This window comes from Cervus elaphus, chromosome 27 (genome assembly GCF_910594005.1).
Source record: "Cervus elaphus chromosome 27, mCerEla1.1, whole genome shotgun sequence".
NCBI classification, from domain to species: Eukaryota; Metazoa; Chordata; class Mammalia; order Artiodactyla; family Cervidae; genus Cervus; species Cervus elaphus.
Window position 1 is genome coordinate 5,829,453 of NC_057841.1, and position 576,716 is coordinate 6,406,168.

The 576,716-nt window shown below is 50.7% G+C and overlaps 5 protein-coding genes, 2 long non-coding RNA genes and 2 other non-coding genes across 18 annotated transcripts; 4 read left to right on the forward strand and 5 right to left on the reverse strand.

The window, feature by feature from the left end:
• Positions 1–9,709: 9,709 nt before the first annotated feature.
• CTDP1 (CTD phosphatase subunit 1) lies at positions 9,710–35,873 on the reverse strand. Of its 3 annotated transcripts, XM_043889016.1 has the most exons (14): positions 35,351–35,455; positions 33,138–33,226; positions 30,336–30,419; positions 29,743–29,836; positions 28,412–28,540; positions 26,828–26,978; positions 25,857–25,947; positions 24,157–24,323; positions 22,395–23,372; positions 22,057–22,198; positions 21,342–21,542; positions 16,072–16,234; positions 14,758–14,912; positions 9,710–10,507 (listed from the first exon to the last, which is right to left on the reverse strand). In XM_043889016.1, the coding sequence occupies exons 2-14, from the start codon at positions 33,170–33,172 to the stop codon at positions 10,366–10,368; spliced, it is 2,532 nt and encodes an 843-aa protein (XP_043744951.1). In that variant the 5' UTR covers positions 33,173–33,226; positions 35,351–35,455; the 3' UTR covers positions 9,710–10,365. The 3 variants fall into 3 exon arrangements, with proteins under 3 accessions (XP_043744951.1, XP_043744952.1, XP_043744950.1); XM_043889017.1 differs by lacking the exons at positions 33,138–33,226; positions 35,351–35,455 and adding an exon at positions 35,593–35,873; XM_043889015.1 differs by lacking the exon at positions 33,138–33,226 and having other exon boundaries at positions 35,351–35,873.
• Positions 35,874–100,323: 64,450 nt separating this feature from the next.
• On the reverse strand, positions 100,324–190,794 carry NFATC1 (nuclear factor of activated T cells 1). Of its 3 annotated transcripts, none has more exons than XM_043889600.1 (10): positions 190,350–190,794; positions 176,372–177,443; positions 166,004–166,163; positions 155,273–155,475; positions 153,543–153,715; positions 151,768–151,908; positions 145,490–145,545; positions 139,368–139,500; positions 128,256–128,921; positions 100,324–102,129 (listed from the first exon to the last, which is right to left on the reverse strand). In XM_043889600.1, the coding sequence occupies exons 1-10, from the start codon at positions 190,474–190,476 to the stop codon at positions 102,080–102,082; spliced, it is 2,781 nt and encodes a 926-aa protein (XP_043745535.1). In that variant the 5' UTR covers positions 190,477–190,794; the 3' UTR covers positions 100,324–102,079. The 3 variants fall into 3 exon arrangements, with proteins under 3 accessions (XP_043745535.1, XP_043745537.1, XP_043745536.1); XM_043889602.1 differs by having other exon boundaries at positions 128,563–128,921; positions 190,350–190,790; XM_043889601.1 differs by lacking the exon at positions 190,350–190,794 and adding an exon at positions 185,793–186,173.
• On the reverse strand, positions 106,487–115,901 carry LOC122684989. Its single transcript, XR_006338210.1, has 2 exons — positions 113,108–115,901; positions 106,487–113,073 (listed from the first exon to the last, which is right to left on the reverse strand). It is a non-coding gene; the product is annotated as an uncharacterized LOC122684989 (long non-coding RNA).
• Positions 190,795–202,832: 12,038 nt separating the features above from the next.
• Positions 202,833–364,283, reverse strand: ATP9B (ATPase phospholipid transporting 9B (putative)). Of its 4 annotated transcripts, none has more exons than XM_043888757.1 (29): positions 364,069–364,283; positions 341,754–341,927; positions 331,140–331,290; positions 326,838–326,951; positions 325,715–325,823; positions 315,131–315,189; positions 310,097–310,148; positions 299,212–299,306; positions 290,017–290,097; positions 284,875–284,950; positions 278,792–278,868; positions 250,631–250,791; positions 239,661–239,803; positions 232,290–232,402; positions 229,533–229,778; positions 221,688–221,849; positions 220,985–221,077; positions 219,563–219,646; positions 219,295–219,465; positions 216,435–216,533; positions 214,534–214,713; positions 211,552–211,696; positions 211,406–211,470; positions 210,654–210,809; positions 210,344–210,408; positions 208,152–208,260; positions 207,883–207,940; positions 207,062–207,265; positions 202,833–203,357 (listed from the first exon to the last, which is right to left on the reverse strand). In XM_043888757.1, the coding sequence occupies exons 1-29, from the start codon at positions 364,188–364,190 to the stop codon at positions 203,221–203,223; spliced, it is 3,501 nt and encodes a 1,166-aa protein (XP_043744692.1). In that variant the 5' UTR covers positions 364,191–364,283; the 3' UTR covers positions 202,833–203,220. The 4 variants fall into 4 exon arrangements, with proteins under 4 accessions (XP_043744692.1, XP_043744693.1, XP_043744694.1 ...); XM_043888758.1 differs by having other exon boundaries at positions 214,624–214,713; positions 364,069–364,280; XM_043888759.1 differs by lacking the exons at positions 326,838–326,951; positions 331,140–331,290; positions 364,069–364,283 and having other exon boundaries at positions 341,754–341,918.
• Positions 212,863–213,343, forward strand: LOC122684637. 2 transcript variants are annotated; one of them, XR_006338113.1, is made up of 3 exons: positions 212,863–212,968; positions 213,019–213,119; positions 213,276–213,343. It is a non-coding gene; the product is annotated as an uncharacterized LOC122684637 (long non-coding RNA). The 2 variants fall into 2 exon arrangements; XR_006338112.1 differs by lacking the exon at positions 213,276–213,343 and having other exon boundaries at positions 213,019–213,212.
• Positions 320,040–320,146, forward strand: LOC122685118. The gene has a single exon (XR_006338283.1). It is a non-coding gene; the product is annotated as a U6 spliceosomal RNA (small nuclear RNA).
• Positions 332,374–332,480, forward strand: LOC122685067. Its single transcript, XR_006338241.1, has one exon. It is a non-coding gene; the product is annotated as a U6 spliceosomal RNA (small nuclear RNA).
• Positions 364,284–392,296: 28,013 nt separating the features above from the next.
• On the reverse strand, positions 392,297–411,908 carry SALL3 (spalt like transcription factor 3). The gene is made up of 3 exons (XM_043889692.1): positions 411,791–411,908; positions 396,195–399,652; positions 392,297–395,205 (listed from the first exon to the last, which is right to left on the reverse strand). The coding sequence occupies exons 1-3, from the start codon at positions 411,870–411,872 to the stop codon at positions 394,774–394,776; spliced, it is 3,972 nt and encodes a 1,323-aa protein (XP_043745627.1). The 5' UTR covers positions 411,873–411,908; the 3' UTR covers positions 392,297–394,773.
• Positions 411,909–412,055: 147 nt separating this feature from the next.
• Positions 412,056–415,572, forward strand: LOC122684923 (serine/arginine repetitive matrix protein 3-like). 2 transcript variants are annotated; one of them, XM_043889465.1, is made up of 3 exons: positions 412,056–412,706; positions 413,647–413,879; positions 414,417–415,572. In XM_043889465.1, exons 1-2 carry the CDS (start codon positions 412,097–412,099, stop codon positions 413,832–413,834), a joined length of 798 nt encoding a protein of 265 aa, XP_043745400.1. In that variant the 5' UTR covers positions 412,056–412,096; the 3' UTR covers positions 413,835–413,879; positions 414,417–415,572. The 2 variants fall into 2 exon arrangements, with proteins under 2 accessions (XP_043745400.1, XP_043745401.1); XM_043889466.1 differs by having other exon boundaries at positions 413,728–413,879.
• The last annotated feature ends 161,144 nt before the right edge of the window (positions 415,573–576,716 follow it).

Genomic DNA, 576,716 nt, shown 5'->3' on the forward strand with positions numbered 1-576,716 from the left:
TAGAGAGGTGTGACTGTGCAGGTAGAGAGGTGTGTGGCTGGGCAGGTAGAGAGGTGTGACTCTGCAGGTAGAGAGGTGTGTGACTGTGCAGGTAGAGAGGCGTGTGACTGTGCAGGTAGAGAGGTGTGTGGCTGTGCAGATAGAGAGGTGTGTGACTGTGCAGGTAGAGAGGTGTGACTGTGCAGGTAGAGAGGTGTGTGGCTGGGCAGGTAGAGAGGTGTGACTGTGCAGGTAGAGAGGTGTGTGGCTGTGCAGGTAGAGAGGTGTGTGGTTGTGCAGGTAGAGAGGTGTGACTGTGCAGGTAGAGAGGTGTGTGGCTGTGCAGGTAGAGAGGCGTGTGTCTGTGCAGGTAGAGAGGTGTGACTGTGCCGGTAGAGAGGTGTGTGGCTGTGCAGGTAGAGAGGTGTGTGACTGGTCAGGTAGAGAGATGTGACTGTGCAGGTAGAGAGATGTGACTGTGCAGGTAGAGACATGTGTGGCTGGGCAGGTAGAGATGTGTGTGTCTGTGCAGGTAGAGAGGTGTGACTGGGCAGGTAGAGAGGTGTGACTGTGCAGGTAGAGAGGTGTGTGTCTGTGCAGGTAGAGAGGTGTGTGGTTGTGCAGGTAGAGAGGTGTGGCTGGGCAGGTAGACAGTGTGGCTGGGCAGGTAGACAGTGTGGCTGTGTGAGCAGACAGGTATGGCTGTGCAGGCATTCGGGTCACTGGCACACACTTCTTTTGTCACACACAGGTCTTGCCTCAGCGTGTCTCCTCCAGGGTGGGGAAAGCCAGCCGCAGCCCCCAACCCCTGGTGAGCCAGCACCTGGCCAGGACGCAAGCCCCTACAGGAAGGTTGGAGGACTGTGGAAGCAGGGTCAGCTTCCCTTTCACTGGTTGGAGTGGGGGTAGAGAGAGGCCGAGGCCCCCACGGGCCTCCTCCGCCCACCCGCAGGCCGCCCTCGCCCTGGCCTTGCTGACTTGCTCTGGCCTACTTTCCGCACGCACCTCGCTCCGCACGACCGCATTGCTCCAAGGCTCCCTGATGCCTCCTGACGTCCCCGTGCCCCTGCCGAGCTCCGCGGCCTCCCCCAGCCTTTGCCCCAGTTATGAGGCGACAGCTTCCTGAGGAGCAAGACCTGCGAGGGAGGCTCCTCTGTGTCTGAGGGGATGGGAAGTTCAGCGTCAGACGCGTCACTGTCCTTCAAACACTCCTTGGAGGCGGCTGGGCCTCGGGCAGGGCCAGGTGGCCCGGGCTTGCTCTGCCTTCCGTTTCCAGGGCTCCCAAGAGGTCTCTGCATTCCAGCCGCTGCGCACAGCCTTCCCACCCGTCCCCAGGCCGCCCAAGGGGCCACACCTCCTGTGGGTCCCCTGACCGAGGGCCCTTTTCCCTCAAGGGCCCAGGAGAAGCCCCGGTGACCTGTGAACCTGCTCTGCAACTGCAAGCTTGGTGAAGACAGCGGAAAGGCAGCACTGTGACGCCCTCCTTGGGAGGCTGTGTCCACTCTGCTCAGCGGTGGAGCAGACGCTCAGGTTCCGGCAGGACCGGGGCCCAACCCGGCCTGCCCTCTCAGGGGAGCAAGTGTGGTCCAGAAATGCACGGGCCACGGAAAACCAAACCAAAGCATGGCTTTCTTTACAGGGAGTGAGCATGTCCTCAGCTGTCGGTGGACACACTGGACACAGGCCCACTGGGGCCGGGCTGCTGTGGGGACACTTCTGGGCATGATGCTCACGGCCATAGTGTTGGGGTGCAGTGGGGGCCCTGCCCCGGTCTGGGCTAGCCCCTCAGCTGGGGGGCAGTCAGTGCACCCACAGAGAGGAACCCAGCCTGGGAGGAGCGCCCAGTGCCCGAGCCACGGGTGTCTGTGGGCGCCAGCTTGGGGCGTGTCCTGGGGGGACATGCCCTGTGTGGCTGCCCCTCTGAGGGCTTGGGACCACGGAGTCCCTAGGTTGTGGCCCCTGCTTCTGCCACAGGCTCCCCTGGCCACCATCTGTCTTTTCTCTGGGACAAAGCACAGCCCCGAGAGTGACAGCTTCTTGTGTGTTCACGTCCAGCCTGAGGGGGGTCCATCTGTGGACGTACCTGCACCCCAAGCGCCCAACTGGGACCTGTCGGATGCTGAGAGAGTTCTCTGATGGGCTGGTGTGCCGGCCACAGACCCCAGGACACGTCATCAACCCAGCACCCCCTGCGGGGACATCTACAGGGCAGACCCAGGGGCAGGCTCCGCATTTGGATGAAGGGAGAGAAGGGTCATTTCTCGATGAAACAGGTGGAAGTGGTGGGCCCTGGTCACCTGGCTGCTGTGTCCAGAGGGTAGGCCATGACTGCAGGACAGAGAGGTGGGGTGACTCTGGGATCCTTGTGGGAATGGGACCTGGTGACTCAGATGCTGAGGCCACATCCCCCCCAGGGGAGGCTGGACTGGGGTCTCAGGGGCAGGTAATGGGCCCCATCCTATGGGATGCCCTCCCATGATGTCATCGCAAGTGTGACATCATCAGCCTGTGTGACATCACAATGGAGCAGGCGCACAGTGAAGGGCGATGCTGACAGGGGAGAGGGGACGCTCCTCGGGCTGGTTCAGGTGTTTCTACTGCCCTTCAGATCTCTCCCTCCCCTTGCGTCCCTTCCTCCCCCCATGGTATACATTTCCCCAGTTGTTATCAGAAGTGGGAAATACAATTACCAGGTGAGGAACTGTGAGTAAAAATCTTCCTTGGAAACAGGCCAAGGGTGCTGATTCCAAGTCTGCTCTGGGTATAAAGTTTTACTCTTTAACAGCAAGGTAACAAGTGTTGACAGGAAGTCGCTTTTTGGAGAGACCTACGTGAAGAAAGTTGGAAAGTCCTCTAAGCGTTCCCACCAACTCTTAGCTGGACACCCCCTGCCGCCCCCGCCTTCCCGGCCAGCTCCGAACCAAGCAGTGGGCTCACCTGACGGCAGGTGAGCGACGCCCTGGGGATGCCTCTCATCCTGCAGAGGCGTGTGCGTCCCTGCAGGTGACCTGGACGGGGGTCTGCTGGGGCCCCAGCTCTGGGCTCAGCCTGCAGTTCCTGGTGCCTGGTTGGAGCCCCGAACCCCCTGCCCACCCCCACCACCCAAGCACCATGTAGTGAGGCTCCCACAGCCACCTCAGGGCAGGAATCAGGGTCAGCATCACAAGGGTAGAGACCAGGGCTGAGAGGACGGGGGGCCAGCCCCTCCCAGCCCACAGCCTGCCACCCACCGGGTGATGCTAAACCCAGTCCAACACGTGCTGCCTTTGAAACTGCCAAGGAACTTGTCACTTTGTTCACGTTAACTGTGGACACTCATGTGTCCCTCCAAGTGGTTTTCAGGGACCCATCCTGGCCAGGCTGGCCCCTCGTGGGGACAGGCCCGGTGCTGAGACAGACCCCCTTCAGGGTGAGTGGCGCCGGGACGTCCATGGCTGACCCGCCCTTGCTGGACACCAACATGTCTTGGGAACATCATGGCATCACCGAGGCTCCAAAGGCAAGGCCCAGTATTTGAAGGGTTGCCCTGCTCGCCTATTTTCCTGTATTTGCTATGGAGTGACTGGAAAATTCCCCATCCATCAACACCTACGAACCAGAGATTACAAGAACCAAAAATAAAAGACACCCCACAGCTTTCCAAGGAGGCGCTGTGCAGTGATTGAAGGCTCCCAGCCCTCCTCCAACAGCCCGGCAGGGCCTCCAAGACAGCCAAGCAATTAGAGAAACAGTTCAGTCGGGAGGAAAAATACCCAATGCTGCTAGCTTTAGACGCCTCTCTTTTGTCAAGTTGGACACTGGCCATGTTATAAAGCTGAGCATGTAGATTTTAGAAGGAAATGCGACAGCCCACTGGTTCAAGAGTGTTACCAGGTCCTAGAAGACAAATGTTATGAAACACATAGAAAGAGTCCTCATGATGTATTGTGCCATAACTCCTTCCAAATATAGCCAGCGCGTAACTGAAAGCTCCCCAGAGTCACTACCTTCATCACAGGAGCAGACGCGCCCAGGTGGGCACACCCCGACAAGGCCGGAGCTTCGCGGGGCATCCTCGGGCCCAGAGGCCGCCTCGGGCGCGGACCCTGCTCTCATCCTCAGCCGCTGTCCCGCCTTCATTCCCGAGGAGATGGGGGGGAGGGGGTGGGGCCCCGCTTGCCCAGCGGATGCCCCTGCTCTGCCCTGGACAGGGTGCAGCTGGAGGGCAGTGAGGCGGGTGGTTGCGGAGCCCAGAGGGAGCAGCCCCGCCCCTTACAGAGCGTCAGCATGCACCCAGGGGGCTGCCCACGGGGAGACGCAGAGGACAGTTCTCAGGGGAGGCCCCGGGGTGCCGGGCCGAGGGCCGGGATGGATCGATGGGTGGGGGTGGCAGAGCCCAGAACGTGGCTGCAAACCAAGCCCGGAGCATGCCATGTGGTGTGTTCAGCCAGCACACAGTGTGTGTCTGTGTGTGGGCCTGTATGTGTGTCTGTGTGTGTGCCTGTGTGTCTGTGTGTGTGCCTGTGTGTCTGTGTGTGTATGCCTGTATGTGTGTCTGTGTGTATGCCTGTGTGTGTGTGTGCCTGTGTGCGCCTGTGTGTGTGCCTGTGTCTGTATGTGTCTGTCTGTGCCTGTGCCTGTGTGTGTCTGTGTGCCTGTGTGTCTGTGTGTCTGTGTGTGTGTGTCTCTGTGTGCACATGTGTGTGCATGTGTGTCTCTGTGTGTGCATGTGTGTGTCTCTGTGTGTGTGCATGTGTGTGCATGTGTGTCTATGTGTGTGCATGTGTGTGTGTGCCTGTGTGTCTGTGTGTGTGTCTGTGTGTGTGTGTGTCTGGGTGCCTGTATGTGTCTCTGTGTCTCTGTGTGTCTGGGTGTATGTGTGTGTGGGGGGTCATTTGGCTCCAGAATCCGGTTTGCTGTCTGATGAACCGCAGGCTGGTTCTTGCATGGAAATTGTGGCAAAGGTCTAGGAAGGCCAGCGTGGTTCAGGCCTCACGGTGGCCGTTCCCACAGCGTCCTGGTGCTGAGCAGCACCTGTTTCCCCAGGTCACGGCTCAGAGCGAGACCCAGGAGAGCGAGTGTCTGCAGTAAGGGCTGGGGTCACGCCCCTATGTGGGTTGCAGATGGATCTCACACTGTGGTCACGTTACAGAGGGGTTTCTCTTCATTCCTGAGGTCTGCTTAGTCTGTGTGGAAGTGTAGGTGAGTGCACTGAACGGAGCTAAAAATCAGCAGAGATGGCGTTGTTTCGTCTGGCGTTAGGGTTGACCTGGGTGAGCAGGCTGCTGCTGGTCTGCAGGGGGCAGCTGCACCCGGAGCCTGCGGGACCGGTCTCTGGCACCACCCTGGCCTGGGGCTCATTGCACCAGCTCCCAGACGACTCATCAACGTGCGGCCAGGTTCCAGAGGCTGGGCCTCCTGTCTCTACACCCGGGCAGCTCTGCGTTGATTTGATTCTACGAAACGAAGGAAGACGCTGAAGAGGTCATAAAGGGACCAGCAGAGCCGAGGTCTCTCCCCAAACAGGCCGCAGAGCATCACTGATGACGAACCTTGGCAGTTTAACGTCTGCGCAGGGAGGTACAGGCGGCCTGCATGGCCGTGCTGTTATTAAAATGAACGTTCTGAATCAACCGTGAAGCAACGTATCACAGGAGATGCACCGGTTCCTAACTGCTGTCCTGGAGGTCGGTCATCACGGCTGCCCGGGTCAGCACCCCAGGTCCAGCAGTGTCAGGCCCCTTGGCCGAAGGGGCTGTCCCGTACTGTCGCCCCATCACCAGCTCAGTTTCGCCGGCTCACACACTTTCTAACACGTGTGTCGAAGGGTGTGCTGTTGGTGAGAGCTGCCGGCATCCAGGGATGCCCCTTGGGCTGGCATAGCCAACACAGGGGAGGAATTTCAAGTGAGAGCTCAACGCCAAGCTGTCCCCAGGGCCCACCTGTCCGCTTGCCCGCTTGGCACTGCTAGGGTGGCTTAGCAGCAGAGAGGAGCACTTGTGGACTTGCACGAAGGGTCAGGGCCCCCACTGCCCCGGCCCCGCCCCGGCCGCTGGCCTGGCTCTGCGTGTGGCCGGGTCCAGGCACTGTTCTCTCGATGCATGTATGTGTTTACAGAGCAGCAAATGCAAACGCAAACAACAGTTAAGTTCATACGTGTGTGGGTTTCATGTGTGTACTTTTTCTGATGCAGAAATGAAACTACTGCTAAATATGTTATACTTACATATATATAAATATATATATGTCCTGTCCATGAGTCCCAGGGGCTCCCTTCCCCGCAGCACACGCAGGAAGCCAGACTGTCCCTGACTTCAAATCTGGGCCTGCTTCTCTGGAACACGGCTGTCTCAGGGGAGCTGCAAGGGCCAAGAGGCTGCTGTCCAGAAAGTGCTCTGGAGCTCGGTCTGGCCCCTCAGGTGACGTGTTACCTCATCAGCTCGCGTTGTTGTGCGGAGCTCAGACTCCAAGGCCAGATCCTTAGGGGCCTTCGTCTCCACTCAGGCAGTCCTGTTGGTGCCAGGCCACGGCAGGTGCTCAGCTGTTAGAGGTCGGAGCCTGAGGAAGCCATCGTGTGAATACGGTGCTAGACCACCCGGGCCGTGGCATGTGTTTGCGTGTATCTAGAGGGGGTCCATAAGCTCTCCAGGGCGAGGCATGCACTGAGGTATGTCCAGCGTGGGCCACAGACACTGCTGACCTCAGGCCCAGGGGCCCCATGGGAGGCAGACAGCAGGCAGATGGCTGCCGGCCAGTGGGTCTGCAGCTGGAGGTGCAGGGACCACAGAACTGTCCATCTACCTCAAAGCAACTGGCCTTGTTCTGTGCATCTTTAAGACTCAGACTGAGAGACTTTGTTCATAGCCTTGTCACTTTTTATTACAGAACATTCTGAACACACGCAAAGTAGGCAGAACTTGAGATTTTCCTGTAAGGAAACAGCGCTGACCTCGCACCCCTCCAAGCCTCAGCTCTCCCGCTGTGCCTCATTCTGTCCAATGCAAACCCCAGCATCATGTTATTTATCATAAATATTTCAGGACATTCTCTTAAAAAGGGGGCTCTGGAAAGAGGTGCACTTCACCTAAGTGAACAATATTCATCTATATCTCACATCTGTTCATGTTTAAAGTTTCTGTTGTCATGCTGTGTATCTGTGCATGTTCAAATTGTGTGAATTAGAATCCAAACAAGCCCAAACACTGGGATTGGCTGACATGCTTGTCTTCAAACTGCGCCGCGTGCACTATGCTCCATCTCTCTGGCTTTTCCTGAGAACTACCTTTTGAAGGAACCAGGGTGTCTCTCCGAGTCTCTGGCAGCCTGCCTTCGTTGGTTATTGGTGAAGAGACACAGAGGAGACATATGTGCGTGCCACTAAGTGAAAGAAGGCAATCTGAAAAGGCTGCCCTGTGTGTCCAACGTCCAACCACAGGACGTTCTGGAGAAACTATGGACACAGTCATATGGAGCAGGTCAGTAGTCTAGGGGCCAGGGAGGGAGGGATGAACAGGGGGGCATAGAGGATTTTTAGGGCAGTGAAAGCCTCTGAATGACCCCATCGTGATGGATACGTGTCATTACACATCTGTCCAAACCCACAGAACGTACAACATCCAGAGGGAATTTTAACATGAGCCGTGGACTTGGGTGACGATGTACTGATGTCCATCAGTTGTACAAACGTCCTGTCTGCTGGGAAAGCAGAGGCGGGGGAGGCTGTGTGCAGGGGAGATGCACAGGAAACCTCTGAACCTTCCCCTCAGCTGTCCTCTAGGCTTAAAACTGCTCTAAAAATTAATTCTATAAAAACAGTATGTTTAAGAAACTAAAAAAAAAAAAAAACCACTTTGAAATGTTATTGCGGGTGCACTCAGTGGACTGAAGCCATTTTCCTTCTCCATCTTTCATGGTCGATGTTGTCGTCGTTCAGTGGCCAAGGTGTGTCTGACTCTTTGTGACCCCATGGCGTCCCAGACCCTCACCATCTCCCAGAGTTTGTCCAAGTTCATGTCCACTGAACTGGTGACGCCATCCAACCATCTCATCCTCTGCCGCCCTCTTCTCCTTCTGCCCTCAGTGTCAATGTTAAAAGGTCACAATCAGATTTATCGTAAAAAGCCAGGCACATGACCACAGGAAAGCGCCGTAAGTGCTGACTGTGACTGTTACCCTGCGTGTCTTTTGTTTCCTTTTTCTACTTGAAAAATTTTCCACCTGGGCAGCATTTTTTTTAAAGCAGGATTTTTAGTATTTACTTATTGTTGGCTGTGCTGGGTCTTCGTTGCCGTAAGTGGGCTTTTCATTGCGATGGCTTCATTGTTGCAGAGCACAGGCTCCTGAATGCACCGGCTCAGGAGTTCTGGCACATGGGATTAGTTGCCCCAAGGCACGTGGGATCATCCCAGACCAGGGACAGAACCTGTTGTCCATTGCACTGGCAGGTGGACAATTAACTACTGGACCACCAGGGAAGTAATGGGCAGCAGTTTCAAAATGGAAACACTTTATTTAGAGACCAGGCTGTGCCTCTGAATGTGTCTGTGCAGGATGAACCACTGGGAGGTGTCAGGATCCAGGAGAGAGAACCGCGGGGAGGGAGTGAGGATCCAGGAGAGAGAACCGCAGGGAGGGAGTGAGGATCCAGGAGAGAGAACCGCGGGGAGGGAGTGAGGTTCCAGGAGAGAGAACCGCGGGGAGGGAGTGAGGTTCCAGGAGAGAGAACCGCGGGGAGGGAGTGAGGTTCCAGGAGAGAGAACCGCGGGGAGGGAGTGAGGTTCCAGGAGAGGACGAACCATGGAGAGGCAGTCAGGATCCCGGACACCTGAGCACCTGGTGGACTTTTGGATCCAGCTGTACCTGAAGCTACACCTTACTTCTTAGACAAGCGAGTCAATAGAGGAAGACAAGCCCAGTGGAGCGGTGACTGTTACTTACAACTGTTGCACGTGAGGATACAGCCATAGCCAACCCTCGCCTTTAACTGGCGATTACCCCAGGAAATGGGAAGAGAAAGGTCTGCTCTGCCTGCTGACTTAGAGGTGAAGCGGGCATGCTTTCTACGTCTGGTGGCTCAACAGTGCCGGCACTCATCCATGCCTCAGACCGGCTCAGCTGACGCCCCAGGCCCGGCTCTGCCCCACACACCAGGCTGCAGGCTCCTCAGGCCTTCCCGGGCTCTGTGCCTCCACCTGCAGGCCAACCTGGGGTCACCAGGAAGGGCCAGAGGGCTGTCTCAGGGGAGGCCCGAAGGGGAAATCGCCCTCATACTGCCCTGCGTGCGGAGGCTGAAGGCGAAGCGCCCGGGGTCTCGTGTCAGCGGTCCCAGGGGGCTCTGACTGGGGCCATCTGAGCACACAGGCCTGCGGGTGAGACCCAAGATCCCGGGGACAGGACCACGCTGTCCATGCTGCTGGCTGACAAGCCGTACGTGACGAATTTTACAACCCTGTCAGCTCTGAGCTCCTAGGATCAGAATTGCTCTGCTTTCCTTCGGTGTTAGATCTAATTTTCATAAATCTATTAGAAATAGCAGCAGTCCTTAGCTTTTCTAAAGCTTTGGTGTGTATGGAACAAGCAACAGCCATGGGCAAGCTTAGGAGGACCCTGCTTCTCCATTCCAATGCCCAAGGCCCCGCTCACTCACCCATGAACCTCCCCACGTATCTGCCCACAACCTCCCTGACAGGCGCTGGGGTGGGGCGGCGGGTGGCTGGACTCTGAGAGGAGGGAACAGGGCAGAGAAGAAGGCTTACAAAAAAGAGTTTTATTAAATGAAAGAAAAATCTGTTCGGTGGGTCACATATGAAATAGATATACAAAACTTTACATCTGATCTCACGAAGGAGCCGAAGGCGGTGGCCTTTGTCCCGATGCCCGTGGGAGTGAGGAGGCGGCTTGGGTGCGGAGCCATGGGACCTGGTGTCAGGGCCCCCACGGGCCACAGCATGCTGGGCACCCCCTGACCCATCCACGCTCTGCACAGGTGTGTGCGTGCCGCATAGCCTCACTCAAACCCTGCACACGCCACCGCTTCCGTCAGGAGAGCCAGGACGCCGCCGGACTCCCACGCACCATCCCGAGTCTTGTCGGGGCCCCAGGCCTCACCCTAAGTGACGTGCTGCAGCACTGACACCACAAGCGCCCCCCAGCTCTGATGACAGACCCCACGCTCCAGCCCACACCCCTCCTCTGATGACAGACCCCATGCTCGGCCCTGCCGTGTGGCCCGGCTGACCTCAACGACGGTCTCTGGTGTGGCCCGCGCTCCCCACAATGCTGTCCTTAACAAGTTGGCCTTCCTGTGGTAACTTCTAAAAACATCTATTTCTGCAAAATAATGTTTCTGCAGGTGGAGCTCTGCAAACAGACACATCCTTCTGTGGGTGAGCTGCGGGCCGTCCCAGGTCACATGAGGTCACCCAGCTCGGCCTCCAGCGCAGCCGCCATCTCGTCCGCCTCTGAGCTGCCCCCCTCCTCATCCTCGCAGCTGGATGCCCCGCTAGACTCGCTGGCTGCGTCCTCTTCGTTCAGCTTCCTCTTGTGGCCCCTGCAACGGAAGCAGACACGCTGTGAGATGCTCCCAGCCCTGACGGCCAGGGCCCACAGCAGGTGACACAGTGCCTGTGACGCCTGAGGACAGGAGAGGGCAGGGCACAACAAGGCGCCGGAAAGGGACACGGCGACAGTCACCAAAAGACAGGTTCATGGTTCAGGCCTATAATCTACTTTGAGTCAATTTCTGGGTAAATTTCAGACTGTGGCCAAGATTATCTTACATTTGGACATCTAATTGTTGCAGCACCATTTATTGAAAAGGAAACTTCAGTTATATAAGAGTATGTACATCCCGACACACACCTCTGGTTTGGGAAAACCTTCCAAAGAGAAGAAAACCCCCAAAAGTGAAACTCTTAGAGACACAAAAGGCACTGTCAGCAGCCACACACACAAGGTGATGGCATCTATTACTCAAGCTCTATCACAAAGATGCTTCTACAACAGACAATAAACGATCTAATCGTGAGGAACACTCCCCAAACAGAAAACAACTGGCCCCCAAAAATTGAAAATTCAAAAAGGACAATAAACACTGAAAAAATAGTGCGACTTAACTAGAAAGTGAAACAGAAATGCAGTTACGAAGCACCTCACCCCTCAGGCTGGCAGGAGCCAAGGGGAGGCCCTGGGCCCTGCGTGGGAGTGGGACTGGCTCTGGGAAGCGAGTCCCGGAGCCGGGATGTGCAGCAGGCACGTCTCTCCGTGAGAAGACATGTCCCCGGACAGCCGCCCAGCCGCGTCCAGCAAGGTGCCATGGGGTGGGCGCTGGACGGGAGCCTGGTGCCCTCAGCTCCTTGATCCGTCGACGCGCTCACGGCTTGGCGCCTGGAACCGCCCCCCACCCTGAGGTCACACTCCCCCACACCAAGCTCAGAGGCTGTCGGTCCCCCACATCCTGCGCCTCCAGCCCCACCCAGAGGGACACATCCCAGAAAAGGAGCGGGCACTGGACACATGTGTCTAAGTCATGGACTTTCATCTGCACCAGGTAAGTGGAGCATCACTCTGGACACTCTACTGTTGTCATGGTTACAAGAGCTGCAGGCAGAGCAGCCTTGGGGTGAGGCGCATCTCCGTTTAAAAAACCACTCTGTTTTACGCCGTCACTTATAGAGAAACGTGAGGTGGCGGGATGAGGAGACACGTGAACTGTAGGTCTCTGGGGCCTGAGCTCAGAGGCCGCATGGAGCAGCCGGGTCTGGGAGGGCAGTGGGCCCCCAGGGCATCCTGCCTCATCCTAGAAACAGCCCTGCAGCAGCCGCACCCACCTCAGACAGGCTGACACGGGACAGGGCACAGCCACAGGCCACAGCCGCCTTTCCCCTCCGTGCCCACAGCGGGAACTGGGCGCTGGGCCCCATGGGGCGGGGGACAGGGAAGGGCAAGTCAACCGGAAAGAGCCCGTCCTCTCAGGACCCGGTCACACCTTGAGGGGGCTGGGCTGGGAAGAGGGGAGGGTGCCAGCGTCTGGACACGAGGATGGGGCTGAGTGGGTCCCTGCAATGCTTCCAGCAAAGGTGCCAGCCAGGCTGGGGTCCGGCGCCGGGTGGGGGGAGGTGTGGATGCAGGGCCGCAGCTCTCAAACCAAATCAGAGCAGATGCAGGGCCCCGGGCTGGCACCCCACACTGCAGCACTGACTCTGGATGTGCAGAGATGGTTGAACAGAAGTTGTTACTAAGTGTAATTAATCTGAGGCACGCAGATTATTTCTCTTTGTCAAGTGGTGAACATGCAGATACATTTAGAAATAACATGTAGAGACAGTTTTGAAAGACTTCTTTATCGTTCAAACCACTGCAAACAACCCTATTAACCACATTCCTCCCAGGGACAGAACTGGAGGTCGTGTGTGCGCACGTGTGAACAGCAATAACACATGTGCAGTGAACAGACGGCCCCAGGCAAGTCCTGCTCAACTGTGGATGCTGGCTCCCAGGCCCCACCCCTGGCTGCACGGCCTCAGCCGCAGCGAGACCGTGGGGACACCGGCTGTTCCTCCAGATCCTTCTCGGCCACCTTCCACTGTGTGTGCTGGGAGACCCTCAGTGAGTCACTGGGGAGGGGGCAACCTTCCCGGAAGTAAGAAACATGAGGTGCAGAGACCCTCACGTGCCCCAAGGTGTTTCGACAAGGAGCTGAGGCCATCAGTGGTGAGCCCCCTGGGGTGGGGGTGGGGCCGGGCAGGGCCCCGGGGCAGAAGCACAGGTCCCCACGAGGGGCACTCTGGGCCACTTGTCAATAAAACCTTCTGAAGTGCATCTGGAGACACTGCTGCCCCTCCCCTCTCAGGGCAACAGACCCTGTGGACCTCAGAGCTGGGAAGATGCAAGCCCCACGGAGACACCCGCAGCCAGCCAGGTGGGGGGACCCCGCAACCTACTGTAGCCTCCGCACAGAAATGAACGTCAACTTGCTGAACCCCGGGGGTCCACAGGAGGAAGGCTCTGGGGGACCTTGGGGTCTAGTGGGAGGGCTTGCCAGGGACGAAGGTCAGAGGCCACAGAGGCAGTGCCCGCTGGTGAAACAGGCAAGCCTTCAGTCCCGGTTACACAATGTTTGGAGTAATCTCACATCCAACACAATTGAGTTTTAGTGCTTAAATTACCTCAAAGCCTGGAAACAGCTGCAAGCCATGGTTAATAAAGGCCTGTAATTGAGACCAGCTTCCTCTCCTCCCAGCAGAACAAGCAATATTTGTGTTTTGTTTCCACAACCAGCTGCACAGTTCCCTAGGGAAACGCTAACAGATTTAATTTGGAGAAAATTTAAGGCCTGAGAGTCATCTCAGATTTGATGTGGAATAAAGCAACAATGTGAACAGAACACAAACACACATGCAAATTTCCTCCCCTACAGTCCAGTGTCTGAGCACTTTGCTGAAGAAAAGCATGTAGACCCACATCTGAAGTCTGCTACTTAGTAAATACTAAATAAAAAACTATTATTTTGTATCAACACCTAACCCAGATTAGATAAAACCCATAAAGCACGTATGTTTGAACTGCTAGTTACAACCCACTGGGTATTTTTGGCAAAAAGAAAAGGGCAGCACTGCACATGGTAAGGTCACTAGTTTACCCATCAGGCCACGTCAGGTGCATGTGTGTGCATGCGTGTGTGTGTGAACAGGTCTGTATTCCACTGTCCCAGCTGCACTCATGGTGGAGTAGATGGTCATTTCCGTGCATGTGTGCATTAAATGGAGGTTATGATGGGGGCAGGGGGGTGCAGGGCAGTGTGCCGGGAACAGGGCATCGGGACGGATAGGCGACCTGGTGCCACCAGGACACGAAAGGACCTGAAAAGAATGTCTCTCTCATTTGGAAACATGGCCGTTATTACAAAAATGAGGAAACACCTCATCTGATTCAGCAGTTTTGGCAAACCCTGAGCTGAGCACCCCAGGAGCGCCTGCCCTGTGGTGTGGAAAGCCGCTGGGGCCCTGAGGCCGAGCAGATGCTGCTCCTGGGTGGGCTCCCGCCCAGTCCGGCCCGGCCACAATGGAAGCTCTGCGTGTCTTCAGGGACACACGTGTGGGGCGCGTAACATGGCACCGGGGCCCCACGGCATGTGATCCAAGGAAGGACCGCGGGGTGAGAGGGCACGCTCCAAGAAAAGCTTATCTAGACTTCATCTGCTCGATCGCTTCTGAAAAGTCCGAGTGCATTTCATGACAAAAGCAGCTTTCTGAGCCCTTGTGGGACGGAGCACTGGGCTCCCCTGCCCCCCACGCCCGGCGCAAATGCAGGGCCCAGGACGCCTGCACCCCCATACCCTCCGCCCTGATGGCAGAATTCCCCATGTGTGAGAACATGGAGTCAAACCATCCTGTGCGGCTGATCACCCAGAACAGAATTCACAGTTCTTGCCTTGACCCACGGAACAGTGTTTCTATGAAGCGGGGAAGCGCAGGGCGCCGAGGGGGCTCCTGCACACGGAGGGCGTGGTCCCGCGCCTCTGCCTGCTGTGGGGCTCTGGCAGGGCCCTGCTCTGTGCCTGCCTGAAGGGGCCGTACTTTCTCAGCTGGTCAGTTCACCCACAGGCCGGCCTGCGAGTCAGACCAGACGGCCCAGAGGACACAGATGCAGACACCCACAGGCGCTCACACAGCGAGCCTGGACCTAGCCGCCTGCTCAAAGAGCAGGGGGAGGCCTCTGCCCTCTGGGGACCCCCTCAAGGTTCCCCCCTCCCATCAGGGTCCCCGCCACCGGGAAGACCCAACAGGATGGTGTGCTCACCTGAGCCCCCGGCCATCTGCAGCGCTTCTCTCCAGTCGACGCCCCCGCGGCGCCCCCAGGGCCTCAGGCGATAGGCCGTGCCCCGGCTCCTCCTCCTCTGGCGGCTTCTTCTCGCTGTCGCTGTCGTCGCTGCCCTCGCCCAGGATGTCGTCCACCTGACAAGGGGCCGAGCGTCAGCACAGACGCAGCACCTTCCTAAGGAACCTGCCCGGCGGCCCCTCCCCAAGGGCGGGTCTCAGTGCCGCCCGCTCCCCGGGAGGACACGCAGCAGCTCCCTGCAGCTCTGATGTGGGGTCGGCCCCGGGCGGGAAGGGGCAGCCTGGGCTGTGCCCCCACCCCCATGGAGAACTCCAAAGCCCAACAAAGCACCATTTCTGCCTGAGCCCTGAGTCAGGGAGGCCCAGAGCCCAGGATGACGGCCGGTGCCCCTGGAGCCCCGCCCCGGGTGTGTACCCCGCATGGCTCTATGGGGCCCACTTCCCTGCGCAAGTCGTGGACGCACAGTGGATGGTGGGGATGCCTTGGAGGAAAGCCCTTAAAAACCCTCTGATGAAATTTGGGTGAGGGGGGACACCCCACCCCACCCCCAAGTAGAGCAGCTCTGAGCAGGGACCACCGCCATGGCGGAGGGCTCAGACCAGCGACGTCTCCAGTTGCAAACCCACACGTACAGCTGAGAAGGGACAAGGCACGTGCACCCGCGAGTTAAAGCGCGCACGCTGAGGCGACAGTTCAAGGGCTGGCTTTGTTGTTGGGCCCACAGGGTCTTCCAGGCGTCCCTGGTGGCGCAGATGGTAAAGAATCTGCCTCCAACGCAGGAGACCTGGGTTTGATCCCTGGGTCAGGAAGACTCCCCTGGAGAAGGGAATGGCTACCCACTCCAGTATGCTTGCCTGGAGGATTCCAGGGACAGAGGAGCCTGGTGGGCTATGGTCCATAGATCACAAACAGTCAGACATGACTGACCGACTACCACTTTCACAAGGCCTTCACACGTAATCCACCCTCTTCGGTTAAGCTGAAGGCCTCCATTTCTCCCATGAAACGTGAGAACACCCACAACAGGCGGTGAGGCAGGACGCCTGTGCTGACAGATGGCACTCACTGCCCCAAACAGACCCACACGTCCACAGACATGGAGCACCCGAACTACAAGAGAGTCTACCATCTCCTCTGAGAGGCTGCCTGCAGCGCACAGGCGAGCGCCGTGGTCCCCGGGTGGGGTCAGAAACCTGCCTCCTGCGCTGCCCAAACACTGACCAGTCACGTCCCGCCAAGCCGCCCCCAGGTGGACAGAGGGCAGTGCGGGCTCACCTCCTTGTCCATGCTCTCTAAGTCCTCCTTGCACAGCGTGTACAGTGGCATGGTTTCCGACATGCTGGGCTGGCGCTTCCTCCGGGAAGGACCAGGCTGCTCCCCATCCTGACTGTCGGGCAGGTCGTCACCAAACACCTGCTGGGGGCGTGGCTGCACCGCCCTGGAAGGGAAGTCACAGACCGTGAGAACAGCCGGCCTGAGCCCGCCTCTCAGGACAAGTACACATGCACACACACACACGGTATACATACACCCAGGGTGCACATACACCCAGGGCACACTTACACATACAGAGTATACATACACAGGTTATACACACACCTGGGGTAAACACACACACAGACGGTATACACACACACACACACAGGGCACACACACACCCGGGGTACACACACACACACAGAGAATATACACATACCCGGGGCACACACACACACAGGGCATACACACACCCGGGGTACACACACACACAGAGAAAATATACACATACCCGGGGTACACACACACACAGAGAAAATATACACATACCCGGGGTACACACACACACAGACGGTATACATACATCCAGGGTACACACACACAGGGCACACACACACCTGGGGTACACACACACACAGACGGTATACATACATCCAGGGTGTACACACATACAGGGCATACACACACCCAGAGTACACACGCACACACAGAATATACACACACCCGGGGTATACACACACATACAGACGGTATACATACATCCAGGGTGCATACACACACATGGCACACACACACTTGGGGTACACACACACACAGAGATGGTATACATACATCCAGGGTACACACACACACACAGGGCACACACACACCCGGGGTACACACACACACAGAGAATATACACACACCTGGGGTACACACACACACAGAGAATATACACACACCCGGGGTACATACACACATACAGACGGTATACATACATCCAGGGTATACACACACAGGGCATACACACACCCGGGGTACACACACACACACACAGATATACACATACCCAGGGTACACACACACACAGACAGTATACATACATCCAGGGTACACACACACAGGGCACACACACACCTGGGGTACGCACACAGACAGTATACATACATCCAGGGTGTACACACACACACAGGGCATACACACACCCAGAGTACACACACACATACACAGATGGTATACATACATCCAGGGTACACACACACACACACACAGGGCACACACACACCCGGGGTACACACACACAGAATATACACACACCCGGGGTACACACACACATACAGACGGTATACATACATCCAGGGTGCACACACACCTGGGGCACACTTACACATACAGAGCATACATACACAGGTTATACACACACCTGGGGTAAACACACACAGATGGTATACATACATCCAAGGTACACATACACACACACAGGGCATACACATACCCGGCGTACACACACACAGAGAATATACACATACCCGGGGTATATACACACCCCCCCTCAGGGTACACACACAGCATATAAATATACCTGAGATAAACACACCCACACCCACAGCATACACAGCGTGTATACACACCCGGGGTACACACACAGGGCAAACCTGAGCTGTGAAGACACATGCTGCCTCGTGGGTGGTGCCTACTCAGGTTTCATCAGTCTTTATTTATGAAACCAAAGCCCAGCAGGTCCAGCCAGAATGCGGTAGGTCAGGCTCTGCTGTCCTCGGGCTGAAAGCAGACACTGACCTCCTCTCTCATCAAAAAACCACACTACTCAGCGCTGGTCTGGTGGGGTGGACAGGGAGGGTTTGCCCAGAAGCCAGCGCGGGGGGATCTGCCCTCCACGTGAGGCCAAGCAGCCACAAGATCTCTGTACGGCCCCAAGTCAGCTCCCAACAGCCACAGCTCTTAAGAGGGTGGAAAAAAGGCAACAGTATCTTTTTACTGAAAACATGCCTGTTAAGCCTCCCTCCAGATCGAGAAAGGGAAAGGAGGGAACACGAGCACCCTCCACGCAAGGCGGAGGCCCAGGGCTCCACTGGGGCGGCTCCCTCAGGTGCAGACTCCGCCCGGCGCACACGAGCACCTGCCCCTCACTGCCTCAGGCTGGGGCTCCCTGGACCCCAGCAGGCACCACCAAGACGCTCCCTCCTCCAGGGACAGGACTGGCTCGGCCACCACTCCCCTTCATGGCCTCCCCTGCCAGAAGGCAGTCACGCCGGGTGGGCGAGCGGCACCCACCCTTCATCAGCCAGAGATTCCCCAAAACGCAAACAAGCCATGCTTCTCAGTACGTTTCTTTTCTACTTGGAAAACAGTCGTGTGTGACCCCATGGAGTGTAGCCCTCCAGGCTCCTCTGTCCATGGGATTCTTCAGGCAAGAACACTGGAGTGGGTTGCCATTTCCTTCTCCAGGGGATCTTCCTGACCCAAGGCTAGAACCTGGGTCTCCAACACTGCAGCCAGATTCTTTACTATCTGAGGCACCAGGGAACTGGAAAATAGTTGCTCTTCATTAAGGTGGTGTTAACATGCAGAAGTTTGCTATTTTAAGAAGAATGAAAAATGAGTATTTTAAAGACGTCTCCACTTTGTCTCCTAACGTGGCGACCACCAGTCACCAAAGCCCCACCACTCCCGCCAGCTCTTGGCATCCCACACTGCCTGCACGGCTCCCCAGGTGGGAACACCCGCACCACCTACAGAGACTGGGGGGGCGTGGGTCACATGGCCACAGACCACTCCCTGCCCCGGTGTGAGCAAGCCCACAGCAGCCTCCATGGTCGACCCGGGAGAAACAGAGACACACATGTTTACAGCAGCCCTGTCGGTCAGAGTGCAGAGCTGGACATGCCCCCGGTGTCCTCAGTGGGTAGACAGTCACAGAAGCTGCCACGGCTCACACCACGACGCCCTCTGAGCAGTCAGCACAGCGACGCTGGGGCAGCGTCTCCAGGGAGCGGAGCCGGGCAGAGCTGCGAGCCGTCAGACCACCAGCCCGCGCTCCCGGACGACAGGACAGGGATGGGCACAGACTCGGGGGGAGGGTGCTGCGGGAGTCTGGGGGGCAAGGAGGGGTGGGGGTGGGGCAGGGAGGCTGGGGGGGTGGCAAGGGGCCTGGAGTGGGTGGCCGCTCTGGGTCTGGACCGTTGGGGCGGGCATCTCGGCTTGACACGGGCTGCAGGTCTGGAGATGTGGTCACTGGGGGGAGATGGTTAAAGGGTCCCTGGGTGCTCTGCCATTTCTGTTAACTGCCTGTTCCCATACAACCATCTCCAAAGAAAACCTATACTTAAAAAAACAAGACATTCACAACCCGCAGCACACAGCTAACAGAGGGCACAGGAGAAGCTGTTTCAGAGGCTGACCCACTGGGAGACGCATGTGAGGTGTGCTGCTGCGGCCTTGACCTCGCACCCTGCTCTCCAGACACGGCCCTAGGCCAGCGACCCCGCGGAGCTGCGCCTGCCACATGGGCAGCCTGGACCTGGGCCCCAGCCCAGGGGCTCTGAACGGCAGCTGCTCTCCCCTCCACGGTCCCTGCGGCGACCTGCACGTGGGGATCCCGCATGAGACGTGCTCCGCCCATGTTCCCCAAGGACCTCTGACTCCAGGCCCCTTGTGGGCTGGCACCTTAGCCCAGAACCAGAACATCAAGGCAGGAGCTCCCGAGACTTACGACTCCCAAACAAGTATCAGACGGAAGCAACTGCCCAACGGCTGCGGTGTTTGGTCACAATCGGGTCTGCCCTGGGGTTCCGGCTCAGAACATGGCCAGCATGCTGCCCCCGGGAGTGCAGCCCACCCTGCCCTCCACACACACGTGGGCGAGGCGCCACCTCCAGCAAACAGGACCAGAAAGGGCGGGTGACCCAAGGGGTGGCCTGGGCCGGGCGCTCGGAGGTTGAGTCCTGCACCCCATCGGGCTCACCCTCACAAGGAGGAACCTCAGAGACGGAGCTCACTGCAATACTTCGGAGAACAGCTCGGTGTAAGGATGCACGCACAGTGAGCACGCACCACGCGGCGACAAGCAGGACGTCCCACACACGCGCGTGGGCAAGGAGCGACAAGATCAGCTCCACAGAAGGAGAGCCCCATGAAGCTTCTTGGATGACAGAATACAGAGCTGCACCCCAAAACCCAAACGCTGTTTAGGATAACCTGCACGAGTTACTCTAGAAACACTGGGCCGCTTTTGTCCAGATAGCGCAACCTCCACAAACACGTGCCGAGGCCAGCGCAGCTCCAGGGCCCCCCTCAACGTGCCACCCAAACACCTGCTCTCCGTCAGGAAGGACCTGAGAGAACACGACGATCACCGTAAAGAAAACCCCGGCAGGCCACACGTCCACGTGGACGAGGGGCCAGCACTGCTCGGCTGCCAGCACGGGGCCAGCACGTCCTGCACCCAGGCAGTGACGCAGCCTTCTGACAGTGACCGCCACCCTGGGGGACCGGGGCAGAGCTCCCAGAAGGCAGCCAGGAAGAAGCATCATCTCAGGATGCAAGACGACAGCCAGCGAAGTGGAGGCGGGTCCACAGGGCTGCAGAGGCCGGAGGTGCGTCAGAGCGCAGCCGTGTGTCTGAGACAGGCCAGGGCCGGGAGGCAGGGGGCCAGAGCCTGCCGGGTGGGACCACGGAGCTCAACAAGCCTTTGGCGAAACAACTAACTCCCCCATTTATCAAAGATGTCCATGACCTTTAACCCAGCTAGAAAGCAACTCCACGGGAACAAAAGCAGCACACAGGGTCACAATGCATCTATTTAAATGATTAAATATGTCGTCGTCATGAAAAAAAAAAATCAAAGCTCTATCAGTGACCACACTCTTAGTTTCAAATAACAAAACCGCCAACCAACACCCAACTGAAACTGGCCTCAACCACTGAGTGCGTCTGTCTGTCCACACCTGGAGCCCAGCATCAGGACAGACACACAGCCCACAGTCTCCAGGGCCCGTGTGTCTGCACAGGGTGGGAGCTGCTCCCGACAGGCCCACCCCGTGTCCTGGGGATGTAGTTGGCAGGGCAAAGCGGGAGGGCCAGGGCTGCCTCCTGCTCCCTTGCTGGCCCTGGGCAGAGGAAGGCCGCGTACCCGTCCAGGCAGAACCATGCCTCCTCCAGCCCAGCCCTGCACCCGAGACAGACGGGAGACAGTGCAGAAGGCCTGGCCCCAGCCTGCCCCACACGCAGCCTGCTCCTCGCGGCCGGCCGCGGCCCAGGGATACCTCCCCACAAGTGGGTGCAAGTACCTGAAGGAAGAGAGCCCCGCGTGGGGCAGGGCGCCGGGTGGCCCGGGGCCTGAGGCAGCTGTGCGGATGAGCTTGCCCGTGCTGGCGTCGTAGATCCGGACTTCAGGACCAGGTGGGGCCTTGGGGTGCACAGGAGTCGGGTGGAATAGGGCGGTGGGGAGCAGGCTCTGCCTGTCGGGGAAGGACGCGGGGCTGTCCTCCCTATGGGCGAGAAAGAGGGCCGTGAGAGGGGCTGGAACCAACAGGACCCCAGCAACCCCTCCTGTCGGGACCGTGACTCTGTACGGGAGCACGTGGTTCCTGGTCAGGCCTGGGGCTCAGCCGTGGCCTCGGACACAGGGCAGCGTTCTCAGCACCGCTGTCTCTTGGGCTGTTTGCAGTCCTGCCTCTAAACCCAGTGCTCGCTCTGACGGAGAGGGGCGCCCACGAGCCTAGTCCCCCTACACCATGGCCCTCGCGCCTCTGCACCCGCCCTCCCCCAGCGACCACCTCCCTCCATGCTGGACTCTGCAGAGACCACGGGACGCGACAGAAGCATTCCCAGCCTCGAAACACCTGCAAACCAGGAATCACGGGGGAACGCCGTCTCGTGTCTTAGAAGCAGTGATTCTGCCCCTTCTCCAGTGGTGCCAGGGAGAAGGGCTCTGGGTGACAACCCGCATGGCGGGGACAGGGGAGACAGGCGGGCGTCTCCGCAGACCGGCGGCCCGCTCACCTCTGCGCCCTGCCCTGGTCGTCGCGCAGCGGGAACAGCTGCTCCTCCACCCTGTCCCAGCGCTCCAGGCAGCTCCACAGCCAGTCGGGGTTGACCACGTGCAGCTGCCCGCACTCCTGGGCCTGGCGCACCTTCTCCGTGCCTGCGGGCAAACTCATCCACTCAGAGCCGCGGGGGGTGGTGCCGGGGTGGAGCCGGAGGGCGGGGCCTGTCCTGGGACGGTCCTGACCTGCCCAGGCTGCCTCTCGGCCCCCAACCAGAGCCTCCGGCCCGGGACTTCAGGACTCGGGGACACCTGGACCCCCCACTCGGCGGCGGGAGGGCTAAGGGTGACTCACCAGCCCGCGCGGCGATGAGGTGGGTGGGCCGGGCAGGGTCCTCGGGGTCGAGCACGAGCTGGGTGAGGATGCGCGCGCCCAGCGCCCGGGCGTGGTAGTGCTCCCTCGTGCGCTCCACGGGGAAGTTGGTGGGGTGCAGCCCGCTGAAGATGATGGCCACATCCGCCAGCACCTTGCTGCGCAGCTCGGGGACGATCTTTCGGATGTCAGGGGCCTCGGAGCTCTCGCCACTGAGGAAGCGGTCGTACTTGGCGTAGTAGTCGGAGTGCACGCGGGCGAGGATCTCCTCCAGGTGCACCAGGTGGTCGTCGTCGTCGGCGTCCTCCTCCTCCTCCTCCTCCATGCTCTGGTCCAGGGACTCGCCCACCGTGATGCCCGACTGCTCGCTGTTCTGGGACTCCGTCTCGGCCTCCTTGCGGTCGGTGCAGCCACCACCCAGCACGCACAGCCCGTCCCGCTCCCCGTCCTCCTGCGCGTCCACCGGCACACCAGTGCCAGGCTCCCCGCAGTGGTTGGTGCCTGCGAGTCGCTCCCCGGCTGGACCTGGGGTGCCTCCCTGCTGCATGGCCTTCCCGGCGTCGCGGGCAGCCTGGGGCTTCCTCCGGGTCCTCCTCTCCCCGCTCTCCCCGTCGGAGGGGGTGGGCGAGGGCTGACCCTCAGACTCGCTGCTGCTCCCGCTGTCGCTGGGCACGTCCGGGTCTGGGTCGGGGCCGGCTGGACCCCGCACAGGCCTCTTCTCTGGCGGCGTCTTTCCACGCAGCTGGGTGCCCGCCGAAGGCCCACGGCCGTCAGTCGAGGGGGTGCGGGTGGTGGGCCGGGCGGCCCTTTCCTCCTCCTGACAGGGCCAGACCCCCCGAGGGCCCAGGCCCCCATTGAGCTCCCGGGTGGGCCTCCCAAGGCCATTACTCTCCACTGCAGATGCTGGCCTTCCTTCCTCGGAGTCCCTGATGGACAGAGGCTGCTCTGCGGCGTCAGCACCTTCAGGAGGATCGACCAGGCGAGGACACAGGAGACAAGGCCACCGTTACTCAGCGAGCGACAGGAAGCCTCCTGTGGACACGCTGCCTGCCCGCGCCTGCGGCTCCAGCCACCTCTGGATGGTGGCACACACCAGGAGGTGGCCGGCAGGCAACCACTCCAGGCTGGCCGCCTCGTTGGTCACTGTGTTAGGGGCTCCACAGGGTCCAAGACATGCGGACCACTCTTGGCTCCCAGGCTGTGGTCAGACGGGCCCTGCCTCAGCTGTGCGGGGCACCCTGGGGCCTCCCTCCCCTTGCCAGGTCTCAAAGTTCTGCTTCAGCCCTGCAGCAATAACTGTATTCTGAAAATAATTTAAAAGCTAAAGATCATCAGAAACACTTTAAACCGAAACTTCAAACTTTCTCCAGACTCTGGGCTCAACTGGCCCGAGCGGCTCTGTGCAGGTCTGGGTAGGGCGCAGCGGCCCTGCCTCTGCAGGAGCCCCCAGACCGCACCCCTGGGCGGAGCTGTTCTTTCCAGGGACAACTAGGAGGAAAGGGAGCGTTCAGATGCATTAGATCAAGCAGCATTCTTCACTCTTGACTCAACAGGAAAAAACGCTCAGGCTAATACTGTTACACTGAAAGTAAATACTATCAGTGTAACAAACAAACCCACACAACCTCTCTGACACTGAAACACAAGTAACCGAACAAAACCAAATGGAGCCCGAAACGAGCAGCAGCCACAGCTGAGATGGGACCAAGGCTGGCACACTCCCCGACTGCCGGGGACCACCCACCTCTCTTCCTCGCTGGGGGCTCCCGGGGTGCAGATGGGGCATGGATGTCCCCAATGCCCTGAAAGTAGACGTACTTCTTCACGGTTATCAGGTTGGGGGCGAACTTCCAGACATCTTCTCGGTCGTCGATGATGCAAACCATGGAGTCTCCACAGGGAAAGAGGTTTCTGAAAGTAAACATGCATCACTAGCACCTCTTATGAAAGTCACCACCCACCAAACATTTACATCGTCTCTCACGTGGAACCAACAGACAGCAGACTACCCAGGACCAGGCGTGAGCCGCATGGAAGGGCTTGTTTAAAACACAAGACTCTCAAGATTTCCAAAGAAAGTGACACTAAGATCGCTAACACTTCTCCACTGTGGCGCTCCTCAGGGCAGGAGCAGGAAGCCCTCTGCCCAGGGGAAGCTGGAGTGGACCAACAGGCCCGGCCGTGTCCCGGCCCAGCAGGCCATCGGCCCACGCCCCGTGAGAGCTACCGGCTCCAGGTGGGATGCAGAGCCCCACTCGCGTCTCACCTGGGCACGTACGCGACATCAGGACAGAACAGTGATGCTGGGGTGCCAGGGGGGCAGACCCGTCACCAAGGATCCAGAAAGCCCGAGGGACACAGGCCCGCTCTGGGGCCTCGTCACCTGGTTTCTGCCCCCAACACCGACATTCAGACAGGCAAGCGTGAAGACAAGAGAGTCAGAGGACGAGTTCTTCCTGCCCGTCTTCCAGGCCCGAGGAACAAACCCAGCAGAAGCGCCTGCCATTGCTCAGGTTTTCTAGCTGCCACTAAAGGCAGGAAAAACGTTTACGTGTCCGAAATGATTTTCTGTGAGTCTGTTTCCACAGGCACAGGGTACCGACAATGATCTACACTGGGGATGCTTTCAGCACGTCTAACTCCAGCGAGACCAGGAACAGCTCGCGGCCAGAAACCTGCCCTGCCAAGCACCCCCACCTGGAGCTGCCAGGAGCCCTGTCCCTGGACACCCTGTTCTCAGGCAGCTTCTCCCCTGACAAGCATCGCACCTTCCCTGGTCCCTGTATCTGCTCATTTGGATGCTCAACTGGTAAACATGAGCACTGTTTCCGGACGAGTACTCTCAGGCTCTCTTATGTACTACAGACGTGAACAGAATATCCTAAATCTGAATCTTGAAATGTCAGCTAAGGGTGACCAACACTGGCCAAAAGACCACACCAAGACAGCGGTATGTACCCCCTTATCGGGGGGAGGCTGCCTCTCTCTGGGTAGAAACGGGGAAATTCCTTACACAGGGTGAGCAAAAAATTGGCAAAACAGGCCTTCAGTGAGCGGTCAGAGGCCAGGACGGGAGGGGCTCATGGGGTGGAAGGAGGCAAGACACTGATGTCAGGGTCAGCACATGCGAGGCCCTAAAGGAAAGAGGCCCTAGAGGTGGCCGGGGTGCCCCAGGTGCCCCACCCCAGGCGCTTGCCACACACCCCTGCCCCCTGCCCCACGCTCACTCCCACACGTGCGATCCCGGGCTCCAGCCCGAGCCCCCCAGGAGTCATCGCTGCCTGGACATTCAGGGAAAGCAGAGAAGGGAGGGGTCTGGTTAGAAGACAGCGGCTGTGCACATGCCAGAGTGGACACTGGGGACCAGGAGAGGAGATATAGAACCAGGGGCCTGATGCTCCAGATGCAGACTTTACGACGGGAAGTACACAGCCAGGTACCTACCTAAGGTTCCCTGTTTTGGAAAACGGGTCAATACATTCGTCCCTTGATAATATTCGATGAGAAAACAGCTTTTTCTCAGGGTCTAAAAAGCCTTTGAAAAGAAAACAGGACAAGGTCACATGTCTGAGACGCGCTGCCGTCCCACTGCATGAGAGACGGGAAGACACGGAGCCCGCCCCCGCTTAGGGGAAGGGGATCGGCCCAGATGCTGACGCAGTGCCCCCACTCGGATCCTGCTGGCTCGGCAGGTGGGGTGAGCACAGCTCAGTGCGGCCCCAGGAGCCCAGGGCCTGCTGGTGACCAGCACGGGGACCCCACACGCGCCACGGCTCCCGGGAGGGGCCCATGGCCTCTGTGCGTCCCTGGGCCAGCGAATTCGTACAGCAGAGGGGAGAGCAGGGCGTCCGGGCAGCGCTTTGAAACTCGCTCCCGACAGCAGAACCGCGTGGACATGGACGAGGAAGCACCTAACCAGCCGCATGCAGCACCGCTCAGCTGTTCCTGGGCTCACTGTGCGCCCACCAGACCCCCAGCCCTGTGACAGAACCCCGAGGTCAGACTCGACACCCATGCCGACTGCTGCCTGTGTCAACCGAGATGGATGTGTCCCCGGTGACCAGGCTGGCAGCCCTGAGGGCCTCTGCCTGTATAAGAAAGCCCTTACAGAGAGCTTCTCCTTCCCCACGTGTCTGCGATCCTGACCATCCTCTCCAGGGGCCCGCGGCGTGCAGCTGATGGAGGGACAGGGGCTTGCACTCAGGACTGGAGCGTGACTGCCGACTGGGCGGAGTGCAGGTTCTGGAGGACCAGCCTGCCCGTGCCCCCGCCACCACTGCGGGGCCGAGGCAGAGTCAGGCAGAGCCTCTGACCTTCCCTCCATCTGCAGGGCCCACCATTGAGAAGGAGAGGAGCCACACCCACACGCCGGCCGTGAGTGTCCGGAGCAGGACAGAATACCGTGGGCCGCTCACCTGCGATGGTGTGTGCGTACAGCCGGCTGCCAAACGTGAACACGTGCAGCTCGTACAGCCGGGCCACCTTCTCCAGGAACTCCTTGCAGTGGGGACGCAGGCGCGTGTGCAGCATGGGCTCGCCCCGGCCCAGCTGGAAGTGGAAGATGCCCTGCAGAGCGGAGGTCCGGTCAGAGGGCGGCACTGATGTGTGGCAGGTGACCGCTGCCCGGCCGGGGGCTACAGGGGGAGTCAGGGCAGCACAGCCTGCCGTGCCACACAAACGCCTTCCTCTCTCACGCTCTGTAAGGGGGCTCAGCCCTTTCCTGCAGTAACCGCCCGGGTGAGCACTCCGGACAATCACAGTGACTGCCCAGAACAGCCAGGTGACCTGCGATAGCTTCCTGTGACAACTACGGTGCCTCAGCTGTCTGAGGACCAGGCACCAGGGGCCTCACCAAGTGTCTCAGGACAGTGGTGGACACGCATGTCCTAACCATCTCATGAGCACCCTGAGTGGGTCACTTCACACGGGGCAGGCAGCCAACCACCGCAGACTCCAGGGTCTATCCACAGCGCCTCCCGGAGCCAGAGATGAAGGTAAGTGAAGAGCCCCACACAACTCAGCCTAACTCCCTTACGGCTGTAAGATGCAACTCCACTGACTTACAGCACAAAAACCAGGTCCACATTTAGGAGACAGATGAGATCAGTAACTCCAACCTGCTCACACGTGACCAACATGCACGAGAGCCTACTCTCCTTAGAAAGTTAAACTCTGATCCTTTTAATTCTGTTTATCATTCATTTTCCCAGTAATAATAAACTCAAAAAGGAAATGACCGAGGCATTGTTAAGTTTTGATTGGCTATAACTGTCACACTGTTCACGATGGGGCTACTCTGGTAAAACACTTGGGAGTCGAGATGGTACAACTGCCCCCGCCACCCCAGCCCCACGCTAAGCGGCAAATCGTCTGGACGCTGCAACAGAAAAATCCTCAAATCCCAAGTGAGGGTCTCCGAGGTTAAGGGTTCAACCCACCTCTCTAGGTGCTGCCCGCCAGGTGTCCTGCAGGTCTGGGAGCGGCAGTGGTGGGGGATCAGGGGGACACAGGGAAGCTGCCAGCAGTGGACATGGTCCACGCGGCCCCAGGGACACCTTACTACCACATGTGCTCTCACTGGGTGTGATGCAACCGTTCAAACTCTTACGAAATGAATGGAAATGTCCTGCTCCGCGGCGGACAAGCCCCAAGTGGCTGCAGTCGCCACCGCGGCACCCCATCCCTGCCCACCCAGCTCTGCCGCCCGTGAATGCGGTGGTCATGATGCAGGAAACCCTGAGACACAGCCGCAGGTGACGGCACAGCCAACATGGAGACCTGGCAGGGGACAGACGATCTCACAACGCAGAAACACTAGCCACCGAACCCCGGCGCTGCTCTGTGGGAGAGGGTCCACTCCAGCCCCCGCCAGCTCTCCACTGTCCCCCCACCGTGGCCACGAGCTCGGGGCAGAGCCTGCTCACTTCCTGAGCCCAACACCCAGGCTGCTTCTGAGGACGCCCGCGGCCGCCCCGCTGGCCGCGCCCGCCCGCGCTCACCTTGTTGGACATCTGCTGGCAGTGCTGCTCCGTGGTGTGGATCAGCGTCTGGTCCAAGTCCACCATGAGCACCAGCTTCCTGTTGCGGTGCAGGCGCTGCTGGTCTTCCCTCCCCAGCTTTTCAGCTTGCTACAGCCGGGGAGGGAAAGAGAAATGACTGAGGAAGGCCGTGTGGAGGCAAGGTGACGCTCCGTCTTCTCAGGAAACAGAACAGGAAGCCGGGGGTGCCCACCACACCCATGCGCCCAGCGGCCCGGAGTTGATGCCCTGGTGCCTGCAGCCTGTTCCATTTGCTCAAATGTCCTCAAGCCACTCTGACTGTGACTACTTCTAGTTACGTGTGGACCAGTGATCGGGGGCAGACAGGCAAGAGGCTGAGTCTATACAGAGTTGCTCAGGGCGGGGCGCGCGAGGACTGAGATGCCGTTGAGCCGCGGGGCGGCTGCAGCTGTCCTGATGAGCGACAGGAATCCCACCTTGTGTTCCCCACAGAGTTTATGCAGAAAGGCCAAGAGCTACTCTGTTATAGCAGAAACAGCGGAAACACTTCCTTCTCTTTTCTACCTCAGACTTCCTTGTTTTGTCTTAAACACGCTTACGTACTTATGCTTAGATTTCAGTAATTCAGAGAAGGCAGAATCACGTCTCTGGTATTTTGTCTTTTCCACGAAACACAAAGTAGGCACATGTCGTTTACAAGCACAGTGTTTTTACTGACAGCTTACAGAAACGCAGAGCTCCAAGGCTCCTTCAACAAGACAAGAAGCCAGTCCTCACGGGCCCTGTGCTGGTGCCCGGTCCTGGCGATGCTTGCGCCCATGTGGGCCCTGACTCAGCATCAGGAGGCCTCTGGTCAGCATGGCCACATGACTCTCGCAATGTACACGAGGAAGCTTTCTGTTCCCAGACCTCCCCGCAGCACATGCACGTCTGCTCGTGAAAGCATGCACTGGGCCCCCACGCCCATGTGGCCAGCACCACTCAGCTGACACCGCTCACCTCCCGCACAGCCCTGCTCCCAGGCAGGAGCCTTCCGGTGCCCCCAGCTCACGACCCTGCCTGGCCGGGGCTCCCCGCCGAAGGCTGTCTTTCCCTCTGAGCCCAGGCTCCGGCGGCAGCATCCCGGAGACCTCCCAACTCAAAGGCAGGGAGACAACAGGAGAGGCGCAGCCCCCGTCCAGGGCAGGCCGCTTGCTTCACAGACCATGCGTGCACTATGGTCACTCACGACAGTGACAAGAACAGGCCTGCCATCTCCTCCCCCGCCCCCGCCCTGACTGAGGAGTGCCCCCAGGACCGCCTTCCCAGCCCCGGCCTGCCAGGACACCCACCTCGGAGCTCACCATGAGCTCGGGGACGCTGTGCACCATGGACACGGTGGCCGTGGACAGTGGCACCTGCTGCCGCCCGTTCTTGCTCTGCAGCCTGTGGAGAGAGGGGCTCTGAGGCCAGGGCTCTAGCTCGCTAACTCACACGGGGACTTCAGCTTGGTTTAATTCTAGTGGACGTGCACCGCGGGCCTAGTGCTGAAGTGTCTTCCCCATCTGGAAACACAGGAACACTGACGAAGAAACTAAGTCACACTCACAAAGTTCCCCTTGAAAATAAAGGTGGTCCCAGAGACCCCTAGTGTGAGAAACAGACGGGTCCACACTGCTCCACATGCGCCAGGGAACCCTCGACCATGGGAGCAAACCCGCCCAGGCTGGGACACGCCAGGCGGGGAGTCCAGGCCAGGTCCAGGCCGGCCGGCCCGCAGGGACGAGGAGGGCTCGTCACAGCTGCGCGCATCACAACGGGCACGCGCCTCCCCAGGAGGCAGCCCAGCCCGTGTCGTGTGGAGGACAGTGGCGCCGTGGCCTGCACCCCAGCCCTTGGCCCTCACCCCGACAGGCCCCGCTGCTCCCGAGCCGCCAGCACTTACTGGGTCAGGTCCTGGCCACACTCGGCGCACAGGCCCTTCATGACGACGGGGTGACTACATCCTTCTAAGCGTACCAGGACCGCCCTGGAAATGGGGGAGAACAAGCACACATCAGCAAGAGCCGCAACCCCTGGGCTCATCGGTGCCCCAGGACTGCAGGGGGTCACGCCGCCCCCAGGCCGTGTCTCTGGTGATAAAGTGAAGGGCTTTCCCCTCCGTGGGTCCTTCACATGAAACACAGCAAAACTACCTAAGGAACAACAGAAAGGACTCAGGATGTCCAGTCAGATAACAGAAAACTGTCTCAAAATGCATGAGAAGCTTACATGGGATTCTCCTATGGTTTCTGATAAACAGCTTAGAAAAACTGAAACGTTAATACGACAAAAGGAACAACTCATTAAAATACAGACAATAAATGATTCTTGTCTCCCATAGTCATTCCTGGTCTAGAGAAAGGCTGTGATTAATCTAAATTTTTCTGACAGGACTAATATCCCTAGTTTTCATAAACACAGAAATTGCCATTATCTTTGTACATTCACCTCAAGCCCTCGTGGCCTGGCATCGGTCTCTGAAGGGGGCTTCCAGCTCCCCAACCTGACGGCTGTGGGTCAGCGTGCCGCGCAGGTCAGCGTGGTCCTACCTCCCGACCCGGCGGGTGAGGGCCCGGGTGCCCGGCGTGCGGGGCCCTCGGGGTGTCTCCTCACAGACTCTCTGGGGCCTCTCCTGCCTCTCCCCGCCCCATCCCTGCTGTTCATGAGCCCCCCGCCGGGCCACCCCAAGGCCTGTGCCTGGCGGGCAGCATGGCCCCTTCCCTGAGGGCCCACTGTAGGCGCCATCTCAACCCCTCCCTGAAACTGCCCCCTCACCCTGACCCCAGACAGGCTGGGGGAGTGGATGAGCCCCTGCCCTAGCACACGCAGCTCCTCCAGGTGACCCTGCCCGTCAGCAGCGCCGGCTTGGGGTCCTGCCCGCTTCACCCTCGGTTCTGGGGTGAGGCCACTGCTGCCACGGCCCCCGCCCACCTTCCCAGATCCCTTCCTGCCAAGGACCCTCCTGCGCACGAGGGGGGAACGGGTCCAGGACTTGTCTGAGACCGCACAGTGGAGCCGGCAAGTGGACGGAGGTGCTCCGCTCAAGGTCGAGGGTGCCCTCCAGCATCTGCTCACGGGTCGGGGCGCTGTGGGCCCTGTGGCACCTGGGCACAGCCTGCAGCCTGCCTCCTGGGACACCCGCAGGTGGCAGGCGGGGGAGAAACAGTGACTGCTCGTCCACCATGTCACCAACGCTGCTCACGCTGTGGACACAGGCCCCACAGACCTGCTGCCCGTGAGGCCAGAGGAACGCAGCGGCTGGTGGGCTCCCAGGCTGGGGGCCCCCACACGCCGCTCCTCTCGGCAGGCACAGGTCGGGCTGACACTTGCCGGGTAGGTTGCAGGAACGCCCGGCCCACATTAGAGGGAAGCCAACCTGACAGTCACCGGTGTGTATCTGCGGGAGGCTGCTCCCAGGACCCATAGGTACCAGAGTCGGAGAATGCCCTAGTCCCTCACAGAAAACAGCCCGGTGTGTGCACACAACTTCCACACACCCTCCTGTGTACACACACCCTCCTGTGTACATGGACCATCTCCCAGTCACTGGTGACACCCACCACAAGGTCAGCACTATCACAGCTGCTTGTTTGTGGCAAATTCAAGCTTTGCTTTTTGGAACTTTCTGAATCCCTACTCTCACTGCTCAGATGTTCTGACCCAAAATCAGCTGAACACACTGGTGGGGAACTCGTGGACAGGGAGGGCCGACTGCATTTGCTGTAAATTACAGGACCACTCAGATCTGCCCTCCAGGGTCAGAGCTGGGTATGACGCTATCTGTCCAGCTGACTTCTGCATCTCTGCTTGGGCTTAAAAAATATCCCCCCAAAGAGATGCAGTCCCCAGAGAGGGAAAGGGGGTCAGACAGGAGCAAGAGCCACGTCCTTTTAGCACGAGATGTCCTCCCTCTTCAACTCTGCAGACCTTGCCACGGGCAGGGTCTTTCTACCCTCAATACACTGCACAGTCAAGGGACTGACGTGCTGTGAACTCCAGAAACACTTCAACCAAGGAGACGAGCCTCAGAATGGCAAGCCAGTCACCAACACAGGCCAACCTCCCTGGCCGGTACCTGAGGAGAGGCCACAGGACAATCATCAGTGCAATCCCCACACAAGGTACTCCCCTCAGCACACAAGGATCAAGCTCTCCGGAGGTTTCTGTGCTCAGGAGCGTCTATCTGCTCTAACGGGGAGCTCAGAGGGCACCAGCTGTGTCGGAAGGAGCGCAGCGTCAGGGAGCGGGTCCCAGGGCGCTGCCAGCTGCTGGATCTGGGCGGGTCAGATGGGTGAGGGGTGAAGGGACCTCTTCAGAGCAGCAAACGTCTGACTACTGAAGAGCACTGGGTGGCGAGACATCCAGACCACGGTTCCACTGAAAGGAAGCAGGACTTGAGAAAGGCTGATTCCAGGGCTGTGTCAGGAAACAGGACCTGGAAGGGTGCCTGCTGCCCAGTCCAGGATAATCTGAGTGTTGAGAAAGTAACTGGAATGGACTATAATCCACTGAATAAGCACCCATGAGTCCACGCCAATAAGTTAGTTTTTCTTACAGTAGAAAGCCAACCAAGAAAGGAAGAAGAAACGAAGGAATTAAAAACATCACCACTGTACAATCCTAATACAAACAGCAGATTCAGACAGACAGGCTACCGGGCACAGATAATGCCAGTTGGATGTCAAGAAAAGACGCAAGCACGCACCTACACAGCCTCCTCCTGTGCCGGTCCTTATCCATCACCAGGCTTGTTTCCTTATTATTTTATGTGTATATTTTCCTTTCCTTTGGAGACTTCAATGTATCCACATGAATTGAAAAAAAAGCAGACAAGTAAAAAGAAAGGACAAATAATTAACAGAAATACTTTCTGCTAACAGTGCCTTGTCAGAATATTTCCAAATCAAAATAATTTCAATCCACATACGCATTACAAGAACAGAAACAGACCCTTATTCCATCTACTTCCCGCACGGGGATGCTCCGGGTGAAATGCAGCCTAAGCAGACAGCAGTGTGGAGGAAACCCGGGGAAGCCCAGCAGGGACCAGGCTGGTACGTCAGAACCTGCTGGGACCCCATTCCCTCCTCTTTCTAAAAGGTCAGAACAATCCCCGCTCTCCCCGACAGTGTGAGCGCTACAGAAACACGCAATCCCATCACAGGTCAAAAGAGCGTCTGCCATTTCCACTACATCCAGAGACAAGGTCTCTGTGTTCCTGGAACTGTTCACTGCTGGAGAACAACCTCTGGTGTGGTCAGGATGAGGCCAGCTGGTGACAGTGATGATGGACACAAGGACAACTCCGGCCACAGAGCCTGGCTCCGGGCTGGTGCTTTACACACCCTCTCACACCTGCGTTCCAGGAGAAATGCTACCACTGCTCAGAGTCTCAAAAGGCCCCGGGACGAACCACTGCAGTAAGATACCCCAAGACCTGAAACGCCAAAAACACACAGAAAAGAAAATTATGCACAGCTGGGAACTCGTCACTAGGCCAGCTACTGGGCTGACTGGCAGCATTACCTGACTGGGCTCCTCTGCTCTGCACGGCGGCTGCACGTGAGGCTCACTAGCTGCTGTGACCAGTGACCGGCCTGCCTGGGCCTCGGGGTCGTTTCCATGCAGTCAGAGTAACAGAACAGCATGGAGCAGAGGTCTTTCCCTCAGGGGTTTTCTACCCAGTGAAACGGCAACATCAAGCAGCATGTCCATCGTCCAGGTGGTGGGTTTACAGGCTCCTCAGGGCCCAAGCAATGGTCAAGGGAGACCTGACTTCAAAGCAATGCTGAAAGCACACCGGGGTGTCACACACAGCGAGCCTCTCCCTCGTAAGGCCAGGAGGATGGCTCTGGCGGTGGCAGATGAGAGTGCAGCCCAGCCACCTCCCCTGCACTCTGCCGCAGGTACGGATGGCTGAAGACCTGGCTCCGTCTCCAAAGATGAGAGAAGGGAACTGGACGCGGGATGAGGTGCCCCGGACTGTGAGGCAGGCAGGCTCTAGCCGTGTGGAACCAGGTGGAAAATGTTCAACAGTCAGAGAATGAACCTGTGCCACCGGGAGAGCAGCAGGGGCCGGTGCCCACCTCTCCAGGGGAGGGCCAGGGTGGGGAGAAAGGGAACTGAGTGCCCAGGGCACTGGGCCCCACAGAGGGACACTGCACCCCAGCCACTGAACAGGAGGCAGGGATGCTCACCTGCCCCAGGTTTCCGTCCCTGCAGTGGAAACAACCACACCAGTCATGTGTACACAACTTTGCGCACAACACTGGTCAACTTATAAAGAGGTTCATACACTTCAAAAAAGAAAAAAAAAATCCCTTCACAAGGTTAAAACAGGGGTAGGACAGCAAGAGCCATGGTAGAAGGAGACACTACTGCTTGCCCTGACCTACCTGTGCCAGAGCCACACCCCCTTCCTGAGCTATGAAGCAGAACTGCCAGGTTTTACAGCCGCGCTTCACAAGGTTTAATTTACTAGGACCTTAACAAGTGCACGCCTCCCAACAATTAACGCTGCGACAACAAGCAAGGAGCACGCCTGCTTCTTCCTGTATGCGCTATGAACCCTAGTTTTCCTGACTTATAAACGTGAAGTCTTGGGTGGAGACACCTGTCACAGACAGAAAAGAACGCAACTGTCTTTCAAAGAGTGCAATTTCGGTGACACAGGGCTTTGTTTTTTTTTTAAGTTTGCTGCCTCCGATCAGTAGATAACTAGCAGGGACTGTCATCCAGCCTTAGAAAAACAGGCAGAGGCGCAACTGTGCGCCCTACCTTCCAAAGTTCTCCCCGAGCGTAGCTCCTTCAGCTGCAGCCCGGGAGACCCTGTCCCACCCAGTGCCCAGCCCAGGTCCCCCTCCCGGCCCAGGCCCAGAGCTCCCTCCAGACCTGGCTTCCTCCCCCGTTACCACTCACCCGGGGGCCACCACCTGGCCCGGCTGCGCGCACAGCTCTCGCACCACGCCCGCGCGCTCCGACCTCAGCCTGCGCTCCGCGCGCACGCAACCTCCGGAGCCGGTGCGGACAGGGGCGGGCCCGGAGGGCTGCGTGGAGGCGGCGGCCTCGCACACAGCCAGCACAGAGCCGATGCGCACGGCAGCGCCAGCCGCCACCCTCCACTCGAGCAGGCGCAGCGGCCCGGGGCCGGGGCAGCGCACCTCGGCTACGGCCGGCGGCTGGGAGCCCTCGGCGGGAAGGCGGCCGCCGGGCGGCGCCTCCATCGCAGCCGGGCGGAGACGCTGCGGAAGGGCGCCGGCAGACGCTCAGGGCCCGGCGCCCCTCGCCGCGGGCGGGAGACCCCGGCCCAGGAGGGGACAACGGCGGTAACGCTGCGATCCTCAGCCCCGCACCGGCTTCCACCCGCCGCCCGTCCCGCGCCGACTTCCGGGACAGCGTGCGGAGTCACGTGTCGCCGCGCGCGCGCGTGCGCCGGGGGCCGTGGCAGACGCACGCCACACGGGGCCTGAGAGGCCGCCCGGTCCCCGGAACCGGCCGCTGCCTGGAGGGCGCGGGCGGGGCTGGCCCTGCTGGGAACGAGGCACCCTCGCCGCGTCCACCCCGTGAGCACCAGCATCCGGGACTGGCGACGGCAGGCAAAGAGGGGCCCCCGGGCCGCAAACCGTATCAGGCGCTGCGGCTGGACGTCCTGGGACTACGAGTCCCGGCGTCCAGCGCGCCCCGCGGGATCACGAGTCCCCGTCTGGCGCCGGGAGTCCCGGCATGCAACAGGGGTGTCTGTCCCGCAGCTCCCATCGCCGGTTCGGGGCCGGTGCCAGGAGAACTACAAGTACCAGCATGCAGCGCGCCCCTAGGGATCACGAGTAACCATCTGGCGCCGGGAGTCCCGGCATGCAACAGGGGTGTCTGCCCCGCAGACCCCATCGCAGGCTCGGGGACGGTGCCAGAAGAACTACAAGTACCAGTATGCAGCGCTCCTCGCCGCCCTTTCCGCTCTGAGGGCTGGCTGGCGTCTCAGGACGGCTCCCCGTTTGGCGCCGCGGGTGTCGGCACGCAGCAGCGGCCGTCTTCCCACGACCTCTCCCATCACCCTCGGAGTCCGGCCGTCCGAGGCCCGGCGTGCAGCTGCCCCGGGAATCCCAGACTGCGTTGTGCACCCCGGCGTGCGGAGCGGGCGTCGTGGACCGCTGGCCCAGCGTGCCCCGTGCGGCGCCGGGTTGGGGCTTGGTCGCCAGGTCTCCTCCTCGCCCCGGAGTGCGTGTTCTGGGGTCTCTTCCGGCTGAAACTTCACTGCACTGCCCGCCTCGCCTTCACCCCGCCTTGGGAGACCTGGTGCTCTGCCCGGAGACAGCGGGAGCCGCCGCGGAGACGAGCTGATTCAGTCCGGGAGCAGTCGTCTGCGGAGGCATTCAAAAGGTCTTTCTTGATACGATTTCTGAAGAGCTGCTTTTTCTCTGCTGAGATTTGGACAGAAGCACCTGTCCCAACAGCAAGAGCCCCCCCACCCCCACCGCAGGTGCATGAAGCAAAAACTGACACAATTTAAGGAAGGCGGACAACTCAGTATCCGCATACTGTTGTTGCATTTTATTATGCTTCCCAGATCATGTTTTTTGTTTGTTTTACCACTTGGAGGTTTGTGGCAAGCCTGCATGGAGCAAGTCTATCAGCACCAATTTTTGCAACAGCATTTGCTCACTTTGTGTCTGAATGTCACATTTTGGTAATTCTCACAGTATTTCAAACATATTTGTTCTATATATTACAATGATCTGTGATTCATGGCCTTTGATGTTGGCAACTGTAATTGTTTTGGGGTGCTGACAGCTGCGCCCAGGTAAGACAGGGAAATTAACTGATAAACGGCTGTGTGTGTTCTGATTGCTCTACCAACCTGTGTACCCTGTCTCTGTTCCTCTGGCCTCCCTGTTCCCTAAGCCACAACAGTATTGATATTAGGCCAATTAATAACTTTACAATGGCCTCTAAGTGTTCAGGTGAAAGGAAGAGTCGCACATCTCTCACTTTAAATCAAAAGCTAGAAATGATTAAGCTGAGTGAAGAAGGCATGTCAAAAGCTGAGATAGGCCGAAGGCTAGGCCTCTTGCGCCAAACAGTTAGCCAAGTTGTGAACGCAAAGGAGAAGTTCTTGCAGGAGATTAAAAGTGCTACTCCAGTGAACACACGAATGATAAGGAAGCGAAATAGCCTTATTGCTGATATGGAGAAAGTTTTGGTGGTCTGGATAGAAGATCAGACCAGCCACAACATGCCCTTAAGCCAAAGCCTGATCCGGAGCAAGGCCCTGACTCTCTTCAACTCTATGAAGGCTGAGAGAGGTACGGAAGCTGCAGAAGAAAAGTTTGAAGCTAGTAGAGGTTGGTTTATGAGGTTTAAGGAAAGAAGCCGTCTCCATAATGTGAAAGTGCAAGGTGAAGCAGTGAGTGCTGATGCAGAAGCTACAAGTTACCCAGATCTAGCTAAGATGATTAAGGAAGGTGGCTACACTACACAACAGATTTTCAATGTTGATGAAACCGCCTTATATTGGAAGAAGATGCCATCTAGGACTTTCATAGCTAGAGAGGAGAAGTCAGTGCTTGGCTTCAAAGCTTCAAAGGACAGGCTGACTCTGTTGTTAGGGGCTAATGCATCTGGTGACTTAAAGTTGAAGCCAATGCTCATTTACCATTCCGAAAATCCTAGAGCCCTTAAGAACTATGCAAAATCTACTCTGCCTGTGCTGTATAAATGGAACCACAAAGCCTGGATGACAGCACATCTTTTTACGACATGGTTTACTGAGTATTTTAAGCCCACTGTTGAGAACTACTGCTTAGAAAAGAAGATTCCTTTCAAAATATTGCTGCTTATTGACAATTCACCTGGTCACCCAAGAGCTCTAATGGAGATGTACAATGAGATTAATGTTGTTTTCCTACCTTCTAACACAGTGTCCATTCTGCAGCCCATGAATCAAGGAGTAATTTCAACTTTCAAGTTGTATTATTTAAGAAATACATTTAGAAAGGCTCTAGCTGCCATAGATAGTGATTCCACGGATAGATCTGGGCACAGTAAACTAAAAATCTTCTGGAAAGGATTCACCATTCTAGATGCCATTAAGAACATTCGTGACTCATGGGAAGAGGTTCAGATATCAACATTAACAGGAGTTTGGAAGAAATTGATTCCAACCCTCATAGATGACTGTGAGGGGTTCAAGATTTCAGTGGAGGAAGTAGCTGCAGATGTGGTGGAAATAGCAAGAGAACTAGAATTAGAAGTGGAGCCTGAAGATGTGATTGAGTTGCTGCAATCACATGATAAAACTTTAACAGATGAAGAGTTGCTTCTTATGGATGAGCAAAGAAAGTGGTTTCCTGAGACAGAATCTACCGGTGAGGAAGCTGTGAAGATTGTTGAGATGACCACAAAAGACTTAGAATATTACATAAACTTAGTTGATAAAGCAGCAGCAGGATTTGAGAGGATTGACTCCAATTTTGAAAGAAGTTCTACTGTGGGTAAAATGCTATCAAACAGCATTGCATGCTACAGAGAAATTGTTCATGAACGGAAGAGTCAATTGATGTGGCAAACATCCCTATTGTCTTATTTTAAGAAATTGCCACACCAACCTTCAGCAACCACCACCCTCATCAGTCAGCAGCCATCAACATCCAGGCAAGACCCTCCACCAGCAAAAAGATTACGACTCTCTGAAGGCTCAGATGATGGTTAGCATTTTTTAACAATAAAGCATTTTTAAGTTAAGGTATGTACACTTTTTTAAAAAAATAGACACAATGCTATTGCACCTGTAATGGACTACAGTATAATGTAGAAATATGTTTATATGCATTGGGAAGCCAAAAATTTGTGAGACTTAGCAATATTCACTTTTACTGCAGTGGTCTGGAACCAAACCCTTCATATTTCCAAGGTAGACCTGTCATGGTCTTTAGTTGGATTTCTTTCGCCCTTTGTTCTTCCCTCCCCTTATTTAATAACTGTAAATTATGTACATACCAAAGATGATGTAATCCTAAAATGAACCTATCCGTGGTCTGAAAATGTTGAACATGACCAATATTGTTACAGCTACCTACATGTTCATTACAATCCCATCTCATCCCCTTGATTCCCCACCAGAGGTATCAGCCATCCTCAAATTCATGTTTGTCTTTTTCCTGTTGTATGATGTTTTGCTGCATTTGTATAAGTGTATGCACAAAGATCAGAGAAGGCAATGGCACCCCACTCCAGTACTCTTGCCTGGAAAAGCCCATGGACAGAGGAGCCTGCTGGGCTGCAGTCCATGGCCTCGCTAAGAGTTGGACACGACTGAGCAACTTCACTTTCACTTTTCACTTTCATGCATTGGAGAAGGAAATGGCAACCCACTCCAGTGTTCTTGCCTTGAGAATCCCAGGGACGGGGAGCTTGGTGGGCTGCTGTCTATGGGGTCACACAGAGTCGGACATGACTGAAATGACTTAGCAGCAGCAGCAGCATGCACAAAAATACTGTTTAGTCATGCTTGTTTTTGATGTTTATAAAAATGCATCATATGTTTTTAAATCTGTGAATGGTTTTTTCATTCATCACTATGTATCCAAATTTTATTTGTGTTATTTTATATGGGTACACTTTATTGTGACTTCTATATAATAGCTCATTGGGGGAATATTACAGGATTTATTTATACATTATTTTATAGAAGGACATTTAGATTGTTTTCCCTTTTTGGTAATATGGAAATTGCTACAATGAACATATTTCTGCATGTTTCTTAGTATAATGAGTTGAAATCTGGAGATATGTATAATAATGTGGAATTGCTGATCAGGATATGCAAGTGTTCAGATTTATGAGATATGTCAAAATTGTTGTCTCAGCTTATATTCTCACCACATTTTCAATGACTTGCTATTATGCTACTTAATCTTTGCCAATCTAAATGAAAATTGTTAAAATGAAGTTGTGATTTTAATTTGTATTCATCTGCTAGCCATTTTGACTTAGTATCTTCCTATTTTTTAAAATAAATGTGCCTTTTGTGTTTTCTGCAAAATGTATTCAAGTTTGTCACTCATTTTTCTGTTGGGTTGTTTGTCTTTTTCTTGTTGAGCAGTGGTAGTTCCTTGTGGTTCCTGAAACAGATCTTTTATTGTTTATGTTACCTATATCATCCACCAGTTTTTGACTTGTATTTTTCATGGTCATTTGAGAAAAGAAGTCTTTAATTTTAAGAATGTATCCCCTAACCTGAGAGCATAAAGATGGCTTCCTTTTTTACTCCTTAATTTTATAACAGTTTGCCTTTCACAGCTCAGTCTTTAATAAGAAATGGATGTTCTGTATATGGTGTAGGGCAGGGATATGGCTTCTTTCCCACATGGGTTACCAGTTGACCGAGCTCGACTGGCTGTTCCTACCAGCCCTACTGCTGCTGAACAGCTTCTCTTGTTCCCACTGAGCGCAGTGCCACCTCTGACACTCAGTGAGCCTCTATAAATACATGGGCTTGTTTGGGACTTTCTATTTTGGGTTCTTGTCTTGTCTTCATTGCTATAGAGTGATAGTAAGGCATATTATTTGTGAGGGCAATTGCCCCTAGTAGTTTATTTATTTAGAAAGAAGTTTTGTGGCTATTCTTGGCCATTGCTTCATAAATTTTTAAATTAATGTGTCAAATTTATTGATTATACCTGTTAAGAGTTTTGCTCAGAACTACATGGAATCTATAACTCTGGTTGGGAAGAAGAGACATCTTTGTGATTTGAATCTCCCCATCTATAAAGAGTATATCACTCTAGTTAGTTCAGTTCAGTTCAGTCGCTCAATCATGTCCGACTCTTTGTGACCCCATGAATCGCAGCAGGCCAGGCCTCCCTGTCCATCACCAACTCCCGGAGTTTACTCTAGTTGTTTAGGCCCCCTTCAAAGTCTTCCAATAAGAGTTTATGATTTTCTGCATGTAGGATTTGTATATTGGTTACATTTATTCCTAGTTACTTTATTTTTTGTTGTTGACACTTTTGTCCATTTTTTTCATTGTTGATACTTTTGCCAATGCATGATACTTTTAAAAATTGATACTTTCTAATTGACTGGTGTTGGTATGTAAAAATGCAGATTTTTGTGCAATGATCCATTTGCTTTAATAAATTATTTTAAGTAGTATATCAGTAGATTCTTTGGAGTTTTCATATAATTTACAAATTATTGTTTAATTACTTCCTTTCCAAGTTTTATATTAATACCTGCAGGGCGCATGCAAACTTCACACCCCCTGCTCCCCCGCCATGCCTCACCCTGTGTCTCTCTTCCATCCGATGCCACATCCTTCTAAAACAAACTGGTAATCCAGTAAGAAAGCTCCCAGGTGCTGTGAGCTGTTCTAGCAAATTAATCCAACCTGAGGAGGGGGCTGTGGGAACCTCTGATTCTAGCCAGCTGGTCAGAAGTGCACGTGACAACTGGACTTGTGATTGACATCCTGAGTTGAAGAAGTCCTCGGGATGAGTCTGTAAGGAGGACAGAACCCGGGCTTTCGACTGGAGTCTGAAGTGGAGGGCTGTCTTGTGGGACTGAGCCTTTTAAGTTGTAGTCTGATTCTGTCTCTAGCGAGACAGTATCAGGACTGAGTTGGATTCCTGGATATCCTGCTGGCATCCAAGAATTGCTTTTTGATGTAGGGAAGCCTGCACACACACACACACAACTGGAACTGGGTTCAGGAACCCAAAGAACCTGCATTCCTAACTTACTAAATGTAAAGTTAATATTCCACTTTCCTTCGAAACAACATATAGATCTCAAAACACAATACCTCTGTTCTTCAGACTTACACACTGTAATTATCTAATATTTTAATTCTGCATTTTTTTTACAACTCCCAAGTTAGTCATTGTTTTATAGACTGTTTTTCTTTAACCTATGTTTACCAATTGATGGTTCAGTCGGTAGAGAATCTGCCTGCAATGCAGGAGATGCAGGTTCAATCCCTAGGTCAAGAAGATCCTCTGGAGAAGGAAATGGCAACCCACCCCAGTATTCTTGCCTGGGAAATCCCACAGACAGAGGAGCCTGAGGGCTACAGTCCATGGGCTCGACTTAGTGACTGAACTACCACCATATTAATTGATTTGTTTCTCACCGTTGTTTTTACATTTCATAGCTTCCTTTTTTGGGTAATTATTATGAAAGAGCTACATTCCAATGAAAAGAAACAGGTCCAACCACTTGATGGATATCTGAAATATTTGCATAATATATAATCAGTAGTTGTGATATTGGCAAGTTCCCTGAGGGCCACTCTGCTTCTTGTATTTTCTTACTGGACTTCCCTCCCTGGGTCAAGCTCATTAGGCTTTCCTTGGTTTGAGAGACTTCAGGATGTCCCTGGTAAAGAATCTGCCTGCAATGCTAGAGACCTGGGTTTGATCCCTGGGTTGGGAAGATCCCCTGGAGAAGGGAAAGGCTACCCACTCCAGTATTCTGCCCTGGAGAATTCAGTGGACTGTATAGTCCATGGGTTGCAAAGAGTCAGACATGACTGACCGACTTTCACTTTCACTTTCAGGATGTCCCTTGCTTCCTTCAAACCTGGTGCTGGCATGGAAATTCATGTCCTAGACAGAAATCTAAGTGTTCTTAGTGTGGGGCCCCTAGAGTCTCCAGACTGCTGTCCCACCCAAAGTGGAAACCTCTTAGATTTTCTTCTCTGTTTCTAACTGGATCACAGGACAAAAGTGATCCCTCCTCCACTCCCCCCCCCCCCCCCCCCACTGCCTCCCCCCCCTCCCTGCCCCCCCTCTCCCCTCCCCTCCCCTCCCCCTCTCTCCCCTCCCCACTCTCCCCTCCCCCACTCTCCTCTCCCCTCCCCCCACTCTCCCCTCCCCTCCCCTCCCCCTCTCTCCCCTCCCCCCAACTCTCTCCTCCCACTCCCTCCTCCCCTCCCAGGAATCTCTTTTGGCGGGGGGGGGGGGGGGGGGGGGGGGGGCCCACACATGTCAACAGTGCTCTCCCACTAACAGGAACTATCTCCATCTCCAGCTTTCCCTCTGCCCCACTCACCAAAACAGAAGGGGCAGTGAGCACATGACTCCTCTAAGACCAGTACCTTGAAATACAGACAGAAAAGGGAGAAAACCAGAGGGAAAAAGAGAGGGAGGGGGAAAGGAACAGCGACTTTCCCAGGAGCATGTCCCGGCCCTTCAGGGTGGCTGGGTGATCAGGAGAGTCTCCCTGCTCTCTCTATGGTCTTACTCCCCAGTAAAGGGGGATGTTGTGGTGTCCCCTTGGATCTCCTGGACCAACCACAGTAAAATGCTGTCTGTGCAGCCAAGCCCATGGGAGCAGAGAGTCAGTGTTCCCTGGGTTAAGCCAGAGTAGTGTAGCACTCACCACTCACATGAGGGGATGACTAGTGGCGGGTCAGCAGCACTGATCTCCTGGCATCTTCCCGGCACACTGTCTGTTACGGTGGGGAGAGGCGGCCTGGAGGCAGTTACATGTGAAGGTGTGCTCAGCTGCTCAGTCATGCCTGACTCTTGGCGACCCCATAGACTGTAGCCCGCCAGCCCTGTCTATGGAATTTTCCAGGCAAGAATATGGAGTGGGTTGCCATTTCCTACTCCAGGGGATCTTCTGGACCCAGGGATCAAACCCACACCACCTGCATTGGCAGGTGGATTCTTTACCGCTGAGCCACCTCGGAATCCCTTCCCACAAGGCTTGGGTTTAATTTTTTAAATTATTATTTCAAGTCAGATGTTGAGAAAAGATAGAGTGAATTTGATTCACATCTCTAAGCCAGCGGTTTTCACTTGAAGTTTCTCTTTATCAGGTTTAGAACTAGGCAGTCAGCCCTTGTTCTGGACTGAGGGTCCACTTTCCTAGGTCCGAGCTGGGCCTGGTGTGCTCCCATAGAAGGGGGTGCGTCGGCCGGCACTGTTGTGTCCCCCTGGGACAGCAGGCTCCTGACCACGGCACGCTCTGCTGTTTACTGTGCTGCTCGGAAAAGTTTATTATTTTTGGAAAAATGAACATGAGACTCATTTGATTTTACATCATCAGATGGGTATAAAAAGGCTGTTTAAAGAGAGCTAGACTTTATAGGCAGAGTCTGTGCAGCTTACAGAGGATTGCTTCCTTTTACTGTTTCAATTCCTGTAGGAGACTATTGTTCAGTCGCTAAGTCGTGTCCAACTCTTCTGCGATCCCATGGACCATAGCCCACCAGGGTCCTCTTCCATGGGATTCTCCAGCAACAATACTGGAGTGGGTTGCCATTTCCTTCTCCACCTATAGGAGATTACTGGTGATTTATTTGAGTATCGTTTTAAGAACAACCTTTATCATTTAAAGATGTGTGATGAAATATTTATAGATGAAATAATAGGATACCTGGGATTTATTTCTAATCAATCAGGCCTACTAAATGGGAAGTGTGATTGAACAAGGTAGGTTCTGTCCTGATCAGAGGAATATCAGGAACGTTGGTATTTTTGCATATCTGAAAACTTTCCTAATAAAAAGTACGATGTTGTGTGATAGGAAGTAATGTTCCTGCATGAATTCCACATGATTTTATGTACAGATTACCTCCTAATTTGCTTCTCATCTTATGACCAAATTTCCATTACAGCTGCTGGAGAGAGAGTTTCTAAAAAGCAGGTCCCAAGACAATCACGTTCGTGTAATTCACAGCAGAGAATGGGTTGGAGTCATCTCCTGCCGGTCCCTGCTCTGAATCCAGCACAAGACAGACATGAGAATAAACTATGGGGTTGAGAGAGTCCTTAATAGGAAGAAATCTCTCTCCAATGACTCTTTAAAATGTTATTTTGTGTTAAATTTTACAATACAGACCATGAACATCCTAGAATTTCAAGTTCTGTTCCATTGATCTTTATGTCTGTCCTTATGTTAACACCAGCTGATCTTGATTTCTATAGCTTTATAGTGAGTTTGAGATCCAATAGTGTAAGTTCTCCAGCTTTGTTCTTTGTCAGAATAATTTGGCTAGTCTAGGTCCTTTTCATGTCCACATATTTACTAGGATCGGTTTGTCAGTTTCTACAAAAACATGATGGGATTTTGATAATGACTGCATTGTTTCTCTATAATTTGTAGGGAACTGACATACAAATAATATTGAATCTTTCAATCTGTGAGCGTGGGATATCTCTCTACTTAAGTTTTCTATAATTTCTCTCAGTGATATTTTATAGTTTTCAGTGAATAAATTTTGAACTTCTTTTTTTCTTTTTACATTCAATGCTAGGTACTTTATTTCTTTTTGATGCTATTGTACATTGAATTATTTTCTTTTTTTTGGGAATTATTTTCTTAATTTCATTTCAGGTTATTTGATGATAGTACACTTGACTTTTTAAGAACAGGACACTGACCCCTCTGTGCAGTCAAGAATCTGTGTATAACTATTGACTCCCCAAACTTAACTACTGAAAGCCTAAGGTTGACTGGAAGCTTTACTGATAACACGAATGGTCGATTAATACATATTTTGTATGTTGTAAGTATTATATACTGTATTCTTATAAAATAGAAGCTACTCCATACTGTTGCTATCTCAGCACCCATATTGTTTGGCCAAGTGGCTTGTGGGGTCCTTAAACTGACACTAGCCCTCATGCAAGAGCACACACCACAAAACAGCCCGAAGAGTCATAATCAAATATAAATTCCTAATATGACTTCCCCAACAGTTGTTCAGTCACTAAGTAATGTCCGACTCTCTGCAACTCCATGGACTGCAGCACACGAGGTTTCCCTGTCCTTCACTCTCTCCCAGAGTTTCCTCAAGTTCATGTCCACTGAGTCAGTAATGCCATCCAACCATCTCATCCTCTGTTGTTTCCTTCTCCTCCTGCCCTCAATCTTTCCCAGCATCAGGGTCTTCTCCAATGAGTCGGCTCTTCTCATCAGGTGGCCAAAATATTGGAGCTTTAGCTCCAGCATCAGTCCTTCCAATGAATATTCAGGGTTGATTTCCTTTAGGATGGACTGGCTTGATCTCCTTGCAGTCCAAGGGTTCTCAAGAGTCTTCTCCAGCATCACAGTTTGAAAGCATCAATTCTTCGGTGCTCAGCCTTCTTTATGGTCCAACTCTCACATCCATACATGACTAACTGAAAAGACCTTAGCTTTGACTCTAATGACCTTTGTCAGCAAAATGATGTCTCTGCTTTTTAATAACCTATGTCTAGGTTTGTCATAGCTTTTCTTCTCAGGAGCAAGCATCTTTTAATTTCATGGCTTTTCTCTAAATATTAATGTATGATGGGATTCACCATTGAAACCACACGGAACTGAGTTTTTCTTTGTTGAAAGACTTAAAATCACCAATTGAATTTCTTTGCTTGTTGTGGGTTCGTTCCAGTTGTCTGTTTCCTCTTGAGTCAGTTGTGGTCATTTGTGTCTTTCTAGGGATCTGTCCATTTCATCGTAACATTTCTTTATTTCTGGCATGGTTTCTTATGAAAGCTCCTCTTCCATTATCAGTTTTGCTCACTGTCTCCTCTCTTTTTCCTTGGCCAGTTTAGCTCTGGATCTCTCAACTTAATTAGTTAGAGAACTCTAACTAATGAGATCTCTCTCGTTAGTTAGAGAACTAATGACGTTTTGGGCTAAATAATTCATCCTGTACATTATAGGCATCATGTGCACACGGGCCTCGGGGTATGAGATGTGAGAGGAGAGGAGAGGAAGCAGGACTGAGGTGGGGGGAAGTGGAGTTGGGGCAGTGAGAGCTGTTACCAGACCCTGCTCCGGCTTCTCCCCCTGTCCTGACAGCTCCGGCTGAGGCACTGAGGTTGGAGGGGCTGCCTCACTCCTGCAGCAGCAGGGCAGGCAAAGCCCTCTGGGTCAGGGGGAGGAGGGGAAGGGGGTGGGCTGGGGAAGGCACCTTCTCTCAAGCCTCCCAATGAGGGAGACCTGCTTAGGGCGTGAGGACGTGAGCTGTGGCCGGTGCGGAACTGAGCTCACGCTGGCTTGTCTGGAAGTCTTGGGACCACCTTCCTACACACTGCAGTGGGAGCATGTGCCCGGCAGGGTGAGAGGCCCTCCCAGAAAATGTGCTGCACACAGAAGGGTTTGCTATCTGCTTTATCCACACCTGTAGCCGCGTGAGGCTAAGGCTGCATCTCAGCTGGAAAATCAACACTTGAATCCTAAATAATAATAATTACTGTTTCTGGTTATTTTGAATCCACTGACAAAGACCTTTACAAAATAATTGCACTGATCAATCCCCTACGAGTTACAGGGGAAGATTCTTGAGTTGGTGTGTGACGAGAACATGAGTGGGAATTCTGTAACGGGTTCTGTTTAGCACTTGTAATTGTAAGGGATACATCGTATTAAACTGCCTGACGTAGTGTCTTGCAACAACACATGGTTTCCATCAAGGAGCAGATGTTTCTCAGCCTCCCCTTAGAATAAAACATCATAATTTAACCACACCCACCAACTCCACTGTGAAGTGAATGTGAAGGCACAGGCTGCACATTTCAGATCTGTGTAATTGCAGCTTGAAAGCACTTTTTAGGGTAAAAAGGCCTTAAAGAGAGACAACTTTTTAGAATATCAGCTAAAGGAATCATGGGAAAATTGTGTTTAATAGGCGCTATAGCCGTGGTTTACAAACAAACAAATGAAACAAACAAATGAAAGAATCTATTTTTGGTAGGACTTCTGGCCCCTGGATGTAAACTTCACATCCCAAGACAGAGCGAAGAAAAAGACGCCCTCACTGCCACGCTTCAGATGATATAATTTCACCAGGAGAAGGCACAGGCGTGTTTTCTCTTTCTGTTCATATTGAATCCTCCCGTAATCGTTCTGTTTTTGAAAATTGAGATGCAATTTTTACCAGGCAATTCACTCCTCTAAAGTGTACAGTTCAGAGGGTTTTAGAATATTCAGTGAGGTAAGCAGCCGTCCTCACTCTCCAGAACTCGACCCCCCTTCAAAGGAAACCCCCGGCGCCTTTTAGCAGGAGCTGCCTTCCGGCTGTAATGAGAGGTCTCTGCCACTAGATGGAGACGTTCCTTCAGCGAATTTCTCTGCGAAGTCGGTCCAGCACTGTGCCGGGATGGGGGTGGGGACAGAGGCGCTCCGGCGCGGAGTGTCTGGGCTCTGCCACGCCCTCTCGCCCTTCCCCAAAGGCAAACGGGGTTCTTTCAAGCGATTTTCCCAGACTGAAACGCTGAGACTTTTTAGGTAGCGTAGGGACAGTCAATCTTAAAGAAAATCAGTCCTGAATATTCATTGGAAGGACTGATGCTGAAGCTGAAACTCCAATACTTCGGCCACCTGATGCGAAGAGCTGACTCATTGGAAAAGACCCTGATGCTGGGAAAGATTGAACGCAGGAGGAGAAGGGGGCGACAGAGGTTGAGATGGTTGGATGGCATCACTGACTCAATGGACATGAGTTTGAGTAAACTCGGGGAGTTGGTGATGGACAGGGAGGCCTGGCGTGCTGCAATCCAAGGGGTCGCAAAGAGTCGGACATGACTGAACGATTGAACTTAGCTGAGGGACAGACATGTTTTAATTTACTCATTACATGGTTATTATGTATTTGTCTGAATGTGTAATAGAAAAAATACAACAAATATATTAAGCCTGTGATGTTATTCATTTTACTTAGGATAAGGACAAGTTTTTTTTTTAAGGGTTACATTTAAAATTAATTCAAAGAAAATTATTAAGTAACTAAATAGCACAAATGTTGTTTAAATATGGCAAAGTTGTGTGAGCGCTCAGAGTGCTGAGGTTTGGGAGGATTCAGTAAGAACCCCTACCCACCATGAGAAGGGGAAATTTCATTTCCAGAAACGAAAGATCCTCTCATGTCTGGAGGGGCGTCCTCCCCGTGCTGGTCAGGGGGAGTAATCCCAGGTTATTTTCCTGGTCCTCCCAGGCCCAACAGCAGGAGGCCTTTGGTTTCCTCTGTGCTCTGGGATGGCCCTAGATGGGGAGAGCTGCCCTCAGACATTTGGACAGCCAGTTGGAAGCCGACCCTTGTAGAATGAGAGGCCACTTGTGTGTGCTTGGGGTCCTGACTGTGGCCTGCACACGCTAGAACCGGGCAGGACAGCAGTTATCCAGGCTCAGCTGCAAACCAGGATTTGGAAATACCCTGAGCAGTGGTACGGAGTGGGTGAGTGGCTCAGTGCTCTTCAGTGGCTCTCTGCCCAGGTTTCACCTCCCTACAGTGAGCTGCCTGCCCCCGAGGTGTCCTCAAGATGTGCTCACCCCCTTTCTGATTTCATTTCCGTGACATCCGTGAGAGGCAGGAGGTTGCTTCATCCTTGTTTCCTAGACGAGGAAACTGACATCCAGAGAAGCTAGCAACTTAACTGGTCCCTGGAGAAACGGTGTTTGAACTTTGGTCTTCTGACTCCAGGTTTTCATTTACTGTATTATTCTTTCTTAGGTTTGTTTCCACCCTAGCACAACAATGCACTTACACAAGTACCTACATCACTCGCCTGTCATGGTAACTGCCAGCTTTTTTGTGGGGAAAACACTTGTAATGAAGAAGCATTTCTTCTCATCATAGAGTGTTGCAAGTTTGAAGAGGGGGATTCATGCAGTAATCGCCTTTGTGAGAATGAAATGTTGAACTGGGTGATCATATTCCATAAAGGGGTTATTCTCATGCTAGAGAAAAGTGTCTGCCTACCATGCTGGAGAGGGTGTTAAACACGCATAAAGAGCAAATGAATGAATTAATAAATTAGATAATAAACACAGTACCTGGTCTGAAGGAATTAACAAGCTAACAAAATCTATCATCATTGCAAAATGCAGGGTTCTGCAGGGAAACCAGGCATGCCCATCCCCGGTGGGGTCCCCTTCCTGCAGCTGCCATCAGACCTCGAGCCAGTCGTCACAGGCACGTGGCAGTGAGGCTCCCTGGTTTGCATTCTTTCCTGTCACCACAGTGGGGCACAATTTGCCTTTAGAAGTACATGTGCAAGAGGAAATCTGTACTTCTGTCGTCAGTATCCGCCACGTGATAATGGCAAAATCCCATCTGCTCGGCAAGGGGAGGAAAGGCCGGGGCCGAGGAGAGAGCCGTGCTCTCGTCTGGATGGAGAGCAAGTGAGAGGGCTCTGGGGAGGACCTGGAAGGCACGGAGCGCCAGGCGTGTGCAGGGCCCAGCACGGGCGGGAAGCAGAGCCTGTGCCAGCTGCACAGACCTCAGGCGCTGACTCCTGTGCCCGGGCCCGGCCACTGCCCCGCGCGGGGTGCCTATCACCAGTTACGGAGAACGCGCGAGTGCCCTGCTTGTAACACAGCAGGATGGGGGGGAGGGGGTCTTCAGGTGAGTGTCTTGGTGGCCTCACGAGGGCTGCTGCATCAAGCCATCAAAACCTGAGGGTGGTGGTTGGTACCAAGGGGCAGCAGGGCTGGGAGGCTTGGGGTGAGGATGTTAGAAGGTGCCTGGGGGTTGTGGCCACCTGGAGCCTTTGAAGGCTCTCTGCGTTACCCTCCACTCAATCCAGATGGGGGTCTGATAGTCTTCACCAGTCATTGAGATGAAAAACCTGGAACACAGGTCAGGTGGTACCTGAGACTCAAGAGCAGGGTCTGTGTGAGTTGGGGGGGGGGTGTCCAGGATGTGGGGGCTGCAGAGGAGGAGGGGACCACGCCCACAGGAGCGGGTGAGAGGCGCTTACCCGCTGGGATGGCCAGGGATGAGGCCTGGGTTGGGAGCTGACAAGGGCTCCAAAGTCCCCTTCGCCCCCTTCAGGTCTCTCTCTCATCACAGATTTTTATTAGCAGAAAACTTATTTGCAGATGACATTGGTCATCAATGTCAAAAACAGTCATTACAGATGTATCTGGGGGCACTAATAGTAAAGAACCCACCTGCAAATGTAGGCTGGAGAAGGCAATGGCACTGCACTCCAGTACTCTTGCCTGGAAAATCCCATGGACAGAGGAGCCTGGTGGGCTGCAGTCCATGGGGTCACTGGGAGTCGGACATGACTGAGTGACCTCAATTTCACTTTTCACTTTCATGCACTGGAGAAGGAAATGGCAACCCACTCCAGTGTTCTTGCCTGGAGAATCCCAGGGATGGGGGAGCCTGATGGGCTGCCGTCCCAGAGTTGGACACGACTGAAGTGACTTAGCAGCAGCAGCAAATGTAGGAGACGCAAGAGATGTGGATTTGATCCCTGGGTCGGGAAGATCCCTGGAGGAGGGCATGGCAATCCACTCCAGTGTTCTTGCCTAGAGAATCCTGTGGACAGAGGAGCCTGGTGGGCTACGGTCCATGGGGTCGAAAGAGTCAGACACAGCTGAGGGGACAGCACACTGTATTGAATGAGTTGTTTTACAAACCTGTGTCACAAGTAGCTTAGAGAGAGATGGAGTCACATACTGAAATACAGCTGGGTGTCACTGTACTGTGATAGGGCTGCTCGGAAGGCTCGATCTTCAGGCAGCAAAGACGCATCTTTCCAGCTTCACAGTGAGGTTCCCGGACCAGCACTTGCAGCAGGTGTTTGAGGACCTGCCAGGACGCGGATTGCAGGGCCCTGGGGAGAAGCCGAGCGCCTGGCATGGCTGCCTCCCCTGGACGTGTGCAGGGGCCGTGTCCTCGCCCTTTCCCCGCCCTTTCACTCCGAGAGTGTGGCTGGCCACATTCTGTCCATCTCATGAAAGGAATTTGTGACATGTTTTAAGTGGTTGTCATTCTTCTTTTCCAAGTCCCATAAAACCTGCCCTCTCCTCCCACTCACACTCCCAGTGGGAGCATCTCCACTGGCAGGAGCCCCTGCCGTCTGAGGCCCCAGTCCTGGCCCAACTCGGGCTGGGGCCTGCCCTCCCTCAACGGAGGGCAGCCCAGTCTTGCAGACACACGGTGCTGCAGTGTAGTGAGGCTTCCTGAGAGCTGTCCCACTTCTCAGAACGGCTCTCAGCCCAAGTTACTGGTTGGAGGCTGGAAAGCCCAGTTAGAACAAAGAGCCGGGGCGGTGGGGGTGGCACGGGGGTGGGGGTGCAGAGCCAGGCAACCCGCCAGCAGAGACAGAACCAAAATAAATGCTCTTTTTTCTTACAGAAACTTCTCAAGAAATGTTACTTCTCAAGAAATGTTTTCACCGAAACTTTCAAGCCTATTAAAACATTTTAGGTTGGAGCTTCATATGTACAGAGTCCAAACGCTGGCAGTTTGCCTCGGTCTAGATGGCTGCCAGGGGAGATCAGAGCTGGACAGAACCTCCTCACTTCAGAGCAGAGACACTGGAAACCGCTAGCCTTGTGCACAAGGTTGGTGCCAACCCCAGGTGGACGCGCACTCCACCTTCTCTCTGACTCCGCCCAGAGGGAAGCAGAGCGGCCTGGCCACCAGCAGGAGGCTTGCAGAGGGGGCTGCAGAGCCTCAAAAGAAAGGCCTGGAGTCCACCAGAGGCAGAGACTGGAGAGGCACAGGCGGCTCAGACGCCGAGCTTTCCATGGAGCTCCTCTGCAGACTCCGCTGTGATGCTGGTGCGGGTGGGAGCCTGGGGGCCCTACTGTCTTCTTGGGGGGTGGGAGGTGCTCTCTGAGGCCCTGTCTAGCTTCTGTCCACATCACAGCGCTGGGGGTGCTTTCCTGCCAGAGGCCACGGGCAGCCCCCGGCCCGCCCCGTGTAGGTGCCGACTCGCCTGTGTACACGGGTGTTGTCAGCAGCAGCTCCTCCGAGTGGCATGATCCTGCAAATGCAGCTTCACAGCTCAGGGGGCCAGAAGCTGGCCCCTCCCGAGAACAGGGTCTGCGGGCGTGCCTTCAGCGGCTGCGCTTTTACCCCCTGGGCTGCAACAGGAAGGTGGGCCTAGCCTGGTGCTAGGCGACCCCAGGCCAGGTGTGGAGTCATATAAGCCAAGCAATGCCTGGTGGGAGTGCTGTGCCTTCTGGGGGCTCCACCCAGGGGGATGGAACCACAAAGGAGGGGCTGCATCCCACCTCAAAGCATGATGGCTCCTGTCCCAGCACCGGCACCCTGACCCCTGGCCCAACACAGGCACCCTGACCCCTGGCCCAGCCCTGGCCTGTGATAGCTCATACACCTCCGTGCTCCTCTGGGAGGCAGTCCTGGCCGGGGCGGGAGCAAGAGCCCGTGGCCTACCAGGGCCCCTCGGGCCTTTGGGTCCTCAGAAATGCAAGCAAGGGGTGGATTTAAATGACCATTCACCATGTGGCTTTTTTGGGGGAGGAGGCAGAATCTTTAAGAGGCTGAGTGAGGCTGGGAGATTGGGATCAACACATACACACTAGTAGGTATGAAAGAGGTGACTCGTGAGCAATGGGAAGCCTACTCAGAGCTTGTGGTGACCAAACGGGAAGGAAATCCATGGAAAGGAGGGAGGTGCACAGAGAGCTGACTCCCTTCATTAAGCAGGGGAAGTCACACAGCATTCTAAAGCAACTGGAGGCCATTTTACTCTTGAAGATTGTTTCACTTGTATTAGATACTGAAACAGCACGGAAGTTACTTTGAAACAGCACGGAAGTTACTTTGAAATAGCCCGGAAGTTACTTTGAAACAGCGTGGAAGTTGCTTTTCCTGAAGGTAAAATTTCGATTAGAGATGGCCTGAGCCTTGTACCTGAGAGTTTTGCCCTAAATACAAGTCGCTCTGCATCTCCTGCCGCTGTGGTGTCCCGAGGAGGCTCCCCCGCCCAGCCCCCGGTGGTGCAAACCCACCACAGAGACAGGATGTGGCCCAGCCCCGCGTTCATGTGCGTCCCACATTCGTGTCTTCCTTTGGGTTTTGGAATTTTTTCAGTGTCAGAATTCTCAGGTAGTTTATTTGACATACTTTTGTTCTTTTGCTTCGTATCGTTCATTGATCTGATGTTACCTAGACGTTTACAATCCCTAGAGTGTCCTACAAGCTCTGAGGACCCCATGGTGCTAATAAAAGTGTTTACAAATACCACTATAAACGAGCATTGAGTGGACTTGGCCTTTCCCCCACCCTGTGGAAACCTGCTCTCACGCTTCATCATAGGGAAAATGCCGTGAAGCCTGGCAGATGAGCGTGGCATACACTGCTCTTCGGGCCCCGGCTGTGCCACCCTCGGGAATAAGGGGTGTGAGGGGCTGTGGGCTGGGGTCCAGGGAGGTGACTCACCCCTGCCTGGGCCTTGGGGCCCTCCGAGGGTCAGTCCCAGCACAAGACGCTCTCCTCATCCTCTGTTCCATTCCATCTTGAAGATTTTCAACCCCAAAGGGATTAAAAGCTTGTAATACCAAATACACACATAAAAAGACAAACACGATTGAAATTCAGCATTAACAAAAATTAATTTAGGGCGCGATTCTACATCCCTGACCTCGGACACTGGTTTCAGGTCTGAGCATGGGTGCCGGGGCCAGAAGCAGAGCTGTCCCCTGGCAGCTCAGGAGGGTCCCAGGGTCCCAGATCAGAGCTCTCCCCTGCGAGTCCACACAGGACCCGCTACAGAGGGGGCACTGACCGGACCTAGCTTCCAGTTTTCCCTGCCTTCTTCCTCTTCACCCCTGGGCCCCTGTCACTGAACTGTTGGCTTCGGGTTCGAGGAGGAGCTGGGTTTGCTGCCTGGTTCATGTAGGACTAAACGTGAGTGGAGGTCCGTGCTGACCCTGGGACCCGGGGGGAGCAGCCCACCCCCTCCTGAAGAGTTAGAGACAACAGAGTTTCTGTCCCAGCCACTGGGGAGGGCTCTGCCACTCTCCCCTACCAGCCAGTGTCACCTAAGGGCCAGAGAGGGGTGGTGTCCAGGAGGGGAGACTGGCCTGACTTTCTCGGCAAGGTGGGCCCAGTGCGAGACCACTGAGGGCAGGATCTCCATCCCGGGGCCTTGAAGGGTCTGCCCCCAGCAGGGCACAGCCCTGGGGCCCATGGCATCTGGATGAGCAATCCAGGCCCGCATATGCGAGGCTCTGTCTGCAGCTGCGGCCACACCAGAGGACACCATGGGGACCTCGGGTCCAGGACACAAGCCTGGAGCAAAGAAGATGTTTGTCAGGTGGGAAGCAAGCCACAGAGGAAAGAAACCAGGAGACTGAAGTGCTGGGGTCAGGCATGCAGGTTTAAGCAGGACAACAGGGCAAAGGTAACCTGGAAAGTGGGGAAAGCATGTGGGTGTCCTGAGCAAGAGGGCCTTCCTAGGATCTCTGGTGCCCTTGGAGCAGCTGGGGGAGTGGCAGGTGCAGGGGGGCCATGGAGGGGTGGGTCCAGGGAGTCTTGGGGTGGGCAGGGTTCAGGGGGCCATGGGGAAGGGTGGGTGCAGGGCGTCTTGGGGAGGGGTGGGTGCAGGGGGGCCATGGGGAAGGGTGGGTGCAGGGGATCTTGGGGAGGGGTGGGTGCAGGGGGCCATTGGGAGGGTGGGTCAGGAGAGGGCCATGGGAAGGAGTGGGTACAGGGTGCGGGCCCCGTAAGGATGATCCACGGGTGGGAGGCACTTGAGGGCTGTAGGGGGCGATGCTGCAAGCGGGCCTGGGAGGCACTCAGAGTCCCTGGAAACTGGGAAAGGCCCGAGGCTGACCCTCCTCCTCCAGCAGAGGTGTGCCTCGCCTGCCCCTGCTGCGGTCAAGGCCCTTGTATGGCCCAGGTCAAGGGTCAGTGTGCTGGCCGTCCTAGGGTCACCTCCTGTGTCCTGGCACCTTGGGCAGGGTCAAAAGCCAACTCAGTGGTCTGGGAGCTATTTAGGCCCCTCGGGGGTCAGGGTGCCTGTGATGCTCACGGGCCCCTCGCAATGAGCGGGTGCAGCCCTGCAGTCAGATCCTAAGCAGGGTTGCTCCTCTGGCCCCATGCGCCACATGCCCTGAAACATCTTTGCCCTCTGGTCAATAATTCTGCATCCAGAACTGACTCCCGGGAAAGGTCAGCCACCCTCATGCTGACCCCTGTGAGGTGTTCTCTGCAGTGGTGTCCATAACCTCATAAAAACCAGTTTCAGAGGATGGGCCTGCTGTGGGAAAGAGTGCTGCTGCAAGGGAGTCTGGGGGCCAGCACCTCGGACCCGGAAAGGACGCCCCCGTTTTGGGGCTGAATTTTGGCCTAGGCTACACTGAGCTGTTGTCCTGGCCTCCACACGCACACACATATGCCTGCCTGCATGCATGCACATGCACACACACACAATCACATATATAAACGCACACATGTACACACACACACCTGTGCACACATATATGCACACACACATATACATGCACACACACACACACACACACATGCACACACACACACACACACACACATGCACAATTGAGAGGAATCATGCAGGGGCATTAACCCCGGTCCTCTCTGAAGTGAGGCTCTTGGTGATCCCCAGTTCCTTCCATTTTTCTGTACTTTCCTGTGTTCCTATAATGAGTTTGCCTTCTTTTTTCTGAGAAAAAAACCCCAGTATTTTAACAAAGACTTCAATGAGCACTTGGGTTGGACATTGAGAGGTCTCCTGACCTCACGTCTGGGCACTCGGCCCTGGGGACTTCTCGCCAGTGGCTTCTGGTTCAGCTGAGCTTTTGGGGTCAGCGCTCGGGTTGGAGTGATCAGTAGGTCACCACGAAGGTTTCCCGAGGCACAGGGGCCTGGACCCACCCCCAGCACCCCGCCGCCTCTCCATCACCCAAGTCTCCAGCTAGCACCAGGGGCCCCTCAGGCCCGGGAAACCACTGGGCCACCAGATGGGAAGGCTCTGGAGGCTGTGGTTTGTTACTGATGTGACCTCGTTCTCAAGCTGGAACGGTCTGTAGCCCTCAGCTTTTGTTTCTTAATTTTGTGTTCAGTGTTTCAGGACATGAACATTCAGAAAAGCTAGTTCTTTTTCTCCCCAAATGACTGTAACTCAGTATTCTCTTGCATGAAAAGTCAACAACAAAGGGTTCCACCAAGGCAGCTGGGACAGCTGAGCCCGGATGTGGGGGGCAGCAGCAGGAGGCGTGCCCGTGGTCCCGGCCCAGCTGGTCTCGTGGTCATGCAGCCCCGCGGCCCTCCGTTGGTTTGGAGGCACCAGCTGTGCTGGTGGGTGTGTGTGCGGTTCTCATCTCTCACAGATAGGATGGCCCTGGGACAAGGCCTGAGGGTCCCCCATCACTCTAGCCAGGTGGGCCATGACCTTGGGCCTCATCCGGTTGAGCCTCCTGCCCAGCCCCTGGCTTGCATCCTTTCAGGTGAGGCCAGGCAGAGACCTCGTCGCCGTCAGGTCACCAGGGGTCCTTGTGTTCCCAGTCTTCCTTTCCGAGGCATGGCTTCCAGGCTGAGATCACAGGCCCCCCGATGGGTAGCAACGGGCTGCCAAGGCTCCAGCAGATGCCTGGTGAAGTCCGTGAAGTTGGGGACGTCCAGGTCGATGTGACCATCCCCTGCTGCTCGCAGGCTGAGGAAGATGGCTGGGGAGGACGTGAGCTGGGCGTGGAGGCTGTGGCCTCGCCTTCCCCTCCTCGGCCTGCGGTCACCACTGGTGGACTCTGGGTCCTTCTCCTTCCTCGACTCTCCTCTGGTAAGTCAGGCGTTTCCAGGAATAGTGCACCTGCAGGACCTCATTCCTGGGACACACGCACAGAGGGCCAACGTGCTGAGGGCGGTGAGCAGGAGGAGCTGGCCCTCCACCTGAGGCCCCTCCAGGTCCTATCCTACTTGGCAGTCCCACCTCGGTCCAGCCCCAAGGTGACGGCCGTGCAGGGGAGACCCCCGGGCGCCTCTGGTGTCCAAAGTGGTCCAGGCCCGGCCTCAGACTATGGCCCGGACTAGTCAGCTTTCACTCTAGCTGTCTGTGTGTCAGCATGACGTGACACACACATGCACACGCACACACACGTGTAGCAGCTGTGTGACTCCCGGCCGTGTGTTGGGAGCCCGTGTAGTCACAAGACTGGCCTCTCAGGGTGGGCTCACAAGCCACACTCCCCTCTTCTCAGTCACTTTTTATTCCATCAGCTTAGCTGCCTGTCCTCACGAGGACAAGGGATCAGGGGTCCCGCGGCTCACTTAGGGGCTGCTCTGGGACCTGGGCTGGCCTGGACGGGTCTCGGCGCAGCACACGTGGAGCGTGCTGGCCGGGCAAAGGTGTCAACGCCCCTCTGCTGTGCGTCTCCTGTGGGACCCGAGCTGCTCTGCCCATAGACCCAGCCGACGGTGGGCAGCCTGCATGCCCTAGACGTCTGCACAGCCTACGGTCCCCAGGTCCCCGGGAGACAGAGCTCAGAGACGCAGCAGATGGATGGTGTTTTCCTGGACCGAGACCTGGGAGGCGATTAGACTTGCAGTGACGGATGAACTTTCCACATCCTCACCAGCATCTTGTTGTCCCTGGGAGACACACAGAAAGACAATTTGATATTAATTATTAATATACTAATTTGCAGTGAAGGCTCCCTGATGATAACAGTAATGATAACAAAGGGCGCCTTTATTGAGTTACGTGGCGGCACCACCGTTCCAGCTCCGTGAAGTTCAAGGGAAGACTCCGTCCAAGGCGACGCCCCCAGGTCAGCGTTTGCCTAGTCTTATTAAGTGTGTTCTGAAGCAGCAGCCCCTGAACGTGTCCCCCGCCTGCCCCCTCTCCGGGGCACTTGCTCCCTGATCTCTGAGCTGAACTTCAGTGGTTCCCCAGCCTCTCAGCCACTGGCTACCATCACTGTCTCTTAGGTATTAATTGTTGGCCCCTCTGTTCAGCCCTGGGCCCTCACCGCATGGCACGCTCCCTACTGGTCATGTGAACAGCATCACGAGACCTCAGCCTGAGCAAACTGACCGCTTGCCCTCAGTGTCCACCCCTTGAGAATTGACGCTTATTTCTGGACCCCCTGAGGCCCAATCCTGGGGTGCTGCATTGACTCCCAGCCCCTGTGGTTGCTCTGGGGCCCGAGACCCCCCCGCATCCTCCTGGTCCCTGGGTCCGTTCCTTCTGGCTGAGTGCAGAGTCCATGGGGGATCGGCAGGGACGGTCTTTGCAGGATCCTCAAGGTCTCTGCCTGGAAACTCACGCCGTCAGGTCTGGGAAGCTTTCTCCACTACTGGCTGATTTCATTCCATCTGAACTGCTCATCGTTCCGGGCTCCAGGTAGCCAGTGTTGGCCCTCCGGACACGCGCTGTGGCTTTCTGATCCTCCCTTTCCCAGTTTTGATCTTGTTATCTTTCAGCTCTAATTTCTGGTAGACTTTCTTGACATTTGTCACCATATTTCTCATTTCTAGGTTTCCTTGTGTTTGCTGTGTGTTTTCTGTTGTAAATACTATTTTGGTTACATTTCCCGCCTTTTGAAGAAATGATGTTAAGCTTTCCTTTCTGCACAGTGTCTCTTTGTCTGCACAAGCTGTTACTGGAAGTTTGTTTCTCACAATATAACATTTGCTCTGATGTTTGTCTGATTCTGTTTGAAGAGGAGGAATCCAGAGGCATGACGGGGGGTGTGCTTGCTGTGATCTCCCCTGTTGGGGAAAGTCAGGGTGGCCGGGCCTTGAGACACGGGTCCCTCATGGGTCTTGGTTTTGTGTCCCACTTGTTAAGCTGAGATTTCCAGACTGACTGCCAAGTGCTCCTGAGTAGAGGTGCCGGGATAAGGTGGGGAATCAGGGTCACGGAGGACAGAGCGGCTCCCCTGGCTCTACCTCTCTGACCTCGGTCCAGAGTGCAGGCTGGAGCCCCGGGGGGGTGGACACAAGACCCGCAGGACAGCACCGCCCAGTGGGAAGTGATGGGGCAGTTACCAGGGCCCTCACCACACTCAGGGGCCCCGACAGGAAAGAGTGTACCCTTTACCTCACGTTTGTCTGAAGCCCAGTGATACAGTGAGGATGAGGCCAGGACTTTGTGGACAGGCTCTGCTGGAACCCCCAAGGCCTGTCTGTCCAGGGAGCCGTTCTCAAGGCCCAGGGCCATCAGAGTGTCCCCTGCGAGCACTGTCCCAGCACAGAGGCCCCGGCTGCCCGCCTGCTTTCTCCCGTCTGGACTCCTCCTGCTGGGCCGGACTCACCGGTTTCCCCGGAGCGTGTTCTGCTGGCTCAGTCTCTCCTCTCACTGCGAGGTTTTCACCTTCTGAGGTCCGAGTCACCTGACCTCCCCTGAGCCCCAGCCTGGCTCTGCATCCCTGGGAGCTGATTTCAAGCAGAAGTTGTTGCTGTTCAGTCGCTCAGTTGTGTCCGACTATTTGTGACGCCGTGGACTGCAGCACGCCAGGCCTCCCTGTCCTTCACCATCTTCTGGAGTTTGCTCAAACTCATGTCCATTGAGCCGGTGATGCCATCCAACCTTCTCATCCTCTGTCACCCCCTTCTCCTGCCTTCAATCTTTCCCACTATCAGGGTCTTTTCCAATGAGTTGGTTCTTCTCATCAGGTGGTCAAAGTATTGGGACTTCAGCTTTAGCATCAGTAGTTCCAGTGAGTATTCAGGGTTGATTTCCTTTAGGATGGACTGGTTTGATTTCTTTGCTGTCCAAGGGACTCTCAAGAGTCTTCTCCAGTACCACACTTTGAAAGCATCAATTCTTCATTACTCAGCCTTCTTTATAAGAGAGGAGGTTAAATCTCCAGTTTAGAATTCCAGTGGATGCCTGACACCTGCTTATTTGGGTGTTAGAAACAGCAGCTTCACTGACTGGTCACTGCACTGGCTCCTCACAAATTGGCTGTCACCCCGAGAGGTGGAGCTGCTCTGCATGGCCAGATGGCCAGTGCCGGACCCAACGAGCCTGTCAAGCTGGCTTCACGTCAGGCCAGCCTGGGGACATCCACGCTGCCAGCTGTCTGTTAGGGGCCTTTAAACACAGGCTTCTCTCAAATGCAGATCTCAAAAGTGGGTGGAAAACTACAGTGATTTCCTGATGCCTGTGGCCCCAGGCCGCGGGGCAGTTATACTTAGCTGGGGGCTGACAGCTCCCTCTCCGGGGGTCATGTGAGTGCTAATGGGGACCAGCTGCCTCAGCGGAGCCCCTGGGGGACTGGTGTGCCTCAGAGGCCATGTCATGAGATGAAAGAGCTCTAAGAACTCTCTGGAGTCTGTCCCCTGGCCTCTGTGGCTGGGAGCTCCGTCCACCTGAAGAGGCCTTTCAGAAGGTGAATGGGACCAGATTTTAAAGATGCCACCTTGTTGACTGATTTAAATCCCGCCTAATCCCAGAGAGGGCCGAAGGTATATCTTCTGTCCAGGCCTGGGCTGGGCCCTCACTCATTCATGGGCTTTGTGCGGGCTCAGTCGTGTCCAACTCTGTGCGACCCCATGGACTGTAGCCTGCCAGGCTCCTCTGTCCATGGGATCTCCAGGCAAGAATACTGGAGTGGGCTGCCATGCCCTCCTCCAGGGGATCTTCCCGACCCAGGGATCGAGCCTATGTCTCTTGTGTCTCCTGCACTGGCAGGTGCATTCTTTACCACTAGCACCACCTGGGAAGCCCCCTTCATGGGTTGTATCTATAAAAATCTCCAAATGTGTTGGCAGAACTGAGCATGCCTATAAACATGGGTTTTTTCTTGATCTTGCTTTGCCTTTCTTGTACTTTTCCAAGAGGAAAAACGAACGTTCTCAAGTTCCAGCACAGAGGGATGGGCTGAGTCAGGGTTTAATCACCGTCTCCCCAGGGTGCATGTGCAGATTCCTCGTGGGGGCCCGGCTGTGAGTCAAGGGCAGCAGGGCCTCCACAGGGCATCTGCTCCCCAGACCCCGGCCCCGTGCCCCCCACCTGCCAGGGTTTCCACAGGAATGCGGAAGGGGGACTTCCGGTTTTTCTCTGAAAGGGGAAGCTTGGATCAATCATGAGTATTTTTGGTTGGTTTATTGTTTGTTCTTTCCCCAGAAGCAGCTCTTTGCTGATGAGACACATTAGCAGAGTGGATACTCACCCTGGAAAATCCCCTGGGACCCCAGGCCTCCTGGAGTTCCACATTTTAATTAAAAGCTCCTTCATAAGTGTGCAGATTCAACATTTACCAAACATGCCATTGGCCTCTGGCAGCTGTTTGCTCCCCAAAGCATGATGTTTTTGCTTTTAATATCCTAAATATTCTCTGTAATACTAAGACTGAGGCTTTGGATATGAATCTCATAAAAGGGGGTTTCCTGTGGTGGATCTGTTGTCCTGAAGTCTGTAATATCTACTGTGGAAAAGCAAGGTGGCGCTGCCGCGGCTGCCCCATGAAAGCCATCCACCTTTGATGATGACACCAAACATTTGCTTTTTTCAAGCCTCTGGATTCTACCTCATTCTGAGGCTGGTTCCACTTACCATCATGAGGGGGCTTCTGACAGCACCTGGCCTTGAGAGTGTAGGTCTCTCGGTAGTGGAGAGATCTAGTAGGCACTCTCCTGGAAGAGGTTCCATGTGGAGCCTCACTGATGGAAGGGGAGCTTGTGCACCGGGCTGGCTCCCTGCCCAGGGGCTGGGCCAGGCCAGGCCAACCTATCCCGTGGGCACAGAGTCTGGACCGATTCTGCATCTCCTAGTGTGGAAAGTGATGGTGCTGGACTCACTGCTCCCTCAGGGCCCTTCACACCCAGTTCTCATTCCCAGCCCCATGCAGGGGTCTGCCCTCAGAGCCAACAGGCTGACAGGACACAGGCCGGGAATAGGACACCTTTCTCCTCTGCACACAGGTGAATCTGGAGAAGTCCAGAAACCAGCATCCGCCCACCCCCAGGGCCAGGTTCATCCGCACGTGGACATGGTGGGGGGACTTGGCGCTGCCTGAAGGTCACTGAGAAGCCCCACAAGGAGAGATGGGGTTCCTGGACCAGCACCCCCCTGTCTGCCCCGCCTCCCCTCCCCTCCCAGCTGCCAAAAGACAAAAATCATAAAATCAAGCATATCTGTCATTGTAATGACAATTGTGGTTATCAACTTTTGCTTAAAATAAATAAGAATATTCCTGAATTTACACAGTAACAGTGTCTTTTAAAACCAGTTCGAAAGTAGAAGGTTGCTAGATTGTCTTGTTTAGCTACAGTCTAACTACTCCAGAGACTCTGGGAGGAAGGGTGGATGTGTTAGGAAAACAATGAAATTCCGTAATTTCTATGTTCCGTTCACCGAGATTTTTGAATATGAGACTTCCTTAAAATGAAGTCTCATCAGGCAACGAAAACCAAATTTAACTGGTGTCAGCAGGTGGGCATCTGTCTTCTGGTTATGAAAGCAGTCCTTCTGGTTACGAGAGTGTTTAAGACCAGCAGTGGGGCTCCTGTCAGCATCGTCCTGCAGAAGTACTGATAACGGTGCAGGTTTCGGAGTCCCATCTACTCGTCAACTTTAAATTTTTTCCAGGTTATGGAAAGCTCTCTGCCGTACCGCCAGAGGTTCCAGACGAGTCCCGTCAGCTGCAGTGTCATCAGAAAGTCGCTGGCAGCCGGAGCAGAGAGGGCCGCGCTCGTGTTGACCACATAAGATTTTCCACATTTTGCGGGTCCTCCTCCAATGCTGGCGACGCCATGGCCAACTCCCGTCGCAGAGGTAATGGTGGACAAGGCTCTCATGGGCTTGTCCCCTGGGCCCCCCTCGCTGACTCCAGGCCCCCTTCTAAGAAGCACGCTTGATCCTGTGGGGCGACAGTCTGGCTGGAGGCCAGACACTGGGCCGCACAGGCTCCGGGTCCCCGAGACGGGCCTCTCCACAGCCTCGCACCCTGCTCCTCACACCCTGGTCCCCGAGGTGCCGGCACGTAATGTCCCCGCTGACACTTGGCCCCAAAGGGAGGGCCTGGGTGGTGAGCAGGCTCGCCTTTGTTGACAGAGGGAGCCAACAATAGATTATTTACTTTGACCCATTTGGGAAATATGAATAACTCCTCTCTCAAGAAGACCAACCACACCCCACAGCCTCTCCTCCATCAAAGCTGAGCGCAAACGCCCCGGCCGGCCTTTCCCCTCACATCTGAGATCCTGGTCGGGACCTTGGTTCCACTGCTCTGTGGGCACTTGAAGTGCCCGCTCAGGAAGGACGGCGACCCCTGGAGTTGGTAGGAGCAGTGCCGCTCTGTGCCGCCAGACACCTGACTGCGGCCGCCCCTGCTGCTCTGCTGGCGGTGGTCTAATAAACTCAGAGTGGAACAGAGGACAGGCCAGGGCCCTGGGGTCAGGGGTCAGGGGTCACAGGGCCTGGGCCTGGTAGCAACCCTGATGGTCATTGGAGCGAGTGGCTTAGCATCCCTGGACCCTTGTTCCTTGTTCATGAAACACAACACCTCAGGTCAGTGCGGGGGAGCCCCCAAACCCCGTGATGTATAGAAACCCTCGGCCCTCTCAGGGTTGACCCCCTTTCTGTCACTGGACCAGACCCCGCGCCCCCACTTTTCTGGGACAGCAGGCGCTGAGAAGGCACTTATTCTAGACAGGCTGCCTGTGACTTTAGCACATTTTGGGAGAAAAACCTTCATGTCATTTGAAATATACTGGAGGCTATTTAGGGCAGACTCAGGCCACCTGATGTGAAAAGCCAACTCTGGAAAAGACCCTGATGCTGGGAAAGACTGAAGGCAGGAAGAGAAGGGGACGACAGAGGATGAGAAGGTTGGATGGCATCACCGACTTGATGGACATGAGTTTGAGCAAGCCCTGGGAGATAGTGAAGGACAGGGAAGCCTGGTGTGCTGCAGTCCATGGGCTCACAAAGAGCTGGACGTGACTGAGCGACTGAATACTGACAGGCATCCTAGACCCAGGCTGCCATAGCCTGCGGCCAGCTCTCTGAACCTCTGTCTGAGCTGCAGAGTCGGTGAGGCCGTGGGAGGCGTGCCCAGCGGCCCCGGAGCTCCTCTCAGGGTAATGGATGCTGGTTTCCTTTGAAACAAATAAACCCCCTGCAGATGGGCCCTCGGAGCTCATCTAAGTTCATTAACACACTCTTGCTGTCTTATTATTCGTAGATACAAGGCTAATTTGGACAGATGCATTCTTCTTCTAAAGTTGCGTGGTTAAAAGGATTTGGGAGCTGAGCTTAATTAAGAGAGAGCAGCTCTTAGCGTGCGATGGCTGTAGCCAGAAGGGAAAGATTAGATTATGGTATCCGCTCGCTCCCGCCCACAGTTGCTCCTGGACCCCGGGAGGCCGAGCATCGACCCGAGTAACCCGCCTCTGGGCTCCGTGGGCCCGAGGGCCTGAGGCCAGTGTCCACCAGGCACCACCAGTAGGCCCCTCCCTTTGCCTGAGCCCACCTCACTGGTGACTCTTGGAGGGTCCCTGGGGGCTGGGTCTCCCGGCTGGGAAGCTTGGGTGGGGGCGGGGGCGGGGAAGGGGGAGGCTTGCTTGCCTTCCTTGGGTCAGCCCTGGGGCCTGCTTATCTGAGCGGGAACTCCCTTGTAGGTGGGCATGCGGGGTGTCCCTGGGCTGAGGCCCTGGGGTGAGCAGGCCCCCACCCTCCACTCTGGACCTGCTGGGGCCTGGAGTGGCTCTCCCATCAGGGCTTCTGGGGAGAGGCCCTGAGGGAGCAGGCAGAGCCCAGGGAGGCCCTGTCTTCTGACATCTGGGTCCCGGTGGGGCCCCCATCCCTCCGGGTGCGCTCAGCGGGTGGCCTCATCACAGGTTGCAGCTCCTGTCCCCATGGGAAGTGAAGGCACATCTCCCCATGGTCACCTACGTCCCTTGTAGGACAGGCTCCCCACTCCACAGGCTCTGAGTCCTGGGGGTCCTGGCGAGGGTGCCTGGGGCGGAGCACGAGGTGACCAGTGACCCCACTTCAGTGACTAGGACACCTAAGGAGAACTCGTTTTTCTGTATTTTATGGTAGAAAAAATAAATTACCTTTATGTTTCTAATGAAGACTACACGACTTTCTAAAAACGTATTATTAAGCCAAAAACTAAATTTAGGTAGAGAACAGACACATCTCCTGTGCAGAAGAATTCCAAAGAATTTCCGTGGATTCTCCCCACCCCCTCTCAGGAGGGAGAGTGTTCCTCCCACCTGGTCACGGCTCCCGGAGACACCTGACACCAGGGAGCTTCACCTTTGATACAGTCTGACCAGAACTTGTCCCCAAACCCATCAGCCCAGCGTCATCACAAGGAAAACAATAGCCAGGTCCCAAGAGAGGGACTTCGTACCAGATAGCTGGCCAACTCTCCCCGAGGCCAACGGGTCATTGAAAATGGGACGTCTCAGAAATCGTCTCGGCCCACATGAGCCGAGGACATGTGAGGACTCAGCGTCCCGCAGTGAGCTGGTCAGGACCCTGGGACCGAGCGAGGACATGAGGGGTCACTCCGTGACCTGAGTTAGGGGAAGGGTGGGGGTTTCTCACCATTCAGGGACCACCTTGGATTCCCTGAAGCACCTGGAGTGGCCGGGACCTTTTAGGGCTGGGCTGCCCACGCTCTTGGGGTCCTGGCTTCTGTACAGACCCAGGGCCAGGCTGGGATATAGACAGTACAGGCTGCTGCAGACCAAGGACCAGAAGGCCTTCCCCAGAGTGTGTTCGACCCCAGGCCTCACAGAGGAAGAGAGCTGTCCCACAGATGAGATTTGATTTGCTGTCATCCGATGGGGCAGCTCCTGGCCCAAAAGCCCACCTGTCACAGAGGCCCAGGGACCTTGCCCAGAAGTCAGCGGCCGTGACTGGTCCAGGTGGGACAAGCGTCCAGAGATGAGTGTGGCCTGTTGAGTCTTTATTCACGTTCTGTGTGTAACAAAACTGCTTCATTGCAGAGATGTTGATGGGTTTGACCACAGGACTTCCCACCCCCGAGGATGTTGGACAATGCACCCCTCGTGTGTGTCTTCCTGAGCTTTGTGGGCATCCAGCTGGGGTTTCACTTGCAGTTGGGGGTCATCCAGGCGCTGAGGGGACAAGCTCCTGTCCGCTGGGACTCAGGGCTAAGGCTTCTTAAGGAAGACAGGCCTGGATGGGCGGACATCCCTGGGAGCATGGACCTTCCTGACACAGGAATGGATTTGGGCAGGCAGCGTGGGCCATGGGTGTGTGCTGCAGGGCCTGCCTCGAGGGAAGCTGTTTGATAATATGACAATTTGCTCCTGTGGCTTAGTTATGGCTTTATTCACACAAAGGTGTTCGATTCACGCCATAAATCATCCACTGACATGCCACCTCCTGCATCCCATTTTGTTTACCTAAAGCCATTTCACAGAACCGACTTGGAGGTGAGGAATGTGTGCATGTTGCTGGGTGTTTAGAGGGAGATTAATAGATTATTAGCAACTCCTGTAATGAAAACATTACTCAGGTCTTGCAGTTGGCCATGTCCTGCTCGTTTGCTGCCTGCTAATTGCTGTGGTACACAGGGTCTGTTGTGAGGTGAGGTGCCATCCATAACCCTGGCCACACTGATTAACATGTAATTGCTTTAATGAAATTCTTATGGAATAAGGCACAGTTCAAACAAAACATTGGCTTTACAGGAGTTGATTTTCCTGGCCAATTATAGACATAACTATGGAATCTCTAGGTGTTCCTCCTGGTGAATTCACGGAGGGAAGATTCCAGGAACCGTGCTGGGCTTACTCTGCTGGTTTGAACCCTCCAGTCTGACCATAGAATCTGCTCAATGGTTAAAAAAAAAAAACCAAAATCCACAAAACTATGCAAATCCTACCCACTCTCTGGCATCCTTGGTAGGCAGGGGCGCTCCTGGGGGTCAGGGTGGAGAAGGGAGGCCTCTGAACCATGAGTTCCCAGGGCCAGCTGCGTCCTGACCCCTGGCCTAAAGAGGCAGGACGCTCTCCTCCCCACTTGCAGCTGTGGGTGTTGTGGCCGCTGGGGCCAGAGAGCAGCCGCCTCTCTCACCAGCATGGCTTTTAGAGCAAAGAAACGTGAACAAGACAGCCGGGTCTGGGTTACAGCACAGACCTTTCACATCTGACAAAGCCCTCTTTTCTTCTCAGCTTCAAGCAGGCACTGGGCTCCTCTGGGACTCAGTCTCCCCATCTGTAAAAAGGGGCCACAACATGCTGCCCTGTGTGAGTGACTGTTGGCCTTGGCCGCTGCCGGCCTGGGCAGTTGATTACCTTTGCCGGGGTCCCAGTTCTAAAAATCTGACTCTAATGGTCGGCAGATGAGTGGACCGCCCTCCTCTGGGGATCCCTGCCCTGCTTCTGCTGGTGGGTATGGACCACATGTTCCCTGGCCACCCCCATGCTTGTAGCTCAATTCACGACCCTCCATCTGTCCCTGGGCAGCTGGAAGCCTGTGGACAGGGCCCACCTGGGTGGCCCTGGCTCTGCAAGAGGTAATGGTGGTGTCCGAGGCAGGGTCTGGGGCCGGAGCAATGGCTGTGAGTGTCCACCCCATGAGTTACCTGATGTTCCATAGGAAGAATGTCAAGTTCACGGGTGGACGTGTGGTTACTAGTGTTTAGTCCATCACACTGTGGACATGTTGTCCATACAAGTTTCTCCATCTTAGGAAGTCAGGCCTCGCTGGTCCTCACTGGACCCTGAATGCTGGCCTGAGGTGGGGCGGGGAGGCAGGGAGGGCCGGGTGCACAGTCTACTCACTGATGATGGAGCAGGACTCTTCCTGGGAGAACCCGGGATCACTGCCCTGGCCACTGCCCTGGAAAGTTCCCACCTGTGAACAAGGAGGCCCCTCTGCTCCGTGAGAGGACATGGTGGGTGTGGGGTGCATCCCTGAGGGCTGCCAGCCCAGCCTCTGGACGTGGGGTACACACTGCACACAAGGCCCCCAGCCCTGTCCACCCTGACCTTGATGCCCTGGGATCCCACGTCCACGGGCTGTGCCGAACCCCAAACATCAATTCCAAAGGACACCTTGGGAGCAGGGCGGGCTCCGCACAGCTGGCACTGGGGCACTGGGGCCAGGACGGCAGGTGACGTGACCCCCCACCCCCAGCCCCAGCCTGCTGTCCGCTGAGGGTCTGGGGCACCGATTCTGGCGGCCCGAGGCCAGGTTTCTTCGAGGACAAACTTGAGGCAAAGAAGGGGTGTCAAGGCCCCCACGAAGGTGTATCGGGGTCTGTGGGTGGGACAGGCAGGTGAGTCTGGAGCTGGGAGCACTGGGTCCTGTCTGAACACAGCTTCTGGGGCCTCAGGTCTGAGTCTGGCCAGGGGTCTGCAGGCCTCACTGGCCCCCAGCGGCTGGCTTGGGGCCACCATTTGCATGACCAGCTCTGTGAGATGTGTCCGGCGGCTGCGTGCGTGTGTCCATCAGCATGTCCCCGTCCTCCTGGGCCCAAGGTCCCAGGGGCTAGCCCCCAACTGCCACACCTGGCTGCTCTGAGCCGGCCACCCCATCACCCACCCCCTTAGTGGGGAACTGAGGCCTGGGGAAGTTGCCCAAGGTCACGGCTAATTAGCGGCTGAGTGCGCCTGCGGGGTTCCATTACGACACCTGCCTCCCACACGGACAGTAATTGGACAGCTCACTAGAGGCCCCGCCGGCACCGCTCAGATGTGCCTCCCACCTCCCTTGTTCCCCGCCAGGTGCAGGCTCCCCGGCATTTCTGGGCCCTGGTTACACGTCTGAGGGCTGCGTCCCGTCCCGGGCTGGTTCCCACCTGCCCACCCTGGTCTCAAGGGGCCCCAGCCCCTCAGTGCTCCCTTTCAGAGTCAACAGAGTCGGGGCTCCTCGCTTCTCCTGGCAGAGGTACCTGAGGGGGCGTGAATGCAGGCAAGCATGCAGGGTCTCATGTTCTGGGGGCGGCCAGGGCCGCTGGAACCATTGACTCGACGGAAGCCACCCAGCTGGGCCCTGCAGAGGTGTGGGGCAGGCAGGGCCTCCAAGGCGAGGCAGGCCCCACCCAGGCCCGCTCCGCCCCAGACCTCTCACAGAGGGCATCTGTGGGGCAGGGGGCAGCCTCCTGGAACCCAGCTGCCAGGCTAACCACCCCCCCACCCATGCCAGCGGGGCCCACAGAGCTGCCTTTGTGTGGCTGCAGGGCGGGGCCTCGGGGGCTGCTGGCAGGCTTGCCTGGAGCTGACCTCGTGCCCGCCCGAGGGGCACAGGGATGAGGGAGGGCCCTGGGGGGGGCGGGGTGATCAGCCGCCCTGGCTTCTCTTGCTGTACATCCTCTGCCACCCAGGCCAGTTTCTCTTGAAATGGCTTGAGATGAGAACCTGGATCGCTCAACAGATGCCCAGCTCTGTCGTGGGGCCTGGGTCCTCAGTTCGGCGGAGGATGAGGACAGGCAGGTGGGCCCTGTGGACGTGGGGCACGGGGACCCGCCAGGGGAGGTGTCACAGGGCTCCCATCCCTCGGGCCCAGGGAAGGTGTTGGCTGAAAGAGGACCTGCCTCGGAGCCTGGCCACCGGGAGTGGCCCTTGCACCTGTCAGCACGGGTCTGCTCAGAACAGCACCGGGACCGCCGTGGGCAGCAAGCCCGCCCCCAGGCTGTGACCCCGCCCCCAGACTGTGGCCACACCCCATGCTGTGACGTAATAAAGTCGGACCGTCTCCCTCTGTCCTGACCTTCAACAAACAAATTTCAGAGCTGCGTTAGTCCAGGGCCTTTAACAAGTGAGTGTGGAGATAGGCTTCAGTCCTGGATTTACCAGGATGGGATGGACACGGGCATCACATGGGACATGGGCGGGGTGAAGCAGGTTCCAGGGGTGCTTGTCCATCAAAGACAGGAGGATGCCAGAGTCCTGTGGGGTCCTGGCTGTGACCTCCCGAAGAGGGGGTCCAGTCAAGTTCAGTGGGAGTGCAGTTGGGGACAGGGTGCTGTGGGGTGCAGTGGATGCTTTGGAGGTGCAGTGGTTATAGTGGGGTCCAGTGGGGTGCATTGGGGTGCAGGGTCTCGTGGGTACTGGGGTACGGGGGCACAGTGGGGGTCAGTGAGGTATCTGGGGTGTCCCCATGGTGCTTCTCTGTCCCTCTGTGGCTGGCTCGCAGATGCTCTGCTTCACTGCAAACACGGTTGGAAGTGGGTCTCATTTCCACCCTGAGCAGGTGACTGAGCCCCCTTCCGACTCCTCCCTGAGCCCCCTTCCGACTCCTCCTCTTCCCACAAACCCGGGAAGCAGCCAGAGGAGCCCCTGGCGGTGGGCCAGGGGTCATGGGCGCCTCAGAGGGACTGGGACATCACAGACAAGACAGATTCTGTTCACTGTTCTTTAGGGTTTGTCTTCTATTTTCATATTTTCTCTCTGATCTTTTCATCTCCTCTGTTCAAGGCGGGTTTGTTTTGCTGACTTTTCCATGTTTTCATCAGCCTAGTTTCCTATTTTCAGCTTCTCTGGGTTCTAACCCTGTGACAGTTTTATTTTCCTTTTCCATATCTTTCCTAAATTCTGCTACTTAATTTTTCCTTTCCTTCGGTGTCTCAGCAGTTCTCCACGAGCTCTTGTATCTCTGCTTGAACTCTTATTTAAAGTTGAGTGTGGCCCTCATTGCGTTTATGTCACTAAGTCAACATGATTTCACCCACCCTGGGTATTCTTTGATGGTACATGTTCCTTGCCGTTTGTTTTTTTATCCCTCTTCCTTGCTTCCTGCAGTATCTTTGAACGAATGCTTTTGGATCATTAGTCCTCACTGAACATGGTGAGCTCTCTGCAGACTGTCCATTTGCAAGAGGTCCGGGCGGGAGGGGGTCAAAGCAGTGTCCTAGGACTGACGGCATAGCCTGGTTCTCAGCAGAGCCTCACAGATCTGTGCATCTGGCTGGACCACTCGCCTGGCTGTACCTGGACCTCTGCCTGCCGGCAACAGAGATTAGTCCTGCAGGGGAATCACTGTGTGGGCTCCTCCCTGCTCACCTCACCGACAGCCCCCTGCATGGGTTTCCTTGTCAGCCCCACATCCCTGTCCCCTGGCATTAAATATGGTCAGGGATGGTCCCTTAGCCAGCCCATGGCCCTGGTCCCATTTTCCATCCCAGGATCACGAGCTCTGATGTCAGGGTATCTACCTACGTGCAGAATTCAGTGTCCTGCATTCTCTACCTGAGTAATCCTGCCCCAGGTCTCTTCTGAGCCTGTTTGCAATCCTGCTACAATCTCTGGATGGTGGTGTCTCCCCATGTGGAAGGTTTAAGATTCCCAGTGTCTGCAGTTTGGTCAAACACAATGTTTGTATTTTGTGCTTGTTTTCCTTGTTTCCAAGCGATTTTGGTGAGGACAAACAACTGAGACCTTCTACTCTGTTTTAAGCTGAAAGTACCTAACATTTTTTCAGCAGTTACCAATTTATGTCTAATTCAGTCTATGACATGAATTCCATGGTTGTCAACAGAATTTGCATGGTCTGTACAAAATGCTCAGATGAGAGAAACCTGTTTGGGCAGAAGAGTGGACACTGGGGGGCTCTGATGTGACCAGTGCACGGGGCAGTTTGCACACCCCAGGCCCTCCGTCAGGGACTCTGAGTTCATGGTATTTCTGCATCGTCTCCCTGAGCCGCTCTTTGGGTCAAGCTCCACTTCCCGTGGTGATGACTGACCCAATAAACGCACCCTCTCTGCTCAGCTCCACACCCTTCCCATGCTCTGCGGGGTGGTCTCCCAAATCCACTTTGGTTCTAACTTGGTCTCACGGTCCAGTCTGCGGGGTCCAGATCACAGGCGTCTTGTGCGTTTGCTCCTTCTGAGGTGGACAGATCCCGCCAGGTACAGGGGATGAGCTTGGTGTTGACCTGTTTGGCGGCCTCAAGTGACACGAGCAGTTGTTCAGAACCTGAACCCCAGGTCCCGTGGCCCCGTGACACCGGACCCACAGGAGTTGCAAAGGAGGACATGGTGGCCGTGAGCCAGTGGCCAGGTGGACTGGGGCCCTGCTCTGAGGTTTCCAAAGTAAGAAGGATGCGTTGCAGCCCCGCCCGGAGATGTCTGGGGAGCTGTCTGGAAGAAAGAGTGCGGCCCGGCCATTTGGGGAACCTCCAGAGAGCAGCCTGGTCCATGTGATCAGGAAGCCAGGGCTCTGAGGAGTGAAAGCAACCGGCTTGCACCAGCCCCGCGGAGCCCGCGGGAGGAGCCTGGAGAGGGAGCCTGGAGAGGGAGCCTGGAGAGGAAGCCCAGGGAGGCGCGGGGCACGGGTGCTGGTGCCCGGCTTGCTCATGCCTCAACCACAGTCCTGCCCTCGGCTCTCAGCGGGCGGGTGTGGCTGTGCCAGGCCTCCCTGCTGCCCTGAGCAAGGCTTCGAGGGGCAGAGGAGAGACAGGAACGAGGCGGCGACAGCGCCAGCAGCAGCCTGTGGGACGGTTCTCATCGCCTGGCTCTGATGCTCCAGAGCAGCATCTCTGACCCTCGCTCCACGGCCCTCGGGCTGACTCTGCAGTGTGCGTCGTGCTTTCGAGCGTGCTGGGTAGCACCCTGACCTGCAGCCTCCAGACACTGGTCTGCAGAGGTGCCTGTGTCCAAGGGGTCAAGGGCCATGGGACAGGGTGTGGTCAGGCCTCCCAGAGCATGGGCCGGGGACGCAGCGGGTGGGTGCAGCCCACACCTGCCTGTTTTCCTGGAATCCTCTTCACTCTCCCCCTGTCCTCGGCTCAGGACGGGGCTCGGGCAGTTAGAGGCCTGGTTCCATGTGAGATTTCTTGTCCTCAGCTCTCAGAAGTTCTGCTCTGAATCTGAGAGATGACTAAGGAGGGGCCAGAAACAGCCTTCCATTAGGCCTGGAGGGAGAACAGCCGCTCCTGCTTCTTGGCGTGTTTGCCTAGGAGCCTTGGACATGCTTCTGGAGGGCCTGGCCTCCTCCCAAGTGGTGCGTCTTTTCCGGGAGGGAGCCAGGCGGGAGTGGGGCCTCCCAAGGGTCTCCCTCCAGCTTCTAAACTGAAGCCCAGGCAGCCTGCGGTCGAGAGCGGGGCGGGCAGGTTGGCGTGCAGACAGAGGGGCCCTGTCGCAGGAGAACAATGCATTCAAGATGTCGCTGAAAGACGGTGTTTGCAAAGGTTGCTACAGGACACGCGGCGCGGAGAATCCAAAATAGAGCGTCTAGACAAACTCCTACTGTCTGACCTTTCCCGTGTTTCCTCATCTGCCCGTCTTGCCAAGAGAATGGGTGACTAAGCAGCGGTTCTGCGGACGCCCTGTCACTGGCCTGACGAGGCCCAGGTCGCTGTCATAAATTTCAGTCTGGCTGCCTGGCGACGGGGCTCCTCCACCGGCGGGGCTGCAGTGCGGGTTCCGAGCTGCCATGTGTGTCTGGATCGTCATGAACTAATTTCAAGCCTGCTGCATCCAAGAGCCACAGGGCGGCCGAAAGTCAGAGCTTGCCTCCCTCCAGCACGACCCCTGAGTGTACCTAAGATGTGAAGAGGGAGGCGGGCAGGCCAGGGAGACAGAAGGTTGGTGGCCACCAGGCCTGTCCTGGGTTGGGGAGGGGCTGCCGGGGCGCGGGGTCCAGGCCTCTGCACACCAGCCTGGAATGCTGTTTCCCTCCCAGGCCCCACTGGCAGCTGCCCTGGGCCTCCGAGAGCAGCCGCGTCTGGAGCTCTGAGGCCAGAGGAGAATTCGCTCCACAGGCAAATGCTCGCCTTGGCAGAACTGGAGCCTGACCAATGCTTCCTGAACCCGAGGGCTTCAAGGGTCAGGGCTTTTCAGACTGGGGCCAGTGGGCATTCACCCCAGGATTCCCTGGGGCCGGGGATGTGGACCTCAGAGGACAAAGGTTTGAGAAAACAGTTGCAAGCCTCCCGTGGACACATAGCCTGGCCACCCCTCGGACCATCTGGCCATGCAGGTGGATGCAAGTGCCCTGCAGACACTCCGTGGGTGCTTCTGCTGGGATGGGCCTCTGGCTTTAACAGTGGAGACTGAAGGAAGACTGGCCTTGTTTTGCTGGAAAAGGTGACATCTTGCCAGAACAAAGCTGGTGCGTGAAGCATGCGTGGGGCAGCTGCATCCTGGCAGTGGCACCGACTGGCCAGATGCTGTGGACCGTCCAGAAGGGAAGAGACACTTGACACAGACGGCGTCATGCGCGCTGAGGGTGGGGGCAGTGCTCCTGAGCCTTCCTGTCCCGCGCCTCAGTTCTGGGGCGAGTGTAATCTCAGCTGCGGGTGTTTTGTGGCCAATGCGTGTCCTGAACACGTGTGATCTTTACATTGATTTTCTACAGATGTAGGAAAGGGAAATTTCATGGCATCTTGGAGCAAAGTAAGCTTCATGAGTGCCATGGTGGGAGCCCGTTAAGAAGTCTGACCCTGACAACAGAGAAGTGGGAACAACCCTGAATTTCTCACAGGCTCCTGGGGTGAGGCCTGGAAGGCCTGCGGGAGGAGAACGGGAGCCCGGTAACGGGCCACCCGTAGGGGCGGTCAGGACCTTGGCGGGCGCCCACCTGCCTGCCTGTTCTCCCAGCGCTCAGGAAAATCAGAGCCACGCTTGGAGCCAGGGTCAGCGCCACGGGGCAGTGCTGGCCCTTGCAGTGGGGCCAAGAGGCTCTGGTCAGAGCTCTGGGGGGGCTGCTTTCACCAGCAGACCAGAGGCCCAGCGATCCCTGCAGCCCCGTCACCACACTGCCCTTGAGTCAGCTTCTCCACATGCCTTTCCCAGCCCACCCGGAGGACTGCCCGACTCTGGGCACTGCGCTCAATATGCTCCCCAGTTCTGTTCCCTCAGGAGATGGACTTGACTGGCACACCAAGGTCACACCTCAGTTTCTGGGACAACAGTCCCACATGGCTTTAAAAATGACTAAGTAACTTCCTGATTCCCAAATGCACCCTGAAGCTACAGTTGTCAAAACAGAGTGGTCCTGGCACAAAGCCAGCCATGACGACCCGAGGACAGAACTGAGAGCCCAGAAATAAACCCTCGTGTGAGGTCACATGGTTCTCAAGGAAGCTGAGGCCATTCCTTGGGGAGGACAGTCTTTTCAACAAGTGGTGCTGGGAAAACTAGACATCCACATGCAAAAGAATGAAGTTGAACCCTTACCTCACACCATATACAGAAATTAACAGAAAACAATCAGATCTAAAATCGCAAAAATCTTGGAAGAAAACAAGACAAAAACGTCATGACATTGGGTTTGGCTGTAATTTCTTGGATATGACACCAAAGGCAGAGGCAACACAGCAAAACGGACAAATTGAACTTCAAGAAAATTAAAAAAAAAATGTGCATCAAAAGAATATTAACAGAATAAAAAGACAATCCACTGAATGGGAGAAAATATTTGAAAAAGGATTAGTATCCAGGACATAGAACTCCTAAAACTCGCTGACAAAAAACAAGCAACTGGATTCAAAAGTGGGCAAAGGACCTGAATAGACGCTTCTCCAACGAAGTCATACAACTGGCAATAAGCACATGAAAAGATGCTCAACATCTCTCATCAGGATGAGATACCACTTCACACCCGTTAAAATGGCTATTATCCCAGAGCCAGAAACCAGTGCGGGCAGGGGTGTGGAGAGATGGAACCCTGTGTGCTGTTGGTGGAAGTGTAAAATGGTGTGGCTGCTGTGCAGACAGAATGGCAGTTCCTCAAAAAATTAAACGTAGAATAACCCCCAGAAATCCCACTTCTGGGTTATACTCAGAAGAATTGAAAGCAGGGTCTTGAGCATATATTGTACACCCGTGTTCATTGCGGCATTACTCACAACAGCATTACTCACTCGTGGAAGCAAACCAAGTGTCCATCGACAGGTGAACAGATAAACAAAACATGGTAACAGACACAGTGGAATATTATTCAACCTAAAAGGAGGCGGAAAGGGACTTTCCTGGTGGACCAGGTGCTAAGACTCCATGTTCCCAATGCAGAGCCTGGGTTCAATCCCTGGTCAGGGAACTAGATCCCAGGTGCTGCGACTAAAAGTTCTCACACCGAAACTAAAGACCAGCACAGCCAAACGAACAAATGAAAATAAATATTAAAAAAAGAAGGAGGAAATTCTGACTCAGGCCACAGCAAGGGTGAACCTGGGGGACATTGTGCTCTGTGAAGTAAGCCAGCCACGAAAGCACAGATACTGCATGACTCCACCTGTACGAGGCACTTAGAGTTGTCCAGTCTTAGACAGAAAGTAGAATGGTGGCACAGGGCTGAGGCTGGGGTGGGAATGAGTGTTTGGTGGGTGCAGTTTCAGTTTTACGAGATGAAAAGAGTCGTGGGCACAAAAGGTGGTGCTGGCTGCACAAAAACATGAAAGTACTTAACTCCACCAAACTGTGCTCCAAAAATGGAGGTGGTGGTAAGTTTTATGTGTCTTTTAAAACAAATTTTTAGATGAGGGGAAGTAACCTGTGTAAAAAAAGCATTTGTTCTTGACTTTTTTGTTGTTGTTGACATATTTACAGTCTTGAGAAGACATAAATGTAATGTTTTGCAAGTTTTCTCAGGTGTCAAAATTCCATAGTTCTGCTTGCCTTTTCCGGTAATATCATTGTGTGTGATATGAGTTATTTGAAAGAAACTGACATTGTCAAATACAGAAGTCCTTTGGAAACTTTGAGGCAGGACTTGGACTGCAAAGGGATCATCCAGAGCAAGCACTGGTCCTTGCTCTGACCAGGAGGGCTGGGTTAGTAGGGGGCTGGAGCCGGAGCTGGGGGAGCCCCCAAAACTGGGACTCCCAGGCTCTCAGCTCCATCTGTCTGGTTTGTGTACAAAGCTGTTTCTGCGGAGGAGCTGGGACTGTGGCTGGGGAACGCTTTGTGAAAGAGGACAGGAAGTTCTCCAACTAAAGCTTCTTGGTTCCAAACTTCCCTTGCTGCCCCTTCTCGGGCTACACCGACAGCTACTTGGGTGCCCCCCTGAAGCAGTGGGCAGGGGATGGAGGGGTCCAGCTCTAAACTCCATGCCTGACCTCTTCAGCAGAGCCCACTCCAAGAGCTCAGACCAGCATTGTAACTCCCTGGCCTTATTCACACTAATTCGTGAATGACTGATGGCCTTTTAATAGTCCACACAATTTGCATTTTTAGAATAGAATCCTATTTACCCAAATAGGTCTCTAAGTGGCTGCATTCCTGGGGCCTTACTTGGAAACTTTAAGGGGCAGGCCCTGGAAGAGGGATGGAGTCGGCCTCCATCTGCCCTTGTGATAGCCTAACTCTGACTCTCACCTGCCCCCTGCACACCCGAGAGAAGGTGGCAGGAACTGCGGAGGGCTCTTGAGGGCTGTTGGAGCAGGGAGTTTAGCACCGAGCATGATGCAGCTCAGGGAGCAGCCGTCTAGGGAGCCAGGGCCTTGGAGCCAGGGCTTCGCTCATTCTGACGCATTCCACCCCGGGGCCTCCCTCCCAGGAACCCCCACCTGAAAGCATGTCCCCTGGGTGCAGGGTCTGTCCTGTGCCCTCTGCTGCAGATGGGCAACTGTCCTACCTCCACACCCCGACCCCTCTTGTGTCCCAGCCCACCAGCCGGCACAAGTCCATCCCAAGCTAGAGGGGTCTGGCCCCCCTTTCTGCCAGTTCCTGTTTTCTCCCTGGTCATCCCGTCCCAGGCCCTTGGCTCAAATCCACCCTCAGCCATGGCATTGTGTGAGTATCCATCTTTTCCTTTCGGCCGGTGTGCCTTGAGCACTTGCAGCATCCTCTGTCCATGTCAGTGAGCAGAGTGACTGCAGCCCTTGCGCCCAGCCTGCTCCTCCCCCAGCCAGCCTGGTGGCCCACGGCTAAGTCTCAGAAGCTAAATCACTGTAACAGTTTTCAGCAGAAAGAGATTAAAGACAGAGTCACCAGACGGTCTCAAGGGCGACTCTGTGCCAAGTTCCAGGGCTGCCCCCAGGCACTGAGCAGCCAGGACCCTCACCCAGAGCTGTAACCCCCCCAGACCCCATGAGCAGATGCCGGCAGCCTTGCCAGACCTGGGAAGTGCCCCGCATGCCTGCCCCGAGACCATTCTCCCAGCCTCCAGAGACCAACCCCAATGTGGCCCAGGTGTGCACGGGCCGGGAAGAGGCTGGACCCCTCTTCCCAGGCTGCATTCCCGTCCCACTCTTGCCCGTATTCACACACCTGCTCTTCAGCCATGGAGTCTCGTGATTTTTAAAAGCCAGGTGCTTGACCACTTGTTTTTACACAGCACATAGGGGAATGCTTCTCCCAGGAAGACTCCTCAACATCCTTCAAAGCCCTGTCCTGCAAGACTGGGCCTCACCGCCCCCGGAGTAAGCATTCAGGCCAGCAGGGGAGCATGTGGCCAGATGTGTGGACCAGTGCCCTCAGCCCCGGGCCTCCTAGTGGTCCTGCAGAGCTGGAGTTGGCCAGACTTGGGATGTGGATGGGAAGCCTGGGCAGACTGGGTGCATGGGTGCCAACTCCTCTGCCCCAGGCTGGCCTGAGAGCCCTTGGTGGTCACTTTCCCTGGACGTTCTGGGCCCCGCCTGCCCCCACTCTCTGTTGGACGCCTGGCAGTCCTGGGAGGATCTGCCCTGGGCAATCACGTGGGCGGACAGGGTCCCCAGTAGTCCATGTGGGGAGTCCCATCCTGCTGGCACTGGGGGCTGGGCCCCTTGGTGACCTGACCCCCTCCACGACGACCAGGCCTGACGACGCACCAGGACGTGCTGGTGGGGACGTGGCTGCCAAGAGCGGCCGCCAGCTGGAGGTGTCACTGGCGCCCGTGTCCCCAAGGCTGGCCTCCGGCTCACCAAATACCTGGGCTTAGAGCGATCACCTTTCTTCCCTCCTGGCAGTGGCTGGCCCTGGGTGTGGCTCTGTTTGGGCGGCTGTCTCCCTGAGTCGTTGAGCACAGATGGGGGAGAAGGCAGAATTGCAGGCTTGGGTTTTTCACCCTCTTCTCATTTCAGTTTATGTGAGCGAATGACTTGCAGCTGCTTCAAAGGGATTCCACCCCCCCATCACTGTATTTGCCATCCGTGCTGGTGGGGGAGCGGGCCGGCCAGCACAGCTGGAGCAAATTAAAATCCACCTATTCAGGCTTGGCATCCGTGAGCCACGCACACCCACCATACACACAGACTCACACAGCTCGGCCAAAAGAGTCTTTTCATGGCAAACCACAGCCGCGTGTGAAAGGCTTCCCAGTTTAGGCCCGATCCTCAGATCAGCCCCGAACAAGGAGCTCTGTGTTCCTGGGACCTCTCTCCCTCCCTCGCCTGACGTGCACCCCACGTGTTCCTCCCCACCTGCCAGGGCCAGCCCCAGTCTGTCGTAGGCATGTGCTTTTTCACTCCCGCTCATTTGAAACTTTTCCCCGGAATTGTTCTACGTGGAGGAAGCTCCCCACTGGAGACTCAGCCAAGGGCTTCCCACAGACCCGCCCTGGACACGCTGGGGAGACCAGAAGTGCAGGGTGGCTTCCCTTGGCGGGTCTCACCCGCCGAAGAGGAGCAGGATGAGACAGTGGAGACGCTCAAGTAAACCTTTCAGTGTCAATGTGACGAAGTGCCCAAGGCAAGTTGACTGGGATTTGTTCTCCTGGATCTGAGCAGGACTTTCCTTTTTTAAAAAGCTTTTTGCATTTATCATCATCTCTCAGCCAGCAGTGAGGTGCCTGGAATGCGTAAGAGAGTATTTTTCCAAACTGAAAATCTGAAGTAGAAGCACCAATAAAAACAATAAAACCAGATCCCAGATTTATGAACATGTTTTTTCACCTTCTCCCTGCCTCCCTCTCTGTCCCTCTCACTTTTCTTTCTTCCAGTTAACTTGGGATGACTGAAAATGAGCAGCTTCCGCCTGGCGGACTGGGTACCCGTGTGTGGTGCCCCTTTGTCCGACCCCCGCCCCGCCCCTGGGCAGGCCCGGGAGACCGAGACCCCTTGGCCTCACTGTGGGCGGCCGGGCAGGGCTGGGTGGGGGTCCGCCCTCGCCCTGTGAACAGCTGTTTCGGCAGCTCTGAGGGAGGTCACTTTGGGAGTGAACTCAGACACTGCAGACTGCGGGGGAAGGTGGTTCAGAACTGGGCTTCTCACTCTGTTTTTGCACCTTTGCACACAGCTCCTTCCAAAGGCCTGCTTGGCCATGGCAACTGCTCTATGGCCCCTTGGATTCTTCCAGAAGGCGTCCCTGTCTTAACCTCTGAGCTCCGTGCCCAGAGGGAGACTCTGGCCTTCATGGTCAGCACAGTGCCCGTGGCCCCCGCGGCCCACCTCGGCCCCCGCAGGCCTGTGCCCCTGGATGTGGGCCTGGGAGCCGGAGGCCCTGAGTCACAGTTCCTGCCCTCACACCCAGGCCTCCGGGCCCTGCAGCGGCACCAGGCTGGGCGTGCTTCGGGGCCCACATGACATTTGCTCCCCAACCAACCCCGAGGCTCTTCTCTCACTGGTAAGGGTTGTTTGTTTGGGGGTGAAGAATTCCCCACAGTGGCCGTTTGCTTCATTTAATAGTACTTCTTTAGCTTAATAGACATCGAGGACTCCATTTCATGTATTTCGCACAAGCGGTCTGTAGAGCAGACCTACCTCCTCCCCCTGTGAGAAGCCAGAGCAGAACGATGCTGCCGGAGGCACCACCGTGCCTCCAAGTTAAACACAGCATCACATTTGCTTTAATATTATTTTAAGTGAAGGCAGTTAGGTCTGCAATTTAGCTTAATCTTTCGCCAGACCCTATTTTTGAGATCCTAACCATTTAGGGGTTAAAACATTCATCCTTCTGTTTCCTTCCGCATGGTGGGGACTGCCCAGCAGGCGGGTCTGTGTGGAGAAGCAGGCACAGGCCCCTCTTGAGGCAGGGGCACTGGGCAGGTGTTAAAGGCCAGGCCTGGAAATCCAGGACCCCTCTTGAGGGCACCTTGTTCCCCTGGCCTCAAGGTCAGCAAGGGCTCGGGGAGAGTGGGTCAGTCTGTGGAGCCCGTGCCTGGAGGGGGAAGGACTGGGTGCTGGTGTTGGGGTGCTTATGTGCACCCCTGCGTTTTGTTCTTTTCTCTTCCTCATACACACAGTAAGGTCCCCTTGCTTTAGACTATTCTTTAAAAATCAGTGCATTGTTTTCTTTACTTAATTAAAGTGACACATTCTTTTACATTTAGATGTATTTTTATACTTAGAGTGACAATAGCCCCAGCAAAACAGTTCAATGGTTACTCCCCTCACTCTTGCTCACTAAAGACCCCTGTTTCATTTCTTTAAACTTCCTTTTCATTTTACCTCCAATTTTTTTTTAAAAAAAGTCAATTTTTTGTCAATTCACTGTCAATTTAAGATTTTTAAGATTTAACTTTTAAGATGTCAGCAATCTGCTGACGTGTTACTATCAAAGGTAAAGGCTCAGGGTTTTGAACCCTCAGTTCCCCACACTGTGAGCACGTCCCTGTGGAGGCCGCAGGGATGCCTGGCCAGGGACACTGGGACAGGCAGCACAGTTGTCACCCCTGGCATTGCCATCCTCCTCTTCTTCTAGACAAGAGACATCCTTTAACTTTTTAAGACTCACTTTTAAACTGAACAAGTTTACATAACACAAATAAACACACTTGGAATCTGAAACAAATCTCAGTCATCACATTGTTTCATCCATCAATACTTGAGTTCCTGCCTCTTAAGAGATGTGGGCTTTTTCTCAACAACACCCAACATCACTTTCATACCCAGCTGAGATAACCATCACCCTCAACACCCCACTTCCTCCAGTTTTCTCAAGACATCTTTTGTAGCAGTCACTGGCATGTGGGTAAATCTCCAGGGTCCCTGGCACCAGGTGTACTGCTGAGTGGGTGGGAAGGGCAGTGGGATTGGCAGCAGGGTCTGAAGCAACCATTTCAGACCACAAAGGAGGCCCAGGTGCTTAGGACAGTGAAACCACAGGGGATGGGCCTGGGTCCCCAGACAGTGAGACACACCAGACTTTTTGCTGGTTCCAGGTTGGGGGATGTCCAACTGAGCACTCTGCTCTCACACACGAACCTGGCCATTGGAAATCTGTCACCCAGGACATCGTCTCCCATGGTCCACAGAGCCCTAGGCCTCCTGCCAGTGTTGGGTGCCCTGTTCCTAGCCCCAGGCTTCCTCTTCCATAGTTCATGCTTTTAGGTGGCTGGAGCGCATCCTCTAGGAGCTTCCACACATGTCTGAAAGTAGCCTTTCCTTTGTGCTTCGTTGATAAAGCAGTTCCTAAAAAGGTGGGAGATGATTTTCCTAGAGAAACAGTCAAGCATTTCTCACCATCTCCTGTGTTCTGTGTTGCTATTTAGGGCTGCAGTGTCATTCTGTGACAACTCTGACTGCTCCCCTCCATGATCTGCGTAGAACGTGCAGTGTTCACATGAGCTGTGGCTTCCAGAACCTGTTGTAAAGACTGATGGATGGCTGGTGTTCTTTCTAACCTCCAGCATCTGGTGTGAAGATCTTGCCTGATGCTTGCCACCCTAACCCAAACCCTAACCCCTTCCCCGGGGTCCCTGCCAAGGGCTGGGGCTGCTCTGTCTTGGGTGAGTCTGGTTCTGGTCTGGTCAAGCCCAGTCCCCTTGTCTCAATGGCCTGGCCCAGACACCTCCCAGGTGTCCAACTAAAAGAGTCAACAGTAGTTCCTGGACAGCTACCCAGGAGCCATGAGATGAAAACCTGGACCTCACATCATCAAGATGCCAAGTGGGGCTCAAAGCTGCCTCCTGCTTGTTCACATCTGTTCACCCATGGCTTCAAATACAAGGACATTGTAGATATTCCTCCTCCAACATGTGTGCACCTACACAGAAGACACAAATACTGTTTGCCTCAGCAGACTCAGAGTAATTACCTCCTTCCCCGAGGAATTCAGGGTTGCAGGGATTCCTAGGGCAGAAATACGGTAAGCTTCTTATCCAACCTGTTGGTGCCATTTGGTCAAAACACACCTGAAGGTACACTACAAGGTTCACAGCAAATTCCACAAACGGACCACGTGGGGATCGTGTGGCCCCTTGAGCTGGATGTGTCCCTGATGCAGGCATGGAGCAGAATCAGGGGATGTGAGGAAACCCAGTTAGAAGCCTCGACTCTGCAGGGCTTCTAGGCCCCTAACCACGTGGTTTCTGTCATTCTGTTTGGGTTGATTAACTTTGGAGTTGGATTGGACCTTGGAGATGTGTTGACTTGAATCTTGGTTTGTTAATTACTGAAGAAGTATTCATTTGGGGTTATTTGGAGAAGGGCACAATTTGATTTTGCAAATTTAGAACACTTCTCAGGGCTGTACTGAAAAAAGTTATTAGCATAACAAGAAACTGTAAATTAAAATCTCATCTTTTAACTTGGCTTTGTGTACACTTTCTAATATTTACTTGGACCCTTTGATCATCTTGATCTGTTAGACTGTGGAAGCACAGCTGTATCTGATACGAGGTTTTAAGCAATGTTTATGCACCATATGTGGCAGCAACTGGAGTCTGCACAGAAAAGAAAGCTTTCAGATGGGTTATTTCTTAAGACCTGGTTTTGGACATGTGAGTGAAACAGGAGGTCATGAGGCCATGTGATGGGGAAGAATGTGAAATGCCAACCCATGGCAACAAGTCTGACCGGCTGGAGAGAATGAATCATTGAGCAGTTGAAGAAGCAGTGCTTCCTGAGCTCCAGGGGCACTAGGGCCTCCAAGTTTGACCTGTGTTACTCCTCGCAACAGCATCAGGGCCGGATGTTGCTGCTGCCCCACTACCCAGGTGATACCAAGGCTCTACAAACATGGGCACCTGTGTCCCTGTGGACCTATGCCCATCCCATGGGGTATGTGTCGGGAGCCCAGTTGAAGGGCACAGAGCTCTGCATGCTCAGCTGCAGGGGATGCTGCTCAATGTGGGTGGGCTCCACAGTGGCCCCACTTTATTCTGCTTTCACCCTAACCTTCATTTTCTCTCTGGTTTTAAATAGAACATGATCTGTTGGAGACAACTTGGAAAATGTAGTTCAAAAAAAATTTTTCGGAGTTGTCCATAACAGCCGGCAGAGGTTTTGCTGTGCTTTGTCTATGTGCTGTCGGCCCCAAAACTGCCCTCTTGCTTTGGGTCTGGGTGAAGTTGGGGGTGCCCCTGTGGGCAGAGCCTGGTCACCTGTCTGGCTGCCCTCGAGGGGCTGTCACCTCCCTGCAGGCTCCCGGCAGGCCTGACTCCACCCCAGAGTGGCACGGCCTGCAGGGGTTCCCACTGCATCCAGGACTCATGAGAGAACCCTTGGGGCTTCCACGGGAACTCAGGGAGGCTGTGGTCTGCAGTGTGGGATTCTTTAAGGAGGCTTAAGGTGGCCGACTCGTTCCCATGTCTTGCCCTAATGATCATTGTCCTGTCCACACCCCACACTGTGTCCTGCACCTCGTCCAGCCCAGCGTGCATCCCCTTCTCCTTGGTGCCAACCTGTGGGGTCCAATGGGGACCACACGTGCTGTGTCCTCACCATCCCCCACCCTCACCAGACCAGCATGTCCTCCAAGGAACATCACCGAACCATTGGAGACTGAACAGCCACCGCCCAGATGGAGGTCAGAGGCTGCAGCCCGAGAACCGGGGGCAGAATCCGACCACCGGGGGCCGTGTGCTCAGCCCTCGGGAGGGAGAGGAGGGTGGAAGTGCCTTTGCTTTGCTTTTCTGTAAAGCCAAGTTTGCCTCCCGAGCAGCTGTGTGATGTGCCTCTTTCTGTGCTGCCCCTTCTTCACTCTCAGCCCCGGGAGGCCCCCCACCCAGGGGTCTGTGTGCTGACACCAACCCAAGGCCCCCAGCTGGCCCAGGGGAAGGTGCAGGCGACCGGGGAGAACAGCCGACGCTGGGGCCGTGGGGCCATGCTGACTCCGGGTGCAGCCGGACCCCCACCTGTGGAGGAGCCTCTGGTCTGGGCACGGCTCTTCCTGAGGCCTGGCTCCCCTCCCCGCGCTCTGCTGTGTTGGCTTTAGCATGCCGGGTGCCCCGGCTGGGGCAGGGGTCGGGGTGAACAGCCCCGCCCTGCCCGAGGATGGAGGAGCAGTGGCCCCTTCAACTCTTGGAGGAATCACTTCTTGGAGTCATATCTGAAAATAGATCCTCAATTTCACAGACAATTAGGAACATCCTGCTGAGGCCATTAAGCCTTTCAGGGCCCTGCCCCCGAGCTGCAGGCCGTTCTTCAGTCGTATCCTGGGTTTATCTCAAACGGCAGGTGCCTGGTCCCTGGCGGGGTGCAGCAGGCTGCCCTCTGGGCCCTGGGGGCAGCGGCCCAACAGGGCCCGTGTTGTGGTGGCAGGAACCAAACCCGCCTCTCTAGACCCCCGCCCCACCCTCCTCAAGCCGGGTCTCATTTCCCAGCAGCGTCAGCCGGCATGGGCCTACCCCACCTTCTGAGCGTTAGCCAGTGTGGGATCTGCCCTGTGCCCAGGGAACAGTGCTGGTTCCTGGAGTCACTGGCCCGAGCCCAGCCATCTCAGCTGTCTCCGGAGGCCATGCTCAGCTCCTCTGTAGATGCAATTCTGGGCCATCCTCCTAGGGCTGCGTGACATCCTTATCATGGTCAGCTGCTAGCTGTCACCACCACGGGCCCCCAGACCCCCAAGAAGGATCCTCCTGGCCCCCTCTTTCCAGACCCTGTAGGGAATGGCCAGTTTCCCCATGTGCTGGTCACAGAGCATCTCCCAGAGACGCACTGTCTTTTTGCAGCAAAAAAGAAGGGATAGAGAAGAAAGGAAGGAGAGAAGGAGAGAGGGGGAGGGAGGGAGGGGAAAGGAGGGGGAGGGGAAGAAGTCACCCTCTCCCAGCGCAGGCTTCCCTGTGGAAGCCCCCGTGACCCCACCTCATGGAAGCTTCAAACAGATAGGAATAAATCAAGAAACATCTCCATGTTTGCAGGACTCCCAGTGTCCTGAAATGTGCTTTCCATCTGCCACTTGGCATTTAGGGAGATAAGCAGGGTGTGGTTTAAGCATCAGTTCATACTCAGGACGTTGCACAGAGTCTCGCCAAGGGCTGGTGTCAGGCCCCTGGGCAGGGATGTTCAGGGGTGGGTCTTAACCCTGGGACCTCTGGCCAGCCTTCTGAGGTTAGCATCGTCCACTGAAGGGCCGTGAAGGTGAGCATCTTCCTGGCCAGCCTGGGATCTGCAGTTAAACGTGGCCATGGCCGCACTGGAGCACTCCTCACTTGATTTCTCTAGTGGAAAGAAGCTTCCGCACAAGCACACGAAACTGATGAGCAGCCCTGGGGCAGGAACGGCCTCTGCCAACGGTGGGCGGCTGCCGCACTCACAGGGCCATCTTCCTTGGAAGCCGGGGGGCAGCTTTCGAATAAGATTGATTATCACCAGGAGAGTCCTCTGCATGAATTGGCACATTAGACGATGCTGGAATTTCTAAGGTTCCTCAGAGGCTAAGCCAGCTCTTGGATGGTGTGGTTTCAAGGAGGCTGGCATGGACAATCCTCCAGCAAGGTTCGAAACCCCACCAATGCCTTCCAGTCATTAACTCCAGTTGGGAAGGCAGAGGCCCCATCTCTGGGTGTGAACACGGTGGGTGGGCAGCGATTCCTGGGGTGCGGGGCTCAGTGGGGAAGGACACTGGGATCAGGCAGCGGCATCACCCATGGAGGGAGGAGGGTGTGGGAGCACACAGGCCCTGGAGACCCAGCTGTGGCGTCATCAGCTGCTGGGAGGGTTGACGGGGGGATGGGGACGGTGCCCGAGGCCAGGGGCACCGAGGGACAGAAGGGACCCGAGGTGGCTTGGGGAGTGAGCCGGACTCACGTCCTGGTGCAGGGCATCGACATGCCATCATCCGAGGCCTCACCTCACAGCGGGGAGTTACAGGAGTGAGCCTTCCCCCCAGTTAGCACAGAGGATGCGGCTCCTGCAAAGCGGGCGGGGTGGGAACGGGGCCTCCCGCGCCTCGTCTCTGGCTGCTCCTGACACGGCTCCTCGAGGGACACGCCTCGTCTCGGGTCCTGACACGGCTCCTCGAGGGACGCGCCTCGTCTCGGGTCCTGACACGGCTCCTCGAGTGACGCGCCTCGTCTTGGGCCGCTCCTGACATGGCTCCTCGTGTGACGCGCCTCATCTCAGGCCGCTCCTGACACAGCTCCTCATGTGATGCGCCTCGTCTCGGGTCCTGACATGGCTCCTCGTGTGACGCGCCTCATCTCAGGCCACTCCTGACATGGCTCCTCGTGTATGTTCATGCCCCTGTCAGTTTACTCGTCTGCATGTTGGCTCAGAGGTCAGTAACTCGGGATCGGCTATTTAAGCAGACATCAAGCCCTCACCTGGTTCGGCCAGAGCAGTGCAGGCAGTGGCCGTGAACGTCTGTGTCCGTGGGGAGGTGGGCCAGGCCAGTCCACCTGGGAGAGGCCGGTTCCCACGGCCCAGTCGGCGCGGGGCTCAGACGTGGTGACTCAGTGGGCGGCTCCCGGTCCCATGAGTCACAGAGCCGCCACCCCGCCGGGCGCTGCAGGTGTTTGCCTGGGTGTGACCGTTGAAACTGGCCCCACCAAACACTGCAGGTACATCTAGTGCTTCGTTTGCCTAATTTTGAAGTCACCAGACAAAAGCCTGGACGGTCTTTGGCAAAGTCGGCATGAGTTTCTCTGCTCACTCCACTTCGCAGGTGTTGCTGTTAATCCTATAAAAGCGGCTCCTCCGGCCCTGGAGGACCATCCTGGCTGGGCCCACCTGGGCCCCCACGGCGCCCGTGGCCCCCGCTGCACCCCCGGGAGGTGGCAGACCAGAGCCGCCCGGTCGGGACTCACACGTGTGCAGAGGCAATGCCAGCGCCGGCTCCTCGGGGCCAGTGCCAAAGAATACATTCCTGCCGGGCTGAGTCACGGCTGGTTGAGCCCCACGCGCGGTGGCGGGGGCTTGGTGAGCTATGGGGCAGAGCGGCCCCACAGCGGGGGTGATGGGGAGACGCATGGGCCCACAGGGTGGCTGTGGACCAGCACTTCCCGGGATGCTGGTGTGGGGTCCTTGGGGTCTCAGATGCGGGGACTCGGGCTTCTCTATGTGTTCAGCGAGCCATGGGGATGGGCTCCCCTACCCTGGGGCTTGTGGGCCCTCTGGAGCCGCACGTCTCTGGACGAGGGCAGGCAGACCTGCTCGGGACCTGGTGAACACGTGGACCACGTCTTCCAGGGCATGACACGCGAGAGGGATTTAGCACAAGAGCAACGGGGCAGTGTCCGGCCTCAGGTGATCAGGGACGACTGGCTGCCAGCTCTGGAGCCAGAGCGCAGAGCTAGGTGATGAGGACGTCAGAGAAAGTCCCTGTTCCTCCAGCCCAGAGCCTCCCGGCCTGCCGCTGTCCCATGTGGCTCTGTCTGCGAGGGGTGCGGGAGGCTGGGGCCCAGGCCCAGCTCGGGGATGTGCCTGAGCCCATCAGGGCGGCCAGCCTTTGTTTCTGTAATTTCGTAGAGAGGTCCTGCCTGGCTGTTCACCTTTCTCGGGAGGTTAAATGAAGGCTTGAAAGAAAGATGAACACTCACGCTCCGTTATCCTCTGTAACTGTAGTGGTTTCAGTGGTGGTGGATTGTCCTGTTACCAAGAAAGGTGAAAATATATTCAGTTTCGGTGAAGAAAAGGAGACAGAGGAGGAGTGGAGGCCAGGCCCAGGCGGAGGGTTGTGGTGGGGGTGGTGCAGGGGGCAAGGAGCAGCATGGAGGCCCTTGGGCCAGGCTGACCAGCTGGGCAGCATGTAGGCAGGCCCCCTCAGGGCTGAGGGTGTCTCCCAGACACACGCTCAAGCCCGACCCCGGGGTACCCAAGGGCGCCCTTCTGCACACGTGACTGAGATGAGCTCATGCTGGAGCAGGGTGGCCTGTGCCCAGCATGAGGGCGGCCCTTGAGGAAAGGGCACATTTGGACATGGACACACCCAGGAAGAGGCCGTATGACCACAGAGGCAGGGAGCAGGGATGCCCTGGGTTTCAGGCGGCCACCAGGAGCTGGGGGAGACACCCCCTCCTGCCTTGGAGGGGCCTGGGCCACCCAGCCCCTGACCCGTGAGGCGGGATCTGCGTGGCTGAAGCTGCACGGCACAGGGATGGGTGAAGGCGGCCCAGGGAGCTAACAGCCCACGCCGGCGCCTGCTCTTGCTTTGAGCCGTGTTCCTACTTTCCCTCCCCCGGCCCGGCACCTGCATTAGGGCCTGGTGCCCACGGGTTTACAATCGTACTAATTGGAACCAATTTGCCAGAGTTACTGGGCAGGTCCCAACAGGAGGTATTGAAAGGATTGGCAGGAGATTCAGGTGACACGGAACAGGCAAAGCAGAACCAAAAGTATATAAAATAAACAATGCCTTCTCGAGGGAAAAAATACCCAGGTGGGTGGTTGGCTGGCACAGGGGCTCCGGTCAAAAGCCAGAAGGACAGGCCGGGCCGAGGCAGGCGGAGGACTCAGGTGGAGACAGGTGCCCGCCCAGGGCCTCGGGGTGGGAGGACCAGGCGGCCCCCCGTGAGGGGCCCGTGGGCAGTGTCAAGGCCAAGGCTGGAGGAACGGGAGGCTGGAGCTGCTCCGTTAGGACCAAGGGGACCTGGGGACTCCGCCCTGGTGGACGCGCTCGGGTCCTGGGGCTGAGCTTGTGCAGGGACCCCAGTTTCTCCTTCGTTTCCCTCCCACCCCGGCACCTGTGGCTCCTCCCCTGACTCAGCCTCCAGGACCATCCCTGCTGGTGGCCTCTGTCCTGTCTCACCCTCCCTGGGGCCTGACCTCCCCTTTCTCCGGGCCGTCAGTAACACCCCTTCCTTACCCCTGGGGCCTCTAGCCAGCAACCTCGGTAGGGTGTGGGGCCCCTACGGCAGTGCTGGGGCTGGGGAGCGGGCCCTCTGACTGAGGACAGGCAGCTGGCCGCCTCGGGGGGCACAGGGTGTGAGCGCAGCCCCAGGGCTGCAGCTTCTTCTCTCGAAGAGGAAGACAGGACGCGGTGGCCTTGGACACTTCCTGGCCCAGGGCCACCTGCCTGTGGGACTGCTCTTTCCATGCAGAGGACAGAGCCCAGAGACCGTGGCATCAGCTCTGCCCTTAGCCACGTGAGAGGGGGGCCTGAGTGGCAGGCCAGACCCCAGCACCCCAGGTCCCTGTAAGCTGGCTTCATCATGTCAGAGCGTGGTCTGCGTGACCTTGAGGCTCGCGCCTGTCTTCTCAGGTACAGAGGAGGAGGTGTAGACGCCTAGCTGGGTCAGCACAGACCTGTGTTTCATCAGCATCAAGAGCGTGGGGTCAAGCTGGCTGCCTGGGGGGCCATCGTCCCCTGTGTCCTCCACCTCGAGCTGCCTTGACTGTGTGTGGAGCTTGAGGCTTGACCTTGACTGTGTGTGGAGCTTGAGGCTCCTGGCACCTCATTCCAGGGCAGTGAACTCGGCGAGGCCACGTGCCCCCATTCTCTACATCACAGTGACGTGCATGGCGGGGACTGGGGCCTTGGCACAGAAGCTTCCGGAACAGAGCAGGAGCCCCATTGTGGACACACCCGCACTGCCCACTGGGTGACGGCCAGTCACTGAGCCTTGGGGGGGCGAGGCTGGTAGTCCCACCCTCCCACCCCCTCAGCCGTCGGGTTGTGCCAGGAGCGAGGGTCCCCTGTTCCCTTGGGCCCCTGCTCTCCTCCCCTCTCAGTGAGCTGGGTACATTTTCTTCTGTGATAATGCCTTCCCACCCCAGCCCCCGTTGGCCACTCAGATCCGCTGTCTGGGCAGCGACGACAGGTAGGATGACTGTCCGTTGAGCCTAGGCCCTGGGACCACTCCCAGCCCCAAGTGCAGTTGCCGAGGGCTGGCCCAGGGACCCTTCCCCTGCCAGGAGGAGGGGTCCCATGGGCTGAACAAGACCAGACTCATCCCTGGAGCCCAGAGGGGCCTGGGCACAAATGTGAATGCGTCTCATGACGCAGCCGGGATGAGTTGCCCTCGGACCTGAGAGACGCCAGACCTGTGCCAACACCACCTGCAGCCGGGGTGCCTCCCGCTCACCCCAGAGCCGAGCGGCCTCCCGGCCCAGCACACCCACCACTGCTCACACTCCGAGGCCAAACTCCTGCCGGGGCCTAGTTGGCTGTGCTCACCATCCGGCGTCACCCCTGCCACCCTGGCCGGGGCCTCACCAGCCTCCCAGCCCAGTGCCGAGGCAGGTGGCTCCCCTGTCCTCCGGGGAGAGCCCCCACCCTCCGCATTAGAGAAACGCTGCCTGGGGTTTCATCACAGCCCATCAAAACATAATCCAGAAAGTTTTGCTTAATGGAATAATCAGGAAATAAATGATCTGGTTAATGGGTTTCCCAGTTAATGGGATATAAAACTCTTCTGTTGGAGGTTTTCCTCAGATGTCTCTGTAGACACACCCCCAGTGCCTGCCACCACAGGATTTTCTTCAACCCCCAGTTCCTATCAAACCTGCGGACAAAGGCCTGCCTCTCACGGCTCTGCCAGCAGACGCGGTATTTTCATTTTCTGGAGCAGCCTGCCACTTGCGGCCCCACTCCCTGTGGGGTGGGAGTGGTGGCTCTGCTCAGCCACCGGAGGGTGTTCTGTGGGCGGGAGCGGCGCCCCCGGTGTCCACACAGCCAGCACTCACCGGAAGCTGGGCTGCGTCAGCTGAGGCTGCGGGATGAGGCTCGGGCTGGATCTGCTCGACTCAGGACCCGTGTGGGTGCCGCAGTTACTGGCCACCGCCTCCTGCGGGCCTGGCTGGCTTCTTCTTCCCCAGGGAGAAGCTGGGTCTGCCCGCCCGCCCTGACTCCCGTCCTGGGGATGGGGGCCCCAGAGCAGATGGGAAGCCTGCAGGCAAGGCTCGGGCCTGAGAGGAGAAGAGACCAGAACACGACAGAGGCTGGCAGAGCAGCAAGCGCATGTGGATTTTTCCCTGGACCCACGCAGGACCCACACGGACCTCTCCAGAACCAGCTCTGAACACGCCTCACCTCTGCAGGGCAGGTTTCAGATGCCTGCAAACAGCTTCTGGGTCATTGTGAATTTCAGGTACTACAACACAGAAACTTAGAAGGCAGTTAAAGTATAATCGCTGCTGGGTGTGTGTTCAGTCGCTCAGCTGGGTAACTCAACCTAAAAGCCCTGGGGCTACAAATACCAGGCTTTGACTCAGTCCCTCCCTTCTCAAGCCCCAGCACCATGGTCCCCTCAGCCTGATACCTGAGTCCCCATCACAACCGCACACGTGTCCTACACACATGCATCCTACGTATGCAGTTGATGGAGTCACCTAATACAGTACACTCCTCCCCCAGGGCCTCTCCCCTGAGGGTCGCACCATCCGGAAGGTCCAGGCAGGGGCAGCGAGGTCAGCGAGACCCACAGGCATGGACTCCATCTCCTGCTTTGCTCTGACTCCAAGAATAACCAGGAAACCCATGTGAGGGGAATACCAGGTCATCTGTCAGTGGCATCCAGGATGGGGGTGGGGGTGGCTGGTGACAGGAGCGTGGCTGGAGGAAACCGACTGCTGGGCCACCGTCCCAGCCGGATGCAGGTCTGCTGGGAAACTGCAATCAACAGATGCAAAGGAACCTGAATCTAGACACAGTGAGGGGGCAGCAGGCGTGGTCCATGACCCCAGCAAAGGAGGGTCACCAAACACGGGGTGGGTGGCAAACAGGGCATGGGTCAGTGGATGGATGGACGGGCGTGTAGGTGGATGGGTGGGTCTGTGGATAGATGGATGGGTGGCTAGATGGGTAAGTGGTTGAGTGGATGGGTGGTTGGGTAGGTGGGTGGATGGGTGGGTCTGTGGATAGATGGATGGAAGGATGGGTCAGTGGGTGGGTGGGTGGATGGGTCAGTGGGTGGGTGGGTGTGTGGACAGATGGGTGGGTGTGTGGACAGATGGGTGGGTCAGCGGATAGATGAATGGGTAGATGGGTCAGTGGTTGGGTAGGTGGGTGGATGGGTGGGTGCATGGATAGATGGGTGGGTCAGTGGATAGATGGATGGGAGGATGGGTCAGTGGGTGGGTGGGTGGATGGGTTAGTGGGTGGGTGGGTGTGTGGACAGATGGGTGGGTCAGCGGATAGATGAATGGGTAGATGGGTCAGTGGTTGGGTAGGTGGGTGGATAGGTGGGTGCATGGATAGATGGGTGGGTCAGTGGATAGATGGATGGGTGGATGAGTCAGTGGATGAATGGGTGGGTGGGGTGGTAGATGGATGCCAGGTTCTTTATCCTCAAAGCAGAAGCCTGTTGCCCCACAGTAACAGAAGCACTTTCCCCTGGGGCCTCAGGAACTTTACTTGTTGACTGGGGGTTTGATTTGTCTTGCCCCCTCCCTCACAGAATGGCTTTGAGGAGCAAATGACATAGAGCACATTTGAAAATCACTTGGGAAAGTGTCTGAATTGCATACATGAGTCCATGTACTGTTTCTTTTTATTATTTTTTAATTTATTTCGGCTGCACTGTGAGGCTTGTGGGGTCCCAGTTCCGTGATCAGGGATTGAACCCCTGCCCCCTGAAGTGGAAGTGCAGGGTCTTAGCCACTGGACAGCCAGGAAATGTCCATGTACTCTTATTATCTAGATTAAATAGAGTGCATAGAGATTAGTGAGAAATTTGGATTTAGAGGGTATACTTTAAATTTTTTTACCTTATTCCTTTCAAGTACATGTAGTTACAGGGGCTGATTGCTAATAGTATATTTTCAAGTCTAAGTCCTGCTGGGCCTACTACAATGAATAGGAAAAAAAATCTCATAATTAGCAGCCTTATTTGCATGCAAACAACAAATGTTCCCAAAGACCTTAACACTGTTTGCATTCATTCTTATTTTAAGGAATTAAATTGCTCACAAACCCCTTTCCCACTAGAAAGTCTACAAGTGAACTTGAACCAGTCAAATATCATTAATGTCTAATTGCTCCAGATCTCACGTTAAGGTAGCGGCAGCTGATACATGTCCAGGTACAGAACATGAAAGCACAGAAGGTGGCTGTGTCCATGAAGCTCAGCAACCACTGTTTCCCGGTGTAATGCTGGATGCTCTGACAGCCCCGTCAGTCTTGGGTGTGTGTGGTTTGGGACGAGCCCGACAGCGGCTCTGACCCGGGTAAGGCCGTGGCTGTGAGCTCCTGTCTTCCTGTCCCAGGGACAGCAGGGCAGGGGGCCATGCGTGGCGGGGGCCACATCACCACCTGAACACAGACACGGTCATTCTTCTCTGTTGCTTGAGAACCTCTGTTCCATGAAAACCTCTGTCTCTTCCCTGGGATTCCTTTGTTCTTCTTCCAGGTAAAAAGCATATTTGGCAGCGAAAGCTGTTTTTCAGCCTCTGTTTGACGCTTTCCCTTCCGATTAAAATTATATGGGGCCCCAAGGCATATCTGGTGATCGCAAGTCACTCTTGGCTAGACATGCAGCTTTTACGTGAATAGCATTATTGTTATATGATATAAAACACAGGGAAAATGGAAGACTGACTACTTCTCTGACTAAAATTTGGCCTACCAAAGAGGCTTTGAAAAATCAAGCATCAGAACACCTACTTTCAGCCAAGATGGGCTAACAGGGACCAAATTTACCCTCCACTGACAAGAGTGAAAAAATGGGAAAAATATATGAAACGTATTAAGCGTTAACCATCAGGCAGTGAAGAACAGTGACCCTGAGGGGGGACCCTGTGACGGCCTAGCCTATGGCCTGAGGGGTGCTTCCAGGCCGTGTGTGGTGAGGCAACCCCAGCAGAACCTCACGGAGTGAGGAGCTGGGGCTGGAGGGACTGCCACACGGCTGCCAGAAGAGTTGAAGCATTACCCCGAGGAGCGAGCCACCCAGAGGCGGTGCTCAGAGACTCGCATGGCTGAGGCCTCATGCACACAGGTGCAGGAGGGAGTCCCCTCAGGTCTGGTGAAGAGCAGAGTCCTAAAGGATTACAGGGAGAAATACTCGGAGACCACGCCAGGCTGATGCATGGTGTGTATACATCCCCATACTTCGCAGGACACTAGGGAGTATCCTCAGAGGGTTTTGCTCTGAGAGTGGGAAAAATTAGCCACAGACCATGTGTTGCTCTGGTTCCGTCAAACATTTATAACCTGGGAAGACCCAAAAGGATCAAATCTTTCCAAGTGACTTAACTGCTCCCCAGAACAAGCATTCATAAGAACACAGAACACGACCCATGCTCAGTGAGGCAAAAATTCATGTTTGATCTCTGACCCTGGAGAGAACCGGTAGAAGATGCAACCCAGATGAGATGAAAATCAACTAAAAATTACACCCATCATGGAGTTATCAAACAAGGATATAAAAGCAGTTTTTATAACTGTCTCCCACACATGCAAGGAATCAGAGGGCAGAGTGACGTGCCCAAAAAAGACTTGTATTGAAAGCCGTAGCGTCGGGGCTGAAGGCACCCTGAGTCACAGCAATTAGATGCCTCCGAAGAGGACGAAGCACAAAAAGCTACGGAAGATGAAGCAGGAGAAGTCTGCAGAAGTGAGTGTTGTGAACTGTGGATGACTCTGTGCGGCCTCGGGTGTGTGATCAGAGCTGTGGCCAGAGGGGCAGAGACACTGGAAGAGGTTGTGGCTGAACTGCTCCACTTAGATGAGAACTGTGAACCCACAGATCCTGAAGCCCAGCTGACCCCAAGCACAGGAGACCCAACACGCACATGAAGGCAGGGGTGTGGAGGCCCCAGCTCCCACCTCCCACTTGGGGCTTAACCTTCCCCTAAACAGATGCTCATCAGTGCTTTTCCTCTGGGAAAAAAAGGAGGAATGGCAGCTGAGGACAAGCGCCCTCGTTATCAAGTCTTGACCATGAGTTGCAGCCCTGCAGCAGTGTGGAGGTCGTGACACTTAAATCCTGTGGTCACAGCCTCCAAAAGACGGCAGCTGCTAGAGACGGAAGATTCTGCGGGGTATGTGTGAATGTGAGTGTGTGAGTTTGAGTGTGGTATGTGTATGTAGATATGAGTGTGTTTGAGTATGTGTGTGTGGTGTGTATGTGTGTGTGTATATGTGAGTGTGTGTATGTGAGTGAATGAGTGTGTGTGTGTCTGGGTGTGTGTGTATCTGGGTATGAGTATATGTGTGTGTGTGAGAGTGAATGAGTGTGTGGGTGGGTGTCTGTGTGTGAGTATGTGTGTATGTGTCTGGGTATGAGTGTGTATGTGAGTGAATGAGTGCATGTCTGGGTGTGTGTGCATGTCTCTGTGTATGTGTGTGTGTGTGTGTGTGTGAGTGTGTGTGTGTGTGTGTGAGAGCATGTGTGTGCGGCTCTGCTGGCAGGCTGGCGCACATCAGCAGGGAGGTCGTCGTGCGAGACGCCTGCAGCAGCTCGGCTCTTTCAGAAACAGGGTGCGGCAGCGTGGCCTCCGTGAGGCTCTCTTCTTGCTCTTGTCGTCTGTACGTGTGAAGTACAGACACGTGTGATCTGGGGCCTGGCTGGCACCACCTCAGTGACTCAGATGCACAGCAAGGCCCCAGTTCACTGGCAGGACCAGGGCGGGTTGACTCCACCCAGGAGGCTGGAGGCAGACATGCAGGAGCTGCCTTCTGCTGGGGCATAAACGAGCACTTAGTCATCTTAGCGCTAACTTAATTTTTTTGGCATAAAGAAGTATAAATATGATGTGCTTCACATATGTGATTCCAAATTAGGTTAGTGATCCAGAGTCTGTCTCAGGGATGGATAATCTAAAAATTGAGCAAGGGAAAGCAGTTCTTCAAAAAGTAAAACACACAATTACCAATTTACCAGGAATTCCATTCCTAGGCGTTCCCCTGGAGAACTGAAAACAGGGATTGGAGCAAAAACTCATATGCGAATGTTCACAACAGTGTTACTCACAGTCACCAAAAGGTGGGTACAGCCCAGATGTCCATTGCCTGATGGACACACGGTGTGGTCTATCCACAGAGTGGACAGTATTAGGCCATAAGGAATGAAGCTCTGATAAAGGCCATTATGTGGATGAACTTGAAGTCCCCATGAAAGAGGCCATGTTGTTCAAGTCAGTTTACAAGAAGTGTCCAGAACACACAGATTCACACAGCAGAATTATCGTGGTTCCCAGGGGCTGGAGGAGGGGGTGGGGAGTGACTGTTCACAGGTGCAGGGTTTCCTTTTGGGGTGAAGGAAGTTGAGGTATCTCAGCACTGTGAATGCACTAAATCCCGGTTATATACTTGAAAGCAGCTCATCTCATCTTCTGTGGATTCCCTACATCTGGCCCTGCTTTCCTCAGCTTCAACTGCTCCTGTCTTCTCTGTCTTTCCTTTCCAAACAACTCAAGCAGTTTATTGCAACATGGAGCCTGTCTCTGAAGGAATATGTAATGAAAGGGTGCATAAACCCCTCCTTGCAGTGTCGTCAGCCGGGGCCCTGCACCCTGGCCATTGGCAGAAGCAGCTGCCCCACGGCCCCTCCTTGAAACGGGTGGGCCCACACGTCCTGGGGTGGGGTGGGTGGTCTGTGTGACAGGGTGGGGGCTGCAGGGATCAGGGGACATTTTCGGACAGAGAGGGGTCTCCCAGAACTCCGGCGAGTTCTGCTTGGGTTGCCCTGGCTACAAGGAGAAATTGGATGTCTATCAGGTTTTTTCACACTGTCTCGGGCTGGGGCAAGGCTGTAGCCACGGGAAGCCTGAGGAGAGGAGGGGGAAGTCAGCAGATGCCCCCATGAGGCTGCCCTGAGTGTCCCAAGTCAGTGGCTCCCGGGCTGCACCTGCCCAGGTTCCTGAAGGGCCAAGGTCACCCAGGACAGTGAGGGAGCGTCTGGGAGGTGACCTGGCCTCCAGGTCTACACACCTGAGCAAAGCACGGTAGCTGCCTGCCAGAAACAAGTGGTGGGATGCTTTCCTTCTTATTCAAAAGCAACATGAAAGGAATGAAAACTAAGTAAATGGGTATTTGCAGAGGCCCAGCCTCCTTTGAGGGATTCCCTGGTGGCTCAAATGGTAAAGAGTCTGCCTGCAATGTGGGAGACCTGGGTTTGATCCCTGGGTCAGGAAGATCCCCTGGAGAAGGAAATGTCTATCCACTCCAGGATTCTTGCCTGGAATATCCCATGGATGGAGGAGCCAGGCGGGCTACAGTCCATGGGGTTGCAGAGTTGGACACAACTGAGAAACTTCACTTTCACTTTTTCAGCCTCTTTTGCAGAAACCATTGTTATAAAGGTTTTCATTTCTGGAATATAAAATGCCATTGTTGGGAGTGGGGGTGGGCTTATAGAGACTCATTTTGAAACTAACGGCCTCCAGTACGTCCTTCAGAGAGGTGGACATGAGCTGTGACCTCCTGTGTGCCCTGTGGCCTCTGGGATGTGCTTTGGGACCCAGCTCTCCAGCGGAGTCCCAGGCTCGAGGCTACCCCATGCTGACCGCCGGCCGAGTGTCACCTCCCACAGTCCTCCCCCACCTTAGCCGACCCATGCATCTTCGATTCCCTGAGCTCCTGTGGGTGTTACTGCTGGGCTCCCTTCAGACAGGACAGAAACTGGGTGGGACGGACTCTTGCTAACTCCATCGATGAGATTTTTCTAGGATTTTAGAAGATCCCCTGCAGAAGGGAATGGCTATCCACTCCAGTATTCTTGCCTGGAGAATTCCATGGACAGAGGAGCCTGGTGGGCTACAGTCCATGGGGACGCACAGTTGGACACGACTGAGTGACTAACACACACATACACTGCAATCTGTAAACCTTCTGGCCAAAGAAACAGGAATTCTTGAGTTTGAAAGACCTGAATGCAAAACAGTATCTCCGCAATTCAGTGCACTGAGCCCTGGAGTGTCCCCTGGAAGTTCCTGGTGTCTCCCTTGTCTTAGAACAACTTGCTGACAGTCCCCACCGGAGCCCGAAGTAGGGGATGTGGGTGGGGGAGAGGAGGAGACAGCCAAGCCAGGCGGCCACAGGCCTCGTTGTGAAGGTGATGGCAGGTCACGTATGAGTGTGGGAGGTCTCACCTGGCTCTGCCTCCAGACAGAAATGTTGGCAGAAGCGGAGGTCCTCTCCACGGGGCCTGGAGAATCATTTCTGACATGCCATCTAAGCACTGGGGACGCCACTAACATCCACGCCTCCCAGGGTGGCCTTCCTGACGTGTAAGGAGGCGAGAACACGCCTCACACGTGCAGCTGGACGATGGGAAGCCCTTCTACAAACACAAGCACACGGACCTACAGCAGAAAACACGCTTAGGAACAAAGAAGATTTTTCCATGCATGGAATGACTCACAGTCCGACTAAGATGGTCCAGCAAAAAAAAAAAAGAGAGAAAAATATTGCTTTATTGGATCTATTTTCTACCTACAAAGAGAGCTAACACAGTATCAAACATCTCCTTTCTGTAGGACGGTCTCCCGAGAAACGTCTCATGCAATTCCTAGGAGGCTAAATGCAGGACAGGGCTCCAGGCGGGGTTGGGGGGCGCTATGTACAGGAAGCCATATACTGTCAGCTCTTCACAGTAATGTGCAAATGTTACAAATATGGCTTTCAGGATTTCATTTCTGTGACTTAAAAAACAAGTAAGACATAGTCGTACAGAACAACATTTTAAAAATAATTCTTTCCGTGGGAGAGCGCCTTCCCAACTGAAACACTTGAGTTTGGTGACAGGATGTGTCGCCTCCCCCGAGGGTGCAATTCGTCCACATTCCAGCAGGGGGCATGAGTTCCTAAGGCACAGTTATCAGGTTAAACGTGTTTTCATTAAACCATGCTTTTTGGTTATGTGAAACAACAGGTCACGGCTAGCAATAACGCGTAATAAGCTGTTATGGGTACAAAATGCAGTAGTAAAGCTCACACTAACCTATGTTAACAGTAACTAGTCTGGAAACACTACAGTCACCACATAGTAAAACACTGTTTTTGGTAATGGTTTCCTCAGATGAAGCACTTACAAGGCTTTTGTGAAAGAATGATCTTACAGCGGAACAAATATATTACACTCCTTCTGTAACACTATTTACAGTTCCTTTCCAATTCTGCCATTTGGTGTAATAGCCGATATCATGGATGCACCTCTCCTGGTTCTAAAGTGCTTGGTTAACTGCAGGAGACCCGAGACGCAGACCTCCTGGGGCCGGGGGTCGCCCCCACGGATGTGGCTATGGGGAGCTGGATCTTGAGCCTCCGGTGTATTTTCCAAAACGGATACTGATTATTGCTGACACGGACGCCCTTGCTGGGTGGAGACTGAATGTCACCACGTCGGTTATGTTCACCATAAATATATGCCTATATATGTACACACATGCAAATGCAAGACCTATCCCAAGACAGAGAGATTTCTCTTTTTGTCCAGTAACCTATCTTGTGCTATTCAACTTACCTGTGCTATGTTTGAAGCCAGATTAAAAACAAAATCCTAACATGCTACAATGAACAACCCTATGGTCTGAGTAACACAGGGGAGGGAAGGTAGTCACGAGATCTGAGATGACACTTTGGAGCAGTTCTGAAACGCGCTGAGTAAGGCAACAGAATTGTATGTCACAGCCCAGGAAGAGGTGGGAAAGTAGGAAGCATGGTAGGGTTTCCTCACAATGCCCAGTCCTCCAGTATTCTTTTAATTTATACAAAGGATAAAGCCTCGTGATGAAACGTCCTATAGCTTCTGCTCCTACAAATGCCCTCCTGTAGCCATGTCAGTGCTTGATTCCACAGTGCCCAGCTGCTGCGGTCTGCTGAAATAAGGCACTTCCACTGAAAAATCCAGCGTGCCTGAAGGGCGCGGCTTGGGGTCAGGCCGCCATGTCGGGCCGAGGCCACGAGGGCAGTGTCACGAGGTCTGTCTTCCGTGCTCCCCCCACCCACCCACTTTCATTTCCTTCTTGAGGTGACTTTCCTTCAGAAGAGGGATCGGTCCTTCCTTCCTTGGGCTACTTTGCACAAGTGACCTGCGCCTTCACTGCGGCGGAAGCTCCCAGTGGTACCAGGTGTGGATTCAATTTGTTGACTCAGAGTCATCACCGTGGAATAGACAGACACCACGCAGCCTCTGAGGGTCCACGCTGCCAACTACGAGTGGATGTTGGTGCTGGAGAGGTCATTGCGGATTATCTCATTTACTGTAAGAAAACAAAAGTAGAGAGGGAGTCAGAGAGACAGGACTCCACACGCAAGTTTACGTGCACACCAGAAATCCCATCACTCAGTTATGTTCAGCCTGTGAAAAGTTGTCCCCTGAGAATGAGCCCTGAGCCGGCAGGACACGGCTGCCCCAGGCCCGGGGCTGTGACCGCAGGGCCAGCACTTGGGCTGAGACCGGGGGCCCGCGTCAGGTTCTGATGGCTGACCCAGGGCAGGACGCCATCTGCACTCATGCAGATTTGCAAAACCAACAGATAAACCCCGGCCGTGACAGCACCGCTTGAAGCACAAGCCCCTTGCTGCGGCCTCGTGGCCAGGCGGCTCAGGGCAGGTCGGGAAGGAGGGCTGACTGCCCGGCCTGAGCCTCCCTTTGTTCAGGGCTCTTCCTTCACCTCTGTTGCCTCGTCCGTGTCCACCATCGGCCTGTGATTTTTGGCAGCTGGGGAGGAAGTGAGCGGAGCTGGCAGAGGCCTCGGGAGGGACCGGCAACCTCCCTCCGGCCGCCCCCACCCCCGACGGCACAGATGGGAAATGTCATCGGGAGGCTCAGAGGTGGGGACGTGCTCGCGTCACGGAACTGCCCGGGCTCCCCTCTGCCGCCAGATAAACCATGTGTTTCTGCCGAGGCCCCGGCGGGCCGAGGGCGGCTTCCCGGAGCAATCAGTAGGGCGCGTTTCCGAGCCCACTCCCTTCCCTAAACTACTTTTCAACACCCCCCTACCCGCCAAGTATTTTTAAGAATAACAATAATAAAGCACAGTGGGGAACCAGGAATTGTGTCACGGGAACCGACAACAGAACTTGCTGGCCCTGTGGACCCCGGAGCCCGGCTCCTCCTGAGGAGGGGGCACGTGGGAGGTGGGGGTGCCGGGCAGCGGCCCACAGGGACACGCCCAGACTGACACGGCTGACAGGTGGTCACAGGTCCTCTGCCGATGGCCCCAGCCTTGTGCGGGAAATGCTGGACAGGAGGCAGCTGCCTCCACGACCCTCGGCCAGTGCACCTGGGCCCAGGCGCTGCGGCAGGCGGGTAAGGCCACTTGCCCCTGCCTGGCTCACAGGTCCCTGAGGGCCTGGGGCAGGGAGGGCGGGGGGACATGGGCCCCCAGCCCAGCAGCTCCTCTGTTTCCTCCAGATTCGGCCTCTGTGCTCCTAAGTCTACTAAGTCTAGTCCACCTCTCCCAAGCGCTGCCCCGAAAGGTCATTCTGACAAAAGACAGTCACAGGATCTGAGTCTCTCTGAGGTCTGGTCTGGGTCAGGATGGGCCTCAATGGCACCCAGGGTGTCTCTGCCCCAGGCCAACTGTGCAGAACAACTAGAGACAGAGAGAGAGCATATAGAGAGTGTACGTGGGGAGTGGAGGGGACGCAAATGCGGGAGAGAGTGCAGATGGGGGGGTGGCGGAGGGGCACGGACCGGTAGAGACCATATGTGTGGGGGGGGTTGCGCAGATGGGGGAGTTGGAGGGGGGCACGGATGGTAGAGAGTGTACGGGAGAGAGGAGCGTACTTGCCGGGGGTGGGGGGTGCGTACATACAGGGGCCGGCGGGCACCCTGTGGCAGCATGGGCATGGAAGAGCCATCACACTGTCCTCACTGGGCACCCGACGGTTTACGGCGCGCTTTCCTGACCGTGACCTCATTTTGTCCTAAAGCAACCCGAGGCCAGGGGCCTGGTGGGGCTGCCTAAACTTTTCCGAGAAAAGAAGCAGGTTTGGGGCCACGCAGGTTAGGGTCCCTCCCACTGGGTGACAGCTACTACTGAGAAAGGGTAACGGAGGTGGTGGGGCCAGCTGCCTCCCAGAACAGAAATCAGCTGTCCTGCCTCAAGGCAAAGATTTCACAGTGGGAACCGTGCTCGACCTCACCTGAAGGGGGTGGGGGTGGAGGTCAGTCACACCACTCAGAATCCAGCTCTGCCTTCCCAGTTTTAGGAAAATGGAAATCTCAGAGCAGTCTAGTAAGATCAGGAATAGATGGCTGAAAAATATCTGATGGGCAATAATGACTGGAACTGGGAGAGAGACCTGAGAGGTGATGTTGTTGTTGCTAAGTCGTGTCCAACTCTTTGCAACCCATGAACTCCAGCACGCCAGGCTTCCCTGTCCTTCACCAACTCCTGGAGCTTGCTCAAACTCATGCCCATCCAGTCGGTGATGCCATCCAACCATCTCATCCTCTGCGTCCCCTTCTCCTCCTGCCTTCAATCTTTTCCAGCATCAGGGTCTTCTCCAATGAGTCGGTTCTTCACATCAGGTGGCCAAAGTATTGGAGCTTCAGCTTCAGCATCAGTCCTTCCAATGAATATTCAGGGTTGATTTCTTTTAGGATTGACTGGTTTGATTTCCTTGCTGTCCAAAGACTTTTAAGAGTCTTCTCCAACACCACAGTTCAAAAGCATTAATTCTTTGGCACTCAGCTGTCTTTATGATCCAATTCTCACATTAGTACATGATTATTGGAAAAACCATAGCTTTGACTATATGGACTTTTTCTGAAAAGTGATGTCTCTGCTTTCTAATGCTGTCTAGGTTTGTCAAAGCTTTTCTTCCAAGGAGTAAGCATCTATTACTTTCATGACTTCAGTCACTGTCCACAGTGATTTTGGAACCCAAGAAAACCTGTCACTGTTTCCATTTTTTTCCCCATCTGAGGGATAAAAGTGAGGGATTGGGAGGGAGCTCTGAGGGTTAGTAAGGCAGTCAGTGGAGTAGCTGAGAATCTTTACTCAGGGTTAGAGAGACCACAGGAAAAATAACATCTGTTTGATGAGATAAAAGGGGAAGAAACCTCAGCGGTGGGCTTCCCCTTTTGCCTACTGGGGCACCTGAACCTTTAAGGGGGTGCCCGTGGTGGGGGTGGGGGTGTAGTGAAGAGGCATATCCCGGACATGCTGGGCCCAGACAGGAGGCCAGTGCAGGGCTCTGCTCTGAGCGAGGCCTGGTCCCGTGGGCAGCCCCCAGGAGAGCCACAGGGGCCAGGGTGGGAGCAGAGCTCCTGCCCATCGCCGTCAGCTGGGGTCTCTGATGAGCCCCCTGTCGACAAGTTGTTGGCTGGACCCAGTGCTGTCCACGACTGGAAAGGGCAGGCTGGGGTCACAGTGTTTCATTCCTCTTAGGAACAGACGCAAGAACTACCCACCCCCCTCCCCTATACACACATCCTCCTGCATCTTCCCTGAGCACTGCGGCCTGAGCCAGGATGCTGCCCAAAGTAAAGGTGGAAGACCAGCAACCCCCGGTGGATGGCGCTTCCCACAAGGGTCCCCGGGGTTGAGGGTGGGCGCTCAGACCTCACTCCCTTCCACAGACACAGTCTGGGTAGGAGCCCTGCAGGGAAGCCATGATGGCCCCATTTCACAGATGGATAAAGAAAGACCAGGTCAGGGTAGGGCTGAGGTGGAGGGGCCCCGACAGAGGGTGGGAAGTGGAGCACAGGGTCCCGGCCCCGGTCCTCCTGGCCACGACTTCCTATCTTCCCTCCATGAGGTCATGGGTCCGAGCCCCCATCAGGCCCAGCCCCGGGGCTCCGTGTGGGTTATTTCGGGGGTGGCTTTCTTTCTTTGATATGGTTGTGCCAAAGACACCTACGGTTTCCTACAATGTCTTCTCTCTACTGATAATTTCCACCTTCTTATTCAGCTTTTCCACCGACACAGAGGTTTTTTTTCTTTACAGAAGTATTTTGAACTGCAGGTAACATGTGACCCTCCCGGATCGTGAGGGACCTGAAAGAGGAACCTCTGCTGTGTCTCACGTCAGATGTCCCTGCAACAGGATGTGGTGAGCTGTTATACCACAATTTAATAAGAAGGGTTTTTTCCCTTATATTTAATTTTTCTCTAAAATGCTCCTGAGGTGGAAACTATTGTTTTTTTCCTAAAACTTATGTGGCAGTTTGAATTGTTGTTTTAATCTGGGATATAGATGCAGGATGTGTGTATCTGATGCCCACACACAAACCCACCTCTCTATATAAATATGGGATTGAGTGAAAAGGAAGTTACATTTAAAAAAAAATACCAAAACTAACATGTACAAAGCACATAGTTTTCACCTGTACTTGACTGACATTGGTAAATGTTAACTATATCCTTCCTGAAACCATAGAAAGATGTCTCTGCTATTCATAAACGAGTGTGCAAAGTCACTAATAATGTGAAAAGTCCTTTTAAAGTAAACTATTTGGCTTTCTTTTGACTCTGCTGTGAGAGTAGCTGGCATCAGAGCCTCCCGTTGTGCTGAAACACCGCGGCTCGTCCCTGCGGTTTCCCCCGTGGGCTCCGTGTGACTATCTTCAGAACAGAGCAAACCTAAAAGGAATCGTGAGTCTGAGTAGTTTTTTACATATTTCTCTCCTTTCAACGTCTGACCTTTAAGTAAACGTTCCCACGTTTCTGAATTCTTGGTTTCTGAATGCAACTACAGATCTCAAGACAGATCATAAGGAATGAACAAACTATTTACCCAACTCCTACGGTTAGTTTCTAAGCCCCTGCATGTGTATTATCCTGCAGCAATCCTATGGAGGTAAAGGTGGGGAGGCTCAGCCATCCTGGCCCCTGAGAGAAGGTGAGAAGCTGAGACCCTGACCTGGTGACCTCAGCCTGGGGCCGCCCCTCCCTACCTGCACACACCACGGGTCTGGAAGCTTCCAGACTGCTCCCTTGGGCTCCACGGGGCCGCGTGACCTGCTCTTTCTCAGTATTGACTATGAAAGTCGGAAAGGCTGGCGAGACGCACACAGGGGCAGGGACCCTGGCAGCCAGGCTGGCAAAGCCCTGCTCGCTCGCCCTCCTGCAGGGTTGGCCCCCGCCAGGCCCTCTCTGCCCCTGACCCTCACCGTCCTCACCCGCAAGGTGCTCAGAACACAGAGGCCAGAGAGGCCGAGGCCACAGTCTTTCGTCTCCTTTTCCACGGCATGTTTTCAAAACAAAAAATCCACACCCACCCACCACCACACATACACACACAGTGCACTGTTTGAGCCAGAAAGACTTTGTCTTTCGTTTTTCCTGTATTGCTTTTCTGTGCTTTAGAAACTTTTTTTTTTTTTTAAGGGAGAGACGTTGCAGGCGACCAAGGAATCCACAGGGTCTCTGTGCTGACCATTTCCCCTGACCTGGAGGAGCTGCACGTGGGCAGCTGGCCCCGGCTCCCACATTGCAGGCAGCCGAGCCTGCAGGTGCCCCTCGCTGTGGGTGCGGGTCCAAGGCCAGGAGGGGCCTCAGAAACAGCACCCCGCCCCCGCAGTGGTGCCTGCGCATGGTGCCGACAGGCAGGGGCTCCGAGAGCTGCTCCCAGCCAGACAGGCTTCTTGCAGCTCCAGCAGGCTCTGCCCAGTTTTAAGGTCTGACATCCAAGTGGCAGCTGCCCACCATCCACACGTCCCTCCTGCTTATGATCACCTCTCATTCCTGTGGCCCCGAGGTGGCTCCTCATCGCCAGCATCCCCACCTTATCTGTCCGAGACTTTATCACCAAGTGCCCCACTTCCTACCCTAAGTGAAGACACAATATGTGTGCTTCTGGGTTTGACTCTAGAATAAATCGGGACTTTGAACACGGTGATAGTAGTATCACTTTGCTCTGAGAGAGGAAAGAATGAGTACAATGGAAAACCCAGGGTCCTGACACCCGCAGGTTCCCGAGACCCCGGGAGATACAGGACGGCACGTGGTCAGAGTCAGAACACAGAGTGCAGTGGGGCCAGGGCTGCACAGGCCGCTGGGCGTCCTCACCTGGCCTCCAGCTCCCCGAGGGAGCGGCCTGCTCCCTGGGGCCTGCAGGTCCTGCTATGAAGGCATGGGCGTGCCTGAGGCCCTTTCCGCCCCGTGAATCGCCAACTCAGTCCTGTCAGATGGAGAACAGACCCCTCCTGGACTCGAGCTCCCTGTGCCGGGGATAGGCGAGGCATGACGCGGTGCCTCCCAGCCCCCTGGGGTGATCACTGTTCGGATCGCTGTGGACGGGACCAGGAGGGCAGGAGACACAGCGGTCGCCTCACCGTGGGCTGGCTCACCGCAGCCTGCGCTGGGAGGCCCTGGGGTCTGGTCTGTGTCCGCGCAGCGGGACAGCGGCTGAGGAGGCCCCATCAGCCTCGCCTCTGGCCTCTGCAGAGGGAGCAGAGCTGCTCCAGTGCCTTCCGGGGAACTTTCAGTTACCGACTACCGGTAAGAGAGAACCTGACCAGCTGTGTGAGGGGCGGCCGCCCTGTTCTAAAGCCCCTGAGAAGTCTGGGTTCAACCACGAGACACAAGACGGGACGTGGGCCCGGCCCCTCCGCTCTCAGTTTCCACGTTCCTGATGTCCCGCGTGGATCCCTGTCCTGTCAGAAGAGGACCCGTGTAGGTTTCTCCGGTTAATGACATCGCCACGTCCCTGAGTGGGTCACAGACACCAGCAGTGTTGCTGGGCTCTTGCTGGACATGGGCTCAGTGACACGCAGGACAGTGGCCTGTTCGCACGGGTGGCGGGCTCTGCCCTCCTGCTGCAGGCACGGGGCAGGAAGGACCAGGAGAAGCAGGTGCCAGAAGCCTCCGGCTGTCTTCACACAGCTATCTCCTGGTCTCTCAGGCCTGGGTTTGGGCTCAGAGAGTAACAATCTAGCTCAGCAATGTTAACCTTGCCTCACGGTTTAATCCTTGCTTTCAAGTTAACTTACTCAGATAAAGACCATGCCTTACAAATAATACTTTTGTGTCAATTAAAAAAAAAAGTATTTGTTGATATAATGCCTAATTACATACCTGTGTGTGTGTTAGTCACTTAGTCGTGTCTGACTTTTTGTGACCCCATGGATGGTAGCCTGCTAGACCCTTCTGTCCATGGGATTCTCCAGGCAAGAATACTGGACTGGGTTGCCATTTCCTTCTCCAAATTACATACCTAACTACATACAATACACTTTAAAACATCATTCTCTTTTTTGATAGTTACGTTCCAATAAGGAATCGAATTGTACTATGGATTTTTAAAAACTGACAGTATTTATCTACTGCTACTTAGCAAACTAGTCAGCCCAGCAGGGACACTGTCATTTTTTTCCATTTCTGGTTTTACAACATGCTGTGATGTTGCTTTTTTAACGAAGAGAACTAGTTCTTTAGAGCATCACTGTCCTTTAGACAAGAGCAATATAAGAAACAAAGAAAGTCTTGGTGACTCCCCCAAGGGGTTCCCACAGAATTCTGTCCCCATCTCAGCGCGAACGCACCACCCCATGCCGTACGAGATCCCATGACTTTCCATCAAAGCTCATGATCAAATTAAATACAGCACATAAGTAAGTATACGGCACAAGAGCAACTATTACTTCTTCACTCCATCTTCCTCCAAGGGGTAGAAAAACGCACATCCTTCTAGAGGACAAGTCATCAAAATCATTCTTATTTTTAAGGGAAAGCCAAAATAGCTTTCTGAAGAGCAAAACAAAACAGGAAGGATATTCTTTCCCATTCCTATAACTAAAAGATAATTTAAAAAAGTATTTGCTAACTTTCCCAGAAAATGCACCTTTGGCTAAAGTTAGTATGTAAGTAACTTAAGAGGATGATAATTTAGGTGGACGGAAGCAGAAATGTCTCAGCCGAATCTATTCTTAAGGAACTAACTTCTAGGAAGTCTCCGGATCATGATTGCTGTGCTTGCCTGCAAACCTAGTGATTCTTGGGTAAGGAAGCCCTTTCTGGTGGCTGTGCGTCCTTGCAGACATAAGGACGTTCACTCCTGATTCCGTCACCGATGGGATGGATGTGTCCCCATTTGCACTGGATACAGGCAGGCACACTCGGTTGTCTCTGTGGACTTGAGCTAAGCCATGATTCAACACGGTTAAGGCCACAGTTCAGAGAGCAGAGGCACCAGGGGAGTGTGTGCCCCGTGCAGGAAGCATGAGGTGTGGCTCTGTGTGGGTGTTCAGTTTCCTGAGAAGAGGCGACCTCGTGGCAAGTCCACCTCCCTCACAGGTGGGCACTGGGCAGTCTCCCAGGTCCAGCGTGACCATGTCTGGTCCACCCGCAGCCCCTTTCCCTCCCTGAGGAGGTGCCGCCCTGTAAGACTCTGGACTGAAAACGGTGATTTTTGCCACGTGTGCATCACAACTGCCGTAATTCTGAAAATGCAGAGTTGCAACAGCACTAAAATCATTCTTCACTTTTTCTTTTTTTCCAGAGATGCTTTGTGAGGCAGTGGAAAATAAAACAGTTTCTCAAGTTTCATTAAAAAGTAAGTTCTCGTGTTACCTCGGGTGTCCTGGACCTATTTCAGCCTTCACTTATTTTTATCTTTTTAATCATAATAAGCCACTGCCACGGGGCCTGCTATTTTTGGAAGGAGAGAATGGGATGGCAGAGGGGCTGGATGACAACAGTCACGGTTTTAATAAAACATGACCCTCCCAGCTGGATGCGGGTTGGCCCTGACAGGCACCTCTGTTACGCGGGGCTGCCAGCCATTAAAACAGAATAATTGTCCTGCCTCCATGGCCACTTCCTCATTTAGCCTGAATACTCCAAATAATGCAAACGGCCCGTGTGGAAACTGCAGCGTCCGTGGGGAGTGGGGGCCACGTGACGGGAGGGTCCCCGCTCGCCCCTGGCCTCCCGCTGGTGTGTGCGGTGGACGCCTTCCATGTGACCTGGGCCATTATTCTAGCTGTGCCAAGCTCGCTCCGCATTACTCACTGGGGTCATTAAACCACCAACAAGCACTTTTCCCGGGCCTGCTTTGTGCCACTGGGGAACACATTGCCCCAGTGATGAAGTTCCTATGCTGACAATTAACAAAGTTGGAAAAATAAAAACAATTAAGAGACCCGTTTAATTAAAAAGTAAAATTAAACAAATAGACCTCGACAAGGAGCCGCTGTGGTTTTGGCAGGCGTGCCCTGTCCCTGGCTTAGGGAGCTCGGGCCCCCTTCCCGGTTGCGGGCATCCCTGGACCCGCGACAGTCAGCATGGGGCCAGTCCTTCTCTGTGGGGCCGGGGGGGAGGGGGGCGGTCAGTGAGGTCAGAGGTGCCTGCTCCGAGTCTGGGGCTCTTAGGACCATCCGGTGCAGGATCCATGACCTCTCAGCTGGCACCAGTTTTGGTCGAAAGACGCTGCCAATGAAGGAAGCTCCGGAGACATGGGTTCACAGGAAGAGAAACCCTGCCTCAAAGCTAACCGTGACCCTGAACTAAGCCCTCAGCCCCCCGAGCATCAGCAGTAGGTCTGTCTGGTTTGACTGCGTCCGCACATGGCCGATGAGAGGACTGCGTCTGAAGGCAACACAGGGCAGAGGGGTGACTGCCGCTGTCCCCTCCCCCACGGCGGGGAACCTTGTAAGGGGCCAGGGACCCGCACGCAGTCCTTTTGTCCCCTTTCATGACCAAGCACCAGGGTCAGAAGGAAGCTGGGGACAGGCAGACCCAGCATCCGCCATCCTACGATGACCAGTGACACACGGGCCTGTGCCCTACTGGGCCATCACCCCACCCTGCTCGGACTGGCCACCTCCCCTGCCTGGCCCAGGCCCGGAGCTCCTGCCAGCCAGGGACGCTGTGCCGCCTGTGGCAGACCCCGAGCCCCATCCAGGCCCACCGAACACTCTAACAAGATCCCAGGGACCGGACATGCTAAGCAGACGCCAGGGACTCAGTTCGCACCCACGAACGTCTAGGGAGCCCTGGGCTGGCTGGGGGGCAGACAGGAAACCTTCTGGGTGCCACAGAAGAGAAGTCTCTAGAGCTGCTGTGCTGAAGTCCACGCCCATGTCCCTGTGGACAGAAAAGCACGTTTTCCTCACCTTTAGAATATTCTAAACTATCGTTCAAATCACTGAGAAGAGGTTTTGTGCTGCAGACCCCGGGCAGCCCATGGACGGACAGCTAAGAGCTTCTGGCTGCTCACTGGGGGGCGAGGCTGGTGGCAGGGGCTTGGCATGGACCTCTCGCCTGTTCACTGGGTTATGCCCCTAGTTCAGTGTCAACTAATGGCCTTGGAGCCCCTAGCCCCCCATGCTGGGCACAGAGGGATGGATGTCCTTGTCTCCGAGGGTGCAGGCACGGCCGCTATACGGCAGCATGCCCAACCTCCTGGCTCCAGAGTCCCTCCTGAATCTCACCGGCCCCAGGCCGTCATGTCTGCCTGCGTCCCCACCTCAGCTCGGGCCCAGCTCACACAGGGTGACCCGGACATGCAGTCCCGTGGCCAGCCTCGCCAGCTAACCCCCGACCTCCTCACGGCACGAGCCCACCTGGAGGGTCAACTGTACCTGCGGGTTGACAAAACCCACTAACAGCAGAACCTGTTTGCTCACTCCATAAAGAGCAGATCCATAAAGATTTGGACAGGAAAAAAAAAACCACCACAGAAGGCATGAAGAAAAAAGTGCAACACCAACTTGGTAATCGATGTGTAAACTCCTAATTTGGAAAACATCGGAAAGAGAGTGAAGCAGGGAGGCAGAAAATTCGGGCAAATGAGACAGGTCCCATAATCTTCAGGACATATTGACCCTGGAGTAGGAAAAAAGCAAAAACCAAGATTGAATTTTTGTATTGATTATCCAATTATTAATCTTTATAGAAACTATTCCAACACTGCACATAATGAGTAATTCATCAAAGTATATTAGGTGCCATGGAAGTTGCCTTCAGTATAAAGGGCCATTAAGTTTCTTGTAATTGCACATTACTGGAGCTTTCCTCGCTCTAAATCAAATCAACAGGACCGGCACGCACGCACTCTAATTGACTCTGTAATGACGCCATGCCCCTGGTGGCCACGAAAACGAGCAGCCCCGCGGACCCCATCTCAGGCCTCAGGCCGCATGACCCCTGCCCTGCGGACCTGTCTCAGGTCTCAGGTCCCAGGTCCCACGACCCCGGCCCCACGGACCCCGTCTCAGGTCTCAGGTTCCACGACCCCAGCCCTGCGGACTGGTCTCAGGTCCCACAACCCCGGCCCGCAGACCCGGTCTCAGGTCGCACGACCCTGGCCCCACGGACCCCGTCTCAGGTCCCAGGTCCCATGACCCTGGCCCCGTGGACCCCGTCTCAGGTCTCAGGTCCCACGACCCCAGCCCCACGGACCCGTCTCAGGTCCCACGACCCCGGCCCAGCGGACCCTGTCTCAGGTCTCAGGTCCCACGACCCCAGCCCTGTGGACTGGTCTCAGGTCCCACGACCCCGGCCCCATGGACCCCGTCTCGTCTCAGGTCCTAGGTCCCATGACCCCGGCCCTGTGGACCCGTCTTAGGTCCCACGACCCCGGCCCCGCGAACCCCGTCTCAGGTCTCAGGTCCCACGACCCTGGCCCCGCGGACCCCGTCTCAGGTCTCAGGTCCCATGATTCCGGCCCCGTGGATCCCGTCTCAGGTCTCAGGTAGCAGCCCACAGAGGGGTGTGGCCGGGTCCCACACTCCTCAGGGGAGTGGGCAGGGGATCCCCTGTGTTTCCATCTGGCACCTGGAAAGGTCGCCCGGACTGAGGACAGCATGGGGGGCCACGGACCCTCCCCAAGGAGGGTCTCACAGGCTGGTTTCTGGAGGAGGTTCTATCAGTTGACCTTGCCTGCACTTGACAGACGCAGAATCAAGGCTGGATATGTGTCCCCCATGCTGATGACACTGCACTTCCTATGTGACCCAGAGATGCCACTTGAGGCAGAGAAGCAACAGCCCCTGCGGCTTTGCTCCATCTCTGCTTCTCCTGAAATGGCCTCTAAGAGTCCTGAACCTAAACCTGGATTCACCGGCCTCTACGACTCACCGGCAGCTGCTGGGGGCCATCTAGAGCGCGGCTCTGTCTCCCAGAATTGTTATTTATATTTTAAACACTGTTTAACCTGCTCTCCCTGACTCCACTCTAACTTCCCAGGGGTAAGGCATCTGATCCGATCAGGCGCCTCGACTACCCGGCAATGCCCCAGCAGAGCCAGCAATCTGCAGACACCGGTTGGTTTCTGTCCTCTTTGAAAGTTGGATTACTCTCTACCAGGAGACTCACTGAGGCTTAGTCTGGGCCCCGCAGGCCTCGGAGATCTCGTTCTCCAGCTGTGAAGTCATGGTCACAGTAACTTCACCACATCTTCCTTCTTGTGGGGCAGAGCTTGGAAACTCAACATTAATCCTTCTCTGTTTATCTAAATTAGATTTCTTTTTTCTTTCAGAAGAACACTTTTAAACATTAATTAATTAATTTTTGGCCATGCTGGATCTTTGTCGCTGCAGGCAGGCTTTCTCTAGTTGCAGAGATGGGGGCTACTCTTCATTGCAGCGCATGGAGTGTGCTGCACTGCACTCTAACTGTGGTGGCTTCTCGTCGCGGAGCATGAGCCCTGGGCACACAGGCTCCAGCTGTCGTGGTGCACACGCTGCAGCTGCCTGAGACCTGTGAAACCTTCCCGGCCCAGGGGTCCAACCTGTGTCCCCTGCATTGGCAGGCAGATTCTTAACCCACTCTACCACCAGGGATGTTCTATCTAAATCTAATTTCTGAAGAAGCCTTGATATAGCTCTTCAAAAACATAAAAACAAAACTAAAGAACCAGCACGTGGAGAACAAGCTGGGTAGGATATTTGTTCACAGTGTCAGCTCAGACTAAAGATCACTGAGGCCTTCCAGTGGTTTCTGGACGGGTTGTCTCTATACCCAAGCTGTGCTGGGCTTTCACGTGGGATTCAGACAACTGAGCTTCAGGATAAATTGGGGCCTATTTCCATCACAGGGCGTGAAGAGACCCGAGATGAAGTGACAGGAGTCTCGAGCCAGGAGTGGGGCTCCGAGCTCAGCACCTTCCCACTGGTCACGGCCCCTGGTCCACAAATCGTCAGAAAAGCTCACTGCACAAGAGCATGGTCTTATCCAAATACTCTATAGATTCAGCAAGCCCCAGGAATCCCACAAGTTTCTGCAAAGCCCTGTGGTGGGCAGGGTTACAAACTGCTGCGATCGAAGGGCATGATTCTAAAGCCACGGGAAAAAGCCATGTTTCTAAAGCCTCTAAGCAGCCAGCGACAGGGAGGGCTCCATGAGGGAACCTCCTCCAAGGGTCCTGCGTTTCTAAGTCTCCTCCTTACTCTCCTACCAGTCAGGAAGCACTGGACGCCATCTGCAGAGTGAGGCTCGCCCGCGGCCCCCTTCCTGCCCTCTGTGTCGGGAACCCACTGGGGACCTCACCACCCCAGGCAGCCTAGGTGACCCCAGTGCCGGCTCTGAAGACTTAGTGATGGTGGTGATCGGACACCTCCAACTGACCGATGGTGGCCAGGGGACATCAGCATCCTTACGGCTCAGAGGTCGTGACCTCACAGCCGACCTGGGCTTGCGCAGAGAGGAACAGGACGTGGTACAGAAGGGGGCAAGGCAGGCGAGGGCAGGGGCGCGACGCTGTGAGGCTACTGGAGAGCACAGGTGGCAGCCCACTCGCAAGAGCCCACCTGGCTCACTGGGCTAGCCTGCTGCTGAGTTTCCATCCACACACTTCCCTGCAGCCCGCGATTCTGCAGCATTGTGGCAGGAAACCACGTGTGATCTGATGCGAACGACTGTCTCCATCTTGGTGAGCAAAGGAGGTGTTGTAGCTCAGGGGTTACAGGTGCAGGTGCGGGGGTGATGGGCATGGTGGGGTGTGACAGGTGTGTGTAGGAGTGACAGGTGTGGAGGAGTGTGACAGGTGTGTGGGGTGTGTGACGGGTATGTGTGGGGGGTGACAGATATGTAGGGGGTGACAGGTGTGTGTGTGTGTGACAGGCATAGTGGGGTGTGACGGGTGTGTGGGTGTGACAGGTGTGTGTGTGGGGTGACAGGTGTGGTGGGGTGTGATGGATGTGTGTGGGGGTGATGGGTGTGGTGGTGGCAGATGTGTGTGTGGGGGGTGACAGGTGTGTGGAGGTGACAGATGTGGTGGTGGGTGATGGGTGTGTGTGGGGGTGATGGGTGTGTGTGGGGGTGATGGGTGTGGTGGTGGCAGATGCATGTGTGTGGGGATGACAGGTGTGTGGGGGTGACAGATGTGGTGGTAAGTGATGGGTGTATGTGGGGTGACGGGGGTGTGTGTGGGTGATGGGTGTGTGTGGGGGTGATGGGTGTATGTGGGGTGACAGGTGTGTGTGTGGGTGATGGGTGTGTGTGGGGGTGACGGGTGTGTGTGGGGGTGATGGGTGTGTGTGGGGGTGATGGGTGTGGTGGTGGGGTGACGGGTGTGTGTGGGTGTGACAGATGTGTGTGGGGATGATGGGTGTGTGTGGTGATGGGTGTGGTGGTGGGTGATGGGTGTGTGTGGGTGTGACAGGTGTGTGTGAGGGTGATGGGTGTGTGTGGTGATGGGTGTGGTGGTGGGTGATGGGTGTGTGTGGGGTGACAGGTGTGTGTGGGGGTGACAGGTGTGTGTGGATGTGACGGATGTGTGTGGGGGTGATGGGTGTGTGGGGGTGACAGGCATGTGTGGGGGTGGCGGGTGTGTGTGTGGGGTGATGGGTGTGTGTGTGGGTGACGGGTGTGTGTGGGGGTGACGGGTGTGGTGGTGGGGTGATGGGTATGTGGGGATGATGGGTGTGTGTGGGGGTGACAGGTGTGTGGGGGTGGCAGGTGTGGTGGTGGGTGACAGGTGTGTGAGGGGGTGACAGGTGTATGTGGGGGTGACAGGTGTGTGTGGGGTGATGGGTGTGTGGGGGTGATGGGTGTGTGTGGAGATAACAGGTGTGTGTGGGGTGACGGGTGTGTGTGGGGTGACGGGTGTGTGTGGGGTGATGGGTATGGTGGTGGGGTGATGGGTGTGTGTGGGGGGTGACAGGTGTGTGTGGGGTGATGGGTGTGTGGGGGTGATGGGTGTGTGTGGAGGTAACAGGTGTGTGTGGGGGTGACAGATGTGTGTGGGGTGACAGGTGTGTGGGGGTGATGGGTGTGTGTGGGGGTGACAGGTGTGTGGGGGTGGCGGGTGTGGTGGTGGGTGATGGGTGTGTGGGGGTGACAGGTGTGTGTGGGGGTGACAGATGTGTGTGGGGTGACGGGTGTGTGTGGGGTGACGGGTGTGTGTGGGGTGATGGGTATGGTGGTGGGGTGATGGGTGTGTGTGGGGGGTGACAGGCCCGGGGGGAGGCGCTAGGCAGGGCAGGGGTGCTGCGCTTCGCTGTCTGGACAGTGGACGGGTGCTGGAGGACAATGGCCTGTGCTCCCAGGGCCGTCTTCCATCCAGCAGAACACCGAGGTGACAGGCAGACTCCGACATACCTGATTTCAGCTCCTTTCTTAAACTAAAATGCCTTAAAGCTGCCTGCACATCTCCCCTCCAACACGGCCAGGACACTGCGTTTCCAGCGTGGCCACAGACGGCCCTGCGCCACCAGAGCAAACACTCAGGTGACGGCCCGCGGCGGCCACCTCTGCAGCCACACTGCTTTCCTCCGACCGACCGTCTGCCGAGAGGAAATCGCTTGCTGCCCTGGGAGCCTGCGAATCCCAGAAAACAATCTTAAATCCACAAAAATAATTGAACTTTGCTTCTACTGAGCCACCCGTTCCATTCTGATTTTTATTACAATGTCAACAAGAGTTTAATTTGTTTTAAAGTTTAGGTTCTTAAGCCTGAGTGATATACGGTAGTTTACAGCTTGCTGGCAACAGCTACTGTGGACCAAAAAAAAAACCAAACTGCACAGAAAGGCGATTCTGAGTCTGACGCTGGGAAAGCCAGGAGCCCGGCCAAGAGCAGCAGACAGCAGGCTCTCCTGTGGCCAGGACGGGGGCCCCGACACGTGACGTGGTCTGTCCCCTCCTGGCCAATCTGAGTCTGGGGATGGCAATTACGAGGAAATGCCCAAAGTGTGGTTTCTCTCATCAAATGCAGCCAGGTCATCTTGGTGCTGCTGTCTTGTTGGGGCTCTGTCCTAAAGACGATCCCAGAGAAAACCCTTGAGGGGAAGGAGTGTGTCAGGCTCCCGGGTGTCCCCCCATGTACCTCCCCACTTCAGGTGTCTCCCCACCTGGGGACAGTGGACTGTCCCCACTCCCTGGGTGTCCTTTTCGGGTGTCCCCCCATGTACCCCCAGTACAGGTATCCCCCACTGGGTATTCCCACCCTGCTGGATGTCACCCCCCCCAGGGTGTCCATCCTGGGTGTCCCCCCAGTGTCCCCGCCCCCAGGTGACCCCACCCTACTGGGTGTCACCCCCCAGGGGTCCCCCCTGGGTGTTCCCCTAGTGTCCCCACCTCTTGGGTGCCCCCCCGGGTGTCCCCACCCGAGTGACCTTCTCATTCACCGACTTTGGTCTGTGAGTTTCCTGTCTGTACAGAACGCTCCGACCTCACTCACACTCACAGGCGAGAAGTTAACTCCCGAGGCCGCTGCTGGGGCCCTGCCCAGTCTCGGCTGAAACCTCTGCAGAGACACAGAGTGGCCTGCAAACCAACCAGGCTCGGCACGTGGAGAGACGACGGGGAGGCCTGAGACGGGCTGTCCCCAGAGCCCTGGGGGCAGCAGAGGGAGCCGGCGGGGCCTGGGTCACGTCTGGACGCCAGGCCTGCCCGGCCACACCTCCCTGCTTCCTCCTGCCAGGCCTGCCAGCCGGAGCCGGGGCATCACAGCGGTCTCCCCACGCCGCCCAGGGCGCTCCCAGGCTGTATCTGGAGAGCGGCAGCTGTGCGGCCTGATACGGCGAGTGGGGAAGCCTTCCCGGGGGAGGGCGGGCGGGCTGGGACTGATAAGGCCCCCTGCCCAGCCGAGGATGCATCCTGCACTGTGTGCCTTGCTTCAGAGCCTGAGAGCCGGCCCTGGGTTCTGGGCGATAACTGTCTGCATCCTCCAGAGGCCGGCGCGGCCCATTGTCTCAGGACCAGGCTGTGATTAGTCGGGGTCCCCTGGGCCTGATAAGGGCGGATGTTTGAGAGGAGGAATGGACCGTCTTTATTCTTAACTGTGTGGAAGCTTCCACTTTGTAATCTGTAAGGAAGGAAGAACCCGGTGTCAAAATTCAGACTGAAAAGGGTAAAGGGGCTCAAGGCTTTATGCCCAGCTGACGTGAGGACCCACATGGCTCACGCTTTAAAGAGAATCCTTTATTTAGCTAAATAGTAAGTGATGGAGAAGCACACATATTTTTATTCCCCAAGAGAAACTCTGCTATCAGCATTATTTTGTGTCATATAAAAATAGAATTAGAATTTTCTCCCATCGCGCCTGAAAAAAGGTTGTGTGTGTTCCACATACAGAAGCAAACACGCACAACGCACACATGCCTTCGCTTCCAAAGCACTTCTCTCCTTTGGCATTGAGTGTTTTAGCAAAACCGTAAGTAATGCCAACGAAGCTGCACAAGAGGTCAGACCTAGAAACGTCCCCAGGCCAGGCTGCCTCTCTGGACACCTTCATATAAATGGACCCACATAAAATGTGGTCCTTTGTGTCTGGCTTTTTCACTCTACATGTTTTCAAGGTTCAACCATGTCCTACCACGAATCAGTACTTCATTCTTCCTTGTGGGTATGGATACAGCACACTGTTTAAAATCTGTTCCATGGACATTTAGGTTGTTTCACATGTTTGGATATGACATACAATGTCGTTAAGGCAATTTGTGTGCAAGTCTTCATGTGTACATACGTGTTCATTTCTCTGGGTAGATGTCTGAGTGTGGGATTGTTGGGTCTTCTGGCGAAGGCACGGCCCAAGTGACTGTACTCCTTATATCCTCACTGGTAACCTGCGAGAGTGCTCACTTCTCCACGTGCTCTCCACAAGTTGCTACCATCTCTGATTTTTCACAGCATCTCTCATGGGTGTGAAAAGGTGTCTTCCTGGCATTCCCCAGGACTGACGATGTTGAGTATCTTTTCATGTATTTATTAGCCATTCATGTATCTTCTTTGGAGAAATGTCTATGTAAATCTCTTACCCAGTTTTTGACTGGCTGTCTTGTTATTAAGATATGCAGCTTTTCCATGTTCTAAGTCTAAGTCCTTTATCAGACACTTGTTTTGCAAATACATCCATCTTGCATGTTGCTTGTCTATTTTTTTGGCCATGCCACACGGCTTGCAGGATCATGGTTCCCCCGACCAGGGACTAAACTGGGCTATGTGGCTCCACTCCATGGAGTGGGGGGAGGGGAATAGCCCCGAGTTACAGCACCACAGATCTAGTTTCCCAAGGTCCAGGTTCCCTTGAATAAATGCTTTCCAGTTTGCTCTGCCTCTGGGTAGTTGTGAGGTTCTGGAATAATTGATCTGAAAGTTGTGTCAGTGTTTTTACTACTTTTAGGGACTGCTATCTCACCAAGGTCCTCTCTGCATCACTTTGGAAGTCCTGCCTTTCCTCCAGTTCTCCTTGGGTCATCAAAAAGTGCCTCCACTAATAACAGAGATTCTCTGATGAAGGAAACACATACCACACTCCACACTTCTCTTTGGCTTTCGAGGCAAGTCCACACATGAAAGCTAGACTCTTGAGCGGGAATCTTTGCTCACTGCATCTTAATGACACAGCTCGACCTCAGGGGCCCAGAGTCGGTGCTTACATCAGGGTTGGCGGGCAGGTCACGGCGGACCCCGGTTCTGTCCCTGCCGCGCTCCGAGCAGCTCCAGTGACACCTCTCTCTGAGCTTCAGCCTCCCTCTCTGTCAGCTGGGGCTGAATCAGCGGTTCTGCCCGCTCAGGGCTGCTGTGAGGCTGAATTCGTCAACAGAAACTGTATGTACAGTCACTCTGGAAGGAGCCCAGCCTACGCGCTGGCACTGTTCTTGTCTGTGTTTTCTGCGTGCTGGTGACAGTGTGTCAGGTAGGACACACACAGCTCTGATGGGAACACAGTTTCTCGAACACCAATCATCTGGGTTCTCGCCTGGACCCAAAGGACGGCTGTGCCAGGCAGTCACTCTCCCTCAGGAATCCACACGGAAGGGACACTCCTGTATCAGAAAGGTCACTCAGAAGTGCCACACACCGTTGGCCCTCTGCCTGGCCCTCTATGGCAGGGCCGCCACACGCCCACTGCTCTCAAAAAGATAGGCGTCCAGCAGATGCAGACAGGGCCCTCCGGCCCCGGTCACCACTCCTCAGAGACCCCAGGCCTGACGCCCATCAGCAGCGGGGCTTCTGAGCATCTTTCCCCTGGTGTCACTGCACAGCCATGTGCCAGGTGTGGGCTCATGTGTCTGAAAGGACCTGCCAGGCCTGCTTGCTCTTCAGTGAGGAAGAGCTGTGAAACGTGTGGCATCGGAGAGCAAAGACGTGGAGAGCAGGCCTGGAGCCGGGCGGTGCTGACTAAGCCCCCTGGGAAGGCGCCCACCTCTCCGCAGAGGCACATCCACTAGAAGACCACGTTCGGTCCCAACGCGCTCACCTGCCAACGCTCTCCCGCTCAGGGCCAGCCCACAAGGGAGCCCGCACCGTGACACAGCCGCGGGGCCCTGGCGCGGCGGGCCAGCACCAGGCTCTGGCCCAAGCGGAGCCAAGGGCTCCGGCTCCACAAAACCTTCCCAGCTCCTCCCTCCGCCTCCTCCCCGCCGCCACCCCCGTCAGATTCCTCTTTCTTTCCCTCGAGTTAGTGACGCCAAACAATTCTCCACTTAGAGAAGGAAGTAAGCTAAGACCTAGGATTAAGGGAGAAGGTTCACATTAGCTGAAAGCAAACCACCAGATGCCCCTCAAGTGCCCAGAAAGCAACTGGGCTGAAGAACCCTGGATGAGAGTCGGGCGGCCTGTGCTTCCTGCTCACGTCGGCATCTGGCATCCGAGGGGTGGCCCGAGCGGCTGAAGCCGCAGGGTCACCCGAGCTGCGGGAGGCCAGGAGACGCTCGCTGTCACAGCCCAGCGGGCTGTGTCCCAGGGGCCAGGCACAACGCCTATTTATAGAGGCCCTTACTCAGCGGACACTCAGAGCAGCCCCTGCCTCCCCCCTTTCTCGTGGGCATGTCCCTGCGGCGCAGGCGCAGCAGGAACACACACACCGGCCAGGACCATGGAAGCACAAGGCCTGATCGCCGCCCGGGGTTGAGTGGCAGCGTCCAGGGCTCCTGCTGTCACCGGCTGTCACTCGGGTCTATCTAGACAGGGAGGAGGGTATTTATTTATTCCGAGTCTCACACCGTCTAACCCTTGGAGGCATGGCGTCCCTGGAAGCCTGGCTCAGGGTCCCTGTGCAGACTCACGTCCCCGCGAGGCTCCCAGGGCCGAGTGTGGAAAGGGCTCTGTGCCCTTCCAGACTCTTGGTGCTGGGAGGTGCGGGGCTGGGGCTCTGCTCCCAGGATTCCCGTCTTGGGAGATGAGGCCTGTGGGTCATCAGGCTGATGGTAGTCCCCACCCCGGCCGTCTCTAGACGCCGTGCTCTAAGGACTGACCCTCAGGACCCGTGCATGGCCAAGTGCACCCTCTACCCAGCAGGTAGAACCCACCGTCTAACAATCCAGCGTGTTTGATCCAGACTCTTTCAATCATCACTAGGAGTGGGGAGGCCTCAGAGCTGGGCCCTGGGCCAGGTTAGTAAAACTTTCCATGAGGAAAGCCCGTGTTCGTTCCCAGAGCAGCCCCAGCTCAGGAAAGAAGGGGGGTGTGGGGGGAGGGGGGCGCAAGCCAGACTCAGGCAGACACGGCCTGGCCGCCTGCTCCACCTGCTTGTTGTTTTAATGACATCGAGACTTCTGGAAACCCGAGACCCCTGGAGGGGCCTGAAAGGGCCGATTGTGGCCGAGGCCGCGGGGTGGGCTAGGGGGACACAAGGGAGGGGTTGGCAGCGGCAAATGACACCCTGAGACCGTTGCTGGCTCACAAAGTGGGTCCTCACGTCAGCAACTTAGGGCCCCCCATGAAAAGATGGGACAGGCCCCGGAGCTTCAGGGATGTTCACAATGCTGCCAGCAGATCCACGTCAACGGGAGCAAGTCCAGGACACAGAGATCAGTGTGTACGCGAGTGTGAACTGCCCACTGTACAGCCAAGGAGCGAGTCCAGAACACAGAGATCAGTGCGTACGCGAGTGTGAACCACCATGTGCACACCCAGGGAGCGAGTCCAGGACACACAGACCGCTGTGCACGTGTGTGAACCACCATGTGCACACCCGGGGAGCGAGTCCAGGACACACAGACCGCTGTGCACGTGTGTGAACCACCATGTGCACACCCGGGGAGCGAGTCCAGGACACACAGACCGCTGTGCACGTGTGTGAACCACCATGTGCACACCCGGGGAGCGAGTCCAGGACACACAGACCGCTGTGCACGTGTGTGAACCACCATGTGCACACCCGGGGAGCGAGTCCAGGACACACAGACCGCTGTGCACGTGTGGGAAACACCATGTGCGCCCCCGGGGAGCGAGTCCAGGACACACAGACCGCTGTGCAAGTGTGTGAACCACCATGTGCACACCCGGGGAGCGAGTCCAGGACACAGACCACTGTGCACGTGTGTGAACCACCATGTGCGCCCCCGGGGAGCGAGTCCAGGACACACAGACCGCTGTGCACGTGTGTGAACCACCATGTGCGCCCCCGGGGAGCGAGTCCAGGACACACAGACCACTGTGCACGTGTGTGAACCACCATGTGCACACCCGGGGAGCGAGTCCAGGACACACAGACCGCTGTGCACGTGTGGGAAACACCATGTGCGCCCCCGGGGAGCGAGTCCAGGACACACAGACCACTGTGCACGTGTGTGAACCACCATGTGCGCCCCCGGGGAGCGAGTCCAGGACACACAGACCACTGTGCACGTGTGTGAACCACCATGTGCGCCCCCGGGGAGCGAGTCCAGGACACACAGACCACTGTGCACGTGTGTGAACCACCATGTGCGCCCCCGGGGAGCGAGTCCAGGACACACAGACCGCTGTGCACGTGTGTGAACCACCATGTGCACACCCGGGGAGCGAGTCCAGGACACACAGACCGCTGTGCACGTGTGTGAACCACCATGTGCGCCCCCGGGGAGCGAGTCCAGGACACACAGACCGCTGTGCACGTGTGTGAACCACCATGTGCACACCCGGGGAGCGAGTCCAGGACACACAGACCGCTGTGCACGTGTGTGAACCACCATGTGCGCCCCCGGGGAGCGAGTCCAGGACACAGACCGCTGTGCACGTGTGTGAACCACCACGTGCGCCCCCGGGGAGCGAGTCCAGGACACACAGACCGCTGTGCACGTGTGTGAACCACCACGTGCGCCCCCGGGGAGCGAGTCCAGGACACACAGACCGCTGTGCACGTGTGTGAACCACCACGTGCACACCCGGGGAGCGAGTCCAGGACACACAGACCGCTGTGCACGTGTGTGAACCACCACGTGCACACCCGGGGAGCGAGTCCAGGACACACAGACCGCTGTGCACGTGTGTGAACCACCACGTGCGCCCCCGGGGAGCGAGTCCAGGACACACAGACCGCTGTGCACGTGTGTGAACCACCACGTGCACACCCGGGGAGCGAGTCCAGGACACACAGACCGCTGTGCACGTGTGTGAACCACCACGTGCGCCCCCGGGGAGCGAGTCCAGGACACACAGACCGCTGTGCACGTGTGGGAAACACCATGTGCGCCCCCGGGGAGCGAGTCCAGGACACACAGACCGCTGTGCACGTGTGGGAAACACCATGTGCGCCCCCGGGGAGCGAGTCCAGGACACACAGACCGCTGTGCACGTGTGTGAACTGCCATGTATACACCCAGAGGGGGAGTTGCTGGGTGGTTGTGTAGCTCAGCCCAGCAAGGGGCAGGTCATGGAAATCACCGAGGAAAGATTGTAGCTTTTATGACACAGTCAATCCACATTTAAAATAAGAGGAGACCACAAAGCTAATTTTTTTAAAAAGATATCCAGTGATACTGCCATGATCGAGAAATGCAAATTGAAAGTTTAAATTTCATGAATATTGTTGAACCAAAGAATCAATTATAACCAAAGTAACTTATGGGCCAGATACTATTGATACAACAGCAGAAACACCTGAAAAACAAAGAAATGGGGTTCACTTGAGGCATGTCCTCGAAGCAAACGGAGATTTGGCACGAGCACTGACCCGCTGTGTGTAGGGCTTCACTTTGCATGGAGCATGGGCGTCCTGTTTAAGGTACGGCACCTTTCCTGTCTCTGAAAGATTCACTTATGTGCTCCAAATGCCCTGGCTCCCGGGAACTGGACATACTATCCAACTATTGCCCTTTTCACTCTACATTTCTGGGAGACAAAAACCTCAAATAAAACACCAGAACACACATGAAATGAACGCTCACTGCTCACAGGCCCGGCACCACTGGCATCGCAAGCAAGCCCGAGGAGCCCACATAGCCCCAACTCCTGTCGGTCAGCACAGAGCCTCTGAGAGCCCAGCGTGCAGGGTGAACGGCCTGGCGGGAGTCACCCTGTCACTGTGGGGTTGGCCTGGCAGAAGTGCCCTGAACCGTCGCCGTGGGGTCAGACGGGCAGTTGCTCCGTTCCTGAGCCTGTGTGAGGATGAGGTCCCCACAGGAGCTGCAGCAAACGCCGGGCCCTGCTGCCCTGGGGGTGGTGCCAGGGCTCGCAGGACAAAGCTCAGGAGAGGGCAGAGCAGGCCCCCCAGTGCCATCAGAGCTAGCTCCCCTGTCCTGTAGGGAGGAGACGCCCCTGCACCCTCCACCCCATCCTAGTTCCCTGGTCTGTACCGTCAGTCACCCCCATTTCTCGCCTCTTCCTGGGCTCAAACGACAAAGATGGAGTGTCTGCTTGTTAATGTCAAGGCTGCTTGAAACCAACGGTTTCTAATTTTCTGATTTAGTTGTTCACCCTTGTTTCCATCTTCTCTGTCTATACTTTTCTGGGCTGGGCTGCAAATTCAAACCCAGACACAAGTAGAGACTCACGTGGCCTGGAGTGAATTTCAACCATCCCCCCAACCCCCTCCAGACCTTTCACAGGGGCCTGTTTCTAAATCAGGGATCGGCCCCAGCCCACAGATTCCCTCTCCCCACAGGGCTCAGGGCTGCACCGTACGGCTCTGGGGTCAGGCCTCGGGGCCCCACATGCTCCTGGGCTCAGGCCTCGGGGCCGCACTGTGCATACCCCTGGACACCGACCCTCTTCACAAATTAATTTTCAGACACCTCGACCATATATGACGTGTAAAGTCGAGGCCATTGAGGGATTAGATTACTGGTGCCCACTTAAGTGGGCATTACAGAAACCCCTCCAAGCATTACAGAAACCCCTCGAGGCCCCCACCCACCCCATGACACCTGTGTACCCCCGCCACCATCCCGGTCAGAGAGGACCAGTGAGAACCGCCCCAACCCTGTGGTATCCAGGCTGGGGACTCAGGTCCTCATACTGATGACACCTTTATTCTGCACCAGATGGTCTTTCGAGGACTGACAAAGGGCTGACCCATGTATACATGGCAGCTCCCGTGAGCAAGTGGGTCCTGGGGTGGGACCAGGGTAAGCAGAGATGACCTCTCTAGGAATCCACAAGCACAGCCCGCAAAGGGGGCGCCTGCTGTGAAGCAAGCATTTAGGAACAAGAACACTCGTGAGCCGGTGAGCTTGAGTGAGGAAGGAGCTGGAGAGGCAACAGAAGGGCCCCAGGCTGCCCGAGCGGATGGATACCTGCTAGGCCCGGGGTCCACCCGAGCGGACGAGGACGTGCCAGGCCCGGGGTCCACCCGAGCGGACGAGGACGTGCCAGGCCTGGGGTCCACCCAAGTGGACAGGGACCTGCCAGGCCCGGAGTCCCGGGATCCACCCAAGCAGATGGGGACTGCCAGGCCTGGGGCCCTCCCGGTCACTGGGCTGGGGGCTGTGACCAGGTGTCCCTACCAGGAAGGCCCATGTGCCCCGGGTCTGGCTGTACCCACACCTCAGGTGGTAATGGGCACCAAGGGTGAGGGTGGGTGCTGGGGGCCCTGTACCCACACCTGGGACAACACACCCAGCGACTCTCCCTGGAGGGTCCCTGGGGCAGAACACAGGCGTGGGGGACACGGCAGTTATGGAAGGAAGATGCCCACGTGTCTGGCTCCGATTTCAGGGAAAAGGCCAGGAGCCTCAACGGTGGAGGCAGAAAGGCCAAGGTGGCCGACAGGGGGCGGGGGTGTGGGGCTGTGCCCAGGACTGTCCTGCAGTTCTCGGGTTCCCCAAGTCTTGCAGCCAGCGAGCTGGGCGGCAGGTGGGCGCTGGGTCATACCCTGCTTGGGGAGTGACTTACACCAGGGAGACAGGCTGCTGGCTGACAGAGGCCAGACGCCCACACGGATGCGCCATGCGGGGCCCACAAGAGCACTGAGTCACCTAAGTGACAAAACCTGGGGGCCCCTGGCATTTTGTCCCAAAGCAAGAGAATAAATCTCTCGACCAGGTGCCGTCTGCCATCATTTCACAGGAAGACCTCGTGTCAGAAAGTTTGCATCATCAACCTGACTGCAGGCATCCTGAAAGCATGCCCTACATCCACCCAAACTCGCCCCTGCAGAGCGGGTGCTGTGCTGGGTGGGTGCGCTGGAGTGCTGCCCCCCTCCCCATCTGATCACTGGGCTCCCAGGCGGCACAGTGGTGAAGAGCCCGCCAGCCCGTGCCAGAGACACAAGAGATGTGGGTTTGATCCCTGCATCAGGAAGAGCCCCTGGATCTGGCAACCCACTCCAGTGTTCTTGCTGGAGAATCCCATGGACAGAGGAGCCGGGAGGGTTACAGTCTAGGGTTGCAAAGGGTTGGACGTGACAGCAAACACACACAGAACACAAGGTTTGACAAGCTGAACAGAGTGAAAGCCACTCACTTTTAGCTATTTGACCACTTAATGATGGTTCATGCAACTACAGAGGTACTTCAGACGCTAAGCAACAAGCAAGGCCCACAGCCAAGTCCAAGGAGGCCTCTTGTCCTCACGGGACATCTCAGCTGGTGGAGGCCGTGTTCTAGGGACTATGGTCAGCACAGCTGACATCGCCACAGGGACCACGTGCCCCCAGGATGCACAGCACAGGCAGCCGCTGGGCAGGGATGGCATCCCCCACTGGCCAGCAGTGGCACTGCTGACCGCCGGGACCTTCTGGCGTGACACACGCCAGGCACACTCCCAGGGCAGTGGGCACGCTCCAGGCCGGGGCCCCTCAGCCCAGGGCTGGGCGTGCGCCTGCTGCGGCGGGCACTTACCGTCGTCCAGGTCGAGCGGGTCCAGCTCCTGAGGCTCTCGCTTGACCGTTACGGGAATGGGGGCCAGACTACGATTACTGTCCTCACGCACCTCGGGCGGCGGCGGGGGCCGGGCGGTGGTGGGCTCGCTGCTCGGAACCTCGGGTGGCTGGTGCTGCTGGTGGCCCGTCCCGCAGGGGCGCGCTGGGCCACAGGACTGCAGGCGGGTCGGCTCTCGGGTCCCGGGCGGCAGCGGAGAGGAGGGGCTGTGGGGACAGAGCGCTGGCTGGCACCCCGGGGAGCAGCTACCGCTCGACGTCGGACTCACCTGTGGCTGCAGCAGAGTGGGAGGCGGCGGCTGGGGGGGCCCGGGAGGCACGCCCGAGGGTCTCAGCGCCTCCTGGCTGGCGAGGACCCCGCCGACTTGCCTCGGAAGTCCGAGGGGGCTGTGGCCAGGGCCGGCTGTTGCCGAGCCATAAGGGGCGCAGGAGAGGTCGTGGAGCTCGGGGCTGGCGCTGCCCTGCGGACGGGGCGGGAAGCCGGGCATGAGGCAGGCGCCCGGGTCGGGTGGCAGGGCGAGCGGCTGGCCGTAGCAAGGCTTGGGGAGTGGGCTCAGGCCCTGGCTCATTGGTCCACAGGTGAGGGCAGGCTCGTAATCATCGCTGGGCTCCGTTTTTATGATTGGAACTGCGAGGAGGAAAAAAAAATTAAATAAACATGAGCTGCGGATGGGAGCGCCGGGGCGGGCTTGTGGCTAGGATACCCTCCGAAAACAAACAGTGCTCTGACTGAGTCCCTGTGTGTCTCCTGCCTGGTTCTCCCACCCAATTAAAACGAGGGCGTGAGTCATCGGCTCGGGAGAGCTGCAGCTGGTTCTCAGGCCGAGAGCACTGTTTTCCTTGGACTCTCCTGCGGCACTAATGTGCTATAAAAACCCATCTGCGAGCTGCAGCAGAAGCCTGGACCCAAGGGCCTGTGGATTTGTAGCAATCAAAGTGAAAATTTTAACTTGGATGTACTACTGCGTTTCTGCTGCTACCGACATCCTATCTGATAAATGTCTGACATGGGGTGAACTTGAGTAGAGAGTAAGATGGCACTCAGAGGTCAGTAAAAATCCAACAGAAAAGGCGAGTGTCCATTTGCTGCAGGAGAGAAGCCTTCGCTAGACAAGGAAATGCTTTTACACCAGCAAGAATGCCAGCCCTCCTTCCCGCGCACGGCTTCATTCCCAGGGGAAAATGCATGACTGTGGTCACAGGGTCCTTTGCAGTGCCTCTGGGTACCCCCAGGGTACGGAAAGCCAGGCTGGGAAGTGGCACCACAGGCGATGGACGGTCCGTTCCTTCCCTCCAGGCTGTGGGCCTGACCAGGTCCCGAGGGCGCTGAGCCCCGTGCCCTGGGGTCTGTGGTGGGCTGGGCTCCACTGCGGCCACCCCACCCGCCCGCTCACTTCCTGTGTCTCATTTCTCCTTGGTTGCTGCCTCTTACGCACACGCTCACAAGGGACACCCTGATGGCTGCGTTCCCCAGAGAGCAACTGGCGACAGCACACTTGAATTCACAACAGATGCCTGGCGCTGCCGTGCGCGGACAGAGGAAGGACAGCAAGCTGTCACCAGACCCTCCTGATCACGTCTTCGCCTCTTCGTGTGTGTGCTGCTGGCCTCCAGGTGGCGGGGTGGGCCGCGCGGAGGAAACGCCCCTCACCATCCCAGCCCGTGGGCCTCCACGCACCCAGCCTCCGCCTTAAGTAAATAAAGGTCCTCTCTCAGACGCAGCTTTGTTGTAACACAGTCTCGAGCCGGTGCGGGTGCACATCTGTTCTCTGTTATGGCTGGTGCCTGCAACCCACAGCAGTCTGGAGGACCAGGACTGGCTTTCCCGAAGCCCATCCACAGCGCGCCTGGGCAGCGCCGTGGCTGCATGGCTGGGACCCGGGGACACTGACGTGAGAGCGCGTGACCCCACTCAGTGTTGCCAGGTCCCGGCTTGTACCCGGGATGCCCAGCAGAGTCATTCCCTTCGGTCTTGCCCTCCCTGTGCCCCATCCCCAGCCCTGTTTCTGTTTTTCCCGCCTGTGCGGGCAGGGAGGCACCGGGTCCCCAGGCAGTGCTGCAGCTGGAAGGCTGGGGAGAAGCACAGCAGGTGATGGCCACCGTGCAGCCTCCTGCAGGCAGAGCCAGGGTGGTCACTCACATCCCCAAAGTCACGTCGGGTGGAAAGCTGTGGTGTCCCGGCATCCTTGGACAGGACGTGTCCAGCATGGCAGGTGTGGGCACGGCAGGCATCCTCACTCCCGGTGCTGGTCGTTCTCCGTCCGCCAGGCCGACTCCTGCAGCCCTGGCCTGCCCGGTGCCCACGCCGCACTCGCGGTCCTTTGCTGGGCAAGAGACTTCTCTCTCGAGTGCATAGTTGGCCAGAGCTCTGTGTGAGGGGCTCCAGACGCCACGGGGCAGGATTCAGGGATGCCTCACTGGCTGCCAGTCAGACACGGAGAAGGGCCAGCTGTCCTGGTTGGATCGCACGTCGGGAAACACCCGCAGGTCCTGGTTCCCGCAGCAGCCCTGTGGGTCTCCCATGGGTACGTGTCTCCCGTGGTCCCGCGGGTGTGGGTTTCCCATGACTCTGTGTCCCCCTTCCTGAGGGTCTTCCATGGTCCCATGGGTGTGGGTTTCCCATGACTCCCGTCTCCTCCTTCTTGCAGGTCTCCTGCAGCCCTGTGGATGCGGGTTTCCCAAGACTCCGTGTCCCTCCTTCTGGCGGGTCTCCCACGGCCCGTAGGTGAGTCTGCAAGTCCCACCCCTCCCAAGCGGGTGTGCTACTTCCCCACCTGGACGCAGCCCGATGCAGAGACTGCCAGCCCCAGGGGTGGGCACGCGCTGGGCCCAGGACTGTTCCGAGTCCAGGCTGGGTCCCCAAGGTTTGGTGTGCCCATGGGCCCCATGTCCGAGCGCGTGCGCAGAACCACTTTCAGAGGCAACCCCTCCCCCCCAATCTGCATGCCTGTGGTCAGCGGCGCCCACAGTCCAGGGCTTCTGCAGTAAGCACCATTCCCCCAGCCTGGGGCCCCACGTGGAAGCCACTTCAGGAGACGTCTCAACTGGGTCTGAGCCCTGCGTGCCTCCTGACTGGAGCTCCTGCCCTGAGCCCCACATCCCAGCGAGGCGGTGGGAAGAGCGGGCCAGGTGCCTTGACGGAGGTGCCAGTCCCACGGGTCACAGAACCCGCGATGCGCCGGCCTGCTGCCCGCTTAGAAGCCCGGTGTGAGGCGGCTCCTGCGTGGGCGAGGCCACCCCGGGAGCCGGCTGCCTGCCTGGGGTGGTCCAGGCTCCAGGCCGTGGCTCCGTGGACCATACTGCCGAGCAAGCGAGGCAGCAGGACAATCGGAACTGGCAGGGGGTGTGCTGGGGCGGGGCCTTCCGACCGGGCAGCACTGGTGCTGAAATCACCTGACAAGCCCGGCGGCTGCTCCGGTGCACGCGTGGCCCGGATGGCTCCGGTTACGCTTGCAGGGCTTGGGGCCTCAGAGTGGCACGTCTGGCAGGTTAAGCCAACGCCTTCGGGGCTTCCCTCCCGCGCCAGGTCCTCAGCCTGGCACCAGGGCGGGCTTACCTCCTTCCTCAGGTGCCCCTCGAACACTTTAACCAGCCCCCCACCCGCCCCACCTGCTCTGGAGGTGCTGTGGGGAAATGCCGTGGTTGGTCTGCCTGCCTCGTGGTGGGCCCACCACCAGGGCTGGTGGTGGGTGTCTATGCAGCCACGGGCACTGGCGTCAGGTCGTGAGCCTGTGGGGTTCCTGAGTCCCCACCACACTGGGTGGACGTGACCCAGGTTGCGCCCCCGCACCCGCAGCCCCCGGCTCCAGCTCCTCGGTGACCCGGCCGAGCGGGGCCTCCTCGCTCAGACGTATTCCCATGTCTGCACACCGGGGTCGCCCCCACCCTGAAGCCCCAGCACAAGGCCATCTCGATGGCACCCTTTGGGAAGAAACTCCTGTGTACTTAAGGAGATGACCCCCCCGCTGCCCACCCTGGGGGCTCCGCACGGTCCCGGGACAGTGACTGAGACAGAACCCAGTGAGTCAGCCCAGGGGGCACTTCCAGGCAGCGTGCGGCAGATGCGGGGTCCTGGCATACCTGCCCGCTCTCCTCAGGACACCTGGCTCGGCATCCAGACAGAGATGAATGGACAAGAAGAGTGACGGAGGCAGAGAAGAGGCGCTCTCCTGACGGACGGACCCGGGAGTATGGCCAGCGTCCACACCGCACGTGGGTGGGTGGGCTCGGCCCTGGAAGCACCTGCCAGCGGCATGGTCCCCCCGGTCAGGTGACGTCCAGCTAGGAGGGGACCGAGGGCCCCACAAGCACGGTTTCCACTGCGCAGGAGGAGCCGGGGTCGGGCTGACCCACAGCCCAAGGGCTGCTGCCAGCGGACCTGCCCCACACGGGTGCTGGGCGGCGAGACCCCAAGCCTGGGGATGGTGTCTGGAGGCAGACAGCAGAGAGGAGGCGGGTCAGTGAGAGGAGAGCACCGATGCCGTGGGGCCGTGGTCCAGAGAGAGGGTCTCACTGTGCATTGACCTGGGGGACGCATGGGGACACAGTGAGGGGACACAGGGGACATGGGGCACAGTGAGGGGGAGACGGAGGGGGAGAGGGGGACATTGGGGGACACAGGGGGGACACACTGGGGGGACACAGAGACAGGGAGGGAGGCACAGTGAGGGGGACACAGGGAGAGGGAGACGGGGACATGGGAACATAGTGAGGGGACGCACAGTGAGGGGGACATGGGGGACACAGGGAGGGGGGCACAGTGAGGGGGACACTGGGGGGACACGGGAACACAGTGAGGGGGACATGGGGGACAGAGGGAGGGGGACATAGGGAGGGGGGCACAGTGAGGGGGACACTGGGGGGACACAGGGGACACAGTGAGGGGACATGGGGGACAGAGGGAGGGGGACATAAGGAGGGGGGCACAGTGAGGGGGACACTGGGGGGACACAGGGGACACAGTGAGGGGGACATGGGGGACAGAGGGAGGGGGACATAGGGAGGGGGGCACAGTGAGGGGGACACTGGGGGGACACAGGGGACACAGTGAGGCAGAGGCGTCTGTGAGCCAGGTGGACCAGCCCGCCCCCCCCCCCCCCCCGATCTGGCACCCCCAGCACCTGAGCTGACTGCAGCCTCCCCAGGCGGGCTGGGACCTCTTGGAGATGCCGCCCCTGCGCCTGCAGAGCCTCCTGAGGGCAGCACGGGCGTGAGCCCACCCTGTGGTGAGGACGCTCCGTGAGCCCTCCCAGGGCCCCACCTGCACAGGAGAGGCTGTCCACCCAGAGAGCAAAGCCCAAACTGTCTTCTGTTTGTTACATGACATTCGAGCCGTGAACACAGACACCCACAGGATAACTTCAGGGCATGGTTTCTGAGGCAGGAATCGTGGGCAGGGGAGCTGCCTGAACTGCCAGCCTCGGTGGGCGGGCACCTCTGTCCGCGTACAGGGCAGAAGGGAACCGTGGGGGTGGGCGGCCAGACCAGAGGACAAGGGGACTCGAGCCCACAATGGCAAGAGCAACATTTCCTCCTCTGCAGACAAGCTCTGGCCTCCCCACACACCTGTGCCAGGTCCCGGGTCCCAGAGGACAAGCTCCCGGCTCGGCGCGGGAACCTCACAACCGCGGCAGGCGCTGAGACCTCAGGTCCATGCTGCCAGGAGCTCCAGCCAAGCCCAATGGGGCAGGAGGCCCATCCTCTCCGGGTCTCCCCAGCCATCCTGGGGGTGCTGCCTGGCAGCTCTGCAGGAGCATCAAGGGGACCCCAAGAGACGGAGCGACCGCAGGCTCAGGCACGCTGATATGGACTGGCTTCACAGCTCTAAGGCAGACATGTGGGGTGTGAGCCGCGAGGTGGCCTGGCCGTCCATGGCGATGGCCCTGCTGGGTCGACCCGGCCTGGGGATCCGACTCCCCTGATTGGGCTGACGACAGATGGCGGGCAGAACAGACCAAACAAACCAACAAGCGGGTCGCTTTTGGGTTTTACCTGGTGCCGCGAAAGCTGCGTCAGAAGGACCATGGCTCACCCTCCCCCATTTGGTCCAGGCAACTGTGCGTCAGGGGCTGTGACTCTTTCAGGGCCCAGGGGCCGGCCTGGGGTGACCTCTGCTTGAGCGCCTCGTTGGGACCAGGAGTTGCCAAGTCGCTCCACGAGGTTGTGCCTGGGGGCCCGGCCTCATGCCTGAGTCAGGCCACCTCAGGTTTTGGTGGCTGGTGGCCCTCGGTGTCCACCCTCCACCCCCTCGTTCCGCCGTGTGTGACGGTCTCTGCAGGGGAGGCCTGGTGTGGTTGTGCTGGGCTCCTGGCCCAGAACCCCACGGAAAGGGCGCCCACGTTCGTTCCTACCAGTTCAAGCCCCCGATTCACCCTCCCCCATCCTTACTCCGTTCTAAGCTCAGACCCCTCCCTGCAGAGTTGAGGCCGGGCAGCAGCCTGAAGCAGTCGGCGGTCAAGACAGCCGAAGGTGCTGACCCCGTGAAGGCCTTTACAGGTGAACAGTCTCCAGTCCCCACCAAACACCTGGGCTCTCCACCACCAGGTCCAGACACCAAGGCCAGTGGCACGCAGGCCAAACCCACAGCAAGGAGTGTCCAAGCCCCCTCCCCCAACTCGTCCCTCCGGGGCCGGCAGCAGGCCCTGGACACACAGGAGGCCAGCTCCCAGCTCCCCTGTGCGGCAGGTTTAACGTGGAAAGAGCTGGAAACAGGGATCCCTCATCCCCGGCTGGAGCTGTGAGGGAGCCCACAAAGCTGGGGTTTAATAACAGCAGGAGAAGCCTAGCCAGATGCCCGCACGAGCCCCCACCCCACACGGCACCCCGGCCACACGGCTGAGCTGACTTGCAAGCTTCCAGGACTGGCCAGGCCACCAACCACAGCGGCTCTCCCCCCACCACTCTCCCACCTGCACCCGGCCCCATGCAGCTCCACTCAGCCTTCGGGCAGAAGTTTAGGGGCTGTAGGCCCAGGACGGACACCCCTGGCCCTCCGCCTGCATGGGGGGAATGCTGTAGCACCTGCCTGGCCGGGAGGCCAACGGGTCCTCTGAGATGAGGCGAGGCCAGCCGGGCCCTGGTGTGGACAGAGGTCTACCTGCACCGTCTCTTGGGCCCCCCGTTCCCACGGGAGACAAGGTGAGAAAGCTCAGCCCAGGGCCTGCAGGGCGAAGGACGGAGACAGACTGAAGCCCTGGCTTCAGTGAGCTCTGGACACAGCTGCTCCAAGCAAGCGACATGGCCTGTGCACACACGTGTCTCAGGATCAGAGGCACGGCTCCCTGCGGTCAAGGCCATGAAGACACAGCTGTGACACAGGGTGGGAGGGGACGTGGGGGCCCACTGGGATCTGCGACCTGAGGGGATGCTGAAGAGTGGGCGCCCGCAAGGCCCGGCTCACAGGAGTGGTCAGAGGGTGGCCTGGGGGCGGCCCCTGAAGCTCGGGAGCCAGGCGCCTTCTTCGGTCACTGCCGGGTGTGCATACTGGCTTCTGGGAGGTCAGTACTCAGGATGGAATGTCAGTGCCATGAACTCAGGGAAAGACGAGCCAGGCGCCCAGTGGAAAGGTCAGCCCAGAGCTGGCTGTGAGGCAAGGTCGCAGCACTGACGGCCTGGGTGGGTTGGCTGCCTGCCTGTGACTCTGGCCACCAGTCCCGGCCACCCGGCTGACCTGAACCCAGCAACTGTGCGACCCTCGGCCTCAGGCCCTTGGCTTCTCTGTCGGCGGAGGCCACGTGGGCGCCTGAGTGTCCCCAGGGCTTTCTCGAAATCCCGGCGAAGCTCAAGGACCCTCATGGCCTGAGCAACAGGTAGGCAGGGGGCTGAGCACCATGGCTGGCAGTCTGGGGAACAGCTAGAAGCATCTCAGATGGAGAGACAGTATCTCTAGACCCCAGGCTCTGCTGGACTCTCAACTCAGTAGCACGCAGACTTCCTTCTGTGATCCTGCGGTCATTAGCTGGGCTTCTTCCCTGCGTGCAGGCTGCCTGTCCAAGGGGTACCAGGCATCGCCAAGAACGCAAGCCCCTGGGACATAGCTAAAGTGGACACCACCATCCCCCAGACTCAGGGGCCGCCCCCTACAGGCAGGCTGCTTTGCATCTTTAACACGGCTGGTGCATGGGAACTTCAGGACCGTCCCTGTTCCCCAGAGGGTCTCAGTCCCATGACAGGACTAGGGTCTTCAGCTCAGTTACCCCAGAGACTGCATGCTTCCTTTCAGAAGACTGCGAGTTAAACCCAGACGGTGGCCAACCAGAGGGAAACGCCCCGGCCGCACACGGTGTGTCTGCAGCACAAGCACCCGGATGTCTGCTCTGCTCTGCCCTTGACCTTCACCCAGAGCCTGCACAGAGCCCAGCCCTGCCCACTCTGCTTGCCCTGAGTGTCCCACCACAGCTGGAGACTCCTCCCCACGAGGGAAAGAAAATGAAAGCGAAAGTCACTCAGGCGTGTCCGACTGTTTGCGACCCCATGAACTGTAGCCCTTCAGGCCAGAACACTGGAGTGGCCTCCAGGGATCTTTCTGACCTAGGGATTGAACCCAGGTCTCCAGCATTGCAGGTGGATTCTTAGCGTCTGAGCCACCAGGGAAGGGAACCAAACTGCCTGGGCCCCACGCAGGCCAGCAGCCAGGACTCCCTTCTAGGCTGAAGAGCTGATGCTAACGTGATGTGGCGGACGGCAGGGGGCAGGGGGCTGCGGTGGGTTTCCCTGTGGTCAAGGCTTCCAGGGGTGAGGGCAGGGTTGAGACAAGATGTGGGGAAGGAGTGGGGATGTGGGGCTCTGCCCGCCCGCCCCCCTCAGCAGCACCACTGTTGGGAAGACTCAGCCTGAAGCTGAAGGAGGCAGTGACAATCGTAAGAACACCAAACCCAAAACTGGAAACTTGAATTCTGTTTTTTAATTCATGCATTTATTTTATTTTTTTGAAAAGGAAAAATACCACACATATAGGGATGGCTCCTGTGATTTGCTAAGGAGTCCGGGCTGCCTGGGGGCTGCTCACAGGGAACCTGCAGTTCAGTGGGGTGTCTGTGATCACAGCCCCTTGGGGCATGGAGACCACTCAGGAAGGTGGGCAGGGCTGAGCTCCAGGGGCAGGTGGCATGGCCCCCTTGGCCTCTGGGGATGAAGCAAATGTCCAGGAGAGATGTGAAGGGAGACCAGGCCACACGGCCGTGCTCTGGATGGACAGACGGATGGACAGAGAATTTGCGGGTGGAGCAGGGTCACCAGCTGAAGGGGGCATTCTGGGCAGACATAGGGGTGAAGGGGTGTGGAGCAGGGGCTGGTGGAGGGGCCTGCAGGACTGAACGATGGCTACAGGGAGGGGGAGATGGGGGCCCCAAGTCAGCCCCGCCCACGACCTCAGCAACATCTCTTTGGGGGCCTCAGTACCCCCATCTGAAAGGCGGCCTGGCTCTCGCACAGGCCCCACGAACACTGGAGCATCTGTGTTAGTGGGAGGTGAACCTGGAGTGAAATGTAGGAAACGATGTTCGAACCAGTTTCTAAACTGTTTCAGAAAGTGATTTTTCTTTATAACATTCAATTTTTAATCAACCATACTTGAATTTTAATTAGGACATGATTGTTACATTTTCAAGTCAACGCTGAGTATTTCTGCCACCAGGGCTGCAGTACTGTGTCCAACAGCAGGCAGGACTTGACCTGGGTGACACCCCTGACTGGGTGACAGTGCTCCCAGTACTGACCACAGATGTGCAGACGGGCCCAGGGCAGGAGGGCAGATGTTCTCCTCGCGCACAGGCCCACGGCAGCACGTGTTCCTGTGGCTCTGTCCATGGGCACGCTTGTGACACGGTGACTTTACAGCAAAACCACGTTATTCAAACCTGGAAAGCCTTGGCTACTGGTTTCCCGGAAAACAGTTAATTCTACTGTCTGATGGCCAAACAGGTTTTCTAGGGCTTTCTGTCACCTAGTCTATTGTAACACAGAGGGTTTCACATTTACAGAAAACTGAAGCCTCTAAAAATATCTTCATAAGGATATAGCTGCTTTTGCAATTAGTTCTAAGTATGTGATTTCCCTCTTAGATTATAGGGATCTCTCAAGTCTTCAGAACAAAAGCCACAGTCTAACAGCTGCGTGTACATGACACAACAGAATCATGACTAGGTCCTCTCTGGACACAGACCTGCCTGCCCGGAGGAGGTGGCAGGGGCCAGGGCACCAGGCTGCAGGGCTGAGCTCTGCTGGGAAACAACTGCCTAGGAGTTCAGGGGTGAAGCAACAGTGTTGCTCTCCTTAAGAAACTAGCCTGGAACGTGGAACAGGTGCAAACAGGCCTTTTCAGAACGAGAAACCACCCTCAAAGTGTGTGAATGGACCATGTGAACAAGGTGTTTTTACTCAAGTAAAGGGTGTTTGGTGAAATAGCATCACCAACTCAATGGACATGAACTTGAGCAAACTGCGGGTGATGGTGGACAGGGAGGCCTGGCATGCTGCAGTCCACGGGGTCGCAAAGAGTCGGACACGACTGAGCGACTGAACAACAACAAAGGGTGTTTGGGGGTGAGAGCCTCCTGGTCAAGGGGAGAGGCAATTTTCCAGCTGAGAGTTTTATGTGGGACGTCAGCTTGGGGACGGAACCATCATGTTAGTGAATGACCACGCCAGTCACCAGCCTCAGGCCTCAGGTTTATTTCTCAAGCACCTGCAAAATCATGACAGCTACTTGCATTTCCACCTTTAGCATCTCGAGAATTTAACTCATGCCGAGGCCACCTCATCAGCTTCTGAGAACAAAATAGCTGCACCTTCTTGCCCCCTTGGCGGTTTCACATCAGCAAGCAGCCTCCAAAGGATCAGTAATCACCCCCAAATGCAGCCCCACTCCCACAGTAATGAAGGAAAGCACACCAAAAGCTCCACTTCTGTTTGGAAGGAACCAACGACGAGATCTTGCTAACAGGACATGATGGCCGGGCCCACAGCGCGACCACACGGTTTGAAGCGACTGAAACATCAGGGTCCCTGATTTTCTTTTAGGAAAAGTACCCTGTGGGTTCGTTGGCAGCATTTACGGTTAGAAAGAGAGCGTTACCATTGGCAGGCAGGTAGGTGAAGTGCTGGTACTGGCTCCGCTTCCTCTTCCCGTTGCAGACGTAGAAGTTGACCTGCACAGGGCTGGTTATCCTCTGGTTGCGGAAAGGCGGGATTTCCACCACCAGTGAGTTCTAGACAGAAAGAGGTGGGCGAGGGCAGTGAGCAACTCACAAGCCAGGGACACACCCAGCAACCCACCCCCCGCCCCCGAGAGTGAGAGGCGCAGGTTTCTCCCTGGAGAGGCTGGCCCGAGAGCCTGAGGCCCGGGGCTCCTGCACGGCCAGAGCCCAGAGAGGGCTGAGGGGAGCGTCCGGGGAGGAGGCGGGGGCTTCATCTAAGATGCCGCCGACTGAGTCCAGGAGAGAAGCCCTGAGCACAGGTGCCAAGAGGGGACCAGCCACTGGGCAGGACCCCATGCCTTTCTGCCCCCAGACCCAAGCATGACCTGCAGGAAACTAAATAGCCCCCAGGCACTGACTTGCAGGTGGAGTCAGGAGCACCTGTCCAGGTAACTGGCAGCAGAGACCCAGAGCAAGTGCCCCCTGGAGACACTCTGTGCCAATGGCCCAAAGCCCGAGCCACGACCCCAAGAATGGACGGGGATGGGAAGGTGGACTGGCAGGCATGATGGACCAAGGGTTTATGGAAGCTGTTGTTACCCTTCCAGGTTTTAAATTAAAGATCAGCAACATCTGCACAAAACTGCCCCCTTTCAAGTACAGATACACAGAGGAGTCACTGGGGCGGGGCCAGCGTGTGTTGGGAAGGAAGCAGGGAGGGTCCACTTGCTCAGGTGCCCAGCCATCTACACAAGGGCCCAGCCTCAGCACCAAAGAGGGGCCCTGATTTTGGGGGTCGGGTAGGGCAAGATTTCACATCCTAAAAGGTTTCTTCAATTATTTTTATCATACGATTTCAGTTAACAAGAGGAAAATGTAGAAGAAAAATCCGTGGCATCACTTTTTTTTTTAAGAGTTGTTGTAGCCTATTACCTAATCAACAGCAAAATTGATTCAATCCAGTTAATAATGAAATCTTAAGAATGTTTAAAAAGAAAAGTGAGAACTTCAGGGCAACTCTTTCCTTCACAGGTGAAAACATGAGGCACAGTCTGCTAAGGGCATCTGGTTGGTGGGGCGGGGAGGGGGTGGCAGGACCAGGCCTGCAGCCTGCTCTGGGCTCTGTCTCCTGGGACCACATGTGGGTCAGAAAGTGCATTTCTGTTGTTTTAATAACTTCATCCCATTTGGAACAAGACAGAGCCAGTGGAGCAAAGGGTGGGTGACCCTGCAAGGGCATGTGTGCTCAGTCAGACCCCTGCCGGGGCTGCACCTCTGCCAAGTCTGTGTCCCAGCCCTGCAGCCCATGTCCAGGAGCCCGACTCGGGCTGGACAGGCCTGCGCTTCAGCCCAGGCTCTGACATCTCCAAGTCTTCGCTCCACCACTGGCACAGGGGAAAGGACAAGGAAGATGCTCCTCAGGGTGGTGGTCTGAGGAGGGGACTGCAGGTAATGCTGGCATCGCGCACACAGCTGGTGCTCAATGACGGAAGACATCGGAGTCAACAGCAGAAAGGAGGACAAGAGCCAGAAAGGTACAGGGGTTGCTCAAGTCGAGACCAGAACTAGACTGGGACGCAGGAATGGCTGCAGAGACACACCGGGACATGCCCAGTGGGGCAAGGAACCTTCAGCAGGTTCCACGTCGGGGGGTCGGGTGCTCTTTGTTCCAAGTGACTGGAGGACTGTATTTAGATGTGGGCATAGACTGATACGCTGGACAGGTTATTAAATCATGATGAAGCACTAAATGCGCAGTGAGGGTAGAGGTCAGAAGGGAAACCTGTCTCTCCAGCACCAGGGCGAGGGGTCCAAATGGCACTCAGCACCTCCATGCCACTTACTTTGAGAAAACCCACTGTCTACACTGCTCATGGTTGTATATAAACCACACACACAGTGCCACCCAGCCTTGTTGAAATGTATAATGTGTATGTACATGTGTTATGTAGATACATGCCCACTGTCTACACTGCTCATGGTTACACATAAACCATACATATAGTGCCACTCAACCTTGTTGAAACGTATAGTATGTATGTATGTGTGTGTGTGTAGATACATACCAACTGTATACACTGTTGAAGGTCATACATAAACCACACACACAGTGCCACCCAGCCTTGTTGAAATGTATAATGTGTATGTATGTGTGTGTGCGTGTAGATACACGCCCATGACAGGAAAAGGGTGGAAGGAAATACGCCCACATGTTAATGGTGGCCACATCCCACTGAAATTTCACTAGGCGTTTTCCTTTTTATACTTTGTTAATATCTTCCAAGTTTCCACAATGAATATGGCACTCTTTCATAATTAGAAGAAATATATGAAAGTAAACTTCATTTAAGAGATAAGAAAGGTGAAACCGTAAACCTGAAGCACATTGCTGTTCACATGCTTTTCTCTCAGAACACACGACTGATAATGGTTAAGTTTTCTTTAAAATATGCACTGTTCACAGTGGAAAAGGAAACCCAACAACGGAAAATCTGAACATGCAACTTGGCGGAATTATTTCGATGCCAAAAATGCACAGTTTCTGCTGGCCTCTCCTTCCTGCCCAGGGAGAAGGGGTGGGTGGCCTGGGGGCAGAGGACTTGGGCCTACAGTGGGGCTGGAACCTGGAGCCAAGGGCCTCTGTTTCGGGGTGACTGCCAGCAGCTGGTGTTGGTCATGGTAAACCCATGGCTCACCTCTGTAACTGCGGGGCCTATGGGGCCTAGAGTCCTTGTCCAGAAGTGGAGTTCCTATGCCAGCAACACTTCTCCAAGGGAACCAGGAGGAGCCGTAAGGCAGTGTGTGAGGTAGAGGCCTGGACACCCTGGGGGGGGGGGGTGACAGGGGGATACAGGTGTCCTCCCTGGGCCTGGGAGGAAAGGTTTCCCTTGACACCATTTGGAAAGGTTTCTGTAAATGGAGCAGTGCTTGGAAAAGGAAGCTAAAGTCACAGGTAAAGATGCTTGGGGTGGTCATGTATGGATGTGAGAGCTGGACCATAAAAAAGGCTGAGCGCCAAAGAATTGATGCTTTCAAATTATGGTGCTGGAGAAGACTCTTGAGAGTCCCTTGGAGAGCAAGGAGATCAAACCAGTCAATCCAACAGGAAATCGACCCTGAATATTCATTGGAAGGACTGGATGCTGAAGCTGAAGCTCCAGTACTTTGGCCACCTGATGCAAAAAGCTGACTCACTGGAAAAGACCCTGATGTTGGGAAAGACTGAAGGCAGAAAGAGAAGGAGGTAACAGAGGATGAGATGGCTGGATGGCATCATCCACTCAATGGACAGGAGTTTGAGCAAGCTCTGGGAGTTGGTGAAGGACAGGGAAGCCTGGTACGCTGCAGTCCACGGAGTTGCAAAGAGTTGGACACGACTTAGCAGCTGAACGACAATAAGATGCTTCTTCCTGATGAAGCCACCTGTGTGGAGGGAGGGGATTCCAGACACAGGGCAGAGGGCACCAGGATCACGTCTGCAAACCTTGCAGCCAACGGAGAAAATTCAGTCCTTATCATGAATGAGACTTTGAACAATGACTGCCACTGCCTATGCTCTCGGGAATGGACCGTCCACACGCCACCATCAAGAGGGACCAGTGGGACGAGGGAGAGAGACTGGAGGAATTTTGAACTTCAAAAAATCACTGTAGGATGTAAGAGTAATATAAAATAAATATAAATCTATTATATTTAAATTATTACCTCATTCAAGATGTTCTTATTCTTATTTTTTCTGCACTTGATAAAACATTCTCAGAGAAATGCTACTGTCTTACAGTGATTATATATTTTTTCTTTTCCCTTATATTTCTTCTGACTTTTGCTTTATGTATCTTTGTTTCTTTGCTGTTAGGTGTCTAATGGTTTATAATGTCTATCTTCTTTGTGAATTGTACCTTTTATCCATAAAAAAATTCATCTTTTTTCATTTAAAATAAATAAATTTAAATTTTTAAATGTAAAGAATTTTTAAAAAGTCAAAAAAAATCACTTGCCAGCCTGTGCATTATGTTACCTGAAGGTTCCTCCTGCTCTGTGAGGACAAAGGAAGACAGACACTTGGAGGTGCTGTCCACCTCCAACCCATCAATAAACACTTCAGACACACGGTCTCCACACCCCAACCAAAAGGCAAGGACTGGGAGTGTGGGTGAGAGCACAGGGCTGCTCTGCTGGCCATTCTTACAAAACAAAGACGCAGGCTGAAAGGCGCATCATGTCAGTGGAGAAGCTGCTGCCGACTTCAGACAAAAACACACCAAGAAGGCACCAGTCTCCCTCAGGCCCCCTGGTTCTCTCTCAGGCCTCCTGATTCTCCCTCAGGCCCCCTGGTTCTCCCTCAGCACCCCCCCTGGTTCTCCCTCAGGCCCCGCTCCTGGTTCTCCCTCAGGCCCTGCTCCTGGTTCTCCCTCAGGCCCCACTCCTGGTTCTCCCTCAGCTCCTCCCGCTCCCCAGCCCCGGTTCTCCCTCAGGCCCCCTGGTTCTCCCTCAGGCCCCCCTGGTTCTCCCTCAGCTCCCCCCACCACCCCGGTTCTCCCTCAGGTCCCCTGGTTCTCCCTTAGCACCTGCCCCAGTTCTCTCAGGCCCCCTGGTTCTCCCTCAGGCCCTCCTAATTCTCCCTCAGGCCCTCCTGGTTCTCCCTCAGGCCCCCTGGTTCTCCCTCAGGCCCCGCTCCTGGTTTTCCCTCTACTCCTCCCACCCCACCCCGGTTCTTCCTCAGGCCCCCTGGTTCTCCCTCAGCACCTGCCCTGGTTCTCCCTCAGGCCCCGTTCCTGGTTCTCCCTCAGGCCCTGCTCCTGGTTCTCCCTCAGCTCCCCCCCCCACCCCCGGTTCTCCCTCAGGCCCCTCTCCTGGTTCTCCCCCAGGCCCCCTGGTTCTTCCTCAGCAGCCCCCCTGATTCTCCCTCAGGCCCTCCTAGTTCTCCCTCAGGCCCTCCTAGTTCTCCCTCAGGCCCCGCTCTGGGTTTTCCCTCTGCTCCCCCACCCTCCACCCTGGTTCTCCCCCAGGCCCCCTGGTTCTCCCTCAGGTCCCCTGGTTCTCCCTCAGCCCCCCTCCTGGTTCTCCCTCAGGCCCCCTGGTTCTCCCTCAGGCCCCCCCCCCTGGATCTCCCTCAGGCCCCCCCCCTGGATCTCCCTCAGGCCCCCCCCCTGGATCTCCCTCAGGCCCCCCCCCCTGGATCTCCCTCAGGCCCCCTGGTTCTCCCTCAGGCCCCCCCCCTGGATCTCCCTCAGGCCCCCTGGTTCTCCCTCAGGCCCCCCTCCTGGTTCTCCCTCAGGCCCCCTGGTTCTCCCTCAGGCCCCGCTCCTGGTTTTCCCTCTGCTCCCCGCCCCTCCACCCCGGTTCTCCCTCAGGTCCCCTGGTTCTCCCTCAGCCCCCCTCCTGGTTCTCCCTCAGGCCCCGCTCCTGGTTCTCCCTTAGGCCCCCCCAGTTCTTCCTTAGGTGTGAGCAGCCACAAACACCACGGAGGCCGAGTGTACAAATGGGCACCGGCAGGCCCTGGGCCCTGCAGAGGGCGAGTGTGCACAGCGGACCTCGGGCCTGCAGGTCACCCGGGCCAGCAGGACAAGCAGGTGGAGCAGCACTTAGATCTGACCTTGAGCTTGTGTCCTGCTGGAAGAACAGCCCATGAGGAACCAAGGACACTGGCGGAAACCCTGGGCCTGCATGGCCAGGCAGTGAGGGGCAGGGCTCAGCCTCCGGAGAAGGGGTCCTCCCAGAGGGCAGCGAGTCTGGGGTCCCTGGTGACAATGGCCAGAGGAGACCGCAGGCTCTGGGCATGTGCGTGCACCTGGTCTACCTGGTGGGGGCGGGCAGCCCAGGCGATGCCTGGCTCTCTGCAGTTACCCCGTGTCCACGTTGTCTGCTCCCTGCGCTACACAACCATTTCTACTCCTCACTCTCTCTGTATGCTCATCCCTGGTTCACTGCAAATCAGAAGCCATGCGCCTTGGGCCAGGAGCCCCTCTGAAGTCAAGAGTCCCCCCAGAGAGCCCGTGGCCCCCGAGGCCGTCTATCCACTCCCCCTGCCCCCACAGCCACTTGTCTGGCCTACACTCACCGGCTTGCACAGGTCTCCTTCGGTTTTTGCCTCCATCTCCCAGATGTGGTGGCCATCTGCAAGAAAGGGTTCGGGAAGTCTTGTTATTCTGTCCCGACGGGGCGGCCCCCAAATTGCACCTGGACATAGGCAGATTGGAGTCGTGCGATGAGAGGACCCACACTTGCCCGGCCGGCTCAGCAGCAGCTGACGGGGGGTGGGTCCCTGCGTGACTGACCAACCAGAGAGTGGATGCCAGGCCCCCAGGGGAGAAGCTCGAACAGACCTAACTGCAGGTCTGGAGTGGGGGTCTGGAGACCCCCACTCTGCAGGGGGAGCCCTTGAGCGTCCCTAGCATCAGCCCTGGAAGGGGTCTACACTCCAAGGGGGAGTGACCCAGGAGGAACGCAGGCAACCCCGGTAGGAAGGCCATCATCTAGGATGTGGGCCTGAGTGAAGTGCACAGAGTGGGAGCTGGGGCCTCATTACCTGGGCCTGAAGAGCCCTCGTGGGTCTTGGGAGCAGAGTTATTCTAATGAGTGTGGCCCTAGAGCCATGGGTCCTGCCCTGCTCAGGGGAACTGGGGGCTGAATAAGAAAATCCTCTCTGAGACTACTCTTTGCCACATCAGGACACAGAAATGCAAAACACAAGGTATTTTTAACCTTACCCCGTGGCCGTTTGCATGTTTGAAAAAATGAAAAGGCTCCAGTGCCCGTGAAAGAAAGGGCTTATTGTCCCCGGGCCAGGCCCTGGAGGGAAGCAAGGCCTGGGACCCGCTGGCTGGGGTGATGGAGCCACGTTCCCGGTGCTAGGAAGCCCCTCTGGCAGGCATGCTTTGCCTACAAGGCCTGGTCGTTATTTGGAATTAACAGATGCCAATCTCCTGTACACAGACCTCGTTGCGCTTTTTTATAAAGTCACTCCCCAAATGAATCATTACATCTAGTAATGGTTCTGGGCCTAGTTTTTGCTTTCTCTCTGTTTTCCAAGAAGAAATGTGTGTGTTACAAATACTAAATTATAAATAAGTTAGACAGCATCGCCTTTTGCTCCCTCGCAGTGCTGGCCGGGCAGGGGCGGAGGGCGGAGCAGAGAGGAAATGTGAGTCACAGAGAAGCCTGGACGTGCCAGTCCACATCAGCCCCTCGGGACGCCGAGTGCCCGCGCGGAGCATCCAGCAGATCACCCACTAGGGGATCAAACACTGCTGGAGCCTGGGGACCCGCATCCGTCTCTCCTCTAGGAAAAACCAACAGGAGACGGAAAGAACACCCCCGCCCTTAAAAGCGCCGGCATTCCACAAGCAGCAGATGCTTCCATGAGGGCAGGGCTCAGGGAAGGAGTGACCCCAACTTGGGCAATAAACGGCAGAGGGTCCCTGGTGCCCATGCGAAGCACCATGGACACGGCTCCCGCGGCGCAGCCCAGACCCGCTGTGGATGTGCCACTGGGCCCCACCCACCCCCACTGGTTTGAGGAAACCAAAATGACTCTTCTTGTAACCGAGCCTCCCACGTCCTTGGTGCCTTTTGAAAACAACAGTTTTTCTTATGACAAAGCTCATCATTGCCCCCAAAACAGCAGTTAAATGTTAAAACCTGAACAGCTAGGGCAAGGCCTTGCAACTGCTTCACCTCTAGTCCATAGAGGTTGACAGACCCCTTCATCCAGCGTCCATTGCCCACCCTCCAGGAGGGTTCAGAGACCAGCCCAGCCTCCCGGGAACGGGCTGCAAGTCCATAGGTGGAAGAGCCATCAAAGGAAACATGGGCATGGAGTGGGTGGTAGGCGTGCACACCGAGGACAAGCATGGCAGGAGTTGCCTTCCCCGCCAGGCCCTCGCGGGCCGTGGGACACCATCCTGTCCAGTGCTGGCCTGGGGTCCAGTGGTCCCATCATGCAAGCACGTCCGCAAGCCGACCAGCCGGGCCACCCGCACAGGCTCATAGCCCTGTCACAGTGTCTGAAAGCACAGATCCCGGAGCCACAGACAGATGAGCACGGAGCAAAGAAGAGAGGCAGACAGGCCACTGAGGTCCGGCTCATAGGCCCAGGGCTCCTGCGTCCCTCACCCTGGCCTGGGTGCTCTGGCCCAGTCTCTGTTCTGTGGTCAGAAGTGCACACGCAGTCCTGCTCCAGGAGGAGGCCGGAGTAGGAGCCAGGGTGGCCGGTGCCTGCTGTGTGGGACCCCCACACGGGATGCTCCCCAGCGGCCCCCACCCTGCTGACTGCTGACTCCTCGCACTGCCCTGGCCTGGGTCCAGTGCCCCCAGGCCTCTGGTGTCCGTGTCTGCAAAGCTGCTGGGAGGCCACCGGGTGTGGAACGCAGCCGCAGCCCCTATGGGAAGGGAGGCCATGGGCCTGAATGGGCCTTTGTGCTCCAGCCTTATCAGGAGCTTGCTGGCCTCCTCAGTAGGAAACTGTGTGCAAGCCCAGGAGTAAAAATATTCCGAGTCATTAGGGAATTCCCTGCAGCATGAGTCATCGGAAAGGCTTCCCCGCCACACCCGGCGGGAGGAGCCAGGCCTTGGGAGGGGCCGCGGCCACACGTCCTGCTCCATGCTCTGCAGGGTGGGGACCGAGCGGGCCCGCTGGACGGAGGCCAGAGGGTCCCTGGCAGCTGACCCTGCCTGAAACTTGCTGGTTTCCAGCCCTCCACGGGGCCAGGGTGGGGGTGCTGCCTCTGACGCCCAGGTGGACAAGCAGACGTGCCTCTAGAGTAAAGGAAGATCACTCCCTCACCCAGGGGAGGAACACGTGTGTACTCACGTGAGCTGCACACAGACCCACTGAGGCATCGTGCGTGACACCAACCGCCGCCCACAGCGAGCGACAAGCAGGACTGGCACCCTCTGGCCCTCAGAGGGTGATGTTCTGATGCCCTCACGGGACACTCCTTGAGGACCTTGCCGGGTGGCAGAGCTGGGAATAGGATGCCAGGTCCCTTGACCCCAGCAGGGCCCCGCCTGCCCGCCGTCTTCATTGAAGGCACTTGGGAAACACAACCCCCCAAGACTGTTGAAAACATTCAGTTCAGGGTCGTGGAAGGACCACTTGGCTCCGAGGCCCAAAGAGAGAAAAAGCCTCCTGAGGACCAGAGGAGCCTGGCCACGGCTCCTTTCTACCCACTGAGGGTCGGCGCTGTTTCCTGATGGTCAATCCTGGGTGGGTGGCAGGCCTTCCCTGCATGAAACAAGTCCTGCTTCTGTTGCAAGGACTGAGGACGTGATGTTCTCTTCTGGGTCTGTGACCACGTGGGGTCTGGGACCTTAATAATAGGTGTGAAGAGGTCTGACAGGAAGGTGGTCTGGTCGTGTAGCTGGCGGTCACGCTGAACCTAATGATTCTCCAAGTCTTCACCCTGGGTGGTTTAGCCCTGAGCCTGGGCAGATAGGACCTGCCTGAGCCTCAGTGCCAAGGGGTCCCCCTCGAGTCTGGGCCTTGAGGAGGCCCAGTGTCCACTGAGGATACCCTGGGGGCCACACCCATGTCCAGCCACGCACAAGCTGCAGCAAACCATATTGCCTGCCGAAGCTGCCAGCTCTGGTGAGGTCTGCTGAGCTTCACACGGTTTCTAGGAACCGCGTGGAAAGGCTGGGCTGCACACCGCTAACTATAAGCGTCACAATCGAGAACCTGGTAACGTTCACGGCGATGCAAGCTCCAAATCCCTGGTCTCTCCTGATCCCCCTTCATGTGTGCACTCTGTGTTCTCGTATTTAAATGTTTTTTATATTTTTTTAATATTTGCACATGTGTGCAAGTACATCCCTCGTGTACAAGTCTGAACAGAGCCCCCTGACCTCCAGCAGGAGACGGTGGGGGGGCATCTTAGCGTCCTGCTCCTGCCAGGCCTCCCAGTGAGTCTGTCCCAGGCCCCACGCTCAGGGATGTTCACTGAGGGAGGTGGCATCTGGCTCAGAGGCCACAGCTGTCCTCCTTGAAAGAAAGGCCCTGTGGCTTCTTGCTGGACACTAAGCCCTGAGCAGAACTGCAGGTTGGTTCTGGAGAGTCCCACTGCGAATGCAGCTGAGAACACGAACATCTCAGAGATGAGAGCGGCTGCTTCACAGCTCTTTTTGAGGGATCCCATGACCACGGGAGGGGCCTTTGCTCGCACATCCTGAGGGCCATCCTCCTCCGGGACCCTGCTCAGTCACACGAGGTGGGCACAGGTGATAGCTGGCCCTGGCCAGGAGGAATCCTGAAACACTTAAGAAACTCCAAGCACCGCTCAGAGCAGCTGAGGCGACATGGTGACTAGACACCTACCTCACCCAGCGTCTGACGTGCGACAGGGCAGCCACAGTCCTGCTCCTGCCCACGGCCAGCGGCTCCCGGACCAGCCTCACTACTCGCATGCTGGCCTTGCTGCCTCCAAGTAGCGGCTAAAGACAGAACTTTCTAGCACACCAGGCACCTCCTTGGGAGCCTAGAGGATAACCAGGCTTTCAGTCTAAATTGACTTTAGTGGTTTCTCGCCCAAAAGTCAACCAGGAAAAGCCCAGTGACTGTTGAGGCCCGTCAGGAAGCATGTGTGCTCGGCCAAGAATACACATTGGACACACAGGACTGGCATGGATGTGTGTGCAAATGTGCCAGCAACTTTGTTTAAATGCAGACACAATGTGACAGGACACACAGCTGTGTGTTTACATCGCACTTTTCATGACGCACCATGTGTTTGCGGGACGTCTGGTCTCCACCCACTTACTGGTTTTTCGCCCTCTGCCCACCAGACATGGAACTGCTGCAGAGACAGCAGGCTGGGGACAGGCCAGTGTGGCAGCGAGTGGCAGTGGCACTGAGCCCGCCTGGGGGCCAGGGAGCCCGGGAAGCCCAGTGAGCTCGACAGCCAGGCGCCCGGGAACTCAGCTCCCAGCTGCAAGCGGACAGACACTGTGGAGACCCGTGACCAGGCCACCGTGACCGAGGAGCCCGCCCCCGTCCACGATAAGCTGAGGAGATCGGGAGACGCCTCATGGTCCCGTCATGGCACCCAGGTCGAGGTCATGGCACCCAGGTCGAGGTCACGGCTGATCGCTCGAGGAAACAGCCTGGGGCACTGGCCGGCTCCCACCACACACATCTCCGAGCATGGTGAGGACCCCGCCACCCACAGGCTGGGAGGGGGTGCCCACGCACACATTTAGAACACAAACGCTGAAATTATTTCAAAATTCACCTCCTCCAAAGAGGGGCGTTCTGGTAATGTGAATTCTTCCCCCACCACTGTACTGAGGCGGGTCTTCTCCCTCCTGTAAAACAATTTCCAATCACAGGCACAATAGTGCAGGCAGAACCAAGTCAACGTGAGAGACTCTCAAGCCCGTTTTGACTGAGGCACTTAAGTTTCCTGCAGACTGTACAAAATCAGCCCCATTATGGAGGCTGAGAGCCTCCGCGGTTTGCGGTGAGCAGCAGGGGCCCTGCTCTAGGTTCAAGAGCTGGACTGGGGCTCAGAGGAGCAGCTGGGCAACTGGCCCTGGAACCCGGCCTGCGGGCACCCCCTCCCAGCCTGTGGGCAGCGGGACCCCCTCAGGCCAGCTCCCCACAAGGAACGTGCTCTACAAACACACCCCAGGGTGTGAGATAGGTGAGGCCACATGCTCACCCTTATGAGCATGTGGGCTGGGCCGGGCCGGGCAGCCCTGGGGCAGGAGCCATGCTTCCCCCTGCCCTACTCCCACGCCTACCCCTGACGCCCTGCATCCATCCTGCAGCTCGATGACAAGCTGGTCACCTGGTTCCCCAGACACCAGAGAGCAGAGACCCTTTCCCTTCAGACCTGCAGCATAGCATACACACACAGGTCCACGTGCAAGCACACACCCACACGCACACACACAGGTCCATGTGCATGCGTGCACACACACACGCACATGGGCGGCTGTGGCCCCAGGGGCCACCGTCATTGAAAGCAACCAGTGTTTCCCTCTGCACCGCGGGGTGCTGTGCCACCAGAACGAGCGGCACAGAAAGGTCTCTGGGTCCCCCATGGCTGCCGTGCTCACTGCACACCTGGATACCTGCCTAGGATGGTCTGTGGTTCTGAGAAAGGCAAAAGGCAAAGATCAGCAAGAGCTGGTCGGATCCCCTGAGGAGGCACCCGCTAGCCGGGCAGACGCAGGCCCCACACCCAAAGCCCCTCGAAGCCACGTGGGGAGGCCCTCCTCCCCTCCTCCACGCGGGGAGGGACCTCCTCCATGCTGGGAAGGACCGCGCATGGCACCCTCTCCCGCCAGCCAACCTCTGCCAATGGCCAAACACTTGATGCTGGTTTTAAGAGGAAATACCTGGTGCTTTCTCCACAAAAATGACCTTGGAGTCCTGCAGAAAGTTGTGGCCAGACAGGACCATCCTCTTCCCTCCAAGGACGGGGCCGCTGGCCGCACTCTGCTTCTCCACGAGGGGCAGCTCCTGGGCCGAGCGCTGGGCTGCAGGGGTGGGGCGAGAAGTGAGCCAGTGAGACCCCTCCCGGGAGGGCCGGTCCACCCACGCCCCCCCAGCCCCTCCTGGGCGGCTGGTCCACCCACGACCCATTGTCAAAGGGAAGGAAGCACACCTCTGACTGGTCCAAGTGGAGAAACGTGCGCATTCACCTGTGAATGTGTGTGTGACTCCGTGGGAGTGAATGCATTCTGCTAGGGTGATCACCCTTGAAGGGCCTGGGGAAGCTGTGGGGAGTCCTGCAGGTGAGGGGGGACACAGCCTGCCCGCCGGCAGCAACAGGGCGATCCCTGGGTCTAACCGGGCGCGGGGCCCACAGAGCAAGGCACTCCAGGCTAAAGTTAGATGTGGAGGGCTGTCCATGGTGGGCTCTCAGGGGCTGAGCGCACAGGCGGCCAAGCTCAGGATGTAGGGCAGAGGTCTGTGTAGCAGCAACAATGAGGATACACTCTGTGGCCCCTAGTCACCAGGGTCCTCACACGAGGCCCCCCAGTGACCGGGGTCCTCACACGAACCCCTCAGTGACCAGGGTCCTCACATGGCCCCCAGTGACCGGGGTCCTCACACAGCCCTCCCCAGTAGCCAGAGGGCCTGAGATGAGGGGCCTGCTCCTTCTCACGGGGAGGGAACACAGGGCAGAAAGCTGGAGCCACCTGCAGCAGAGCTCACGGCCTGGGGATGGACATTTGGAGACTGGACAGGAGGGTCCAGCAAGAGTGGGGGAGGGGACCACGTGGCAGAGGGGGGCCGTGAGGGAGGGGCCGCGGGCCAGAGGGGGGCCGTGAGGGAGGGGCCGCGGGCCAGAGGGGGGCCGTGAGGGAGGGGCCGCGGGCCAGAGGGGGGCCGTGAGGGAGGGGCCGCGGGCCAGAGGGGGGCCGTGAGGGAGGGGCCGCGGGCCAGAGGGGGGCCGTGAGGGAGGGGTCGCGGGCCAGAGGGGGGCCGTGAGGGAGGGGCCGCGGGCCAGAGGGGGGCCGTGAGGGAGGGTCCACAGGGCAGAGGGGGGCCGTGAGGGAGGGGCCACAGGGCAGAGGGGGGCCGTGAGGGAGGGGCCACAGGGCGGAGGGGGGCCGTGAGGGAGGGGCCACAGGGCGGAGGGGGGCCGTGAGGGGGGGCCACAGGGCAGAGGGGGGCCGTGAGGGAGGGGCCACAGGGCAGAGGGGGGCCGTGAGGGAGGGGCCGCGGGCCAGAGTAGGGCCGTGAGGGAGGGGCCGCGGGCCAGAGGGGGGCCGTGAGGGAGGGGCCGCGGGCCAGAGAAAGGCCGTGAGGGAGGGGCCGCGGGCCAGAGGGGGGCCGTGAGGGAGGGGCCGCGGGCCAGAGGGGGGCCGTGAGGGAGGGGCCGCGGGCCAGAGAAAGGCCGTGAGGGAGGGGCCACAGGGCAGAGGGGGGCCGTGAGGGAGGGGCCACAGGGCAGAGGGAGGCCATCACTGATATCTGACTGATGCTCAGATCAGACAAAGGAATGAACCAGGACGCTCCCTGGCGGTGGGCCTGCGGAGGATGGGGGTCCCGACACAGCACACTCCCTGGGGTGGGGCGGAATGCTGTGGGCTGTGGGAAGGGAAGTGTCCGGCGGGGACTGGCCCTCGGCCTGGACATGGGGCAGCGGGAGCGAGGCACTCACAGCACTCAATGGGGTTGGAGGCCACCTGCAGTGACAGCGTCCGGCCGTTGGGCTGCGGGATGTGGACGCGGAAGACCAGCCGCACCCGTGTGTTCTTTCTCCCGATGTCCGTCTCCCCCTTGCGCAGCTCGATGTCGGAGTTCCTGAGCTTCAGGATCCCGGCACAGTCGATGCTGTGAGACAACAGTGCCGCCTCAGCCCCCAGCCCTTCACGCATCCTGGTCTCAAGCAGGCAGAGCCCCACTTGCTCAGGGCCCTGCCGCACTGGGCAAGTGTGGACGCCCCAAAGGAAGGCTCCCAAGGCGGGCTCTGAAAACCTTCTTCCCCAAGATTCTGGGAGTGTCCCCCCTCAACTCAGGATCCTGGATTTGCTAGGGCCTCACGTGATTTCCTCTAGTTTCATTTAACTTAATGATTCTAACCAACACCAGCCTCCAGCACAACAATCCACAGGCAACTTGTCAGATGGAAACCAGCCCTTGCCTCTGTCAGAAGCTCAGAGATGAGGCGGCACGAGGCCTGCAGGTCGGGACCACAGCCCAGCCCAGAGTGGCGGGAAGCCTGGCCCACGGTGACCGCGCAGCCCCAGGCTGAAGGGTATTTCATGGAGTGAACGCAGCCACTGGAGTCAGAGCTGCAGCTGCTGGAGGGACCAGCAGGGTCTCCCAGTTGTCAGCATTCCTGGTCCTTGGGAAACTTTGAATGAATCCCCCCAAATCCCTGAAAAGCCAACACAGAGAGAAGGCTTTCATTTTGTTTATAATACAGAGGATTTAGGAGCTACTTACAAATGACTGATCAACACCCCACACAAGCCCACACTGTGGCTTCCCACACCCTCCCTCCCCAACCACGGCCCCGGCTCCGTCTCGCCCGAGGACACCCCAAACCCACCTGGCCTCTGGGCCTTCTCACCTGCTGTCTCCCTGCACAGTCAGCTTCAAGGCTGCCCCCACAGACACACCAAGAACCCTGTGTTAATGAACTGCTGCCTTACGTGTTGATCTAGACACACAGGGTGTTGAGGCTCCATCCTGCACCCAGAGGCCCCCAGGAGAAGGTGAGTCCAGAGGGACAACCCTGTCCCTTCTCTGCCGCATTTGCAGCTCGGGAGTGAAGGGCTGGGCACACTGTGGTCACTCGGTTAATGAGGCCACAAACAGGGACCCCACTTGGACCTGAGATGACTTTGTAGCTTGCTAACTGAGTCACCTCTACGCCAACGAGCCAGGCCTGACCTGCACATTCCAGCTGGTCACATCAGCAGAAACCCTCAGTGAAAACACGACCCAGACGTGCTGGTCTCCATAATGCTTCAACATTATTAGCATTTTAACCACTCCTCTGGCTTTCACAGAGCTTTCAGAAAGAAAAGGGTGCCATGAGGGGGTAGGGGGGAGTTAGGCGAGAATGACTTCATGTGTATGTATGGCTGAGTCCCTTTGCTGTTCACCTGAGATTATCACAACACTGTTAATCAGCTATACCCCAATACAAAATGAAAAGTTTAAAAAAAAGAAGTGGGTGCCACGTTTGCACACGGAGGGGGCACGCACAGCTGTGAACTGAGTGGCAACATGAAAACCCTAGGAAACAAGTCTGCCGTCGTAAATATTTGTAAAGTTTCCTGAGGTGTTGAGCAAACTGGAAATGTGAGGAGAGGACTCCCTCTCCCTCCGAGGGCCAGCCCCTGGGACACGCAGGGCCCGCGGACACGCAGATGAGCTTACATGGCACGCATGTTGTTTTCCGGCAGCAGCGGGATTTCCAGGACCTTGGTGTTGGAGAGGATGGCCTCGTGGCTGGTGGTTGACACGGTCTTGCCCGTGATCCGGTGCACCTGGTAGAAGGCGTGCGGCCTCAGCAGCCGGTCGTCTGCCGTGCCGATGAAGAGCTGCAGGGTGAGCGGCTCGCTTTCCATGTAGCCATGCAGCTGTGGACAGAGGAGCAGTGGCCCATGAGTGCCGCGCCCACGCCGGGACCCGCCTCGCTCCCCAAAGAGGCAGGTTCAGAGGGAAGTGTGTGGCCCAAGGTCTGGACACCTCGTGACCCAAAGTCTGGGGCCTCTGCTCTGGAGTCGGCTTTGAACACGAGTGCACACAAGGGCCATACACACCTGCACCTCAAGACAGCAACAGGGACCCCACGAGGGGCAGGTGGGGAGGAGAGCCGGGGTCTCCGGGCCACGGCCTCGTCCACAGACACTCCTCTGCCCACGCGTGTGGACACAAGCATCTCATGAGGCCAAGCCCAAAGCTGATGCACAAAGTGCAAGCACCTCCCCCAATGAATTTAGACACGCACCCAACGGGACTTGATCCACTTTTCTCCTACTCAGCCCCGTCCTGACCAGAAACAGGATGCTTCAAATCAGAGACAACCGACATCCGCCTGGCAGGCCACGGGTGTGTGGGGCTCTGGGATCTGTCCCATGTGGCCCAGGTCATGGCCCGTCTTCTGCCAGCTTCAGACCCCACATGGGAGGTGTGCAGGGGGGGCTGCACATGGCCATTTCAATTGTGTGCTGGGCACATGGTCTTGTGTGGGCACAAAACCCATCAGCCTTGGACCCCAGACACATGACAGGCCAACTCTGCACCAGGAGCTGGGGGTGAGTGCTGTTCCCAGGACCTCACCAGCTGCCCCTGGATGGACCTTGGGTGGAGTCCCCGCCTCGCTTCCCCCTGCACCCCTCCGTGAAAGTCCCTCTCGGAATGGCACTGGATTTGCCTTCCATCCTGTTTATGGCAGGCCGTCCTCAAGAGGCAAACCCAAAGCAAGCAGGCAGTGCAGGGTCAGCGCCCGTGCTGACCCCCCTCCCACAGAAGCGGGGACCTGCCAGGGTCCTGACACAGGATTCCAAGAGGGCAGCCGCCGACACAGGCTCAGGGGGCACAATGGGCCGCTCTCCCCTTCTCGGGGTGTCATCACTGCTCCTTAGACTCATGTTAGCAGCTTGGATAACAGGCAGCTCAGTGGCTGTCAGTCGCCGCTTCCATGTGGCAAGGGCACGGCCGCCCACCCCCCGGCCGACCCTACTCCCTGGGTGGAAACCACAGGAGAACCGGCCCTGCAGTGGGGTTGTTCTCAGGTCCGGCCGATACATGAGCCCCAAAGCCCCTGCTTAGATGAGGCTTCGCGGGGACCAGTCCCCGCCCTGCCATCCAGGCTCCGCCTCTGCCCTGCGGGAAGTCGTCCTGACGGTCACTTCACAGCTACAGGCAGGAGTCCAGGCTGGACGACCGAGCACTTCCAGGCAGCGCTGGCTGGGGACTGGGATGGAGGTGGACTGAACACAGTCAGTTCTCAGACACAGAGGGGGACAGGCTCAGTGACCTGCAGAAACAGGACACCTCCAGGTCCAGCAGCAGCTGACCTCCATGTCCAAGATCCTGCTTGCTGTTTCTAGGGCTCACTTTTTCCAAGCTGGGATGTCAGAATGGAAGCTGACGGTCCAGAGACAGACAAGCCAGAACTTTGCCGGCAGGTCCGGCACTCTCTCTGCCCTGTGTCTCCCTCCTCCTTGTGGAGATCCCATTGCACGCTTCCCTGGCTGGTTTCCACTTCTTTCCACGACACCTGGGTAGCGGCGTCCACCTCGTTCCCGTCCTCGGCTGTGGCCTCCCCAGCTCTCCTCGGACCCCACGGTGAGGGACGAGTCTCTTCCGCCCAGAGAAGCGACTGCGGGCTGCTTCCAGCGTGGTTCAAAGCAGCAGCAGACGGTCCATCAGGACGTGCTGACAGACCCAGCTACTGCGCTGACGTCACTTTAGTAAGAGATGAAGTCACTTGTAAATTCTGGGGCCTCAGAAGAGAATCCAAACAACGACAGGCTGCTCATGAGAGTCACGCTCACTCATTGAGCAGAGTGCAGGGCCGCCCACCCCCGACGTGGGAGGATGAGCCGGGGCGTCAGGCCGAGCACCGGGCCAGAGAGGGATCTGCACGGCACCTCGTCAGGGCAGGGCTCACGTAGCGTCATTGCTCCGTCCACCCAGCCCCGTCTCCCGGCAGACGGGGTCTGCACAGCGTTACAACAGACAATACGGGACCACAGGCCACTGAGCCCAGCTCTGACTGCGGCTGAATCGCAGCCCCAGTGAACGACTTTACAGCTTCAGGTGAGCGTCCGGCAGCTGACTCCCAGCGCTGGGGACTGGCATCTGCGGACGTCTCTGGGGAGCGGTCTGTAGCTCCCGAGTAACATTTAACAGCCCGTGTTTGTTAAATGTCACAGGCTGCAGAGTGGCTTCCGGGGCATCCGAGCATCACTGTGAGATCTTATGGAGAGGAGGAGGATGGAGGTCGGGTGTGCACACCAGTCGGGCGTGCACACAGGATTGGTGTGCACAGATGCACAAGCCACACATGCATGCTCACAGGCTGACATGTGCACACATGCTCTCCAGACTCTCTGGGACCCTGGAGTTGGTTAAAGATCTTATTTGCTGGCAGTAGCAGCAGTTTCAGGCATCAGGCTCCGTTTTTATCATCTTTGTCTGTGACGCAGCCCCAGGCGCCCATGGGTGTGCTCGTCTTCAGAGTGGGTCTTTCCTATTAGGACAATCTTGTGTTCATCCTGACCCACAGGGTCTGCCCCGTACGGACCAGACGTGTGCCCGATGGGCAGTGAGCAGAGGGAGTGAGCTGGTCTCAGGCCTGTGGCTGATCCCTGAGTGTCCACAGCAAGCAGAGAGCTGGCGAGAGCCTAAGTTTACTGAGAGAGACCTAACATCCACTCGCTGTCCTCCCGGCCTGCTGTGTGGACAAAGGCTGACATGGGGCCTCTCCCACCTCTGAGGCCATCGACACAGAGAACCTGCTGGGGCCACCAACTCCTGACGGTGGGTCCTGCTGACAAGGTTAATTCTGCAGGAACTGCATGCCCTACCCACTAGGGCGGACGTGCACTCTCCTAGGTGGACCCAGGAGCATCTCTGAGCATGGTGCTGAGTGGGGGGGGGGGGGGGCGTTGCTGGGAACCAGGACTGGGCCCCCCGGCCTGCCCAGCTGCTCTCTTCCTTTCTGGGGAGCCCGAGTCCAGTCTTCTGCCAAACTAACGAGCTTCCTGAGGAACCTGTGCTGGACTCGACCTAGGTTTTCACAACAGGAAACGTGAAAATAAAATCAGAGACTGAGGAAGAAACGAATCCTGCCTCTCAGTATTACATTCTGTGACATTTAATACAAGAGTATATAGGTGAGTCTTTGACCAAGACTTGCTCACGTGTGGCCACAGCATGTTCCTCGTGTCAGGAGGGGCCCCCAGGGCGGCACGTGGTCTGGCCGGGGTCAGACGGTCTGACAACAACAACTTCGAATCCCACAGGACTCACTCTGGGGCCTGGCTCTGCCGGCGGACAGTGCATTGTGGGTACAATGCTGCCTTTTTAAAAACATGCCATTTCAGTGAAAATGGGAATATTTAAGGCTTAACCTGCGAGGTAAACATCTATTATTTAAAACATGAAGTTCATTTTAAGAGAAGTCATTTAAATACTTCACATGTTCCACTGCATAGGTTTTCTGCCCCTGGCACCTTATAGTATCTGTCAAAATAATATTTATAAAATTACCTGTCAGAGCAATGGCCTCTCTTTGCTTCACCCTAAACTAGACTGGATGTATTTTTCCATTTTCAAGGTACGAGAGCTAGTGAGTTTTCTACACACAGAGATGTTTGTTTTTAGCTGCTGCGCTCAGCTCAGCACTTACACGGCAGGATGACAGGTGAGGAATGATTGAGGCCAAATTTACCGGACGCTGAAATTCCCACAGCACATGCACACACAGGGGCAGCAGCATTGTCAAACAAAGGACCAGTTAATTGAGCGAAATTACTTTCAACTAAGTTTCCAGTTGGTACGAACATACACCAAGCAGGGATCCTTGTACACAGTCAAGCAGGCAATTTAAAGGGAAATTATGCGTTTAACCCAGATGTAAAATTTGCATCTTCATGCAATACCCAAAGGAGCTCTGCAGGAAGAAAAACTCCAGTTCACAAGCTGGTTCCACTTTTTTCAACAGAAATTTTCCCAATACTGGATTAACTTGAGAGACTGCCATGTGAGCTTTCGGCCTCCAAACCCAAAAGAGGGCTTCCCCCCAGGGTGTCTAGCGTCCTCCACGGCCTAGGAGGAAGGACAGGCCCCCAGCATGAGGTTAGCTCCCGGCAGACCAGACCTTGGGCGGGCAGGGCCGACGCTGTCCTCTGAGCCCTCGTTCCTCAGGACAACGTCTCTGAACTCACTGTAAATATCGCACGATGGATGGGGGCAGTGGCCACTCCCCAGGGGTTCGGGTGGGCAGAGGTGTGACTCTGGCGGCCAAGCCTGGGCTGTGGATCTGCCACCAGTGACCAAGAGGCACCGTGGGCTGGGCCAGGCCAGAGGGCTGACGGAGGCGCCGAGAGACCAAGGGCACTGCCCGTCAGATGCCCATGCGCCCGTCATTGGCCTGCCGTCGGGCCAGCCCCAGCCCTGGCACCGGGTGCCGTGGAGGGGATGGCTGCCACACAGCAGCCAGGGCAGGACTGCGGGTCCTGCTGAGTGGGGCCTGGCCTACACAGGGTGGGGCTGGCCACCTGAGTTGACGCAGAGCAGGCGGCTGTCCTGCAGCCCAGAGCCCAGTGGCCCTCGAAGGAGAGGAGACGAAGGGCCCAGCTCAGCAAAGACCGTGCTGCCCCACCCCGAGTGTGTGGACGGGGTGCTCCTGACTCCCACGCTGCACGTTGGGCAGGGGCAGCACTCAGGGGCAAGCCCCCCACAAAGAAAGGACCGTGGGCCCAGCACGGCAGGAGGAGGGGTGGGGCCGGGAGGACCTGCCGTGGGGTCCGGCCCGGGGGCGGGGGCGTCACTGCTACCCGGGTGCTGCTCCGTGTCTGCGGAGTCGGCGACGGCCACAAACCCAGCCATCTTTTCTGCTGTTCTCACTGTCCACCTCACGCACTCTCGTGCTGATGCCGTGTGACTCCACTAGACACCTCTCCCGCAACCTTGTGAGTGCGGGCACCTCTTTGCTTCCAGAGGAGTACAAATGGCAATCCTGCTCAGCACAGGCACTGACCACATGTTGCAGGGGCTGAACGGGGCCCAGAGCTTCTGCGGAGCCCGCCCGACGGCAGCAGCTCCTGCGGCACAGGCATGTCTGCCAAGAGGGAGACCTTCCAGGTCTCTGCACATGGCCGGGAAGGAAGGGCAGGAGGGAAACGCCACCTGCCTGGGAGCTGCAGGGAGAGCGGAGGGCAGGCGCCCCTGCCCCGCTGCCCCGTGAAACACTGATTCACCACAAGGGCAGCTCGGTGGAGTTTCACTGCGGGGTGGCCGGGGTCAGACCTGCGTCTGAGTGGCGTCTGGGCTTCCAGGACAGAGGGGAGTTGGGCTGCTGCAGTTGGGTGGTTCTGACCCTCAGTTCCCCGCTGGGCCTGAGGAGGTTTGCTGTCAAATGGAATTTTTTCCACTAGCGTCTGTTCCTCTGGCTTTTGTGAAAACTTTGGTTTCAGGTTAAACGATTCTATCTCCCGAGTAGAAAGAGATGCCCACTTAGAACAAATCAAGTAAGAAAAAAACGGAGTGAAGCTCAGAGATAAACAAAACACGCCAGAACATCAGATGAAGGAAGCATTGCTGTCTAGCTACAGTACTGAGACACTCCCAGGAAGCTCATTTCTTGAAATACTGATGCTTCTGTACCTGGGACGGGGTGGTGGTGGGGAGGGATGCCACATGAAATGACAAGTGATGATCATGTGATATGCTGATTTTAATGATCTGGTAAAAAATGACTGTTTCCTGGCGTGTTCTTTCCTTGGTGTCAGCTCTCATGGTCTTCAGGGCAAACAGGCCCAGAAGCCGGCCACCCTAAGAAGCATGAGGGCTGCTCGGGGCATGAGGCAGGGCCAGGACCCTCCCCCCGGGCAGCCCAGCCTCCCAGCCCCCGCCGCCTGGGCCAGGGCCTCCCGTCTGCTCACCTGGCCACACAGGGGCTACATGGGTCATTCATAGGGACAAGGACACAAGTTACAAACTAAAGCGCTGTTCAGGAATTGACAGGCCCCACCAAGTCTCATGTTTCCATGACCTATTAATTATTCACTGAGGCCTGGCCGTCTGTGGGGCTAGATGCTATCCCTTGGGCTATTTTGGTAACTGGGTAAATGGAGCGTCGTCCTCTGACCCCTGGGTCAGAGGACAGTGGTGACCCCCCAGGTCTCTCCCCAGCCCCGTGGGGGTGGCCGGAACTGGGGACCTTTCTGGCAAGGCCGTCTGCTCCCAGGACTGGGCCGGGGCATCAGTGCAGAGGGCAGGCAAGATGGATGCCCCAGCTTGGACGTCGGCCGAGAGGCCAGAAGCGGGGAGCAGTGTGTGCATGCATGTGTCTGAACTGCTGACAGAGGAAAGGCAGGACTGTAAAGTTCAAGGAAGCCCACAGTCCCTTCCTCACTGTTCCATCACTACAGAGGCCGCCCAGACCCGGGGCCTTGTTGCCCTGGCTGCATCATCACACCGAACCTGCCGGTGGAGCCCAAGGTCTAGCTGAGGACAGCCAGTGCCCACCCAGCTCCAGGCCCCGGGGGAGAGGAGCCAGCACCCAAAGGGGCCTCCCAGCTGGCAGCTGGGGGTCCTGCCTGGGAAGCCAGCACCCAAAGGGGCCACCACAGCAGCCGGACACAGCCACCAGGGCTGTGGGGGCCTCTGGAGAGCCGGGGCGGTGGACAGTCTGAAACACTCCCCCCAGTCTCCGAGCAATGCTGGCCAAGCCCCACATGCATCCGTGTCCCCAAATGAAAATGGGGGGCAAGGCCCCCCCAAACACGAAGTCCTTTCCTAATCTAAGATTACAGTCTGATTCTGCCTAGAAAGAAGGTTCTGCATTTTGCCATGTCTCCTAGATTCAGGGGAGGGGCCACAGGGGGCAGCGTGCCCCACGTCTGGGCACAGAGGGGCCTGCGACCTGCATATAGTCACAGCCTCTGACTTTGCAACAAGCTGGGGGACGCAGACTCAGACTCGATGAGTTAGGTGTCCTAGGCAGGCGAGAAAGCCCCTGTCCAGCCCATACGTGTGCTGGCCTCCTCCCCGCTCTGTGTGACAGTGGCTCTGACTGACGGCCTGGATGCTCCGGAAAAAAGCCTGGCTTCCCTCTGACCAGCTGACTGCAGAAGGGCCCGGGGGAGCGGCCGGTTCCCCGATGTGTGGATCGGCCTGACCAAGGCTGCGACGCCATGGTGGGAGGAGCCGCTGTGTCGGAGGATGTGCTAAAATAACTCAGCACAGAATAAAACTTTGTGGTTACCCAGCTTTCACAGCAACTGGAGAGAGTTTTCTATTTTCATTTGTTTTATAATTATCTGCAAATTCTATTTTTACCCAATTTGTGGTCCACTAACTGAAAAAGAAAACAAACCCTAAAAGCCCCTCTTCCTACCTGCTGCCTCAGCCCTGCACGTAGCTCCTCCTTGCCTCGAGATCAGAGGACTCGCCCTCGCAGGAGAGACAGCGAGCCAGGCTGACTTTTCTGTGGGGCCTGCGTTCCTTTTTCAGCTGCACGGTGCAGGAGGGGCCTCACCGTTTAGACCCAGAACCAACCGCCCCCGTTCCGCCTGCACTGAACTCGAGTCATTTTGGGGTATTCATGCTTGGGTGGGGCTTCCCTGGTGGCTCAGATGGTAAAGAATCCACCTTAAATGCAGGAGACCCAGGTTGGATCCCTGGGTTGGGGAGATCCCCTGAAGAAGGAAATGGTTACCCACTGCAGTATTCTTGCCTGGGGAATTCCATGGAGAGAGGAGGCTGGTGGGCTATACAGTCCATGGGGTCACAAAGAGTCGGGCATGACTGAGCAACTAACACTTTCATGCTTAAGATGCTTCAAATGCTGTTTCAAGTTTCAGAATTCCTCCAGAACATCTCAGTTCTCTCTCTTGTCTACACTGAGAGGGTAATAGCATCTTGTGCCCCAAAGGGAATGGGAGCCTGGCGCCCTGGCCAGGGGTGGGGGGCACGTCCCCAGGACTGTGGCCATCACACTGAGGACACAGACACCCTCGCTCGGAGCCACAGCCATGCGCCTGGCGTCTCAGCAGCGTCCAGTCCGCACGAGGCTCCCTGCCCTACAGGACAGCACACCTGGCTGACAGAACGTATGAGGGAGGGGGCATTCGGCTGTTATTTCTCTGCTGCTTTATTTTCATTTTCTCTGTACTTAACAGCTATTTCCTCGCCTCTGTAATGTAATGTCTTTTCCATTCAGCGATGCACTTTCTTCCAGTGGAAGCCGTAGCGGGAGGGGCCGTAAACACTATGTTTATGCCACTGGGCTAAGTGCAGGCATTGCCGACCTGCCTCCGCCCGGGAGGACCTGAAAGGCCGTGGCCTGGGCACTGATGGGGCCCCTGCTGTACTTCTGAGTCAAGCCGCCAACCAAGTGGGTATTGATTGGCAATGAGTGCGTGGCTGTGAACATCACCTCGTCATCCCGCAGACTCCAGGCCCTGATTGTTGCGTTGGTGGACGGCCACTTGTCCCTGCACCCTCCTGCCCTCAGCTTTACTTTTTATTTATCTAAATGGAGTGAAATACAAACAAGGAGTGCCTGCTGCCTTCCCTCCCGGCCTGCACCATTCCCTAAATGACAGGGCTGGGAGCCCGGGTCACGGTGGGGCCTAGACGGGGGTGGGGACCTCGAGGCCTGCTGCTCTCAGGGACAAGACGGCAAACATGTGTCCGGCAGGACTGTCACAGGTTACAGCACAGGGCCCAGCAGGTGGTGTCACAGGTGTGACCGAACGCTGCCGTCCACAGAGACAGCCCACTTGGGAGCTCAAGTTTATTTCCAGGGCTGGAGGATGGTGGCAAGGCGGGTGAGGTCTGAGCACCAGCCCCGAGCATGCTAACTGCAGCTAAGCAAGCTGGCCTCCCAGGGTGTGGGCAGGGGAGTGGCACCCGGAGCCCACACCGCTCCCGCTTCCCCGACACTGCCCTGGCCCTGACACCCCATGGCAGGTGCCCACTCCTCCGTTCCCAGCTGACAAGTGGCAGGTCCTGGCCAGCGTCCCAACGTCAGACCCAGGGCCTGGCCCCGGACCCAGTGGGGTGGGCAGGCCAGAGAACTCGCATCTTGAAGGGACGTGGCGAGGATGACCCTGCAGGTCGGGGACCACACTTTGGGAGCCGCTGCCTCCAAGCGTCCCAGGCTTCAGAGGGGAAAGCACAGTCTTTAGAATCAGCCTCTGAAAACTCTAAACCAGAGCAGAACCTGTGCAGACAGACCTCGCTTGGAATGAATCTGAACATGGCCCAAGGTGACCTCGGTCGAGGCTTCAGGGACAGGGACCGTGGCCACATCAGGGGAGCAGCCCTGGGAGGCAGGACTGTGGGCAGGGAAGGGACGCCTGGGGGCTGGGGACTGTTCTGAGCAGGGGGCGGACAGAGGGAGCTCTGTTCCCGCAGCGGTGGGGGTCGGCAGAGGGCCCTCGGACTGGGTTCTGACTCTCCCCAGGGCGGGAGGCCTCTGCCTGTCCTCATGCAGGGTGTGAGGCGCCCGGCACGTGATCTGGCTGTGCAGCGCCTGAGGCAGGAGTCAGGGACGAAGGGCAACAGAGCCGGACGAGAGACCGAGGGGGATTCAGAGCAGAAGCTTCTCTGTGGCTCGACCAGCCCCAGACGTTCATTCTTGGATTGTTACAGAAAGGTCCTGGAAAATGGAGCACTCTTATTTCAAAGCTCTTTTTATTCTCTCTAAGATTTTCCTACTCCAGGACACCTTGAAGTGACGCAGCATCAGGGTCAAGTCTGTTAAGAGCCTAATCTAGGTGGCAGCCCCAGCCCACGCTGCCCACTGGCCACGGGGCACCTCCTTGGGCATGCTGTCTCTCCTTGGCTTCTCTCGCCCATCCTTTCTGAGTAAGGCATGCTCGGGGACCCACGGGGGAACGGGGCAGCGTCCCTCTGGACAAAGCAGCTGCCTGGCTGTGCCCCGGTCACTGTAGCCCCCACCAGGAGTCACAAGCAAAAGCTACGGCCACTCGCCCTCCTTGGTGAAAAAACACTTGGCAGCAACACCATCCAGCGGGTCCTCCTAGCTCCCCCAGGTCCAGGCGGGTAACCCCAACACCACCATCCAGGGAGCCCTCCCAGCGCCGCCAGGCCCACAGTGGTCACCCCATGGTCTCCAGGGTACCGCCCGCCCCCCAACCCCGCAGCAGCTCGCTGAAGAGAAGCCTCCTCCCCAGCATTACAGCCATACAGGGGCTGCAGGCAGAGCACCCTCGATCTACCCCTGTCTGTACCGAGCAGATTGGGACTCGAGTGGATATAAAATATTCAGCTAAACTGGCTGGGAGGTGAAGATTTTTTTAAGAACATGGAAAGTGCTGTTGGCTGTCACCGCAGAGCGGCCTCTGGGCTGAACCGGCGCCTCCCTGAGCAGGGCCGGCGTTGGTTGGAGCAGAGCGGTACCTGCACGCTGGGGTGGCCCCCGGCTGACGCCTTCACAGCTCCGCGGCTGCCCTCCGTCTCGTAGTGGGCGCGGTGGTGGGACTTGGGCTGCACCTCGATCCTCAGCTCGTAGGGTCCTGAGTGTGACGGCAGCTGCCAGTCGAGAGCCGGCAGGGATGGGCTGAAATGGACACATGGAGCGTTAGAGGCATGGACGGCTTCCCACGCCCACGGACCCAGCCTGAGACGGCCGGGTGGCGCGTCCTTCTGGGTGGGTCTGAAACTCCCGTCGGTGAGGTCACTGTGCTCACACGAGCAGCAGTTAAAGCTTCAGAGTTGATGGCCAGCTGACTGTGACGGACGCCCAGACCCTCTCAGCTCTTCACGATGAGGCTCCTGAATGCAATGGAAACCTCTTCCACACTCGACCCTAAACATTTTCCTTCTTTCATGGAAGGCCTAAAAATTATTTCACCTCCCCAATAAGATGGATCTTTTTAAAATCACAGCTCTATCAGCCTGACCTGAGAAGTGGGCAGGCTGGTTCCCATTTCCCCCGCCCACAAGCCAGCTGTGAGCAGACCTGACACATGGTGGGTGTCTGATACGGCGAGGGGTTTGCAGCAACCTCGCCCAGCCCCGTGCCCGTGATCCACAGCAACCAAGACCTGCAGAGCCAAGGGAGCAGCAGGCAGGTTTGCGAGAGGAGCGGGGAGAGCGCCGGGCCACAGAACCTCCAGTCCCCCAGGGCAGTGGTACCAGGCCCACGTGAGGGGACCACATCTCCGTTTAGAATGTCCAGTGTACTAATCTATTCCCTTATACATACTGTCCATCTAAGTGAAAAGACGGTCCTTTGCTGTAAATAGAAGAAAAAGAGGCAAAAATAAGTAGAAGTTAGGTTCATCTGACTCCCAGGAAATTAAAACAGAAAGAGACTGAGAGACAGAAAGAGAAGTGGGGAACGAGGATCGGAAGATCTGCTCCTCACCGTCCATAGAGGGCAAGGTCTCAGAGCCGCTCGGCGCTTGAGTACGGCCGAAAACAGAGTTGGGGAGTAACCTGCTCCTGAGTCACTGACAGAGCCAGCAACATGGCTGCACGCAGTTTAAAGTTAGAATGGCTCACAAAATAAATACTGTCACCACAGACAATTAAAATTATTGTTTGAGGTTGGAAATTTTCAGCATGAATCTGGCAGCTCCACAAAAATGTAAATGTACCTCTGATTCAGAGAAAAGGCCTCAACCTGGAAGAAACGTTCCAAGACGCGCCTGCCACGCCATCCTGACCCCTCGCGGCTCTGCCGCTAGAGTACCTTCCTCGGGTAACCCTGACCTGGAGCGGAGCCCCCATGGGACCCCGAACACCTGGAGGTTCTCTCGTGCGGCAGCCCCGGCTGCTGAGCACAACGGATGATGTCAAACTCACCTCCAGCTTCATCTGATTTCTTAAAAGGTCACACTCAATGCAACGAAGAAAATGGTTAAATTCACGTCTGACCCCCAGCTGACCCAGCTGACCCGTGCAAACAGGAGCTGTCTTACTTTCTCCACACACACAGATGTACATGTGTTACAATCAACCAGAGACACCACCTCCACGACTGGCTGCGCATCTCTAAGCATTTCTACATAAAAGGGATGTTGTTTTGTTCAGTTGTCAAGTTGTGTCTGACTCTGAGACCCCATGGATTGCAGCACACCAGGCCTCCCTGTCCCTCACCATCTCCCACATTTTGCCCGAGTTCATGTCCACTGAATCAGTGATGTCATCCAACCACCTCATCCTCTTAAAAAAAAGCCAGGGTATCACATCTATTTTATTTTGTTGATATATCCCTTTTATATCTTTTTGCATTTTTATACAGACATAAAAGGGCTTCCCAGGTGGCTCAGATGGTAAAGAATCCGCCTGTGATGCAGGAGACTTGGGTTCCATCCCTGGGTCAGGAAGATCCCCTGGAAGAGGGCATGGCAACCCACTCTGGTATTCTTGCCTGGAGAATCCCACGGGCAGAGGAGCCTGGCAGGCTACAGTCCATGGAGTCGCAAGAGTCAGACAGGACTGAGCGACTAAACCCCCACCACTATTGACACCAGAGAGGTGAACGTCCAGTGTGAGACCCTGGCGGCCTTGCTGCCATGTCCCTGGCACAGACCCACAGCCTCTGTCACAGCACGAACCCTCAGGGCTCCTGACGCCTCCTGGGGGTCTGGCCCCCTGCACGGGGCCTGCTGGCTGTAATCTGGGCCAAGCCTCATAGAGAAGGGCACTCGAGGCAGCGTCTTCTTGCAACACTAATGGGCACCACAGAGGTGGTGACATAAACACCTGAACCCCCAGTGGTAACATCCACCAAAGTGTCCGGGCTTCCAGGTGTCCCCTGATGTCTGATATGCATCTGACTACAGGCAACGAGGGACTCCAGGCCCAGGATTGGGACCTGCCGAGCCCCTCCAACTGAGCGCGGGGGCGGGGGGAACAATGGCTGAGGTACCTGAGCAGACCAGGAGGCGTGGAGCCAGACTCTGACAGCCTCAGGGAAACCACGGGTCAGGGGGTCTGAACACTCACTGGGTGACACGGAGGGGTTATTTGAATCACACGTTAGTGACTAGTGTGATGTCTACTGGTGCCACAATTCGCGTCTAAACCTGAGCCCCCGTCTCTGGAAGACGCGCGCTGAACATTACTGGAAAGGTCACACAAGGTCTGGTAACGGGCGTGGGTGGGGGCAGGCAGGGGGGACCCCAAGCTCCTCCGTCCGTCAGCGGTGGGTGTGGGCACCACGACTAGTCTCCGACATGGCACAAACTGAAAGAGCAAATCTACGAAACACACACTCGAGTTTCCACGGTGATCTTCCAGGCTGGAACCGGCAGGCACTCACGTTCCTTTTGGTTTACTAACATTAACAAATATGCCGCAGGAAACACTATTAGCTGTAAACCCCCCAAGCCACCCACTTTTCCACCTTCCTGCTCTTACCCTGTGAGCTCGGTGACTATTCCCTCGTCTGGCTTCACCTGAGCCTGGGCCCCCTGAACCTTCTCCCACGGAAAGGCCACGTCCACCCACGACAGGACGGTCCACACTAAATGGCTGTGCACGTGCCCCACGCCAGGGCCATGGACGAGCCTCAGGGAGCCCTGTGCTGTGACGTTCTCCTTCCGTGTAGACCCCTGGGGCTGGAGGGGGCTGCTCTTCCAGTCCTTTCAATGTTGAATTTTTGAGAGCTAAAGCCCATATGAACCTACCACTTAGAAGAAAACTGCAAAGGTTTTAGAACTCAGCTGTTTCTAAAAGAGGTGAAGATACAAACTCTGAACTTGGCAGGGTTCAAGTCTACCCGAAGGGGACCAGACCTGGAGGGGAAGGCCGTCACCCCAAGCTTGAAAGAAACGCGCTTTCCCAGGGTTGCAGCCAAGGGAAGGGCCGCTTGACTTACTTGCTTTGATTTTACTTTTTCCCTTTAATTTTAAAAAAGGTCACGGGCTCAGTTCCCAGCTATTTAATGAAGCAGAGTCTCTGGGCTCCCAGACCGCTCTGGGCCGAGGCCGGGCCGGGACCACACACCTCGCCGGAGGCCCACCCCGCCCCCCACCCCCGGCAGGCAAGAAAGCGGCTCCCACTGAGGTCAGCTTTCTGGAGGGCAGCGGGGCAAGGCTGACCTCTCCATGGTGACCCTCAGTGGTTCTTGGGGCCCAGGGAACCGCCCTCAGGGAGGGGCTGGGGGTCAACCACGGGAAGGCCCAAGTCCAGGGCCGGCCAGGCTCTTCTGATGGGCCTGGAAGGAATGCAACGGGGGCTGTTCAGACAGGAGCTCTCACCCGGGTCGCAGGACGCTGTGGGCTGCCACCCCCAACTGTCGGGACGGCCTCCTCTGCACTGAGGGGACTTAGGGACAGGACTGGCTGAGGGGGCTGGCGGCCTAGAGGAGGCTAGAGAGGGGCTTTTACCAGGGTATCGGTGGGTGGATGGGGGCCGAGGGCCAGAGCTGGGCAGTAACGTACAAGGGGGCCAGTTGGGGGGGAAGAGACCCACTCATCCCCTGCCTGTTCTTGGGGTGCCACACACAGAGCACCCCCACCCTGAGATTTTGTGGCCAGTGACCTGTCCTGAGGCCCAGGGTCCCCGGGGAAGCTCTGCCCAGGTCACACGGGCCTGAACCCCTCCTGAGCGCCACCTCGGTCCCCAGAATGGGGGCTCAGATGAGGTCAAGCCCCTGGGGGGTGCTGGCAGGGGGAGGCCACCTGCTCATCCTCCCACACCCCCAGGGGCTCCGTCCATGGGCCCAGGCCTGCTCAGAAACTTGAGTTCAGTCACAGAGCTGGAACTTTCAGAGCAAGAATAGCGAGGCCACCACCTTGGATTCAGGAATTTCACAAAACTCTGTTGCTTTCAGGGGTTCCACCAACCGAGGTGTAGAGAATTCCAAGTTGCAGGGACTTTCTTCCAGCTTTCTGGAAAACCCCATTATCCTTACTCTGCACTGCCTCCCCAGCCCCCCAAACCCAGGTCTATCTCACGTGGGCCTCTCAGGCCCTGCCCCGCAGGCTCGATCCCGACAGTTCTGGCCACCCTGCGAACGGATGCTTAAACCTCTGCACAGCCTGAGCAGGGCCATCCACCTCGACGGGCCGTGGAAACGGTGTGGCCGGAGTGACCAGGGCACCATGGCTGAGTGCGCCGGGGCAAGGTGCAGCGCTAACCAGCGCTTCCGTGTGCCCGTGGCAGGGTGGGGTGCCTGCTGGGCACTCAGCCCACTGACCAGACCTGGACGCAAAGCCTCTGGGCAGTTACTTTCTTCACCAAAAACCAGCTCAAGGCTGGGCGTGAAGCCCCAGCTTCCAGGAGGTTATTTTAGAAGCATTTATTCAAAACCCCATCACGACACATACATTTTTTGCTCATGAACCCAAGAAACAGTTGTCAATGAAGGCCCATTAATATCTACAGTCTTAAATGTGACTAAGTTTCACCCTCTGTGGGACAGGCCCCGTATCTCCCTGGCCGCCTAACCCAGGTGCACTGCAGGTGCCTGGGGCCCCGACGAGCGCCCCGCACTCTCCTCGGAGGAAAACGTCTGGACAGAAAGAGTTCTGTTTTGTCTGTGGTCACTGGTGCATGCTGTCACTGGACACTTCCTCCCGGTCAGGCTCCTACCAGTTTGGGAAACTCAAGACTGGAGATCCCCGAGTGTGGCCCAGTCCTGCACGCATGCCACGGCCAGCCAGGTCCGAGCAAGAACAGGCTGGGAGCTGTCCAGTCTCAAAAGCAAAACTTTTTGAGCACTTGTATTATCCACAAAATCAACCAGCACGGATCTCAAAGCTTGACTTGAAAATCAGTGTATAAAGCCACAAAGACTCAAACTGTTTGATCCGCTCCAGGAATGCAAAAGTCCTTGAGATCCTTGTTCTCCTTTTCATAGCTAATAATACCAGACATTCACAAGTCAAGTTGCTCAGTCGTGTCTGACTCTTTGTGACCCCATGGACTGTAGCCCACCAGGCTCCTCCATCCATGGGATTCTCCAGGCAAGAATACTGGAGTGGGTTACCATTTCCTTCTCCAGGGGATCTTCCTGACTCAGGGATCAAACCCAGGTCTCCCGCATTGTAGGCAGACACTTTACCGTCTGATCCACCAGGGAAGTCCAAACATTCACAGGATAACATCAAATAAAGCAACCGGGGGCTTCCCTGGTGGTCCAGTGATACAGAATCCACTGTGCAACGTAGGAGACATAGGTTCGATCCCTGATCCAAGAAGATCCCACGTACCACGGAGCAGCTGAGCCCGTGCAGCATAACTACTGCGCCTGCGCGCCTGGAGCCTTGCTGTGCCACGAGAAGCCAGAGAGCCCAATGAGACAGGGGCCCCCGCTCGCCACAACTAGAGAAAGCCCGTGCACAGGAACAAAGGCCCAGCATGGCCAAAACACAAAATAAATAAATCTTTGAAAAAAAAATGAAAAGAGCAAGCAGGCCCACATCCTCCACCTGCATCTCGAGGAAAGACCAAAAGGTGGAGAGAAGCCTCTGCCGCAAACCTGCAGATCTCAGCTGAACCCTCGAGGCTATGCCTTCCTGCCGGAAGTCAGCGCTCAGGGCGCTGTGTCCAGGGTCCACGGTGGACTCTGAGGAGCCAGAGAGAGCCTCCTCCATGAGAAGCCAGGTGCTGGGCCTCTGAGATCATCTACTCCTGCAGCGAGCGAGCACTATCTGCAGAAACTCGCAGCCCAGGCCCAACCCTGGCCACCAAGTTCACCTGCAGACGCCTCTGCACAGCTGAGGCCATGGTCAACCTCTGACCTCCTGAGGCCTAAGTCTGCCGGGGTCCCACGTCCCTGAGCAGCCGCCAACACCTTGGGAGCAGGACATGGACTTTGTAGAGAGGTCCCAACCCCCGACACCGCCACAGCCCCCAATCTAGTAGGCAAACACATCACGACTCCTGGGAGCAGGGGCCCAGCCAGGGGTCCACCAATCATGGCCTGAGTCCAGCCCCACCTGTTACCAGAGGGGCTGAACACTGGCCCGGGTACTGGGCCCCCCGGTCCTGTAAGTGCTTGGGGGACGTATGGAGACCACTCCACTCACCGGCTTCTTTCTAAAGCTTACTATCAGTGGCTTCATTTTACTGGAAGAAGGGTGTAAATTTTTTTTGTCCCTGCCTCACGTGGGATCTTAGATTCTGCACCAGAGATTGAACCCGTGGCCCCTGCAGTGGAAGTGCCAAGTCTTAACCAGGCGACTCGCCAGGCGAGTCCCTGCTGAGCTTCCTTTTGTGACCTCCAGATGACCAACTCCTCGGCCAGGTCAGAAAAGGAAAAATAACCCAGAAGCAATGTGTCCTAGACCTTGGGTGGGCTGGCCCGATGCAAACTGCCCGAGTGCAGACGGCTGGGGCCAGGGCGGTCATTCCGGTGGAATGATGTGCAGTCGGATTTGTTACCAGCATACAGTTTTATTTAATCTTATCCCAAATTAGAATACACTCTGAAATATTCAGATAACTTAAAGATGCAGTCAATCAGCTGTAGCTTCATCAGGCTTCTGGGAGCTAAGACCTGGGTGCGGCACGAAGGTCATGGATGTCATTAAAGTCATCAATTGTACCCAAAACCGAGAAGAAACCATGTCTGAAACACACTGACTGGGAGGCACAACCCTTGGGTCGCTGAACCCAGAACAAGCAGAGGCATCATCACGCGCCCTCGCCCTCAGGAAGTCAATCCTGCAGTGGGGACTCTCCTGGGTCCAGTGGTTATGACTCCGCACTTCCACAGCCAGGGGCTCGGGGCTGGTCCAGGAACTAAGACACCCCAAGCCTCGGGACACGGCTAACAAAGAAATAAGTCAGTAATGCTCAGATCACAACAAAGTTTCATCTGCAGGGATTTAATTCGATGCTGCTGCTGTCAGAAATAGCGGGTCTCAAAACGCTCTGCCTTCCCAGACCAGCTCCTTCCAGTCTTTTCCTCATGTAACCCTGCCCCTTGAAGTCACAACCAGAGATTGTGCTGGGCACAGAGACAGCACTGAGACCTCAGAAGTCGGGACTCTCCACCAGCCCATTCCAAAGGGCGAACAAGCTCCCTGAATGCATGCAGCGAGCCCTGGGTAAGGATGACGCCCTCACGGGGCAGGAGCTCCAGAGCATTTGCTTGCACCAACAGAGGCTTACGCTTGAGCGCCTCCGGGACAATGACGGCCCCTGGAAGCCACCAGCGGGAGTCAGTCCACGGCCATCTCTGCCCTCTCCGCCACGGCCAGGGGCAGCGTCACTGTCAGCGCCGTGGGCGGACCTGCTTATTCTCAACCGAGGATAGGAGAGGGGAGCCCTCTCTGGAAAGGCCCCCCATGGCCTGGCTAACCAATCAGACAGACAGGCTTCAGACGGGTCACCTGCGACTCCTCTGCATCTCTCAAGCTTCAGGAGCAGAGCACCATTCTGTCCAACAACACTGTTGATTCCACAAACACGACTCCTTCTGTGGCAGAAACTGGGAATCATCTTTGACCCCGTGGGCCTATCGGGAGGCTCCACGCAGAACAGAAGGCCGCGCGTGCTGGAGGCAGTGATCCCATGGACCCCACGTTCCTCGGGAAGAGACCCACGCTGCACACATTTCGTTAAAAAGTTCCCCTCGCTGGCAGGATAGACGTGGATGTGCCCAGAGGGACTGTCTGCTCCCACGGGGGCAGCGATGATCTGTCCTGATAAACCGCCCATCCCAGACCTTGGAGCCTGTCACCACCAGGCGCCTGGCCGTACAGCCCGAGACCCGCTGACACCGGGTGCCGCCCCCTCCCTGCACCAGTCCCTGGGCACGCACGGCAACGTCCGAGGGCAGGAAGTGTGGTCACTACCCCCCAGGGCAATGGCACGACCTCTCCCTTCTCCAGCTGGCCCCTGGCGCCCGTGGACAGGATAACACAGAAAACATCGCCAGGGACCAGGAAACATATTTTGATGTGGAACCAAAACAGTGGGAAAAGTTGACTTCAAGCCTGGGAGGAAATGTGGGGCTTGTTGGCGTGAGCTCACAGGAGCTCTGGGGGCCGGCACCCAAGGGGGCCTGGACCGGGAGACAGAGCAGGGTACTTGCCCGCGGAGCTGTCACCAAGACCCCCGAGCAGAGACGAGGCAGCACTGGTGCTTTCCATCGCTGACAACCCCTCAGAACCATGCGTGTTCCCACGGGCATCCCACCACCGGGGCTCGGGAAAGCTGCCCCGTCCACCTGGGGTCTCAGGCCGAGCCGCTCCCCCCAGAGGCTCCAGGGTGGAGTCCTAAGCTGGGACAGTAAAAGACCCCCACGCCTGCAGGCTCAGTCTTTACAGGGGCCGCCAAGTTAGGGCGAGCACCCGGAGCGGTCCTGTCCAATGACCACAAAAGGAGCTAAACACCTGGACCGTGGGCTCCAAGTCCCAGACCGCAAGGAAGGCACGTCTGCTGTTTAAACCGCCCCATCAGTGGGGCTGGGTCCCAGCAGCTCCTGGAGATATGGGATCACGGTCTCCTCACAAACCCTTAGGACCTTCACGCCAGTGTCACCATGCTAGTTCACTGAAGCCTCGTTCTAAACTGGAGAAGGATGCTTTGATATATTCTTTTTTTATTTAAATAATAATTATAAGGAGAGCATGAATAAAAATTCTTACATTTTAAAATGCCTCCAAATGGATTTTTTTAAACTCCCACATTCATGAATGAAATCCAGGTTCTGAGATACACCTGACAGTAACGTAACTTTGGAAACGCCAGCTTTTTCAACTTTATGTGGATGCATCCTGAAGCCGGTCAAGACCCATCACGGCCCCCTTGCCCCCTGGCTCTCGACTGCTACCCACTCCAGCGGAAAGGAAGTGTTCAGCTTTAGAAACTCACCCTTCACACCGCTTCTTTGCCACAAGCTTCTGTAAAGGTTTGGCACCGAGAACTAAACTGTCCACTTACAGCTCTGACTACATCTTTAGTTTAGAAAAAAGGGGGGTTCTGAACAGAACACAGAAAGCTCTGTAACAAGTAACACCCTGATTCACTCTCCTCAAGGTCTGGACAGGACGGCTGGAAGCCACAAGGCCCAACACACAGTCCTGCCTCCAGAACCAAACAGGAGAAGCAACAAGCCTGCAACACCCGAATCCACAGGCAGAAGCTTCCTCCCGGGAGGAGGCTACAGCCCTCAGCAGAGCATCGGCCTCCAGGGAGGGCCTGTGCGCATGGCCGACACCTGACCAAAGTCCTGGGGCAGAAAGCACTCGACTAGGGGTCATTAGTGGTCCACCTGCTGGGAAAGCTGTTTAGTTAAAAATAAAAACCCCGGGCTGACTGAATGGACCCAACGGAGCAGCAGCAGCAGCCCCAACACTGTTAAAAAGAAAAATCAACAGCCCAAAACATGGCTTGGAGGAGCTGGGGCTCCTGCCAGGCGGCGGTCTCTGAGGAGGGGGACGTGTTGCTCCCAAGTCAGCAGGGCTGGTGCGGGCGCAGGCGGGCTGCTCCGGGGAATTGTGAGCAGGGCCCCATCTGCACCGACCGTGCAGTGACAGCAATTAGGTGTAAGCAGGGGAGGCGAAAACACAGATGGGAGCTGCGCCTGGCTTTACAGAGAGCAAAACAAAAACGAAGCCCGAGTGTTTGTAAACCCCAAGACGGCCGAGAATGTGCCCAAAGGTCCCCCTAGCACCGGAGAACACGGCCTCGTCTGGACACTGGCCTTTAAGGAAGGAGAGAACGTGTGAAGACGAGGTCTCTGGCCCTCAGCCAACGTGACCAGGTCCTGAGAAAGGGAGATTCAGACACAGACACAGGCCGGAGAAGGCAGAGGGATGCCGGGAGGCTGCAGCCCTGCCTGCACACCCGCCCGCTCACCTGGTGTAGGACGCAGGGGACCGTGGCCGGGCCCACGGGTACGGGTGCTGCGGCACTGACAGGTACTGGTCGCAGAAGGCGCCCTTGCGGATGTGCTGGAAGGCCGCGAACTCCTCGGGCTGGAAGTCAGGCGTGGGCGGCGTGGCCCCCAGGTCCTCGCCCGCCGGCTCCACCTTGAGCGCCACCGCGGGCGAGTGGTCCAGCGTGGTCTTGCGGGCCTTGAGCGGGACGCCATCACCCAGGTCCAGGCTGCCGTCGGTGCTCAGGGCGTTGATGGCGGCCACGATGGCGGAGCTGGTGTACTGCGTGGTGTTACCCAGCCACGTGTCATCGGTCACGCTGACCCGCGGCGAGCCCTGCGGGGACGGCGTGGGCGACGGGTGCGGGGAGCAGGACAGCTGCCGGCCGTTGAGCCCATACTTGCGCTTGTTGCAGGGGGATGAGGGCCTGGATGTGTGGGCCCCCAGCCAGCTCTCCTCAGTGACGCTGGTGCGGGGGGAGGTGGAGGGCGAGTGCCGCGGGGACCCGAGCAGGCCGCAGGCCCCCAAGCCACGGGGGAAGCCCTCCTCGGGGTCTGTGGTCTTGGGGGACACGCAGGGGGACTGCCAGGGGGACGTCTGTGGGGACGCGTATGGGTACGAGAAGCTGGACTCGTAGGACGAGGCCTCGGAGTTGCAGCTGCGGGAGGACAGGCTGCTGGCGGGGCTCAGGCAGGAGGGGTCGCGGTAGGCCTCCAGGCTGGGCAGGTTCAGCGTGGCGGTGGACGGGGACCGCTTGGGGAGCACATCCTCCACGTCCACCTCATGCAGGAATGAGCTGCTGTTGTGCTGCAGCCCCAGGTAGGAGGTGATCTCGATGCGCGGGCTCTCAAGGGCCGGCGCCCCGTTGGGCCCAACGCCGCCCGACGACAGGATGCAGACGGAGGGCCCGCTGTCCACCGCCCCTCCGTAGCCCACGGCGGAGCCGCCCGCGGCCGCGCTCTGCAGGTTGTGGCATGGAGCAGGCAGCGAGGGATGCACTGCAGAGAGGGGCAGGCCCACACCCAGGCCGGGGGCGGTGTAGCTGTAGTGCTCTGGAGGGAAGAGGGAGATGGTGAGGGCCTGGACCGGGGGTCAGGGGCCCACCCCCAGGCCCCCACCCCCGACCCCGACCCAGCAGGCCACTGAGACAGGCCCCCCACCCCCGACCCCGCAGGGCACTGGGACGGGCCCCCCACCCCTGACCCCAACCCCTGACCCCGCAGGGCACTGGGAAGGGCCCCCACCCGCAACCCCGACCCCGTAGGCCGCTGAGACAACCCTGCTGCTCATCCGCCCTGGCCTCACCCTCAGGCCTCCCTCCGGATCTCTCCACTCCTGGTCTCACACTTGGTCACGCACCCGCTGGGGCTTCCATCTGCCCACACGTCCTTCCTGAAGAGCCGCACACTGGGCCCCCTTTTTTGTGCTTCTTCTACTCGAACACTGCCTCCCCCAACCACCCTATCCCAATCCCAACCCTCCAGCCCGACACGCATGTCACCCTCCCCCACTTTATTTTCCCTCCATAACGTTGATCATCCATCATATCTCCCACCAGAGGAAACCACGGGTCTCAGGGTGGGGGCATCAGAGCCACCCCAGCGCGCCCCGTGGTCCACTCCTGTTTCCAGTCCAAATGGTGCTGATTTGATCAATTCAATGAACAGATGGACGGGGTTTAGACCCAGAGTGTCAGACCCTGTAACAGACTGATCACCAGAGACAAAGACAGCTGAGGTGAGGGCACAGACTCGGGGGTCTCTCACACAACCTCTGATAGTGACTCGGGGCCCAAGAACCTGTTCAAAAGAAAAGCGAAGTGTAGGGGTATCGATGCACAGCCATAATTTAGATCTTTACGGGCTAATTATAACCTCAGTAAAATATGTGTAAAAAAATCATTACTAGTGTAATTAGTCACTTTTAGCAGCAAAGCCACATGCCTGGACTTCCGATTTGAACAGACGGTTCATAACTGCTGCTTCCTCGTGACCGCAGCCTGGAGCCAAGTCTCCCAAGGTCTCTGAATAATGGAGCCACCTGAGGAAACCCTACACCACCTCCCGGGCCCAGCACACCGGCCCAGAGATGCTTCAGCCAGCCTCCAGGCTTCTGAACCTGCCTGGACAGACCCCAGAGCTCAGGGACCTCGAAGTGCAGGCTCAAACACCACAGATTTACCAATGGCATCGGGTCCAGCTCCCCAAATTGGGGGAGATCTATTTCCATCCTCGCTTATCTCAGGAGTCTGCGACCACCCTCTGGTAACCCAGGCCCTTACCATCCTTGCTAGTGAGGAGCTCCGGCTTTTACACTCTGAAATACCGTCCCATCAAACCCTGTTCTCAGCTGCCCCCCAAGAGGGGGGCAGGCCCCGCCCCGCCCCCGGGCCTCGCAGGCAGGCTGTCTTTCGAGGAGAAGGCGTCCAGATGCTCAGAGTCGCTGCCGGAATCTAAATGGCCCCAGAGCGAGGCTGAGCAGGACGAGAACGGGGAAACTGCAGCTGAGGGAATCGAAGCTCCGGGGGGGAGGAGGTGGGGGGTAAGCGGATCTGCAGACACCATCCCCCACCCTGTCGTCCCCATCCCAACCTGCCCCCACGCTCCCAAGGGGGACGGAGGGACCCTCCCGGGGCTGACAGGCGAAGCTGCCCTCAACTCCTCACACCAACACCCGCAGGCTCACCGACACTTCAACACAAAAACCATGGTGAGCCTCAGATTGCCATCTTTGTAAAAACCTCCAGGAAGTTAACAACTCTACAAAGGCATGTCCAGAAGAGACGGTCAAGACTTCTGAGAAGCAGCTGGCCCGTGGGCTGCAGGTCAGGCCACTGAGGCCCTGGATGAGCCTGCCCACCCCGCAGGGAGCCCTCAGGACAGGTGTGGAGGCACCCACCTCAGCCTGGGTCGGCGGAGGCCCTGGACACATAGGGGCTGGGGCAGCAGGTAGGGCGTCTCCCATAGGAGGCCCCGGGGCCCCTTCGAGGGTCGACCCTCAGGGCAGGACCGACTGGACAGTGGCGTCAGCCAGAATCCTCACTGCCGCAGGAGCCTAAGCACGGCTCTGTGCTCCTTCCCAAAGGCATCCAGCAGATGCGCCCGCAGGACCAAGGGCCCCTCCGGCCACAGCAGTGCACTCTGTATGGACGTCCCAGCCACGTGCAGACCTCCCGCTCGGAGGGTCCCCTTCACCATGGCCCAGATCTCCAGACCATTCTGACCAGAGCTGCTCATTCAGAAAACAAACAACTGTTCCCAGCGCTGGTGAGGCTTCAGGTAAGAAGTCAGACGTCGACCAGGCCAACCGAAAGCAGGCCGGCCGGCCGGGTTGGAGTGTCCAGCAGCACCACCTGGACTGTGAGACGTGATGAGGACTGTGATCGACGAGCAGAACAGCAACAGATTGTGCTATCCGTGCACATGGCAGGGATTTCTCAGCAAGGGGCTGTGCCATGTTCAGCGTGTCCCCAGACCACCGGCGAGTTACAGAGGCAGCGCGGGGGTCAGCGAGGACCGGCCTCCTCCCAGGCGGGTCCTCTGGACCACCGGTGCAGCACCTGGCTCCATCTCAGGGGTGGGGTCGCCCACCCTGGCCCCTGCTCCCCGCCCACAGCCCACATACAGGCCCCTCCGCCAGCGTGGTGGTCACACTGTGCCCTGAAGCAGAGGAACAGGCCAGCCTGGCCCAGCACCTGCGGGGGCCCCTCCCCGGGGGCAGCAGCTGCTAGGCGAGTGCGCTCCAGTGCCTCTGGGACGTCCGTCCTGGAGGCGGCCCTGTCTGGGTGGCCGGGACACCACTCGGGCCCCCAGGTAGACGCAGCCCCCAGGCCTAGCTGCCCCAGGAGGAGACACTGTGTGGCAAACCTGACCCCTCGCTCCGGGGCCACTGTGGCTCACCGCGCTCTCCTCTGTGTGCAGCACACTGACCGTAGCACTCAGCGAAGGGACTTCACTTCCAAGACAAGCTGCCAACTCCAGGAGGGGAGCCCAAGCAGGAGGCTGACGGGAAGTGCACACAGCGCGCAAACTAGGCGCAGCGGGCTGGCAGGCCACCCCCAGCTCCTGGAGCCCACAGGGCCTTGACAGGGTCTAGAGAACAGATCCCACGCATCCTGCTCAGCCAAACAATATGATGCAAATCTGTCATTTATTTTAGGACTTAGAGTTGATCTGACCCCTGAACTACCATTTGTTGGCAGGAAGGTAATTTTAGGAATTAGAAGAAAAATCCTGCAGTTAGCAGAACAAGTCCTGGCCCCACCACCACCTGCCCACAGGACTCTACCACGGCCCATGGCCCGAGGGGGCGACTGGCGCAAGGGTCAGACCCCCAGACCTCCCAGGAGTGCCACTGTTTAACCCAGGTCTGTTGAGAGCCACAGCTCAATGAGGAAAAGACAGGCATGAGCCTTTACTAGAACACAAACAAGACCCCCTACGCATGAGTTTTCCTTAATTAAATAAATTATGAAGAGAAACCCCTAAGTGCCTGAACTTTGTTCTGAGCTCAGCCAGAATCTGGGATGAAGACCTCCCTTGCAGGACGAAACGCCCACAGGTCGCTGCCAGCCCGCCCAGGCCTGCCTGCCCTGGGGGGCACCTCCCTGCTTCCCCACCCCACTTCCACCCAATTTGGGCTTATTTCGCACCTGAACCGTATTCAAATCTGAGTTCTTTAACTATTCAAAGGGATTACATTTACATGGGATGAAAATATTTTCAGTGACTTTCTTAAAATCCTGAGATGCCCAGGCTGATTCACGTCACGTCAGGCGGCACCGAAAGGCTCAGCACCCACGACACACACTTTCTGCCGCTGCCTCTGGAGCCTGGCTGCCCGCCAAGGAGGGTCATTAACTCACAGCGCAGGAGTCTAGGCGAATACCAGGGAGAGCCTGTTCAAAAAGCCTTAACGTAACGGACATTCATGAAACTGTGTCTCATCTCTGAAGACAGCCACAGCCCCGCCTCCAGAGTGTCGACCCCGTCCTCTTGGGGAACACAGAGCTGGATGCCAGCGTGGACCCAGGGGACAATGCATGGCTCCCGGTCCGTCCAGCGCCCACGGCGAACTCCACCCGCAGCACGTCCAACAGGCCAGCATGGGCAGGAGTGTTTCCTCTCATTCTGAAAAACCACTGATTCTAGAACCATTCAATCGTGCTAGGTCTGAACAACCGGTACTCTGCCTGCAGTGCAGGAGACCCTGGTTCAATCCCTGGGTCGGGAACATCCCCTGGAGAGAGAACGGCAACCCACGCCAGGATTCTTGCCTGGAGAATCCCATGGACAGAGGAGCCTGGCCAGCTACTATCCATGGGGTCGCAGAGTCAGACACGACTGAGCAACTAACACTTCACTGAATGATCACCAAGAAAGGTTGTCTGGTGTCCCTCCACTATGGCCAACTGCACCCCGGCAGGCTCCTGACTGCTCGGACCCTCCCTGCCAGTGAGGTCAGGACCCCTCACCCTTCCCGGGGAGCGGCAGGGACGAGGACGCACGGCCGGCCGCACCCCCCCCACACCCACCACAGCTGCATCTTCACGCACCTCACTCCTGTCGGTCACAGACCCTGAGAGGGAACGCGACACGCGACTTCTGTTTTTCATTTTAAGGAACATCCCCTTCAGCATTTGCTGGGGTTGAACCGCAGGACACGAAGCTAGAAATAGAACTGGAAGCAGTCTGGCAGCCAGGCCTGGCCTCCCCACGCCTTGCCAGGTCTCCTCTCCCGGGTGGCGGGTGTGGCCCCACAGGGCTAGATTAGAGCTTCGCAGGTAGTGGAGACAAAACAAAGCAAAACAAAGCCACTCCTCGCCAGGACCTTTCTGTGAGGAGCCGCTGACTGAGCAGGGGCGGCCAGGCCCGCGGGTGACAGACACACAGCTTTGAGGGCCAGTCAGCCACCTGCAAGGCAGACGTTTCAAGAGGCAGAGCAGCCGGCCGCCTCGACCTCCCGAGGCCCACGGCTCCGAAGCCCAGCCTCGCACCTCAGGTCTTCCCGCTCCAGGCCCCACGTCGAAGGGGCCAAGACATCCCCAGGCCGACTCGCCCCGGCCGCTTCCTCCGACAAACTCCACGGAGGAGTAAAACATCCTCCGGACAAAGACCCCAGTGGTGGAGTGTCTCTGGAGGTCTGAGCAAACCGAGGCCATGGGCCCGCCTGCTGGAGGCGCAGGCGCGGCGCTAGGCCTGTGGCCCCGGGTCGGCCGGCACGCTGGGTTCTGGGCCCAAAGCCCGGCGGGCCCCAAGCAAGCAGGACACGTGGGCCTCTGGGGCCTCCACGCCACCCCCGTCACTGAGGAGGGCACTGACAATAAAAAGTCCAAGTCTTCCTTTTCTCAGGAAACGTCCCCTTTCACGCAAGAACCGTGGCCCCCACTGCACAGCAGCAGTCAGGGCAGCGAGGGACCCGCCCCCAGGCCGCCAGGAGGCCCCGCCCATTTCCTCCTGAGTTGCCACGGTGACAGCCCCAGCTGGGCGGCCAAAATAACTTAGAAAACAGGAGCCCGGGGCGGGAAGCAGGGCCACGCCCGCCCGGCCCACAGCAGAGCAGCTATTTCCTGAGACCCAGAGGGAAGCAGCAGCAGGAAGCCCCCCCAGGAGGGAAGCCCCCAGCCAGCCTCCTCCCCAGAGGGGCCAGGGCAGCCCCTGTTGGGCAAACAACACCCTGCCCAGACCAGGGCGGGTTATTTTTAAAACTCTGCTTGCTTTCTTCCAACAAATGGTGACTATCTGCACCTGCCAAGCTCTCTGCACAGAAAGAACCCCAGCACCCACGGCCCCCTCGAACGCGGGGGTTCTTGTTCTCTAGAGCAAGAGGTGGCGTGATCGACAGGTGACAGGTGAGAAGATGCCACCCTCACTCAGAATGATGAGGGCGAGGGGCCCTGTGGTCAGGGCTGGCCGAGTCCTTTTGAGAAAGTGCCCATTTTGGGTTGGGTATAATAACTTCCCAAGCTCTGTCACCTTGCTTCACAATCAACCTCAGAATTGGTCAGTCATTCACTTATTTCTATCCAAGTTCATCCCAGAAATAACATGAAGTCATTTGTCACCCATTAAAAGCTGAAGAATTTAATATAACAATGTAACCATTAACTTAATAATTGCAATGTAATGTTAGTAATTAATAAGAGCAAGAAGAATGTACTTTATTCATAACTTCTGAAACTTAGAAGCAACCAAGATGTCCTTCGGTAAGTGAATGGATCAACTGTGATCCATCCAGACAAGAGATACTACTCAGCACTAGACTTATCAAGTCAGGAAGAGGCCTGGAGGAGACACAAGTTGAGTGTCACTCAGTGAAAGGAGCCAATCTGAAAAGGCCGCACCCTCTGCGTCCAGCGTCCCAACTGTAGGATGCTCTGGAAAAACTAGGGACACAGTGACCAAGTCAGTGGTTGGGGGCCAGGGAGGGAGGATGAACGGGGGCAGGGCAGTGAAAGTGCTCTGAAGGACTTCTCTATGGTGGACACATGTCGTTACACATTCATCCACACCCACAGGATTAAACACCCAGAGGGAACACTATGTAATCTACAGACTTTGGGTGATGGCGTGTCCATGTAGGTTCACTGACTGTAACAAACATCCCATCTAGGGGGGAATGTCAATAGTGGGGGGGCTGTGCCTGTGGGTGCAGGGGGTACACAGGAAATCTCCATACCTTCCTCTCAATTCTGCTGTAAACCGGCTCTAAAATAATCGTAATAAAAAGTAGGAGCGTCTCTCACATAAATAGATAAAAAGGGATGCTTTCTTCTAACGCCATGACAAGGTGAAGGCACCACCTCTTCTCTGCCCAGACCTCTCTCCAGCTGCCTGATGCCCCTCCACCAAGGCCCGGTGAATGCTGGGCCCCAAGTGCTGGTATCCTGGAGGCCTTCCTGCAGGAGGCTTTCTTGGGACTGTGGTCCCTGGAGGCTGGGGTGGGTGGCGGTATACATTTGGCAACGATGCTGAAAGAGCACCTTGAGAATGTTGCTCAACTTGCTGTCAGGGGAGCAGACATGCACAGAGACTGAGGGGGCAGCGGGGCCTTCCCCCCACTGTAGGGGACTCCCAAGCCCAGGCCTCTGCTCTGACCAGGTTAGCCTTCTGGGGCGGCAGAGCCTGAGGACACAGGATGTGCGTGGCATTCCGTCCTCACCCGGTTTTCACACCCTGGAGCAGTCAGGGGAGCAGTTCACACATCAGGCCTCTCATCAAATACATCTGCTAAGAAGACTGGAAAGAGAGCTGGATACCGAGGGAGAAAGTCTGCTAGTGGAAACAGCCCAGACGGCCCAGCCAGAACCTGAGTACAGAAGGCCTGAGGGGCCCGCTTCTCCACCTCGAGCCTCACATCTGTTCAGAAGGCTGCCACGCTCTCCCACCCCCGCCTGCCTTGGCTCCCGCCCACCCAGAGGCCTGGGGACCCCCAGCCCAGGAAGAGGAAAAGGGAGGCCATCCAGGGAGGACTGATTCAGGCCACCTTGGCCTGGTTGGAACATTCGTGTTTTTAAAAAACGAGGAGGACGCTGCAGTTTTAAAAGAGGGGTGGTGAATGATACGGAAAATATTATACAGTCATTGCAGAGCTGGGCGCCCAACAGTGCCAAGCTGCTGGGCTCAGCTTCACCACTTCCCCGCCACGTGGGCAGGGCCAGAGAGAGTGTCCTGAAGACAAACAAGAAAGGAGGCCGACAGGGGACACAAGAGACAGGTGGGGGACCAGGCTGCAGGGAGGGGCTCCGGGCTCCCTCCACTTGGGGCGGCCTCCAGCTCAGGCCGTCTTCCTGCAAAACTGGGTGACTGCTCAACGTCTCATTCCTATTGGAGAGTACGCACCCGTCCCGGGGGCTGGAGGGTTCCTGCATCAGCTGCTTGTTTAAGTAGAACCTTTAGTTTTGACAGAGAAGAGAAAATGAAAGAAAAAAAAGGCCGGGGAACTTGGTGGTCGCAGGGCCTGAAGGCTGGTTCCCCTGGGACTTTTCTTGGCCAGGCAGGAGGTTTTGGCCAGGCGGGAGGTTTTAGCCTTGAGGGCACAAGGAGCCTGGAGGGCAGAGGTAGGGGCTCCAGGCCCCTGCCCTGCGGGACGTCCAAGTCCAGGGCCTGACTCCCTGTCCCCTGGCAGGAGCAGCACCCACCGCGCCCTAAAGAAGAGGCCCCTCCACGGGACGGCGCCTGGAGCCTAGCGCATTTGGCTGGGCGACCCTATGACCCCAGAGGGCCTCCCCCGCTGCCCCGCTCTCCCCTCAGTTTGACCTGTTTTCTGCCCTGGCGCCGCGGAGGGTGGGACGGAGGCCGGGGGGCGCCACGGGCAGAGGGGCTGGAGCCAGGCGCGCCTCCAGACAGGGCCCCTCCCGACCCGGATCCGCCGCCCGCCCCTGCGCCCGGCCGCGCACCCACCTGCGGGGGCCGCGACGGCGCCCTCGTCGCTCTGGTTAAACTCGAAGAGGAAGTCAAAGTCGAACTCCTGGTCCTCCTCCAGCCCCGTCATGTTGGGTCGGGGGTCAGAGGGCCAGGGCCGGAGTCGGGGTTCGAGGACAGGGGTCCAGGGTGGGGGTCGGGGCTCGGGGTCCGAGTCCTAGGTCAGGGGTCCGAGGTCAGGGTCGGTATCAGATTCGGGGTCTGGGGTCGAGGCTGGGTCGGGCTCCTAGGGTCAGGCTGGGGTCCGGGGTCGGGGTCTAGAGTCGGGGTCCCGGGCCGAGCTCCGCGATCGGGCGCGGGCCGCGGGCACCTGTGGTCGCGCCGCCGGGGCTCGGCTGCGCCCGAGCTCAGCCGCGCGTCCTCGGTAACGTGACTCCCGCGCCCCTCCCCCCGGCCCTCCCCCGCCGTGCCCCTCCCCCCGCTGTTTCCGGGTTTACATAAACAAGCGGCTCGCCGGCCGCCGGCTTCCGAGTTTTAAATAAACTCTCCCCGCGAGCCGGAGCGCACGCCTTTCACTGGTGTCCCGGCTCCCCGAGCCCCCACCCGTGCCCGGGGGCCCCCCAGGAAGCTCTCGGGGTCGGCCCCCCTGCGCGAGGGAGATCCCCGAGTGCCACCAGGGTCCGCGCTCGGGGGGTGCACTGGTGCCGGAGAGGGGGCACACGGGGGCTCCGGCCACCTCGGTCCGCCCGAGAACCCATGCGGCGGGTGCCAAGTGGACAGAAGCTGGGGGTGCGGACGGGACCAGGCGGTGGACCCCCGCCCACCCGCAGCCTCGCTCGGGGAGGCGGGCGCAGCGAGCGGCAACGGCGGTTCCACCGGGGAGGGGCGCAGAGTCCGGGACGCGCGGCCCTGACCACAACGGCTCAGCTGAGCGGCCGAAGGAACCTCCGGGCGGCCGCCGGCCCCTAGGATGGGGAGCCCCCACCTCCGTCCTGCCGGAGCCCCGCAGGCCGGGCCGGCTCAGAACCCCTGGGTGGCAGGGCCGGCTTCTAGAGGAGCAGCTTCTTCCCCAACCCGCACGCACGGCACTGCGCTCCGGCCCGTGCAGCTCAGATCACCCCACCCCCCGACCCGAGAGTCAGGAGGTGGGAGCTCATGGGGACGCCAGGGTCGCGCTGCTGCCCGCGCCGGCCGCCTTCTCGCGCGGCCTGCTACCGGCAGGCTGATGCCCAGCTGGCTACCTTTCCTTTTGGTAACCCCGCTCGCTTTAGTCCCTCAAATTCCTGAAACACGCGTGCAAACGCCTGTGGGCCCACGAGTAGCCTGCCAACCATCCCTGAATCCCCCCAGAGCTCCCCCAGACCGAGCGAGAAGAGGGGGAGCCCGCGGGGGTGACACCCAAGGCCCGGGCACAGAGCAGCGTGTGTGCACAAAGTCCGTGTACGAGCTAGGGCCGCCTGAGACCGGCCCGCCCCCGGCCCAACTGGACTTTCTCCCAGCCGTTCTGACTTCCCCAGGGTCTTGGCGCCCGTGAAAGCAACATCTGGAAAAGCCCGAGAAAGGTGGTCAGGAAGGCGGGGGGAGAGGCAGAGGATCGCCCACGGGGGAAGGAGGCGGTGCTCAATGGTCCGTTTCTGCGACTGGGCTGCTAATCCAGCCTGCCGTGTCCTCCCCTCGGCCCTGCAGTCCCTCGGCCCCTGGGGACTGCTTTTTCTGGAAGCAGAGAACCTGGGAATCACCTGACCCCCCCCCCCAACTCTTCTCTCTCAGGACCCTTTTCAAAAGGCTGGTTTTCTCCAGTGATAAACCATAGTTCACTTTGGCCTGATTTAGTTTCTAATAATAGTCCTAACTTTAAGATGTATGTTGGAGGGCTGTTTTGTTTTAGTTTGCTTTTTTTGCTGACCTTCAGGCAAATGGAAGTTCTGTTTTCCGTTCAGAAGCCACAGCATTTCATTTTTCTCTTTTGGTTTTTTTTTAAGTTCAGCCACTTTCTCACCCCCGCCAAAAACTTAGACACAAACCTAACAGCCTCTACCCACTGTTTACACTAAAACGTCTCTCTCAACTGTTCTGTCCTGGAGAAAGTGGGTTTACCCTTCCCGGTGGACCCGAGTCCCCCAGGGTCAGGACTCAGGTCTGCTTTGTCCCAAGGAGGAGCTGATCCCCTACCAAGGTCGCCTGAGAGGGGGCCGTTTTCTAACTGGTCCCCTCACCAGCACCCCCAGTGCCTTGCGTCTTGTAAATGGTTTGGAGCTATTTGCCAATTCAGCAGACACTCCTGTCTTGATGGAAATGTTTAGCTTGGCGCTTCCTCTCAGCGGCGGCGGGTGTGCTCGGGGCCCAGGCCTCCAGCCCTTCGAGCGATGCGGCCACGGGGCCTTTCTAATCTGGATTAGGAGACGATGCGGAGCGAGGCGGCGAGAGAACAGGGCCGGCTTTGTTCTGTCCTGGAGCGCCCCAGGCATTCCGTGTGGAGCAACTTCTGAATGGGTGGTGGGCGTACCTACAAGGCCCGCATTTCTCTGCCTTCCCCACGCGGAAAAACAAGCACAGGGCCTTCCCGAACAACAGGCCTAATGAGCTTTGACCAGATGCTCATTTAACTGGAGGGGAAGGCTGGGAATTCCCTCAGATTCTCAGATGGGCAGCCAAAGCCCAAGCCGGCCGGTGGGGAAGGCCAGAGCCTTCCGCCAGCCTTCAGCAAGGCAGGCGTGGACCTGCAGACGGGCTCTGCCTCTCACACCCCGCTCCTGTCTGTACGAAGGATTAGATCATGCTTTCTTGTTGGCCTAATTCTGCAGTCCTGATACATGCACCGATATTTGTTTAGTCGAAGGGCATCACCGCGCCTGGCGAGCTGTCTCTGAGCTGTGGCACCTTAGAATGTATTCTTTTGTGTAGGAAACAGGACAAATAATCACCCCCTATAGATGTCTTTTCTTCTTGTAAGAGAAAAGAAAGACCTTTTATCGACGATAGACCACTGACTGCTCAAGTAAAGAGATCTAAACTTTGAAAGACCCACATATTTAAAAAGCAGAGGTAAGAAATATGTGGGGGAAACTTTGATGGAAAGTGTCCAAAGATGTAAAATCAAAATCTCGGCAACTTGTAAAACTTTTCTGACAGTAAAAGAGCTCGTCCTGTAAGCATTATGTACTGCTTACATTTAAACTTTTCTAAATTGGCATGAAATGGTAAGAAATATAAGGTATATGTTAATATATATCTTCCCTTGATTAAAACTACGTAGAAATAACATAAGACATCAAGGCCCTGACCCCCAAATGACGTTCTTACATTGAGTGTAGGGTCTTGAGCGCTTGTTTGCTGACGGTGAGGAAGTTCTCCAGAGCAGGCAGTCTTTGAAAACTGCAGCTGTGATGCAAGTGGGGCCGTCATATTTATTAGAATTGTGCAGGAGGTGGTAGCATTTAGTTTCTAGCACTTCCCAGAAGGATGTCTGCCCTTATAAAATATGAGTACTCATTACACATTGGCAGCCTTGGCAGTTTTCTTAAAATAATTTAGACAAAGTACTTCAGCGCTGATAAGGCGTTTCGAAAGGTGTCTCCGGCTTCCGCCAGAGCCCTGGCCCTGGTGGCCTCTCACAGGAGGCTAGTCACCCCTTTGCTCCAGGCTAATTGGGTGGTGGGGGAGTTCCGGGTGGTGGTGGCTGTTTCTAAGGGCGGGTGTGGGGTGAGGGTGAGGGGCTGTGGACCCGAGGCTGCACACAGGAGGGTCGCCAGCAGACTGTCAGTAGCGGTCTCACCATCACTGGCTTCAGGGCAGACGTTTATGCCATCCTTGTGACTATGAAAAAGTATCTTGAAACTCGGCAGGCCCTTCCCAAACTGTCCTGAAACATCTACGGTTGGAACTCTCAAATCCACAAGATTGCAAACTGGTTTGAATTAGGGGCTGCGCCCCACCGCGGCTTTCATTGCTTTTAGTCCTGCGGGTCGAGCCATCGGCGTGGCAGCGCCTCACGGAGCGGTTCCCGTGGCCCGGCGCCTGGAGAGAATCCGCCCCCGGCTAAGTTCGTAGAGGGGAGCAGAGATCCCCACCTCACTATACGGCTGGTCTTCGAGGCTACAGGGTGGCCCTGTCCCACCGGGGAAGAAACCAGGCCATCCCTCTTTCCTAAAGAAGCCTCAAATCTCCCCAAATGTCCTTCCTTTGTGGCTCTGACGGCCCTAACCTCGCTGGTCCCCTAGCCGCCTGCATTTGAACCGAGTTTCCACAGCGGGATCTGCTGAGCGGCAGCACCAGCGAAGGCCAAGTGCGCGCACTCAGCGCTAGAGAAGAGGAGACACCTATTGGCAAGAAGGCGCGCTCGAAATCAGGGCCGCTCTGGGGAAACACCAGGGGGACACCGCTTCCCAATCTTTGCAGCGCGCCCGCTGCGCGCCCGGCTGCCCGCGCCCCTCCCCACGAGCGGACACTAGACCGGCCTGCTCGCCCCTCCCCGGGCCGGGACACCGCAGGGCGCGGGCGGGCCGGGCGCGGACCGGATGGGCGCGGGGCTCCGGGTGCGGGGCCGCCCCCACGCCTCGGGGGCCGCAGTGGGGGACTGTCGCTGGGCCCGCTTACCTTCCTCTGCCGACTTCATGGTGCCGCCGGCGGGCGCCGAGGGCCCCAAAGTTTCCCCGCTCCCGCAGACTGCAACCGGAGGGCCGAGTGGAAACTTGGAAGGGACTGGAAAACTGGTACTTGGCATCCACGCGGCGGCGGCGGCGAGCAGGAGGAGGAGCGGGAGAAGTGGGCGCTTCGCGCTGCCGCCCGGGGTCGGGTCTCCCGCGAAAGGCCCCCTCTCCCCCGGCCGACGCGCTCCGGCCCGGGCTCAGCTCAGCCCGCGCGCCCCGGAGAAGTGTGGTGGGGGGTGTGTGCGCGCGTGGCAGAGCCGGGTTGCGGCCCCGGGAGCCCCGCAAGGTGGCGGTGGCCGGGGCTCGGAGATGTGCACCCGCGCCCGGGTCCCCGCGCCCGGCCGCCCTCCCTGGCGCGGTGACTGTGCCGGCGAGTTCGGAGTCTCTGAGTCTCGCTCTGACGCAGGGCCGCGCTCTGCCTCCTGCCTTTTTAAAGCTGGAAAATACCTCCCCCGCCTCCCCGCCGGCCCGGCCGCTCCCGCGCCCCCTCCCTGCCGTGACATCACGCCCCCGCCCGCCCGAGCCGGCGCTGGGCCCGGGGGACCAGCCGCCGAGCGGCCGCCCCTCCCCGCGCCTGGCCGCCGCTCGCCCGTCCCGCGGGGCGCATGGGGGGCGGACAGGGGCGCACGCGGAGAGGCTGGGGCGCACCCGGCGCGCGGCCCGGCCCGGACGCCTGGGTCCACGCGGGTGTCCTGAGAGAACCGCACTGCGCTTTAATGAGGGGGGCGGGGCGGGGCGGGGAGGGGGGCCGACGGGGGTGCCTAGAGAGCCCTGCATGCTGAAGTCATTATGTAAAATCGCAGGCTTCCCCCGCTGTGGAAATTTGGAAAAGCGCTTCCACTGGCAGGCCCGAGAAAGGAAATTCCCATCCCGCTAAATTACTAACAGATTGCACGGCAGTCCCGGGACGTGGAGTCACTGTCATTTTTCTTCTGTAAATATCTGAGCGACCCAGATTGCCTGTTGCACGGCTGGCTGGCGCGGGGCGGGCGGGGGGGCCGTGGAGAACCACGAGCCCCTCCCCGGGCTCCCAGCCGTCGCCCCCGGCCGGCCCCGAGGGCCGGGGCGGTTTACGGGCGCGACTGGGGTTTCCAGCCGACGGGGGCTGGTCCGCTCGCCTCGCGGGGGAGGCCTCTCCAAGCGGCCGCTTCACTTCACTCTTTCCTTTTTCAAGCCCTGCTGCTTCTCGGTGCAGCTCGGCGGCCAAAACGGGACCATATTTTCGTGTTGGCCTTGGATGGAAGGGACGGAGTGTTGGGGCGGTTAAAATGTCTGGTGTATAAGAATCATAAATCTATTGCACGACAACCTATGTGGGTTAAAATAAACCCAAAGCAAAAGACGTGTCTGCCGCGGGGACCAGGAGGCCTGCGGCCCGCGCGTGGGTGCCCCCAAAGGACTCCACGCCCGGCACCCGGGGAAAGGGGGGTGCCACGCTTGATCCAGTGGGGGGGTTGCCCTGCCCTCGGTGCGACATTAAACAACAGGAAGGCGCCCGGCGCGGGGATGCCCACGTCACCACCGCGGTTGTCGGTTCATCCCAGTGGCGTCGGCCCAACTGGGCGCAGGTCTCCCCTGGGGGTCTCCCCTGGGGGTCTGGTGGGGGTCAGGACACTCCTGGTGCCACTACTTGTGGGTCAGCGCCCGTTCTGCGAGCCGGCCCGCCAGGCGCCTCGAGCCCCAGGCAAAGGGCGGGGAGGACCCCGCGGGGACGCAGTGGCTGGGGCTGGGAGACCCCGCAAAGACGTTGGAGGCCCAAGAGGGGGAACCCCTCGAGCTTGCTGAGGGGGGAGGGTCGCGAGGACGCCGGACGGAGGGGGGCGGGGCGGGGGGGGAGAAAGGGGGAAGGGAAGCGGAGACTGGGGGGGCGGGGACTCGGGGGGGCGGGACGTGCGTCCGGAGCTGGCAGCCGCCAGGGGGCGCCCCCGCCCCTCCCCCTGCCCCCTCCCGCCCGCCTCCCTCTGCAAAGATGCGCCGGTGAGTCCCCGGCCCCGCGGCCTACGGGCTCGGGCTTTGCCTGGAGAGTTTGCCGGCGCGAGGGCCCGCCCCGGAGGGGAACGGGCCGGGAGGAGAGGCCGAGTCGTGGCGCGGAGCGAAGGGAGGTCTGGAGAGTTGTGTCAAAAGGAAGGTTGACTCTCGCCCCCTCCGCCCTCCCCTCTCAGGATTTCAGGGGCGCGGGGCCGTTCTGCGGCCCCGGAGTCCGCGGGACCCCTCGGGCCGGGAGTGCCCCTCGGCTGCGGAGGGCCGAGCTGGGGGCCGTTGGCCGCCGCCTCCTCCTCTTCCTCCAATGAATAATTTTCACTCCATCCAGAAAAGTTCTTTTCCTGTCTGCTCTCAACGCGCCCCTCATTCCCCCGCCCGGGTGACGGTGTCCCGTCTGTTTCCCTCTGTTTAATGCCGTTGCCCGGACCACGGTGGCCGCGCGCCAGGGCGCAGGGAGTCCCGGAGGCGGCGGCGCAGCTCCGCGGCCAGCGCGCCCCCGTGTCCGCCGCGGGCCGGCCCTGCGGCCACCGCGGGGCCAGCGGCCCCGGCCCCGCGCCCGCGGCCCCCGGCGCCCCTTCCTCCTCTCTGGGTCCTCCGGCCGCTCTCGAGGTGTGTTTATAGCTGCTACTAGGAGAGACGTTACACGGGTTTTATTTTAAGAATTGGTGATGACTAACGAAGTTAAAAGGAGCTTAGGACAGAAAACAAGACTATTTTTAGATTACTGTTGTTTCTGTGGATTATTGGGGCAAATACACCCAAAGAGGCTTACCATTTTCGAAGTCTCTTTAGTGCCAAATCCTTTCTCCTGGTGCACACTTGGGTATTCATCCTCCCTGCTCAATATTTGCTAGAGACTTTGTAGTCGTTGTTGCTCCCACTTTTGTGTTCAAGCACAAGTGCTATGGAGACGACACCCTCAGCGCCCTTGGCGTGGGGACTGGCTTGGGAGGACCTGGGAGGCACTGGTCTGGCTGGAGCTGCCCTGAAGGGACTGCTGTGTCCCCTGCCCTGGTAGCCCCGCTGGGGACCCCTTGGTCCCACTTCACAGCTTCTGCACCCCCAGCCTGGCAGGGCCTCCTGAGCAGCTGTGGCCGCTGTCCACCCTTTCTTCCTGTTCCCTGGTCGCACACCCAGGTGCCACTTCTTGCTCATGAAAATCACCTCAGACATCTGTGAGTTGAATGTAAATGCTTTTGTTCTCACCAGGTCCACATTCAAGCCCTGGCAGTGCCAATTTAAAGTTCTCCCATTTGGAGCCACTTTGAGCATGCAACTCTTCTAAAGGGCAGGTGCGCATTCCTCCTGCAGCACCTCTGAGCAGCCTGCAAGAGGCTCACAGACTGAACCAAGTGTTGGCAGACATGCTTGGCCACATGGGCATTGAGCCAAAGGGTAGAGATAGGCATTAAGTTAAAAATCAGAATTGCGTGCATGTTAAGTTGCCTTAGTTGTGTCCAACTCTGTGCAACCCTATGGCCCGCCGCCCGCCAGGCTCCTCTGTCCATGGGGATTCTCCAGGCAAGAATACTGGAGAGGGTTGTTGTGCCCTCCTTTAGGGAATCTTCCCCACCCAGGAATCAAACCCTCATCTCCTTTGTCTACCTGCACTGACAGGCAGGTTCTTTACCAGTAGCACCACCTGGGAAGCCCAAAAATCAGAATTAGGAAGAGTTTGTTTACTTCTTAGTAAACTTAGCTGAGGTTCTTTTAAAAAGCCATTGATAGCAAACCTGCCAGTTGTGCCTGAAGTTGAAAAAGATGGGTCTGCACACCTGTGAGTTCCCTTTTCTGTTAGGGGTGTCCTTAGAGGTCCGTACATTTCCAGTTTGGAGGTTCTGCTCTGAGATTTTCCCTGTGAAGTCGCTCTTTAATCCTCCCCTCCTCCCTGAGACAGTGCAGGGGCTTCTTCATCTCCGGACCACCCACTCCAGGCATCCTACCACCGGGTCTAAAACTGCAGTCCTCAGCCAGTCAGTGTCAGCACGGCCAGGGCTGGTCAGCACCCAGGCCGAAGACTCAGCACGGCGCCTTCTGCCCTTCGTCTTCCACATGGAAGCAGTCGCCCTGAGTCTCAGCAGCAGCTCCTCTGGGACAGCAGAGAACATTCTCTCTGGACAGCATCTCGCATGACTCTGTGTGTTCTGCCGCGCTTGGGTGGCATGTCCTAAGGACGTCCAGTGGACCTTGCTGGCTTACCACCCTGGACTCAGGTCTTCTGCTTCATGGTTGGTCTTCTGCCTGGTTGTCACACCCATGATTGAGGGGGGGGTCCTTCCTGATATCTCCGATTATTGCTGCAGCATTGCCCCTCCCTTCCTCCCATCAGCTTCTGTGGCATATATTCTGGGCCTCTGTGGTTAGATGCACATATATTTATAATTTTTACATCTTCCTGATGGATGGGCCCTGTAATCGTTATGAAACATCCCTCTTTGTTTAATGACATTTTTTTTGTGTTAAAATCTATTTTATCTGACATTCATACAGCCGTTCCAGCTTCCCGAACTTGTTCTTTGCTTAATATATGTTTTTCCACTTTAATCCACTTGTGAGTCTAAAGTGCACCTACTGTAGCCGGGTTCAGGTTGGATCACATTTTCTTTTAATCAGCTTGTTAAATCCATCCACATTTAATGTTAGTATTGATATCGTTGGATTTATATCTGCCATTTCATTTTTCTTGTTTTCTATTTTCCTCCCATTGGTTTGTTCCTCTGTTCCTCCTTTATTGCTTTCTTTATGTTAAGTGAATGTTTTCTAAAGTAGCAAAATGAATTCTTTAGTGCTTTTTACCCCTTTTAAAGTTATTTCTTTAACGGTTGTTCTAGGATTTACTACATACATATTAACATCACAATCAGCTTCAAATACCTAGTAGCTTAATTTCAGTGACATACATAACCATTAATCCTATGTGGGTTCATTCCTTTCTCCTCTTTTTATGGTAATATGTTAACAAATGGTGATGCTGCAGACCCAGCGGGGCTCTAGTGTTCCTTTACCACCTGCAGGCGGTCCCTTCCTCCCAGCTGTTTCACCCACTTCCTTGGTTCTGGTGAAGATATTACACATGTCTTATATTTCCACTAATTATAGGCCTGACATTACATTATATCTGTATTATTTTATACAATTGCTTTTTAAACCAGTTATTGGAACAAAGGAGGAAAATATACATTTGTACTGCTTCATAAAATGACGTACTTACCTTTAACAGCACTGTTTATTCATGTGGCTTCAGTGTCTGTCTGGGGTCACGCGCTTTCTGCCTGAAGAACTTCCTTTATTTCTTGTAAGGTGGGTCTGCCAGCAGCAAGTTCTCAGTGTTTATCTGGAAAAGTCTTCATTTCACCCTCACTTTTGAAAGGTAGTTTTGCTGAGTATCGGATTCTTGGTTTGCAGTGTTTTCCTCTGAGTACTCCGGTGTGTTGCCCACTGTCTTCCAGCCTGGGAAGTCTCCCCTGGGGCAGGTGAAGTGACCTTGGGATGTTCGCCTTGTCCGCGACCCTCAGTGCTCTCACGGTGATGCAGGGTGAGGTCGTCTCCATTGAAGGGGAGGCCAGAGGTGGATTCCTGGGCCCACCCGAGACCCTGCCTGTGGGCTCCTCACGTGGGGGGGGGCTGCCTCCTCTCTGCCGCTCTGCGTCTGCTTTGCTGTGGACTCAGCCGCAGCTGGGACCCCAGGCCGTACCAGAACCCCAGCTGGCCCCGGGGTCTGTCCTGCTCTGCAAGGCCCACGAGGGCCTGGCGGCCTCCGAGGCGGACGCAGGTGGAGCAAGGATGCTCCGCAGAGCAGTCTCCTCACGGTTCCCCTCCGTCCTCTTGAGGGATCCCGCGTGGGCTCCTGCTGCCCTGGGCCCCTCCCGGCAGCCTCAGGCCAGGCCTGTGTTTCTGAGAGCTGAGGGTGTGCGGAGCCAGTGGGCACTCCACACTCACCATGTCTGGGCATCTGCTCTGGCCACCGACCTGGCTGGAGGGAACTAGGGTCCTCCTCTGCTTTCTGGCGAGCTTCAGGGTTTGCACCTGTGAGCTCACTATGCTTTCCTTTTGCAGAATGGTAACAGTAACAGTTTTCCGGATGGCAACCCTTAAATTCCGCAGCAGCCCAAGGTGAGCAGTTTTCCATCCCAGTCTCCGGCTGAGGTTGGCTGGGTGGGGGGTGCTCTGGGTCCCTTTATTGTTCTAATTGGCTTTGGTTTTGCACACAGTGTTTTCAGGGAGGGTGGGCACAGGACCCTGGGCACAGGCCAGCGCCCCGTCCCTGGCCCAGGGCTCTGGCCCAGTGTGGGAAGAGATGGAATCCGCCCATGGCTTGGGTCTGCCGAGCTTCCCAAACTATTTTTAAAGTGTTTTTGGTTCAATAAAGCTCTAAACAAGTTTTGCCAGGCACTTTTTCCATTAATTTTTAAACCGGAGTGAATTTCAAGGGAAATTTAATCCATGTGCTTCTGATTCATTTACACTTAACTCATGGAGATGCCGCGTTGAACTGTTTGATGTTGGAGCAGAAGGCAGCTTTTTACAAGCCCGCTTGGCCTTTTTTCCTTCTTGGAAACAGGAAGTGGCATCTTGCCAAAGTGTAAATGGACGGGAACCCTCAGGGAAGATGCTGTTTCAAGCCCACACCCTAGAGCCTGGGGCTGTGGCAGGGCTGGGCTGTGGGGTCCCAGGAGCTGCAGCGGGGGCTCCAGGCAGGGGCCATGGGCCCAATGCCCCTGCACACCCCCAGGCTCCCCTGCATTTGGGCCTCTGGTGACCAGACAGCAAGAGACCCTATGCTGTACTTGTCTGCTTACAACTGGTGTGGACACATGCAACACAGTTCACTGTCAACACACAACACAGTTCACTGTCAACACACGCAATATAAGTTCACTGTCAACACATGTAACACAGTTCACTGTCAACATACAACACAGTTCACTGTCAACACACGCAACACATTTCACTGTCAACACACGCAACACAGTTCACTGTCAACATACAACACAGTTCACTGTCAACACACGCAACACAGTTCACTGTCAACACACGCAACACAGTTCACTGTCAACATACAACACAGTTCACTGTCAACACACGCAACACAGTTCACTGTCAACACACAACAAAACACAGTTCACTGTCAACATACAACACAGTTCACTGTCAACACACGCAACACAGTTCACTGTCAACACACGCAACACAGTTCACTGTCAACACACACAACATAAGTTCACTGTCAACACACGCAACACAGTTCACTGTCAACACACAACAAAACACAGTTCACTGTCAACACATGCAACACAGTTCACTGTCAACACACAACAAAACACAGTTCACTGTCAACACACGCAACACAGTTCACTGTCAACATACAACACAGTTCACTTTCAACATACAACACAGTTCACTGTCAACACACACAACACAGTTCACTGTCAACACACACAACATAAGTTCACTGTCAACACACGCAACACAGTTCACTGTCAACACATGCAACCCAGTTCACTGTCAACACACACAACACAGTTCACTGTCAACACACGCAACACAGTTCACTGTCAACATACAACACAGTTCACTTTCAACATACAACACAGTTCACTGTAAACACACACAACACAGTTCACTGTCAACACACACAACATAAGTTCACTGTCAACACACGCAACACAGTTCACTGTCAACACATGCAACCCAGTTCACTGTCAACACACACAACACAGTTCACTGTCAACACACGCAACACAGTTCACTGTCAACATGCAACACAGTTCACTTTCAACATACAACACAGTTCACTGTCAACACACACAACACAGTTCACTGTCAACACACACAACATAAGTTCACTGTCAACACACGCAACCCAGTTCACTGTCAACACATGCAACCCAGTTCACTGTCAACACACGCAACACAGTTCACTGTCAACACACGCAACATAAGTTCACTGTCAACACACGCAACACAGTTCACTGTCAACACACGCAACACAGTTCACTGTCAACACACGCAACACAGTTCACTGTCAACACACGCAACACAGTTCACTGTCAACACATACAACACAGTTCATTGTCAACACATACAACACAGTTCACTATGGAAACAATAAGTGTGTGCTTCACTGGCATCAAGTACGTGCTCACAGTCGCCATTGTCTGCAAAGTGCTCTCATCTTCTCAAGCCAGCACGCGGCCCCTGAGGACTACCAGCCCCACCCCTGCCCACCGCCCCTGTCTTCGAACCTGCATGCTAAGCTAAGCCCAGGCCCCTGTGTGGGTGGAATCACTCAGTGTTTGTCCTTTTAGAACGGCTGTTTCACTCGGCAACACGTCCTCAAGGTTCATCCGGGTTGTTCCCGGCCAGCGCTCCTCCCTGTTGAGGCTGACTCAGAACCCGTCGTGGGCAGGGACCTGCTTCCCTCCCTGCTTGTCCGTGGAAGGGCGTTTGCGTTGAGTGCACCTTCCCACCGGCAGGAAGGTGCTGGCCTGAGCACGGGTGCAGATGCCCCTAGAGACCCTCCCTCTGGCCTCTGGGTGACTGGCCCCTTCAGGGGGTCTCTGGCCCACATGCTCCAAGTCAGGCTCCTCCAGGGACCCACAGTCCATGCTCGCTCTGTCGATGGCACTGCAGTGGCTGCTCTGGGCAGGTGCTACCAATGTCCCGGAGGATGTGAGACCTTCCAGCTGGCGGCCTCACACGCCTCGGGTCTCTCATCCCTGCTGGCAACGGCTCTGTAACCAGGCCCGCCCCTCATCACTGCTGTTTAACGATGCATGGACCCGCATCCTCACGTGGTCCTCGTGCAGCGTCCTCCGGATCTGGCCATATGGGGCCCCGAGCTGTGGGCAGTCCCTCCTGGGCAGTGTGACGGGGGGCTCTGGACGCCCTGGGTCCCAGGGCAGCAGCGGGAGGTCTGCAGCCGAGTGGCTCACCCTCCAGCCTGGCAGCTGTGGTTACCGAAATGCCTTTAGGTCCCCCCCAAACTTCCCAGCTGGGCACCCACCGAGCATCCACCTTCCTGTTTCCTCCTGAGGACCCGGGGGGCCCCCGACCGAGGGCAGCGTGTCCTGCTGAATGTTAGGGTCACATGGTGGGGTGTCGGGGTCTGTGTCGCTGACCACACTGGGCGTCCTTCCCCCGTAGAGGCCGTTCAGCCTCCAAGTACCTCATCCAGATCCAACCAGCCTGAGCCCGGCCCCACGGTCCCGGTGCCCCCCCACGCCCTCCCCCACCTGTCCACCATCTGCCCCTCGTGCGGGCATTCAGATGGGAAGGGGTGGCGGCAGTCAGGATGTCTCAGCAATTGTGGGGGCAGAGCCCGTGGCCTGGCATGTATGCCTGCGGGGTGTGCCTGGTGGCGGGCAGGAGGGTCCCAGCACCCAGGCCTTGCTAGTGGAGGCGGCCACCTGCAGGGTTGTGGGGGCAGCCCCTCATGTCCTGGGAGGTCCCAGTGACAGGCTACTCTCCCAGAGGTGGTTGGTGGTGGCGGGGGGTGCAGGGCCAGATGGGGACCCCACAACCCTGCACCCGGCTCGGGCTCCAGGGGTGTGGGGACCTCAGGGCTCACTGAGAACAGCTGAGGGGAGCAGCGGGAGGCTCCCTTCCCAGAGTCCCTGACACGCCCCCAGGGTCCTTGGCATTGGCACTGTGACCCCTGAACCGAGCCAGGCCCATCCAGTCCACTGGGAGTGGGCGCCTCGCCCCCTGGCACCCCCAAAGTGAGGCCAGAGCTTCCTCCAGGACTGGCCTGGCCCTGCGCTCAGGGGGGCGAGTCGTGTCGGGGGCGAGTCCATCTGCTCTGTGACTTCGGACATGGGGAGCTGCCCAGCTGGAGCGGGGGCCTCACGGGGCTCTGGGGCCAGAAGGCTGTGTCCCAGTCAGTGAGATGTCACCCCAGTGAGGGGAGTGGGCCTGGGGGTGCAGCTGCCTTCCGCTCCTGTTTGGGGAAAGCAGTAAGAAGCACAGTACCCCTTCTCCCTGGGCGACACCCCAAAGGCGTCATCATGACTGCAGCCTCAAGACACTCAGAAGAACCATTCTCCTCGGTGGCGACAGTCAGGGCCGCTCGGGAGAGTACGTCAGGGCAAGTGGACGCCCATGTGGCCAGCACCCCCTGCAGTTGTGCCCAGAAGCCCTCGACTGTCTAAAGTGTGAGGCTCCCCGCCGCTGCTCAGGAGTCTGGCTTCTCTCAGAGCCGGCTCCCCGGGGGTGGGTGACTGGGCCAGGTGCCGGGCAAGGGACGTGAGGACGCAGCCCAGACCCGACACCGGCCTCATCATAGAATCAGAGCCGCGTTGGCTAGGCCAGCCGGTCTCTGCACCTCCAGGTAGGAAAGAGCGTGGGAGCCCTGAAGCGATGTCAGGTCACTTTGAACAAACAGCATCCAGGCTTCAGCGACCTCTGCGCAGCGCCCAAGACCGCAGGACGTGGGCTCAGACCTGACAAGGCCGTCCCAGATGGCCCCCCCTGCCCCCGGTGACATGGACGCAGACACGCAGGGGCCGTGGGGAGACAGCGGGGGCCAGAGGGGCTGGCCCAGAACCGGGGTGGACTCTGTCCCTGCATTGGTGGGCGCGCCTCTGGGCCCAGCTCTGCAGGCCGCATCTTAGGCCGCGTGGGTCAGGGCCCCGGGCTCTCACGGGCCTGCCCGGGAGGACCCCTCTGGCTCTGCCGGCCGTGGGCGCGGGCTGCGTGACCAGGGCAGGGGCTCCGCTGCCCAGGGACCCGAGGCCCTGCCCCCGGCCCCCTCCTCTGCTTCCCTCGCTGCTCAGAGGTCGTGTCCGCCCTTGGCTCTCCCTTCAGCCCTGACCGACTGCCTGGCTGATGGGTGGATGCAGACCTCTGAGGGGCCTGAACAGGGTCCAGATGGACAGCCAATGTGGGCCCAGACTCTCCTTGGGAGCCCTGACCTCCTCAGAAGAACCACCGCGGCTCGTGGCCCCTGGCAGAGCGTCCTGTGACCCGGGCCGGGGAGTGCCCGCCTGACCCCATCACCCTGGCTCAGACCCTGCCAGGGCCACGGCAGCTGCTCGCCCAGCTAGCAGAGGGGACGGAGGGGTCGGGCAGGGACTCGGAGGCCCCTCCCCGCACTGGCCTCCCTGAGCCGGGCGGGCCCCCAACCCTGAAGACAGCGGGGCTGGGCTGTGGAAGGGGCTGGGGTCGGCCTTTCCCTGCGGCAGCCATGGAGCCCAGGCCTGGGAACTGGCTTGAAGAGCAGGGAGGGTCTCTGGCTTTACAATCACGTGGCTGAAAGACTCGGAAAATTCTGCTTTTAGGAAAAGGGTACAAGATCTCGGTCCTCCTGGGCCCCAGGGTTCTGCCCACCCAGAGTCTCCTGGCCACCAGGAGGGTGGCGGGCCGTGGGGCTGCAGGTGGAGTCATCCCGGGAGAACCAGGAGGTGTTGCCTGCACTTTACCATGAAGGGGGCCCTGGGCCCTGTCTAGAGTGGATGCCGCGTGGACAATGAGGCCGTGCATGAAGGCGGCGAACGCATGGAGAATCCAGCCCAGACCGCTGACTGACCCCAAGAACCCAAAAGTTGGGCCGACAGCCACGGCTGCATTCCTTAGCTTCTAGCGCCACCTGCTGGAGCCCCCCGGAATTACACCTGCTCTGCGCGGAGCAGAATTACAGAATTACACCTGCTCTCACCCTGAGCCCAGCCAAGCACGGCCCGCTGAGGGGCTCTGGGATCACAGGGAGCGACCACCGCACCGCCTCCTAAGGACGCAAACCAGTGCCACCTGCCTGTCGTGTGGGGCCCTTCCCGGCAGCTTGGGACGGGGACACCAGGAGCCGTCTGGACTGGGGGTCAGGCCAGGGTTTAGCGGGAAGTCGGGAAGCACAGTGCTTGTGCGGATGGCCAGCTTCCCTGAGTCTAAATTGCTCCAGCAAAAAGGGCTTTCAGGAGAGCCTGCAGAGTGCACCCGCCCAGCAGCAGTGGGGGCAGCCTCCCCGGGACCCCAGGGTCTGCCTGTTTGGGGGCCACAGGACCGTTTGCCGAGTGAGAAGCTGAGTGTGCGAGGGGCTTCTGACTGACGGCCTTTCCTGTGGGGACCCGGCCGGGGACCAGAGTCAGCAGCCGGGGGTCACTCGTCCTCCCTGGGATCCAGCCCTGGGCAGCAGTCACACCAAGGGTCCCAGCACATGCCGCCAAGAAGTGCCCTTTGAATGAGAGGACTTGGAGGACGCCTGGAGGAGGAAGCGCTCTCCCACGGGAACATCGGCGAGGGGTCCACAGACCACCCGAGCACCAGGAGCCAGAAGCAGACACGGACACAGGCGAAAGTGCGCTACAAACATCAGAAGGACGGGAACAGGTGAACTAACAGCAGAGCCTCGGGACATGCATGTAGCTGCCAGGGGCATGAAGAGGCTGTGCGGGCGCCCAGGACTGGGGTGTGCCCGCGGGAGGCGCAGGGAGGGTGTGGCAGACACGGCCTGGACAGAACGAAGGCTTTATTCTGGTGAAGAGGGGCGACTCTCTGTTATGACATCAAAGAAAGAGCCTGAATGTTAGTTGGGAAGTTGCAGGACAGTAAATAAACTTTGTCTCAGTTCCCAGAACAGCAGAGAATGATGGTGCTTTACAGTAACGGCTCATATTCATGGAAACTCAAGCTGGTGCTACATGGAAATTAAACTTTGAGAAACAACAAAAAGGGGACGAAAGGAAATCCAGCCCCATGAGGACAAGGGGGGAAGTCCATGGTGCCTAGGCAGGACGTCCACGGCGCCTGGCTGGGCTGCCTGGGCCCTTCTGGCCTCACACGCTCTCAGCAGCTGTGGCACTCTGGACATTACGGCCACCAGCCGAAGGTGCAGGGAGGGGCTAGGAGGAGAGCTTGGAGTAGCTGGGCGGGGACAGCTTCCGCTTCAAGTACTTCAGGACATAGAGAGGGAGGCAGCTGACCACGGTGATGGCTGACACTTTCCACACGAAGGTCACAGTCGTGATAAAGGCAACGTCTGTGGGAGAGAAAGCCCGAACAGGTCTCAGGGTGCTGGGGTTGTGGTCCCCCTCCACCTGCACCCAGGTTACCACAGAGGCGGGCCCGGCAGAACCTTGGGGTCTCTGTGAAGGCACCGTTCTGCCTGCACCTGGTGAGGGGTTCCCAACAGGAGGCACGAACCCCGTGTTCAGGGGCAGATGCACGCAATGTGGCCTGTGGTGGGTCGGACCCTCTGGGCCTGTGTGGAATCAGCAATCCGTCCCTGCGAGCCTGCCCCCATGGGTCCTGCTGTCCCAGGGGAAGTGCCAGGCCGACCTCCGGCCTGGCGGAAGGCTGTCCTGATGCTGCCGGGGAGAGCCGCGTGGGAACCTGGCCAGGCGGTTGCCTTCAGGACGCGCCAACCCTGCAGGCTGTGGGCAAAGCTACCTGTAGAACCACGGACAGCGTGTGGCCCGGGAAGCAGAGGCCCGGTCTGTGCAGGGCTCACAGGGCCTGGGCAGTGTGGGCACGTCGTGAAAACCCGGCTCAAGCACAACAAACTGGAGGCCTGGTACTGCGTGCAAGATGGCCCGGACGCTCGTCGAGGGCGCGTGACGCCAGCCCGTCCCCTCTGACGAGTGCAGGAGCCGGGCCCTGGGCCCAGGAGGCGCCTCTGCAAGTGGATCAGGCCAGACTGTCTCCGGGGAAGGGCCCGAGGCAAACGTCTCCCAGACGGGAAACGGGGCTCTCCTCAGTCAGGCGTCTCCAGCAACGGCGTTTGGCTACCTGTCTACACTCAAAAGAAGTGACTTAGCTTCGCCCACTTGAGAAAGCGCTGAAAGACCCAGCCCATACCTGTTCTCTGGGAACCACGGCTCCCCCTGGGGCTCGGTCCCAGATTCAGTTTCTGCGCTGGGCGTCCCCCCTGTGCTCTGCACCCCGCGTCCTATCCTCTGTCCTCCATGCCCGCGTCCTGTCCTCTGACCTCTGCAGCCCACGTCCTGTCCTCTGACCTCTGCAGCCCGCGTCCTGTCCTCTGACCTCTGTGCCCGCGTCCTGTCCTCTGTCCTCCACGCCCGCGTCCTGTCCTCTGTCCTCCACGCCCGCGTCCTGTCCTCTGACCTCTGCAGCCCGCGTCCTGTCCTCTGTCCTCTGTGCCCGTGTCTTGTCCTCTGTCCTCCACGCCCGCGTCCTGTCCTCTGTCTGCACCCTGCGTCCTATCCTCTGTGCCCGCGTCCTGTCCTCTAGGACTCTGTGCCCCGCGTCCTGTCCTCTGTCCTCTGTGCCCGCGTCCTGTCCTCCATCCTCCGCGCCCGCGTCCTGTTCTCCGTCCTCCACGCCCACGTCCTGTCCTCCGTCCTCTGTGCCCCACGTCCTGTCCTCCGTCCTCCGTGCCCGCGTCCTGTCCTCTGTACTCTGTGCCCACGTCCTATCCTCTGTGCCCGCGTCCTGTCCTCTAGGACTCTGTGCCCCGTGTCCTGTCCTCTGTCCTCCGCGCCCGCGTCCTGTCCTCCGTCCTCTGTGCCCGCGTCCTGACCTCCGTCCTCCGTGCCTGCGTCCTGTCCTCTGTGCTCGCGTCCTGTCCTCTAGGACTCTGTGCCTGTGTCCTGTTCTCTGTCCTCTGTGCCCCGCATCCTGTCCTCTGTTCCTGCGTCCTGACTTCCGTCCTCCGTGCCCGCGTCCTGTCCTCTGTGCCCACGTCCTGTCCTCCATCCTCTGTGCCCGCGTCCTGTCCTCTGTTCTCTGTGCCCATGTCCTGTCCTATGTGCTCGCGTCCTGTCCTCTAGGACTCTGTGCCCCGCGTCCTGTCCTCTGTGCCCGCGTCCTGTCCTCTGTCCTCTGTGCCCGCGTCCTGTCCTCTGTCCTCTGCACCCCGCGTCCTGTCCTCCGTCCTCCGCCCTCCGCGCCCCGCGTCCTGTCCTCTGTCTGCGCCCCACGTCCTGTTCTCTGTCCTCTGCGCCCACGTCCTGTCCTCCGTCCTCCGCGCCTGCGTCCTGTCCTCTGTCCTCCGCGCCCCGCGTCCTGTCCTCTGTCTGTGCCCCGCGTCCTGTCCTCCATCCTCCGTGCCCACGTCCTGTCCTCTGTCCTCCGTGCCCCGCGTCCTGTCCTCTGTCCCCGTGTCCTGTCCTCTGTGCCCCGCGTCCTGTCCTCTGTCCTCTGCGCCCGTGTCCTGTCCTCTGTGCCCCATGTCCTGTCCTCTGTGCCCCGCGTCCTGTCCTCTGCGCCCCGCATCCTGTCCTCTGTCCTCTGCGCCCGTGTCCTGTCCTCTGTGCCCCGCGTCCTGTCCTCCGTCCTCCGCGCCCCGTCCTCCGTCCTCCGCGCCCCGCGTCCTGTCCTCTGTCTGCGCCCCGCGTCCTGTTCTCTGACCTCTGTGCCCGCGTCCTGTCCTCCGTCCTCCGCGCCTGCGTCCTGTCCTCTGTCCTCCGCGCCCCGCGTCCTGTCCTCTGTCTGTGCCCCGCGTCCTGTCCTCCATCCTCCGCGCCCGCGTCCTGTCCTCTGTCCTCTGCGCCCCGCGTCCTGTCCTCTGTCTGCGCCCTGCGTCCTGTCCTCTGTCCTCTGGCCCGCGTCCTGTCCTCTGTCCTCTGTGCCCCGCGTCCTGTCCTCTGTGCCCCGCGTCCTGTCCTCTGTCCTCTGTGCCCCGCGTCCTGTCCTCTGTCCTCTGCGCCCGTGTCCTGTCCTCTGTGCCCCGCGTCCTGTCCTCCGTCCTCCGCGCCCCGCGTCCTGTCCTCTGTCTGCGCCCCGCGTCCTGTCCTCTGTCCTCTGCGCCCATGTCCTGTCCTCCGTCCTCCGCGCCTGCGTCCTGTCCTCTGTCCCCCGCGCCCCGCGTCCTGTCCTCTGTCTGTGCCCCGCGTCCTGTCCTCCATCCTCCGCGCCCGCGTCCTGTCCTCTGTCCTCCGCGCCCCGCGTCCTGTCCTCTGTCTGCGCCCTGCGTCCTGTCCTCTGTCCTCTGGCCCGCGTCCTGTCCTCTGTCCTCTGTGCCCCGCGTCCTGTCCTCTGTGCCCCGCGTCCTGTCCTCTGTCCTCTGTGCCCCGCGTCCTGTCCTCTGCGCCCCGCGTCCTGTCCTCTGTCCTCTGCGCCCGTGTCCTGTCCTCTGTGCCCCGCGTCCTGTCCTCTGTCCTCTGCGCCCGTGTCCTGTCCTCTGCGCCCCGCGTCCTGTCCTCTGTCCTCTGTGCCCCGCGTCCTGTCCTCTGCGCCCCACGTCCTGTCCTCTGTCCTCTGCGCCCGTGTCCTGTCCTCTGCGCCCCGCGTCCTGTCCTCTGTCCTCTGCGCCCGTGTCCTGTCCTCTGCGCCCCGCGTCTTGTCCTCTGTCCTCTGAGCCCGTGCCCTGTCCTCTGTGCCCCACATCCTGTCCTCTGACCTCTGCAGCCCGCGTCCTGTCCTCTGTCCTCTGCACCCCGCGTCCTGTCCTCTGTCCTCTGCGTCCCACATCCTGTCCTCTGCACCCCATGTCCTGTTCTTCACGCACACATTTGGGGGAGGGGGTGGGCGTGCGGGCCCCGCCCTGAGAGCCTCAGCACTTCCAGCAGGAAGAGGACCAAGGAGACCGCGCCCGTGGGGAGCCCGGCCCAGCTCTGGGCATCACTACACGGAGTTCCATCTTCCCGCAAACTGAGCTGTGTGCTGTGAAGCTGTCAAGCTGTCTGCAATCAGTATCAAAGATCACGCAGCACAAGCAACAAGAAAAACATGTAAAAACCAGGAAGAGACAGTTATTCAGAAAACAATTCCATGGTAACTTACCAAAATATTCATTGAGAAAAGCGAGCGAGGCCACGTAGCAGCCAAGGCTGAGCAGCTCGGCCACGACCATGAGCCAGTGCCACGTCCTGACGGTCAGCGCCACCATCAGCAGCTCCGTGAGCACCAGGGCCGTGAAGGAGATGGCCACCACGTGCACGAACTCGGACTCGAAGAGCACCAGCGCCCCGAACATGAGGATGCCGCCTGGGAGAGAGCACAGCCTTCCGCTGTGGGCTGGCGGCTGCGTCACCGTGAGGCTGCTGCTAACAGACAGACCGCGCCGACAGACACGGGCCTGCACGGCCTGGGGGGGCTAAGTGGCGCCGCATGGACACTCTGGACGTGCAGGGGCTGCAGAATGTGGGGAGCCCTGCCTCCCCAGCTGGTGATCACACCCTGGTGTCCCCTACGGGGTCCAGCCACAGCCCACACTCTCCACGGGCACCTGTTTCTCTGGGATGCCACGAGGGCTCCTTCCAACTACAGGATCCCCATCTCGCCACCTCCTGCCACCACACCAAGAAAGCAAGCCACTGTGTGGGCCAGATGCTGTCATAAGGGCTGATTACAGTTTTCAGAATTGTCATTTCTTTAAAACCAGGTTGGTCTTTAGGTGACCTGGACCAGTAAGAAATGCCAGCCCACGCTGCGCTGGGAAGGGGCCTGCTGGGCCAGCTGCTGGAGATCGATTCGCAAGATAAACAGAAGGTGATCTTCAACCGCAGACAAAATGTGGAGCCTGGGGAATTTAACCAGCAGGCAGAACACCACTGCTAACAGAAGGCAGGGCAGCTTCAGCCCAGGAGAGGGGTCTGCCTTACCTTGGTAAATGCTGACCAGAACCCAGACGAGGAAGGTCTTGAAGGACAAGGCTCGCCCCTGGAGAGACAGGGGAGCAGCTCTATCAATGGAGCAGCACACATGTCTCCCAGCGGCCGCGTGCGGGTACCTGTGAAGACCCCAGGCCCCCGGCCCACCCAGGTACGAACCTGGCCGCTCCAGGGGATGGGAGGTGGCCCCCCCTCCTCACAAGCACAGTTTTACGCAGAGCATTGCAGCTGCCCCCCTCCCTGGGTCTAGCGGGCCGCACCTTGGTGAGGTCCTTGTACAGCTCCGGGTAGAGCATGGCCATCTCCGGTTTCACGTCCTGGTCCAGCACCAGTGAGAACACGGGGAACATGGTGTAGACGGTCGCATACCTGAAGGAGAGCAGGGAGGTGACCCCAGGAGCACACCCCTTTCACCAGAGGCCAAAGTCAAACCCTAAACAAAACAAAAACAAGTTGGCAACAGAGCAGAACCTGTCCTAAAGCACTGGAGCGAGGCCTACAAGCCACAATGCTCACAGGCAGCGGAATCCAAACTTTCGGTTTTAATTAAAGCTTTTTAATTAAAACTTTGAGACTGCTGCAGACGTCAGTAGAGTTATCACAGAAAACCCAGACAGACCCCAAGGAGCCGTTAGCTAGCTTCCCCCAGTGGCCGCATCTCCAGAACTGCAGCCAGTCTCAGCCTGGGAGGCCACCGGGGGCCCTGGAGCCCGCCTGTCTCCTGCTGCCCCGCCGATCCCCTGGCGACTGTTCTCCATGTCACAACCACTGTCCCTGATGGCGACAGGCTGGTGTCACACAGTGGGCACCGGGGGTCTGGCCTCTCGCTCAGCTGGTCCCCGGTCCCCGGCTCTGGGCAGGGCAGTTCCGCAACCCCTTCTCTGCAGTGCGCCTATGTCAGCCCGTTCCTGGTTATTACTAACACAAATAAAGCGGCTACAGTCTGCACAGCGTTTTTTTCCTTTGTAAAAATAAGTGTCACTTATTTCAGATGGGGGTGTCAGCTAGGTCCGGAGGTCCAGGGGTGCAGGCAGCTGTGTACTTCGTTTTAGAAGAAGTCACTGAGCTCGCCACAGTGCCCAACGCCATGCCACTGCACGCCCCCCATGAGGAGCCAGGCCTCCGATTCCTCACCAGAGTGTGCTTCGGCCACAGGGGCGGCAGCCCTCCGAAAGGTCGGGGAGGGGGCGGGGGGGTGCATGGCGGTTGAAATACGTGCTTCCTGGGGGTGACAACACCGACCCCCTCGCCATGGGCTGCTCTGCCGTCTCCTGACCCGCAGCGTCCCCACCGCGCCCTCCACGCCTGTCTGCTGTCCAGTTGGCTCCAGACTCCACTTACAGGGTCTGCCTCTGATTCCTGCGTCAGGCTTGACGGGCACAGGCTCTCTGCTGTCCTCAAAACCTCTAAAGACCGTTGCTCGTCTCCTTAGCACTTGGGCCCAGAGGCCGAGGCACCCAGCCTGAGCCTGGCCCACACCCTGCAGGGCTGACAAGCCCAGCCCAGGCTCCGTGCCCCTGGTGACCCTCACATCCGGGCCTGAGAAGGCTCTGTTTTTCTAAAGTGTGTCCATGAAAACCCTTGTTCTTATGTCAGAGGCTTCTCTAGCTTTTTGACCAAATTAAGGAAAAGATCATCACCACCCCTATGACCAACTGACTCTGCTGAGGGTGGTCTCCGGTGGGCGGTTGGTTGGCTGACCTCCTCCAGGGCCACAGCCCCCTCCTGCCAGCTTGCCCCGCCCCAAGTCCCGAGCCCCCTCCGGCACCCAGGCCAGGCCACCCGCATGGTCCTCGGGTCCGCCCCTCACAGCCCAAGCCTTCGTCCCTGGTCTGCAGGGACACGACTCAGTGGATCTTCCGAGTCAGCTGCTGGGCGTCACGGCTTCGCAGGACCGTGCTAAATAGAGGAGGGGTCTTCCTGTAGCAACAGGCACACAGGGAGGTGAGGGCCGTCAGGCCAAAGGTTTACTCTGTTTCTGGGCTGCTTTCCCACTGTGCGCTCCAGCTGGGAGCTGTAGAGGCCCTGGAGCCCCCTTCTTGCCAACACCTAGTGAGGCCTGTGTTCTTAACTCAGCTGTGCTCCCCTGGGAGGCTTCCTAGTGGCTGTCCCAGGATGTCAGGCCTGTCCCAGCGCTGTCTGCCCCTGTTGTCTTTGCCGCTAACTTCACGTCCTGCCAGAAAGAACCGTGTCTGGCCTGGAGGATGTGGGCCCCAGGAAGGGGCTGCCCTGCTCGGACACAGTGTAGCTTCCCCAGGAAACCAGTTTCTAAGGAGAACAAGTGACAGCGGGATCGCCAGGGGACAGACGGAGAGGGGCTGCCTCCCACGCTCACGTGTGTGATTGTCCTGACGCTGACCAGGCGGGAACTGCTCCGGCTACAGCCCCCCAGGTTCCCGGGGACCGTCTTCCCGATGTACGGCCGCTGTGTGTGCTTGGACGGTCCACTTACCCGACCATGAGGAAGCCCTGGTACAGAGGAACCGACGCGAAGTAGAAGACGGAGGAGAACACGGCCTGGGGGGAAAGAGCAGTGACGCAGTCCCTGTTCTGGTGCTCAGAATGCGAGGCACCAGAGAAGCCACGGCCCACCGTCCTGCAGGCGGGCGGGGGCGGGGGCGGGGGCGGGGGCGGGGGCGGGAGGGGTGCTGGGAGTGGGCAGGGCCGGGGGCGAGGATTGGGTGGGGTTGGAGGCGGGGATTGGGGTGGGGCTGGAGGCGGGGATTGGGGTGGGGCTGGGGGCAGGGCAGGGCCAGGCGCACCTGCATTGTAGAGATGATGAGGCCCCGGTGCATGACGAACTGGCCGAGCGCCGCGGAGCGCTTGTAGCTGCTGCGGCCGTGCACCATGAGCAGGCGGCCGACGTGCTTGAACCGAGTGATGGAGAAGTCGGCTGCCAGCGAGGCCTGCCGCCCCTCCTGCAAGGGCGGGCGGGGTGCTCAGGACCAGCTGAACCCACCGGGCAGCGACACGCTGCTGGGGACGGGCCTGCGGGGTGCGTCCGACCCACAGCTCCTGGGAGCGCAGAGCGGGCGGCACTGTGCGGGGCCCCTGCCCACGGGAAGCCCACTCTGGGCTGAGGAGCGGCCGCTGCTCCCAGGACCTCGGGAAGGCCCAGCTCCAGCACTGTGGGTGCTCCAGGATCTTAAGCAGGGACCTCGGGCGTCTGCAAGCCAGTCCTCGCAACCTGTCACCTCAGCTGGAGCCGCCCCACCCACCCCACCACGAGCAGCTGCAGGTTCAGCTGTACCAGACACTCGACTGTGGGCCCAGGAAGCAAAGGGACTGGGATCCTGTGCGTGCTCCGTCTCTCTGGGTGTTTTCATGTGAGCTCAGAGGACAGACTGGCCCGGGCACCCAGTCTCGGCAGGTCGTGACTGTCCCCACCTGACCTTTAGGGAGCTGCTCCCGCAGGGCGGTGGGCCCCGCCTCGCCCCCCTCCCCCCGCATGTGCTGGAGCCCCCGGGAGCAGGTGCGGAGGGGGGTGGGGGGGCAGGGACAAGGCTCGCCGCACCTTCCCCTCGATGCCGATGCCGCAGTCTGCCGCCTGGATCATGCTCACATCGTTCCCTCCGTCACCTGAGGCAGGGAACAGGGTGTGAGGCGGGGGCGCCTCCCTCACTGACAGCAGACGGGGTCCAGCCGTGTGGGGACGCTCACCAATGGCGCAGGTGCGCCGGCCTGTGTGCTGCTGCAGGAGCTTGACGATGTGGGCCTTCTGGGTCGGGGAGCAGCGGCAGCAGACCACGGCCGGGCACTGGCAGGCCAGCTCCACGAGCTCGTGCTCATAGTACTTCAGGCAGACCTGGGGGAGGGGCGGGCCCGGGCCACAGCCAGGGGCAGACAGGACGCGCAGCTGGGAGGCCAGGGCTCCAGGGCGGCCTCCGCCCAGCCCGCCTCCCCGCCCGGCTGAAAAGATCTTAGTTTCTGGTCCCATGGGACACTTTGATCCCTAGCTCCCTATCTTGGCTGGGAAAATAAAGATCCCCCAAAGCTGCCTGAAGGCTGCGGGGCCCCACAGCTGAGCTGCACACTCCGAGTCACGGCGGTGGCTCTGCCGTCCAGGCCCCATGTTCCCAGGCAGTTCTGAGGGGCCGCTGAGCAGGCTTGGGAGGTGCAGAGCCCAGCAGCGTGGGCGGCAGGCTCTGTGACCATGGCCGCCAGCCCCTCATGGGTCCTCGGGGAGAGCTGGAGACACCGCCACCCGCAGGCACACGGCCACAGAGGGCACGGCTGTCCCTGCTGCTCCCCTGGGGAAGTGTGAGTGCTGCCCCCATCCTGGCCAGCTGGCCTCAGCGTCCCACTGACAAGGGCTGGGTCACAAGAGGACCCACCACTTCGCCCAGACTCCTAGGAACATCTGCGAGAACCGTGGGCAAACTGCAGAGGGTGTGGGTGCCTGGCACCCCCTTGTCTGGGTAACTGTGGCTGCCAGGCCCATGAGCAGAGTGAGGAGAGGGGACTGGACAGCTCCACGAGGCGCCCAGGGCTCTCCGGGGTCCCGGGCCCCTGCTGGACGCCTGTGTGTAGGTGAATTTAGATCATGACGTGGGGTTCCAGAGCCAGGACTCGAGGGCGGCCACGCTGCTAACACGGAGCAGGCTCCAGGCGCCTGGAGAGGGACTGAGGGAGTTGGCGGCAGAGCGGAGGTAAGAGCCGTGTGGGCCAGGCTCTCACCGCAGCACAGCGGCCACCCCTCGGGGCCCACCCCTCATAGGGCTGCACGTGGCCTGCTGAGAGCAGAGACCCAGAAACAGTGTCGACCAGCAAGGCAGCCTGGCAGGTACACCTGCAGAAGCCCACAGGCCGCCAGACAGGCAGACAGGTCTAGGGGCAGGGCGAGCCTCACCTCCACGGAAAAGGACAGACAGACAGGTCTAGGGGCAGGGCGAGCCTCACCTCCACCGGGAAGGACAGACAGACGGACAGGTCTAGGGGCAGGGTGAGCCTCACCTCCAAAGAGGACAGACAGACAAGTCTAGGGGCAGGGCGAGCCTCACCTCCACGGGGAAGGACAGACAGACAGACAGGTCTAGGGGCAGGGCGAGCCTCACCTCCAAAGAGGACAGATAGACAGGTCTAGGGGCAGGGTGAGCCTCACCTCCATGGACAAGGAGAGACGGACAGGTCTAGGGGCAGGGTGAGCCTCACCTCCAGAGAGGACAGACAGACAGGTCTAGGGGCAGGGTGAGCCTCACCTCCACGGGGAAGGACAGAGAGACGGACAGGTCTAGGGGCAGGGCGAGTCTCACCTCCACGGGGAAGGACAGACGGACGGACAGGTCTAGGGGCAGGGCAAGCCTCACCTCCAGGAAGGACAAGACAGACAGGTCTAGGGGCAGGGCGAGCCTCACCTCCATGGGGAAGGACAGACAGACGGACAGGTCTAGGGGCAGGGCGAGCCTCACCTCCAGGGAGAACAGACAGACAGGTCTAGGGGCAGGATGAGCCTCACCTCCAGGCAGAAGGACAGACAGACAGGTTTAGGGGCAGGGCGAGTCTCACCTCCACGGGGAAGGACAGACGGACGGACAGGTCTAGGGGCAGAGCAAGCCTCACCTCCAGGAAGGACAAGACAGACAGGTCTAGGGGCAGGGCGAGCCTCACCTCCATGGGGAAGGACAGACAGACGGACAGGTCTAGGGGCAGGGCGAGCCTCACCTCCAGGGAGGACAGACAGACAGGTCTAGGGGCAGGACGAGCCTCACCCCCAGGGAGGACAAGACAGACAGGTCTAGGGGCAGGGCGAGCCTCACCTTCATGGAGGACAGACAGACAGGTCTAGGGGCAGGACGAGCCTCACCCCCAGGGAGGACAAGACAGACAGGTCTAGGGGCAGGGCGAGCCTCACCTCCAGGGAGGACAGACAGACAGGTCTAGGGGCAGGGCGAGCCTCACCTCCAGGGAGGACAGACAGACAGGTCTAGGGGCAGGGCGAGCCTCACCTCCATGGGGAAGGACAGACAGACGGACAGGTCTAGGGGCAGGGCGAGCCTCACCTTCATGGAGGACAGACAGACTGGTCTAGGGGCAGGATGAGCCTCACCTCCAGGGAGGACAGACAGACAGGTCTAGGGGCAGGGCGAGCCTCACCTCCAGGGAGGACAAGACAGACAGGTCTAGGGGCAGGGCGAGCCTCACCTTCATGGAAAAGGACAGACAGACAGGTCTAGGGGCAGGGCGATCCTCACCTCCAGGCAGAAGGACAGACAGACAGACAGGTCTAGGGGCAGGGCAAGCCTCATCTCCACAGGGAAGGACAGACGGACAGTCTAGGGGCAGGGCGAGCCTCATCTTCAGGGAGGACAGACAGACAGGTCTAGGGGCAGGGTGAGCCTCACCTCCATGGAGAAGGACAGACAGACAGACAGGTCTAGGAGCAGGCGTGGCCTCACCTCCAGGCAGGACAGACAGACGGACAGGTCTGGGGCAGGGGAGCCTCACCTCCAGGGAGGACAGACAGATAGGTCTAGGGCCAGGGCGAGCCTCACCTCCAGGGAGGACAAACAGATGGAGAGGTCTGGGGCAGGGCGAGCCTCACCTCCAGGGAGGACAGACCGACAGACAGGCCTGGGGCAGGCCAGCCTCACCTCCAGGGAGAAGGAAATACAGATGGACATGTCTGGGGTAGGCCAGCCTCACCTCCAGGGAGGACAGACGGACAGGCCTGGGGCAGGCCAGCCTCACCTCCAGGGAGGACAGACGGACAGGCCTGGGGCAGGCCAGCCTCACCTCCAGGGAGTCCCCGGAAATGACCAGTGCACAGTCGTGTTTCCTTCGAAAGGCGTTCAGCTCCAGGTGGGCTTCTCCACGGCTGGTCACCTCCACAAAAGGGGAGAAAGGCCCAGTTAGCATGATGGAGCTTCAGACACAGGAAACGCTGTAACAAACTGTCTTCCAAATTTCTTCTGCAGTGCTGGCAGTAAATACCTACTTATTTAATACCATTGTTTCCCAATTTGTGGCAACTCAGAGCAGGAGACGCACTGGCAGGGCAAGCACTATAACCGCAATAAGATGAAGTGAGTGAAGAGGGGGGCAGCCTGCCCCTTGAGTGCCTGACGCCCTGTGAGCGTTCACGAGCACACGCGTGTGAGAGCGCAGCAGCCCCTGCCCCCGCGAGCGCCGGATGCCCCGTGACCGCTCACGAGCACACATGGGTGAGAGCGCGGCAGGCCCCCACATGAGCGCTCATGAGCACACGCGTGTGAGACAGCGTGGCAGCCACGAACAGACGGTCTACACTTTCGGGGTTGGGCGTCGGGTGGATGTCTGAGGAGGCTGAGCAGGGGGTGGGGGACGGAAGGACCATTTACAGACGCCTCGTTCATAACAAGGCAAGTGACACAACACGCTTCTGTCATGAGTTTCAACTTCTTGTGTAGTGCAGGCCAACTAAGTATCTGGAGGACTAAACAATGCAAAATCGAGCCATAATCTCAAAATATCATTAATTTTAGGATGCAAACATTTCAGAAGCCAACACACCAGTTTTTGACATTCTTTCTGTGGAGATTTTATGGGGCATAAAAGGAATGATATATTATAGGACTAAAATAAAGTTTCTTGTGTTTCAAATTAATCCCAGACTCATCTTTAAGTAGGTAGTTTTTATTGTGGAGATTTTATTTGTGGGGCTATAACGCTGAAAAATCAACAAAAATTGATCTGAAGTTTTATCAGAATCATTAATAATTTAATTGCAAATAGTAGTCTGCGGGGCCTAATTAGCGATTCTGATGCTTCGAGATAAACGAATTTACATGTAAATTATATTCAAATCACTATTTCTGTAGGTGCAAGTGCTTCATTTGGAAGATAGACACACACCATGTCTGCTCAGCCACCATCAATCAAGACCCAAGAAACTTACTTTTTGTTTGAATCAAATTTCATCATAACTAATAGATACAGTAAACACATAAATTTAGATCATTTCTATTAATTTCCTTTGATCTAATTAAAGGAGAACATTTAATCTGAAGATGGCAGTAGATTAAAAACACATCTACTTTGCATTTATAGCTTGCCTCACAAAAGCGGCCTCTGGACCGCAAGTAACGTGTATGACTAAGAGACAGACATTATTATTTCTTGGCTACACCACACAGCTTGCGGGATCTTAGTTTTCGGGCCAGGGACTGAACTGGAGGCCTCGGCAGTGAAAGCACCGAGTCCTAACCACTGGACCGCCAAGGAATTCCCAGATGTAATTTTTTTAAATCACTATACACTTTTATAAATCGAATGGAAAGTGATGGCAGTATGTCTATTTTAAAATAGATATTTAGTTGTTAATAATTCTAATAATACTGCAGGAAAATACTCTTGAATGTATATCTTGTTTCACTCTATCAAAAGCAGCTTTCTGATCACATTAATATATGTAACTAATAGAAATCTATTTTTAACATTTATAAATTGAGTAAGGAAATTATTTCTCTTTTTAAATAGGTATCTAGTAATTAATTTACGTTCTCACAAAACCAGTAAATTTTAATTCAAAGCATTTAAAGTTCAAAGAGATGCGGACGTACACTTACCGGCCTGAAAACATGTGTGTCCTGCGTTCGAGACACCAGGTGAGAACTCTTGGCGATGCACGTGGCGGTCTCCAGCTTGTCGCCTGTCAGCATCCATATCTAGGAGACAGTCCCGGCGGGTGAGCCCCAGCTCTGTCACACGTTCACCTCTTAAGTCTCTGCCCTTGGACACACACCTGCATCTACAGCGTCACTATTCACAACAGCTGAAACGTGAAGTGAGGCGAGAGTCCACGGACGGACGGTGGAGAATCCCAGTGTGGTCCCTCCGACACCTGCTACAGTGCAGGTGAACCTCGAGGACACTGTGCTGGGTGGAACAAACCAGTTGCCAAGGGCAAACACTGCCTGATCCTGCCTAAATGCAACCCCTAGAGGAGTCAGGCTCATAGGGACCAATGGACCGGCAGGTGCTGGGCTGCGGGCGGGAGAGCCGGCAGCCCAGGGGCAGCTTCACCCTGACAATGTGGCGAGTGAAGGCAGGCGGCGGCGGCAGTGCAAGTGTACCTAGTGTCACTGCTCCGTGCACCGAGACTGTGATGATGGAGTCAGAACGTCTCAGATGATGTGCTAATGGGAACGGCAAGAGCAGAGTAACGTGCAGACGCGGCAGCTGGGGCCGGGGCAGGCAAAGGACTCGGGGCATGAGCTTTGTGGCCTAAGGACCACAGGGCTGGGGGTCTGCAGAGCTGAGGACCCCAGATTCCTGTCTGACCTGTGAGCTTCTAAGTTGAAAGCTGGGGTTCAAGATGGGTAGATGGGCAGTGGTTAAGCCAGAAGTTGTTTGTGCCAAATAAGGCATGTTGAACAAGACCATGAAAAATAAAAAGATTTAGCCCATTTATTATTGTTATTATTTTACTTAATTTTTGCTGCACCCTGTGGCTTGTGGGATCTCAGTTCCCTGGCTAGGGACTAAACTTGGGCCGTGGAAGCCCAGAATCCTAACCACTAGACGACCAAGGAACTCCTGAGACCACTCTTACTTATAAATAGCACACACATGCACATATTAGCGTGTGAATCTCCCTAGCCTGAAAAGAGAGCAAAATCAGCACACTTTATACATAACAGAATGGTTTATACATACTTTCCATAATATCAGTAGTCTCTATCATCTGAATTTTTTAGGTGTCTTATGTATCACACACAAGCATGAATTTGGGGCACAGGACACAAACTTGCACAGTATACTGGCTCTCTGCTCCAGTGGCTCTTTTCAGTGTCTGAGGATTTGTGTTTTTATTTCTGTTACACATTTAGATTCACTTTACTGAGCCTAGATCTAAGTAACATTGGTTGGATATGGCCGGAAACAAGCCACAGAACAAGAAGCCCCGCTCCCAACAACCTGGTGACCGTGCCCTGCGAGCGCCATGGCTCATGCTTAGAGGATGGGCTGAAACTGCATCCTTCCACGGGACGGGACAACGGAGTCTCCATCTTCAGATGGAAAAAGGGGAGGAACAAGGGCAGAACCTCACCAAGCCCTTCTCCAGTGCTCAGGGAGCAGCTACGGCAGACACCCACATCTCTACCCAAGACCACCAGGATGACACCCGAGAGCTGGACTGGGCGGAGCTCAGGAAGAAACACGGAGAACAGGCAGGCTGTCTGCCTGAACCCGTCTCACGTCTCCACCCAGCTTCCTGGCAGGACGGGCTGAGGCTGGTTCAGCGCTGAGCCCGAGCCGCTCTCTCTAATTCTGACTCCCACCTGGACAGCAGCCTGGACCCCACGGGGGCCCCACAGTGCCCCTCAGCGGGCGGGGGCCTCTTGTGTCTCTCTGAGCTGTCACGGCGCCCTCCTCGAGCTGTGCCGAGGGCACTGTTGTCTGATGCTGGCACGGCTTTGTGTCCCGACAGCTCCCCCAAGTGTGCTCTCGGGTCCAGCAAGACACAAGCATTTCTCTTCAGTACAATTCTCAAAAGAGGAGGGCCTGTTCTGAGGCAGCATGCTTCTTGCCCCCCATAACTGCACTTCAGCTTCAGCGAGAGCACGGAAGGCAAGAAAACAAACTGAAGCTTACAGCCAAAGCCCTCGTCTTCCCGGACCCGAAGAGGACAAACCGCTGAGAAGCCAGCCGGTCTGTGGGTCAGCAGGCAGCGCCGTGCAGTTTATGGGAAACCCCCAAAGTGGGTACAGGCTGCAGTGCAGGCAGCTCGGGCCGGGCCAGGGGGCAACCAGCCCACCCTGGGAGTGCCTGTGAACTGGGGGCGGCACGGAACTGCCCGCACCTCTGCGGATGGGCGTCCAGCTGGGGACTCGGAAGCTTCCGGATGTGCTGGTTTCTTCTCTGAGGGTCATGCAGAGACCTCTGCTTACAGACCCTCCCACACTCCATCTTATTTGAATTCCAAGGGACCACCCCAAGGGGACGGAGTGCTGAGTTCCAGGGGACCACCCCCGGGGCAGGGTATTGGTTCAGGGGACCACTGCTGTGGGAGGCAGGGTACCCCGGGGGGGTTACCTGGTTTGGGGGACCACTCCTGTGCGTGGCAGGGTACCCCGGGGGGCGAGCTACCTGGTTCGGGGGACCACTGCTGTGGGTAGCAGGGTACCCCGGGGGGGGGTACCTGGTTTGGGGGACCACTCCTATGGGTGGCAGGGTACCCCAGGGGGGTACCTGGTTTGGGGGACCACTCCTGTGGGTGACAGGGTACCCCGGGGGGGTACCTGGTTTGGGGGACCACTCCTGTGGGTGGCAGGGTACCCCAGGGGTCGGGCTACCTGGTTTGGGGGAACCACTGCTGTGGGTGGCAGGGTACCCTAGGGGGGTACCTGGTTTGGGGGACCACTGCTGTGGGTGGCAGGGTACCCTAGGGGGGTACCTGGTTCGGGGACCACTCCCGGGCTGTACCTTGATGCCAGCGTTGCGCAGCATCTCCAGGGTGGGCCTCACGTCTGCCTGCAGCTGGTCCTCCACGCCCGTCAGGCACAGCAGCTCCATCTCCCGCTCCAGGCTCTCCACCACCGCGGCCACCTTGAGCGTCCGGTCGTGGAGGCTCAGCTTGGCCTGGTTGTAGCGGCTCTGAGGATGACGGCGGTGCCATGAGTCACGCTGGACCGACAGGCCAGACGCCCTGCCCACCTGGTGACGGTGGCCCCAGGGGAGGCTGCCCGCTCACCTCGAAGTCCTGGTACTGCTCCTCCGTGAGTGCCCTCTTGGCCACCACGAGCGTGCGCAGGCCTTCACGGGCCATGTTTCCACACTGGGAGAACACAGGCAGGTCACAGGCTCGCCATGGGCTCGGCAACCCCCGGCAGTCACTGTCACGGCCTCCCGCAGGAGTGGGCAGCAGAGCGGTATCGGAGAAGGAGCTGCCCCCCAGCACCTCCAGCGCGGTCCACGGAGGAGGTGCTCACAGGGCAGGCCTCACGCCATCGCCCTTTCCACCACACGAGGGCAAGTGTTGGTGGTTTTGTTTTTCAAATTTGGGAAACAAGTTTATAACCAAAATTTCACTTGGGTGCCTCCCTGACACAGAATAGCCCCTGTAAACTCAGGCTCCAAGAACCTGTGGGCTTTTGAATAAACCAGAAGGCTCTCAGACAACAATAGTACTACAACAAAGATGCGGGTGGGGGTCGAAAGATGTGTAGACGGAAGAAACTACAATGTTGGAAATAAACGCATAAAGGATTTTTAATAAAGTTATCTTTGTGAAAAACAATCTGACATTATCTGTCTGTTGCAAGACATTTATTGATTTGACCTCATAAAGCTAAATAAATTAAACAAGGATTTTATAATTAATTGCACATCATTATGACCAAAAGTAATTTTTATGGCATTTTACTAGGTCTTCAGGGAGTTTAATTTATTCATGTCCCTGATTAAATCCAGTGCCTGGAGGAGCTATTGATTCATATTGCCAATACCGTCATGGACGTCGGCTGTGGTCCCTGGACTGACAGACCGACTCCAGGCATGCAGTGGGGGTGGGGTGCACTGGATCCCGGCAACAACAGGCACAGTGGGGGGGTCATGCCCATGACTTCAGGGGGTTAGTTCTCCTCTGAATCTAACTTTTTATTAACACATAAATGTGAACAACAATTACAAATCATACTTGTTTAGGGAGAATTTGATGAAAATATAGGATTGGTTATATCTGGGTCTTACTTTCCATGTTTAAAGTGAATCTTATGTACAAATTAGAATTACATTAAAATTCTAACTAAAATCTTGTAATAATTTAGTTTACAAAATAAATACCATGTTAAAATATGACTCTGGATATAAAGACAATATTATTTCAGATTTTTTAGTGATTAATTAGTGATGCTTTCTATTTTTTACCAACATAAAATATTCTTCATAAGGACCCGCCTGCATATATCCACGTGTATTCACACGAAACCCCGAACATCAGCTGTTCACACAGCAAATACATGTCGTATCACCAGCTCTTCCACCTCTTCTGCTCTACGGGCTGACTGATGTCTGGTTGCAACTGGAACCTCGGTTCATCCAGTGACCCCAGTGAGTACCCACAGCTCACGCCCTGCGCTGCATGAAGAACCTGCAGATGCCAGCAAGTGCATACCTCCTCCTCCAGCCAGTCGTTGTACTGCACGATGGAGGCCATGGCCACATCAGCGCCCTTCATGTAGAATGTAATCTCTGCTGTGGACTCATCCTGCAATGAGACACGCCTGCTGAGGCCCGGCTGCTCCTGCAGGTGAGGCTGCCCAGACGGAACAGCCCGAGACAGCAGCCCCTGGGAGCGCGTCTCTCCAGGCGGGCTGCTCAAACACCCCCTTTGCAGGGCCGTGTCCTCCCTGGGCGCCCAGGCCGACCACAGCCGAGGCCACGATGGCAGCTTGCAAGGTGCTGTGCTAAGGCTTTTGAAGTAAAACCTGTACACGCACATATGCCTGGGACTGCAAGGGAAATCCTCTCAAATTTTCATAGTTTGAATGAGCTTCTAGTTTAGCCAACATCCAAGATGTATTTGAGGTATTTGCTCCAAAAATTTGACAGCAACTTTATGGTCATAAGTCAGTCTTCAGGTAAACTCTTCAGTGGCTACTGCAGTGGAAAACAAAGCAGCTCGAGTTGATTTCAAAACTCACCAGTGACACCTTGTACTCACCCTGCCTGAGTCGTTCTAGGAAAGTTGCTCCAAATCACGACCATTAGGGCATAAGTTATCAGTCTGAATTTTGGGACAAGCATAGCCCTGTAGGGAGCCTTAGCGGCCCTGCAGTGAGCAGAGCCAACCCTGACCGGGGCAGGGGCAGGCATACCCTGACGATGACCCCCATGCGCTTGCTCTCCGACGTGAAGGGGAAGGTCTGCAGGATGCAGTAGGTGAGGATCTGGCCGCCGGGGGTCCGCAGCTGCATGGACGTGAGGTCTCTGCTGACCAGCGTGAGGCCGACGCTCTCAGTCCACCGCACCAGGGCCACCTGTGGGGACCAGCGAGGGGTGAGGCCACCTGCGGGGACCAGTGAGGGGTGAGGCCACCGCTCCCCATGGGGACCAGCGAGGGGTGAGGTCACCGTGGGGACCAATGAGGGGTGAGGCTCCCCATGGGGACCAGCGAGGGGTGAGGCCACCGCTCCCCGTTGGGGAGGGTGTCAGGCCAGCGCCAGCGAGCTCACTGAGATGCTACCAGGAGGCAGAGCTGGCCCTGCTTGTTCTGAGGCCTTTCTAGGGGATTCTGGCCACTCCAGGGTCCACAAGCGTGTGAACGAGACACAGTGAGTCACTGTGGAGCTGAAATTAGAACCTGCCTTCCCCGGATTTCCAGCGCGTTACTAGGATACTATAGAAGGCCGGGCCCTAACAAGATGCTATGAGGATACAGGACTATAATTTAGAGCATCAGTGATGTTCCCCAAATTACAGCATTCAAAACGGACACATGGACTGATATCAGCAGAGGCATGTCAAAGGGGGCATGTCAACAACTCCACAGCCCAGTGCAAACATAAACTGAAAGTGAAACTCCTCATTCCGACACAACCTCTCTGTATCTGCACGTGATCTGGACCCCGAGGTTCGCCTTCAGTCTGTGCAGTGAAAGGTTACTATTATATCCTGACCTATAAATTGTATCTTCCTGTGAACACCCTATCATCTCGTTGGGCCCGCTGCAGTCAGGACGCAAGTTTCTATATTTGGTGACTCACATCTGTTTATTATTTAGCTTATGCTTGGTTTCACAACCCCTTGGAGGTAGCATTTATCACAAAAAATCAGTTGGGCTTCTGCTACCTAGCCTAGCATCCGTGTAGCTGTTCTTAGTGAGCATTCTGCAGTTTAACTGTCTGTTGCCAACAGGAAGAAAAGTGTTCAGGATGTCAATGGTACAGACACTTAGGATAGACACTTTAGTTACTGTTCTGATGTCAGTTGCTTAGCTCTGGGCCTCTCTCTGATAAAACTTAACATTTCTGAGCAGGTCTGTAAACAAACAGCCACAGAGGATGGACAGGAACGTGCAGGACTCCTCGCCGCGGGCTCAGCACCCCGGCCACCACCACCTGTGGCCACAAGCGCGGGGCCCGTGAGGGCAGAGGGTCTCCCCGGCTCTGAGCTTCACCACCCTGCCTCGGCATGCCTCGGGGCTACAGTCAGCCTCGCAGAGTCCAGGCCGCGCTCTCTGTATGTCTGAAGTAAACTAATGCTGTTCTTTTCAGACGGCTTTGAGGAGTAACTTCACATCCAGAGGTGTGACATGTAGCAGTGAAAGGAAGGAAAATTTCTAAGGTACTGACAGTTTGACTGTATTTTCTTCCTAAAGATGATTAAGCAATTAAAGCAAACATGCTGTTTGAAAGCATAATGTCTCCTAACGCAGAATGAAGGGCATCAGTCAAGGGTGGGGAGGCTCTTCACATGACTCGGGCAGTCAGGAGGGGAGGTTCTGGTGGCCAAGCGCGCCCCCGGAGGCCCCGCACAGACTGGGCGGCAACGGTCCACTCAGACCTGTGGCAGAAATGACCGTCCGGTTACAGAGCTGGACAACAGCGAGGAGGTCTGTGATGGCCTCGGGGAAGACCCTTGACGCCCGCTGTGTTCAGAGCTCTACCCCAAGGGACAGACACCACAGACACCTCCTGAACCAAGGAGAAACAGTCTCTTCTTCAAGGTGGTTGAACAGTGGGAAGCTCAATGTGATACTGAAGACAGGAGAGAACATATGGAGCCCTGTCTGAGCTCTGGCTTGTGTGAGGCAGTCTTCTGGGTCCTGGAAGAAACGAGGGTGAAGAGCTCATCCAGCGTAATCTGGGCTTTGAGAGTAAAAACCCAATTTTCACCCCAGGAGTCACTAGTTCGTGGTTAGCCACTTCTTCACAAGCAAAATGTCACTGCTCGAAAGAAGCGCCCAGGCCGCTCCATGGTTCCACACAGCCAGCGATCGCACCTGTTTTTGGTGGCACAGGTGTTCAAATTTTCTGCTTCTGTTTAAACTGAGTGGTTGTTTTCTCATGATCAAGTTTTGTGAGTTCTTTATCTGTACTAGTTGCTGGTCATTTATCAGGTATGCATTTTGCAAACATATCCTACAACTCTGTAGCTTGTCTTCATTTTCTTAACAATGTTTCTTGAAGAATGCAGGATTTTTACCTCGAAGTCTAATTTATCAGTTTTTTCTTTTATAACTTGCACTGTTTGTGACCCACAAAATCATTGCCTAACTCAAGCTGACAAAGATTTTCTTCTATGTTTTCTTTTAGAAATTTCATACTTTTGGTTTTTCATTTAGGTCTATGACCAATCTGAGTTAATTTTTATTACTTATTACTGAGACATACTGGTTCAGGCTCTATTTGCAAATGGCTGTTCAAATGTTCTGTGCCCCATTTATTCTGATCATCTTTTCTGTAATGGATTTACATGGCACCTTTATAAAAAATCAGCTGACATCTTGGTAACAGAAAGTCTTCCAATCCATGTGTACAATACATTTCTCACATATAGTGTCCTCAAGTTTTCTTCATTGTCTTACACTTTCCAGCATACAAATCCTATACGTATTTTGTCAGATCTATCCTTAAACATTTCATAGTTTTCTGTGTGTGTGCTCTATAAATGGCACATTAAAAAATTTCAATTTTTAACTGCTCACTGCTGGCATATACAAATAGGAGTAATTCTTGTATATGCATATCATAATATACAACTTTGGTAAACTCACTTATTAAGTCTTAGGAGAGAGTTAAATTTTCAGCAGAGCTTTTGGGATTTTCTACGGAAACAATCACATTATCTATTGAAAAAAGGGAGAGAGTTTTGTTTCTTCTTTTTTTCTGGTCTACCGAGGTTTTATGTAGTTCTTACACTCCATTTTGCTATCTGTATTCTTCCTGAACATGGATATTTAGAGGTTTTAAAAAATATTAGCAATTGGGCTGTGTTTTAATATTCTCTTTTAAAAATGTAAGCTCATCTGTTTATTATACACCCTTCATATGCATAATTTTAGGTGGGTATGTTTACTTTGCAATCACTGTTTTGTATTATTTACTATTTTTGCTAAGTTTTTCCATTTTATTTAATTTTCAAAGGATCAGCTTTTGAATTTACTGCTTTTTCAATCATTACTTTTATGTTTTCCTTTATCTTTTCTTTCTCCTACTTTCCTTTGGTTTTGCCTTTCTCTTAAACATTTTAGTTGGACACCAGCTTCACTTGCTCCCTTCCTTCCCGTTGGTGCGGTCCTGGTTTGATGTGGAGGTGGGGCTTCCCACTGCTGACTGCCCCCACGAGGGGCGCCTGGGAGCAGCTGCTCGGGGTGCACGACCACGGCCCTGGCTCCTCCCGGGCTGCCGTCCTCGTGTCGGGTCACACTGCTGCTGCGTGGCGTTTCTCACGGGGCCTTCGCAGAAGGAGAGCTGCTGGGGCAGGTGTGGTGGGGGGGCGGGGGGTGTGGCCTCACAGAGAGGCGGTGGGGGTGGGGGGGCTGGAGCAGCTGCTGCCCCTACCTGCTCCCTCTGGACGCCGTCAGTGATGCAAGAGATCACGTAAGGATGACTACTTCTCTAACTTGGCTTTTAGACATTTCTAACAATGTGATTATTGAAAATAATATGAAGATCAAAATAATTAAAATGCAAGTGTGAAAAATACGTATTTAAGTGGGAGCTTGAGCTAAATCTCATCCACAGGACAGTTAGTAACATGCTTGGGCAATCATTGTCACAGGCTATTTGTTTATGCTCTCACACTTCTCCACGCTAGTGGCCAGTGTGGGACAGATTTTGTTATTAACGTTCGCTATAATTCTGTTATTCAGCAATGTCTGTGCTGTCGTCCTTGAAAAGCTCAGGAGAAGTCTCCTTTACCATGTTAGCATCCGCATAGCCACCAGCTACACTCCAGGGACACCTCTCCTACCGTGCACCTTATAAATCACAATCTGATCACTGACACGTCTTCATTTTCAATTGCGGTACTACCATCACTGCTATAATTTGACAGAATTATGAACAAAATGTGCAAGCTGACCACCTGGAAAAGCTGCCAGTCAATACTCAGGGCAGGCTGTGCGGTTCGTGTTCTGTCCTGCTCCTGAGGGTCATGGAGGGGGACTCACGTCACAGACGGGGAGCTGTTCCCCATAAACATGCTGATCCTACACCATATTTAGTCCTGCTTCAATAAGCACACACAATAAAATGAGTGTAAAGTTACAGCACGCTGCATACATTGGAGTAAATCAAAAGCAATGCCATTAAGGACGGTCATTCTTTTGTTTGTAAATAATCCACTCATGGTTTGTCAGAAATTTCAGCTGATTCCTGCACAGAAACGTACACATGAACAAAAATAGCTACACCCTGAAATAATAGTTAATACGGAACTTACACAGGTGAAGGAGAAAATGTTACTAACAACAGCAGGTTCGCAGGTTTAAGTCACTGAAAATCTCAACCTATCGATCATTTTGAGCCGAAATGACCGGGGTCTTGGGTTTACGTCGCGCTGGGCTTGCTCAGTGGAGGTGATGACCTGGCGCCTGAGGTGCTGCCCCTGAGCTGTTGGTGGCGCCTGTTGGTGACATAGGCTTGGGCTCAGCTTCCACAGCTGCACTGGACACAGAGCTCACCAGGGCTGGGTTTTAACTATGTCCAGGAATTTCTGGGAACATATGTCTGCTAAGCTGGAGTTTGCTATGCTGAGGCTGTACTGGCAAAGGGACAGGCAAGCGAAACTTTCTACTCTCTTGGAGAAAATGAAATATTGATCACTTATCGTAAGAAACAGCGACCGGGGCCTAAGTAGGCTGCAGGTTCTGAATACGAAATCACTCCTGCTCTGACAGCCCAGCCCCTGCTGCACGTGACAGCTTCAAGCATGCTCGTCACTGTAAGTGTGCAGGGACTGTGCCTCGGACAGCCTCTCCCGGCTTGAAGTCAATCCCCAGACGCCATTCCTGGAACAGGAGAAATGCATCTGTGCCCATGCAGAGGTAAGGCAGAAGATGCTCTTTTCAGGAAAATGAACACAAAGAATTGCTGCAATATGAGAGACTCAGAACCAGTACATTCTACTCAATAAGTCACACTTTCTGAAACTAAGATGACACAGGAGCCTAAGCAAAGCCTAAGCCTAGGGATTGTGAGTATGGTGTTGACACAAGTATATGAAGCCAGTTAAGTCTCCTAAATGATAAGGTTGCTTATTAACTGCACACATGCTGACAGGTCAAGGCTGAGGGCAAGCAGAGAAAATCAACTGAGCCATTTCCCTGAAAAAAGCTCCAGGGTGCAATATTCTAAGCACTTTATTCAATAAAAAATGCTTTTAAAACAGTATTTTGGTGATTGGGAAACAGTGCCATCATCTGTCAACCTAACTGTAGCAAAGCTCAATAAGTGAAATAATGAACCGTTTAGATGATTTTCCTTGGGCTCCAGGGACCTGCAAACACTGCATCCACAAAGTGCTTTAAAAATTATGATGAAGTCAAGTCTTTTCATTTTCAGATTTAAAATATGGGTTAGGGATTTCTTAGAGGTTATTTAATGACCTGCCATTTTTAATCATTGTCCAATTCCTCTAAAGTAGGAAGAAATTTTCAGATAAAAAATTTAAATATAAGGTTAGTAGTTTTAACTTAATTTTAGAAATCTTTAAATTAGTGAAATCTCTCTCTATTGTGAATTCCTAATTTAAAATTCCAAAAAAAAAAAAAAAATCCAAAAATGTTGTAACCCAAAAAGCTAAAGATAAAAATTCTAAGTATTTTAAATAAAATTTGTATTTATTTTTGGAAGGTAATAAGGTAAACATGTAATATAAGATTTTTAAAACTTCCAATAAAATTTTCCTTGGAAAATATCTGTGGTCTAAGTTTCCTGTGCTCAGGACTGGGAAAGAATATGTTTTCAATAAGTAATCACATGGAACTTGAGAGGATTTCTAGACTGCTAGAATGTGAAGAGTGTAACTCCTTCTTTGCAAGAAAAACAGTGGCGGCGTTCCCCTCCAGTGCGCATCCGCTCCAGGCCGACCCAAGGCCAGGCCAGCAGCCCGGACACCTGACCCCCCGCCTCCGTGGCCCAGGCCCCACGTCCACTGTGACCATGAGTGACATGTGTTTCAGGTGACACGCGTGATTCCAAAGGCCGGACCGAGCTCTGGTCAAAAAGCGATTTCTACACACCTGCTGGTCAATGTGGTCTGTAAAGCAGAGTGGGGGCGTAGGGACGGGACCCCGCGCTCTCGCCTGCTGCGTCACTCACCAGGGACGTGGGGCCGGGGGGTGTGCCCCGAGGGTGGCTCGGTGCTCCATGCCCTAGGTCCCTGCTCTGCACAACGGCTCAGCTATGCTTCAGGGCGTCCCCACGGCTGACCACAGCCCAGCTCCCAGCTCACAGGCGCCCCAGCACTTACTGGGAAGACAGGCACTGAGACTCACAGAAGGCAAAGGCTGAGCCACAGGGCAGGCTCCTGCTGGACCTGCTGGGGAAGCCACATACACCAGCGGATGTGACAGGAGAGAAGCAGACTCACAGATGCAGAGAACAGACGAGCGGCGACCAGTGGGGGGAGGGGAGGGGGAGGGGCAGCCACGGGGCGGGGAAGAGGCACAAACCATTAAGTACAAAACAGGCTACAACATGGGAGGCACAGCCAACATATTAGTTACTATAAACGGAGCATAACCTTTACAAACTGTGAAGCACTGAGCCACCCGGGCAAGTCTACCTTGTACACCTATAACTGAGATGGCATATCAGCTGTACTTCAGTTTAAGAAAAAAGGAAGAACCTCTGTAAGGAGAGCTTCAAAAAATTAAAAAAAACACAGCTGTGGTAGGAGCTCTGTCAATGCCCTAAGCTGCTGCTCCACTGGGGGTTCACCACGAGGAGGTCAGGACAGGCTGCAGGCCCTGCACTATACACCCCGGCTTGCAGTACCAGGGGAGGGACTGACTGGGGCGGGGGGCCTCAGCTGTGGTACGACCTACTGGATTTCCAGGACGGAGAAGAGCTGGCCCCACCTGCAGAATAAATAGCACTTCTAGAACTGAGCTTCCCAGGTGGCGTTAGTGGTAAAGAACCCGGCTACCAATGCAGAAGATGGAAGAGACAGACGCGCATTTGATCCCTGGGTGGGGAAGATGTCCTGGCGAAGGAAATGGCAACCCACTCTAGTACTCTTGCCTGGGAGTCCCATGGACAGAGGAGCCTGGCGGGCTATAGCCCACGGGCCGCAAAGAGTTGGACACGACCGAGTGACTGAGCGCACACACACACACATACTGTACCTAAATTGTAGCAAAATACCTGGAGATTTGATTTGCAAGCCTGGTGATTCCCTTGGTGAGAGAACATGGGAGGACGCAGCCTGCAGACCTCATGGCATTAGCAAGCAACCTGGCTCCGCTCCCCGCCTCCCTGGACCCAACCCCAGGGCACTCTGGGATGAGAAGGCACCTGCCTGCAAGGACTGGGTGAGGGCAGGGGTTGGGCCAGGAGGGCGCTGGCCTGTGGTGAAAGTCCATTCTGCAAACCAAGGACAAGCCTTCCTCACCCGACGAGAAAGACAGAGCAAACACTCCTGGCAGAGCTGGGAGGAGCCAGGGGAGGTGCAGTCCCGCGGGACTGCCCGGGATGTGGCCCTCAGCGACTGACCTCATCGGGGCTGGAGGCCTGGTAGGTGCGGTTGTCGTCACTGAAGTCCTGGTCTGCCTCGGCAACCTCGGTCTCGCCGGCCATGCCGCGGGCCTCGTACACGGGGGTCACGTTGTGACACAGGGCAACAGCCTTCACGGCCTCGTGGACCCGGCTGCTCACACTCCTCCTCACCTTGGGTGCTGACGATTGGGCTTTCCTCGGAGGAGTTGAAGCAGTGCTGCTTCCGCCAGCCTGACACTGCATCTGCAAACATGGACGTCACAGGATTAGAGGCAAGTAGGCACACGCTGGAGTTATCCACACACACGCCTGTCACAGACGGCCATGCCGGGCCCGAGAGCAGCTGGGACGACGGCCGCCTGCACATGACCCATGGGGCAACGACTCACCTGGGGATCCTGGGGCCACAGGGTGCTTGGACATTTCCCGGTTGTCCAGTAACCGAAATATTTTCTACGGTACTCAAAATCTGACCGTCTCCTTTTAGTAGATTCACGGCAGCCTGGCATGCATGTGCCCAGTCCTTAACAATTCCTGTTTATCCACCACTTCTAAGAACAAAGTTATGAACCAAATAGAAGACTCACAAGTGCTTTCCTTTCTCCTTAAAAACCGTGTGCATAAAATGGTCTGAGGTTAAGAGCAGGAAAAAGCATTTAGGATGGTTCCCTTAATACTATGGACTTATTGGCTTTGCATCTGTCTCTGAAGTTAAGTGTCTGGTTTGCAGACAAGGAGCACTGGATACAGTAATCGCCTCTTGACGGCCGGCCCTGGACACACCGCCCCCCGCCCGCCAACCCTATTCACCTCCTCCTGGGTGGGACCGCAGGAGGACACCGACCCAAGGCCCATCAGATGCTTCTCCATGGAACCTAAGGGTAACTCCTGACGCCCCTGGAAAGCCTCTCCTCTTCCCAGCCGCCTGTCGATCACAGAGCCAGCTAATGAGGGGGTGGCCCCCTGCTCAGCTGGTGTCCCTTCCAGCCTGTGCCCCCCCCCCACACCGCATCCTGACCACACGCCCACACAGCCGCCAAGTGGCCCTGCTCCTGCTGACCCAGGCTGAGCGCCTCACTCCACTCAAGTCCACTCAGGATCCCAGGGTGTAAGCGCGATCAGGCTGCACCAGCCTTGTGTTCCATTACAGTGGACTTAAGACTGTCGTCATCTCATTAACACTAACAACCAGAAGGCAAGGAAGAAATCCGTTTCACATAAAAAGCTGGATAACCAGCCAACGAACACAGCTTTCACTAAAAAAGGTTTGTAAGATTCTTCTTAGATGGGGTACTACTTGCTGTGTCTGTATGACATCCTTTCTGCTTTTAATTTTTTCTAGTAAAATAACTTATTTGGAGCTACTGAAATCATATTCATGGATAATACAGGGTGTTTTTTTTTTTAAGATGTTACCTGGTACTACTTAATCTAGACACAGATCACAAGAAGGGAAATTACGTAGTCTTCCATTAAAATGTTTTTATCTATTAATAAATATTCTAGGTTCCAAAATATTCTGTATTAAAATGAATGACATCCAAATTAATAAAGTGCTTGACTTTATGTGTTCGTGCACAGATGAGTGCTTCTGGGAGTGTCTGATCATACATATCATACACACACACTCAGGTAAGGCTGTTTTCATTTGACAGCATCTCAAAACTAAAGTACATGCCAGACTGGTGCACTTCACAGAAAAAAAGAGATGGTTTTCACAAAACTGAATATAAGGCTGAAAACATTCTTTGTGTTCTTCTAAGGAAGAACTGCAGAGGGCAAGGAGAGTTCAGTTCAGTCTGTGAAAAAGCAAGTGGGGACACAGTGGCCTCGGCAGGTATGAGCAGCAGTGTGGCCAGAGAGCCTGGCAGCAGGGAGACCCATGAGCATGGCCACCACGCACGGGGCAGAAGCCGGGAGGTGAACAGCCTGGCAGCAGGGAGACGGGTGAGCATGGCCACCATGTGCGGGACATGAGCTGGAAGGCGGCCGTGTCGGCCCTGCTCTGTGGCCCCTGCCTGTGCTGGGGACCCGTGGCCTTGACACCCCTAATGCCAGGAGCCTGAAGGATGGGGAGGACCGCAAGCCCTGATGCCCCATGGAGAGCAAGTGCTGTACCTACTGGGCTGCATCCTCACACAGAAGAAACCGTTCCTCCTCCTGTGACTCAGAGGGCCTATAAGGCTGCTCTGAAAAATATTAAGAAACCTATCCTTGTCCATTAGAGATCCAGACTGCATATTTACAGAAGAACTAACGTGGTACTCTGTCCAAACCAACGTGCTAAAGGACAATGGTTAAGATGAAACAGGTTAGCTGTGCACTGATGATCGTTGACAGTGAAAGGCAGAAAACTCAGGTTGTCTACTTCTGTTTACTGAGAGGGTTAAAATATATCTTTAAAAATATGAAGAAGTCTTACTGACTACGAAGAAAAACAGAAGGATTAAGAAACATATTTATTGCCACATTCCACTTAATATTCTTAAAAATACTGTGTTTACCGAGTAATTTTACAAATAGTTCACTAAGGAAATTTAATACAAACAAATGATTTAAGGTGGTTAAGCCTATGCTTATACAATACAGAAATTGTTAACATTAGTCCCAAGACTCTTGCCTGATTTATAAGTGAGTGGTGCGTAAAGCCACGCTGTGGCATCCCTGGGGAAGGCGCCGCGTTGCAGCTCGACATGTACCAGGCCCAGCAACCGCAGCAGCACTGGGCACACTTGCAGGGCTGGGCCTGCTCACCTGTGCGTAGGCGTTCACGAGGTGGTTCTGGATCTCATCCATCGTGTCCGTCCCGTAAGACACGGTGCCCAGGTGCAGCCGCTTAAACACCATCTCGTTTTGGGTGAGGGTTCCTAGGAGAGAAGCAGCAGGACACCGTCAACCTAGGGTGCTCACTGGCGGGTCAAGGCTGTGCCCCAGGTCACGCCCAGGGCTGGCTGTGCCCTGCACCCCAAGCACGCGCCGTCACACAGAGCGTTGCTGAGTGCTGTCCACACCATCCCCGTTTACTTCCATTTCACTGTGAGGACCAGAACACACTTCCTGCAGCATCAGGTTCCTTTTTAGTAATTTCCAATGGGTTGGGGGCAGGGGGTCTGGTTTTGCAGAGAAAGTCTGGGCTCTGTCTCCTGGCTCATACCTGCTGCTGGTCCAAGGCAGACTTGCCCCTTCAGAGAGAGATGGGTGGGAAACTGGAAAAGTGACCCACAGCCGAGATTGGCACATCTATCCCTGTCACATGAGTCTGTTGTGAACCACGAAGTATTTTCCACTGAACAGAAACAAAGCACTCGAGCCTGGGCACCATGTGAGTTGCACAGAGAGAAGGAGAGGAGGCAGAGGCGCTTTCTGGCTGCTCTCCAGCCTGTGGGCCACCCTGCATGCCCTCCTCACCCACCCTGGGACAAACCACCACCTGGGAAAGCCACCTTCAGGAGGGTCCACGGTTTCGGCCTCCAACCAACCAGATACACAACAGGCACAGTGAAGTGCCAGTGTGACAGAGGGCAGGCAGAGGGGAGGCAGTGTATTAAGAACCTTGGTGAGCTCTCGCTAACAGTGCCACAGGAGGTCCCAACGTTACTCACGTTATGACCCTGACAGGAGGCTGCAACCCCCGCACGTGGATCACTCACTATGAAAACGCACACACAAGCAGGGGACCTCAATATGAAGTCGCGCACACGGGCACGGGAGCTTTGCTCTTCCCGCTCTACAGAAGCACAGCCACACAGGGCGGGGGCGGGTAAAAGCCCTGTGAGCCCGACCAAGACTGCAGGCCGGCCCGACACCTGCGGGTCCCTGCACTCGTGTGGAAGCACAGAGGGGGGGTGCCCTCGGGCACTGACGCAGTTGTAAGTGTGAACATGACAGAGAGCCATGCGATCACAGCACACGCTGGATCCTTCTCGTGGATTCTTGCCCTCCGCCTCTGCCCTTGATGGGAGATTTACTTAGAGACTGTTTTGACAAATGCTCTCAAAAGAATGTATGTAATGCACATTATATACTCGTACATATATGCTGCGCCCAGGCCTTCTCGTGGCAGAGGGGGCTACTCTGCAGTTACGGGTGCGGCCTTCTCATGGCGGTGGCCTCTGCTGCTGTGGAGCATGGGCTCTAGGGCACACAGGCTTCCGCAGTCGCCGCTCACAGGCTCGGGCGCCTGGTGGCACATGGATCCTCCTGGACCAGGGATCAAACCAGCATCCCCTACATTGGCAGGCGAACTCTTAACCAGTGGGCCAGGAAAGTCCCCCATCCCTGCTTTAAATGGAAGTAACCACGGCATGGAGAAGTCAAAGCAACGCTTGCGGTCAGGCTGTTAGTGAAACAGTGAGCGAGACAAGAACACAGACCTCTGATGGCAAACTGCACGTCTGCCACCGCGTGGAGCTGCTGCAACCCGAGACCTGACTGACAACCAGGTTCGTGCGCCAGTATCTGCGGAGCCACTCAGAAACACACCACCTCCTCCATGAGCGTGCCATGCTATGCATTAAAGAAAGAACTCCTAAAGTAAACGCAGCCTGACACGTGACAACGAGAGCAACAGGGAGTCCTCGGCCTCTGACATAGGCCAGGTACTGACAGGATTGTCCACTGGCCTCAGAGAGCAGCGGAGGGGCGGGGCCCGCCCAAACAGGTCTCCCCGCAAGGTGACAGGGACATGGCGTAAATGGCTGGATTAAAACAGTTACTCATGGACTCCCCTGGCTGCCCACTGCTTAGGAACCTGCCTGACAGTACAGAAGACACAGCTTGGATCCCTGGGCCAGGAAGGCTCCACAGGCCGCGGGGCAGCTAAGCCCATGAGCCCCAACTACTGAACTTGCATTCTAGTCTGGGAGCTGCAACTTCTGAAGCGCGTGTGCTCCAGAGCCTGCGCTCTGCAACAAGAAGCCACAGCAATGAAAAGCCCCTGGACAGCAACAAGGACCCACAGCAGCCAAAAATAAAACAAAAAAATAAATAGAATTAAAAACAACCAACCAACCAAAAACGGTGTTATATCTTATGGTGCAGGAATGGAAACAAAACTTTAAAAACGACAAGACTAACTTACCAAACCATTTAAGTAGACATTCGACATTATTTACTGGGGAGTCACACATTCTACTTGCAGTACACCAGGCCTTCCCGTGAGCCCTGCGCCGCTGGCACCGGCACGTGTGCGGAACCTGGCCTGGCCAGCACCCCACTGTCCCCCTCCCTCACACCCGGCCACCCGCATCAGCAAACTGCACCAGCGAAGCTGCTCACGCTGCTTAACGGAGGCCCCACTCGGGCTCACCAGGCAGGAGACACCGCCGTGGTCCTCTGGGGGCAAGTCACCAGCACACACTCTGTGCGCGTGTGCAAACTGCTGGGCACACCTGTGCTCTGGTGCCCTTGGAAACCAGGGAGACGGTGCTTCCATGGGACAATGCCACCATCCGAGTCTCAGCAAGGCAGCGTGCTGGGCAACGGAAGCTATGATTACAATGCATCCAAGAACCTGTTGTTTCAGAGGGTGTTTCAGGAATGGCTTTGTTCTACATGAAGACAAAAACTAACAAAGGAATTAATGTATTGCTTTAACAGGCTGCACCCAAGTCCAGTTTTAAAATTTATGAATCCTCGGCAGCATTGTTCTCAAACAATGGCATCTTGGGGGCGGCGGGGAGAGGGGACGTCCTCTCAGCAGGTTCGGGGCAAACGGCCTGTCCTCCAGTTTCAGCATCATTTGCGCGTTGATCACGCCACGCCTAGTATTTCTGGTCAGTGTCAATACGCTCTGCGTCCTGGCAGCTAACAGATGTCTACCCTTGTCGAGTGAGTTACTTTATGTTTCACGCACTGGTGGCCGCAGATGTGTCACTATGGCAACATCATTAATTTCAGATCTTACCGGAAACGTGCACTCCAATCAAACCTAATTATAGCACACAGCTTTCTTGTCCAGGAGGAGGAAACTGTAATGCAATTATTGGAATACTTCATTTTCTGTTCTGCTGCGGCAAATGAGAGACACCCTGATGGACGCGTCTCGTCAGAAAGCTTATTGATGAAGCGCAAACCCAATTTACAGCCACACGAAGGCCCACCTCACAGCTCCGCCAGCCCCGTGAGGCTCCTGACAGCAGCTCACCCCCGCCCCAGCCTCTGACGGGAGGTGCGCCCACACCCCGCTCATCCTGGGAGCCCTCACGGGCCCTCAAGGAAGGCCAGACCAGGGAACTCAAGGACACCACCGCACAGCTACATCAGGAGATGAAAGCTTCCAGTTTAGAAAACGAAATGAAAAATATTTTCTCTATTTTATACAATTATTCTGTGTTCCTTTTTTCCCCCTTAAATCTCAGGAACCAAGATCATTCATCTAACACCTAAAGAAGCACTGTTCTAGTCTTTTAAAAGTAGCAGGGTGAAATGTGGGAGAAATGAAGCTTTGTCTTTAAGACTCTGGGCAAAAACCACTTATCCTTACCCTGACTGTAACTCCAACTCAATAAAGAAAAATGGAGGAGCTACAAAATGATAACCCCATTATTGTTTAAAATGCAAAACAATAGTTAGCCTTTGGAAGACAAATAACATCACAAAACCTTGACTTAACGACATCACACCGGCAGACACAGAGGCTTGAGCTGACCACGTGCTCTCAGGCACGCGCTTTGTCTGTACACTTCTGTGAAAGAGCAGGTCAGTGCCACCCAGGGCGATCATATGCGATGGCCACACGAGGACTTCTAGTCTTGACAGCACCTGCTCCCCCGGGAAGAACGACGTAAACTTGGCACTGGGGCAGGAGGTGACCGCAGAGGCCCTGAGAGGGGGCAGGAGCAGCGGCTGGGGGTGGGGGGCCAGGCCTGAAGACGCACTGAGCCCCCAGCCCCTCCCGGGCCTGTCTGCCTGGAGGGACACGCCCTGTGGCGGTCACTGCTGCATGGGCCCCCTGAGAGGACCTCCACGGCACCGCTATTCTGGCAGGGACGCTCTCTCTTCACACGCACTGCTGGCTCTTGTGGCCAGAACTTCGCTATGAACACCCAGAACGTGCTGGAGAGGATGAGGACGCGTTAGAACCCTTGGGTGCTGCTGGCAGGAATGTAAAATGGTGCAGGGCTGCCATATCACCTGGTGCAGACGCTTCCCCAGGGAACAGACACTTCTGAGGCACAAGTGCTGGGCTGACTGGGCCAAGACCCGTCTAACAAGGCAGCCTGCCACGGGCCGCTCCCGCCAACTGCGACCAGACTTGGCGAATCCTGTCTGCGCAGGCATGTCAGACATTTAATGGAGCAGGAATGACACCCTCCTGCATTAGGATGTCCTACTCAGGAGAACAGAGTGTCCATACATTTAATTAGGTCTTGGTAAGGAGAAGGGACTGGCGAACCACTTCAGTATTCTTGCCTTGAGAACCCCATGAACAGTATGAAAAGGCAAAATGATAGGATACTGAAAGAGGAACTCCCCAGGTCGGTAGGTGCCCAATATGCTACTGGAGATCAGTGGAGAAATAACTCCAGAAAGAATGAAGGGATGGAGACAAACATCCAGTTGTGGATGTGACTGGTGATAGAAGCAAGGTCCGATGCTGTAAAGAAAGGAGATACAACCAGTCCATCCTAAAGGAGATCAGTCCTGGGTGTTCATTGGAAGGACTGATGCTGAAGCTGAAACTCCAATACTTTGGCCACCTCATGTGAAGAGTTGACTCAATGGAAAAGACCCTGATGCTGGGAGGGGTTGGGGGCAGGAGGAGAAGAGGACGACAGAGGATGAGATGGCTGGATGGCATCACCGACTCGATGGACATGACTTTGAGTAAACTCCAGGAGTTGGTGATGGACAGGGAGGCCTGGCGTGCTGTGATTCATGGGGTCGCAAAGAGTTGGACACGACTGAGTGAATGAACTGAGCTGAAGGTCTTTCAAAGTTTAAACACACATATCCACATAATTCTTACCCATTTTTTGTTAGAATTTGTTTTTTTTAACTCTTTATACTTTTTGTTGCTATTCTAATTGGCATTTTTAGAATTAAGTGTCCTCATTGTTAATGGTATAGAGAAATGCAGTTCAACGCTGATACTGAGTTTACACGTGTTAATTAACTAAGCGGTCTCACCACTCTAGAAGCTCCAGGGGGCTCTTCGGGTTTCGAGGTACACAGTCATGAACTTGCCCTCTCTGGGAACAGCCTGCCTGTCGGCACCGGGACGCTCATCTACTGGGGGTGGCTTGTGGTTCCCGGCTGCGTTCACCGACAGCCATCCACTGGGGCGGTGCTCTCTGCCCAAACCTGCTGGCTATGGACTGACCACCTCTCCAGGACTCGGCTGGTTCTGGAGACATCTCTGACATGTCTGTAACATCTCGTAGGGGTCTAGGTTTGCTGTCTGCCTGCTTCTTCAACCAAGTTCCAGCTGTTTTCCAGAAACAGCTTAATCTCTGGATCAGCTATGGGCAGTTTGTACGTCTTCCAGTGTTGGCCGAGGCTAACTCTCTGAAGTTTTCTCCCATCAGCGCAGTGAGGCTGGGAAGGCACTTCCTCCATCTACTTTCTTGACCCTGAGCTCTTCAGGTCGCTATTTCTGAGTTTTTTTTGATTCACTGAGCATCACCTTCCAGGTAGATTCCTCAGCGTCCCACAGAGACAAGCCCTAATGAAAGCCAAACACAATCCGACAACTATTTCTGACTGAGCTGTAGGACACCTGTAATCTTACGAAGGCTGGCTGCCACAGGACACCGAACCATCACCTTCAGGACACGGGGTGTCTCTCCACTGCCATCAGTCTCCCACGTCTCTCTGGCAGGTCTGCTCACCGCCGTCACATGTGCCCGCATGTTCCTCAAGTTTGCACCCACATGTTTTACGTGGACCTCTGCGATTCTAAACGGAGTAATTCTTCAGTCTATTTCACACGTAAGGGAGTGACTTTTATTCCTGTTGCTATTTTAATCTGTAACCTGCCACTTTACTGATTTCTTATTTTCAGCCATTGACTTCCTTGATTGATTGCTATATTTGTAAATATTTGCTTCCTCTTTTGCTTGTGGATCTTTCTAGTTCCTGGCTCACAGCAGTAGCTGGAGTAAATGTCAAAGTCTGGTACATGTTAGTCTTTCTTCTTCCTGACTACAGTGAGGATTTTTCTAATATTTTATTAAAAATAAGGTTGAATTGTAATTGAGATGTATTTTCTTTGTTGCTGTTTCATTGCTAAATTGTGTCCAACTCTTTTGCGATCCCATGGACTGTAGCCCACCAGGCTCCTCTGTCCAAGGGGTTTTCCAGGCAAGAATACTGGAGTGGGTTGCCATTTCCTCCTCCAGGGGATCTTCTAGATCCAGGGATCGAACCTGTGTCTCCTGCATTGGCAGGAGGATACTTTACCGCTGCCAATGGTATGGTAAAATATGGGAAACCCATATTTTCTTTACCATTTATAGATTTTATTTCTAGTTGGCTAAGAATTACAAAGGAATTTACACCGTGAATCAGCCAATCAAGAAGGGATTTTAACCCTTAGATATGGCTCTTGTTATAGTTCTGGATTCAATTTGTCATTTATTTAGTATGTTATGGATTGACAAGAATTCTTTGATGAAAAAATTAAAAAATGAAATAAAGACAAAGCAAATTTGGAGCAGGGAACCCTATGGAGGAGAAACATTTGTAGAGAGGCTCTTTGGAGAATGTTACTGTTAAAACATCAAATTCACAGATCTTATTAATCCTCATTTTCTTCTACCAGTTTGTAACTACCATTCTATAATAAACAAGCCCTTTTAGCGCTTAAGAAACTACCAGAAAGGTGTAACACAGGCAGCAAATAGAACAAAATCACAAGTGTAAGGATATGGAAGTTCAAAATACAGAAATAAGTCTTTAAAAGTCTCTAAGAATTTCACATCTCGCTAATTCTGATGATCCTGTTAATGTCAGAACAGGGAGATTGGCTCGAGGCCAGTTTCGTGGTCAGTCTGGGGAACTCTGTGAACTCAGCACTCTCACACATGTGCATACACACACCCATAAACACGTGTGGGCACAGACAGGTCAGGGTCCCCCCACCCCCACCCAGACGCCTCCAAGTGCACGTGGGCAGAGTGGCACCTGTCTTGTCGGTCAGCAGGTACACCAGGCGCCCCAGCTCCTCCGGGATGGTGCTGGTCCGGACCACGGTGCCGGGAATGTTCTCATCTTTCATGATCATCCACCCGTAGGCAGCCTTGCCCATGTCCAGGTTCACACGCAAACTGCCAAAGAAAACCCACTGCAGTAGTTAGTGACTCAACACCTCATGTCCATCATGCTTTCCATAAAAATTTATTTACAGAGACATGCATTCTCTGTAATTTGAGGTGAAAGAGATAGATCACAGTGGATTTCAGACTTTAAGAGAAATGAATTTGTTGACACCTAAGTCGGCAGGCCCCTTCTCAGCCAGTTGCTCATCCTTCGCCCATCAGCCTGGTTTGCGATGCAGCTGGATGGACCTGGGAGAGGTGGACCGCAGTGTGGGTCCAGGCTCAAAGGGGCCAGCAACACGTAGGAGGAAATTGCCCCGAATCACTGAGCATCAGTATCTGAGAGGGGTCTTGACATCCACCCCCATGATTCACAAGAACGAAGGAGAAGCTCCCCCACGTGGAGGAGGCCATGAAGGGGAGCAGGCTCGGGAGGAGGCTGGGCAAAGGCCCTCCGAGCACCAGCCCCAGAGCATCACGTTCATAAAAACAGAGCAGAGCCGCTGCATATGAAGGAAAAACGCCTGCAACTAAGATGGTAGATAACACCACACAGGGAGGAAGCAGAGCTATGTTCACTCTGATTCACACTGGGCATCCTGATCAAATGTCAGTCCAATAATCCTCATTTATAATGCCAAAAGATTCTAGAAGCTCAAACTTCAAACACCAAGTTGACAGAATAATTATCATCACTTACTTCAACTTACTTTTTAGTTAGATATTTAACTTACTTTTTAGTTATGTTCTAATTTTATGTAACTTAAAACACAGGCCTCTGTTCATCTGGTATTGGATTGGCCAAAAAGTTTCTTCTGTTTTTTTCCATAAGATGACTCTAGTAGCACTTAGTTATCTTTAACTTCACTGACACAATTTTGTTAATATTGTATTGTGACAGTTGTCATAGCATGCATAAAAAAAAATGAACAAAATCGCTGAATTTTTGTGTAGCCATTTTAATATTGAAGATGGAAAAAAAGCAACATTTTTGGCATATTATGCTTTATTAGTGCAAGAAAAGAAAAAACACAACTGAAACACAAAAAAGCTTTGTGCAGTTTATGGAGAAACTGCTGTGACTGACCAAACATGTCAAAAGCGGTTTGTGAGGTTTCATGCTGGAGATTTCTCACTGGACGATGCTCCATAGTTGGGTAGACCAGTTGAAGTTGACAGCAATCAAATCGAGACATTAATTGAGAATAATCAATGTTATACCACATGGGACACAGCCAAGATACTCAAAATCAAGTTTTCAAATCAAGTGTTGAAAACCACGTGTACCAGCTTGGTTATGTTAATCATTTTGATATTTGGGTTCCATATATGTGAAGTGAAAAAAACCTTCTTGATCGTATTTCCACATGTAATTCTTTACTGAAACGTAATGAAATGTTCCATTTTTAAAACAAATTGTGTCAGGAAATGAAAAGTGGATACTGTACAATACTGTACAATAATGTGGAATGGGGCAAGGGAAATGAACCATCACCAACCACACCAAAGGCTGGTCTTCATCCAAAGAAGGTGACATTGTGTACATGGTGGGACTGGAAGGGAATCCTCTATTATGAACTCATATGGAAAACCAAAGGATTAATTCCAACGAGTACTGCTCTCAATCAGACCAACTGAAAGCAGTGCTCGACAGCAAGCCTGGGGAATTAGTCAGCAGAAAACACATTAGCTTCCATCAGGATAACGCAAGACCTCAAGCTTGTTTGCTGACCAGGCAAAAACTGTGACAGCTTGGCTGGGAAGTTCCAGTTCATTCACTGTATTCATCAGACATTGCACCTGCAGATTTCCATTGATTTCAGTCTTTACAAAACTCTCCTAGCGGAAAGAGTTTCCATTTCATGGAGGACTAAAAAATGCACCTGGAACAGTTCTTTGCTCAAAAAGACAAAATATTTTGGAATGATGGAATTATGAAGTTACTGCAAAATGGCAGAAGGTAGTGGAACAAAATGGAGAATATGTTGTTCAATAAATTCTTGGTGAAAATGAAAAACATGTCTTTTACTTTTACTTAAAAACTGAAGGAACTTTTTGCCAACCCAATACTTTATAGTAACACTTTTTGTGAACAAAAAATATATATTAAGCCTACTATTTTGAGTATTATAATAATAGATTATAAGGAAATAGATACCATATACATATTTAAGTTCATTACATTACTAATTTAGCAGGTGTGAAATTTTCTAGAGACCTATCCAAATAAGCGGGAAAGCGGCTGCTGTTCTAGATGGCCAGTTGAATCAGAGGCAGTTACTACCTTCACCACTACATACCGTTATTTCTATTCAGTCACTAAGTCCTGTCTGACTCTTTGCAACACATGGACTGTAACCAGGCTCCTCTGTCCATGAGATTTCCCAGGCAAGGACACTGGAGTGGGTTGCCACATTCTCCTCCAGTTACACATATAAGAAAAATGAAATAAACTATCTTCACAAGCTAGCGTGTTCAGGAGTGTCACCAAGAGGAACATGAACCTGCTTTATGCCATGCTGAGAAAACATGAGGTTACTTTTAGAACATAGAGGTCATCTTAGTGGTGGCACTTTCTTCCCCCTTGTTTCTTCCCCACAGCCACAGAAGTGTCTGAGGGGGTAGCCTGGACCCTGCACAAGTGAGGTGCGCAGCGTGGGCCATGGGCAACCCCACGCCCCCCAACACAGCCTGCTGCATTTAAACTTAATTTGTTACAATTAAACCCGCACATTTATCAGGACCAGGTGAGCCAGCTGCAGGGCACACCAGGCTCCTCAGGGAGTGAAGCTACCTAAGATAATTCACACATATTCCTCCAAAGAGAGGCTTATTTTTAGATCCTAATCTGAGCAAAAGAAAATAAAAGTCATTTAAATGACAGGCTTTATCTAAAGTAATCAAAACTTTTTCCTGTAAACAGTCATTTAAAGGAAAAAAGCTCAGATGTAATTTTATCTGATTTCTCCCTCCCCCAAATGTTTCATTTTATGATTCTTTAAAATTTTCATGACACACCACAGATGGCAAGCAATGGTTCAACAATGTTTTCACCAGGTGATTCACCCATGGCTCTCAAACTCAGGGACCACCTGGACCAATGCACCTGCAGGTGGTGATGGAGTCAGGCTCACATTTCCTGAATAAGTCTGTAACCATGAATCTTGAACTTGGATGAAGCTGTTTCAAGACAGGTAGTAACTACAAGTACACAGTTGAGAAGTAAGGGTATTTGTCCTGGAAAAGCATACTTCCATTTCTTATTTCAAATGATTCCTATAGTTAGCTTTTCAAATACAACTGCAAAGAAACAAACAAAATCCAAATAAACTAAAAACAACAAACACCACATAGCACACAAACATATTGTACCACGAACAAGAGCCAGAGGAAAAAAATACAAGAGAACAAAACTGAGAAAGGCATGAGATATATACATGTGACAGGCATGGACTATAAACACTTGGATACATAGGGAAAATTAGAAAAATATTTGTGTGAAATAGGCAAAAATAAAAATGAAATAGTCAATTCCATAAATAAATGAAATTTCAGAACTAAAATAATACCAATAACTGAAATTTAGAAATTAGATTAATATCTTATTAAACTATTAAAATCTTATTAACACTATTTAATATCTTATTAAACTAATAAATCTTATAGCCAAAGATGAAATCAGTGACTTGGAAGACAGGTCATTAGGAATATTATTTATTAACAGATTAAAGCAAGAAACAAAAAGGTGGAAAGTACAAAAGTAAAACAGGAGCAACAAAGGGTATGGGTGGGTCTCTGCCCAATCAGCATAGGGCAAAGGCAGGATTTAGAGACAAACTGAGAATGTTCTTGGATGAGTAGAAGAAACCTATCTACAGATTCAGGAATAAACATCTATCCAGACGCACTGTGTCAGAGAGCAGGACAGCATCAACAAAGAGCATGCCTGAAAGATGTTGGGAGGGTCCCAGAGGAGTAGGACCGAAACGAAAAGCAGTGAACAGCAGCCAGAAGAGAGCAAGAGAAACGTGACAACTTAGAAATCTATACACAGGTGAAACTATCTTTCAAGAGGAGAAATCTGGAGTTCCCAAAAAACACCCTCACTAAGCAAAAACTAAAGAATAAATTTCTGACAGAAGGAAAACTATTCTACATGGAAGTTCTGAAATGCAGGAAGAAGAAAACATTGATAAATCAAAATTAAGAGGGAATGTATAAAACTAATATCCTGCAGTTTAAGAATAACTACAATTAGGATAAATTACAAAAATGGATGAGGTCAGAAGGGGCAAGTGGAGTAAAACATTTGTTAAGATGACATGCAAAAGAAACTAATACCTTTAGACTCCGGGAAATTAAGAATGTTTTAAATTTCAAGGATACATACTAAAAAGAACAGAAACTCTTATAAAACTGACAAACTACTAGAGAAAAGGTGGAATTGGAAAAAATAACAAAATGGTAAGAAAAGAGAAAAAATACAGAACAGTTACATCACATTAAAAGCACAATATAAAATAATAGATTTAAACTAAAAACACAACAGTATTACAGTAATTGTGTATGCACTAAATAGTCAAAAACTATGAGTAGGTTAAAATTAAACTTTATGCTATTTATAAGAGACACACATAAATATAATTACACAGAAGAGTTGAAAGTACAAAGAAGGAAAAAGACATGCCAAGCAAATTAAAGCCAGCTGGCATCACTATATTAACATAAAGCAAAGTAGAATTTAATGCAAAAAGCCTTAGCAGAGATAAAGAAAGTCACTTTATAATGAGAAAATGCATAATTCAGCAGAAATATGTAATGATTTAAACTTGGATACCATCAATAGTAAAGTCACAAAATATATAATACCAAAACTAGAATTCAAAGGAAATCACAATACTGATGGGTGATTTTGTTACCTTCAGTAACAGAAAAGGTTGAGAAAACAAGCAAAGGGTACAGAGAAACTTATGAACAAGATGAACAATCCTGACCTCACAGACTGTGAAGCACTGAGATCAACAATTTAGACTTCATGTTCTTTTCAAGTACACAGTGAATGTCCACAAAAACCAACTAAATATTGGACCCTAAAACTAGTCTCAACATATTTCATAGATGTGCAATAATGAATGGCATGTTTTTTGACAACAATGCAATTAAGCCAACTATGAACAGAGACATACTGAGTCAAATATGCTTATAAACTAAGAAATAACTTTGTAATAACCATGGGTCAAAGAAGAAATCACAGTGAAGATTAAACAATCTATAGTTGACAATAACAAAAATACTACATATGAAAACTTACAGGATGCTGCCAAAGTAGTACTTATATAGAAATGTATAGCCTCAATTGCATATTTTCAAAAAGGGTAAAAATATGAAAACTAGTGAGTTAATCATCTATCTGAAGAAGAAGAATACAAACCGAAGAAGGTAGAAGGAAAGAAATAAACTAAGTTAACATTATTAAAATAGAAAAATATTACATAGCCATAGGGAATCAATAAAGCCAAGAGTAGGTTTTCCTAAAGACTACTAAAGTTGACAAAACCACTGGGAGACTAATCAAGAAAAAAAGAGAGAAGGGACAGAAGTAAGTATCAGGAATAAGGACAATCAACACTACAGATCACACTTAGAAGAAGAGATTATAGGAGAACATTATTAACAAATGTTAATAAATATTTTTGAATATTTAGGTACAGGTGACATATTTCTTAAAAACCATACTGTCCAAAACTGACTCAAGAAGTTAAAAACTTGAAATAAAGTTTTTTGACTAGTTGAAGTTAACTACTTAAACTTTAAGTATTTAAGAAATATATTTAAACCAGTAGAGAAATCAACTCTGTCAAACAACTCTGTCAAACAACAAAAAGTTCAGGCTGACATGGCCTCCTTGATGTGTAAATGCCCAAGGAATAAATGATTACAATTTTAAACAAAAAATATTTTGGAGAAGACTCATTGATTTATTTTAAGAGAACAGCATAATCTTGACACTAAACACCAAAAGACGATGTGAGAGGGAGGCATAAGTTAATCTCACTCAGATAAACCAATGCAAAAACTTCACAAAAATGACGAGCAAATGGAACCCAGCAATACATGAAGGAGTATTATGCCATGACCAAGTTGTGCTTTTCCTCCCAAATAATACATGGTAGGTGTGACACAGAGTCAGTTGGTATAATCTGGCATATGAATATCTGAAGAAGAAAAACTTAAGATGAAAAATCATCTCAAAAGATTTAGTAGAAATATTTTAAAAATTATATCAGTGATTTAAAGACAATTTTTAACAAAATAGGAATAGAGAAAACTTCTATTATATATTGTAAAGAAGGGGTTCTGTAAAAACTTATAGCATCCTCATGATGAAATGTTGAAAGCTCTGCCTTTCACACTGGGAACAAAAGAAGAATGTCCATTATCACTATAGCCACTTAACGTTAAGCTAGAAATCGTTGCTACAATGAGAAGGAAAAGAAACAAAGGGTACAAAAAACTGAAAGAAAGCAAGCTATCATTATCTGCTGACTAGGTGATTATTGAAAAAATACAATAGATTTCAGATTAATAATTAGAATAAAATTTTACCAAAATGGATGGATTCAACCATTTTTATAGAAATCCATTTTATTTCTCTATACCAGCAACAAATATATAGGAAACAGTTCTTTCAAAAAATGGCATTTATAACAGCATTTGAAAAATGTCAAGTATCTAAAAATAGTTCTAACAAAAGTTACGCAAGATTTCAATGAAAGTTTTTAAAAAGTTTGAGATGTTAGAAAAGACTTAACACAGGTAAGAGATACTTCAGAGCCACGGTTTGGAAGATTTAGTATGAAATGTAAATGACCAAGGAGAGCCTGCATGTGTGCTCAGTCGTGTCCGACTCTTTGTGACCCCATGGACTGTGGACCGCCAGGCTTCTCTGTCCATGGCATTCTCCAGGCAAGAGTACTGGAGCGGGAAGCCATTTCCTTCTCAGGGGATCTTCCCAACGAAGGATCAAATCCATGTCTCCTGCATTAGCAGGTGAATTCTTTACCACTAGAGCCACCTGGGAAGCCCGAACAAAGAGAGCAAAGGCACTCAATGAACACATGGAGGACGTGTTTTTATCAAATATCAACTTATTATAAGGGCTTACGAACTAAGGCACTTTGTTATTTGGTCAGGAAAAGACAAAAAGACCAGAACAGGGAACCCAAAACAGACTTGTGCATATACGAATTCTTAGCATGTGACAGAGAGGACCGTGGATCATTGGGAAGAGGTGTTTTCTATAAAGGGTACTAAGAGGACTGGTATGGAAAAGTAAGTGAAAATACTACTTCACACGATTAACCGCCCCCCACCAAAACAGGAAACAACAAAAACACTTCCAGTGGTCAGAGAAAACTGATAAACTTCTAGAAGTTAATACAGGACAGCTTCACCATTCTGGAGTAGAGGAGGAATTCTTAAACGTACAGAGTGAAAGCCAACAACAAAACAGAATTATAAATTTGACAATGTAAAATTAACAATTTTATTTATAATTTAACCACTGGGTGAGTAAAAATTTAAGTTAAAGACTAAGAAAGATTATCAGCAGAACAGAGAACTGAAAAAGAACTAACATCCAGACATCATTAAGTAACTACAAAGCAGTTGTAGTAACTTCCCAGCGAAGCAGATTCCATAAGGTTTCAAGAGCTGAGAATAATTCTCTGTGCCTGGAAGCCCCAGCTCTGGACTCCCAGCTCCACAGCCTCTGCAGGACATGTGTCAGCTCTGGCCTCAGAGCGATTCTTCCTTTTTCCCCAAATGTAGCACGTGCCTGCAGCCAGGCAGCTCTATCAGCCCATTTCCAGCCATGGAGAATTCCAGCCCATTTCTCCCATGCAGAATTTTGGGAGTCTGGCAGGCTTCTTATTTTGTCCTATCTCTGTCCCTTCCACTCCAAGATGGCAGTGTTACTGCTGATACAACATTTTCCAAAACTCTGAGGGTCTCTCACGTGTGTCATGGGGGGACCACACTGTCAGACAAGGGCCCCTCCACAGGTCTTTGCTGGACAGGCCCATCTATTCTTCACTCCTGCTGAGATGGCTAAGTGGATCTAAGAGTCACACACCTCCTCTCTTCAGCAAAAGGCTGTCCAGCCACACTCTAGGACTTCCCTCCAGTGCATGCTTTCCACACATTGAATCTTCTAAGGTTAGCATCTTCTGCAGTCTGGAGAGACTGCAAATGTCCCTAGCCGTCAATAACTGAATATCATTCCAAGGTCTAAGTAAGGTTGAAAGTACTCTCCAAGCATTCTACCTGGAAAATGAAGCTGTCAGGTTAGCACAAACTCGTGATGCTGCAGGAAGGGTATCTGCCCTGTAAATAATTTGACAACAATCTAAGTATTTTCCTTCAATAAAGCTCCAGGAAAGTTAATTTCTAAATTCTCAAACAAATGTTGTGCCTGTGTTAGCTAACATTTTCAACACTCCCTTCTTGGTGTGCTGACCGAGCAGAGCTCTGGGCAGAGCACCGGGCGTCCCGCCAAGCGGTCAGCTGGTAGAATGAATACGTGGGCATTTCCCTGGCAAGCACTCCCACACCCGCTGATTTGGCTGCTTGACTTAGAGTGAAAGAGGAAAATCGTCTCCCAGGCCACACAAACACTCATCAACGTCAGTGTTTCCATAAAGACACCGTATCCATAAGAGGCCCTCCAGTGTTTCTGGGAAGGAACACCGCTGTCACCCAGTCAAATACCACCTTGCTTCTGTTGCCCACATAAGCCTCCCTGCCTCAGTACTGCTAAGACACATGTTTCTGATTCTCAACTAGACTGTGCGGCAGCATTTCACAGGATATGCAGAAAGCACAGTAACCAGAGACAGGTAACGCAAGTCCCTGACCTGAGGGACTTCACATGCGCCACAAAGAATTCTGACTGTTGGCTTTGTACTATGAGAGAAACAAACGACTTCAGGAATACATATTTATTTCTGAATTACAAAAGTAGAGGTAAGTCTTATGCTATTTTCCTTGAAAGATGAAGTAACTTATATCAGGTGACTCAAACAAATTTAATTCTGTAGAGAATTTTAATAAAACAGCTCTCCTTTCTTAAAATGGAAAAGCCTTTTAGAGTGTTAGGTCAGTAGAAGAAAAAGCACTTTATTTTCCAGAACTGGTCATTTGAAAAAGAAAAAAGAATATTTTAAGACTATTTTAAAATTGATTCTTTGTTAAGCGTAGAAGCATATTTAGTAAATACCAAAATGTATTGCTATTTATATTTTAATGGAAACTTTGCAATGAGAAAACAAACTTGGTTGAATCAAATGTTAAGCCCCTAAATCAGTGTTCTCTATATGTTTTACATTTTACTTTCATCCCTTTTGCTGAACCTGTATAATTGCATTCTCACAGTATGAAAAATGAGGAAAACTATCACGCTGAAGTACATGTGAGATATCTCAGAGATAAACAGAGGTGCAGTCATACTTCTGTCCAGTAAATCTCTCCAAGCTTGACTAAGCATGTTAATCTAAATATAAAACTGTTGATGGAAAAACTAGAACAAGCCAGATTTACAGACAGCCTTGTACCTTTCTCATTTTGTAATCAGAGTTTTTTTTTTTTTTTTTTTTGGCCCTACCAGTGGCAGGCAGGGTCTTAGTTTCCCACCAGGGATTGAACCCGAGCCTCACACAGTGGAAGTGTGGGGTCTTAACCAATGGACTGCCAGGGAAGTTCCACGTAAGCAGACTTTTTAAAAGGATATATAGACTTAAAAAAGGATATGTGTGAACACTAATATACTTATGTGTAGTAGGTATGCACATTCTTACTTATAAGTCTGTAAGTATATCCACATCTGAAAGGTCTTATAGAATTTATCATTAGCTACAGAGATTATAAATATTTCTTTCTTTCTCGTTATTGGGTATTATCTAATTTTTTACTATAAATATATAAAATGGAAATGTGAGAAAATGATCATTAGTTTTTGTTTAAAAATACTTATGTATTAACTTTCATGACTATAATTAGTATTTCCTATTAATAGGATAAAGGGGAAACATGTCAAGTCTCTTTACATAGTTTACTACAGAGAAGAAGAAATTAAACATAGTCATATTAAAAAACTGCAATAAAATCTGAATATTGTTCAATGGTTTCTATCAAAGACAGAAGTGCCCTAAAGCAGCAAGAGCACTCTTACTCAGCCTTTCTCATTGTACAACAGAAATAGTCATGAAGGACATCACATAAAATTTCAGAACTGATAAAAGGAAAAGAAACAAAGAAAACAAGATTAATGAAAACAAAGGAAAAAACCCTAAGAAATCCCAAGAAAAGATGTGTTTGCTCAAGAGAGACGGGAGGAGATGGCTGTTGGCAGCTGCAGGACAGTCTGGAGGGAGTGTGTTAACAGTTGAGATAGGCCATGCAGGCCTAGAGGCTCCTCCCCGGGAGGCCCGCTGTCCTGGGGCAGGGCCCCCCCTGGGGTTCGGGGCAGGGTCACCTCACATCAGGGGGCGGGGCTCACACAGGGGCAGGTCCTGGGCTCAGGCCTTCCAGCACTGAGCGGGCTGGGGCCAAAGCTAACAGAGTGGACCCCTCCACCTTCTTCTCAACCGGGAGTTTCAGGCCCACGCTCACGTCTCAGTCAGTGCCCGCAGTGAAAGGGAAGCAGTCACGGTTAGAGTCAGTCCCATATCTTCCCTCTTTAGTTCTAAGTGGATCATTTCTTTCACACTGAGAACAACACATTCAATAACATCATATTCAATGAAACCAGACACTGGTTTTCCTCATCCTTAAACTCACCTTATGGGAATGATGTAGGAGAAGAGGAGAAGAAAGCGGAAGAGACTGCGGTACCACGGGCCTGCGAATCCCTGCAAGGTCACCATGACAACCGAGAGGGCAACCAAGGCCAGAAATAGTGCTTTGGTCAGCTGATTGAGTTCAAGGTCCAACAAACCAACCTGAAAGAAAATACAGAATTAGCACAGAGCCACAGTGTCTCTAATTTTACAAGTCTAAATACATGGTAGGGAGGATGGTCTTAAGTTTTCTTTTGTATTAGCCTTTATTACAATAAAACACAAAGATGTATTCACTTTACATTTGCTTGGGAAAACTTATGACATTTCGTTTTTCCCAAAAAGGTTCTAGAGATTTAGGGAGAATTTCTGGAAATGAGTCATGGCTCCCAGAAGGTTTCCAGAAAGAGGCTACTGAGAAAACACAAGTCCTGAGATCCTCTCTCTGAACGATGAGGTTACAACCAGCGCTGGGCAGAAGGGGATGCGCGGGCACACAGCCGGCTCCTGCGGGAGCACAGGTGCCTTTTCCTCCACACGGGCCAGGCCAGAACAGGACGGCTGTCTGTCATCCCCCTCTGCCAAGAGCCTCTCTGAAAACAACTTCTCTTAATTAAGAACAAAAGCAACAGATGGAATAGTTAGCTTGCAACGACAACTGGTTAATTTGCAGAAGTCCTCCATTGGAGGTTCTCCCAGGAAGGTACATGACACTCAGATTCAGTCTGTGGATTATTTACCAGCTGAGCAAGACATGGGAAAATTATGTCAGTAAGAATTCATTCCTTTTTTGTGTGTGATCTGTGTGGGATCCTGGAGGTAGAAAGGGTGAGACATCCAAACATTGCCCATCCTATGAGCTAAGAGAACACAGCTCTTCTGAAGCACGCAACTTCACTTTTCAGCCCAGTAACCTCCACCCAGTCTTCCTCCCGGCCGAGTTTCATGGCCGAAAGACCACCGTGCAACTCGGTGTGGCGGGCAGGAAGGGGTGTGGGGCTTTGCAGAAAGGCTTTAGAGCCGCAGAGAGGAGAAGGGACTCCACGCAGCGGCAGAGACGCCTCAGGACGCCATGTCCGCACCAGTCTGGGTGCTGGCTATGTTGCCTCGTTGCACAGCTCTCACTGCCACGCCCGCCGTCTTTACCGCTGAGGACCTGCATTTCAGTCTCTGCTTGCTAGCCGTGTGGCTGTGGATAATGTCTCACACTCTCTAAGCGTCACTCTCCTCCATGGTAAACTGGCGCTGCCCATCTAACGGAGGTGCCAGGGGCCCAGACAGCATGCCCCCCCTCAGGCCAGGGCACAGCAGGTGTTAACAGAGCTGCTTACTCCTAAGTTTTATGACTCTAGCAGAAAACTAAATCCTATCGGGTTATTTATCTGTCATCTGAGTTTCTCCTGTATCTGGTACAAATGTTGAAAAAGAGAAATTAAAAAGGGAAACATGATTAGCAAAACTACCAAGACAGCGGGCACCTGGGAGTCTGATTATCAACTCCATTTAAAAACCAGCACGACCAGGACAAATACCTTTATAAACACCTTAAATTTAAAACCTGAAGGATTACTAAGCTGCTTAATAACAGTTTACTTTGTAGTGCCTTTTCAAACATCACTTTGGCCAATAAAAGGCGAGTCTTTCCCAACCTCACATATTTAGTGTATACCTTGTTTTGATTAATATTTGACACAAACCCTCAAGAGAATGTTAGAACTTGTACTTAAAAAGAAAGCACGAAACTCTGTCAGAAAATTCACTAAGTGCAGCAGCGAAGACAATTCATTCATACACAAGCAAGTTTAAAAGTCTACTACATTTTTTGCTAAACTCTAAGGTTATGAAAAATGAAGGTGGTGCAGTGGTAAAAGAATCACCTGCCAATGCAGGAGATGCAAGAGACGTGGGTTCAATCTCTGGGTTGGGAAGATTCCCTGGAGAAGGGAATGGCAACCCACTTCAGTATTCTTTCCTGGAAAATTCTATGGACAGAGGAGCCTGGTGGGTTACAGTCCATGGGGTCACAAAGAGTTGGACACGACTGAGCACACACGCGTGCTAAGGTTATGAAAAATGAGTAAACTATGAGATTTCACCTGGGAAGAAACAGTCAGTCTAGTAGGAAATGTTAAGCATATTAAAAAGCAGAGACACTTTGCCAAAGAAGGTCCGTTTACTCAAAGCTATTGTTTTTCCAGTAGTCATGTAAGGAGTGAGAGTTGGACTATAAAGGAGGCTGAATGCCAAAGAATTAATGCTTTTGAACTGTGGTGTTGGAGCAGACTCTTGAGAGTCCCTTGGACTGCAAGGAGATCAAATCCTAAAGGAAATCAATCCTGAATGTTCATTGGAAGGACTGATGCTGAAGCTCCAATACTTTGGCCACCTGATGCGAAGAGCTGACTCATTTGAAAAGACCCTGAGGCTGGGAAAGAGTGAGGGCAGGAGGAGAAGGGGATGACAGAGGATGAGATGGCTAGATGGCATCACTGACCCAATGGACATGAGTTTGAGCAAGCTCTAGGAGATGGAGAAGGACGGGGAAGTCTGGCTGCTGCAGTCCATGGGGTTGCAAGTCAGACATGACTGAGCAACTGAACAACAACAGTAGGAAAGATCAAGATGAACACGAGTAATATATCCTATAAGAGAGAAATCTTCTCTAACCAAGCTTATGGACAAAGTCACCTCCTAGAACTGACAATCAGCATCACTGCTGGTTGACACCTTATAGCCTTTAAAGAGGTTGCACACGCAATGGGAATGACAACAGGGACCCAGAAGCAACACGGCTGAAAGTGTGTTTAGGGCAAGCACCCTACTTTCACACCCGACCCAGATACTGCAGGGTCTCCTGGGTGGGCTGGGAGCCACTGGGCCCTGGGGTAGGGGCGAGGGGCAAGGGTGGTCTGCAGACCCCACCCCTCCGAGCCAGCCCCCAGAAGGCCCTGGCCCTCACTAAGCCCCCACCCCGCAGACTCAGCCCCTCTACTGGCCCCTTACACAATGCCCCGCCCCTCACTACACCCCCCAACACCCCAACAGGCCCAGGCCTAGGACATATGACTGCCTCTGGTCGCACTATTTGGACTCGGAACTCTGGAGACTTTCCCCGGATCCTAGCGATGCCTTGTGTCCACGTGTCTGCAGCAGATGAGGCCCTTCCCGGGCTGCGTGGGCCGGCCGGGTATGCAGTGCTCCCTGGGGGTAACCCTGCACTCCTGGCGGTCACTTCCAGCACAGTGACCCGGCAAATGGGCAGTGGGGCCAGCCAGTCCGGGATGAGCCATGCCAACGGTGTTCTGGAAGCTTCTCCAGCAGCGTGGGGCTGGGCCTCCCTGAGAGTGGGCAGTGGGGACCTGGGCGCCTGATTTATCAACTCCATTTAAAACCAGCACGACCAGGACAAATACCTTGCATTCTCCACTACTTCAACTACTACATAGTTTATGCTTGAATTATTGAGAAAAATAGGGTTTTGGATTAAAATGAAGAAAACTTAAGCCAGGGAAGTAGAGCATGTTTCAAAGCCTGGTCCTCCGCGGTGACAAAGGCGGCCTGAGTTCCAGGCCTCGGGAGGGTCAGATGAAGTCATTACTCATTCAGTCAGCGAGAAAAGACTCAATTACCTCAACGTAAAGATGCTATCAATGAATGCAAAGTGCATATTTTACTCTATTCATCCAAATCCCATTAAAAAGTGAAAGGAATGATTTAATCTGGCCTTCCAGAGTTGGTCTTTTTTGTAATAAAATAAAGAATCACTGTCTTGCAAAATGCATAACCACTACCTCACACTTTCCCCTGCGTTGCGGTAGTGAAGGAAGGTCTGTTAAGAGGCAGGAGGAAGCGGTCAGCAGTGGGCACCAAATTTCCTTTGAAACAATGCCCCATGTGGGACTGAAATGTTACAGGCGGCCACTGCACCCTGATACACAGTTCACTCAAAGTGTTAATACGTCTCCAGTGGAGGAGGACATGTGGTCAGCCGCCTGACTGGTGCCTGTAAGGCGGACATGCTGTCTTCTCCAACCACTTCTAACTGAAAGGAGGGAATAACAAGTTTAGCAGAGAACACACAGTCTCTCAGCAGTGGGCTGTTCCCTGCTGTCTTTCAGGAGCCTTTTCTCAACTATGACTCTTCTTCCTGGAACACAACTGCAACCACGCTATAGTATATATCAATAGTACAGTCTTATTGGAGGGGGGGGCGGTCAATTCTAACAAAACACAGTGAGAAGAAGAGAGATAGTTCAACTGTTTTTTAAAAGGTCATTTGCAATTAATTTTATACTCATTTTTTCTAGAATACCCTTGAAAGTTTCTTCAACTTGTCTAAAATGCAATCTGGACTCAAAAACTATTCACCATGAAAGCTAATTAACGCTAAAGCTACAGATTCTATAAAGGTGGTAACTTGAGTTTTGATGTGAATCTCTTCCTTCTTTAAAAACGTTTAAAACACCTAAACAGGCCAGATACCTTTTACTCCGATTTCAAAACCTTTTCACCCCTAACATATATTACTAATCAGTTGAAGTAATTATGACTGTACAAGAAAAGGTAAATTAAGTACTCTAAGAAGTAACTTTCAACATTTTTGTAATTTCCTATATTAGTAAAGCAAATTTTCTTCCACTTGTCATAATATTTGTTTTACTTGAAACAACTGTGATAACAAAATTAAATACGCTACTGGAAATTTTAATCTCCAAGGGGAAATCTGTGCATAATGTCTAAGGCACCACAATGGCTCTGGGAAGGGGCTGCTCTGGGGTAATGAGCACAATAATTGCCTGTATAATCTAAGACGCCACTAATGGCAGCGATCACAAATCCACTTAGCTCCTCTTTAATTTATGTACCAAGTTTTAAACAGCTAATGGTTCTCAGTAAAATAATGGTTTATACTAACAATGAAGGGTAAATACGGTATCCTCCTGCTTAATCAACAAAAGATCAGTCAGGTTTGTTAAGGCACTGGGGACGAATGAGACCCCACCTTATCTCAGCAACACAGCACCTCTCCAGCCTGTCTCGAAGTCCCCCCAAGTACCCAAGAAATCAATGCAGAAGTCTCGTGTTATAAAAACTTAGTAGCAGAGAAAACGAAAGGCATTAATAAGCATCACCAACTGCTCTTCATGTGCTATTATCCTGGATTAATGTTATGTGAACATCCAAGCTCTGTAACCTTCCTTCTAAACTCACATTTCCTTACCTACTACATGAAGGTATTCTGGAATAACAAAACAATAATGTGCAAAATGTCAAAAAGCCAATTTAAACTCTTGAAGAAAGCTAAGTTATCATTTTAATTTGTCCTGTATTTTCACTGTAAACACATCTCAATTCGAAAAACAGAAAAGCCTCCAATCTACTAGCAAATACACTCAAGACAACTCTACAAAGGCCGAGGTACAGCCTTACATGACAAAGACGACTTAGGGGAAACAGTGACATTGCTGTTGCTATCTCCCTTTTAGCAGCTAAACTATTCTGGGATCAGCCTGTCAGTCCCACATCATTCAGAATTTGGGTTGTGACTACAAAGCTGATATAGGATCACTGCTTTAACCTCCTGAAATTACTATAAAAAGCACATATTTTTAAATATCTTAAAAACAAATCAGTCTCATATTTTCTACTTATAGCAGAATCTTAAAAATAAGAAAAAAAATAAGTAATTTTCAGTAATGTACTTCTGAAATTTTTACACTAAATGTAAACTTCTAAATATTATGGCAATAACTTTTTCCAGTTTAGAGTTTTAAAAGTATTTTTTAAATTATAAAGTGATGCCATATAGCCCTTTTTCCCCTTCTTCTCCAGTTTATTTATTCATTCATGTTTGGACATGAGCGCCTTAGTCCTAAGTGTCTGCCCTGCATGCAGGCACCACCCGCCCATAGACAACTCGGCTATTACCATTTCCTGCCCCAGTGATCTGCGAAATAAGAAGTGCTTCTTTTAGCTGTTCTAGTCTATTGGCTCAATAATCTGTGCTTTAAAAGCCCCTAAACAAGTATCAGCACAGTAATTCTTAATGTTATATCACCTTAATTTTTAAAAGTCAGAATCTATATTTATACAATACGCATTTAAAAGTCTGTACTGAAAGAATATTTCACATTATACATTTTTGCCTACAAATAAATTTTGCCCGACTATTCTATGTTCAGCATTTTAAGATATTTTTCCTTGCTTACCATATATTATCACATATTTCTTAATATTTAACATTCAAAAATAAAATGGGGTTGCTATGTTTTTCATGTAAACAAAAAAAGCCTTAACGTAAAGCTCAGCTACTGAACCAGGAAGTACACTTTCCATAGTACTGTGAGAAACTCAAAAGGAGGGGGGACCCAGCACGAGCCCTCACAGAGCTGACACTACCTTGGTGCAGATCAGCTCCGTGTTCAGGGCGATGCATGCCATCAGACCACTCTGCCGGCCAGACACAACAAACATGTTGTTAGGGGTGAAATTCCTAAAACCTACAAACAGATTACTTGCTGAGTTTGAAGGGGGCTTCATGAATGAAGAATGAGGCTGTCTTTTCAAACATTCAAGCTTCCAGATCATTTGAGAAATTTCAATACTGGCTCGGGCATTTGCTATAAAAAGTATCCACTCAACATTTTATAATTGTCAAAACTGCCAGAAAATGGCATATTATCTATGAACATGTGTACATACACACATACAAACGTCAGATCTTTTTTTGGCAAAATTCAGACTGACTTCTACATTTATGTAGGATAATTTGGTCAAGCCTGTTACTATCTGACAGCATCTGTCATAGTAGAGCCTTTATTAAAGCATAACCAGTATATTAAAAAGTCATCAAATTTAAAGCAATATAGTGACTCTAAGTGGTAAAATTTTATGTTTTTAATAATTATTAAATTATTTCAAATAGGTTCAACTTGTGATACATCAAAGCCATATTTAAAACCAAAATTGAGTAAACATAAATATGCAGAACAGTCTGGCAACTATTTGTAAATTTAATTTGTACTCTATGTACACAACCTACGTTAAAATCTATAGCACTGACTATTTAAAACCAACAGTGTTCTAATGGACAGCAGTCCTGGTCCTCTCTTACAACAGCCCACACAGCTCACTGACAAGCCAAGGCTGCAAGGTGACCGTGCCTCGCGCGCCACTGTCAGCCGAGCGCTATGCTGAGCGTGGTCTGCTGCCGCGTCTCCTGCTGCCACTCGGCTCCTTACTGCTGGTACAGCAACATCTCTCTGCTGGGAAGAGAAAGCGAAAGCCACGGTGCAGCATGTTGTGGCTTCACCAGCAGAGGGCGCTCAAGTTTGCTCTTTTTTATCCCTGACCGCTGAAAGCCTCCTTTTCATGAAAGAAATTTGATCTTCAATCAGCCAATTTAGTAAATTTAATGCATGTTATCTTAGTTTTATTATGAAAAAATTACCCTAAATATCTATGTTGCCATGAAGAATCAAAGACAGAATTTATAGACTTTAACATGTTAAACTACATACAGGGGGAAATTTCTTAAATAAAAACTTCTAGCAAATAAAGAATCATATTTAAAGATATGACACCCAAAACACTGTAGGTAACCAGTACAGTAGTACAGTGCTAAGGCTTTAGAAAAAAAGATTTAGATCTACAAATTAAGTCAATAAAGTTGTAACAGCTTATATCAGTGGTTTTGAGATCCTGCATGTATTTTCCCTTATTTTTGTCTTAACAATGTAGTAAGCTATCAGTTTTAACTGGTTTTGCCAAGACCATCCACCAACTCAAAAATAACTGCGCCAACAGACTAAGTTATCCATTGACACCAAAAACTTCAACATTCAACAACATTCATATAAGTGAAATTTGAGGTCAGGCATTTGATTTCAATTTAGTCTAATTAAACAAGCAGTTTATTTTGGTAATTTAATATTTACTTTAACTGATATTTTACAAATAACATTAACCCACTCTTGAATTCTTACTATCTAAAAGCACAATACCCATGAGTTTAGGGATTAGTAATTTGTGTTTAAAAAAAAAAAAGTCTGGAAAAATGTCAGTAAGAGCAGATTTTGTGTGTGGTCACTGGTACGCTTAGGAACTTTGTTTAATTTTATATTTCTTCAAAGATTTTGAAAGTCCCTACACTCTTGGTAATTCTTTTTTCCCTTGAAACATGAAAAATAGATTTTTTTTCTAATAAAAACTCTAAATGGTCCTGATATTTTTAAAGAAAGGCTTTTATTAGGAATCTTAAAATTTTAACAGACTCAGTAAGAAAAGGCTGTAAATCTGCTGAAATATGGGCAGTCATTACCTTTCGTTTTTCTGGTGGATTTTTCATACTGAAGAGACTATACAGTATTTACACAGTTTTCTTCTGGGAGGTACGTGCATGTGTAGTTCTTTATTTTCTCCTGCATGTGGCAAGTCCCTTATTTTAAGTATCATTGTGTATATGTGTGTGTTCTAGAAACACCCTTAAGATACACTCTGAAATATAATTTATAAAATATATTACTGAATTAGAAAGTAATCTTCTCCTTTAAGCACATTAATAATACTGCTGTTAACATCTGGGCTCTGGGACTGCTCACTGAGAGATGACTGAACACACCGCCAGGGCTTCTCAGGCTGCCGCACCAGGGTTCCCGGCACAGTGCCCACCTCCGAGAGTGCCCTCTGAACTCTGCAAGAGCTGAAACAACTACTTCCTGGCACCCAGAAGTGACACTAGCTTGGAATTGTGGGACCACAGATGATGGGGAAGGCTGGGATTTAGAAGACATATCAGATCAGAACATGCCTTTTCCCAAGAAAAGTGAGTGCCCAGCTGACCCCTGGTGGTCCCCCTCAGGAGGCATGGGGAACAGCTGGGCAGTCAGCTACCAGACCATCCCACTCCCTGGAGCTTGCCTGGGACACGATCCAAACAGTTGTTTTGTTTATTTAAACAAAGTGAATGAAATTGGGTGGGGGGAGGCGTGGGGAACACCCTCCACCTGCATATTTTCCTAATAAAATTTTGGGAAATGGAATGGTTAAATTTTATCAATAAACAAGGTCATTAATTTCCAGTGAAACTTTAACTTCCAGTCCTAAATTTTTTTCATAAGAGGTCATGATAAAGATGAATTCCTATAACAAAGTCAGAGATTTGTTCAGTGATTCCAAATGTCACCATCTAAACTCTTCCTTTGGCAAACCAACAAGTAAAACGTATTTTTAAAGGTTTGTGCCAGGGAATGTATTAGACATTAGTTAACAATTTTTATATACAATAGATTCCATGAAGTCTGGTTCCATTATGGACTACTTCCGTCCCATACATGGTAGTATAAAGTTGTTAATTCTAAGTTATAGTGTGTTAGGAGACAAAAAGGATGAGTACCAGGAAAAACCCTCAACGCCTGCGTGCTGCATGTGGTAGAGCTGAGTTCAGTGTGTTTCATGTCCGGTTCTCTGCAGGCAGCTTGGCTCAGCAAGAACCTACACTGCATCACACAGCCCGTGATCAGATGGTGTCACCGGCCCCCGCATCGCTGCTGGGGTTATTGTGTAAGTATGTGGGGATTTATGAACCACTTAAGGTCTCCACCCCAATCTCCAGATATCTGGCACCCATCATGACATAAAACCACTCAGTAGTGTTTTTAAATCAAGAGTCATTAGCTGACATGACAAGATCTGTGTCTAAGATATTTACTGGAAACAAAGCTATGATCACTGTTTCACTGAACTCGTGAAATTCTCAGTGAAATGCGTATCACCTCTTTGTGATTACGTTAAACACGTGTAAAGATACAGAAACCCTGGCCCTCAGGGCTGCTCTCAACCTGTCCCTGCTCTGACCCACCACGTGGTTAAGAGCAGGTAAACGTCCTCACTTCTTAAGGCAGCACGAGATGCAGGCAGAGGATGGCGTGAAGGGGAAAGGATGAGGAAAGGTACTGCCCTGGCCTAGCACCTGACATCTGACTTTGAATCAATGTCACTCAGTTTTCAAAATCCATGGTTCTCAACGTGTGCATTCTTTTGAAAGGAAAACAGAATTTAGCAGATTTACTGAAAATTTTAAATGATTAACATCATATGCTTAAATAAACTTTTCATCTTCCTAGTTATCCTTTTATTATTAACTGTCTATTTAAGAGGTTTATTACTGGTATCTCGGCAAAATATAACATATTTTAAACCATCTAAAATTTTTGTGATATGTCTTCAAAGACATTTTATGAACAATTTCATACTTAATGACTTGTAAGCAATCCCAAGAGTTGGGAATTGTGTGAAAAGTTGCCCAGATTGACGGATAAAGTGAAAAGGTCTGTATTAATTTCCAAATAAAGAAATGCATGGCATGGTATCGCACGATGATTATACTCTAAAGTACCAATTAGAACGCATCAGAAACCAGAGCAAGTTGACACTCTACAATAAAGCAAATAATTTCCAGTTGGAGGGGCAGAAAATGTTAATATGCAATGTTCAAGACTACAAGAATCTTTGTAAAAGGAAGTAGCTAATAAGGTTTAATGATGCATGTCAGGAAGCCTCAGTATGTAGGGAAACACAGCTGGCTTCATTTTGTAAACTATTTGATATACACATCTTTCTAGTTCGCGATTATCAGCTGTGCCAGTGCCATGGGGGACAGCTTAGCCTTCAGATCGGGGCATTCTTCTTGTTCTCTAAATTACAAGTAAAATACATTAATACAATACGGTGCTATAGGCGAGTGCTCTGAGTGAAGCTTATCTGCTTGAGGAAGAGGATTAAAGAAGTCTTCTGCAGAAAGTCGTGGAAACAATCCCGCCAGCCTAATGGGCTGCTGAGCACCAGGGCCATGAAAACAAATCACAACACAACAACACACTTGGACTCAGAGAAACCATAACTTCCACAAGGTGGTCACCATCCTTCCTACCACGTGTATCAAATGCACACCAGCTGAGAACTGCTCCTCCTGAGAACGCCCAGCCCACACTGGGCTTTCTCCCCAGGGCACACGAGCGCGAGCTGGGAGGCCCTGCACCACCCACGGCGGGCTGTGCTCACGCCGCCTCCGTGAGGGCCTGCCGCGGCAGGCGACAGCAGCGCTCTGCACCAGCAAACCCTCCGCAAGGAAGCCCTGTGTCAGGCGCCTTCCACACTCAAAAGCTCTCAGACACAAATTTATTCAGCCACTGGAAAACAACTGCTAGGTCACAACTCTGATACCAAATGCATTAATCACTTGGAGCACACTGATTTTAAATGTGAGTACACATATTAGCGGTTAAAAACGTGCAGCTAATGACGAAAGACGTTGCCCTAAACTAAAAGAGCTAGAGTTCTAGTAATTGGTCGTGAATAGTCTTATGGCAAAATACACCCCAGGTTCTCCCTTGGGGGAAGGCCATCCACAACCAGAGCCAGAAACAGTCACTCAGTGGGACCCGGCCCCTAGCCCCCAGGCATCTGGCTGATCACTGAGGCTAGGAGAACCCCAGGAGCATAGGACAGGTGGCACCATGAAAGGGCACCAGTGAGCTAGGGAAAGCCTTGGAAATCTCCAGGTGATGTGTCAAGCCTTCTCCCTCAAAAATAAAGGCTGGGGATTTTGTGGATGGGCTGGAGCCAGGAGCGAGGAGCAGTGAGATTTCAGACAGACTTTGGCATCTTGATAGGGGAGGTACCATCATCGCCATGCCAGCACCGGACTCACTCGTCTATATTCTACGTGAAAAAACATGCTTCAGACAGCAAACAAAATGGATAACCAACTTACTTTAACAAGATTAACTCCACACGAATAACTAACACATAAAGCAGCTTCATTTTGGTAATTTCCAAGCCAATGGCCTTCACAATCTGCCAGGTGCTTTTGCGTGACTTCTGTTACTTGGTTCCAGTTCCGCCTGGTTAGTCTCTAGTTGAGCCCACGGAGCTGAGGCATGTGGCCAAGCTCACAGCCCCTGGGCCCTGACCACAGCCGGGCCTCCCTGGCTGGTTGATGTAAATAGAAATAATATTTCCACTCTCATCATTAGATCTGTGGCTGGAATGTCCATTAACTGCACAAACTTCCATCAGGTTCATGAAATGAAGACTGGTCAGATCTTACTTATCAAAATGCTTTCTTTCACTGTTTTTATTTAGCAGCGGTGAAACTTGCTCAACTGGCATCAGCTACTGTACTTTGGGGAAAAAAGGAGAGACTGAACAGTGATTAAACACCGCGGCCACAGGAGCAGAGAAAGCACGCGCTCGGTGGGGCCGGCGTCTTTCTCTGGTGAAGCAGCTCAAAGGCAAAGCCCCTTGTCTGGCCCACGTGCTGCATGCAGAGCCCTCTGCCTGGGGGGCTTTCTGCTGCGCGGCACGCAGGCTCTGCAGTGGATGCCTCTGTCCAGCAGCGGCCGGCCCGGTGGGCAGAGGCCTCGGGGCTCCCCTGTTCTGGAGGCAGCCGGGTGGGGCAGGGGGCTTGTTGGAAAGACACCAGGAGGAGGGCGAGGTGAGGTGCAAGACTGGATCTAATGACTTCAAAGCTGATAAACAAAAAGCACTCCTGTAATTTCAGAAAACGAGTGAACTGCTGAGGAAAGAATATACAATCACCTAAGATCCTAACACAGGAACACTGACGGAGGCCAGCTCAGGAAACCCCGCCCACAGGCTCAGCCCCTGCGTCTGTAACCGCAGACTCCAAACGGTCAGCGGGCCGCCCAGACCGCAGCCAGAGGCAGCTCGGTGGGACAGCAGGAAGCCCCCCTCCTCCCCGGGAGGTCGGGAAAGCCCACCACTGACTCCGGGGAGGGGGACCCTGGTTGCACCTGTGGGGCCCTGCTGTGGTCTCCAGCATTGTCTCCAGCGAGCAGGGCTGCGGGAGGGCAGAGAGCCGACCCCACGCTCTAAACTCTTCACCTACTTGGATGTGTTCCCTCCAGACTTGGAAGCGTCCAGCCAGGCCCTGCCACCCTCGGCCCATGGTCAGTGGGACCGTCCCTGCTTGCAGCCACATCACCGCCTCGCCCCAGTGTCTCTCCTGAGTGATAAGCACACCGTTCTGGACCCTCAATCCCGCATGGCGGGAGGCATCCTGTGCCTTCACTTCTCGGGCTGGTCAGCCACAGCTAGAAGGCTTCAGCCAGGGGCTGAGGCTCTGGGGTACTCCCCTGGCCTGGTGTTCCCAGGCACCCGGGTCTGTCATCAAGGCGAGAAAGCCCTCAGTTTCACTGAGTCTCTGCTCCCCTCCCGCTGCCTCGCTGCTGCTCCCGTATCGGTGCCCCACGCCCGCTGAGGCCACACACAGCCGTGGGTGCTCTGTCCCACTGTGTGTCCCCCCTCTCCATTCTTCTTTCGTTTGGCTTCTCGGCCTGGAAGTTCCTCTGACATATCTTCCCGCTCACGGGTCCCATCTGCGGCCATGTCCCGGCTCCTGCAATCTCTCGCGGGCACTCTGGGTTTCTGCTACGCTGACCTCGACTTCCTCGGCGTTTCTGCCTCCCTGCTGATGCTCCTGTGCCTGTCCGGGTGCGCTGTCCACTCCCCATCTCGGGGCCCTTAGGTGCTGACTTCTTCCACATTCCCTGTCTGGTAGCCCCGAGGGCTGTGCCACACCTCAGCCCAGGCCTGACGCTTGCCCTCCCCTTTAGTCTACGGCTTGGAATGTCTGCTCACGGTGGGACACACAGCAGTGTCCGGTAAGAACTGCCAGTGTTCCTGCCTTGGGAACCCCATGGACGGAGGAGCCTGGGCGGCTACAGTCCATGGGGTCACAAAGAGTCGGCCAGGACTGAGCGACTTAGCACGCAGGCGGGAGCTGAGGTGACGAGCCTCAGGGAGAGGCTCTCCATAAGCCCGGGCGGGACTGGTGTGTCGGATGCTGCTGAAGCCGTGCTGACTGAGGCGACCAGCTCCTCCGGTGCCCCTAGGCTCCTGAAGGGCAGCTCCTCAGAGTCCATGTCTTTGGGCTCTTTTGGCTGGAGCCCCGCAAGTGTGGAGGTGCAGGGTGGGGAAAGAGCGACTCACCCAGGTCACCTTCACGGGTGCTTCTCGATCCCACCCCACGGGGAACCAGGTGGATGAGGGGACAGGTGACAGGAGGTCCCATCCATGACCGTGCCTGTCGCTCAGGGCCTGCTCCTCAGTCTGCCGTGCCCCCCAGAGGAGGGAGGAGCCCCTTCTGGGACCCTGGGCTCGACCCGCACTGCAGCCCCAGGGGGTCGAGCCGCACTTGCCCCCCAGCACTTCGTCCACACAGTGGTGTGGCTTTCCCACAGCTGGAGGCTCGGGGCTCCTGCAGCACCCACACCGCGAGGCTGGGGCTGCACCCGGGTGTGTCTCTGGGTTTGGGGGACGGGCAGTGATCCTCCGTGCACTCGGTCTTTCCTGCTGCAGAGCCCGGAGGGACAGCCTCTGACAGTGACACTGGAAGAGGCGACGGTTTCCAGCGGCCGGGCCCCCGCTGTCCCCCCGGCTTGGCTGGATGAGGAGGCAGTGCCAAGGCCCCAGGCTGGCGGGGTGGCCCCGGCACAGGGGCAGCCCTCTGCGGACAGAAGCCACGGGCACGGGGGGCCTGCCTGCTGCTGCCCCTCGCCTCCTCTGCGTGGCCTCCGAGGGCCTGGACAGCAAAGTGCAGCCGGGGGCTCAGGCCCCTGCTTCTCCACCGGAGCAGGGCAGCCCTGCTGGAGTCACACGGCAAGTCGAAGGTTTGTGGCGACCTCATGCCCGACAAGTCTGTCCGTGCTGTTTCTCTAGCAGCATCTGCTCACTTCATGTCTCTGTCGTGTTTTGGAAATTCTCTCAGTATTTCAAACTTTTTTATTGTTATCAGACTTGCTAGGGTGATCTGGGATCAGTGACCTCTGATGTTACTACTAAGACTCCCTGAAGGCTCAGACAGTCAGCATTTCTTAGCAATAAAGTATTTCTAATGGAGGTATGTACTTTGGTCTGGAACCAAGCCCACAATATCTCAGGTATAGAAACGCAAACGCTGAGCACCAGACTACTATATTTTTTCTTTATGTTAGTATTTTAAAATTCTCAGTTCTCTTGTGCCCCTAACTAGATTTTTGAGCATCTCTGAAGTATCCAGCATTGTGTCTCCTTCCATAGCTACAGAGGCTTCGATGTTCAACAGTCTGAAGTGGGTCCCACAGACCGGATGGGCTTTCCACCTCATCTTTTATACCAGCCGAGCTTGGAGCTGTCAGAGCAACTGGCCTCTGTGTCTCTGCTGGGCCCGTGGCCCTGGCTCCAGCATCAGCAGCATGGGAGACCCTCAGGGATCAACCCTCCACTGCTTCTTCAGCCCCTAGATCCTGCCACTCCCCCAAAACGCACAGCCAGCCACACTGAGCCACTTCAGTCCAGGCCACCGACCCGGAACACCGGGGTCTCCCTCCACACAGGGCTGACTCCCCTCAGTCGGGCATCCCTCACAAGCCAGAGGGTCGGTTTTCAGTGCTCCCCAACCCCCTATGAACATGAAGGCTATCAAGGTCAAATGAGTTTCACACTGTCTGTTATGCGTCTGCCACGTGGACAGAGGGCGACGGCTCCTGGAGGGAGACACGCCTACACCTGCGTCCTAACTGCTCCACGTGAAGCCCCACACGGGGCGGGTCTGCGGGGGAGCAAGGGCAGCGCCGCAGTGCTGGGCATTCTGGAGAGAAGTGACCCACTGAGTGGCCACGGAGCGCTTACACTGCATTTACTAGTAAGAAACACAACCTACACATAAACGGTAAACAGAAAGCAACAACTTTATATCAACAGTAACAGCAGCAACTAGCTGGACCAGCACACAACAACCAGAACTAACAGAGTTCAGATCAGACAACAGGCAGAAGCAGGCTGGACCAGCAAGGGGAGAAACTGGCCTTCCTGGATGTTAGAAGGACGACCAAGCACTCACATGTTAGCCTGAAAACTAACAGTGTAGCACTAAGAAAATAATGGGCTTCCCTGGTGGCTCAGTGGTAAAGAAACCCCCTGTCGACACAGGAGATGCAGGATATGCGGGTTCCATCCCTGGGTCAGGAAGATCCCCTGGAGGAACTTGCATGGCAACCCACTCCAGTATTCTTGCCTGGAGAATCCCATGGACAGAGGAGCCTGGCGGGTTACAGACCATGGGGTTGCAAGGAGTCAGACACAACTGAGCATGCATACACAACAAATTGACATACAATATTCTTATACTTCTTGGACTAATTATAGTCATTCCAGGGGAAAACACTTAAACTACCCTTCAGCCACTTTTAAATCTTACACTTGAAATCTCTCCTGATGTTACTCTTACTTTGTAGAGGATGTGGACCATGAGCGTCCTGTTTTCTGTCCTAAATGCACTAACTCAGCATTAAGAGAACGTGCAATCACAACCTAGCATGCTACACACCCTTACTAGGACTGAACACGTGAACTGAATGAAATTGTGCAAATGATGTGATACTTTCAAAGAATCTACTTTTGTTGTACTTAATTAGCAACCATAAATTACCTTTAAAATTGTTAGGATCCTCATCCAGAAAGCCAAAGCTTAGAGCGTTATCTCCAGAGAGGACTGAGTACTAACTAAAGGAAGCAAGGAGACTTTCAGTCCGATTCCCGTCTGCAATCTACAGCACATTCCTCGGGAACTGAGCTCACTGCTCACGAGGCCAAGCGCACACACCCACCCTCCCGAAATGAGGCACTGCAGTATCACAACGTTCATCTCAAGTACAGGGCGAAGGCAGCAACTCAGACTGAAGTTAAACCTTGGAAGCAGTCATTTTTTATATCGTTTGGAATTAAAAACATATTAAATTGATCCATTATGAAAATTCTGTTCTCTATATTGTGTGTTTCAGACCATGTCTATATCTTAAGGCTATGAAACAATTTTTGTAATTGTAATAAAAAAACAAATTATTGACTTTAACTTAAATTGTTGCTCAAATGACTAAATATTAATCCAGAACAAAACAAATCCTTTTCTGAAGTGTATGGTACACCAGTTGCTCATTTCCACAGGTTAATGAACTGTAGGTAGCGATGTTACAGCTGTCATTTTTCCTGTGTCTCATTTTTACGCCTTTATTCGCGGCCCTGGGAGGGTTTCCATGCCGCACATAACGTGGCATCGGCTGTCAGCAATACTGCAGCAGCGAAGAGGCCTCCTCCTTTATACCATCACTAACAGGCAAGTGAGCAGAAACCGAGGGGCGACTGAGCTAGGAGACACACATCGGAGTTCTAGTCCTAGCTTCCTAAATGTGTCCGTTAACTCTGAAATCATTTCACTTGCAACATTTCAAAAAATTATCCTGAATGTCGGCACAGAAAGTGCCATCTAAAGTAGTCATTTATTGTTTACCTACTTGGGCAGTAAGTGCATTTTCAAAGTTCTAGGAACAAACATTTTTGTTGTGCCACTGCATAAAACACACAAAGACTGTGTGTTAAAGGACTTTGAGAATTTTCAATCTGAGACCCTGCTTTGTGAAAGATCCCCAGTGTTCTCCTTAATCACTGCAAGTGATAAATCCTTCCTTCGGCCCCCACCAAAAAAAAAAAAAGAATTTTAAATCCTTTTAGAGTGCTAGGTGCAATCTTTTCATAAATTCATAACTTTTAATGTAAATGATTCCTCTGCTTTACCTGTTTTAAAAGAATAAAATTTTGTAAACTAAATCAGCTTCAAAAACTAAGAATAATCAAAAAGGATTGCTTAGCTGCAATTCTGTCTGTAACGGGATTTCGCTGGCTTGCTCAGAAATCTCAACATTTCAACGGAAGCAAAAGAGCTGCAGGTGCCCCCCAGTGGTACCTGCTCCTCTGTGGCCCCATCAGCATCTCATTACAGCTGCCTCTCCGGCCTCTCCTGGTCACAGCAGATATTCCCAGCACTCTTTCCTCCTCCAGAAATGAAGCGACTCCACAAACATGCACTGAGTCTTCAGCATATGGACCCTGGTCTTTCGAGGTCTCACAGCATAAATTCTAATGAGCCCACTCTCCAGTCTACAGAACAAACTAACCCCTCCTCCTTGACTAACCTGAATTAAGACAGCTCATACAGTACCCAGCACTGTTAACTAACAGGATGCAGCTGGTCAGAAGAAGTGAAGCACCCAACAAACTGTGAGCACCCGCCTTGGACCAAATTCCGTTTGTATCTCCTCTCCCTTTAATGCTCTCAACACAGCAGCATCACGGTGCAGAAGCGAACCTGGTAGGCAGGGGCACGCCGGGAGGGACAGACCTGGAAGAACACTGCCGAGGCTGCCCCATCCAGAGGTCTTCCCAAGATGTCGCCACCAGACCAAAATTTAAAGTATTAATAAGCAAATATTTCAACTAGTATATTTTACTGAAGCTCTCTACAGAAGGCGCTGTTCACTGGTGGAGGGGACTAATTAACCTTCACTAGTACATTTTGGGCTCATTATCCTATTGTCTCTTGAAAATGTTACTAAGCAATACACTGGCACACCAATTACAATTTACACTGTAATTAATTTATTCTACTGATAAGTTAACATTTATTACATTGTGGTAATTTATCTCATAGAAGTTTTATATTCTAATTGGGTTCAAATAATAGGGTTCAAAAAATTTCCTTCTGACTTCAATGCCTCAAAAAAATATTTGATTTTGATGGTATTAAGCAGTTTAAGAAAAAGCCACACTGAGCAAAGTAAGTCAGGGAAGACAAATATATTATATTGCTTATATGTAGAATCTAAAAAAATGGTACAAATGAACTTATTTACAAAACAGAAACAGAGTCACAGGTGTAGAAAACAAACATGGTTACCAAGGGGGCAGTCAGGGGAGGGATAAATCGGGACCGACACATACACACTACTACATATAAAATAGATGACTAAACAGGGCCTATAGTGCACAGGGAGCCCCTCTCAATACCGCATGGTGCCTGCATGGGACGAGACTCTGAAAGCGTGATATGTGTGTGTCTGTACATAATGGAGCCACACTGCTGCACAGCAGGGACGAACAACACTTTCAACCAACTCAGCTTCAATAAAATTAAAAAAAAATTAACATAAAAAATCCCAAGCCTTTCAAAAATGTTTGATGTGAATACCTGTCCCTCAAAAAGAAATCTTAGGCAGTGAGCAGCTTATTACAGTGGGAAAAAGTCAAACTCACATGATGTATTTTAAAGTTTTGCAAAAGGAAATTATTAGATGACAATGCTAATTACACAGGGGCAAAGAAAGCTATTTAATTTCATGTTAAATGTATCATATACATGCTCAGTTAATGTGGTTGTAAAAATGAAAGTTGGGTACAGTTGCTACTCTAATGTCAACATACCAGAGTTTCTTTTAAAAATGATATCCAGAATACATTTTTAGGCGTGTGAAAAGACAATTAAGTTGAAACCAGATGTTTCAATACACTGAGGAATACACTTATTTTTAAATTATCGGTTAGAAAACAGTACTATGGAGGGGAAAACCATGAACCACTGCTAAGTACTGTGACCATCCAGTACACGGGTGGGCACCACACAAGAGGCTGGGATGGCAGAGGTACCAGGACGAGGTGGCACGGAGCCCGGGGCTGCCTCCGGAGTGGGCACCAGACCAGCGTCACCAGGGCCCAGGGGTGGCAGCGGGCCGGGCGCTCCCGCACACGCAGCCAGAGGGCACGGTGAGGGGCTGGGCTGGAACTCGGTTTCCACGCCCCTGCTGGGGTCGTCACCCACAAGAGACCCAAGGACAGGCAACCCACACACCCTGCCGGGGCGTAGCCACGTCTTCCCCTGGCTAGCTTTTCTCTCAAGAAGCAGGAAGCACAGTGGGGATCGAAGGGTCCTGCCTATCCCCCCCTGCCTTCCCACACAGCAAGCAAACCAAGTGACTTCCCTTCTCTTCCAGCTGACCTCTGGCTTTGAATCTTCTCCAACCACATCTGCTTCTGAACCCACACTGCTCATGACCTGTTTCTCTTCATGGTGACCACGAAGGGACCCCCTCTGCATAACAACCTAGGGCGCTACACCCCAGGTACCCACCACGGTCCTGGGGCTGCCAGCTCTCCTGGGAAGGTGAAATGTACTGTGAGGATCTGAAAACAACAGGAAAACCTCATCTTCCTCTGCTGTCTTCGTTCACGACACAGTCATCCATCCATTCTGGTTCCATCCAGAAGGTTTCCAAGTTGCTCATTTTCCATCTCACTACATCTTTCAGACTGTTATTTCTCACCCACACTGAAAGGCCTTCATCAGAAATGCTCTTGGGAGTAAGTTTTGTGAGCTTATATAAATTAAGATGCAAATGTCATGATAAAGCGATCATCACAAGTTCCATTTATTTCTGACAGTTTTCATGGCCCCAGGACAAGGAATCAAGGATTTTGAAATACAAAGGCACTTATGAAAACACTTATTTGCTTCTTAAATAAATTGTACTTCTCTGTTAAGAAACTGATTATAGGGAGTTTAGTTCAGAAATGACGTTGTTGTTGTTGTTCAGTCACTCAGTTATGTCCGACTCTTTGCGACCACACGGATTGCAGCACGCCAGGCTTCCCTGTCTTTCCATATTTCCCGGAGATTGCTCAAACTCATGTCCATTGAGTCAATAATGCCATCCAACCATCTCACCCTCTGTCAAACCCTTTTCCTCCTGCCCTCAATCTTTCCCAGCATCCAGGTCTTGACATACTATCAATTAGTGCTTACTTTATACACAACAAATGACGAATAAGGCCTCATTGAGAAATTTATGTAAAAACTTAAGTCTTTTTAGTGGTACAAAGTATTTACTTTAAATAACAAATATGCTGTTTCCTATTTAGAACACCTGCCTTACAATCAAATTCATATTTTAAAGGAACTAGGGCCTGAATCCAAGTTTTCCGGTTGAGATGTTGGCTGTACACTCTGAGACTCGTCTCAGAGGTTATCATTAGGACTGCTTCTTCATTCAGCGTCTTGCCTCTGTATTGCTTTCCTGAAATTATAAGTTTATTTATATTCACACTGCTGATGAAGAAACACAACTTTTAATTGTGAGCAGCTGTAATATCCGAGTGTGCGGCTGAGCAAGTGCAGCGAGGCGCTGTGTGCTGTCACAGCTCCGAGGGCCACACAAGGTCTTGTCTACGTGCCACTGAATTACTTTATTGGAGGTTTGTTTCTCGAGTTAATCTCCTCCCGATGAGGCTTTGAAACACTATGATTTGTTAATATTAATAACAGTTATCCAAAAAAAGCACTCCCGAAGCCTTTCTATCTCTGTGGATTGACTGTAATACCATATTCCACAACATGTAGCTCTTTTGTGAACCACATGATCCCATTTTTAAACAAGTATTTAAAGCCAAAAATATTTTATTACTCAAGAAGGCAACTATTAAAACAATTAAGGGGTGCGGTGATTGTATACAACCACAAGAAGAGTGTAAAATTTTAATATGAAACACAACTTTTAAAATATTAATAAACTGCCCTTTTAAAGATAAAAGAGCTAGTCTCAAAACAGTCTTTGATATTTCAACTTGCAAAGTACACCTTGGCTGATCCTATTTGGGCTCTATTATCTGAAATGCCTTTACAACCACTCAGATAAAAGAAGAGGCTCTAATTCACATAATGGTACATATCACCTGTCTGTCAATGAGACATTTGAAAGCATCTTTTTATTAGAAACACAAATCAATATGCCCATGGGATTATAATAACTGCTGGAAGCAATCTGTATTATCATTTCATCCTTGCTGTTCTTGCTCTGAGCAACTTGTTATTATGAATGGCGTGAAAATGGCAACCTGTCACAATTGATTTTTCTTAACCTCCTGCAAGAATTTTTCCCTCTTAAATGTAATCAAGTATCATCTTATTAAATATATCTCAAGCTAGGTTTTATAAAGCAGTCCATTACTCTAATTGTATTCCTTGTAATTTAAAATTTCATCAAATATTACTGTAAAAGTAACTGCTTCATAATATAAACTTTTGTTCAAAGTTTTTAAACAGAATTTTTGAATTTTGTGTGGACCCCAATCCCTGCTTCTCATCTGCCTCAGTGAGCACTACAAGGGGAACATTCTGATTCTGAGATGGAGCTCTAAGAATATCTTTTTTAGAACTTTCCTCCACTCTAATTACATTTTAGGATTTATTCTTAATCCCCACGTCTGAATAAAACATGCTGCATTTTAAACAGTATTTTAATAAGCTCCTGCAATAAGGATAAAACAGTATTTCTGATTATAAAATTATCAAGTTGGATTTATAGAACCAATTTCAAGGCCATTCTACAAGGATGAATTTAAGCAGGATGTCTCCAAGTCATGGAATTCAGTTACAGCCAATAAATCTACGCAGGATCCTCATTTACCCGACTGTGGTGTCCACTCAGGGGCAGTGGCTCTCCGTCTCTGGTGTGTGTCAGAGACCCCAGAGGTTTGGACTGGGGAAGTCTGGGGGTCGGGGGGACTTCAGTCAGATCAGTGCCTGATGGGAAGCTGATATCACCAACCCAGGGCCACTTAACCTAGGGGTGCGGGTCAGGGGCCAGAGTAAGGCAGGAGGCTAAGCCCCAGAAGGTGCCAGGCTCCCTGCTGCATAAAAGGACATCCTTGGGATAAAACCCCATGACATCTGCTGCCACAGAGCGATGGACCTGGTGGGCACCTGTGTGAAACCTAGTTCAGGTCCATGGGTGACTGCACGCCTCTCCTCCTCTGCTGTCTAAAGTTGTCTTTAAAAAGCAGCTGGAGAACAAAACGGACAAAATGAAGACAAAAAGGAGAGTGGCACCCACAAGCCTTTGGATGCTAGCTGAGTACCTAACTTTTAAAGTATATTTTATGAAGTAACCAGTACTAAACGGTCAAATGATCTAACACGCATCCAGGAGGATATTTTACACAACACACAGGGTGGTCCACAAGAAGCCCAGCCTCAAAGGGGAAGTGATCCTCACATTCCGAGGGCTACAGAGAGTGCCTGGGGGTACTGCCAGAAGGCTCAGGGCTCCCCAAAGATGGACACCTATGCCGTGTGCAGAAGCCTGAGAAGGAGGGCCTTGTGAGTGAGCGTGGGTACTGAGAGTAATGATGTACAGCGTTGTAACCCACAGGGTGGCGGGGCATTGACCTCTCTGCCTGCTGGGGTCGGTGGGCAGCTACCGTCTCTGATGCGGGAAGCCGTCACCCCTCTATTCCTCAGGTGCTCCCACCTGACAACCTATAACTGTGGACCAGACCATTCTCCACTTCTGCTCTGGGGCTCTTGACCATCAGCCTGAGAAGACCACATACTTGCTACTAGCTCCACCAGAACTCTAAGATGCAGCTGGGTCTCAATAATTTAGGGGCCTGAATGGTTGAGCTATAATCTTCTCAATGCTTTTAGGAACTGTCTCAAACTCTCATCCTGTTCTGCATCAACTTCACTACATCAATTATCATCACTAACTTTCCCCTAACAGTGCTTTAACTGTAGTAGGAACTCAGAGCAGTTAAAAATTTACATGACCCTTCTGCATTCACGATAATGGAGGTAGGAAACAAATGAAATATGGAGTAAAAGCGGGGGGGTAAGAGCGGGGAGATACTGGCTGATTAGTTGATGACTGTGAATCTTTGATTATTATTTTTTACTGAGGTACAGCTGATTTACAGTGCTGTGTTAGACTAGATCTTCAGCATGGTGATTGAGTTATACATCTATATATGTAGTCTTTTTTGGGTTCTTACAAAGTAAGGTTCTTACACAATACTGAATGGAGCTCCCTGTGCTATACGGTAGGTCCCTGTTGGTGACATATAGTGGTGTGTGTATGTTCATGCCAACCTCCTCTTTTATCCCTCACCCCCCTCATTCCCCTTTTGTAACCATAACTTTGTTTTCTGTGTCTGTGAGTGTAAATATTTTTTACAAAATCAAAGAAGCCAGGCCATATTTTAGACGGTAACTGTTCTCCATATTACAGTATATAATTTCTCATTAAGAAATTCTGTGTTTGTATATTTAAATTACTCATCACATGCCTACAAAACTTATTCTTCCAAAACGTATTTTACTGCCATATGACCCAGCAATACCACTTCTGGGCATACACACTGAGGAAACCAGATCTGAAAGAGACACGTGCACCCCAATGTTCATCGCAGCACTGTTTATAATAGCCAGTACATGGAAGCAACCTAGATGCCCATCAGCAGATGAATGGATAAGGAAGCTGTGGTACATATACACCATGGAATATTACTCAGCCATTAAAAAGAATTCATTTGAATCAGTCCTAATGAGATGGATGAAACTGGGGCCCATTATACAGAGTGAAGTAAGCCAGAAAGATAAAGAACATTACAGCATACTAACACATATATATGGAATTTAGAAAGATGGTAACGATAACCCTATATGCAAAACAGAAAAAGAAGACACAGAAATACAGAACAGACTTTTGAACTCTGTGGGAGAATGTGAGGGTGGGATGTTTCGAAAGAACAGCATGTATATTATCTACGGTGAAACAGATCACCAGCCCAGGTGGGATGCATGAGACAAGTGCTCGGGCCTGGTGCACTGGGAAGACCCAGAGGAATCGGGTGGAGAGGGAGGTGGGAGGGGGGATCGGGATGGGGAATACGTGTAAATCTATGGCTGATTCATATCAATGTATGACAAAACCCACTGAAATGTTGTGAAGTAATTAGCCTCCAACTAATAAAAAAAAAAAAAACAAAAACGTATTTTTCCTCTGTATAAACTAAGACTCTCTCTTCTTTTATTGGAAGCATTAATAGTTCTGTGATATTTTCTCACCAGAAACAAAATCAACACAATCTTTTCCCCAGGGAGGCACTGCTCAGTTTTCACCCCCATGGCTCCTCCGGTGCCTTGGGCCCTGCCTAGAAGCCTGCCCGGTCTTCCCCGCTCATCTCGGCCGAGCGTCCCGGGTCAGGGTGCTCCTGGCCGCCCCGCACGCGGACAGGTCTGTGCAGGATGCTCACTCCCCGCTCCTTCACCTGCTGGCCCTTCAGCTTCTCATCCCCAGGGTGTCCAGAGCACTGACCTGCTGCGGCCCGCCCGAGCTCCAGAAACGCCTTCCTCTCCTCTCCTCTGCCTCAGCCCTTCACGACTGGCACCTGCAGGCTCTGTGAGGTTCCTTACTTCTGTTTCCAGCTCTGTGTGAAAGGCCTGGAAGCTCGCTGTAACCACAGTGCGGGTGGGCAGCAGTGCGTGTCATTAAACATCCCCAATTCTCCCTCTCCCAAGGCTGGGGCAGGCCGTAGGGCCCCGGTCACTCCAGTGCTCGGGCCAAGGGAACACGGCTGCACTGCTGACCGACCAGACAGGAGGGAGTGTGCAACCTGCCATGCCAGCTTCTTATCCCCATGGTTTTCGAGGTGTGTTTCCAGGACAGGCCCACGAGGGGCCGCGCCAAGCAGAGTGCCTGCCCACGCGTCAGACGTGTACACGAGCAGAGAGGAAACGTCTGGTGTGTGCCCTTCCACCTGACACTCCATCCCTCAATGTCCCCACAGACACTCACTCATAGGGCAGCTCTCAGAGTGGGTGGTTAGGAAAAGTGTGGCTTCCCTGAAGAAGTCTGATGAAAGTCAAAGTGTTTTAAAGGTTAGTTTTTGTTTCCACTAGGTTTCTGTGAAATCCAGAAGTGTGCTGGTTTAGGAAGCTACTGAGATGTAGTTTGCAAATAATAATGTCTTACAAACACTGAACATTTCTTTCTTCCCTTCTCTGTTTAAGATCTAAACACTACACATTCTTTTCATTCAACACACATCAACTTACCCTAAATAAATCACATCAGCTAATTTTTGTCCACTATAGCATGCTTGTAACATTTTCCTGAATTTTATTCTTATAAATCTAGCATTTAACACTTAGAAAGATTTAATGACCTATGCACATTGAGAGATTTTATTTCTTTCCTAAGATGATTCCTTGATCTATAAAACTGTTTCCATGTCAAGCTGGTGCTCCACCACCCAGAGTGTCTTTCGGGAGAAGCAGCCCCGTGCGGACAAGGCAGGTCCCACGCTGCAGCCCGCCGGCTCTGTCTGCTTGGGGGCCGCTGTGCAAGCTCCTGACACCACATGCACAGCCTGTGAGCAGCTGGGAGCATCACGAGGGCCTCCCACCAGAAGGGCTACAGTAAACGCTAGCCAAGCCCTGGGTAAGGTGAGGCCACAGAAGGGACACGTCTGCTCCCCGTGTAAGGCCAACAAGTGCCCAAGCAAGGGTCCGAGTCCAATCCTGCAGAACCCCCAAGATGCTTTTCCTAACCCCAAGGACACTGAGAAGGCTGTCTAAAACCAGGAGGAGGAGGAGAGGGGAGGACGCAGAGGAGGGGGGAGGGCAGACACGAGGCCTGACGGGGCGGGAGCTGTTGGGGGTGTGTCCTGACTGGCAGCAGGGCTTGGGCACTCATTTCGACTTAACATTTCACCTCACAGAAAGGTAATATGGAGAGGCAACATCTACCGAGTGCCCAGAGGCAAAGAGCTGGTCAGAGGCAACACCCAGAGTCTAGCCCAGGCTGGCCAGCTTCCAGGGTCAGAGTTCTTAACTGCGTCATAAACCCAACAAAGGACACTGGCACCCAAGGGAACAGCTCACTGAGCCAACACCAAAGGTGACCTGAGAAAAGAAGTGACCGAGGGCAGACAGTGAGAGTGACAGAGGTGAGCTGCACTGAGGGGTAAGGGAGAATTAGAAAGCTGTATTAAAGCGTTTCAAGGCTTTAAAGTTAATATTTAAAACTAAATTTATCCTCGAATAGCATAATAAATGTAAAAGCAAAATGATTGAGGAAAACACCCTAAAAATCATACAGGCATTATTAGACATCCTAGCTTTGCCTACTGAAGAAAAGAAAAACACCATACTACCTGGAAAACACACATAACTGTGTATGTGATGCTAACTCTTGTCATTAGTATAATAATTTATTTTTAAATAATTTAACTCTATTGCAGAATTACTGACAGATATATCTGATTTGCTCAAATTAAGGCCAAGTTTATAAAACTTGGTTTATATAAATCGACAGAGATTTATTTCTCCCCATTATCAAAATCAGAATTTCTACTAAAACAACAGTAGCACAACCTTTTCTTTGACTTCTGTAAACATGCGCCAGGCAGACACCTGGAGCCCTAACAGACACAGAGATGTTAAGCGCCATCGACCTCACTCACAGAGCAACTCCTGCTCTCCGTCATCGTCAGTCAGCGGCTCTGCAGACGGCCCAACCATTCAGAGAATCAGGGACGCTTTGCTAGCCTCTGAAGGTTAACTATTTTTTAAAATAGTATTTAGCTGAAAAAATGAGACACATCCTGTCCTAAAAGGTATTTCCTCAAAGAATGATTTCATTTCTATCGCTTGGTTATAAAATTTCCTACAGAAGACACACTCTTCTGTTAATTACTCACAAAGCAGGCACAGCTCCATGAGAGGACTTTTTGTTCTACTCAGATACACAGAAATTGTATTTCAAAGAAAAATGAGTAAAATGCAGTAAGAAAGAGCTTCTCATTGAGCAGATATTAACACATATTATGACTTGATACAAAACATGTTACTTAAATAGTAACTACTGAGAATTCAAACTAATTTTTTGTTATGATTTAACTTACATACACAATGACTACATAAATAACAATTTTAGGACTATAATAGGAATATAATTTTAGGAATATAATCTAGCAGTCTTTAAAACTAAAATCTAGTTTTCAACATGCTTCTTCTGAAATGGAAATAACTTAAAACTACTTTAACAATACACTATCAAGTTAAATACCATAAAAACATTAATACAGATTCATTTTAAAAGTGAACCATCAACATTGAGTGTAAATTATAAATAGATTGAGGAGAAATTAAAAGACCCATAATTAACTGTTAAATTATGGGTAAATTATATATACAACAATGAAAATTTAAGAGACATATAAAACTCTTGATTAAGCAAAGAAAAGTAGTTCTGAAAATTCTTCCAGACAAGCTTGCTGTTACACAGAGAATCCATGTCCCAGACCACCAACACAGGAAGCTCTACTCCTATGACATGCATGAAGCTAACACGACCGAGCTGCCTGGAACTGCTTGTCCTCTCCCAGGGAAAGCAGAGGCCGCTCATGAAAGCAGTCAGTGCTCCATCTAACCTACCTTGTTTTTTGGATTTGATGTATTCATGACACTTCTAGTCTCTTTTCCAGTATAGATGACCACACCTATTACAGTACCTGCAAAACACAGAAGTGGCCCTTACAGAGAAACTTGAATGGTAAGCAGAGGTAACACCTCCTAGTAAAATACTAATGTACCATTTGATTCTATACATATTTATCTAATAGCATATTTAATTTTGGTTACTCAATAAAATCTAATCTTAACTTTAAAAACAGACTTTGAAAAACTCAACTGATTTCTCACGCAATGAAAATGCACTAATACTCTCTTTGGTAACAACAGAAAGTGTGACAACGGAAGTTGTTCATTCACTAATGCCTATTAAAATGGTAACTTGAACACTGAAGTTACATTGAGAGAGCCTACGTTAAACTGATCAAACTTGTGACCATAAATGACATGGTACCAGGTGAGCCATTTCCTCTGAACAGGAGTCTGAGAGCATCTTTCCACTGTAAAGATTCAGGACAACCAGGTACAAGAAACTTTGTGGACATTTCAGCACACAGACAATGAAAACAGTAAGAGAAATATTATAAAGACAGTATTTGCTTTGGAATCTGTATGTCTCTTTTACTCACATCTCCTAAAAGTTTGGTTTTCTAATCATACATGTCAGAAAGAAATTGTTAACTTTGTGCTCTATCAAACTTAAGATAAAAGAAAAATAAAATACCCCAAGAATGACCTATAGATTACAAAGGCTCAAATCAGAGGTACTCATTTCTGAAATACCAACTTAAAAACCATGGGGATGTCCCTGGCGGTCCAGGGGTTGAGAATCTGCCGTGCAGGGCAGGGCACACGGGTTCGGTCCCTGCTTGGGGAACTAAGATCTCACATGCTGCAGGTCAATCACAGAGCGTGAGTCAAAGTCACGCAGTCGTGTCCAACTCTGCGACCCCACAGATGATACAGTCCATGGAATTCTCCAGGCCAGAATACTGGAGTGGGTAGCCTTCCCCTTCTCCAGGGGATTTCCCCCAAAATGCAAGGAAAATCCCGTGGGCTGAAATTAGGCCTGAGGCAGCCAAAAAAGAAACTGAAAATACCAAAAAACAACAACATGGAAGTATGTTTCTTGAACTGCTGCTATGAGTAATTTATATTCCTAACTTTCCACCAAATTTGAAGGTGAGAAATATAATTGAGGTGAGAAAGACAGTGTCTATACTACTGACTGAAGTCAACCACTGTACAACTAATCATGTAATTATACAAGCCTCTTCTGTCTCGTTACTGTAGCGTGTGGAATCTGCGGCGCTGAGGCAGGACCTGTGGGGCAGACACGGCTGTGGCAATCTCGGGTCCATGGGAGCAGGACAGCTGCTGTCACTCATCCCTCCACGGAACCCCGGAAAGGCAGAAGATGCCAGCGTGTCACTCAGCGTGACATCCGCCAAGGTCATGTCTGCCCCTTCTTAGAAGAAGCATGCCTTTGTTCCCTTTTTAACTGAAAGCCCCTGGCAAAGCTGGGAGGCCTGCATTTACTGTGGCCTTGAGCCCTGTGTGACTATGGGCTCCCACTCTGCCAACGGCAGACACAGAGAGTGACCGGTGAGACCTGCACGGAGTCTGGGCTCCACCAATGGGCACATCAGGGGAGGAGCAAGACCACAGGAGGTGAGGGGGAGCCATCCCGCAACAACGCCCCTCGAGCCCCAAGTCTGAATCATGAGCTGCAGGCTGGTACCTGTTCTCTGCCCCCAGTTCCTGCCTCTCGAACTCCATCCTGCTTTTCTGTCCGTGCTCTCCGGTCCAGTCTCTAGGGACACCCGAGGGGAAGGGGTTCGCCTGCTGTCTGACCTCTGATACTAAACTTTCTCCAGAGCAAGAGTGTTGCAAACTACATGGTACAGGTTCTATTTTTAAATTTCTAAGTGGTCATGAGGACTAATTTTGTAAAATACCACATCAATAAATTATCGAAACAAAAATTTTTGAGACAATGTATGTCCCAACTTTCTTAACATTAAATTACTTCATTAAATTCTTATATAAGTTTTCAAATATTTACTCTCACTTCCAGTATTGATCACTATCAGTATCAGCCTGGACCCCGTATGGCCCACACGCCCAGCAGTCCTGCTCTGGGACTCCCCTGGACCCCGTCTGGGCACACACGCCCAGCGGTCCTGCTCTGGGGCTCAGCCTGGACCCCGTCTGGCATACATGCCCAGCGGTCCTGCTCTGGGCCTCAGCCTGGACCCTGTTTGGGCACATACGCCCAGCCAGTGGTCCTGCTCTGGGGCTCAGCCTAGACCCCGTCTGGCACACACACCCAGCAGTCCTGCTCTGGGGCTCAGCCTGGACCCCGTCTGGTATATACACCCAGCGGTCCTGCTCTGGGGCTCAGCCTGGACCCTGTTTGGGCACATACGCCCAGCCAGTGGTCCTGCTCTGGGGCTCAGCCTAGACCCCATCTGGCACACACACCCAGCAGTCCTGCTCTGGGGCTCAACCTGGACCCCGTCTGGCACACACACCCAGCAGTCCTGCTCTGGGGCTCAGCCTGGACCCCGTCTGGCACACACACCCAGCAGTCCTGCTCTGGGGCTCAGCCTGGACCCCGTCTGGCACACACACCCAGAGATCCTGCTCTGGGGCTCAGCCTGGACCCCGTCTGGCACACACACCCAGCAGTCCTACTCTGGGACTCAACCTGGACCCCGTCTGGCACACACACCCAGCAGTCCTGCTCTGGGGCTCAGCCTGGACCCCGTCTGGCACACACACCCAGAGATCCTGCTCTGGGGCTCAGCTGGACCCCGTATGGCACACAAGTCCAGCGGTCCTGCTCTTGAGGACTCATTCTTGCTTCCAGGCTCAGCCACTTATGATCGCATGCTCACATCCACCTGTCACTGAAATATGGTGGGTTCCTGGCTCTCTGAACCAACAAGGGGAAGGAACATGGCCCCCTAGGAAGTCCATTTGTCCCTCTCTGGTGCCCTCAGTCCTTGGGTCTGTCTGTCAACTTTAGTCCTTGCTTCCAGACGTTCAGTTCCTACAAGGAAGGAAGACCTGAGTTTACTCTACCAGGAAGCAACTTGAACTCAATTGACACTTTTTAAATTTTTATTGGGGTATAGATGATTTACAATGTTAGGGTTAGTTTCAAGTGCACAGCCAAGTGAATCTGTTATACATATATTAATAAATAAAACAAAATGATAAATAATAAAATAAAACTTAACTACTTTTTTAGATTCTTTTCCTGTACAAGCCATTACAGAGTATTGAGTAGCATTCCCTGTGCTATATAGCAGGTCCTTACTAGTTATCCATTTTATGTATAGTAGTGACATGTAACTTTTGAAGAATAAGATTTTTAAAAATTCTGGTCTTTCCTTCTCAATTTGTAATCAAGTGAAAGAAGACAAGAGTTCTTATAGTATTTCTGGAAGTCCAAAGTATTTTAAGCATACTTCACTGCATGGGAGTTAGGTAATATAAAAATTATTCACATCAATAAAGTCTTTAAATAGTTAAGTATGTGTTAAAAGATTTCAAATTCATGAAAAAAGTTTGCATTTTAAAAATGCCTAAACAGAAATTAAAATTAAATGTACTTTATTTAAACTTTGGAATGGAAGGTTTTAAACAACCTAAACAGTCTCTTAGAAGGTAAAATACTCCAGCAACTGTATTCTGTACCTTAATAAGGAAGGGTTACCTATGCAGTAATTGCATTATGATGCCTAAGTCTGTGTCTTCAATGCTACGGTTCACAACTGGGAGCTACACCACCTGCCAAGGCATGCTGAGACTGAAGGTCAGGAGAGAAACGGTGTGCACAGGGAATTATCTGGGGCCCACAAGCCCAGTTCTTTGAGAAGCACACAAGTCACTAGGACTGCGGACCAGTCGAACAGTCTAACATGCAGGAACAAAGATGAAATGGATTGATAAAGAAAGAGAATCTTCAAATATCTTTATGAGTAAACCCAATCTTGATCCTTTTTAAGAATACATATCAATATAATGAAAAAAAAATTCTACACAACACCTAGATGCAGGAAACGTAAAATCTGTGACCAGGTACCTAATTGTGGATGCTGTGGGGTTTCCCACAGGCTATGACATGCTAAGTGCTGAAGGTGAAGGCCTGGACTCCATGCCTGGCCCAGTGGCACGCAGCCTCGGGATGTGACCCTGCTGATGGCGGTGGCATCTGAGCATAGCCCAGCACCTGGGACTCAGAAGGCACCTCTGAGGTCTCTCATCATGTGCAATCCTTACTTCCTCTCTCTTTTCACTAGAAACTCCTCATGACAAAAAAGTAATACCTGAAGAGTCGTCTGCTATCACACTTCCTCCCCTCCCCTCTAAAGGGACAGGTGTTCTCCTGCAGGAGCAGCCTGTCGCCTGTGCGCACATGCATGCATTCAGACACACAGGCAACAGCCTGCTCCGTGTGCTGGGCACACAGGCCTGGACCAGTGTCTTCAGCCTGCAGTGCCCTCGGCACGAGGCCTCCGCCTGGTGGTCAGCGCTGAGTGGTCAGGCTCCAGGTTCTCGCTGCATCCTCTCCTTCGGGCGCATCCGTCTGTTTTTAAATCTAGTTCATCTGTACCTTCCACAGAGAAGCCTTCCAGACCCTGACAGGTGAGCTTTTTACTTGTTTGTTTTCAGGGCACCCTGCACTCTTCTGAGACACTCAGCAAAGCTCAGATGATTTGTCTCATTTTCTTTCTTTTCCTTTTGCTTCAGCTGCACTGTGCAGATTGCAAGATCTTACGTTCCCCAACCAGGGATTGAACCTGGGCCCCAGAAGTGAAAGCACTGAGTCCTAACCACTGGCTGCTGCTGCTGCTAAGTCGCTTCAGTCATGTCCGACTCTGTGCGACCCCACAGACGGCAGCCCACCAGGCTCCTCTGTCCCTTGGATTCTCCAGGCAAGAATACTAGAGTGGGGTGCCATTTCCTTCTCCAGTGCGTGAAAGGGAAAAGTGAAAGTGAAGTTGCTCAGTCGTGTCTAACCCTCAGCAACCCCGTGTACTGCAGCCTACTAGGCTCCTCCGTCCATGGGATTTTCCAGGCAAGAGTACTGGAGTGGGGTGCCATTTCCTTCTCCACCTAACCACTGAACTGCCAGGGAACTGCCTTTGTCTCATTTTCTTACTGTCTTTTTCGCCATGAGCTCCTGAGGACAGGATCCGTAAGGACTCTGGCACACTGGTCTGGAGCAGAGACCCCACACAAAGCCCCAGGGCGGGGGTCAGGGGGGCTGCACTGGCGACAGACGCCAGGACAGACAGTCCTGCATCCTCCCTGCTAGCACCCTGACGCTCCCGGCTGCTTGCCTCCTGGTACCATCCACAGGGTCAACCACCTTCTGAAAGGGGAAGCACTTAGAGTGTCTCATCTCTCAGAGAAATCCACTTGATGAAATGCACATGTAAATGCCTCCCTGTTTGACAACTAGAAAAAACATCGGAGTGGGTTGCCATTTCCTCCTCCAGGGGATCTTCCCTGATCCAGGGACTGAACCCACATCTCTTGCATCTCCTGCACCGGCAGGTTGATTTTCACTGCTAGTGCCACCAGGGAAGCCCTAAAAATAAACCAACATGCTCCAATTTCACATGAAAGAACCTGCACCCTGGCCCCTAAAGGGCTAATCAGATCCACCTCATCAGGCCCCTGCCTCATCTAACACTTCCCCCACAGACAACCCACCACATCGACCCCTTGTGTTCTGTTAGATGGATGAGCAGTCTAAGACCCCTCTAAACTCACCAGCTGCCCACTACCTCCTCACCAGTTCTGCTGCACCACCTTCTTGAAGGCACAGTGAGAAGCCTGTCATGAAACAGGTGTCAGAACTGTCTCCCCACAAAGGAGCAGCCTCCATGCAGCTCAGTTTCTCCTCAAAGTGTGAGGACCGCACAGGGGCCTAGCTCTGAGCTCGTCTGAGAGGCAGACTGTCAGGCCGGGCCCATGAGGTCCCCCTGTGATGAAAGCACTCTGACACATGCTTGTCTGGAGTCACCTAAACACACAAAGCATCTCCTACACGTGCGAACTCAACACTAAAACCACAACTCTTTTCTCACCTGATGCAACCACAGTGCTTGCCCACAATGTATTTTCTATGCTGAGACTTTCATGAACAGGTGGATCACTGTCTTCCTATTCAGGGAGAGAAAAGAAAGAAAAATGCAAATTAGCAACTTTTTTATTACTCATACTTCAGATATCCACAGTGTTAAAACAAGCCCACCAGCTGCATTCAACTAACAAGCAGAGAAAAAGCAGTGAAAAATAGGCAAAAAGACAGGAATTTACACACGCTTCTGGGATGACGGTGGAGCAGGAAGCACCAGGAAACACTCCCCACCTGGATAACAACCTCAGGGACAGAATCCATCTGATGTAACTAACTTGGAATCTGGAGCTGGTGAAGGGTGGCGAGTTCCAGAGGTCACACATGTTTCTGGAGCTGCCTGTGGGAGCCAGGGTGGACAAAAGGACCCTATGCTTCAGGATTGGGAACCTGTGCTCTGATGCCACGTTGGTTGGCAGAGATGCAGCTAACGAGGTAGGCGGCCACTGCTGCTACCCCTTCCCCACCCAGAGAAGTGATCTCCAGGGGACTTCAAGGACCAGTGATCTTTTAACCCCTACCATTTTTCTCTTTTTCCCCTTTTGGGAGCCAGATATTAAAGACCAGGATATTCAAAAACAACTGCATATACGGGAAAAAAACAGAAAACAATGGCACATGCCCAAGAAAAGGCTCAGAAAAGACATAAGAAGATATCAAGTTTATGCCTCAGGCTGAGCTGACAATCAAACAACAACAAACAAAAGCAAACACAGAAACCCAGCAAACCCTGATTTTAACTTCCAGGGTTACCACATCAGTACATTCAAATGCTTGTTGAACAGCAAAAAGTAACAAGGCATAAAAGAAACAGAAAAGTATGCTCCATTCAAAGGAAAAATATAAATCAACAGGAACTATCCCTGAAAAAGACCTGATGGCAGATATACTAGACAAAGACTTTAAAAGAAAAATATTAAAGATGTTTAAAGACAAAGATATGGAGAAAGTCAAGAAAACAAAGTATAAACAAAGCAGAAATGTGAATGAAGAGACAGAAAATCCAAAGAGAAACCAAAAGAAATTCCAGAGCTGAAAAGTATTATGATCAAAATGAAAAATTCACTAAAGGGATTCAAGGTAGTTTGAGCAGACAGAAGGATCACAAGAGACATTATGTATTAATTAAATAAGGCAAAAAGATATGATAATTAAAAACAATTATGCTCCTAATGGGCCTTTCCAGGTGGTGCAGTGGTAAAGAACCCGCCTGCCAACGCAGGAGACATAAGAGACATCAGATGTAACTATTTGAAAGAAGGTCCAATCCCTGGGTCGGGAAGATCCCCTGGAGAGGGCATGGCAACCCACTCCAGTCTTCTTGCCTGGAGAATCCCATGGACAGAGGAACCTGGCTGGTTACAGTCCATGGGGTCATAAAGAGTCAGACACGACTGAAGCGACTTAGCACGCATGCATGTTCCTAATGAAAGACAATGTATGAAACAACAACTGATAAAACTGAAGGAAGGACAACTCTGATATCAAAGCCAGACAGAGAGACTACCTTGAAAAGTAAACTACTTATCAATATCTTCTATGAACAATGATACAAAAATCCTACACAAAACATCAGAAAACCAAATTAAGCAGCAAATTAAAGGATTATACTCCATGACCAAGTGAGATTTACTCCTGAAATACAAGGATGATTCAACATGCTAATCAATCAACAAAATATATCACAATAACAGAATGAAGGAAAAAATACCCTACATGATCACCTCAATTGATGCAGAAAATGCATTTGCCAAAATTCAATGCCCTTTCTTGACAGAAAACATTCAACAAACTAGGAATAGAAGGGAACTACCTCCTTATATTAAAAGCCATTATGAAAAACCCACCATGTGTATCACATGAAACAGTGAAATACTAAAACCTTTCCTCTGAGATCAGAACACCCGCTTTCACCACAACTAAATGACATAATACCCGAAGTTTCTTGTACAGAGTAACTGTACAAGAAATAGAAGGTACAATTTAGAAAGGAAGATGTAAAATTATCTGTTTGTTGATGCTATGATCATATATGCAGAAAATCCCACAGCTCACAAAAAAACTGCTAGTGTCAACTCTTGAAAGAGAGAAGGAGGCGGCCTTTACACAGTAACTATTTCATACTTAAATTTTTGACTGAACAGATCAACTTCTGATTCATTCACAGAGACGGTCTTAGAATCTTAACACTGATGGAGAGTCAGAAAAAGTGTGATACCCTCCTGCCTACCTCCTACACACAGTTTACATGGTGCATCCTTTAACTGCTGGCTAGTGCAGGCGCCTTGACCATGGCCTGGCAAACTCAGTGCAGACTAGGACACACCCTGCTGACTGCTGATTCACAGTTATCATTTAAGGCACAAGACAAATATATAAAATTACTCTCCAATGTGAATTCTGAATTATTTTTACTGCATCTAGCAATTCCCATGTTTAGTTTCCCTTCAGACTGTGAGCAATGTAACTATGGCACTGATTTTGATGTTGTGAACTCCTAGCACAGAACAGGCAGTCACATCTGTCCAGTAAGAGAATAAATCTAAGAAGAGATAAACATGAACCTCTTCCTTTGGTTTCTAACCCTTGTGATGGAACTAATAATGAGGCAGCAGCATGTTGTTACTCTAAGCCACCTCCTTTCTTTTAGCCAACTCCTTAAGACCACCTGCCCACAGCTGGCCATCAGCTGACCACAAAAGTACAAGGGGTACAACTGTATTAGTTTCAGACGCTCCCTGTGGTTCCCCTGACATGGAAAGTTAAAACCATTACTGCATGCATATCTTTGCATATAGCATTCCCACTGTGTGAAACTCCAAGACAGACAAGGGCATTGTAAAATATAACACTGTTATAAAGCTTTCTGAACTGCAAATACAAGGTTCTATACAACTTAGCTTTAAAATTTAAGTTGGTTCTCCCATTACTTTTCCAGAACTCTTTAATCACGTGAATGCTTTTGTCAGTTTCTAACACAATTATGTGCTGAAGAATACACAGTGCCTATGCAGTTTGCTTTCAATTCTGTAACAACAATGATGGACTTTAAACATTAAACATTTTTCTAATATCGAGAAAATTACTGTAAACGATAGTTCTTTATCAATCTCATATAGTACAGAAGACAGACTGGGAAGATGGGAAAGAAATTATCTCTAAATAACTTTCTCTCTGGGTTTCCTTACTCTTAATGTCATATAGTTTGAAAAGATAAAATTTGCCTTGAGGGGGAGAGTGCAAAATGTTACAATTTCAAGCTGTTTTCTCAATAGTGCACCGTATTTAACAAACAATAGGGATATGCTTTTTAAAAGGAGAGTATTTTGATTGAAAAAGACACGAACAATGGTAAGTGTGCTACGGTTTACAAAGGAAATTACAGTAGAAAATGCAGCATAAAAAAGATTAAGTGGGAATGTGATGTTAAAGGACTACAAATGCTGTTAATATTTCAAAACTGGCTACAGTTTTAAACTCCAAAGTATAGAGAGGATAGCTATGTCTTTAACAATAAGCAAAATTAATGATATCAATAATAATAACATGAATCATTTACATACCACAAAATGCCATACAGCACATAATTTAGGTAACCCTGACATTGTTTCAAGGGAACGGATAGTAATCACAGCATGCATATCTGCCTTAAACTCTGCATGGGCAGTGACATATACAATATGTCTATTGCCACAGGACACCTTAATCAATCTCTGATTCTTATTAAATTACACAGGCTGAGTCAAAAGAAACATATTTTCTCCTTTGTATTGATACATTACACTATACAAAACGAATATAAGCAGATACCACTTTTTAAAATGTTCAGTTGTTACTTTGGTAAACTAAGCTCCAGTTACAAAATAAGTTACACTTAACATGGTTGTTTTCTTTCCTCCTTTTTGAAAAATGCACACAAAAGCAAAGATTTTTCCATCTGAAATAATCTAAAAGTCACATTTGAAATAATTAAAATGAGTGAAAAAAACCTTGCTAGGAACATCAAATGAAGGCAATGAACTGTACTGTTAAGAACCTGCAGTAATTCATACATGTTAACAAAAAGCCTGGCTGGCTGCAGTCAGGGTCTGGGCTCTGACACTACCTGTGCATTTGGACCTGTTCCCACTCACAGGAAAATGCAATCTTCAGAACTCTCCCACGTTTATGCTGTGCATATTAGCGACAGGCGATGCTGTCTGCTCTCACCATTGGCCTGGGCACTCTGGAGAAGCGGTGAGGCCATGAATAAACTGCAGCTACTTTTATGGCAGCATTTGTGGAAATGAAGTCATACAGTCATGCCCATCTCCTCCTCCTCATATCTACATTCCCACTCTGCTCAATACCCGACACACAATATGCCCTTAGCAAATGCTTCCTCAAATGATGACAACTGTTCACCAACCCTTGTATGTGACCAAGAGTGAGACAAAGATGGTTGTACTACCAGAAATCTTTAAAAATAATTGTAGCAAGTAAAAATAAACTACAATTGTAAATATTAAAATCCCTCAAGTATTATAAGTCATTTATATCATCAGTATAAGCTGCTAAAACCAAAAGTTACCAAATCCTAAAAATAATTGAGGGAAGAGGGGACTTTAAGCTATACCAAGACACCAGTGAAAAGAATGTAGAATGAAATACATATATGTATATAAGAAAATGCATGTGCACTTACACATACACATCCATCCAACCAGTTACTAAAAATCAAGAAATGAGGTGGATATCATATTGTCCAAAAGAAAAACTAAAATAGCTGAATTACTTCATTTTACCGACTCATAATATTTTAAGGAAGAAGGGTCTTATTAAGAGTAAATATGAAAAAAAAAAAAAAGAGTAAATATGCTAAAAACAGAAAAACTACTTAATGTATCTCAAAGAAATATCTGACACAGGAAAATTTAAGAACCTGAAATATTCTCTAGGTCTTCACTTTTTAGTTCAGAGCTCGTTTGAATTGATTCTTGATTTAATTACACTTTTAAAATAAAGGTTTGCTATAATGTTTTTTTTTTTTTTGCTATAATGTTTTCAACGTACACAATGAATATACATGCATTTAACAAAAGATTTAACTTACCCTCGTAAATGTGCCTTCAAAACTATGAATATCCAATTGTGGCTTCTGAGCATAAACATAAGCGTTGATAGAAAAAAGGTCCTGGAATATAGAATATCTGAATTAATAACATAATAATTAAACAAAATTACTTGGAAAGTTCTCAATTACCAACTAATATTTTTCATATATCATTTACCAAAAGAGATGATTTTCTTATATGTTGTGTGCCAGTACTATGAATCGGGAAGCAAAAGAACCCAAAGAAACCACTTTTAAGCTCAAGAGAGGTGTGGGGATCTCTTGACTTTTAAGGATAGCTGCTATACCTCATGGCAGGTTGTGTCAGAAGCAGTCGGGAGATGCTCCTAAAACAGAGAGCACCTGGTGCTGCCCCCATGGACCATGAGCTTGACTGTGAGCCTGACCCACTTTCCAAGACTCCTCCTGTACACACACCTCCTGCAGCAGTCTAACTACTGAAGCCACTGTCCCCAAAGGGGATGACCTGTCCTGGACCATGCCTGAGATAAATGGGCAGGATGGCAGGGCTGGAGCTATGGAATGCTCTCTGAAAAGTCTGAAGATTCAGAGCGCCTCCTGACCAGTTCCTGAACACCACTTGCCTTCCTGCGAAGCCACCCCGTGCCTGTTCTCTGTGCTAACTACTCTGGGCCCTTTCATGGTAGCGACCAAGGCAATGAGGCACACGTGCTGAGCCCTGGGGGTTCCCTGAGAGAAGCATCAAAACTGGGGGGATCTGGAGGATCCCTTAACACAGTCTGCCATTTTTGTAAGTTTTGCTTTTGTTTTCTGTTTTGTTTTGCCTCATGGCTGCTAACACTCAGAAAACTGCAGATTTCCAGGCATGAAGAACAAAGGTCAGACCACAGATGCTGAAGCTCCAGAGAGGAGGTGAAGCCCCAGAGGGCAGCTCCAGGAGGCTGGGCGCTGCAAGACCCATGCTCTCAGCCTGAGCCCTGAGCCCCTCATGCAGGCAGGTTCCAGCTCAGCCAGAAGAAAGGAGCAAAAGACCTCCATGGCTCTCCACTGCAGGGAAGACGGAGGTGAGAGTCTTACTTCAGTCCAGTTAACACCAGTTCAAACCAAACCAAACAAAAAACCCAATACTCTTCAGAACATTATAGAATCCAGAGTCTCTACAAGGTATCAGTATGTTGAAGATACAATCCTAATGTCCAGACACAGGAAGAAATGAGAATACAAGATCCATATTCAAGGAGAATCTAATCAATGAAGACTAATTCTGACATGACCAGACATCAGAATGAGACCAAATGAGAATTTCAAAGCAGTTATTAGGACATACCAAATCTTTAAAGGAAAACATTCTCTTAAAGAATAAACAAATAGGAAACCACAGCAGAGAAAAAGAAAACATCTTTACAAAAAAGGACCAACTGGAAATTCTAGAATTGAAAATAAACACAACTGAAATAAATTCACTCATTAGATAGGCTTAACGGAGAACCTGAAGACAGGTCAAGAGACGGTGACTCTGAAGAACACACAGGGAACGAGACAGAGACAGCGAGTGTGGTCGCAGCATCCCTGAGCACGGCAGGTGAGGTCCTGGAAGAGTGCACAGGAGAAAGGGCGGGAAAAGCTTTCTGAGAAACAGAGGCCAAAACCGTGCCAGACTGGCTGACAGTCACACGTGTGCAGACTGAGGAAGCTCAGCAAACCCCCTGACAGGTGAGTAAAACCTGACACAAAGTCACAGCTAAATAAGAAACCAAATATAAAGAAAAATCTCAAAAATACCTAGAGAAAAATGACACAGTCTATACAGGGAAAAAAAACTATCAAAATAATACTGATTTTTCATCACAAATAATGAAAGCAGAACATAATGGAACAAAATACTTAAAGTACTGGGGGAGGGGGGAGGCGGGGGAACTGGTCAACTCTGAATTCAATATTCAGCAAGTATCTCCTTCACAAAACAGGTGAAACTACAATATTTTGAGATAAAGAAAATATGAACTCACTGCTAGCAGGCATAAACTACAAGAAATGCTAACAGAAGTTCTCTAGGTTGACGGGAAATGATATTCAGTAAAAACTCAGGTCTTTAGGAAGGAATGGTGAGGAACAAAAATGGTTAATACAGAAGAAAAATAAAAATCCTGGCTTTTCACTTTATTTCTTTAAAATACAGATAAAATATAAGAACAGTTTATGATATATTCAGACATACTACATATAGAACATATACAAATACATACAAAAACATGTACACACAAAAACTGTGCAATGTACTTTAGCACCAAAAATGAGTGTGCTAAATGGATCTATATAATTACAAGGTTCTTAATTTAATGTGAAATTATACAACTTTAACTTTTCACAATCATTTTTAGTTAAATGCATACTTCAGTCTTTTTGTTGTTGCTGTTCAGTCGCTAAGTCATGTCTGATTCTTGTGACCCCATGAACTATACAGCACACCCGGATTCCCCATTCTTCACTATCTCCTGGAGTCTGCTCAAATTCAAGTCCATTAAGTTGGTGATGCCATCCAACCATCTCATCCTCTGTTGTTCCCTTCTCCTCCTGCCCTCAATCTTTCCCAGCAAGTCTGAGGAAGCTTGAGGATCACTCATCATTCGAGGGGCCTCCCAGGCGGCTCAGTGATGAAGAATCTGGCTGTCAATGCAGGAGACACAGGAGATGTGGGTTCGATCCTTGGATTGGAAAGGTCCCCTGGAGTAGGAAATGGCAACCCATTCTATTATTCTTGCCTGGAAAATTCCATGGACAGAGGAGCCTGGAGGGTTTTAGTCCGTGGGGTTGCAAAGAGTCGGACACGACTGATTGAGCATGTCCATCATTTAAGCACTACGCTGTCACAGTAATTTTTAAAAAGTGATGTTTTCATATAACAGAATACCTTTTGATACATGGAAATAAAGAACTGCCTAGCAACAGCCCCCATATTTCTGAATGCACAAGAACAATGAAAGGAGTGCATTTCATCTGGTATATTAGACATCAAATGACTGAATAATGGCACAATAATGACAATGTCATTCGAAGCTTTTCATGATAATTTAAAAATCATTCTGAAGTTTTCAATAATGTAGGAAAGCCTCTGCTATTAGGTCAAGGGCAACATTTGTTCGCATTACTTAAAGGTCATTAAAATACATCCTTAATCATAACATGTGGTTCATTACAAATAAAATTGCCTTTCGTTCAATAAAACTAATTAAATGTAAATGGTATTGTTTACTGCTATATGGATCTTTTGAAATAAATCAGCTAGTCATGATTTATTGAAAATTGCTGTGACCTCATTGTTGTTAATAAATTTGCCTGATCACAGAAGCCGGGAATGCGCTTCCCACATGTTTTCAAGCCGTGCCTGCACGGCGGTGAGAAGCCAGACCTGCCATCACACGGTGGGATCGGGCGGCAACACTGCTCTGACTCAAGTTTCAATTCTCTGATCACACTAGCTGCTCTGGACACAATGGAACTAGAAAGTCTGTTCCTGGGGGTGTCAGTTTTTCAGGAAGGGCTCTAACGCAGGTTTACCCATTCCTGGTGTCACCATGTCACAACGCTCCACTGACGATGCGACCAACAGCAAATGACACTGCACACTCCACAGGTCTTCTATGTCAGAGACAGAAAAGTCGAATGAGTGACAGTTATGGGTAGTGTAAGCTATCAGGTGAAAAACCAAACTGCTTTGCCTATGTCCAAAATGAAATTAGAGCCTTCTTTCCTATGAAAAAAAGCCTATACCTAATATGCCAAAGTATATGAAGTTACAAATTTAAATTGATGGTTGAATCACAAATTCAGCTAAATTTATCAAAACTTAAAACACTTTCATTTTCCAGTTACCTCACCCAAATGCTTAACACACTATCAAAGTGTACCAACCATAAAATTTTAAAAGTAGCACTGTATGAACTGTATACTCTAGCTTTCTAAGTATTTTGTAATTCATACATCTGTCACTAATAAAAATGAAGAAAATATCCTTATAATACTGAATGTGATAGAAAGTACTTCCTGTGACCACAGCCAAGGGAACTTTCAAAAATACAGGCAACACAGTGGGATTCTAAACACTTTCTTAAGACATAACTTACAAGCAATAACATTTTTACAACAAAAAAAGCATGTTTACAGTGCACAATTTTCTGCATCTTAGTACAAATACACACCTGTGACACCAACAGGATCAACGTATGGACGTTTCTACCAGCACTCTGCAGGCCCCTCTGCACGCAGCCCCCGCCACAGCTGACCCATGCTCCTGGAATCTATGTAACACATACCACATCCTTGCGTATTTGGCTTTTCTTTCAGAAAAATTCTGACACAGTGCCTTAGCACTGCACTTCTTTTTTAACACTCTAGCAAGTTAACTCTACTCCCAATGTTCTGCTGCAACTGCTTCCAGGTGTCAGTCAGTCAAGCACCTCCCAACTCCTGGAAAGGCAATGCAGAGGCAAACACTCTGGGGTGGGACCACCGCCCCAAGCCTAACAGCAAACAGACAACCTCCAGTCACTGGGGCACGTGGCATCTCCCCTCTTTAACCCCGGGGAGACTACTTGAGGATGTGTGCTAAGAATGGAAGGCAGGACACAGAGGAGGGAAACGGCAACTGAGAAACAGCAGCAGGAAGGCATCCAGGGCTCAGCGGACATTAGGCTGTCAACAGGCTTCACAACTGTCTCAGGGTAGACTAACCATGTTAACAAGCAGTATGAGAAACGAAAGCTGGGTGTCTTCTTCAGTGACAACGCAACAGCACAGCTTTCTCTCGTGCAACATGTAAGAAAAGGAAGAGCAAAGCCAACAGAAACGCTGGGGGTCTAAGTGAGGCTGCAGAGAGCGGAGAAGAGGAGCGCGCTGAGAAGATTCCGGCCCAGCTGCAGGCTGCTGCGAAAAGAACCTGCTCAACCTCACTCAGAAAACCATCTTTCAGCCACACAGATTTAGCAACAGGACTGAACCTCCTTCCTTATGGTCTATGTGCAGGGAATATTTTAATAATTACAAGACAATAAATGCTAATGACCAGCCTCTCACTTTGAGACTACCGCTGACAAACACTGACAGTGGTTAAAATGATAAACAAACACGGGTGGAAGAACAGCCTTCTGGGCACAACACAAAATCCACATTCAAAAAAGAAAACATATAAATATTTACCTATATAGAATTTAAAACATTTACACATTAATATGGAAAAAGATATAAAGTGAAAAGTCAGGAAACAGTCTGGGAGAACAGATGTGCAAAGGTCTGGAGAAGTCTGCACACTCAGACACCGAAGTTGAGGCTTTAAAACAGAACTTACCAGGGCAAGGTAGGTTAAAATTGTGCTAAAATAGTGAGCAAGTCAGCAAATGGTACAGCTGCAATCGGCCAGCAGTTGTTTTTGATTTTCTACTCAGAGTTCAACTCAAAACAAATGCTAGATGGACTGGAGGGTTCATGTGTAAAGCATAATTATTTTTAAAGTAACCATTTATAACCATGGAGTGGGACAGTCCAAGCATAAAGACAAGGCAGTGACTATTTATTTTTAAAGTAAACATTTATAACCAAGGAGTGGAAACAGTCTAAGCAAGAAATAAAGGCAGTGATTATTTATTTTTAAAAATACTTTTATTGAAATATATGACACATAACATGTAAATTTAAGATGTACAAGTCAGTTTGAAAGTCATTGTAATGATAATTAGCACTTCTATCACATTATATAAACAACCATTTTAAAGACTACTTTAAAACTACCTTATTTAAGGATAGTAAACTTTTATATGGACAAAAGAAACTATAAACAAAAATATTTAAAACAGTGAAGAATGAAAAATGATTAGCCAACTACATATAAAAACTTCTTTAAAAACATACAACAGGAAAATGGGTAGACAACATGAACAGAAACAAAAAAAATACAGTACATCTACTTTCTTAGGTAAGAAATCTTCAAACTCACAAAAAGATTAAAAGCATATTTAAATGGGATGCCACTCTCACAGTCATCAGACTGGAAGAGGCTGACGGGTCAACTGACATAGAGGAGATGAACAGGTCTGTCAATGTCATCTTCTAGAGAGCATTCTGGCTAAAGGACCAAATCCCTGCACTATGCCTACTTCTGCACTCTATTATTATCTATAAAATATCAAAAACATTAACTTTCACATTCACCAATACCAGGCTGGTTCTAGAAGTTATAATTTGCCAAATACCATGCAGCTAAAAAAGTCCCTCAGAGACACATATTTTCTAACTTTTACGACAACCCCCAAACATACTGCTGAACGCCTATCCTAACAGAAAAAATGTGCACAGCTTCACTCACATGTTTGTGAAGGAAGCTGTGTAGTTGAGAACAAAGGTATGAAGCACCTTCCAGGACAGAGGAGACGGGGTATGCCCCATCCTCCTGGCAGGTATGTTCCTGAAGTAAGCAAACCCTCTTCCCTGTTGGCTCAGAGGGTAAAGCATCTGCCTTCAATGCAGGAGACCTGGGTTCGATCCCTGGGTGGGGAAGATCTCCTGGAGAAGGAAATGGCAACCCACTCCAGTATTCTTGCCTGGAAAACCCTATGGATGGAGAAGCCTGGTGAGCTACATACAGTCCATGGACTCACAAAGAGGTGGACACGACTGAGTGACTTCACTTTAAAGCAAACCCTCCAATAGCAAAGGCCCATTGCTCTGGACTTATTAAAACTTTTTGCTTGATGGACCACCTTTTAATTTTAATTTTAAATATCAGAGCTCAGTTAGCCCACAAGACATATATTTCTCACTAAGAATTATTATTTTTTTCTCACTAAGAATTAATCGAACTTCTACAAGCTGTGTCATTGCAACTGGTGTGAGACTTGCCCTCCCACTTAAAAACACTGCAAAATGAACAAAACACGTGAGTCAGCTGTTTTTAGACACAGGACACAGAGTTCCTGGTAGAGTCGCAGGGCTGGGACCCTCAGGAGATGAGAATGCCGCTGCGAGCCCTAGGAGGCCAGCCTCCTGTCCAGGGGAGGTGTTGCGCCCGGGGCCAGGCTGCTGAGCAGGGCGAGGCAGAGCCCAGGGACGGGCGGGGGCTGGCAGGTGCTGGCACAGAAAGGAGGTAGAGTGAAGGACGGGCCTGCAGCGGGCCTGGTCCTGAGTCTGCTCCCCTCTCCAGACTGAGGAGGACGAGGGAAGTGATGACTGGCAGAGTGTGACCAAAAGCGCTCCTGCCCAGCCCCAGGGATGACACAGAGTTGAGGAAAGAGACAGTCTGAGTGGCCGGAGTTAGAGGTACCTCAGACTAGCCTGGGATGCGCACAGTTACCCCAGGAAGAGCAGGCCTTGGGGTAGGGTTACATTAGCATCATGATAAAGGGGACTCCAGGCCACCCCAACAAACCTTAAAAACAAGTCTTGGAAAGGTCAAGTTTATCCACAAGTTATGGAACTAAGAAAATGAAGATCAACAGGTTGCGAAGTAAGAGAAAAACACAGTATTTACATTATTCAGCACCCAATTAAAAATTACCAACTATGCAAGGAAGCAGGAAAGTGTGACCTGTAACAAGGAGAAAAATATTTTAAAAAGAAACATACTCAGAAATAACAGAGACAATGGAATTAACAAACAAAAAATAAGTATCACAAACTGCTGAAAAAGTTAAATAAAACTATGAACACAATAGGAGAGAAGAGGATTTAAACAATAACAAAAACTGGTGAACACATGGAACCTGGTTCCAGAGATTAAAAAAACAGTATTTGAAAAAAAAAAAACAAAAAACAGTATTTGGAATAAAATAATTTGTTGCTGCTGCTGCTGCTGCTAAGTTGCTTCAGTCGTGTCCGACTCTGTGCGACCCCAAAGACGGCAGCCCACCAGGCTCCTCCGTCCCTCGGATTCTCCAGGCACGAATACTGGAGTGGGTTGCCATTTCCTTCTCCAAGGTCTTAACAGAAAACTAGACACGGATGAATTTGAAGACCGAGCAACACGGGACTTCCCTGGGAAGTGAGCATCAGAAGCTTGATACGGGCAGGAATGTCGAGTCTAACATACTTGTCACCCATGTCCCAGGGAGAGGAGTCTGGGCAGAAAGGAGGACGGAAAGAGAAGAAAACCATGACCCCACAGACCCAAGAAACCCAACAAACTCTAAGGAAGGAAGGAATTTCAACGCAGGCCCTACCCAGAGTATGGGTGATGGAAAATACCTAAAGAATCAAAATACTGCCAAGGCTGACATATGTCACACAGATTTAGTTTCCCCAAAGCGCAATACATACAAGAATGAGGAAGTTCCCGGTGATTCAGAGAATTAACTGTGAACCATGAGCCGTCCCTACTTCCATCAAAGCCAGCCCATCTCAGGACAGTGAGCAAATCCAGAGGATTCAACCCCCTTCCCTGAAACAACTGCTTGGCTTCAAGGTCTTCTTAAGACAATCTCAGTCTTTCTTTACTCTCCAATGAATATCAGCAAATCATGTTAAGATAAAGCTGCTCTCATTCAAATAAATAGCACATACAACATAAAACAACACCAAAAGGCCACAACTGTGATTTTGCTTAAAGAAAAAAAAAAAAGATGTGTGGCAGTTTCGGAGGTTCTAAGCACATGTGAGATGGGCTTTCAGAGACCACGGAACAGGCTGAAACCCACAAGCGTGGTGCCCTCGATCCCATCCATCCCCAGGCAGCAGAGGCCAGGCCACAAGTCTGCAGGTGTCTTTCTCCTCCTACGTGCTGACAGACACAGGGACACTGCACCTCCTCCTCCCCAGGGAGGACTCTCCACTCTCAGAGGGAAAAGCTCAAGTGGACGGGCTGGGGATGCCCCTCTGAATTCTCCCAAAGCAGCATCTTAACAGCTTTCTGGGAGTCAGTTACCAAAAATGGACTCATCTAACCCCCAACAGGAGATTCAAAGATTACTCAAATGAAAGGATTAAAGATAGAAACAAGGAAAGGGAAAGAAAAGAAGGAAAACCTGAGCCAAGCTCAGAAACATTCAAAACTACACCTCAAACAGGGTATGAGCTGAGACATCACAGAAATTATGTGGGCATAATTTTCGATGAATTTAGTAGTGAAATTATTCTTTACATTATCAATGCATTAATCAAGTTAGCTGGTATGTAAGTGCACAGAAATGACCATACAGTAACTGATGGAGTAATGACAACAACGCTCACCCCCAGAGCGGGCAGCCTCTGTGTGCAGCTCACCGCCACTTTCAGCTTCCAGTCAGTTTCACCATCGAGTTGATCAGTTCGAATAAAACATGAACCTTGTAACAAGAGAAGAAAAACTCCTGAGTTATGGGTATCTTAAAGCCACAATTCATCATACAGTGGTGATACATAAATGATAGATCTAGAGATTCCCATGAACAAAAATCCTTAAAAGTCTTTACTTATTTAACTCACAAAATGAGTTTGCTGAAAAGACAGAGCTCATTAACTACTGAGGTCATTATCTCCTGTTTGGTGTTCTTGACTATTGAGGTTTACTATTAATTAGTACTTTATTTTAGAAAGATATAGAGGTGGCAATTAAGTACATGAAAAGATGCTCCACATCACAAAAGGGAAAGGAAAAGGAAAACAGCAAGGAGACACCACTTGACACCTATTAGGACCGCCAGACTCTAGAACACTGACAGCACCAAATGCTGGGGGACACAGAGCAACATGAACTCTCATTGTTGCTGGGGATACAAAATGGTGCAGCCACTTTGGAAGACAGTTTGGTGTTTTTTTACAAAGCTAAACATAATTTTACCATACAATCCAGCAACTGCACTCCCTGACATTTATCCAAAAGAGCTGAGGAACTTATGTCCCACGATATCCTGCATGCAGATTTTATACCAGCTTTATTCACAACTGCCGAAACTTGGAAACAACCAAGACGTCCTTAGGTGAGTGAATGGATCACTGTGGTAAATGTGGATAATGGAGAATAATTCAGCAATACAATGAAATGAGCTATCAAGTCACGAAAAGATATGAAGGAACTTTAAATGTTTATTTCTCAGTGAAAGAAACCAATTTCAAAAGGCTGCATACTATGTGATTCCAATTACATGACATTCTGGAAAAGAAAAAACTACAGAAACACTGAAAAGATCAGTGGTTGCCCAAGATGGAGTGGTGGTAGAGGCAAACAGGCAGAGCACAGAAGATTTTAGGTTGGTGAAAATACTCTGTATGATACTATATACAACGAAGGATGGGTTTCATTATACCTTTGCCAAAACCCACAGAATGTACTACTCCAAGAGGGAGTCTTAATGCAAACGATGGAAGCTTGGTGATGGTGATGTGCCAGTGTGAGTCTGTCAACTGTAACAAACGGCACGTCTGGTGGGGATGCTGATAGTGAGGGAAGCTACCCGTGTGTGAGGGCAGGGAGTATATTGGAAACCTCTGCACCTCCTTCTCATTGTTCTGTGAACCTAAGAACAAAGTACAAAGTTTTTAAAAATGTTTAAGAAACATATTCAGATTATTATAGAAAATATAAACCAAAAATGTTATACATACATTTGTTCTCTGCAGGATAGGAAAACTGCAAATAACTGAAAGTGCACTACAGTAACCTACATCTAAATTTATACTGGAACACCTGCAAAAATGGAGACTACTTTTCATTGTACTTTTTACATATTTATATTTCTGAGCCCCCCTTCCCCTGTCTAGCAGTGTTTGCTCCTATCCATCTATTTTATGTAGAATTACACTATTGACCAGCGCAGTTCAGCACAGTGCAGCTCTGGTGAACGGCTCACTGCATACATGCTCCTTTAACAGAGCTCAGGCTATGACAACTATTGGCTGACTACACATCCTCTCCACTTCAGTAGCTAACTTCATCAATAAGTTATCTCATGGCCTTTTCCCTTTTATCCAGAGGAAGAGACTGCCATATGCCAGGTCAGCTTTCAATAGTGATCACTACAGCAAAACAGAAGCATTAAATAAAAGGTTTGCATGCTGTCTGGAAATAAATACCTCCTAAAATCTTTTAAAAAGTAAATGAAGACCTAATGAAGATTTTACAGGAAATGTCTAGAAATGCTCAGTAAGAACTTAGGAAAGAAAGGCAGCACTGTCAACTTCTGAATTAACTCATGTGGCTTGGCCTCGCTTCACATTATTACGGGTTGATACACCGCACTGGTCTTAGGTGTGTACCCAACATTCACTGAACACCACCATACTGAAAGCATTATGCCAGGTACTACAGTTCCTACTGATCTTAATAAGGTTATGGTTTAATAATTAGATAGACAACCAAATAAAATTAAAGAAAAAAAAATGTGCTGGGAGAAGCACAGAGTATGTATGCCACTGGCCATACAAGTAGCCCAGCCATAAAGTTCTAAAATAAAACTTAGTCATTTGGAGCAGCCTTTTAGAGCCTTATACCAGAAATGGGGTGAAGGACTTCTGTGAGAGGTCCTAAGGGAGGAGGATTCAGCTGGAAAATGACGATGATATACACTTACGGAAAAGAAGACCCACAGTAACATGTACCAAGTGTCCAAGTCTTCTGGGCATGGGGGTTCTCTGGTCGCTTAGTGGTTAGGATGCTGGGCTCTCACTGCCATGGGCTCCAGGTTCAATCCCTGGCTGGGGAGCTAAGATCCCACAAGATATGCAATGCGACCCTCCCCCCAAAAAAAGTCTCCTTAGAAAATTTTGAACCTCAAGGGCCAAAGGGCCAGAATCAAAGATACCAACAGTGGGCCAGGGCAGGAAGGATGAGGCCTGGGACAAAGTAGCGGGCAGAGCAGTAAGGGACACTGGAGGGATTCAACACAAGCACACTTCTCTGGCCTGGCTCTCTCCGAGTAGGTCTTTCAAAGATTATGATGAGAACATAAAACTCCAAATTAAGGAAGCAGTAGTTATGGAGTCTACATTTTCAGTTAGAAACTATTCTGGACTTGGCCCCTCAAAAATGTAGAGTTATATATGTATTCATAATAGGGTATAACTTCTTTCTCATCAAAAATGAAGGCTATTACTATTTACTGAGCATCTACTAGATAGTGAAGGACAGGGGAGCCTGGCATGCTGCAGTCCACGGGGTCACAAAGAGTCAGACATGACTTTTGAGTCTGAACAACAACTAAGTGACAGTCCTGACCCACATATGACATCTGATGTCCCAGAGACAGGAGGCAGGTGACTGCCCCTGTGCAGGCTCAGAGGGGAACTGCCCCAGGGTCTTACAAGAAGCACAGCTCCACGCCATCATCGGGTCCATGTGACTCCAGACCCCAGTGCCGCACATGAACGCAGACCTCGTCGCAGCTGATTTAGCTAGCAGCTTGAACTACATTACACAAGCCAGGAATTTAGTTTGGATGCTGGTTGTTTAGTCAATGGTTTATTTTTAAGTACCTGGCTGACAACTTTGTGCAATCTTGCTCCCCCGCAGTACCCTCCTCTGACATCCTTGCTCAGAGTATTTCCTGACTTTCTAGGCTCTGCATAAACCTCTTATTGGTTTAAAAAAAAATAGTGCCTGAATGTGTTTAGTTGGTCAGATTTTTCACCCTTTATCAGTGAATGTGTATGGCTCATGGGGAACTCTCGCAATTCAGGACAGTCCTACTTTGGTCCCACAGTTGGTCAGGGACCAGCAGCTTGGATGTTCTCTGCCTGAGCCTGGGACCACAACCCTGGACAGATGCACTGACCTCTAGGCCGATGGGGGTGCATGTGATTCTGTATTGAAGGTCAGCTTCGCAGGAACTGCCCTGGGAACACAGCCGGGAATCTAGAGACTGTGCTTAGGCCCCGGGCCAGCATTGGACGAACCTGTCTGTTTCCCAGAAGCCTTTCCAATCTGTGTCAAGTCCCATTCCCACTATTCCTGCATGGAATAGCACAGTGTCTGCATACACAGACAGGTCGGGGGCCATGGGCCCCCGCACTGGCTGACTCCCCCCCCCGGAGTCCGGCAGGGAAGTTTCTGGCAGGGCTGCTGCGTCCCTTGCTGGTGTGCATCACGGATTCATCCTCTGAACCACTGGCCACCAAGCTCCCCACACGTTTTCAGCACTGCCCTCATACACAGACTTAAGCAAGCTCTGTTCCCAATAAAGTTCACAGGGAAACAAATTTTGTTATGCATTATTTGTCAACAGATTTCTAAGGAGAGTAACTGGTTTCAACTAAAAAGGGGTTCAAGGAAATTTGCAGTACACATTATTTTACGCTTCAACTTTTTTCTCAAGATTGTTTTCCTCTTAAATATATGTATGTTTGTATACATCTGTGTGTGTACTTCATAAAGTACAAACACAACTTGAAAGGGAGTGGATTCTAGATTCTTTCTGACACATACTTTGAGACGTCGATGCCAATGGCTCTGCTCTAAAAGGTTTGCTTTCTAACGTAAAATAAGACAAGATGAGACTCTCTAAAGCCTCTTAAATTTCACACATTTTGTGTTTATATACCTCTCCTAGATGTCTGTAAACTTACCAAACACTAGAAACAATATACATGCTTTTCTTCAAAGTAAAAAGATATGCCTCATGTTAAATAATTACACTACTCTTAAAATTATAGAGGAAATTGCCGCACTATTTATCTTCCAGTACAGTTAACAGGGACAGAGGCATGCTACATTCCATGGGGTCACAAAGAGTCGGACATAACTGGGCAGCTGAACAACAACAGCAGCTAACATTGCTAGGCTCACAGTAACCGATATGATTTAAAGAGAGAAAATGAACTGCAGAAAAATCATAAATATGGCCAACTTGTCTTACACGAACTATGTCTAGTAATTTTTTAACAGCAAGCACTAGCTACAACCGATGCCACTTAAGGCTCAGTAAAAATGAATTATTAAATTGGTCTGCTTATATCCTATTACTGACTTCTTATGAATACTTGATTTTATTTGGTATAATTGACAAGAGTTGACAGCAAAGGACAGGTTTAATGATAATCAAATGAAGATTAACTCATGTATGTGTCACCTAGGAGAGCTGGCGATAAAGTAATTGATGGGACCCCCAAAGACAGGGCACACGAGTCTGTCATAAGTTTTAATAAGTTACCCTGTAATGTTAGCAGCCTACCTGCAACAGCTCACACATCCAATGGCTCTGAAAGAGATAGGCTACAGTATGTGCCCAACAAAAGAAAAATAGACATTGACTTTGCATATGTAATACCACATTGTTTGCCATTAAACTTAATTTCTAAATCATTTATATGACTTAATGACTGCATGAAATTTTTAAGCTGCTGGAAAGATGAATAGTACCATAGAGAGAATGCAGAGGAGTACAGTGTCGTTTACCTACCCCTCGCCCACTAACACGTGACAGCTGAGCTCTTGTGGTATGTCCCAAATACTTAAACGATAAGGTCATCACTTAGGAGACAAGTGAAAAAGATATTGGCATTTATAAGAGATTGATGAAAATTAGTTCTAAAGCATTAATTTCTCTTAATACCACTAGAAGAATTGTGTGCATTCAGGAGATATTTGATCTGAATTAAGAAACTGATGAAGCAATTGATTAATTGGAATTTAAGCCATCAGTCACCAGATCCATCAACAGCTTCATTTACATTCTAAACAATCAACTGACGGCCCGATAGAATACCGTGTATTAATACACAGTCAATATGATGCCACCAAGAGACTCGCTGAGTTGTACTGACAAACGCCCAGTAGCTATTGTCCAAACTTGAACATGCTGCACAGATTTAAGAGTTTTATACTGCCTAGGGTTAAAGATTCTTATTATAATAGACAATGTATTATCAGGGCTTTCTGAGCTGAAACTTAAAAATAATAAAATAATATTTATAATGTTAACAGATAGACAAAAAATTCTGAATGTGTACTTTTAAAAATTACACTTTAACTTAAAAACCTAAATAATCATGTAAAGTCACAGAAACAGAATTTCTAAAAATAAACCTTTGATTGGAAGTAATATTATGACACAAATTTTACATAGCTAAAAGCTATGCAGTCATTTTATAAAGAGGAGAAAAATATCATGAAACAGGAATCTGACATTTTAATATCTCCATATAAGTATTAGTAACTGTTTTAACAATTAAAACTTGACAAAAAAAAATCCTAAACCTGAGAAATATAATCATAGGTTAAAACAGATGACAGCATGATCTTAAACTTGGATCATTAATAATCTTCTAGGAATATGTAAAATAATAAAATAGCATACATGTATATCATGTACATTTTCTTGAGGAACAAAGTGATAATTCTTAAGAGTCTCAAAAAGATCTATGTCCTCCAAAATATTAAATATCATTACCCTACAGACAGAAACTGTCCCTACAACATAGACTACAAAATCTGAGAAAATGAAGACATTTTTAGAATATAATCAATTTGGATACAATTCTATTCATCTGAAGTCAGCACAATAGATTATATCATTTGTCTAATATTCTTTTGTCTCGCCATAGACAGACTATGTCATGCCATAACAATTATACAGTGGCTGAATTACAATTTCCAAAACTTTAGCAAAGAATTTGTATTCTAGCCTTCAGATTCTTGCTCTGAAAAATGGACTTTTCTAATAATCTTCCAGCTTTAAAGTGATGGATATTAAAAAAAAAAAAAGTGATGAATATTGTTCATATTTAATCTCCTAACATAATCTGCATAATCTACTTCTTTTAAGTTAGTTACCTATAGCCATTTCCATATTTAGTGTATATATATATATATTCTTACATATATATCTACCATAATCACTACAAAGGCAATTAAATATAAAAGCACCTCCCAAATACACACATTTTTGTTATTCATTATACTGAATACATTTACAAACAAAGACAAACAAATCATAAATAAGTAGAGATGGCAGTGTGAAAATCTCTGTAAACCCATTCCTCCATAATTGTAATGAGAACATTAGCACAAGGTGTCAAAAGCAATTTTTTTCAAAACTCTGGAAAATAACCAGACTTGCAACAATCCCAGGTACGTTTATTCAAGAAACGGGGCTAAATCTAGCTATGAGAGAGGTATGTGGTATTTTGACTTGTCCCTTTTCCAGTAAGCTGCCCCCAAGTCAAACTTCACAGAGCTGAGGAAACCAGCGGTCTGGTAGACACCAAGGAGAACACAGGAGGGTTGGGACTCCCCAAACTGCATGCCCAGAGAACTGTAATCGCCTGACTAGGTAGGGTTTGTCTGACTTTGACCCAACCCACAGTTGAGTCACGGAGAACGGTGTTTCCCCTGGAATCTTTGTCAGAAGCAATCAGTGGCAATTGTTTATCATCGCAGCTTCCTTGGGTGGTAGCAAAGCTGGGGTAAACAACAAGCCGACCACAAAATTTAAAAGAAAAGCTGGAAAATCAGATGACAAGGGGTAAGAGCTCTACCATATTCCCAAGAGTCTAGAAGGCCACCTGCCAGTGCAGGGATACAAACATGCCCTTGAAAACCTGAAAGGCCCAAATCTCTCAAGCCTGGTGGAACTTGAGGCTCTGTACAGGCAAGACATGAAGGCAAAGGCCGAGTTTTAACTGCCTGTCACAGCTCTGCAGGTGCTAAGAGAACACTATTCTATCTGTAAAAGATAAACCTTCCAACTCTACTAGTTAATAATAAATCTCTATCATACAGAGTTCACTAGGTGATGGAAGGGGACAGGACTGTTACACACAGTCCTTTAGAAACCTAAGCTGAGGGAAGCTCTGTCATCTTCAACAGGCAGCTCCCAAGGTCAGAGCAGTCATGGAGACGCAGCCAGCGCAGGGACAGCTGGGGCTAAAAGCGGTACACACAGCTTTCAGCCACCCTCCCTCTGCCACACCTCAGGGCATGCCTTCATATAACTGGACAGGAAAGGGAAAGGGACTGGAAAAGTAGTTCTCCAGTCTTGGCCCCACAGGAAAAAGAAAATTGCCCATTATATAGCACACAGTAAAGTAAATTTAGGTAAAGGGAACATTTCGTACAAAGATGGGCTCAATAAAGGACAGAAATGGTATGGACCTAACAGAAGCAGAAGATATTAAGAAGAGGTAGCAAGAATACACACAAGAACTATACAAAAAAGATCTTCTCAACCCAGATAACCATGATGCTGTGATCACTCACCTAGAGCCAGACACCCTGGAATGCAAAGTCAAGTGGGCCTTAGGAAGCATCACTACGAACAAAGCTAATGGAGGTGATTCCAGTTGAGCTATTCCAAATCCTAAAAGATGATGCTGTGAAAGTGCTGCACTCAATATGCCAGCAAATTAGGAAAACTCAGCAGTGGCCACAGGACTGGAAAAGGTCAGTTTTCATTCCAATCCCAAAGAATGGCAATGCCAAAGAATGTTCAAACTACCACACAATTGCACTCATCTCACATGCCAGCAAAGTAATGCTCAAAATTCTCCAAGCCAGGCTTCAACAGTACGTGAACCATGAACTTCCAGATGTTCAAGCTGGTTTTAGAAAAGGCAGAGGAACCAGAGATCAAATTGCCAACATCCGCTGGATCATCAAAAAAGCAAGAGTCCCAGAAAAACATCTACTTCTGCTTTATTGACTGCGCCAAAGCCTCTGACTGTGTGGATCAAACAAACTATGGAAAATTCGTAAAGAGATGTGAATACCAGACCACCTGACATGCCTCCTGAGAAATCTGTATGTGGGTCAAGAAGCAATGGTTAGACTAGAAATGGAACAGACTGGTTCCCAACTGGCAAAGGAGTATGCCAAGGCTGTACACTGTCATCCTGCTTATTTAACTTACACGCAGAGTACATCACGTGAAATACCGGGCTGAATGAAGCACAAGCTGGAATCAAGATTGCCAGGAGAAATATCAATAACCTCAGATATGCAGACGACACCACCCTTATGACAGAAAGTGAAGAAGAACTAAAGAGCTTCTTGATGAACGTGAAAGAGCAGAGTGAAAAAGTTGGCTTAAAACTCAACATTTAGAAAACTGGAATCATGGCATTCGGTCCCATCACTTCATGGCAAATAGATGGAGAAACAGCAGAAACAGTGAGAGACTTTATTTTTTTGAGCTCCAAAATTCACTGATGGTGACTGCAGCCCGAAAATTAAAAGACACTTGCTCCTTGGAAGAAAAGTTATGACCAACCTAGACAGCATATTTAAAAGCAGAGACATTACTTTGCCAACAAAGGTCCATCTAGTCAAGGCTATGGTTTTTCCAGTATTCATGTATGGATGTGAGAGTTCGACTGTGAAGAAAGCTGAGTGCCAAAGAACTGATACTTTTGAACTGTGGCATTGGAGAAGACTCTTGAGAGTACCTTGGACTGCAAGGAGATTCAACCAGTCAATCCTAGAGGAAATCAGTCCTGAAGGATTGATGCTGAAGCTGAAACTCCAATACTTTGGCCACCTGATGTGAAGAACTGACTCAATGGAAAAGATCCTGATGCTGGGAAAGACTGAAGGCAGGAGGAGAAGGGGATGACGGAGTATGAGATGGTTGGATGGCATCACCGACTTGATGGACATGAGTTTGAGTAAGCTCCAGGAGCTGGTGATGGACAGGGAAGCCTGGCGTGCTGCAGTCTGTAAGGTCGCAAAGAGTCGGGCACGACTGAGCAATGAACTAAACTGTGAAGTGAAAGTTACTCAGTCGTGTCTGACTCTTTGTGATCCAATGGACAATGCAGTCCATGGAATTATCCAGGCCAGAATAATGGAGTGGGTAGCCTTTCCCTTCTCCAGGGGATCTTCCCAACCCAGGGATCAAACCCAGGTCTCCTGCATTGCAGGCAGATTCTTTACCAGCTGAGCCACTAGGGAAAAACTAAACTGAACTGAACTGAAAGTAAATTTCTATCTAGCCCTAGGTGGCGCTAGTGGTAACAAACCTGCCAGCCAATGCAGGAGACTTAAGAGATGCAGGTTGGATCTCTGGGTCAGGAAGATAGCCCTGGAGGAGGGCATGGCAACCCACTCCAGTATTATTGCCTGTAGAATCCCATGGAAAGAGAAGCCTGGCAGGTTATAGTCCACGGGGTCACACAGAGTTGGACACGACTGAAGCAACTCTTAGCACCCATGCCTCTTAGGATGTAAATAATACTACAACTGGTGAAAAGAGAAAACATCTTCCTTATGATGACTTAAAATGTCCTTAAAAAAACAACACTTTATAAATGGATTTTTAACTGTGTCCTTTATAGAATTTTCATGCTACAAATAACACATAAGCTGAGTTTCCAGAACAAAAATAACATGTTGAGCTTCCTATAAAAATAATGTTCATTTATTCAACAAAGTCAGAAACATAAGGCAGAAAGAACTTTGGCTATTACCTGACAAACCTCCCATCATTTTAGAGATGATGAAAGTGTATGACCACACCGATAGGTCATAAAATTAGAAACTAGTCAAAGCAGACTAGAGTTTAAGCTTCCTGATTTCCAATCAACAGTTTTTCTCTTTGACCACAAGAAGCTTCCTTTTCATTACCACTTTAGCAACTTCTTCTTGTTTAAAGCTCAGGTCATATAAATATCATTTTTACTGTGAAGCTCACTCCAACTTACCCAGGCAAACTGTCTGTCCCTCCCATCACCCCCACATGTCTTTCAATATTTATATACAATCAGAGTATTGCTGTCAACATGTATACTTCCATAAATGAACAGATCATGAACTGTTTGAAGAGAGCCACTTGGTTTCACTCCCTTTTGTATCCTAAGCAGCAAGTAGTGCCTGACACATGATAAGTGCTAAATAAATGGTTGCTGAATGAGGAATAAAACTGTAAATGCAGAATAGTAATCAAAATTTGAGCAACATCATTAATTATTTAGATATCAAAATGGATTTGAATGAAAATTCACTTGACAGATTCTGATAGGATTATATTTTTTAAACCAATATATACAGTAAAATCATTGTTTTAAACATAGTTAAATGTGATTTAGAAATTAATGAATTCAAAGTATTACCATTTGAAGAAAAATTCTTATCAGAATAACTTTATCTTTCAATATGAAAATTAAACTGCCAAAAACCAATCATCAGCAATGCAAATAAAAATAAAAATACCTGCTTTTTCTGACGTCCTAAGAAACACCATGTCCGATGGAATTCTTTGATTCTGCAGAGTAACAGAAAATATTAATTATCTGTATGTAAGTTTATAAATTAACACAATTCCATTTCACAGGAAAAACAGCTGCTAAAAACAACTAAAATAGTAATTCAACTCTATGTTGAAACATTTATAATTTGTAAAACAAAAATGAATATTTTAATTCATATTTTAGTTAGATCTCTAAGATTTCTTTCCCCATCAATGAACCATGTAAATGGCATTTAGTGATGATCTGAAACTACTCCATTTCTGAAAAATGTTAAACATTACCATTTCTGTGGCCTCTGCTGTACTTTGACTCATACATACAATATAGTATGTTTACTGCCTTCTAAAAAAAATTATGCACTCTCTATCAGACTAAATGACCTGGAAGGGGAGGATAGTGTTCTTCCAACATCTAACACAAAACAAAGCATATCAAAAATGAACACTTAGTAAATGTCGAATGAATGAATAAATGTACAGCTGAGCAGACTAAACCCTACAAATTTGAGGAGATACTCTTTTACAAGGCAGAAAAGGAGAAAAACTTCAAAGTTCACTATTCATACATTTACTTAATCACTATTACTGATGATAATTGGTATTAATTAGTACTAGTAATAATACTTAGCATTAGTTGGGAAAGCTGTACAAACTGAAGAAAAATATAATAAGAATACTTCACATAATTTCATGAATTATTTATATTTTTTGAGACCTAAGTAAATATTTATATACAAACAATAAAGAAATGAATTACTTGTCAGTCAGCAAGCAACAACAACAAATGTAAGTTGAGCTGTTAATGGTGAAAAAAGATATGCTGCAGAACAGTGCTTCTTATTTCTAACATGAAATAATTTCTAACATTTCTTTAGGCCATTATTGAGAGCTAAGGAACCCGTGGGTGAAGGGGGAATGAAAATTAGAAAATGTTGGTAATAAAATCTCAACATATCAAAATGTGTGGAACACAGCCAAAGTTAGAAAAATGGTTAAGAGGAAAGTATACATGATTAAACTGCCAACAGAAGAAAAGGGAGACTAAAAACACACAGGGAACTGAATATCTGTTTGAAAGCAGAAAAACAAAAAGCCAATAAATCCCAAAGAACATACAAAGATGTAAGTAAATATAAGAGCAAAATTAATGGCACAGAAAATGAAAATATATATACCAGTAACAAACAGCAAGAAAGTACATTAAAAAAAAAATATATGCCCATTTTGGTAATAAGAAAAAACTAGCATTAGAATAAAACAGATGAATGGGAAAGTTCTCTCAATAAAAAACTATAAAAAATTTTATAAACTATAAAACATTACTGAAAGAAATTAAATAAACACTAAGAAACAGAACATACCATGTTCTCACATTAGAACACACAGTATTGCAAAGATGTGACGTGTCCACAGACTGACCCATACATCCAATACAAACCCAATCAAAATCTTAACATGCTTTTTTGATGGGAACTGACAAGACATTCCTAATATTTAGAGGGCAATGCAAATGCCAAGAATGACTAACAACATGGAGGGTTGAATGTGTAATATAGCAAAACAAAATATTAAAATAGAATAATTAAGACAAGATGGCATTCAACAAAAATAGATGATTTTATAATGTAAAGTAGAGAATGCAGAAGTCAGTCAACACAAATATGGACACCAGATTTATGAGGAAGCTGGCACTGTGGACATCGTTTAAATAAATAGCTTTCTAGAGAAAACTAGATACCTATGGGCGATGAGAAGAGGTAATACTAGGCCTCTACTTCAATAGAAAAACAAACCTATTCCAAATGAATTATAAATGTCAAAGTCAAAACAATAAAATCTAAAAGATAATACAGAAGAATACTTTCATAACTTTTTGGTAGAAAGATCGATTTCTTAAACAAGACTCCTTCCCCTCACCACCACAAATAAAAAAAAACTTATTATAAATGAAAACATTAATAATGTAGATTTCATTAAAACTAGGAATTTCTATTCCACAAAGCCTACTAGGACGGAAAAGATATTTGCAAGATAAAACTAATTAAGGATTCCCATCTAGAATATCTGAAGGCCTGCAAACTGATAAGAAAGGATAACTCAGAAGAAAAATAGTAAGAGATTTTCACTGGCTATTTACCACTGAACCACAAGGGAAGCTTCCAAAAAAGAAAGATATCCAAAATCACACGAAAAGTGTTCACTTTTGATAGTTTACAGAAATGCACATTAAAACTACAACTTGCTGCATACACAATTTGGAAATGGTAATTTTAAAAGGTTGGCAATGCTAAGTGATGGCAAACATGAGTAATGGGAACTCTTCCTGCTGACCTCAGTAAATTTGATCCATCACTCTGCAAAACCATTTGGAGTAAGCACTCAGGTGAAACATCCACACACCCCAAAATCCAACAAGCCCACTCCTGAGTACATATGCAACAGGGAAGTGCACATGTGTGAGCCACAACACATGGTCACAGATGTCTCACAGCTATCATTCCTAACAGGAAAACTTGGGAGCAACCCAAATATCCACCAATGGTAGAATGGATAAGAGTCATACTATGCAACAACAAAATGAATGAACTATAACTGCACACAACAAAATGAAGAATCTCACAATCAGCACTAGATCAAAAATAAGCACCCACCCAAACACAGCTCCATCCTGAATTTTCCATGCACCCGTGTTGAAAGTCAATTAACCATAAACTTAAGGCTTTATTTCTGGACTCAACGTTTCATTTATGCCAGTTCCATACTGTCCTGATTACTGTTAATTTTTAAAAAGTTCTGAAATGGAGAAGTGTGAATACTCGAACAATTTTGTTCATACGTTTAAAAACTGCTTTGGCTACTTTGAATCTTTTATATTTCCATACAAATTTCAGAATCAGCTCATAAATTTCTGCAAAGAAGTCAGCTAGGATGTTGAGAGGGCAGCACTGAATCTGTAGATCAGTTTGGGAGTATTCCCATTTTAACAGTATGAATATTTCTAATCTATGAACATGGGAAATCTTTCCATTTATCTAGGTCGTCTTTACTGTGTTTTGACAATGTTTTGTAGTCTTCAAAGTTTTGGACCTGTTTTGTTACATTTATTCTTAACAATGATTTTATTTGTAAGTATTTTATTCCTTTGATGCGACTGCAAATGAAATTCTGTTCTTAATTTCAATTTTAGACCATCACTCTATATTCCTCTATACTGTTTTATGTTCTATGGGCATCAATAAATAAATTAGAAACTCCAAAATAATTATTGGATACTTTTTTTTTTTAATTGGATACTTTTTATTTTTCCCTCCTCTCAGGACTCTGAGCAATACAGAAGGAGGGACCTGTGTCTTCTTAATATACCATGGTCCCTTTCGCTGGCACCTACACTCTCTCTTTCCCCCTCCAACTGGCAGGTCAGTGATGAGCTGCCCAGTGGAGAGGCCTATATAGTCAGGAACGAGGGTGGCTTCAGGCCAAAAGCTGGCAGAACAGAGGCCTTGAATTAAAAAAGGCAGCAAATCCTGCCAACCATCCCCAGAGTAAGACCGGCATCAGGTCCAAGGTGATGGCCATGAGGCTGACACCCTGACAGCCCTCGACTGCAGCCCTGTGACACACCCGGAGCCAGGAGGAGCAGCTAGGCTGTACCCAGATTCCTGACCATACAAACTGTGAGGAAATAAGTGCTGATTTTTGGAAAAAATTACATCAAAATGTATATGACTAACATATGGCTCAGCCATCTCTCTTGTCAGCATTTAGCCCACAGAATCCAGAAAGAATATATGTACCAAGGTGTTTACTACAGCACTCTTCAATAGCAGAAAAGAAAACCATCCAAAATCTAATAATGGATCAAAAGTTAGTAATTTATAGTATTCATATAACTGAATACTGCATAAATAAATTGCAAATCAATATGTTTAATTTTCTCCCATTCTGTAAAATTAGACAAACACAGCCCACAACATTATCTGTGTACACATACTGCAACCAGATGAAGACCGCTTCAGTCTTGAGGAAGAGCCCTCTCACTTAACACCCCTGCGGGCGACGCAGGCTAGGGGTGCCTTGGTGGGTTCCCAGGTGGACGTCCGCTGGTACCAAGGGCTCACACTCCTCTGTAATAGGCCTTATGAAAACCTGCCATATTTTTTTAAAAGTTGTTCAAGAGCCTTAACAATAAAGACTGAACCCTCAGTAACTGTTACTCAGGAAGACTGTGCAGTCAGAGACGCTTCTCCACACAGGCAGACAGCCCAGGCAGTCAAACTCCAGTGGAGTGGCGGCTTGTCCACAGCCACCTCTGACCACTGTGGGGTTTTTAATGGCTCCCTACAACACTGACCTAAACTTTTTCTTTCTAATCCTCTTTATTTCCATTTCCTTTTTAAGCCATAAGAATACACAATGATTATGTGTAATACATCTGTCTGTAAAAGGAAGCTTTAGAAACTGAAACTGCATGTGCTAAGTCGCTTCAGTCGTGTCCGACTCTTTACGGCCCCATAGACCAGAGCCCACCAGGCTCCTCTGTTCATGGGATTTTTCAGGCAAGAAACTGAGGGGGTTGCCATGTCCTTCTCCTGGGGATCTTCCCAAACCAGGGATCAAAGCCGTACCTCTTATGTTTCCTGCATTGGCAGACAGGTTCTTTACACTAGTGCCGCCTGGGAAGCCCCAGAAACTGAAACTATTTCATGATAAATAGGTTCTAACTAATATAATTCTTTGGTCAAAGATATAATTCTGACAACGAAACAATAAACAGTTAACACATCTTATTTTAGACAAAATATGACTACACACTAAAATGTACTTTAGCAAAAAAAAAAAACTATACACAAGTCTAGATTTTTTCTTCAGAATATCAATCTTACACAATAATGTTAAGATTTAAAATAACTGTCTCAAATAATTTCCTTCAGATGAAATCAGTCTAAATGTTAATAACTGGTATACACATGTCTAAAATATATTAAAAATGCATCAACCTTTTCCACTATGATGAGGTCTCCAACTTGTATGTCTGAACTCTTAACTTGCACTTTACCTTAAAAAAAAGAAGAAGTATAATCAACTCAATGAAATAATAGCACATCAGAGTTAAACTTTCAGTTGATAAATAATACTTCAGAAATAACTTTGGGAGGAAAAAATAACATTCTAGATACTTATCTATACTTATACTTTCAAAATAAATTTATTTCAAATGGACACAGTCACTAAAAATTAACTTCTCTCAGTCAACTCCCAAATACAGTTAACTATCCCCCAATAAGAGATATGTCGGAACATGGACAAGGACTCCATTTGGAAAGTTCTTCCCGTATCTGCCATTATTTCAGGTCTGAGTCAAGTTACGGATGATCAAAAGTATCACTAAACAAAATAATTTGATGACAAAGCTGAATAACATGGAGATGTAAAATCCTTACATTAATATTGTGAATGGCATTGACTGGCACACACTGACAGAAAAACAAACAAAGAAAAATATATGTAAGATCACCCTCCACTAGTAGCTCCAAAGACACAGGTCAGGACTGAAAACTAAAGGTTTAGAGCTTTACACAAAAAGTGGTGTAAACGCTTGTAAACTCTTATCTCTATAGTATCCAGTGCAGCGTGACCATTTACAAAATCTAACACACAGCGTCTACGTCACGTCTGCACCACAGAGAGGAGACGAGAAGCTGATGTGGACAAGGTGAGACGCCAATGGACAACAGTAACGAGCCCTGGTCCAGGTCCTGCTCCCTGTGATTCCTTCTCCCCTCCGTCTCTCTCCCTCTCCTGTCTCCCTCCCTCTGTCCATCTCCCTTTTAGGACCAGCGACAGCCATGTAGATCAATTTTTATATTTTTGTCAAAATTACTGTTTTGATATGAGAAAAGGTCCACTTCTTTTACAGTCAGTTTATTCCGAAAGCTAAAAGAACAAGAGGTAAGTTCATATTGTATTAGTTCATATTACAAAAACTAATGCTACCAGTCATTACTTGACTTATAGACCAAATTCAGCTCATTATAAAGCCTTATTTCCTAAATATCTCTGAACGCAGCTGAGTTTCAATAGAACATCAGTTCCTAATTATTTGTTTTAAGGTATCAAAAAGTTTTGTAAATATTATATTTTTTCCCATACCTCAATTATACAATAAATACATAAGGGTTGAGTTACTTTCCTGAAGGGAGGTGAAGCTACTTTTTATTGATATAAAATAATAATGTACTTTAGAATTACATGTGAAGCAATCTTAAGATATCTTCATAAGAGGTAAGTATCTGTTTATTAATAGCCAAAAAACTTTCTTTTTTTTCAGTTGGTTACGTCAAGCTTCATGTTTGTACTCCCACTGTCATGTTTCTATAGCTAAGCATCAGGCAGTAGAGACATACCACTGAACTCATCCTCCTGTATATTGTTCTTGTTCAATTGCCAAGTCCTGTCCACCTCTTTGTGACCCTGTGGACTGCAGCACGCCAGGCTTCCCCGTCCTTTAACTCAACACAATTCCCATCTTATCATTCAATTTTATGCTGTGCTACTATCCAACCCACTTTCCCTTCCTTCTGCTTTTTTACATGCTAGTAGAACGAGATGAGAAACTAAGGATTATGCTCACCCTCACCCCAGCCCTCCGTTATCTGCAATCCCCGGAAGATAACCAAGTGCGCAGTGCGCGTGCTCCTTTCTCCACAGTTGATCTCTTTCTGCACCATCCCCTGCCTCGTCCCCCTCTGCTCCTGCTCTGGTCTGGCACTTTATCCTACGACCATGTGATGCCCTTGCTGGTTCTCACAGGTTCTCCGCTTTCACTGTTCCTTTAAGTTGAAACCCATCCCTCCACAGATCTCCTTACTTACACAGCAACACTACCCCATGAAGCCTCTAGAGCAGGTATAAGCAGCAGCAGGATTTTATACAGACTGCTACACATGTGCTTAAAATGCTACATTGCTATAAATATTCGAACACCTGAGAGTCTACCAAATTTCAGATCCTGTGCACTTCAAGGATATTTAGTTTGTTCTTCACAAATGCATATCCAAACTTAACCCATTTTAAAAAAAGAGAAGGACTATATAACCATTCTACCCATCATCAGTTAAAATGGGTCAAATGTCAGAACGGATTAAAGAGAACAGAACCATAAAAGCCACATCTAACCAGATACAGACATCATCAAATAAGAATGAAAATGTATTAATTGCTTATTTCCCAACAAAACACACGCAACATGATAAGAGTGAGAGATAATGATGTAACTTTTAAAAAAGCACTTGCTCACAGATAAGGAGCCCCTGGAAGGCCACACAGCTGAGATGAAGAGCACTGCTGCTGAGCAGACAACCTCCCGCAGCATCAGGAGGCTGTCTGGCTGGTCCTCATTACTGGGGGGAATGGTACTCTCCCCCAACTCTCTTCACATCTTAAGTAGGAGCCTAATTTAACACAGATTATGAAGCAAAAGTGGGTACCTGGGAAACAGTATATTAATTATATTATGTTATAAGGTTGGCCCAAAAGTTCATTCCATTTTTCATAAGATCTTATGGAAAAAATCAAATGAATTTTTTGGCCAACCCAATATATTAAGAGAGAGACTTATAATTCAGAAGAAAACCCAAAATATTGCTGGGAAGAAATTATAAAACACCTAAATAAAAGAAGAGGTATATTTCATTCATGGATCAGAACACTTTAATACTATTAAAGTACCAATTCTCCCCAAAATTTACCTACAGATTCAATGCAGTTAAAATCCTACCAGGCTATTTTTCAATAGAAATTGACAAAGCAGTTCTAAAAGTCACATGGAAATACAAAGGATGCAGTTTAGCCAAAACAATTCTGAAAATGAAAACACAAAGCTGGAGGGCAAACACTACTGTACTTCAGAATTATTAATACTATGAAACAACAGTAATCAAGAGCATTGTTTTAGCATAAAGAGAAACAAATAGATCAATAGAGTGAAGAGAGTCCAGAAATAAACACATACATGGAAGACAACTGATTGTTGACTAAAGTATAAGGCCACGCGGTGGGAAAGAGGTCACTTTCTTGAAAAATGGTGCCAGAAACAACACCCACACCTGGTACTGATACAAAATTTACTCGAAATAGATATGTGATATACACAACAAATTCTAAAACCAAAAAACTTATGGAAGAAGAAACATCGAAGAAACATAACAGAAAATCTTTGTGAAAGTTTCTCAGGAATCTTATAGTGTTTCATGTTTCTCAGAGAACAGAAGAAAAAAATGAAAAATGACAATAGTTGGTGGAGGGTAGGGAGGAGAGAGGAAGGGAGAGATCTCCTGATGCTAGAATGTACTATAACGAAATACTTTTTAGAACTGGTATGGATGTGGCCTAGAGATTTGGATGAATCAGTCAAATAGCACAGAAACTAAAGAAAAGGGCCAAAACAAATTGAGTACATTTCTCAAAGACCTGAGAAAAATTAAGAACTTGTTTTCAAGTAACTTACTGACCATTTGAGGGGGAAAAAAAGGCAGATCCTGTCTCCACATAATACCTTACACGTAACACTGCAAGTGGAGTAACACTCCAAATACAGAAAACAAATACAGGAACACTAAGCAATCAAGACAGCTGCTTACAACACGCTGGGACTGCACAGACTTCTAAGATTAAAGTAAAGACCACAAGGATCAGAAGAGCTGCCTACAGAAAACTAAAAAGGCATCTATATCTTTAAAAAATGAAAAAAAAATTAATAAAACAAAATAAAAACATTTGCCACGTGTGATGCAGTGGTAAAGAATCCTCCTGCCAATGCAGGAGATACAAGAGACACAGGTTTAACCCCTGGGTTGGGAAGATCAGAAGGAAATGGCAACCCACCCCAGTATTCTTCCCTGGTGAATCCCATGGACAGAGGAGCCTGGCAGGCTACGGGCCATAGGGTTGCAAAGAGTCAGACATAACTGAACGTGTACACACAGAAATTTTAATAAGGTAAAGATGAACATGGGAACAAAGGAGGAATAGACTTTTATAAAAAAGAAGAGAAACAGTAAAGTGTTAAAAGAGAAATAGCAAGCAAAAACAGTGAGAGTATCTCTCACCAAACTGGAAATTTAAAAAACCGGGGACCTGGGAGTCCAATCACTAAAGAAAGCGGCAGAGCAAGCCAGACTCCAGAGGGCGGGGAGGATGCTCCCCGCATCCACACACACACGCTAGTCTGCGTGAGAAGGCACTCTGTGGGCGCCAGTATTCTTTCAAATTATGTCCCATAGTTTCCAGGCCCTAATCTCCAAACAATGTAAAAAAAAACTGCTAAAGGTTTAACATCATGAAGAAAAGAATTCATACAGGTCCTCTCGGGGTAACCTAAGGAAAAATACCATTTATGCAGGAAATCAGTACACAGATCCACTCCTGCCCATGTACCCAGTCCTGAAGGTACATGTCTACCATGACATGGTCACAGAGAACCAAACAAATAAGGTGATAAATCTGAGGTGCTTGTTTGTGTCTGACACACAGTAACTGATTAATAAATATCAGTGTTAGAAGCAAAATGAAATAATGCATGCTGAATATTCTTGAATGAATACTGGAATAATTATTTTCAAATGCAGAACACAGACAAGAAAGATGACTTAGTGAAAGTGACATAATGCATAGACAATATGTAAAAGGCACAAAAGAGGGATTTTAAAATCTCTTGATTTTCAAGGAAAAATTATTACTGATAAATGGAATCAATTTCACTAGAAGATGAGAAAATTTCATTGAGACATTTCATAAAAATCTTTTTAGCACAAAAAACAAAGTAAGAATGTTAACAAGTATGAGACAACACAGTACCGATACTGAGTCAAAGATGCCAAAAAATGTAGGAATAAAGAACACCTTCTCGTGCTCGCTTCGGCAGCACATATACTAAAATTGGAACGATACAGAGAAGATTAGCATGGCCCCTGCGCAAGGATGACACGCAAATTCGTGAAGCGTTCCATATTTTTAAAAAAAAAAAAAAAAAAAAAAGAAGAAAAAAAAAAAGAACACCTTCTCTTTCTGAACTCTGCACGGGTAAGGTTCCTTTTTGGCAAGGAACCTGGATCACAAGAAACAAGTAAATAAGCAAATGGTCTCTCTCACATTCACACACACAAACACAAGTGATTTACACAAGCCTCCAGTCACATTTTCTCTCTCTCCTATGTTTGAAACATGTTAAACAACAAAGTGCCAGAATGAGTGAAGGAAATAACTAAGATATCCTGGGAAAAACAATCACCACAAGCTTTACGAAGGAGCCAGCAGCAGCACAGAATTAATTCAAGTTCGTTTCTAAATATCAAGTTCCATGCTAGCTTTAGGTTTAAATTTGGGAAATGGCTAACACAACTTAGCCCTGCTGAGATCTGGTGGCTGCTGAGAACACAAACAAGTAAACGAAGACTTCTGGGTTGATCCCATCTGCTAGAAAACAGACTGTATGAGCTCTGTGAAAAGCTTATTAGATCCACGTTTGAATTTCATGAGCTTATTGTGGTAGCTGACACACAGTGGGTACTTAGTAAACAAATATGGAAATTAATTGTGAACTAGCCAACTGGAAGAAGACAAGCAAGGTATACAGTCTACAAACCACTCCTTAGCAACAGGATAAAAAACAGCATTGATTCCAAGAATCCAAAAAGAATGGCCACACAATTCAAACTTCTTCATCGGGAATTTTTGCAAAAGCTGCCAAGAAGCAGGAAAGTCTACGTTACTTTCTTCTGTGACTCTCCTCTGTTGCTGCTCACTAGGAGATAAAGCATAACACAAGGAGTCACAAACAAGGAGACAGGAAGGAAGGTGGAAGCCAACAGGTATGGAAAATTCCCACACAAGAAAAGCAGTTTAAGAGGCAATGAAATAAAGAGCAAACTAAAAACCACTCAGTATTCACTGAGATCATGTGCCACAGTCAAAATACTCTCTGCTTCCAAACACAGCGCCTTCAAGATGTTAGCAAGTGGAAGTGGTTTTCCTTTTCAAAAGAAAAAAATACAACACACAAAATTTTCTCAGTGTATTTCTACAAGAATGTGCTTGAGAAGCCCAAATAAGGAAAGTTCAAATGCTGAAAAATGCTAGAATAGACTACAGTGAATCACAAAGGAAAGAGCCATCAATGCCATTCAAAGAATAGGTAACTGTGAAACACTAGAAGTTATGTAGGCAGCAAATATTCTTGATAAGAAAATAAATATTAAACTGTACTCAGCAATAAGCATAAACTCCATTTTTTTTAACATTCTAAATTTTACTTACCTATCATCTTTAGCAGAATAACCAACCAGAAAGCAACATGCCACAGATGAAAGAACACTGGACTTGAGGTCAACAGGTCTAGGTTCAAACACAAACTCCACCCAGAAGGATGGCCACTCAGGGCAGACCATTCTGCACAAGTCCCAGGCTACTCACTGTCACTGTGACAACTCCAGCCGCCTGGGGCACTTTCTCTGACACACTCGGGCGTCAATCAGCACCAGCTGTCATGACTGTCACCCATGTGTGAAATGTCCACTGCTCAGGTCACAGGCAATGATAACCAATTTTTTTAAAAAGGTAAATTTTCATTTGTATTTGAAATGAAACTAGTAAAATTGTTTGAGTATTTTGAGTTCAAATAATACAGAATTATAAAAGATATATGCTTCCCTGGTTGGCTCAGTTGGTAAAGAATCTGCCTGCAACATGGGAGACCCAGATTCGATCCCTGGGTAGGGAAGGTCCCCTGGAGAAGAGAATGGCAACCCACTCCAGTATTCTTGCCTGGAAAATCCCATGGATGGAGGAGCCTGGCAGGCTACAGTCCATGGGGTAGCAAAGAGTCGGACATGACTGAGTGACTAAACCACACAAAAGATATATACCAGTCTGCCTTCCTTAAAAGTTTATACCATTTTAGATAAAAATGACATAAAAGCTGCCACTTTAAGGTAAATAATTCAGTGGCATTACAAAGTACTGTACAACCAACTCTACCAAGTTCCACAACACGCTCGTCACTGCCAGAGAAGCCCTCACCCACTGAGGACTGCGCCCCACCCCTGCTTCCCCGCAGCCACACCTGCCCTCTATTAACTTACCTGCTCTGTGAGTTTCAAGAGCGACATCGCACAATACACAATACACCACCTCTGGTACCTGGCCTCTCTCACACAGCACAGCATTTTCAGGGTTCATTCACGTTCTGTCACGTATCAGTATTTCATTAACTTTTATAGCTGACTAATACCCCAGGCTATGAAGAGACCATCAATCCCTCGCCCTTCATCCATTGACAGACAACCGACGTCACCGCCTTCTGCCAACCCTATGTAGTGCTGTGATGAGCAGGGGTGTGTGTGCATCTGCTTGAGCTCCTATCCTTAATTCTAAATTTATCTGGGCAGGTCTTCATTTCACCTTCACTTCTGAGTGACAGCTTTACTAGATACAGAATTTCTGCTGACAGTTTTCCCTTCTCCAACTCCTTCTGCCCTTTGGTTTCTTATGAGAAGCCCGCAGCATGCTCATCACTGCCGAGGACCCTGCCTGGAGGAGCTGCCTCTCGAGCTGCTCACAGGCTTTGCTCGTGGCCCCAGGGTTTAGACCATGTGATGATGCTATGTCTCGGTGTAGGTCTCCACTCTGACCCTCCTGGGCTTCAGGGAACCTCCTCAATGTGTAGATTTGTATCTTTTGTCAAAACTGGGGGTCAATGGCCATATCCCTTCACATCCGCCATCTCTTCTTCAGCGCACACTCCACTGGGCACCTCAGTGCCCCTGACGCTGCCCCATAAGCCTCTCAGGACCTCTCACTGCTCTTCCTTCTACTCCCTGCTCCTCAGGCTGGACCATTTTCAGGGACCGGAGGCTCAGCTCACTCATCTTTCTCCTGCCAGCTCAACTCTGCTACTCAAAGTCTCTAGTGAGTTTCTCTTTCATTTACTGTATTTTTCAGTACCAGAATTTCTTGCTTTTTTTAAATACTGACATACCTTTACAGATATGCTCTATCTGCCAACACACTGCTCTGTTATCTTTCAGCATCTGTCCACTATCTCCCTTAGCTTCAGAACATAACTGAGGTGGATAAGGTTCACGTCTGTCTAGGAAGTCCAATGTCTGGGCTTCCTCAGAGACAGTTTTTGTTAATGTCTTCTGTGAAATGCATTCTCTGTAATTTTTGGTGGAAACCCAGACATTTTGAGTATTATCATCTGCTAACTCAGGAAATGAAATATTTCCCCCTTTTGGGTTTGTTTTGCTGCTTAGTATATGCTGTAGCCATGTATATCTAGTGACTTTTCTAAACTATTTTTGTAAAGCATGTATTCTTTGTCACATGTGGTCTCTCAAGTCTTTCTTACTTTAGCTTATATTCAACCAGTGTTTGAAAGAGATCTCCTTGCATGTGAGGAAAAAGGAGGTGGTGGAGGGAGGAAGCTAAGGGAGCAAGGACGAAGACAGGAGCAGGCACAGCTGCTCACAGCCTCTGCAGACCATGGTTCCGCGTGGGAGCCCTGGTCTCAGCTTCGCCTCAGCCTTCGCTTCTGCCTGCCCTGAGCCTGCATCCAGCCTTGAGCGTGGCTTTCAAACCCCTCCCCAACCCTGCCCCGGGCCAACACGGGCACTTCAGATCCCCTCCCGATTCTTCCTGCCTGGCTGTGACAGCTAGTGTGTGAGCCCGGCTGTGATCTCTGCCCGGCCGCTGCAGCTGGACCCCAGCCTACACAATTAAGAAACGCCTGCAGCTTTCTAGCTTTCCTGCCCAGAGTTGCAGATTAGGTAAGAGATAGACAAGCCAACTGGGTCAGTCCTTTAGGCAGCCCCCACACAGGTTAAGACAGACAAAAACGATTCACCACAAATAAGTTCTGCTCCGCACTCTTCAGGACCTGGCAGAGCTAACTGTCAGCATCCAGAGTCCCAAATTAGGATCTGGCTGTTGCCATCTTCAAGGAGGGTGCGGTGACGGGGACAGGGTAGAGCAGGGGCAGGTGAAAACACCAAAGAGCTTTCCTACTATTTTCAAGTGGCCTTTTCCTGGATTCAATAATCCCCTAGATGCTGCTGACGTTTTTCAGAGTTCTGACAAGTTAGCTCTGCCAGGTCCTGACTGAACTGTGGAGCTGCCTACTCTTCATTTTGCTGACATCACTGCACTGTTCGTTTGTGAATGATACAATCAGTGCACAGAAACAAATCTCTGCTCAGCCCAAATTCCACAATATAAAACAACAGAAAACATAAGCCAAGATCTACACTGTATTCTAAAACAGATGAACCAAAGTTATACCTAATTTACCTGGCCATTCTGGATAGTCTTTTCCCCAAAACTAAAGCTTACCTTCTTTTTTATGCCAATATTTAAAGCATCAAAGCTTTTTAATAATTAATTTTTCAATTCAATTAAGAAAGCATAATATTTTCAACAAATGATACTGGGACAACTTGGTTTTTCACATGCAAAAGAATGTGAGGAGATACCATATACAAAATGTAAATGGGTCATACACCTGAATGTAAGAGCTCAAACTATAAAATTCCTAAAAGAAAACATGGAAGTCAATCTTTGCAACTTTGGGTTGGCAAACTATTTCTTAGATACAACCCCAAAATATAAGCAACAAAAGAAAAAAAACAGATGAACTTGGGACTTAATGAAAATAAAAACTTTTGTGCATCAGGGAACACCGTCAAGAAAGAAAAAATACAACCCACAGAACGAGACAACATAGTTCCAAATCATATATATCCAACAAGGGACTAAAACCTGCTCCACTCTGAACTCTGCTTTCAGACAGGCTGTGAGGTGCTATGAATCTTCATGGAGTTTCTCTCTGGCACCTTTTCCTGTCCTCATGCTTATCATAATAGCTTCACACATTCTCTCCCTATCACACTGCCTCTTTTCTACAGTAGACTGAAAACCAAATAAACAACTCTTAACACATAAACCAGACAAGGGTGCAAGCCCAAGTGAAAGGTGTGGGGGAACCAGCACACGTCGGTTTCCATGTTGGATCTCGACATTTGTTTCAGGTGCTCAAAGTCCTATTTCCCAAGTACAGTTTCAGGCCATGGGACCAGATGTCTGGTCTTGATGACTGTGTTTAAAATAGACTGCAAAGAGAGACTTTAAATGAGATGATGCTATGCTTTACAATGTGTACACATAAGTTGGGTTTCACGTGTGTCTAGTACACAAGCATTCTATACAAACTGTAACAGAGCATATATTTATATATAAGCATATATATATATACACACACACCTGTATACGGACATGTGCATGCATGTGTTTAAGGGCGTGTGTATACATTTATATTCATATATACATACATACATTCAAGCATCGAGAGAATAAAAATCTATCCTGAAATCATATGCATCGTATTATCACAGGAAAATTAATTAGGTAACATGTAACTGCATAATACTATTTTCAGTAACAAAACTAAGATGTTTTCTTGCATTTATGCTCATTCTAGAATGATGATCACATGAACCAATGGTAAACTGGATTAAAAGTGTCTTGCTCACCTCTTACTGTAAGCTTGCTGTACAGTTGTGAGTTCACTTCCTTGTCTCGCTGGAAACGCCGAAACTCATCAACTGCTTCTCTCATGATAGTAACAGCCAAGACAAACCCCTTTAAACAAAATAAAACATAGTATTTAAGAAAATTGGACTTTAACAAAAAAGGAGAAATTCTTTTACTATTTAGTTTTATGTTTTTCCTTCAATTTATACTAGTTGTAAAGCATACAATAAATGAAAACAAAAAATGACAAAAATAAACACTACAAAAGGAACACAGTAATGCACAGAATAAGATTTACAATTCCCACTAACCCAAAAGAAGTTTTAAAACTCACATCTTAATATGTACTTCAAGTTAAACATCAGGAAATTACCTCCAGTGAGGAGAAAAGAGAGAGAAAACAAAGAAGCAGAAGTTGCCTGTGTTTCCTCTATACAGCTGTGTGACTGGTTAGGACTGCGGGGTCAGCCTGGGGGCACCCCATCAAGTGACCCGTGCACACACAGAGACGGGCCGCATCCCACTCAGGAGGAAACCCGACAGCCCACCACCCCTGTGGGGCCCTCCCACCACAGCCGCATGTCCACACACTCCAGCAGGACGCGAGGAGCTCGTGCAACTGCAACTGCTGTGCCCTCTGCCCCACACCTACTCTGCACACGGCGCCTGCTCTCTCCCAGCACAGGAGGGAGCTGGGCTGGGACACGGAGCTGCCCCCCAGCCCCGCCAGCAAAAGTGCTCTGTGATGTCTCCAGCTGACGTAGCTGGAGGGCTGCAGAGGACTCTGCTGCTGCTACTGCTACGTCCCTTCAGTCGTGTCCGACTCTGTGCGACCCCACAGACCGCAGCCCACCAAGGCTCCCCCGTCCCTGGGATTCTCCAGGGAAAAACACTGGAGTGGGTTGCCATTTCCTTTTCCAATGCATGAAAGTGAAAAGTGAAAGTGAAGTTGCTTAGTCGTGGCAGAGGACTCTAGAAACCCTTTAACAAAGTGCAGTGACACACAGCAGCAATGTCACATTTCAAAAATCTGATCAATTTATCTTTTAATCACCTGAACTCTTAAAACTGTATTCTAAATACTTAATGATTTAACTTAATTTCAAAATCTTTTCTTTTTACCAGAGGAGCCCAGTAGGTGTAGAGATACCCTATTTTCAATGCTGGTACAAACTGTGAGCAGGATACTATCAGAAAATAGAGATTCAAGAAAAACTTGAATTGTTCATATAAAACCTAAAAAGAAAAAGAAAAAAAAAATCAATATAATCTCTTCAAGAAAAATCTTTCAATCCATAAATAATTAAAATCAGCATAATATCTAACTATATTTCCACTAACAGTGAGAATATGCCGAGTCACAATAAATTTAATTTTGACAATGGCTTTCCAATAACTAAATCACAGGAAAGAGCTAAGATTACCTCAAATTATATTTAAAATAAACTGAAAAAAAGAGTTAGAACTTTCAAATATGTTAAACCTTTTGGTTTTCTGTTTCCTTGTATTCAGTCTTCCAGTTTTCCACATTCATCTTTCATAAATCTTTACATTCATATCACTCAAGACACACAGGAAAACCTTCCCAATGTTAGTAAGTCATAAATTCAGAAAATCTTTTGGGAAAGTGGTGCAACCCTATATTTATGAAGTGGAAGGAAAAGTTATGACCAACCTAGATAGCATATTAAAAAGCAGAGATATTACTTAGCCAAAAAAAGTCCATCTAGTCAAGGCTATGGTTTTTCCAGTGGTCATGTATGGATGTGAGACTTGGACTGTGAAGAAAGCTGAGCGCAGAAAAATTGATGCTTTTGATCTGTGGGGCTGGAGAAGACTCTTGAGAGTCCCTTGGATTGCAAGGAGATCCAACCAGTCCATCCTAAAGGAGATCAGTCCCGGGTGTCCATTGGAAGGACGGATGTTGAAGCTGAAACTCCAATACTTTGGCCACCTCATGTGAAGAGTTGACTCATTGGAAGAGACCCTGGTGCTGGGAGGGATTGGGGACAGGAGGAGGAGGGGATGACAGAGGATGAGATGGCTGGATGGCATCACCAACTCGATGGACATGAGTTTGAGTAAACTCCAGGAGTTGGTGATGGACAGGGAGGCCTGGCGTGCTGCAATTCATGGGGTCGCAAAGAGTTGGACACGACTGAGCGACTGAACTGAACTGAAACACTCAAACATGACAGCCACATTTTCTGAATGTTAACATTAGGTAGCTTCAAAAAGATCCAGTGAATAAGCAAATCATCTATAGGTATGCATTCACACACATAAAAACACTAATCTCTTGCATTTACTTCCCTCAAAGTATAAGAAATGACATAAAAATATGTAAATTATACACCAATTTTTATGAAGAAAACTACCTGTATTTCTTTATAGTCTCTTGGTAGTTGATTTTAAACAATATTTTCAAATATAAACTAAATTAAAATCATCATTCAATAACATCTTTTAGGAATGCAAATCCTATATTTTCATCTTTGTTTCTTAATTCAAACAGAATAATCCTTAAGAAAACCCAAGATCTAGTATATTAACAGACTTCTATCCAAAAATGCCTCACTTATTAGATTTAAATTGAAAATCAAAATGGAAGAAAACTTGTGTTTATAGATGGGAATACCTTAAATAGCACACTACAAAAATAATGAAACTTACAAACTTGCAAATTGTAAATCAAAATCTCCTTGGATGCCAGTTTTAAATACAACTTGGAAGGCATGCAAATTTTAACAAGGGCAGAGCAATGGGTTAAGTACTTATTGTTGACTTAAAGAGGCCGGAATCACAGTTTTTATATAATGAAGCTGTATACATCATCACACAATTATGTGTGTGACTGAAAAATCAGTTACATTGATAACACGTTTATATTTATAATCACATTCAATTGCTGTCTAAAATGTTTTGAATCATTTCATAAATTAATCTCAGCAGGAAAGAAAGCTCTCTTTTTCCTCAGTGATTTCTTTAAAATCTCAGTTAGCATAAATTATATCTATTAGCAATTCAGAAATTGCCATTCGTGCTAAAAATGGCATAGAATTCCTACTGTGCAATTACCAAATGTTTCTAAAATACTACATTTTAGATGAAAAGACTAATTTAAGAGATAATCTAAGGAAAAAGTCATTCCCACGGTAACAGTAATACAGACATATCAACAGGTCTCTTCAGGACAACCATCCTGAAGGCTGCGTGAACTCATCTGGGATCAAAATTAAGCTGCACTGCTCACCCTGGACACTGCAATCAAGACTCTATTGTTTGCAGAGTGAACTCAGAGGGCGTCAGGAAAATGTACAGTATTTAGCCAATCTGGGAGTATTTAATAATTTAACCTAAGGAGAAAACAGTAGCTTCATTCAATAAAGATGAGGATATTTATCTGCCTGGAAGACAGTTTACAATTTATTGTCCTGACAAAAGAGCAGTCTTTTAACTATGGAGGCATTAGTTTTGTGTGTTTTAATAAAGAAGCATATTAGACATCAAGCATCTGACAACTATTGGATGGATTCGGGCGGATAGTGATGCTAATCAATGCCCAATATAAAGTCAGCATGGTTATTTAAATAAAAACATGAAAGCTAAAGCAGCCCTCATTTCACACAATTGAGTATTTTTTGCAAAAGAGCGTAAGACCTAATACTTAAAATGTGTTAAAAACTTCGATAATGGAAAAATAATCAGCACCAGCTTTCTTTCGCCTTTAGAAAGATAAATAAATCTATTAAAATAGGGAATGAGGCAAAAATAAATCAACTATTCTAAATACATATAATCTCAGCTTTATAATTTAAGACAAAAATATCACTGGCAACAACAAAAAGTAATAAATATTTAAATTTCAGAATTTAAATTTAGCGTAATACCTAATTAAAGATAACTACTGATATAATAACAAAACAAGGCCTGAAATGTATAATGTGAAGTAGAAAATAAATCTAAAAGTGCTTATAGATATTTTGTTACTCAGTCATGTCTGTGTAAAAAGTTATTTTACTTTGACTGAGACGCCACTGGACTTCATCAGTTCAGTTCAGTCACTAAGTTGTGTCTGATTCTTTGCAACCCCATGGACTGCAGCACGCCAGGCCTCCCTGTCCATCACCAACTCCCGGAGTTTACTCAAACTCATGTCCATTGAGTCAGTGATGCCATCCAACCATCTCAGCCTCTGTCGTCCCCTTCTCCTCCCATCTTCAATCTTTCTCAGCATCAGGGTCTTTTCAAAAGAGTCAATTCTTCCCATCAGGTGGCCAAAGAACTGGATTTCAGCTGCAGCATCAGTCCTTCCAATGAATATTCAGGACTGATTTTCTCCAGGATGGACTGGTTGGATCTCCGTGCAGTCCAAGGGACTTTTGAGAGTCTTCTCCAACACCACAGTTCAAAAGCATCAATTCTTTGGTGCTCAGCTTTCTTCATAGTCCAACTCTTACATCCATACATGAATACTGGAAAAACCATTGCCTTGACTAGATGGACTTTTGTTGGCAAAGTAACGTCTCTGCTTTTTAATATGCTGTCTAGGTTGGTCATAAGTTTTCTTCCAAGGAGCAAGCATCTTTTAATTTCATGGCTGCAGTCACCATCTGCAGTGACTTTGGAGCCTAAAAAAATAAAGTCTGCCACTGTTTCTCCATCTATTTGCCATCAAGTGATGGGACTGGAAGCCATGATCTTAGTTTTCTGAATGTTGAGTTTTAAGCCAACTTTTTCACTCTTCTCTTTCCCTTTCATCAAGAGGCTCATTCATCTTCTCCTTCTCTTGCGAGAACTCTTAAAACTACAACTCCCTGCTGAACAACTGTCGACTGGAGAATGTTGGATCCCACTAAAAAGATACCCCGTGTCCAAGGGCAAAGGAGAAGCCCCCGCAAGACGGCAGGAGGGGTGAAATCGCATTTAGAATAAAACCCCTTACCCAACAGAGAGGCTCAGAGGGCTCAAACAAACCTAGTGTGCAGCAGGACCCAGAGACGCCACAGACTGAGCCAGAAATGCACCTGAGTGACAGCCTTAGCAGGCTTTAAACGTTATATACACTCAACATTTCCCTCCAAACAAATTCCCAGTCAAAATTTATGACTTATTTTCTGGTAATTTTATGTACCTTTATTTGATTATTTCTACAATGATATAAATGTGATGGTTATCTGGAACTGAAGGCAATAATCAGACTATAAATTTTCTTGAGTTGAACTCTACTATGTGGCTATTAATAACATACATGAAAACAAAAAAAGAAGAAGAGAAGTATATGAATTATTTCACAATTATTTGAACACCCATGGTTCAAAGGTCTCTGATTTGGATATGACAGAATTAATGAGAGAAAAAAAATGAGAACAAAGTTAGTAATCTCCAATATCCAGTGCATTTTCAAGAATTTAACAATCTTACCCCAGGTATAAAGGTAAATATATTATATTTCTGATTTTTTATAGAATTTCTGGGATGTTTTTCTTCACACTTTTCCGGACATCCAAGCCACACTGTACGAGCTTTCAATTCTCTCTTTCTTTGACAAATATTTATCAGCCAATCACAGCAACTGCATGAAACAAAAGATACATATTGTGTATGCTTTTCTAGATGTTTTAAAATTAATTCTAAATATCTAGAGCCAATATTGTTTCTGTATTTACCAGACACCAATGGCTTATCTACTGTTAAGTAGTAAGAGATTTCTTAAAATGGGTCAGCTATACTAATTTAAATATGACATAAAAGTACTGAAAGAGCTTACACAAGTTTGTGATGACTCCTGGAACCTCAGGGAGATTACCTTCCCTGTTTAGACTCATTGGCAAAATAAAACCATTAACATTCTGAAGCAGTCAATGCCGCATATACTGAGGAAAGAGTCACTACTTCTCAATACACCACTGGGCGATTCTGACAAAGGCTCTTAGATGTCAATTAATTAAAATGTAACCATCCTCATCTTGTCTTAGGTAGTCACTTTTTCCCTCCTTTAAAAGATGACTTTTCTGGTAGTATTAACATAAAATTAAGACTTATGACTCAATGCAATGTTCTGAAAGGATACCAACATTTAATGGACTATCCAAATTGTAGTAAATGCCTGACTATTTTCAGATAGCTACCTTCACCTGTGAAGTGCAGATTTTGATGCTAAATCTACCCTGTTGCTCCAACAGTGCCAGGGCTCCCAGGGTACTAACTCATCCCCTTCCTAGACGTCCCTTTCCTCTGCTCAACCACTACATCTGAGTAGAGCATATAAAGCTTCTAGTGGGAGAATTTTTCTTAAAATACTTCAGAAAATGATGAAAAGATATCAAATTCATCTTTATTAAGCATAAAATAATCATGAATTTAAACTTCAGTATTAACAATTCAGTTTAATTAAAATTTCCAAAATGTAGAGAAAGACTCACAATGGTTTATTTAGGGAAGGGAAGTTGAAGCCAAGGCTAGAATAGAACCACCAACCAAGAGGAGGCGGCAGACATGCCTAACTTCACTCTGTGACAAAGTTAACATGACAATACCAGTCTCAGAAGGTATGACAACGAAATGAGGGTGACATAACTGGACTTAGGTCAAATTCACTGCATGTCTTCCCTCTACTCCAATCATTCTGAGGTTATTCTTTTAACATCACTTTACAGTGCCCGCTTCAGCAGCACACATGCTAAAACTGGAACGATACAGAAAAGGTTAGCATGACCCCTGAGCAAGGATAACATGCAGATTCATGAAGCGTACCACATTTAAAAAAGAAAAAAAAAGAAATCACTGTCTAACACATAACACTTAGATGTGCTGTATGAGGGAATACACTAGGTGTTTAAATTGCAATCAGTTTATTCCTCCTGAATATCCACCAAGTTCCTGGCTGTGCTCAGAAAACCTTAGGTCTGGAAGAAAGCACAGAGCTCAGTGCTTCCCTGAGAGAGGCAGGCCTTGTGCCAGGACCTCACCGTGGACCTTGTGATGTCACAGGTGACTTCATAGAGGTTCCCTAACTCCTACTTTTTCACTATTAGTAGCAGAGTGTCACAAATAATTTACTTACATGTTGGAAGTCTAGCAACCTTAGTTTTTTTCTATACAGAGTTATAGAGAAAAAATAAACCACTGAACATGTGTTTTTAGCCTCCTGTTTTTAGCTCTCTAACCTTATAGTTCACTTCAGTCGCTCAGTCGCGTCTGACTCTTCGTGACCCTGTGGTCACTGAAAAAATGTGGATTTTCCAGAGTTTATGCTGGTATCAACATGGTCTACCGGTAAAAGGCTCCATAAATGTAAAACCACTGTCTTCGTCACATGACACTGTAAACATCTACTAGAATAAAACCTCAGTATCGACACCACAATCAGCAGCACATGAAATTAATATCCCAGTAACTTCCCAAGTGTCGTAGTCTATAAACTCTAAATTAAATACCAAAGGCCAAAAACACATATTCAACAGTTTATTTTTTCTCAATAACCCTGTACAGGAAAAATTAAGGATCCTCAGTGATCAATGAAAAGAAATAGAGGAAAACAACAGAATGAAAAAGACTAAAAGATCTCTTCAAGAAAATTAGAGATACCAAGGGAACATTTCATGCAAAGATGGGCTCAATAAAAGATAGAAATGGTATGGACCTAACAGAAGCAGAAGATATTAAGAAGAGGTGGCAAGAATACACAGAAGAACTGTACAAAAAAGATCTTCACGACCCAGATAATCACAATGGTGTGATCACTCACCTACAGTCAGACATCCTGCAATGTGAAATCAAGTGGGCCTTAGGAAGCATCACTACGAACAAAGCTAATGGAGGTGATGGAATTCCAGTTGAGCTATTTCAAATCCTAAAAGATGATGCTGTAAAAGTGCTGCACTCAATATGCCAGCAAATTAGGAAAACTCAGCAGTGCCACAGGACTGGAAAAGGTCAGTTTTCATTCCAATCCCAAAGAATGGCAATGCCAAAGAATGTTCAAACTACTGCACAATTGCACTCATCTCACACAGTAGTAAAGTAATGCTCAAAATTCTCCAAGCCAGACTTCAACAGTATGTGAACTGTGAAACTTCCAGATGTTCAAGCTGGTTTTAGAAAAGGTAGAGGAACCAGAGATCAAATTGCCAACATCCACTGGATCATTGACTAAGCAAGAGAGTTCCAGAAAAACATCTATTCCTGCTTTACTGACTACACCAAAGCCTTTGACTGTGTCGATCACAACAAACTGTGGAAAATTCTTAAAGAGATGGGAATACTAGACCACCTGACCTGCCTGTTGAGAAATCTGTATGCAGGTCAGGAAGCAACAGTTGGAACTGCACATGGAACAACAGACTGGTTCCAAATTGGGAAAGGAGTACGTCAAGGCTATATATTGTCATTCTGCTTATTTAACTTATATGCAGAGTACGTAATGAGAAACACTGGGCTGGATGATGCACAAGCTGGAATCAAGATTGCCAGGAGAAATATCAATAACCTCAGATATGCAGATGACACCACCCTTATGACAGAAAGCTAAGAAGAACTAAAGAGCCTCTTGAAAGAGGAGAGTGAAAAAGCTGGCTTAAAGCTCAACATTCAAAAAACTAAGATCATGGCATCTGGTCCCATCACTTCATGACAAATAGATGGGGAAACAATGGAAACAGTGAGACTTTATTTTTTTGGGCTCCAAAATCACTGCGGATGGTGACTGCAGCCATGAAATTAAAAGAGGCCTACTCCTTGGAAGAAAAGTTATGACCAACCTAGACAGTATATTAAAAAGCAGAGATATTACTTTGCCAACAAAGGTCTGTCTAGTCAAGGCTGTGGTTTTTCCAGTATTCATGTATGGATGTGAGAATTGGACTATAAAGAAAGCTGAGTGCCAAAGAACTGAGGCTTTTGAACTGTGGCATTGGAGAAGACTCTTTAAAGTCCCTTGGACTGCAAGGAGATCCAACCAGTCAATCCTAGAGGAGATCAGTCCTGAATATTCACTGGAAGGACTGATGTTGATGCTGAAACTCCAATATTTTGGCCACTTAATGCAAAGAACTGACTCTTTTGAAAAGACCCTGATGCTGGGAAAGGTTGAATGAAGGTGGGAGGAGAAGGGGAGGACAGAGGATGAGATGGTTGGATGGCATCACTGACTCAATGGACATGAGTCTGAGTAAACTCTGGGAGTTGGTGATGGACAGGGAGGCCTGGCATGCTGCAGTCCATGGGGTCACAAAGAGTCGGACACGACTGAATGACTGAACTGAACTGGTGAAGTCCAGTGGCGTCGCAAGATTAAATAAATGCACAAAAGCCTGGGGCGCTTCCAGAACTGCCACTGGATTATGCAGACAGAAGACAGAGAGACAGGTGCTACCAAGTAAAGAAAATACTTGTAATTAAAAAGTACATGTAACTGAGCGCTCAGTTAAAGTTGCAGGTATTGTCCCTTGATCCATCACACCAGAGCAAAGAAGGCATACCACGCTGACCCGGAGGACGCCGAGTGGACCACCCAGAAGGACCCCACCGACCCACGGGAAACCAAGATCATTCTGAGGAGGAAGAAGAAAACTAGGTCCCAGACGAGCCCTCTACAGGATGGAGTTGGGTAAAAGACTCCTGCTGCTCGGCCTCACCAATGCAATTCTGAACTTGGGTATGTGGGGCTATGCCCCTGTCAGTAATAGACAGACTCCCCTGGTGGGTATCGTCACTCCGTTATGGGAACTTTAACAACAGAAAGGAACTTTCCTCTCTCTCACCAACCATAACCTTTCTTTTCCCTCTGGTGTTAGAAGAAGCCATCAATGGGCCAGGGACATAGGGTCACATTTAACATGAACACCAACCAACCTTACAGAGATAACAAAGGCTTATTACCTCATATATGAGAATTAAAGAGGAAAAGGGCTCCCTTACAAAAGGGGGACAGGCCTCCTGGTGCCTTGAGCAATACTACCAGGTCTGGGATGAATATTTCTGGATGACTCCTGAAAAAGGACAGTCGATTGCCCCTGCTACTATTTGCTGGGAACAGAAAGAACAGAAAGTTGGATTTGGAGACCATCCCCTAGACCCAAAAGAATTGTTATTTGTCCCCTGAACAAAGTAAACAAATCTTGGAAGTTACCTATCACCCCAATCAGTCTGCTCAGTGGCCCGGTTCCGACTGGAAATATAATCCTGGAATCTGCTGGGTAGCCCCCAATGGGACCCAGTGGCTCTGTGGGCTTAACTTATGGCCATGGTTACCAGTTGGCTGGGTGCGGCGTTGCACATTAGGATTTGCTTTCGCCCATGGCAGAATTAAGCCTAGCCTACACCAGCCTCCAGTAAACCTGCCTTATCTGCATGCAAGATGGACACGATCTGTGTTCCAATGGTATGACTATCTTGCTGCCTTGTTTATACCCTCTGTAGGGACAACGGATATCATGGTTAAGGTAGAGGCCTTAACTAATTTCATTAAACAGGCCCTCTTAGACAGTACTAAAGCCATTCAAGCTTTGAACGAAGAACAGATTCAGATGAGGAAGGCAGTAATTCAAAATAGGATGGCATTAGACATACTCACAGCAGCCCAAGGAGGGACTGGCGAATGGTGTGTACATCCCTGACCTGTCTGAAGATGTATCTGCTGCCTTGGAGGATATGCAAAATCAAGTGAAAGCCATGTCTAATGAACTGTTGTTATAGTAATCTTGATCATACTGCTTTGTGGGCCCTGCTTCCTACAATGCCTTGTGAATTTTGTAACCCAGAGGTTGATAGCATTCTCTCATGTGGGTGGCAGGAGGGCTAAGGTACAATATATCTCAATAAATGATCCTCGTTATGGAAACTAAGAGCATCAAGAGCGGGGAATGAAGAAGGAATTCATAGGGCCTGGACTCCATCTCAGGCCTGTCTGTGCTGATTGTGCGCGGCCACCTCTCCGGACTCTGAACTCTGTGCTTAGCGCCTGTGGGAATGACAATGGAAGGATAAGACCCCCTCTGGGCAGGGGAATCTTGAAGAAGAGAAAACAGACACTAATCACCCCTGCCTCCGGACACTATCTATCAGAATGTAAGCACAGGCTTATCGGTTATTAACTATTTGGAATGTAACTGCGGGCTTATTGATTATTGACTGTTTGAACACATAACACATGAATGATGGGGTTATTGTAGTTGTATTTACCCTTCCTTTGTTTATGTAAGTCTCAAGGGAATTGGGGTAGTGGGTTTGGACACGTACACATGGGGTATAAAAGATTTTCACAAATGCTGGTCAGGGTCCTTGGCTAAGAGGAGACTCTGCCTTGGGCCCGCCGGTGTAATAAACTGCACTCCACTTAAAAAAAAAAAAAAGTACATGTAAGTCTTAGGGAGTTATAGAGCTAAGGCAGAAAGTAAACATGAGCAATTTTTGAAGGCAAAGAAACAAGAGTAACATACACCGGTAAATACTGGTGAGTGAGAAGGAGCAGCAGAGAGTTGCCCCTGGAAGAAGCCAGGAGCCTGCACCCAGAACAAGGGCAGGGGCACAGAAGGCTGCCTCAATGACTCATCACTCTGAAGATACTTTCCTATTTATATGCAAATTGAAACAAAATTCAGTAATGCACAAAGTATCCTTTTTACTTAAAACATTTTAGGATTAGTAACTTTTCACAGATGCCTCTATAATCAAAGTAGTACTCCAATATTAAATAAAGCATCTACATACCAAGATCCCGGCTTCTAAAATTTTAAGTGACCATAATTAGGTAACTTCCAAAAATTTAGAGCTTCCTGAATCAATAAATAAATATTCCATCCATCAAGTATCTTCGGTCACCAAGCCAGAAGTAACCCGGCAGTCCTGCCCTCCAGAAAGATTTGCATTTTCCCACGCTTCTGCACTCCAAACGTGCTGCAGGTTAACTGAGAGGGTAGAGGTCACTGAGATCCAGGAATAATCCCAGCATTTGATACCGGCCCCTTCATATGGAAATGCCACTTTCATGGGACAAGTGGAGTGAAATGGATAGGGAGTGAAATGTAAATCTCCTGAGAAAGGCATTACTGCTCCACTTCCACCCCCAGAACTACACATCTGAGTGCATCACAGTAACTCATGTGGAGGACACTCAAACATTTAGAAGACAGATCACAGAAAAAAATTTTCAGAATCAAATTTGTCAGAGTTGGAATTTTTGCCAAATAATAAAAATGAGAAGGCAGATCTTAAGCCGTGAAGAAATTAAAGCCGACTCAATCCCTGAAGAATTTTAAAGTAAGCCTTACTAGTCACAGAATCTACAAGTAAAAATACACAGAACTATCTCGAACGCACTAATATTATTTGCTACCTTTACTACAATACTCACTAACATTTTCTTCTGCAATTAAACTAATTTTACACAACTTCTACTTTTTGATCCATCACCTAATAATTTTAGTAACACAATTTTATAATGCCTTGTTGTTGGGTTAGTCACTCAGTTGTGTCCAACTCTTCGCGACTGTAGCCTGCCAGGCTCCTCTATCCATGGAATTCCCCAGGCAAGAATACTGGAGTGGGTAGCCATTTCCTTCTCCAGGGGATCTTCCCAAGCCAGTGATCAAACCCCGGTCTCCTGCACTGCAGGTAGCTTCTTTACCATCTGAGCTACCAGGGAAGCCCCAAGCATACGAGTTATAATCCCTGGTATTTAGTAAACAAAACGGTTAATGAATATTCAAAACTGGAAATCTGTAAGAAATAAAGAAAATAAGACCAATGTAAGTTGCTAACTGTAAACTGTGTCCTGTAAGGTTGTTTTAATATCTGTAAGGATTTCCTAGTGCAGCAGGTGTCTACTGAACACGAAGCATGGCCACGTCTCAGGTCACTCTGGTTCACACGGAAAGAGACACTCACAAGTAAAGCCGCTATGATGGCTCAGTCAGCTGTGCCCACTCGATCACCATTTCTTAAGACAAAGACCTTACATACATGTCGAGTGTATGTTACTCGGCTGTTTTAATTTTCCCAAAACATGGTTATTTTTGCTGCTAACATCTATATTTTCAAATACATCTTCAGTAAGAAAAGGAATACTATAAATGAAATCGAAAATTTGCCTATGTTCCATTTGGTAAAAACAAAACCCTGTAAGAGACCAAAAATAACTCAACAGTGTATTCAGTGTTGTTAATGCTCACAATTCCTGGCAAATATCTGACCAGGACGGGTAAGTCACCACTTCTACAGCACAGGCTGTCGTGGAGCCCCACTGCAGACACGAGACCACATTATGTCCTCACAGCTTTCTGTCTGTCCGTGCCTGTCCCCACGTCCTCAGTCTTCAGAAACACTGTCACCCAGGGATCCTCTACACACCACAGACGCTCATCTCCACTTCAGGATTCCTTTGGGAGGTGTTCTCTCCTGGAAGGTGGCAAATCAGGACCTACTGCCCCGAGACCACAAGGCCGTGTCCTGGCACTTGCCCCAGGCCATGGAGCAAAGAGGGAGGAAGGGCTCTGGCTAGTCAAGTCAGACTCTTCTTCAACCCCTAGGTTTCCCCTTAACTCTCATGACAGGGACTCTTCCAGTCCTTGGCTTCAACCATGGTGAGAACACGCACCTCAGATGGCACCATGGGGTCGAGTCCGACTCCCTTCTCCACCCCACGCTAATGAAGAACACAGGCCACATCATCTAACGTGCCACCCAAATCCATCCACTGCAGCTATCTCCTCAACCGACAACACTGGCCACCATTCCCACCGTAACCACCCCCACGATTCCACAGCTGGTGTTGTAATGGCCAAGCCTCTCCCTGATGGACAAACAGTAATAAAATTATGCAAGGTTTGATACAAATGCATGATTATTGACCTTCCTTTGTTGATTACTGATGATCTCTATCAAACATGGCCAACTTTCTCTATTTTTTAGGCCTCATCTGTATCCCAGACACCTTTTCACTTAAATGAACTAATGGTCCCAATCAAGGATAAAAGTCATCTTCTCCAACATTATTTCACTGTTCCTCCCCTATTTTTTCTGTCGCCTAAAAAAAGGAGTATAAGCCTTCCTTTCCAAAACTGTTCTTTTCCCCAAGGTACCCCCCTCCTTTCCCAGTCACAGACCTATGTATGCCACATGCCTACTGATGCTTTTAGGAAAGTCGTCGTTGAGGGGTCTTGCACTATCATAATAATAACAACAACGCTCAACCTCTATCTCCTGCTTCTGGGTCTGACACAACTGTCTTAGACCAATCCAGTTCAAAACAGATTTATAAAAGGTACCACAAGTACCTCACACTAGTGAGAAGGGCCATCTTTAAAAAGTCTACAAATAATAAACGCTGGAGGGGGTGTGGAGAAAAAGGAACCTACGCTGCTGGTAGGAATGTAAATCGGTACATCCACTAGGGAGAACAGTATACTGAAAGTCGCTCAGTGGTGTCTGACTCTATGACCCCATGGACTGTGGCCCACCAGGTTCCCCTGTCCAAGGAATTCTCCAGGCAAGAGTACTGGAGTGAACTGCCATTCCCTTCTCCAGGGGATCTTTCCAACCCAGGGATCATGCCCAGGTATCCTGCACTGCGAGCAGATTCCTCACCATCTAAGACACCAGAGACGCTCAGGGAGAACAGTATGGAGGTTCCTTAAAAACTACCGTCACCATATGATCCAGCAGTCTCATTCCTGGGCATATATCTGGAGAAAACTCTAATTCGGAAAGATACATGCACACCAATGTTCACTGCAGCACTGTTTACAATAGCGAAGACATGGAAGCAACCAGTGTCCACCGACAGAGGAATGGATAAAGATGTGGGACATATATACAATAAAATATTACTCAGCCATAAAAAAGAATGAAATAATACCATCTGGAGCAACATGAATGGACCTAGAGAATATCATACTAAGTGAAGTCAGTCAAAGAAAGACAAATATCATGTGATAGTGCTTATATGCAAAAGCTAAACAATGATGCAAATGAGCTTATTTACAAAACAGAGTCACAGATATAGAAGACAAACTTAAGGTTACCAAAGAGGATAGCAGGGGGTGGCAAGGAAGGGGGTAAATTAGGAGTTTGGGATAAATGTATACATACTACTATATATTAAACAGATGAACAGGATACAACACAGCGAACTATACTCAATACCTTATAGTAACCTATAAGAGAAAAAAATCTGAAAAAATATACAACTGAAAAAACAAAAATACTAACAAGGAAGTATATAGGAAGACATGTGTAGCTATATGCAAATACCAAGCTGTTTTATGTACGAGACTTGAGCACCCATTGATGCAGTAACTGCAGGGGTCCTAGAGAGCTTCCCTGGTGGCTCAGTCAGTAAAGAATCCGCCTGCAACACAGGAGGCCTGGGTTTGATCCCTGGGTCAGGAAGATCCCCTGCAGAAGGGAATGGCTACCCACTCCAGTATTCTTCCCTGGAGGAATCCATGAACAGAGGAGCCTGGTGGGCTACAGACCAGGGTTGCAAAGAGCTGGACACATGTGTGACTATCACTCTCACTTTTCAGGGGTCCTAGAACCAACCCTCCACAGAGGCCAAGGGGTACATATAAAATTATAGATGGAAAAGAAAGGAACACAGTTTATAAGTATCAATTTACAAATATCAATACAGTGACAAGAATCAATTCTACCATGTATTAATTACAGAGTCACTAATTGTCTCCATCTTTTAAAGTGTTAGTCACTCAGTCGTGTCCAACATTTCACGATTCCATGCACTGGGGATTGCCAGGCTCCTCTGGCCATGGAATTCTCCAGGCAAGAATACTGGAGTGGGTTGCCATTTCCTTCTCCAGGGTTTAAACATTAAATCATCTGACAAGAAAAGTGAATTTGGCTTTCTGTCCCTTTTGGATTAGCACTGTTTGGTTTTGACTAAGGTTATTTACACTCTCTAGGATGTCATTTAGAGTGGATTCTTTAGTCTGACACGGAAACAAATGTGTTGAGAAGCTAAGCTTATAAATAACAATGTAACCTCACTGAGCAGGAGGTTAGGCACCGATGGGGACAAACCTGGTACAGAGGAACTTCCATCCCCCACAGACAAACCACTCCAGGCCTCTCTTTCTTCGCGTGATCCTAGCTCGTGGTAAAGTGTGGTAATCACTTTCGTCGTTCTCAAAGCCCTCTTCAGACATCATTAGTGGCATTTCATCCAAGTGTGCGGACTCATCCTCCAGCTGGTACCTGGAGAGAGGAAAGATCAGAGCACTGAGGTGGGGCAAGCCGTCTCCTGTCTACAGTACGAGTTTCACTCAGGGTAAGAGCTGGCCCAGTTCTACTAATCACACTTTTCTTTTCTCCTCATACTAAGCTAACTTTCTCATACTAAGCTACATGAACCAAGAACTTCCAGATGTACAGGCTGGATTTAGATAGAAAAGGCAGAGGAACCAGAGGTTATATTGCCAACATCTGCTGGATCACAGAAAAAGCAAGGGAACTCCAAAAAAAACATATACTTCTGCTTCATTGACTACACTGAAGCCTTTGACTGTGTGAGCACAACAAACTGTGGAAAAATTCTGAAAAGAGATGGGACCACCAGATCACCTTACCTGTCTCCTGAGAAACCTGTATGTAGGACAAGAAGCAGCAGTTAGCACCAGAAATGAAACAATGGACTGGTTCAAAACTGGGAAAGGATTATGTCAAGGCTGTATACTGTCACCCTGCTTATTTAACTTATATGCTGAGTACATCATACAAAATGACAGGCTGGATGACTCACAAGCTGGAATCAAGATTTCCAAGAGAATATCAACATGACTTAGTGACTGAACAACAACAAAAATGGTTAAGTTGTAATTCGTATTACCTATGCTTTTTGTTGTGTCTAACTCTGTGACCCCATGGACTGCAGCACACCAGGCTTCCCTGCCCTTCACCATCTCCTGGAGCATGCTCAAACTCATGTCCACTGAGTCGATGATGCCATCCAACCATCTCACCCTCTGTTGTTCCCTTCTCCTCCTGCCCTCAATCTTTTCCAGCATCAGGGTCTTTTCCAAAGAGTCAGTTCTTTGCATCAGGTGGCCAAAATACTGGAGCTTCAATTTCAGCATCAGCCCTTCCAATGAATATTCACGGTGGATTTCCTTCAGGATTGACTTGTTGGATCGCCTTGCTGTCCAAGGACTCTTAAGAGTCATCTCCAACACCACAGCTCGAAAGCATAAATTCTTCAGCACTAAGCCTTCTTTACAGTCCAACACTCTCATCCATACATGACTACTGGAAAAACCATAGTTTTCAGTAGATGGACCTTGGTTGGCAAAGTGAAGTCTCTGCTTTTTAACATGTTGTCTAGGTTTCTCATAGCTTTTCTCCCAAGGAGTGTCTTAATTTTGTGGCTGTAGTCACCATCCACAGTGATTTTGGAGCCCCAAAAAATAAAATCTGTTACTGTTTCCCCAACTATTTGTCATGAAGTGATGGGACTGGATGCCATGATCTTAGTTTTTGAATGCTGACTTTTAAGCCAGCTTTTTCACTCTCCTCTTTCACCCTCATCAAGAGGCTCTTTAGTTCCTCTTTGCTTTCTGCCATTAGAGTGGTATCATCAACCTATGTGAGGTTGTTGATACCTCCCCAGCAATCTTTGATTCCAGCCTGTGAACATCCAGCCCAGCACTTCCCATGATGTACTCTGCATGTAAGTTAAATAAGCAGAGTGACAATATACAGCCTTGACATATTCCTTTTCCAATTCTGAACCAGTCTGTTGTTCCATGTTTGGTTCTAACTGTTGCTTCTTGTCCTGCATACCGGTTTCTCAGGAGACAGGTAAGATGGTCTAGTATTCCCTTCTCTTTAAGAATTTTTCCAGTTTGTTGTTTCCACACAGTCAAAACCTTCAGCATAGTCAATGAAACAGAAGTATAATTAAAAAAAAAAAAATTTCTAGTTATTGTTGATAACACCCTGCTCCCTGGCAGCCAAGAAACCACTGGCAGATGGATATTCCCTCATCACTACGCATACCCCCAGCCTGCCAAGCTAATTCCTAGAACACAGTCTTTCCTGAACTTACCATGAGGCCCTTTCCCCTCACCATCCTGCTAGCTGCCACAGAGAGAGTCTGCACCCTGACACACAGAGTGAATATGGGGAGTGGGCTGCTCAGCTAGACAGCCAGAATACTGGGGAAGAACCCCTGAAGGCCTCTTAGACTAGAAGCCCAGGGAAATGGGTGGCTGATGCTTACTGAGTCCTTACTATGGCCAGGTACAACGCAGGTCTATAATCTGCATCATCAAGGAAGAACATGTTAAAAGAAACAAGCAACCAGGGGGAATAAATGCAGCATATAACAGAAAAACTATGCTATATAGGCAGTTCTCTCAAATCGGTAAAAAAGCAAATGCCTTGAATGACAGATGAGCAAAGACAATTCACAAAGGAAAAAAAAAAACAACTAAGAAAATCACGTCCCGCCACATTAGGAACTCCAACTCTTTCAACACACACTTGAGTGCCCACTACGTGCTAGCACTGTCCCGTGGGTACAGAAGCAAAGAGGCAACAAAGGTCCTGCAATGCATACACAGCTCAGGGACTCACAGGACACTCAATGGGGAAAGTGCCAGGAAGACAATAAAGGAAGTGGTAAGACTCGAAGTGACAGGAAGGGTCTTCCTGGATCATCAAGGAAGCTGAGTCTCAACAAGCGACACCTGGATGAAAAGCAGCCAACCACACGAAGGTCTAGAAGACCGAGAGGGGCTGCAGAGCTTGGAGGACTGCAGGAGGGGAGAGAGCCAGTGTGGCTGGGGTGAGTGAGCCTCACGGTGTGGGAAACTGAAATGCGCTCAGTGTGAAGAGGAAGGCAACGAAAGGTTTTAAGCCTGGGAATAATTTTCGTTTTCAAAAGGACTCTTAAAACATGCAAATTAAAATAACTGAAAAAAATTAATTCTTAACATCTGGCATAGCCAACAGTCTTGGATAACCAGGCACTCTTAATTGCTCTAAGAAAGTGAACAACTTTTTGGGAGAATAATTTGTGAAGATGCATCGAAAGCCTTTTTCTTTTTTTGTAATGAAAGTTAACTTTAACCACAGGTTCTAATTATCTCATGTAAATTAAAAATATATGTAAGATATATCTACAAAGACGATGATCACCATGCTATGCTAGTCACCAAAAAAGCATAGAAAAACCTTCAAATCAACAATTCGAGCTGCTTAATCCATGATGGAATACCATATCATTACTAAAACCAAGAATGCAGAAGACCTCTGCTTAAAGCAAACATCCAGAGAAGCAGCAGTCACTACTGACACCCATTTTGAACACTGCACTCCCCTAATCAAAGGGATACTTGTCTTCATCTCTCATCAAATCTACAAACAACTCCAATTACTCTCAATTCCACCATGGAACATCCTTAAAGCAAGCCACCTATCACTTTAGATGGTTTAGGCAAAAATTACACAATCTGAAATAGAATTAATATTTTTCTTCTTACTTCTGTGTAAAAAAAGCACCTCTTTTAAAACAGTCAACCAGATGGATATTTATACAAAATGCAATTAAAATTCAAACCACCACTTATATATAATATAGTATACAAAATGAGATTTTTAGTCTTATTCATTAAGTTCTTTTAGTGATTGTGCTGCATTTTAGCAAAAGTCACAATCTTATCACGTTTAATGCTAGAAAAGCAGTACAATGAGTCTGAAAGATAATGAATATAAGCAACATCATGTTTAGTAACCTCAACTTCAGAAAAGGAGCCTTTGAACTGGCAAGCAATTTATTCCATTTCCAAAGCAATTTTCCTATTGTATTGAAAATTTTACCTCAGTATTTAAAAACAATAAGATGATGAATAATGGATTTTTTCAGAGACAAGATAAGCAGAGAATCTTAAGTGTCTTTGTTGCCTGGTGTCATACACACTTAATTGGTTTGTCACTCAAAAAAAATCAACGTTTCCAGCAATTAAGTATAATTCTAGAAACATATTTTTTTTAAATGAGTAAAAACAATGTGAACAAAGAAGACAGAATGGATGATACCGAACCCAAGAGTACCACCATGCTAAGAACTAACGACAGCTCGCTTCACTGCTGCCAAAGGTTTAAAAAAACTAGGAACTTTCAACAAAACATTCAAGTACTGGAAGGCACATAATTTACATGTATCCAAGTAAAAGTAGGTCAGTACAATAACTATCTTAAACTCACATTTTTATCTTAAGTATCCAACAGCCTTATTGTTTCCATTTTGATGAGAAACATTTCTGAGAAGTCAACTGATATTAAAGGGAGAAAACACTTAAAATATGCCTACTGCTAAAACCTTCTTTAAGAAAAATAAACACTCCCTCTCTGCCTACATATTAATAGAGCAGAAAAACAAGGCAATAAAATGCTATAAAAAATGTATATTTTCTACATCAAATACAGCTTCCAAGTTCAACTGTGTTGTGATGAGTCATCAATAAGCAGCAAAAGTGTATGAACTATTGAGAAATTAGAACTCCTTCCCTCCTACAGCAGCAAAGATAAACAGGGGAATAGTTTTAAAAGAAGAAAAAAATTAAAGGACCAGTGCTGGAGCAGCATGCCTTGACATCAGGAGCAAAAACAAGCAACAAGGACAAGAGTCAGGGTTTACTGACCTATTGATTCTTCTTATAGAATGTTCTATAAAAACTGAACACCAATTTCTTGAAGAAGAAATTAAACCAACACTATACATATATTAAGACAAACTTCTGAGTTAATGGTGCATGCATGCTAAGTCACTTCAGTCGTGTAACTCTTTGAGACCTCCTAGAGTCCATGAAATTAAAAGATGCTTACTCCTTGGAAGGAAAGTTATGACCAACCTAGATAGCATATTAAAAAGCAGAGACAGAGGAGGAGCCAAGATGGCGGAGGAATAGGACGGGGAGACCACTTTCTCTCCTACAAATTCATCAAAAGAATAACTGAATGCAGAGCAAACTTCACAAAACAACTTCTGATCGCTAGCTGAGGTCATCAGGCGCCCAGAAAAGCAACCCATTGTCTTCCAAAGGAGGTAGGACAAAATATAAAAGATAAAAAGAGAGACAAAAGAGCTAAGGACGGAGATCCGTCCGGGGAAGGGAGTCTTAATAGAGAAAGTTTCCAGACACCAGGAAACCCTCGCACTGGCGGGTCTGGGGGAAGTGTTTGAATCTCGGAGGGCAACCTGACTGGGAGGGGAACAATAAATAAAACCCACAGTTTACGTGCCTAAAAGCAACTCCCAGCAGAAAAGTACCCCAGACACCCGCATCCGCCACCAGCAAGCGGGGGCGGAACGGAGAGGAGCCAGCGGCATCGCTTAGGGTAAGGACCGGGGCCTGAGTGCCCTGAGGACAATCGGAGGGAGCTTTTGTGAGTTACCAACTTAAACTGTGGGATAGCAAAAGAGAGAGAAAATTAACCGGCCTGAACACACTGCTGGCCGTTTGCAGAACAAAGGGACCGAGCAAGTCCAGAGAAGAGCTTGCAGGCTGCAGACCGACCCAGCCCCGCTGGAGGCAGGAGGCAGGGTGGAGGGGAAGGGGCAGGCTCAGCCCCAAGGACCACATCCCCTACCACACTGCAAACAGGCCCCCAGTTTCTAATCAAAGACCTCCTGAGATTCTGGATGGTCGACATCCGCTGGGAGGGTCACGGGCTGCAAACAGGCCCCCAGTTTCTAATCAAAGACCTCCTGAGATTCTGGATGGTCGACATCCGCTGGGAGGGTCGCGGCGAGACAGAGGGCACAGGCACCCGACTGGTGCGGGCGGGGACTGGGGCTGGGGACGCGGAGGGCAGAAGGCGCACGCACCCCACTGGCGCCTGCGGAAACTGAGACTGGGACCGCGGAAGGAAGTAGGCGCGCCACACCCGGGGAGAGTGCGCCCATCAAGCCCCTGGCTGCCTGAACCGCTCTGACGGGGAAGGCACAAAAAGCAGGCGCAGCTTTTTATTCCGCGCTTTTGTGGAACACCCGAGGATTGGAACCGCGCAGAGCGCAGGGCACGCTTCATATAGAGCAGCCGGGAGCCTGAGCAGCGTAGACGGAGAAAGCAGCGCCAGTCCCTCCCCGCAGCGCGACGGAACTGGCAACCTGAATAAGAGACCACCTCCGCCTGCCTATGTCAGGGTGGAAATGAGGCTCTGAAGAGACCGGCAAACAGAAGCCAAATAAACAAAGGGAACCGCTTCAGAAGGGACTGGTGCAACAGATTAAAATCCCTGTAGAAAACACCGACTACACCGGAAGGGGCCTGTAGATACTGAGAAGTGTAAGCTGGAAAGAGGAGCTATCTGAAACTGAGCCGAACCCACACTGACGGCAACAGCTCCAGAGAAATTCCTAGATATGTTTTTACTTTTTTTTTTTTAAGTAAGAAAAGAAAAAAAATTTTTTTATTTTTTCTTTTTTATTTTTTCTCTTTCATTTTCTTTTAAAATTCCCTATTACTCCCCCATTACTCCTTAACTTTCATTTTCATAGATTTTTATGATTTTTTTAATTAGGAAAAAATTTTTTTCTTTTTTTCTTTTTTTTTCCCCCTTTTTCTCTTCTATTTTCTATTTTTCTTTTTCTCTTATTTCTTTTTAAAGTCCTCTATTACTCCTCTACTACTCCTGAATTTTCATTTTCATTACACTATAACCTTACAAAAAAAAAAGAAGAGAAGCCCTATTTTTAAACCGAACTTCATATATATTTCTAAAATTTTTTTGTGAGTTTTGGTTTTTGTTTTTAATATAGTATTTTTAAGAGTCTAACCTCTACTCTAGATTTTTAATTTTTGTTTTTCAGTATATGATATAAATTGTGAACATTTAAGAATCCAATATTCAGTTCCCATTTTTATTCAGGAGTGTGTTGATTATTCTCTCACAATCTTGACTCTCTGTTTTCTACCTCAGAACACCTCTATTTCCTCCTTTCCCCTTCTCTTCCCAATCCAATTCTGTGAATCTTTGTGGGTGTCTGGTCTACGGAGAACACTCTGGGAACAGACAACTGCATAGATCTGTCTCTCTCCTCTTGAGTCCCCCCTTTTCTCCTGCTCATCTCTATCTCCCTCCTCCCTCTCCTCTTCTTCATGTAACTCTGTGAACCTCTCTGGGTGTTGCTAACAGGGGAGAATCTTTGCCATTAACCTAGAAGTTTTATTATCAGTGCTATACAGTTGGAGAAGTCCTGAGACTACTGGAAGAATAAAACTGAAATCCAGAGGCAGGAGACTTAAGCCCAAAACCTGAGAACACCAGAAAACTCCTGACTACATGGAACTTTAAGTAATAAGTGACCATCCAAAAGCCTCCATACCTACACTGAAACCAACCAACACCCAAGAGCCAATAAGTTTTAGAGCAAGACATACCATGCAAATTCTCCAGCAACGCAGGAACATAGCCCTGAACATCAACATACAGGCTGCCCAAGGTCACACCTAACACATAGACCCATCTCAAAACTCATTACTGAGCACTCCATTGCTCTCCAGACAGAAGAAATCAAGTTCCACGCACCAGAACACCGACGCAAGCTTCCCTAACCAGGAAACCTTGACAAGCCAATCGTCCAATCCGACCCACTGGGTAAAACCTCCACAATAAAAAGGAACCACAGACCTCCAGAATACAGAAAGCCCACTCCAGACACAGCAATCTAAACAAGATGAAAAGGCAGAGAAATACCCAACAGGTAAATGAGCATGAAAAATGCCCACCAAGTCAAACAAAAGAGGAGGAGATAGGGAATCTATCTGAAAAAGAATTTAGAATAATGATAATAAAAATGATCCAAAATCTTGAAAACAAAATGGAGTTACAGATAAATAGCCTGGAGACAAAGATTGAAAAGATGCAAGAAATGTTTAATAAAGACCTAGAAGAAATAAAAAAGTCAATTAAAAATGAATAATGCAATGAATGAGATCAAAAACACTCTGGAGGGAACCAAGAGTAGAATAACGGAGACAGAAGACAGGATAAGTGAGGTAGAAGATAAAATGGTAGAAATAAATGAAGCAGAGAGGAAAAAAGAAAAAAGAATCAAAAGAAATGAGGACAACCTCAGGGACCTCTGGGACAATGTGAAACGCCCCAACATTCGAATCATAGGAGTCCCAGAAGAAGAAGACAAAAAGAAAGGCCATGAGAAAATACTCGAGGAGATAATAGCTGAAAACTTCCCTAAAATGGGGAAGGAAATAGCCACCCAAGTCCAAGAAACCCAGAGAGTCCCAACAGGATAAACCCAAGGCGAAACACCCCAAGACACATATTAATCAAATTAACAAAGATCAAACACAAAGAACAAATATTAAAAGCAGCAAGGGAGAAACAACAAATAACACACAAAGAGATTCCCATAAGGATAACAGCTGATCTATCAATAGAAACCCTCCAGGCCAGAAGGGAATGGCAGGACGTCCTGAAAGTAATGAAAGAGAATAACCTACAACCTAGATTACTGTACCCAGCAAGGATCTCATTCAGATATGAAGGAGAATTCAAAAGCTTTACAGACAAGCAAAAGCTGAGAGAATTCAGCACCACCAAACCAGCTCTTCAACAAATGCTAAAGGATCTTCTCTAGACAGGAAATGCAGAAAGGTTGTATAAACGTGAACCCAAAACAACAAAGTAAATGGCAATGGGACCACACCTATCAATAATTACCTTAAATGTAAATGGGTTGAATGCCCCAACCAAAAGACAAAGATTGGGTGAATGGATACAAAAACAAGACCCCTATATATGCTGTCTACAAGAGACCCACCTCAAAACAAGAGACACATACAGACTAAAAGTGAAGGGCTGGAAAAAAATATTTCACGCAAACGGAGACCAAAAGAAAGCAGGAGTCGCAATACTCATATCAGATAAAATAGACTTTCAAATAAAGGATGTGAAAAGAGACAAAGAAGGACACTACATAATGATCAAAGGATCAATCCAAGAAGAAGATATAACAATTATAAATATATATGCACCCAACATAGGAGCACCGCAATATGTACGGCAAACACTAACGAGTATGAAAGAGGAAATTAATAGTAACACAATAATAGTGGGAGACTTTAATATCCCACTCACAACTATGGATAGATCAACTAAACAGAAAATTAACAAGGAAACACAAACCTTAAATGACACAATGGACCAGCTAGACCTAATTGATATCTATAGGACATTTCACCCCAAAACAATCAACTTCACCTTTTTCTCAAGTGCACATGGAACCTTCTCCAGAATAGATCACATCCTGGGCCATAAATCTGGTCTTGGAAAATTCAAAAAATTGAAATCATTCCAGTCATCTTTTCTGACCACAGTGCAGTAAGATTAGATCTCAATTACAGGAAAAAAATTGTCAAAAATTCAAACATATGGAGGCTAAATAACATGCTTCTGAATAACCAACAAATCATAGAAGAAATCAAAAAAGAAATCAAAATATGTATAGAAATGAATGAAAATGAAAACACAACAACCCAAAACCTATGGGACACTGTAAAAGCAGTGCTAAGGGGAAGGTTCATAGCATTACAGGCTTACATCAAGAAACAAGAAAAAAGCCAAATAAATAACCTAACTCTACACCTAAAACAATTAGAGAAGGAAGAAATGAAGAACCCCAGGGTTAGCAGAAGGAAAGAAATCTTAAAAATTAGGGCAGAAATAAATGCAAAAGAAACTAAAGAGACCATAGCAAAAATCAACAAAGCTAAAAGCTGGTTTTTTGAAAAAATAAACAAAATTGACAAGCCATTAGCAAGACTCATTAAGAAACAAAGAGAGAAGAACCAAATTAACAAAATTAGAAATGAAAATGGAGAGATCACAACAGACAACACTGAAATACAAAGGATCATAAGAGACTACTACCAGCAGCTCTATGCCAATAAAATGGACAACTTGGATGAAATGGACAAATTCTTAGAAAAGTATAACTTTCCAAAACTGAACCAGGAAGAAACAGAAGATCTTAACAGACCCATCACAAGCAAGGAAATCGAAACTGTAATCAAAAATCTTCCAGCAAACAAAAGCCCAGGACCAGAAGGCTACACAGCTGAATTCTACCAAAAATTTAGAGAAGAGCTAACACCTATCTTACTCAAACTCTTCCAGAAAATTGCAGATGAAGGTAAACTTCCAAACTCATTCTATGAGGCCACCATCACCCTAATTCCAAAACCAGACAAAGATGCCACAAAAAAAGAAAACTACAGGCCAATATCACTGATGAACATAGATGCAAAAATCCTTAACAAAATCCTAGCAAACAGAATCCAACAACATATTAAAAAAATCATACACCACGACCAAGTGGGCTTTATCCCAGGAATGCAAGGATTCTTTAATATCTGCAAATCAATCAATGTAATACACCACATTAACAAATTGAAAGATAAAAACCATATGATTATCTCAATAGATGCAGAGAAAGCCTTTGACAAAATTCAACACTCATTTATGATTAAAACTCTCCAGAAAGCAGGAATAGAAGGAACATACCTCAACATAATAAAAGCTATATATGACAAACCCACAGCAAGCATCACTGTCAATGGTGAAAAATTGAAAGCATTTCCCCTGAAATCAGGAACAAGACAAGGGTGCCCAGTCTCACCACTACTATTCAACATAGTGTTGGAAGTTTTGGCCACAGCAATCAGAGCAGAAAAAGAAGTAAAAGGAATCCAGATAGGAAAAGAAGAAGTGAAACTCTCGCTGTTTGCAGATGACATGATCCTCTACATAGAAAACCCTAAAGACTCTACCAGAAAATTACTAGAGCTAATCAATGAATATAGTAAAGTTGCAGGATATAAAATTAACACACAGAAATCCCTTGCATTCCTATACACTAACAATGAAAAAACAGAAAGAGAAATTAAGGAAACAATACCATTCACCATTGCAACAAAAAGAATAAAATACTTAGGAGTATATCTACCTAAAGAAACAAAAGACCTATACATAGAAAACTATAAAACTCTGATGAAAGAAATCAAAGAGGACACAAACAGATGGAGAAACATACCGTGTTCATGGATTGGAAGAATCAATATTGTCAAAATGGCTATTCTACCCAAAGCAATCTATAGATTCAATGCAATCCCTATCAAGCTACCAACGGTACTTTTCACAGAACTAGAACAAATAATTTCACAATTTGTATGGAAATAAAAAAAACCTCGAATAGCCAAAGTAATCTTGAGAAAGAAGAATGGAACTGGAGGAATCAACCTGCCTGACTTCAGACTCTACTACAAAGCCACAGTCATCAAGACAGTATGGTACTGGCACAAAGACAGAAATATAGATCAATGGAACAGAATAGAAAGCCCAGAGATAAATCCACGAACCTATGGACACCTTATCTTCGACAAAGGAGGCAAGGATATACAATGGAAAAAAGACAACCTGTTTAACAAGTGGTGCTGGGAAAACTGGTCAACCACTTGTAAAAGAATGAAACTAGAACACTTTCTAACACCATACGCAAAAATAAAATGGATTAAAGATCTAAATGTAAGACCACAAACTATAAAACTCCTAGAGGAGAACATAGGCAAAACACTCTCCGACATCACAGCAAGATCCTCTATGACCCACCTCCCAGAATATTGGAAATAAAAGCAAAACTAAACAAATAGGACCTAATGAAACTTAAAAGCTTTTGCACAACAAAGGAAACTATAAGCAAGGTGAAAAGACAGCCCTCAGACTGGGAGAAAATAATAGCAAATGAAGAAACAGACAAAGGATTAATCTCAAAAATATACAAGCAACTCCTGAAGCTCAATTCCAGAAAAATAAATGACCCAATCAAAAAATGGGCCAAAGAACTAAACAGACATTTCTCCAAAGAAGACATACAAATGGCTAACAAACACATGAAAAGATGCTCAACATCACTCATTATCAGAGAAATGCAAATCAAAACCACAATGAGGTACCATTACACGCCAGTCAGGATGGCTGCTATCCAAAAGTCTACAAGCAATAAATGCTGGAGAGGGTGTGGAGAAAAGGGAACCCTCTTACACTGTTGGTGGGAATGCAAACTAGTACAGCCGCTATGGAAAACAGTGTGGAGATTTCTTAAAAAACTGGAAATAGAACTGCCATATGACCCAGCAATACCACTTCTGGGCATACACACTGAGGAAACCAGATCTGAAAGAGACACGTGCACCCCAATGTTCATCGCAGCACTGTTTATAATAGCCAGGACATGGAAGCAACCTAGACGCCCATCAGCAGACGAATGGATAAGGAAGCTGTGGTACATATACACCATGGAATATTACTCAGCCATTAAAAATAATTCATTTGAATCAGTTCTAATGAGATGGATGAAACTGGAGCCTATTATACAGAGTGAAGTAAGCCAGAAAGATAAAGAACATTACAGCATACTAACACATATATATGGAATTTAGAAAGATGGTAACGATAACCCTATATGGAAAACAGAAAAAGAGACACAGAAGTACAGAACAGACTTTTGAACTCTGTGGGAGAATGTGAGGGTGGGATGTTTCGAAAGAACAGCATGTATATTATCTACGGTGAAACAGATCACCAGCCCAGGTGGGATGCATGAGACAAGTGCTCGGGCCTGGTGCACTGGGAAGACCCAGAGGAATCGGGTGGAGAGGGAGGTGGGAGAGGGGATCGGGATGGGGAATACATGTAACTCCACAGCTGATTCATATCAATGTATGACAAAACCCACTGAAATGTTGTGAAGTAATTAGCCTCCAACTAATAAAAAAAAAGAAAAAAGAAAAAGAAAAAAAGAAAATAAATAAAAAGCAGAGACATTACTTTGCCAACAAAGGTCCATCTGGTCAGGGCTATGGTTTTTCCAGTGGTCATGTATGGATGTGAGAGTTGGACTGTGAAGAAAGCTGAGTGCCGAAAAATTGATGCTTTTGAACTGTGGTGTTGGAGAAGACTCTTGAGAGTCCCTTGGACTGCAAGGAGATCCAACCAGTCCATCCTAAAAGAGATCAGTCCTGGGTGTTCATTGGAAGGACTGATGCTGAAGCTGAAACTCCAGTACTTTGGCCACCTCCTGCGAAGAGTTGACTCATTGGAAAAGACCCTCATGCTGGGAGGAACTGGGGGCAGGAGGAGGAGGGGACAACAAAGGATGAGATGGCTGGATGGCATCATCAACTTGATGAGTTGAGTAAACTCATGGGCATGAGTTTGAGTAAACTCTGGGAGTTGGTGATGGACAGGGAGGCCTGGCGTGCTGCAATTCATGGGGTTGCAAAGAGTCGGACACGACTGAGCGACTGAACTGAACTGAACTGAGAGCCCATCAGGCTCCTCTGTCTATGAGAATCTCCAGACAAGAATACTGGGTTGGGTTGCCATTTCCTCCTCCAGGGGATCTTCCTGACCCAGGGATCGAAACCCACATCTCTGTCTCCTGCACTGGCAGAAGAATTCTTTACCACTAGCCTCCAGAGTTAATGGTACAATATCTAATGTATGTAAATGCCAATCCAGAAATTTACAAGCAGGCCAGTTAAGCTAAGGACACATACTCCAGCTGCCCAAAAGGTGCTATTCCAATCACCAACTCTATCTTCATGCTAATACTGTCAGTTTAGAAAGTTAAGCAAAATATTTCTATTCTGGTAAGTATAAAGAATTTTGTAAACTTGCATGAAATAGTTCTTTGAAAGGAAATGCTATGTATTGCAAGAATATGTCTCTGATTCCAAGGAATCCTGGACCTGGGTACTTTGATAAATGCTATCTTAAGAATCTTGTACTTTAAAAAAAGCTTTTAATTACAAATCATCACAGAAAACAGTAAAATATTTATCATAATAATTGTAAAATTTTTTAGATTCAGAGAAAAATATGTGTAGATACTCAATGAGAAAACTAACACTTAAAAAAAAAAATGTTGTTTCCTCTACCAAAAAACACACTAATATTTTAAAGATAATCAGACAATAGCCATCTGTTCTCAGCATGAGTCTCTTTTTAAAAGAGACCGATAAAACAGAAGACTTAAATAAGGTGTGTGTGTGTGTGTTAGTTGCTTAGTCATGTCCAACTCTTTGCAACCCCATAGACTATAGCCCACCCGGCCCCTTTGCCCATGGGATTCTCCAGGCAAGAACACTGGAGTAAGTTGCCATTTCCTTCTCCAAAAGGAACTATAGAAGAAAGAAAGTGAAGTCGCTCAGTCGTGTCTGACTCTTTGCGACCCCATGGACTGTAGCCTACCAGGATCCTCCATCCATGGAATTTTCCAGGCAAGAGTACTGGAGTGGGTTGCCACTTGCTTCTCCACAGCCTTATAGCACAACACCAAAATATTCAGGATACAATAAAAAAATCACTCATACCAAAAACCAATAAACCTCAACCCAAATGAGAAGAGACTCAAAAGATACTAACATGAAAAAGATTCAGATGCTGAAATTATCTAACGAGTTTTAAAACATTCATCATTAAAGTGCTTCAATGGGCAATATAAACATGCTTGAAACATAAGAAAAAATTAGAAAAACTAAGCAAAGAAACAGCTAATATGAATTAGAATCCACTGGAAACTTTGAAACTAGAAAAAAAAGACAGACATAAAAACTGAATGGACAGGCTCAGGAGCAGAATGAAGGAGACAAAGGAAAAAAATCAATGAGCTTGAAGATGGAACAACAAAAATCACCCAATCTCAACAGAAAATGGACTTAAAACAAATGAACAGAACTCATGACTATGTGGGACTAAAAGAAAAGCTCTCACAAGATGTCACTAGATATCAGGAGATAAAAGATGGTCCAAATATAAGTATTCAAATAAATAAATGCTGAAAACTTCTAACTTACAAAAGATTCAAGAAACTAAGTGAAACAGTATAAACTCAAATCTATGCTAAGGCCCATAAAAAACAAACTACTGAAACCAAAGACAAAGCTTGAAATTAGTGAGAAATACCTTACCTACAATGGAAATTATTCCAATGACATCAGATTTCTCATCAGAAATCATGGAACCCAAAAATAAGTGACATAACATTTTTCAAGTGCTTAGAGAACTGTCAACCTGAAACTGCATATACGATTAAAATATCCTTACAGAATGAAGGGGAAATAAGACATCCTCAGACGAAGAAAAACTAACAGATTTGTTTCCAGCAGACCCATCTTCAAAGTATAGCCAAGGAATTCTTAAAACAGAACAGAAACAAGAAAATAGTTTTGGTATACCAGGAAATAAGAGAACAACAGCAGTAGCAAAAATATGAATCATTATAATAAGCTGTCCTTCCCCTCTTATGTTTTCTAAATTATGTTTGAGAGATAAAGCAAAACTTCTAACACTGATGAGCAGTTCTAACTGTATGTAAGGGAAATATGTAACTACTTTCATATATGTAAAACTTACATATAATTTTACAAGACACAAGCATACCTCAAAGATACTGTAGGTTCAGTTCCACACCACTGGAATAAAGCAAATATGGTAATCAAGTGAGTCAAATAAATTTTTTGGTTTTCTGGTACATATAATAGTTATGTTCACAATGTACTGAAGTCTACCAAGTGTGCAACAGCATTATGTATTTAAAAAAGTACATGCCTTAACTGAAAAATACTTTATTGCTTAAAAATGCTAACCATCCAGCATACTAACACATATATATGGAAGTTAGAAAGATGGTAACAATAACCCTATATGCAAAACAGAAAAAGAGACACAGAAATACAGAACAGACTTTTGAACTCTGCGGGAGAAGGTGAGGGTGGGATGTTTCAAAAGAACAGCATGTATACTATCTATGGTGAAACAGATCACCAGCCCAGGTGGGATGCATGAGACAAGTGCTCGGGCCTGGTACACTGGGAAGACCCAGAGGAATCGGGTGGAGAGGGAGGTGGGAGGGGGGATCGGGATGGGGAATAAGTGTAGATCTATGGCTGATTCATGTCAATGTATGACAAAACCCACTGAAATGTTGTGAAGTGATTAGCCTCCAACTAATAAAAAAATTAAAAAAAAAAAAAAATGCTAACCATCAACTGACAATGCAGGGTTGCCACAAACCTTCAATTTGTCAAAAAAAAAAAAAAAAATCCTGCAAAGCACAATAAAACAAGATATGCCTATAATTACACTACCAGTGGTGGGAATAAAAGGATGTAAGATAAGGATTATACACTTTACTCTAATTGATGAAACATCAACAGGAGTATACTGTGACGAGTTATATGTGTATAATATAACACGTAGAACTACTGCTACATAGTGTTTATACAGAGAGATCCAAAGTAAAGCACCACAAGTAAATCAAAATGGAATTCTAAAACATGCTCAAGTGACTGTTAAAAAAGGCAGGAAAAAGAAAAGAGAGAAACAAAAGAGAAAACAGAAAGTAAAGCCCTAACTAATCAATCACTACACTGAATGTAAATGTTTTAAATGCATCAGCTCAAGGACACACAATGGCAGAGTGGATAAAAAGTATAACCAACCACATATCAACGAAGAGAAACTCACTTTAATAAAAGCAGGTTGAAAGTAAAAGGATGGAAAATTATGTGCCAATAAAACATCAATCCAAAGAAAGCAGGAGTGGCTATAATAATGTCAGTTAAAGCAAACGTCAGAGCAAAAATTTCATAATAATAAAAATGTCAGTCCATCAAGAATATAAGCAATCCCAACATGAATGCACCAAAAACAGACCTGCAAAACATGTGAAGCAAAAACTGATAAAACTACAAGGAGAAACAGACAAATCCATGATTACAGTCAAGAGACTTCAACTATCCACCCTCAAAAACCAGACAGTAAACCAGCAAGGAGAGAAGAACTCAACACCATTAACTAATGGGATCTAACCGCATTTCAGAACATTTCACCCAACAACAGCACAAAGTACTTTCTTTTCAAGAGCCCCACAATTCCTACTGATAATAGATCATATCCTCAGTCACAAAACAAACTGCAACAAATTTAGAATAACTGAAATCATACAAATTGTGTTCTTTGATCACAAAAAAATCATGCTAGATATTTAGTAACTAGAAGATAACAGTAAATTTTCCAAACTCACTTCTAGACAATCCACTGGTCAGAGAGGATGTCTCAGAGAAAATCAAAACACAAGAATTTGTTGGACACAGGTAAGTCAGTGCCAAGAGAGAAATTTACAGCAATAAATATTTACATTAAAAAAGAAATGTCCCTAATTAATAATCCAAGCTCTCACCTTAAGAAATGAGAAGAGAAAAATGAACATAATGTAAACAAATGTAGAAAAAAATAAACAGCAGAAATTAATGAAGTTGGAAGAAGAAAATTAGAAAATATAAGTAAAATAAAAGATGGATCTTTGAAAAGATCAAGTCTTTAGCAAGAAAGAACAACAACAAAAAAATAAAGGCACAAACCACCAACATCTGAATGCAATAACAGCAAGAAGAAAATAGGGGAATACTACAAACAAGTCTATACATGTAAATACAGCAACTTAGATAAAATGAACCAACTGGTCATGAGCACAAACTATCACCATTCACCAAATATAAAACAGAACCTTTGACTAGCTCAATAACTGAAACTGAATTTTAAATTAAAACACCCTAGAAAGAAATCTCCAGGTCCAGACGGTTTCACTGGAAAATTCTACCAAACATTTAAAGAAATAACACCAACTCTACAAAATGTCTTCCAGAAAGGGAAAGAGAAGAAAACACTTCCCCACTCATCTCATGGGGCCAGGTACTAGGGTAAAATCTGTCCATCACTGCCACTCTACTCATGGAATTTAAAGTCTAACGAGAAGATGAACAATTAGTCAAGCGCACTCTGTGCTATGAGGGAAAGCAGAGTACTGTACGAGCCTGGCAGGAGCATCTCGTTCTGTCCTGGCTGGGGCTGAAATCAAGGAAGGTATTAGAAGGCCACCTGATGCGAAGAACTGATGCATTGGAAAAGAGTTGGGAAAATGCTGGGAAAGGTTGAAGGTGGGAGGAGAAGGGGGCGACAGAGGATGAGATGGTTGGATGGCATCACCGATGTGATGGACCCAAGTTTGAGTAAACTCCAGGAGTTGGTGATGGACAGGAAAGCCTGGCAGGCTGCAGTCCATGGGGTCACAAAGAGTTGGACATGACTGAGCTGAAATGAATTAGAAGTCAAGTCATTTCAGATGCTGACACAAGTCAGGAATACAGTAACTGTAATAATGGAGATTTGTAAATACAAGAAACAGTTGAAAGAGTACAAAGTAATTGCCAGTGGAATGAGAGGTTGGGGAGAAGGTGACTGGTAGAGAGCCAGTGACTATCATAAGCCTTTCACCACCAATTAACTTTTTAAACAATACATAAATGTCACCATGATAAAATACAACCAAAACCAAACTTCACACAATAATACAGGAACACAATTTTTAAGTCACAAACCATTTCCCTCTGCTGCTCTTCCCTAAACACAACTATCAATCAATACAAACCCTGGAAATAAAGCAAGAGACAATCAGGAGAGCTCTGAAGGGTGGTGAGAATGCAGCAGTGAGAGGAAGAGAGCTGGGCGGACTGGGGACCCAGACCTGGAGGAACACAGTGGGAGGACACCTTATGAGACCCCACCCCACAGAAGGACACAGGCTCGGCACTGCCTACTCCATCCTAGCAAGAAAAGGCAGCCCAGGAAGGCCCTTATTTCCCTGAGAGTCCACCACCAGCAAGACAAGATGGACAAGTAGCCTTAGGAGGTAGTGTCCTACCCCACCGGCCTGAGACTCCCACATCTCACCCAGGGACACAGGGGCATCCAGGTGGCACCGGTTAGGGGCCCTGCCACAACAAGAGGTTAGAGGCCTCAGACATCAAGGCCTTCCTTGATGTCTCCATGTCCCGCGAGCCTGAGACTCCCCTCCCTCATTGGGAGGAGGGGGGAATGGGGGTATGAGGCAGGAGCAGGCAGCATCAACAAACACAGAAACAGCCAGCTCAGGAAATGGCTTCTATCCATGGCTTGAAACGCTTCTCATCTTCCTCAAGATGCCAGAGGAGCCAGGGGCACAAGCAAAAAGGATTCAGCCACAGAGAGTCTCTTGGCCACAGTGGTGCTGAGTCTTCTCTCCCACCAAGACACACCAGGGAAGTCAGAGAGCACAGATGGAGAGAAACAGCTACAGCCACTGTCCATCCAACACAGTCTCGACAACCATATGGGATGACACCACCACCTCTCACCAAGAGACCCTGGGCCTGGGGAAATCCCTTCTCCTCGGCAGCATAGAGAGAGACAAGTAAGAGCTGTGGTAGCATGACATAAACCAACAGACCAAAAATCAGCACAGAGGCCCTGTGAATTAAACTGTCATTGGAACTAAGGCCAACAAAGGTAGGCCAGGACTTATATGCTAAATCTAAACAGGGTTATCATCTGCTAGAATAAAAGATATCAATAGGCCCTGCATTCTCCTAATACAAAAGACAAAGTATCAAGGAAACAATCAAAAACTATCCATCATCCAAAACACTGACAATGTGAATTAGAAAAGACAACCAACTGACATCAATCCTAAGATTAACTCAGATACAGAATGATGTAACAATTATTTCAAGCACCAAACATAAAAATGCTTCAACAATCAATTTCAAATTCTCTTCAAACAAACAGAAATTATAAAACTTAAAAATACAATATTAGGAACAAAACTTCACTGGATGGGATCTATGTGAAAGTGGAAGTCACTCAGTAGAGTGAAAATGACAGAGGACAGAATTAGGGAAATTGAGAACAAATAAATAGTATTTACCCAGTCTGAACACAGAGAATAGGCACTGGGGGAAAAAAGCCCAGAAGAATTATCTAAGACTAACAAAAGATCCAGCATCTGTATCATTGGAGTCCTCAAAGTTGATAAGAAAGAGATGTGTATGAAAGAGTACTTGAAGAAATTATTACTAAAAACTCCCTAAATTTGGTGAAACAAAACCCAACAGACTCAAGAAGCTTAGCCAACTACAAAACAAGTTAAACCCAAAGAAATCATACCAAGATACTCATAATTAACCCTCTGAAAACTAAAGACAGAAAAAACCTGAAAGCAGCCAAAGAAAAATGATGAGAGAACATCAATTTGAATGACAGCGGACTTCTAATCAGAAACTATGAAAGCTGGACGGAAGTGGAACAAGAGTTTTCAGGTACTAAGAAGTATCGACAAAGAATTTTCTATCCAATAAACTATCTTTCAGAAATAAAGGAGAAATAAAGACATCATAAGATGAAATCTCAAGACTGCCTATGGGAAGGTCCTAAAACAAAAAGGAAATTAAAAAAAAGAGAAACCTGGAACAGCAGAAAGGAAGAACAAAACGAGTAAAAATATGGGTATGTTCAATAAGCTATCTTTACCATCACAAGTCTTATAAACCATACTTGATAATTTAAACAAAAAGTTTAACACCATCAGATACTCAGGACATGATTTTTTGTGAAGTTAATTTGTGCTTTTATTTGCCAGTCTAATTTAACTATAGTGACCTGCAAACTTTTTTTTATCTAAAAAATACAGTTTACATCACAATCCAACAAACACACATACATATATAAGGACATGACATTTAAACTGCAGGGGGGGGAAGGGAAGTAAAGGAACCAAAATTTGTGGAAACCAAGTTTCCACAAATCACTCCATATAGTAAAATACTAATACCAATACACTATGGTGATACCCAGAGCAAGCACTACAAAAACTATACAAAGGCCTACCCTAAAAAACACTATAGTGATATCACAAAAACATTCAAGTAAAAGGAAGGCAAGAAGAGAAATGTAAGAAACAGAAAAGCAGATAAATAAAGTGGCTCACTTAAACGTTAATGTATCAACAATCACCTCGAGTGGCCTAAACACACCAACGAAAGACAGAGACTGACACACTGAACAATGGAAAAACGCAATCCAACGGCAACCCACTTCAAACTCAACACAGACAGGCTGAATGTTAACACGATGCAAATGTTTATCCACAAAAAGCAGAAGTGGCCACACTAGTCTACTAAAGGAGACTCCAGAGCAAAAAAAAGTTACCAGAGACGACAACGAAAGAAATATCTGCCTGAAGACATAGAGATCCTAAATGTATATACACCACATTACTGAGCTTTAAAATGTATAAGGCAAAAACTGGCAGATGAGAACTTTGAGGGAAATCTATTGTGAAAGAGGTGGCACATTTTCAAAAAATATCTCCTAAAATCAACTACTTAGAAGATCACTAACACAGTTACTCTTATAGGTAACGACAGGGAAGAAAGGAGAAACCACACCTCTCCACTTCAGGGCCGAACAATAAGAGGAACAGGGCTCCTTACTAACTCCTCCTGTACCCTCAACAATTCTACAAGAAAAAATATTGCCCCCATTTTACAGCAGAGGAAATTAGGGCTTACAGATTAAGTTACCTAAGATCAAACAGCTAGTATGTAAATGAACCAAGATTCAATTCAGCTCTGTAACATGATAATATGTACTCTTTTGACTATATGGCCTCTCCAACAGTCCAAACCAAAAATTATTCTAAAACTTGATTCCTGAAGCAACTGGGTACTAAAATCTGTACCTTTTCTGTGTGCTAAAGGCAGACTGCTTCTACAATCGTTCAGAAATAAAATTTTAACAACTATTTCCCCTTTTTATAGGTTTCTTTTCCTAACCACTGTATCATGCGGTAGTCGTCCCTTTGGGTAAGAAGTTAAATACGAACTAAATCCAACTAGGGTATGAGATTTCCATTTTAAATCAAAGGTCTCCGCTTTTAAATTCTACCACTTTAATAACTGTGCTCACATGAAACAATTCAACCTTTCTGAATCTCCGTTTCCCATTGTTAAAGAGCAAAAATTCTTGTCAACAAAAGGTACTTTGTAGATATACGTTTAAGTAAAAAGTGTTCTCGGGAAACAAACAGAAATGTCTTCACGTGCTCTTCCACCTGTGAAGTGACTCCCAACAAGGTCTGCATTTCTAAGCCTCACTGGGAGTTGTGTCTGCCATCTTCACGATCTCCCGGAGACGCTGCAAGTTTCGGAGACTAACAACTGCGAGACGTGGGACCGTTCTGCCTGCGCTAATAGAGGCAGCAGCCCCCGAACCCGAGGCAGCCCCCTCTCTCCGCCGAGCCCGGCCGGGGCGCTCCGGGGCGGGGGCCCCCTTGCAGCGCGGACGCCCTCCCCAGGTCCAGGCGCGCCTGAGCGGTCCCCGTCGGGCCAGCGGGGAGGGGCGCCGGGGCGGGAGGCTGGGGCGGCCCCGTCGTTACCTGCTGGGCCGGTCGGCCCCCAGCCCGGGCCCAGCTGCGCTGAAGTAGGCCGCGCGTTTGCGGTTGGCCGCGGCCAAGGCCGCCGCGCTGCGTACCGGGTACAGAGGGATCTGCTCCGCCATGCTCTGGCCGCTACCTTCTCGCCCCTCCCCTATCCCCCTCGGTTCACCGCCTTTCCCCGCCCTCTCCCCTCAGCGCCAACCCGGCTGAGGCACCGCCCGCGCGCCCTGCCCCTCCACCGTGCGTCGAGGCCTGATGGCGTCACCACGCGTCGGGGCCCGATGATGACACCATCCGCGAAGGTGAGGTGCGGGGGGCGGAGGCTTCCTAGGCCCCGCCCCCGGCGCGGCAGGGCCCAGTGACGTCATTCCGCGGCGAGGGCGTGAGAGGGAGGTGGCGGCGTTCAGAGACCCCACTCCGTCGGCGACCAATGACGTCCTTGTGCGGGGAAGGCCCGAGCGGAAGCCGTGTGGTCCAAGCTAGGCGGGAGGCAGGCCTTTCTTGAGCGCTCCTGGGCCGAGGCGCTGGCGGATGCTGCACGGCCGCTGTGACCCTGCCCGGGGAGGCCTTCTTGGGAGCCAGATGGAGGGCACTGAGGGCCTTGCCGCATAGGAACCTGGCCCACCTCCTTAGCGCAGTGCGCAACCTGTGCGCCTTGCCCGTGCGCACCCGGTGACGAATCCAGCTGGTGGCCAGCGCCTTTTGCCACAATAGCGTGACACTCTTGAGTGTCCAGCTAGATAACCACCCTCAACAACTGACATTGTTACACCAACCAACTAGATAACCACTGTCAACAGCAGACATTGTTTACACCAACCGGCTAGATAACCATTTTCAACTGATATCCTTAATATCAACAAGCTGGAACCACTCTCAACAGCTGACACTGTTACTCCAGCTACATAACCACTCCCAACAACCCTAAAGGGTGTAGTTTATTGTCCTACAGGTTTTAACCACTTTTATAACCCAGCAATCTCACCCTAACATTCCTGTGTTAAATTGCATCTAAACACGTGGTCCTGAAATACTCTGAACAGCTCTTAATATCTTTCACATCATATCTTCCCTCTTAGTTACTTGAATAAAAATTTTGTCACATCTTTGTTATTTATCTTCATAAAAGTTGTTTTACCTCTCAAAAATTATAATTTAGCAAAAAGAAAGGCAAATTTTCAAATATTGAAGAGCTTCCTTATGTATTTTTAAAAATGGATGACAGGTTATCAAATGGTGGAACTTAAATGACATTCCATGCATTTGAAGGAGTGATGTCACAGTTCTGTTTTTAAATGTAAATACTTACTTAAATGCCAAAGATGCATCATTTGTAACTATTTACACTTAACAATAAAAACTGTCAACACAAAGTGTGTGAATGAATACATACTTTTTCAAAATTATTTTAGGGAGTCAATGAGCAAAAAAAAGCTCTGAAGATTGTGCCTGGCAGGCTACAGTCCACTGGGCTGGAAAAGAGTCAGACATAACTTAGCAACTAAACAACAACAAATTGTAATGATCAGTTTAAAAAAAAAAAACTACCACCAAAAAATGAATCTTGTAAAAATCCATCTTTAAATATATCTTTTATAGGACAATTTTAACATTTATTATTTCTTACTGATGCTTTCTTTGCTTTGCTCTCATGGAACTCTCCCTTGAGAGAAATGCATTTTATCTCTCAACAGGTGAAAGTGAAGTCCCTCAGTCAATGGACTCCTTGTGGCCCCATGGACTGTAGCCTAGCAGGCTCCTCTGTCCATGGGATATTCCAGGCAAGAGTACTGGAGTAGGTTGCCATTTCCTTCTCCAGGACTCAAGGGATAGTGAAGTTAAACAAAAAGTCTGTGTACTGCCACGCCCTCTAACATACATCTGGATTCAGAAGATCCCAGCTTCACTAAAACACATTATATTTCATTCCTTGAATAGAAATATATTTTAAAGGGGAAAGATTAAGTACCTTTATTATAAAGGAGAAAAATGTAACTACAACAATAAGGTTTTTTTTCATTTCACCACTTAAAGTGAAAATGTTGGTCGCTCAGTCCTGTCCAACTCTTTGCGACCCCATGGGCTATAGCCCGTCAGGCTCTTCTGTCCATGGGATTCTCCAGGCAAGAATACTGGAGTGGGTTGCTATTTCCTTCTGCAGGGGATCTTCCTGGCCCAGGGATCAAACCTGGGTTTCCTGCATTGCAGGCAGAGCCACCCTCAGATGGTAAAGATAAAGGCGGGGGGGGGGGGGACTAGAATAAGGTTTTCTTTCAATTCACCACTTAAGGCTCTCACATTATAGCAAGTTCATAATTTAAAACTAATTATTTTTGAGGGGTAACTTATTCTAGCTTCTCATAGTCTGAAAGAATTTAAGTCAACCACAAAAAATGTGTGTGTGCATGCATATGAGTGGGTACGTATATACATGGCATTTATTTTTTTGCCACATGTAACTTCAACTGTACTCAGGAAATCCTGATAACTTGAAAAAGAATTTCAGGTTGTTTGGAATCCGGCTGTTTAGATCAATGTAGAGCATTCATAGTTTCCTTTAAACCACTCATTCAATTACTGCTTTGTAGTGAGCCATAGATGGAAAAATGCAGTTAATAACTTTTCGTAGAGAGTTTCAAAGGGTTAGCTAAAGAATAAACTGGAATCAAGCTCCTCTTTGGAGTCTTGTTATAGCTGGCCGGAATTTGGAATCAGTAAGTCTGTTCTGTATCAATAGCTGTGTGGCTGACAAGGTCTTTCTACCCATAATTTTAAAGTCTGAGAATCTTTCTAGTCACATTACCATTGTCTCAATAATGAGATGCCATATCTGACACACTCTGCCCACGTCCCCAGCAGCCCCTGGTGTCCAGTGTCCCTTTTCCTAGGAGGGGGCCTCCTTGCCTGGCCCTGGGCCATTGGTGGCTCTTCTTTCCACAGCCCCCTGGGCATTGCACACCTGTCCTGGTCCTGTCACTTCCTACTTGTCACAGCCACACTGCAGGGATCTGAACAACTGTGGAAGGAACAGCCCTCCCACTTCACTGGGCTTCCCTGGTGGCTCAGCTAGCAAAGAATCCACCTGCAATGCGGGAGACCTGGGTTCAATCCCTGGGCTGGGAAGATCCCCTGGAGAAAGAAAAGGTTATCCACTCCAGTATTTCTGGCCTGGAGAGTTCCATGGACCGTGTAGTCCATGGGGTTGCCAAGAATCGTCTATTCCAGCTGAGTCTATTCCTGTGAAATTTTTATTTCAGAAAGTTTGGGGGGTTTCAGTTTTTTTAAAAAATTGTGTCAGTATCTCTGATGAGATGTCTTATTTTCCATTTATTTAAAACATACTTCTTTTACTTCACAGACAATAGTTATAATATTCATTTTAAAGTCTTGCCTGTGGGTTCCATCTTGGGTTCATACTGAGATATGGCTTTGTTGCTTCTCTTTCCTCTTGAAAACAAATTCCATTTTCTTGATGCTTCAGATGACAGGTCATTTTGGACTGATCCTGGACATTGTGAATGTTAGGTTGTAGAGATTCTGGATTCTGCTATTGTTCTTCAATGAATGTGTTTCATATGCTCACAGGAGAGTTTTATGCTAAAATTCAGCTTTTCGATATGACTACTGGTCTCGGTCTAGATCTTATTTCCTTAGCTGAGCTAACTTAAGCCTGTTTCACATACACATGGCTCAGGGTGTGTCAGAGACCACTGGAGGATCCCACGACCTTTCAAACCCAAACCTCGTAGACACTTCATAATCCAAGGTCACATGTGTTTTCCAGCCTCGTGGGAAAGTGAGTGCCTCCTTGCCTCCCCTGTGGGACTTCAGCATGCAAGACACACGATGTCTTGAAGGTGTCCTGAGGGCTTTGTTTCTCACCCCACCCAGCTGATCTCTGAATCAATTCACTTGTAATATCATAGCTTCCATCACATGTCCGACTCCGGTGATGATTAGTGGTACTGCCATGGATGTCTGCAAACCTGAGGCTCACAGCACCCCTCCTTCACAATGGTCTGTTCTCCCACCGCACTCACCGAACATGCAGGAGAGGAGAAGCAGCAGTAATAACTGCTGTGATAACCACTGTGTTAGGTCTAATTTGCATCTACGTCTAAAAGGACAAGAGTGATAGTCCTGGAGCTGCACATTAAACACATGAAACACAGGTGCTTTCCTGCAACACCCTCCCCTCAACTCTGAGCCCTTCTTCCTGGGAAGGATAGTTACAATTTGTCACCACACGAATGACACTGCACTTGCTGTTGACATTCTTTGATCGGATAAATTACTTGTTTTTATTATGCTAAAGACAGTTTCCATGAAACTTTCATACTGTGAGCATCTTAGTTTAAGTTGAGACGGAAAGGGTTGGAAGTCTTGATGATGGACAGAAACGTGGGTCCTGAAGACGCATGTCCATGGTTGTTTGTAGAATAAAAGTCAAGGCTTTGGTGTCTGGTCACTTTTGTCACTGTTCAGGGTGCCCCATGCCCACTTGACTGTCATCCCATGGGGCGCGCAGGCCCTTGTGGACCCAAACACAGTCACCCTCACTCTGCACCCCTGTAGGACAGAGCACGGACCTCGTGGGGCAGGGGCCACTTCTGGGTATTTTTAAGTTGGTGCAAACACCAATTTAGTGTTAGTTGGACCAACTTAGTGTTTAGTTGGTAGTTTTAGACTATGAGTTTTAAATCATTATAACTAGACTCAAGCATATTTTATTAATGGGAACCATTACAATCAACACATTTTTGCCAATGAGAAATAAGTTCGTTTATTCCCATAGCATAAAATGAATGAATGCTTGGAAAGTATTTTCTGCATCCTGCTGGTTGTGGAAGTGTTTTCCCTGCAAAAAGTTGTTGAGATGCTTGAGGAAGTGGCCATCAGTTGGCGAGAGATCAGGTGAATATGGCAGATGAGGCAAACATTCGTAGTCCAATTCGTTCAATTTCTGAAGCATTTGTTGTGTGATGTGTGGTTGGACATTGTCTTGGAGAAGAATTGGGCACTTTCTATTGACCAATGCCAGCTGCATGCATTGAAGTTTTCGGTGCATCTTATTGATTTGCTGAGCATACTTCTCAGATGTAATGGTTTTACTGGGATTCAGAAAGCTGTAGTGGATCATTCCAGCAGCAGACCACCAAACTGACCATGACCTTTTTTTGTTGCAAGTTCGGCTTAATGACCCAGATAACCATGATGTTGTGATCACTCACCTAGAACCAGACATCCTGGAGTCTGAAGTCAAGTGGGCCTTAGGAAGCATCACTACAAACAAAGCTAATGGAAGTCATGAAATTCCAGTTGAGCTATTTCAAATCCTAAAAGATGATGTTGTGAAATTGCTGCACTCAATATGCCAGCAAATTTGGAAAACTCAACAGTGCCACAGGACTGGAAAAGGTCAGTTTTCATTCCAATTCCAAAGAAAGGCAATGCCAAAGAATGTTCAAACTACTGCACAACTGCACTCATCTCACACGCTAGCAAAGTAATGCGCAAAATTCTCCAAGACAGATTTCAACAGTACATGAACCATGAACCTCCAGATGTTCAAGCTGGATTTAGAAAAGGCAGAGGAACCAGAGATCAAATTGCCAACATTCGTTGTATCATCAAAGAAAACAAGAGAATTTCAGAAAAATAACTACTTCTGCTTTATTGACTTCTGCCTTTGACTGGGTGGATCACAACAAACTGGACAATTCTTCAAGAGATGGGAATACCAGACCACCTGACCTGCCTCCTGAGAAATCTGTATGCAGGTCAAGAAGCAACAGTTAGAACTGGACATGGAACAATGAACTGGTTCCAAATTGGGAAAGGAGTACATCAAGGCTGTATACTGTCACCTTGCTTATTTAACTTACATGCAATTTAACGTACATCATGCAAAATGCTGCACTAGATGAAGCACAAGCTGGAATCAAGGTTGCTGGGAGAAATATCAATAACCTCAGATATGCAGATGACACCACCTTTATGGCAGAAAGCAAGCAAGAACTAAAGAGCCTCTTGATGAAAATGAAAGTGGAGAGTGAAAAAGCTGGCTTTAAACTCAACATTCAAAAAATGAAGATCATGGCATCTGGTCCCATCACTTTATGGCAGATAGATGGGGAAACAATGGGAACAGTGACAGACTTTTTCTTGGTCTCCAAAATTACCGCCCATGGTGACTGTAGCCATGAAATTAAAAGATACTTGCTCCTTGAAAGAAAGAGCTATGATCAACCTAGAGAGCATATTAAAAAGCAGAGACATTACTTTGGCAACAAAGGTCAGCCTAGTCAAAGCTATGATTTTTCCAGTAGTCGTGTATGGATGTGAGAGTTGGACTATAAAAAAGCTGAGCACCGAAGAATTGATGCTTTTGAACTGTGGTGTTGGAGAAGACTCTTGAGAGTCCCTTGGACTGCAAGGAGATACAACCAGTCAAACTTAAAGGAAATCAGTCCTGAATATTCATTGGAAGGACTGATGCTGAAGTTGAATCTCCAAAACTTTGGCCACCTGATGTGAAGAACTGACTCTCCTGATGGTTGGAAAGATTGAAGGCAGGAGGAGAAGGGGATGACAGAGGATGAGATGGTTGGATGGCATTACCAACTCGATTTACATGAGTTTGAGGAAGCTCTGGGAATTTGTGATGGTCAGGGAAGCCTGGTGTGCTGCAGTCCATGGGGTCACAAAAAGTTGGGCACGACTGTGCAATTGAAGTGAACTGAACTTGGCCTTGGGAAGTGCTTTGCAGCTTCTTCTCAGTCCAAGCACAGAGATGCTCATTGCTGGTTGTTACATAAAATCCACTTCTTGTCACATATCACAATCAAGAAATGGTTCCTTGTTGAATAGAATAAAAGAAGATGACACTTCAAAATGATGATTTTAAAAAATTTTCTGTCATCCCTTGGAGAAGGAAATGGCAACCCACTCCAGTATTCTTGCATGGAAAATCCCATGGATGTTCCTTGGGGTCATGAAGAGTTGGACACAACTGAGCGACTTCACTTTCACTTTCTCATGAGGCACCTACCTATTTTTACCTTTCCAGTTTGCTTCAAATGCCAAATGACCATAGAATGGTCGACATTGAGTTCTTCAGCAATTTCTTGCATAGTTGTAGGAGGATCAGCTTTGATGATTCTCTCAGTTGGTTGTTGTCAATTTCCAATGGCCAGCCATTGGGCTCCTCATTTTCATGGCCCCTGTCTCCTTTGCAAAACTTCTTGAACCACAACTGCATGATACGTTGGTTAGCAGTCCCTAGGTCAAATGTGTTGTTGATGTTGTGAGTTGTTTCCGCTGCTTCATGACTCATTTTGAACTCGAATAAGAAAAACGCTCGTATTTGTTTTTTGTCTAACATCATTTCCCTAGTCTAAAATAAATATAAAAGAAGCCGTAATAAATTATTAGAAAAATACATAAAGCAGTAAGTGTGCATTAAAATGATGTATAACATAACCACACTTATATAAGAATGTGGTTATCATTATCATTTGAATATATCATTTGATATATTCCATTATCAAACAGCAAAGTTCAGCAATGCAAAACCGAAATTACTTTTGTACCAACCTAATATTTTCAGCAGCATTCAGAAGTTAATCATAAGAAACTTTATAAAACATGCTACTCATATCACAAATCACCTCTGAAAGCCAGATACTCAATGAGAGAAAACCACGAAATCTGAGGAAGGACCCAAAAAAAAACACTCTGTTTTCTTTTAAAAAGCATCTAAAAAGAAGGAAACTTTCCTTCCTTCACTAGAATAGTGCCTGTTCTTTGTGGAGGCAGAATGATGAAGTGGTTGCGGGCATGGGCTCAATAAAGGGTCCTCACCCCACCTCGGCCCCGGGCCGGAGTTCACAGACCCTCCTGAGCCTGGCTCCTCCTTTGTTTGACAGGAAGGCAGCAACGGCCCCCGCCCTGCCCCAAGGCATTATGAGATGTCCATGGGATCTTGTATTTTAAGCATTTGGCCTAGTCCTGATACAAAGTAGGCCAAATGCTTAAAATACAAGATCCCATGGACGTCCCATAACAAAGTAGGACTTCCCTGGTGGCCCAGACAGTAAAGCGTCTGTCTACAATGCGGGAGACCTCGGTTCGATCCCTGGGTTGGGAAGATCCCCTGGAGAAGGAAATGGCAACCCACTCCAGTGCTCTTGCCTGGAAAATCCCATGGACAGAGGAGCCTGGTAGACCATGCAGTCCATGGGGTCGTGAAGAGTCTGATACGACTGAGCAACTTCACTCACTCACTCACTCTGGTACAAAGTAAGTGATTTTAAGGTGGGGCTCTTACTCTCTTTTTGTAGTTGTTAAAAACAAAAATGCCCTCCTCACCCCAAAACCATCTTTGGAAGAGGCAGCAGTGGCCCGATGTGCAGTATTTAGGATGTTATCAGGAGTGCAGGGGAGCGAGGGAGGTCAAGGCTGAGGCTGCCTTTACCCAGATGACCCGGAGGTTTGACCCTATGGCTGAGACAGCCCTTGCCCTCTGACCTCCTGCAGCACCTTGGGGCTACTCTCGCTCAGGACACAGTGGAAGCTGCCTTTTGCTGTGGGTCCAGTGGTCTTGTTCATCCTGTCCAGAAAGGACCTGCATCTTGTCTGTTTCGTCTAGTGACCGCCATGGTCTCACCCATACCAAGAGGCTAACAAACATTTGTTGTATAAATTGTGAAGTTTTTTCTCTTCCCTGTATTTATTGATAGCATTGATCCTCAGCATATAGCAGAAACACGCATTCCATGTTTTCTGTTATATACTAATGTTCAGTTCAGTCGCTCAGTTATATCCAACTCTTTGCGACCCCATGAACTGCAGCACGCCAGGCCTCTCTGTCCATCACCAACTCCCAGAGTTTACCCAAACTCACGTCCATTGAGTCGGTGATGCCATCTAACCATCTCATCCTCTGTAATTCCATTCTCTTCCTGCCTTCAATCTTTCCCAACATCAGAGTCTTTTCAAATGAGTCAGCTCTTCACATCAGGTGGCCAAAGTATTGGAGTTTCAGCTTCAACATCAGTCCTTCCAATGAACACCCAGGGCTGATTTCCTTTAGAATGTACTGGTTGGATCTCCTTGCAGTCCAATGGACTCTCAAGAGCTTCTCCAACACCACAGTTCAAAAGCATAAATTCTTTGGTGCTCAGCTTTCCTTATAGTCCAACTCTCACATCCATACATGACTACTGGAAAAACCATAGCCTTGACTAGATGGACCTTTGTTGACAAAGTAATGTCTCTGCTTTTTAATATGCTGTCTAGGATGGTCATAACTTTTCTCCCAAGGAGTAAGTGTCTTTTAATTTCATGGCTGCAATCACTATCTGCAGTGATTTTGGAGCCCCCCAAAATAAAGTCAGCCACTGTTTCCACCGTTTCCCCATCTATTTGCCATGAAGTGATTGGACCGAATGCCATGATCTTAGTTTTCTGAATGTTGACTTTTAAGCCAGCCTTTTCACTCTTCTCTTTCACTTTCATCAAGAGGCTCTCTAGTTCTTTTTCGCTTTCTGCCCTTTCCCTATTTGGAACCAGTCTGTTGTTCCATGTCCAGTTCTAACTGTTGCTTCCTGACCTGCATACAGGTTTCTCAAGAGGCAGGTCAGGTGGTCTGGTATTCCCATCTCTTTCAGAATTTTCCACAGTATATTGTGATCCACACAGTCAAAGGCTTTGGCATAGTCAATAAAGCAGAAATAGATGTTTTTCTGGAACTCTCTTGCTTTTTCAATGATCCAGCGAATGTTGGCAATTTGAATAGGTTAGAATAGGAAAAAGTTAGAATAAAAAAATGAGTCCAAAATGGCAATGGCTAAAAGACAAAGAAAGGAAATAGCCCATGAAAATGGAACAAAAGAAAATCCACATGCTGAAGTGAGAACTTCAGGTGAAACCCACATGCCCCCTTCTTGGCCAGGCCAGTTTGCATAGGGCAGGCTCAAGGTGGGGAGGAGACAAACCTATAAAAGGAGGAAGCCAAGCGGGATTGAGCCCTCTCCTTTGGGGTTGGCCCACCCTCATGCAAAGGAAAGGGTGTACTTTCCTTTGCTTGCCGAATAAAACTCTGAGCTGTAATCAAGCTGTAACACTGGTCCACCATTTCAAATCTTTGCTGCGGCAAGACAGAACCAAGGAAATTACACACTCCCCTGACACTACTATTGTTTACCTGAATGCTAACTTTTCTCCTATTGTGCTCAGTCACTTAGTTGTGTCTGACTCTTGGTGACCCCATGGACTGTAGCCCACTAGGCTTCTCCATTCATGGGATTTTCCAGGCAAGAATACTGATGTGGGTCGTCATTTCCTTCTCCAGGGACTTTTCCTGACCCAGGGATCAAACCTGCATCACTTGTGTCTCTTGCATTGACAGGTGGATTCTTTACCACCTAGTTTTTAATATGTATTTCCTATATTAGATGTCGAATATATCTGCTTTTATTTTAATAGTCAAGTAAAAATAAACCAAATGCTGAAACTCTTTTTCCTTTGGGGTTTTCAGACAGTCTAAGCTTACCAAGTTGTTATAAGTGAGAGATTCCAGATGTGCTGGATACACTTGTAAAATCAGAATTAACATGCAGGGCCCAGGCACCGTGAGTGGCTGGCCCAGGGACAGTTAGCTTGGCAGCTGGCAGGAACACAGCCTCTCTGGGAAGAATTTTCAGATTTCTTCAGAGAGGCTCTCCACTGTTCAGCCACCCTCATTGCCAGGGACTTACTTTCTTACAGAGGTTTCACAGCACTTTCCATCCAGCCAGGGTCTTGGGTGGGCTTCCATTAAAATGAGGATGGCTGGATGGTGGACACCCCTCTGTGATCTACCCACATTCCCCCTGCATCCCCCTGCCATCCTCTCCTCTTTAAAGAAGAAGCCCCAGGAACTTCAACTTTTCCAACAAGTTTAAGTTTGTTTTACAAAAGCACACTCTGCAGATGTTTATTATTTTCACATGTCATTTTTTATTAATAACTCTCCATTCTTCCTACTGAAAATTTTTGGCAACATTTTTTAAGTTAATTTTTATTGGGGTACAATTGCTTGGTGAAAAATTTTGCTATAGAAACTTGACATGCATCAGAGACCATTACAAATTTATTTTCAGATGTATTTTAAGGTATGATGATGGCTTTATTAAAATCTAGGAGCCAACAGAGCTCATCATCTAAGAGTTGATGCTCAAGAGGAAGCTGTCAGGCTTTTATCTCTCCTCTCCTTCTTACCTGTCTATGAAGAAGTGAAGTGTTAGTTCTTCAGTCATGTCCAACTCTGAAACTCCATGGACTGTAGCCTGCCAGGCTTCTCTGTTCATGAAATTCTCCAGGCAAGAATTCTGGTGTGGGTTGCCATTTCCCCCTCCAGGGGATCTTCCCGACCCAGGGATTGAACCTCCCCAGGTCTCCCACATTGCAGGCAGATTCTTTACTGTCTGAGGCACTAAGGAAGCCTATGAATTACAGCAAATTTTAAATTCTGAGTATCAGCTCTTTTACCTGAGGGATGGGGATAATGATAGTACCAGCTTCAAAAGATCTGTGTGAGAACAAAGTACAAGAATGCATACTGAGCACTTGGAGTGCACTGGACCCAGAAGCACATGTGCGGTGACCCTGGTGAGTCCTTTCAGGCTCTGCCTGCCCTGCGTTCCTTGTCTCAGATATTTGTAGGCTAAGCAGTGACCCGGCAGGTCTGCCCCTCAGGAGGGACTGCAGGGCGGGGTGTCCCCATCAGGCCTGCCCCTCAGGAGGGACTGCAGGGCAGGGCATCAGACCGGCACCATCATTGCTGGACACCGAGGATTCCCCAAGACCCGAGAATCACAGTGATACCCACTGCATTGGAGAACTTTCTCCTGCCCCCGCTTTATAGAAAGTTGCTGGAATATTCCATCACTTAGAATTCATTAATGCTTCTCCCTCCTTAAAAAAAGGCTCAGAATTAAAAATCCCTATTAAAGAATATTAATACTCATGAACTAAGGAAAACAAAAGGAGAAATTGCCTGGAATAAATTCAGATAACCCTTTGATTCTGTCCACTGAGACGTGTAAACAGCAGAGCCACTGAACAGAGGTGGCATGGACCAGAAGCGAGGCTCTGACCCCCATCCAGGGGGCCTCTGCCCCTTTGGCCCCCCAGCCCCGGGGAGTGCTCACCTGGTCTCAGTCAACTTGGGTAATTGTGGGATATGGATGGGCACCCAAATGAACATCGTAGGTTATCAGCCTTTCCTTCCCAAGAGAAAACAAACGATGGTGTGAAACGATCAAGGTAAGCAAAACAAAACTACAGGCACTGGGAAAGTCAGATTAATAGCTTGTGTTGCAAGAGGCCATACTGTTTCAAAAACACTTCCCATGTAATTAAAATGTAAGACGTGTACATTATGAAGTATGTTTGCGAGTATCGACTCAAATACCTGTGGACAGAACAACTATTATTAAATATGTTTATAAAGGTTAGAAAAAACGCTGTGGACATAGATGCAATTTCCTTTTCAATATATGAGCTTCAGCATGTCCTCCTTGGAGAGTGGAAGCAATAGAAGGACATTCAAAGAAACCTCTGGGAGCCCCGTGCTCCTATTTCCTTCACTCTCTGGCCAGCCCTGTGGGAGCCACACAAGCGTATTGTCAGCCTCTCTGGGAGAGTCACCTTGTCATGGGGTCACACGGAACAATGACCTTCATGGAGACCACAGAACCTCAGGGACGCCACGCCACGAAGATCCCACAGAAAGTGAGTGACGTACCGCCAGGCAGCAGCCCGTGCACGCGTGCCAAGTCACTCAGTCGTGTCTGACTCTTTGTGACCTCATGGACTGTAGCTCACCAGGTTCCTCTGCCCATGGGTCTCTCCAGGCAAGAACACTGGAGTAGGTTGCCACGCCCTCCTCCAGGGGTTCCTCCCCACCCAGGGACCGAACCCTCATCTCTTCTCCTGCATTGGCAGGTGGGTGCTTTATCACTAGTGCCACCTGGGAAGCCCAACGACTCATAGAATTATTAGTCATTTAATGATTAGTAATCACTAGCTATTTAATCTGGTGCTAGGTGGGTGATTAGGACAAGGAATATCCAGGGCCTGAATGAAACCAGAAACAAATATGGCACCTTCACCTGTGCCTGCGTGGCACCTTCTGAGGCCGGACGAGGGCTCCACGGAGGCAGGCGGTCAGCTGAGTGGCTGGGGGGCACCTCCTTGGCCCGAGTGGAGTGGCCCTGAGGGGCAGCGTGGCCTGTGGGTGCTGTGGGCACGGCGACACGCCGGGTTGGCTTTTCTTATGATCTACACAGTCACCATAACTCACAGAAATGCAATCTTCGGGCAGAAATTTTTCTTAATAACAGGAATGAGAACAAAAGGGAGAAAGGCTCTCAATAGGTGGCACCATTGGCAGCACCCTGGGCTCATCCCACTGTCGGATTCCGTTTCTTCCTCCTACAAACCCAACTGATCCAGCATAAAGAGCCACCCGTTAGAGAGGGATGCTCCATCAGTGTCATTCTGAGCAGGTGAATGAGGCAGTGACAATTGTGAGAAACACTCTTAACGCCTGTTTCAGCCAATCTAGCCGCAAGATTAAGGCGACTGCATTGTTTTCATTTTGCTTTTCTATGTTATGTTTCACGATAGAAAATCAAAAAGAGAATATGGATCTGAACACCATGTTTGGCTTATGTGCTAGGAAGAAGCGTCGTAAACTGGGCATTTATTCAGATTTTCAGCTATAACGCCAACAGCTTTCTATCTAATGAGAGTCGGAGCCCACACACATGTAAACCGTCTGACAGCACTGCACACGCTTCTGTAAACAGCCACGTCAGGCAGCGTCTCCCCACGAGACGCAAGAGTCGCTGGGCCAGGCTGTGAGCGCAGGGGGCAGTTCTCAGAGCATTTGTCCTGTTGCCGTCGACCCCTTGTCGGGGGGAGGGGTTGCTGGGTGCCCTGTGCTCTCGGCCGGCTCTTCACGTCTGTCTGCACGGTGGGCAGCCGGGACACGAGGGCCGTCCCTGGCCCGGGCAGGGGGCAATCGGCCGCCTTCCTGTCCTGAGACTCAGGCGTCCTGGCTCAGGGTCCCTCTCCCATGTGTCCAGCTGTCACCAGTGGAGACGGGGCTTAGAGACCTGGGGCCAAAGCCTGGTCGCTGGTGCAAGTGATGAGCAGTTCCGCACGTCTGACCTGAGAGCCTGTGTCGCCTACTGGTGCCCTGGACCCGGCGCCTGTCCTGGGCAGTGTGTGAGCTTGTGAGCAGGTGGATGGACGCTCAGATGGTCAGAGCTGCTGACAGGGCCTGCCAGGTTCTGGAGCATCAAGCACTTAATCTGCAAAATACCCTGATGTTTGCAACACCTGCAACCACACAGTCTCCCCTCTTCGTCTGGGCAGGAAACCCAACTCAGGAAGGCCAGCGACCATCCAAAGGCAGAGCTGCTGCAGCTAAGGGCACAGCAGGATGGCCTTCCTCTCGTGACGAGCTCCCAGGAGACACGGAGGGAACGTGTGTGTAAAATAAACGAGGGCATGAAGGACCCAGCTCGGGGTGGATGAGGACTGAGGGCATCTGGGTCAGGCTGAGGGGACATCACCGAGTGAACACCGGCCAGCAGGGGCGAGGCGGGGTCGTATGCCAGCCGGGCGTGTCTCTGAGCAGGTCCCAGGCCTGTCTCCACCTGGGAACCCGCAGGACACTTGTCCCTCTGATCCTCTGACCAGGACAGGTGGCTTCCCTGCGGGGGCCTCTGGTTTCTGGGCATGCTAGGGGGACGCCCCAGCACTGAGGGCCGCCCGCCTTCCGGCCTGGAAGCCCTGCCCTTCCAACTCCACGCGGGTCAGGCAGACTTCTCTGCTGCTGGTGACCAGAGTGAGCATGGAAATCAAACCAGAGAACCAAGGCCAAGGTAAATGTTAACATGGCTGCTGCCAGGTGAGACGTTGCTTCATGGGGGGCCAGACCCCCACATGCAGGTGACCTTCAGAGGGAGCCTCAGACTGCAGGTCTCTCTATGTGGCCTGGGCAGGTCCCAGACTCTGGCCCAGAGTACCGGACACTGGGCCGCAGGGCTCCTCTAGCTGTGAGGCTCCTGCCGCTCAGACTCATGCAGTAGGAAGTAGGAAGGGGAGGCACCAAGGACTGGCCACAGTGCCCTGCAGCAGGGTGCAGACACACACATCTACACAGAGGGCCAGCCGCCAGGACCTGGGAGAGAAAAGGGCCACCTTCCCCTCCCCCAACTCTGCCCCAGCTGCCTGGCCCTGCAACGCCTGGACGGTGGGGTGAGAGAATGAGTTTCCTTTGTTCCTGAGGCCCTGGGAGCCCCCCGGGTGGGGGGCTGCAGCCCGGACTACAGACCAGGCCCGCCAACGAAGCACACACGAGGTCAGGAAAGGAGACGTGGGGCTGGCAGCCCGGGTGGGCCCTGAGGAGTCTGGGGGGCCGCAGATGGTGAGCTTGGGGGACACGCTTGCACCTGAGGACAAGGTGGCTGTCGCCAAAGCCATGGTGTGGGGCTCAGGGTTTCCCGCCCTCGTTCTGTGGTCCACGCCTGCCAACCAGGCAGACCACACTCCTCTCCAGGAGATGCATGGGGCTTGTGAGCTCATTTAAGCCTCGGAGAAGTCCTGCAGCACAGAAACCCACCTCGGCTGCCCCTAGTGTGTCCCTGAAGAATCCCATTCCCAGGCCCTCGTCCATGCCTGGGGCCACCGTCCCTACTCGATCAGCACATTCTTTCTAGACATCAATTATTTGAGAGCAAGAACTAAAACTGGAGGGTTTCCACCTGGAGATTGTGACTGTTGGTCAAAACAAACTGAAAATTAAGTGATCCAACACTGAAATTCAAAGTGAGTTAAGGATTGCTTTGGGAAATGCCATTCTGCTGATTTTGCCCTCGAATTTAAGGAATATCTAATACAAAGGCCTGCAGGCCATGAGGAGCGCAGCAACTCAGCAGCAGTTTAGGCTGAAATCTGGTGAAAGGAGGAGGATTCGGTACCACGACAGGGTTCTTCTCAAAGCATCCTTGGCTCCGAAAGTGGCTGTGAAAGCACACATTTTTAACCTTGAAATCAACAGATGATAAGATGTAGTTGTTTCTTCAAACACTGAAGATCTGATGACTTGGAATAATTCAAAAAGTAGAAGTTGGGGAATTATAATACATCCTGGGACATAACATGCTTGGTTTGGAAAGCAAGTGAAAGTATTATTTGCTCAGTTATGTCCGACTCTTTGTGACCTCATGGACAGTAGGTAGCCCACCAGGCTCTTCTGTCCATGGGGTTCTCCAGGCAAGAATACTGGAGTGAGTAGCCATTCCCTTCTCCAGGGGATCTTCCCCACGCAGGGATAGAACCCAGGTCCCTTGCAGTGCAGGCAGATTCTCTACCGACTGAGCCAACAGGGCTTCCAAGTCTCACTAGTGACTTTACCTTTCTAAAGTCATCTTTGAGCAAAATGCCCCTGAGATGGTGGCTGTCACTCATGTCCTTCCCAGGAGGGACTTCTCGGGTGACACACGGTTTGGCAAAGTCTGTCCTGCCGCGTCTTCGCTTCTTAGTTGAAGTAGTGTTGATTTACAGTGTTGTGTTAGTTTCAGGTGTCCTGGAGTGCCTTTGAATCATCACTTCCAGTATAAAGACCTTCTGTGTGGCCACCTTGGAAGTGTGCTCCTTTTTGTCTGAACTCTTTTCCCTGGAGCCGTTTCATATTCCTGCAGTGGGTCCCCAGGCTGGAAGTTTCATCTTTACTGTTGGTTTTACTTCAGAGTTTAAAACAAACTTGACCTGTGTGCAGATGGTTTTGGCTCTGCTATTATTTCTGTAATCTAGAACATGTCTAAATGCTTCAGTGATGCAAGCACAATATGGTTTCCTCAACAAAACTTGCAGTATCTTTTTCTCAACAACTGATTGCACCCATTCTGCAGAAAAGAAAGGTTTTAGGATCGCCTTTTAGGCTAGTTTGTCACGGTTGGGCTAGATTTATGCCATCAAAGCAAAGACAGCTTTGGGTGGAAAATTCCATTTGTACAGCAGTGAGTATACACATTCTGTCATAATTCACAAAATGTTAGTATTTCTCTTGTATAGTCAGAAAAATAAAACGCATGCATTTATCAAGACAATTGTTTGGTTTGGGGCTGTGCTTTGAGTAGTTAAAGCCATTAATCATGTTTATATCTCTTTTTGAGTTTTCTCTTTATAATTCTTTGGTCACCAGATTATTCTACCTTCCTTTTTCATGTCTAGAAAGATGCAATTTCAGAAGTCAGAGGAATCAGTTATCAGGATGGAATGAATCTGTGCCTGTCATGAACTAAATAGAGTCTTCCTGGGATCTGATTTGGGTAAAGCTACAAAATTAAAATTCTATCCGGGCATTTTTCATCTACTGAAATTTTAAACATTTTTGCAGGACAGAACCACTATAAATAAAAATGTTCTCTTTTGTTTTAGCTTTCTCTAGGGCTGTAGTTTATTTCTGAATCTTTTATCAGCTCTAGTTGGACAGTTATATCCTGCCTTTCTATTTCTTTGGTACAACTAGACTTGTTCTTCTTGATTTCCTGTATGAAATCTCCCCAAAACTTCATGAAAAGATCATAGTTTTTACTAAAAGCTTCTCACCTTAAAAAACTCTTGCATTTCATCATTTTGTTACCAAGTAGTTAATAACCCTTCCCTATGCATATTCATAATCCAAAATCGTTATTAAAATCCTTCACTATTATACCAGCAATGCATGCATTCAGTGAATGATTTCCATCAATGAAAACCTCATTCTTATATATTTACATTCAAATAGGAATTACTCATTTCAATATAATAACATTTCTATCTCAGGAAATGTAAAAAATTAACATAAAAATTCTAATATAAAGGGATACATATCATCATCTAGAAATGCTGAGAGAATAACATACAGTTAATGAATGTAGCTTATGGAAAAATAGTAACAGTGAAAGAGACTGCTCTCAAGAGTTGGCAATACTTTTACCTAATGCTTATGTGGTCCTCATCGTTTACCATCACTGGTCTGACCTCCTTACAAACGAGCCTATGAAGCAGCCCACGTGACAGTTGAGGAAATGGACATAAAGGGCACGAAACTCACTGATGACCACACTGCCAGTGGGTGATGGAACCGTGAATCTTGACAGACTTCAGATTTTATACCCTTCTAATCCTTGAAGTAAACTAAGAAAGAATGAAAGAGAAAAAAGAAGGAAGGAAGGAAAAAAGGAAGAGGAACAGAGAGAAAGGAAAAGATGCACCCATAGAGCAATGATCTTTGTTTTGACCGTGACTACTTCGCACGGAGAGCCTGTCTACACACACACACGGATATAAATTGAGACTCACAATTTCAACTTGCCGTGCCATGCGGTCTAACATTTTCTAGTCCACTTTCTTTCATTAAAAAATGCTGGTTTAGAGCCACTAAATTGATTTCATGACTCGCAAATGGGCTCTGACTTGAACAACTAGTACTCGGGTAGAAACTCTTATATCTCTCTGAACACAAATGTAACAGAATGAGTATGTAGTTTTAGTTTGAAAAGGAGTGATATCTATCTGTACTAACTGCTTCTTCTGAAGATGATCAGTGAAAATGTCAGAATCCACTTTTCTAGCATTTGAGTCAATAGGAAACAATAGGATGGATTAAACTTGAATTCTGAAAGATTCATGTGAATGAAATACCTCTGTTACAATTTTGATATGGGCAACAAATAAACCCCCACAACTTAGAATTTGTAATTATTTCTCAAATTATTTTTACCGTAAAAGCTGTAAGCAACTTAGTTTTTGATTGATCTATACTACATTTGAGAACACATCTAGGCAACAGAGATAAAATATTTCACAGATAACTTCTTTTTTTCCAAAACAGAAAATAATCTCAGATGATTTGCTTAGGAAGAAAATGATACTAAATGATATTTAGCATTTTCTTCACATGCAACTACATAATGTTATATAATGGGAGTACATAAATGCAAAGTAAAATGCAATCTCTCAACTGATGAATGGGTGTGCCAGTTGCCCAGGCGGCAAATTAAGAACATTGAGGCAGATTGTATTTAAACCAACTGACAGTGGTATCAGATGAAAAGAAGGCTGAGCACCAAAGAACTGATTCTTTAGAATTGTGTTGGAGAAGACTCTTGAGTCCCTTGCACTGCAAGGAGCTCAAACCCGTTGATCCTAAAGGAAATCAACCCTGAATATTCATTGGAAGGCTCCAATACTTTGGCCACCTGATGCAAAGAACTGAGTCATTTGAAAAGACCCTGATTCTGGGAAAGATTGAAGGCAGGAGGAGAAGGGGGAGACAGGATGAGATGGTTGGAGAGTATCACCGAATCTTTGGACAGGAGTTTGAGCAACCTCTGGGAGATGATAGAGGACAGGGAAGCCTGGCGTGCCGCAGTCCATGGGGTCGCAGAGAGTCGGACATGACTTAGGGGCTGAACAACAACAATCGGAGGAAATGGCTGGTAACTGAAATAAAAATTAAGGTTACTTCTGCAGTTCAAAGTGTGTGAAAGGTTCATCCCCTTACAGCAAGACTTTTGCATTCAAATATATAAATGTGACTGTTTAGGTCCATAACAGTTTTCAGTGATGAATGTAAATTCAAATTTGACACTAAGACTTAAGCCCAAGAATCAAATGCAAGACTTTAACTGCTAGGCCATAAACAACAATTTAAAAACTACGGTGCGTTTACTTCAAAATTTAATTTTAGGCTTATACGGACATGCTCCAGAACCCTGCAGTATGCTAAAAAAATTAAACGTGAAGGCACCTAGAAGTCACCTCTTTTTGACAGCTGAGCCCAGTTATGGTTACAAAGTACCTACATTTGGGCTCAATAAAGCAAGTGCTTTGAACAGACCATCAACTGCAATAAAAATAATACACAGGTTACAATGGATGCAAGAGACAATGTAAGTTTAATACATGGGAAAACACCATCTACTTTGGCTGTTTATTTATTCCAGGACCAAAACAGCTACAAAATTTCTGAGTTTCTAATTTAGAAAATCTTAAATAGGGAGAGAACAGTTTGGGCAAGCCTGGCTAACAGTTTTCAAAAACTCATTAGTCCTGTAAAATTTCAATTTATCCTCTCACATGTGCAAGGCGTCCAGTGCATTTACCAATAATACCCTTTTCTTTTCAAGTCACCCTCAGCTCCATCTGCAGTTCCCATATCATTAAGCTGAACACAGAGATGTGACTGCAGAAAAGCCATTCAGCATTTGTCAATAATCACTACTGAGACTCGGGGAAGGGGAGAAGCAGAAAATATTAACATTCTTTGGCAGATTCACTTTCCTCCTCATTCACTCAAACTTCATCAAAGTTCTGTTTTTTTGTTTTTTTTCTCCTGCATTTGTAACTCCAACTGCAGTACACCAACATGTATTTATTTGGCAGGGACTACGTGCAGATCTTTGGCTCAGTGATGAAGGTGAAACGCTTGGTCAGAATCTGGAACGTGCTTCTCGAGAATAAATTCTGGGATCACCATCACCCAGACAATCGCCCACTACACACAGTGCCCATGCCTTCATCTTTGCTCACAACGAGGATGTGAGCTGATGCCTCGATGCCTCGTGGGTCACTGGGGAGGATCCATGAGAAGGGCTCTGACAAGGACGTCACACACACTGACCCAAATGAGCGTGTGAGAGTGAAAGTAATACCTGGGGTGGGCAGCAGCCATCCTGTGGTCATGAGTGAAAGTTGCTCAGTCACGTCCAACTCTTTGCAACCCCATGGATTACACAGTCCATGGAATTCTCCAGGCCAGAATACTGGAGTGCGTAGCCGTTCCCTTCTCCAGGGGATCTTCCCTTCCCAGGGACTGCAGCCAGGTCTCCCACATTGCAGGCACAGATTCTTTACCAGCTGAGCCACAAGGGGAAGCCCAAGAATACTGGAGTGGGTAGACTATCCCTTCTCCAGGGGATCTTCCTGACTCAGGAATCAAACCGGGGTCTCCTGCATTGCAGGAGATTCTTTACCTGCAGGCATAGAATTCTTCACCAGGCAGATTCTTTACCAACTGAGCTATCAGGGAAGACAGAGCTCAACAGAACACCCACCACAAACAGGAGGAGGTGTGAAAGGCTGAGGGTGAAGTAACAGACATCAGAAGTGGGGTGGGGTCTCCTGGCTAACCATAGCTTTCTGAGGGCAGGAATCTCTCATCTTCTACTCCTGCCAATACTACAGGAATCACCTGTCATCCATCCATCATCTACTTACCTACCTACCTACCCACCCATTATCTACCTCTCATCTACTGAATACAGTCAGGATTGTTATAAGACTGACTTGTATTTATCATCTCACAGTGTCCCAGGCACAGACCTTTCTGCTGGAATCCCAATCTGTGTGCTGTGGGTATGTGCATTATAATTTGCCCATCCTTTGTAGATTCTGTTCGGTGACCAGAGTTAAGTAGTGTGGCTCATTAGTGTGGCCTCTGGACCAGAGAGAGGGAGGAGGCAGCAGTGTTGATTCTTCGTGAAGGATATCCCGGGAAACCCCCTGCCCTGGGGGATGGTGTGGGCAGAGCAGACCACGGACTGCAGGAATTTGAGTGAGCAGGCAGTGACTGTCTGTGTGGGTGTGTGTGGGTGAGCACGAAATGTGTGCCTCACCTCTCCCCCCACCAGAGTTCACGGCCACGGGGCCGGGGCGGCTCAGCCACTCCACTGAGACCTCCTCTGTGTCCAGCTCTCCTTCTAAGATGTCGGTCTGGACTCAGCAAGTCCCCTGGGACCCCAGTCCTCTCTGAGCCCCCACCTCCCCCGCAGGACTCACCGGTGGTCTTGATGGTGGGAACTCTGGAGGCCGGGAGGTAGGAAACTGCTGAGCGGCAGGCTGAGGTTGCCCCTGCCCTGAGCCCCCACCTCCAGAGGCAGCAGGGCCCTGGAGGTGTTCCCAGGGAGCCAGTGGGCTTTCCGGCCTACCTGGGGGCTTCACTCAGCAGCAGCCCTGGAGGGCGCTGCCCCTCGCCCTGCAGGAGGACCACCCGGGGTGGCGGGGCTGGGGGGAGGGCTGCAGGCCCCTGCCTTGGTCCCCAGGTCGCTTCCTGGCAGCTGGCGGGTCTCGGCTTCCCGCGTGTTCAGAGCCGCCTTCCCTAGAAGCCTCTCCTGTTCGAGTTCCAGCTCTCGGTGCGTCCCGGGGGCGGGCATCTCCACATCCACACGAGTGGAGTCTCTTCGCCCCACAGCCTGGGCACTGGGGCTGGGGACACCCCCCCCACCCCCCAGCTCGTCCTCAGACCTGTCCCCAGCTGTGCATGCAGACAGGGCGCTTTGGAGGGAGAGCAGCAGGGGCCCGGGGACTCGAGGAGGAGCGGGGGAGTGAAGCTGGTCTCCGTTCAGGAGGCGAGCCAGGCCCCTGGAGGTGACGTGGGAGGGGGAAGCCAGAAGCACCCCCCTGCCCTCCTCACCTGCAGCATCAGGGACCTGGGGGCGTCCCTGCCATCAAGGGCCAGAGAACCCGCATTGCACCACATTCTGTTCTTGCTTTTGGAAAGTACTTCATATTTTCAGAAAGGCTGGACTGCTTTGAGATTGGAAAGGAAACGGGCTCTCCCATAAAGGTCTCGACCGCGGTGAGGTGGGGACGGAGAGACGCCCGCAGCGGCTCTCAGAGAAGCGGTGGATGGGGGGCTGGTGTCGCTGCCAGGGAGAAGGTTCCAGAAACGGCAGAAGGCTGCGTCCGCACCCCGCGCTCTGCTCTAGGAATTCGGACGCATCCCAAGAGAAGTCCCAGCCTCTTTAATTACAAGAGCAGGGAAAACACAAATTGTATCAAATGTGCAATTTTTAGAAGCACAGAAAACAGCGTTTTCCAACACACAACCAAGCTGCCAGTGCAAACCTGTGCCAACTGCTTTCTCTGCCTAACCCTACACCCTAACCCTAGTATCTTCTCACCTCAGGGAGTGTGCAGCATTAAAACAATTACGCTTTATTTTCTGCTCAAAAAGCTGAACTTGTTTCTCTGGACAAACAAGTATTTGCAGAGTTGAAGGAGGTGATACTTAAAGAGTTGCTCTTTCAGGTACACATAACTTACCAGTAAAGTAGAAACTTCCTCTAGTGAAGATCAAAACAATTTAAACTAGTTCTTATCACTGACTTTAAGATACACGTTGAGGTTTAATAATGTCTTAAAAAGTGAGTTTTATGAAGAACCAGGCCACGTCACTTTTCCTGCAAGATCCCATACTTGTGTTCTCTTTGTAGCATTCACCAAAGCTCAATTTGAGGTATGGTGGTACTTTTTTCCTGTGATTACAAGTACTATTTTAATGCACTTATAATTTTAAATACCTACACTTATTCCCTTAATGCTCCCAAAGTAAACCAAGTCAGATACCATCAACCACACCAGACATTATGCAAAATGAACTACTGGGTCACTGTTGTTCACTGTCATCAAGATCAAGTCAGTCCTGGACAGCAGGAGGCAGGGTCTGCAGGGTGACTCAGATGGACCTGCCCAGCGGCAGACAGTGTCCGTCTGCCCCTCACCGCCTCCTGGCAGACACAAGAGCATTTCTGGGGGGGTTGGGGGGGAAGTCCAGGACCACCAGGTAAGGCAGCTTGTGCACGCTGGTCTCCACACCACGGAGGATGCTTTGTTTGTGCCAAAGGGAAGCCTGCAGACAAAAGTGGGTGTCAAAATCATCTGAGTTTCCCTTTTCAGGGACTGAGAGAAACCTTTGAATTTGTCTTCAGTTAAATACCAAGTCCAGGCACAAAGACCGCTGGGTCTGTATTTCTAAAACTGAGTCATTCAGCCTACTGGAAGAGAGAGATGACTGGGCTCAGAGCTCAGCCTCAGGGACCAGTCTTGAAAATAACCAAGTTAAGATCTCTAGTTTTATGTATTGTTTTGCCTCATCTCACAGCTTTGAGGATCCCAGTTCCCCGACCAGGGACTGAGTGCAGGTCACAGCAGTGAAAGCGCCGCACCCTAACCACTGGACTGAGAGGGAACTCCCTCACATCATGATTTCTAACTTAAAACTTGATCTCAACTATTTTCCAGCAAAACGGATAAAAGTGACAGAATCAAGGTTAAAACAGAAAATGAAAAAAAGAGAAACACAAGCCAGGATATAAATTCTGGATAAGAGATGACAATGCAAAAAAAACATAATGGGAAGGTTTCTAAGTGGACCAGGGGTTCATCGTGAACAAATGAGCTGGAGGTTCATCATCTTAAACAATATTCAGGGATTTGTTCAAGTCCTAGAAAGTGTACTGAGATTATGAAAAATGTGTAGTTGCCCTCAGGAAAAGCTAATCATTTACAAATATTTATTGATAAAGTTCATTTCCCAAATTGCCTATAGCTCCTAATTGAAAATCCATGAGGTTAATGCAGCTATAAACTCTCTGAGAAAAAAAAAAACTCTGAGATGCTGGTGAGTTTTCTACTCTTTATGTCTCTGTTAGTGTTTATTTTCACTGCTGGTACAATTTCCAGATTGGGTTCTTTAATAAGTTGGTGTTTTATCCATATGTAGTAAATAAAGAGCTACTCATCTTGGGGGTAAAATTATCAGCAGGTTGGGTGACTTATCCACGATGTCACAGAAGTGAATTGCTCACCTTTAGAAGAGAATGCCTTCACAGCTCCTACCTCTTTTCAATTATCTAGTTTGTTTAACCCTCAACCAGGAGACACCTGGGTTCCAGAACTCTTCATGACCCAAACCCCCGCCCGCACGGCCTCTGCAGCGATGGGCAGCTCCTCCGTTACCAAACATCACAGAGCAGAACAAAAAGCCCCAAATGAGAAACCAAGGAAAGAACGGAAATGCCAAAAACACAAGATACAAAGGAAACGCTCATGCTTCTTGCTCTCAAGCACAGTCTCTACCGCAAGAACTGTTCCTAGACCCGTCTATTTCCTAGGGAGAAACCAAACAACTCCAGGCTTACTTGTGAAGGAAAATGAATTCAAAATCTAACTTATTGTTCAATTATCTGAATGTGTGGGGAAGTTTCTATGTACTCCTCCCACTGTGTATCCCTAAAACTTCCCCTATTGTCAGAGTGGGAAACGTTTTTTTCCTGAGGCTGCCTGTTTTTCCTTAGAGGGGGTGTTTGTGGGCGGGTGTGACATATTCCTTTTTCTGGGTAAATTTAGGTCCTAACAAGACCTGTTCCCAAGCTGTCCTTGATACTGTAAATAGAAAAAGTAAATAAAACAGAAATGTTTTATATCACACATATAATCCATCTTGTATAATGTCAGTTACACAAGAAATGTGGTGACTTTGGTCCTGACTTGTAAAAGGTTATGAAAGTTCAGGTGTCCTTGAGGTTCAACCAGAAAGAAAACATAAATGGAAGAAAAGCAGCAGCTGGAGAGGGAAGGAGCCCACACTCCTGAGACATTCCTAGTTCACAGATAACTCTGTGGCACAAAAACACGTGCAGCAGACCGACTTGGAAAACATTTGGTGGAATGTGCAAAATCCCCATGTTCACGAGTGACCACATTTGGGACTACAGTCAGACATTTATTTCCAGGTTTGAATCAGATACAGTGAGTGATTCACAGGGATATACACATATCCCTTCACTTTGGGAGCTTATGAATCATGTTTTCCATTCAGTGACGCAGGGAACCCTTAACAACATGCATGGGCTCTCACATCCAGGACCCCCTCTCCTCCTCTCTCCCGTCTCACCAACATTCTGATGATCTCCCTCTGGGCTGGTTCAGTGTGCAGTGAATACTGAACTCAGCCACGAGTAAGAGCTTGAGGCAGAGCCACTTAAGAGTAATCTGCAAGCCTTCCTTCTGAAGACATCACACCAGAACCTCACATGCAGTTATAAATTAGGACGGGAAATCCAGTGCTAATAGTAAGGTTCTCTAACTGCTCACCAAAAAGAACGATGAGACAATCCCTGCTCCAGTGTATCCTCTGCTGAGTGTCTACACTGACACAGATATCTGTATGTCGCCTTAATGAGGCTCTGCATGTGACGTGCAAACATGACAAAACCCAATCCACCTGAAAAGGTCTCCTTTCTGACAGAAAATGCAATCAGCATAATGTTCACAGAGATTGATTTTATTTTACCTTAAATATAGTTGCATTTTGAAAGCTTCAATAAACTCAATGATTTTTAAAAAAATCAAAGATACCAACACATTTTTCATGGTCCAAATATGATTCCACATATTTTCTTTAGCAAAGTCATTCGTAATAGATTTTTCATATTTATATTCTTAGCTAATCATTTGTATCTTCTCTCTATACAGATGCCATCAATTTGTCTATTGAATTCTGGAGGGAGCAGGGAAGAAAGATGTACATTAGTGGTAATTGTTTAAAGAAAAAAAAAACACTGATTTTTGGAAGTGGAAATTTTATTGTCATCAAATTCTCCCCCACTGTTACAGATTGGGGAGCAGAAGGAGGAACTGCTGGGGTCTCACAGGGCACAGCCTGGCCTGTCCCCGGCCTGAGCCACTGCGGGGAAGACCAGGGCCACTCGGCGACACTGACATACTCACGGCCGCCACCCTGGCACAAAGATGTGGACAGGAGAATGGCAGAATGTTTCTATGGTGATTTCATTTTAAGGTTTTCCGTTCATAAAAGAGTGCTGAAACAATACACAGTGTTTCCCACTTAAGTGAAAAAGAAAAGGATTTCATTATCTTCCTAGCGTTGCACAGAATATTTTGTAGATCAGATTTTCCCATAGCTCAACATCAGCCAACAGACCCGCTCACAGAAACATTTCACAGCCTCTGCTTTTCAAAGATGCACCGGGTCCCTAGAAAAACTTCTTAAAGAAGCAAAGGAGTGCCTCAGCCCAGGAATGAGGAAATGAGCACAGGACTCGAAACACAAAGGCTGAACCTGAGGTCCTCAGGTCGGCTGGCATACTTGCAAGGTGACAGGCTGGCTGCAGAATTACACACATGTGACCTTATTATGCACCGAAAGCATGCACCGGGGGAAGAGCCGGGGGTCTTCCATGCCTTGGACAGCCAGCCAGAATAAATAAAGCGAGTTGAAGGTGGGTGGGCTGGAGACAGCGTGCAGCAGCCAGTAATAAACAGCCCTGATGTTTGCTGCGGCTTCTGAACGCCGCAGCGGGTGCTGGGTGCTGCCTGCCAGGCACAGAGGAGGAGTGGGCAGGGGACCCAGGCTGCCTGGAAGCTCCCACACACACAGAGTTAAACAGCAAGGGCTTCACAGCAATTGCTTTTTGGCCCTTAAGCAATGCTTTTTAATTAGTTTGAAATGTTAATTGTTCGTGCAACCAACTTAGAATAGAAATATATTTAAATAAATAATTTTTAGGGATTGTTGGCATTTATGATTCTTTGATGTACTGTCTGAGCCAGCTAGAGTTCATGTCAGAAAGAAGTAAATATCCAGGCTTGTTAAGCCCAAATACCTCTGGTTTTACACTAGAAACATTTTTGAATTAAGAAGTAAGTCTCTTTTTTTTAACATTTTAATTTATATTAATTACTTTAAATGACTGTAGAAATCTTTTGCTATTTCCTTACCATATGTTAAAAAATGACTACCTGATTTAGTCGGTTTCTCTCTCATAATTTCTACTCTAGCTCTGAAATCAACAGGGTTTTAATTCCTAAGGTCCATGATATATGACACCTGCCGGAGGACTGGGCAGCTAGTTTAGTGGTTAGTACCTTTAACACTTCAAAATCACCCAGCGTCTCCTAGGTGAACTTTACTGTGGCTTCTAGTATCAGCAGTTATTTTCTTAAAAGAAGAAATGGATTATATATGTTGATATCCAGGAGCTACTAAATTATTTAAGGTTTTATGCCTTATCACATGTTTTTGGCAAGGTAAAGCTTCTTTTCAAGTGAGGAGCACCTTCATCTGGGACTGACAGGCTCAGGCAGGGCCTTGCACCTTCTTCCCTCGCCTGCTTTCTTGAATCACCGCTGGAGGCACAGCTATTTAGTTTTCCAGGGCCCCAAAGAACCAAGGTTTCCCTCAAGGCCCACCAGAGGAGGGTCATTCAGAGTGCTGTCATTTTTGGACATTGTCAACAGTCTCTAGTCATTAGACATTTTCTACCACATCTTCTTCCATCAAAGATGTAAATTAAAAAAAAAAAACCCCACAATCAAGAGGCTGTCTTTTTATTTTAGAAAAAGATGAAATATGAAAATTTCAAGGCCAATCAAGACACACTTAGATATGGCTTAAATCTAAGCTGTCAGACCTGACTGACTGTCCTTGGAGAAACACCACAAATATACATCCACCATCAATGACCATAACCTCAAACTCCACTTTTTCCATTAGAATAATCAAGGAACGCCATTCAGAAATAATATTACATCCTGCATTTTATTCAATTCCATATGACAAAAATAGGAACCTAGACTAAGACATCCATTTCAATCAGTAGATGTGTCAAGCCACAGATTTTGTCATAAAAAATATTGGATCTGGGTAACAACTCTGCACTGGTTCAGGGAGGGCCCGGCCCTGCACGGTGCTGCAATAGAAAAATAGTGTCTCTCCACCGTGCGGAGGGACAGCCTCGCCCGGACACAGGCCGGGCAGTCTGACTGCCCGCCGCGAGCTGCCTTATGTACAGCACTTTACATTTCTCTCTTCTCACGGTATATACACATCTTTCTGGGAGGACAGAACACTACATGGTACCAAATACGACCCCCTCCCCCCCCAAAATCACACCAAAAGAGACACAGATAAATAATAAGAACATTCACTGCTGAAACACAGCGACACCGAGCACCTGTTTTCTCTTCCCGACATAGGGACACCCTCACCCGTCCTGGGAGAAGAGAGGGTCCCCGGGGCTCACTCCATCCCACCTCCGTGGGAAACAGCGGGAGAGTTCCATGTTCTTTTCCAACAGAAACCACTGCTAGGTCTGCTCATCTGTGAGGCTCTGAAACTCTGCTCAGCGACATGATGTGGTCTGCGCTTGCTGGGGCTGTGTTAGGAAGATTGTCCTAGAGCTCGGTCTCTGCTGAGGAGGCCGACTGCCTGCCTCCTTCCTCCAGGCTCGCCTCCCGACGCTGTCCCCGGGCACGATGACCAGGGGGACCACGCAGTCAGAGGAGGTCTCGCTTTCAGACTTCAGCATGCGTGCAGCACACAGAATGAGGTAGAACACACCACCCGTCCACATGGCCTGGCTCAGCCCAGCCGCTTGCACCTGCCCGGGCCCCTTCCCTGACTCGGAGCGGCTGACCGTCACCAGCACAAGCCTGCACTTCGAGTGACTGGACCACAGTGCGCTTCGTTTGCATCTGAGAAGGTAATAAATCAATCAGAAACCCAGAAAATGTCCCGGTTATGATGGATTACACTGCCCAACACCCGGCACCTCTCAGTTTATTGAACACAAGGCCAGCCTGCAGGCAGTCGGGGTCTGGTCCGCGGGCGTGAGGAAGCAGCAGAGGGGATGGTGAGGTCACACCCGCACGGCAGCCGCTTGGCTCCCCCCTCCCGGCTTGTCTTGTGGTGTCACAGCCCTAAGACGAGCTCACCAGAGTTTTGTTAGGGGTGGTCAAGCTTTTAAATGGGCTTTCTAGAAAAGTTAAATCCCTCAGTGTAAGAAATGGCAGGCCCGAGTTTACTGAGGAACTGACAAGTCCTGGTGGCGTTCCTGATTAAGGAGCACAGATTTCTCGTATCGTTTGACCTAAGACCGTAACAGCTTTTTTTTTCTTTTCATTTTCCTTCAATCAAACTACTAGTTATAAAATGCTTTACATCTTTTAAAATTTTCAAATTATAGACAAACCTCCCTAATACAAAATACTAAAAGTGCAACAGTATAAATTAAGAGTTTGCAACCACATTATACAAACATTACCTTTTTATTGTACAGCTTTGATAATGTGAAATATTTACTCACAACTGCTATAACGTTGTGAATAATTCATGATGACGTCTGTCTGTGACTTGTTCCCAATTGCTGGGCTACAGACCACACTAGAGACCACTGTCCACATAGCAGCTACAGACATTTAAATTAAAAAAAAAAAAAAAAAAAAGGCTTGTTACTGACAGGTGCTTGCACACGAAAAGCATGCTGTTTCCTAACAGAACTTCACAATTTTGCCTGCATGGAAATCACCCACTTATTTATAGTAAAACAAATCTTGCTTTAAAAAAAAAAAAATCACATAGCCAGATGTATCCTGCAGTACAAAAGCTCCTGTTACAGTCAGGCTGCATTGTCTGTGACCCGCATCATCTGAACGTCATAAATACTACAGGCGAAGGTGCTGCGCGGGACCGGCGTTGGGTGCACTGGACCACGTCATTGAGATAAAGAGTTCAAGTTTCGAACTAATTCCAACAAGACCACTGAACAAGTTTCCCTGGCACAGGGCGGGCTCTGGAGGGATAGAATGGATGTGGTCTGAGCCCCTTTGGCTTCCAAGGCGGCTCTCGGAAGACATCTCTTTCTGACTCAAATCTATCTCCGAGGTTGCCGAGTTCTCAAGTTCACCTCGAAAGGCGCAACCGGGCAGCGCGCGAGGCCACCTCGGGCGGCCACCCGGTGACGTCTTTCCTGCTCCGGGTGAACCGAGAAGGAGACCCGCAGGGCAGGGACGTGGCTAGTTAATCCCAATCTCCTTGTTATCCTCAATGAACCGTGTGAACGGCCGGCCACCTCCCGCGTCCGAGTTGGCTTTGTCCAGCCCTGCGATGGGCGGGCTGCTGCCTGGACGGGCCTTGTCCAGCCCGGCAGCCAGGGAGCCCAGCGGGGGGAGGGCACTCCCGCCGAGACTTACGGGGAGCTGGGGGAGGCCTCCGTTCTGGATGACGGAAATCTCGTTGTTCTTCATGGCCAGCCCGTTGGTGATGGCAGCGGCATACTGGTTCCAAAAGCTGGGGTCCACGTTCATGGCCCGTGCAGCCAGATCCTTCTGGAACATCTCTGAGAACTTGAGGGCATCGCCGCCCAGCAGGGCCATGGGGTTCTCCACCGACAGGCGGCGGCCACGCCTGGCGGGAGCGTTGTTCCACATGTGGGTGCCCATGTGCACCTGCGGGGACAGAGCCACACCCGGGCGTGAGCGCGCCCAGCCTCCGGTTACAGGGGCATCCGGGGCCAGGGGACGCCTTCCAGCTCCTTTCCGTCCCTCCTCCCCAGCCTGAGCATTCATCTGGGACAACAAACTTGTCAGGTGAGCTTTTCTGAACATCTGAGACGTGAACCTGCAACACTCCTTTCATCAAGTACAAGGCAAGCCGACCGATGAGCTGATGGATGCTCCTGTCAGTTCGCAGCTTGACAGGATCACTTCCCCACTAAGGTGTCAGACCCCCAGGCCACCCGGAGGGTCCCAAAGCTCCCCCCACACCCAAATCGTCTTCTACTCGGAACTCCTGCCTTCCCTGTGCCTCTTTCTCTGGTTTTCTCCCAAACATAGAGGGAAGGCCTGGGCACCTGTGGTCAGCAAGGACCTCAGGTGCCCTTCATTTCGTGAGGAAGTGGAAGCCATGTCTACAGTGCCTACTGAAGGGGGTCACTGAGACTCCACACGCAGCTAACCTGGGCTGGAAAGCAGCATGCTAGCCTGAATGGCTCCGTGGTGTTGGGCCACACACCCCGCCTCCAGGGAAGATGGGCTGCCTGGCCACATCTTCCATACCAGCGTTATATCATCGTACCGTTTGCCCCTGGCCCTCAGGCTGGGAAGATTCTGCCAAATGCCCACCAGGCCCTCTTGGCAATCACGTGGACAAACCCACAGATCAAAGCCTTGGCCTTTGGACAGGATCAGCAGCATCTGTGTCACGTGGAAGCATTTAAAAGCCTAGCCCTGTTGATACCAGTGACCCACTGGGCTCAGGGCAGCGAGTGTGCATCTCTCCAACACCCTGCAGCCTCTCAGGTGGCACCAGGCTCTCGAGGGGAGGACAGACCTGTATGGAAGGCAAGCTCCTCGCTGACACGGCACACGCACGCTCTCTCGGGGGAAGCCCTCAGCCAGGACCAGAGGAGGCGAGGGGACTCCCGGGCGACCCTCACCTTGAGGTTGCCCTTGGTGGTGAAGGCTCTCCCGCAGATGGTGCAGCCAAATGGCTTCTCCCCAGTGTGGGTGCGCTCGTGGATCTGCAGGGCACTGGCCGAGGAGAAGGTCTTCCCACACGACTGGCAGTTGTGCTGCTTCGGCGTCCGGCGCGGCGGCGGGGCCAGCATGGGCGCGAGACCGGGGCTCATCACCGTCGGGGGCCCGGGGGGCACCTGGACGGCAGCCGGCAACGGCGGACCCTCGGCCAGCAGGCCGGCCTTGCTGTGCCCGTTCACTTCCGTTTTGATGGTGGTGGGCGTGGAGCCAGGGCCCAGGCTCGGGGTGCCCTGGCCGGGACCTAGAGCAAAGTTGGGGTCAAGCAACTGGGGAGGCAGCTCTCGCAACCTGTGGGTCAGTAAGTGCTGCTTTAAGTTACCCAGCGTGGAGCAGCCGCGCCCGCAGGCCGTGCACACAAACGGCCGCTCCTTGGTGTGGCTGCGGAGGTGGATCTCCAGGGCGCTCCTGCAAGCAAAGGGCTTGGCACACACACGACACACAGTGCTCGCACACTTACCCCGATCGCGGCTCAGGAACAGCAGACTAAAGGGGGCCTCCTCCTTGACGGCCGGCCGGCCCGGGTGGGTGGCCGTCAGGTCCAGTGCCCCTCCGTTCTCAGGGCCGGGGGGCGGGCTGTCTGGCTTCTCCGTCTTCAGCGGGGTCTCCTGGGGCTCCTCCTGGGCAACAAGGCCCGGGGACTTGGAGGGCACGCTCTCGCTGTTACTGTTCCCGGGCGACAGGGCCTGCAAGGAGGAGGACGACTCAGACAGGGCCGGGCTGCCTGCACTCCGGCTCTCCAGATCGCCCACAGCTGAGGATGAATCGTTGCTCAGACGGTCGCTCTCCCCAGACCCGTTCTCCAGGGACTTGAGGGCGGTCAGCTGCGGGCAGCTCATGACCGAGTCCATCATCTTCATCTGGTTCTCCAGGGCGGCGATGCTGGAGATGACGGAGGGCGGGGAGGGTGGGCAGGAGCCTGAGAAGGCCAGCAGCGGCTTGTTCGGGTCGCCGGCTGCATCCTTCAGCTCGGCGTCGTCCTCCAGGGAGTTGTCGTCCATGTCGTCATCGCAGGCGCTCAGGGCGTCGGCGGCCTTGTCGTCGTAGGGCAGTGCGGCGTCCATGGCGTCCTGGAAGCCCTCGGGCAGTGGTGTGTTGGGGATCTGGCCCCCCATGTGCATGCGGATGTGCTGCTGAAGCACCACGGCGTTGGTGAACTTCTTCTGGCAGATGGGGCAGGAGTGCTGCACACGCAGGGGCGGCTTGGCGCGGTGCACGCCGAAGTGCGTCTTCAGGTTGCCCTTGGTGGTGAAGGCACGCCCGCAGATCTTGCACTTGAAGGGCCGCTCGCCCGTGTGCGTCCGGTAGTGCATCTTCAGGGCGCTCTGGCAGCTCAGCACGCGGTGGCAGATGACGCACTGGTTGGGGTCTGTCATCTTCTTGTCTATGTTCTCCACCAGCTGCTGCAGCTTGGAGGTTTCGGACGTTTGCATAGAGTCGAGCAGCCCTCCGAAGGGGAACTTGGCCTTAAATGGCTCGGCCCCAGCCGGGAGGACTGGGCTGCAGAGGCCTGGGGATGTGCCGCTGTCCGCCAGGGCAGACGTGGTGGAGACCTGCCCCGCCGTGGCCGGGAGGTCACCTGCCCTGGCATTTGTGCAGGGCAGGCTCACGGGCTCGGTCTTGAGCAGGGAAGACCCACAGGGTGCCGGCTGCGGGGACCCTGCAGCCACTGGGACGCCTGCCTCGGAGCTGGTCAGGCCTGGGGACAAAGAGGGGCACTCGCTGGATGCGGGCGAGGGCCGCTGCGGGGAGCGGTTGGCGGGGGTGAGGCTGGGAGAGTCCACATAGCTGCTGACGCCCATGCCTGGGAGGGTGGGCGGGAGTTGCAGCCCCACTGAGGTGGGCACAGTGGGCAGCGCCGGCTTGCTGTCCAGCCAGGTGGTGACTGGTTTCTCTGGCGGCAGCGACATTCCGTAGGGAATCCCGGAGCAGGTGGGCACGTTGTCCAGGTACTCAGGCACCGGATAGGGGTTCATCTGGATGTGTGGGTACTTCTCCTTGTGCCTCTGGAAGTGCACCTTCAGGTTGCCCTTGGTGGAGAAGCGGTTCCCGCAGATGTTGCACTTGAAGGGCCGCTCGCCGGTGTGTGAGCGCAGGTGGATCTGCAGGGCGCTGTCGCTCCCAAACACCTTGGCGCAGAATCTGCACTTGTGCTTGAAGAAGGGGTCCTCAGCGCTGGCCTTGGGCTCGAACACCGACACGTTGGGGGGTTTGCCCTTGCGGTGCTTCATGAGGGCCGACAGGGGGTCCAGCGCGTTGGCCGTCGCCGCGATGCTGACCAGCGGGTTGGGGAAGATGACGCTGCTGGCGGAGGTCTGAGGTAGCAGTGGGCTTGGCAGGCTGGGCGCGGAGCTGAGCAACGGCCCGGGCCCCAGGGCGGGGGGCGTGGGGGTGTTCTGCGGCCGGGAGGCGCCCCCCGAGGCGCCGGCCGCTGGGGTGGAGGCCGTGGAGGCCGGAGGGGCGCCGGAGCACGTGGGGGCGCCGGGCTCCGGCGCCGAGGGGCCCCCGCCCGGGACGTGCGGGGTGCTGGCTGCGGACACCGGCGGGGCCAGGTGCTGGGGGCCCTCGTAGGCCGCCGGCGGGGCGGCGGGCCCCTGCGCCGTGGCCGCGGGGCCGGTGCCTGCCGAGAGCGGCAGGGTGGGGTGCGCGGCCGGCCCAGGGTGCAGCGGCGGCCGGGAGGGCGGCGGCGGGCGGCTCATGAGGGCCACCTGGCTGCGGATCTGCTCGATGAGCTGCAGCTGCTGCACCTGCTGCTGCTGCAGGGCCACGAGCTGCTCCAGGATCAGCGGGAGCGCCGCGGCCGCCACGCCGCCGCCCGGGCCCGCCGCGCCCGCGGCCCGTGAGGTCTGCGAGAACTGCGCCACGGCCACCTTGGTGCTCAGGAGGGTCTCCAGGGTCACGTTGGTGCTGGGCATGCCATAGACCGCCCCGGGGGCCGGCTCAGGGCCTGGCGGGGGAGGCGGCTGCCCCGCGTGCGCCGCGCCCGAGCCCTGGAAGCCCTTGTCCGCAGGCTCGCCCACCTCCATGGGCTCGTCCTCCCGCTCAGGTGCCCTTGCCTCCGCGGCCTCCCCGCCTTCCGGGGCCGCCGCCGCCGCCGCCACCTCCTCAGCGGCCTCACTGTCCGCGCGCTCGCTGGGCGAGCTGGACGGGGATGCCTCGGGGAAGTCCTCGGAGGGCGGGGCGGGCTCATCCTCGCCCACGATCAGCACCAGCGGGTTCTTGGTGCAGGCCTCCCTGTGCGCCAGCAGGTCGGCCCGCTTGAAGAACTCAGCGCAGCACTTCCCGCACACGTGTGTGTCCTCGCCTCCGCTCCGGCTCTCGTTGCCGCTGTCCGCGTCCTCGGCGCCCTCCCCGGGGGCCGCTGGAAAAGCAAGACATTACATCAGCCCGGCCTCGACAGACAGCCCGCCCTCCATCTCAAAATTTTGCACATAAGTAAAATCAATATTTTTTATTCTGTACAAATTACCCCACTTCAACATTTCTGACGTCCTGGCGTGTGTATTCTATGACTCTTTCTAGCTAGCTAATCATTTTCTTAGCACAATCCATCAAATTATGAGGCTCTATCAATTGTGGATACTGCTTCTTAATGAAATTCCATAGAAGCCATTGATTTCCAATATTTTCATACAATCTGCAGCCACCCTGTCTGTTGGGTACAAAGCCAGCCTTCGATGGGCTCATTAGGACTCCCTTACCATCCGGCTTCCTCATTTCCAGCAAAATCAGAGATGCCTTTGCCAGTTCGCTTAACATTGCTAAACTAATCTGTAACCTTTCAAACTCACGTCAGCACCTGACAGGGGAGCCGACTGCAGCCTCTCTCCTGGGCTCGGACCACGGAGATTTATTATCTTTATGCCGCGTGGAGACATTGAAGATTTAATGTAATTCTACAGAACCTTTCAAATCAATGGGCATTTATTTCATGGAGGAAATTTCAGCTAAATACTTTCATTTGTAAATATAACAAAGAATATATAAGCACTTCTTACATCTCTGCTCAGAAAAACAATCTCCCTGACTTACAGTTCGATCAGCACATCAATCCTGTATCTTTTTAGCGGGTGCACTTGCCCCCAGAAATAGTACGTTTCTACATTTCAGGACTCGCCAAACGAACACCATCAATATAGTCTGTGCCTAAAATTAATCATGTTTAATACAATTAATTGCCTCTGTCAGATGCAATATTTCTTGGCAAAATGAACCAAAATTATATGTTACTGTTACTGGCCAATCGTGTCCCACAGATTGTTAACAAACTAGAAATTATATATTTAAAGTTCATTTATGTTGACATGTTTAACATGAGAATGTTGTAGTCAGACACACTTTTTGTACCTATTTTCATCTATTCACATAGAAAGACTTAGCAAATTATATGCTTGTGCCATGGTGGAAACCCTCTAATTGGTTACACATGTTTAATTACTGTTGTAGGCGGCGACTTGCCGACTCCCGTTACCCTCTTGTGCCGAATAACAACCCTGTTTAATGAATAATTCTCATTCACACCTGATCAAATAAATAGCTATACAGGAAGGAGAAACCAACATCTGAGGATATGCCCAGCTCCTACTTTCAGGGGGGCTGGGGTGACAGGCAGCCCTCAATGGGGTGCTCAGGCTCCCTGTGCCGGCCTGGGTAAAACTGCCTTGCAGCTGCTTTTTGTCAACTTGCGGATGGAGTGACAGCAACAAATCACCTGAACAGAGACAAATGACAGCCTCAAGCCGGCCCTTTGTTGTCGTGCGCAGTTGAGTGCAAGTGCCACGCATCCTCAGGTCCACATCCCTGAAAACCATTTACTGTTGAAACATCAACAAATGGATTTGCTGAGAAGCCTCCATGTTTTCTCGTTTAGGGTTTTAGGGAAAGAAGGATTCGACACTGATCTCAACAGAGAAGTCTGACTTGTAAAAAATATCTTGTGAAAACATTTATTCTCCCCCCTAGAGAAGAAAATAAAACTATAATTCGAGGCTGGTCGGCTGCTCTCCACGAGGCTGCTATTTCCATGTAATTTATATGTGCCTTTAAAAAATTATTAGCATGACAAGTGCTCAGGGCTGGTGCACTGGGATGACCCAGAGGGATGGGATGGGGAGGGAGGTGGGAGGGGGGTTCAGGATGGGGAACACATGTAAAGCCATGGCTGATTCATGTCAATGTATGGCAAAAACCACTACAATATTGTAAAGTATTAGCCTCCAACTAATAAAAATAAAGGAAAAAAATTATTAGCAGTGTTCAATTAGCATTTTCTTAACTGGCTCAACCATTTGAAGGGGAAAAAGTTAGAGCTGCAGCCCATAAAGACCTGCTAGACTTTTAAACTAAATTCAGTCCTGAAGCTCAGACTGCAAGGAGTCTCCTTACTGCACAGAGGCAGGAGCGGAATCGGTGTCTGTAATGAGGTCGAGTGTAGCTGGAAGCAAAGACATGGCTGATTTATACTGCAGATAGCAGCGTTAACAAAATAAATACTTGGAGTACTTAACTTTGCTCTATGTATGCAAAATCTGATCTGAAACCCACAAAGGTTATGGAACAGGGCAGGAAAAAAGCCTCAACTCTTCAGGTAAATAATTTCTTAATGATAAGAAAACATGGGCTATCTCACATTTTAGTTCACTTATTTTAAAAATTATTACACAAGGCAACGGATCTCTACTTCACAATTTGTTTATAACAGTGGGATGAAAAAAAAAAAAAAACAGTGGGATGTTCTTCTGCAGAAGAACATATTAAAAAAAGCACTAGTGGCCATTTAAAAAAGTTCATCTGCATTAAGCAATCAAGTTGGAATCAGTGTTATACTGTATCATAAATAGTGTAATTATTAGAACACAAAATATTCTACAAGTTAATTTAACACTTTAAAACTATGATATAAAAGGCCAGCCATAGTCTTCATAGAGAGTTTTAATAGTTTTAAAAAAGAAAACTACAAAAAAGAGAAAAATACAAAGAAATTAAATGATGCTGATTTTTTGAAAAATTATTTTCACATCTTTATTCCTCAGAGGAAAAAAATGTATAACTTACATGGTATACAAAAGCATTCACATGGTATATACGTTTAAAGTTTTACACAATTAAACACAGTGTATATTTTGTCCAAAGAATATTTTTCATTTTCTTTTCCAAAGAATTATTATTGAAGTGTAGCTGGTTTACAATGTTGCATTAGCTTCAGGTGTACAGCAAAGTGATTATTTTGTATATACACATATTTATGTTTTATATCTGTATTCTTTTTCAGATTCTTTTCCATTATAGATTATTAAATAATAATAGTTGAATATATTAAGTTGAATATAGTTCCCTGTGCTATATAAGAATATATTTTTTAATATGGATTATGTATTAGGGACAATTCACTGAGAAAATGCTTAGAACTTGGTTGATTACTGGATCATTTAAAGTGCGATGATTGCTAAAAGGATTTACTTTACGTTAACTTACATCTTTACAAATGAGAATTTCCCAGATTTTCTTTGTAACAAATTATGGCATGTGAAATAAGGAAACAGGATTTTATTTTACACTGTATTTTTCTCTAAGGTTTTAAGAAACCCAAGGAAATCTCTATTTTCTTTAAAGATACATTTTTACATTTCCATTGGCTTTCTTCATGTGCTAAGTATGTGGGGTTCACCTGCAAAGTCAAGAAAGCTGGGAACGTAATTTCCTCCTGCCCCCATTGCAGGTTAGCAAAATTATAACTGTGTCTCAATTGTAGAAACCGTGCACAGAATAATAATATTTAAGCACTATCTACCAAATAATAAGCCATTTTGTTTAAAGGAAATTAATAATTACCTAAATACAATGAAGATATTCTTGCCAAAGTAAAATAAACTTCCACTGTATGCCACTAAAATTGAAGAAGGAAAGCAAAATTGAACAAAGGAAATAGGGTGAAAATGGCATTCTGAACATTAGGGCCTGTTAGTTCATTGTGTTAATGAACCTAACAGAACAGTTGTTGGATTTTATAAGCAAAGTTTCATAATAAATTTGCCTTTTAACTAAAACATATTTAAAAAACTACGATCAGTGAAGGAAAAAAATCCAACACAATTCATATTTCTTATTGAGGGCAAATTAGAATCACCACTTAGAGTTTTTCTTACTGGGGTCTGCATGAAATATGGTAACACAATCACTTCAATTGTTAATTTCTATTTGTTTCACTATCAAATCTGAGTGGGATTAGCATTCCATGAAAGTTATAGAGAAGCACAAATTTCACAAGACAAGTCTTGAATGCAATGAATACAAATGAAAAGACTCTAATACATCACGTGTGGAATTGGAATTTTGGGTGCATATTTTAAGAACGTTTTTAAAGAACAACAAGCACTTCAACTGAATTGGTTGGGAGAGAAGAACCAAAGCGAGCCTGTTTCACTGGGGACAGAGCTCTTTAGAAGCAGCAAGACTGCACTTGAGTCCAGAGTGAAAGCAGCGACCTCATGTCGCATTCGGGGTGAGACGCAAAATAAGTTGTTATAACTTGCTTCTCGTTACAGTGGCTACACGCGTCGTGTTACAGCGTAGTCATGCTAATCTGGAAGTACTTATCTTTAAAAAAATGCTTTCTATAACAAGAAAACCCTTATAGTAAAGATCTGACAGCAGCTCCAAATTTTATCATATAACGTCTAAAGTCCTTTAATCCTGCCATTGTTTTAAGCCACCATTGTGTCGGATTCAACTATCTTTTAATTAAACTTACATTGGAAACTGGCTTTTGCATTCTAAAAGTAGAAGTTATTATATCCATTTGTTGATATGGCTTTAAAATTTTTGTTTCATGGTAAAGCCATGTCCATGAGCCACTGTAACAACAGTACAAGTTGGAGAAATTTATTTCCAATGCAATAGGAAATTCTTTCTTCCTAAAAGGGACAACTGAAAAACAAGCATTGTTAACATTATCATTAATGTCAAAATAATTTATTTTTTGCATATTGGCAGATCAACGACTTAAGAGACTTCAAACTGCAAATAATCAGGGGCTTAGACTGTGCAAGTGTTAGAACTAGTGGAGAAAAATGCCAACCAGTGCACCCAGGAACGGAACTTAGGCAGGAATCTTCCCTTCTTGGTTAACAGCAGTATTTAGTGGAGGTTACTTTCTGAAAGTGCCACACAGCTTTGCTGGATTCACTGAGTGTCAACGAGAGGAAGGAGCTGTTATGAAAATAACCCTTTTTCGCTAACATGAAGGATGCACTGGCCATGGCTGCCAGCCCGGCGATGGGGTCTGTTCTCCTGGACGCAGTCAGGAGGAGGGACACGCAGGAGGCTGAAGCTATTTCAATTGGAGAGGAAATGTGCAATTAGTTTACAGCTAGCCCCACACTTTACTGTTTATACTTGAGATTTTCAGGGTTTCTAACACTCACTGTTCAAGCACTCCTGAGCACGTGTGCCATCCAGGGTACCACAGGAGGGGCAAAATGCTTCCCCTCGCCTTTCAGAGAGAGGCCTCCAACCTAGGGAGGGCCTCAACGGCAGTCTTAAAAGTACATATTTTCCCCCTTCTCACTAATAAAAACACAGAGGATGTTTAACAAAAATGTCCCTTTATAACTCTTTGGGTGAAAAGGACCTCCCCTTGCGTCATCTCTCTCTAAGCTCCGACTCCTGGTCTGCTATACAATATACAAGGATCATGTTATACAGGGATCAGGTCTTCACTGCCTGCAAAAGCTAAGGTGGTCTTCCAAGTAGAGATGACCTGGCAGAGTGCTTACATGGCCAGTGATCTTTTTAAGCTACAAGTAAAAGCATCACTGTAATATTGATGAGAATATTTGCCACATGATGCTTTCCTAAAAAAATTCTAAGTGGAGTTCTCAGCAAGGTGTTCTTATTCTCTGCGTCCTGGAGGCAGTGCCTTGTAAATAAGTAACCAATTATGCAGAGCAGTAAACAGGTGTTTGATAATTTTGTTGATCAAGCTCAACTTTCACCTTGATTCTGCTACACTTTTTAATTCCTTACAATTAACAAGAGGAGAAGCAAAAGTTGTCCCTTATGGGAAAACGGATGTTAACCTCTTCATTTTAATTAGTAACTGGGAAACGCCACGTGGGTCTCGAGGAACGGAAATGGTACTTTTCTCCTGTGCCTTTTCCATCCCTTAAAAATCTAGGAAGCATTTTTCAAGTTTTCCCCAATTGTTAGGAGACACTATTTTCTTGCAAATTAATTCTTTTTTAACTCCTTATGATAGCTTTGAATCCCATAAAGAAAGATGAATTATCACATACTGAGCCCAAGCTGTGAAACAGGAGGAGACAAATAGAGACCCCTACTGTGTTTAACAATGTAGAAGAAATTCCAGACGCGATAGAAAAATTTTGTCCTTTCCCCAGACCTCCAAGCGTGTGCGCTCGGAGCCGGACAGCGGAGGGCGCTCGCGCCTCGCCGAAGCCGCGCTGACCCGCAGGCCGGCTTCCGCCGACTCAGTGGCCCACGCCTCAGATGTGTTAAGGGCGGACCACCTGTGGCACAGGCACCAAACGCCTCCTGTTTAAAAGGTTTGCGGGTTCCCCTCTGCGGGGTGAAGCGCTGGGGAGGGAGAACACTGTTTCCTTTATGGACGCGTGCAGCTGGAAAGCAGCCACAACGTTCACTTGTCCTAACTATCTGCCCGATGCCGTATCAAATAATAAGATGTTTGTTGCACTTCAAGGTTGCACAATCGTTCTTTCATTCAGATGTTACGCTGTAATCACCCCTCCGATGAATGCACGGATATCACTATCTGCCTCACGCGCAATGGACGAACCTGAAATTCGGCGGCCAACGCAGACCATTTCCATCAAAACTCGGGGAGGGGAAAAGCTCGGTCTGTGCTGGGTCAGTTTTTGGTCCAGAGCAGCTCACACATGAAACTGAACGTGCTACTCCTCCATGCGTCTATGCAGCCAACGACCTGGGTCCTGCCCCAACTCCTCACTTTCCACATCCACCGGTACAACAAGAAAGAAAGAAGCCAAGCCTCTCGGACCGGCAAACACCTGGCCTGAAGAGCACCACGGCTGCGCGCACTGCGCCGTGTCCAGGAAGAAGGCGCCCATCGGTCGACTGTGACCGTCGACTCTCAGGGTATTAAATCATTTCCAGGATTTGCCGTCACCTCAGCACACTGTTCCGTTTTTACAGGGGAAGTGCACACATGAGCGAAAAAAAAAAACCCTCCAGGAAAAGCTCTGCCGGGGGGCTGAAGCCAGCGTCTGCCTGCGCTGAGCCTACAGTCAACGATCAGACGGCGGTCTGGAGAGGGCATTCAGCAAAGAGGACCAGGAATGGCGAAGAATTAAGACCAAGGGCCACGGCACCTGCAGGGTTAATTAAACAGTTCAAGATGTAACAGCCGCACAAAAGAAAAGGGTCTCTCTCCCTCTTGGAGAACTATAAACACTTGTGCTGAACTAGCCGGGCATCTGATAAGCCCAGCAGCACAGGGCAAACCTGTGAGTCCCCAGTCCACTCTCAGAGCCAGTGTTAACACTTAACAGAACACTGGTGAGTCCTGTTGCCAAGGTCAACAGCACAGATGCACTAATTGTATTATGAGCTTGACATCTAGTGGCCACCCCTGGCAGGGCAAAGCAGGCAAAGGTTAAACCAGCAGGCCTGTTGCAGCAGGGCTCTGAGCCACCCACCTTTGGTAGAGCAGTAGGAAGCTGCCAGTCCCCTGCAAACCCACCTTCTCACAGACCCCAGGCCACCAGGCAGGAGCCTGTGCGGCCCCAAGGCTTCCTGAAATTCGGAGGGGGAGGGGTCCCGGATGGTCAGCAGGACTAATCCGGGATGCCTGGAAAAGACAGGCCCACGGAGGGGCACCGGGAATACCACCCCAGAGCCTCAGGTCTCCCTGCACCCAAGTTCTTGCCTTTAATTAACAAACAGGCCAACCCTGATCTCTCACATAAAGAGCCCGTTACATTATTTTATTATTTCAATTAATATTTCACACTTGCTGTGATACGACTTGCCTTACTCGTCAGCTTGGAAATCACAGAGTTAACTGCTTTTGAGATCACAGAAGTGTTCAAATTAGAAAAACCTAAGGATGGGGTTTAAGTTTATGTCAAGTAATAGTGAAAAACTGGAAAAAATCTAAGGACAGGGCTCTTTTTTAAAATATAAAAGTTTATGTAGAGTAATAGTAAAACGTTCAATTTCTACATAGATTTTATTTACACCTGATCTTATATGAAGTGTGGGCAGCGTCACACATGCTGTAATGGCAAACCTGGCCCACCAGCGGTAGAGTCAGCTCTCATCTTCACAAGGCTGTTCTTATCCTGGCAACTGGTCAACAAACCATGAAGGAAAATGAAAACTAACAAAACAACAAAACCTCTTCCTATTGTAAGTATTATTTAACAATTTTCCTTGAAACTGTTTCCAGCCTTAAAGGATGGGGCATGACCTCACTGGCAGTTAAGCAGGTTTTTATTTCATGCAAATAAAATACTTACATTTAAGGTTGCTAAATTCTAACTGGTGTTCAGCACACAGAATGGAAACCTTGGTTGCACCTTTGCTGAGTTCTCCCCAAAAGAAAACGTTCTCAGAGCTATCTTGGGGTAAATGGCAAAGCCTCTTAGAGACTGTAGTTGAAAATGAAATCTGACCCACTTTTGCCTGCTTTTGCCATCATCTTGTATACAAAAAATAATCAGCTTGCTAAGTAATTCCTGCTGTTGGTCCATACCTTCCTTCCTTTTCTGGATCTAAACAGATCTAAAAATATTGGATTATGCATAGATTGTGGAAGTTTAAATGTGCCTAAAAAAAATCCCTAACTCTTACATAATCAGCTCTTTCTCTGTACGGTGGGAATTAATTGGCAGACTTTTTATTGGTCACCAAATTATGTATTTTTAAATAGATTAGGATTTTAACTGCCATTTTAAAAATAAATGTGTGCAAATTCTTCTTTTCCTTTCCCCTCCTGCTTAACTTACTCCTTAAGTTTCATGTTTCAGAGAAAACAGTCTGCCTACGGATGTTAGAAAGTGGCTTCTGTATTGTTTCCTTTTGCAATGCTGAATTGTAAGTGTGTGAGTGAGTGCCCTGAGCGCTGAAGGCAAACCATGCACAGACAGATAAAAGAGAAAAGATCTCTGCACCCAGGGCTGGGGGCCTTCTTCCCCTTAATTTAAACACAGTCGATGAATACCACTGGTAAAGTCTTAAATCACAGGATCACCACATTTTAAAGGATTTTTAAGATAGCCATGTAACTGTGAGTTGGCAGAAAATAAAAAACAAACGATACAGGATGGCAAACTGCTTTAAATTATAATATTCTTTTGTTCTTCCTTATATACATATTTTCCTTCCATCGACAATAAAATATATCCCTCCTAATTTGTACTTTATCCAATGAAGGATAGCAATAATACACCTTTTAAAGCTCTTAGTAGGAGGGTAAGTGCTGTTCCGTCATTATAAGTTTTAATTAATTTTTCTTAGAACAAAAACATTCAGCTGGCTCAAAGGATTTCAATATTGGTGGCATACATTTAATTAACTGAATCCTAAAACTGCATCCCATTTATTTCTAAATTTTCAGAAACAGGAAGAAAATACTTTGCAATTTTAAAAGATAGTACCTATTGGGAATGTAAGTTGAGTTCCAGCCATCCTTAGAACACGTCTTTAATAACAGAATAACTTTAGAACTTTATGTAAATCTTTATTACTTTTTCCTGTTCTACATACGTCATCATAGTTCACTTCTGCAATAAGGTCTGGAAAGCACTGAGGCATTTTTGGATAGCTGTCTTTTCATTGCTTACCTAAAAACTAAAGTCTTAAAAATAATAGTCACATTTCTCTTTTAAAAGAAATAAAGCCTTTTACTGTAAATTAATGACTGTGCACCTCTGCCCCACCCATACCATACTAAAAATTTTGCATAGAATATTTGTGTTTCATGTCATTATCAAGAACTTTCAATTTTATTGCAGGCATCTACTGCTTTAATTAACATGTAACACCCAAAGTGATACAAAGGAATTATTTACTTCCTTTCTAAAACAATGTAAACTAACTTAGTTCACTTATAACTTGATGCATAGTTTGTGTATTTCCACTACTTTTAACAAAATATAATTCTGAGAATATCTGAATTCACGGTGGAGTGATTTAGTTTTCACATTTATCTTTAAAAAAACATTTTACTTAATTCTCCTCCTAATGGCGATCAGCACAACACAGTAATACATACATGAACATTCCTTAAGTGAACAGAGAACAGAGTATCTTTTATGCTCCATGAACAATCAGCTTCAGAATAATTAAATCAGAAAGAACTATTTTTTAAACAGTTTGCCGGGACAATCGCGGGAACACACTCCTCACTGAGACTCAGCCCCAGACAGGCTATTTTTGGCCTGTTGCAAAGTATGATCAGGAACTGTGGCAATATCTTGATTACAACTCTGAATGATTGTGAAAAACATAGCCTTGACAAAAACTTTAATCCCATGGTGGGATTAAAAAAAAACAACAACCCTGAATATGTTTCATCCCTAAATATATTCAATAACAACAAGGGGAATTCAAAAGAGAACTTGTGAATAATTTACTCCATCTTAGGTTTTCAAATAAGGGCTCTGGACCCCTCCACATGCTACACTAGGACGTTCACCACGCTCGCATTTCTGAAGTGAAATTAAAAATGAATAGCAGTGCCTCAGCTTGTTAATTGTTAAATACAAGGGGTTTTACTCTATTAATTAAAATATGCTTTAATAAAAAGAGACATTGCACATTTTGATAACGACCCTACAAAGCTGAGAAGTATTTACATTGTTGCATTTTGGGGCGGCTGTGAAAGCCGATTTTAAGCTATTCAGGAGCCACAATAATAAAGCTTTAAAATTCCTCGCTGGGATGCAATGTAGTTCTTTTGAAGGAAAGACTGTCTTTCTCATTCGGCAGAAATAAATCCATTCATTTGATCATGTAGTCATTGAGGGCAATAGAAAACAAACCAAGTGTGAGAAATTCTATGTGATGAAGTAAACAAAACAAAAAAAAAATCCATTTCCATGACAAAAAGATTCTTTGTCCTTAATCTACCCACCATATGCAAGCGTTTCTTTTTAGCATATCTCCCGTTCTAATCTTGGGTGACCAGGCGACACAGATAAGAACCTCTTACCTCCGCAGCGACAAAAGAGACCCTCACGAGTTCACGAATTTTATTTAATTCCTGAATTCCCAGCCGCGTAAGAAGCCTTTGCTCCCTCCTCCATTCCGATGTGGACGAATACCTGCTTTTGCAAACTTTACGGCACCGCTTGCTAAACTCTTCAACTCCTTTTATTTTCTGCAGCCTAGTTCCCAAAGCAAAGATGCGTATCTGCTCTAAACCACTTATAATAGGTTAATCCAAAAAGTTGGCCGGCCTGTTTGCTAAGGATCATACTACTCGGTGCCCAGGCTCCGGGCAAGTGCAGGGTCGCCCCGCGTCCCGCGATCGCCCCTCCCGCACCCTGGGGACCCGCGGGTGGCGCGAGGCCCGAGCCCTCACTTTCCCCGGCTGGGGCGCGCCAAGCCAGCCCGCTCTTCGCCGGGCGCTAACTTTCGCGGCTCCTACCTTCCCTCCTGGATGGGCAGGAAGTCCCTACCCCCCAGCCGACTGCAGAGGTGGCCGCGGCGCCTCCGAGAGCAGAAAAAGGCCCAGAAAACCGAGAGGCGACAGAAGCGTGCCGGGGTCCTACCGCGTGCACGACCACCCCCCGCGCCGCGGGGCAGCTCACCCGGGGTTAATTCCCAAGGCGGCCATTAGGAAAGGCCAGGCCACACCGACTTCCTACTCGCTTCGGAATGGCATCGCTGGTTTGTCGGCGCGCCCGGACCTCGCGGGCTCCGCGGCCCTCGGGGCATACGGGGCGGCCGCTGGCCTGCCTGGGAGGGGGAGGCCGCGGTCAGGGCGGTGGATCCGCTCCGAGCGCGCACAGCTTGGGGCGCCGGGCGCCGAACAAAGCTGCTCCGGCAGCGGCCTCCCCGGCCCGCATCCGGCGGTTCGAGACCCTGGGACGCGTCCCCGCCGCCGCGCTTTCCCTGGGGGGCGCCGCGATCGCCGAGGCCAGTCCCAGTGTCCAGGCGTGGGGAGCCCGGGGGGCGGCGCGGAGGCGGCAGCTCGGCCCCTCCCGCCCGCGCCCTGCTCGGCGTGCTGGCCTCCGCGGGGCAGCGCGGGCTCCGAGCGGTCCCCGAGCCCTGGCGCCTCCGCGCGCAGCTCAACTCCCGGCGGCCGAGCCAAGTTTACTTCGCCCGAAACTCCCGCGCCGCGCGCTCCGGCGGAGGACCGGATTCCCAGGCTGGCCTGCCCGGATCGAGCGCCACACGGCATACACAGGCTCGCGGGAGCCCGGGCACTTTCCGGGTCCGCGGGGCCCCCGCTCCCTCCAGACGCCCGGCCGCCCCGCGATCCGCGGCCCCTCACCGTGCTCGGGAGCCCCGTCCGGCGGCGGCAGCTCCTCGTCCGACTTGAGATGCTGGGGCTTGGCCTGCTTGCGCCGAGACATGCTGCTAGCGGCGCGCGGGCCCCTCGCGGGGCAGCGGCATCAGCGGGGCGGCCGGCGGGGACGACGCGGGGCGGCCGGGCGGGCGCGGGGCGCGGGGCGCGGGCGGCGGCGGCGGCGGCTGCGCGGGCCGCGCATGGGGCTGAGCAATTAGGCTGGTGAATAATGCATGGCCATTAGCAGAGGGCCGCGCCGATTGGCCGGCCTCCAGCGGACTCGGGCGGCCTATGCAAATGAGGCCGCGCTCGCAATTAGCGGCCGCGCGGCGAGGAGGGGCCGTCGCCTGCGGGACCCGGGCGCGCGGCCGGCACCGCCTCACATCGCGGGCTCCGCGGTTTTCGTCGCCCGGTTGCGGCCCGGCGGGCCGGGAGCTGCTCCGGCCGCGGTGGCCTCCCGGCCCCGGGCGCAGGCAGCAAACTTTGGCGGCGTCCGCGCGGCGCCTCTTTGCCGGCGCGCCGGGCTCGCCCCTTTATAGTGTCTGCGCCGCCGCCCGCGCCCCCCCGCCGCCGCCCGGCGCCCCTCCCGGAGCGGGCGGCCGCGGGCAGGGCTCCGGCCGGCGCCTTTGTCTCTCCGGGCCGCTCGGGAGCCGAGCCTCCTGCGCTCCGGCGCGGAGGGCCGGCCGGTCGGCCGGCCGCCTGCCTCCACTGGTCCTCGGCGTTTCTCCGCACGCCGGCCCCGCTCGGGCTCAGGTGGTGTCCCCGTCTCCGGACCTTCTCTCCGGGCTCGTGTCCGCTCTTCGGGCTCCCCCAGCGGCCGGCCCGGCCCAGAGGCTCGCGGCCGGAGCGGAGCGGAGTGCGCACGCCGGGGTGGCGGGACTTCGGCAAGACCAACTTTCCGGTTCGGAAGCGGCGCGGGCCGCGCGGCTCCTCCCCTCCCCTCCAACCCCCTCCCCCCCGCCCCCCCCCCCGTCTCCCCCCCCCCCCCCCCCCCGGGCCCCTCGACTCCTGAGCGCCCGCCCCGCCCGCCGCCGCCACCCGGGCCGCCCCGGCCCTTCGCCCGCCCGCCGGGCCTCCGCGCCGCCAGCGGCGTCTTAAATCCAGGGACAGGGAGGGGACCGCGGGGCTTCGCGTCCCACCCCCAGTACCCTAGCCTGATGGGTGCAGTGCCGGGCGCCTGTGGCGTGGGCAGGGAGCGCAGGGTGCCCGGAGGCCGCGCGACTGAAAGTTCCAAGTCCACAAAAGTCCCACGCGCGGCCCACCGCGTTCTGGACTTTCGGGGGGTGATGTAGGGGGAGCAGGTGAGGGGTCTCGCACATCCGGGCCGGCCCAGCATCACCGGGCGGCGGGAGCCGCGCGCTCCCAGCACACGCACCCACCCTCCGCGGGTTATCAGGCGCGCTCCTTCGCCCCCGCGCGCGCACCCCACCCGCAGCGGCGCACACGCGCCCTCGCCCACTCCCGCACTCTCACTCCCGCGCGTGTCCTCCATCGCGAGCGGCCGCCGGGATGTGCTCCAGGCCCGTCGCTGCCGAGCTCGCGCCTGTGCCCTGCGCCCCAGCATGTCTTCTTTCATTTCCTAAATTTATTATTTTTGTCTTCACAACTGGCCCTGTCTGGTACGAAGCTTTGGCACAGATGGCCTCCCGGCGCTTCCCCCAGGGTCGTGTGCTGGACGGGAACTGCCTGCGAGTAGACAGCCTCGGGCGCCCGCAGGGCTGCGATCTCCCCGCGTGGCTGGGAGCTGGGCTCTGACTAGTGGGGACCCCCTTCCCCGCCCCGGGTGGACCCCGGCCCCTCGCCACTCGCCCGGCTCTCCGCGAGTTGCTTTTCCGTTCTAGAACCTTCCCTCTTCCCAGCCGGTGTTCTCCCGCGCGCCTCTAATTGTGTAAGTTTCACGAAGCAACAGCTTTGGGCTCCAGGTAAAGCGCAGGAAAATCACAACAGACGAAGGAAGCGCACAGGTTGGAATCGTCTCCTAAGAGACTCCGCCACCGCTTTTGCCACCCCCTCCCAACCAGATTCCTGAAGATTGGTTTTGTTTTGCTACTTGGTGGCAGGAGTATTCACTTAGGTAATTTTGTTTTTGAAAATAAAAAAATGGAAAATGAAAGATGTTCGAAATCTAGGGTTATCATCCCCCCCCCCCCCCCCCCGGTAATGCTTTTATAGCTAAGCTGGGAGATGCAGGGAAGGTCTGTTTCGCCAGTGCGCCGTCAACTTTGGCAAATGCTGCTGCATTTTGGGGACACTCTCGCATCCGGCGCAGAGGCGCTCAGCAGTGAAAAGTTTCCAGCCAGGGCTTTGGGGCTAGCTGGCCAGGAACTTTCCTGGGAAAACAGTGGCTAAGAGGAGGGGCGAGGCAGGGCCGTGTCTAGGTGGGGGCGGGCGGTGGTAGCGAGTGGAAGTTTTTTGCAGAATTTACAGGACAGCAGGAGTTTGGGGAAGTTGCAGCGCCGCAGCGGAAAGGTAGACGTCTGCTCCCCAACAGAGAAAGAACCCAAAGCGGCCGTCAGTGGGTCGGAGTCCTAGTTAAAGGTGCACTGCCTGTTGTGACCTGGTTAATTCTTTTTCCCGTCTTTTTACAAAACTCGACACTTTGGGGGAAAAGAAGCGGATGGAAGTTCTCGCGGCGTCCGAACCCTCTCAGAGGAAGCCCGCGCCCGGCTCCCCCGCAGCCTTCGGGCCCCGTGGCAGCGACTCATCCACTTCGGGCCACTTTGCACGCACCGCCCCCCGCCTTTTTGTTCCTAAAGCCATTCGCCCGCCTCCCCCAGCCCCCCACCCCCGTCCCCCACTCTCTCCAACCCACTGGCACGATTTCCTTAGGTCTTTCCCGGACTTCTAAACGCCACTGTCTAATTCCGTCGACTCGTTTTGCATTTTCTACGGTGTGCGGTCGTGGGAAGGATCTTAAGTCCCTCCAGCGAAGGCGAATGTGAGGCCCCGGCCCTTTAGCTGTAAGAAGCGAGCCGTCAGATCGCAGACGTGTCCGCCCGCCGCGAGGCGCTTTGTGAGTGGGGAGACACGGCAGTCTGGGCTCGGCTGCGGCGGATGCCGGGGCTGCCACAGAACGAGCTGCCGCGAAGCCGCACGCCGAGCCGGCGGTCCGACCTGCTGGGGCGCGGGGTGCGGTCCTCGCCCAGGGTGCGCGCGGGGTGGGGCCGGCGGGGCGTAGGTGCTACTCCACCTCGCTCCCCGCTCTCTCTGCGCTCGGATTTCGTTGAGAAGATCGAGCAAAGACTTGGACGGAACCAGGGACGCAGCGGAAGGGGAACCTAGACAAACTCCCCGCCAAGGCTAGGTGGTGTGGATCTGTAAACCTTTTAAAAGCTTGACTGGGGTATTCAAGATCAATAAAAAAAAGAAAAAAAAAACAAAACAAAGTAGAGGCCGAAAACAAAAGGCGAGTTACCTCCTGAGTCTCCTGTTCTCCTTCGCCTCCCTCCACTGAGGTCTGAAACTTTTCTTTAAGTGTTTTTATGTAGTGCAGGAAGTTTTAATGAAAGCATACTTGTCTTAAGTTCGAGTCCCAACATTAGCTACAGTGCGAGTCGACAACGTGTCAAGAAAGGTGTTTTCACAGATGAGGTACCAGAATGTGTCCTCCAGCCTCGCCCAAGCGAAAGGACCCCCGGAGCTGTGCATCAGAGGTGTGGATACCGACTTGTGCAGGCAACACACAGGTCTTTGCCATCACATGACCACTGTCTACTACAGTATTGTAATACCTAAACACTATTGCAAAAACAAAAGTTGCTTTTCTTCCCTATAATTAAATCTAATTTGTTAATTGTCTTTCCTCTTGCAATGTTGTTTTCATCTTTGGAGGCGACAGGTTATTATTTTGTCTGCTTAATAATATTATTTACAAATTAATACTGTATACATTAGTGGAACATATAATTAGGTGTTTGATTAATTTGTATCATTTATTCAGATACTACAGAAAGCGTATCTGTGATACTGACTTGACAAGGGAAGGTGGAAGGCTTGGTTCTATCTTAATGTCCCAGTTTATTGAGTCTACCTGGCTCTTCAAAAACAAAAGACAGTTTTGCATAAGGTGCATTGGGCACTTCATTTACAATGTGCTTATTTTCCCAGCTACTTTGTACAAAAAGAGTATTCAAAGATTAGAGCTTTATTTTTTTTTTTTTGGTCTCTTTTCCTTCTTTTTTCCCTCCCAAATCAAAGTTCCTTTCTTCTCTCTCCCCTGTCTCTGGTTCCTCCCCCACCCCAACTTTTGTTTTTAGGTCCTTACAGTTAAAACCAGCATGATTTTGTGTCTTTAATGTTGTGACAAGTGACCGCTAATTGGTTCTCACTTGAGCAAAGATATTACCATACTAATATTATTATTGGTAAGAAGAGGTAATTGATAACACCACCTGCCACTCTGGGGCAATCAGGATGATAAATGTTTCCATCAACAGGAAATCTGTGCTGGGTGTACCACAGCCCAATGCAAACAGCATGTCAAGTGCCAATTATAAAGATGTTTCTTTTCTATTACATTTGGGGGGGCGGGTCATGCTAGAAAACCTGCAGCCAGAAACTATATTTATGGTTTTTTGAAAACGCTTTTTCTGAGTTTCTCGATTACCCATTTGAAATCACTTTCCCCATAAAAATAAAATGCTCTCCTTAAATAAACCAACATATAGCTAACTGCCCGGCCCACACTGCACACAACTCCTGCTGTCACCCCCTTTGCTTTCATATTGAGATAAATATGTCTAAATATTTTTATAGATGGGAGCCACGTATGTAGTTATAGAAATCCATCCAGGTCTTTGTGCTTTTCAGTCATCCTGTATGTTCATTACAGGTCAGTTTACAGCTTCACATGTAGGCATCACAGGCAAACATTCCATGGCTTTTTATGTCACGAACAAGAAACAACAGCACAGAGTCATTCGTCTTCACACTTAGCTACACAAGCCATGTGAAAGCGCTTCTCTCCTGACCACTGAGCCGCATATCTGGGCTGCCGGTGGACAGGCCGGGGCACTTCAACACATGATTCCATAAACAGTGGCCAGCTAAAACCTCGACTCCCTTGCTTATAGGCTCAAACGATTATTATTAGCTTGCATTTTTAGATGCAGGCCTCAAAAGGCGAAATCAGCTATTGATAATTGCAAGAAGTATACAGCAGCTACTGTATCGATCGGCTTGTCCCTATTCCCCTGGTATGGGAGAGATAAGAAGACTCAGTCTTTAGTGCAATATAATTTCTTTTGACCTATCTGCTTGCTACAGACTTATGATGAATAGCCGGACTGGTTAAAGTCCTTTATCACGAAAGTTACCCCTTGATATAATATTGATTCTTTATAACTAGCTCCAAACACAAAAATCAAACTGTCCACTTGACCATCATCATCATCAATATCATCACAAAGCCTCCGGAATAAAGATCAGCAGCAGCCTGAAAACGCTTCCATAATCTTCCCAGCTAATCTTTATTTGCTGATGATGAAAAGAAGAGGGGGGAGGGGTGGGCCAGAGGGAGAGCGAGCGGAATGTCATTTGGACGAACACTATATTTATATGTGTACATACATGAGGCCGAGCGAGACCCGGCGGCCTCTCCTCCGGAGGGTGCGTGGGCAGCGCGACCGCCCTCCGCAGAGCTCGGCCGCCCGCCCACCCACCCCGGGGCACTCGGGGAGCCGGGAGGCCCAGGGGACTGGGGGTCTAGGGAGAGACAAAAAGGGCTCCACCCGAGCTGCCTGACGGGAGACACAGGGGGAGACCCCGGCCTTCTGCTCATTCCAGATCGATGTCGCGCGTCCTCGGCGCTCGGGCCGGCTGCACTCCCGGGAGCGCGGGCGGCCTGGGGCGCACGCGGGGTGGGCTCGCCAGCCTGGAGGGGCCGCGCCGCCCCAGGCGCACATCAAAGGCCACGCGGGCAATCCGTGTGCATTTCCCCAATTAATGGCATTTCCTGCCCCCCACCCCCCACCTCGTCCGTCCGCCCCGCCCCCCGCGCCAGCCCGGCTGCCTGGACGCGGGGACGAGCGTGCCCGGCGGAGCGAGTGCGCGCGTGTCCCCCCGCCGGGGTCCCGGGGCCTGGGGGCGCCCCGGCACGCCTGGGCCTCCTCGAGGTCGCGTTTCGGGCGCGTGCTGTGAGGAGAGGGGCTTCGGGTGCGGCGGGGGACACCGGGAGGACGCAGGCGGAACCTCCTGGAACCTTCTCGGCCCCCTTGGCCGCACCTACAGGCACCGAGTCCCCACGGAGGTCTTCCGGGCCTCCGGTGCAGTGGGCGCCAAGGGAGCCCTCCTTTGAGCCGCGCCCCAGTGCCTTCCCACTCGCGTCTCTGCAGCCCTCCGAGGTCGCAGATCCAGTGGGAGCGGGGGTGTGAAAAGCAAGCGAGGCCTCAGCGCGGGACCGCGTCCTCCTCGGCTTCCTAATCCGTTGGGCGGCGGGGTGGGGGCCGGAGGGTCCTCTGTCGTCCAGACGCCACTCAGTTTGGAGAACGCGGCCCGCTGTCCCCTTCTCTCTTTGGGCCCAACCCTTGGGACGTAAGGGGCTCGGTGCAGCTGCCGGGCACCCGGGGGCGGGGTAGGAGGCTGGGGGGCAGGCTCCACCCACCCCGCCCGCACCCGGAGCCCGGGGCACCCTGCGGATCGGAGGGAGGGGAGCGGGCTGGGGAGCACGCTGGCTCTGCACGACGTGTTCGCAGAAGTTGTGGAAAGGCAGGCGCGACTTCTATGGGGCAGACCCGTCGGTCCTGGCTCCTGGTGGTTACAGGCGTCACTTGCTTCAGCTCCAGGCGCTGCAAAGCTCAGAGCTGACACTCTGCCCCGCGGGCCTTGCGGATGGCCCCCGCAGTGCCTCTCCCGCCCGCGGTCCCGGGTGGACGTCTGCACTGTGACCGGATGCACCGGTCCTTGCTCGGAACGGACGCTTTCAAGCTGTCCCGGAAGGTCAGGAATCACGGAGGAGCAACAGAAATCGTACAGATTAGAGTCGGTACATCCTCCTGAAATACCATCAACAACAAAAGAAAACCAACCTGGTAGCAGGACTAACAGCCTCCTACTCAAGCCGTTCAATCAGACTGATGAGCTAAATCAATGAGCAGGTCTGTCCAGACACGCGGGCCCCCCCACGCTAAGGCTGTGCTTGGCCTGCATGGCCGGAGCCAAGAAGCAGGCTGTTGCTCTCTGCCTTTGTGGTCAGCAGTTGGGCAAGGACCAAGCCTCTGTTCTTACAGGTGCGGTGGAAGCCAGGACATCTCTGCTTCTCCTTTCTGAATCACTGGCCACTGCTGAGAAGTTTCACTTAATAACGTATTCTGCATTTTGAGCCTTGTATGTCTGATTCATCTGGACTTTTCTGTTTGAAATCAGACGTGAGGGAGTGATGCAGAGGCATTTCCTGCCCTTCTATGGGGAAGACTCTGGACCCCAAAGACACTGCTTTTCTTGAAATCAGAAAGTTGAGAAAAGAATCCTTTATAAAAATTTTAATCAGTGAGTGGACAGTGGATTTCCCTGAAGTCTGCAGATGTTTGCATGCTGTGTGTGTGCTCTGCTTTACGGAGACCTGGTGAATCAGAATTCATAAAATAGGAAGTTGAAGGGACCATGACTCGGTCTGCAAAGGATTCTTCCCTTTCCTGGGAGTGTAACTGCAGGTGTCTCTGAAGTGGCCAGCGCTGCCATTCAGGGTAGCGCAGTCGGCTCTCACAGCCATGCCCCAGGGTCTCAGGACCAGGCTCAGCCACACACCTGCTGGAGACCAAGCAGGTCTTCCGGAGCGTGGACGCTCTCCCTGGAGCCGTCCAGGGAGGTCTGCAGCCTGCAGCCCGCGCGCACCACGGCCATTCCACCAGGCCCGCCCCTGACTGGGCAGGAGGCGGGCTGTCTCAGACAGATGGCCTTGAGTCTCCTCAGAGGGGCTGAGGTGCAGGTGTCACCAGAGGCTGGAGGAGGAGGTCCAGGCTCGTGAGGAAAGCCAACAGCTGTGAAGACGTTGGTGGCAGTTATGCCAAAGGGGACGTTTGCTTACATGAGGGAGCCACTGCCCCCAGAAGAGGAGAGGGAGAGGAGCCCCCGAGACTGAGGCCCCGCCAGAGGAAGGGGGGATGTGAGGGAGGCCCGAGACCAGCGCAGGCGAGGAGGAGGAGTGGAGGAGGCCAGGTGGGACCACCGGAAGCCAAGGCCTTGCCCCTGTCAGCGGCCTGTGCCCGGGGCATGATGGCGGCACGCACGTTTCTTGCAGAGTACACACCCTGCTAGTTCACTTGTTGGTTGGTTTCTTTATTTTGAACTTTTGAAAGGCAAGAGATTGGTCCTTCACACAAGGTAAGATTCTGGACAAGGCAGATAAATGAACTGTTAATTGATTTATACCCCAGCACACCTCAATCCCAGCCCTTCCTTCTGAAAGTAACACTCTTTCAAGAAATCAGACCATGGCCTTGTGTGTTAACATTCAAGTTGAAACACAAGACAACTGTGTTTATGATTGAGGCACACATCCCATGCTCACTTGATAGTAAAAAAGCAAAATTTATCTATAAAGTGCATTTTCCACTTTAATGACTTAATTTTTCTTTCATTTTGCTTATGCTGACTCCTTTTTGCTTCTCTTGTTTTTAATCAATCAAATTTTGGCCAAAAACGAATGTCAGCATTGAATGTATGAAATACATTTAATGTAAATCACATTATAGATAAACATGTTTGAATGCTTTTTGCCTTTTTTGTGTTTAAGAACTGAGCTGACAGAAAAAAAGTGGCTTATTGGATAATTGCTCTAAAAATAATTAGAACATGTACTCCTTGCATTTTTTTTTTTTTTGATGCTGAAGCTGAAGCCCCAATACTTTGGCCACCTGATGAGAAGAGTCAACTTTGGAAAAGCTGGGAAAGATTGAAGGCAGGAGGAGAAGGGGACGACAGAGGATGAGATGGTTGGATGGTATCACCGACTCAATGGACATGAGTTTGAGCAAGCTCTGGGAGATGGTGAAGGACAGGGAAGGCTGGCGTGCTGCAGCCCACGGGGTCACAAAGTGTAGGACACAACTGAGCAACTGAACAACAACAACAACTGCTTGCTAGGGCAGATCTCACTCTACGTTGTTACCCCGTTCGTTGTGTGGGCTGTTTGTGTGTGAGATAGTCCAGTGGCATAAAGGCATGTTTGAAACTTGTTTCTTACTGAAAACAGTTATTATAATCCATATGGGGATTGGTTGGATTGTTTTCCCTGTAGTCACGTGGTCCTTGAATTTTACAATGACTTTATAAACACAGACATTAACTACTCATATTCCATGTTAAATATACATTTTAGTCATATCAATTCAGAGAGAGAATTTAGCTGCTACTATTTTGTCATAAGCTTTTGAACTATGGTGTTGGAGAAGACTCTTGAGAGTCCCTTGGACTGCAAGGAGATCCAACCAGTCCATCCTGAAGGAGATAAGTCCTGGGTGTTCATTGGAAGGACTGATGCTGAAGCTGAGACTCCAATACTTTGGCCACCTCATGCGAAGAGTTGACTCATTGGAAAAGACCCTGATGCTGGGAGTGATTGGGGGCAGGAGGAGAAGGGAACGACAGAGGATGAGATGGCTGGATGGCATTACCGACTCGATCGGCATGAGTTTGAGTAAACTCCGGGAGTTTGTAATGGATAGGGAGGCCTGGCGTGCTGCGATTCATGGGGTCGCAAAGAGTCGGACACGACTGAGTGACTGAACTGAACTGGACTGATTTTGTCACAATGTACTGATTTCGAAGAGAATAATATCGTATTGTGATTTCTGAAAAATTCTGCCAGACCTTACATGTGTTTGTGCAGAGAATCGGCCAATGCATTTTTGAAATCTCTGCCATTGCTTTTGCCCTCGGGCCACTGACAGCCTTTCTCGACTTTTTCTCTCATCTCGTCGCCACACGTTACTTTCAGGAGGTTGGTGTTCATCAGCTGTCTTCGTGTGTAATTTCAATACGAGCGATGGATGGTCTTCAAGATGCCCGGTTGGACGGCCTCTGGTGGAGCCGGGCTGCGGGTGAGATGAGATCCTGAGGATTCTTCTCACTGAACGGCCTGGGACACGGTCCAGGTGGTGGCCTCTGTGTCTCTTCTGTCTGTGAGCGGCAGAGCTAGGGCCTGGCTGGGAAGCGTGTGTGGTGCGTCTCACACCATGGACCCCGTCCGCAGCCTCAGGAGCTCAGGCTGGACTTCTTCCTCTGCCTACTAGCTGACTTTCTCTGGAGGAGAAGCATTCACAAAACCCCGAAAGAGTGGCGCGGTGTGTGTGTGGAGGACTTTCTGTTGGGTACATGCTGAGAAGTTTGGCTGCCCTGAGTAATGTTGAAACACAATGAGGTGTTTCAGGGGATGCCACAGGGCACCATTCTTTCACCTTAGAAGTGGCCGTGGTCTCCCGTTCCCCCTGGGGCAGGAGCACAGACTCCCTGCCTCTGGGGAGACACTGGATGAAGGAACAGAAGGTCCCCCATGCGTGAAAAATGGCAGCTACATGGTTTCGACCACAAATTATTGCTTGATATGTGGATAGCTGGACAAAACTGTTTTATGCCATGCCTTTCTTTAGAGAACAAAAAGCACATTTGTTCTTGGATGTTGTGAGGTATTGGAAGAGTAAATGTGTTACTTTCCATATTATCCAAACAGGATTAACAGATACGTGGGCATTTGACACAAGATGTTACTAGATGAGAAGAATTGTGGTCAACCTTTAAACGGGTTTCCTGGCCCCAGATTTGCTGAGTGAACACTGGACACTTGAGAAGTGGCTGCAGGCCGCGTGGGGCTCTTTCTAACCGGGATGCACATGGGCTCTCTGGCTCCGGCTGCCTGCATCCTGGCTGGAGACCCCGTTGGGGGCCACTGGCCTCCTGGGTTTCACACCCTCCCTGGAGTTACTGAATGCTACACCTTCCTCTGTGGGCCTCCGCCATCTGCTCTCGGGTGGAAGGAAGGGGCCTTGTCCTCGTGACTGTGGCTTCTGAAGGCTGGACTGCCCTCCTCCATGCCGCGGATGCCCCCGGGCCTCGCTGACGCAGGGCTCACCACACACCCGCATTTATCCCTGCCACTTGGTGGTGTAGACTCCAGGTGAGAGCTGGGGCATCTCCCAAAACACAGGCGGCTGCAGGGGTCAGATGTCTGATGTCACTGTCTCTGCAGTGAGGATGAAACTCAGCCACAGAAGTGTGTGGTCCTGCGGCTGCCGCCTGTGCCCACAGGGGCCGGGCCTCTCCCGTTTCACGTTGACTGTCTGAGCGGCTGGCCCTTCATGCTCTTGGGCAGAATGAGCGGCCTCTGGCCTGCGGTGCCAGGCCAGGACTCGGGTGTGCAGGGAGGGGTCTAAACGAGATGACTGAGTTGCAGCCCAAGATGTGGGCTGCATCTCATGTGCCCACTGTGCTTGGCCACGGCTGGCTTGTGGCCACTCCCCGTCGGCGAGGTGTCCTCACTGTCCAGAGAGCCGGCGCGGGGTTCTTCTTTTGTCATTCTATGACGGGTGAAATAATTACAGGATGCAATCAGAGTGTGTTGTATGATGATTAACAGTCAGATCAATCAGCATGAGGACGATCTCAGGTCATCGCAGAGTCAGCCCGCTGAACATACCAGAAACGTCTGCTTGGCTTTTAACTAAACACCTCTCCCACAAGGTCTGTAGTCACTGGCTCGGGCAGGTGGGCAGTGCTGGGACTGGCAGGGCCGGGGGTTCCTGAGCACTGCACCTCCCTGTGGCTCGAAGCGAGGCTCACAGCACCTCCACCACGTGCAAGAGACACGTCCTGGTTCTGCCTGTAATTACAGTGACGGATGACGTCATAATGCTGGTGCAAACAGCACCTCTTCTATAATGAAGTTTCCTTTATGCTTCAAGAAGAGTCTCCGTCCTTTGTACAGTCTGACCCTGGAGAATCTATGTAGACAAACAGCTAGCTGTCTACTGTCTGCACAGTTGGTACTCATTTTAGGAGGAAATCCCCCCAAAACATATCTTCATTTCAAACTTTTCCTTTTCTCTGTAACCTTAAAAAGACTGTGTATTAAAAAAAAAAAAAAAAAAAAAAAAGACTGTGTATGTCCTGTTATCTCCCTGGGAACACTTTTGGGCTGCAAAGACAGTGACTGGTTATGACTGTTAATTGGTTCTACAGTTTGGACATCATGTTTTTCATCCTATCTTACCTTAGAATGGTATTTTAAAGTAGAAAACCCGCAACGTGCATGCTAGCAATTACTACCTGGTTACAACCACTTGGATGTGCCTTCCTCAGTAGCCGAGTTGCTCTGTGTTTTGAGTCCAGGATTCCATGGCCGTGTGTCATGCCATCTGGGACAAGGTGAGGAAGTGTGGCAAGTTCTGTGGTGGAAGTTAGGGGTAACGAACTTACAACAGGGGTCCAGCCCCAGCAGGGTGTCTGGTGATGACTTAGATCGGTGGGGAAGCCCGGCACGGCTCCCCTCTGCTGCACTCCTCTGCTGTGAGCCCCATCCTGAGCGTGTGACGGTTTACTGGAAGCCACAGTGTAATACAGAGAGAAAGAGCGTCTGGCAGGACTCCGATGGCCAGGCAGGAAGACGCAGGAAAAGGCAGAGAGATGAGCAAGCTGCACAGTGAGAGCGCCAAGACTGCCCCCGCCACCCCGTCCTCGCCGCAGGAGCCTGTTTGCGGTTTATGGGGCGGCGTGCCTCGTGTTAGCAGTTTTTAAACATTTCTGTGTTGGTCACTGTGTTCGTTAGTCCCAAGGAAGCCCTCTTCTTCCAGGAGAAAGTGCTCTTGGTGGCCAGGCCCCCGCTGACTGCCTTCATTCCCCGGGTGGTTTCTCTCTACAGGCACGAGTCCCCCCGGGGGCACCAGAGCTGGGAGCTGATGCCAGCAGTGCCCTGGCGGCTCACTTCTGCCCACTGGTCTGTTGGTGCCATCTCCCACATCCACTCACGAGGGGCCCTGGGTGGGGTGCCAGGAAGGGGCTGAGGCTGGCAGGCGGAGGTTTGTGTGGGCTCCCATCGGGCAGCATCACAGCCGTCTCACCAGAGCAGAGCTTCCTTCTTTCGGATCTAGACTCGCTGGCCCTTTGGCGGGAGCAGCTGCAGCATCAGGTTCTGAGGAAGGTCAAGGGGCATCTCCGTGACTTCTGACTGTTAGTGATCCAGAGAACACTGCGTTCGGAGACATGGACCTAGGCAGTGACAGTCTGCAGGGGCAGGGCCTGCTCTGTTAGGGGTCCTCCCATATGTATGCACAGAAGCAGGTGCCACGGAGCCTGGGAGCATGTCCTCTACCAGACACATATCACAAACACGGAGATGGTGCAACGACCCAGCTGGAAGGCGCTGAGTCAGGGCTGTCAAACATGCCTACCCATAGCAGCTCTATGGTGTTGTATGGAGGACGTTTACCTTTAGTTGTCACATCTATGGGACATATGGGTGTCACGTGACTCAGAGAGAATGGAAAATCCACGTGCTCACTTGCTCAGTCCTGTCCGACTCTTTGCAACCCCATGGACTGTAGCCTACCGAACTCCTCTGTCCATGGAATTTTCCAGACAAGGATACTGGAGTGGGTAGTGTTTCCTTCTCCAGGGGATCTTCCTGACCCCAGGATTGAACCCATGTCTTCTGCATCTTTTGCATTGCAGTTGGGATCTTTACTACTAGTGCCACACAACAAAGATAGGATGGAAAATCCATAACCATCTAAAAAATGTATGATCTTTATTTTTATTTCAGCTGATACTTGAATTCTTCATTTTTTCTGAACATCATTAACAGGAGAGCTAGGGAGAATTCTTAGGACAAAGGCTTGGTGGTGTGGGCTTTGTAGCCCGGTATGCTGTGGTGTAGAGTGATGTGCTATAGATATTGACATAAATGGAGGGGACTGGCCAGATCAGTCAACTGCTCCACCTCAGAGAAGCCCAGGGAAGGGGTGAACACCACATGATTGGAATGTTCTTGTTATAATTCCATGTCCCACTGACCTTGGGTGCCCCTGAAGCCAGGAAAGCCGTGCCTTGGAACTGGGGACGTGGGCATAACTTGGTGAGGGGCAAGAAAGAAATGCTGAGACACGAGATGCTGTCTGCACTCCAGGATCTTTGTGTCTGAGTTAGAAACATGCCTAGTTTCTGCAGAAAGAGTAGTTGTGAAGTTTTGCCTTATTCGGCAGCTTATCTGAAATAATGCACACTTGGGAAACTTGGCAGAGTGTGACACTAATCTACGTGAGATCCTCATCACCGGTTCTGTTGCAGCCAGGACACCGTAGAAGGGGGCCTTGTCTCCTAGGCACGGCGGGAAGGCAGCTTTCTCCCATGAGGCTCTTCCACCTGGACCAGTGTTTGGCTTCTACTCCACCAGCATTTCACTAGGTTCTGACTCACTTCATTTGGACTCTCAAACCAAATTCAGAACTGACCATTTATGGAGCAGCTTTTAAGGTCCACTGATAACGAAGACCATCCCGTTGTTGTTCATTTATTAAGTCATGTCTGATTCTCTGTGACCGCATGGACTACAGCACACCAGGATCCTTTGTCCTCCACTGTCTCCCAGAATTTGCTCAAACTCACGTCCATTGAGTTGGTGACGCCATCCAACCATCCTCTGTCACCCCTTTCTCCTCCTGCCCTCAATCTTTCCCATTATCAGGGTCTTTTTCAATGAGTTGGCTCTTCGCATTATGTGGCCAAAGTATTGGAGCTTCAGCTTCAGCATTAGTGCTTCCAATGAATATTCAGGGTTGACTGAATGACTTTAGGACTGACTGGTTTGATCTCCTTGCTATCCAAGGGACTCTCAAGAGTCTTCTCCAGCACCACAGTTTGAAAGTATCAATTCTTTTGTGCTCAATCTTTATGGTCCAACTCTCACATCTGTACACAACTATTGGAAAAACCACAGCTTTGACTAGATAGATCTTTGTTGGCAAAGTTATGTCTTTGCTTTTTAATAGACTGTCTGGGTCTGTCATAGCTTTTCTTCCAAGAAGCAAATATCTTTTTAATTTTGTGGCTGCAGTCATGGTCAGCATTGATTTTGGAGCCCAAGAAAATAAGAATCCCATGAACAGTATGAAAAGACCACCCTGGAGACCATATATATATATATATGGCTTCATATAATGAAGCCTTCTTATGTTGTAGATAGATGAGGATGGCCCTTTGGAGAGATTAAGTAGCCGAGGCACACGTAGTCACTGATGTTCTGGCTTAGATGATGATGACTGTGGTGGGGGTGATGGTGATGGGGTTCTGAGGTTGATGATGATGGGGAAGATGATGATGACTGTGGTGGTGGTGATGAAGATGGTGATGGGGGTGATGGGAGTAGTCCTTGAAAATCTCTGCTGTGCAGCCCCCTCTTCAGCAGTGAGTGGGTGATGGTCCTTGTGGGAATGAAGAAGGCCTCTTTCTGGGAGTGTGAGTGCTTCACCAGCCTCAGATGTAAGTCTCGCCCAGATCAGCTTCTGCAGCTGCCACAGCATCCACACACCCGGTGGCTTCACAGAAGTCCACTTGCTCATGGTCTGGAGGCCAGAAGCTCACCGTCCAGGTGTCAGCAGGGCCAGGCTCTGCTGAAGGTTCTTAGGGCACCTGTTTCAGGCCCCTTCCTGCCTCTGTGGGGCCGACAGTCCTGGCTATGCACACATAGCTCCAGTGCTCATCTCTGTCTTCATGAGGCCTTTTCCTCTTCTTGTGAGGGACCCAGAGTGGGTTAGGGGCCCACTCTCATGACCTTGTCTATTCGATGTACAGGAGCCAGATGTGATGGGTGGAGCTGGGCTGCTGTTTAGAAGCTCAGTTCTCACGAGGCGAGAGTAGGAGCCAGGGACTAAAGAAAGTCGTCAACACAGGCGGCTGAGTGTGATCAGGTCCCCTGAGGTCACCGGTGTGTCTCTGGCGTTTATCACAAGAGGGACTCCTGCCAGGCGGGGGTCACCTCCACGTTCCAAGCGCCGTGCTTTCTGCGGGACCACCTTTGGCTGCCGTGAACTCTGGGGGTAGTGCAGTGGGGAACAGGGCAGAGCCTGTGCCCAGGACCCTCAGCAGCTCTCCTCCCAGACCAGGTGGGAAATCAAGGGCCAAACCAGGGTGGATTTTTCCAATGCATGGCTTCAGGGACTTTGATAATGGGCTTCTCCCAAATATGAGGACCAAGGTAAACATACTGTGTTCTCCCTGTGAGGATGGGCTAATGTGTTTCTCTGGGAAGATGCTGTGCTTGGCCGGGGCCCCATGAGGATCAGAGGCTGCTTGGGTTGTTGTTCAGCAAACGCAAAACCCAGTTAAGAGAAGCGGGAAGGTCCCCTCCTCACGCCTTCCACGCTGTGCACCTCTCTCACCATCCAGTGTGCAAGCATCTTGCAAGAATGATGGGGGAAGTATTTATTATTATTTTCTGTTTCATAACTCAATCTCAGGCACCAAGGTTTAGAAATAGGGTCTTTATAGGTAGGACTGAGTTTAGTGTTTTTCCTATAAAATAATTTCCACAAATTTAGCTCCAGGCTCTTTACCCTGCCTGATATAGGAGACTGGATTCAGAGTTCATTTTTTTTGAACGTTCATAAAACGCACACACCTCGCGACCAGCGGGAGCTCCCGGCTGCGAGGCCCTAGCTCTGTGTCCGGGTCTCCGTGCCTCCTGGCCCTCCGCTGGCCTGGTCGCCCTTGCCCCTGCCCTCCCCGCTGTGGTTCAGACGCCCCTTCCTGACGGACATGCCAGCTGCATGGCCATGAGGGGCCACATGTGCGCGTCCCACGGCAGCTGTGTGCTCCTCGGGCTACCTCAGGGTGGCCCACGCTCGACTGTGGGGCTGCAGAGCGGTCCCATGACCTGGCCTTGCTGAACGAGTCCTGAGCACACTCATGTCCCCCAAATAAGCCTTATTGTGAGCAAGGCTCCCCCATCTCCTCCCTCCTCAGGAAACCCCTCTGAGAATAGACCGTTAACAAGAGAAAGACACAAACTGTGTTCACCATGTTAGTGCATTTATGTTTCTCCCCAGCGTGGTCTTTTCCCTATGTTGCCTTTGAGTCTATGTTTTAAATTTTTGTGAAATTAGGGGAAAAGGCCTCATATTTAAAAGTGATTTCAATTTAATGATGATGAGATGGTCTGATTTCTTTTCCTTAGAAACTATTTCTTTTTTCTTCCTAAATCTCCCTATGGCTCTTCACCCACCCTCTGTCTGTTGTTACGATCCCTTTGCGAACCGCGGGGAAGCCCGATGTTTGGATCTGAGGGACTGGGGGCACACGTGCAGGAGGTGCTGATTTTCCTGTAAAAGCAGCGCTGGTGGTGAGGGACAGGTGGGTCTGTTATAAACGCTGGTTCCCTAAGAGCCAAGGCACGGGAGAGGTAGCAAGTTAGGTGCTCAGCTGAGAGTCAAGGGAGGTTTTGTGGCTGAAATTCTATGTAATTTAAGGATCTTTGACTGTAAGAGGAAAACCACAAATATGAAGTTAGAGTTAATACATTTATTTTCTTCTGTTTTTATTCTGGGGTCAGAAAGAAGTGATAAGTGGGAAGAACAATGAGTGACTTTGGTTCATTGACTCAATGAATGATTCAGTGAATACTGAGGAAGTTTAGTCTGTCTAGATGAACACACAAAATAAAAGAGAAGAAAATAAAATGCAAGGAATATTTCAATGCAGTAATTCAAATGAAAGTGATTATGTTTCTGTGAGAGTTTGATCTGGAATCTGATGTGCAGAAATTTCCACGTGACTGAGTCTGTCTCCCCCACCTTTGTGTTTGGGGAACGGTGTAAACAACTGGAATCTTAGCCCTTGTTGTTCTCGTATAAATTGCGTTTACAGAGGCAGGCCCAGCCCCACGTTACGCTACTTCGTGTAGCCGTGCGTTTCTGTTCCTCCTCATGGCTGCATTCTGCTGCAGCAGCCGTAGCTTCTGCACTAAGAGAAAAGATTAATTGGCTCATGGCGACACATCGGGCTGGCCTGAACATTGTTCTGGGGCTTTGCTTTAATTCTAGCTGTTAAAGGAAAAAAAAAAAAAAATCCTCTGCGACAGTGTTATTAATGTGATAAAAAGGAATACTTGTTAATAACTAGATAATTTTGAGAACGTGGGTTCATCCATCTGTTAATCTTTGTTGTGATTAAGGAGGAAATCCTATTACCCATTATTCCTAATGACAAGACCAAGGAGGCTTAAAGCCCCGGCCGGTGCAGCCCTGGAGAAGAGCCATGAAGGGTATCGGCGATCTTGGTGGCAATTGAGGAATTGGCCTGACCTCCACACAACAAAAGTGATACAAAAGAATTACACCCTCACTAAAGTCTATTTCCTCGTATAATCACACAAAATGATTTTTCTTAAATATGATAATAAATCACAGCAAAAATCAATGTGGCAGAGCCCAACTGCTATGGCCTGATAACACATCAATCAATATTTAGTATTTAGATTTTAATTAATACATAGCCGTGCAGAGACTTTTTAAGGGAGAAATATTATCTCAGATAAAAAATCCAGCACCGTTAGCATGCAAAAGTTGTTGCTCATATCTGTCATTGATCAATCTGCTGGGGTTGTGATTAAAAACCCTTGGAAATATCAGACAAGAGGGCAAAACAGATTGAACCAGAGAGAATGTTGTCAGCATCTCTGTTGGGAGACGCAGCTCAGGAGGCCATGGAGCCGGGGCAGAGCCGCCCGAACGGCAGGCTTGGGGAGATGGAATCCAGGGTCTTGGGAACCTACAGACCAGAGTCCCAAAAGTCCCGGGTTAACCTGCAGGGCTCCTGCCAGTGCTCCCCCTGAACTTACGAACTTTAGTTTGGGGTGAAAATTTTCTCTTGTTGATCAAGTGTTTTCAGAATAATTTTGATGTTTATCGAACTTTTCTCGTCAACTGCAGTCACACTTTTAAATTTCTCCTTTTCTCGTGGGATGTGAATGACAGGGGCTGCTAAACCTCAGAGTCCTTGCAGGGGAGCGGGTGGGAGGCGTGGGCTACTAGACGAGACTGGTAGACTCTAGACTCTGTTTACAAAGCGCCTCCTGGGTCCCGACCCCACCACCTCTGCGGGCACCTGACTTCCTGAACCACACCCTGGAGCAGATGACCTTCTCCTGTCGCCGTGGTCAGTAGCCCAGAGGCCGTGCATGTTGCATTCTTGAGACTAGAAGCTGGCCGGATGCTGGGTGGGTGGGGGGTCTCCGGGGAACTGAGGCCTCAGGGAAGTAGTGACTTTGTCCTGCTCCTTCCGTGTGGAATCTGTCTGCTGGGAGGGTGGGGAGGGTAATGGGCGGGGGCAGAGGGTCCCTGAGGAAGCAGCTGGGCAGGTCAGGCTTTGCACTCACAGGAAAACGCTGGGTCATTGAGGAATTAGGCAACTGACTGATTTTCATTTATCAGAACCATAATGGTATCAAAGGCATTCCTGCATTTTGACAGCATAGTTCCACCTCCAGGACTTTATCCTAAAAAGTATTCAGATAAGCCTAGATGTTTACGTATCAGGGTCTTCCTGCAGTGAAGCAGCAACAGACCCCCCATCCCCACCCTGGGCAACAACTAACAGACACTTAGAGGCAGGAAGGAGCTTGCAAGTTGGTGTGTGAAAGGCGTCCCGGAGGCGATGTGTTTAGGGGAATAGTGAAAGGTGAAGACATTGTGAAAGGTGGTCCCAGTTCACCCAAACGCTTTTTGGTGGATGCGCCCTGACATCTGGTGGGAGACAGAAGGGGAGTGCTGTCTGCTGTCTCTGAGCCCACCCCCCTTTCACAGGAAGCCCCCACATGAGCTCTCTCGCTCATGTCGAGTGGTCCCCATCTGATGCCCCCCCCACAATGTTCAGGCTCTGCTCTCCTTCAGTCCTGCATACCAGCAGACAGCTTTTGTTAAGTCCTGTCCTCACACATGTTGCATGAACCGAGTGGCGTCGACAGGTCCGAATTGGATGCTAAATTTAAGAAGAATGTCCTGTGCCCCGTCTTTATGTGGTTACAGATTCAGTGTCCTCACACCAGAACGGCTGGTCCTTGCCTCCAGGTGCCCCGGACGTTGCTAAACCAGGGAGTGGTTGGAAGTAAAGGCCGTTAGATACCAGAATGTCATGTACGGGATGGAAGGAGCTTTTATTTGCATTAGAAGTGACCTCTTGTTTTCCTGCAATGATCAGATTAAAGCAATACTCAATTCTTAAAATGTACATTGATACAGGGGAAAGATATTATTTAGATAAACAGCAATTCCATCTATAAGATTTATAAAGACAGTCATCTGAGCTCAAGGTTCCCAATGTCTGTGTCTTGAGGGGTTTATGAAGTCAGTGTCAGGTTAACTAGTTAATGCTGGTGGAGGCCCATTAGTACCACCCCAGACCTGGGCTCCAGCTTTGCCGAGGGAGCAGAGGGGAGGCAGACAGCCTCCATCCAGAAGACCTTCCTTTCCTGGGAGAGAAGAATCATCCTAAAGGGTGCCCTGGAATCATGGGATCTTAGGTCCAGGACCTGATTGTTGACACTCAGTCTTGGGTCTCCATTACCTGCACTGAATGAAATATGTGATGAACTGAACTATTTAAATTCCGGTCCCTCTCTGTGGCCAAGCTCCCGCCTAAAGTCGCCGTGGGAGGGAAGGTCTCTGACCACCATGTGAGCAGGTGATTTCTGTTCCCTTTAACCTTGCGGGCCGGGTGGTGCATGTTGCACCTGCCCCAAGCTGGCGGTCTGGGGCTCGGGTGGCCCAGCCCCTGCTAGGCATGTGAAGCTGAGTCCTCCCCACCCCCCACCCTGGCTGTGTCCCTCGGGGAGAGGACTAGTAGTCCTGTTAGAGAGTCTGGGGGAAAACTGAGGGTGCTCCGTGTGGATGTGGGAAAGTGTGATTTTTCACATTCCTAGTAGATCAGGACACGATCAGAACCTTCACGCCAGCAGATGCAGTGCCTTCCCACATTTTCTTCTTTTCCTCTCCTCCTTCCAAGCAGACGCCATGGGATGCAGTCCTGGAGGTCTGCTCGGCAGAGGAGCCTTAGTAGGTGTCATGACACAGCTGGACCCACTAACATCACGGTGATGTCGGCATGCTCATCTCTGCTCCAGGCAGGCGCACTTTATTATTATTATTATTTAGGCGCACTTTGTATCCTTGTGAAAGTATGAAAGTCTCCCCGAAATTAGATGTTAGACATAAAGGTTAGCGCTGTCACAGGTGCTATTGATCAAGTTTGATAATTGGCTGTAAGAAACCTCCTGAGGAAAGCCTTGGATCTGGTTCCAAAGCTGGGGAGGCCGTGAGCAGGGGGGCTGTGGCCGGGTGTGGAGGCCGTGACCTCCAAGTGTCGACGCCTTGGCCCATTGTGCAAGACTCTGTTATGAGACACATCTCAGCCTTGGTATGAACGCGGAACAGGCTCCCGCTGACACAGAGTCCAGATCTAGAAGCTACACTCGATGGCCCTGACGTGTCTGTGGGCAGATGACTTACCCTTACATAGACAAGATCGCCATGTGCACGTGAGCCAAACGGGCAGGTTGGGGGAGGGACGCTTGCAGGGGGTGGGGCGTGCATGAAGGTGGGATGAAAAGTGGTGAAGAAATTAGGGGAGCTGGACCCCAGACTTCACGTGTCCAGGGAGAGGTTTTTCCTTTTTAAAAAAGAGGCGAGAAAGGCGATTACAGCGAGGAGAGACATTTAATAAGACAGACCTGTGCCAATCACGCTCCACAGATGGGTGCCAACGGAAGAGTGGGCGTCTTGTATGACCTGTCTTTGTCTCCACACCTGGGGGGCTGTCCCTGTTGAGGGCTGCGTGCTGCCTGGAGGAGGCTCTGGGGGCTCATCTCTCGGCTGAAGCCCAGGGTTTGAGATGTAAGGTGCGAACCTTCCAAGGATGGGAAACTCCTTGAGTTGCAGACGAGGCTTCAGGACTCAGCCTTGAATGAAATGGTGATCGAGTGACTGGGGCCTCCCTGCAATGATGGAGGCATTGAGTTGCAACTCAGGGCAGAAACTGGGATGGAGAGAAGTCGGGACCCCTGAAGGCTGGGGGAGGAGGTGATGGTGAAGGACAGGAGCATGCAGTAGGTGCCTCTCAATGCCTGGAAATCAGGCTAAGTGCCTTCTTCCAGCCCAGGTTGTGGAAAGCGTTGTGAAGATGCAGACAAACCAGCAACAGAAAGACATTTCCGAAATAATCAGGAAGGCTTGAGAACTGACTGGTTGTTTGATCACGTGAGGAGACAGTCACTAACTGCTTACAGTGTGATGATGACCACAAGGCTCCATTGGACAGGAAGGGTGCTGACAGGTGAACGGACGGAGTTGGGGCTCGCAGTGGAACAGCAGGTGGGCGGGGTGGGACTGGGAGAACCAGCGATGCAAGCGACCTGGAGGCTGGCTGTCAGGCTCTGCCTCTGTGCGCGTCCAAACATGCCCATCACCACGTTTGCTTTGTGCAGGCTGGCTGTCAGCGCAGTGACAGGACCGAGGGCAAAGCCGGGTTGTGCCGCGTGGTCAGGAGCTTGGATGTGTCTGAGCTCCGTGGGAAGAGGTGGACTGTGTGCCGTTCCGTCTCCAGTGGCCGCTCAGGGGGCGAGCACACGTGCCTGGGGGACATGGAATTGGTTCAGATCTTTCAAGAAGGGTGTCTGCCACTCACAGCACCCAGACTCCTGCCAGGCCTTGTGCGTGTGTTCACTTTGCTCTTCCGACAATGTGGAGCGTGGGGTCCTTACCCAGACTTTACACGGGAGAAGGCTGGGGCTGAGCAGGGTCGGTGTGGACTGGGCAGTGGATTAAAGCCCGGTGTGCGCGAGGCCCTGGGACGGAGGGTCACGCCTGCACCTCCCTGCCGCCCCAACCCTAATGGACGGAGCGTCCGACCAGCGCAGGCACCTGCGGAGACCCTGGCGCTCAGCCCTTGTCTCCTGGGCTTGGCATGCACCCCTCGTGGGGCAAGCAAGCGCCTCCACAGGCGCGACTTCCCCGTTAGCAGGACAGCCTCCCGCGCTGTCCTGGATGTCTTCGCGGCTGCCGGGCCAGCTGGCTGCTCTCTGATTCTGCTCATTTCTTCGATGGTTGATGGAAGCTATTAGTTCGTTTCCAACGTCGGACGAGTGTCAGTGACTTAACAAGGGTTGCGGCTCTGACGGCAGAGCCGGCTGATACAACCGTGCTGGCGGACAGCCGTCTGCCCTCCTGGGGGTGCCCCGAGGCGTGGGTCCTGTTACTGTGAACTGCGCTCCAGAGTCAAGTCAAATCTTTACTACTGTGCTGGTAAACTGTATGTGAAGGGTGCTAACAGATTTTTTTCATCATTTGACCCACTAGGAATGTGCATACAGTTTATCCACCTGGAGGGACAGTTGTCTTTTACTGAGATGCAGATCATGCGCCATTTCACTTTTTATGGTTCAGACATGTGCGTGTGCACCTGTGTGCATGTGTTTTATAGATGTGTATAGATGTGTGTCCATGCATGCTGTGTATGCTCATGCGTGTGCATGTATGTGTACAAGTGTGTGAGTGTATAGAGGCATGTATGTGTGTATGTGTGTATATGTGTGTGGTACATATGTATGTGTGTCCATGCATGCTTGTGTACACTCATGCGTGTGCAAGTATGTGTATAAGTGCGTGGGTGTGTGTTTGTGGGCACACCGACCTTGTGTGAGTACCTGCGATATGGAGGTGTTTTGTATACATTATTCTTTGTTCCTGGGAGTCTGAGGCCTGCAAGACTGTGCTTGTGGTGTTACTGTTACTGCCATCTTTGCTGTTATTTTGCAGGAGGACACTGGGCTTCCGTAGGTCATGTCCCTCCTCTGCAGTCACATGAGAGCACAGCTGGGCCTCCAGCCTGCACTTTGGTCTGCATCTGGACAGCACCGGCTGACACCCTGCCCTCCTGCACCCAGGAGCCTAAACCCAGAGTGTCCTGTTGGAGTGTTTCCTGTGGAGCCCACAGCCCACGCCCCGTGGGCAACATGCGTGTCTCGGTGGAAAGTGGGCGCCCACTCCCACATCACCTCCCTCCGGGCGTGCGTCCTCACACCCCAATGCTGAGGCTTCCAACCCAGGCAGGTGTGTGTTCATTCTGCAGATAATCAGAGGCCTGGATAAAATAAAGCTTCCCATGACGGACACCCGGCCGACAGGGCTGTTAGTTTATGGAGGGCGTGGGCAGAGTCGACTGGAAAATTTTGATCACGTTAATTTACCATATCCAGTGTGCCTGATGTACTCTGCCGGCACTTTTATCAAGCCCTGGGCGGTGGTATTGATTTTTTTATTTTCTATGTAGGATAAGAAGACAGAGAGTTAGGAGCGGGAGTGAATGAAGAACTTTCTCCGATTGCTGCTTTCTCCAGCTTATTGCATCCTGTCGTCTGTGGTTTCAGATGATGTGCGGTATGTCAGGGCTGCTGGGAGCAACAAGCAGGGCGAATAACAATGGAAGAGCCAGAAAGATTGAAAAAGGAGAAGGAGGCAGCGGAGAAAGTCGGAAAGTGCCTGTGAGCCCTAGAAAAAAGCAGAGGTGGAGGAAAGCGTGTCCTCAGTGTGGGCGACCCGTCAATGCGTTTCTTTAAAGCCGCTGGGACTGAATGGACAGGTGCCAGCCAGCAGCCGGGCTGTAGTGCCCTTGAAACAGGGGCATCAAAGAAGTCTTTGTGTTATTATTTTCTTTCTGAAATGAAAAAAAGAACCCCCCCAACAACAAGAACAACACACACAGCCCCTCACACAACAACCAAGGGCGTTCAGCCCATCTCTAGTCTCACAGGCGAGCCCTGGCAGGCGTGCGGGTGGTGGGCACCTTCCCTCGGCCACCCCCCACCCCCTGGGCAGACCCTGGCAGGCAGTTCCAGGGCATGAGGGACTGAAAACTCCACAGTAGGTGCAGGGCCCCTCCCTGTCGTGTGGAAGCCGCTTCCCACAGCCGGGCTTCTTCACAAGGCTAACATGATTTGACAAAATCCAGAGGCCAAAGGAGGGTTTTTTACTGGTGTGATGGCTCCTGTGCTGTGGTGGACGTGGAGCAAGAGAAATGAGAGAGAGGCCCCCGGGACTCCAGCCATGGGTCCGGGTTCCCGCGTGCTTCGTGGCTCTGGGTCTCTTGTTTGCCCATGGGGTATGAACCCTCACCCAGTGGCTGCTTGGCAGTTGGGACTAGGGGTTACCAGTCACAAGCAGCACAAGAGCCCACCTGGTGTCCCCAGGAGTGAAGGATGTGGGTTCCTAATGACCATGCGATGTGAAATGCAAGGTGCGTTAGAAGAAACCCGAGGAAACAGCCTCAGTTATGGAGGAGCAGGCAGAACCGGGCTCCAGGTGGAGCCGTGGGGCCAGAGGACTGGGTCGCTGAAAGCTGGGCACAGAGTTTGGGGCGGGGTCATGGCCAGGCTTGGGTTTGCCCCAAGAACACACCACTCAGCCCGTGAGATGCTGCCAAGACCCCACTCAGGGTGATGGCAGGGGATAGCAGGGCACTGGGTCTTTGGAAACCTTTTTAGGAAAGAACAGTAACGCGGGAAGGACACAACTCTGCCTGGGTCTGGCTGACCCACAAGGAGTGACAAGGGCTCAGAACTGAAGGCGGTGGCCAGGAGCAGCAAGGGAGCTGTGGGAACGGGTCAGCTGGGGTGCGCTACAACAACCTGCACACGTGTGGCCCGGCTCTCACGCCAAAAATCCTGAGTCTACCGCTGAGTGTCTCAAATCCTAGGCACAAAGCTCAGTCGTGTGTATGATGTTAGGTCTCCCTTCTGAAAGCCCCGACCCTGTCCTCATTGGACGCTGTTCCAGAAGACACTGCTCGTGTCCGCAGGCCATCTGTGCTCGTTTTAGTTCTAGGATATGAAATGCACAGGAGGTCAGGAGGGAGCAGGGTTTGGATGGCGTGCTCGGTTGCTCAGTCGGGTCTGACTCTTTGCGACCCCATGGGCTAATTTAAACTTTAGGACTTATGTTAAAGTCTTCGGGGCCAACCTTTGACTATCAAAGATAGCTGTTTGTTTTTTTCAAAAGTATAATTAAGTGCTTTTTAATTTTTAAATATAGTTTTTAATTGGAGGAAAATTACTTTATACATATATATGAAATCTAGAAAAGTAGTATTGATGGATCTATTTGCAGGGAAGGAATGGAGATGTGGAGAACAGACTTGTGGACACAGTGAGGGAGGGAGAGAGTGGGAAAAATGGAGAAAGTAACATCGACATATAGACACTATCACTATCATCATATATACACTACGACTGTCATATATACACTATCACTATCATATATACACTATCACATATTACACTATCACTATCATATAGACACTATCACTATCATATATACACTATCACATATATACAGTATCACTCTCATATAGACACTATCACATATATACACTACGACTATCATATAGACACTATCACTATCATATATACACTATCACATATATACACTATGACTATCATATAGACACTACGACTGTCATATAGACACTATCACTATCATATATACACTATCACATATATACACTATCACTATCATCATATATACACTACGACTGTCATATAGACACTATCACTATCATATATACACTATCACATATTACACTATCACTATCATATAGACACTATCACTATCATATATACACTATCACATATATACAGTATCACTCTCATATAGACACTATCACATATATACACTACAACTATCATATAGACACTATCACTATCATATATACACTATCACATATATACACTATGACTATCATATAGACACTACGACTGTCATATATACACTACGACTATCATATAGACACTATCACTATCATATATACACTATCACATATTACACTATCACTATCATATAGACACTATCACTATCATATATACACTATCACATATATACAGTATCACTCTCATATAGACACTATCACATATATACACTACGACTATCATATAGACACTATCACTATCATATATACACTATCACATATTACACTATCACTATCATATAGACACTATCACTATCATATATACACTATCACATATTACACTATCACTATCATATAGACACTATCACTATCATATATACACTATCACATATATACAGTATCACTCTCATATAGACACTATCACATATATACACTACGACTATCATATAGACACTATCACTATCATATATACACTATCACATATTACACTATCACTATCATATAGACACTATCACTATCATATATACACTATCACATATATACACTATGACTATCATATAGACACTACGACTGTCATATATACACTACGACTATCATATAGACACTATCACTATCATATATACACTATCACATATTACACTATCACTATCATATAGACACTATCACTATCATATATACACTATCACATATATACACTATGACTATCATATAGACACTACGACTGTCATATATACACTACGACTATCATATAGACACTATCACTATCATATATACACTATCACATATTACACTATCACTATCATATAGACACTATCACTATCATATATACACTATCACATATATACAGTATCACTCTCATATAGACACTATCACATATATACACTACGACTATCATATAGACACTATCACTATCATATATACACTATCACATATATACACTATGACTATCATATAGACACTACGACTGTCATATATACACTACGACTATCATATAGACACTATCACTATCATATATACACTATCACATATTACACTATCACTATCATATAGACACTATCACTATCATATATACACTATCACATATTACACTATCACTATCATATAGACAGTATCACTATCATATATACACTATCACATATATACAGTATCACTCTCATATAGACACTATCACATATATACACTACGACTATCATATAGACACTATCACTATCATATATACACTATCACATATATACACTATGACTATCATATATACACTATCACATATTACACTATCACTATCATATAGACACTATCACTATCATATATACACTATCACATATTACACTATCACTATCATATAGACACTATCACTATCATATATACACTATCACATATATACAGTATCACTCTCATATAGACACTATCACATATATACACTACGACTATCATATAGACACTATCACTATCATATATACACTACAACTGTCATATATACACTACGACTATCATATAGACACTATCACTATCATATATACACTATCACATATTACACTATCACTATCATATAGACACTATCACTATCATATATACACTATCACATATATACAGTATCACTCTCATATAGACACTATCACATATATACACTACGACTATCATATAGACACTATCACTATCATATATACACTACGACTGTCATATATACACTACGACTATCATATAGACACTATCACTATCATATATACACTATCACATATATACACTATGACTATCATATAGACACTATCACATATTACACTATCACTATCATATAGACACTATCACTATCATATATACACTATCACATATATACAGTATCACTATCATATAGACACTATCACATATATACACTACGACTATCATATAGACACTATCACTATCATATATACACTATCACATATTACACTATCACTATCATATAGACACTATCACTATCATATATACACTATCACATATATACACTATCACTATCATATAGACACTATCACATATATACACTACGACTATCATATAGATACTATCACTATCATATATACACTATCACATATATACACTATCACTATCATATATACACTATCACATATATACACTATCACTATCATATATACAGTATCACTATCATATATACACTATCACATATATACAGTATCACTCTCATATAGACACTATCACATATATACACTATGACTATCATATAGACACTATCACTATCATATATACACTATCACTATCATATATACACTATCACATATATACACTATCACTATCATATATACACTATCACATATATACACTATCACTATCATCATATATACACTACGACTATCATATAGACACTATCACTATCATATATACACTATCACATATAGACACTATCACTATCATATAGACACTATCACTATCATATATACACTATCACATATATACACTATCACTATCATATATGCAGTATCACTATCATATATACACTATCACATATATACAGTATCACTATCATATAGACACTATCACATATATACACTATGACTATCATACAGACACTATCGCTATCATATATACACTATCACATATATACACTATGACTATCATATATACACTATGACTATCATATAGACACTATCGCTATCATATATACACTATCACATATATACACTATGACTATCATATATACACTATGACTATCATATAGACACTATCACTATCATATATACACTATGACTATCATCATATATACACTATGACTATCATATAGACACTATCACTATCATCATATATACACTATGACTATCATATAGACACTACGACTATCATATAGACACTATGACTATCATACAGACACTATCACTATCATATAGACACTATCACTATCATCATATATACACTATGACTATCATATAGACACTATGACTATCATATAGACACTATCACTATCATCATATATACACTATGACTATCATATATACACTATGACTATCATGTAGACACTATCACGTGTAGAATAAATGGCTGGCGGGAAGCTGCTCTATAGCACAGGGAGCCCAGCTGAAAGTAGTTTTTAATCGCAGGTATTGCATAAATAAACTCCTGAAACTAAACCTAATAATGTAGCTTGATGCTCTTAGATTTTAAAAAAAAAGATCTTTACTTTTAAAGGTCTATTTCCTCTGTTTAAGTCACTTAAAGGGATCTGTTATTGTCCTGGTAAGCCCTGGTTATGACTTGCAGTTCTCTCTCTTTATGTATCTATACATACATACATATATATATACACACACACATATATATGTACACACATATGTATGTATGTATAAAACTAATTTTAATTGGAGTGAAGTTTCAGTAAAGTTAAGTTAGCGCATGCTTTTAAGAATGTGGTTTGCTAAAATTGTCTATTTTTCAGAGATTGATGCCTTATCATTAAATGAAATCAAGGCAAGTCGCCCCACCCCAGTTCCCTTGAAAACTATCGTCACGGCTGGCAGAGGAGGTGGGGCGACCTCCATGAGTGTTTTGTCGGCTTAGGTATTTACATGTTTTCCAAATGCTTTCCACTTAGTTTCAGGGCTCCAGGCAGCCCAGGTGGAATGACTTCTTTAACCTCAAAACACACCCTGAAGGTGCATGTGGACTCTGCTCCTGGAGCCGACCATCGGTCCGGATGGTTCGGGCTGAAGCTCGTGGGGCTGAGACCCACTGGTCTCTCCAGGCCCTTCCAGCCCTGGCTTCATTGCTCCAGCCTCTTTCCGTTTGTCCAGTTTGATCAGGAAGCGGGGCTCAGAGCCTGGTTCCTGTCCTTCAGAGTACAGAGACACAGGTTGACTTCTAGCAGTTGTGTTTAGTTTTGTTTCTTCCCTAAGAGCACTGATTTAAAAATTAAGGGCCATGGATGAGAAAAAGCCTGATAATGCAACAGAAAATAAAGGCAAACTAACTTTCTATGTTGCTTATAAAAATGGCTGTGTGCTACCTCGTCTCATGTTCTGGTAGAATTTGTCTCAGAAGAGATTTAAAAAAAATTGTTACTTTAAGGTGATGTGATGCATAATAGAGATTTTATTTCACATGTAAATACAAATTTAAAGTATACGCAGGGATTGCTGGAACGAACTGCCAAGGTGGAGAACGCTTCTTCTGCCTTCGGAGTTCTGGTGAGCTTGCTGTATTCTTTATAATACTGTGATTTGTCCTCATTATTTTAAAAGCTATTGCTAACAGTTAAACTAAATTGCTTCATTTGTAACATATAGGTTGCTGTATAAAAGATGGCAGGTCAGGTTTGAGTGAGAAGTGCCAGCGCTCGGCAAGTAATCCTGGCACAGGCTTCATGGCACCGGAGACTCAGAGGTGTTCTGAGCCCAGCCCTCTGCTTGGGCGGTGACTTAGAATCAGTTTCACTTCCAAGTAGAAGCGCTTCCATCAGTGAGTATATTAACTTCCCCCTTTCCCTCACATTCCCCCTGCACCAGGTGATACCAAGCACAAACTGCACGAACAGAAGCAGGTCTCTGAGAGGAGATGGGACCTCCTGGAGGAACGGGAGGCAGAAAGCACCTCCCTCCCCGCCCCTGGGTCCACAGATGGAGGGCGACAAGGGGTGCGCAGTTCAGAGGAGCTGAACGCAGTACACGCTGTCTGTCGCTCAGTTGTGTCCAACTCCCTGTGACCCCGTGGACTGCAGCCCACTGGGTTCCTCTGTCCCTGGGGTCTCCAGGCAAGAATGCTGGAGTGGTTGCTGTGCTGTCCTCCAGGGCATCTTCCGGACCCCGGGATCGAATCTCTCATGTCTCCTGCATTGGTAGGTGGGTTCTTTACCTCTAGCGCCACCTGCGACTCAGTTTAGATGATCCCAGTTTTGTTGGCGACATCCAAAGCATCCCAGTCGAGAAGCAGCTGAACACATACCTTCTCTGCAGCAGGCCTGACCAGGTGTTGACCTTAGCCAGGTCAAAGTCAGGGAGCTTCTCCGTGGCCTGTTTCATCTGGTGCTCGCTGGCTTTGGCGTCCACAGTGAACACCTGTGAGTTGTTGTCTTCTATTTTCTTCATGGTGACTCAATGGTGAGGGGGAGCTTGAGGGGGAACTTGATGGTGGCCTAGTGGTTGACCCTGTTTCTCCTGGGGCGCTCTTCCGAGGATATTTGGGTTGCTGGAAGGTGGGTGACATCTGGATCTCACTTTTTTGGTGTCTGTGGATGCTTTTCAACACTGCTTTCTTGGCCTTTAACATGCATTTTTTTCCCTTCGATTTCCTTTCCTTTTTGATTCTGTGTTGAAAATTCAGCATTTTTGGTTATTAATTGGCCTCAGTAAGATGCACAATCACACATTCCCCCCCCTCCCCCCGCCCCCAGGAAGATTAATATGTAGCTGTGGATTCCAGGATCATTTAAACCCTCCTTGAAAATTTGACCCATCATAACAGACAGATGCTCTCAGAAAACAATAGCCATGAAAATAATAACAATAATGACAATCATAAATGTTAACAATGGAAATTGGCACACTGCGGTGATAGTTCAGCATTGACTGTTCCTGAAGGAAGGAAGACTCTTCTAAAGGTACCTCTTTCCATTCAAAATACAGAACCGAGCAGTGAATGAGGACGAGAAAAGGGAAAAACAACAGAAAATGGGGAAAAATGGCTTCCGTTTACCCAGGTTATTTCTGACCAGTAATGCAAGGATGTAATAGAAATAATTTAGACATATGGATAAGAACCTTCAAAATCAATAGTGCTGGAAGAAATGAAGCATATGCTGATGCAATCAAACAGAATTGAATTTCATACAAATGTTAGCAAATCTATATCAGATTATCACAGCAAAAACTTCATTTTCATTGATTTATAACGTATTATTATTGTTTTCACTAAACTGCCAGAGACAGCCATTTAGCAGCTGCCACGTGCCTCACGGGTGAATAGGAGCCTGCATTGCGGGCGGGCACAGACACGCAGGGGCCCGTCAGTCACCAGGGCGCAGGTGTGGGCTCCGACGCCCTCCTTTTGCTCCTCTTCATTGCACTGCATCATCCTGGAGACTTTTGGTGAGCATGGGGTGTTCGTTTGGAATTCACAGACTCATGAAGGAAAAAGGAAGGGGGTGTTTTGTAGCCTATAAGCTTTTAGCAAAAATGGGGCTTAAAAGGACCATCAAACACATGTGCATCTCTGTAGCCATATCTGTCTCTGCCTAAATAACTCCAAAAAAGTGGTTCCATCAGGATTGTTCTCAGGGATCCACTGTCTGCTTCTGGAAGCCACGCCTCGGCCTCCGTGGTCCAAGCTGAGCCTTTATCTTTGATGTAAGCCTGGCGGGTGAACCGCCTCCCTGAGTTTGTGGTTCTCGAGGTGAAAAACTGGGGATTCGTCCTAGATCCTCTGGTGTCTCTCCCATCTCAACACTTTTCATAAGAACTTTCTTTTTGATGGAGAGAACTAAGTCAAGGACTGAGGTCCATGAAAGGCCAGCCTACAGATACCTTCCGTTTGGCCCTTGGGTTCTGTCCAGGCAACGGTTTACAAGGTGAGTTGTGTTTGGACTGAAGGCCGGGCCCACTGCATGGGGCTTCAGGACAGGTGGCCACACTCACCCTTTCTGCCTAGCTGTGCCGCGTCCCAGACGGTTCCTCCCGGCCTTTGTGCCTGGAGCCTCGCTGACTGTGGTTTAGTTGCTGAGTTAGGTCTGACTCTTTGCCACTCCATGGACTGTAACCTGCCAGGCTCCTCTGTCCATGGGATTTCTCAGGCAAGAATACTGGAGTGGGTTGCCATTCCCTTCTCCAGGGGATCTTCCCCACCTAGGGATTGAACCAGGGTCTCCTGCATTACAGGCAGATTCTTCACTGTTTTTGCTGCCAGGGAAGCCCCTCATCGGTTGTAGGCAGTTAATGAACAGCCCTCCTTGCCTGTGGGACCGTGGTGAGGGGAGACGAGTCACTGCAGGTGTGCTGGGCCCTGGGATGTCCCCAGCAGACCAGGGCTGTTTCTCCGCCGGCTGGGGGATGCTCGACTGTTCCGTCCGCACCCCAGCGCCTCCCCGATGGTGGGCTGTCAGTTCCTCCAGGCCTTGTTATCTGCGTCGTCTCTTCCCCTGGACCGTGTGACATTTCGCAGCTGAGCTCCTGCCTGCGGTCTTCCTGCGGTGGTGAGAACAGCCTCTGACTCCGAACCGGGTCCTGATGCTCTGCTCCGTTAAGACCCGCGGGGGTGCCCACCGCCTGGCCTCTCCAGCCCAGCCCTGGACGCGGGCCGCGCCTGCACCTCCTGCAACCCTGGGCTTGGTACATCCCAGGCTTCCCACCTCTGGTGTTCCGTTCAGCATCTGCGCTGCCTGGAGACTGTCCAGGACTCACTCCACCACCCAGAACTCGAGGGCTCTTCTGCACGGTGCCTTCCCCCAGACTCTCAGGCCTCCACCCAGGCCCTCGAGCAAGTTTGTTCCCTTCCCCAGGCTCTGGCCTTCCCTCCTGCAGGCTGGGGTGTCTGCCTTTGTTCACACTCCCCAGTGCCCAGAGGGACCCCAGGTAGACACAGAAGACCTAGCTGTCAAGTTTCTTCTCCTGGGTGCCCCTGCAGAGCATCACAGAGCAGCGCTCCCCTCTGCACCTTTCAAGATGACATCTGCATTTTTTCATCAGTTCAGATAGTTGCAGAGAAGTTATTTCCACCATAGTGGTATATACTGGTCTTTAAAAATTAAAATGGATCACATGAGCCTAAGTACTATAGCAATTTGGTACATGGCACTATCCATCTAAAAATACATGATAATGATATTCTTTTCCTTAACAACCAGAAGTTAAATATTATTTTTCCCCTTAAATTTCTGTTGCTTTTCCCAATAAGAATGTAGCCTAATGTTATATAACATGTTTTAACTCTTTGGTCCATTATCTTATCATGCTTCTTTGCAGAAAAAATTCCCTGTGCTTAAAATAATTGGGAAAATTTTGTGTTTGTACTTCTGGATTTATTGGTATAAATATTGTAAGGACATAGTCTATCAAAACAAAATAAACAAATTATAAAATTTAATAAATATTAATCACTTAAAGAAGCAACGTAGCTCAGTTGGTAAAGAGTCTGCCTGCAATGCAGGAGAACTGGGTTCAGTTCCTGGGTTGGGAAGATCCCCTGGAGAGGTAAATGGCAGCCAACTCCAGTATTCTTACCTAGAGAATCCCATGGACAGAAGAGCCTGGAAGACTACAGTCTGTGGGGTTGCAAGAGTCGGACACAAATGAGCAACTAAGCCCACAGCACACAATCACTTAAAAGAAATATTAATAATTATTCAACACAGTAGTCAGAAGTTTATAGATGTGATGGAGACAGTGTGGTTTTCTATTTAGTTACATATTTGTAGATGAATATTACTCATTGCTGGAATGGGATAGCATTCCTCTCAAATCGATTCTCTTTTTATGGATATATTTGCCAAGCTACTTGTTAATATAAATTCATCGTAGAAATGGAAGCAACTTTGTTGTGGCAACAGTATGCAGTATTTCCATCTCCTTCTGGGGTGTGTGCCAGTAATCACACGATGATCAATCATTGAAACTGTTTTCAATGATCTATCCCATTGAGACTCGGGTGGGGCCTCCTGCAACTTTGCTGAAGGCAGAACTTTAGGACCATTGACTTGCAGATGGGCTTGCCATGCAGCCATTGCGTTGTTTGCTCACGTTCTCAAAGCTGACAGCGGGACTGCGCTGGTTCCTTGTCGGCCGAGGACGGTTTACCCCTGGGCGCGCCAAGGTTCGCTGAGAGGAGTGGCCGGTGAGCCTTCCCTGTGGGGGAAGGCGGGGCTGGGACTCAGGCCCCAGGCTCAGCCTCCGGCAGAGGGACTTCAGGAAGGAGCAGGCGTGGGGGCTGAGGATCTGACGGTCTCCGAGGATCTGATGGCGTGCAGCCCTCCGAGATTTACCCTCATTGTTCCAGCATCAAAGTGCCGCTTAATCTCAGATTTGTGCTCAGGGCGGCCCTTTGTGAGGACCCCCTGCCTTTGAGGGTCTCTAGCTGACTGCTGCTTCAATCAAGACAACGCTGTCAACTCAGCCCCGAATGTGGCCCATGGTCTCTGGTGGCCAGGCACTTCCTGGGGAAGGGTACTTCTGCCAGTGGGTCAGCTCTGAGGGAGAAATGCACAGAATGGGGAGGGGGGTCCTGTCTCTGCCCCCAGACCCAGGGGCTGCAGTGACCTCCACACCCTGCACACCAGCAACACCCATTCAAGAGGCTTCACCCAACAACTACTGAGTGTCAGGCCTGAAGCCATGAGCTAGAAACACAGAGAATCCATGCTCAAAATTCAAGGCCTAGTGAAAGAGGAAGGTAAGACCTGGAGCAGGTTCCATGCGCCAAGTGCAATGCTGCTGATGCACACGGGACCCTTGCCTCCCTGACAGGGTCCCCAGCTCGGATGGGAGGGGGAGACAGAGCCCATTTCCCAGAGCATGTGCAACCCCAGCTGAGGTTTACGGACCAGTGAGAGGCGTGTGGACAGAGCTGGGAGGGCGGACACCAGAAAGGGGACTCCAAGCTCAGAAATGAGGAGCTGAAGGCTGCAGGGGTCTGTTGATGGGATGTGTGGTTCAAGGCTGGGGGGCAGCCCAAGGACCTGTGCTTTGGAGTTTGCCCAGACTGGCCCCGAGGGCTTTAAGACTGAGAGATGAGATGGGCCTGGTGTTTGACCTTTGTGGGGATGCAGAGATTAGATTGGGACAAGACTAGTGCATAGCACTTAGCTAGGAGGCCTCCTGATAAAGTCCCCGAGGGACGATAGAGGCCTCGTGAGATGGACAGAAGGGCAGTGACAGACGGGCAGAAATGGACGAGAACTGGGGGTGGGGACTGACATGATGTCATCATTGGATGATTTGGGGAGGGGGTAAGGGACAGGGAATGTGCAAGAGTGACTCCAGGGTGATGCTTTCCAAGGAGATTTACAGGAAAGGAGGGACGTGTCTGTTAGGGATGAGTTAAACTTCGTGTCTGCCGGGCATCGAAGTGGAGGTGTCTGAGGCAGTGGAAGCAGCTTAGAAAATTGTCAATCAGTGGGCAGTGGCTGAAGCCCTGGAGTGAACAGTCACAGGAAGAAGAAGTCAGAGGAGGCTTAAGGCAGGGGTCCCGGGGTGCGGATGAGAGGTCTTTGAGGGGCAGGAGCGCTGGGAGGGGGCTGGCGGGGCTGCGGGGCCCGAGGACAGCAGGGAGGCAGCAGACCCCAGAACAGGCTCTCAGGGAGCCAGGGACGTGTGGATGGAGTGGGGCTTCTTGGGGAAGAACCAGAGAGCCTGGTGGGGACTCAGAGTGAGATGGAGACTGATGTGCACCCTGTCTGCACCGTGGGGAAGCGGTGTGAGGACTGTGGGCCCCAAGGCGGGCCTCCAACATGCGGGGGTTTTGTTATTTGATGACGAGCACGCCCGGAGTGTGTACACGTGGTCCACGCAGACAAGCTGGGCACAATCTCCGGTAAGTGTGGCCCTGTGGGGTGGGGCTGGCCTGGATGCAGACGGATCGTGGAATGTGCAAACGCAGAGTGGAGGAGGTGAGCCCTGAGGGCAGACGTGGAACACGGGCGGCTGGCGGTGTGGATGCAACAGAAAGGTTCTAACTGGGAGGCTGCCAGCCCAGAGCTGCTGCTGAGGGCGAAGAATGGGGCCCGGGGCCAGTAGCAGAGTCTGGGTGTTCTCCACCTTCCATGGTGTTTGACGTGGGGAGAGTGGCCTAACTTCGTGATGATAGGGGCTGAGATTTAAATTTTACTGTGCAAAAAATCGTTTATGATTCAGGTTCAGCGAGGGGTTCTGACTCCACTTGGCTGGCTTTTTGAGAAGTTTGCAATAAAGAAGGGGACCTGGTGAAAGAGCTACAATTTAACCAGAACCATTCATTAACCAGGCTCGTTCATTAACTGGGCAGACTCAGTAGTAGTTTTCAGCTCTCATAATTAAACTAAATTAACTTGAGAATTCCTTTGCCTAAATTTGATCTGGCTCCTGTGGGCCTCTGACTCCTGTAAGGCAGGCAGGAACAGCGACTTAATAATGTATTATATTGAAAACTAATTTTCGTAATGGGCATCACAATCACCCCTCAAAATGGTGCCTGGTTTTCCCGACAAGGGCAGTTTGAACCATGTGGCTTCATTGGGTGGTTTGGGGGAGCACGGATCTCTTGTGTTTGGATTGAGAACTGGTTCCGATAGAAATAATTGTGTCTCAGTTTAGAAAGTACTTCACAGAGCTCTGACCCAGGAACACGTTTAAATTAATAGTTCTGTCCCCTGATGGGGATCTAGCTGTGGGAGGGCGTGGGGGACAGGTGGAGAAATAGAGCTCCCTGCTTCTTCTCATTTAGTCTCCACACCATTCTGGGGAGGGGCAGTGTTGGACTGCAGGGACGTCAAGGTGCCGTGGGATTTGATTAGGCGGTTGGCTTCAGTGGACTTGAGGTATAATTGTTCTGAGATAAAAGAAGTATAAGCAGTTCAATTACAGTTCAGTTCTCCCTCATCATCTGCAATGCAAGCCTCAAACATTATTTTGTTAGAGAAAATGTCAGCAGCTTGTCAGGGATCTGATGAAACACCCTCTTTACTTTTCATATGCTAACTCAGTTCTGACTGTCCACCAGAGTCAGCATCAGATCTGCAGGTCAAGAGCTCGGTCCTTCAGGCTGGCCACCCACTGGAGCTGCCCCTGGCCCCTCCTCTGGTACCGTGCTGAGGATGCAGGTGCCTGAGACATTGCGGGTCGGGCAGCGTGAACACTGAGACGCCGGGTGGGTTTGCCTGGACTCCTGGGTTCCTTCCTGTGTGCCCACTTCCTCACTCTTCATTCTGTAATGAGTGTGTATAGCTCTCAGATTCAGGGAAGACGGAGAATAAAAACACGCGTCAGTTTGGAGAGAAAGGGCTTGGGCCCCTGATTTCTGGGCTGATGCTGGATGGAGCCGTGTCCTGCTGGTGCCTGGGGGCAGTGGATCCCGCATGGTGTCTTCCGGACTCACCTGCAAGGCTGGAGATGAAACCAGGCCACGGAGGTCAGGGACAGGACTGCGTCTGGCTTAGAATTCACCTGAATAGTCCTGGAGCTGGAGCTTGAGCGCCCAGGATGAAGTGTGGGCCTGAGGGCACCCCGAGCAGGAGGCCAGGAGCCCTGTGATGAGCTCCATGTGGTCACGGCTGGTTCCTGCTGCTGTGTGGACGCTGCAAAGATGAGGGGTCGGGGGGCCCTGCCTGAGCTGCAGCGTGATGTTCAGGCCCCTGTGGTCCTTCAGGGCCAGCCCTTGGCCTGCAGCGGAGACCCAGGAGGGCAGTGCGGATCCATGTCTGGGCTGTGTGGTTCGTCCTCAGCTGCTGCTGCCTCTGACATGCATGGAAATAGTGATGCAGCGGGTGTGACGAAGCTGCTGTCATATCTGATAGTGACTCTCCTGACCTCCCTTCTGGTTTCCATACACACTGTCAGAAGAGGCATTGGATCTTCACAGCATGTTCTCAGCTGTGAGTGTAGAGGCTGGGGAGTGGCTGGTTTTACCTTCTGAGGTTCTGCGCCTTCGCTCTTGACTGGAGGCCTTGGGTTTTGGCAGCTGTTCGCGGATATGACCATGTTTGCAGATGTGTTTCGAGACTTCCATGAATGAGGACAAACGCTGGTCTTCCAGCTGCGGGACTGGACCCATAGGGGCCTGCTCTCTGCTGTGTGGTGTCCACACTCGGGAACGATGTGCGGATCTGCTCTTGGGGACGCACAAGCCCCGTGCAGACGCAGGGGTCGCCTGGAGCCACGGTCAAGAAGTGCAGGGGTGGCCCTGAGGCCCTGTGGGAGCTTTGGTGAAGCAGATGCTGAGCGAGAGGCGGCTGAGCAGCCCCTGCAGGGGGAGACAATGGTGGGATCTGAGAGGCTGGGAGGCGTGTTGGGGTGCTTGGCACTTGTGCCTGGACCTGGAAAATGCAGGGTTTTGCTGGGAACGGCTTTGAAGGGCCCTCCTTGGGGGCATGTGCCAGAGTGGGTGGCGCTGGAAGGAGCCCAGGACGCGCTGAGAGCCACTGGTCAGAGGCAGCAGGTGATGTGGGGGGCATCCACCCCCAGGAGGGGAGAGCCAGGTAGGGACGCGGTGGGGGGCTGTGGGGGCGGGGGCTGATGGCAGGGCCCTGAGGACCAGCCTGGCTGGTGGCTGCAGGGAGGCTTGAGAGGGAGCGGCTGGGCGCGTGAGGGGCCCTGGAAGGCTGGGCTGCACCTGCTGGAGGCTGGGGCCAGGCGATGGCCGGGAGGCGGTGGAGTAGCTGGAGGGTCTCCAGCCCCTTGGCTCACTCCAGCTTAGAGAGCGGGCCTTGGTGGGGATTCTTTTCTGCCTTTGCTCCTGGGTTCTGACTCTAGGAGAAAGGAAATAATAACCTCACTTGCTTTCCTGCAGATATCCTTCTGGGCAGTCTGGAGCATCCTTAGGCCAGAAGGCGCCTTCCTCCTTGGGCGGGTGAGACGTGAACGTGGTGGCTTTAGGGCAGAGTCCTAACCGGCCCACCTTCCCCCCTGCCGCCCCCCACCCCTGTGCCTTTGCTGGAACGTTGGTCAGAATGCATTAAAATGCACAAAATGAAATAGGAGTTCCAAGGAACAAATTATACCAAAATACAGTTATCAGAATGCTGGAATCAAGATGCCATATACAGCATGTGATGTGAAAGCACTGTAAGTGCTTCTCATCAATCATCACACAAGCCCCGCAGCCAGCCTGGCCGCCGCCCTGACTGTGAGCATTCCTATTTCGGTTGCGGGTGAGCCGGCGGTTGTGAGCTGGTGGCAGGAAGGGACCAGACACGGCTCTGCTCCAGCAGCCCGCTGGGCTTCGCTCACTGTCTGCTCCGCACGCCGAGTCCTCTGGAGTCTCCGTGGAGGTTAGTGGCCATGAAGATGGCTTCTCCTCCTCTGTGTCCTCCGGGTCTTCTGGGAAAAAGGCACCAAAAGCTCCGTGGGGGGACCCCACGACAGTAGAGGAGACGGGTGAGTTCTGCGTGCGGACGGAGGGGCTGTGTGAGGTGCCTGCTCTCGGTCGGGAGGTCCCAGACCCCAGCCCTGCAGGGAGCCGTGTGGAGACTGATGCTGCAGGGTGGGGGTGTGGGGCTGGGCTGAGCTCGGAGCTCCTGGCTCCCGGGAAGGCCAAGTCTGTCTCTTAGGCGCCTGACAACCGTGACCCCAGGCCTGGAGCCACCAGGCCACCAGGAGGGAAGGAGAGTGCTTGCCAGACAAGGACTTCCTGCAAGGCTTTACTAGGGCTCCTGCTGCAATGGGGGGGTGGCGGTGAGAACAAGTAACAGGAGCCCCTGCTCTTCCCTGAGGGCGGTGGGCTGGCCCCTTAAGTGGGGTGAGGGTGGGGGCAGGTCAGGGGTCGGGCGGGGAGGTGACTTGGGTGTCCGCCCCCTGCGCCGGTTCGTGCTCAGGACCTTGCTTTTGCCCTTGACACCTCCATGTGGCAGCTGGGTTTTGGCCTTTTTACGTCATATTCTTCACGCAGTCATTGTTAGTCCCTGATAGTTTCTTTGTATTTTGTTGCTCGAGGAGACATTTGTCCAGGTGCAAACATTGCACTGAAGGGTCCTGGGTCCCAGGTCCCAGCCTGGCTCACGCTGTTATCTGAAATCCTGGTTTGTACCTGGAAACGTCCCCTTCACAGCACTTTACTTCTGTGCTCTTCACTTGGAGCTGGTAGAAAGGACTAATGCTCCTTTAGACGGAGAACATTTTAGCAGTTTCCATCACTGAATGAAAAAACCCCAAACTCTGAAGATTTGGATGTATCAGAAAGCATTTTTCTGGCCAATTTTTGTTGGTGTCTGTTATGGTTGCTAGGTTGTTTTGGAAGCATATTTTTACTGGCATCTGTTTTAAGAAAGTTTGGAGCGGATATGTGTCTTGTTGCAGTAGTAAATAATTGTTAAAAATGAGGCTTGTCTTTCCCATCAATTCCAAGTCTCAGTTCTGCATCAGGGAGGCTGGGGCAGGACAGGAGGGCCTGGGGCAGGACGGGAGGGTGTAGGCAGTTCCAGGAAGCCTATGTGGGTACCAGGACGGTCCGGGGCAGCAGGGAGTCAGGAGGAACTGACAAGCAGCAGGCATGTAAATAATTTATGCTCTGATTTGTTGATTTCATGGGTGTTATGTCTCAGTAAGCCATGCTTTATTCTCCAGTGTCATATTCTGGTGCCCAGAAATAATGGTGTTTTAATTTGCAAATATGTAAGGTACTTTGGCCACCTGATGTGAAGAACCGACTCATTGGAAAAGACCCTGATGCTGGGAAAGACTGAAGGCAGGAGAAGAAGGGGGCAACAGAGGATGAGATGGTTGGATGTCATCACTGATGTGATGCACTTGAGTTTGAGTAAACTCTGGGAGTTGGTGATGGACAGGGAGGCCCGGCGTGCTGCAGTCCATGGGGTTGCAAAGAGTCGGACATGACTGAGTGACTGAACTGAAGGACCGATCATTTTTCACAATGTGGTACCTGGTTAAATGATAGTTGACCCGGTTCCTTGGCAGTGCTCTTGCTTACTCGGGCATTCAGGGAGCTGAAAACATCTTACCAATGTATAGATTGTCCTCAGAAGCAGTGAAAGTTTTATGAATACCCAGTTGAACAGTTAATGAGGTGAGTTGATATAATGTTTTATAGACACCTAATTCAATATTTATTAATTAGACTTTGCATATTTTGAAGATATTGCTCATCTAATAAAAATTTCAGCTGGCTTTGTAATCTGGTAGGGATGAAATGATCATATAAGGTTTTATTTAATTTTATATGTATTTATATCATGACTTCTAGAAAAGGATCTGAGGTTTTAGGTAAAAGAATAAAACATTGAAAAAAAGAGAAAATGTCAGTCCATGGGGAAGTGGAGACAGAGCTGGATGATGTGGGGATGGGGGGGGTCCCCATGGGAGGCCAGGGAGCTCCCCCACATCCAGGGTTGGGGGTGGCTTGGCTGTGACTTCCTGGTGGTCATTGCAAATGCTCTGTGGTCACTTTCAGGACTCACACCTATCTTGTGAATCTCCTGTATGATTAGACGGTTATCGAATTTTCTTTATTATTTGTGTGAGCAACACTGGGTTTCTGTGTATAAACATGTGAATGTGAATAACTTCCCACAGTTACATGACTACGGAATGCGGTCGTTCCGTGAGCGCACAGCCCGGGTGTTGGAGGGAGAGGCATGTCGCTCCCGGCGGAGGGTCGTCCTGTTTCCCGTGGACTCTGCGCCTCTCACCCGCAGGTCTGTGGCACTATGCTGTAGGGATCCTTGTCTCCTGCGGCCCATGTCTGGGGGCTGGGGGTGCACCTCCTGACCAGCCCAGGGGCCGCCCCGACGGTCCCGGCTGGGCACGGCCTATTTCCCGGAGGGGCTCAGGAATGGGTGAGTCCTGCCGTCTCTGCCCTGGAGTCGCTCAGGCTTGTCTTCACTGGACATTTTCTCCGAATGGTAATGGGATAAAACCGTCTGCGTAACCATGCTCAGGCCACAAATGCTATGATTTGTCTGTTTCTCATTGAATGTGTGTTGTTTAGGAAGGAGAACACAGAAGTACAAATCTTGTGTATATCATTAGGAATCTGTATCTGAACTAGATTAAACAATATATCCATTTTTGCCTTCTCAACTCAAACGTAATAATCATGGAATCAAGGTAGCAATACATGAGAAGTAGATTCAGAAGTTCTGTACATTTCCCTCTGTCTTTATAATGTTCCACATTTCATTTTCTGAGGAAGCTGAATTTATTAAGATATGCTCTTAAAGTTTTTAATATTTGCATGTGAAAAATTCAAAAATACCTTATTTCCTATGATAGCAGAATCTCTTAAATATTACTGTTTGTTGACACCCTCATCAGGATCTGTAAGCACATATTTCAGGAAATTTTTGCACTTTTGAGACAATGATTTTCTCAGGTTGTATGTGTTATATTGGAATTATAAGTCTAAATTAAAATATAAATCTCCAACAGAGGAACTCTCTCTTCGTTGTCTCTCATATAAGTGTGCACATTGTTGATACTCAATTAACTAATAATGATAATAATAATGTAGCAATATTCAACTTCCATTTGGTCACACATACTGCATATACAGTAATTGTAAAAGCATATCATCTCTTAGATTATGTGTCGTGTGGGATAAAATGTGTCATAATCACGAAATTAGAGTTAATGGCAGGAAGGGGACCTCTTTGATCAGCCCCTCCAAACCCCTATATACACCTCTTAAATGCACCTCATTATGAATTCATTTTAAGCTTCATTGAGCCCCAGAAATTAATTTGACATAAATTTCATTGTAAGACTCTGGAAACTTTAATTTCAAAGGTAATACTAAAGCAGATTCTCGTTTCCCTGGATACGCGCTTCCTGGGCAGATGACGGAACACAGGCTGGTATACCAGTGTGGACGTTGGTTGACTCAGCACACGTCTGGTGTTGTGTAGACTTCTCACTTCATCTCACAAACTACCAGCATGTCCGACCCAGGGCCCCCTGGTCCCGGGGTCAGTCCTGCTGGCCGGTGGTGCGCTGGGCCGGGCCGGGCTCGGCCTCCCGGCTGGCTGTCCGGGGGCTCCCTGCTGGCTGTCCGGGGGCCTCCCTGCGCCCGGTCCTGGTCAGGACGGGTGTTGAGGGCAGAGTTTCCTGAGTCTCCCCTGTTGGTGCTCTCACACCCTTTAGTGTGGGGACCTGTGTCTTCCACGCGGAGATGTCCTGACTGGCCTCTGCCCCCTGCCCCGGAGGCCGGTCTGCTGGGGACCTGTCTGTCCTCACTGGCTGCCCACCCCTCCCAGAGCCCTCGGTTTCCACAGTATGTGGCGCCGTCCCCGCTCTCCGACCTCGTGGTCTTCATCTTTACTCTTTCTCCTCCTTCTAACATCTCCCTTGGTTCTTTGAAGTAAGCAATTGTTCTTCTGAGTTCTTCTTGCCTGTTTCACTCCTTCGATGTCTCATGGATTTCTTTTTTGTTATTTATTGTCTGCCTTGCTGAGTCCTGGAGCGGCTCAGACGTCCTGTAAACTCACCTTCTGATTTCCTGGGAGTGGCCTTGGGAAGGGAAGTAGGGACGCCTCTTCCTGGCACCTTGGGGTGACCGGAGTCCAGGGTGGGGGGAAACCAGGTGTCCCTGGACCCTCTGTCCACATGCTCTTACCCAGGGACGGCCACTCTCTGATGTGACTGCTCAGTGCGTGTGGCAGGAGGGGGTCCTCGGAGGGGGTTCTCCTGCCCCCCATCCCCCACCAGCCATGCTTACCAGCCTGGCATCCAGGTCACTGACGGTCACTGACGGTCACTGATAGTCCCGGCTGTGTTGGGGAAGGGCCGACAGAGGTCCCTCTGGGCCACTCCGGGGTCGTGACCTCTGCCCTGTCCTGCTTCGTGGAGATGTTCTGTCCCATGGCATCATCACAGATTTGTGTCACCTGAGGACTTTCATCCCCCCCGGACCCGGTCAGGTGTCCAGGAGGATTGAGGGGCGGCCAGCAGCCCGTGGTGGGTGCCCCTCATGTCTGGATGCTCCGCCTTTGTGCAAGTTTCCAAAATATGCTTCTTGTGCCTTTTAGTAAGGAAGCTATCTTTTAAACTCAGTGTGATATCATAAATGCCCAGGGGTAAAGAATCCACCTGCCAATGTAGGAGACGTGGGTTCGACCCCTGGGTCATACCTCCCATGCTATTAACCTCCTGGTGGCAGCGCCCAGGCCTTTTTATTTGGTTGGGTTTTTGCTTTAGAGATCCATTGATATTGTAAAAATATATCTTTTCTAGCTATTATTTACTAAGTCATTCCTATTTCTTTAGTTTTTTTTTAAAACCAAATTGACATCAATATGTCAAATGTGCTAAAGTTTTGTTTTCCTGCCTTTGATTTGTTCTCAACTGGAGTGACGATGACCAGATGTTGGTGAGGTCAGAATAGACAAGATGCCTCCCTCTGCCCGAGGAGGCCAGTGCTGAGCAACGTCTGAGTTGGACGGCCTCCCAGCGCCTGTGTGCCTGGAGCTGTGTCCACCGTGTTTTCTCTAACACATACAGTTTTTGTATTTTAAACAGTTTCTGCCCAGCACATTGGTTCACACTATGCTTTCCTGATTTCTGGCTAAACCTTCTGCATCTGTTTTATGTCTCACTCCTGAACTTGGTCCTGAATTTCACAACGACAGCTGTTCATCCCCACGCCTGCCCTTTTTGGAAAACTAGGCTCACGGTGATGAGGCTGACCTGCCTCCAGCCGGGCTGTGGGTGGGTGGAGGAGTCAGCTTTGAGTTAGCTGCATCTTCCTCACCCTTAGGAACTCTTCTCATGTCCCTTTATCTGTCCCAGGGTTTAAATTGTAGAGTCTCAATCATTAAAAAAGAAACACCTTTATTTTATATTGAAGTATAGTCATTTAGGGCTTCCCAGGTGGTGCTAGTAGTCTGCTGTTGCAGGAGATGCAGATTTGATTGCTGGGCCCAGAAGATCCCTGGGAGAGGAAAAACCACTCCAGTATTCTTGTCTGGAGAATCCCATGGACAGAGGAGACTGGCGGGCTATGGCCTATAGTGTCGCAAAGAGTCATACACGACTGGAGTGACTTAGGACACACGTAGCCAACTAACAATGCTCTAATAGTTTCAGGTGGGCAGCAAAGGGACTCAGCTATGTGCACATGTACCTATTCTCCCCCAGCTCCCCTCCCGTCCAGGCTGACACATGACACTGAGCAGAGCTCCTGGTGCCACAGAGTAGGTCCTTGTTGGTGATCCGTCTTAAATAAGTGAGTTTCCCGAGTGGACACCACGGCCTGTCCTGACTCTGCCCAGTGTGTGTGCTGATCCTTCTGTTCCTTGATGCCCCCTCCACTGGGCACCCTCAGAGGACTTGGCACACTGGCTCTTTGTTTTGACATCACTTGTCCTCACCAAAAGGCACCTTTCCTGAGGCCAGAGACTGTCTGTCTTTCCTATTTCTTTGTCCCCAGCACAATACACTCAGGAGGTGCTGGGTGACTGACTTGGTTGCTTTCATGGTGCAGGAACTGGGAACAGCTCTAAGACTTGAAATCATGTGCTTCCTAGAGCTGGAAAGTGATGAGATGTACCTGGCCAGGTGTGAGGATGCTGGAAGAGGTGGGTACACCTAACGGATCATGGACACAAGGGGCAGGGGGGGATGCTGGGTTCTTTTATGGACCCGGTTCTGGGGAACAGAAACCCACACTGCAGAAAGTCAAGAAAAAACTCTTTTGGGGGACTGTTGGGCAGGTAATAAAAGCGGATGACAGAGGTAATGGCTCAGCCATCAATGCCTGGCATCCCAAGAAACCTCAGGATTCCGCTGGAAGCAATCAGCGCTTTCGTGTAACACTTTACTGTAGGTTTAATTGCGGTTATATTTCAATGCCAAAGAGAGTAATTTGCAGCATGAATAAGGCATTAGATTTGCAATCCCCTACATTTTAAAACCCCATATAAAATGAGTGTTTGGTACTGGTGCTAGCAGAATTGTCATTTCTTGCTCAACTTTCAAAGAAATGAGAGTTGACTGTCCATATTAACATTTATAAAATTTTGAGTGACATTCTCGTTACATCACTAGCCTCTGCTCTCTGCTGTGTGTGTGAGTCCAAAGCAGCCACACCCCCGACAGAGCTCAGGTGATGGGCTCCGGTGGGGTTGGGGGCCGTGCGGCTGAGACAGACAGAAGTGCTCAGAGTGACATCATTACAACCTAGTGTTGGTCATTTTAGTAAAATCAAGTGCTTTCTGGTTAATGAAAAATTGGGGGCAAACTCCTCTGAATGCCTAAGGAAGTGATGGTGTTTGGCAGTTTAGAGAAAGTCATGTTTATGAAGATGGGCCAGTTTTGGAATGGAAACTAGCATCACCTAATATAACAGTGAAAAAGTACGCATTGAGAAGAAGCCAGGAGAGTACTTCTTCTCTCCCGGAAGAGAACCTCAGTCCCGTTGCTGCTGATGTCAGTGACGTGAGAGGTGCAGAGCTGCCCACCAGGGCATCTGCCTCTAAACGGAGGCCCCAGACAGGGACCCCAGCATGGTCATGTCCGGGGTCTCCGCCAGCCCCAAGGTGGGCGTGGCTGTCACCACCACCATCCTCACCACAGTTGGCATCCCAGGGCTCTGCTCTCTGCCCGTATTATCTCATTTCATGCGTTCACAATGTTTAAAAGTATGTAATTTATTGGAAGTGAATTGTGTTTCTCATTAACTGTTTTCTAAATTTTGAACATGAAAATATTCTCTCTGTCACTTTTGAAACTTAGAAAGGAGAATTTTGGCTGCTCTCCTCAGTTTGTGATGAATGTGATGATGGTGGCAGGGCCCTGCTTCTCTGGCCTGGTCTGGGACATGGACACAGAGCCTGAGGCTCTGAGACATCTTTCTGCAGAGGACCCACCGTCACCACCGAGACCCTGACCTTGAGAAACACCATTTAGTTGCGTTTTACTTCTATGTTATTGCCACCTCTCTCTCCTTACTTTTGGATGATAGTCTCTGTGTCTGAAAACTATTCCGGGTTTTTCTTGCTACTGAGGAAAATGGTAGTGATGTGACTTTAATACATGTGAGAGTGACAGGTTCTAAATTCTGGTGGCTTTCTGAATCCCATACCCTCCCACCCGCAGCCCCCCCACCCCCCTACCCCCAACCCAGCCTGGCAGAAGCTGTTCATTGAAATGTAAATGGGGGACATTTGTACACCTGTGTTTTGTCGAAGAAGCTTGAAAACCAAAAAATAAATGAAAACTCTACACAGAATTGGTGGCTGTGGGACACTATTTATAGATTTTATTCTCATGTCTCTAGACATCTCTGGGTAATGTCTTTGTTGTTTAAAGGCGTAAAAGTATCAATTCATGTGAGGAAAGCGTTGTGTGTTTCTGGCTTTTAATTTCTGTTGTTGTTGTTTAGTTGCTAAGTCGTGTCTGACTCTTTGTGACCCCATGGACTACAGCACTCCAGGCTTCCCTGTCCTTCACCATCTCCCAGAGTTTGCCCAGACTCATGTCTATTGAGTCAGTGATGCCATCCAACCATCTTGTCCATTGTTGTCTCCTTCTCATTCTGCCCTCAATCTTTCCCAGCATCAGGGTCTTTTCCAATGAGTTGGCTCTTCGCGTCAGGTGGTCAGTGCATTGGAGCTTCAGCTTCAGCATCAGTCCCTTCAGTGAATATTCAGGGTTGAATTCATTTTGGATTGACTGGTTTGATCTCCTTGTTGTCCAAGGGACTCTCAAGAGTCTTCTCCAGCACCACAATTCAAAGGTGTCAGTTTTTCAGCACTCAGCCTTCTTTATGGTCCAACAATCACATCCATACATGACTACTGAAAAAGCTAGAGATTTGACTATATGGATATTTGTTGGCAAAGTGATGTCTCTGCATTTTAACATGCTTTCTTGGTTTGTCATAGCTTCCCTTCCAAGGAACAAGCATCTTTTAATTTCATGACTGTTGTCACTGTCTGCAGTGATTTTGAAGCCCAAGAAAAGAAAATCTGTCGCTGTGTTCAGTGACCATGTTTTCTGACCATATTTTATTCATATTAAACAATTCTCTATGCAAAGTGCGAAATTTTCGCACATTGTCTTTTAGGGAAAATCAGAGACTTAGAGTTCTTCGTGTTGCAGGCTCTATCTGTGGTGCTCGGATGCAGTGTAGGCAGGTGTCGAGAAAGCGGGTGGAAGGTTCTAAAGGTTCTCCTTCTCCACTCACAGCTTCTGCAAGAAAACCCTTCCTCTGGTGGAGGTGAGCTTCCTTAGAAAGTAGGTGTGGACCCAAGTCAGGCCCCCTGATCGGCCCACTTTCACTGTGACTTTAATGTGTCAGTGGAATATAGGAACTGCACAAGCTGGAATTCTTTTTAAGTTCTATATTGAACTATGTATTCATTGAATACAGTTACAAAAGAACATAATATCTCAAAACTTGAGTCACAATCTTAGGCCTATTACTGTCAAAAAGCAATTATAAGCTATTTTTATGCAGAGCTCAAACATAAAATTAAAGACTCAGAAATGAAAGAGAAACATTTTTAACCATACTACACAGCGCCTGCAACAACATCTATCAGCCAAATGTGGGGCGTAGAAAATATGCATATTCTGCAACCCACAGAAAGTGTTCACAGAGGGGCTGGGAGAGTAATTTAGGCCAGCTGTTTGTAGTAACTTTATTCCTATACTGGCTGATATATCAGGGTACAAAAAGTAGAGGAAAGACTGTACTGAAATGTTTGAAATCCTGAAATAAACCAGCTTCTTTAGGATGAGGTTTTCAGAACCAGAGATGTGACTGCTTGATAACCGGTCTAAGCAATGTGTGTAGACAGACACACAGCTCTGTAGGGCTGGGTCCTCAGATGTGGGCAGAGGGGCGTTTGGGCTCCAGGGAGAGAGTCCTGACTGCGGGAGTGCTGAGATGTCTCCATACCTGCAGCGTCCCCACGCGGGTGCTGTCCCGATGGATGGTCAGCATCCCGGATGGTCAGCCAGCCCTGATGGTGGCTGATTGTGGATGGTTTGCACCACATATGACAAAGGAGAGTGGGTGGGCACGGAGGGGCTTGCCTGCCGAGTTTAGACCCCGCACAGCCCGCTGACCTAGACAGCTATTGTGAAGTGGCCTGAGCCCTGATGCACACACAGCTCCAGAGGGTCCTTCTTTGTCTTATTGCGGTCTGGGGCCTGGGGTACTGGCCCGCATGCTGAGCTTGAATTTGCCACAGGTCCCTGTTGCTTTTCAAGTGTGGATTTGATTTCTAGAGCTCTGGGCTCACCTAGGGTCAGGTCAAACCCTGGGAATCCCATGGGAAAAGGAAGAGAAAGTCTGGCTTTGGGGTGGCTCGGGGCTCCTGTCCTGGGGAGCTGGGCACTGCGCTGGCCACCTGAGCAGACAGTGGCCAGGACCCCGAGTCGAGGTTCCCAGGAGATCTTGGCAGGTCCTGCATCCTGTCTCCCGGGTGCTGGTGTATTTCCTCTATGTGTGCTGGGAACCCCCAGACCCGAGAGGCCCCGGCTGCTGTCTGTAGGGAGGGACTGCTCCCAGGACCGCTCCCCCGAGGGGCTCTTCCCAGAAAACACTCCTGCCTCAAAGGTCCTGAGAGACCAAAGCCAACTTCTGCCCAAGAATGGGGCCGTGGACACGATCTCACAAACCACCCAGACCTATAGACCTCAAATGCGTGTGGTCTCCGGGAGGAGAGGCTGTGGGCAAAAACAGAGATGTCCCACCCCTGGCAAGAGACACGCATGTAGTACATGTGTGCTCACCGCTGAGCACACGGGGCACATGCAGAAGCCATTGTCATGCACGTTTGCAGAGCATGCTGTGGAGATGTGTGCGGGCCGCAGGCTCTAGGTGTCCCCACAGAGCCCCCGCCCCTGAGGAGCTTAGGGCCCTGACCACACTGTTCTGGGCTGCAAGTAGCCCGCTCACACGGGAACCCCATGCCCCCACAGGGGTTCTGGTGCCTGCAGAAGACCCATTACCCGCTTCACTGAACTGTTAATTTGCAGAGCTCTTGCCCCTGGTGATGGAGGGACGTGCCCTCTGCCCAGGTGCCCGTGAGCATTGTTTTAAGTTACATGTATAATGCATGAGAAAAACACGTTTGTCACACAATCCAGACACATAGATCAGGTGATAACGGTCACCCCAGTGAGACTGGAAAGGAAAAAAAGCTGTTACTTATTTCAATAGCAGCTTTATTGCGATGTTCACATGCCGCACAGTTCAACCGGAGAGTGCATTGCCGTGGTTTTAGCTCATTCTCAGGTTTGTGCAACTGTCACCACTCGGGTTTAGAACATTCTTGTCCCTCCAAGAGACACCCTGTGCCCTTCCAGGGTCACGTCCCATCACCCCCAACCTCCCAGTCTGTAGACTGGCTGGCTGTGGGCAGTTCACAGAAGCAGAACTGTGTCCTGTGTAGTTCTGTGGCTGACTTTTACTCAGCACGATGCTTTCAGAGTTCATCTATTTGGCACTTCATTTATCAGCACTTCACTCCTTTTTATTTTTTGCTGAAGAATACTCTGTCCTATGGATGTACCAGCATCCACTCATGAGCTGGTGGGCATTTGGGTTGCTTGTTTTCTTATTCTAGTTTTTCTTAAATTATTAAAAGAGTGGATGTGGATCAAGAAGACAGCATGAAATCTTGGAGCTGGCATAACTGTCTTGCTTCCAGTAAGACACAGCACAGCCCCTGTCCCTGCGACTCCCTCCTGTCTCCACCATTTTCTTTCTTGTGACTTCCTAAAGTAGTAATGCCTTTTGAGAAGAGCCAGAGCCCAGGTCAAAGCTGTACCTGAGAAGAGAGGTGTAAACGGGCAGTTTGATCAGAAGTACCCGGGGAACTAGGTCACAGCGGGACGGGCTGGGCAGAGACTGTCCTCTTCCCGCTGGGAGGCAGTGAGTTACGGTGGGGGCTAAGTTTCACAAACAATAACACCTTGCATTTGGAAACCACTGTCCAAGGTGTTTTTGCTGTCACTCTCCTACTCAATCCTCACTCGAGCTTCCTAAAGTCACCACCGTCTACCCTCATGACGAAGCAAGGCTCTAACTGCTCACCTAGTATAAGGTTCTCCAGGTTCATCCCTGTGGTCAAAAATGGCAGGATTGCCGTCTGTGTTTCAGATAAACTGTATTCTCTTCTTCTGATCTATCTGCCTACCCACCTACCATCCATCTCTCATGGTTTCTTTATCCAATCCTCCACTGATGTATGCTTAGGTTGTTTCCATATCTCGGCTCTTGTGAATATGCTCAGTGAAATAAGCCAGATACAGAAGGAAAATACTGTGTGATCTCAGTTATGCATGGGATCTAAGAAAGCCAAACTCATAGAAACAGAACATTGGCTACCCGGGGTGGGGGGAAGGGGATTGAGGAGATGCTGGTCAAAAGTAGAGTTTGAGTTATATCAGTTCAGTTCAGTTCAGTCGCTCAGTCGTGTCCGACTCTTTGCAACCCCATGAATCACAGCACGCCAGGCCTCCCTGTCCATCACCAACTCCTGGAGTTTACTCAAACTCATGCCCATCGAGTCAGTGATGCCATCCAGCCATCTCATCCTCTGTCGTCTCCTTCTCCTCGTGGCCCCAATCCCTCCCAGCATCAGGGACTTTTCCAATGAGTCAACTCTTTGCATGAGGTGGCGAAGTATTGGAGTTTCAGCTTCAGCATCAGTGCTTCCAATGAACACCCAGGACTGATCTCCTTCAGGATGGACTGGTTGGATCTCCTTTCAGTCCAAGGGACTCTCGAGAGTCTTCTCCAGCACCACAGTTCAAAAGCATCAATTCTTTAGTGCTCAGCTTTCTTCACAGTCCAACTCTCACATCCATACATGACCACTGGAAAAACCATAGCCTTGACTAGATGGACCTTCATTTGCAAAGTAATGTCTCTGCTTTTTAATATGCTATCTAGGTTGGTCATAACTTTCCTTCCAAGGGGCAAGTGTCTTTTAATTTCATGGCTGCAGTCACCATCTGCGGTGATTTTGGAGCCCAAAAAAATAAAGTCAGCCACTGCTTCCACTGTTTCCCCATCTATTTCCCATGAAGTGATGGGACCAGATGCCATGACCTTAGTTTTCCGAATGTTGAGCTTTAAGCCAACTTTTTCACTCTTCTCTTTCACTTTCATCAAGAGGCTGTTTAGTTCCTCTTCACTTTCTGCCATAAGGGTGGTGTCATCTGCATATCTGAGGTTATTGATATTTCTCCCGGCAATCTTGATTCCAGCTTCTTCCAGCCCAGCGTTTCTCATGATGTACTCTGCATATAAGTTAAATAAGCAGGGTGACAATATACAGTGATGTACTCCTTTTCCTATTTGGAACCGGTCTGTTGGTCTATGTCCAGTTCTAACTGTTGCTTCCTGACCTGCATATGGGTTTCTCAAGAGGTGGGTCAGGTGGTCTGGTATTCCTATCCCTTTCAGAATTTTTTAAAGTTTATTGTGACTCACACAGTCAAAGGCTTTGACGTAGTCAATAAAGCAGAAATAGATGTTTTTCTGGAATTCTCTTGCTTTTTTGATGATCCAGTGGATGTTGGCAACTTGATCTCTGCTTCCTCTGCCTTTTCTAAAACCAGCTTGAGTTTTGTAGGATGGGTAAATTCTAGAGGGTAATGTATATCATAACAGTATAGTTCATAACAACATCTTTGAAATTTTCTAAGAGTGTAGATCTTAAGTGCTTTCACCACACACACACACACACACACAGACAGTGGTAATTATGTGAGATGATGCATGTAAATTAGCTCACCTGTGGTAATCATTTCACAATGTATATGTATATTGAAACATTATGTGTCATACCTCAAATACATAAAATTTTATTTAAAGAGGATGATGTCGGCATTTGGATTAAGATGCATTTAATTATGTTGTGGAAAAAATCACCCATGCATATTTCATTGAGTGTTTGCATTAAGAATGAGGGTGAATTTGTCAGAGGGCTTTTTAGCATTTCTGGAGGTGTTTATATGATGTCTCTTGTTAGGTATATTAGTGTGACTAAGCAATAGAACAGGAAGAAAGCAGTTCTCTGCAGAGAGGAGTCCCAGCCCACAGGCTGCTCTCGGTCTGTCCCCCAGAGCAGGTTGGCTGGGCAACGTCCACCAGCAGGGCTTTGTCACACAGCCTCCCAGGTGCATGGTCTGTCCTACAGTTTTCTAACGCTCTGAGAATCGGTCATTCAGGTAGACTGAAGCTGAGTGAGCCAGGAAGTTCCTGAATATGAGCAATACTGGTATTTATTCTCTCACTCTTTGTATATTTAATGCAACCAAGGCTGTTACCTAGATTGTGTAAATATCAGAGTAAGATGAATGCTTGTTTTGACAAACTCATAGAAAGCAGAGAAAGATGACAGGGTCGACCACAGGGCAGATAATCCTGATCACACAGTCCTATCCCATGAGGGAATTTCTGCTCCCCTGGGCAGCCTGTCCCCTCAGCTGGGTCTGGAGGGGCTGGGAGGGCAGGGACCAGTGGGCAGACAGAATTTCTGTCCTTTTGGGGTTCACCACCTTGCAGGGGTTTCTTTTTTTTCTATTTGCAGTATTTTTTTTTTCAAGTGAAGAATAACATGCATACAGAGAAGTGAGCAAAATGTAAAGCGCAGTTCAGCAAATTGTCCAGAAGCTGAGATCCACTTAATTACTGCCGAGACAGAGAAGGGGACCCCAGGGTCTCACACAGCTTGGTTGTGACCTTTTTCCTCCTGAAGGGTAAGTGCTGTTCCAACCTCTAACGGTCTGTCTGGTTTTGTGGTTTTGGACCAAACGTGGTGACTCTTGGAGTTTGCCTTCCTTCTGTCCAGCATCTTCATTCTTCATCGTGATGAGGAGGTCGCCCCATCCTGGTGGTTTGCTGCAATCATTCCCTTGAGGCTCCTGTGGCTCCCCACGTGGACACAGGTGCTTCACTCCTGGGTTTCACCTCTTAGTGACATGAGTGTCAGGCCCCAGCAGAGGGTTAGAGGTGCTTCTAGGGATCTGTGCTCCGGGGCTGTTTTACAGGGCTTGGCCTTTAGCCCTTGCAGAGCTGGCATCATTGTTATTCCATCCCTTTTTTGGGTAAAGTTCCAGGGATTCACAACCTCTGAGAAGAAAGAAACTCTAATGATTCCTTCTCATTTGTGGAATGTTCTTGGTTATGTAATTGTCAGGCTTTTAATAAAACTGTAGCCTTTAAGGGATGCAGTGCATATTGAATAGAGCCGACTGAAATAGCTTCTGTGAGAGAATCCCAGAATGTTATTCCTTCATTTGGAAGGGCAGGAGGTGCTAATCAAACGAGTTTACACGAATACATTTACTTTATCCGCCGATTTACCGAGTGCCTGTGGACGCGCTGAAGGAAAAATCCATTCAAATGAATACCTGATGAAGGGCTCAGCCTGTATGGTGGCGCGGAGCACTTCAGCCACGCATTTCTGAGATTTCCTCTGAAATCCCAAGGACATCATTTAGCTTAGAAATGCATTATTAATGTTCCAATTAATATAAAATTCTCCGTTGTATTTTTGGTGACTTGAATGAGAACTGATAAATCTTACAAACTACAATGCAAATTACAGGGAAAATACTTTGGAACCTTTTCCACTCGAGAGATACAAGCTCCTTTATCACTTTGCATGTGGGCCGTTAGTTTTCCTTGCTTGTCTTTGTTACTCGGTGTAGACGCATGTTTTCTGAATTTGAGCTGAATTCTAAACCAGCCACCTTTTGTGACGAAGCTCCAGGATTCCTGCTACAAACGGTGGTGTCGCCCCTGGAATCCTCCTGATTAGAACCTGGGGGATTAATGGAGGACCTTTTAAGAGGGTCACAAAGAGGCCCAAGATTTGCACAATTCCCCGAAATTTTCAAGTTGTGTCCCATTTAGCACTGATGGGTGCAGCGCGGATAGCTTGTGTTCTGCCGGAGGCTGGAGATAGGTTTCGTGAGTGTAACACCCAGAACTGAGGGTTTCACTGCAGGGAGCGAGCTCCTGGGATGGTGCCCTGGAGCCTCCACCCTTCCGCGTGGAATAACCAAGAAAGCAGAACACACCAGGGCTTCCTTGGAAATTCTTTGAGGAAACTGCTCACACAGAAGCACTTTAGTTTCTGAGTCAGTGCTTTGGGCGAGGGCGGGGGCGGGGTGCTTTTGATGAGGTGAATGTCTGAACAAAATCTTATTTTCTGCACTTTTCATTCATCTTTGATTTCAGAGGCTTTTTGCCATTCCTCCCATCACTTGCATCTTCCTATGGGGCTGCTGTGGCTCAGAGCATTCTGGGCATAACTCCTGTGGCCAGGGCTGCTGGCTGTCCCTACCCAGGAAGCCTGTCCGGCTCTCAGGCCCCCTCTCAAGTGCGGCCCCCTGTCCACACTTCCTGCGTTTTCCGACTGACCAGCAGCCTCTGAGTTCTCCGGGTGTTCTGTTCCTCCCGCGTCTGTGTTATCTTGGCCTCCCCACCCCCACTGCTGTTCGCTAAACCGCAAACTCCCTGCGGGGAGAAAGCGTTAGCCTCCCTTATCAGCTCCTGAAACATTCATATCACCATAGAGACAGTGCTCCAGGACATTCGTTAAATTGAATTGAAAATGCTACTTTATGACCTGCTTATTACTGAAATTATTTCTTCAGGTATTATTTTATTTGAAACCTAAGGGTTTTTTAACCTTAAAAGGAAAAAAACAAGAGCCTCTGCTAATAGAGTGTGAACTCGGGGAAGAGAAACTTCAGGGGCGCCCCCAGCAGCAGCTAGGTGAGGACCGACTCTGACCAAAAGCAAGGCCACGGGAGCATCCTCAGGCCGGAGGCCCCAGAGGACCCCAAGCAGGGGCCGGGTAGCCCTGGACCCCCTGCCACAGTGACTGCGTGGGGTTTCACCCTTCATGCGGTTGTTCTCCTTTCACAGACAAGGGAACTGCCCCCCAGCTCGGTGGGCATGCCAAGGTCTGGGGCTGGCTTCAGGTCGAAGACCCAGAACCCAGTCTCCTGAGTGATGGTTCTGAGCCCTTCTGTCACGAGTTAGAAGCAGGAGCTTCCGTGGTTATCAGCGAAAGTGTTAGTTGCTCAGTTGTGTTCAGCTCTTTGTGTTCCCCTGGACTGTAGCTCACCAGGCTCCTCTGTCCATGGGATTCTCCAGGCAAGAATACTGGAGTGGGTTGCCATTCCCTTCTCCAGGGGATCCTCCTGACCCAGGGATCGAACCCCGGTCTCCTGTATTGCAGGCAGATTCTTTACTGTCTGAGCCACGAGGGAAGCCTGACTCAATTATACATATATGTATTTTTTCATGTTTTTTCCATGATGGTTTATCACCGAATATTGAATGCAATTCTCTGTGCTATATAGGGACCTCCCTTGTTTTTCCATTCTCCATATACCAGCTTGCATCTGCTAATCCCAGACACCCAATCTATCCCTCCCCATCCCCTGACTCCGGCAACCATGGTACCGTTCTCTCTGTGAGTCTGTTTCTGTTTTATAGATGAGCTCATCCGTGCTATATTTCAGATTCCACATGTGAGTGATATCATGTGGTATCTGTCTCTGTCTGACTTGTTTCACTTGGTATGACCACCTCTAGGTCTCTCAATGTGGCCACGAATGTCCTTACTTCACTCCTTCTATGACTGAGTAGTATCCTGTTGTGTACACGCACCATGTCCTCTTCATCCATTCCTCTGTCGATGGACAAGTAGGTTGTTTCCATGTCTTGGCTGTGGTGAATACAGTCGTATCTTATATGTAATATTCAATGTGGTATTTTTGTGGAAGTGAGACATGCTCAGATAACAAACATTAAGGAACAGGGATCTTCTAACACTGAGAAAATTGGTTTCTATCTATGACTCTCTGGTTCCCTACTCAGTGGGTTTTGATTTAACTTTCACTATTGGGAATGCTTAGCACATCAAATGATATTAATTATTAGCTCCAGGCAGGAAAATAATATCCACAAAGAGAACATTTATCACTTTGCCAGACTCAGACCTCCTCTCCATGTGACTGTCCCTGTGATGTCAGTGACCCCTGATTGAAATCAGAAATTACAGTATTTGGTCATTGATGATGCGTTGGTAAATATATCTGAATATTCACCATTATTTTGATGGATATATGTCCTGTCCTATATGCTAGAACTTTTTTGTTGTTGTTCAGTTGCTAAGTCATGTCGGACTCTTTGTGACCCCGTGGACTATAGCACACCAGGCTTCCCTGTCCTTCACTATCTCCCAGAGTTTGCTAAAATTCATTATCTATTAACTTTCTAGGATGACTTACCAACTAAGCCTTAATACCCAGGCCTTTACTCTGTATGTTATGTATAATGACTGCTTTAACCCAGTTGCTCTCAGCAAGTGTGAATTATTAGTTATCTTAGAAAAAACTTGTGTTTCTAATGCTGACTCCTTATGGCACGTGACATCTGTTCCTGCTTCTTTGCCGGTGGCTTCAGAACTTCGGTTTATCCTAGGGAGATCTGAATAAAAAAAGGAACTTTTAAGGCACTACGCACACAGATGGGAGAAACATAGCCAGGCTTCCCTCTAAAGGTTCACAAACCTCGGACGAAATTCTTTCTTTACAGGTATCTAGGGAAAACATGATGGATACCAGAAAGTTTTGTTGAAATCTTTATCCACCATTCTTCTTTTATCTACAATTCTTGAGCTTATACTAAATCATGGAATCAAAATCTATATACGCTTCATCCCCCCAGCTCCACCTGGGCAGCTGGCGACGTGCAAACTGGTGTGCTCATCTCTCCTGCTCACATGGCTTCTAGAAGATCCTCAGGACATGGACACACCAAGTCACTGGAGACAGAAAAGAAAAAATGCTTGGTTCTCACGTAATGCAAATTCCTGTGAAGCCACGAAAAACAGTTGTGTGCACATAGCTACTTGATGTGGAGTGATATACAATTGTATGACATTTCTGCCAAAAATAAGTAGTGTGATCTTTTATAGTTTTTAGATGATATATTTCAAGACAATACTGGGCGAAGATTTGTTGTTTTTGAAGCAACAAAGCTCACCGAGGGCACGTACTTACAGTTTACTGAGTGAGAAGATGGTGGCGGGGTTTGGAGAGGTGGATGTGACAATTTACTGGCTTTGGAGGTGGACTCGGGGAGAACGGGCCGAGGAGGCCACAGTCCCCCACCAACCTCTGCCTCCGTTTGGCGGTCCGGGCAGCTGACGGCCCTGCCTGTTGGACACACATGTGGCTGAGCGTGCTTCTGAGCCCCTGTGGCAACCCACCAAGTGTCGGCCTCCCAACGGCAGCAAAGGATACTTTTGTTTTCCCTTTCCATTTGGCACACGAGAACGCCTTCTCCTCTTTCCTGCTTAAATATACACAAAGGCCTCAGTATACTTAGAGTGTTAACATCCTGCAAGGGAGACTGGGAATGTTAAAGGAGTTTAATATGACAACCGATGCTCTAGTTGATTCCTAAGAGAATAAATGATTAGCCCCATATTTCCAGGAAACCACAGCATTCTGCATCATGACATAATACAAGATTACGTATCATTTTGCTTTATCTCAGAGACGCACACATAAAAGCCCGGCGTCTCTCCACTTGGCACTTGCTCCTGCTCTAGCATGTCCAGACTAGCGGTTTGGCTCATTAACGGGTGGCAGAAAAAGTCATTGCTAAAGAGGGGCCTGTGCTTTGGTTTGTAAGGATTTTTCGTGGTTTGGGTTAGGGAGACAGCAGCTGGCCGCCAGGTCAGAGGAGGACGCTCAGCACGTCCGCTCAGAGAACGCAGGCACAGCTCTGTGCTGCCCCGTTGCTAGTGTGAAGGGAATCCACTTGTCTGGACGCCGTTTCTTGAGAGGCTGACGCGGATGTGCGTGGTAGCCATCAAGCTGTGGCCCTGAGGAGGTGCACGCCGGCCATGAGGGGCCTCCTGGTGACGGCGGCCTCGTGACACGCGGCTGCCGTGGGGTTTCCCGGAGCAGTGTCTGCCCTGGATGTTGCTCCGGTTAGTGGGCCCTCCCGAGAGTCTGGGTGAGAGATATTTGAGAGTGAGGCCACTTCGTCCGAGTGGGTCTCTGCCAGCTCTGGCTCTGATGGCGGCCCCCAGGCCGGCGGGGGCGGAAGGTCCCTGTGATGGCCCGTCCTCCCTGAAGGCCAGATGGCTCTGCCCCATTGTGGGCCTGGCATCCGGCGACAGCGAGGCAGTTAATTCACAGCTTGCACAAGGCCAGTCTGCTCTCCCGCGATGCCCAGGTCACAGCCTCAGTCAGTTCAAGGACCCCATTGTTTATTTGTTCCTGTGCGTCTTTGTTTTACAGACCATCTAAGGGTCTTTCCTCCTGTTTCTCTCTCTCTCACCTCGGTCCCATCCCCTGCACTGTGGTTTGCTGTTGCAATGGGAAAAAAGACAGGAAATAAAACAAGGCAACTTGGCTCCATCTCCATGGCTCTGGATACATTTTGGGCGGTGGGAAGAAGTTGGATCCCCTGGTGGTGGCTCAGATGGTAAAGAATCCGCCTGCCAATGCAGGAGACATGGGTTTGATCCCTGGGTTGGTAAGATCCCCTGGAGAAGGGAATGGCAACCCACTTCAGTATTCTTGCCTGGAGAATGCCATGGACAGAGGAGCCTGGTGGGCTACAGTCCTGGAGTCGCACAGAGTCAGATAAGACTGAACGACAGCACACACACACAGTCACCACTGGATTAGGGTTCTGCAAAAGCAGCTGAGCACAAGAAGCTGGGTACACTGAAGTGAGGTCCGCACAGCGAAAAGCTGGAAACGATTATTCCAATGTTTAAACAGACGGAAAGGGTGAAGCCGACTCTGCACTCAGGCTGGAGCGTGTAGGCTGACGTGGGAACCATGAGCTACTGCAGGCATCTTGGTTTCTCTGTGAGACCTTGAACCAGACATCTTTGCTCCGTGATTCTCTGTCTGTAACACGGGGACCACTGGGTCCCTGCGAAGACCGCACTTTAGGTCACAGAAAGGCTCGGGAAAGCAGCCACCCCTGCCGCGCTGTGTGTGGGGCAGTGCTCGGTGGCTGCACCCACCACTCTCTGTAGGACAGACTGTTGTGTAGTCTTTAAAGTAGTCTGTAGAGTTTTCAAGGACTCGGAAAACTGTAACTTCGAGAAAGTTTTTTTTTTTTTTAAAGTAGAATTAAAATGATAAGAACCTTATGATGTTATAATGTAAAAATAAATGGAAGGACGATTGAAATACAACAAAGTATTACATGGCTTGCCCCTGGCTGTTGGGATTATTTGTTGTTTAGTTGCTAAGTTGAGTCTGACTCTTTCGCAACCCCATGAACTATAGCCCTCCAGGCTCCTATGTCCATGGGATTCTCCAGGCAAGAATACTGGAGTGGGTAGCCATTTCCTTCTTCAGGGGATCTTCCCAAACCAGGGATCAAACCCGAGTCTCCCGCATTGGCAGGTGGATTTCTTACCAGTGAACAACCTGGGAATCTTGTTGGGATTATGGGTGATCTTAAAAAGAATATTGCTTTATCCTTTCTCAGTTTTGGGAAATAATTGTGTTCCTTTTCTTTACCATAGGCAGAGATCCTTCCCTCTAACTCAAAAATATCAATAAAATGAGAAAGGAAGGTTCTACTAATATATATTTAATTTATGCCAGCTACATTGACACATACAGTGAGTTTAGAAGTTGGAAACAAGTGATGGAAAAAAAATATGCAGGCCTTGCTGAGAGGCTGTGCTCTGAAAAACGGTAATTTGGGAATTCATGTCTGTGAGCCTGAAGATGAGGAGGGGCAGTGCTGGCTGCTCTCCGCCGGGAGGAAGGAGGTTCCCCCACTGAAACCAACCCCCACTCCACCGCTCAGGACGCAGGGGCGCGGGGCCTGCCGCCCTGGAGTCCTGTGTCCACGGCGCTCAGACCGGTCCTGACTGGGTGCGGGCCGGGCTGTGCTCAGTGTGGACCGCTGGCCTTCAGAGCAGGCGGTCGGAGGCGCAGAGGCTGGCTGCCGGCTCACTCGCTGCTCAGCACAGTGAGGGTTGTTCATTAACCAGACCTGTGACCACAGGAGAATTTAATTGGACTTTATTTGGTATCTCTCTAGCCAGAGGACTTTTCTCTGTATCGATAAACATTACATTCATTTTCCATTGTTCTGGTGAGTTCTGAGATACTGTGGATCAAATCGAAGTCTCAATCATCCCACTGGCAAAAGCCCAAAATAAGCAAAACCCAGAAAAGTCCCCCGAATTCTAAGCAGGAAGTGATGTCAGTCACTGGCGCTCGGCCTGTAAGTGGGTTGTTTCCGTCGCCTGGGTTCCCGCGTGTGGTCAGAGGCTCGAGTCCCGTGGGACGGCCCAGCCGACGTCCTGCAACCCCGTGGACTGCGGAGACGCCGCCTGTGACGGGCGCTTCACTGCCTGCCCACCAGCGGGAAAGCCGGAGTCGCAGGGAGGGGACGAGAGTGCCTTGTGTCCTCCGCGAAGTGCTGGCCGAGTAGGCACACGCGTGCTGTCGCCATCTGACCCAGGACCGCCGACTCAGTCCCGGGGAGATGCCAGAGCCTTCATGTCCGGGCTCCCCCGGCCCCAAGTGGGCAGCCCCACATCTGGGCGATGAGGAGACAACCACAGACCCTTCCAGGCGCGATCAACTCTGCTTCCCCGGCTCCCAGCCCTTTGAAGCTGCAGACGGTTTCACGATAATAGATAAGCTAATCTCAGCCCGGCCTGTATGTTTTTCCCCCGTTTCCCCTGTTTCTTTCCAGGCTACTCTGCGGGGAGGGAATTCTTACAGCAGATGTATTGATGCTCACGGAGAGGTCAGAGTGGAGGAGCTGCCCAGTGAGCACAGGTTTGTGGAAGGTGAAATCTTGGCAAGACCTGAATAACAACCAGGGGGCTGGCGGAGCGTGGGGAGGAGAGTGTAGGAAGGATTTTATTCTCACTACCTAAGGCGATACACGGCAATTACTATCGAGGAGGCAATAAAGAAGTTGTTAATTACAGGTTTATACCCCTGTGGCCCAAAGCGGGAACAAGCGACCAAAGGTTATAAAGTGGTTCTTAAAAAAAAAAGTTGTAGGTGATTCTTTTCTCCTTTCCAGTGGAATAACTTAATTAGCAGTCAGGTTTGGGCCTGACGAAGAAAAGAACTCTGGAAGAGACATCTTATTAGAATAACTCAATTTGTCCAGAGCCTCACAATTTGCCTTTCTCAACCATCCATTCTGTTTTTATTTTCCCTGATCGTCTCTCAAAATCCTTCAGATGGGGAACCAAGACAGCACAAGGTATTAAGCGTGCCTCCCCGCCCCAGCACGGGCTCTGATATTACATGCTCATGGAACGAGCTGCCACTCAGTAATCAGGTTTTCTGTGAGATCCCAGGGCTCCGCGGGGGCTATGGAGATGCTCCCATGTGTCTGATCAAGGTTCACGTGCCCAAGTCTTTAGACGCAGCCCCGTTCTTTGGAGACTGGGGCAGGCCCAACCTCGGGCACCCAGCTGGCAATTCCACGGGGTGGGAAAGGTTGGGCTTGGAAATGGTCTGCCTTGAAAAGTTAAGTCCTCTTTGAAGCAATCTGCATTTTCTATACTTAGGTTTGACTCAAAAGGAGCCGGGTGATGCCAGGCCCCGGCTCGGTCTCCACGCTCCCTCCTTTGAGGCACTTACGAGCCGATGTGATTCGTGTGTGTGTGTGTGTGTTTTGGCCTCTGCATGGGCTGTTGTGTCTTTTTCTTCTTTTCAAGCCCGGCACAGTGAGGCACCCAGTAAGTACTCACTAAGCGCTTGACTGACCAGCGCAAATGCAGCTTTTTGCCTGTCGCCCTCTGTGTGCGTTCCTGCAGCAGAAAAGCACTCTTCTCCCCAGGGAACCTTCTGTGTGTTGATCTATTTGTTCCAAACTTGGAGTATCATCAACATAAGCGGTCGTGAATATTCACTTGTGGTGAATAAAGAACCCTTTAGAGTTGGTATGAAGACCCTTGGGGCCATTTTTGGGGGAGGTGGGTGCTGGAGCTTATGGGGGGCAAAGGGTGCTTTGAGGGGACCCTGGGCACAGGGGACCTAGGAGGGCTCTCGGGGCAGCGGCATGGGGACCCCATGGGGGGCGAGGGGGCTGCCGGGAGTGAGGATCCACTGAGTGCTCCACTGACTGGGATCCCCGAGGCCTCGAAGCTGCTGCCTATCCCTTGACGCCCAGGCCTGGCACCGGCTGCCTGTCTAGCTGTTGGCAGAGCCAGTGTGGCCCCTGAGGGCACCCAGGCCTTGCTCCCCAAGGGACTGCAAGGGGAGGGGCTGGAGTCCAGACACACATTCGCCATGCATGGCAGGGCGGGTATCTCAGTGAACCTGGCCGGGAACAGTCCCGGAGGGCTGCCCCGAGGCATGGCCTTTCTTTCCACCCCAAGTCCCAGCCCTGCACACGCTCTCCGCCCTCACATCAAAGATGCCCTTCTTTCTCCGTTTATAACACGTTATTGTGTGATCATTGCATAGAAACAAAAAAATTCTGAGAGACAGAAGAAAATAAGAGAAACTGTTCATCTCCCAACAAACCATTTTCCTGTGTTTTCTTTCTGTTGTTTTTCTATTTCATGCATAGCAGAGACCATTTGTTAGTTTGGTTTCATGCCTTTTCACTTCATGTTGTAACAGGCATTCTTCCTTGAAGACTGGACTTCACAGGGATTTGAATGTCATCGTATGATTTACCATAACTTACTGGTTTCTCAAAGGGAGTGTCTGGAGTTTGGACTGCTGGTGGAAGCACCCCCAGATGGTGGATGTGTGGAAGCTGAGGTGAGTACACAGCTGGGCCAGATGCCGAGGCTGACTAGCCGGAGGAGGGCATCTGAACCGGTCTTCAAAATGGGAGCCCCTGCATGTTCCTGTGGGACAAACACATGTGTGTGCATGTGCACACACAGATACATGTGCACACACAGGCACATGAACACACATGCACACAGGTATACACATGCACATGAGTATACACACATGCACATGTGCACATACATGCACATGTGTACACACATGAACACATAAACATTAAAGAACCACAGCACACATGTGCAAACACAGAGACACACATGCATTCACACTAGCTTGTGAACACACAGATGTGCACACCCACATGTGTGCACAACCTTACCAGTGGGTTCCAGAGCCTTTTGTGACATTGCTGATTCTCATCACCTTTAATCACAGCAGACATACTCCGGACAGCACCGTACCGCCTCTGCAATCGTGTGACGTGAGGATCCTGAGGGGCTGGCCGGGGAGCCCGGCTGGCAGATGAGGAAGCAGACGCGTGATGCTCAGTTTCCCAAGGTCTGGGCCCGGGCTGGAACCGTGTTTCCTTCCTCACGGACTTACTGGTCCTTAAGGGTCACCTAAGGGAGAGAGACATAGAGATTTTCTCTTTTTTTCTGATGAAACGATGGAGCTATTGATAAGGAGAGAGAGAAGAGATTTTAGGGCCATGCAAAAATCCCCCAGCAAAATAGAGAGGGGACTATGTGTCCTCACTTTAAACCAGGTTTTTCTGCCCTGTACTCTGTTCTTTACAATCTTACTAGAAACAGTGACTAGAAACAGTCTTACTAGAAACAGTCCGTTTTTCAAATTCTCCACAGACTGGACATGCAGCCTATCTTCTGCGGGCTTGGGATGCCACCCAGGTTGCCCAACCTCTGGGCACCTGGGCCTGGTCGGTGTCCTCTGTCAGGGAGACGGTGGGTAGGTGAGCCGAGTTAGGCCCGGGCTCCAGGCAGGCTTGTGACCCGTCAGAGCTGCAGGTGGCAGATGCCCTGATGTGGCGGACAGAAGGCTCGTCATGGTCTCGTGGCTGCAGGCGGGCATGCGCTGTGCTCACAGCAGATCTGGGGGAGGCAGCGCCTCTTGGTGAGGTTTTGGGGACATTGCCATCAGCACGAGCTGCATCAGCCCCAGAGAGGCTGCGCCGTGTGCCGGGGAAGGGGCACATACAGGGACTGTGGGGAGTACGTGCTTTCAGTTCTCAGAAGAGGAGCTCATGGTACCCGTCCAGGAAGCACAGTCTCTGGACCCAGGGAAGACACATCTCAAAAGTGTACATTTAAGGGCAGTTTAATTATTACTATAGTTAATAGTTGTATATTTGTATTGCATATTTGAATGTTGCTGAGAGAGTAAGTCTTAAAACTTGTCACTAGAAAAAGTCTGTGACACGTTTGGTGATGAATATTACTTAGACAATGTCTTGAGCTTGCAACATATACAAATATGGAATCAACGTGTTGCACACCTGTGGTACTGTGTGTCAGTTACACCTCAGCTCAGAAAAGAAGTCCTTGACGCCTCATCTTCCCATGTTGCTTTGCCATCTCCCCTCTCGTTTATCTGGGACCACATTCCCTGATGGCTTCCCTGATGGCTCAGCTGGTAAAGAATCCGCCTGCAACGCAGGAGACCTGGGTTCGATCCCTGGGTTGGAAGATCCCCTGGAGGAGGGCATGGCAACCCACTCTAGTATTCTTGCCTGGAGAATCCCCACGGACAGAGAGTGTGGTGGGCTATGGTCATGGGGTCACAAGGAGTTGGACAGGACAGAGCGACCACGCACATTCCCTGAACACGACCTGCTGCACGCGTCCCCGCCTGCAGTGAGAATGCAGTGTAGCTAGGTTCTCAGCAGATGCCCTCCAAAGGGCGACACTCTGTGACAAGTCGTTTTGCAAATGACAAACAAGAAGTTTCTCTTATTGTCCAGTATTTTGGTGAAGTGCATCCATCACGGCAGCTCCTGTCCATGGGACTGTCGACTCTCATTCCAGTTGGCCGATAATCCCTGGACAAAGCCATGTGACAAAGCAGTTTCACTTAGAAGAACGCGGCACCTTTGAAATGGAGAGAAGTCTCCTGCCTGTTGCTGAACAGGCGTGTTCTGAGTTTTTCCTCAGGAGGGTAGCTTAATAACTTAGTTTCCAAGGACCACACCAGGATTATAGATTTAAAAAAATTAACTCTGCCACACGCCAAAGCCAGTGTCTCAACTTACGTTGGCAATAAGACTGAAACTTAGAGATGGGTGCCCATGTTGGGGCAGCTTTTGTTTCTCGGATCTCTTCAAAGAAATTCTCCCACCCTGGGGTGGTTGTCAGGGACGGTGCACTTTGGCTGCTACAAGTCTGCTAAATTTGAGTAAGCCGTTCTGAATCCTTTTAAGATTGAACTCACCACCCCAGAACTCCACCTGCACCCCTTCTGACACTTTAGTTTCTGTCTGTTGGAATCAACTGGCAGGTCCTAGTTGAGAACAGTATTCCCTCTTTGTATTTTGAACCTCACAGCCATGGTGTGTGAATTTCACAAACCAGTGCGTGAACCTCACAGACCAGTGCGTGAACCTCACAGACCAGTACGTGAACCTCATTGACCATAATCAGGAATATCCATATGAAGTTGGATGTGAACAGCTGTTCTCACCGTAGGTGAGGCTGAGCGACTTGCAGGGGCAGAAGGTGACTGGACGGCTGGCAAACACCATCTACACCAATGAATAAGCAGAACTACCAACAGCAGAGTAACTCGCCTCTCTGTCAGTAATGAAAACACGCCAGCTTGCCCTTTTGCAATGTAAACAGAAAATTATGGCTGCACACAAGTCCCCGCCGTTAAAAAGGCAGCTTTCCTCCTGCTGGTCTTGGGAACAGCCGCGGTGCGGATGCGATGCGGCTCCAGCTGCTGCGGCGGGAGCGGGGCGCACCTGCCCGCCTCTTCCCGAGGCTCTTAATCCCTGGGGTAGGGGTTCAGGGGTGGGGGTGGGGGGCTGCGCTAAGCCGCTTTGGCTCCTGCGCCGCGCTCGCACTGGAGCTGGTGACACCGTGTCCCTGGGGGAGATGAGGGCCCGTCGGCAGGGACAGAGGCGCCCTGCGTGGGATGAGGCCAGGCCTCCGTTGTCCTGCGCAAAGTGCGCGCTGGGGCACCGGGCCCGCGGTCCAGGAGCGCAGCAGGTGCGCTGCCCGCTGGGCGAGTGCATCAGAGTGGGGAAGGGGCCCTGCAGGCGGGAGGGCCGGCCTCTCCTCAGCCCGTCCCTTCCTCTGTGCCCCTTCTCAGCCCCCGTGCCGTCACCCCAGGTCCCTCTCTCCCCAGGACCCGCTCCAGCGTCTCCACTCCCTGACCCCGCAGGTCCAAGCCGGACCTCACTCCGCCAGCACGCGTGCTTTGCTTGTTGGGTTGTGGAAGGGTAACTTGGGTTTACCATAAGAATTTAACATTCTTACCTTGAAGAAATCTGTTTACAGATGGATTCATGCAAATAAGACCATTACAGAGACTCTGATTTCATATCAGAGTATTCTGGGTCAGTGGTCGGTCAATCCAGTCGGCTGCTGGGGTCTGTATACCCTACGAGCTGAGAAGGAGTTATTAAGAATTCTTTTAATGGATTAAAAAAATCAAAAGAAGAAAGAATCAAATTTCTTGTGAAAATTATGTGACATGTCAGTGTCCACAAATAAAGTTTTATTGGCACACAGTCACACGTTCACTGATGTGTCCTTCACAGCTGTGATGGGACAAGCGCTGAGTGGAGTTGAGCAGCTGTGACCAGGATGTTCCACCCACGGAGCTGGGAGGATTTACAGCCTGGAGTTTGCAGAGAACTCTCTGAGCAGACCGACCTTGTATTGTTTATCTATAACCCATCATAAGTTATAACGACAGGGGTTCCATTCTGTGACATCCTAAACATGCCCACAGGCTGTGAAGTGATGAGCTCGACTATGCACGTGGCAAAAACACTTAAATCACATATTGGAACATTTTCAGTACAGTTGAAGGAAATTTTCTTTGACAGAGAACTTCCAAATATGTTTTGCATCTGTTTTTGCATGCATTCAAACATAAGACTTGGGAAGTATTTGTGAATACTTGAAGTTTTCAGCCCCTGATCCTTCATGCTCAGGGAGGCAGTGGCGTGTTTCCTTTTACTTTATGTGAGTGAAAAATATGTAAAAGTGGTCAGTTGTGAAATTATCGCCGATTCTCATGAAAAGAATACCCGAGACTTGTGCAGCTTGGTTCTTACCAGTTTTGACGTGCATTATAAAAATAATATAAAGCAAAATACAGACATCCTTGCCTGTATAGTTTAGTGTGCTCAGCCACTCATCTTGTCTGACTATTGTGACCACAGGGCTGTAGCCCACCAGATGCCTCTGTCCATGGACATTTCTGAGCAAGGATACTGGAGTGGGTTTCCGTTTCCTTCTCTGGGGTTCTTCCCGACCCAGGGATTGGACCTGACTCTCCTGCATCTCCTGCCCTGGCGGGTGGATGCCTCACGGCATCACTGAGGAAGCCTTGTCTGTACACACTGTGTATAATTTCTGGTCCTCTAGACAACAGGCTGTGACGTTCCAGTTAGGGAATGCGTCCATTTCTCAGCTGAAGAAACTGAGGCTCACAGAAACTCTGGGCCCTGTCCAAGGCTTCATGGGCAGTTGAGGGTCAGGGCCAGGGTTCCTGATTCTAAAGCACCTGCTTCCATCAGTGATCTCGTGCTGTGTCTCTGAGATGACTTCACTTACAGCTTTTTTCAGGCAAATGTGGGACATTGTACCGGGAATCTTTTGGGTCTTTGTGATGAGAAGAAGATTTCCTGTAGGATGCTAACACTCTGTGAGATTTCTGGCATTATTATGAGATTTCCGACACCAGCCAATATCAGAGCTCATGCTAACTGACCAGAGATGTCCGTCTTCAAGGACAGAAATTCGACGTGCCTGGGGATGGAAAGATACTGTTTAGCAAAATCCTGGGCCAGCTGTGTGGTGCCTTGAGAGGGCTCCCAGAGGACGGGGCTGAGACCCAGGAGAGGCATTGTCTCAAGTGATGGTTGTTTGGAGCTCAGGTGTTGGCCACTGTAGCAAAAAGGACTTTCAAGGCGAATGATCATTAGAGATGGGCCAAACAGGTTTGTAAGACATGGGATCTGGGTCTCACAGGCATATTTGTCCTTATCTGTGTGTCATCAACCAAGCTGTCAGGCAGCTCAGCTAATTTCTGAAAATATCAAAAGACTCTGGTGAGAAGGAGGATTCCTGCTCATCCCAGAGTCTCGCCTGCCGCCTGTATGTTTCTCTCTGTTGTCTTCAGCTCTGGCTCCACTGGGCTCAGTCCTTTTGAGGGGAAAGGATGATATATAAATAGATATAAAGTCTAAGATTTGGAGTAGTCAAGCTGTTTAGCATTTATGTTTCTGTTGTTGTCACTCAACTGGAGTTTCTCAGTTCCCGTTTGGGGAAAGGAAACATCTTCGGAAGAGCTCACTGTTTTCGTCCAGTTTTATTGCGATGTGGTTGACACAGAGCACTCCACGGGGGTGAGGAGCACGGCAGCAGGACTTGACTCGCGTACATCGGGAGAAGACGGCAGTAAGTTCAGTGAACGTCCGTCACCTCGTGTAGGCATGGCATTAAGGAAATAGGAAGAAAGTTCCCTTGTGATGTGAACTCTTAGGATTTACTCTCATAACAGCTTTCATCTGTAACATTCAGAAGTATTATTATATTTATCACGTTCTATTGGCCAACAGCTTCATTCGGGTTCTTTAAATATCTTACTCGCCTGCAAGACTCAGTAAAAACTCTCTCCCAAAATGGGGAGGAGCTACTTTTGCAAAGCTGTGAGTGAAAAGACGGATTTTACAAAATCACTGAGTCTCAGATGGAGCTACTTTTTTTTTTTTTACAAATTGCCACATTTCTCTTCTTTTGCTTGTTGAAAAGTAATTTTTCTTCCTGAAAACTTGAATTGTATAACATCAACTCCTTTTACACTGCTTTTATCAGAAGAAAAGAATTAGCAAGAGCAGGTACCTTGTTAGGAGCAGATTACACACAGAAGGAATGTACAGACTCGGGGATGAAAGCTCGTGCGTCACCGAGAGGCTTCAAGTTGGGTCCGGGGCAAGTGCCTCTCAGGTCGTTCAAACTGGGGCCCGTTCTTGGGACCCTCGGAGGATTAGGAAATAAAACAACATCCATTGTCCTGGGTCATTGTGGACACACTTGGGCTAACTCGGGTTAATTGACACTTGTGCTCCTGGTGCCTGCAGACTTTGTACAGACGAACTGGAGGGTCTTGCTCTAGCTTTCTGACGTGCAGACAAGGACTCAGGCTGCAGGGGCTGAGTGTCCAGAGAGTGAGAAACAGTGAGACAGAGAGAGAGACAGAGAGAGAGAGACAGAAAAAGAGAAAGGGAGATAGACAGAGAGAGAGAGACAGAAAGAGAGACAGGGAGATAGACAGAGAGAGAGAGACAGAAAGAGAGAGAGACAGAGAGAGAGAGACAGAAAGAGAGACAGGGAGATAGACAGAGAGAGAGAGACAGAAAGAGAGAGAGACAGAGAGAGAGAGAGAGACAGAGAGAAAGGGGGAGAGAGAAAGGAGGAAAGAGAGACAGAAAGAGAGAAAGGGAGATAGAGAGAGAGACAGAGAGAGAGAGAGACAGAGAGAAAGGGAGATAGACAGAGAGAGAGACAGAAAGAGAGAAAGGGAGATAGACAGAGAGACAGAGAGAGACAGACAGAACGAAAGGGACATAGAGAGACAGAGAGAGACAGAGAGAGAGAAAGGGAGACAGAGAGAAAGGGAGATAGAGAGAGAGACAGAAAGAGAGAAAGGGAGATAGACAGAGAGACAGAGAGAGACAGACAGAACGAAAGGGACATAGACAGAGAGAGACAGAGAGAGAGAAAGGGAGAGAGACAGAGAGAGAGAGAGACAGAGAGAGAGAAAGGAGGAAAGAGAGACAGAGAGAGAGAAATGGAGATAGAGACAGAGAGAAAGGGACATAGAGAGACAGAGAGAGAGACAGAGAGAAAGGGAGAGAGAGACAGAGAGAGAGACAGAGAGAGAGAAAGGAGGAAAGACAAAGGGAGATAGAGAGACAGAGAGAGGTGCAGAGAGCTCACCAAGGAAAAGGTGTCGTCAGTGGTCCTGGAGTTCAACAGCTGTAACAGCAGAAGTTCCCAGAACGTTAGCACAGAGTCTCCCAGAGAGAGAAAGTCGAGAGGAGTGTGTGCACATCCGCATGAAGCTTGCCAGAGAGAGCTCACAGCGGCGTCCCTCCCCAGAGCCCAGGATGAGGCCGTGGCCGTGGCCGTGGTGTCCGTCAGCTGGGGAAGGGTTAGTGTCGGGCTCCGTCCACATGGGCGGATGTTTTTTGTCCACAGAAAAGATGAACCTCAAAAATGTTGTGCTCCGGAAAGAGGTCAGCCAGAAAAGACTATCTATTGCATGATAGCATTTACATAAAACGTCCAGAAGAGCAAATATGGAGACAGAAATTAGGTTAGTGGTTGCCCAGGGGTGGGGTGGGGATCGGGGTGATGGCCACTGGGTATGAGCTTTCTTTCTGGGGTGCTGAGAATATTCTAAAATTAGCATGTGATGGCAGTTGTATCATTCTGAGAATATACTGAAAGCACGGAATGTGTCAGTTCAGTTCAGTTCAATTGCTCAGTTGTGTCCGACTCTTTCTGATCCCATGGACTGCAGCTCGACAGGCCTCCCTGTCCATCACCAACTCCCAGAGCTTACTCACACTCATGTCCATTGCGTTGGTGATGCCATCCAACCATCTCATTCTCTGTTGTCCCCTTCTCCTCCCGTCTTCAATCTTTCCCAGCATCAGGGTCTTTTCCAATGAGTCAGTTCTTCGCATCAGGTGGCCAAAATACTGGAGTTTCAGCTTCAGCATCAGTCTTTCCAATGAATATTCAGGACTAATTTCCTTTAGGATGGACTGGTTGGATCGCCTTGTAGTCCAAGGGACTCTCAAGAGTCTTCTCCAACATCACAGTTCAAAAGCATCAATTCTTCTATTTTCAGCTTTCTTTATAGTCCAACTCTCACATCCATACACGACTACTGGAAAAACCATAGCTTTGACTAGATGGACATTTGTTGGTAAAGTAATGTCTCTGCTTTTTTTTTTTTTTTATTAGTTGGAGGCTAATTACATCACAACATTTCAGTGGGTTTTGTCATACATTGATATGAATCAGCCATGGATTTACACGTATTCCCCATCCCGATCCCCGCTCCCACCTCCCTCTCGTCTCTGCTTTTTAATATGCTGTCGAGGTTGGTCATAACTTTCCTTCCAAGGAGTAAGTGTCTTTTAATTTCATGTCTGCAGTCACCATCTGCAGTGATTTTGGAGCCCCCCAAAATAAAGTCTGAGACTGTTTGCACTGTTTCCCCATCTATTTCCCATGAAGTGATGGACTGGATGCCATGATCTTAGTTTTCTGAATGTTGAGCTTTAAGCCAGCTTTTCATTCTTCTCTTTCACTATCATCAGGAGGCTCTTTAGTTCTCTTTTGCTCTCTGCCATAGGGTGGTGTCGTCTGTGTATCTGAGCAAAGTGTACGTGAAGCTAAACTTTATGGGATGTGCTGTCACCCCTGGTGTCTGTGGGGCATCGATTCCAGGATTGCCTCGGGCAGCTGGATCTGAGGATGCTCAAGTCACACACATACATGCTTCTGTAGACATTAGCTCATTTCTAGATTACTTAGGAGGGCTTCCCCTGTGGCTCAGTGGTAAAGAATCTGCCTGCAATGCAGGAGATGCAGGTTCAACCCCTGCATCAGGAAGATCCCCTGGAGAATCAAATGGTAACCCACTCCAGTATTCTTGCCTGGAGAATTCCATGGATGGAGGAGCCTGGCGGGCTACAGTCCCTGGGGTTGCAAAGAGTCGGATGTGACTGAGGTGGCTGAACACTCACAGGTTACTCACAACACCTAACACAATGTGGATGCTGTGTAAATAATTGCTGCCACATGGAAAATTCCAGTTTGGTTTCTGGAACTTTCTGGAATCCTTTTTCTGAATAGTTTCCATCTACTGTTGGTTGAACCCGTGGATACAGAGGGCCCACTGTAAGCTGTATCATTATAAACTTGCTATTAAATATAAATTTGTTAAAAACAAGAAAAGAAATCAAAATAAATCAAGAGCACCTTTCTTTGAGTAAAAAAATTCTCTGCTTCCTTTGTGTTCTTTTCAGGCAGTAAACACACTGCTAAGGTGAGTTTCCCGAAAGTGGGGCTCCGGGTGGGACCTGGTGGCAGGGGTGCTGCAGGAGGGTCTCTGCTATGGGCAGGACCCTCAAATGGGCTTTGCGAGGTCACATGAGCCCTGGGCCGCCGGACACCCATTGAGGCAGGTCCGAGAGGCGCCATCCCCTAATTAGCAAGATGCAGCTCTAGACTCATAACTCCGAGGCTCTGGCCGGAGAATCTGAACTGTTTTTTGAGGGAGTTAGTTAGGGTGGATTTGGCTGAGGTCACAGAAGCCTGTGGACCGGGGGCGGGGAGGGGTGGGGGCAAGGGGACGCCAGCCACACAGTTGGGGAGAAATCCTTGGTGTCAGATAGTACAGCCGAGGCCCCAAGTCCTTTTCCTTTTGGGAGTACCCTGGGTTTACAAATGCTCAGTCTCGAGATGGTTTTGCAGGATGACGTGTACGCAGACCTCAGTGACTTGGTCTTGGTGCTCAGAGAAACCCCCAGAAGAGTCTAACTCCACAACATCGTTGCCAACACTGCCTGCCAGCTGGCGTTAGCTAATCGCTGTGAGGCTGGTTTTCTATGAGCCAAAGGGGTCCCCAAGTCTGTGGGTGCAAAGCAACCTGACTGGTCATGTGGTCTGCACAGGAGACTGCTGGGGCCCCGGGGGACCCTCTGCATGCCAGGCCTGGGGCTGCTTCAGGGTGGGGCTCGGGGGGCTCGGATGCGGGGGGCTGGGTGGCACAGACGCTTCTCGGAGCTCCGCTGGGTTCGAGGCTGTGCTCCGTGCCCCAAGGCCGAGGTGCTGCCCTGGGCGGCTCAGGGCCTGGGACGTGGCTGCAGGTCACAGGGCTCCTCCTGCAACTTGGGTCCCCGCAGGGCGGGGCTCGGGCACTGGCGCTAGGCCCGCCCCGCCCCATCTGTGCAGGGAGACGACTCCTGCAGTGTTTTCACCTCAGGATGGTGTTACACGTCAAATTGCAGACCAGGCTGTGGTGGTTGAACAGTAATTTAAAAAATAAAGAAAATCCACCATTGCAAGAACGATGAGAAAAAAGACACACGTAAGCCAAAGGGAAGTCGCACGCACTGGAAGATCTGCAGGAAGTCATGGTGGATTCATCTGGTTTCACAGTCGGGGCCCCACCCGTGAGTGGACTTGGCCCTGAGGCATCCGGGTGCCTGCTTTCCCTGGGAGCCGCCCTGGGGTCTGGTGAGTGGGGCTCAGGGCGCTTGGCCCCCACAGCCCTCCTCGGGACAAACAGTCCAGCTGACCTGGGCTCTCCTGCCTAGAGGGAGGTGCTCAGTGACCAAGGCCTCGCTGTGTAATAAATCGTCTAGACAGCAATTAGCGCCCGTCTCCCCCAAGAGCGCGACACTCACAGGCACGGCCGCTTTCCAGGGAACCGCTCACGGTCTCTTTCGTCCGGAATAGGCTTCTTGGTCTGACCAGGATGGGCCCGAGCCGTGGTCACTGGACAAGAGCCCCGCACACCAGGGCCGTCTGTCCACCTGCCCGACTTCCTCTCCATCCAGAACATGGGGAGGGCCATCGGGGACACCGGCTGGATGGGTGCTGGGCTGGCCGGAGCTGGAACCAAGGCTGAGAAGACCCGGCAGCTTTCTTGTGCCTGGCGACCCCTGGCACTGGTTTCTCTTACGCCTGCACCCAACTTTGACAGTGACAAGGATCGGGTGTGGCAGGGGCTGTGGGCCAGGCCCCGGGAGGCGTGGGAATGTTTCGCTCTGACATTCTCCCCTGGTCTTGCCCCAAACCGCCTCCCTGGCTGTTTCTCCACCTCTCACCCCTCTTCCCTGTGGACCAGTGCTCCTCCCCTCTCCGAGGACAAAGCGCCCGAACCTCCAGCTCCGCTAGGAGTGCCCTCCGCTGTCTCTGACAGTAGAGAGAAGAATCATATTCAGTCCTAATAAGAGTTTTTCTGAGTGAGCCAGAAATCCATAGGAGTTTACTCAAGCCAGAGGACGAGCCGGAGAGGAGGCCTGACCTTTGAAGGGAGATGCGCCCTTTGAGGAACAAACCCAAAAGTCATGGTTTCTCTCCGGTTGAATGTGCAGCGCGGCCGGAGGGCGGTCCCGGACTGCAGGAGAGGACCAGGGGGGCTGGGCAGAGGGGCAGACCGAGGACGCTCCTTGTCCCTGTCCAGCTTCTCACGTGCCTGCGTCTGCACCTTCCAAGCTTGGGTAACGTCGGGACTGTGGCTCTGCTCCAGCCTCCCCCATCACGAGCACAGAGAAGCAGCATCTGTTGAAAGCTGAATGACTGGCCCTCAGAGACCAGACTGTGAGCAAGCGAGCACCGTCGCGTGGGGGCCTCAGAAAGGATGGACGGCCCTTCTCTGAGCAGCAGGCATTGGATGTGGCAGGAATCACCTACTTTGACACTCACGGCTGGGGTCTGAGTCCCGACACATGCCAGGCTCTTTTCTTCGTGAGGCTGTGGCGCCTTTCAGTGTGTTTGCACATGGCTGGTCTGTGGGGCATCACCTTGGCGGGTAGAGGGGATATGAAACATCACAGATCAGTCTTGCAGGTTGTGGGTAGAGGGGATATGAAACATCACAGATCAGTCTTGCAGGTTGTGAACAGAGGAGCCCAGAGGAAAAGGACAGAGCTGTGAGGAAGAGCTGGTGACGCAGAGGCAGCGTGTCCTCGGTGGCTGTCTGTGCCGCACTTGCAGGTTGCAGGCGGATGGTCCAGGGACACGTCGATATGGGACAAGGTGGAGAACCAGCACCTCATCGCGGTGGCTCCAGCCACGGAAGCTGCCTCTGAAGTCTCTGAGAGATGTACACGACTGCCCGCGGGTCCACTGTTTGCCCACTCACTTCCCACAGCCTATCCATCACCGACCCCGGTGTCCGTGCGAGCCGCTGGGTTTGAGATGCTCTTGAGGTTGTAAATAAATGCCACAGCGCCAAGGGGCAGACGAGACGGAGCCTGTTAGAGCTGGATGTCGGCAACAAGTTGTAATTACAGCGAAGTGGTGCGAGGTGAGTTCCCTCCTCCCGTAGATTTAATTGCCGGCAGCTGCAGAGGTGGGCACAGCGGCTAGGTGGGGGTGGGGCTCCAAGTGCCCCCACTGACCTCCCCATGGCCCCTCGAGCAGGCCAGAGGGGCCCCGACGCCTGGCGGTGCTCCTGCAGGCGGGGGGCTGCCAGGTCACAGACCCTTGTCCACCCAACATTTGAGATGACGTGGAACCATGTTTTGTCATTAGAGGAAGTGGGCGACAGTAAATCATCAGGAAGAAGACTGACTTTCCCCAAAGGTGCAGAGTCTGAGCCCTGACTCTGAGCTCATGCCCAGGTGCTCTGCCTTCTGGGTGAGTGGGGACAGGCTGTGGCCCTCCCCCAGCCAGCCCCTTTTTTGGCGACAGGAATTCAGCAGAGGAGGGGTCACTCCAGGGCTCACTTGTGGTTGAGTGGACACAGCTCAGATAATCGCTCTTTCACTTGTGGGAAATTCGTTGTTCCTTAATATCAGACTCCGGTGATGATGGAAATAGGCCACACTAATGACAAGGCAGCAGGGATTATAGGTAAGAAACGGTTATAATCAGAAAGCTAATAATTATCTTGCAGCCGCAATTGGACTTTTGAATTTTACATTTCTTGCATTTTTTTATTCTTAATTACAACGGTTTCATTAATGAGAAGCAGCCTTCGGGAAATAGAACAGGACCCATTTTGACTCAAGCAGACCTGTGTTCTCCGCACTGTTGGATCAGCCAGCTCCTCACTGATTTCCGCTGAGTGACTGGACGGAAGTGTCGTTTCCCGCTTGAGGACGGTGGTCCCTCTGTGGTCAAAGAGGCAACAGAGCCCAGCGCACGGCTGAGACCCAGGGGCCCTGGTCACCGGGGCTGTGCGGGTTCAGACTGGCCCTCAGAGCTCTGCTTTTCTTGCCACTGGCTTCTCTGTGTGTCCTGGACTTGCTACGGGTTTGTTGACCCTCTCAGTCAGCCTTGCAGGCAGCCAGGAGGTCCCTGCTGGGAGAGGCTCCTGAACAGGTGGTTCAGACTGGAGCTGTCTCGGAGAGGTTGCCTACTGTGAGGACTAGGAGGATCTGTCAGCTCACACACACTGTTGACAAACACAGGGGCCCCAGATGGCCCCAGACCGACCAGCCCTGCACCCTGAGATCCTGAGAGCACAGCCCTCACCCCAAGATCCTGACAGCATAGCCATGCACCCTGAGATCCTGAGAGCACAGCCCTCACCCCAAGATCCTGAGAGAACAGCCCTGCACGCCGAGATCCTGAGAGAACAACCCTGCACCCCGAGATCCTGAGAGAACAGCCCTGCACCCCAAGATCCTGAGAGAACAGCCCTGCACCCCGAGATCCTGAGAGAACAGCCCTGCACCCCAAGATCCTGAGAGCACAGCCCTGCACCCCAAGATCCTGACAGCATAGCCATGCACCCTGAGATCCTGAGAGCACAGCCCTCACCCCAAGATCCTGAGAGAACAGCCCTGCACGCCGAGATCCTGAGAGAACAACCCTGCACCCCGAGATCCTGAGAGAACAGCCCTGTACCCCAAGATCCTGAGAGAACAGCCCTGCACCCCGAGATCCTGAGAGAACAGCCCTGCACCCCAAGATCCTGAGAGCACAGCCCTCACCCCAAGATCCTGACAGCATAGCCATGCACCCTGAGATCCTGAGAGCACAGCCCTCACCCCAAGATCCTGAGAGAACAGCCCTGCACGCCGAGATCCTGAGAGAACAACCCTGCACCCCGAGATCCTGAGAGAACAGCCCTGCACCCCAAGATCCTGAGAGAACAGCCCTGCACCCCGAGATCCTGGGAGCATAGTCCTGTACCCTGAGATCCTGAGAGCACAGCCCTCACCCTGAGATCCTGAGAGCACAGCCCTCACCCCGAGATTCTGAGAGAACAGCCCTCACCCTGAGATCCTGAGAGCACAGCCCTCACCCCGAGATCCTGAGAGCACAGCCTCACCCTGAGATCCTGAGAGCACAGCCCTCACCCCGAGATCCTGAGAGCACAGCCCTCACCCCGAGATCCTGAGAGCACAGCCTCACCCTGAGATCCTGAGAGCACAGCCCTCACCCCGCGATCCTGAGAGCACAGCCCTTATTCCTAAGGCCCAGGGGGGTCACTGGTGTAGCTTGGAGAGGCTGTAGGACAGAGGACTTGCCCCATGCTTCTTGGGTGCAGACCCCCAGCACTGACCACATGGGGGCCGGGCCCTCTGGCCGTCTCTTGCCCAGGCAGCATGGCCACCTCTAACACAGGGCTGCTCTGACTTTGTGCCGAGGTTGTCCTACCAATTCAGGACCAGTTGCCTGCCCCCTCCCCCAGCTTCCCTGCCCCCTGCCCTGGCCCCCCATCCTGTGGAGGGCCATGGGCTGTTAGGTCTGGGGGTCAGGCCCGCGTTGGCTCCTCTGGGGGGGCAGCTCTCCTGGCCCCCTTAAGTCCCAGGGGTGACCTAGTGCCCTGCTGGAGCCTTCCTTGCCCCGCCGACCCAGCGTACCCCGCCTCCCTGCCAGCCCAGCTGGCCCACCTGCTCTGCAGCAAACACCTCGGGGCCCTGGGGTCCGTGTCCTTGGTCCTCGTGAAAGGAGCTTCTGTCCCTGGGTCTTCACAGGTGCCAAGACCCAGGAGCACTGGGAGTCACCAGTGTCCTGGAAGAGTTCCTGCTGGGGTCTTGCGAGGTGGATCTGGAGCAAAGCCCTAAGCTTCTCCACCGCCCCGCCCCCCCAGACCCTCGGCTCCCAGAAGGCGGGGAGCACAGCAAACCGCAGAAGACAGCACAGGAAGGAGGTGAGGACGCTGACTGTCGCAGGACAGGCTTCGTGGACGGAGGTCGCTGGGCACGGCGTGGGCAGCCTGAGGGGGCCCCCGGGGCGCCTGGGTCTCCTCGTCCAGCTTGGCCTGCAGACACGGCTGTCCAGGGTCCCTCCTCTTCCTGTAAAACTGGACGGAGCAGGCCTTTGGGGAGCGGAGCCCGCGTCCTCCTGGGGACGCTGTGAGGCTGGCTCTTGGCCAAGTGCACAGAACATCCCTCCTTTCATCGGGAACGTGAGGAGTAATTTTCTCTCTTTTTAGGGAAATTTGGGTTTCGTTACAAACCGATCTTTCTGACACTTTTCTTCTTCTTGTTGTTGTTTAGCTGCAGTACTTCAACTTGCGCTTTCATCAGACACACCGGAAGCAGAACCCCGAGGCCCGCGTGAGCAGCGGAACCACCTCGGCTGCGCTTCTGGCCGCTGAGCGTCCTTGGGCCTCAGAGGCCGCCCTCTCCGGCGAGGGCAGGTCACAGTGCGTCAGGCTCCTTCGCGGCCCTCGGGCTGGTGCTTCAGGGCTGCACAGAGTCGTCTGTGAGGCACAGACAGACACACAGCCCTCTCTGCACAGGTCAGCGTGCACGAACCTCTGCTGTGCTTCGCAGCCGTTATTCCACCCTCAGCGATGCTGTTACCCCTGTTTAGTCTTCGGGATTCGGCTTATTCTACCGTTTTGGTGTCTATTTAGAGAGCACTGTCCTAAGTCTGAATTTATCACATCCTTTTCCCCCAAAGCTTTCTTCTTAAAGAAAAACAAAGACCATTTATTGAATGATGATAGGATGAACTGCGTACTCATCGCGGTGAGTCTCGGGGCTGCTGTGGTAGCGTTTGGACTTGACTCCAGCGTCTTCACCAGCCCTTCCTTTTGGGGTGACAGTAGTCAAATACGGAGGACTGCTAGTTGGCAGAGGTGATTTAAGCACTGAGTTAATGACCTGCATTTGGGCAGAGCCTTGGCCCTGTGTCACGCTGCCATCGACAGGGTGGAGGGCATGCATGCCTGCTCCTGTGGGGCACTGTGAGGGTTGCGGCCACGTGGGGACGGCGGGGGCTGGAGCCTGACCTTGAGGGGCGGCCTGAGGTGGGGTCACGGACGGCAGGATCGCAGCCCCGCAGAGCTCCCCAGCTGCCCTGAGGTCAGCAAACAAAGCTCAGAAAGACCCCCTGGGAGACAGCGGCTGGGGACAGCCACTCACCTTGCAGGCCGGACACTCTGGGGTCGGGGCCCACGTGAAATCCCAGGGAACAGAGGTTTTGGACACAAACACTTAGGCCAGTTGATCACTTCTGAGCCTCACAAAGCAGGGAAGTGAACCGACTTTGGAGCCAGGTTTCTGGGTTCAAAGCTCAGTTTTACCATGAGAACATGACCGCAGGCAAATGGCGTAACCTCTGTGCCTCAGTTTCCTCATGTGTAATGGGCAGAGCAGAGGGCCTGCTGCATGGGGTCCCCCATGTGGTCTGCTGGATTCCTCCCCCCAGAACCGAGGGCCCTGCCGGATGCACCGAGAGCCGTGGCCTTGGCTGCTGGTTCTGCTCCGGGAAGCATGTCTGCTGCAGCGTCCGGGGTCACGGGGTGAGGAGGACCAGGGGCCACCTCCCCTGTCACTCTGAGAAGGGACGAGGCATCGAGAACATGCAGTCCCATTCCCCCCTTTCCAGATTGCCATGCAGGTGCGGCTCCAAGATGGAAAGTCATGGGAACCTTCTGGGTAAACTTGGAGCTCATCTCGGGCGTGACTGGACCTTGGAGAGATGATGGGGTCTGCCCAGCGCTGATGGAGAAATCTGCCTGGTCTCCTTACCAAGGTTGCAGGGTCTGACCCACTGCCTATTGGCCAAGCTTTGTTTTTTCTCCTGAAAGACCAAGTTTTAGTTTTCCTCACGTGTTATATCTCTAAGCAACTTAGAAGTAACTAGTATGTAGAAATGACAAATACTATTTATTGAATGAGAGGCATCATTTATTTGCTGAATTGATATTCTCTGTTGCTGTCAACATACAGGCACTGGAGGGTCTAACTGACCAGTCCCTCCCTGGGTGCATGCTAAGGCCTCAAACTGGTGGGTCCTCTAGGCAGAACCATCCTGAACAGTGGGTCTCGGGACTTCTCCCCGGAACCTTGGTTCTGCGGCTGGAACAGAAATGTGCTCTGAAACACCAGGCGGCTGTTGTCAAGCAGAAAACCCTCTTCCTCCAGGAAACTCGACTCCCATGGTCGCAGCTGTGTGCTAGTCCTCATTACAGGAGACTGACCAACTTTGGAAATGACAGGCTCCATTCAGAATCCCTTTATGTTGTGGCCACAGGCAGCCCTGGCTGTTTTGAAGCATCTTGGGGCCCCCGTCCTTGTGGGGAGACGCACCCCATATGGTGGGGCTGGCTGGCACTGAAGCTAGTCTCTGAGCTGCATGTGGTTGGACGTGCACCCCCTCTGCTCAGTCATCCTCTTGAGGAGGATGTGGCATCTACTGATTGGAGAGCGTGGGTCCACGTTCAGAGACTGGTTGGAATACGAGGCTGCTGAGTGACCCTGGGCAAGACGCTTGACCTCTCCCAGCTTCAGTTCCTTTATTTTTAAAAAGGGGCAAATAATGTAATGGGGTTTCCCTCCTAGCTCAGTTGGTAAAGAATCTGCCTGCAAAGCAGGAGACCCAGGTTCAATACGTGGGTCAGGAAGATCCCCTGGAGAAGAAAATGGCAACCCACTCCAGTGTTCTTGCCTGGAGAATCCCAAGGAGAAGGAGCCTGGTGGGCTATAATCCATGGGATGGAAAGAGTCGGACATGACTTAGTGACTAAGAACCAAATGATGTGAAAACTGGGGTTCCCAGATGGTGCTAGTGGTAAAAAGTCTGCCTGCTAATTCGGGAGACACAAGTTCGATTCCTGGGTTGGGAAAATCCCTGGAGTAGAAAATGGCAACCCAGTCCAAGTATTCTTGCCTGCAGAATTCCACGGACAGAGTAGCCTGGTGGGCTATGGTCCATGGGGCCACAAAGAGTCAGACGTGACTGAGCATTCATGCATGCAACGTATTATGAAGCTGAGTGAGTGTCCCTAAGAGTCCTGGCTGTTGCATAACTTGGGCCCTACGGTCATGATGGGTGTTGAGAAACGATGCCTGAAAGCCCCCCGTCCCCATCCCCCCAAGTGCGTGTGCCTCTCCAAGGCCCGTGCTGGTGCAGAGGGAAAGCCTGGCTGGCATTTGTGTGCATTTAAATCCGTGCTGTTCAGACGGGGCTGTGCCCCTGGGAGCTACTGATGTCATCAAGCCTTCTGAGCAACTTAATGTGTTTGGTGAGGTAACATTTAGATGTATTTACATTCTCTACTTAATTAAGGATGCTCATCAAACCCATTTGGGCAACTTGATATTAAAAGAAGAGCAAGTAATCTTTATGGGGAATCATCCTCCATAGAAAGATTAAGTCAAGATTGTGGAATGCTTGGGTGGGAAACATTAACAAACCGTCCGGCTCTTAGACGGGAGACTTGGGGGAAGAAATAAAAAGAAGGCCCTGGGTTGTCATTGCAGCCCTGCCTCGCTCTCAGGCTCTGCCAGCCAGGCCACCCGTGAGCTGCGAGCCCATTAGGAGAACAGCTGCCCTAAAAGAGGAGCAGGCCACTGCTTCTATTTATTAAATCTGGGGAGAGGCTCCATCCATCACAGCAATAGGTTTTAAGTGTTTGCCGGGCCAGGGAGAGCCCCGTGAGCGCTCTTTGAAGTGTCTTTACTGAAGGTAAACATCTGAGGGACATAAATAGCTCGCTCCCTGACGATGAGTAACCTTGTCGGAGGGGCGGGTGCAGGAGCTGGCGCACATCTGAAAAGGAAAGGCAATAAAGGATCCTTGGGGCAGCAATTTGCACATTTTCTGCTCTTTGGTATGTTAACTAGATTTTTAAAAAATGAAATTCTTGCCTTTTGAGGTCCTGGAGTAGCGATGCCTCCAGGAGGGCCATGGGGGCGGTGGTGAGTAGGATGACCTCCTGGACAAGACGTGAGTGACTGGGGGTGCTGCCCTGTCCAGGATCTGGCCAGGGGGCCAGTGTGGGCCTCTTCTGCCTTCACAAGCCTTGTGCATCTCGGAAGTTTCTCCTAAACAGGACATATCCATTCTGAAAATCAGCAGTGCTCTGTTGTCCTTGTTTGGCCACTCAGTTGTTTCCGACTCTTTTCGACCCCATGGACTGCAGCACTCCAGGCTTCCCTGTCCATCACCAACTCCCAGAGCTTGCTTAGACTCAAGTCCATCGTGTCAGTGATGCCATCCAACCATCTCATCCTCTGTTGTCCCCTTCTCCTCCTGCCTTCAATCTTTCTCAGCATCAGGGTCTTTTCCAATGAGTCAGTTCTTCTCATCAGGTGGCCAAAAGTTTGGAGTTTCAGCTTCAGCATCAGTCTTTCCAATGAATATTCAGGACTGATTTCCTTTAGGATGGACTGGCTGGATCTCCTTGCAGTCTAAGGGACTCTCAAGAGTCTTCTTCAACACAGTAGTGCTCTAGAGGACTCATTTTAAAAACTCACACCCTCCACACCATCTTAAAACCCAATAGTTCTGGATTTTTCAGTGCAGCGCTTTTAGCCTCAAGGAGGTTGACTGATTATGTTACAATACGTTTCCACAAAGGGTCACATGGTGTTGTTGCCTGTTATTCGACACGATCTGTGATAAAATTGAGAGCTGGCTGTGCAAACCAGGAGGAAGTGAGGTCTTCCAAAAGTGGATTTTTTTCTGCACCTGTATTTGGTTGCTAAAACTTGAGTCCTGTCTTTGACTTTGACGAGTTGCTGGCTGTTGGAGGCTGTCACTGGCTGAATGGAACCTGGGTCCCGAGTGCGTCCCTGGATCTGCTGGTGGTGTCCCTAGGCTCCCCTGGGAGCAGGCGGCATGGAGCCGGTGGGCAGTGCTGCCGTGTGAGCAGAGACGTCCAGTGGAGGCTGGTTATAAGGGCGCAGCGAGCCGAGGGGGCGGAAACATGCTGCCCAGTCACCCTAAGAGCCGTGCCCGTGCTTGGGTCCTGGAAACGTGGGCAGATCCCCACGACGCTGTCCTTCAGTCCCCTCCCCGGGCCCGCAGGGGCTCCTGGCCTGGCTGCAGGCCCCCGTCTGCCTCCTCCGTCCCCCCGGCCTCCGAGGGACGAGCTCGTGTGAGGACCTCAGCCTGTTGCCCCCGAGTGCGGCCGAGGTCAGGCTGAGCATTCGGAGGCCAGCAGATCCAGGCTGCGTGAGACCCCCTCCTCAGGGAGAGCCCCCTCCTGAGCCAGCACGGCCAGAGCGTCCTCAGGGTGCTCAGGGCAGGAGGGCGGCTCCCGCGGGCGCTCCTCACACGGCCCCCACCCCGGCATCGGCCATGCAGCCCCCAGAGCACGGCGCCCCGGGGGGCTCCCAGACGCCCCAGCACGCGTTTCCCAGACCACGGGGTTCATGACACAGTGGATGCCAGCAGCATTCAGACAGAAGCAAAAGGCAACGGGGGAGGGTGAAGAGGTGTCAGAACACTGCTTCTGCATTTGTTTTCCACAGAGTGTCACCTGCAGGGACCAGACCGACCTCGGCAATTCCTGGACCCGGCCATTCAGTGTCCCCCAGGCACTCTGTCACAGAGTGTCCCCGTGTGCCCCTGCTTAGCCTGGTCCCCTTACTGTGGGGACTCTGAGGTCCTTGCTGGCCATGCATGATCCTCCTGTCCCAGAAGAGGCTCTCAGCTAGTGTGATGAGGAGGAAGACGGGTCCAGCGGACATGAGTGGGAGGGAGCACGGACCTCCCTGTGCCCTCGGCTATATGGGCCCATGCCTGCCTGCCCCCTAGAGTGCTAACGGCTCTGAGACGTCCAGGTTGCCTGGGCCTGGCTGAGCCCCCGGCCCCTTGGAAGGTGAGGGGCACAGCTGGTGAGTGAGGGGCCCTAGGTTCAGGCAGCCGGGAGTCCCAGGCTGCCATCCGGCAGCTCCGTCCATTCCCTGGGCTTGGAGTCCAGCAAGGCCTGTGCAGGGCCTGAGCCTCCCTCGCTTGGCCAGCACCCCAACGGCATCGTGTCTGGTGTGGGAGGCTCAGCCTGCTCCTCACTGACCACCCCCAGAAGAGTTGTGTGTAAATTGAATTTAAACAAATCATACTTTGCATCTCACAGTTTCTCAGGGAATTTACTTTTTTCTCCCTTGAAAGAAATTAGAGATAATACTGTTTTAAAGAATAGAATCTTCCTGCCATGTGAGCTGTTATTCTTGTGTTTATCTGTTTTCTCACTCAGGTTTCCGTGTGACGCTTTCTTTCTCTGTTTTCACGCCGGGTGCCTGTTTCAGAAGGTTAGCAGTCATTGGCTCCCACTCCCGCTCTCTACACGCGCGCTGTAAACATTTTCCTTGAGAGAGGTGGCATCTTCGGACCACTGATTGGCCTCCCTCCTGCCCTCCTCTTCCATCCTTCTTCGCTCTTTGCTTTTTTAATCTTATCCTGACCCAAATCCTCTTAACATCCAGCCTGGAGGCGTCCCACAGAGAACTGAAACTAACACGGCTGAATCAGCGCCTGACTGGAGCCCCCAGCCAGCCTGCTGGTTTACAGTGCCCTCGGGGGAGCAGAGGGCCTGGTTCACCCACAGCCTGCATCCTTTCATGCGCGTTTGCTTAACTTCCCATGTGTCCGGCGGTGCCTTGGCCTTGGAAACAGAAGAAAACACAAGACATGGCCCTGGTCTCAAGGAGTGGATGGTCTGAAAGAGAGGGAGGGGCGGACCTTGGCGGAGAAGAATGGCCTGCTCCGCACTAAGGTGACTGACTGCAGAGAGCGTGGCTGAGCCCCGGGCTGGGCTGTCTGGGACCCCGGGGACAGAGAGCTGCCCTGGGTCTTGCATGGGTACCAGCTGGCCGGTTTCTCAGGCTGTGGAGGTTGAGGCAGCTTTGCGGAGACTGGGGTGAGGTGCCTGGGCCCTCACGTGGCTCAGGATGAAGGGGAGATGGGGGGAGGCAGCCGTGCAAGCAGGCAGGTCAGGTTTGGGATGCGGGCCTGTGTCCCAGCTGGTCTGCATCTTCCCGAGTCTCTGAGGCTCCAAATCCTTTTCTGGCCCTAAAATCTCGGCCTCTCCCCAGGCAATGAGACATGGTGCGTCTGCGCTGGCTCTCCCTGGGACGAGCCCTCAGTGGTGTTCACGAGGGGCTAGTGACGGGACGGACTCACCCATCCTCGTGAGCGTGTCTCTTTGGACAGCGCGGTGGGGGTGGAGCTCAGTCTCAAATTCCATTCAGACCGCCCACTGCTCTTCTGAAGTTGCTGTGTTCTGGGCCCGGGAAACTGATTTTAATCTCGTGGCTGAACGTACATATTTCCCAGCAGACTCTCCAGGAAAGAAGAGGATCCTGCCGGGGGTGTCTGATGGCGGCAGCGGTTCTGGTTCTCGTGTGTAAGGCGATAGCCCTGGCACTGTCTCAGGTGTGCGGCTGGGGCATTTCCATGCACGTGAATCTTTGGCAAATTCCTCTATGGACAGAATTCTGAAATGATTCTCTGGGTAAGGCATTTCTGTGCACGTGAGGACGTAAGCTTGTTGGCGAGCAAAACGAGACGGGTCTAGGCTCCCCGAGGTCTGAGGACTCTGATGGGTGGCTTGCCCTCCCCAGCTCCTTCATTAGCTTGTGCAGTGGGTTCACCTGCATGGCGCTCTGGGCCAGTGACACAGAGACTCGGGCTGACGGAGCCTCACCTACCACGTGTGTCCCCTCTGTGAGGGGAGTCGCCACCTTCCCGAGCTCAGGGCACCCGCCAGCCTACCAACACCCCACACGGGGCTGCTGGAAACAGGGAGATCACCAAGAAAAGGCATGAAAATCGGAGAAACGTGGCCCTGGATGGACCCTGACGGGACATGTGTTTCCAGGCTAAGAGCTGGAGGCTGGTGCCACCTGCTTGCTGTCGGTGGGACGGGCACTTGGCACGTCTGGCGCGTCTGTGAAGTCCCACGAGGCCCTGGGCATTGACTTGAGGAGACAACACGCTTCAGAGGGTGGACGAATCTGCAAGACCAGAACCCATGAATCATGAGGATGGGTGCTATCTGATTCTGTTCAGGAAGCTCCTGACAAGGAGGAGAAGCCAAATATTCCCGTCTTCCAAGGGAAACCGAAGCAGGCTTCTTGACAAATTCAGAGCAAGGATGAACAGAAGGCTGTCAAGGGGGCTTGGCCAAGGGCACTCACGTCAACAGTTTTGTAATAGCGAGGGTTTCCAGCCCCTGCACCTTCGTGATGTAGCCACTTGCTCTGTGTCAGCTGCCATGAGCCGGGGGAGCGGGTCGGGGGGAGGAGGCACATAGAGGCAGAACTGCTTGTTTGTTTTGGACCTTCCCCGACCTTGCTGGCCATTTAGTGATGTTCTTTTTTGTTGCTTTGGCTCATTAAAAACACGATCCTTCCTCAAATCTGCACTTCGTCGACTCTGAACGTTCAGTATGATTGTCAACTGTTACTTTGCTGATGGGAACGGGAAGAAAAGACGTCGCCTGCAGGTCTGTGGCTGCCACTGATGGCACGTATTTGTTTAGACGTGAGTTGCAGAGGCGGGTGTGGACCACAGTGGGCTCGCTTTTAGCTGACTTATGTCCCTGTTAAAGACACAGTGGATTTTCCTGTAAATTTGTTATTATTTTTTATTATTGGCATTAGCATTAATCTCCCAGAAAATGGATATGAAGTAGGAAAAGCATCCTGGCCTCCCTGGCGGGATCTTCTTCTGCAGGCTCTGCATCCACGGCTTGAATGGAAGCGTTTCCTCTCAGCCGGCATTCAGTCAGGGCTTGTCTCCGTGTCCCTGGGCCGTGGCATAACTCTAATATTGACCTTAACCGAAGTCCTTTGTTTTCTACCCTAACAGCCCGAAGCATTAAAAATGCGTGTTTACTTAATTTGTCCTGGCATGCAGTGTAATTACAAGCAGTTTGTTTTCTCTGTTGTAAAATATGGTCTGGAGAAGGAATAAAGTAATGTGGAAAATTAACATTGTGATGTACTGTATCGCGGAGCAACGCTAAAAATGCCTGCCAGTGCTCGTACTGGAGGTGCTATTTGTGTCGTGTGCAAGAGCAATAAAGAATTAAATGCCTCTTTCTCAACTATATTTGCATGATTTTCAACTGCAGTAAAATTAATCTGATCTGCCTCTGAGAATAAACACCACCATGACAACAAAACCAAAGATCCCCCAGAGTCGGCGGAGTGCTCACAGCTTTGAGTTCTACCTCGGCGTTTGTTCTATGGATGAATTTCAGGGACACCATCCTTGACTGAGTCCCAAAGGTGACGGACACACCGTGGGTGTCCCCAGGGACTCCGCAGGTGTGTCTCTTGGGCCCAGGTGGAGGGGGCCCTGGACAGAGGGTAGTACTGCCGGCCGCCCCGGCCTCCATCCCACCCGCCCCTGGAGGTCTCAGTCCTGTGCAGACGGTTCCCGGTCCTCTCTGTGAAGGACACTGTATAAATAATAAATTGTACTGTATCATTTATCAAGCTTCAAGTGCTCACAGAAAGAAACACAGTAAGCCTCTGACAATAAAGGTAACAAATTCCTCAATTTGCCCAGGGGCAAGTTAGGACAGCGTCTGTCTGGGCGGCGCTTCCCTCAGAGGCTTCCTCCCCGGCTCTGCGGGATGTTTTTAGACAAGCTGCTGGAGCAGACGCCCCTGGGCCACTTCTGAGCTTCCGTCCGCTCTTTGCTGGGTGACGTGCCCGAAACCGGCCTCACCTGTAGCAAGGGACTTTAGACCGTGGTTGCCGCTCACTCAGTCGTGTCCAGCTCTTTGCGACCCAGGGACTGCAGCACACCAGGCTTCCTGTCCTTCCCCACCTTTTCCAGAGTTTGTCCAAACTCATGTCCACTGAGTCAGGGATGCCACCCAACATCTCATCCTCTGTCGTCCCCTTCTCCTCCTGCCTTCAGTCTTTCCCAGCCTCAGGGTCTGTTCCAAAGAGTCGACTCTTCTCATCAGATGGCCAATGTGTTGAAGCTTCGGCTTCAGCATCAGTCCTTCCGATGACTATTCAGGGTTGATTTCCTTCAGGATGGACTGGTTTGATCTCCTTGCTGCCCGAGGGACTCTGGGCTTGCTGTAAACACAGCCCCTTGGGGACATTTGAGGCCTTTGTGCTTGTCTTTGTGGTGAAGCCACAGTGTCAGGGCCCTGAAGGGTCTTGAAAGCGTGGGCAGTTCTGTGCAGAGGGTCCCCAGGTGGGAGACCTACGACCCTGAAGGGGCCTTCTGTGTCTCAGGAGGGGTGCCTCAGAGCCTTGGCTGTGGACAGAACCTGGATTACCCAGCGGACCCCCTCCTGGCCCCGAAGCCTGGCCCACAGCTCCCCTGAGAGGCTGGGTGATGACAAGGGTCAGGGCTCTAACAATAGTCAAGAAGCGAGAATGCTCCTGGCCTTGCCAGCCAGTGGTGGGAAAGTCGTTAGACAAGGTCAGGCTCCGCAAACATCTCAGGACTAATTCCTCCTGTAATTCATGACCTTTGGGAATGGAATCAATAGCGTTAGAAAACGCGCGTCCACCAGACGGCCCTTCCTGGCGAGCAGGAGCGTCTTGTCTTGGCGATGTTTGTGTTCTGTCTGCTCAGAGCAGCGATGCTGATGGCGGTGAGCTCGGCCCCCGCCCCACCCCTGCCTGGGCCGTGCGGGCAGCTCTGTCTCCTGTCAGCTCCCCCGTGTCCACTTCCTCCGAGAAGGGATGTGTGGGGGCTGCCTGAGAGCCAGCTGCTGCCCCCAGGGACCCAGGACGGGGGTACTCAGACTCCCCTACCAGGTTGCAGAAGAGGCCTTACACTTCATCCCCAGTTCCCTGCAGAGAGGGTCGTCAGAGAGAAGGGGAGGCAGGGGGAGACGGTGGGCATCCCGCTGCGTCTTTTCCACCCAAGGACGTTGCAGGAGACGTGGGAGAATGCACTGGGCTGGTTTCTCCCCAACCTCGCTCCTCCCGAGTGTGGACTGCACTCCATTTTGGAGTCACTGCCGGTGTGTCTGTTGATCTCATGCATGACCGACCCTCTCCTGCAGCGGTGCATGGCAGGCTCCCCGGTGTGGGGAGGCACACACCTCCTGGGACTCTGGACACGCAGCAAACAGGTGACAGTGGCCCAGAAGTCGTGTGGTTGGGGTGGAGCCCGTGTCAGGATGGGCGTGCTCGGCGTCGGCCGTAGGGGCTTTGCTGAGCAGTCTCTCCGTGGGGCCTGGGGCCCTCTGTCCGCTCCCACCTCCCCCGGGCTGCATGCTGGGCCTGCCTTCAGACTCCGACCTTCCAGGTCCGGCTCTAGGCTCCAGCTTGTTCTGCATTTGGCGCTGGGCGTGGGCCCTGCCTGCTGGCGCCGCGGCCCCGCTTAACGTAGCTCCGTCTGTGCTCGGCGGGGCTGCTGACTCTGGTGGCGGGGGGCAGCTGGGAAGAGAAAGGGGGGACCCTCCTCACCCCAGAGGTCTGGGCGAAGCTGGTGGCCCCACTGCTGCCAGAAGGCCACAGTGTAGACGCGTCCAGGGCGTCTGGAGGCGGGTGTCCTGGACGGTCACTGGAGAGGCGCGGGGCATGAAGAGAGCGCGCAGGGTCAGCACCCCAGCGCTTGTCTGGAGCCCCGGCTCCCCGTGAGTGCGGCCCCCCAGTGGCCATTCCTGGCTCAGATGTCAGGACACACCTGCCTCCTGACCTTGGGCGTGCGCGGGTGTGGAAAAGCTCTTTGGGCCTAAGGGCTTCGCTTTGTGGATTCACAGGGCCCCTGACGCACCCGTGCCCACAGGCCTGGGGCGTCTCCTGGGGCAGGGAGACGGGTTGGTTCAGCCAGGGCTGTCCTGCGTCCGTGAGGTCGAGCGCCCCTGGGTTTCCTGCGCCTCATCCCTGCCCGGCCCGGGCTTCCTAGGCACCTCGGACACGCCCTCCCTGCAGCCTTCCCACTGACCCACGGAGTACCTGGGGCCGGCTCTGGGCCTCCCGCTCAGCCTCCTTGGCCCCTGTCACTCTCTCGCTGCCGGGACGACTTTGCCTGCTGCTCTGGTCTGTCTGTGAGAACATTCGCGATGTGCTTCTGCAGTGTCCATGTGCCCAGACCTGTAGACTGAATGAGCAGGTCCTCTGACTTTTCAGGGGAAGTGGTTGCGGTGGGATTACCTTCACAAACTGATGAGCTGCAAAAATATGCCAGTGTAAACTGTGAAAGTGTTTTTTATTTTCAGTTTTCCATAGAACTTCCAGGGGAACCTCCATCAGACTGTAAACATCAGGCAGCATTTGAGGGAGAAGCCGGGGCCGGAACCTGCCCAGGCCGGAACTGCTGCCTATAGAATACTGAGAGAGGGCTTCAGCTCAGCCGTAATGTGGAAACACCTGCAATTGAAGGAGGAACCACTGGTTACGTCGCATCTTATACTCATATAAATGTTTCGGGCTTCTCCCTTCTGTCACGTATGGTGTTAAAGTCTGGAAGACCGGCAGCCTCTTTTTAACGTCCTCAGTGGACAGTGAGGGACGGGCTTCGTGGAGGCGGTTTTCCTTTAGTGGACAGACTTATAGGCGTTTTGCTCTGAAAATGTCATTTTCCATTTGTCTGTTTCCTTCTGCTGCTTGTTCTCTTCTCACTGTGTCTGTGGAGACACAGCTGTGATGCCCATCCTCAGGGCCCCTGGCCATCGGGTCCAGCTGCTGGCTGGGGGTGGGGGGCTAGGGTTGCCATCGGCTTTCTTCTGGGTGGAGTCTGAATCATCTGGAAACGGTGTTCCTGAGTGTGAATCCAAGAGTCACTGACCCCCTTCAGGCGGTCGTCACAACGTGGGACCACGGTCAGGACTCCATCGGCTGTCCCCCTTGAGGTCAGCGTTGTGGGAGGACGCAAGTGGTCAGGCTTGCTGGAACGTGCTTGTGAGGGCCCGGGGGTGTGGGGGCCTTAGGGATGCTCTCCATCCCCTCCTGCTGTCTGTCTGTCCAGCCTTCTTCACGTCATAAGCACCACACTTTTTGTCCTCTGGCCTCGTTTTGGAAGGGATGTTTTGCCCCTTCTTGATGGTTTAAAAAGGCACTTTCTTTTCTCCAGTGCTTCCGAATGGGTCACTGTGTGCTTTTGGGCCATGCTTTCCCGCCTCCCCTTGTTAAACCGAGACTCCAGCTGGCATTTGCAGTCTGTGGAGTAAGTGTGAGGGATGCACAGACTGATGGATCTTGCCTGTGACAGTAACAGTGAGGTGTCATAATAGTGACTTTCCGTTTCTCTCGTTTCTTCTGTGTTAATTTATTAGATATTTTTCCCTTAAGGACGTGTCCCTCCTTCCTCCTGTCAGTGTGTTCTGACTTATTTGATCCCATGATGGAGTTAAGGACGCTTCAGGCTTGTCCTAGTATGTATCAACATGGTTCTTGTATAAAGCATGGCTGGAAAAGTCTGTTGGAATTAAATCTTGTTACTGGGATTCATCCAGGAAATATTCATATGTCTGGTGGAATTTTATTTTCTATTCAAGTTCATAACATTTTTCTCATGCCCTTCTTTGTACCTTTGGTACTGAATAATGAATAATCAGTGTTCACTTAAAAATATGATTATTTTAAGATTTTTGTCCACTTAGAACACTATCTTATGATTCAAAAGCCAAGTATTGATGTAAATGACATGAGTTGAGGGGACTACAGAGGATGAGATGGTTGAATGGCATCACTAACTCGATGGACATGAGTCTGAACAAGCTCTGGAAGTTGGTGATGGACATGGAGGCCTGGGATGCTGCAGTTCATGGGGTAGCAAAGAGTTGGACACAACTGAGTGACTGAACTGAACTGATGTAAATTCTTTGAGATAATCATATAGAGTGCCATTATAAGTTCATATATTTAAATAGGGACATGGTAAAATGGTTGGATGGCATTACTGACTCAATGGACGTGAGTTGGAGCAAATCTCTGGAGATAGTGAAGGACAGGGAAGCCTGGTGTGCTGCAGGCCATAGGGTTGCAGAGAGTCAGACACAACTTAGTGACTGAACAACAACAACAAAAACTCATAGGACACAGGAAGCTAAAAAGTCATCAATGAAATTGTCTAATTTAGAAACGATGGGGAAAGTAGACACTCTTGGAGAAAACATCTTTACAGGCACCATATATCCTTACCCTTCAGTCTTTCTAAAGAAATGACACATGGATATTAAAGAATATTTTTGCAAGATTGGGTGAGTTGGATGTGTTCTCATGCACATAAGTGTTTTACTGCCCTTTAGCAGCTGGTCTTAGCCAAGAAAGCGAGATATTTCCCGCTAAGCTTTAAATCAGCTGTTTTATAGAGCACAGAGAATTTTTTATTATAACATAATTCTGTACATAAAATATCACATTAGAAGAAGAAGAAGATAAAGTTTTGTACTTTCATTCTCCATTTATTTGACTGAAAACAATTGCAAGGGAATCTAACCAATCAGAGTCCTTGTCGTGAAGCCAAGAGGATTGGAAACTCAGGTGGGAGGATGGAGGGGGGTCTCCAGGGACCAGACCCCTCATCTTCAGGGGTGGGGGGAGTGGAGAGAGTCTCCAGGGAGCAGACCCCCGAGTCTTCAGGGGTGGGGGGCGTGGAACGAGTCTCCAGGGACCAGACACCCGCGTCTTCAGGGGCGGGAGATGGAGCGAGCCTCCAGGGACCAGACCCCGTGTCTTCGGGGGTCGTGTCTTCAGCAAGCATACGGAAAGGTCTCTTTAACAGTGCGGGACATGGAGGAGGACTGACGAGAGGAGTGAGGAGAGGAGGAGGGCGGCAAGAGGTTGGAGCACAGCCACACGTTGGGGGGCCCGCTGCTGGGGTTCCCCCATCCGCAGATGGGATGCCGCCCAGCCCAGGTTAGAGGCACCCACTGGCTTCCCCTGGGCCGGCGCTGCAGGGCCGTCTTCTCTGCAGATCCTCCCACCTGGGGGTCTTCTTCTGTTCCCCCACAGGTGTGCTCTCAGGAGCTCCCTCCCACAAACCTGCTCCCACATCTCAGAGCCGTGTTACCACCCGATAGAAGTAGAAAGGATTAAATTTTTAAGTATATCAAGATGCCCTGTAAAGAGCCAGCCTCCACTCTCTTATATTCCGAGTGTATTGCACACAGGCTGTAATGGTGCATTTTGCCTGAAATCATGGGGGAGAAACATCAAGGTCCACCTTTTTTGAAAAAAAGAGAATTCTGCCTTCACATACACTCGTTCTCTTCTGTGATTTTAGCTCATCTGATGCTCTTGTCAGACAGCCTCAAATGTCTCCATGCCTTTGAAACCCTGGCTGTCAGGATAATTAAAACTCTCCATTCTATTTTTCTGCAGCTAGGTTGATGAATAGCAAACAAAGTTTCTAGAGGCACAGTCCCTCAGGTTCACCAGCAGTTATCTCTGCCTATTCGACCTCATGGAAGTACTACTAATGTTTTCCACTCTTTGTTAGGGGAGCGGGCAATTACACTTTATGCAAAGAAAAGTTCAGCTGAAGAGTTAAGTTGATACTTCAGAGGATGTGACCAGAGAGTGTGAGGACCACGGACAGCTCCACGGCCAGAAAGAGTCTGCAGGCCTGGAAGGCAGGGCCAACATGGGAATGGGGATGGGGAAAGCACCTGGATCCAGCTGTTACCCTGGCAACCGCTGCTTCTACCCCATGAGCATCTTCACAAGGGAAAGGACTTAGCATCTCTGTTCAACAGATGAGAACAACGCAGTGAGCCTTCCAAAGCTGCAAGCTGTCCAAAGACTGTGCGTTTCTGAAGGGGGCGCCGGAACAGGTTTCTTCTCTGTTGTCTTGTTTTTAGGTGTCATGCTAGCATGGCTATACCACTCTATCTAGGAACAGCGAAAAAATGCATGTCTATTTCTCAAAATGGCCTGCTTCTGTTCCTAGTCGACACTGTACACTTGTCATTTTATGTTGTCTGATACCTTCTGTAGCTCTTGGGTGCCTACTGTCATTAAACAAGAAAATGTGCCCTTCCCACATGGTCAGTGAGGGTTAACCAGCATGCCAGGAGCTCCTAAGCCACTGCACAGGCTGCTTTCCTCGTTGGCCTGCCCACACATAATCTGTGCTTCTCTCCTGGCCCCTGTCACGTCGTCATTCAGTTTATATGTGCCACTTTGTCTAGAAGACCTGGTTTCCTGGGGCAAATTTGTTCTCCTCTTTCTTGCGCCTGTGTTCAGCACAAGGCTGGGCATTTTGCAGGTGTTCATTATGTGCTGTGAGAAGACTGTGTGCTGCAATCTGTAGGCCCGATATTCCACCCTGAGCATGAAGATGCACTTCTTTAGAAAGCATGGAGCAAAGTTTGAGCAGGATGTCTGATCACTCAGTTAAATATATGCAGTGTTATGATTTTTCCAGCGAAGAAGTGACCATGTTCACCAAAGTGACTGTGAGTGACCCCTTCTTTCCCAAGGTCACACAACACAGAGCAGGAGAGTCCCTGGGCATCCAGCTGGGCCCTCCAGAAACTAATGTCCTTGAAGCTGCAGAGTGTTCTCCTCTTTCTCCTGATCAACGCTATTTACAAATCTTTTATTAACTGTCCTAGGGCCTTCCCAGGTGATGCTAGTGGTAAAGAATCTGCCTGACAATGCAGGAATCATAAGAGATGTGGATTTGATTCCTGGGTCAGGAAGATCCCCTGGAGGAGGGCATGGCAACCCACCCCAGTATTCTTGTCTGGAGAATCCCATGGACAGAGGAGCCTGGTGGGCTATGGTCCACAGGGTCACAAACTGTTAGACACAGCTGAAATGACTTAGCACATAAACACAGATGCTTTGTAGTTGTATTTTCAAAGTGCCCTCAGCAGAATCTCCTGGGGGTACTAGTTAAAAGTGCAGAATATTGGGCCCCATGCCCAGACCTGTTGGGTGCAAAGCCCTGGGGATGGGGTGAGGGTTTTGCATTTTTATTGTTTATACCATATGTGGATTCCTGTGCACAGAAAATTTGGGAACAGCAAAAAGCAAGTCTTTTGAACTTTTTCATACTGCTTTTTGCAGAGACAGCTTCAATAATTTGGGTTCCTTCTTCTGTGGTGTAGGAGGTGCTGTCCACATGGGGGGTTATTTGTAGCCCCCAGCTGCCCCTGCATCTTGGTGGAGCCAGTGACTAGCTCTCACCGATGGAGTGGAATGGAAGTTGCATCTGCCCCTTCCAGGCCAGTGTGTTGATCTGCCAGTGGTCTTTCCCACCATGGTTGGTGCAGGGATGTCTGAAGCCTAAGAAGAAGGAGACGCCGTGGAAGGAGGGAGCCTGGCTAACAGAAGGGCCACATGGAGGGCAGCCAGTGGCCGGCAGAAATAGCCACATTGGATTGCTAAGAGAATGGGAAACAATGGGCTAAACTGCTGAAGCTTGGGGGCTTATATTTTACTCGCTCTGGACGTGGGTGCAGGTGTGATAAAACCCAAAACTCTGGCTCAATTGTAGCAGTCTGTGGATGGATGGTGAGGTTGGCGCTGCAGGCTGCAAGGCTGGGAGGCCCATTAAACCCTGGCAGAATGTTTGGCAGAACCGTCACCTGCAACGACTCAGGAAGGCTGGCCTCCTTGCTATGGAGCCCCTGGCTGTGGGGGGCTTTCAGGGAGAGCCAAGACACTCGTGTTCGCCGGCTGCCTGGCCACTACAGGGACTTCCCTGGTGGCTCAGTGGTAAAGAATCCGCCTGCAGTGCAGGGACAAGGGTTCCATCCCTGGCTGGGGAAGATCCCCTGGAGGAGGAAATGGCAACCCACTCCAGTACTCTTGCCTGGAGAATCCCATGGACAGGAGCCTGGTGGGCTACAGTCTACAGGGTGGCAGAGTTGGACACGGCTGAGTGACTGACACGCATGCAGGCCCGGCAGGGAGGTGCTAAAGCAGGAGGCAAGCTCAGGCCCTGGTCGGTGGGTTCCAGGTAGAAATAGGAGAAGAGCCCAGGTGAGACTTCAAGGGCCTTGCAGGACTGGAAGAACTTGCTTCTGGATCTTAACAGGTGAGAGGTGAGACTGAAGGATATTTTCAGTTACAGAGGCTTCTGTTGAGCAAGATGAGCTGCTCTGTCTCACTGCGGTGGAGGGCTATCCTGCTTGTGTTCCAGGACGTCTCGAAGTGGGGGCTGGGGGGAGGGTGGGGGGGGGCCCAGAAAAGCAAGAGCAGAGTGGGGCGGGGGCTGTGGGGAGGCCAGGAAGGCCCGAGGCCCAGACCCCCGGAGGCCAGGACAGCCAAACTGAAAGGCCTCTCAGAGCCCGAGCCTTGGGGACCTCACTGCACCCTGATCCACACAAGCGGGGCCCCCTGCCTCCTCAAGACTTCAGGTGTGGCCAGGAGGTGGATGGGTCCAGGAGGGTCCCCAGGGTGGAGAGGGAACTGGCCACAGCCTGCCCGTAGCTCACAGGCCCCCGGGAAGACACGTGGGCCCTGACTGGGCTTCACGTCCCCGAGCTCCTGGAGCCAGAGCTGAATGCGGTGACTTGGGTGCTGAAGTCAGGGTTCAGTCCCCAGGTGGGAGCCGGGGAGGGATGCCTCACCCCCCGGGGTGCGTCCACCACCCACTTTGCTGCGGGACTGACTCTGGGTCAAGAGCCTCTGAGGACTTTTTGGTGGAGATATGTGACTCTTGAATGCTCCGGGAAAGGATTTTTGTAAACTTTGAGGTGATAAAAATTGGAATAGGGTCAGTTATGTACAATTTCATTATCAACCATCCTATTAAAACGGTGAAAACAGGCCAAATTCTTTCATGCAAACTAGTCTAGTGTTATAATTAAAAACCCAGACCCAAACCAAACTAAAAAATAAACTGGAGACTGAGAGGCTGAGCTGATAACTTACAGATAAGATTTGCCAGGTGAATGAGACTTTTGTGAACAGGAGATTACATGAACCCCAGAATAGCTCACTGGTTTGTTAAGTATCTAGAGAAGAACTGATAACATTGGGGGTTTCAATAAAGGTATGCATTTTATATATACAAGTGTTTTCACGTTAAGTCAAAGCAATGGCTTTTATTTATTTAACTTTTTACTGTGTATTGGAGTGTAACCTACTAACAACGGTGTGATAGTCTCAGGTGGGCAGTCATACACATCTGTCCACTCTCCCCAAGGCTCCCCTCCCATCCAGGCTGCCACGTAACATTCCGCAGAATTCCCTGTCAGTCCTTGTTTTTGTCCGTTTTAAGCACAGCAGTGTGTACACGTTGATCCAAGCCTCCCAACTGCCCCTTCCCCCTGGTAACCACAGGTTTGTTCTCCAAGTCTGTGAGTCCATCTATATTTTGTAGATAAGTTCATTTGTAGGATTTCTTCTTAGATTCCACATATAAGGGGTGCCAGACTATATTTCTCCTTCTCTGTCTGACTTAATTCAATCAGCATGACAATCTCTAGCATTTATGTTGCTGCAAAGGACATTATTTCATTCTTTTAATGGCTGAGTAATAGTCCATTGTACATATAAGGTAACCATTATATTAAATGGTTTTTGTTATAACTATAAATCCCTAGAAGCACTTGTTAGAACACCCTTAAGCCTGAACCGAGGGGTCGTTCATTACAATTCACTGCTTCGTTCAAGTTGCTGAATGCAAATGTCTCCATCTTCACCCTCAGGAGAACCCTCTTGAATGAGTGTTTATTTTGTGACCAGTGATAAGCAGGATGGAAGCTTGGGGATCTCGACTTGCTGTGCTTGGCGCTCGGGGGTTTGTAAGACGGATGCTCATTGTGTGTTCAGGTCTTGGGCCAGTCAGGATACTGGAGGCTCCCCCACCCCGTCTTGATGGACAGATCCATCTCCACACCCCCAAGTCTCTGCTGGTGCCCCCAGGCCGTGGATGACATGGTTGGTGTGCCCTGACCGGGAGGCAGAGGAGAGGGAACACACATCCTCGGCCTCTGCGTCCTCCCCCGCCATCACTCTCTGGACAGCTCTCTGCTCCCTTCTGTGCCTCTGCCCAGCTGACCCTCACACTCACACATCTCACTTCTACTTGGTGGTGGTGTGTGTGTGTGCGCATGTGTGTGGTGCACACGTGTGTGCGTATGCACGCCTGTTTATTTAAAAATGTCTTTGTGAGAAAACAGTTTCTGACAACTTCTTTCTGATCCAGGAGAGCCTCAGTGTTGTGACAATCAGTGACTCCAGAGCCAAAGAGAGTGACTGGTTTCTTGTTCCCGTGCACTGGCCTGACACCAGCTGCAGGGGCGTTTGGGAACCCCATGGGCCCCCTATCCGACAGCCATGCCACCTGAACAGGGACAGGACAGTCTAGAGCTCCCTGGGACACAGGTTGCCTCTGACAGAGACATTGCACTCTGAATGTGCCGCTGGCTTCTGCATCCACAGTGGACTTTCCATCTCACCAACCTTCTCCGTGAGGCTGGGGAACCGAGTGGGGCGGGGAGGCAGAGCACCCCAGAAACAACCTTTGGCTGAATGTGCATCTTGTAGCAAAGACTCCATCTGAACTGAAGAGAAATCACTACATTTTTGGTTGACTTGTTGGAAAATGAGTACCAAGGGCTGCATTAAATCAAAGATTGTGAGGTTTACCTACATGTAGGGAATACATGAAACTGTGGTTCTGGCCAGAGGTAATTACTGCTGGAAGATGTCCTTTGTCTGCTGACCACAGTAACCAGGCTTCAAGGAGCTGCTGGGGAGCATGTCAACCCCTGAGATCCTGCAGGCGGCCCCAGGGACCCCCAGGTCTGCTCTCCTGCCTGTCTCTCAGCAGGTGAGCGAGCGCCAATCGCATTCTGCTGAGAAGCAAAGTGCAGTGTGAGCCCCTCATGGCACCTGCCCTGAGGGTGGGGTACGAGAAGGTGAGTGAGGCCCCTGTCTCAAGCTGCCCTTCTGGACCGAGGTCCTCTCTCTGCCCAGGCCCGGTTCCCTGGCTTTATCCTTGTTCTAATATCAGCCTCGTCCATGAAGACGGGAGGACGAACTCTGCAACCTGAACAAAGTTTTTACAAGGTGGTGACAAGCTTTTGAGAATTGTACTTGTTCTGCGGATGCAGCGAAAGCCTGAGGGTTCTTCATTCTGACCCTGGGTCCCAGAACCACCTCCTAAGCACATTGCGGATCATGTCAGCTAAACCCGGCCCGTTGGGAACTTCAGGCCAACGGTGGGTCCTTCTCCATCAAATACCCAGAATCTGCTGAGATGTCCCCCCAGTAGGGTGCCCCGCATTCCTCCGAGGCTCCCCAGCTCTCTGGGCACTTGTAGTCACGCTAAGAACTGCGTCTCTTCCCCCAGATTTGCACTCTCCGGAGCTCAGCACCACGAGGCCCACCTGCTCACCAGGTAAGCTGCCTACCTATGCGGGGCTGCAAACGCGACCTGGCCATTGCCGTGATTAACACTGGAACATCCTCACATGAACCCACTGGGGCACCACTCCGGTCAATTCAAATAGCAGAGCCGTGAGGGGTCTGGAGGCACACCCTAGGATTTTGCAGTATGGATATATGTCATGTGTCACAAAGAAACTCTAAGAAGCAATAAAAGGGGTGGAGGAATGAGAATAAAATAAGAATTTTACGTTCGTTGCTAAGAATGTATGGGTGCAGCTGGTGTGGAATTCTAGAGTGGACCTGGTTGGAACCAGCCTCCACCACGACTCTGCACTTCCCTGCCTCTGTCATGAATTACCGCCGAGCAGTCCAATGTTTACTTCTTAGCAGTGAACCTGTGCAAAGCTGGGCTCCAAAACGACGGTGCTGTTAATTGGAAATGCCCCTCGAAGCCTGTCAACATCAGTCCCAGGGCGAAGAAGAAGGGCAGGTCTGCCGCGAGCGGTCAGCGGCTCTGCGATTTGGGAGAGGGCGTCTCCGCTGACCTGGAGCTGTATTCAGAACTCACAGCGGATGGCAGGAGGAGAAAGAGCAGGTTCCTTTCAGGCCACTCTGTTCGTCAACACACATGTAATTTAAATATTTATCCACTGGGAGAGGCTGCTGTGAGGGGCCCACCGATGCCAAAGGAGCCAGTCCTGGGGAGCAAGTCGTGCTGGCCCCGGCTGGCTTTGTGCGCCCCGATTGAATAACACACAGCACTCCTCTCAAGAAACCCCCACTATGATTTCAAAACACATCAGTTTCAATTAACTCTGAGGGGAAAAAAAAAAAACGTGATCACTAATTCTGGTTGTAGTTACTTATTGTGGAGCTGGCTGGCAGAGACTTAACCAAATGACATACAATAATGGAAGACTTTTTAAAAAAAATTACACCTGGAGTGATAAAATTGCCAAATAGTGTGCTTTTTGGCTTCTAAAATAAATTATACTAGAACCTATGTGCTGGAGAAAATCTAAACACAGTAGTGAGTATGACATGGACCAAATGGTTCTCCAAGAACAAGAGGCAGTTGTTTTTGTTGCTGTGTCTTTATTTATTTTCTCAAATGCAAGCCTTATCATTGGTTTGCCACAGACGCAGCTGACAGGCAGCAAGGCCCCTTCTTAGAGGTGTGCATGGGAGGGCATATTGTGGCCCGTGGGGGTCCTGGCCTCAGAGGATCTGGGGACCCAGGAGGTGGGGTCGGGGCTGCCCTGCGGAGGGTGGGCAGACGTTTGAGGCCGGGGGCAGGGAGGGTCTGAGGCTGGTCAAGGCCAGTGTCACCTGGTCTTCAGGACCCTGTTGTCTTTGCCCAGCACGCATCATTTCTAATTTTGTCTTGGGTTTTTAAATTCCTGCAGGGTGTCAGGTAGGCATGGCCCTGTGAGTGTCGCCAGGAAGCCATGTCCGTGTTATCTCTGTGTGTAGACACAGTGCAAAAGTCCAGCGGCTCCAGGTTAGCGTCTCTCAGGATTTAAAGCTGTCCTCCAAGCTGTGTGGGGTCAGCGTGCATCACAGAGAAAGGGAGGAAAGGAAGATGCGGAGACATTCTAGCAGGCTGAGTTGGGTGGGTCTTCCGCACTGTTTGGAGAGGCAGAGGGATCACCCGGCTCTAGCTCTGTAGACGGGTGTCCTCTTCTGTGCCGCCCCTGGCCGGGGGACCCTGCAGCCACTCCCTGTGAGCACTGGCTGGGGATGTGGCTCATTTGGAAACAGTAAAGACCCCAGTGAGCCGGAGCCCAGCATCTCGAGGGCGCTGGAAGGAGGCCTTGTTTGCCCCCAGCAACCAGCCTCCTGCCAGGAGCACCAGACAGTACCTGACCCCATCTCGGGAGCCTAGGGCTGGCCTCAGCTTGTGAACATGGAAGCATCTCCTCCTTTTGTCCCCTTTTGCAGGCTCAGCTGGTAAAGGATCCGCCTCTAATGTGGGAGACCTGGGCTCGATCCCTGGGTCGGGAAGATCCCCTGGAGAAGACTATGGCAGCCCACTTCAGTATTCTTGCCTGGAGAATTCCATGGACAGAGGAACTTGGCGGGCTACAGTCTGTGGGGTCACAAAAGTTGGACGCGACTGAGTGACTAACACTTTCAATAGTAGTTTTAAAGCTCAATTCTCTATAGATAAACAATAATTACAATCACGATTGCATAAGCCTAATAAATGCTGAATTGTCATTCAATGTGGGAACCTTGCCTTTTACACATGGGGGGCACCGTCCCTGGGGTCTCACTTTCTTAAGGTGATGTTTAACATGCCCACGAGCGATCTGCGGTTTGAAAGAACCAGTTCACACAGTTTCCCACTGCCCCACCGCCTTCCTGGGGCCGACAGGTTTGTGCAGCTCCATCCCGTAACTGTTAAAACTACCTGCCACCACTGACTTCCTATCGCGGCCTTATTAGCTCAGCTCTGTTTACCCAGATGGGAGAAGGTGACTGACCAGATGTTCTGATTTTTAAAGATCTGTTGGTGCCCCAGCGATTTCTGCTGGGAGATTGAATTGTCCCAGATCATCCTGCTGGGAGCTGAGTGGGATGAGCTTGCTGCGAAGTGGAGCCACTCAGCTACCTGGGAGGCGGGAGGGGCAGGCGGGTGGGAGGGAAGCCCCCCAGAGCAGAGCTGCATGCAGGCTGATGAGTGAGAACGGTGGACGGTGTTTCTGATGCCGTTTGCTGTGAGACATAGCTTCCTAGGGACGGTCTGGAGCTGAATGGGCAGAAGCGGGAATGGCTGTGTCCCTGGGGCTGGGGCTCACACGGCCCTCCTGGGTGTGGGTGTGGGAGTGGGTGGCATGCCCTCCCCTGGAGTCTGAGACCCAAGGAGAAGTGGGGAGGGGGGTCTCGGGCCATGTGCTGCCCGGGGAGCAAGCCCACCAGTGTAGGAGTGAGTCCCGTGTCCTGTGATGTGAACCTGTCTTCCTTGGAGACAGAGGGTGTTGACCTCCTTAGTATGGACCGAAGGCTCAGCATGGCCCCCGGTAAAGCCAGAATCAACAGCCGCATTGATCAGACAGCCCCGCTCCCCAGCCTGTCACGTTCCCTCCTGACAACAAAGGCTGCTTTCTTATTTACCCGGAGACCTGTGATCATATTTTGCTTTCTAAAGAGAGCTGGAAGCCACCTGCCACAGCTTTGGTGTTTTCTCTGCAACGAGGCGCTCAGGCCAGTGCTGGAGCTCATGGCCCACTCCAGTCATGGCTGGGAGGTGGCGGGGAAGCACGGGGCCCCGCAGAAACGGTTATTGCTCTAATCACACAGTCAGCAGCCCACACTTCAGGCTAAGATGGCAAATCCATAGCAGCCTGCCTGCACCCCCGCCGCACAGGTTCCCCCGCAAACACAGCCCGCACCTGGCAAACAAGCGGAGCACGGGGTCAGCCTTGCTCGGGGCCAGCGGGCACGCCTGGGCTGAAACGCGCTCACAGTGAAGTGCTATCAATCAGCCGCGAGGGGCCTGTCTGTTAGCATAACGACATTGGCAGGAGGATTACCTGCTGCTTTCTTGCCGTAATCTAGAAGCATCTTTCAGACAAAACTCTGTGGGAAATCAATTGTGTGCAAGGACCACCTGCAAGGCTGCAGGGTGTCATCAGAGGGACACGGCCGCTGTATCCAGTGAGACCTGGGCCTCAGGTTCTGTCCACATCCAGCACAGCGTTCGTGCTCCAGGGCCGAGTGCGGGGGGACGCTGGGCTGGGCCACCTGCTCAGGTGCAGCCAGCAAGGGCCCGAGGACTCCGTGGGGGCTGGTGACCTCGAGTGGGCACCTCCTTCTGCCCTGGAGCCTCTGAGCTCAGACCCCCATCCCAGCCGGGGACCCCCACGCAGTCTGGTTGCTCTGGGGTGGCTGGGGTCACTGCAGGCGCCCACCTGGTGTGGGCCTGCTCCCAGGCCCTTGTGGCCCCGTGGTGTCTCGGAGGGTCCCCAAGTTTGAGTGAGGGTGAAGCAAGGGTGGCAGCGCCTCACCTCTGCCCGCGGGGCATTCCCGACACAGGCACGGCTGGATGAGCCCCCAGGGCCATCCAGATGGCACCGCAGAGCCTGGGCGCGGGGCTGGACGCCTGCCCAGGACAGGTGCGGGCACGGGGCGGAGTGCCACCCCTGCTTTCCAGTGCGAGAGGCACCCGCGAGGGGCTGGGACCCTGACTAGCATGTGGCCTGTCTTCACTGGAGCGAGCTGGGCCCCAGGGCAGAGCCGGGCGGGGAGCTTGATGGGAGGGGCTGAGCGTCCCCTGCAGAGAAGGCAGTGAGGCCTGGGGCCCTGGTTCAGGTCCTCAGGTCACAGCTCTTCCATCTTATCATGTTCATCACAATCCGAGATTCTCCTTTTTGTTCCCACCAGTTTAGATTATTCTCTCCTGCATGTTTACATTCCGGAATGATTCTTTAGAGTCGGGCACCTATAGGGCTGGGTGGTAGCCTCGGAGAGAGACTGGGCACTTCCTGGGTCAGGGTGGGCGTGGTCAGGGCACAGTGGTCAGGGCGCTGTCTCCATTTGGGCCTCCAGGCACGGGTGCCCACAGTGGCCACATGACCCCCTCCCTGTCGTGACCTCAAGCATCCTTTCTGAGAGGACAGTGAGGGCTGGAAGTAAAATCTAGAATGTTCTCCGGGAAGCCTGTTTCCACGGGAGGCGAAGCTGGAGACTCTCATGGATGGGCTATGCTCGGCCCGTCTGTTCAGAATGGGTGGCGGCCTGGCCCCTGACCGGCTCAGAACCCGGCACCGTCACTGCTGACCTGAGTGACGCTGTAGCCTTTGCCCCGGGCCCACAGGGAAAGCCGCACCCATGTGGCTGTGCACAGCGGCTCCCGTCCCCCACCGGCCGTCCTGGGGACCCATGCCTGGGGAGCTCTGCACAGAGGCCTCAGAGTAGGGGTTACAGGGCAAAGAGGAAGAAAAGCCCCCCTCAGAGCCTCAGATGGAGTGGCGGTAGACGGCTTGTGTCCTGTGCAAACGGTCAGACCGAGCCCGCTGAGCCCTGGCCTGACCTCGGGTGGTGTGTGCTCTCGTTCCACGTCTCCTGCTGGGGTCAAGCTGCTTTGGCAGAGCAGGCCTGGCAAACCCTTGGCTGACCAGGGACTTCTCACTCTTTGAGAAACACAGCGAGGCCCCAGGCAAGCAGCTAAGGGCATGGCCGAACGTGTCCCCGTGTGTGGGCTTTTCTTCTCCTTCCTGAGGCCCACGCTCTTTCTATTTAAATTTCTTCTTCACATACAAGTGACAGTATTTTGAAAATTAAAGAAAAAAAAAGCACAGAAAGCCACAAAGGTGAATATAACAAGTTCTTAAAACTGTGTGACCCCAGGAGACAAATGCTCCTGCTGGTTCCCTCAGTGTTGTCGTGGGTGCATCTCTGGTTCTCTCACGGACGTCTCTTCATTTGGATTAAAAGTGCGGACTTGACTTCTACCCTGCGACACCAGTGGGTCCCATGCACCACTGGGGGCCACACTCTGAGGCAGAAAGCAAGAGATGTGCTTGGAGGTGAAATGTCCAGCCTCACCCAAAGCCAGGACGTAATGCTTCAGGAACGCTGAGCGGTGGCTGGAAGGCTGCCTTTGCCTGAGGCTGCACCCTCCCTCCTGCCCCCTCCAAGGACCCCCGTCCACCGCTGGCCTCCCCCTCCATGAGACAGGAGAAATCACTTGACTTGAAACAGCAAAAAGAAAAACTTGATGGTATAAGGGGCCTCTAGGACAACATAACATTGATGTTAAAGGGGTCCCGGAAGGAGAGGAGGGAAAGAAAATAACAGAAAATCTACTTCAAGAAAAAGTGACTGAAAAAAGCCCCTAACCTGGGGAAGAAAACAAGACGCCTACGTCCAGGAAGCACAGAGCCCCAAACAAAACTAACTAAAGAGTGCCACACCAAGACACATTATGATCAAGATGGAAAAAGTTAAAGATAAAAAGAGAATCTTAAAAGCGGCAATAGAAAAATCACTGGCTACGTACAAGGGAAGCCCCATTAGATTATCTGCTGATATTTCAGCAGAAGCTTTGCAGGTTGGCAGAAATTGAGCACAAAGTGATGGAAGGGAAAAAACCTCCAATGGAGAAAACTCCACCCAGCAAGGTTAGTGCTTAGGATTGAAGGAGAAACAAAGGGTTTCCTGGATAAGAAGCAGCTAAAGGAGTTCATCTTGTCTAAACTTTCTTTACTAGAAGTGTTAAAGACGAGTCTTTAAACAGAAAAGTCAGAAGGAGAAACAAAAAAATATGAAAGAAAATCTCACTAGTAAACGCAAAAAAATAAAGTTAAAACATAAAGATAGGGCATCAACCACCTAAAAAAACTATTATAAAGGTTAAAAGACTAATGTAGTAAAATCACTGATGTCTAAAATAATAAGTTAAGCAGTACACACAATATGATGTCAAAACATAAAACGGGGGGAAGAGTAGAAATGTAGTGCTTTTAGAATGTGCTTGAACCTCAGTGCTTACAGACTGCTATATGCACGTGCACGTAAATGTGTATGTATATAGGTTACTCTGTATACATAGGTTGTTACATATGAACTTCATGGTAACCACAAACCTCTAATAGATACACAGAAAGTAAAGAGAAAGGAGTAAAACATAACAATAAAGAAAGTCATCAAATCATAAAGGAAGAGAACAAGAGAGGAAGACAGGAACAGAGAATGATAAAAAAAAAAAAAAAAAAAAAACAGAAAAACACACTAGAAAACAACAAAATGACAGTAAGTACATACCTATCAATAATTACTTTAAATGTTAAAGGGCCAAGTGCTCCAATCACAAGACACACAGTGGCTGAATGGATCAAAACAAGATAGCTATCTGTGCTGCCTGCAAGACTCGCTTCAGAGCTATAGCTTCTGACCAATGAGTGGATAAACATGTTGTATCTATGCAAAGGGGATATTACTGTTCTAACCACGCTTCTCGAAGGAAAGGACCTAGTGATGTGAGTATCTGAAAGCTACAGAGTCAGTTTTTCTCTGAAGGTGGCCGTCCTGCCTGTCCGATGAGTCCCAGTCTGGTCTCAGGATTTTGTGCTTCTCTGTTCGTGGAGAACGAAGGTTTGTGGGCTGCATTTGAGTCAGAGGTTTCAGCCTTCACAGAAAGGAAGGGTTCTGGGGCACAGGAGGATGATGAGGGGAGGGGACCTGCTCCAGGCTCTTATGAGGAAATTTGTCTGGGGCGTGGGTGGCTGGACATGCATCTTGAAAGGGTTTTTTAAAGTTATTATTTGGAATTTATTTCAGTAAATAGACTTTATCATTCCTTTATCATTTTCTCTCATCAAAAAAAAGCTACCTTAATGAACAATTTTGCTTTATTGTGAGTTTCTTTTATTCACAGATTGTGTGTGTGTTGCATAAGCTTATAGATCTTATAGGAGATGAACTAAATTTTCATGTTGTTTTTGTTTAGTTGCTCAGTCGTGTCTGACTCTTTGCAAGTCCATGGACTGCAGCACACCAGGCTTCCCTGTCCTTCACCATCTCCCCGTGTTTGCTCAAACTCGCGTCTATTGAGTCAGTGATGCCATCCAACCATCTCATCCTCTGTTGCCCCCTTCTCCTCCTGCCCTCCATCTTTCCCAGTGTCAGGGTCTTTTCCAAAGAGCTGCTTCTTTGCATCAGGTGGCCAAAACATTGGAGCTTCAATTTCAGCATCAGTCCTTCCAATGAATAGTCAGGACTGATTTCCTTTAGGATGGACTGGTTGGATCTCCTTGCAGTCCAAGGGACTCTCAAGAGTCTTCTTAAGCACCACAGCTCTAAAGCATCAATTCTTTGGAGCTCAGCCTTCTTTATGAAATGCTGTCAAACCATCGACCTGAGAAAAGCGAAGCTTGTGTATTCTCACCCGACCCCGACCTCTGTCAGTCGTTTGCCCAACTAGGTGACCTCATCTACATGCCTCTGTAGGCTGAGCGTGGAAACAACCATATGAAAATATTGTTCTTGGGGGTGAAAGTGTTCTTTAAGGAGAAATTGTGTTAATAGCATCGTTTCTTTCAGTCATTTAAATACCCTGCGTCCTGGAGAAACAGAAAGGCTAAATTCATTAGGGACAAATTATTAACTTAAATCTTCAAAGCCAAAGCTGCGAAGAAGAAAAGCTCACCAAATGGGGAGCAAGGCTCAGCAGCGCATAACTTCGTACCATTGTTTGTGTATTATTACTGCTATTATAACTAATTGACACACGAGTGCTTAATTAGTAGCCTGGATTCTCCAAATGTTCTGCAGGACAATTACACTGAGCTGCTTTCAAAGGGCGCGGAGTTCCAGGGAGATGTTTCTACCTCCGAGAACCGTCCTGTGGTCTCCCCGCTTTCTCCTCATGCCTGGCCCAGGAGAGAAGGTAAACCAAAGGTGCCTAAATGATGCTGCAGATGTTGGACTCCACATTGTTTTATGCTTCCTTTGCCCAAATAAACCTCTTTGTGTGCTTTTTGTTTATTTGATGGTGGGCAGAAGATAGAGCCACTTGAATGAGGTCCAGAAGCAGCGCCCCGCAGCAAAGGCGTTCTTCATCGTTGGTGCATCTGGCGGGTCCACCCCTGCGCCGAAGACTCTGGGGCAAATTCCAGGCACTGGCGGGAGACAGTGCAGTCAGGCGGCTGCCCCGCAGGGAGAGCAGTTTCTCTCCACAGAGAAGATGGCTTAGGGTTACCACGTTGTCTCAGGGGTTCCTGTATTATTCCACCCGGGCTTTGGTTTCCCAGCTTTCATGCTTTTAGATCCCGTGCAGGTGAGCAGCCAGATGGGGGCTGGGAGCTCTGGCTTAGGAGGAGAGCCCATCCGCAGACCCCAGGGTGGCCCCCACCGCAGACCCCGGGGAGGCGCCCACCCAGGTCACATAGCCACGTCTCGCTTTTTCCAGGCCAGTCTCAGAGCAGTGCAGACGGCGTGTAGTAATTCATCTTCCGGTCAAAGATCAGAGTTTTCCCAGCTATGGTTTTTTCATTCCCACCTGGTGGTCTGGCTCTAGACTCTGACAGCGGAAGGGGCGGCACACCAGGAGGCCTCGGGATTCCTGCTCTGTGACAGGGGTGTGACGCGGGTGTGAGGGGTGTGACGCGGGTGTGACAAGGGATGTGATGGGTGTGACGTGGGTGTGGCGGGTGTGACTCAGGTGTGGCTCTGCCCGCTCCGGTCACGGGGCCGCAGGACCTCCTGATGTCGGGGGACATGGGCATCTCTACCCCGGCCGGCATGGACACTGTAACACCTGCTCACACACGAACAAACTGAGATCAGAGAGGTTAAAGGAGGCAGGCAGCAGCTACCTCCTGGTGGGACTGGGGCTTAGGGTTAGGGGCCCTTCCTGCCCACTCACCTGTCCTGTGGGACCAGCCCCAGGTGAGAGCACCACTCGGGATTAGATGGGGCTTTTCCCACATGACTTATCCCGGGGTCTGAAGACTCTGCTGTACCCGGGGTAAGGAGGAAGTGCATGGTGGAGGGGGTCACGGCCTGCTAGGTGGTCTTACACCTGAGCCAGGTGAGCCTGTGGCTTCACTTTTTGCTTGAACCATGCATGTCTCCGCGGGGCTGGGAGAGACCTGCTGCCCGTGCCCACCAGCCGCCGGTGTGTGACGCACCTGGGCGTGGGCTCTGCTCCCCAGGTCCCCGTGAGGACCTGCCCACCCTTCCTGCTGCGCAGGCCCGGGTGGAGCTACCTGAAGGTGCCTGTGGAGCTGCGGCTGGGCAGCCAGAAGGTGTTTCTCAACAAGAACAGACAGATTCTGCTGAAAATATACCTACTGAGATAATTCAATTTCATGTGTAAAAATGTGGCTTTCTTCAGAAATCATCAGTGATATGATACAGCTAATTAAGGCATGCATGGTGTTAACAGTTTCATTAGAGGAGATAATATTGCACAAGAAAAATAAGAAATCATTATGATGAATGTCTCAACATTACATTACATGTTAATGAAGTGTAAATGATCTAATTATTTTTGAAAGAATACAGATTCGATTAAACTGTCGGAATTAAATTGGGAAGGACAGCCCATTGTACTTTTTATGTACAGACAAGTTAGCGTTAATTAGGCACAATCTACAGGAACAAATGAGGCCCGACCCTCGGTGAGCAATCACGGATCCATTGCTCAAGGCAGGTTTCATAAAGAATTATATTAGGGGAAAAATTCTAAGTCAATTACAGACAGCGTGGCAGCAGTGGGAGGGCAAGCGAGGAGCTGGCAGCCCCGCATCCTGATGGGGCCGGGAGCAGAATGTTCTGCAGGCCTTGCCCACCACGAATTTCATAAAGTCCGGTTCTACCGATTCTCACTGCCTCTCCCTGAAACACTGCCCGCAGAAGGAGCAGGTCCTCAGAGCTGGGTTTCTCGCCAGCTGCCCCTCAGGTCTCCGAGCAGGTCGCTGGCATGGTGCTGTCGTTGTCACCCTGACACACACCACGACTCGTGGCCACTGATTTCCTGGCCACGACTTGCTGAGCTCTGTGGTCACTGCTTGGGTTCTCATATCCATTATCTGGTTCAATCCATAGACTCAGAAAAATGAATCAGGAAGATGAAGAAAGAAACCAAAGTGAAGCAAAACCCCCAGATCTGTGAAACGTCAAAGCTCTGTCAATAGAAGCCTATCTCCTCTCCCCTTTGGAAAAATAACTTAAGAAACTGAATGTTCCGCATCCAGTGCAACTTCCCCCTTGTTTCATATTCTTGTAGAATCCAAGTCTGAACCAAGAGGAGTCCTTGTTTGTAGCGGCTGTGGCTGCTGAAAGCTGGGAAAGGTATGGGTATCAGAGCAGGCTGGCCTTCGGTTTGGTCACAGTGGGATGCTGGGCTGAGCTGGCCTCCAGACCAGCCTGAAGTTCTGGACAGTGCAGGTGAGCCTCGGGATAGCCAGCTGTGGCCAGGCGCTCCAGGTATCACGGTGCAACGCCGAGGGGGCCCCTGGCATGCAAGTCACATTCCTTGGCTCTTCCTGCCTGATATTCTCATTTAATTATGGAGCTGTCCTACTTAACTAAAATCTGATACTCAAAAACGTGATTAAAACCCTCCAGATAAGTTAAAGGATAGCTGTGTATTAATATGAAGAGAGTTTGCTGTATCAAAGGATTTACTGCTTGGGTCCTGCTTATTCTTTTGGTTCATTAACAGGAAGATGGAGTTGACGCAATGACCCATGAATGTGTTCATTTCATAAAACAAGGCCCATAAATGCTCTGTCCCCTTCTCTTTCTCAGGAAGGTCCACCAGGGTTTGGAGAGGAAGGGGGCCCTGCTCTTTTGGTGAGCAGGAACAAGGCTGTGCCTTTTACACCCAGCTCCAAAACTTTAGGGTAATTATTAATAATTAGAATTGAGTGAAAAACCCACACCAAGTGAGTTATTCAGTGTAATTTGCAGTTAACAATAGTTTCCTTTTTGAAACCTCAGGAGTCAGAACAAGAGCGTCATACAGTCTTTTTGTTTTAATTTCTGGCAGCTGAAGGGAACAAGATTTAGAAAAACCCTACAGAGGGAACCACATGCTTAAGCATTTTTAGCAAAAATAATTTAAAAAAAAAGCACACACATCAACAACAACAAAAAGTAATTTGTAAAACGTACGGAATTTGGGGTTTTAGAGTATATTTGGACTCTGCTCAAACTAGAATGTTCACAAAAGGTGCTCACAGCTAGCTGGGTTTTTGTTTTAAAAATTTTCAGTTTTATGCCGACAAAATTTTATCCTGAAGAGCATTCCTGGGAGAAAGCTTTCAGAGCTGAGGAGCCTTTGGTTCCTGGGACACTGATGACAACTGGGCACCAGGTGATGGCAGGTAGGTACCAGTGATGACTTGGGTATCAGGTGATGACCCATAGTCTCCAGGTAATAACTAGTAGGCAACAGATGATGACCAGTGGGTGCCAGTGATGACTTGGGTATCAGGTGATGACCCATAGTCCCCAGGTAATAACTAGTAGGCAACAGATGATGACCAGTGGGTACCAGTGATGCCTCGGGTATCAGGTGATGACCCATCACCTGATAATAACTAGTAGGCAGGTAATAACTAGTAATATCCCCAGGTAATAACTAGTAGGCAACAGATGATGGCCAGTGGGTGTCAGTGATGACTTGGGTATCAGGTGATGACCCATCACCTGATAATAGCTAGTAGGCAGGTAATAACTAGTAATATCCCCAGGTAATAACTAGTAGGCAACAGATGATGACCAGTGGGTGCCAGTGATGACTTGGGTATCAGGTGATGACCCATCACCTGGTAATAACTAGTAGGCAGGTAATAACTAGTAATATCCCCAGGTAATAACTAGTAGGCAACAGATGACGACCAGTGGGTGCCAGTGATGAGTTGGGTATCAGGTGATGACCCATCACCTGATAATCACTACTAGGCAGGTAATAACTAGTAATATCCCCAGGTAATAACTAGTAGGCAACAGATGATGGCCAGTGGGTGTCAGGTGATGACCCATAGTCCCCAGGTGACGATCAGAGGGTTCTACTGATGACGAGGCTATCAAATGATGACTCGTAGGCCCCAGGTCATGACTGCAGCTTGGCACCAGGTAGGGACAGCTCTGAGGAAGAGGCCGCATAAGCTGTGGTGCCTCTGGCCTGTGGTCACGGGGTCTGCAGCTGAGGGTCCAGTGCTTCAGCGAGGAGCTCAGAGGGTGCAGCGGTGGGGACCCACGTGGGCCCTGACACCCCAGGCTGTGTGCTGTGCTCCATCTGCCTGTATGCTGCCAGCTCCATGAATCTGAGATGGGAAACCTCTGTACCCCTCGTTACTGGGGCCACCTAGAGCAGGAGTTGCATATTTGCCTCTATTCTTTGTGGATGGTACCTAGAAAATGAGATTCCTTGCATCAGAATATCTGTGAAAGGTGAGAAGATGTCAGAAGTGATATTTAAAATCACTATCTTCTGAGAAGAGAAATTATTTGGAGACAGAATATGCTTTGAAGCAGTGATCAATGACACTGGGCAGAGTATATTTCACAACGACTCTCTTTGCCTGTCCAGAGATCATCATTCTATAATCCTTTTTATAAATAATATTAACTGAGCTTTGCAATCCAGGGTAGTACCAAAGGAAAACCCTCAAAAATAACTACCAAGCTGGCGAATAAACAATGCAATAGAACCACGTGTGCTGGGATATATAATGTGTGTAATAAAATGTAAAATATAGTATTTTGCCAGTAGCTAATAATGCATTAACAATTATTCTCTTGTTCCTCCCAGTGGATTCATAGTATAATCAATTTCAAGTAATATTTATTAGACTCATATCCTGTATATCAACGACTCAACTAGGTCTTGCAAATTTCTCACAGAGGAGAAAAATATTCTATTCAATAGTATTCAAAAGAGTAAAATTCTGTTTAACTGAGTTTCAAAGGCTGTGGGGGTCTTGAAGATGAGAAATGCATCTTTGCATTCTTACCTTGGGGTACCAGGTCCTACATCACTAAGATCCAGACCATCTAATTACAAACACCAGATCGAGTCAAGCGGTTACTGAGCATAATCCTCAGATGAACACGGCTAATGTCAGTGTTATTAACGTGGTCACTCGGAAACTAATTGTAGAACACAGTTAGGATGTCAGACATGTTGTGTGCTAATGCTACATGATGAAAGATTAATAACAGCAAAAAAGAAAAAGAAAACCTGTGATTGCCAAACGTCACAAGTGGGTTGCCAAGTTGTGGGGGGCACCCCGCAGGAGGAAGCGGGCTCGCCAGGCAGAGATCGCTCACAAAGAGAAGCCATAATTTGTTCCACTGTTTTTTCCCCAGCATCATAGACATGCTTTTTTGTTCTGTTTAAATTGATTTTTCAACCTGATCTCAAGCCAGACAATATGTGACCTGGTGAAGGCCTGGCCCCCTGAGCCTGGATCTTGGCCTCTTGTCTGGAGTAGTTAGCAGAGCCCACGTCTCAGGCGTAGGTGCCGAGCGGACCAGCACAACCTCCTGGTCAGGGCTTTACACAAGCCAATTAGGAGTCACCTCTTGTGAACCTTGGGGTCAGATAGTGGGAAAAGCAGCTGCCCTGTCGCCTAGCCCTACAGAGCAAGCAGCAGGGTCTCAGCCGGGCTGGCCCCCACCGTCCACCAGAGACCTGCACCTCGCAGCTGTGTGGGCAGATTCTGCACTCTGGGCGCAAACGGTCCGGGAGCTGGGACTCAGCAGGTGCAAGTGGTTGGGTTTAGGTCAGACTTAGGTGTCCTCGTGCGAGGAGAGGGCTGACGGAGAAATGATGCCAGGTGTTTCAGGAGCAGAACTGCCGGGGAGGCCTGGGCTGGCCTGTGAGGGGAGAGGGCCTTGCAGGACGAGAATGCGGGTGAGAAAAGCCCAGCGAGTCCAGCGTTGTGAGGAGGGCCTGCCGTTCCTTGGTTTAAAGGGTAACTTAGATGGTAAAGGAAGTCAGTCCTGAGTGTTCATTGAAAGGACTGATGCTGAAGCTGAAGCTCCAATACTTGGGCCACCTGTTGTGAAGAACTGACTCATTTGAAAAGCCCCTGATGCTGGGAGGGATTGAGGGCAGGAGGAGAAGGGGACGACAGAGGGTGAGATGGCTGGATGGCATCACTGACTCAATGGACATGAGTTTGGTAAGCTCTGGGAGTTGGTGATGGACAAGGAGGCCTGGCGTGCTGTGGTCCATGGGGTCACAAAGAGTTGGACACGACTGAGACTGAACGGAACTAGATGGTGGATGTTGCCCCCCTCGATGTCCTGGTGACCAGAGACAGCGTGGAGCTCAGGTACTCAGTGGGGAAAACATCAGGTCGACATCGCAACCTTCGGTCAGTGTGGATAACGAAAAGTAATTATTGGCAGGCATGTACCTATCATCATTTTGTTGCTTCTGTATGGCGGCAAGCCCAGTAGAGCGGAGCTCGCCTGGCAAGGTGATCAGTTTGGAACCGTAAGAGACAGGTGTATGGGCTGCTGCTGACTTTCTCTGGACTAGGGTGGTCTGGACGAGGCCTGAAAAGTGGGGTTGGACAGGACTCACATACACCACTCTGGTAGGAAGCTCTCTGCTGATGCGTTAGAATCAGGGGGGCTGCTCTATAGCCTGAGTGGCCCCTTAACCGCAAGCCTGGGAGCCATGAGAGCTACAGGAACACACTCACACCCACAGCCTCACACCAGAATTGCCGTTACTTGGCAATGCAGCCTTGGTCCTTCATCTGCATAAATTTTCTGCAAATGACAGAAGCAGCAGTGGGTAGGGCTTCCCAGGCGGCTCAGTGATGAAGAATCCGCCAGCCATGCAGGAGATGCAGGAGACACAGCTTTGATCCCTGGGTCGGGAAGATCCCTTAGAGGAGGACATGGCAACCCGCTGTAGTACTCTTGCCCGGAGAATCCCACGGACAGAGGAGCCTGGCAGCTACAGTCCACGGGGTCGCAAAGAGTCGGACATGACTGAGCACAGACACACACACGTTAGCACCGGTTATATTTTAAAAAGACTATAAAAAGGAAGAAAGTTTAAAAATGGCCAATGAAGAATATTCATCAGAAAATAGTGTCATAGTTGGTCTTGGCAATGGTTTTTTGGGTATAACACCAAAAGCACAAACAACAAAGGCTACAATAAACAAGAGGGATTATGTCAAACTAGAAGGCTCCTCACAGCAAAGGAAGCAGTTGATGAAATGAAAAAGCAATCACTGAAACAGGAGGAAATATTACATTTGCAAACTATGCATCTCATAAGGGGCTAATACCCCCAAATGTGTAAGGAACTCCTACAACTCAATAGCAACAACTTCCCGCCCCCCCAACAAACCCAAATAAGCCAATTGAAAAATAAACAAAATATCTTAGCAAATTTTCTTCAGAGATGATATACAAATGGCCAACAGATACATGAAAAGGGACTTAACATCTCTGATCATCGGGGAAATGTAAATCAAACCCACAATGAAATACTACCTCACACCTGTTAGAACATGTATATATAGAGACAGTTCAGAGTACATACTCTGGTCATAATGCATTAAAGCTAGAAGTTAGCCACAAAATCATAACTCATATTATCCACAAAAGTCATAAGGTAAGATAGACAAATAAAAATCTCACTAACTGAAAAATTAAAATAAAAAAAAATTGAAAATGATTAAAAGAAACTCAGATAAAGAAGGGGCTTCCCTGGTGGCTCAGCTGGTAAAGAATCTGCCTGCAATGTGGGAGACCTGGGCTCGATCCCTGGATTAGCAAGATTCCCTGGAGAAGGGAACGGCCACCCACTCGAGCACTCTTGCCTGGAGAGTTCCGTTCCCTGCACAGTTCATGGGGTTGCAAAGAGTCAGACATGGCTGAGCAACTTTCACTTTCACCTTTCAGATAAAAAAGAGGATAAAAACTGAAATCTCAGAAACTCTTGGAAATAATGATCGTAAAATATGTTGAAAGTGATGGGTTAGAACTACAGCAGCGCTCAGAGGAAAATTTATAATCTTAAATAATTATACCATAAAATAAATAAGAAAAATTAAAATAAATTAAGTACTCAAAGTAAAATTTGGAAAAATGAGCAATTACATAAATTTTAGGAAAGCAAAAGGAATCAATTAAAGATAACAATAATAATAAATAAATTTTAAAGCAGAAAATCAGTAAATATCATCAAAGTTTGCTCTTTTGGAGAAAAAAGTTAAAAAAGGGAAAAATGACTTCAAATCTCCGTAGGTGGTAAAAAAGCACCTGTTGAAAGATCTTTATAATATGTATAACATCTATATAATGTGTAATAACTTCCTTACATGATTTTAAACACTTTTGTGATTCTATTTCTCCTTTATCGTGGGATTGGATACGTATTCTGTTAGTGTTAGAACACAGGTTTCAAGCCTGTGACTCTGTGTGTAATAGGGAAACACAAGAAGCTTTCCCATTAAGGCAGGAACAAAATGAGTTTGGAAAACAATTATCATCACTATTATTTAATATTCTGCTGCAGCCACCAGCTAATACAATTAAATGAGACAAGAAAACAAGTTCTGAAAATTGGAAAAAGTTAAAATTATTGCCATTTGCAGAAGCTCAATTGTTTACTTGATAAATCCAAGAAAATTTATTGCAGATAAGAGAATTTTGTGAAGTGGTTAATAATAATAAAATATGTAGAAATTGATGGTGTTCACATATACTAAAAATATCATTAGAATTGTTAAAGAGCTGATTTGTAGTTGCAACCATTCACATGAAAATATCAAGACAAACTTTAAAAATAAATTAGAAAAATCTCAAAGTCTATCTGATTGAAAATTTGAAACAGTGTGGGAAACAGAAGAACTGAGAAATGGAAAAGAGTATCTACTTGGAGGACTCGTCAAGGATCACTTCTTCCTAAACTGTCCTGTACGTTTAGTACAATGTTAGCAACGATCCCTGGAGAAGGAAATGGCAACCCACTCCAGTATTCTTGCCTGGAGAATCCCGTGGACAGAGGAGCCTGGTGGGCTACAGTCCATGGGGTTGCAAGGAGTTGGACACGACTGAGCGACTAACAGCAACAATCCCAGTAGAACACATTGGGTAAGTAGAAAGTTATATTGAAAAATTAGCAGGAATAGATGAAAAAATAAGTGCAATCTAACACTAATAGGTTTTAAATTGTACTGTTAGGTGGTGCTTGTTTCTGGATAGGAGTTATCACTGGTATAGAAGAGAGCACCCAGAAATAATCCACACTGCAATTTATTACATGATAAAGGCAGACTGTTGCTGTTCGGTCTCTAAGTCATGTCCGACTCTTTGTGACCCCAGGGACTGCAGCACGCCAGGCTTTCCTGTCCTTCAGCATCTCCTGAAATATGCTCAAACTCATGTTCACTGAGTGGTAATGTCATCCAACCATCTCATCCTCTATCGACCCCTTCTCCTCCTGCCCTCAATCCTTCCCAGCATCAAGGTCTTTTCCAATGAGTCTGCTGTTTGAGTCAGGTGGCCAAAGTATTGGAGCTTCAGCCTCAACATCAGTCCTTCCAATGAATATTCAGAGTTGATTTATTTTAGGATTGATTGGTTTGGTGTCCTTGCTGTTCAAGGGACTCTCAAAAGTCTTCTCCAGAACCACAGTTTGAAAGTATCAATTCTTTGGTGCTCAGCCTTCTTTATGGTCCAACTCTCACATCCGTACATGACTTCTGGAAAAACCGTAGCTTTGACTAGATGGACCTTTGTCAGCAAGTGATGTCTCTGCTTTTTAATATGCTATCTAGGTTTGTCAAGCTGTCCTTTCAAGAGGCAAGCATCTTTTAATTTCTTGGCTGCAGTCATGGTCTGCAGTGATTTTTCAGCCGAAGAGAATAAAATCTGTCACTGCTTCCACTTTTTCTCCATCTATTTGCCGTGAAGTAATGGGATCAGATGCCATGATCTTAGTTTTTTGAATGTTGAATTTTAGATCAGCTTTTTCACTTTCCTCTTTCACCCTCATCAAGAGGCTCTTTACTTCCTCTTTGCATTCTGCCATTAGAGTGGTATCATATGCATATCTGAAGTTGTTTATATTTCTCTTGGAAATCTTGATTCCAGCTTGTGATTCATTCAGTCCAGCATTTTGCATGATGTACTCTGCATACAAGTTAAGTAAGCAGGATGACAATATATAGCCTTATCATACTCCTTTCCCAATTTTGAACCAATCCATTGTTCCATGTTTGGCTCTAACTGTTGCATCTTGATCGGCATACAGGTTTCTCAGAAGACAGGTAAGGTGGTCTGGTATTTCTATCTATTTAAGAATTTTCCACAGTTTGTTGTGATTCACATAGTCAAAGGCTTTAGTGTAATCAATGAAGCAGAAGTAGATATTTTTCTGGAATTTCCTTGCTTTCTCTATGATCCAGCAGATGTTGGCAACTTCATCTTTGATTTCTCTGCCTTTTCTAAATCCAGCTTGAACATCTGGAAGTTTTTGGTTCATGTACTGCTGAAATCTAGCTTGAAGGATTTTTAGCATTACCTTGCTAGCATGTGAAATGAGCGCAACTGTGTGGTAGTTGCATTTGAATATTTTTTGACATTGTCTTTCTTTGGGATTGGAATGAAAATTGACCTTTTCCAGTCTTGTGGCCACTGCTGAGTTTTCCAAATTTGCTGGCATATTGAGTGTAACACTTTCACAGCATCATCTTTAAGGACTTGAAATAGCTCAGCTGGAATTCCATCCACTAGCTTTGTTCATAGTGATGCTTCCCAAGGCCCACTTGACTTTGCATTCCAGAATGTCTGGTTCTAGGTGAATGATTACACCATTGTAGTTATCTGGTTAGTTATTACTTAGCACAATATTGGGACTCTGGGTAGCAGTCTTTTAAAAATAAATTAATAAAATGGGACTCTTGCTTCACACCTCCCACCCAAATAAATACCAGATGAACCAAAGATTTAAATTATAGAAAGACTGAAAAATTATTTAACATAAAACTAGTATCTTTTCCCCTGAATCTTGGGATGTGGAAGGTCTTTCTAAGTATGAAACCAAACCTAGAAGATGTAAAAAAAGAGATTAAGTAATTGAACCACAATAAAATCAAATAATAACCATAATAAAATCAAATATTAATGACAAATATAACAGGCAAAAAAATCACAAGACAAATGAAAAATTAGGGAAAATATTTGTGATTCATGTCACAGACAGAGGCTCATTTTCCTAGTAGGTGAAGATCACCGTCTAGTCAAGGCTATGGTTTTTCCAGTGGTCATGTATGGATGTGAGAGTTGGACGGTGAAGAAAGCTGAGCGCTGAAGAATTGAAGCTTTTGAACTGTGGTGTTGGAGAAGACTCTTGAGAGTCCCTTGGACTTCAAGGAGATCCAACCAGTCCATCCTAAAGGAGATCAGTCCTGGGTGTTCATTGGAAGGACTGATGCTGAAGCTGAAACTCCAATACTTTAGCCACCTGATGAGGAGAGCTGACTCATTGGAAAAGACCCTGATGCTGGGAGAGATTGGGGGCAGGAGGAGAAGGGGAAGACAGAGGATGAGATGGCTGGATGGCATCACCGACTCGATGGACATGGGTTTGGGTAAACTCCGGGAGTTGGTGGTGGACAGGGAGGCCTGGCGTGCTGTGATTCATGGAGTCTCAAAGAGTCAGACACAACTGAGTGACTGAACTGACTGAACTGAAGATCACCTACAATTTGTTTTAAAAAAGTTAACAATCCAATAGAAAAAAATGTATACGAAGGTTCATATATGCATGCGTGTGTGCTAAGTTGCTCCAGTCGTGTCCTACCCTTTGCGACCCCGTGGACTGTAGCCCACCAGGCTCCTCTGTCCATGGAATTCTCCAGGCAAGAGTACTGGGGTGGGTTGCCATGCTCTTCTCATAGGTTCATATGTAAACAAGTACAAACGGATATTAGACTGAGCCTCACTCATAACTGGAGAAATGAAATAACACTATACTGAGACTTTTTCACCTAATAGAGAAGCAAAGTCATGGCAAGCGTCACTAAGATGGGGAGGGAGGCAGGGCCAATGGTGTGAGGGGCCCCAGGGGGTGGGGCAGGGTCCCTGTGATGCGGGTCTGGGAGCCACGGATGCCGAGAAGGCTGGGGACCAGAACATCTCCCCGGAGCCTCTGGGAGGAGCTGCCCTGTGGACCCCTTGGATCTAGCATCTTGGGGCTCTTTGCACTCTGGCCTCCAGAGTGGTAAGAGGACACATGTGTGAGTTTCAGCCTTTCATCCAGGAGCAGTTTCTTGCAGCAGAGGTAGAAAGGGAACCAGCTCCTCAGGGCTGAGCCGATGCTTGGTTCTGGTGCAGGTGGTTGCTCTCAGGTGTTGGGGGGGGGGGCGGCAGGCCTGCACCGCCCGCTTCCGTCCCTTCTGTGATGCTCAGCAACTTTGGCGAAGAGGCGCTGAAACCGCTGTGAGTCTGTCTCTGCTGATTATTGATGGGTTGGGAGCATCTGAGGAAGGAGAGGCTCCGGGGCATCCACGTTCGGCCTGAGTCCTCAGAATGTGATATGGCCTGTGACTCTGCCGTCCTCTGCTGGCTGTGGTGGCGGGTGGCCTTCCAGACGGCGAGGTCCTTCCAGCGTCCTGCTCACGTCCGCACTGGGGCCTCACCCTCCAGCCCCTCTGACTCCCCAGGCACAGCCCTCACCTGGGATCTGTGTGTGGAGTCCTTTGATTTCAGCATCGCAGTCTGTATGCAGGGGAGGGTCCTTAGACCACTGATCAGCCTGTCTGTGAGATGCCTGAGGATCAGTGGGACTTCGGTGATGCGTGGGTGACTCGAGTGGTCAGTGGCCTTGCTGGGGGGTGGTCCAGGCTCCTGGCTCATAAGTGTGTGTACCTCACATAGAAGAATGTGTGTGACACACGGGAATCCCAGCAGGGGACGCCCAAACCTGAAGCCAGTGGGCACTGTGTCCTTCAGCATGGACAGAAAGAACTCCTCAGGGCACGGGTGTTTTATCAGTTCCCATGAAGGGGGAGAGATGGTTCTTGAAGGTGGCTTCAGACTTTTTCCTTGTTAAGGTTTTCCTATGGAATTCCATCTGTGTAACTGAAACTGCATCTTGTGGTTGACATGTCAGATCTTTGCAGCACTTGCAGTCCTGTATCTTCCTTTTCTTTCATCCTTTCAGCTCACCCTGCAGAAGCCTACACGACTGGAAGCCCCTTGGTTCCCGTGGCTGCTCTGTGGACTCAGACGAAGGAGGGGGCCGTCTGCTCGGGGCTGGCTTATGTGAGACTCTGGAGCAGACAGTCTTCAGGCTCCAGAGTTTGGGCAAGGGACAGTCCTGTGGACCCACATCCTTCTCCGGAAACTCAGCACTTCCGCTTTCTCCAGAGCTGGTTCCCTCCAGGCGATGATTTCAGCTACCACAGTTGAAGGTGAGAAGATTCTCTAGAGGCTAATGTATGAGCACGCATGCCAATCTGCTAACTCAGGCTATAAAGCTGTCAGGAGGCCACAGCAGTCCAACCCACAGGCACCTGCTTTCTTGTGGAAAAGGTTTCAGAAGCCGAGTTGTGGAAAGTTCGTCTTCAGCTGGTGGAAGAGTTAAGTGAAGGAGCTGCTGGACGCCTCCTGCGCACGTGGGCCTGACTGCGGTGTGAACAGCACATGGCCCACCGCCCCTTCTCCGGAGGAGACCCCGGCAGACTCCGCTTATTTGACCTTCCTCCCTTCTCACCGCCAGGCCCAGAGGACGGTGACGCCACGGCCTCGGCTTTGGGCGGGTTCATGCTGTGGGTGCATCAGAGCCAGCACAGTACATAGAGTCACGTCGTTTATGTGATTTTAGCCAAGCTCCTTTACAACAGACAGTTTTGCTTTTCAGTCGTGTGAGCTTTCCCTCACTCTCGTCCCAGCTGGGAAACGGTGGTTTTCCTTCCTCTCGTCTGTGAGGGAAGCCCCTTTATCACGCCATCCCCAGAGATGGGGTCCACGTATCACGTCTGCCTTTCTGGGGCTGGTAATGGGAGCCATCTGGATGGCTTCCCGGGCAGGACCCCGCTGAGTCCAGAGCTGGCTGTTTTCTGGGGAGGCTCCAGGGTCTCCAGTGTGAGCCCACAAAGCCCACAAATCACCTTCTATCCGGGTTGATCTGATCAGCATGTCTCATTATGCGATGGTTGCTTGTGGGGGTGAGAGGACCAGTCTTTCTGGGGCGACCGCAGGGAGACTGGGAGGCTCCCCGGCCTTGTCCTCCCTCAGGGGAACCTCCGAAGTGCCTGGTGACAAACTTGGAAACCTTGAGGTCGAACCCCAAATCTACCACTTGGAGACCTTGGCCAGGCTCTCTGATCCTGGTCTCACGGTGGAAGGGGAATCAGGGAGGTGAGGGCTTTGAGTCTTAATCTGATCTTCCCCAAATCAAAAACCACTTTTATTATTATTATTGCTGCTGTTGTCATTGCAACTCTGCTGTCTGAATCCTTCCAAATGATTCTCTTGTGTAGTCTGGCATCACGTCCAAGGCCTGTGGCGATGAGCCCCTGGACTTACCCACGGCCCAGGGGCAGAGGGCAGCCACGCCAGCTCTGTTCTGAGCCTGAGCTGTGACTTCAGGCAAAGCACTTGATTTCTCATTAGTGACGTGAGTTTTGAGGAGGTTAGTGCTCGTATTCCCACCAGAGCTGAGATTCCACGTTTTCAACCATCCTCCGGCAGGTGGTGAAACTTGCAGGCAGACCCAGGACACGGCCAGCAGACCTGAGCTGATGGCCAGGTCCACAGAGGATGATCCATGACCCCAGACAGGCTGCCCTGTGGCCATGCTCCACTAGGGTGTTAGCACAAGTTCAGGCTGAGACCCCAGAGAGCAAGGTGGGTGCCCTGGGCCCAGAGGCCCCTCTGGGTGGCTGAGGAGTGTGGTGCATGCAACGGCGGACCGCCGGCAAGTCTGTAAACGGATAGTATATAGTTGAGTGATGTAGTTATTCATGCACATACGGTGTAATATTGCAGTTACATGTAATTTTACACCCACACACACAGACACACACACACAGACACATACACAGATACACACACACAGACACACACACACAGACACATACACAGATACACACACACAGACACACACATAGATACACACATAAATACACACACACAGATACACACACAGAGATACACACACACACAGATATACACACAGATACACACACAGATACACACATAGATACACACACACACAGACACACACACACAAATACACACACACAGATACACAGACACACACACAGACACACACACAAATACACACACACAGACACACACACAGACACACACACAGACACACACACAGACACACACACAAATACACACACAGACACACACACAAATACACACACATACACAGATACACACACACAAATACACACACACAGACACACACACAAATACACACACACAGACACAACACACAGATACACATACACAGATACACACACACAAATACACACACACAGACACACACACAAATACACACACACAGACACAACACACAGATACACATACACAGATACACACACACAAATACACACACACACAGACACACACACAGACACACACACAGATACACACACATACACAGATACACACACACAGATACACACACATACACAGATACACACACACAAATACACACACAGACACACACACAAGTACACACACACAGACACACACAGATACACACACACAAATACACACACACACAGGCACACACACAGATACACACACATACACACACACACAGACACACACACAAATACACACACAGACACACACAGATACACACACATACACAGATACACACACACAGATACACACACATTCACACACACAGACACACACACAAATACACACACAGACACACACACATACACACACATACACAGATACACACTCAAACACACACACACTCACACAGACACACACACACAGATACACACACAAATACACACACACACTCACACACACAGACACACACACAGACACACACACAGATACACACAAATACACAGATACACACACACAAATACACACACACACAGACACATACACAAATACACACACACAGATACACACACAAATACACACACACAGATACACACACAGATACACACACACACAGACACACACACGTATACACACACATACTCACACACACAGAGACACACACGTATACACACACACACACACACACACAGAGCCTCCCTCGTGGCCCAGGAGGCCGCCCCGAGGGTGGTTCCCCTCCTGCAGCCCCAGGAGCCCGAGCGTCCCGCTCATCGCCCCTGCAAAGAGCTCCTGCTCTAAGACGCTGTCTGTCTTGATGCCAAGTCCTCCCTCCCATGCCTCATCCTCAGATACGGCTTGAATGTGGTATGTTCAGGTGACCCGGTCCCGTGCATGGCATAGTCCTGCCTTCTCTGCATCCATCCTGTGTTACCTGCCAGTGAAGGGTGATGAAGGCTCCCTCTGTACTGATTTGCTGATGAGAATGTCACAGAGTCATAAGGAGACGCTCGGGGAAGGACCTGTGAGAATCCAGTCTCAAGACGCTTTTCCCCTATGTTTTCTCCCAAGACTTTATAGTTTTAGTTCTTATACTTAGATCTTTGAGTTAGGGTTTAATGGGAAAGAGGACAAAAGTTTTGGGGATGGGTGGTGGTGATTTAAGCACGACATTGAACTGTGTGCTTAAAAATGGTAAATTTCATGTTTATTATTCTATGATTGGGCTCCCCTGGTAGCTCAGACTGTAAGGAATCCGCCTGCAGTGCAGGAGACCCGGGTTTGATCCCTGGGTTGGGAAGATCCCCTGGAGAAGGAAATGACTACCCACTCGAGTATTCTTGCCTGGGAAATCCCATGGACAGAGGAGCCTGGCGGGCTACAGTCCTTGGGGTCACAAAGAGTGAGACACAACTGAGCAACTAACACTATTCTATGATTAAAAATAAAGGGAAAAAGCAACAATCAGAAACTGTATCCTGGGCTGCCGTCCTAAAATAATTGGATGGTGATAGCATTTAATAGCATTTAATAGTAACCAAAGAGTGTGGGGGCAAAGGTCTGCACCACTGTGCTCTCAGTTCACGTCCTGCCATCTGTCCTGGGACGTGCAGGCTGGTTGACGAGACCAGTGTCTTCCTGGACCAGCTCTGACCAGTCTTTGCATGTTTGTCAGAATAAACCTGCACTTGAAGCCCTCTTGTAGGTGCTTTGCTAGAACGGATGATTTCAGGAAGCATTGAATGCATAAAGAGGTCAAAATCTCTGTCTGGGTTTTTGGGGTGTGGAGAGGGTGCTGCGGTGGACGCGGGAGCATGAGGAGCCGCTGCCCGCGGCCATGGAGGATGGCCCTCGCTGACTGCTCCGGGGCCTCTGCGGAGTGTCCACACGGAGCCATCCCTCCCCGCGGGGCTGTCTTGTCAGTGGGGGGAGGGGAATGCACGAGAGACAACAGCCTTTGAGGGCCCATGTGCTGTCCTGTAGACTCAGGAGGGATTTTCATCTGAGAAAATCTGAGAAAAAGCTCAGTTTCCTGGTAATTCTTCGGGGCACCATGGTGGTATTATGTGTATCCTATCTAGCATCTCCCCATGCAGAGATCTCATCAATGGAGAACAGATTCACTTCCAGGGCTGACTTCTCTGGCTGCAACTTGATAACCAAGATGATAACAGGTCAGTCACTGAACCAGGTACCCGAGAGGCTGGACGGGGCACAGTGCCCCCGAGGAAGGTGCCGTTGGCTTCCTGGGAACATCCTGCCCTGGGGGCTGGGGGCTGATGGCAAATCTGGTCCTGTGTTAAAAATATCATTCCATAGGATAGTGGAACTCAAAGGCACCCCAAGCAAGAACTAGTCTGGGTGGAGAAAGAGGGGGTGGGGAGGGTGGGGTACCCACCGTGAGAGGAGCGGGTGCCCACACCCAGGGGGACACCTGCCTGGGTGCTGGACACTCTGAGGTTCTGCTGTTGCATCTGCACCAGCAGAGAGTATGCTAATACAGGGCTGGGGCCCTGTACAGCTCACGGGGGCACGGCTGTGAGGCTGGAATGGATCAGATCAAACATTACCTGCGAAGACTCACACGTGGGGAGCTTTCTTGTTCCTACCTGGGCAGCATTCTCAGCCAGGGAAGACACAGGAACCGTGCCCGTTAAACGTTAGCGAAGAGCACATTTTAGAACATGAATGGTACAAGCCAGCTCCTACGCAGTTGTTGAAAATGGGAAAAATCACTTTTTTGATATATCAAAAATAGAGCAAAGACAGTTGGCCCTTGAACAATGCAGGGGTTTGGGTGCTGCCCCCACATTGTAGAAAATTCACCTACTGCTCTCTCTGCCTCCAAAACAGTGAAGGACTCTCCCGGGGCAGGAGCTGAAACAGCCCCCGGGGGACGCAGGGCCCACGCTCCTCTTCTGATCCCACATGTCATGGTCTCTAATCAAACACAAGCGTTTCCCCACACTTAGTTAGTTTAAAGGTCCATAAAGGGTAAATACAGTTACTGTTTGGAAAAAACAGTATCAGACCACCTGATGCGAAGAGTCGATGCACTGGAGAAGACCCTAATGCTGGGAAAGATTTCGGGCAGAAGGCGACAGAGGATGAGATGGTTGGATGGCATCACCGACTCAATGGACATGAGTATGAGCAAATTCTGGGAGATGGTGAAGGACAGGGAAGCCTGGCATGCTGCCGTCCATGGGGTCACAAAGAGTCAGACACGACTTAGCCACTGAACAATATTGAAAAAAATCTGTGCGTCAGCAGACCTGTGCTGTTCCGGCTCAACTGTGACTTCTGCCCACAGCACAACTATAGGAAGGTGGACCCTGTGGGCTCTCTGTCCTGAGAAAACACCCTGTCCTCGGCTGGCTTCACCCCCACGTGGCCTGGTGGTGGTCCATGGGGCTCTGGGAGGTTCCAGGCAGGAGGAGGGATTGGCGGGTTGTCTGGGGGCCCCCAAGCCAGCAGGGGAGCAGGTGGGCTGGGAAGTGAGGGATGCTGAGGGGCGGTGGTCCTCAGAGTGAGATGGACCCCCCCACCCTCTGGTTCTTTCCGGAACTGCGTCACTGGGCTTGGAGTCCCCTGGTCATCCCCCTGGGGCACAGACTGACCTGGCCGGTCCTCCTGCTGCCGGGACCACACCTGGGACAGGCGGTCAAAGTTGCTGGCCTGATCGGGTTCACTGTGGGAGCCAAGGACCACTTCCTCGGTGGACCTGGAACCATGGCTGGCCACCCCCTACAGAGCCACGCAGGCTCCGGGCCAGGGCCCTGGGTGTGGACTGCGGGCGAGGAGCTGGCCGCTTCAGTGTTTCCACGAGGCTCCCTCTCCTCAACCTTCCAGGCCAGCATCACCAAGCCTGGTTTTCCTGTTCCAGTGAGTGGACTGAGCACATTTCTCAGGCGGAAACTATTTATTGATGGGCTCTTTATCACAGATGTCACCTGAATAAAAATAATTTTCCAAGATTCAAGTTGGCTAAAACACAGGCTTCAGGACAGAAGCCAGTAATTCAGGGTAGGACACTGACAGTCCTGCACGACGCTCTCCAGCCTGGAAGCACACAGCCTGGCGGGGCGCCCACCAGCCATCCATCACCCAACACAGGGGACCCCGCAAGGCCTCAGGGTCCCTGTGCGATGCTGTTCTTGTCCTGGCTCTGGGCAGATGGCTGCGTTGCGTTGACTGTCTGACCAGAGCCGCTGCTGGAGAGAAAGCCGGCCCTTGGGCGTGTGGACCCGGGCAGAACCGCCTGGACGTGGCGTCAGGACCACGCGCAGGATGTCACGCATGGGGACTCAGGCGGCTGCTTTCTCAGTGGTTGCTGCCGTGGTGCCGGAGGGCGTGGCGAGAGCCGAGAGCGGGGCTGAGAAGGGCAGGCCGAGCTGACCGGTGGGCCACATCACTCCTGCGGCTTGAAACCTGTCTGCGGGGGCCAGGGACAACATGCGGGTGTCGCCTGCGGCTTGTGGCTTCCTCTGCCCTTTGCGTGCTCGGCGATCGGCCGGCGAGGCTGGCGAAGTGTTAACTTGGGAAGGCGGACGGGGTGCGAATCGGGATCGGATCTTTGGTGGGGAGAGATTCGGTGGTGAGGGAGGGGCGGGGAGAGCAGGCAGGGCCGCGGAGGCCCCAGGCCAGAGGCTGCAGGGTGGCTGAGTGTGACCCTCTCAAGGGCCCCCCGGCACCGGTGCCAGCCGGCTGTGACTGGTGCTGGCTGGGTGTGACTGGTGCCGGCCGATGTGACCGGGGCTGCCAGCCAGCGTGTTCTGTGTGCGGCTTGGCTCTGGGGCTGCAGTCGGCAAAGGTGCTGAGTGATAATCGGGAGCGGGTCCTGGTTTCCTCCTCGAAAAGGACAAATAAGAGAGCAATTATGGATTTCCGTGCTCCCGGATATCTGCCCTAACTCGAAAGAGGTTCTCATTACACCGCTCGTGGTTGGAAAGCTGACTTTCAATTGATAAGAAGCGCCTTGCTTTCGTGTTGGAAATAGTACAAGTTAGCTTAGAAAATTATGTCTGGCATGGTATCTCCTGGAATACTTGAGTGTGAACTTGAGGGAGGGGTCAGATTTGCGTTCCATGATGTCTCTGCCGTCTTGGGGTCACCTCGTGTCTTTCTTATCCTCAGAAGGTGTTAGGAGTGTCCTGGGGTTTCTGAGACTCTGACGTGGGTGGTGAGATTTGGGGTTTCGAAAACAAAACCCCCAACCCCCATACTACAAAATGCAGCAGTACAAAATCTATTTTTTTTTTTAACATGCCACAAAGAATGTGCGTTTCCTGAAGAGAAAGATAGTAAGCCACGAGTCTCAGATGTGAGACAATAAATGCTCTAAGTGATGACAGATGCTTTGTGCGCCAGGTCCCAAACTGTCAGTGACTGATGATCAGGTGGGCAGGTGTCCCAGTGAACCTGGCAGGACTTGAAGGGCAGGTGATGTGACAGGGTGTCTGCACCCGGGTCCGTCGGTCCTGAAGGGGATTCTGGAATGTAAGCTGCATGCGTGACTCCTGAACGAGCCCCTTACCTGGTGAGGGGAATTTCCTTTAACTTTGCAAATGTTTCCTGGGGCCCTAGCCTGTTCTGAGGTCTCATTCATTGTTTCAGGTGTCTCCTCTCAGACTCACGGATCTCGCGGCACTGCCATCCGCGAGCTCAGAGCGTTGCTTTTTGGTGAAGCTGGAGGCGGGGGGAGGGTGGGCAGCTCCACACCTGAGATGCAGGAACGTTCTCCTTTGGAACAACTGCAAGCTGTGGCCTCTGTCAGTTTGAGGGCCCCAGGCTCACCCTCTCCAGGTCTCTGACCGCAGGCATTTACCTGGTGGTCCACCTTGCACCTGCTGGCTCCCCGCCTCATCCGCCCGTCTGTGTCTTTTCCGCTGAGAGACTAATCCAACACCCCACTTCTAGACATGATTTGAACATCCCGGGAGAACAGGACATTTCTGCTACTTGAGGGAGATGAAGTCTTGGGATCACGAAGCGGCGTGACTGTTCGCACCACGGCACCATTTGGCACAGCCTGACTCAGTCATGGTCTTTAAACGATGAGAGCAGAGGCTCAGGCTGATGGCACGCCAGAATCAGCCAGTTCCACTGAGACTGAGGAACTGATTAAACCATTTTCGGGGCGGGTGTGAAGTTAAGGAAGCGAGTCCACAAATGAGCCAACATATCTTTTGTCTGAGGAATGAGAATGTCTCCATACCTACCTTGACTTGGGAAGCTCAGAGGAGTTCACACTGTGGACAGCAGTTGAATTTGCATCTGGAAGAATCTGGACTTGAATACCAACTGGAACTCCTTGGGCAAATTATTTAAGTGCCCTTGAGTCTCAACTTCCTCATGTTGAAAATGAGACTTGTAGGGTTGCTGCGAGAGTCAGAGAAAATAAAAATAACTGAATAAAACATGAGTATGAGAAGGGCATGATCAGTGGTCACTAATTTGTAATGAAACTGGACAATGACCAACCTCAACTCAGCTGTGACTCCATTCAGCCAGTCGCGCCTACACTCACACCCTCGCCGAGTGTCTGGCGTCTGCCTTTCACTCACACCAGCCCCCCAGCCGCACTGACACCGCGGGAGGCCGTCGCGTTCCAGGTGGGCGCTGGGGGGCTCCACGACCTCTCTGAGCGAGGCTCCCGTGTGGGCCACGGGCTCCGGGGCGCTGCGGTTGGACAAGAGCCTTGCTCCTTCACAGGCTTGTCCTGCTGCCCTGACCTGTGTGGGGACGGACACCCGACCGGTCTCTGGATGCAGACTTGAGCCTCGGCTGTCTGGGGAGGCCGCCGCCCGTGCCAACGCCCGGCCACCAGACAGCTCCCTGCTCTGCGGATGACCTCGGGCACCGGGCCACGGGCAGGCCTCCCACTTCCTGGCTTTGCCCCCACGAGACTTTTCTCCTAACTGCTCACTCTGCACAAGTCTATGCACAAGTGTTTTTTAGTTGAACCTGTGACCACGTGGAATGCAAAGACACCTCATCTCTTGGGGAGGAGGAATTGCTTTCATGCTCCCAAGGATGCCTGGCTTGGAGTATAAACAGTTTGCCCCCTGCCCTCCTTCCACCCTGGTGCTGCCCCCGGGACATCCTGGCCTGGGGCTCATGGGTGTCCTGGACAGAGATCTTCATGCAGGCGAGGGAGAGGCAGACCGGGACCCCAACTGGAGGGTACTGATGGAGCTTGCTGACCCCCAGATAGCATTGAAATGAAGTTTCCTGAAGCCATTAAGAGTTGAAGCAGCCAGATTCCTTTTCACTGTGGGCCCGAATTTGAAAAACAAAACAAACAAACAAACCCCAAAACTCACGCAAACCAACCCAACAGGCAAAGTTTGGAGTAGAAAAATTAACCCTGGGAAAATCTGGGAAAGCCAAAGATTATACAAGACATTCATCCTCAAGCTGATTTTTTTTTGGTACAATCCTGTGTTGTGCTCAAAACAAAAATCTGAGAATACTTCTTAAAGAGAAAACAAAGCCCAGCCCCGGCCATACATCTGTGAGTTTTGAAACAAAGGTTTGTTTGTGTGCCTCAATCACTCTCCCCCATGAAAGCAGACACTTACTTGAAAAACTTTTCAGGGAAACACTCTAAACCAACATCCTGGTATAAATTTGCAAAACGCAATACAGGCCTGATTGTTTTTGGAGTGGATGCGGGCCGCATACGAATAGCTCTTTCTGAAACGTAATGTTCTTTGCACGGCTCAGTGGCTAATGTACAATAAATCAACAAAAGAGCGCTTCAATAAAGCCAGTGGGCAGCGGCAAGGCCACTGTTATTTTATCTTTTTACAGTATTTAATTGGAAGGTTTTTCCTGAAACTTTAGCCAGCTTTCAAATTACGAGACTCCATATAAGAAGAGATTGATAAGAGAAAATTTTTTTTCCAGCATTTTTTCCTTACAAGAGAGCAAGTTTTTGCAGAGGGAGAATAAAGTTACAAGTGTCTAGCATTTTGCTGAGGGAGAATGAAATTAGATGCTGAATGGAGCGGATAGGGGAGGCTGGGAAAACGCAGAGTTGGCAGCCCTGCCAGGTCCGTGTAGGGCCCCCACTGTCCTCCTCGCGGGACCAGGTGTCCCCTGCATTCAAATGATACTATTATTCATAGAGGGAGCAGAGTATTAAAACTCCCCCCTTCAAAAATCATTTGCAACTGAATAAAGATATAATCCTGGAAATATAACTCTCCATTAAGGGTCCCCATTAGCAATACAAGAGCCCCATTGTAAAGGAGTTATGTATATTTATCAAGTTAAAAAAAAAACTTGTCTTAGTGCTTACATGTTAATAGAAAACTTTTATAGCCCTGGTCTCAGAACTAGTTATGCATAAAATGTAAAGCATCTATTATTCTTTGGCAAACTCTCTACCGGTTGACAGTGAATTGCTAATATGGGCACAGGCCCCGGGCTGAGGCTGGTGAGTCTTCCTGGCTGGCCGGGGGCTGCGCCAAGTGGGCAAGAAGGGAGGCCTCGCGTTTCAGGGGCTGGACCCGCCGCGGCCCCAGATTGCTTTCTCCAGGGCTGTGCTGAGGTTCTGAGGCTGCTTCTGAATGGCACCTCGTAGCTCACAGGTGCCGGCCCGTTCAGAGCGCACGTGGGCGGCCCTACGTCCTGTCCCCTCTGTTGTCCAGGGTCTTCCGTGGGGAGCGGTGGTGCCCGTCTGGTGCCCATGGGACCCTGTGGGGGGCCTGGGGACCTGCAGTTGGGGGGGCTTGGGGACCCATGATGGGCCCTGAGCAGAGCTGACCGCCAGCCGCCACGCTGGGCCCTCAGGAGCCGCCTCCCCACCTGCTCTGTGCTGCTCAAGGCTGCAGAGTTGCCCTGAACCCGCCTGGTGATGAAAGGGTCAGAACAGTGTGAAATCTAGAGGAGCAGGTAGGGGAAGAAGAGTGAAAGAGGAGCAGCTCCCCTGGGAAAGTCCCTTTCTTTATTCACAGGTTCTTCTGACTTTTTACACTGGAATGCGATAAATAGCAGAGCAGTGTTGGGAAGGGAACCCGCCTTCCTGCATCTTTGACCCACCCTGTCATCGTGCTCAAGCATCCGGGCTGGTTCGGAGTGTCAGTGTTCCTCTGGGTGCTTTGTTGCCTCCAGGGTGCGGTCACGAAGCCGCTGTGGGGCCAGTGGACTGGCTTGGGGCGGGGGTCAGCAGCTGCTCCAGGTGCTGGCGCCTCAAAGGCAGAAAGGATGCCCTCCCAGACCTGGGGACCCTTCAACACCTCCCCTTTGAGTGTATCTGGAGTGGAAATCCCTCGCCTGTGACTCTGTTCTCTGAGATCAGGGTCTTTCGTCCTCCAGCTATGGTGCCACGTGTCCCCCTAAACACACGTGTTGAAGTCCTAAGCCCCGAGACCTGTGAACGTGACCTTGTTTGGAAACGGGGTGTTTGCAGAGGATGGGCCCTAATCCGGCATGACTGTGTCCTGACCGAAAAGAGATGCTTGCACCTAGAGACACAGATGCGGGAAGAGACAGCACGCAGACACGCATGCTGCGGTACCGGGAGGCCTGGCACCGGGGGCGGTGCCCCGCAGGCCGCAGAGCAGTGGAGGGCAGAGGGCGCGGACAGGGAGCCAGCCCGCCAGCCCGCGGACAAGATTTTGGCCTCCGAACTGGGGGAGAATAGAAGTCACCGTCTGTAATAGTCTGCTACTGTAGCCCTAGCAACTAAAGCAGAGACTTCACCGTGTCCGAAACCCCAGAGAAAGGGAGCTCATGCAGAAGACCCCCAGCAGCTACCGTCCAGGCACTGGCAATGCAAAGCTCTGCTTCCTTGTGGTACGTGGAGCGTGCATGCTGCACAGGGAACACTCTTGCTGCATAGGGAGCACCCTTGCTCTACAGGGAACATCGTTGCTGCACCAGTGAAGGGTGAGGCGGGACCAGCGGCTAGCTGCAGAGGGGTATTTCCCCTTGCCCTTAATCATGGTCAGCGTGTAAAAGAGGCTGCGGCTGTTTCACTCACCAGTGCGTCTCTGCAGGGGGACGCCAGTGCCTAGGGGTATTTCTGCCAAGTGCTAGAACAAAGCACAAACAGGCCAGGGAGCCAGCCCGTGGGTGTGTCCTGCAACCCCAGGCCACCCCTGGGCCATCCCAGGCAATCTGCCGTCCCTGGGGAGAAGCTGGGCACTGACCACGCTCTTGCAGACCCCAGGAGGTCCGTCGTGCAGAGCCCTGGGGCAGGACTGGCCTACTGGCTTGCCTGATCACACTGGTCTCAAAAGCAGCACCTGCGCACCCAGGACCGCGCTTCTTTAGGACAGACTCTCACCCCCTTCTTCCCCTGCTAACTGTGTCTCTAAATTATGCCCTACGGCACATGCTGTGTGGAGGTGGGCATCTTTGCTTCGCACTGGTGGTCTTTTCAGCCTCCGCTGGCCTTTCTTGAGCTCATCTTTCCCCGCCTTCACTGACACGTTCCCCAGAAGTGCGGGCATGGGGGCCTTGGATCTGTTGTACCCTTTCTGGGCACCCATGACAATGAAGGAGGAAGCTGGGTCATTGGTGGGCCTGGGGGCCTCATGGCCCATACAGGGAACATTCTTGCTATAAAGAAACCTCTTTGTTGTACAGGGCACATCTGGACCTGCCTGGACCAGGGCCTCTGGAGACTGCAGCCCTGATTGCCCAGTGCCGGCATGAGGCAATGTCAGAGGACAGGGCTGGCAGAGTTCACCTTGACCAGAGGAATTGGGAGCAGAAAATGCAGGGACTGCTTCTGGAAGGTTGTGTCTCCACGTCCACCTCAATCCAGCAGAGCCACGCCTCCTGCCCTCCTGACTGTCTCAGAGCTGCTGGGTCAACCAAGATGCCAATTGAGGGCAGTGCCTTGTATGACCTGAGAACCAAAGCTGGAACATCGACTGGACAGGCTGTTTGCTAAAGCAGGTCAAGTGGGTCTGTCCCGGGGATGGTGGAGGCACTGGTGACGAGCTGGTCAAGGTGGTTTCAGATGTTTTGATTAAAGATCCAGTTTTCATTTTGATTGTGGCCCAGAGCATTGCTCTTTAACCATTTGGAGTCTCAGCTCTGTACTTGGCAAGTAATAACACCTCTTAAAGTGGACAGGACCCACAGCCTCAGACTCAGTCCTGGGTAGGTCCTTTCCGGTCGTGCTGACTTTCTGCTCAGTGTAGAGTTTGGCCAAGGTGAAAATGGAAGATAAAGACCAGTTTCTTTTTTATTCTTGTTGCTCAAAAATCCACAAGTTGAAACTGGTGCATTTCAGTGGAAATGATAATAAATATGCGTACCTCTGCCCCAGCAACACGATTCACCAGACTCCTTATTGTTCAGTCACTAAGTTGTGTCTGACTCTTTGTGACCTGTGGACTGCAGCACGCCCGGCTCCTCTGTCCTCGACTATCTCCCAGAGTTTGCTCAGTTTAATGTCCACTGAGTTGGTGCTGCCATCCAACCATTTCATCCTCTGTCATGCCCTTCTCCTCCTGCCCTCAATCTTTCCCAGCATCAGGGTCTTTTCCAGTGAGTTGGCTCTTCGCATCAGGTGGCCAAAGTGTTGGAGCTTCAGCTTCAGTATCCTTGTTATTAACCACAAACAGAGTGGGAGATGGAGCTTGCCTAGTGGTGAGATGACTTCTTTTCACCTGTGTGAAAACTCTACAGGAAAGCAGACCCACAATGGCCACATACTATGTGCTGGATGTTAAGTATTCAATTTCAGTGTTTCTCCTGAGACTGTTGTTCATTCAGTGTCACTAAACATTGTTTGGTGTCTTTTGAGAGGTGCTTTCAGGGTCCCACTTCTGAATTCACTTTGCTTAGATCAGTGGGTTAGTTTCATGGAACCCCTGTAGCTTTGAGGGAGGCTGACCATCACCCCGTCCTGTGTGGAGGACACCTGCCCAGGCCTGAGCAGGGGTCAGGTGCCCGTGTGTCATCTCGCAGTGTGCCCAGGCTCCAGGTGAGATGTGCAGGGGGCTTATTGGGTTCCCTCACTTCACAAGCATTCCCTGGGCAGTGTCTCAACTCAAAGTGAGGATCTGTTTTGTTAATGTCTCCCACGGGGAACCAGTTGCAACCACATCAAAGGTCTGAAGAGATGGGTGGAGAGTGTGGCCCGTGGCTCGGGGAGGTGGGGCAGCAGTGAGGGAGAGGACAAGACAGCAGCATGGCCCCTGTGTCTGGTTCCACCTTCTAATGATGTTTTCACTCCTTCACGTGCTTGAAGTTTTCATAAGGTCCATCTGCTGCCACTTGCTTCTTGTCAAAGTGGAGCTCTTCAGGTTAGTAGTCTAGTACCTAAAAAGAGGCTTCCCGGGTGGCTCAAACTGGAAAGAATCTGCCTGCAATGCAGGAGAATCAAGTTCAGCCCCTGGGTTAGGAAGATCCCCTGGAGAAGGGAATGGCAACCTATTCCAGTATTCCTGCCTGGAGAATCCCAACGGACAAAGCCTTGGTAGGCTACAGTCTATGGAGTCCCAGGGTTGAACGCCACTGAGTAACTAACACGTCTAACTTCTAACCTAAGAAAGTCACTTTTCAAATATCCTATTATTTGTTTCCTATTTTTTAATTGGAGCTGAACTGAGAAATAGCTTAAATAATTGTCTCTCTTTCTGCTTTGTCACTCAAAAGTAAAGACACTTTTGGTAATCTATAATGGAAGTATTCTGATTCTTTTGAAAAAATGGATCAGCAGATAAATTCATTAAAATTCTATCTCCTAGTTTTGTGTCAAAGAAGTGTTTTTTGTGTCTTATAATTTTCGGCCTTTTCATACATTAAAAACACACCAAGGAATTTCATGGGCACTTGACCAGAAAGTGAATATGTTTTTAACAGGCTTTTGGGAATTTCATAACCTTGTATCACAGGATAGAGACATAAAAATAAACACATCTAAATATCCACTACTGTATATTTAAATCTAGTACCATCCCTAAAGATATGCAAATATAAGGTGGCTTTTTTCAGAAGAAGTTTTTCTTGATCATATTGGATTGTTATCATTTCAAAATAGGGCAGATTATTTTCTGAAAAGATGCAAAAATTTTCATACAGTTCCAGGTGTGATGAATAAACTCAGTTCTGGGTCCTCTGTCACCAGCTCACTGACCAGTGTTATTGGCATCTTTCACCATAAAGAAAAGGGTGGAATTTCAGTGTTCTGTTTCCATTTCTAGTGATGGAAGTGAAATTTACTCCCGCCGTCTCCAACCTTTCGGACGATCTTTCTGACATGTTTTTCTCTCATCTTGCCATCCTTTGGTCATTCTCTTGGACCTGTGTAAGGGATATTTGTGAAGATTTTTCCATCTAAGATAATTGCTTGGAGCAGAATTATTTCTGCCACTCAGAAATAATACATCCCTGACCAGCACGGATGTTTTCCACTGCAAACATGTTGGGCCTCATGACCGGGAGAGCCAGGCGGTGCATGGGAACCACAGTCGTTCCCTGCCCCTCGTAGCCCTGGTCAAACAGAGCGGGCAGGTGCAAGTTAGGAGGCTACCGATTATTTATGGCTTTTAGATACTTTGTGGGTTTAGCTGGTGAGAAAAGTTTTATTCCACTCACATGGACAAAACCCGACCGACTGTCTGGGCTGATTAAATTCGCATTGTTGGTGAAGCACATGGCAGGCAGGGGGAGAGTTATGAAATCTCACCGCCCATGCCATGGCAACGAGGCAAACAGCTCCTGGGAAGCCTGTGGATAATAGAAAGAGCAGTATTTCTCTTTGTATTTCCACTGCCGACAGTTCCATCTGTACATCTGCCTGGCATCCAGAGCGCGAGCTGCAGGCCGTTGGTGAGGCTCCTCTGTCTTCTCTGCGACAGCGAGCTGCTTGGATGAAACCTGCTTCCAGGACACAGACGAGGAAAGCTCACCTCTCAAGGAGCTGAAGGTGAGCAGGAAAGAGTAAAGCAGGCAACGGGGCCGCAACCAGCCATTTGGGTCCATCCAAGAGGGTGTTTGGATGCTCCAATACTTTGGCCACCTGATGTGAAGAGCTGACTCATTGGAAAAGACCCTGATGCTGGAAAAGATTAAAGGCGGGAGGAGAAGGGAACGACAGAGGATGAGATGGCTGGATGGCATCACCGACTCAATGGACATGAGTTTGAGTAAACTCCGGGAGTTGGTGATGGACAGGGAGACCTGGCGTCCTACAGTTCATGGGGTTGCAGAGTCAGACATGACTGACCGACTGAACTGAACTGAACTGAACTGAACTGGAGTGTTGGGCTTCCCTTGTGACTCACCTGGTAAATAATCCACCTGTGATACAGGAGACCTGGGTTTGATCCCTGGGTTGGGAAGACTCCCTGGAGAAGGGAAGAGCTTCCCATTCCAGTATTCTGGCCTGAAGAATTCCATGGACTGTATAGTTCACAGGGTCGCAAAGAGTTGGACAAGACTGAGCAACTCTCACTTCACAGGGCTGTTATCCAGGCTTTTCATTTACCAGGACGATGCTGTGTCAGAGGCAGTATAAGGAGGAGAGACCAGGACTGAAGCAGAAAGCCAGAATCTCACACTAACATGGCTCATAGATTGGGCTGTGAACCACCTTTTTAATTTTTATCTTTTGAGAGTGAAACTGAAATGCAAAGAGCCACTCTTGGCAGTTTTTCTAGAAATAAACCTTGCACCTGGGTGTTTGAAAAGAGGCCCTCCGTCTGTGTGCTTCTCAGGATCCTCCCTCCCTGTTTCCACTCTTCTCTCTCCACCCCTCTCCCCTCACCTGGTCTCACATTCCGGTGGGCGGGACCCCGAGGGATGTGGGATTAGCAGACACAGCCCCCCCAATGGCAGGGCCTCCAGGACCACGGACAGCAGCACAGCCCTCCCTCCCGGGGTTCCCTCTCTGCCCACGGTGACCAATTTCCCGTCCACACAGCCCTGTTTACTAGCTGCTGGAATTCTCTGGTTTTCTTTCTGACTCTTGTTAACCTCTAGGTATATTTCCTCAGGTTCTGATATGACAGAGTTGATGGCATCACTAATTTGATAGGGGCTGTGAGCATTTTTTGTTTTTTCTTTCTATGAATGTAACATGTTTAGCAGAGGGCCTCTGGAAACTTGCAACTTTAAGTTAATGAGAGTGTGAAAATCTCTTATGTAGGAGCTGGTGTGACAATCTTGTGTTCTCAGAGGTAGCCAGCAATGACCTCTTGAGTTGTACAACAAGTTTCAGATACTTTGGCAAGATGCTTGTTGATCATACCTTTTAAAAATGAGAGACTCACTAGAATTTGTTATTTTTCTGGAAGAATCAATAAAATATCCTATTTATACACACACACACACACACACACACACATGTATGTCTGTAGGTATATGAAGCATTTCTGGTTGATCACAGTTCATGCTTCTCAACAATGAGTGACCGCCTCCTGGGTGATACTTGGCGATATCTGCAGGCATGTCATGGTTAGGATGTGGGATGGCTGTGCCGTTGGCATCAAATGGATGGAGATCAAGCATGCAGTGCAGCCCCCACACAGAGAATCAGTTCTCCCCGAACATCATTATTGCTGAGATTTAGAAATACTTGCCAGTGATAAGCTTAATTCACAGGGAACATCTCTTTATTTCCTTTTCATTTTATCCTAATGGATTAAAAACTATAAGAAAATGTTCTGGTTTTGGTTAAGATGGAATAGCTCCATTCCTCCCAATTTCTCCCTCTTACAGGTAAGAATTTCTGACCATACCCCAACAAATAAGTACAAGAAGACTGAGGGGATAGAAAGAGAAAGCTGGTGGGGCCGGATAGAGAGCCCGAGCCTGGGGTGAGAGTGAGTCCTCATCGCCTACTTGACATCCTGGAGGATGAGCAGACATTTCAGCACCCCCAGCCCAGAACCACCAATGGGCACAGAAGACAAACTTCCAAGAAAAGTCGGTTCCCCTTAGCCTGAAAATGGGGGTGAAGGGTGACTAACAATAGAAAACATTATTCCAATCAAACCCAGAAAAACTTCACATGCTCCTTCCTCCCTGTGATTCCAACAGGTTCATGTGCAAGCAGACCTTTCACAGCCCCCCTCACCCCCATCACGCTCCCATGGGGCAGGCTGCCTGGCGGTGTCTGTGGGAATGGTGTTGACTGGACAAAGGAGGGAGCAGAGCTTCAGCCCCTTTCAGCAATGTGAATTTTCCCCACCCTGATCCCCACTTGGTGTTACCAAGACCCAGCAGAGTAGGTCTTAAGAAACAAGCTGCTGGGAGTCAGTCTCCTACTTTTTCTGGGGTGGTATCATCAGGGCTTAGAGAAACTAATTATATACACTCACTTGGCCCTCTCAACCTGCTTGCTAAAAATAGATTTAACAAGATCCAGGTTGCCATAATATAATCTCTAAAATCTCCAAGATACAACCAAAAATCAATCATCTAACCAAGTAGTGGGAAACCCGCAAGTTGGATGATAAAATATAGTCAACAGGCACTAACACTGAAATGAATCACATGTTAATATGTTCAGACAAGAATTTTAAAGCAGCCATTATGAAAATGTTTCAACAAATAATCACAAGTTCTCTTGATAAAAATAAAAAGTTGAAAATCTCAGCAAAGAAGAAGTTATAGAGAAGAACCACATGGAAATAATAGAACTAAAAATAAGATCTCTAAAATAAAAAACTGGCTTAATGGTTCCATAGTAGGATGGAGATGACAGAGCAGAGTTGTTGTTCAATCACTCAGGTGTGTCCCTCTCTTTGTGACCCCATGGACTTCAGCATGCCAGGCTTCCCTGTCCTTTGCCATCTCCTGGAGTTTGCTCAGTCTCAAGTCCATTGAGTCAGTGATGCCATCCAACAGAGGAGAGAGTTAACAGAATTGAAACTGAAAATAAAGAGAGTAAGCTATAAAATAGAACCCCTCAAGGACCTGTGGGATAATAACAGGAGACCTGACATTTGTATCATTGGATTGCCAGAAGCAGAGAAGTGAAGGAATGTGCTGAATAAGTGCTTGCTGAAACCCCCCAAATGTAGCAATGGACAAGCCTACAGATTAAAGAAGCTAAAGAAATCAAAAGTTAGATAAACCCAAAGAAATCTATACCAAGAGCCATTCTAATTAATGTTCAGAAACTGCAGAGAAAGAAAAAGTCCTGAAAGCAGCCAGCTAGAAAGGCTGGTACGCTGGGGTCATAGCGACTTCAAGGATGGCAGACTTCCTATTTGAAACCATAGAAACCAGGAGGAAGTTGGAAAACAAATTTCAGTTCTCTTTCCAGTAATGATATCCTTTGGAAATGAAAGAGAATCAGGATATGCTCATATGAATGAAAACTAAGAGGATTTGTTGCTAGAAAGCCTACCCTTAAAGTTTTCCAGACAGAGAGGAAGTGACAACAGAAGAAGACTTGAGTCTTCAGAAAGGAGAGAAAACCAGAATGGGTAAAATAAAGGTCAATGTAATATGCTGCCTTCACATTTGCTAAAGTCATCCTTGGTTATTGAAGCAAAACCACAACACTATGTGTGGACAGGAAGTAGCATCATTATATTTAGAGGGACCTAGTGGAATTACAACCTAACAGAAGCAGAAGATATTAAGAAGAGGTGGCAAGAATACACAGAAGGACTGTACAAAAAAGATATTCACAACCCAGATAATCACGAAGGTGTGCTCACACCTAGGGCCAGACATCCTGGAATGTGAAGTCAGGTGGACCTTAGAAAGCATCACTACGAACAAAGCTAGTGGAGGTGATGGAATTCCAGTTGAGCTATTTCAAATCCTGAAAGATGATGCTGTGAAAGTGCTGCACTCAATATGACAGCAAATTTGGAAAATTCAGCAGTGGCCACAGGACTGGAAAAGGTCAGTTTTCATTACAATCCCAAAGAAAGGCAATGCCAAAGAATACTCAAACTACCACACAATTGCACTCATCTCACACGGTAGTAAGTTCAGTTCAGTTCAGTTGCTCAGTCGTGTCCGACTCTTTGCGACCCCATGAACCGCAGCACGCCAGGCCTCCATGTCCATCACAAACTCCCGGAGTTTACTCAAATTCATGCCCATCGAGTCGGTGATACCATCTAACCATCTCATTCTCTGTCATCCCCTTCTCCTCCTGCCCCCAATCCCTCCCAGCATCAGGGTCTTTTCCAATCAGTCAACTCTTCCCATGAGGTGGAGAAGTACTGGAGTTTCAGCTTCAGCATCAGTCCTTCCAATGAACACCCAAGACTGATCTCCTTTAGGATGGTCTGGTTGGATCTCCTTGTAGTCTAAGGGACTCTCAAGAGTCTTCTCCAACACCACAGTTCAAAAGCATCAATTTTTCGGCACTCAGCTTTCTTCACAGTCCAACTCTCACATCCATACATGACCACTGGAAAAATCATAGTCTTGATCAGACGGATCTTTGTTGGCAAAGTAATGTCTGTGCTTTTTAATATGCTATCTAGGTTGGTCATAACTTTCCTTCCAAGGAGTAAGCGTCTTTTAATTTCATGGCTGCAATCACCATCTGCAGTCCTTTTGGAGCCCAAAACAATAAAGTCAGCCACTGTTTCCACTGTCTCCCCATCTATTTCCCATGAGGTGATGGGACCAGATGCCATGATCTTGGTTTTCTGAATATTGAGCTTTAAGCCAACTTTTTCACTCTCCTCTTTCACTTTCATCAAGAGGCTTTTTAGTCCTCTTCACTCTCTGCCATAAGGGTGGTGTCATCTGCATATCTGAGGTTATTGATATTTCTCCCGGCAATCTTAATTCCAGCTTGTGCTTCTTCCAGCCCAGCGTTTCTCATGATGTACTCTGCATATAAGTTAAATAAGCAGGGTGACAATATACAGCCTTGACATACTCCTTTTCCTATTTGGAACCAGTCTGTTGGTCCATGTCCTGTTCTAACTGTTGCTTCCTGACCTGCATATAGGTTTCTCAAGAGGCGGGTCAGGTGGTCTGGTATTCCCATCTCTTTCAGAATTTTCCACAGTTTATTGTGATCCACACAGTCAAAGGCTTTGGCATAGTCAATAAAGCAGAAATAGATGTTTTTCTGGAACTCTCTTGCTTTTTCAATGATCCAGCGGATGTTGGCAATATGATCTCTGGTTCCTCTGCCTTTTCTAAAACCAGCTTGAACATCTGGAAGTTTTCAGTTCACGTATTGCTGAAGCCTGGCTTGCAGAATTTTGGGCATTACTTTACTACTGTGTGAGATGAGTGCAATTGTGCGGTAGTTTGAGCATTCTTTGGGATTGCCTTTCTCAGGGACTGGAATGAAAACTGATCTTTTCCAGTCCTGTGGCCACTGCTGAGTTTTCCAAATTTGCGGGCATATTGAATATAGCACTTTCACAGCATCATCTTTCAGGATTTGAAATAGCTCAACTGGAATTCCATCATATCCACTAGCTTTGTTCATAGTAATGCTTTCTAAGGCCCACTTGACTTCACATTCCAGGATGTCTGGCTCTAGGTCAGTGATCACAGCATTGTGATTATCTGGGTCGTGAAGATCTTTTTTGTACAGTTCTTCTGTGTATTCTTGCCACCTCTTCTTAATATCTTCTGCTTCTGTTACGTCCATACCATTTCTGTCCTTTATCGAGCCCATCTTTGCATGAAATGTTCCCTTGGTATCTCTAATTTTCTTGAAGAGATCTCTAGTCTTTTTCATTCTGTTGTTTTCCTCTATTTCTTTGCATTGATCTCTGAGGAAGGCTTTCTTATCTCTCCTTGCTATTCTTTGGAACTCTGCATTCAAATGGGAATATTTTTCCTTTTCTCCTTTGCTTTTCGCTTCTCTTCTTTTCACAGCTATTTGTAAGGCCTCCTCAGACAACCATTTTGCCTTTTTACATTTCTTTTCCGTGGGGATGGTCTTGATCCCTGTCTCCTATACAATGTCACGAACCTCCATCCATAGTTCATCAGGCTCTCTGTCTATCAGATCTAGTCCCTTAAATCTATTTCTCACTTCCACTGTATAGTCATAAGGGATTTGATTTAGGTCATACCTGAATGGTTTAGTGGTTTTCCCTGCTTTCTTCAGTTTAAGTTTGAATTTGGCAATAAGGAGTTCATGATCTGAGCCACAGTCAGCTCCTGGTCTTGTTTTTGCTGACTGTATAGAGCTTCTCCATCTTTGGCTGCAAAGAATATAATCAATCTGATTTCGGTGTTGACCATCTGGTGATGTCCATGTGTAGAGTCTTCTCTTATGTTGTTGGAAGAGGGTGTTTGCTATGACCAGTGCTTTCTCTTGGCAAGATTCTATTAGCCTTTGCCCTGCTTCATTCTGTACTCCAAGGCCAAATTTGCCTGTTACTCCAGGTGTTTCTTGACTTCCTACTTTTGCATTCCAGTCCCCTATAATGAAAAGGACATCTTTTTTGGGTGTTAGTTCTAAAAGGTCCTGTAGGTCTTCATAGAACCGTTCAACTTCAGCTTCTTCAGCGTTACTGGTTGGGGCATAGGCTTGGATTACCGTGATTTTGAATGGTTTGCCTTTGAAACGAACAGAGATCGTTCTGTCATTTTTGAGATTGCATCCAAGTACTGCATTTTCGGACTCTCTTGTTGACCATGATGGCTACTCCATTTCTTCTAAGGGATTCCTGCCCACAGTAGTAGATATAATGGTCATCTGAGTTAAATTCACCCATTCCAGTCCATTTTAGTTCACTGATTCCTAGAATGTCAACATTCACTCTTGCCATCTCCTGTTTGACCACTTCCAATTTGCCTTGATTCATGAACCTAACATTTCAGGTTCCTATGCAATATTGCTCTTTACAGCATCGGACCTTGCTTCTGTCACCAGTCACATCCACAACTGGGTGTTGTTTTTGCTTTGGCTCCATCCCTTCATTCTTTCTGGAGTTATTTCTCCTCTGATCTCCAATAGCATATTGAGCACCCACACGCCCGAGGGCAGGGGTGGCGACCGAGAGGAGCAACCCCTCACCCAAGGTAAGGAGCAGGGGCTGCGCTTTGCTGGGGCAGCTGTGAAGAGATACCCCACGTCTGAAGTAAGAGAAACCCAAGTAAGACGGTAGGTGTTGCGAGAGGGCATCAGAGGGCAGACACACTAAAACCATAATCACAGAAAACTAGCCAGTCTGATCACAGGATCACAGTTGTGTCTAACTCAATGAAACTAAGCCATGCCGTGTGGGGTCACCCAAAATGGTAGGGTCATGGTGGAGAGGTTTGACAGAATGTGGTCCACTGGAGAAGGGAATGGGAAACCACTTCAGAGAACCCCATGAACGGTATGAGAACATGGTAGTAAAGTAATGCTCAAAATTCTCCAAGCCAGGCTTCAGCAATACGTGAACTGTGAACTTCCAGATGTTCAAGCTGGTTTTAGAAAAGGCAGAGGAACCAGAGATCATATTGCCAACATCCGCTGGATCATCAAAAAAGCTAGAGAGTTCCAGAAAAACATCTATTTCTGCTTTATTGACTATGCCAAAGCCTTTGACTGTGTGGATCACAATAAACTGTGGAAAATTCTGAAAGAGATGGGAATACCAGACCACCTGACCCGCCTCTTGAGAAACCTATATGCAGGTCAGGAAGCAACAGTTAGAACAGGACATGGACCAACAGACTGGTTCCAAATAGGAAAAGGAGTATGTCAAGGCTGTATATTGTCACCCTGCTTATTTAACTTATATGCAGAGTACATCATGAGAAACGCTGGGCTGGAAGAAGCACAAGCTGGAATTAAGATTGCCGGGAGAAATATCAATAACCTCAGATGTGCAGATGACACCACCCTTATGGCAGAAAGTGAAGAGGAACTAAAAAGCTTCTTGATGAAAGTGAAAGAGGAGAGTGAAAAAGTTGGCTTAAAGCTCAATATTCAGAAAACTAAGATCATGGCATCTGGTCCCATTTCTTCATGGGAAATAGATGGGGAAACAGTGGAAACAGTGTCAGACTTTATTTTTTGGGGCTCCAAAAGGACTGCAGATGGTGATTGCAGCCATGAAATTAGAAGACGCTTACTCCTTGGAAGGAAAGTTATGACCAACCTAGATAGCATATTAAAAAGCACAGACATTACTTTGCCAACAAAGATCCGTCTGATCAAGACTATGATTTTTCCAGTGGTCATGTATGGATGTGAGAGTTGGACTGTGAAGAAAGCTGAGTGCCGAAAAATTGATGCTTTTGAACTGTGGTGTTGGAGAAGACTCTTGAGAGTCCCTTAGACTACAAGGAGATCCAACCAGACCATCCTAAAGGAGATCAGTCTTGGGTGTTCATTGGAAGGACTGATGCTGAAGCTGAAACTCCAGTACTTCTCCACCTCATGGGAAGAGTTGACTGATTGGAAAAGACCCTGATGCTGGGAGGGATTGGGGGCAGGAGGAGAAGGGGATGACAGAGAATGAGATGGCTGGATGGCATCACTGGCTCAATGGACATGAGTTTGAGTAAACTCCGGGAGTTTGTGATGGACATGGGGGCCTGGCGTGCTGCGGTTCATGGGGTTGCAAGGAGTAGGACATGACTGAGTGACTGAGCTGAGCTAAGCTGAGCTGAGTGGATTTAAAGTTTCAGTATTTAAAGTGGTAAAATTCAGTAGGAGTTTTGTGATAATCATGTATTATACTATAATACTGAACAACAAATGAAAATATATAAAGTGATATACTAAAAGGCACTATAAATGAATCAAGATGAACTCTGAAAAATGTTTAGGTAACCCGCGGGTAAGTAAGAAAACAGAAATAGAGAAATGAAAACAGAAGATACAAACAGAAAAGAAAGTAAATGGCTCACTTGAGCCCTAATAGATCAATAATTAAGTGTAAACAGTCTAAACAATATGATCGTTAAAACTCAGGGGTTGGTAGAAGAGATTTAAAAAATGAAACAACACTAACGATTGTCTATAAGAAGCGCATTTCAAATACTGCGACACAGGCAGACTGAAAGCAAAAAGATGTCAGATTCTTGCAAAACATGGGCTTATCATGAGCTCAGCAATAGCATGTGGGTGCAGACCAAGACGAAGGAGATCTGCATTCACTCAGTACTCCTATGGGAATGTTCACAACAGTTTTTCCTTTAGCTGCAAAGGCTGGAGACAATCCAGGTGTCCATCCACAGGTGGGCGCTTAAGCTGATCATGGCACCCCCATGCCAAGAAATACGAATCAGCAACAAAGAGAAGAGACTGACTCATGCAACAGCCTGGAAGTTCACAGAGGAATCGTCCCAAGTGAAAAAGGCCCATTTCAAAAAGCTACAAACTGATTCCATCCACATGGCATTTTGAAACTCAAAACTGTAGAAATCAGGGGTGGGGGTTGTAGAGGGAGGCGTCTCTGTGACAACGGGTAGCTCGGGGCCCCACTGGTGGCTGCTCTGCTCGTGACCAGGCTGTGGTCACAAGAGCACGCTCACTGGACAGAACTGCACACGCATGTGTACATCACGTCACAGTGGTGGAGTCGAGAAGCAGATGGGGGGATGATGTGAGTGCTCGTTTCCTGGCTGTGAGCCTGTTTCATAGTGAGATGCCATCCTAGGCAAAGCTGGGGAGGACCAGCAGGATCTTTCTGGACTCTACTGTAGCTCACAACGGCTTATGAATCTATAATGATTGCAATGCAAACGTTTTAAAAATTTTAAGAGAAGCAAGTTGTATTTTTGAAATTATAATATCTGGAGATCTTCAATTAATGAGTTAAGCTTCAATGGTCTTTCTATTTCTTCCACCAACCCCCCATCTTTAATCTTTCCCCTCCCATAACAGAGATCCATCTCCCAGGTGGCTCAGTGGTAAAGAAGCCACCTGCCAATGCAGGAGATTTGGGTTTGATCCCTGATCTGGGAAGATTCCCTGGAGAAGAAAATGGCAGCCACTCCAGTATTCTTGCTTGGAGAATCCCATGGACAGAGAAGCCTGGAGGGCTACAGTCTGTGGGGTTGAAAAGAGTCAGACACGACTGAGCGACTGAGAACATGCATGAGTGCATGCACATGCTGTCCTTGGAAGGGACTGGCCCAGGAGGATGCAGGGCTACCACATCTGCACTGATGTGGGTGCAGAGTATCATCAGGTGTTGTGATCCCCAAGGACCCAGAGCTGCTCTGCTGGTGCCTGCATCAAACAGCTGGCAGATACGGGTCGTGTCTCATCCCTGTGCTCACCAGTCCCTCAGCCACCCCTGCTTGGGAGAATGGCATCCCGTCTCTGCATACATCCTGAGATGAAGTTCCGAAATGCAGTCAGTCGCATGAGAGTTGCTGGCACCTTAAGAAAACCCACAACACAGCTTGGGCTCCTACCCAGCTTTGGTCCGAGTTTGCTGGGATTCGGACACTCAGTCCTCGTGCTGGTAACAGTCATAATACAATATGTCCTGGAGGGACCCAGCAATCAATTGTTCTATTACCATCTTAAATTTTTAAAAATCTTGGCAGAGAAAGTGATGAAGCAGCTTTGTAATGCCAAACCTATAAGAGTTTCACTAGCTTTGAAAGGAAGTGCAGTTTGATTTAAAGTCCTCATCTCTGTAACACAGGGCGAAACATCAGAGGGAGGCTCTCACTAAACACGGACCTCGGGATGGAGTCTAATTGGCCCCCAGCTGGGGGGAGTCAAGGGGGCTCCAGTCCACTGTCACCCCTGCCGCTCCCCAAGCCTCCTTGGCTCTCCTGTCACTGCTGATGGCCACCACTCGGTGCTTTCCTGCTTCGCTGGGACTTCTGTTCTTGGCACACCGGAGAGTTCCAGGCCTAGTCCTTTAGCCGCTCCAGCCTCCAGTTCACACTGCTGGCTTTACACCAAGGTCAGGCTCAGACGGTGGCAGTGGGGGCCAGCGCTGCCTTCAGGACGGAAGACAGGAGAGGGGTCCCCGAGTCCCTAGTCCCGCGGCTGCACGAGTCTCCCTCTGACCAGAGACTCCTCTGTCTCAACCTCACCACTCTGTTTGGTCACCTAAGATATCTTCTGAAAACAAACCAACAGGTTTTCCCTTGCAATTTAATTTACTGTATTATTTCCGTGCTTTGTTCTGGGAGTTTATAACTTGAGCTGTCAGGAAATTTCCCTGAAGTTCATGAATATTTGTTGTTCTTTAAAGAGTGGGACTTCCCTGTAGCTCAGATGGTAAAGAATCTGCATGCAATGCAGGAGACATGAGTTCGATCCCTGGGTTGGGAAGATCCCCTGGAGAAGAAAATGGCAATCCACTCCAGTATTCCTGCCTGGAGAATCCCGTGGACAGAGACGCCTAGTTCTATAGTCTGTTGGGTCGCAAAGAGTCGGACACGACTGAGCAACCAGCACTACTACGCTGTCAGAGAGGGGGATGCCTCGACAGTGACACAAAGGAAGGTGTTTGCTGCTTTGGAAACACGGAGAATAATCGTGTCTTCCCTTCAGTCACCCTGAGAACACCTGGCCAAATGTCAACACACACCCCAGTGCCTGTCCGACAGCCGGTAGGCACTTCCGCTCAGACCTGTTATGAGGGTCAGTCCTGCACCTCATCTTTACCTAAGATCCACTGAGGTTTACGATATGATCCTCTTTTTCAAAGCTGTTGTCCTTTTGGATTTAGTAGTAGTGAATTCAAGAATGTAGTTGCCATCTTTTTAAAAAGATGGTAACGATAACCCTATATGCAAGACAGAAAAAAAGACACAGATGTACAGAACAGACTTTTAGACTCTGTGGGAGAAGGCGAGGGTGGGATGTTCAGAGAGAACAGCATTGAAACTAGTATACTCTCAAGGGTGAAACAGACCACCAGCCCAGGTTGGATGCATGAGGCGGGTGCTTGGGGCTGGTGCACTGGGAAGACCCAGAGGGATGGGATGGAGAGGGAGGCGGGAGGGGGGATCGGGATGGGGAACACATGTAAATCCATGGCTGATTCATGTCAATGTATAACAAAAACCACTACAATATTGTAAAGTAATTAGCCTCCAACTAATAAATGAAAAAAAAAAGTAGCTGCATTTTGTTCTGACAGTTGTTCAGTCACTGAGTTGTGTCTGACTCTTTTGTGACCCTGTGGACTATAGCCTGCCAGGCTCCTCTGTCCATGGGATTCTCCAGGCAAAATACTGGAGTGGGCTGCCATTTCCTCCTCCGGGGGATCTTCCTAATCCAGGGATCGAACCCACATCTCCTGCATTGCCGGTGGATTCTTTACTGTCTGAGCCACAGTTACATTTTACCTCACAGCATCTTTTGTGCTTAGACGAGTGCGCACACACACATGTATTTTTTTTTCCTTGTGGAAATAAAGAACCACGGAAATAGAGACCGTGATCCAACACGACAGGATCCCCTCTATGGTGTCCACAGCGGCCCCCGCGCATAAAACTTCAAGTCCAAAGTCAAATCTTGATGAGACCCTGCTCATGCTTTAAAAATTATTGTTAAATTAGTCCTTGTTCCCTGAACACAGAAGTCTGCAGCCAGTGTCTAGGCCCTCCGTGGATCCCGAGATGGCCTTTAACAGAAGCAAGAGTGTCAGAGAGCGGGGACTGGGGGAGGAGGGCCGACGGGGGTCTTCCGCATTGGGCAGGATTCCAGCCCGTGCACTTTCAGACACAGGCACACTCGGGCTTGGTAGCTGTTTAGCTATTTCTAGCAGGTAAGCAGCTGCTTACAGTGTGTGTCTGGGGAAAGAGCATGTATCTTCAATTGCTGCTTTTCCTATAAAAATTACCCCGGAAGCACACTTTTTAAAGTTCCCACACTAAAAGAGTTCAGGAGAAGCAGTTCACAAAAAAAATCTCTCTCACTGCTCAAAAGCACTTTTTCGGGGGTAATTTATACTAAGCCCTTTAGAATGTCATATTGGTCCTTTATTAGTAACCTTGACAATATGATTAGACTCCAAAAAATGTCCACTTGTTAGTGAATAGCTTTCATTCGCTAAACTTTAAAGAGGCTACTCGGCTCTGACCAAAGCAGGCTTCGTTTTTTAATTTTTTGCAACAAAAAGCACGGATGATAATAAAATGTATGTTTAGATCAAGCCTGCAATTACACATATCTGGTAACAGTTAAGTAAATGTTGTAGTTTTGTAGATTTGTTGGAACAGACTACTTGGCTGCCATAATTAGGGCTGAACTCTAACTTACATTTTCTGAATTACAGTTAACTTTAAATTATAATTGTAAAAATGATTTTGTTAAGAAGCAGAGAAAACCTAATTTTTAGAAACATGCACTTTCTAGTGACAAAAGCCTTTGTCCTCTTACATATTATTCCCCTTTATTACGTGTTGAATCCTATTTACAATTTGTTTAAATGTTACCACAAAGAGCGTAAAGTTTAAGTTGCTAAAGTTGAAAAAAGTGGGAGAAAGCTACCTGAATTGACTAAAGAAGACAATGAAAGCCTTAGCTACATTAATTGAAAAGCATTTTAATAATCAGTCATGACAGAGGGGCAAAGAAAGAGAAGGAAAACAAAACAAAAACACAAAGCAAATCCCCCAACCACACCAACAAGCTGAAATAAAACCCTCAAACTTTAACCTTCACACAGAGATCTTGTCTTGCTTTTTGAAAGTCCCTACTATTTCCCGGGTCCCACCACCCACCCTCCTCCCCAAGTCACTTCACTGCCCGTATGTTATTTAAATGCTGATAATCTTGTTCATGGTAATTTCAATGAGCAACAGCAGACATATAATGCTTCCTCTTTTAATAGGTGCAAAGTGAGTTATTGTCACAAAGCAGATATGAAAAAGGGACGTGAAAAGAGAATCTTGCTTAATCTCTGTAATACGGGTGTGGGAGGGTGCGAACGTGGTCACCTGAATTATGCATGTCTATTGTGTTCAGATATCATAAATCAGTGCGTGAATACCCTGCAAATCATTTTCAGTTCGTGAACATTTATATACAGCGCTCTTGAGCGCTGCAAAGACAATTAGTCATATTTGTATGCCGGAATTAATTGAGAGTGAGATGCGGGAGGCAGACGAGAACAAAGAATGCTTTTTGTCAGTTCTTCCAACTGACAGGGATAATTAGATATATGAAATTGAAATTCCTCAGCAGGGGGTTTCTGTTGACAATGAATTTTCTTTTGATTCCATTCTGTTATTCTTTTATGCTGTCATCTGTGGCAATTTGTTATTCAGCTTGAAGCTTAAAAAAGCAAAGCATTCCGCTTTTATGAGTAGATGATGTCAGTTTGTACACTGCTGGGAAATAGATATTAAATGTAATCTTTAAAAAAAAAAAGAAGAAAAGAAAAGAAAAAAAAAAAAATAAAATCAGTTAAAGAGACAGTGTGCTGTTTATCCAGCCGGTAGAGGAGAAACTTCACAAGAGGTTGTCAGAACTTGTTCAGCAGTGTTTGAAGTTGTTCAAGCTCCATTAATCCAGGGCCTTGACTGCAGCTCCAGCCGTCCTTCTCAGAGGCTGAGCCGAGGGCAGGGAGATGCAAGTTCTCACTGCCCGAGCGGTGCCCGGTGTTGGCACGGGCCGAGCACTTGTCATCCTGCTCCTTCCTGTCTTCATGGCCCCAGGAGCTTCATGCTCACGTCACCTCTTTTCTTGGCTTCTGTCTGAATCAAGCATGTTGTCAGGAGAGGAAGCTAAAGAAAACCTTGCAGCATCCCTTCGCCCCACCCAGAAAGGTCCAGAATATGGCATCGATGCTGCTTGTGCGGGCGTGCTGCAGAGCCAGCTCTTGGCATATTTCATCCACCAGGGTCAAGGCGTCTACCACGGAGCTGGCAGCCCCATCACCCTACAGGGTCTTGTTGTCGACAGGGGGAACACACTGGGTGCTGTGGATTGTGGACTGGGTCAGCACCTCCTCTTCCAACTCCAGCCACTTCTGTGCCTTGTGGCCAAGAGGTCTGCCTCCCAGAGCCACTCCTCGTCTGCAAGGAGGGGTCAAGTGAAAGACCACCCCCAGTCACGGCCTCTGCAGGGAAGGACGTGTGCCGGCCTGGGGTGCAGAAGCCGGGGCCCTGCGGCCCTTCTTCCCAGGAGTACTGCCCCCTGTGCTGTGTACTTGGTCTCTGGTCTATTGTGTTCTCAGCACCCATGCTTCGGACAAGAGCACGTGAGCACGCTGAGTGTCTCCCCCAGGGGCACCTTGCTGGTCCTGGGGAGATGGGAGTGGTGGGGTGAGGTGTAGACCTAGCCTGGGTTTCTCAGAGCCCTGAGTACCAGCTGCACGTGAACCACCACCAACATCTGATGAGGTGCCATTTCTTGAACCCTTTACCAAAGCTACAGAGTCGGGTATGTAGAGCAGGTGCAGGAGTCTGAATTTTCAGAGGCCGTTTAGGTGATTGTTGTAGGGATTAAATTTGGAGAAGCACTTGCCCTCGGAAAGTACCTGGGGCTGCAAGTGAATCCTGCTTCACCGCTAGTTTTCTTGCACAAGAAGGCAGACTACTTCTTGCTGCTGTGTTGTTAGTTGAAATGTTCAAGCTAGGGGTTCGTTCCCAGACCACCTTGGTTGTCCTGTGGGCACAAGAGCTCCAAGATGGAGGTGGGTCTGCATGAGCCCACTGAGGCCAGTTCAAACAGCCTCGTAAGTGCGGAACGTGGATGTAAGCATGGGCCTTGGGGGTAGTCTGTGGATCAGCACATGTGGTGAGGGTGTCTGTGCGTGTTGCTCAACTATGGGGACTAAGCTCAGGGCAGGGAACTGGAATAACCATGTTGACTCTCCTGTTCAGGTTCTGAGCACAGAGCAGAGTTTCTCCGGAGGCTGTGTTTGTTTTCTAGCTCCATCTTTGCACACGTTAAGTGGATTCTGGAAAACTACAGAAACAACTTCTTCCCTCTTAAAAGCGTTTCTTCCCCACTTGGAGTTCTCCATGCTGCTGCTGCTGCTGCTAAGTCGCTTCAGTCATGTCCGACTCTGTGCAACCCCATAGATGGCAGCCCACCAGGCTCCCCCGTCCCTGGGATTCTCCAGGCAAGAACACTGGAGTGGGGTGCCATTTCCTTCTCCAATGCATGAAAGTGAAAGTGAAGTCGCTCAGTCATGTCCGACTCTTCGCGACCCCATGGGCGGCAGCCCACCAGGCTCCTCTGTCCATGGGATTTTCCAGGCAAGAGTGCTGGCTTGGGGAGCCATTGTCTTCTCCCAGTTCTCCATGAAACCTCCCTAACTCTCTTCTGCCTCTCTTTTTCTCTTCATCTATCTCTAGTCTCCTCAGGGTCTGGAAGGATTCCTTCTCCAAAATAAAATTCCTTAATCAAAATGAACATCCTGGCAACTGAATGAAAAGAAGCAACAACAAAAACCTAATTTTTGTCAAAAACAAAAATCTCAAGAGGTGTTGGTGAGCTCCAGCTTACTACTGTGTCTGTCAGTGTGCTCCGGGACCCTCGATGATCGAGGCAATTTGGGATCAAACAGCCTTACTTAAGCAAGGAAACGTCCTGTGCAAGTTCAAGGAGAAGGAAAGGTCACCCACAGATAGAAGAAAGAGTCAAGGCAGAAAAGCATCCCTGAATACAGGCCCTTCTAGACAAAGACTCTGATTTCAAACCAAACCCCAAGTCTTAGTTTTTCCTTTGGGCCTGAATTAAGCTGAAGATCCATATTTATCCTCTTTCCTGACGGACGTGTCCCTGAGGTGCCCTAGCTGACGCCTATGACTTTCTTCAGAAACGAGTCACTGTGGTTTTGTTTTCTGGTCTCACAGGTTTGGCTGAGTGGAGGGAACGGGGTTTGGATTCTGGACAGATGTCGCTCATGCCTGTGAGGAGCGGGGAGTGGATGGAGGTGTGTGCGTGGACTAGGACAGCCACCACCGTTCCCGGAGACCTTGGATATGCCCGTCCTGCACGCCGGTCAGGCTTGTCTTGGTGACATTGCTGGGGGACTCTCTCAAGCTCTGTCCCAGCCGCTTGTGTCCGGAGGATACTGAGAGACTCAGTACCAGTCAGACTGGTCTCCACAGAGTGGCAGTAAAGTCTCCAAAGAAACTCACCCTGAGGTCAGTCTTCTCTTAATCCCCCAGAAAGGTGTTATACCCCAGACAGGAGATACAACCAGCATCGGGGCTCGAAGGTAGTTGGGATCGGCTCACCCACTGTCATCTTTTTACCATCCTTGCCCATTTTCGTGGCCTGTTAGATAAATTGTAAGTCATTTGCTCATTGCACTTAGTGAGTTCGTTTTAGTCTCAAGTGCTATTAAGCACCTACTGTGTGCAGCCCTCAGGCGCTGGGCTCTATGCACGTGGTCCTAGCCTGCGGCACCAAGGAAGGGACTCTCTTTGGAAGGTATGATTGTCTGTTTACAGCTATGCTTACATCTTGGTTCCTAAAAGTGAGCTCTGCCCTCTAGGGAGATTCTGAAGGTGTATCCTTCAAACACCCTTCCTTCCCAGAAGCCAACCGTCTGTCAGATCCTGATCTCCATCACCAAGTTTTGTTTAGGAAAACGAGCTGTGCAGACAGAGTAGCTGTTTCTGCAAAATCGTCTTGAGAGCAAATTAAATTACCATTGCGACTGCTCTGCAGCGCAGACCTGCTATTTGTGGTCCCTCCCAGGCCTGCGGGGCTCCGAGTTCCCCCCAGCCCCCAGGTGGGCTGCTGTCAGCTAGGTGGGGACACAGGGCTCTGACCAGCATCCTTCCTGTGCCGTCCTCCTCGGGTGGCTCAGCTGCTGCGGCGGCCGCCCCTCACGCCTGTGGTATGCCGGGAGTTCCGCCTGCATCAGAGCCCGTGTGTTTTACCCTGCATCTGCTTTATTCATATTTCTGGCTTTTTCACTAAGTAGGGGTTCTGGGACTGAATCTTCCCTGAGTTGAGACCTTGCTTCACATCCTTTGATCCCAGGTGAGCTGTGCTGAACTCAGAGACCGTGGCGGTCGTTCCCTGCCTCAGTGTCGCCTTTAGACCGAGGCCCACACGATGACGACACGCAGACCCCAGGCTATGTGCCAGACTGCTTTCCTTGGTGGTCTCAGGCCTGTGGGCGGAGGATGTCTGGGTGTCAGTCCAGGCTATGTAACTGACGAGTTGCCCGTGACTCCTGTCTTCCTGAGTCTCGGGATGGTAACAGCATTGACCTTGGAGACTGTGTCTTATTTTCATTTTAAAGAGAAGCACTCTCTGACCTGACCCATGAGTCCTCAGCCCTTCTCCGTGGCCCGCACAGAATATGCGCTCTGTGTCATAGTTCTGGGTCTGTGGCTCCCGTCTTTGTGCGGCAGCGGGCTGACAGCAGATCCCCGGGCCGCTCCCCTGGAGCCCGACCCTCACCATCTCCTCTGCAGCATCTGCAGAGACCCCAAGGCCTGCAGTCTGGGAGCAGACGCGTGAATTCAGAGGTGAGGTGAATCTGACTGTGTAGATGTCTGGCAAAGGAAAAATGAAGCTTTTCCCTCTGTGTATGGTCCATTCAACTATGGACAGTTTGGAACAGTGTGTGCGTGTGTGTATGTGTGTGTGTGCCGACATGTGTATGTGTATGTGTGCATGTGCGTGCAGGCAGACGTGAAGGGGCAAGGGCCCTCTGCCGTGAGGATGCTCCCGAGGTCCAGTGACATCATCCAGATCCCCAGGCTGAGGGTCCAACCTCTGTAAGCCCTCCGACGGCGGGCACGTGCCTGTGAGGAGAGCAAGCCCACGCCCAGACTGTGTCCGTCCTGGTCCGGTGGAGCCCTGTCCCTTCCAGGGTGGGGGTGTCCCATCCAACTGACTTGCTAGAAGTGGCTGGTTGGACTCCCTCAAGGGCACTCCATGCTGCGGCTCAGTGCCGGCCTCTGGCTAGCAGGCTGTCCTCCTGCCCTCACCGTGTCTGACTGGCCTTGGGGCACGGCGCCCAGGCTGCAGGGTCACGTGTGGCTACTCTGTCCATAAGCCATCACCAGGTGGCTGGCATCTCGGCCACATCACCCTGTGTCTGACCCCCAGATGCCCCAATGAGGAGCTCTTTGCCTGCTGTTGGTGGGAGTGCGAGTACAACTGCGTCCAGATTTGTCTTTAAACTGTTGGCCGGTTGGTCTGTCATTTTGTCTCTTCGGCGGGTGGGTGGCACTTAGCCGCCGCCCCAGCTCTGTGTCCTCATGCTCACGGATCCCATCCTGGAAAAATGCAGAGACGTTGCACCCGCTGATGCACCTGCCTGACCTCTGTCCCCAACCAGTGACCTCAGAGGAAGTCCCCACCTGTGTCCAGCCGGTGAGACCCCAGCACTGGAGTCGGTTTCCAGCTCTCTTAGGAAGGAGGGCATCCTACTTCAGGTGATTGGCAGAGGGCAAGCCTCAGGCCGGCGGTGGGGGAGGTGGAGTGGGACCGGACAAGCTTGGTTTCAGCTGAGACCAGCTCCGCCTGCTTCCGGGGGCACAGAGCCCAGGGTGAGCATCACTCTGCAGGAACGGCCCCTCGAGGCTGGGGTGCTCTCCCTCCCAGGACCGTGAGTCATCGGGCGGCACTGGCTGCACTGGGTTGAGGAGTGGGCCCCCTGGGGCGGTGAGTCCCATCTGAGCAGGGATTAGCTCGCAGGCAGCTGCAGGACAAGACCTGGTGGGGCCAACACCGCTGCCCCCTGTTCCAGGGAAGGCGAAGGTCCCATGTGGTTGGTGGGTTGCTGTCAGTTGGATGAGGGGCCCGGGATGTGTCACGTGGGGGACAGGGGTGGGCGGGCGTGGTGAGGGGAGGAACGAGTCATCAGGGCAATCCGGACGGCGGACGGCCTCAGCCGGTTAAAAGCCCAGTGGAGTCAAGGCCCGAGAAGAAGGGCAAAGGGACGCCGTGGTAGGGGTGACCTTTGTGAGGACCAAGAAAGACGCAAAGAGAAAAGCTCCTGCCAGAGGCTGCGGTGCACCTTTCTGTCTGATCTGTTGGCTTTTTTTAAAATTTTATTTATTTATTTTTAATTGATTGACGATTGCTTTACAATATTGGTTTGATTTGTCATACATCAACATGAATTAACCACAAGTATACATAAAACCTCTTGATGAACGTGAAAGAGGAGAGTGAAAAAGTTGGCTTAAAGCTTAACATTCAGAAAACTAAGATCACGGCATCTGGTCCCATCACTTCATGGGAAATAGATGGGGAAACAGTAGAAACAGTGTCCGACTTTATTTTTTTGGTTCCAAAATGACTGCAGATGGTGATTGCAGCCATGAAATTAAAAGATGCTTACTCCTTGGAAGGAAAGTTATGACCAACTTAGACAGCATATTAAAAAGCAGAGATATTACTTTGTCAACAAAGGTCCGTCTAGTCAAGGCTACGGTTTTTCCAGTGGTCATGTATGGATGTGAGAGTTGGACTGTGAAGAAAGCTGAGTGCTGAAAAATTGATGCTTTTGAACTGTGGTGTTGGAGAAGACCCTTGAGAGTCCCTTGGACTGCAAGGAGATCCAACCAGTCTATCCTAAAGGAGATCAGTCTTGGGTGTTCATTGGAAGGACTGATGCTGAAGCTGAAACTCCAGTAATTTGGCCACCTCATGGGAAGAGTTGACTGATTGGAAAAGACCCTGATGCTGGGAGGAATTCAGGGCAGGAGGAGAAGGGGATGACAGAGGATGAGATTGCTGGATGGCATCACTGACTCGATGGGCATGAGTTTGAGTAAATTCTGGGAGTTGGTGATGGACATGGAGGCCTGGCGTGCTGTGATTCATGGGTCACAAAGAGTCGGACATGACTGGGTGACTGAAGTGAACTGATACATGTGTCCCCTCCCTCTTGAGTCTCCCTCCCACCTCCCACCCATTCCCCCCTCTCTAAGTTACGACGGAGCCCCAATGTGAGTTCCCCGTCACACAGTGAATTCCCATTGGCTGTCTATTCCCACATGTTAGCGCACATGCCACCATGCTGCTCTGTCCTCTTCCTGAGGTGAGCGTCACCTGGTTTGGACCAGGTCGGCGGGGTGTCCACCCCCAGGGCTGTGTCATCTCCTGGGTCTGAGGATCCTGGGAGCTGTCATTATGTCATCCCACTGTCACCAGGTGACAGGGCACCCAGGCTGAGGACAACTTTCCTGATGGGCAAGTGGGTCAATGTCTCCTTAAACTTTCAATTCGCTTCCTCAACATTAAAGAAGAAGGACAGCACACATTCCGGTGTAAGTGATCCACTTCAGCGAGAAGACACACTGCCATTACAAAGAGGTCAAAAGCACTTCATTAAAAATAAATTGTCAGAAGAAAAGAACCAATTATGGTTCACATGATATGAGCGATCAATATAATTAAGAAACGAACTCCCCATAAAAAGACTGGCGCACGGTATATTCCAGCAGGATTGATATTGTATGGGCTAATTAAATATTTATCAAGTGTCGGCAGTGGGTGAAGCCATGCTTGATGGTACAGGGTGCACAAAACATATTTCCTTTACTAAGGAACTTGAATATAATAGTCCAATCATGCATAATGGAGGAGGGTGTGATCAGTGTTGGGGCGTAGGGGGTGGGAAAATGAGCTCGGATGTTCAAATAAGGTTTTCTGTGTGTCATCACTTCTGCCCAGAGTGCTCAGCCTCAACATTCAGAGAAAATTTATTTAATTAAAGTACCAGTCATATTCTCTTATGACTTTGCTTCTTTGTTCACAAATGTAGATTCTGTCCTCTTTGGGAGCAGAACTGTTTGGGTCACTTGGACAGCGGTTAAAGCCTATCCTCTGTCTTGATCTGGAGATGGGAATGAAGCAGAAACCGCTTGGATTGTTGGGAAGCACACAACACGGTTCTTTTAAGTGTTGACAGGGGACTCTGTCCTGGGAGTCAGGAGGGTGGTGTCAGCAGATGGCAGAGCCTCCCCGTGCCTTGGGTATAGCTGGCCAACGTGAGCCACTCCCAGGACTTTGGGTCAGGGTCTGGGCTCCTCCTCTGGGGGCTCCTGTCTTGGATGTGGTGCTCCTTCAAAGCCCCTGCATCCTTTTCATGAGGCGCTGGTCACACGAGACTGTGAGGATTGAGCCACGGCCACAACACACAGAGCTGCCTCTTTGCGCGAGCAGAACGCGTTCACACAGCTCAGCCTGACACGGGGAGGCCGGCTCCCTGTGTGTCCCAGGGAGGACTGGTCATGTTGGCCCTGCCTCCGTCTCGGGCATAAAAGCCGCCCAGCAGTGCCGCGAGCTCTTGGCAGAAGGAGGAGGTAACAGGTGTGAGAGGCAGCGTGGGGAGGGAGAGCGGTGTGCAGGCTGGTTCTGCTTTGCACTGTTTCTCTGGACCCACGTCCACTCATCCAGGAGGATTTGAGTCCAGCCACTGCCTTCATCCAGGAGATAAAAAGCTGCCACCACTGCTCAAGGGTCTCAGGGCTACGAGGCAGGGTGGATGGCGGGGCAGAAAGTGGAGACAGTTGTTATAACTGTGGGAAGCCACATGCCCGTGTTAGAGCACACCATCCTAGAAGTAGGGGAAGTCAGCTCTTTCTTCTGTGCAGATTCTAGGTGGTCCAGGAGCGGGCATTTCCTCGGGAGAATGGGAAGGAGGTGGAGATGGGCAGCCCAGGCTGTGGGGATTCCGGAGCCTGTCACCAGAGGCATCGAGGCCTCCGGGTCATCGGGGTCTCACAAGAGAGGACCTTGGCCAGAGCCACCCTTCTGCTCCCAGTGCGTGGCCTGTGGGCTCCCCCAAAGCTGTCCCCTGGAAGCCAGATCCAGCGCACTGGGCCGCCTTGTTCCGGAGAATCAGAGGCTGCACTTTGCCCGAGGCCTCAGTGTTGGGCATGAGCAGCTGAGACGGGGATGATTCAGAGAAAGGTTCAGGAGAGTCTTAAATTTATTCCAGGGTGAGATAGATGATGATTCACCTATGCAAGGTTTACAGATTCATCTCTCCTCAAGGGGACAATGTGAAAAGGATTTCAAACAAGAAACAGATGAGTTTTTAAAACATTAGGGTGCTGGTGGGGGGGCAAGGTGGCAGAGGGGGGCGAGGCTGAGCTTACCTCCTCTCGTGGGAACACGCACGTTATCAGTATTTACAGGGCAGCCATCAGCAAGAACAAGCTGAGGTCCTGCCAGATCAGGCAGTGTCTACTCTCGGCCTCTCTCCCGATTCCACGCATTCATTCCTACTCGAGGGCACCAACCCTGAGAAGGAGACAGTTGCTTCCTTCACCCCCCGTCCCACCCCCTCTAAGGAGAAGACCCGACTCCAGCATGGTGTGTGCATTTTGCACGACACTCTGCATCATCGCATTATCTGGGACATCAAGGTTAATATAGAAACGTTTTATGACTGTTGTCCTCCAGGGGCGGTTATGGAAATAAGACGTCTATCTTACAGAGTTCTCTCAGCGAGGGGAACAGAAACATTCAATAAATAGAAATAAATAAATAAAAAGGAAAAAAGTAACTCACAAACATTTTGGCAAATATAAAGTGCGTGAGCGATTGTATCCCGAGGGTATAGAATTAACTCGCATGATGATAATTTATATTTTATGTGAGTTTTATTTTTATACACCTGCTTTTCTTTGCAATTCATGAAAAAACATATTGATATCAAGGCAATTGTGCTGTCACGGAATTCATAATCCTAACTGGGAGACTTCGCATCAATATGACATGTCTCTTTTATGCTAACTCTGGCAATTTAGGAAAAAGTACAGGTTATAAACAGCTAATAAAACTTCACCATTTGTCTGATACGTTTTCTTTCCATTCAGTGGAGTGGCTCTGGAGAAATCTGAGTTTGCGGGGTGGAGGGGGAAGGTTTGCACCCCCATCTCAAGTCACCTGCATGGCTTCCTGTGGTGTGAGCTCGGGGCGGGGGGGAGTTTGGGTTGAAAGTTCAGGTCCACCCCCACCCCATCGGTGCGGGGTCAGGAGAGGGGTCAGGCGGCGGGCATGGAGGGACGGGGGTCCGACGGCTCGGCTCCCCTGTTCCCACGGCGTCTGCAGCATCAGCTTGGCTCTGCTCGGCGCCACAGCAGAGTCAGCCTCGGTCTGCCCCGGACCTTTCATTGTGCCCTAGACCTCAAACTCCACAAAACTCCACACGACGCTATGTGTCCTGACGTATGATTCAAGTTTTTATCTGTTTAAACATAACTCTGGTTCGCAGGCAGTACAGAAACGGGATTCAGCGTGCGGGCCGTGGTGTGCTGCACAAGGCCCCGGGGTGACCCGCTTCTGCGTGGCAGGACCTGCCTGGGTGTCAAGGATTCTCTGTGCCGCCAGGCCTGTGGCCTTCCCTCCAGGGCGGCCTGAGAGTCAGGAGCCCCGCTCTGCAGGGGGCCGGGGGTTCCGGACACCCCCTCCCCACCTGGCCGGCCCGCAGCCTGGCTCCAGCCTGTGGGCAGGTGGCCTGTCCTGCCCCAGGGCTCCCAGTGGGTGTGCGGTTGGGTCTCCATCTCCCAGGCCTGCCCAGGAGGGTGCCCAGGGCTGCACCTGAGCGGCCTCCTCCCTACTACTGAGCCCGGGTGCTTGGTGCTGGGGTTGGGACCAGGAGAACTTCTGTCAGGTCCTCTGGGGACCCAGCTTCACTTAGTGGGGCCTTGGGGATGGAGCCGAGTTCAGGTCCCACGGGTGGGAATCCTGAAGGCAGTGCTCGGATTGTGTGACCGCCCCAAAGGTGGAAACCTCTCAGGTTTCCCTCCTTCCCTGGCTGTCTCCATGCTCTCCGCTTTTTCCCCGGCAGCCTGGCTTGTGGGTGAGATTAAATCATCTCACAGGGAAGGAAGGAAGCAGAGAGGAAGCATCGCAGGTGAGCAGGGCGGGCCCGCCTCCCCTGTGCTCACCTGTCCTCACCGTGGGGAAGGGGAAGCAGAGGCCAGGGTGGCGAGGCCCTGCTCGCATCCACAGTGGGGACTGGTCACATGAAGCATTTTTTCAACTAGAAAACACAGTCATCAACTTTATCCTGTTTTTAAAAACAAAAGGGGGCAGGGATCCCAGGACAGCAGTGTTCTGATGGCCAATGAGGAACACAGAAAGAATCGTATTTTCTTCTAATGCCATGTTGTGTATATATTTGCACTAAGGCACTGATTCCGACTCAATTTAGGTGATGTGAAATCTAGCTGAATTCTCTCAGAGCGTCTGTGAAATAGTTGGGGTAAACTGATACCTCCCGGCAGGGAGAGTGGTCTCACAGCTGTTGTAGTCACAGGGGAGATGGGACTCCCTCCAGGCTTTAGGGGTAAAGCCCAGAGGACCCCGGATACTCATGAAGGCGGTGGATTTACTGGTAAAGGAGCTCCCGGCCGAGGCTGCGTTGCTCACCCCAGACATTTTCTCCTGTTGAGATGTCAGCCTGCGCTTGGCCCTTGCCGGGGACCTGATGTCTCCCTGCATCTCCATTCTCGGGAGGCACTGTCTCCTTCCTGCTCCTCAGCTCCGGATGTGCAGCAGGTCTCCTCAACGCCACCGCCCTCCCAGCCGCTGCCTCCACTGTCGCTTGTGGGTCCGCTCAGCTTGGTCCTGCCCTGGGCTTGCCGCAGCTTGGCGACAGTGAGGGGCCAG

What these genes read in the sequence shown, in the direction of transcription:
- CTDP1 (XM_043889015.1), bottom strand. Translation starts at nt 35,655, where the DNA reads ATGGAGGCGCCGCCCGGCGGCCGCCTTCCCGCCGAGGGCTCCCAGCCG. An exon ending in GGCCAGGTGGTGGCCCCCGG is followed by an intron (nt 30,420 to 35,350) that starts GTGAGTGGTAAC and finishes CCCCATTTCCAG; the next exon opens with GGCGGTCCTGGTACGCTTAG. An exon ending in TGTGGCCAGGACCTGACCCA is followed by an intron (nt 29,837 to 30,335) that starts GTAAGTGCTGGC and finishes CTCTCTCCACAG; the next exon opens with GCTGCAGAGCAAGAACGGGC.
- NFATC1 (XM_043889600.1), bottom strand. Translation starts at nt 190,476, where the DNA reads ATGCCAAGTACCAGTTTTCCAGTCCCTTCCAAGTTTCCACTCGGCCCT. An exon ending in GAAAACAACATGCGTGCCAT is followed by an intron (nt 153,716 to 155,272) that starts GTAAGCTCATCT and finishes GTTGTCTCACAG; the next exon opens with CATCGACTGTGCCGGGATCC. An exon ending in AAGGAGACCTGTGCAAGCCG is followed by an intron (nt 139,501 to 145,489) that starts GTGAGTGTAGGC and finishes CTTTCTGTCTAG; the next exon opens with AACTCACTGGTGGTGGAAAT.
- ATP9B (XM_043888757.1), bottom strand. Translation starts at nt 364,190, where the DNA reads ATGGCGGAGCAGATCCCTCTGTACCCGGTACGCAGCGCGGCGGCCTTG. An exon ending in TCCTACATCATTCCCATAAG is followed by an intron (nt 239,804 to 250,630) that starts GTGAGTTTAAGG and finishes TTTCTTTGGCAG; the next exon opens with TTTGCGTGTGAACCTGGACA. An exon ending in ACACACATGTTTTCAGGCCG is followed by an intron (nt 214,714 to 216,434) that starts GTAAGTGTACGT and finishes CCTTTTGTGGAG; the next exon opens with GTGACCAGCCGTGGAGAAGC.
- SALL3 (XM_043889692.1), bottom strand. Translation starts at nt 411,872, where the DNA reads ATGTCTCGGCGCAAGCAGGCCAAGCCCCAGCATCTCAAGTCGGACGAG. An exon ending in GGACGGGGCTCCCGAGCACG is followed by an intron (nt 399,653 to 411,790) that starts GTGAGGGGCCGC and finishes TTGCTTTTCCAG; the next exon opens with CGGCCCCCGGGGAGGGCGCC. An exon ending in CCACCAAGGGCAACCTCAAG is followed by an intron (nt 395,206 to 396,194) that starts GTGAGGGTCGCC and finishes CTGTCCCCGCAG; the next exon opens with GTGCACATGGGCACCCACAT.
- LOC122684923 (XM_043889465.1), top strand. Translation starts at nt 412,097, where the DNA reads ATGCAAATGAGGCCGCGCTCGCAATTAGCGGCCGCGCGGCGAGGAGGG. An exon ending in TCGGCAAGACCAACTTTCCG is followed by an intron (nt 412,707 to 413,646) that starts GTTCGGAAGCGG and finishes TTTCCGTTCTAG; the next exon opens with AACCTTCCCTCTTCCCAGCC.